This window comes from Vicugna pacos, chromosome 6, assembly GCF_048564905.1.
Source record: "Vicugna pacos chromosome 6, VicPac4, whole genome shotgun sequence".
NCBI lineage: Eukaryota > Metazoa > Chordata > Mammalia > Artiodactyla > Camelidae > Vicugna > Vicugna pacos.
In genome coordinates this window covers 91,156,081-91,726,129 of record NC_132992.1, presented here as the reverse complement: position 1 = coordinate 91,726,129, position 570,049 = coordinate 91,156,081, and the positions used below count along the sequence as shown (strand labels likewise).

General features: G+C 50.7%; 9 protein-coding genes, 5 long non-coding RNA genes and 2 other non-coding genes across 41 annotated transcripts; 8 read left to right on the top strand and 8 right to left on the bottom strand.

Annotated features, from left to right (window-relative positions):
• Positions 1-20,659: 20,659 nt before the first annotated feature.
• On the bottom strand, positions 20,660-21,709 carry LOC102542613 (small ribosomal subunit protein uS2-like). Its single transcript, XM_072963999.1, has one exon. It carries the CDS (start codon positions 21,607-21,609, stop codon positions 20,722-20,724), a length of 888 nt encoding a protein of 295 aa, XP_072820100.1. The 5' UTR covers positions 21,610-21,709; the 3' UTR covers positions 20,660-20,721.
• Positions 21,710-73,762: 52,053 nt separating this feature from the next.
• On the top strand, positions 73,763-120,191 carry BEGAIN (brain enriched guanylate kinase associated). 6 transcript variants are annotated; one of them, XM_072963714.1, is made up of 8 exons: positions 73,763-73,936; positions 90,971-90,999; positions 108,101-108,190; positions 112,146-112,307; positions 113,462-113,528; positions 114,615-114,722; positions 117,046-117,129; positions 118,070-120,191. In XM_072963714.1, exons 1-8 carry the CDS (start codon positions 73,895-73,897, stop codon positions 119,456-119,458), a joined length of 1,971 nt encoding a protein of 656 aa, XP_072819815.1. In that variant the 5' UTR covers positions 73,763-73,894; the 3' UTR covers positions 119,459-120,191. The 6 variants fall into 6 exon arrangements, with proteins under 6 accessions (XP_072819815.1, XP_072819817.1, XP_072819814.1 ...); XM_072963716.1 differs by lacking the exon at positions 108,101-108,190; XM_072963713.1 differs by lacking the exon at positions 108,101-108,190 and having other exon boundaries at positions 73,846-73,936; positions 110,570-112,307.
• A 5,751-nt stretch (positions 120,192-125,942) lies between these two features.
• WDR25 (WD repeat domain 25) lies at positions 125,943-255,604 on the bottom strand. 7 transcript variants are annotated; one of them, XM_015243355.3, is made up of 7 exons: positions 255,509-255,604; positions 251,717-252,545; positions 177,048-177,195; positions 164,986-165,116; positions 129,695-129,865; positions 127,075-127,215; positions 125,943-126,436 (listed from the first exon to the last, which is right to left on the bottom strand). In XM_015243355.3, the coding sequence occupies exons 2-7, from the start codon at positions 252,503-252,505 to the stop codon at positions 126,215-126,217; spliced, it is 1,602 nt and encodes a 533-aa protein (XP_015098841.1). In that variant the 5' UTR covers positions 252,506-252,545; positions 255,509-255,604; the 3' UTR covers positions 125,943-126,214. The 7 variants fall into 7 exon arrangements, with proteins under 7 accessions (XP_015098841.1, XP_031535257.1, XP_006209120.1 ...); XM_031679397.2 differs by having other exon boundaries at positions 251,717-252,541; positions 255,509-255,564; XM_006209058.4 differs by having other exon boundaries at positions 255,500-255,562.
• LOC140697002 (uncharacterized) lies at positions 234,688-236,260 on the top strand. 2 transcript variants are annotated; one of them, XR_012073816.1, is made up of 2 exons: positions 234,688-234,734; positions 235,864-236,260. It is a non-coding gene; the product is annotated as an uncharacterized lncRNA (long non-coding RNA). The 2 variants fall into 2 exon arrangements; XR_012073815.1 differs by lacking the exon at positions 234,688-234,734 and adding an exon at positions 234,944-234,994.
• A 31-nt stretch (positions 255,605-255,635) lies between the features above and the next one.
• WARS1 (tryptophanyl-tRNA synthetase 1) lies at positions 255,636-286,252 on the top strand. 3 transcript variants are annotated; one of them, XM_015243357.3, is made up of 11 exons: positions 255,636-255,742; positions 261,590-261,768; positions 266,699-266,912; positions 267,843-267,951; positions 272,727-272,846; positions 273,396-273,578; positions 278,629-278,729; positions 280,608-280,720; positions 280,932-281,105; positions 283,817-283,957; positions 284,978-286,252. In XM_015243357.3, the coding sequence occupies exons 2-11, from the start codon at positions 261,655-261,657 to the stop codon at positions 285,137-285,139; spliced, it is 1,431 nt and encodes a 476-aa protein (XP_015098843.1). In that variant the 5' UTR covers positions 255,636-255,742; positions 261,590-261,654; the 3' UTR covers positions 285,140-286,252. The 3 variants fall into 3 exon arrangements, with proteins under 3 accessions (XP_015098843.1, XP_006209119.1, XP_072819811.1); XM_006209057.4 differs by lacking the exon at positions 255,636-255,742 and adding an exon at positions 256,332-256,730; XM_072963710.1 differs by lacking the exon at positions 255,636-255,742 and adding an exon at positions 258,341-258,408.
• A 3,153-nt stretch (positions 286,253-289,405) lies between these two features.
• SLC25A47 (solute carrier family 25 member 47) lies at positions 289,406-299,397 on the bottom strand. Its single transcript, XM_006209056.4, has 8 exons — positions 299,380-299,397; positions 299,035-299,056; positions 294,779-294,910; positions 292,672-292,715; positions 292,285-292,356; positions 291,403-291,585; positions 290,292-290,604; positions 289,406-290,024 (listed from the first exon to the last, which is right to left on the bottom strand). The coding sequence occupies exons 1-8, from the start codon at positions 299,395-299,397 to the stop codon at positions 289,744-289,746; spliced, it is 1,065 nt and encodes a 354-aa protein (XP_006209118.2). The 3' UTR covers positions 289,406-289,743.
• A 7,967-nt stretch (positions 299,398-307,364) lies between these two features.
• SLC25A29 (solute carrier family 25 member 29) lies at positions 307,365-322,266 on the top strand. Of its 3 annotated transcripts, XM_072963707.1 has the most exons (5): positions 307,365-307,695; positions 313,903-313,946; positions 316,767-316,837; positions 318,833-318,916; positions 319,202-322,266. In XM_072963707.1, the coding sequence occupies exons 4-5, from the start codon at positions 318,854-318,856 to the stop codon at positions 319,958-319,960; spliced, it is 822 nt and encodes a 273-aa protein (XP_072819808.1). In that variant the 5' UTR covers positions 307,365-307,695; positions 313,903-313,946; positions 316,767-316,837; positions 318,833-318,853; the 3' UTR covers positions 319,961-322,266. The 3 variants fall into 3 exon arrangements, with proteins under 3 accessions (XP_072819808.1, XP_015098840.2, XP_072819807.1); XM_015243354.3 differs by lacking the exon at positions 316,767-316,837; XM_072963706.1 differs by lacking the exons at positions 307,365-307,695; positions 316,767-316,837 and adding an exon at positions 308,695-308,796.
• A 9,821-nt stretch (positions 322,267-332,087) lies between these two features.
• YY1 (YY1 transcription factor) lies at positions 332,088-358,151 on the bottom strand. Its single transcript, XM_072963718.1, has 5 exons — positions 357,231-358,151; positions 343,833-343,995; positions 335,820-335,880; positions 333,981-334,139; positions 332,088-333,252 (listed from the first exon to the last, which is right to left on the bottom strand). The coding sequence occupies exons 1-5, from the start codon at positions 357,898-357,900 to the stop codon at positions 333,070-333,072; spliced, it is 1,236 nt and encodes a 411-aa protein (XP_072819819.1). The 5' UTR covers positions 357,901-358,151; the 3' UTR covers positions 332,088-333,069.
• Positions 349,005-349,079, bottom strand: TRNAG-CCC (transfer RNA glycine (anticodon CCC)). Its single transcript has one exon. It is a non-coding gene; the product is annotated as a tRNA-Gly (tRNA).
• Positions 358,152-362,978: 4,827 nt separating the features above from the next.
• LOC116281031 (uncharacterized) lies at positions 362,979-378,392 on the top strand. The gene is made up of 2 exons (XR_012073818.1): positions 362,979-363,452; positions 375,182-378,392. It is a non-coding gene; the product is annotated as an uncharacterized lncRNA (long non-coding RNA).
• A 22,269-nt stretch (positions 378,393-400,661) lies between these two features.
• LOC140697001 (uncharacterized) lies at positions 400,662-401,872 on the bottom strand. The gene is made up of 2 exons (XR_012073814.1): positions 401,584-401,872; positions 400,662-400,981 (listed from the first exon to the last, which is right to left on the bottom strand). It is a non-coding gene; the product is annotated as an uncharacterized lncRNA (long non-coding RNA).
• Positions 401,873-402,012: 140 nt separating this feature from the next.
• DEGS2 (delta 4-desaturase, sphingolipid 2) lies at positions 402,013-421,489 on the top strand. 3 transcript variants are annotated; one of them, XM_072963704.1, is made up of 4 exons: positions 402,013-402,674; positions 416,187-416,929; positions 418,111-418,219; positions 418,814-421,489. In XM_072963704.1, the coding sequence occupies exons 1-4, from the start codon at positions 402,593-402,595 to the stop codon at positions 418,894-418,896; spliced, it is 1,017 nt and encodes a 338-aa protein (XP_072819805.1). In that variant the 5' UTR covers positions 402,013-402,592; the 3' UTR covers positions 418,897-421,489. The 3 variants fall into 3 exon arrangements, with proteins under 3 accessions (XP_072819805.1, XP_006209115.1, XP_072819806.1); XM_006209053.4 differs by lacking the exon at positions 418,111-418,219; XM_072963705.1 differs by lacking the exons at positions 402,013-402,674; positions 418,111-418,219 and adding an exon at positions 415,750-415,999.
• EVL (Enah/Vasp-like) lies at positions 421,481-555,863 on the bottom strand. Of its 8 annotated transcripts, none has more exons than XM_006209052.4 (14): positions 485,249-485,426; positions 473,863-474,031; positions 464,701-464,878; positions 440,568-440,631; positions 438,145-438,215; positions 437,178-437,407; positions 436,265-436,386; positions 433,290-433,350; positions 429,355-429,418; positions 427,472-427,538; positions 427,317-427,379; positions 424,158-424,224; positions 423,702-423,759; positions 421,481-421,979 (listed from the first exon to the last, which is right to left on the bottom strand). In XM_006209052.4, the coding sequence occupies exons 1-14, from the start codon at positions 485,257-485,259 to the stop codon at positions 421,942-421,944; spliced, it is 1,263 nt and encodes a 420-aa protein (XP_006209114.1). In that variant the 5' UTR covers positions 485,260-485,426; the 3' UTR covers positions 421,481-421,941. The 8 variants fall into 8 exon arrangements, with proteins under 8 accessions (XP_006209114.1, XP_072819802.1, XP_072819804.1 ...); XM_072963701.1 differs by lacking the exon at positions 485,249-485,426 and adding an exon at positions 555,307-555,863 and having other exon boundaries at positions 421,768-421,979; XM_072963703.1 differs by lacking the exon at positions 485,249-485,426 and adding an exon at positions 522,896-522,971 and having other exon boundaries at positions 421,768-421,979.
• On the bottom strand, positions 428,796-428,857 carry LOC116281138 (U7 small nuclear RNA). Its single transcript, XR_004190586.1, has one exon. It is a non-coding gene; the product is annotated as a U7 small nuclear RNA (small nuclear RNA).
• On the top strand, positions 523,110-525,702 carry LOC140697200 (uncharacterized). The gene is made up of 2 exons (XR_012074050.1): positions 523,110-523,662; positions 525,643-525,702. It is a non-coding gene; the product is annotated as an uncharacterized lncRNA (long non-coding RNA).
• Positions 555,864-566,703: 10,840 nt separating the features above from the next.
• Positions 566,704-569,821, top strand: LOC140697199 (uncharacterized). Its single transcript, XR_012074049.1, has 3 exons — positions 566,704-566,812; positions 568,474-568,571; positions 569,717-569,821. It is a non-coding gene; the product is annotated as an uncharacterized lncRNA (long non-coding RNA).
• The last annotated feature ends 228 nt before the right edge of the window (positions 569,822-570,049 follow it).

Below are 570,049 nucleotides of genomic sequence, written 5' to 3'. Positions count from 1 at the left end.
AGCCCCACACTCACCATCGTCCCCTCAGACCCCTCGAGATCCAGGCCAGACTGGTAGCTGTCGGCACATCTGTTTTTCCGGCATTTCCTCCCTGAGTCTCACAAGGAGGGTTGCCCCGAGAAGTTCAGTCTCATACACCCAAGGCCAGAATGTTGATGGGGGCCATTCTGACCTTGAGCTCTTTTTTTCCATCAATAACATAAGGAGGACGCCAGCCTGTCTGATCCCGGAATCTATCACTCGGCAATGCCCGCCGGGGTGACCGCTGCCCTTCACCCTGAAAACCAGGGCTATTCACATAACAGGACCAGCTTGAAGAGAGAGGGAGCCATGGGCATCTTGGTGGCAGGACGTGGTGGGCAGTGTTCTGGTCCCCGGATGGGGCTCCACGGGCTCCTTGGGCCCCTCACACTGCTCCCAAGCCTCAGGTCCCTTGCACAATGGCCCCCAGAAGAAGTTAGGCAGAGAAGCTGGAAGAATGGCAAGCGGGGGCCTCATCCAGGCTGGTTTTGTCACACTCACTCCTCCTCCGTGGCTTTGCCCATCTGTACACAACTGAGCACTTGTCTCACTAAAGCACTAATATTTACAGTCATTTATAAAATTGATGGTCCACGCCCATTGTCCCCGGTCCTCCTAGGCATCAGAATACCTGGGAAATTTGTCCTGAGGATAGAGGCAGGGCCCCTCCTGCCTCTCTCGAACCAGGATGTCTGGGGCTGCAGCAAGGGGAAGACATACAGTAGGACCCATGTCTACACTCTACCAGAAACACCTGGGGAACCCACAGGCATTAAAGTCAAGGGTCCTGGGCAAGCTACACAGACTTCCTCGCAGAGAGGCTAGGTAAGTTATTTCTCTGAGCTTTGGTCCTTTGGCCTTCAAGAGCCAGCCCCTGCAGCACCCTGGCTGTGATGAAGCCATTCTGTCTTTCTCCCGCCCTCCCTCTGTTCCCATCACCACCCACTCACACCTCATCTGCACCAGATGTGTCTGCTACTTCATTTAATTCTCACTGCAACCAGAGCAGATACCCACTTTCCTGGTCAGTAAACTGAGCCCTACAGCACTGAAACCTGGCAGAGTTGCAACTCTGCTCCACAGACTCTGACACTGGGCATGTCTGGACCATAGTACCTGCTTGAAAGAAGGTCCCTGTGTACCTCACCCGCACCTGCCCCCCCGCTCCCCTCTCTTCCTCCCACAAACAGTTGTTCAAGGTCCTCTGTGCGCCAGGCATTGTCCTTGGTGCCAGGCGTGCGAAGACAAATCGGACACAGCCTGCCAGGGAAGACAGATGCTGAAGCAAATGCTCACTGGACAGGGTGGCACGAGTCAGCACAGAAGTGAATTCAGGATAGGATTCAGATGACAGGGTCGCAAGGCGGGAGAGGGCACTGCTCTGGGGGTGGGGGACGGGAGATGCCACAGGAAAGACAGAAAGGCTTGGGCGGGAAACAGGGGCTGCTAAACCCCAAAGGACAGTACAAAAGCCTCGGGTCTGATCTTTGCTCTTCTCAGTTCGTCGAAACCCAGAACCTCGTGACTCCACCAGCCCGCATCTGTTTATGTGCTCATTGGAATCCGCGCTGACAATGTATTTGTTTAATTTCCAGCAAGAGGGGGGAGATTTGTCAGGGTCAGGGATACGTCTTGCATAAAACATTTTGATTAAATTCTGTTGGCCAGAGAATTACTTTCCCCGTCATACTCAGAGATAGCTGCTTCTTTCCTAATTGGAGTTGCTGCCTTGCCGGCGCATTTGCCATTTACCGTTCATTCTTGTCCAGATGTTGCTGGATGTAAATTCATCCCCCAAAGAGAAACCGGGGTGTTCTGGGAGAGGCGTTAACTCGCGCGGGCCACGGAAGTCCTCTGCACGCTCGGCTGGAGGAGAGCGGCAGCCCACGGGGAGGCCGGGTGGCAGACGTCCCTATCTACAGGGGCCGGGAGGGAGTAATTAAAAAACTTGGGGCTGGCAGAGTGTCTCAGCCCCATCAACCATTTGATAGGTGTGGAGGCCCCACTTGGAGCCGGCAACGGCATGTCTGCCAGCGGAGTCCAAGATGCTGTTGTGCTAGGCTGCTGAGGGCCGAGGCCACCCTTGGCCTTGAAGGAGGGGCCATCAGAAGGGCATGGCTAGGAGCAAGGGAGCAGGAGGCCTCACTCAGCCTTGGACGGGGCAGAGAAATCTCTGGGCAGGCGCAGTCAGGAGCTGTGTTCCTCCCAAGAGGGTTTTGCATGGGTGTTCTGAGCGGAATGGAGGGCGGGAAGGACCCTGAACTGAGAGGAGGGAGAACAGGGAGCTACTTCCTGGTCCCACCTGGCCAGCCTTCCCACAATCCACGTCCTCTAATCCTCTAATCCTCGCCGCAGTCCTGCTATGGAGGGGTTTTTATGCCCATCTTCCTGATATGGACACTGAGGCTCCAAGCAGTAAAGCAGCTTATCTGGAGTCACACAGCCAGAAAGTGGAGGTGTGGGGATCTGGGCCCAGAACCCGGGAAACAAGCTGCTAAAAGCCCAAAGGACAATACAAAATCCTTGGGCCTGATCGTAGCGCATCTCGGTTTGTTGAAATGGAATCTGGCCCGAACTACAGGAAAGCAGCGAAGAGGGGCTTACCAAATGACCCTGAGTGCATTTCCCACGGGCCTGCCCCCCGGGACTGCAGGGGCAGACCATCAGCAGACAAGAGGCACAGGTCCTTCCAAAGTCCCCTCCTTCACTCATGGCAGGCATTGCTCATAACCTCAGCAGCCTTCCTCACTGAATCCCCACACTGCCTCAGAACCTTCCTCAGCCCAGGCCTCCGGGTAGCCAGCCCCAACAATCAGGGTTGGCCCATGGTATGATTTGATTCACCATCCCAGGCTAGTTCTTTGATTTTTATATCCCCAGATTTGGTGGCTGCACTGTCCAATCCAATAGCTACTGGCCACCTGGAGCTACTGAGTAACTTCCATGCACAGAGGCCATAAAGGGTGTGTTCAAAGTATGAACGGGACACTGGATGGATTTCAAAGAAGTAACACAGCAAAAGAGTGTCAGCGATCTCATTAAGAATTTTTACATTGATTGCAAGTCAGGATGATAATATTTGAGATAGGTGGCGTGAAAGAAAATACGTCAGTCAGATTAATGTCATCCTTTATTCCCCCCTTTTAGAAATGTGGCTTCCTTGGACGGCGCCTGCCGGTGGTTTGGGCTGCTGTGAAGAGCGCCCCTGGTGGCTGGGAAGGGTAAGTTCACTCCACTAAGCATGCGCTTTACTAGCCGTAACCCAGGGCAGGTTACTCACTGGCTCTGTGCCTCAGTTTCCTCATCTGTGAAATGAGGACAAAAACAGTTATTAGCTCATAAAATTGCAATTGAGGAATAGATGAATTAATGCACGAAAAGTATGTAGAAGAGGGCTTGACACGGTAGTAAATGCTAAGCAAGAACTGGTCCTATTTTTTACATCTTGTTGATTGGGAGGTAGGGATCCCCGGCCCCTTCTTCCCCAGTGCCTCCCCACTTTGGCCCCACTCCAGAGTGGCTTCTGCTCTTTGCAGGATGGAAGGGACAGGCAGGTCCAGCTGGTCCCCAGCAGGAAGAGAACAGCTTCCTGTAGTGTACCCTCCCAAAGGCTCCTCCATCAGGCCAAAACCATCAATGTATCCACTTCCTGTGTCACACCAACAAACCTCCCCGTGGCCCCCCTCATTTGGGTTCCTGCCTGCCAATGCCCTGAGCTCACGAACCCTGAACCCCCGTTCTAATCTTTGATGGCCTCAAAGCCCGCCATTCTTTTGCTGTTCCTCAGCCTCATTCTCATAACACAGCTGGTGACATCCTCACTTCCAGGGCAGCTGCTTAGTTCAGTTCCAATTCCCAAAGAGCCCTGAAATTCGTTTAAAAACATTAGTAGCTGCGGCTTTTCAGATATAAAGCTAGAGTAGCTAGTTTTGAAGTTTCTGCAAAACTAAAAAAATACAGTTGACACAAACTATGATGTGTAAAATGCATGAACAAGTTTCTACTGTGCAGCACAGGGAACTATATTCAATATCTTGTAATGACCTATAATGAAAAAGAATATGAAAGGGAATAGATGTATGTATATGTATGACTGAAATTGACACAACATTGTAAACTGACTATACTCCAACTAAAAACAGACAAAAAACTTAAATTTAAAAAAACAAACAAACAAACAAACAAAAACAACCCAGCCTTCCATGGCTGCAGGATAAGTTGAAACTCCTTAACACGACATAAAACCCTTTAAGAGCCTGTGTTTTACCAAAAAAAACAAAAAACAAAAAAACCCCAAAAAACAACCCACCCCCCAAAAAACCTTAGAAAATACAGAAAAAGTATAAGAGAGAAGAAAAAGTCTAAGGTAGTCAGTCAGTACCTACCCGGGCTCTGGTCTAGAGCAGCGGTCTCCAACAGAGATGCAAACCAAGCCACAAATTCAAGCCACGTGGGTAATTTAAACTTTCCTAGCGGCCACTTTTAAAAAAAGGAAAACCAGGGGAATTAATTTTAGCAATATGTTTTATTTAACCCAATGTACCCAAAATATTACTATCTCAACACGTAATCAAAATAAGCAATTATTTTAATGAGAGAATTTCCATTCTTCAAAAGCAAAGAGTCTGAAACCCAGTGTGTTATTTACACTCACAGCACATCTCAGTTTGGACCAACCACATTTCAAGTGCTCAATAGCCCCATAAGGTCTGTGGCTCCTGTATTGGACAGTGAGGGTCCAGGGTGTTTTTTTAAGCAAATGGGCATGAACAAGTTTGACAACATTGGACAGACACAGCCTGTAGAGTTTAGTTCCCTGCTGGTCCGCACTTGACCCTGAGCAGCCTTGCAATCACAAAATCTCTTCCTCCCTCAGGAAAAGCTGCTCTGGCACCCTGCACACAGAACCCACATATCCTTTCCCAAGAGCTCTGCATATTGTTCTAGATATATCAGATGCTAGGAATAATCGGATGCCAACAAAGGAAGGATAAGATGCTCCACAGCACTGGCCGATGATGGGGGACCAGGTCTCCTAGAGGCCCCTGGGATGGAGAAACAGGGGAGTCCCAGAACTCCTCCATCATCCTCAATAGCATGGCCGCCGCCCCATTGGCCGACTTCCTCAAGTCGCCTTGATTTTGTGCTCTAGGGAGAGTCTCCGAGATGCCTAGTACTTCGGGCTTGACATCCTGCCAACTCGGGCTCCACGCAGCGGGCTCCCCGCACTCTCTGAACCGCAAGTCTCCCAAGATGAAAGACTGCAAAAGAAGATAAAAATAGTCCCAGGGAAAGGGACTGCTTCAGCTGGCCCAGTTTGCAGAGTCCCCGTTTCATCTCTGATGTGAATAATTCATCCCTTCTAAAGCACTGCCGTTAAGTGAGAATCATCATTATTGCATTTTCTTTGATGAGGCCCTTAAAAAAACTTATAAGCACCCAGCACACTAGGAGGAGAGCCCAAAGAGGAGCATTTAGGCTCATTGGCTCAGGCAGAAAGTGGCACCCATGATCCGCGGTGACCAGGCTGTTCCCCAAGTCAACATATCAAGGCCATCTTTGTTTCCCTCCCTGGCTCACAAAGGGGTCTGACCTTACTTCTTTTAAAGGGTTCACTGAGGTGTCCCCAGGAGAAGGAAACAGCCTCCACTAGGAGTCTGGCCCCCTGAGAACCGGTTCTGACTCCACCACCAGCGCACTGGGCCAGGGAACCTCCCCTCTCTGGGCCTCCAGTTCTCAATTTTCTCAAAATGAAGAGCCCAAGGAACTCTGGTGTGAGGCCAACTGGGTGTGTGTTCTTGTAGAAGCTGGAGGATGTCCCGTGGAGCTCTGGGGACATTTATAATGCTATGAATGATAGCAACCACCACCACCGCCATTCACTGAGCACTTACTGTGGAACCAGCCACCCACGCTAAGCGCTTCAGATGCAGTATCTCATGTAATCCTGCAAGTCTATAAGGAGGGACTCCTGCTATACCCATTTTACAGATGAGGAAGCTGAGATACGGGGGAGGGGGAGGCATTTGTAGAACTCTCTGCCCTTCCTGTCCTTCCCATCTCTCTCAGAGGCACCCCTGATGAGAGCGCCACTTCACTCTGATTTCTGACAGTCTTGGGAACCCCAGCTGGGTCCCAGGGCTTGCATGTTTGCAAGGAGGTCCCTGAGCTAGGTGGCAGCTGGCTAAGGGACATCCTGAAAGCAGCCATTTCCTGCAAAGTTGGGCTGCCCCTCCCCCTGCAGGCTGCTGGGCTTCTGTTCAAAAGGCAGACTCAGGTGCAGGACCGCTGCGGGTGGCTGCCCTTTGTGGGCATCTGGCCCAAGATTCCAGCAACTTCTTATTCAGAAGCTCAAGATGTAGAATAGATTTTAAGACGGTTGCCTGGCTAAAGAGGGAGCGAGGGGCCTAGAGGCCCTTAGAGTGGCCCCAGGGGCCCGTGAAAACCACTGCTCTGGGCAACTGCATCTTTGACCAGGTGGGTGAATTGAGTCTATAAGCAGGCAGCCCACCGGGCTAGCACGTCCGGAGCCCGCTGCCTGCCCCGCGTGGCTGAGGCTCACCCACATCATCCCGTGATCTCTGGCACCTCCGCAGCCCTAGGGCTCCCCCAGTTCACCAAGACTGGATTTGGAGGGCGGGAGTGCCAAGGCAGGACACAAGCCGGGTCACACCCCAGCCCCACACCTGGGCCATCGTGGTCTCCCCAGCCGCGGCGGTCTTGCCCCTCCATCCCCACGGCAGCTGATGGGTTCCAGATTTTCTGTTTTACTTTTGCAAGAAAGTGGAGCCCAGAGCTTTGGTTTGGCTCCCCCCATGGAAAATCCACCCTGCCGTTTGGCCGGCGTTGGTGTGGGCTGACCGGGTGCCTCTTGGCCTCAGCAGCTTCCTCTCCAGAACAGTAGGGCCCGGTGGAGGGAGGCCGGGCCGAAAGAGGCTTGGCAGGGCCCGCGGGGAAGTGGGCAGCGGGCAGCTGCCTCCAGCTGTGGCCCGGGCCTGCCGGGCGGTGGACGCGGGGCCCCGCTCAGCCCCGTGCGAAGGGGACTGGAGGCCTTTCCCTTGCCTCACTCAAATCCACAGCCCAAAATGAGCTCACTTCTGCCCCCTGTGGGAGGGAAGCAGAGGGGAGTATGTCTCCTTACGTGGAGCCCAGGGCCTGGTGGTAGGGCCCCAGGCCTTGGAACCCCTGTCTTGGCCACACTCCCTCCCTTCAAGGACCCCGTCTTCTGAAGGCAGGTCAAGCCCTTCCTGCCTTAGACCTCAGACAGGACTCCAGCCATGGGGCCAAAGTCTCTGTGCAGAGGCTTCTCTCGCTGTCCTTATGCTGCGTGGGGCCCGTGTCCCAGCGCCAGCTCCGTGGTAGCATCAAGTCTCAGGGGCACTTGGTGGCTCCAAAAGACTTCTCTGACCTTGGCCTCCTGTCTCCTGCCCCCCACTTCCAACCAGAAGCCCCCGTGGCAGGCAGAGCAGCCCCATCTGACAGGCGGGGGAACTGAGGATAAGACTGAGTGACTTGGCTCCCAGCTGGGGGTCCGCTGGTCTCCAGGGCTAGCTAACTCTCTTGGGAAGTCCCTTCAGACCCAGCCCCTCTATCAAGCTCCAGCCTTCATGGGTTTGGGGTTTGCCTCAAGCAGGGCCCCCCAGGGGTGGTCTGCGTGAATCTGCAGGAGCGTCCCCGAGGAGCGAGCCCTCCCACCACCCCCACTGCCCAGGCCCCGGGGCACTGCCCGGACTCGCCCGCAGCCTCTGAGCTGGGACCGAGCTGGGTGGGCTCCACCACACACACGCCTGTGGGCCGCATGCTGCCTAGCTGCCCTGTGCTCGGAGGGGTCCGCGGCCCAAACAGAGAAAACAGAGAGGGAAATCCATGGGCTCAGCTCAGGGCTGCCCAGTGCCCAGGCCTAGGAAGGGGCGTGCAAGCTGGCTGGGTGCAGGGGCTCTGGAGGAAGCCACCTGGGCTGGAGTGGAGGGGTGTTGAGGCAGACCCCTGCTCCTGAGCTGCTGTCCAGGGAAGAAGGCCTTCTGCTGCCACTGCTGAGAGGGAGCGAGGAGGAAGGAAGTGGGAGGAGAGAAAGAAGATGAGAGGGGAGAGAGAGGAGGAGGAATGGAGGAGGGAGAGGAGGAGGGAGGGCTGGCGAGGGAGGGGAGGAGGAAAAGAGAAGACTGGGGAGGAGGGAGGGGCAGGGAGGATTCAGCTCCTTGGCCTCCCTGAGTGGCACTGGTGTCAGAACAGAGGCTGGCAAGTTCAGGAGCACCGTGATGCCTCCTCCTCTCCTCTCCTCTGAGATCCAGCGACATCCTCTTCAGCCTCGGGCTCCAGCCTCTGCTCCCCCCCTCCCTCTTTATCTGAGCCACATCACAAGTGGACCCTCTGTCACCTCCAGCCAGACCCTCTGGGAGCTCCTCATGGTCCGCGGGATAGGACCCAGTATGGCGTGACCCCACCGGTGCCCCGGCTCCTTCCCGACACTCATCCCAGCCACACCGGGCACCTGGCTGTACCATCGGGACCCTGCAGAGCCCCAGGTGCTCACCTCCAAACCTTAGCCAGGCTGTTTTTTCCTACTGGAAGGTTCTTCCACCTACTGCCCACCCACCAAGACCTGTCTCAAGGGCCCATCTCAGGCCCCTCTCCATCCCCCTGCCTTGTCCACAGCAGCCCCCTTGCCCACCTCCTCCAGACCCCATCCTACCCTGGACTGCAGCGTGTCACAAGTCAGCCTGTGCCGCAGACAGGGGCTTCTTGGGGCAGTGACAGCCCCCATTACTTTTTTCAGCTTCTCTGGGCCCAGTGTAGGACACAGCATAGGCTAAGGCATGTGTTTGTTGAATGACTAAATGATCTAGAATAGGGGAGAGCTTGCCCTTTCACACCCAGGGCAAAGCCATTTACCCCCTTCAGGGCCATTTTGCCTCAAATGCCACCGTTGCTGTCCTCTCACACACCTCACCTCCCCCTGCCTCCACCAAGAGTCCACCTTGAAGGCAACCTCACTCCAGACAAAGGAAACCCCAAAGCCAATGAGGGACTCACCAGACCCTTGGCTTCCGACTCCTCGCCACCCGACAGCTCCTCCTCGGGGCCAAGGTCCCCAGTTCCCCTGCCCTCACCTGGCGCAGGGCCCACCTGAGCTGGACCCACCTGCGTTTCTGAGAGCGTGGCCTACAGCGACAGACGCCGTATCACCCGCCTGTCAGGGCTGCAGAGCCCAGCCTTCCTGCGGTCACCTCCCCTGACCCTCGGATTGAGCTGCTTTTCCTCACCTCCTGGGCAGGAGCCCCAGTGTCCCCACCATCTGGTTTCACTACTTCACGGGACGTCTCCTAAAATGCTTCGGAGCCGTCTCCGTTTGTCCAAGAAATACGCTGCCCCTCCTTCTTGGGGCTGTTTCTCCTCACCTCTGTGGCAGCGAGCGCTGCCTTTGTCGTAAAACAGTTCAGGGCGCTTTCATCTTTCCCACGTCCCATTTGCCTTTCTCCTGGAAGCGAGCTGTTCAGGGCTATTCCCTCCGACTGGCTTTCATGTCATAAAACTCCATTAAGCTTTTATCTGCCTGGGGGAGCCGTGCCTTCAGGAACCCAGGAAGGGAGGGAGCTTCTTAACAGTGAGCAGAAGAAATATGTAAAAGGGCACAGAACCCAGAGGCCGTCCATCCCCCTAAATCCGCCCACCCCGTCTCCAAGAAAAGTTTCTGCATCATTCGGCTCCCCGTGCTGGGACGGGGCACTGCGGAGACAAGCAGGGCAAAACCGGTTCAAAAGCCTTCTCCGAATCTTGGTTCATTCCAGAGGCAAAGAAATTCATTCACAGAAAGCCAGGGGCCTCAGACAGTGCTCTGGCAGGAAGAACACAGGGAAGGAGTCAGAGACCTGGGTTTGAGTCACGGCCGGGGCGATTCTGTCCCGGCAGGGAGGGCCTGGCTGTGTTGCCATCCCTGTTATTTGTCAGACTTGTAAAGTGGGACATTTGTTGTGATTTCTCTTCTCCTTCTGAATACTGACCCTTGACCAGGCTTTGAGGGACCCCAACAAGGTCATCAGTTGAGATGCCTCCAGACTGGACCCACCCAGACCTGAGCTGTAACATGTCCCCACGGCATGGCCTCGGGCCAGCCGCCTAGTTCTGTATGCCTGTTTCTCACCTGTGCTTCCTCCAGAGTGTTATGAGGACTGAGTTCTGTCACTAAAACACCCCTCATTATCACCAGATCCCAAACATAGTCCCCTGTGCGGTACCGCAGGCCCTTGTTGTTTATCTGTTTTATATATAGTAGTGTGTATCTGCTAATCCTAAACTCCTAATTTATCCCTCCCCTGCCTTTCCCCTCTGGTAACCATAAACTTGTTTTCTATGTCTGTGAGTCTGTTTCTGTTTTGTAAATAAGTTCATTTGTCTCATTTTTCAGATTCCGCATATAAATGATATCATACTGTATTTGTCTTCTCTGTTTGATTTACTTCATTTAGTATGATCTCTCTAAGTCCTATAGTGAGAAAGAATAAGAAAAAGAATGTATTGTGTATAAATGTACACACTATGATGTACACTAGAAACTAACACCACATTGTAAATCAACTAGACTTCAATAAAAATAAATAAATAAATAAAGTAATTTTTAAAAAATCCTTCATATTCTGATGGAGTTATGGCTTCTAAATGCACTCAGCACCATTGATTTGAATCCCACGAGAACACTAAGGTTGGTGGTCTCCCACTTAACCAACAAACCATCGGGGCATCGGCAGCCCAAGTGGGACGAGCACTCCGTCACTGTTTCCTTCCCTCTGTAGCTGGAGAAGGAGCCCCGCTGCTCAGGCCATCGGACCCCTACTGTGTCAAAGTGCCCACTGGGCAGCCAGCTCTCCTCCAAGACTCCAGTTGAGGAAGGAGGAAGGCCTCATCTTCTTTCACTGCCTCTAACCTGAGGGGAACTCATCCCTGGACTGGTGGCTCACAGACACACTCACCTTTCATCTTCCCAGCAGCCCCATTTCACAGATGAGGAAACTGAGGCTCAGAGAGGTGAAGTAACTTTCCCAAGGTCACACAGCAGACAAGGTCTTGTCTGTCTTGCAGTGAAGCTCTTTCTCAATGACATGGTACATGCTGCCATCTGCATGGCCTGTGGCCACCCTCCCCCTCTTCTGCATGGACTCTATCCCACTATAGGCTGTCTTGCTGCTGGACACAGAGAGCTAGGTTGGATGACTTAGATTCTGCTTCTATCCGTCTATCCTCTGTCCCAGGTCACCAAACAACTTCAGTGGGTGGAGGACCTCCTAGTAGACAGGGGGTTCTACACCTGTAAGGCAGGAAACTGTAGCCGGGCAGGGTAAAGGGCCACCCTCGGAACTCCCAGAGGACGGGACCCTCTAGCTAAGGGTCCAGTTATCACTCTGTTTCATCTGTACCCTCAGTGGGGTAGTCCCTGCCCAAGACCACTGGCAGTGGGCCAGGTGCCACACGGGGTCTTCTAAAGCTGTGTCCCGTCCCCCTCCCCACCCCACTGCAGCCCTGCCACCAGGCCACCAGAGGAGATCCCAGCCCATGCCCAGTAACCGGGCACCCAAGTGAGCAGTGGGATCACTGGAAGTCTCCGGAAACGCTGGGCGGAAGGCATCAGATGCTCCTGCCCCCCAGAGATCACCATCCAGCAGAGGCAATGTTTTTCACCCAGGGAGGCGTCATACATATATTTCTTAAGAATAAAAAGGAAGACTGTCCGAAGGTTTGTTTCCTATGTGGAGCCTCCAGCAGCTCATGGCTCATTTCTCCCATCTCCTCCAGCTATAATTAAGCTCGCAATACCGAGCGTTTCTGCCTGCTCAGCTCCAGTCCCAGCACAATATTTCAACCCACAGTTAAATGAGGTGGATAAATAAAGATACCCCGGACTCCTGCGAGGACTCCAATTCGCCTGTCCCTCCGCCATGCCCTGCAGACCCCAGACCATCCAGCTACCTTGGACATTGCAATGGTGGCCTCAGGATGGACAGCCTGCAGGGCCCCCTTGGTGGGGAGGCTGTGGAAATGCCAGATGCCTCTCAGGGCCTCAGTTTTTCCATCTGTAATATGGGAAAGCAGACAGGTTCCTCTGGGCTCAGCCTGCCGGCTTTAGCCCCCACATCCTGACCCCTGAGTCAGACTCGCAGAAGCTGGCCTGGGAATCTGCATTCCCTCGGGTACCTGGGAGCCCCTCTGTGGGACCATTTATAGAGACCTGGGGAGAAGTGCTGGTTTCAGGATGACCCCAGGGTCCCTCTCTCTGCCTAACCCTCTGCCTAACCCCAGGCGAGGGGCCGAAGCCCCAGAGTGAGAGGCCAGCCTGGGCCAGGCCAGTGCGTGCTGCAGTGCCCTCGGGCCACAAGGGGGCAGAGGCGCCCAGGCGTGGCGCCTGCCTTCCCTCCAGGGAGCTGAGCGGGTACCACCTGGATGCCTCCTGTCTGTGCATCCATCCAACCTCACAGAGGACCAGGAACTGGGCAGGGGACGACGTCTCCCCTGCAGCCTGGATGGCCCCTAGGCCTCTGCCCCGGCCTCTTCTGGGAAAGCTCATTAAAACTCAGCCAGCTCCCCACGTCCGAGTCCTGAATCCTGGCTGTGGTCCCAGGGATGAGAATTTCACACCAGCCCCCGCCCCCGACTTCTGATGTGCAGGAAGTTTAATCACCACCCATTCCAATCCAACCCTCAGTCGCCCGTTTCACAAGTGGGGAAACTGAGACCCAGGGAAGGCAGGGGCTGCAGCCAAGACCCTCTCGTCCCAAGCTGCGCTCCCCGCACTGGGCGACTTTGCCTTTTGTTGTGGTGTGAAACACTGCTGAGAATTCCTTAATTCCTTTTCGCAAAAAGACAGGTTGTGCTTTGTGCAGAAATCGTTATTCAAAAATTACAGACTCTGGTTGTTTCTATGGAAACATTTTTCACCTTATGCAAATGAAGCAAGAGGCACGAAAACAACGCCTTCCCTCTCTGCCCCCCCCCTCTCTCTTTTCGGAAGCTTGAAAAGCAGCCGCGGAAAGTTTGGTCCTGGGCAGGGTGGGCGAGAGGCGGTCCCTGACCCCTCCGGCCCCCTGGCTTGGGAGTTGCGCAGACCTTCACCCCCGCCCTCCCGCCCCAACCCCAGCTGGCCAGGCTCAGAGCCTCCCAGACATTCATGCTCACTCTGACCATTAGCGAGCAGTGCCCGGCAAAGTTCACTCTGCAGTGTCCTCCAGCCCTTTGAAGGGGACCCACTGCCCACCCAGACCCCCACGGGAAGCCCACCCAAAATGTAGCCTGCGGGGAGCACCCACTTGTCATCGTCTCCCACCTGCAGCCACTTCGAGCACCTGTTGTTTGCGTGGCCCGGACTGGTATTCCCTGGAAGGGCTTTCCCTCTGCACCCCTCCTGCCCTGGACTCTGCCTCCAGGGGGAGGGGATGGGGCGTCCTGGAGGCCGAGTCGGGGGTGGTGGGCGTATCTTTCCTCCACTGTTGATTCCAACCCCAGCACCAGTGCCTCCTGGCTGTGTGGCCTTGGGTGAGTGTCTCTGCCTCTCTGGGCCTCGCTTTCTCCCCTCCGACCAGCCCCATCCCTCTTAGAATGGGGGTGATAATACCCACTTTGCAAGGTTGAGGTGAGGGCAAAATGGAAGCACATAGTGGGGACTCAGTCCATAGAAACCCCAAGTTGCACCTTGGGCAGGGGGAGCCAGGATGAGCACCGATCTCTGAAGGCAGGGTGTGCTGCGTGAGGCCTGGGCACCAGGGAAAGAATCCCCACAGCTGCTCCTGGCTGAGGTGGCCACCAGGAGGCAGTGTCTCACAGAGCAGGGCTCTGAATTTGGAGCCCAGAGACTGGAGTTCAAGTTCTGACTCAGAGGTGTCCTCCCTGTGTGATCTGGAGATCACTGGACCTCAGTTTCCCTGTCCATCGGGAGACCCCACCTCTCCCCGCCCACCCCACAGGGCTGTTCGGGGACCAGATGACCAAAGGCTGTGGAAGGTCCTGGGGTAAGGGTCGGTGAGGGGAAAGTCTGGAGGCCAGACACGACTGCCCACCCTGGGTGTGAGCCACTTCTCTGAGGCCCCCACCCAAGTGTGCACGCTCCGGCTCTGGGGCCCTGGAGAACACGGGCTCTTTTTCCTCCGCTGGCTTCTCCCCAAACTCCTCTCCTGACAAAGCAAGACTGGAGCCTCTACAGAGCGGACTAAATGCTGCTCTGTGTGGTCCAAGAATATCATTTACGCGAGTCAGTCCATAAGGCCAGCATGTGGGTACAACTATTCTCCCACGTTACGGGCAAGAAAACTGAGGCACAGAAAGGCTGAGCTACTTGCTCAAGGTCACACAGCCGATCAAACTCCAGAGGCCGCACCCTGGACACCACGCTGTCCTGGTTCTGTAGGCATTTGGGAGTGTACCAGTTTCCTGGTGCTGTCATAAAGCACCACCAACCAAGTGCCTTAAACAGCAGAAATGTACTATCTCACAGTACAGGCGCTGGAAGTCCAAGGTCAAGGTGGTCGGTGGTCAGCAGGGTTGGCTCCTTCTGCAGGAAGACTCTCCCCTCACCTCATAGATGGCCGTCGTCATGGTCACGTGACGATCTCCCTCTACGTGTGTCTCTGTGCCCAAGTTTCCACTTCTTATAAGGACATCGGTCATATTGGATCAAGGGTCACCTTGATGACTTCTTTTTAACATAGTACCTCCGGAAAGACTGTCTCCTAACAGGGAGGGTAAGGCTCAGTGGTAGAGCACGTGCTTAGCTTGTGTGAGGTTCTAGGTTCAGTCCCCAGTACCTCCATTTAAAAAATAATAATAAATAAATAAACTGAATTACCTCCTTCCCCCAAAAAACTTAAAAAAATAATAAATACATAAAATTTAAAAAAAATTTTTTAAAGACTGTCTCCAAACAAGACCACAGTCTAAGGTACTGGGGGTTACGACGCCAACCTACGAACTTGGGGGGATGAAATTCAACCCGGACTGCCTGCAGTACAGGGCACAGAGGTTTAAGGGTGACCAAGGACCGGGGACTTCTCTCTCCTCTCAGAATAAGACCTTAATCCCCAAAGTTCAGGCAATTAGCTGGAGGAGCCCCTTTCTAAAGAAGTCCCCCAGAAACAGTCGGATGGGACTATTGTGGGGGGACAGACCCCCTCCCCTCACCCCCCGAGCCAGGCCCGCAAAGTCCACGGCAGAGGACGCAGCGGCTCCCTGTCCGTGCCCCACCGACGTCAGTGTTCCACACACCAGCGATCAGGGCAGTTAGAGGAACAGAAGAAAACCAACAGGAACAGTGAAAAGTCATAATGCAGTGAGCAAAACTCGAGGGCCGGGGCAAAGGGAGAAAGAAGCGCACGTCTTGGTTTCCTCAGGGGCCTCTTGAGATTCTGTCTGTGCCGGTTACCACCTTACGGCCTTTCCACTCCAGAGCCTCTGGGACCCCTCTCCTAGTGAAGGAAGATGAGCCTCTGAGTCCTGGGGCCGCTGGCCCAGTGCTGAACTTCCTGCAGAAGGCCCCGGAGTCAGTGCGGGAGGAAGGGAGTTGGTTCCCGGTTGGGGGGGTGGGCGGAGCCTGCAGCGCCCCGGCTGCCCCAGCCTCGCCCCCCACCTCCCCCACCCCCGCAGTGAGGAAGGCTCTCCCAGCACCTCCCGCCTCCGCCGGGGCCCTCCTCCCCGGGCAGCTTTCCCCGGCACCCCGGAGGGCAGGTGTCGGGCAAGTTCCCTGTGGTGGGCTTCCTGGCACCACGGTGGCCCCCTTGCCATGCAGTGAAGTCCACGCTTCCTCTCCCCTCCAGCAATGCCTGGGCTCGGCCCAGGGGTGGGGCTTGTCTCAGCTCCAAGGGCAGTGCTGCTCCTTACATCTGCTCTTCTTCAGCATCCTCCTTACTTCTTACCAGCCAGTCCCCCGTAATTCCAATCCCTTGGAAGAGGTACTACTCCTATACGATAGATTTTCTTTGTTCAAATTAATGTGTACTTTCTGTCTCCTGATTGGACTGATACAAAATGGGTAGCGGGAATGGGCCTGGCTGGTAGGTGGGATGCGGGGATTGGTTCGCTGATGCCTCTGGACTTGAACACAGCACTGAGCATCCGTCTGATGGGAAGGGGTGTGCTCATAATCCGGAGATGCGGTAGCATCACAATTAATCAAAGCCTCACCTGCTGTCGATTGTGACGAAGTGATCGTGCCTGAGGAGCCCGCGCAGACGCTGAGCTTGACCCCTACAGCCTTCACGGTGGCTCTAAGGATTTGGGTGAGCTCTGGATTCTCTCGAGCGCACTTGAGCCCTTACAAAATGACAGGCTCAGACCCCGTTAGTGCTCAGCTCAAGTCACAGTCGGGGAACCAGCCAGCTTCCATGACAGCTCTAAAAGAAGCTCTAATTTCTCTTAGCTGCAAGCCTGATCGTGCTGGAAATCAAATACAAAATTTAATTGTGCAGTTTGTAGAAATGCAGCAATTGAATTCACAGTCTCAACAAATTCCTCATGAGGAAGTCAGAGCATTGATTAGCAGAGGATATGCTCCTGAAACTTGGAATGGGGGCATCTGATTAGATCCAAAGGGCACTGTCAGTCTTGAACCCCTACCTACATCATGCAGAGCTTCCCTTACCAGAGGATGTAGCCTTCCTTCTTGTGTCTGAAGACGTCTTCTGCCTGAAAATCCTGTAAAAGCTCACCTGGGGCCCTGAAAGGGGATGCTCTTTCTCCTCCAGACCCATCACAGCCGCTCCCCGCTACCACCAGACACACAACTAGGATCCATTTTCAATGCCCAGCTGGCACACTTAGACCATCGAGAGCTTAACCAGCAGAAGAATTGTTACGGCTTCACTACTATGTATTGGCAGAAACCTGGGGAACCTCATGTGGGAGTGGATTCTAGGGAGATCAGACCACGGAGCGAGGGCTATAACGTGAGCTCAGGCCCGCAATGATGGGCATAGCTACACTTACTAGAGGCTCTGAATTTAATGTGTTAGTTTATGTAACTATGTTTTAATTATATAACCAATCACCACAAACTTAGAGACTCAAAACCATACATTTTATTATCTCACAGTTTCAGTGGGCCAGTAACCTGGACATGGTTTAGCTGGGCCCTCCGCCCCAACGTTTCTCACAGGGCTCCAAGCACGGTGTCAGGCAGGACGGGAGTGTCATCTGAAGGCTTGACTTGGGAAGGACCGTCTCCAAGCTCACGTGGTCAGTGGCAGGATTCAGCTTCCTGCAGGCCCCTGGGCTGAGGGCTCCGTGACCAGCTGGCTGTTGCCCTCCTGGACCTCTCCAGTGTGGTCTCTTGCTTTATCAAATCCTACAGGAGGAGGCCACAGACAGAGGTCACAGTCTTGCATACCCTAATCACAGAAGTGACATCTCGCTGGCTTTGTCATATTCTACTGGTTAGAAGTTTGTCACAGCCACCACTCTGCCCCACCCCCCAATACCCAAGAGGAGGGAATCACACAAGAGCATGAATACCGAAAGGCCATGATCCTTGGGAGCCCTCTTAAGAGTCTGCCGCTGGCTGTGGCTCTGACAGCTCATTTGGTTCGTTAACCAGAGCTTGGACTCAACGGTGGCCCACAGCGAATGAGGTGGAGACGCCAGGGCTTCTCCAGTGGGACACAGAGAAGAAGATACAGACTCAAGTGGGTAGGGTGGGGCAGGGCAGGAAGTGCTCCTAATTCCGTTTAACAGAACAAGACCAGGGCCCAGAGAGGTGAAACACCTGCTCAGAGTCACACAGCACACGGGTGGTTCAGACTCCGGGACCAGTGCCATGCCTCCCAGCTTCTCTGCACCTCCTGTTGTGCAGCAGGGGGACCGAGGCAAAGCCCACTGCACCCCTGCCAGTGCAGCAGGGGAAACTGAGGCCCCAGACCTAGATCACCCAACACGTGCCTCTCATGCTCAGGTTGGCATGACCGAGAGTGACTGAGTGCCGGGCTGGACTGCCAGGGAGGGGGCAGCCAAGCTCTCGCTGACCACAAGGGACGCAGAACTAGAAAAATCATTATAGGTGGATGAATTATTCACGGCATCGTCGACCTCCTCAGGCCCCGGGCAGACGGGAGCTCGCGGAACAGCCCAGCGCATCTTATTACCCCCGTGTAATGGCCTCTTTTTCTCTGTCTCAGAAGAAAGCGATTCAACACCATCAAATATTAATGCGGGGCGGCTGACGCAGTGGCCGCTCACACATCGGCCCTCCAGGGCTGCCCCCTAGGTCAGGGATGACGCCAAGCTGGGATCAAGAGGCTCGGCCGGGAGGGGCCAAGTGTGATGGTGCCTTCCCTCCAGAGCCTGGAAACAGTCCTCACACAGGGCAGCCTCCGCCCCTCCCTCCGTAATCTCAGGTGCGCAGGAAACGCTGCACTTTGTTTCCCTAAAAACAGAGATTCCTGTTACTTCTGCACATCATTCCCAACCTCAGTGGGTTTGAGGTCCCCCAAGGGGAGGTGTCTCCGCCCCAGGGCTCTCCTGGGTCTGAAAACCAGGAGATGCGCTGGATTCTGTATCAGTGTCCTATGGCCGTGGTAACTGGGTACCACAAACTGGGAGGCTTGAGACAACAGAAATGACTTCTCCTACAGTTCTGGAGGCTGGAAGTCTGAGATCAAGGTGTCGGCAGGGCCACGCTCCCCCTGAGGCTCTGGGAAAATACCCTTCTGGCCTCTTCAGCGTCCAGTGGCTGCCAGCAATCCTTGACTTACAGATGCATCCTTCCAGTCTCTGCCTCCATCCCCATGTGGCTTCTTCCCTGTGTCTCACCCCCTCACCTTGTAAAAACACCAGACGTTGAATTTAGGGCCCACTCTACTCCAGTAGGACCTTATCTTTTTTTTTAATTGAAGTCTAGTCAGTTTACAATGTTGTGTCCATTTCTGGTGTACAGCACAATGTTTCAGTCATACATGTACATACATATATTCCTTTTCATATTCTTTTCACTGTAGGTTACTACAAGATACTGAATATAGTTCCCTGTGTTCTACAGTAGAAATTTGTTGTTTATCTATTTTATATATAGTAGTTGGTATCTGCAAATCTTGAACTCTCAACTTATCCCTTCCCTTCCAGTGACCATAAGTTTGTTTTCTATGTCTGTGGGTCTGTTTCTGTTTTGTAAGTAAGTTCATTTGTCTTTTTTTTTTCAGATTCCACATGTGAGGGATCTCATATGATATTTTTCTTTCTCTTTCTGGCTTACTTCACTTAGAATGACAATCTCCAGGTCCATCCATGTTACAGCAAATGGCATTATTTTATTCCTTTTTATGGCTGAGTAGTATTCCATTGTATAAATATACTACAACTTCTTTATCCAGTCATCTGTCAATGCACATTTAGGTTGCTTCCATGTCTTGGCTATTGTATGTAGTGCTGCTATGAACACTGGGGTGCATGTATCTTTTCAAATTAGAGTTCCCTCCAGATATATGCCCAGGAATGGGATTACTGGATCATAGGGTAAGCTATTTTTAGTTTTTTAAGGAATCTCCACACTGTTTTCCATAATGGCTGCACCAAACTACATTCCTACCAACAGAGTAGGAGGGTCCCCTGTTCTCCACACCCTCCCCAGCATTTATCACACGTGGACTTTTAAATGATGGCCACTCTGACTGGTGTGAGGTGATACCTCACTGTAGTTTTGACTTGCATTTCTCTGGTAATCAGCAATATTGAGCATTTTTCATGTGCCTATTGGCCATTTGTATGTCTTCACTGGAGAATTGCTTGTGTAGGTCTTCTGCCCTTTGTTGGATTGGGTTGTTTCTTTTCTTGTTATTAAGTTGTATGAGCTGTTTGTATATTCCGGACAGTGAGCCCTTGTCAGCTGCATCATTTGCAAATATTTTCTCCCATTCTGCAGGTTGTCTTTTTGTTTTGTTTATGGTTTCCTTTGCTGTGCAGAAGCTTGTAAGTTTAATTAGGTCCCATTTGTTTATTCTTGCTTTTGTTTCTATTGCTTGAGTAGACTGTCCTAGGAGAGCACTGCTGAGATGTATGCAGTAGGATCTCATCTTTTTTTTTTAACTCGTTTTTTATTGAGTTACAGTCATTTTACAATGTTGTGTCAAATTCCAATGTAGAGCACAATTTTTCAGTTATACATGAACATATATATATTCATTGTCACACTTTTATTCGCTGTGAGCTACCACAAGATCTTGTATATATTTCCCTGCGCTATACAGTATAATCTTGTTTATCTATTCTACATATGCCTGTCAGTATCTACAAATTTTGAACTCCCAGTCTGTCCCTTCCCATCCCCCGTCCCCCTTGGCAACCACAAGTTTGTATTCTATGTCTATGAGTCTATTTCTGTTTTGGATTTATGTTCTGTTTTGTTTTGTTTTAGATTCCACATATGAGTGATCTCATATGGTTTTTTTCTTTCTCTTTCTGGCTCACTTCACTTAGAATGACATTCTCCAGGAACATCCACGTTGCTGCAAATGGTGTATGTTGTCGGTTTTTATGGCTGAGTAGTATTCTATTGTATAAATATACCACATCTTCTTCATCCAGTCATCTGTTGATGGACATTTAGGCTGTTTCCATGTCTTGGCTATTGTAAATAGTGCTGCTATGAACATTGGGGTGCAGGTGTCTTTTTTTTTAATTTTTAGAAACTTTATTTTCCGTCAACCTATTTCCATTTTAAGAGTTTGTGGAAAGAACAGCTTACGACCACTCCGTGGTTGTCACAACCCATTTGGTGGCCTGAGCAGTGGGAGCTGCAGACCAGTCTTCAGTGGCGGGCTGAGCGCTCCAGTCTTCAGTAGGAAACTGCTGAATAGGCACAGAGGGCACCTGCACGCCTTCGGACCAGTCCGCCACCTCAGGCTGAGTAGCAGTGAACTTGGGAGCGGGAGCCGTCCATTCACCCTGAAATTCCTCCTTGGTCACAGCCTTTTCAGCTGCAGCCTGCTCCTCCTTTTCAATCTCTTCAGGATCTCTGTAGAAGTAGAGACCAGGCATGACCTCCCACGAGTGTTCCCAAGAGACAGTGCTACACATACACAGAACCTCCCGGGCGAGCATCCACCACATCAGACCCACTGAGTGAGCTCCCTTGTTGTTGCACGGGATGGCAATGTCCACATAGCGCAGAGGGGAGTCCGTGTTACACAGGGCGATGGTAGGCAGGTTAACGTAAGATGCCTCGGTGAGAGGCTGGTGGTCAGCCCTGGGGTCGGTAACCACCAGAAGTCTCGGCTCCTGGAAAGCTGCCTGGATCTGGTTAGTGAAGGTTTCAGGCATGAAGCGGCCAGCAGTAGGCATGGCTCCAGTGGCAGCAGCAAACTTCAGCACAGCTCGCTGCCCAGTCTTCCTGGAGGATACGACGCTGACGTCAGCTGGGTTCGCAATGGCAACAATGGCTCGAGCTGCCAGCAGAAGCTTCTCCCAGGTTCTCTTCAGATTTATGATGTAGATGCCATCACTTTTCCTTTTGTAGATGTACTGCTCCATCTGGAAGTCCAGGTTGGTGCCACCCAAGTGGGTTCCTGCTGCAAGGTATTTGAGGACTTTCTCCTCCTTCATTTGCAGGACATTAAGGGCTCCGAACATTGTGAAAGTTTCCCTTTAAGTTACGATGGGAATCCAGAACAATGCCGTAAGGACCCCCCTCTGGGTAGCGTGGAAAAAGTTCCGGTGTCATTTTGAAGTAGGGTTCCTTCTGGATAAAAGCCCAGGAGCGGGATTCCTGGGTCATATGGTAAGTCTATTCCTAGTCTTTTGAGGAATCTCCATACTGTTTTCCACAGTGGCTGCACCAAACTGCATTCCCACCAGCAGTGTAGGAGGGTTCCCCTTTCTCCACAGCCTCTCCAGCATTTGTCATTTGTGGACTTTTGAATGATGGCCATTCTGACTGGTGTGAGGTGATACCTCCTTGTAGTTTTGATTTGCATTTCTCTGATAATTAGTGATATTGAGCATTTTTCATGTGCCTATTGGCCATTTGTATGTCTTCACTGGAGAATTGCTTGTGTAGGTCTTCTGCCCACTATTGTATGGGGTTGTTTGTTTTTTCTTGTTAAGTCATAAAAGCTGTTTGTATATTCTGGAGATCAAGCCTTTGCCGGTTTCATTTGCAAAAATTTTCTCCCATTCTGCAGGCTGTCATTTTGTTTTACTTATGGTTTCCTTTGCTGTGCAGAAGCTTGTAAGTTTAATTAGGTCCCATTTGTTTATTCTTGCTTTTATTTCTGTTGCTTGGGTAGACTGCCCTAGGAGAGCATTTTTGAGATGTATGTCAGATAATGTTTTGTCTGTATTTTCTTCTAAGAGGTTTATTGTATCTTGTCTTATGTTTAAGTCTTTGATCCATTTTGAGTTGATTTTTGTATGTGGTGTAAGGGAGTGTTCTAGCTTCATTGCTTTACATGCTGCTGTCCAGTTTTCCCAACACCATTTGCTGAAGAGACTGTCTTTATTCCATTGTATATTCTTGCCTCCTTTGTCGAAGATGAGTTGACCAAAAGTTTGTGGCTTCATTTCTGGGCTCTCTATCCTATTCCATTGGTCCATATGTCTGTTTTTGTACCAATACCATGCTATTTTGATTACCGTAGCTCTATAGTATTGTCTGAAGTCTGGGAGAGTTATTCCTCCAGCCTCTTTCTTTTTCTTCAGTAATGCTTTGGCAGTTCAAGGTCTTTTGTGGTTCCATATAAATTTTATTATGATTTGTTCTAGTTCTGTGAAATATGTCCTGGGTGATTTGATAGGGATTGCATTCAATCTGTAGATTGCCTTGGGCAGTGTGACCATTTTAACAATATTGATTCTTCCAATCCAGGAGCATGGGATATCTTTCCATTTTTTTAAGTCTTCTTTAATTTCCTTAATCAGTGTTTTATAGTTTCCATGTAAAAGTCTTTCACTTTCTTGGTTAGATTTATTCCTAGGTGTTTTATTACTTTGGGTGCTATTTTAAAAGGAATTGTTTCTTTACTTTCTTTTTCTGTTGATTCATCTTTAGTGTAAAGAAATGCAATTGACTTTTGAATGTTAATCTTGTAACCTGCTACCTTGCAGAATTCTTCGATTATTTCTAGTAGTTTTTGTGTGGACTTTTTAAGGTTTTCTATATATAGTATCATGTCATCTGCATAGAGTGACACTTTTACCTCTTCTTTTCCAATTTGGGTCCCTTTTATTTCTCTCTCTTGCCTGATTTCTGTGGCTAGGACTTCCAAGGCTATGTTGAATAGGAGTGGTGATAGTTGGCAGCCTTGTCTTGTCCCAGATTTTAGTGGGAAACTTTTGAGTTTTTCACCATTGAGTGCTATGCTGGCTGTAGGTTTGTCATATATAGCTTTTATTATGTTGAGATATGTTCCCTCTATACCCACTTCGGTGAGAATTTTTATCATAAATGAGTGTTGAATTTTATCAAAAACTTTTCCTGCATCTATTAAGATGATCATGTGGTTTTGTCCTTTCTCTTGTTGATGTGATGTATTACATTGATTGATTTGCTTATGTTGAACCACCCTTGTGTCCCTGGGCTGAACCCCGCTTGATTATGATGTATAATCTTTTTTATTTGCTGTTGGATTCTATTTGCTAACATTTTGGTGAGGATTTTTGCATCTATGTTCATCAGTGATATTGGTCTGTAATTCTCTTTTTTGGTAGTGTCTTTACCTGGTTTTGGTATCAGGGTGATGTGGCTTCACAGAATGAGTTTGGGAGTATTCCCTCCCTTTCAATCTTCTGGAAGAGTTTGAGAAGGACTGGTATGAGTTCTTCTTTGTAAATCTGATAGAATTCCCCAGTGAAGCCGTCCGGTCCTGGACTTTCATTGGTAGGGAGGTTTTTTATTGCTAATTCGATTTCATTTCTAGTGATCGGTTTGTTCAAGTGGCAGTAGGACCTCATCTTAGCTGACTACACCTGCAACAACCCTATTTCCAAATGAGGGCATCTTCTGAGCTTTCAGAGGGACGTAGTTTGGGAAGCCACTCTTCAACCAATTACAGGAACCATGTGGCACTCATGAGGATGGCCACAACCTCCCTGGATCCGGATTTTTTAGGAAATTCTGGCCCTGACCCCAGAATTTCTCCAGGATTCTCCCTCCTCTTTCATCCACATCCACGCCTCTCCTGCTATTTCTGTAGACCCTCCCTGGGACACGGGACGCTCAGAGAGGTTGTCCAAGGCCCTTCTGTCCAGGTTCCCCTCACCCCACCCCCACTGCTCACAGGGAAGGTTCCCAACAGTCCCCCAGGCTCTGCCAGGGGGCGGGACCCTGAGTTCTCCAGTCAGGGTGCGGACGATACAGCCATCACTCCCCATATCCCTTGGTCCTCACCGTCCCCAGCACGTTGACCCAACAGATTCCAACTGTACTCACCTGGACCCTTCACCTGCAGCTTCTCCAGACATCAGAGTCCACTCAGCTGCAGCGTGGAGTGGTCCAGATGACAAGAAGTCCATCAGCCTTCAGCCAGTGACTCCAGCTCCCTCAACCCTCGAGTGGTCAGCTGTGCTGCGCACTATGCTGTACCCCGGAGACCCTTGTGGGCCTAGCCTCCGGGCGCCCGCTTCCTGGAGTGACTTCTTGGAAAAGCTCCCTTTGCAGCCTCCTTGCCTTCCCATCACAGTTCCCCACTCATCACCTATGAAATAAGCTTGCATTCACATCCTTACAGGGTCTGCTGCTGTGGAAACCCACCCCGAGGCATGGGGTCTAACATCTTCTCTTACTAGCTGGGCCCAGGTCCCGTCTTGGAGACCCTCCAAATCCAAGCTCTTTTCTCCCTGCTCTGAACGCATCCCCTACCCTACCAGGAAGTGGCTTTGCTCGTTTAGAAATTCAGAGTCGGAGATAAAGCTCGCCAGCAGCGCCCTCAACCTCACTCCGCTTCCACCTCCCCTCTGCCACCTGCCATGCCACTGCCCAAGGTGTTCCCAGCACCATCTCCCATTCACTCTGGCCCACAGTCTCCCTTCTTTTCTTGCCCATGTGCTTCTACTCAGGGGCACCCCCACTTTGCAGGCACCCCCAGGGTCCCTCTGCTGATTGCTCGAGAACAGCCCCCGTGCCCCTCCTGTAGGAAGCGTCCCCACATCCTCCAACCACCAACTTCCAAACCAAACACACACCTCCAAATGCAGCTCCCCTTCCACCTCCAAAGCTCTTTGCAGGCATAGCCGATGGCCTCACCACCCGTGTGTCTCCCCCACCAGCTGGAGACCTGGGGCAGAGCCACCTCGGTGTCCCAGCACCCTCTCAAGGCCAAGCCCGCAGTAGGCATCAGTGGCTATTTGAGGACAAGGATGGACAACGCTCTGTTCTTAGTGAAGGAAGGTGATCTGAGCACAGTGACATTCTCCTGCAAACGTTTGCAGGCGGCCCTCATGCTCTCCCGTGCTGCAGGTGGACACTGGAAGCCCTCCTCCCGCGCAGGCCTACCGCAGCTCGCATGTCTGCACCTTCGCACGTGCTGATCCCTGTGCCCGGAACCCCTACTTGTCATTCAGGTCCCATCAGACCCTTGGCCAGGGATGGGGCTCTTCCACTGGGCTCCCCAAGCCCCCAGGTCTGACTCCACCACTGCCCTCAGGCCTCTGGATTGGAATGAGCTGCTTATTTACTTGTCTCCTCAGGGACCAGCTCCTCGGGGTGGGGGCGCCAGCAGTGAGAGTCGTTATCGGCTTCAGGATCACCTCCCTCCCCTCCCTCCTCTTCCCCGGACCCTCCTCACCTGTGCCCGCACCCTCACCTCCTCCCAGTACTCCTCAGCCCCACCAAGGTCGTGGCCTGGGAGGAGTGACTCAGTGACCAGAACCCTCGTGAGTCTGGAGCTGCTCAGAGACCAGTGGGAACAGCTGATGCATAAAGAGCCGGCGCAGCTGCGAGGCGGGCAGCGGGGCCAAGGGGGCCAGGGCCCCAGGGGCCGGGGCAGCATAGTCAGAGGAGGTCTCCGAGGGGGTGATACGTGACGGCTGGACAGACCCAGACGGGAGGGGAGTGTCAAGGGGTCCAGGGAGCCACGGCTGGAGACAGAACTACTGCCGGTGGTAGGTGGATCTGGAGCATTTGGGCCAAGGAAGGCAGCTGGGGAGGGTGCAGGGCTGGCCATGGGTGTTCCTGGATGTGATGGGAGACACTGCAGTCTGGGTCACGTGGTGACTTTTGGAAACTTGAGGCACTTTTGTCTTTGTGGGCCCCTTTTACTCTTAAAAAAAAATTTAATTATATTTTACAGCTGCACTGGTACAAAGACAAATATAATCCAGGCTAGATTCATATTATTGTATTTATCTTTTTCCTTTTGATTCTAAAAGAAATTAAAATGGAAACATTTTTGCAGGCCCCCAGGGCATTGTAAGGCCCAGGGCCTGCTCCTGCCGGACTTAATGGAGCTGCTGCCCGGGCTGCCGGCCCGGCCAGACCCGCCCCGCCCTGGAGGCAGCGCTGCCGGGAGGCTGAGACGCAGAGGGGGCCCCGGGGGCAGGGAGAGCCGGGGGAAGAGCGCTGAGGCCCCGCAAGAGGCAGTGACTTTGAGGGGTGCTATGCCAGGCTTGAGGGTGAGGCTGGGAGGGAAGCGGGAGTTCATCCCACCCTCGACTCTCGGGGCTTCGGGGGGCCGCTGCTCTGTCTCGCATCCTCTTGGAGCGGGCGGGACAGGGGTCTGGTGGTGAAGCTCCGCTGCCCAAACCTCCAGCCACGGGACCCTGGGCAGCTCATATAATGCCTCGTGCCTCAGTTTCCTCAACTGTAAAATGGGGACACCAAGGTGGTTTGAATAGCACCCGGTGCCTGGTGAGTCCTTAACACGAGTGACCAACTACCGCTATCATCTCTGTTACTAATAATGACTTCACTGGGTCCCCCCGGCAACCTGGGAGAATAATCATTTTCCCCAGTTTGCAGGTGCAGAAACTGCCCGGCAGAGGGAAGGGAGCTGCCTAGGGTCCCAGGGAGCGGGCTGCAGCCGCTGCAACGAAGGGCAAAGATTTCAGTCCCCACGGAACAGACTAGAAGCAGAGGCGCCTGGCAGCCCAGACCCCCTTCAGGCAGTGGCAGGGCTGGCACTTCAACCCAAATCATCTGACTCCAGAGCCCAAGCTCTTCACACCTGGCCCACCAGGGCTAGATGGGACCTCAGGCCTCCCACCGCATCCCGATGCCGGAAGCTTCCGCAGCGGGATCTGTGGCTTGTTTTCTCTGTGAGTTGTGACTCATGTTCTGGAGGCCATATTGCAAGAACAGTACATTCTCTGGGGCCCACACTGGAAGAACGTATTTATCAGGACAGCCCGGGTCGGGCAGAGGATTCGCGTCTCCGTAACTCCCACTTCCCCGGGAAGCGGCCGGAGCCCTAAAAGCAGGCAGTGGGGGGGTCTTCAGAGTCTGTCCCTGGAGCGAGGGATGGGGCGTGGAAGCACAGCCCAGCCCCCCGTGGACCGGCACCCGCTACTCGCCAGAGCATCAGCGTGGCGAACGGGACCCCGCGGGGCAGGGAACAGTCTTCCGCCTTGGGGTCTCCACCAAGTGACTTTAGCCGTAATCAGTTTTACCCATTTGTTTCACATCCGTTCATTTAGTCAGCACGGTTTGCTGAGCACCTGCAAGGGTGAGCCTCCCTCCAGATACTGAGAACGTAGAACGTGGAGGAAACACCCCCCAGGTCTAGTGCAAGAGACAGAAATGAACAAATCATGGGACACTGCATTAAGTAACCACACTGCAACGAGGCGGGTGCAGGCGGGAGGGAAGCCCACACCAGGGCTTCTCACTGGGGAGGCCCCACAAGGCTTCCCGGGGTCAGAAGCCCCTAGAAAGAGGGTGGCCAAGGAGAGGAGGAGATGCCGGGCCTGGGGAGAGATGGGAAGGAGACCTGTGGTTTGCTCCACATCATGGTGTCCTGACAGTGCCCTTACTGGGTGTGTTTGCTTCTATGCCTTGGCCACAGGCTCTGCCCCAAGCCCCAGGGACAGGCAGATAAAACCCCTGTCTTGCCTTCAGAGGCCTGAAGCTGTAATGGGAAGGCAGACATTTTGGACCATCTCCCAGTTCACTCCCTTCTTCCTTCCTCTCTCAGGTGCCCCACCTGCCACAGAGCTTAGCCTCGAGGATTCTTGCTTTAGGAGGCAGGTTGGGACCACTGAGAACAAGGGCATCCTTGGGGCTGGGAGATGGAGACTCTGACCTACAGAACTTCCCACCTGATGGGAAGAGGAAGCTGGAAGCCAGTGGGGGGAGCAGCGGGGGATGTCCCCTGAAACCCCCAGAGGATTCCAGGAATGTGGCCAGAGCACTGGAAAGTGCCTGTGGGGTCTCCGAACGGCAGAGGGAAATGTCTCAGGTCACCCTGCAATAGCCCCTCACCACTCAGCCCACCAACACCACAGCCAGCCTGTCCTCCGCCCCAAAGCCTAGCGGAACCATTCAGAACCAAATCCCAGACTTCCAGTTCGGCACAGAAGAAGCTTGAAAGTTGCCACTCAGTCCTAACAAGTGAAAAACTGAACAAGCCAGAAAATCAGCGACTCCCGTTAGATTTGTCAAAGAAGTGAGGTCACTAGGCAAACGGTCGCCCGCCCCCCCCAATGGGGGCACTGACAGGTGAACTTGGAGACTCACGGCTCATGAGAGCACCAAGTTCTACAGGAACCGGTGCCAGGGAGGGGGACTCGGACCGGAACTGACGACCTGCTGGAGGCTCAGTGTGGACAAGTCCCAGAGCTGAAACTCCAGAGGGGCCCAGTGGGAGCGGGGTCCTCACGTGTTCGTTACTTTTGCCTCCAGGAGCTCAATCTGCTTCTCACTAGTGAACATCGGAGGGAAAACCTCCTTGTGCTTCCAGCAGGAAGGGGGAAAGGAACCATCGTGAAATACGCCAGAATATTGTCCTTAACAAGGCGAGCTCTCAGGGGAATCTGCTTAAACAGAGCCTAGTCTGCGGGGGTTTATCAGAGCTTAACCAATTTGGGAAAGGGGACATTTCCAACTCCAGCCTCATCTAGCCATCCTGTTCCATCTAAGGGGTGAGGGGGAGGATAAGAAGCACTTGTGTCCTTTTTTTTTTTTTAAGGACACTATGAACTCATCTACAAAACAGAAACAGACTTGCAGACATAGTAAACAATCTTATGGTTACCGGGGAAAGGATAAATTTGGGAGTTTGAGATTTACAAATGTTAACCACTATACATAAAAATAGACTTTTTAAAAAGCTTATTCTGTAGAACATAGGGAATTATGTTCAATTTCTTATAATAGCCTTTAATGAAAAAGAATATGAAAACAATATATGTATGTATATGCATGACTGGGACATTGCTGTACACCAGAAGCTGACACACTGTAACTGACTGTACTTCAATTAAAAAAAAAAAAAAGAAGCACTTGTGAAGTTCACAGTCCAGAGGCACAGGCTCACTGCGGCCTGAGACCTACTCATAGGCTGCAGAATTGTTTCCCTCCTCCGTGCCTCCCCAGCACATTACTAAAGGCCTATTTACAGAAGTTTCTTTTACCCAGTACATCATGTCTGGCTAGTGAGAAAAAGATTACAAGGCACATGAAAGACAAAAAATCAGTCTGAAGAAACAGAGCGAGCATCACAACCCGATTCAGACATGGCAGGCAGGTTGGAATGATCAGCCCAGGAATTTAAAACAGCTATGATTAATATGCTAAAGGTCTAATGGACAAAGCACACAGCATGCAGGACCAGAGGTGCAATGTAAGCAGAGAGACGGAAATCCTGAGAAAGAAGCCAAACGAAATGCAAGAGCTCAAACACAATGGGATGCAAATGCAGAATGCCTTTGAGGGGCTTATCAGTAGAGTGGACAGGGCTGAGGGAAGAATCTCGGAGCTCGAGGTACATCAATAGAATCCTCAGGCAGAGAAAACAAGGACTCAGGAAAAGAGAAAAGAACAGAACACACAAGGACTGCAGGACAACTACAAAGGTACAGCGTGTGCGTAGGAGCAGAGTGAGAGAATGGAACAGGAGAATTATTTGAAACAATAATGACTGAGAATTTCCCCAGTTAATGTCACACACCAGGTCACAGCTCCAGGAAGTGCAGAGAACACCAAGCAGGACAAATGCCCCGAAAATCCACACCTAGGCATTTCACTTTCAAACTGCAGAAAAGCAAAGACAAAGGGAAAATATCCTGAAAGAAGCTAGAGGACAAAAAGCACCTTACCTGCAGAAGAGCAAGGCTAAGAATTACATCCTTACGTCCTTACTACAAGGATGAGAATTACATCGCAAATGACAGCCAGTGCATATAAAAATAGATAAAAAACCAAACTTCTTCTGTACAGCACAGGGAACTATATTTAATATCTTGTAATGCCTTTAATGAAAAAGAATGTGAAAACGAATATATGTTTATATATGCATGACTGGGACATTGCACTGGACACCAGAAATTGACACATTGTAACTGACTGTACTTTAATTTAAAAAAAGTTACAACTACAAAAAAAAAAGAATTACATCCAACTCCTCAGAAACCACGAAAGACAAGAGTGAAGTTAAACATTTAAACTGCTGAGACAAACCCCCCCCCCCAAATTCAGAATTCTGTGCTCTGTGCAATTACCCTTCAGAGGTGAAAGGAGAAATAAAGACTTTCTCAGACAAACAAAAATTGAGGGAATTTGTTGCTGGTAGACTTCCCGTTCAAGACACACGAGAAGTAGTTCTTAAGCGAGAAGGAGAATAAGTCAGAAACATGGATCAACACAAGGTAAGGTAAAACCTTTTATTTTTCATACCCTTCACCTTGACCCAACAGATAACAATTGGTTCAAAATAATAACACTAACAAAGCATTTGATTGTGTATATAATATATGCTTATATGTAAGTGAAGTAAATGACAGCAACGACACAAAAACAGAGGAGGAATTAGGGTTATTCTGTTATTACAAGGTGCTCATACCGCCCTGAAGTGGCATAGCGCCATTTGAAAGTGGATTGGGTTAGAGCTATGTTTGTATGTTGCAAACTCTAGGGCAACCACTGAAAAAAGAAATATAACTGATATGGTAGGAAAGGAGGCAAAATGGAATCATATGAAATGCTCAGTTCGAACCACAAAAGGCAGATTTGCAGCAACGTGGATGAACCTGGAGAACATCATGCTAAGGGAAATAAGTCAGACAGAGAAAGACAAACGCCATATGTTCTCACTTAGACGTGGAATCTAAAATAGTTGAAATCATAGAGGCAGTGAGTCAAATGGTGGTTGGGATGTGGAGGAAATGGGGAGATGTTGGTTAAAGCATATAAGCTTTCAGGTATAAGACGGGTAACTGCAGGGGATCTAGTGTACAGCACGGTGACTACAGTTAACAATACTATATTATATATTGAAATTTCTCACCCCCCCAAAAAAGATAACTATGTGAGGTGATGGATGTGTTAACTAACTTTATTGTGGTAATCATTTCACAATATATACGTATCAAATCATCATGTTTTACACCTTAAATTTATTTTTTTAATTTTTAAGTTAAAATTTTCCCCATCAGTTATACCTCAGTAAAGCTGGGGGGAAAAAGAGAATAGTTACTCTAACACGAAAATCTCCAAATATCAAGTACTTAATTAATATGTACATTTAGTCAAAAAAAAAGAAAAAACAAACCCCCACAAAAGGCAAAAAAAAGAGTGTAGAACAAAAATAGTAACAAAGAACAAAGGTAATAATTATAAAGCAGTAACAAATGTGGTAGATATTAATCCAACTATATCAATAATCACTTTAAGGGGAGAGGGTTTAGCTCAGGGATAGAGTACATGCTTAGCATGCACGAGGTCCTGGGTTCAAACCCTAGTGCCTCCATTAAATAAATAAACAAATAAACCTAATTATTTCTTCCCTCCCCACAAACAAAACAAACAAACAAACAAACAAACAAACAAACAAACACCCATCACTTTGAATGTCAATAGTCTAAGTGTACCAATAAAAGACAGAGATAGGTAGAGTGGATGAAAAAATAAGAGCCAACTATATGTTGCCTAAAGAGAAACTCACTTTAAACATAAAGACATGAATAGATTAAAAGTAAAGGGATGGGGAAAATATACCAGCTAACACTAATCAAAAGAAAGCGGGAGTAGCTAGCTGATTTCACACAAAGCAGACTTCAAAGCAAAGACTGTTATCAGGGATAAAGAAGGGCAGTACTTGATGATAAAGGAGTCAGTTTTCCAGGATGACGTAACGATCCCTAATGTGTGTGCGCCTAACAACAGGGCACCAAAATATATGAGGGAAAAAGTAATAGAGATTCGAAGAGAAACAGATGAATCCACCATGATAGCTGGAGACTTCAACACCCCTCTATCAGAAATGGACAGACCCAGCAGGCAGAGAATCAGTAAAAAGATGGTTGAACTCAACGGTACCATCCATCAGTGGATAAAATTGACATCTACAGACTACTTCATCGAACAAGAGTAGATTACACATCCTTCTCAGGCTCACACAGGACATTCATCATGACAGACCACTTCTGGGCATAAAATACATCTTCTCAAATTTTAAAGAATAGAAATCATACAATGTCTGTTCTCAGACCACAGTGGAATTAAACCAGAAATCAAAAATCAAAGGAACACTAGAGAATCCCCAAACACTTGGAGTTTAAACAGCACACTTCCAAATCACACATGAGTCTAAAGAGAAATCTCAAGAGAAATTTAAAAATACAGTTGACTGTTAAACAATACAGGTTTGAACTGCACAGGTCCACTTAAATATGGGTTTTTTTCAGTGTATACATACTACAGTGCATATGGTACTACACCATCTACGGTTGGTTGAATCTGTGGATGTGCAACAGTGGATATGGAGAAACCACTGTAAAGTTATGTGCAGATCTTCAACTGTGAGGTGATCAGCAACCCTAACCCCTACATTGCTCAAGGATCAATTCTATTTTGAACTAAATGAGAATGAAAGCATAACGTATCAAAATGTGTGGGATGCGGCAAAAGCAGTACCTGATGGGAAATGTGTAGCGTTTATTACAAAGAAAGGAAGATGTAAAATCAATCATCTAAGCTCCTACCTTGGGAAAATAAAAAAGAATATCAAGTCAAATCCAAAGTCAGCAAAAGAAAATAAATAATAAGAATTAGAGCAGAAATCCATGAAATTGAAAGCAAGAATTCAATGGGGAAAATCAATAAAACCAAAACCTGGTTTTTTGAAAAGATCAATAAAATCAATAAGCCTCTAGCCAGGCTAACTAAGAAAGACGACTCAAATTATTAACATTAGAAACGGAAGACAGAACATCATTGTAGATCCCGCAGACATTCAAGTGAATACCATGAACGATGGATCACAGAATACTGTGAACAACTCTATGCCCTCAGATTTGATATCCTACATGAAATGGACTGATTCCTTCAAAGACACGATCTGCCAAAACTTACACAAGAAGAAACAGACAATCTTAAAGGGACTCTATCTATTAAAGATTATCGAGTCAATGATTAATAACCTTCCAAAGCAGAAAGCACCAGACCCAGATGGGTCCCTGGTACATTTAAGGAAGAAATTATATCAATTCTCTACAACCTCTTTCAGAGGATAGAAGCAGAGGAAATACGTCCTAACTCATTCCCTGAGGCTGACATTACCCCAGACAAAAACATTTCAAGAAAAGAAACTACAGACCAATATCTCTCATAAATATAGATGCAAAAATCCTCAACAAAATATGAGCAAGCCAAATCCAACAGTGCATAAAAAGAATTATAGATCACAACCAAGTGGGATTTATCTCAGGTATGCAAGACTGGTTCAGCGTTTGAAAATCAATTAATGTAATCAACCGCCTCTACAGGATAAAGAAAAATCACATGATCATATTAATAGATGCAGAAAAATCACTGACACAACTCAAAACCCATTTATGATTTTTAAAACCTCAGTAAACTAGGAATAGAGGAGAAACTCCTCAATTTGTTAAAGCATATCTATGAAAAACCTCTAGCTAACATCATGCCATGGCAAGAAACTAGAGATTTTCCACATAAGGTCAGGAATAAAGCAAGGATGTTCCTTCTCATCACTCCTTTTCAATATCATATTGGAAGTTCTAGCTAATGTAATAAAACAAGAAAATAAAATAACAGATGTGGTATTGGGAAGGAAGAAATGAAACTGACTTTTCGACAGGATTGTCCGTGTGAAAACTCCAGAAGAGCTGACAAAAAAAAAAAACTAGAACAAGTGATCATTGTATCAAGGTAATCCAAGTATTCCTCAGAGATATTGCAGGTTTGGTTGCAGACCACCAAAATAAAGCAAATGTCATCCTAAAGCAAGTCACACACTGTTTCTGGTTTCCCAGTGCTTATAAGTGATGTTTGCACTGTACTGTAGTCTGTTAAGTGTGCGATAGCATTATGTCTGAAAAACAATGTACATACCTTCATTTAAAAATACTTCAGTGCTAAAAATGTTAACCAGCATCTGAGCCTTCAGTGAGGAACAGAAGTGAAATCGAAGATCACTGATCACAGGTCACCATAACAAATATAATCATAGTGAAAAAAGTTTGAAATACTGTCAGAATTACCAAAATGTGACACAGAGACCTGAAGTGAGCAAATGCTATTGGGAAAATGGCATTGATACACATGAGTGATGCAGGGCCACCCCAGATCTTCAGTTTGGAAAGACTGCGCTGTCTGTGAGGCACTCTAAAGAGAAGCCAGTGAAATGGGGTGTGCCTGGACACGAAAACCTGTTGCATAAGAAGCCAATATACCCCATCTCTTCTACCCCAGTCATAAACAAGTGGAGTTTGAAATAAAAAGCACAAAACCACTTATATTAGCACCCCGCAAAGTAAAATATGGGTATAAACCTAACAAAATATGCACAAGGCTTATATGAGGAAACTCTGATGAAAGATATTATTTTAAAATACCCTAAATAAAATGTTCATGAGTGAAAAAACTCAGTATTGTCAAGATGTCAATTCTTCCCAACTCGATCTATAGATTCAGTACAATCCCAGTCTAAATCCCAGAAAGTCACTGTGGATATCCACAAAGCAATTCTCAAGCTTATATGAAGGCAGAAGGCTCAGAATAGCCAACACGACACAGAAGGACAAAGCTAGAGAGTGACATTACCCAAATTCAAGACATACTGAAAATCTACAGCGCTCAACACAGAGTGTTACTGGTGAAAGAATAGACAAATAGACCAACGGAACAGAACAGAGAGCCCAGAAATAGATCCATCCAAATACAGTCAACTGATCTTTGACAAAGAAGCAGAGGCAACAAACTAGGGCAAAGACAGTCTTTTCAACAAATGGTGCTGGACCGACTGGACATCCAGAGGCAAAGAAGTGACACTAAACACAGGCCTTACACGCTTCACAAAAATTAACTTGAAGTGGATCGCAGACCCACCTGCAGAAGGCAAACCTGTAAGACCCCTGGAAGGCAGCACAGGAGGGCCTCTCCACGGCTTTGGGTCTGGTGATGACTTTCCAGGCACCAAAGGCATGACCCAGGAAAGAAAAAAGTGATAAACTGGGCTTCATGCAAATTAAAAAGCCCTGCTCTGTGAAAGACGCTGTCAAGGGAATGAAAAGACAGGCCACAGACCTGGAGAAAAATATTCGCAAAAAGTCATATCTGATAAAGGACTGTTACCCAGAATATGAAAAGAACTCTTAAAACTGAATGATAAGAAAGCAAACAGTTACAAATAAAAATGTTTAAATGGGCCAAAGTACTTAACAGATACCTCAGCAAAGAAGATGCATACAGAAACAGACGCCCCACATCGTATGTCAAGAGGGAAATTCTAAACCAAACAACAGTGAGCTAGCACCATGCACCTATTATAAAGGCCGAAACCTGGAACACTGACACAACCAAATGCCGGTGACGACGTGGGGCAACGGGGACTCTCATTCGTTGCTGGTGGGAGTGCACAATGGCCCAGCCACTCTGGGAGAACAGGTTGTTTTTTCACAAAACTAAACGTATTCTTACCATGTGATCCAGAGATCACCCTCCTTGGTATTTCGACCCGGATGAGTTGAAAACTTACGTCCACACAAAACTCTGCAGTGAGATGTCTATGAAACCTTCGTTCGTAACTACCGAAACTTGAAAGCAACCAAGACATCCTTCAGGAGGCGAATGTCCATCCAGACAAGTATTAATCAGCACAAAAAGAAGTGAATCATCAAGCCATGAAAAGACAGGGCATATTAAAGGCGTATTACTAAGAGAGACCGGCCAATCTGAAAGGGCTACAAACTGTGCGATTCTAACTGTATGACATTTTGGAAAAGGCAACACTGTGGGGACAGTAAAAAGTTCACTGGTTGCCAGGAATTAGGAGGGAGGGAGGGCTGCACAGGCAGAGCACAGCGGGTTTTGAGGGCAGTGAAAACATTACCACGGTTACGGGTCGTTATACATTTGTCCAAATCCACAAAACGGGCATCAAGTGTAAACCCTAATGTAAACTATGGACTTTGGGTGAAAATGATGCGTGTAATGGTTAATTTTATGTGTCAACTTGGCTGGGCTAAGGGATGCCCACAGTGTTGGTAAAATGTGATTTCTAGGTGTGTCTGTGAAGACGTTTCAGGAAGAGTCTAGCATCTGAGCCAGGGGACTGAGTGAAGAAGACAGACCTCCCCGACCTGGGAGGGCGCTGCCAGGCCGCTGAGGGCCGGAACGGAAGTGTGGCGGAAAGGCGGGTTTGCGCTCTGTTTGAGCTGGGACGTCCGGCTTCTCCCGCTTCGGCCTCTAATCAGGCAGAGGATGTGGGCCTGAGAGGGGGCGGGTAGGGCCCAGCCGGGGAGGGCTGACGCTGTGAACACAGGAGAGCTTGGCATCGGGCACGGTGTCCCCAACACGGCAGCCACACGTCCTGCTGGGCCTGGACGTCTCCTTGACCCACAGCCCCCCTGGGCCAGGTTTCGGAGTTCGCTGGAGCCAGGATCTTGGTGCCAATCAGCGCTGTCCCCCAAGAGAAGAGCCTGCAAACCTCCATGAAACCCAGAAAGGAAGTAAAAGGCCCATCTTTCAGCCCGGATGACACAGAACAGGTGGGAGTTGCAGCCTTGGCCGTTGGTGCCCCGGGAAACTGGGCTCAGGGTTCTCCAGGCATCCCCTCCCAGGCCAAATCTGCCCAGATCGAGGCATGGGGGCATAGGCTAGGAGCGCGGAGAACTTGGGCGCGTCCCCTCAGCTCTCTGAGCCTCAGCGTCCTTCTCTCTCAGCGGGTCCCCTGGACTGGGCCACACTGGAGCAGCACCAGAGAAAATGGCAGTGGCTGGGGTGCGGAAGTGAGGGACTGGCAGCTTAAGGTGCTTTACGAGAACCTCCTGGACCAGACCCCAACTCCTGCCATTGGCCACAACCTACACCTCCCTCCTGTCGTCTGCCCAGGGGACGGTTTGCCAGGGCAGGACCTACTTGTCCTGCCTCATGTGGTGAGACTTTCCCCTGATACGGGGCTGCGGTCAGTTCCCTTGGGGCCCAGAGCCTATGACGACCCTGAGTGTGGCATTCAGACCCCCAGACAAGGAAACCGAGGCTCCAAGGTGGAATGACTCACCCCGTCTCACTGCTGGACAAGGTGGCTGTGCACATGGGCCTCCCAGTTGGATGCACCCAGGCTAAACGCGAAGCCCCAGCCTCAGTTTCCTCGCCTGTAACTTGGGGGTAAGGACACCTTCCTCTTGGGCAACAGCGACGATTGACTGAGATCATGTTTCCTCCAATCAGTTGGCATATATTGAGCACCTCCTGTGTGCCAGGTGCTGTCCCAGAACTTGAGCAAAACAGAGGGGAAGGGGAAGACTTGCCGTCGTGGCATTTACATGCTAGTCGGGGGAGGTCGCAAATAAGAAGTCAAAAAGCCTTAAAGTGCCAGGTGGTGGTAAATGCTCTGAAGAAAAACACAACCGCTAACAGGAGAAGGGAGGTGGCATTGCTCATCTCTGTCCCTTACACGTCATCAGGAGACACCTCTCTGAGAGAGTGGAGTTTGAGGAGAGGCTTGAAGGAAGAGGGGCAGCGCGTCATGTGGCTATCTAAGGAAAGAGCCTGAAGACTGAGGGGACCGTGAGTGCCTCAGGAGGTGGCCGCACTGCAGGGTTTCCAGCAGACGTGCTGGAAATGAGGATGCCCAAGGGGAGGTGATGGCGGCTGGAACGGGGTGGGTGACTCGGAAGAGGGAGAGGCGGAGAGATTCTGGACATAATCTAGAACGGTGCTGTCGGGCAGGGTAGCCACTAGCCCCAGGTGGCATTTAAGTTAATTAAAATGTAATGAAAACAAAGTCAGTTCCTCAGTCACATGAGCCGCCCATCAAGAGGTCAGCAGCCACCCTGGAGAGCACAGTGCCCCTCCTTGTGGAAAGGTCTGCTGGACGGTGCTGCCCTAGGACACAGGGCACCAACAGAGCGACTTGTCGCCTGGACGCGGGGTGTGAGGGAGCAGAGGAGTCAAGGACAGCCCCGGGGTCACCACAGCGCCCAGCACACAAGGGAACCAGCTGCCAGCATCATTGTCACCACCATCATTCATTCATCCCTGTATACGTTTGGTCGGGGGTGCTCTCAGCAGAGCCCTGTTCCCTTCCCTCCAGCTCCAGAGCCCTAGAAGTCCCCAGCCAACACTCAGGAGGTGAAGCCGTCAGCCCCCTCACCCCCACCTGCAGCCCCTTTGAGGGCAGGGCCACGCTGGAGGCCACCGACTCCGGAGCCTGAGAACACAGGCTAGGTCCGGTAGCCGGCTCTGGGCCCCTCTGATCCCTTCTTGGGCAAATCACCTTCCCTCTCTTCGCCTCAGTTTCCCCACCGTGGAGTGATGGGCTTGTCACATTCCGGTCCCAGGGCTCCTGACAGGGACAGAGTCCCAGCTCGGCACTGCAGTAGGGGGTGGGGATCTCTGGGGGCGGAGGTGAGGACAGAGATGACGAGGCGATGATTTAACCGGAGACTGTTCACAGTCCTGGCTGAATCATCTGCACCTTCAGAAGCCAAGAGGCCAATTGCGGCCCTTCCCAATCATGCTCTGCAAAGTGCAGGCTCCGTCACTCGGGTGCGGGCAGAACAGCAGAGCCCACTCTTTGAAACAAATGGCTCCCCAATGCCTCCTGACTCTTCCCCAAGTAACCCACTCACTCTGCTTCCTGATGAGCTGTGGACAAAAGGGGCTGGTGGAGGGGGGCTGCCTGCTGCCGATACCTCGGTGCGGAGGCCAAGGCCTTTGCATGGTTGGGCGGGGCCGGTCACCAGAGTCTCCCACTCTCCTAAAGGGCAGCTGATGGCAGCGTGAACGGGGGAAGCAGCGCTGCCCGGGTTGGGGAGGCGGTGCGGGTCCACAGCTGGCCACTGCGGGAGTGTTTGCTGCGTGAGCCATCCAGGCTGCATGGAAGAGCAGGCAGCTTTCTCCCCAAATGACACCAAAGCACATCTGAAACAGAGCCCCATGCTCACGCCTGCAGCTTTGTCCAAGGGTTTGGCTAGGGCCGGGAAATGGACAGTCCCCCGGGCCCTCCAACCCCCACAGAGATCCAGAGAGAACATCCCAGTTTCCCCAACAACAAGCATTGAGAGGGCAAGGCCACCAGTCCTGCCATGTCCTTTTCTGCATCTTCCTGGGGGCATCTGTTGACCCAAACCTGGCCCTTGATAAAGTCTTCACACCAAAGTTTCAAAACAGAAGTCCAAACAGTGTGGAAACAAGATGAGAGGCTTTCTCCAACATAGCAAGATGTTAGGGCTCAGTTTTATAAACCAAAGAAAGCACCCCGTTTGGGAGACGGATCTGCCATCATTGACCCTCAGTCAACAAGGCGGCAGGGACATGCCCCGAGCTGATAAACCACCTTCCTGCTGAAGGCTGGGGTTCAGCCTGACAGATGGACGAGAGCACCTGACTGTGGGAATGCACGAAGGGTGGTTTATTGCTTGACTCACAAGGAGAAAGGTAAAGATAGTGTCTCTCAATGTAACACTCCCCACCCCATTCACTGTTCTTTGGCCTCCGGGACCTGCTGCTCCAGGCTCCCAGGAAGCCAAGGCCAGCCAATCCCGCTTGTCCAGGAAGCCCAGCGCGGTCCTGAAGAGCGTTTGCCTGCACCGGCTTTACTCCTGGCTGCTGGATGCTCTGGTAGGTGGAGACCCGGCCTCTCTCTGCAGGCTGGAGTCGGTGCTGGGATGAAATGAAGCGTATCAATAGTTCATGGCGGGTCCTGGGGTGTCTGCAGCCCGCGGCCAGCTCACTTGTCTGCTGTGATCCTCGCCACCCCCCCACCAGCACCAGCTTCCCTGTGCCTTTGCCAGGTTCACAGCAGCCGCCAAGCCTCTGAAACGCCAGCCCTGGGCAAGAGTCGGCCCGCCCGCGTGGGCTCTTCCAGCAGTGCTTTGACGTGGCTGAGCCCAGCTGCAGGGACTGGCTAACGAGAAGCAGGATCAGAGTCCTGTCCTCCAGGGAAACGGCTCGAGAGTACCGCTCGGCCCACTGTGACTTCCAGTCTGCATTCCATACATCTTATGCCCTCGCTGACTGAGCAGTAAACTCTTCGTGGCCTGCAGGACCTGTAGGAGGGACGCAAATGGACACAAGGCCAGAAACACAGGCACTGGAGCCAGCAAGTCCTGGGTTCAAATCTGGGCTTCACCACTTCTTAGTCAGGAAACCTTGAGTGAGCCCGTTACCCTCCCTGGGCCCTATTTCCTCATCTGGGAAATGGACGGTGATGTCCGCTGGGAGGGTCGTTGAAAGGTTTCAATCACCCAACAAGAAAAGACCCTCACAACAAATGCATGCTCAGGACAGACTCCAAAAGCATAGAAAATAACATGCTGCCTCGTTAAAGTGAAACTGACCATCAGCTCCTCACCGGAATGAGTCTGAACAGCCTGGGGGGTGCAGAGTGGATGAAGGTACCAGAGAGTGGAGGGTGCCAGGGGCTTGGGCCCTCAATGTCTGGGGTCCAGATCTGAGGTGGCCCTTCAGGTCAGTGGGGCCAGTGAGAAACGGAGGAGGGGAAATGGGCCAGACATTTTTCTCCACCATGAGGACTGGAGGCCAGCCTCTGTCCAGGGGCTGAGTCCTCCTCGGTCGACTGTCACTACATCATCCGTCTGGTGATAACCTCCACCTTTCTCCTTCCAGGTAGGAGGGCAGGGCATTCCCTTCATGTCTCGGCAGAGCCTTGATCCTGAAGGATCTGAGGGTATTTTAAGCACATCCTCTGCGGCCAGCAGGTACTGACAGCTGGCCACATCGCCTCCTCTCAACTCCTTCCCCAAATCGGGAGCACGGTGAGGGGGCCACAGTGAACTCCAGCAACACCCTGGGAGACAAGGGGCAGCAGGCCTTGAATGTTGCTTCTTTTCTCTCTGCCACAACTGCTGTGAGACTCTGCGCAGGTTGACCAACCTCTCTGAGCTTCTACTCCTCATTCCTACAATGGGGTGACAATACCTACTGTACAGCGGCCTGGAGACCCATCTAGCCAAAATTCAAAGGAGACAAGGCTGAGCATTGGCTGTAGGGCCACAGCCTGGATGTCTGTGTTTCCCCAAGTCCGTCTGCTGAAGCCTTTACATCCCGTGAGATGGTATTGGGGGTGGGGTGCAGTCTGCGGGAGATGACCAGGTTCATATGAAGTCATGAGGCCAGAGGCCCCAGCATGGGATTGGTGCCTTTATAAGAGACCAGAGAACTCGTTCCTCCCCCTCCCCGCCCCCACCCCCAGCACCATGTGATGCACACAAAGAAGACAAAGACCTGCAAGAGGGCTCTCACCAGGGACCAGCTCAGCCGGCACCTGCACCTCGGGCTTCTCAGCCGGCAGAGCCGCGAGAGAGAAACGTCTGTTGTGCAGGCCGCCCGTCTACGGGAGCTTGTTCCACAACCCAAGCTGACTAAGACAGCGCTGTGACAAACACCTGAAAGTGTGGAAGCAGCTCTGGAGCCGGGTCATGGGCAGAGGGCAGAAGAGTTTTGAGACACAGGCTAGACAACGCGGGTACTGTGAGCAGACAGGGCAAGGTCTCTGGTAGGACCTCAGGGAGAAAAGAGGAGAGCTGTGGGTAAGGCCTCCAGCTTCCTGGAGAAAACACAGATGATCGTGAACAAACGTTGGTAGAAATGTGAACATTAAGGGGGGCTCTGAGGAGGTCCCGGAGGGAAACGCAACAAGTTATCGGACAGTGGAGAAAAGGTGACCCTGTTATAAGCTGGCAAAGAGCCTGGCTGACTTCTGTTCATGTTTCAGTGCTTCGTGGAAGGCAGAACTTGCAGGCGGCGAGATGGAGCTGAGATTTCTAAGCAGAGTGGTGTCAGTGCAGCTTTGCTCTTTCCGACTGCTTACAGTCAAATGCAAGGGGACAGAATTGAATTGAAGAAGGAATTGTTAAGCAAAAAGGAACCAGAATTTAAAGGTTTGGGAAATTCTTAGCCCATTCCATACTGTACAAAACGAGAAAGTGTGATCGGAAGAGAGCCCTAAGGGCGTGGCTGACCAGCCCTCGGGTAAGACCAGTGTGGGTGTGAACCGCACACCTAACCGGCCACCCCAGCGGGAACGCTGCCAGTGCAAACCGAGGGGGTCAGGCTGATAAAAGTGATAAACTGAGTAAGTACCAGGGATGTAACACACACCGCGAGGCTCGTACTTAGCACTGCTGTATGTGACACTGGGATGTTCAGAGAGGAGATCCTAAGAGTTCTCGTCACAAGGACAAAAATGCCCTTTTTGATTGTATGTGTATGAAGTGACGGATGTTAACTAGACTTACGTCCTTTCACAATGTATGTCTATCAAACCACCTTGCTGTACACCTTAAACTTACACAGTGATGTCTGTCGGTTATTTCTCAATAAAACTGGGGGTGGGGGGGTAGAAAGAAGAAAAGAGAAGAGTGACAATTCAGAGATCAATTCAGAGATCAGTGAGGCCACTGTGCAGGTTTCAACAGGCCAGGAGGCCTCCAGCCACAGCAAGGATGCGGGGCTGCCAGGAGCTATGTGGGTACCACCCGCTCCTGGCAGAGCTGTCGTTTAAGCCACCAAGCCTACGGTAACTGTTAGCAGACCAGGCAGACTAACACGAGGGCCAAGCCTTCAGGGCCCAAGAAGAAAGAATTCAGAATCAGCCAAGTTTGGGGCAGACGACGAACCCGTATGTCAGGCGAAGGTGTGGGTTCAGAAACCAGACCTCCTGGACTTAACGCCCTTCTCCATCACTCACTCACTGCTGTGTGACCCTGGGCAAATTATCAACCCCTCTGTGCCTCAGTTACCATATTAGAAAAATGGAAAGAATAATGGTAACTATCCCCACACAGGGCTGCCCGTCATCAGGGCCTTAGCAGGTGCCTTGCCCACTGTCTCATGAACAGCCGACCATGTACTGCCACTGCCACTAACCATCCCAACCTCACAGATTCTATGGTTCTTCATGGTTGTCACTGGGGCCCAGGGGTATGGAGTGTCATAAACTTAGGGACAGTCACAAGCTCTGTGTTCCAGGGTCCCAGATCCTGACACCACAGGACATGTCAAGAGCTGAGAGATTCAGCTGGCAAAGAAACCAGGGCTCCTTTTTTAGATTCCAACAACTTCTTACTTTCATAGACTGCAAAAGCAAGAGCAGCCAGTGGTGTCAGCCCTCCCCGACCGTCCCTCAGGGGAACACCAAGACAGCAGGGGCCGATGACTGCAGCTCGGATGGTGGGCACCCTGCTGTGGAGAGCCTTTTTACGTCCTGCAGCTGTACCCTATGGAGGTAGGCAGAAGACTGCAGACCCCGGAGGGAATCAGGACCCTGGAGGAGGTGCGATTCAGAGCCCTGAAAGATGGGAAGGGAATGGGAAATGGCCTCTAGGCAGCCCCTCACAAGCCCCCAGGCTCTCCTGTTCAGGGAGGACCACAGGGCATTCCACCAGAGCTTAGATCAAGTGTGGTTAGGCCCTGTGTACGCGGCCTCAGCGGAGGTATGCAGAGTTGCCAGAGCACCAGGGTGGAGCCGTTCCCCTGTAACTGGGTGGAGGGCAGCCTTAAGGAGGAGAAGGCCAAGCATGAGTTAGACCAGAAGAGACCAAGCCTCTGGAACAGCGTCCCGGGCGGCGGCGACAGCTGGGGCAAAGACGAGGTTGCTGGAAACGAGAGGGTTTCCTGGGAAGCAGGGGGGGTTGAGTTTAGCCGCGCCAGTGAATTTGTACATTCACAGCTGGGGGACGGGGGCATCTGGTCAGGCGGTGCTGGGATGCGGAGCTGTGTCAGCCCGCGGGGTTTCGAAGTCCAGGAGGAGAGGCTATACCAGAAACCCAGGCACTTAGCGCCCGGGAAGCCGGTGCTAGGACAGAGAGCAGCGCGAGGTGCAGGGCAAAGGGCATGGAAGAAAAGCAAGTGCCTCTGGTTTTCTATAATTCAGAAGAGTTTGGGGTCTTCATTTGGGGTCTCCCTTTTCCTGGGAGCTTACATGCCACCAAGGCCTCTGGGTCAGCGTGGAGCAAGTTGCAGCTGGCCCCCAGGGGGCCAGGGAAAGAGGTGACCCACAGCTGGAGCCTCAGCGACAGCTGGGTTGAGCCAGATGGGGGAGGTGGGGGACGCCGACAGGACCCGTGAGCAAGGGCCAGTCCCATGTCCCCGGTCAGCCTTCTTGCTAACCAGGGCTGCCATCCATGTCCACGCCATGGGTTAAATCAGCCTCAAGATACATCAATTGAGGATTCCTCTCATTAAGTCACTCCTGAAAGAAACTGCCCAGATCTCCGCCCCTCCCAGAACGTCTCTGCTCCCGCATTCTTGAAAAGGCCTTTGGCTGAAAGCAATACAAACCGACCTGAAATCGAACGTTTCCCCGCCTGGGCAGCGGCCTCACAGCCCCACGGCACTCCTGCCAACCTGCTGTCGATACAGACACACCACAGCGGCTTGGAGGACCCCCCGGCAGCAGGTAATCAATCCCCCAGTCCCTCCTCACCAGCTCTGGAAGGCAGGTGGTCATTTATTCTGTCAGCTGCACATCAGCCTTTCTGGTTTGGTTTTTCTTGATCAGCGTGAAGGCAAAGTTTAAAATGCATGAGAATCTGCCAGAAACCCCTGCCCCTGCCCCTCCGATGCAGCACAGCCTGGCCAGGTCTGGCAGGAAAAGGGGGCGGAAAACAGATCAGGGAGGTCTCAGATGAAGAACAGCCTTAAGATGGGTTCTGAGCCTTAGTTTGGGTTCTTAGCTGTTGACCAGCCCCTGCACACCCACTCCGGCCATCCGTCATTTCAGCCTCACTCTCCCCTGGTGAGGGATGGAGTCCTCATCGTCCCCGATAACGCTCATGGACCTGAAAGCGAGGACGACAGCTCCTTCGTCTCCTCGCTGTTGCAGGGGTCCTGGTGCGGCTCTTTGGAGTGTGGGGACAGGGTCTGTAGATGCTGGTGGATGATGATGTGAGGACGTCAGGCACAGCGTTCGGGGAGGAGCTGAGTTCAGCTGCCCCCACCAACCACCTGGACTCAGGGAGGGCTGATTGTTGCTCATATCCAGCGGGGTCTGCAGGCTGCAAGGTGGGACTGGTGGAGCAGTGGCAGGATGTCTAGGGGCCCAGGCTCCTTGCCAAATGTCAGAGTATAACCTGGGGTCACCTCTTGGTTCCTGCAGGACCCAGCACAGATGAGCAGCCGGGCGGGGAGGGAATCGGCCAGCCTCTTCCTCACCTCCCTTCTGCCTTGGGGCCTGGCTTCCTCTGCACCTCAGACCCTCTCTGCCTGTCCGCCCCCTGGGCACCAGCCTGTCCCAGGCCAGACTCCCCCTTTTGACTTCTCCCCAGCCAAGCCTGAGAGATGAAATCTGATTGGTCTCACTCATCTTTGCACACCACGCCCTTCCATGTGGATTGGCTGCCCTCCAGGTGTCTGTCCTAGACCAGTCAGCTAGGGCCATGAGTGGGGCACATGGCCTTCCTGGGGCCACCCTTATTGGAGACTGGGGCGTGGCCAACATAATGGGGCTCAGCTCCAACCGGTGTGCGGTACACGGGGCGTGTAGGAGCTGCTTGCTGAGTGAGAGGAGTGGTGGTCAGCGCTGATGTATGCCAGCAGTACAGGGCAATAGTTCAGGAAGTGGGGAGCGTTGCCAGGCAGTGTGGCCTGGAAAGTTACTCCTCTTTTCTGCACCTCCCTTTTCTTCTGTGTAAAATGGGGTGATGATGGCTCCGACCCGTCAGGTTTGAAGTACGAAGTGAATGAGGAAATTCACATAATTGGGCCTGAGTATAGTGAAGTCTCAGTAAATACTGGCTGTCATGGATCGCCACCATCATCCCCACCAGTGTCACTGGGAGGATGGGCCTGGCATCCGCCCCATCTTCAGTGGCTTTCCAGGACCCTCCTAGTCCTTAATCCCTGAGCCATCTTTGCTCGGTCTCCTCTGGGCTCTGCCAAATAAAGGATTTGAGAGGAGGTGGGGCCAGGGTGCTGGGTGGGGGAGGATAGTGAAAAGCTGTGATTATGGCTTGCTCGCTGGCTCAGCAGAAGGGAAACTGCGCCCAGCCCACCTAGCAATTACCCACAATGATGATGGTGATGGAGCCAGATGCGCCACCGTGGGGGAAGGGGCTGGGAGGGGGAGGGGTGGGCTAATTCCTCCCCCTTTGCAGGGGTGTTGGAGGAGGGGGGTCTTTGGGGAAGACGCCTGGGCCTTCATTCCCTTGCCGGACCCCTGCAGAATCCCAGTGCTCTCAGAGTGAAGTGAAAGAGAAGGCGAAACACCCCGCAGGCCTCCGAGGCCCCGCCTAGACTGGTCCTGCCACCTCAGAGGCTCTGACAACCCCACTCCACCACATTCCTGTGCTCTAGCCGCCCTGACTTCCTGCCAAGTTCTTTTCTGACTCAGGGTGTTTGCAAGGACTGTTCCCCGCCTGGAATGCTATTCCCTCTGCCCCTTGCCTGGCTGACTCTGACTCCTGCTTTGGGCTCCTGCTTAATTGCCACTAGCTAAGGCACTTTATATAGGCTTTCCCTGACCCCAGATCCAAACGAGGCCTCACTGCAGAGTTTCTTACTGCATAGCCTGGCCCCCTGGAAGCCTGCTGTGAAGTCCCCAAATCCACTTTAGGTCCACACTCAGAGACTGGCTTTGGAACACCCTTTCTAGCAGGGAGGCAGTCATGAGCTGGAGGTTTGGGGCAGGTTGGGCCTGCGGTAGCCAGGCCTTGCCACCATCCCTGCTGGCGCAGCCGCAGCTCCCCAGTCTGACTTCCAGCAGCCAGCCGCCCGCCAGCCAAAGGGCAAAGTGTTACTAACGAGGATCCTTTTTATGCTGTGGAGTTCATGTCTGAGCTAATTAATTTCCAGGTTCCACATGAACGCAGGAGCTGAAAATTAGCACTTGCAGAAAGCCATTCCCCTGAATTACAGGGGGGCCTGTAAGCCCAGAGGCACTGACGGCTCCTGGCACGGTGCAGCAGCAGGGGCGGCTTCCTCTCCACTCCTTCCCGGGCTGGCCTTTCCCTCTGGCTCCAGGCAGCAGAGAGGGTACAGCATGAGGCCACGGGCACCCCCAGCATCCATCTGGGGCCCAACGGCTGAGTTCACGGAGACCTTGGCCGGGCCCTGGAGCGGCCCTGCGTCATGCAGGCTCTGCCCCTCTGCGGGCCGCAGCTCCCTGCTGGAGTAGACTAAGGGCTCCCTGGGGGCAGGGGCCAGCTCAGACCCGTTGCTGGGTTCCCTGGGCATCCAAAACAGTCTTGCTCAATGAGTCTTTCCTGTCTCCTCGATGTAGTGGAAATTTCTGCAAATCTTGGACAAAGTCCAGAGACCTGCTATTCCTCCCAGCCAGGCCTCCTCTGAGCACTGTGACAGGAGTCCTGGGTCTCACTGGAAAATGATGCTGCTGTCCCCTGGGCCGTGAGTGACTATGACCATGGTGACAACGGTCACGTACTAACATTGAGTGGCACTGAACTTACTAACACTGGGTGACATTGAATGAACTGAACCTCCCAAAGGCCACACGGATCCAGAGAATGATGGAGAAACCCTATCCTTTGAGCAAACTGAGCCAGGGGGCCAGACAGAATTGGGATGCACAGGAGGCTTGCAAAGTGCCTGGGCTTTGGGTTTCATGGGCCTGGAAGCAAATCCCAGGTTCCCTCTCTGATTCTAGTGTCTCACAGGCTCCCTGTAACACAAGGGAGTGTGGAGCCCAAATCCCTCATCCACACCTGCAAGGCCAGATGTCTCTTAGGATTGAGAATTTCCTGGATTCAGGAAGGTTATTAAGCACATGTACCAACTATTACGTGGCACCCTGGCAGGGCCCAGGGTAGTGCCCTGGCATCAAATGTCAGTATCTCCACATTGACATGTGTGCATATTCACCCCACGTCTGCAGCAAAGCCATGCGGGGCCTCGGGTCAACTGGGGCCAGACTATGCTGCCAAACTTAAGGGTTTCAGTTTTCCAGCTTGGTGGGGGAAGCACTGCTGGGGCATTTAATCCGATAACTGAGAGCTTGGCATCCGGCTTGGCTCCAGAGTCACTCCTGCAATCCCCACCGGTCCTCTGGAAGCAACGGCAGACACGGTAGCATTAGAAACTGCAGGTGAACTGACCCAGCCACTATCCCTCGGCTGGAGGTGGCTTAAGGAGAGGACACTGGGTAGCAGAATTTGGGGCAGCTTTATTGGACCCAGAGTCCAAATACCTCTGGAGAGCACCCTGGACTTTCTAAACTCAGAGTCCTTTTAAAAAAGGTGACATGAGCCAAACCTCATCACTTAGTCTCCTTCCAGGAAGGACAGAGGAGACACGACTTCCCCCATTTGTTTCACGCTCGCCTCAGGGCGGAGACAGTCTCGTGGATCCACAGCCCCGAGCCTGCAATGTCCCAGAAGCTCCAGGCAGGCAGCAGCGCCCTGGAGTAATTGAGACCTCTCCCAGTGGCAGCTCCCTCCCCCTACGAGGCCCCAGGCTGCGTTGGGGGGGGGGACGGACCAGGAGGCAGCCCCCTGTTTTAGAAGCACGGAAACACCAAGTGGAACCTGAGAGTCCTTAAAACAGGAACAGTCCATCAAAAAGGATTATGAGCAGGATCCACACGGCTGCTCAGCGCCCCATTCACGGCCCCACAGCCCCTTTCTGTGTCTGCACATCCTTCAGAAGAGTGAGGGGGCTCCCGCTCCTGAATGAAGGCCTCATTCATGTCACCGCAGACCCCTCCCCTGAGCCTGGCCTCTGAGTCCGGGCACGTGCCCAGCCGGCGGGGCCCAAGCGGGCACACATGCTAAAGTCCTCTCTGTTTGCACAACTGGGCTCTTGTCTTTCTTCCAAACAGTGTTATTTTAAGAAGGGTTTCCAAACAAATTAGGCTTTCTAAAAGCCCACCGTCCCTAAGGGGCCTTTGTTTTTAACTCAAATGCTGCGAATTCTGGTTCCACCCCGGGGGCCAAAGTCTTTAAGTCTCCGCTTTCACTGACGAAGGGGCAGGGGCGTTACTTTAGGGAGTTTAGTGCTACCCCGAGTCCGAGGTGCTCCCAGCACCCCTCCTACTGCGGACCTGCCGGCAAGCCCTGCCCAGGCCCGCCAGTCAGCATCCCTGCAAAGTGGCAGCTCCGCACCCTCCTTGGCTCCCCACCACGCACACCTAGGGCATCAGCCTTCCCTTCTCCTGTTTCCCTAGAGCTTAGAGATCTTCCCAGCTGCTCTGACCAATGGACAATGGGAACCTGTGGATGGGTTCTTCTCCCTTCCATCCCCCAGACATACGTTCAAGACAAGTGTTTTCAGGCGGTCTCTCTGAAGTCATCCCAGGAGACAGAACAAAGGCTGTGCTTCTTCCAAGCTATACCAGCAGAGTGACGCATCGCCATTCTCTCCCTGAGACAGTGTGGGAATATATACATACACACACACATATATATAAAATGTAATATATTATATTTACTACCTATATATATTATGTTACCTATATATAATACAATATATCCACTATCTATGTAGACGTTCTGAGATATGCACACACACACATATATATAAATAAAATATGATATATACACTACCTACATATATTACCTATATATAATATAATACAGCCACTATATATATACATACACACACACAGAGGTTCTGGGATATATATACATATATACAAATAAAATATATTATATATACTTCCTACATATAATATAATACAGCCACTATATCTAGGGGGATATTCTGGGACAGATATACGCACACATATATATGAATAAAATATTACACATAACTACCCACATACAGCATATTATATTACCTACATATAATATAATACAGCCGCTATATAGAGATAGATAGATAGATAAAATATAACCCAGACTGAGTCCCAGAACGACCACCAGATAACTTGTCCCGAAGCACAGCCACGTTTTACTACCTGTTGCTCCTGCTACCTGGACAGTCTCCACTGGGTCTCAGAAGAGGGAACTGAGGGAAAAATCTCTGTAGCGCTGGGGGTCTGCGCTTGGGTGGTTTAAGCAGGCTTTCAATGCAGGGATCGACAAAAGCGGTTATGTTTTGTTTCCACTGGGAATTTTTTTAACTGTGATAAAACTATACACAACGTGAAACTTACCACCTTAACCATTTTCGAGTGTTCAGCTCAGGGGTATTCAGCACATTTGCGTGCTTGTGCAGCCGTCACCACCATCCGTCCCCAGAGCTCTTTTCGTCTTCCCCAGCAGAAACTCTGTCCCCATTGAACACTAACACCCCGCCCCAGCAACCACCACTCTGCCTTCTGTCTCCAAGAACCTGACTCCTCTGAGGCCCTCCTGTAAGTGGAATCATACAGTATTTGTCCTTTTGTGTCTGCCTTATTTCACTTAGAATAATGTCTTGAAGGTTCATCTACGTTGTAGCATGTGTCAAATTTTCCTTCCTTTTAGAGGCTGCATAATATTCCACTACATGTATGTACCACATGTTGTTCTTCCATTCACCCACCAGTGGACGCTTGGGTTGCTTCCACCTCTTGGCTGTTGTGAGTATTGCGGCTGTGAACACAAGTGTACGGATATCTGTCTGACTTCCTGCTTTCAGTTCTTTTGCGTTTACACCCAGAAGTGGAACTGGTGGATTTGGTAATTCTATGTTTAATTTTTTGAGAAGCATTGCCAAAGGTTTTGCTATAACAGTTTAGGATGGGTGGACACAGTGAGGGGCAGGCCTGAAAGTGGGTCCCGATGAGTAAACATGGGCGAGCAGCCCACCCCTTGGAGAGATCCACTGACCTGAGAAGGGAATCATGGGTCCACATGGGTGCCCATTGTCCTGTGAAGGGGGCGGTTTAGCGACCCACCATGTGGATAAATCAATTTTCACACATCATCCTGTGGTTGACAGACTCTCAGATGATCGTGATGATCGCGCCTCCTGGTGTTCACGCCTCTGTGTAATCCCCACCCTCTGAGCGTGGGCCGGACCCTGACTTGCTTATAAACAGCAAAGAGAGTGTTGAGAGCCCAGAGGGAAGTTATTCATTGGCTTGTCTGATCTTCCTGGGTGAGAACACCCTAGAGCAGTTCCTACTGTGGACATGGTGGCCTCAGGTCCTAGTCCTGAAGGTTATGCTGTATGGATGCTGGCCGGTGGGTTCTCATCCCCCACCACCACCTCCCTCACACTAACAAGAGACCCTATCTGGCCCCAAACCCTTCATCCGCAGCAGGACCAAGGCTTCTGCCCACCCAGGAACCAGGGACCCAGCTGGCCTGGGGCCGGCCCGAGCAGCCTGGGCTCACTCCCCAGCTCCTCCCCTACTACCAAGTGTAGCAGGTTCGACTTCCCAAAACCAGCCATGCAACCATCCTGCTCCCAGAGTGCTCTCTCTGCCCTCTCCCTCACTGCTGGGGACGGGTGGCGGCGATGGCTGCACAGCCATGTGAATGTATGTGATGCCGCTGAACTGAATGCTGGAAAATGGTTAATATAGCAGATGTTGTGCTGCAGGGAGGCCTCCCCGACTGCCGTCTCTGCATCCAGATACAGTGGCAGGAGTGACCGCCCCACCCACGTGATTGATTCGTTTGTTGACTTCTGTCTGCCTTTTCCTACTAACATGGGAGGGCGGGGGTGTTTCTTCACGGCAATGTCCCCAGCGTCCACAGCAAAGCCTGGCACACGGTAGGTGTACAGAAGGAAGTTACTGAATGAGTGAATGAATGAATGAAAGGCATTATTAAGAATGGTGTATGGAATCCTGCACAAGGACGGGAAGCATCTGGAGGCGTGTGGGGGGTGGGGGTGCAGACCTGAGCATGAGAAGGGGCCGCCCTTCCCCAGATCCAGTGAATGGCTGGTGGGGTGGTGTCGGGGTGCAGAGACACATAGTCTGCCTCAGTTTCCCCTGTCTCTCCAGCATGTTAGTAACAAGTGTCCCGGTTTAGACAGTAAGGTACAGGGTTACTGACAAGGTGACCTCAGTCCCCCTCAGACCCATCATGGGAAGCCGGGGGGGGGAAAGGACAGAGTCCAAGAGAAGGCTTGACCTGGGTGCTGAGATTCAAGAAATGAAGGGGCTCATTGAGGCCTCTCCCCAAGAGACCCTTTCATATACTTCTCCAGACAATCACCGCTGTGACTTGAAGGAAACCAGGCGGGGGGCTTCCCACACACGTGCCCAGAGGGCCAAGCCACCTTCCAGGGGTCCCCCCTAGGGGTCAGCACCTGCCCCACGCTCTACTGCAGAGGGGCCACTGTGGTGATGGGCACAGCAGTGAATGGGGTGGGTACTGACCCCGGCGGGGTTGGGGGAAGGCCCCCAGCTCCACGATGCCCCCCTACATCAAGCAACCCAACTGTCCACACGAAGGAGAAGGCCCCTCCCCAGAGCTCTGGTTGTCTCTCCTTGGGTGCACTCCACCCGCAGACTCAGGGACACGGGGGCTCCTCCTGTCCACCCCCACCAGCGCCTTGGAGACATCTCAAGTTCAGCCCTGCTTTCTGCAGCTGGAGCTGCGGTGATTCCTCACTGGAAAAATGCCTGGACCACACCCAGAAGATTAAATAGGCTGTTTGGATCCGGGAGGGGGCGCAGCCCGGAGGCTCAGGAAGTCCATCTGGGATCAAGAAGGGTGAGGAGGGTCCTCCAGGGCCTCGGCCAGGGCCTCCCACCCCCTCAGCCACTGACATCCCCTCATTTCTCTATCCCACCCCCTCCCCAATCCAGGCACGTGTTCCCTGGGCCCTGCTCTGGGCTGGAAACCGATGGGCAGAAGCAGGCTCTGGCTGAGCTCCAGGAGGCCCATCTTCCGCCCCACTGGTGACCTCTGAGATGCCTGCCATCCTGACCACGTGGCCCTGGTTGACTGGTAACCCCCCTTCCAGCTTCTGGGCCCTGGGTGATGGGGCCAAGGGTAGGGGCTGTAGCTCAAGGATCCAGCCTCCTGGGGACACATAAGTCAACCAAGAGTTATGATTAGGTGAAGAAAGTGTGAGGGGCGGCGAGCACTAAGCCATGCGAGCGGGGAGGGCACACATCCGCCCGGGGTTCTCGGCAGGATCAGAGCAAGATCTGTGAGCGTGGTCTCCCGGCAGAGGGGAAGCAACTGCTTTCCAAGAAACCCAAAGGCACCCCTCCCCCGAACTGGGCCTGCCCCTAGGTCCCTCCATCAGGCCTCCGGAGGGGAGGGCACCAATGGTGGCACTCTAGCCAGCCCCAGCTGGTGGGGGATGCATCTGTGCTTTGTCTGCAATCAGGCGGGATGGCCATGAGCCTGGGGTCCCCTGGGGTGAGGTCTTGGGAAGCATGCATGCCGGGCATCAGAAAAGTGAGGCAGGACAGGGCCTCTCCCAGGCCGGCAGTGCTGACCCAGGCGGAGAGCAGGAAGGCGGGCACCTGGGGCCCTGGTCTGAGGGCAGAGGGCAGGGGGCTGACTCAGCTGTTCCTTTCATCCCTGCTGCCTGATTCAGGACTCTGGTCACTCTCGTCCTCAGTGTCCACTCCATGTATGGCTCCAGGATGAGCATTCTCACCTATGGTCCTGTGCGAGCCCCCCAAGACAGGAGGGAAGGGGGCAGGGCACAACCTTTAAAAGAACGACACAGCCATTAGCACCAAGATGGCGGAAGACTCAGCTCTCAGTGGACCTTGAGCTTCAATATACGTTCACTGAAGTGCATCAGCAAGCTAAATGACACTCCCACAGGGGCCACGACAGTTCCCAGGCTGACCCTAAAAAGATCAAAAAGTGGGCGTGGCTCAGTTCCTGGGGATCCCAATCCCTTTCCCAAAGAAGCTGGAATACCACCCCACCCCACCCCACCCCCACCCCCGTTAGCACAGAAAGCTACCGACCCATGAAAACAAACAGCCTGTACCGCGAGGCCTTCTCTTGCCCTCTGAGGCGGCCTGCGCTCTGACCGCGGAGCGTGTAGCTACTTTCACTTCAAACTAAACACCCCTCCCCCGCCACGCCGTGTGGCCTCTCTGGCCTTCGGAGACGCCTGCACTCTGTCTATCTCTCTGAATAAATCTACCTTTACTCAACTGTGGCTCGTTCTTGAATTCCTTCCTGTGCGAAGCCAAGGACCCTCACTTGATGGGGACGTCCCAGGGACTCATCCGAGGCCCAGTTTTTCCTGTATTACCCAGACCCCATCCAAAGCAGTCCCTGGGCCCCCTTTCCCTACGGCTTGCAGGGCGAGGTTTGTGTCTCCCGTGATCAGCCCTCACTGCCCTTGTCCCCAAACCCACACACGTCAGCCCTCCCTGCCACTCTGTCACACCTCCACACCTTTGCACACGCTGTTCCTTCTCCCAGCAGACCCCTCTCCTACCTCCAGCGGCAAAATCCTCTTTTCAGTCCAGTTCAAAGTCAGGAGGCTTCTGTCGTCTTTGACCCTTCTGCCCTCAGCTGAAAGGCAGCGCGGGGGGTGGCTCTCCACCCGGACCACACCCCCTCCTCTCCACCCTTGTTTCTGTGATTGTCCCCTCACTAGACTGCGGGTGCCCTCAGGGCCCAGCTGTGTCCCCCAGGCTGCCCCCCCCCACCACAGGGGCTGGCACTGAGTAGCTGCTCAGTAAATATTAAAGGAAGGAATTAATGAATGAGTCCCTAATGAAAAGCTAAAAATGGACCACTGCTCCCGGGGCCTGACCCACTTTCTGAGCCTTCACCAGCTGCCTGGGGAAGCAGCATCGACTCTTCTGATGCGCGGTGCTGTGACATCAACCAGCCTCTGACCGTGGCCGGCTCCAGCCCCCAGCCGACAGGATCTCTGGGCGCGCAGGAGCCGCCCGGCAGGACAGGCTGGCCCAGGCCACTGGGCCCGTGAAGACAGGGGGGAGCACCCGGCCTCAGAGGTCCAGGGGCTTTGGGGTCAGCTTGCCCGTCCTGAGCCCCTCCAGTCCTGCTGTGTGTGAACTCAGTTCCCTAACTCTCCGTTTCCTCAACTGTAAAGTGGGGTGACATTGCTCGTGGGCGTGAACTGGATGAGGGGCCAGCACAGCGTCTCTGTGAAGTGCCAGATAGTAAATATTTTAGGCTTTGTGGGCCAAACCATCTCTGTCGCAAACACTCGTGCCGCTGTGCCACGGAAGCAGCCGCAGACAAGATGTAAATGAGTTCGTCTGGCTGGGCTCCAGCACAACTCTATTTCCGGACACTGGAATTTGAATTTCATATAATTTCACATGTCATGAAATCTTCGTCTTTTGATTTTTTTTTCCCTAACCATTTAAAAACATAAAAACCATTCTTAGCTTGTAGGATGTACAGAAATAGGCGGTGAGATGGATTCGGTCCACTGGCCGTGGTTGGCCATCTCTGAGCTGAATGACAGGAGCATTCCCTGATGTCTTTGTTCCCAGCCTTACTGTGTTTCTGGCTCTTTACCTTCAAAAGGAGGCATTTGGAGATTTGATATTGAAATATTTGTTTTGTTAGTCATTTATTTGACATACAGTATTTGTTAAGTAGCTAATAAATCACTAGCACTCAGGGCCAATGATAGCTGGAACTAGTTGCTGGAATGGTAGTGAGCTCCCTGGCCCTAGGGGCATGCAAACAGAGTGCTGACAGGAGGGCAGGGAAACTGTACAGAGAATTTAGGCATCAGGTAGGGAGTGCCAGAGAATGTCCACTGAGCCTTCTTTTGCCAAATTATGGAAGATAGGCAGGCCTATGGTCTCAGCTGGACCAGGAGGGCTGGGCCCCACCCTATCCCACCTCTGGCCCCGCCCTCAGGCTCTGAGCCCAGCACAGGGAACAATCACCCAGGGGTTGGACAGAAAGTTGATGCCCAGTGCGTGCGCCTGGCGGCATGCGGTGCTGCACCTCTGGGAGGGGCTCAGCCCCCAGCTGCTGCTGCCTCAGTTTGGGTCCTCACAGCCAACCCTGAGATAAGGGCTTGAGTGCAAGTGGTTTACGTGAGGGGAGATTCCAGGAGGCACGTGAGGAAGTACGGAAGGGAGTCAGGTGGGCAGCAGGTTCACAAAGGCTGTGTTAATGAGCCATTAGCACCATGGGCACCGGGCTCTGCCTGTCAGGGACCCTCCGAGGGAAGGTGGGGAACGCCCACAGCCGAGGGAGGAAGCTGGGTGCTTATCTACCACTCCGGGCCCCTGCTCCGGAGGGCTGTTACCTCTGCACCTCACACCACCCAGTGCCCTGAGGCCAGAGAAACCTCTACAGGATGACGCAGGGGCTTGAGGTGGGAGCAGACACACATCCAGACACTGCCCACAAGCTCAGTACCCCCTGACTGAGTGACACTCATGGCCAGGGTTACATTGAGGATCTAACTCATGCCAGCGCTGGCTTCAGACCTGACAGGGCCCGTCTGTAAACAGACAGACAGACCTAGGCTCCCTTCACCCAATTCCATGACTTTGGATTGTATGGCCGTGGCTTCGTGGCTTTCCCATCTGAGCCTCAGCTTCCGGGTTGTAATACCCACCCCCAGGGTGGTTGTTGGGACCCAGTAAGATAATACATGTGAGCACAGCAGACAGAGCGTGTACATCAGAGGTGCTCAATAAATGACAGTGCACTGTCACTATCTTCCCTTGGCTGCCTGTGTCTCTGGCCAACTGAGCCTCAAATTTCCACAACTGACTCCAACCAAAGTCTAAAAAGTGGCCATGATTGGCTTAATCAAGTCAGCACGTCCCACCTCCTGCCTGTGCTGATTGGTCAGGGATGGGTGTATGGCTTAATTCTAGCCAATAAGAGAAGAAAATTCAGGATGTATTTCGTGCTGTTAAAAATGACTCTCTCTGCCCCAGGATAGGGTGGTGGGGAGATTTAGGCATGTGAGTTTGCAGCTGGGGCATATTACTACCAAGAGGAGAATAACTGGGGCTGTGAGCCCAGAAACAAAAATAAATAGTGAGACAGAGCTGGTGCAGAGTGATGGTCTTCTGAGCTGCTGAATCAAGCCTTACAAGAAGCTTCTGAGATTTTCAGTTACATGAGCCAGTAAGTTACTTTTATGTTGAAACCACCAAGAGTTTTTTTGTGTCTTTTTCTTTTGCAGTCGAAAGAATCCTATAATAGATAGAGCATCTGCCTGGTTGCCTAAGGCCAAAGGGTAGGGCCATAAAATATGGGTTTCACTGAATGGACACAAAAACCAAAGCCTTCCCAGGCCGGGCCAGTGGGCAGGAGAGGAGGCTGGAAAGCAGAGCTGGCCTTCTGCTTCTCACTCAGCAGCAAAGTCACTCAGCTCAGCTATTAGGAAGCTCTGAGGACGTCACAGAGGCACCATGAATGGCTGGATTGGTGGCCAGCCAAGAGCCTCCAGGTGTAACTACAGTCCCAGAGACAAGGTGAGGATAGCAAGGAAGGTGGGCAGCACCCGCATTCGCAGCCCCACACAGCTGGCATGCTGCTTGGCATACATCACCGACCAGGGACGTGCAGAGGCTCTCTCCTCCCCTCTCGATAATCTCAGACGTGGAGAAAGCCTCCAGTGACGCAGCCCACAATTATCACTTTGCAAAGCCTCGCAGACCTCAGGCGCTACTCCCAGCCAGGAAGCAGAGGGTGGGGGACGGAGAGCAGCATGTGGGAGGAAGATGGAGGCTGGGAGTCCTGGGGTTCGTTTGCGCTTAGGAGTCTCCAACTTTGCTTAATGCAGTTAACACATTTGTGCCTCCAGAGAGGCTGGCAGGAAGATGGGTGTGAGAACTGCGGGGGCTTTCTTTCTGTAACAGTAATAGTGAGATAGCCACCAAGTGTTCAGCATTTCACCCGAACGTGAGCCGCCTCAGCAGGCAGGTCGGAGCTGGCCGTCCAGGATGGAGACAAAGTGCACGGGACGTTGGAGCCCTGCTCTCAAGGCGTCCAGCTGCTCCATGTGTGGGTGACCTGGTGGCCATGAGGCCCCGCACAGGCCAAACAGGGAGCAATGCAATGCCCCAGTCAGAGGGCAGGGCCTCCAATGCTTAGCGCTTGGAACCAGGTGGCCCCCCTGCCCGTGGAGGAGGAAGAGGTGGCGGTTATTGAATGAGGCAGGTACCAGGGTGGACATTTTACATACCTTTTATTAACCCTTCATCGTCAATATTAGACCCATTTTACAAAGGGGTGAACCTGAGGCTGAGAGGCAGGGTGATGTGCCCAAGGTCACTCAGACACTGAATCACATCAGGATCTGAACCCTGCCCTGAGCCCACCAGAGCCCCCCAGCCCCACTCTTCTCCCTTGGATAGTCACATGCTCCTGCTCACGCTCAGTTTGCCCCATCCCCCACCCCACGGCCATCAACCCAGGCCTCCTTGAAGTCGTTCTCTTCGGAATCCCCATGGACCCAGCACCCAGGAGTGACGGGGACCCTGGGCACCTGGCAGGGGCAGAGAGACCTGAAGAAGGGATGGGACACTGATTGGAGCCAGGAGATCTCCTGGGGCTTCCTGCCACCATGTATCTCTCAGGATCTGAGTGTTGGGACCCCACTGAGAGCATCCTTTGAACCTCAAATGGTAAAGCAGGATCCCCAGTTACACTGGGTCTCTTGATTGTGTTCCTCACTCCCAACACACACACAGCTGCGGTCTGAAAGCTGCTCATCAGGGATCAGCAGAGAGAACCAACCTCCCTGCCCCTGGACCCCACCTTTCCCCGCCCTCCCCATCCCTGTAGGGCCCCCAGGACCTCCCCAGCTCTCGACCCATGGCAACACTTCCACAGCCTTGCCCAGGAGCTGCTGGAAGGCAGCGTGGCCCCAGGCACGGTGGCGGGAGTTGGAGAAGACATGTTGGAAGGTGTCTGGGTGGCCCACAGAGCCGCCATCTGCTCCTCAGCTCCGAGCACAGCAGGCCGCAGAGAGGAGCATGAGCTGGCTGCAGGGACGCCCGGAGGGCTGCTGGGCTGGCCGCGCCCCCCCACCGCGGGCAGAGCAGGGGCCGCTCGGCGCCAGGCCGGTGGGCCTGCAGACCCGCCGGGGAGGGAGGACGGGCAGCCCAGCGCTGCCTCCTGTTTCATCTCGGAAAAGTACATGGAACAAAGAGCGCACAGCTGTGCACCCGCCGCACAGAAATGACAATCACTGGCATTTGGTTCCAATTGTTTCAACTCTTTCTCTCTTTTAATGCAAAATATAGAAATATTACAGATAATGCTGAAGTCCTCTGTGTGCCCCCAGGTGGGGTGGGGACCATCGAGATCGAGATGTTTCTTGCCGTCGACATTGCTTCCCCCATAAGGGAGGAAGGCAAGCAGCTCTAGGGCGCACAGTGCACCCAGGCTGGTCTGGGGGGGTCCCCCGCCACGGGCCCTTTGCTCCTCATGACCATGTGGCAAGTGGTGACTCTTGTCTCTGCTTCCCAAAAAGGGACACTGACTACTTGTTGTGAACTGCCTCAAGCCATGGGAAGGAGAGTTACCCAAGGAAGGAGATGAAGGTGGGTTATTTCAGCACCTCGTCAGCATCACCAAGACCCTTCTATCCAGCTGCTCTCCCAGCCTGCGTGTGTCGGCCTGGCTCCCAAGAGCCCTCAGGTGGCCCTGGGCTCCCACAGTCGCCTGCATACACAACGCACGTTCAGGGAGAAGAGGCTCGGTCTTTGCTGTCTCTTTGATGGGCTTCCCCACAGACCCCTGCAGGCTTGCCTCTGGCCCCTCGGCCTGCCCCAGTGGCCTTCCTGAATAACTGCTGGTGAGGACAGCGGTGCTGGTGATGACAGCGGTGCTGCTGTGATGGACTTGGTGACCACGCACAGGAAACCAGGTGACCAGAGCAAATCGGGGTTCTGTTGCGAGGAGGAAGGGCGGGCCGAGGGAGGGGAGGAAGGGCATTGCGTAGTCACCTCCCAAACAGTGTCGACCACCCTGCCGGTGGGCAACAGTCAGTGGGAGAAAGTCAGACCATCTGTACCAAAGCCACACCCACATTGCCCGCACCACCTCTACTGCCTGCCTGTGCCACCAAACCACCAAACTCTCCCCACACCTCTGCCACACCCTCCCTCTGCCACTGCACCACTCACCCCCTGGACCACCCTCCCCGGTGTATTCCCTACAGGGCCACACAACTACTCTGTCTGCATTTCTGCACCTTGTAAGGTGAGTGGGGCCCAGAAGGGCAAGACCACAATTGGGGTGGGATCTGAGAAGCAAGAGCAGAGACAGGAAGCAGAGCCTGGAGTAAAGGGCACACGTGGGCAGAAGATAGGAGGGTAGCCAAGAAGGCCCACGCCAGATGGAAGGGCCGGTGGATGGAAGCAGAGCCAGCCTCATCTCTCTTCTCTGTGGATCCACATCCTCTAGGCACTCTTTGGACATTTGAGAGGAAAATTGGGGTGTGCTGGGATGAGGGGCTGTATCCGTGAGAATTAGGTCTAGCTGCAAAGCAGAAAGCACAAAATAATGCAGAATTAAACACGCAAAGATTTAGTGTCTCAAGTAAAAGAAATCGAGATGCCGGCCATGCAGAGCTGGCAGGGGGCTCCGCTATGTCATAGGGGCCCCAGGCTCCTTCCACCCATCTCTCTTTTCCTACATCTTCAGCATGTAGCTTCCATCCTATAAGACACCTCCTCGTCTAAGAAAGCTCCTGGAGTGCCAGCCATCATGTCTTAATCTCAGATAACAGGAAAGAGTATGGGGGAATGCAAAGGAAGGCTTTGCCCGGTGGTCTGCCCTCTTCCGAGAAGTCATGCTAAGGACTTCCATTTGCAGCCAAAATGGAGTAACAGGGATCACATCTACTTTCTAATCTTAAACTATAGACACACACACACACACACACGCGCGCGCGCGAAACTATGGTTTTTCAGACACTGGATAAAAGGCATCCCAGGACAGGGACCCCTGAGAGAAGGTAAACAAATGAGGTGAGCACTACAAATGCACCCCGGAGGGAGCTTCCAGGCCACACGCAGAGAAGGGAAACCTGAACAGAGCCCAGCAGTGCCTCTGAGTTGGGACACAGAGATCAGAGCATCTGAGGCGATTATAATTCACGGTGTAGAACGTCAGAGAAGAGAGAGCTGCACAGGTAGAAAGCACTTCAGGGGTCTGCAGAGGGTCCTCCTCCAGTCCATACCTGAGTACTGCTCAGTGCTTGAGTGTGAGGAAACTGCTGAGGCTGAGGAAAGAGCGACCAGATGGACGAGGCAGAACAACCCCCTGGGCTTGTACGGGGTAAGAATAGTTCGCCTTCCCACCAGCCAAAGTGGAAAGACTTCTTCACAACAATAGTTGCGTCAGCAGGGTCCTCAGAAGCGCGTTGCCTTCACGATGGGGTCAAATTAGCCCTAGACTAAAGGCTGACCTGGATCTGCTTACAAAGCTTAACAGTAAACTTTGAAAGAATCAAATTGTCTCCAGGTAACGTAACTGCATCTCAGAACAAAGCCAAAAATATTCAAAGAAATATGAAAAACCCTTGCACCTAACAAAGTAAAATTACAATGCCTAGCAGCTAATAAAAATTACCAGGAGTGCAACAAAGGAAGAATACAGGCTCCATAAGAAGAAAAAATGAATCAACAGAAATGAGTCTGGAAGTGACCAGATGACAGAGTGAGAAAATGGACGATAAAATAGGTAAACATGCGAGAAGGCAGGGAAAATCATTAGTGTAAAAATGAAAGGCATAGAATATCCTTTGAAGACACAAGCTGAGCTTCTAGAGTTAAAAAATACAATGTGCAAGATGGAAAAAACACACTAGGTGGGATTTAATGGAAGATCAAACACTTCAAAAGGAAAGATTAGTGAACTGGAAGGCACGGCCATAGACGCTACCCAAAATTAGACACAGAGAAGAAAATGACTGGCGGGAGCAGCAAGCAGAGGAGCGCTGAGCCGCAGGACAGCGTCGAGAGGCCCAGCACACATGTAACTGGAGTCGCAGTGCGGGACAAGGACAGAAGAAGTAATTGAAGAAATAATGGCCAAAAGTTTTCTAATTTGATGAAAAGTATAAATTTGCATATTCAAAAAATCTCAACAAACCCCGAGCAGGGATCAAAACAAAACAAAATCTCATCATACCCCAAGCAGGTGAAAAAAACTGCACCATGCCATGCCATCGTGAAATTGCTGAAAACCCATAAAAGCAGAATCAAAAGACAAATTATGCACAGAGAAACAAACACAAGAGCAACAGCAGACCTCTCGCTGGAAACCATCCAAGCCCAAAAGGAAATGGGGCAGCAGTTTATTGTAAGAAAAAAGGCTGACCACCTTAAAGTTGATGCCTAGTGAAAATATCTTTCAAGCGTGGAGGTAAAATAAAGACTTCTTCAAGCTCAAATTCAAGGGAACTCATCACCAGCAGAACAGCTTGAAATGTTAAAGGGAGTCCTTTTAGCAGGAGGAATGTGACAGCACAAGGAATCCTTGATACATGAAGGAATGAGGAGCCCTGCAAACGTGGCTATGTAGGTAAATGTAAATGGCTGGTTTTCTTATTTTTAAAAATCTCTGTACTACTTTACTGTTCAATGAGAAAAAATGATGAATTTGGATTTTATCACATACGCAGAAATAAACGTTTGACAAAATAACCTGAAGTCTAGAATGGGGAGAAATGGAAGTGTACTGCATTCAAGTCTTTATATTATTCATAAAGTAACATAATATTATTTGAAGGTAGAATGTGGTAAGTGAAAGATGTAAGCTTTAAATCACTAAACAACAACAACACACACACACAATCAAAGAAGTACGGCTGTTAAGCCAACAAAAGGATGAAATGGAATAATAAATATCACTCAATTAATCAAAAAAGGAGGCAGGAAAATAGGAAAAGGAAACTAAGATCAAAGAGGCCAAACGGAAAATAAGTATTAAAACAATCCATTTAAACCTAGTTATCCTCATAACCACACTAAATCCAGATTGTCTAAACTCGCCAATTAAAAAGCAGAGATTATCAGATAGGATGAACAAGCTACACTCAATTATGCAGTGTCTGTGAGAAACCCACTCTAAGTGTAACAGATTAACAGCAAAATGTATAGAAAAAGACGTGCTGTGCTAACACTATTCAAAAGAAAGCTGAAGTGGCTATGCTAATAACATACAAAGTAGATTGAAGCATAAAGAATGTTACCAGGAATAAAGAGGATAGTTTCATAAAGATAAAGACTTTAATTCCTCAAGAGTTCATCTTGAGGACAGTCTTAGCAATCTTAATGTTTATGTACCTGATAACAACACTTCAAGATGCGTGATGCAGAAGCTGATAGCCCTGCAAAGAGAAATAAACAAATCCATTGTATTCCTGTGTATTAGCAACAAACAATCGGCCAGGAAAGAGTTCTTAATGCAATAAATACAAATTACTTTTAACAATTGATAAAGTGGACTTTATCAAATTTTAAAGCTTTACTCTTCAAAAGACTCTTAAGAACATGAAAAGGCAAGCAAAATGCTGGTAAAGCAGGTATCTGACAAAGACCTCGTGTCCAGAACATGAGAGCGTTTACAACTGCATAATAACACAAACAACCCAACTAAGAAATAAGTAAAAGATTTTAACAGACACATCACTAAAACTGATTCTTAGTATCATCAGTCACTCGAAAAATGAAATTTAAAACCTCAGTGAGATATCACCACACACCCACACAAATGGCTAAAATGTGAAAGACTGACCAGACCAAATACTGACAAGGATGTGGAGCAGCTGAATCTTCCTTACCACCCGGGCCCCTAGGTTACATCTGGACCATTTTATCCTCTTACCCATTGCTGCGTGCTGAGAAAATACAAACTGAAATCGTTTCCTGAACAAAAACGTATCATGGTACCTAAGTTACACACCATGTTCAAAAGATTATTGGGAATTTAGAGACAGCTATTCTCAATAGCCCTGGATTCCACTGTACATAAAAATAGATTTAAAAAAAACCGATTTTCTTCTGTATCACACAGGGAACTATATTCAATATCTTGTAATAAGTTTTAATGAAAAAGAATATGAAAACAAGAGGGTGGAAAGGGATAAATTTGGGATTTTGAGATTTACAAATGTTAGCTACTATATATAGAAAAATAAATTTTAAAAAAAGTTTCTGCTGTATAGCTCAGGGAACTATGTTCAACATCCTGTAACAATCTTTCATGGAAAAAGTGAAAACGAATATATGTGTGTGTATGCATGCCTGGGACGTTGTGCTGCACACCAGAAACTGACACATTGTAACTGACTACACTTCAATTTAAAAAAATATATAGCCCTGGATTCCAAGCCAAAGGAACTCGTAATCCTCTGCCCCATCAAATGTGGCAAGTTTGTTCTCTCTGCCTTACTTTACACACATGGGAGAGTGTGCATATCAGATAACTGCTTTTCTTCATTAAGGTTATTGTGAAGATCAAATATCAGTTTCTTTATTGTACAGTGAGGGGATTAAACTAGTGTTTTAGTTCAGATATTACTACAAAGACTGTGACAGATACGTCTCAAACTTTCAGTGGCTCAATTCAAGAAACTATTTGTCTTTTTACCTTGCTGGAGTGACTGTGATGTGGTTCTTTCATACTTGGCTGGTGAGAATGTAAAATGGTGCAGCCAAAAAGTAAAATAAAATAAGTAAAACTAAAAATTAAAAAATATAAAATAAAATGGTCCAGCCACTTTGAAATACAGTTTGGCAGTTTCTTAACAAGTTAGAGGTACACCTACCATATGATCAAGCTATTCCACTCTGAGGTATTTACCCAAGAGAAATTAAAGCAATATGTCTACACACAGACTTGGACACAAATGTTCACAGCAGCTTTGCTTATCATAGCCAAAAAGAGGAAAAACCCAACTGTCCATTAATCGGGGAAAGGATAAACAAATGATAGCACATTCACACAGCGGGCTAGGACTCGACGATAAAAAGGAATGAACTGTTGATACCCCCAGCAACATGGGCGAATCTCAAAGTCATTATGCGAGTGGAAGAGGCCAGAACTCCCCAGCCCCCCAAAAAAGAGAGAGAGAGAGAATACACACTGTATAACTTCGCTGATACAAAACTCCAGAAAGTGCAGGCTAACCTATGATGGTAGAGAGCCAATCAGGGGTTGCCTGGGGACAGGGGTGAAGTGATGGATGGCTTGCAGAGAGGCATCAGGAAATGTTTGCCATTGATGGAAATGTTCACTATCTTGATTGTGGTGATGGTTTCCTGACATACATGTCGAAACTTATCAAATTGTGCAGTTTTAATGCGAGCAGTTCATTTTAAGTCAATTGTGCTTCAATAAAGCTGTAAGAAAACAAAAACAACAACAAAAAATCCCTTTTAACAACTTTTTCCACACAATTCCCCAGGACTTAGTCACATGGCCTTCTGGCTTCAGGGTGGCTGGAAAAGGCGGTCCGTGGGCTGGGCCTGCCTCCACCCCCAGAGCAAGGTTCTGTTGGGGAGGGAGGGAGCAGCTCAGGTGGAGACACGGGTCACAAGTGCGGCCTCAGGGTTAACACTCCCTGGGGACTGAGGACAGGGCCACAGGGGTGGGCAGAAGAGGCTCTGGGCGCCCCTGCCCTCCTGCTGAGCAAGGACTAGATTTGAACTTGCTTCATTCGTTTGCAGCTCCTTGCTCCCGGACCCAGCTCCCTGGAGTAACTATGCCCACGGCTCCTCCTCGGCGTGCCGGCGTGCCCAGGGCTGGGCTAGGGCCTCCTCAGACCGTTTCATATCTTTAACCTTCACAACATCTTTGCAGAGAAGGGGTCAGGAGGCCATCTCACAGACAGAAAAACAAAGGCTCAGGCCGCAAATGGCCTTTCTCAGAGTAAGGATGAGGCCAAGCTGAGATCTGACTGAAGACCTGGTTGACTCCTGACCCACCATACTCCCTGGGGCACGTGTTTGGCCAGAGTGATGCTGGCAATGTCATCCTGATGGCCTGGAGGCCTGACCCCAGAGCGGGCGGGGAGGCTGCCCTGAGGAGGACCAGGATCCAGGACTGGGTTCTGAAGAGGCAGCTCCACCAGTAAAAGTCCCCAGGCTCCTGGCAGAATCTTGGAACAGGCCAGCATGACCGCCCTGCACAAGCTCAAATGCCCCCACAGGTGACCCCGCCCCCTCCACTTGATTCCTTCTCTCGCTGAAGCCCCCACTACGTCTCAGGCTCACTTTTTGCCTTAAGTCGTCAAAAGTTCTTTATCCAGCCTCGGGTGACCAACTTACCTCAGTTTGCCCAGGATTGTCCCATTTTAAAGCTGAAAATGTCCAGGGAACCCCTTCAGTCCTGGGCAAATTAGGTTGGTTGCCCTGCCTGTGCCCAGCCTGCCCCAGTCACTGGCCCCACTGGCCCCAGAGGGCACGCTGGGCTTCCCCTGACCACCCCAGCACTCTCAGACGGAAGGAGCTGGTTGTGCCTTCCCGGAATCTGAGCACCTGGAGGTGAATGCTCAGTCCTGGCCCCTTCTGCACAGGGACTGTCCCCATTGCTTTACTGCCCTCACCCTCCCACCGCGTGGCTGGTCCTGTTTGTGGACAAGAGGCCATTGGCTACGGAGAAGAGCTCGGATTTTGTAGCAGACAAGCCTCAGCCCCTTCCATTCACCTAATCCTCCGGGCCTCGGTTCCCCCTCTAGGAGGGGTTGTGACTCCCTTCCTTGCAGGGCTGCCATTGGATCAGCGATAATGTGCAGAGGATGCATGTGGCGGCAGGCCTGTGTGCTTTTCTTTTTGGCCCCTTGCTTTTGATGCCTGAAGCCCAGAGTGAGTCCACTGCCCTAGTCTGGGGGTTGCCAGGTCAGAGCCGAGAAAGAGGAGCTGGAGATGCTCAGGGGCCCGGAAGAGCTCCGACCGCCCCACCTGGGGCCAGGCTGCTCCCGCCTCCGCCTCCAGTCTCGGCCGGAGCAGGTGTTTCTGCTGCTGCGTGACTTTGAGGCTCGCTGCAGCTACTGTTTCGACCAGCCTCTAGATCTCTTGCAGGCACAGAACCAGCTGGAACATAGAAAAGTCAGAAGAAATAATTTTCCTGCCCAGTGGAGTGGGGAAAATTGGTGGCCACCTCTGTCGCCCAGTTTCAAAAGGGCAGCTCGCTCAGGTTCCTGCGGCCTTGGCTGCCCCATCCCACCTCACGTCTGCAAAGCTCTGCGCCTGGCACAGAGGGGTGCACCCCAGCATCCGGTGTCCCAGCCAGGTCTTTGATCCCTTCACCGAGGGCTGCAAAATTCTCTGTCCCTGGGCCCACAGTCATGGAGAAGGCAGGTGGGTGGCAGGCCCCCATTCTGCAGGTGAGGAGACAGCTCAGAGAGGAGACTGTCTCGCCTGGGAATCCCAGGCAGATAGGATCAGAACCGGGGTCTACTGGTGCCCAGGCCAGAGGCCTAACCAGTAACCATCCGGGGGACCTGCAGGTTACCCATACCTTGACTGTCACTGTCCTAGGAGCCACATGGGCACACCCAAGAGGGACCACCATCTGGTTGGAGAAGGGAGTTTAGAGCCATTGAAGGATGAAATGGTGAAATGGTGTCCTGGGGGCCAGGAAGTGGCAGTCTGGACAGAGGTGGCACCATGTAGACCCCACCCCACACCCTGGCCCCCCTCTCACCATTCCAGAGTCTCAGAATACATGACCCTTTATTTTATTGGAGTATTGCCTCTTGTTCTGAGCTGGAACAAGAGAAAAAGAAGCTGAGTGGGCCTGCCTGAGGGTGGACAGGGGCAGAGGGCAGTCTGGAAAGGACATAAGGGGGCAGATGGGCCTCTGCATGTCAGGAGTTTAAGCCACATCAGAGACTCAGGGAAGCCCTGGAAGGCCTTGAGTGCCGGAGGGGACGTGTCAGGCAGTAAGGAGCCATTGCAGGTTCTTGAACAATAGAGGGACAGAGTGAAAAGGCTGTTGGAGTCTCTGCCCAGAATAGATGTAAGGCAGGTTTCACAGACAGGGAGCAATTAGGAAGCTATAGGAGCTCCCTGGAGGGGGATGGGAGCTTCTGGGATGGGAAAGGTGGGTGTGGGGACCTGCCTAGCTCCAGGCATCCTCAGCGTCCACTCTTTTGGACTAGGATATCAACTCAGTACTGCTTTCCTTCCACCATCAGACATGCCATTAAGCATAGTGCCAGACGAGCACAACAGGAATTGGCAGTTAGCCTCGAGGCAGCCTGGCTTGTGGCCATCCCTGACCTCAGGCTCTGCTTCTTGGTCTGTTCCCACCTCTTAAGTCTCTTAGGGGCTGGGCTCCATCTCCTTGCTCCAGTGCCCTGACCCCTTCTCCTGGATCCTTCTATGACCCGTTTGGCAAGCCTTCCCCAGGCCTGGAGTCCTGCCCAGGCTGACCCTCAGGCTGTCATTGTCCGGAAGCCACATACACCTGTTGGGGTGGGGGGGTGGGGCAGGTAAGTCCTCCAGCATCACTGGCAGGGGAGCTGATCTATGAGCTCTAGCTCCCTGGGGCACAGCTGGTCTGAGTGCCAGGGGTCTCCAGGGACCCTGCCTGCCCTGCCCCCCATCACACTGGGCTTCAGTCCTCTGGCATTCCCATGGTCACTCATTCATACACTCAGCTAATGTCTGGCCCCACCTTCAGCTGCCTCAGTTTCAGCTGTTGGGTCCCTTCAGTTTTGGGGGAGGCACCTGGAACCTGGACCAGCCCTTCCTGCTGTGGCAGAGAAGAAAAGCTGTGGACAGTGACACCCACTGAGGTCAGGGCAGAGCTTAGGAAAGCACACAGAAACCGAGCCATTAGGGATCAGGAAGGGCTTCCTGAAAGAGGAGATACCTCGGTGGAGACTAGAAGGCTTCACTGGAGTCCACAAGATAGCAAGGCTAGGAAAGCTGCTCCAAGCTCAGAAGCAACAAGTGCAAATGTCCCCTGGGTGTCCCTCGATGGGGCTGTCCCCTTCTCATGGGACAGGCAGGCTGCCTGGAGGGGAACAGCTCAGCAGAGACCATCGAGAAAGCATCTCAGCATTCTGCCTCCCAGCGAGCACTGGTGTGGAACTTAGAGGGCAAATGTGTGTTGTGGAGAAGGACCAGGAAAAATGACCAGGAGAAAGTCAGAGGGTCCCAGAGCCAGGGCTCTCCAAACACCCCACCTGGGGCAGGGAAGCTTAGCCCTGTTCTTGGGGGGAAACTAAAGTCAAATTGCAGCTCAGAATTTTCTGGGTGACTGTCCAACCATGGAGATTTCTTTGGAGGAAGGGAGGGAATTTTCCATCACCTGAGGTGTACAAGCAGGAGCCAGCCACCCCCTTTAGCACCGTGTGTGGATTCTGCTATAAGCAACACTGGGCCTCAGCAGTGAGTGGGGAAGGGAGGAGACTGGCCCAGGTGGTGGGTAGCCAGCTTGTGGTAATCTGGGAAGGCTTCCAAGAGGAGGCAACATTGGGAGCTGAGATAAGGAGTTTTCCAGGTGGACACCCTATGGAAAGCATCCCGGGGTAAGAGGACACCATGTGCAAAGGCCTAGAAACAGTATGGTATGGACACTGACAATGGGGCCAGAAGCCCAGAAGCCCCTCCCTCCGCCGGTGCCTGGAAGCTTCTACTTCCAGCAGGGCTGTTCTCGTTTTTCTCTACGTGACCTGCTTGTCTGTTTATGCACAGTAAGTATACTTACATATTTTCTTTTGATAAATATTTGGTAGAAATATTTTCCCCTCCTAACAGATTTTGAGCCCAAGTCATAGCACCCAGCCCATCCCCATCTGGTAGAGCAGCCCTGCAGGAGGCAGAGTCCTGGAGAGGCTGCTGCCCTTCCCACAGGGATGGCACAGGGCGGGGCCACAGCAGGGAGGGAGGGAGACCCAAAGGGAGCACTGGGCCCGAGGCCAGAGGACCTGTGGGCAGGTGGGATGGAGCCCTGTGAGGCAGGCCCAGGACCATGGAGGACAAGGGGGCTCAGGGCTCTATTTGGAGCCTTTACTACATGGTGTTGACTCCCCAATTTCCCTACTAGTGAACTGGGGACCATTTTGTTCTTTCATTTCTGTCTTTGGTTGCCCCCAAAAGCAATGCTGAGTCCTCAATTTTTAAGACAGTGCTTTTAGGAGAAACAAGTGAGGGACTGGAGGCAGTGGTGTGGGGGAGGCTGGCCCTGCAGAGGGCGCTTCCCCTGATCCTGCAGGGGAGACTGGAGGGTGAGTCCCAGCGTCTGTAGGGGTGTGGCGGGAACTCACCTCTCAGCTGCCCCAAGGGCCGGAGCTTACATTCTAAGAACCTTCTCCATCCTAACCTGAAGGAGGCGGTAGGGAAGGGAAGGCTGAAATCTGGCCAGACCGGCCAACTCTGGAGCCAGAGGAGATGGGAGGGTCTGGACTCCTACACCAGGTGTCTTCAAGAACCTCACTCTCAGTGACCTCTGACCTGCTATCATCCCTCATCTATTCAACCACCACAACCAGAACCCGGCTGTCAAACAGCCTCCTCCAATCCTTCCTCCCTCCATCATTCCATTCATTTGTTCATTGTCCTCCCCAACGCCCCTGCCCTCATCTCCAAGCACATACCCCAGCTGGGGAGATCAAGTAAACGCACATAAACAAGTAAACCGGGTAACATCAGGGAGTAGTAAGAGCCACAGGAAATGTAATTGAGAGATGGGGGTGGGGATTGTGGCCAGGGTGGTCCACAAAAGCCCAATTGAGGGCAAGAGGCCAGGGGACAAGGAGCCTACACAGCCCCAGGGCACGGTCTCCGAGCCCTGCTACTTTTATCCCTTCTTCCCACTCTCAACTGAAACTCCACCCCCTCCAGGAAGCCTGCCTGGATACCACTGGGGTTCCAGGCTCCGGCTGCACTGGCTATAGAGTCCCTTCTGGACCAGCCCATCTTGCAACAATCTTTAGGTTGCATTATCTGGACCTTCTCTTCAGAGATGCCTACAGGTGGGTCCTAAGGTGAGATTTGACTGTGGGTGAACACCTCACCAGAATGACCAGGTGTTCAACCCCAGCTTAGCCCCTATTTAAGTGGCCTTAGAAAAGGGACTTTGCCTCTCTGAGCCTCAGTTTCCCCATCTGCCAAAGGGGGCTAGTGTCACCCACTATAAGGTCATTATGGGGTCATCTGAGACCCCCAGCCAATTCCAGCTTCCTCCCCTCCTTCCTGGGGTGGGGGGAAGAGAGGGCTTGCTGGGTGGGGATTAGGTGTGCAGCCTGGGGGAAGGGCTCTCCTGGGACCTTCCCAAGCAGGCCCCAAGCTCAAGTGTGCAGGCCGCCTGAGCTAGGCATGGGCACCCCTCACCCCCGCCCCCACCCCTCCCCTACCTCCCCAGCCATCTGGAGCGTTGGCAGCGGCAGAGCCAGGGCCGGTGGCGAATGTTCTGGCACCATCTGAGCAGGACCAGTGTCTGGGCAGGAAATGTGGGCAGAGTCCTGCATGTACATTCCATCCACATCCTGACATTACTGTTGTCCCTCCAGGGTCTGGGGATGGCAGGGACATTAGGGCTGGCAGGCAGGGGGTTGGGGCCTTGCCCCTTCTCCTGGACTGCCTCGACTCCTACATGTGACCTGTACGGTGTCACAACCCAAAAGTGCAGGAGCGGAGGCCGTGGAGCCTGCCTGACCATATGATGGGGAGTCAAAGTCCCAGGTGGGCCTAAAACAGCCCTGTGGGGTGGATTCAAAGAGCCCCTACCCTGAACAGCCACCTCTCACTTTGTCTGACCTTAGCTCTGTGTGCCCGGAGGCAGAAGGTTGTCCCCTGATGCTCACCCACCCCTGGAACTTGGAAACTTCCCTGCACCTCTCCTTCTCCATTTGTTACCCAACAATGTCACCAAAGGAGGCGAGGAGAAAGAGGACTTTGTCTCAACACTAAATGGCTCCAGTCAGCTGCTGGCTCTCTTTTCCTGTCTCTTTTTTATTGTTTTTCTCACTTGCCTTCTCTTTCAATGCCTTTTCAAGGCACTGTCCTGGGCCTGAATGTAGCATCCTACTTCCCTGATTGAATGAGCGTGAATAGAAACTGCAAAGTATATAACAAATAAAATATAAGATGGATGGTGGTGATGGTGGCACAACAATGCGAAGGTCCTTAATGCCGCTGAGCTGCACGCTTACAAATGGTTAAAGTACATTCTGTGTTGTAGATATCTTACCACAATAAACGAAGTCAAAAAATAGATCAAGTATCCATTGTCATCCTCTTGTAATTTGCCTTGTGCTTGGGAATAATGTAGACACGTGTGAATGGTGAGCTCACAGTTCCCAAGGGAGGACAGAGTCAAGTGCATGTGTTTTGTGACTTCTCTTTCCACCCACCAGGACCCTTTATAGCCCCCTTGTGTTTTTTCTAGGGTTCATATGCTGGCTGCTGCTGGGCTGGCTGTGCTGGCTGACTTGTCCAGCTGCCGTGAGGGAGCTCAGATGCCCTCAGGACTGAGGCTGGTTCTTGAGTTGGAACACCAGGATCACCTTGCCCAGGGCCTCAGGGAGGAAAGGCCATGGTTCACCCATCACCCTTTCTCAAGAACCACGACTGGGCCAGCCTTGGGCTTTACTGGGACTGGGAGTGGGCTGCTCCAGATGGAGGTTCCAGAGCAACACTGATTCATCCAGAGGCCACCTCCCCTTTCTGAGAGCTGGGGAAGGGTAGAGCCCCTCCTCCATCACTTGGCTACCCTGGCCCAGGTGTGCTGGGTAAGGCAGAGAGGGAAAGTGGAGGCAGGCACCTGTGGTGATGGAGGAGGTTACCACCGACTGGGGGAAAGGGCAAGAAAAGGGAGAGGGGTAACTTAGTGGGTCATGCCCTTTGCCCCAAAGTTTCTACATCTGTAAAGTGTGAATTCTGGGAGGGCAGGAACTTGGCTTCCTTCGCTGAGGAATCCCCAGGGCCTAGAGCAGGGCTGGTATCCAGTAGGTGACCAATAAATGTCGAGGGGTTGAATGAATGAATGAATGTTTGAATAGGTCGGACCAGTGGGTACCGAAGGCCTCCTGGCCACAAGGACCCATTCATCCCTTCACTCAACGTTCTCTTCGTGCATTCATTCCTCATTCATTCGTTCCTCCGGCACGCACCGCACTCATTCATTCATGTGCTCCGCCATTCATGCTCACACCGGTTCATTCACTCCCTGCCCCGCCGTCATTCCCTCTCCGGCTCCCCGGCCCACGTGGACCCCGCGTCCCGGGTCCGGCCCCGCGCCCCCCGAGTGCGCCCGGGCTGGGCGCTGCGGGGGGAGCCGCTGAATCAGCCGCGGCTGCGCGGGGCCGGGGCTGGCGGGGAGCCGGGCTGGGGGCGGGGGGCGGGCGCTCCCTGCGGGAAGCCGGGCGGGGTGGGGGAGCCCCGGCCGCGCCGGCTCCGGGCGCGCTCGGCCTCGGCGGGGAGGGCCCGGGCCGGGGGCGGCGGCGGCGGCGGCGGCGGCGGGACCGGAGCGCGGCGTTTGCGGCGGCGGCGGCGTTTGCGGCGGCGGCGGCGAGCGGCGCGGCTGCCCCGGGGCCATGTGGACGGGCGGCCGGCGGCCGGGCCGGCTCCGGCGGGCGGTGAGTACCTGCGAGCCGGGAGGGCAGGGCGCGCGGAGGCGGGGCGGGCGCCACCCACGCCGCGGGGCGGTCTCCGCACGGCGCCGGAGGCGACTAGCGTCCCCCCTCCCGCGAGGGGGGCGACGGTCCAGCCTCTCCTCCCCGCCCGCGGCGCCCCCTCCGGTGCCGGTGCGCCAGGGCCCCGCCAGGAGCGCTCCGCTGGCCGCCGGGGGCTGCCGGGCAGTCCCGGGAGCCGGGCACTCGCGGGGCGGGGCGGGGACTCGGCCTCGGCGCGCCGCCCTGCCCCCCGCGCGGCCAACCCGAGCATCGGGGTCGGAGTTGCGGGGTCCTCGCCACCTCCAGCACGCGCGAGAGGGAGGGTGGGACGAGGGGGCCAGGGCGAGGCCCGAGGATCTGGGACCCGCCGCCGTCCCGGGCAGGTGGCCAGGGTGCAGGCAGGCAGGCCCCCTCCTGCCTATGGCAGGGCTCGGTGAGGCCGCCAGCCCGCCCGGGAAAGGTCGAGGAGCCGGAAGGAGGCTGGACCAGGGGCTGATCACTGAGCGTTTGCAGCGCGTGGGCTTGCGACACCGTCCCTCTCGTTCAGTACCTGCACGGCAGGTACTCTCATTCTCCTCAGAAGCGAGGAAACTGAGGCTCAGGGAGGGGAGGTTCACCCAGCGCCGCTCAACTGAAGCTTCCACCCTCCCTGAACCCCAGCGCTGTTGGATGAGAACGCTACCCTAGCGTTTCCGCTTCCTGCCTGGTTTAGAGGTGTTTCCTTCCTCGCCTGGGCCCCACCCCATCCCCAGTGTGGTTCCTCTGGGGTAGAAACAGTGTGGGCGACATCCTGGAGTCTCCCGGCCCAGCGGGACAGGAGCAGAGTAGGCACCCAGGAGTGAGTGGGGGTGGCCGAGCGAGCTGTGCCTGTAAAGGTGGAGCCCTGGGTGGCCAAGGTCAGCTGCAGACCGCAAGCCAGCCAAGGGTCAAGGCCTTGGGGCCCCTGGCAGGCAGGGCAGAGGAGGCAGGTCTCCACGGGCCTGGCTTCTATGGAGCTTCCAGTGCCCTAGATCCCTGGGGCCGTGGACAGGTGTTTGCCCTTCACTGAGCTCGTTACCCCACCACTGCCTGCATGAGAGCCCTTCCCACTCCCTGTGCCAGTGAGGACTGTGAAAGAAGCCCCTTGCACACTGTGTGCCATCCCCGCCAGGCCGGCCATGCCACTGCTGGCTGGGGCAAGTGGCCGATGGAGGCGGCTCTGCTTGGCGTCTGTGACACACAGGGCGGGGAGGCAGCAGCACAGGGCCCTGGCAGCCTCCCCGAAAACCCTTAATTTTCCCGACTCTCACTATAATCAGGGCGGCACTGAAAGGCAGGCATGCGGCAGATGCAGCTTCTTCCCGGCTGCCGAGCGCCGGCGCTGGGCGCTGAGAGGCTGCACTGCTGCAGGGGACCCTCCCAAGCTATTGTCTCATATATATAAATTCCGACGTTATGTGTTCCTCTTGTTCTCAGAACCTGGAGCTGTTCGCACCTGGGCCGCCGAGAGCCTCCGTGATGTGGGTCTGGCTTTCTATGGGCTGGGTGTTGGGAGTGGGGTGTTTCCAGGTCAGGGAGGTGAGGGGAGACAGAGCAGTCTGGAAGATGATCCCCCATCCACTCTCAAAGACCCCTGGGCACTGAGTCTGGCCCACAACAGTAGTCATTCTTTTACTGAGCACCTACTGTGTGCCAGGCCCCGGAGAAGAATGTTCGCACATCATCTCCACGGAAACACTTGGAAGTGCACCCTACTCCTGTAGGCACTCAATGACATATAAGAATGAATGAATGAGAGGAGAGCTGTCCACCAATCCAGGGCATGGTTGGAGACTGTCTGCAATTCCTCAAGCCCCAGGAGGCTGAATAGGAGTTGAACAGGTGAGGGAGGAGGAGCAGGAGGGGCTCAGCCTGGGTCAAGGCCTCGGGGCGAGAGGGGAGAGTGCAAGGATCAGAGAAGGCCCAGTCTAGCTGGAGTGTGGAGGTCAAGGGCTTGGCCATGGGATGGGGGTTTGTGTGTGTGTGTGTGACTCTTCCCCTTAAAGCAAGTAAAGATCCCTGGGGACAAATCCAAGGGTGACCCCAGGCTCACTGTGTTGGCCTAGAATTGCTCCTAGGGTCCCTTTGGGGCTCCCACTCCTGCCCCAGAGTAGGTCACTAGCCTGGAGGAGAGGCCTGGATGGGAGTCTGGAGTCTTGGGTTCTAGTTCCTCCTCTGCCACTGATCTGCTGTGTGACCTTGAGCAAGGCCCCGCTCTCTCTGGGGCTCAATGTCTGAGGCACAGCACCTCTCTCCAGCAGAGGAGCATGACTTCTGAGGCCCAAGAGCAGGCCCTCCTGGCAGCCTGTGTTGGGAAAAGCTGAGTAAAGCTGTTTCTGTTGGTTCAGTGTTACAGGAATGAATAAGTGAGTGAGTGAGTGAGTGAATAGGTGAATGAACTCTATATTCCCCCAGCATACTTTCACCGTGGCACCCCACTCTGCCCCATTCACTAGGACCATTTAGGTGAATCTGATACAGACCACACCCTTCAAGATCTCACGGTCTGCCAGGAGACATAGACCTTGACTAGTGTGGCAGGTGCTAGGAGGGTGGTGGGGGCCTTCACTGCCCCCCCAGCCAGGAAGGGGACCCAGCAGCGGCTCCAACAGGCCATGCATCTGGAGGCTACCCCAGCACCCCCGGGGGCTTGTTGGGGTGGGCATCAGATAGCGCCTAGCTCTGAGCCAGCCAGGGAACTGTAGGCATCTGTTCGATTAGCAACAGATGAACCAAGCTGGGGATGGAGGTGGACTAGGCCTGGGCCAGCCTGGGGAAGACAGACAGAAAGCTCCAGTCATGGTGCAGGTGCGAGTGCTGGGATTCCAGCATGTGCAGGTGGAGAGGCAATGTGGGGTGGACTGAAGAGGCTGGTGGGTGGGTCATAAGTGGATGGATGATAATGGGTGGTGTGTAGCAAAGCAGATCACCAGATGGACAGATAGAAACCTAGAGGGGTAGATGGATAGGAGAGGTCAATGGATACAAGTGGCAAGATAGGTAAGGATGAATGAGTGGATGGATGGAAGAATTGATAAGATGTAGGACTGGATGGACAGAACAAGATATCAATGGATGGATATGTGGGTGGGTTGATAGAAGGGTGGATTTCTCATGCAAATGGCATGATGGATAGATGAATGAGTGGGAGGATCTAAAATGAATGGATAGATGTCAACAGATGGATGAATAAAGGGCTGGATGGATAAAGGAGTATGTGTCAGAGTATGGATGGATACAGGCATGTGAAAATGGATGGATGCTCAATAGTTACAGTCAATGCGTGGATGCTGAGGTGGATGGATGGGAACTTGAGTAATGTCAGTAAGACGATGGATATAAGAACAGATTGGTGGATGGCTGGAAACAGGAAGAGTGGATGGATAAGTGCTTGAGTGTGTGTTAGTGAATGCATGGATACAGAGAGGGAAGTGTGGATCAGAGCACAAATGGACACATGTCAATGGGTGGATGCATCCGTGGATGGACAGATAGATGTGTGGATACCAGATACAAAAACAAGGATGGATACATGGATGAATGGGTGGTGGATGACAGGAAGGAAGTACTGATGCATGAATGGGTACGTGCTAACAGGTCATTGATTACCGGGATGGATAGGTGGAAGGATGGTTGGTTAGACAGGTGGAGCATCTTGTTCCCGTAACCCCCAGTCCCTCCCCTTCTGTGATGCCGCAGCAGGGAGGTTGCAGGGCTGGGGAGAGGGCAGGGGGCTATTAGGTCTGTCCAGTTATGTGTGGCTGGAAGACACACTGAGGGAACAATGTGGCAGTGGAATAGCATCTTGGAAAGACAGGTGGCTAGCGGGAACTCCTGCAGGACCTCCTTGTCCAGGGAGATGTCCTGGGAGGTCTGGATGGCTCAAGCGCACACCCCTTCTGAGGAAGAAAGGCTGGGGCAGAATTCAGAATGCAGAATCTGGTGGCACAATGCGTGGACGTGGACGCTAGGGCCTGTGGCCACCTTGGAGGGTTCTTGGGCCAGCACAGAAGTAACCGGAAGCAGAGAAAGGGTGGTGCAAAGCACAAGTGTAAGAATCCTCAGCCCCGGAGTGTCCTTGTCTGTAAAAGTGGAGGACGACACTAGAAATTTCTGTACTGGATTGAGGGAGGCTTGGAAGGTGACTGCCCTCCTGGCATATGGCCGGCCATGGCTGTTCACCAGTCACTCCTCGGAGCCCATGTCCTCCTCCCTGAAATGGGGTAGCGAGTCCTAGCTTGGAGGGTTGCCGTGGTAAGTGAGGTGATGTTGGGAGCTCTTAGTGGTTGCTCAGCCTGCCCCTCCTTCCCCCCCGCCCCTGGCAGGGTCCCACTGCCGCCCTGTGGCCGGGTCTCCCTGTTCCAGCCCCAGGAGGCAGCCAGCATCTGTGTTCACCCTTTCTCTGAACTCACAGACACCAGCTGTCCACCCATGGGAGCAGGGTGGGGCCAGGTGGTGGAGGAGGGACTGAAGGTGTCCCAGAGTGAGACAGAGCATAAGTGCATGAGCTCTGGGGTTCCCACCCTGGGTATGCCACGTCCAAGCCACAGGACCTCGGCCATGTCACTTCAACTCCATGAGAGATGGCTCCATTAAGGGTAAAAAAGAGTTCAGAGCCGTCCCACCTCATAGGACCAGCTGAGGATTTGGGCGATGATGTGGGGCTTGGCACACAGTAGGGGCTCAGGAAGTGGGGCTGAAATAGATGAGTCAGGAGGCAGGGGCTGCCATGGCAGGAGCCGGAAGCCCTTTCAGGAGAGGCAGCCCGGGCTGCTGAGAGGTGAGCAGGCACAGGCTGCGAGCCGCGGCAGCCGACAGCATCCTCCAGGGCTTCGGGCCCAGGCGGCTGAGAGCCAGTGGGTTGTTATGACAACAGGAACTTGTCTGATGCAGCTGGCAACTCTGGGAGAGGCTCAGAGGACCTGCTGGCCAGGGCCCCGATAGCATTCCTACGACCACACATACTAGGGGAATGGACAAATTAGAGCCCCAGGCTAATGGGTCATGAGGTCCTACTAGAAACCAGGCTCCATGCTGATGGCATCCAGCAGGCATCTCTCCCTGCCCCAGGGCTGGGGGCTGTTCTGTCCCCACGTGGCAATGAGGAGGGGACATGACTTGCCCAAGGTCGATTGGGGTGTGGGAAGTGGATTTGACCTTGAATCTGCCGGCCTCCATGTTCTTTTGCCACTGGTAATGGAACAGGGCTAGATGACTATGCTGGGGAAGGGGTTGTCTAAGTGTAAAGGGGCGACTTTCAGGGGACTGCAAGGGTGGGTGGAGACACTGTGGCCTTCCCAAGAGTCCAAGATCCCTGATTCCCCGCGTGCTCTTCCCCAGGGCTCAGCCCAGAGGTGGTCCACCCCAGGCTGGGGATGCTTGCGAACTGACAGTCTGAATCTGTGCTTCATTCACTTATTCATTTGAGAGCTACTTGTTGAGCACCTGGCCTGGCCCCGGGAGGAGAGCTGGAGTAGAACGGAGCTCACATTCTAGGGAGGACTCACATCATACACAAATAATCGCAAATATATCAGTTACAGTTAGGGGTCATGTTATGGGAAGAGCAGGGGTTATAAGAGGCTGTTACAGGGGTACCTGATCTGATCTGGAGGATGGACGCAGACAGGCTGTTGAACCAGGGCCCTGAAAGTCAGATGGGAGTTAGATGATGAGAAGAGGGGAGGAGAGAGGGAATGAGAGTGCTCCTGGCAGTGGGAACAGCAAGTGCAAAGGCCCTGAGATCAGACAGAGCTTAGCATATTCAGGAACTACATGGAAGTTCCTGGGGTGGGCTGGGCCATCAGGGCCTTGCAGGGTGTATGAATGTGTGACATTGTCTGGTTATCTGGTCTGTGATTTTAAAAGTTCACACCAGCATGTTTTTAGAATGGACCAAGCTAGACTAGCATGGGGAGGGGCCCCAGCGTGGGGGGATTGCAGGTGTCCAGGTGAGACATGGTGGCACCTGGGACCAGCAAGGTGATGGTGAGGTTGGAGGGATGTAGCCAAGTCTGAAGCTAAACAGCCATGGCCAGATGGTTAGGGAGAGAGAAGGGGAGGGTCTAGGCAGCCCTGTCCCTGTCTTTGGGCAGCTGAGTTCATTAAACTTCTCAGACATTCAGTCACAGGTACTATGGAGCATCCAGAGAGGTGTCCAACTGAGCCCGGAAAAAAGGGGACCCCAGCACTTGATGTGAGACATCTAGGCACTGCCAGATGGGCAGAGGCCCCAGACACACAGTCATGAGCAGGCAGTACCAAAAGGGCTTAGGCCATACTGCAAGCAGCACCAGAAGTCAGGGCTGGGGATTGTGGCCAAGGGCCTGGGGCTGTCACCCCTCAGTGAGCCTTCCTTTGACTCATGCAGCTGCATCATGGGATGGAGTCTTGCCTGCACCCCTGGCTTCCTGTGATACCAGGGTTAGGTGTGTCTCTCTTCACACAAAGAGCAAGGGCTTGGGCCTGGCTCTGGCCCTTCTCTGGGGTAATGTCCCTCACCCCACATCTATCTAACTACACCCTGGGACCCAATGTGCCAAAGGCTGTCACCTCATAGTATTGTCAGCCATGGTTCCTCACCTTATCCCCTGTGTATCGGTGAGGAATTGCACACAGCTGCTAGTAATGGAGCCTGGACATAACCATGGCTTAAACAAAACAGGGGGTTATTTCTCTCGTTAAAATAGTGCCAGAGGCAGGTGGTCCAGGATTGGTGTGATGACTCAGTGGTCATCAGGAGCCCAGGTTCTTTGGTCTTTCTGCTTCTCCAGCCTTTATGTATGGCTTCTGCACAAGTTTGCCTCATAGCGCAGTGTAGCTGCAGTAGCTCCAACCATCACTTGCATGTTCCAGATAAAAAGCAAGAGGGTTGGGAATGGGAGTGACAAGGGCACAGGCAAGCTTACTGATCCCTTTTAAGGAGTCATGCATAATAATTTCTGCTTATATCTCATTGGCTACCTCTGGCTGCAAAGGAGCCTGGGAAATGCTGTGTATTTTGCCTCCCAGAATAAAATGAGGGTTCTTCATCAAGGAAGAGTAGGAGGACAGTGGGCAACCAACAGTCTCCACCGCAGCCTCCCATTCTGCCAAATGGAGGCAGTTCTAATTTCCCCTCCTTCAGGCCCATGTTCACCCTGCTGTGACAGTCATCATGGCCATCTGTGTACTGCCTGCCTCCCCACGTCCCTGCCCTCAGCACCACACCTGGCAGAGTTGAGGAAACATGATGAGTGGTGCGTGTGAGGCCCAGCCCAGGGCTTCCCCAACCCCAGCACACAGCAGGTGCTCAATCAGTGCAGGCTGCCTCCCCAGGCAGACATAGAGCCCAGGACATGACCTTCTCTTCTCTAGTGCTTTCTAAGCCCTGAAGCCCAGCTCCCATTTAGTGAGAATCAATTTAGGGGGCAGGAGGCCCCCTGCCACATGCTCGCTGAATCGATGGACAGGCGGGCATTCAGCTGATCACTCTGGCCATTGAGGGACGGGTGGCCCTGAGCCCTCTGCTTCCCAAGTGGGCAGAGGGATCCCAGCCCCATGGGAGAAGAGAAGTGGGGGTCAGTGAGGTACGGGGAGAGGCTTGACCTTGGACTGACTGAGGAGGATGCTCTCTGGGGTTGGCTCCCAGGCACGGGGCCCCAACCCCAGCTGCCCCAGACAGAATGGCCACGGCTCCCTCATGGAGTCCAGGGCTGAAGCCCCCAGGAAGGAAGCCTGCAGAGAGCACCTTCAAAGAAGCAAACCAGGCCCCACCTCAGGCCAGAACCCCAAGGGCCCACCGTCTCACCCCGGCTGGGCAGCACAGCCTGGTCAGGAGAAGGCAGAGGCCTCACTTGGCCTGCTGTCCAGCCCTCTTGCCCGGCTGGGCCGCCGACGGGAGGCCAGGCTGCCCTTCTCCAGGTTCCTGGATGAGGTCACTGTGCGGGTGCTGGACCCCGGGACCCTGGAGGCCTTCCGGGGGCCCAGAGGACACAGCCCAGAGCCCTCCCCGGATGAGGAAGGCCCCGGCCTGGCCCCGGAGCCCCTTGCAGGAGCTGCAGCTCCAGAGAAGACCCTGGCCCTGAGCCCCCAGCTGTCCTCGGAGGCAGCAGCGGAGGCTGCAAGCGGAGGGGGGCCAGGCCGGGCCGTGGAGACCAGTGGACCTCGCATGGACAGTAGCAAACAAGGAGGCCGAGCTGCCTCCCCCAGGAGGCCTCCAAGCCGGGTGAGTCTCAGCCCCAGCCTGTCCCCCAGCAGGCAGCCCCTTCCCGCCTCCCTCCATATGCATTTCCTCACAACTTCTTGCTGACCCCCTCCGATTTCCCCCATCACATCCTCTTATAATCACTGTAGCTGGAAAAACCTTAAGCACCAAAAGAATGGATCTCTAGGATGAAGCTTCTGGCTTTGGGGCAGGCAGACTATTTCTGGACTGAGCGCACATGAGTGAACAACAACAACAGCAGTAATAATACCGCAGAGCCCTTGGCGTTTTACCGCGGGATTCATATGACCATACCTTTGAATCTTTGAACCTCAGACACATCCGCGTGAGGTTGGATGTCGCAGCCCTGTCAGGCAGATAGGTGGATTCACGTCCTTCGTAGCTGCCTGCATTTTATGGAGTTGGAAGCTGAGGCTCTAAGAAGCTACTGCTTGTGGGGAGGCCCCCACCCTGGGGAGTCTGGGCTTGGATTGAGGTCTTCATATGTAAGTGCATGTCTCCCTTTCAGGACCCCCTCTGGCCTCTGACACACACTCTGGCCTCTGACAGACGGACAGAAAGATTTGGTGAGACGTGCGTGGCTGTCCTGGGGGATCAGGTTGTGCTGGGCAGCACCCCCACCTTGCTGCTGACCGTCTGTCTCCCAAACCATCTATATCTCCTGAAGTCAGGGCAGGTCCTTGTGAGCTGTTGATATTGCCCTGTCCCTGACTTCTCTGGGCACAGGACCAAGGCGGGCTGGCAGGGCCAGGAGGGAGGAGATCTTTCACAGGCCCCTCCAAGAATGGCCTCCCTGTTGAGAAAGATTGTATTAAAAACAAAATCCTGGGCAGCAGCAATGGCTGATGCTTGCTGAGCATTTACCAGTGCTGTTCTAGCTCTTGGCCCCTGGCCTCAGTGTACCCTCAGGGGGTCTATGCCATCCTTACACTCCCTGCCTGTAGGGAAAGGACAGGTGAGGGGAGGTCATGAGAGGAGCCGGGGCCAGACACAGGCCATCTTAGCCTCCCCCTCTGCAGCTCTGCTCCTCCGCGCCACTTGCCTCCAATGACCTGGACTGCCTCTTTCTCCAGGGAGGGCCCAGGGGCAGGGTGGCTGGTGGAGAGTTCTGGGTGTTTGAAGCCCACCGGCCCTTCCCCTGGGGTCTGCTGGGTCAGCTGTGCTGAACTTAGCCCAGGGGTTCTCAGCTCAGGGTAGACTTGGTTCAAGGATGCTACCTGCTATGTGACCTGGACAGGTCACCCACCCGCTCTGGGCCTTGGTTTCCACAACCATGAAAAGGCAGTAATGGTCATGATTTTTCTTTTGCTTTGTCATGGGGGAAGGATCCAGCAGGCACCCAAGAAGCATCGTGTCCCCAGCCTCTTCCAGGTCCTGGCGACCTGAGACCCCTTCCTGTCCTCTGCTCTGGGCTCTGCAGACCTCACTCAGGGGACCACTGGGTCCCAGGGGAGCCCCATGGTGTCCAGGCTTCTAGAGGATTCCATCTTAAGGCTCCTCGCATGTGCCTCCTCGGCACAGGGCCTCAGGGACCTGGTGCTGGGGTAGTAGGGGACTGGCACAAGGAGCCACGTTGACTCCTTGAAGTGGGAGGTGAGCATCAGGCCCCACCCCGCCAACTCCAGCATCACATCACATGGTGAGCATCTACTCTGGGCCCCTTCAGCTCCAGCCTTGCATCAAATACTCAAAGCAGGCCAGTGAGAGAGATACTAGGGTCAGGCCCATTTCACAGACCAGGAACTGAGGCTCAGAGACATGAGCCTGGCAGGGTCCTGGCTGGGCTGTTCTCTGGCTCAGTGAACCAGGGCAAGCCATGTCCCCAGCAGTGTCCTCCTGTGTGTAGGGAGGAGATTCCAGATAATGGGTGACGGTGCCTGGCGCACAGCAGGAATTCAGTCCCCAGGACGATGGTAGCCACGGCCCCTCTACCCACTTCCCTGCACCTGCTGCCCTCCTGGCCTGGACAGGCTCGTGTCCCCGGAGAGTTCCCAGGGTGAAGGTAGAGCTTTGGGCAAGCAGGGCAGACCCCTGGCTTCCAGTCATCAGTCTGAAAGCCCTTTCTCAAGGACAGCGCCTGGAGTCACATCATTAACCACTCCTGGGAGGAAGCCACAAACCAGGGGAGGGCCCAGCTCTTTAGTCCTACCTCTGCCCGTTCTGGCTGAATGATCATGGGAGGCTCTGATCTGCCCCTTCATTGCCCAGCAAACCAGAAGCCACCGTAGGTCTCTGGGACCTCCAGCTGTCACTATCACAGACCTGGTACCAAGGCTCACTCATACTATAGTGTGAATGACTGGAGCTAACCGATTCCTGAGAACAAAAGGGTCAGAAGAAGAGCAAGAAGCACAGGGCCGGGGTCATGGAAGAAGAAGCAGGCTGGGGGTGTCTGAAGCAGCCCAGTGGTGCTGTGATGAGACCCTGGATACCAGGCCTGGAAGTCCCCAGAGCTGCGTTTGGACCCTATCCACGGAATGACCTCACATAAGCTACTCCACTCTCTGAGCCTCAGTCTCCCCATCTGGAGGGTCAGCTTAATGTGCGACAGCGCCTCTCCCCAGTGGGGGACCCCCGAGGTGCGCTGGAGGAGGGCAGCTGCTTCCCTGCTTCCCAACTGTTGCCACGTGGGAATGTGGGCCGGAGTTGCCAGATCTTCCAAAATTTCAGTAAGAAGCCAAAAATATGGATTTTAAAATGTAAACTCTCCCAATTTTTAAATGTTGGCTCAAATGTTTAAAAAAAAAATTAAAACCCTCTAGCAGGCCAAATACAACATGCTGGTGGGCCAGATTTAGCTCAGGAGGCCAGTTTGCAGCCGCAGGCCTGGTCCATCTGCATCTTGGGCTGGGAACCTGAGGCCTTGCGGAGCCCAGGGAAGCTTTGGGCTCCGCCAGGGATGGGACCAGCCACCTCTCAGCCTGTACAGCAAGGTCCTCCAGAATCCCAAGGGGAAAGACATTCTTGGTCCCATCTGGGCGCAGCCCCAAGCCAAGGTTTGGGTTCAAGCCCCCAACTTGCTGGGCCAGCACTCGCCCCCCTCCCATTCATCAGTTAAAGCCAGCTCACCTTGGTATTCTGGCCAAGGTACCAGCGGAGGACTCACTGGGTGCCCAGCACAGGCGAGCCCTCTAGGGGATGCTGAGGGACACAAGGCCAGCTTCTCACCCATGAAGCAGTCTGTGACACCCCACCTCTGCTCCTACCCACCCCACCCCCTTATCAGTCTCCTGGGCTGGCTCCGCCCCCACCCTGAACCCTCACCGAGTAGAGCCCCCTCCTCTTCCCCACCTGTACTCACTCCATTGGGGACCTCATCCAGTGTCAGAGCTTGAGTGTTGTCTCCATGCTGACCACTCCCAGATTCACACCTCCTGGACCATACTCTGAACTCCAAACCCATGTCCCTACCCCCTTGTCAATGTCCCCACTGGGATGTCTGGTAGACACCTCTGGACCTGCACTTTGGTCTCCTCCCCACCCCTCTTCCAGCTACTCAGGCCAAAACATGTGACCTCATCTTTGGTGACTCTTTCACACCCACCTCTATTCTGTCGGGGCATCTGAGTGCCTCCACCCTGGTCCCCACTTGAGTGCCTGGCTGGACTCCTTGGTCCCCGCACTCAGCCCTCGGTGTGCCCTCTGCAGGCAGCCTCAGGACAATCTTCTGTTCAGCTCTGCAGGGGCTTCCAACCTACTCAAGATAGAAGCCAAAGTCCTGGCAATGGCCCACAAGGCCCCCAGCTCGGTCTCCGTTCCCCACTGGTGGCCAGGCGCTCCCCAAACCCGGCGCGGGAGGTGTGCTGCACTGATGTCCTGGGTCATCTGCTTCCCTGCGTGAAAATCCCAGCACCGTGAGAGCAGAAAATTTCCTCTAGCTTGTTCACTGCTGGGTCCCTTAGAGCACTGCACAGTAAATGTTTGTTGAATGAATGCAAGAAGGCAAGGAGTGATGCAAAACATCTTCAAAGAGAGTCCAACATGAATGATTACGTTAAAAGGCTGGCTCTCAGGAGTGGCTGCAGCCCTGTCCCCAAGACAGTCCCTTACATGCATGTGGCAACCTTGTCACCCAGAATATCCTTTGAAGATTTTCCATCTTCTCTGAATGAGGGATTGAGCTCAGAGAGGTTGAGAGTTTTGCCTGAGGTCACACAGGTGCAGAGGAGGCCCAAGTCACCATCAGTTGGAGAGGGTAGCCCTTGTATTGGCCACATCTGGGATTTGTTCCCTGACCCCCATCTCTGCCCTCCATACTCTTCGGTTTGTTTTGTCTCCTTAAGAAGAGAGTAGGGGAGCAGGGTAAGGAGGAAACTGAAGCCCAGAGTAGATCTAAGGAGGGCCCAGGGGACGGAGCACAGGCCCCGAGGGAGCGCAGAGAGGGGCCCAGGACCCAGGGACGAGTCAGAGGCAGAGCGGGGACCTCAGCACCCAGCAGGCCTCTCCCTGACTGAACTGGCCTTCCTTCTCTCAGCAGTTTTGGGAACTGGAGGATCTGGAGGGGAAGGGGCAGCGATACCACCAGGTCAGATGGTCCAGTAGAGGATTCACACACCCGCTCGTGGGGGCCAGAGCAGGACTGACGCACACCAGCAGAGGGGGTCCCTGTGTGCTGTGCGGGTACCACGTGGTGTCAGGTGCCCCCAAGATGGGGGTGGGCTTGAGGGAGGGGCGTGGGGTGGTGTGCGAATGGTAGGGGCTGTGAGAGCAGACCAAAGGCTGCTCCAGGTGGAGAGCAGATGCCACTGGCTGGGGATTCAGAGCAACTGCATTCATGCAGGCATTCGGCTCATTGGAGGCCTCTGTGCTAGGCCGCAGGGATAGAGACACCGTGCCTGAAGCGGAGGGGCCCTGCTGTCAGGGCTGTTGTTTGTGATGCAGGGGCAGGGGCAGGGGAAGGGGCAGGGCGAGGGCAGGCAAATGACCAAAGAGAATGAGTCCAAAGAGATAGGATGTGATGAGAAATCATTTGGTGGGAAAGAGAGGCTCCTTAAATGAGTGCTCAGAGAAAGAAGCACCAGCCCTGTAAAAATCCAGGCAGAGGGAAGATATGCAAAGGCCCTGAGGCAGGAGTGAGCTGGGTGAGCTTGGGACCAGCAAAGTGGCCACCGTGGCCAGTGTGTGCCCGGTGAAGGGCAGGTGATGGGGGTGTGGTCAGATGGTTACTCAGGGGCAAGTCAATATTTACCAACTCCCCACTGAGGCTTTTCTGGTGGCACAGTTGCCTCCCTCATTGCCCCTTGAGTGCATCAGTCACTGTGCCCAGGTGCCACTGGGAGGATGGCAGCTTGAGAGACTGGCCCCAAACCTCCACGCTTCTGGAAGCTCCGAGTCTCTCCAGGAATAGGGAAAGGCGGCAGGAGGGAGGTGGCAGGGCTGTGGTGGTCAGCAGGGAAGCATGTACAGCCCAGTTTGTCCAACAAGTAGGACTTGTCTGATGTTGGGAAACACAGATGGTCACTGGGCTGGACCACCCAGAGTGAACAAGGGAAGAGTTTGGTGCCGACAGTGACAAGGTCACGGGTATGCTGCAGGAATAGGCGTGGGGCTGTGAGTGTGGGGTAAACTGGAGCAACAGTGCCCAGGGCAGGGATGGACTGTCTGTCTAAGAGCACCCAAGTGCCCACCTGTACCAGGAGAGCACTGGGACCCCCTTGCCTGAAGTCCCCTGGAGGGGCCAGAGGGGTCCTGGTGGTGTTTCCTGCCCCTTCACTTCACACCAGGGACGCTGGACTTCTCACAGGTCTCTCACAGCCTTGGTCCCCACCTGCCCCTGCCTGCTTCCTATAATGGAGGCACCTCCTCTGGCCTGAGACCCAGGCAGTGCCCCCATTCTCCACTGCCCAGCCCACCAGGCAGTCCCCTGCTAGCCTCAGGTGACTCTGAGCAAGCCCACTTCATGCTCTGGCCTGGGTACCCTCATCCAAAAGAGGGGCATCTCAGGAACATCCCCAGATCTTGTGGTTATGGATTGCAGAGTCAACACCTGAATGTGGGGCTCTGCCCCAACACCAAGACCATTGCCAAAGGCACAGCCCCTCCCCACAGGGCCCACCACACACAGCTGTGACTGCTCTTTGCACGTGCACCCAGAGCTTCGCGCACAACTCCCACCCCCAGGTGAGGTGTTGGATAACCCCGGGACACAGCTGGGAAAGACACAGCCCCTGCTCCAAGGAGCACACACCTGGTGTGGAGGCCAAACCGAACAACTCCACTGGGTCTCTATGGAGGGCTGCCTGGAGGAGGCAGCCTTTAAGGGTGAAGGCAATGGTTACCACACAGGCACTGGGTCTGGGGAGAATTTGAGACATCACAATAGGATCAGAGCCAGGCTTCAACCGAGTGAAGGGAGAGGTTGCTGAGGTACTGGGACTAGATCCCCTCCTGTTCTTTGTCAGCCTTCTGCCTCGCCCCATCCCTATCCCCTGCCATAAGGGCAACTCAGCAGCCTCTTCTAGAGTCCCTTCTTGGGGGAGAAATTCCCAGACAGAACTTTTAGAAGAGCTGAAACATTCAATATAAATAATTAATGCTAAATTTTTATAATTAAATATTAATACATCCTTATTAATTTTAGACAAACTCCCTGACAGGTCATTCACTGTGAGTGACTGAGGCAACTGGAGACATATGAGGGGTGTCCCCAGCCTTTGGGCAGGAAGATCTTTGCGGAATGGGGTCCAGGCCCAGCTGGGCTCTCTCTCTGAGCTTTGCTCTCCTCATCTGTAAAATGGGAGTGACAGCCTCGCCGGTGTCGCTGCCCTGAGGAGCAGTTGGACAGCTATGAGCGCACAGGGCTGCCGGGTGGTGGTGTCATTATTATCTCTGTCCTTCTGCTGAGGGTGGACTCCCAGGACAGGAGCCGCGGTTTCATTTCTCAACCATTAGCCCCTGGAGGGCAGGGCTCACCTCATTTGCTGCCACCTCCCCACCCCAAGAACTGAACCCAGAGCTAATAAATGAGCGAGGAACCGTGGGTGGATGATGGAACACTTGGACTTTTGGGGTTGGGGCTGACCCTCCGAACGCAGGGCTCCTCCCACCCTGCGTTGGCGGGGTGGAGGCCAGGCCTGCTGGGTGCTGGGGGTGCCCTGGTGAAGGGACAGGGTTCCTGCCCGGAACTCACAGCCAGAAGGAAAGAGGCAGGGAAAGACACGCCGCAGAGGTGTAGGATTCAAGCATGCACTGTCCGTGTTTATTGAGCGCCTGCTGTATGCTGGGATCTAGTGTGCTGAGCCCGGTGATGGGAACCTGGGAAAGGTGGGCCTGGGTACATAGGGGGCGTCGGGGAGGTGTTGGCCAATCGGCCAGCTCTTTGTCTTGTGGGAGGAGGGTATATAGAGGGGTCTGGGCTCGTGGTCTCCGACAACTTTTCGAGCGTCGGGGATTGTGTCTGGCTGCCAATCCAGACGCCTTGGGGATCCTGTCTTCTGAAATTCCTTCCCGCACCCCAGCCCCTCCGCAGTCCGCGATGCAGAAGGGCAGCAGAGCTCCTCGTCTTGCTCCCCCTGCCCCCAACCCCAGCGTGCAGGTGAGGAAACTGAGGCCAGGGGAGTCCCGGGAGGGTCTGCCGGAGCACCCGGGGTTGGTGGCCGAGCCTGACGGAGGCCCCTCGGCCGGGCCTTCCAGCTCGGCGCTGGCGGCCGGGCTGCGCCCTCGCCCGGCGGGGCGGTGGGGGAGGCGGCGTGGGGCCCGGACCGGAGCGGAGCGCGCTCCCGGCGGACGCGGCGGCGGCGCCCGGCGCGAGGGGCCGGGATGGGCAGTCATCAGTCTTCCCAGGTGTGTCGCATGGTCCCTAGGCTCAGTCCCCTGTCCCCCTTTAATGCGGGGCATGGCACGGAAAGACGGGAAAAGCCCCCGGGAGCGGCCTCTCCCGAGCGATGGAGAGCCCTCCCTGCGCCCCCCGCTCCGCGCAGGAAGTGCGGTCCCGCCCGGGCCGCTCGCAGTCCGGGTCGTTCGCCGGCGCCCGCAGGGTTAACGGCAGCGGGTGGGCCCCCCGCCCGGCCCGCAGAGGGGCTGCTCCGCTGTGCGGGGCTGGGCGGGGAGGGTCTCAAAGCCGCGCGCAGTTGGGTCTGCGCAAGCCCGGCGGGGAGCCCCGCCGGCGAGCCGGTGGCGCAAGGGTTAATCCCTCGGGCCCGGGAGGGGCGAGACAGGCCCGGACCCCAGAAGCTGAGGGCAGCAGGGTCCCTGACTGAGGAGTCTGAGGTCCCGAGTGCTCTCCCCCTCGGATCGTGTGCGTTGTCAGGTTTTGCACTCCCATACGGCCCCCAATTGCCCGCTTCGAACATTCTCCGACTCGGAGACTCTGCAATTCCGGGCTTGGCTTCCTCCCGGAGGGAGCGCGGGGCTGCAAGGGTTAACGGGCGGGGTGGGGCGGTGGGGGGAGCAGCGGGGGCCGAGGCCGCCGGAGTTAACGCGGCCGAGCCGGGTGCCCTCTCTTTCGGGCAGGCGAGACTGGGATCGCCCCGGGCAGCGCAGTCCCGAGTCCTCAGGCTAGCCCCTTCCTCTCCCCGGGGGGCGTAACTCGGTGCGCGGCGGCCCGGGCAGGCTCACCTGTTACTCAGCTGAGGCCCCGCGCACCCACTGAGTCCCAGGCACCGCGGCCGGCCAGTGTGGGCTGGGGGCGCGCGGGGCGGACTTTGCAACAACCGAGCCGCGCAGGGGGTGCCCCGCCGCCGCGCCCGCCTGTGCCCGCTGTGCCCGGCTCAGCCCGGCGCGACCGCGGAGCGCACGCCTCCTGCCTGCTGACCCTCTCGTTTGGTTTCTCGCAGGCCTCTGCCGCAGACATGGAGAAACTCAGGTGAGTGGAGCGTCTTCCGTGCCGCGGCTCCCGGGGCCAGGGTCGGGGATGGGGGCGCTGGGGAAGAAGAGGGAAGAAAGCTGTGCCCGAGCGCATCTACAGCCCGCAGCCACCTAGCGGGGCTGGCCCGGGCCGGTGTGCCTGTGTGTGGTGCGTGTGTGCGCTCGGAGAGACAGTGGGGAGCCCCGCGCGCGCGGGGGTCCTCGGCCGGGCCGGGGCCACTGCGGCTGAGGGTGGGCGAGCGCCACCAGGGCCAGGCCGGCCGGCGCGCGGGCCTCCGCGATCCCCAGTGCCCTGCCCTGGACTCTCGATTGTCCCCAGGGACCCTCGGGGTTTCTGGTCCTGCTGTTTCGCACCGGTCCCCCGCGCCGGCCGGTCCCCTCACCCCTCAGCTGACAGCTGCCTGGTTCTGAGCTTTTAAGTTTCCCCCCCCCCCGTGGTGGCGGGGGTGGGGGATGGAGTCCTCGAGGCTAGCCGTGGCAGTCGCGTCTTGGAGCCATTTTGGGGGAAATCCCGCGACGGCGTCTGGGGAGTGTCCCCTTCGGCGTCTCTCCAGGTACTAAACTTTGAGCCTTAGTGAACTCCCCGGGGCTCACTACACGCGGCAGGCCCGCCATCAGTGGATTTGAATATTCACGACTTCCCTTGGCCACCCTGACCCCCACTTTGGGAACACCTCTCCTGTGTTTTCCTTCCGGAGTCTGAGCCAAGGTGTTGAGTGGGCACAAGGCCCAGCGCTGGCAGCTAGGTTTCAGGACTATTGACCCCCTTCTGGTGGGTCTCTAGGCCTCCTCCCTCCACGTCTTGCCCCTCCCAAGGCCAGAATCAGCATCGGTGGGGAGAAAGCTAGGTGCACCCATTCCCCAAGAGGCCTGCACCCAGCAGAGCCCAGTTTCTTCCAGGGCAGATACCTAGGTCGAGGGGAGAAGGGCCCTGGACCTTCCCAAGTGACCCTCAGTGCTGTGGGTGAGTCACTTGGGAATGCCCAGGTGGGAACTTGGGGACAGGTGGGCTCACACTGAGGCCCCAGACTGGACATGAGAGCAGGGCCACCTTCTGGCCACTGAGCTGGAGTGCAGCCCCCCCTTGTGGGTCCCAAGGGGCCAGAACCCATTTGTCTTGGGAGCTCAGACCCAAAACCAGATGTCCTTCAGCCAGGCCTACCGTATCAAGGTCAAGGTCAATGTCCAGGTGATGATGAGGCCCAGGGAGAGGCAGCCCAGCCTCTGGCCACAGAAATGAGCTCAGGCCTGAATCCAGGCCTCTGACCCTGGGCCAGGACCCTCCCTGATACCCCTATCGGCTATCATCTCACCAGTACCCCCACCAGAATGGGGAGGGGTCACTACTTAACTCAACTGGGACTTGAAAAACAAGGTAGCATTCATGTGACACCCTGAGGCCAGCCTGGAGGGGGAGGTCCCCTCTATGGCTCTGTTTCCCTCTCTCTCCATGCCCAGCCAAGGCTCTTGAGCCCCTGTCCCTGTGCTCTAGGCAGTAGGGACAGAGATATGGCCCAGCCTGGTTAGGAGCATGGGTGGACAGGTGAGCCAGGTGGGCAAATCCCCTGCCCTAGCTGCTGAGGGCACCAAGCATCTCTTTGCTGGGTGGGCTGAGGGCTTCCCTGAGCTGAATCCTGAAGGCTGGTGGCAGTGGCCAGGGCCCAGCCTTCTGGGCTGCACTGAGCCACACAGACTCTCAACAGAAGCAGAGTTCTGGAGCTGGTGGGAACGGGGCATCCCCATGTGGCCAGGACCCCGAATAGCCTCCTAGAACTGGGGACTGTCCTGCCCTCCTCTCCCTCTCGCCCCATTAGTGTTTTCAGGGAGGCCTTGAGGGCCTTTCTGGACCATTTCTTCCCAGCCAGTGCTGATGTTGCCCCTGCAGGGTTCTGCCCCAAATTTCATGCCCGGGGTCCAGGACCAAGAGTCCCTGAAGGGTGAAGGAGAAGTTGCTGAGCATGGCCACCCACAGAGTAGGTCACAGGTTGTAGGGCCCACGGACCCCGTCTCTGGCAAAGCCCTGACCCTCTCTGGGCCTCAGTTTCCCCATCTGTAAAGTGGGTGTCCTAACCATCCCTACCTTCCAGGACTGTTGGGAGGATGACGTGAGCTACTGTGGGTGACAGGCTTCACCTGGGACCTGGCCCACAGCAGGGGTCCTGGGACATGTTCACTCTGGGGCATCCAAGCTGCATGACCATGGGTTTCCAGGCAGAAGAAGATTCATCTATGGTCCAAGTGAAGGGGTCGTGGGGTGCCCAGAGGAATGGCCCTGTGCCCAGGTCCCACCTCCTGTCCCGCCCCTAGGTCTACAGTGCAAGCTGGGCCTAAGGCTCTGAACTGATCTCCAAGAGGGCAGGCCCTTTGCCCCATCCAATACTTGTCTCTCCCCCCAACACACACACACATCCAGTACCCAGAACCACACTCAGCTCATGGGAGGGTCCAGTAAATATTTGTTGAATGAACAAAAGGACTGTGTCACTGTGACCCTCAGTGGCTCCCTTTGTGGGCAGATACAAGCTGGGGCTCGCCCTGCCCTAGCCCCTCTGCCTGAGTCCCTCTCCTCGCCACCCACCCCATACTGCAGCCCCACTTCTGAGTCCCAAACTAGCTGTCACCATCACGCCTCTCTGCCTTTGCCCATACTGTTCCTTCTGCTCCAAATGCCCTTCCACTCACCTTCTTGTCCACATGACAAACTAGTTGTCCTCCCTGTCATCTTTTCTGTCTGGCTGCTGTGACCCTCTTGTCCCTCACCCCTAAGTGGCCTCATTCCCACTCTGTGTACCAGGTCCTGTACTGGTGCTGAGAGAGGCCAGCCCTCCAGAACAGGGACACGAGCCCATTACCACACCCTCCCAGGGATCCCAGGTTGGACATTCTGGACTGGGGATTCAGGGAGGGCTTCCTGGAAGCAGGGACATTTGAGCTAAGGCTTGAAAGATGAATAGGAGTTTGCATGGAAGACAGACAAGACAAGCCTTCCAAGAGGTGCAAAGTCCTGGGGGGGTCTGAGGAAGCAAGGATGTGTTCAGAGTGAGGAGCTGGAGCGGCGGTGGAGGCAGTGGGTGTGTCCCCTGTCCTCCCCGCCCAGATGGAAGCCCCTGAGAGTGGAGTCTGGGTCTGACCCCCTTGATATCTCCAGCCCCGATGCCTGCCAGGGACTGGCCTGCCATAAGGCTCCCCCAAGTCTGGCCACCTCTGCTCTGGCTTAATGTGTGCCCCCTGCCCTTCACTCACTCAGCTGCCCTGCCTCTGACTGCTTGAAAAACTCTTCCGGTGACACTCAAATATTTGCAGATATTAGCGATTCCCGGGCGGCTCTCCGTGAGCGGAGCCGCTGCGCCCGCTAAGCCCCAAGTTAATCCCCTCTGCCGCCTTCCTCTGCATGGGGTCCTCCCGCCTTCGCTCCCGCCGCGGCCACTTTGTCGGCTGCGTGCCTTTCGGCGAGCCACTTCCTCTGTGTGAGCCTCAGTCCCCTCCTCCGTCGTATAGCAAAGTGGGTCAGTTGCCTTGTATGGCACCTGGGACACAGAAGATGCCCGTGAAACCCAGAGCTATTCCTGTTCCGAGTCCACCCCTCCCCCCACAATATGATTTTTCAAAGTTGTGAACTGTGATAGGCATGTAGAAAAAGTAATAAATATCTGTGCCGTTCTAGAGATTAAATTTAGGACGACCACCACCCAGGTCAAGAAGATGAATCCTGCCGGCTCCCCCGGTCCCCCCACCCCCAAGACCCTTCCTAACCAGCCCCCACCGGCTCCCTGGAGGGCTCCAGGATCCCGCTTTTCCGAGAAACGGTTGCTTGTTTTCTTCACGTTTGGCTGCCCGGGAGCTTCCCTAACTGACTCCGTTTCATTTTGCCGGGTCCGCAGCTCCACGTACATGATATCTTTTAGCCTGTGATTTTCAGCTTGGCTTTTTCTTCAGCAAAACATCTTGTTTTCGAGAGGCATCCTTAGCGGGCCGAGCGTGGAGCTGCCCATTGCTGGCCGTCTTGGGAAGAGGCGTCTGTGAGCCAAGTCACTGCAGTCTGTTTATTCACTGATGGACGTCCGGGCGGCTTCCAGCCTGGACCACTGTGAGTGAAGCTGCCCTGACTGGCCCTGCCCAAGTTCTAGGGGACACGCGTGGCACTCCCGGGGGTCCCCCGGAGCAGCACTGCCGGGGCCGGGACGCTCACGCCCGACCAGCTGTAGGCAATGAGGCCACACCCTCCCTGTGGGACTCGGGACTTCCTGTGTCTCCGCAGCACCCCCCCCCCACCCCACCCCACCCCCAAAGCTCTGTCAGGCCGCAGGCAGGGAGCTGCTCCTGGAGGTGGCGTTAATTGCACTTCCCTGGATTACTGCCCGTTTGGGCTTCCTCGTTTGTGACTTCTGTGTGTTTTTCCATCAAATTGTCATATTGATTTGGAGCTCTTCAGAGAGCCCTCGTCAGTCACATGTGTGGCAAATGCACCTCCCGCTGGCTGCTTACTTCTTCCTCTTTCAATGGTCCTCTGATGAACAGAAGTTCTTGATTTTAATTCTGTTGAATTTCTCTTGAATGTTGTAGGCTTTTACTTTCTGATTAAAGCTTTTTGTGTCTTGTTTAAGAAACCCTTCTGATGTCATGAAGCTATTGAAAGTGATTTTTGTGTGTGTGGTTTTGAGGTTGGGCTCCTTTCCGTTGTTCTTTGGGGTTTTTGATTTGCTTTTGTTTTTGTTTTTTCAGGTTTTTTGTTTTTGGGGGTTTTTTTGTCTTTTTTTGTTTTTAATTTTTTTGTTTTTTTGTTTTTGGGGGGCTTTTAGTGTTTTCTGTTTTAAATTTTTGTGTGTTTTTCTGTTTTGTTTTGTTTTGGGGGTTATATGGGCTTTCGTGAGTTTTGTTTGTTTTTGTGGTTTTGGTTTTTGTCTTGGTTTGGGGTTTTTGTTTTGTTCTGTTTTTCTTTGCACACAGACACTTAAATGTTCTGGTCCACCAATTGATTTATTCGTATCACCAGTGTCTGTTTGATTCATTCATATCACTAATGCCTGTCTGATCCATTCGTATCACCAATGTCTGTTGCAGTGCTGCTCACGCCAGACGCTGGTCTCCATGCTGGAGACACTGTGGGGAAGTACCAGGCCGACGTCCTGGAAGTAGAGACAGACGGTTGTCGGGTCATCTCGTAGATGTCAGATCACACTGACCTCATCTCCAAAGAGTCCCCTGCCCACTCCTTTCTAGCCACCAGGACTCCCTGCTGTTCCTCAAGTACATCAGACAGGCTCTGCCCCAGGGCCTTTGCATGTGCCTTTCCCTCCGCCTGGAATGTTCTTCCTCAGATACCCACATAACTCCCTGCCTCCCCTCCTTTCACATCTTTCTCAAATGTCATCCCTAGGGTAGGGGGTCCTGACCACTCTCCTTTTACAATTATAGCCCCTCCCCAACCCTCCTCCTTCCCTGTCTTGATTTTCCACCTCCCTGGTCCCCACCTGACTCTCAATTTGTTTTATTATTTGTCTCATTTACTATCTGTTTTCCTTCGAGAAGAGCAGCTCACTGCTGATCCCCAGCACTTAGGACTGTCACATAGTAGATGCTCAGTAAATGCTTTTGCATGAGGCTGAACTGTGAGCAGTGAGGAAGGAGGATGGGGAACAGCTACTCCCACATTTCATGATGCCCTAAAGGGGGGGCTGTCCACTCTTCCCCTGCAAAAGAGGAGTGTTGGGGAACACTTGTGCCCGCCTCCCTACTCCCTTGGCCCTTGGGGAGAAGTGGATATTTTAAGTTATTTTTAAAAAGCCACACACTGAGAGGCCCTCAGAGCTGTGAGAGCCTCCAGTGGATGGATTTGGCCTCAACAGGACTTGGGGGAGCCCTTCCTGAGAGGGAGATGCTTGGACTGAGATGAGGAGGAGTCGGGTAAGGGTGTTCCTGGCAGGGAGTCTGACAGGGGCAAAGACCCTCGGGCAGGAGGGACACTTCCTCACATGGTAGCTGAGCTCTGCCCTTCTCAGGCTCCCGGCCCCTAGCCAGGAGGGATCACGGAGCTGGAGGGGCTTGGGGAAACGGAGGCCAGAGGCATAAAGTGTCTTATCTGGTCCCTGGGGCCAGGACTGCCACAGCCTCCGAGAGCAGCTGGACACTGGCTCATGACAGGAGGCCTCTCTGTGTTTGGGCCAAAATTTGCAGCCCAATGGCCCATGGATGCCCGGACATGCAGACCTCCTGCCGCCTTCCAGTGTCCCTCCTCAGGGCCACACCAGGGTCCTTCCTGAAATCCAGAGCTGAGGGTGCACCTCTGAGTCCCACAGACCCCAGTGACCCTTCAGAAGACCCAAAGCCCTTGTGTGGCCACCTGAGCCCTGGGCACAGCTGCTCCTTCCATGATGCCTCGCCTTCCCCTTGGGGCCTCCTTCTCTCACCTGGGAGTCTCTGCATCTTGCCCCTCGGGGGTCGTCACTGTGGACTGAATTTGTTTTTCGATCACAGATTTGATAAATATTTATCAAGCACCCACTATTTGCCAGAGGCTGCTGTAGGCACTGGGGTAGAGCAGTGACCAAAAATATCTTTTAGTTAGGAGAGACAGAAAACTTTTAAAAATAAATAAATATCACAGTGACCAGTACTATGGGGAGACACACACACACACACACACACACACACCCCAGGAGGGCAGGGGGGGCGATGTCGGGTGGAGGTGGGGCTGTCATTCTCCGCAGCACAACCTGGGAAGGCCTCCTGAGACAGTGGTCCCTGGGGGAAGCCCTGAGCTGGCAAGGTGGACAGCACACTGATGTTTGGAGAAGAGAACTCCAGGCAGAGGGAACAGAAGGTGCAAAGGTGCAAAGGTGCAGAGGAGGAAGCTGACCTGTAAGAAACAATGCGAGGCCAGAGTGGCTGAGCAGTGATTAGGAGGCCAGGAGAAGAGGGGTCCCCTGTCCTCAGGGTGAGTTGGGGTCACTCACCCTGTGAGCGGATTTGTGCCAGGGTCGGGTCCCTACTGCGCTGGGATGAGGCAGTGGAGCAGGGCAAAGCTGGGAGGCCTGGACAGCAGGGTCTGAGGGAGGGAGAGATGATGGCAGCTCAGACCAGGCGGAGGCGACGAGGGTGGGCAGGGGAGGTCGGATTCTGATGCATTAGGAGAGCAGACAGGGTCTCCTGAGGGGTTGGACATACGGTGTGAGGGAAAGGGGGCATCCACAAGGAGGCCCACCAGAGTGGCAGAAAGGATGGACTTGCTGTCACCTGAGATGGGGGCAGCTGTGGGGAGGAGTGGGCTTGGGGTGCACAGGATGATCTCTCACCTGTGGCTCTGGGGTGCCCCCTTTTATTTGGCAAACCCCTGCGGCACACCTGCTCTGGCAGGTCCCCTGCCCCGAAGGATACCCCAGTCCCCCAGCCAGAGTGGGCATGCAGTAGGTGCTTGTCCAGGGTCGGGACATTGGCTGGCATTGTGGCCTGGGACCTGCCAAATCAAGAAGAGGTGTCTTAGGGGTGGAGCCGGTTACCTGCTTGAATCTACCTAATGCCTCCATCAGGCTGTTGTATCTCCTGTCCCTTTCCCTCCAGACTTCCTACTCTCCACTTCTTGCCTCCTCCACCCCATCCACTGCCCCAGCAGGCCCAGCCCCTCCCTGAGTGTGATCCATCAAGGCTCTCTGCCTCACTTCTAAACCTGATCCTGGTGGAGGAAGTCTTACGGACTAATTCTCACTAAGCTGTGAATGACTGCCTGGCTTTGATTTCTCCCTTTGGGAGCCAGGGCATTCTAGAGGGACCCTCCAAATGGGCTGTTCTCTCTTAGCTTCTTCTCTCCCACTCTCCAGTCTCCTGTTCCCACAGCCCGTCTGCGTCCCCTACTCCTCTGCAAAGCCTCCCTGATGAAGTATGTGGTTAAAAAGGTAGACTTACCTGGATTTGAGTCTTAGTCTGCCAGTTACTAGCTGGGTGGACTTGGGCAAGTTTCTGAGCCTCTCTGATCCTCAGTTTCTACATCTACAAAATGCAGATAATAATAAGAGCACCTAACTTAGCAGGTTGTTTTGAGAATGAACTCATGAACGTGGAGCTTGGCAGCATGGCCAGTGCTGTGTGGGATGGTTCTGGCTGTTAACTGCCTGCCCCTCTCTCAGATGCTCTCATTTTTGTTCAGGCCCTGTTTCTCCAACTGTGGAGCAGGTGGCATTATTTGCATTGGGAAGGAGAGGACCTGGTAAGGTGGGGCGTTGGGGTGTGACTGGCAGTCCTAGATTGAGTTCGGACTGAGAGAGCACTTCAGAGTGCGGGGGCCAGTTCTGCTGCACCCGAGACTGCCTGCATTTTTCCCAGGGAGGGTGCATCACCAGTCCCTGTGGTGGCTGGGGATTTTAGAGCAAGGATGTGCCGTGTGCCTGTTTCTCAGCACTCTGCCTCACCCCCATTAACCACAGGCAGAAAACCAGCCCTGACTTTGAGATCTGGACCTCTACTCCACACTGGGCACGGCACCCGGCCCCATCCTGCACTTTCTCACTCCACCTTCGTGACAGCCTGAGAGTTGCCGCATCACCCCTGTCCCTTGACAGGCCCACTGAGGCTCCAGAGATGTTGCCGTTGGTGTCTGGAGCAAGGCCCAGGTGTCTGTCCTGAGCGATGGAGCTACCTGAGATGGGGAAGATGGAAATGGGGCAGGTTTGGGGACACCCGAGATGGGGAAGATACCTGAGGTGGGGAAGATGGAGATGGGGCAGATTTGGGGATACCCGAGATGTTTGTTGGGTGAATGCAGCAGGACCAGGTAATCTGGGTTCCTCAGCCCTCGTGGCTGACAGCATGGGGGTGCTCTGCCGGGGTGGGTGTTTGGCCTCTGTGTCCTGGCCGGGGGGCGAGGGCTGGGTGACCAGTGGTGACATTCAGAGGGGCTGCCCTGGGGGGCGTTCTATCCTGGCTCCTATGCTCACCAGCTGGGTGCCCTCGGGAAAGGCCCTCGCCCCCCGGGCCACAATTCCTTCATCTGCACAACAGGCATCATCCCCCTCCCTGCCAGGCCTTGGATGAGGCTTTAGTGAGGAAACTGTCAAGGGCACGCAGTAGGTCTTACTGGGTGATTGAAAGGGGTGGGCTCAGGGGAAGCTTCCAGAAGGAGTTGATAGTCACAGTGTCCCTTCGGGCTTTGGTTACAGCTGGGGAAGCTGAGGCCCAGAAAGGCAGCTTCCTTCCTCGGCCTCAGAGCCTTATTGCAGTCACTGTCTGATGCTGAAATCCACCGTGATGTCTCCAGCCCTTTTCTCCCAGACTCGGTCTGGCCCTCGAGACTGTCCCCTGTGGGTGTGGAGAGGTGCGGAGGAGGTGGGGACGTGGGGGCAGAGAGACCAGGGACCCAGGGCGTCCCGGAGGGGCCCTGGGGCATGTAGGGAGCACTGGGTTGGGGCAGGCTGCCCTCTGCCCCGCAGTCCAGGGTCATCAGTGAGCCTCCCGCAGCCCTGATTACCTTTATGATCCCCAGAATTCCGAACAACAGGCCCGCCCACCAATCTAATTAATGTGCACCCATGTCTGTTTGCAGTGGTGAACCAGCTGGGGGGGGGGTCAAATTAGTGAAGCCAGCGTGGGTTCCAGGTGGGCAGTAATGAACCTGATCATCAAAGTGTTGAACAGCAGCCCCTTCTCACCAGGGATCCGGCGCAGGGATGGCAGGCACTGGGAGGTTAATTTGGGGGCCCTGTGGGGAGCTCTCACTGATTGTAGGGCCGATCCCTGGTCATTCCATCCCCCAACCCTCCCCACAGATGCCCCCGAACACTGACTCAGGGCAGGGGAGGGGTCCAGGGCCAAAGTGTGCACTGTCCCAACCTCCAGCACCCACAGGCCCCTAGTCTAGAATGGGAGGCAAGAGAATAGACAACCAGCCGTGCAGGGCTGGGCGCTGGGAAAGAGGGGGCAGGCAGGCGTGCTCAAGGGGCCCCCAAACAATGGGGGCCCTGAAGGCTCCCTGGGACCGACTGTCTGGCTCACCTTGCCCCTCTGAGGAAACCTCCTCCTTAGGGCTCCCCATCCTGGCTCATTCACCAGGGGACAGCCCCAGGCCAGAGCCCCCTGCCAGTCCTCCTGGCTGTGGAGCGGCCCTGAGTGGGAGGACCGAATACTCGGCACCACTCAGGGCCAGACACTCAGGGCTTTCTGCCAGCTGAGCCAAGCCTGGGCTCCAGCCACACTCATCTCCAGGGGACAGCCTGGCCCTGGCCAGGATGTTCCCACCTCCTGGCCTTTGCCTAAGCTGTGTCCCCTGCACAGATGGCTGGCCATGGTCCTGCTCTTCTTCATGACGGGCATGGATGGCCTCTCCTGCAGGTACGGGGGACCCTCCTCATGGAGTCACCTCTGCCTCTGTACTCGGGTTGCCAGATGAAGTACAGGATGCCCAGGGAGATTTGAATACATTTAAATAAATTTAAATAAAATTCACTGGGCATCCTATACTTTACTGAGCTGCCCAATTTTGATAAACAACTGGGTGCTGATTCAGTCTAAATCTGTTCCTGCCATGTTTGGGACATGCTTACACTAAATATTGTTGATCTGAAATTCAGATGTCACCCTCTCATGATCACTTCAGGGGGTTCAGACCTTACAGAAGTCAGTGAGCAGTTTCTTTTGGCAGAGCCAGACATACAAAAACAAACCCCTCAAGCCTCCGACCTGAGGGGCAAGGAGGAGCCCGAAGCTCTGGACGCCGCAGAGGGGAGCTGGGTGGGTCGTCAGGAGGTCTGCAGCCTGTTGGCCTGGGGTGACCCGTTCTCCCTCTGAGCCTCCGTGTGCTCACCTGTAAAATGCATTCACTATGTGGTTTTCATTCATCCAGCAAATGTTTTTTGGGCCCTCCTGCATGCCAGGCTCCACTGCAGGGTCCGAGGACATAGCAGGAAACAAGGTGGACAAAAATCCCTGTCCTGTGGAGCTGCTGCTTGGGGTGGGGGTTGGGGGGCGAGGCCGAGGACACACAGGGGAAAGGGAGAGAGAGGTACCTGTGGCGCTCAGGGAAGGCCCGCCTAGAAAGTTGTACTGGAATGTTAAGTGAGGGAGAAGAGAAGCCAGGAAGCATCTGGGAGAGGGATCCGGGCAGCAGAAAAGCAGGTGCAAAGGCCCTGAGGCAAGACCGTGCTGAATGTGGCTGGAAGGTGAGGCCCAGGGAGGCCACCTGCTATCAGGTAATGAGTGTAGACATCTTGGGTTTGACCTTAGTGATTGATATAGGGGCTATGGGGGAGATTTTGAGCAGAGAGAGGATGGACAGCCTTCAATAAGATCCTGCTGGCTCCGAGCACGTGAGGGCAGGAGCCTGAAGCCAGTTAGAAGGCTGTGCATCAATTCCATGAGAGAAGTCAGGCTCAGGGTGGCGGGCGGCGCTGGAAGAACTGAAGGGTATATTCTGGAGGCAGAGCAGGGGATGGAAGGATTGGAGGGAAGAAAGGGAGTCACGGATGCCTCCAGGCTTGGGGAGGGGCACTGGTCTGGCTGGAAAGGGTGGGACAGGAAGGCTGCGGGTTTGGGGAGGGCCAGCAGAGTGGAGTACAGGTGCGTCCACAGGTCTGTGCTGCCTGGGAGTCAGCCAAGCAGAGATGGAGGCAGCAGGGTGTACGTATGCCTGGAGTCGGGGAGACGTAAACTTGAGACTCCTCAGCAGAGTGATGGTATTTGTGGCTGGCTGTCCCCAGGGAAGGAGAGAGGCTGGAGGCCGGATCCCCAGGCCCCACTGGCATTAGGAGGTCAAGGAGAGGACCACCCGCAGAGGAGGCTGAGAAGGGCAGCCAGATGAGGGTGGTGTTTGCAGGAGGAAGGAGGGGTTGGACATGTCATTGGCCTTCGAGGGCTCAGGTCATGTGAGGATTGAGAAGGGACCAGCAAGAGCTGGTTCAGTAGCATGGAGGGGAAAAGAGCCAGGTGGGCACTGGTCCTAGCAGGACAGGAGCGAAGCCAGACAGCGTTTCTGTGGAGCAGGGAATGGGGACAGTACCCTGAGGGTGGGCAGAGGGTCGTTCTCAGTATGGGAGAAATACCTGCATGTACATATGCTGGAGAAAATGGCCCAGAAGAGAGGGAGACATAGGTGGCTTGGGAGCGAGGGGAGACTAGCTGGAGCCCTGCCCAGAGCGGGCGGAGGGGCCGCCGGCGGGTTGTCTGTAGTAACAGGCGGGCAGATGCTGGTGGGTGGGCAGACCTGGCGGCGGCATCTGTGGAAGCTCCTTTGGGTGGCTTGGTTTTTTCAGTGGAAAAGGAAGCGAGGTCATCAGCTGTGAGTAGGGGTGGGGGAGGAGGTGCTGGGAGGTTGAGCAGAGAGGAGAAAGTGTGAAGTCATTTTCTAGGTGCGGGTGAGGGAGGGAGCGGAGCAGGGAATGTGGTAGATTCTCTGGCAGAGGGCACTTCTAGCACAGGGCCATCAGGCCCTGCTGTGTGCCCGGCCAAGAACTGGGGCCCTGAAGACAAGGAGCAGACACAGCTCTTGCACCCAAAGAGCACCCCGTGTACTGTAGAGCTAGGACAGGAGGGCTTCTGACCCACTAGGAGGTCAGGGAGGGCTTCTTGGAGGAGGTGAATTGAATGAACCAAAGAGCAAGGAAAGGGATGTTCTGAGCAGGAGGGGCAGCATGTGCAAAGGCCCAAGGGTGACTCTACAGCTGCTCTGTCCACCTGCCCAGGTTACCCTGTCCCCAAGCACCCCAGGTCTGCCCACCCACTGAGGGCTCATAGGCCACAGTGCCGCCAGCTCCCAGCACACGGTTCTACCTTACAGAGAGGGGGCAGTGGGAGCAGGGCTGAAGCCACCTGCTAAGATGAGGCTGGATGAAACGTTTCCTACAGCATCTCCATCTCCTGCCCCTGGGCAGGAGGAGCAGTGGAGCAGCTATGTCACTGGGCGATGGGGAGGGAGGCAGGGATGATTCCCCTGGATGACCTTGGTCAGCAGACTAGGAGAGAGCAGGACCTGGGTAGACTTGGAGTTTGAGGAGTCCCTGCCCCCATCCGGTCCTCCTGGCTGCAGACGCACAGGCCAGCACTGTGAAAATCCCCTCCCCAGTACACACACAGACACACACACACACACACACACACACACACATGCACACACATACATATGCACCACCGTCCTCAGGGACTGTCACACAACAGCCTGGTGCCATGGTGGCAGCGTCCAGAGTCCCCATCTCCGGGCATGTGGTATTGCTGGTGAAGTCACTGCAGAGTCAGCCAAGGGGCTGCCTGGGGCCTGGGCAGGAAAGTCTGAGCCACAGAGCAGTACCAGCCAGATGCCCAGAACTGTTTTCCTCCAAGGAGATGCTCACAGGCCCGACAGGAAGCAGGAAGGGCTGTCATGTGGGACATTTGTCATGTGTCATGCCCCTGACCTTGACCCTGCACAGATGGCTAACTTCTTGGCTCCAGCCTCTGCCTCCATCCAGCTGGCAGTGATCTGCCCTCCCAATGGCTGGGCCTCGTTGCCGTCACGATGTGTGGGAGACGGTTCAGTGAATAGTATAAAGGGCTGTGATTTGCACTGAAGTCTGGCATCTCAGTGTGCAGGGAAGAGCAGCGGGCCCAGTGCTGAATCCTGCAAGGGCTGTGTGACCGCATCACCATGGGCCTCAGTTTACTCATCTATAATATGGGTGTGGGGCACACCTCCCTTACAGAGCAGTCTGAGACCAGATGAGTGGGTTTGTGTGGGCACCTGGGGCTAGGCAGGCCCTCAGCAGGTGCTGGAGGTGTTGGTTGACCATTCATGCCCAACTGCCCCTCGAGAGAGGTCCAGAGTGGGTTCCCAATGGGGACACAGAGGATGGAATCAGCGCGGCAGTGATCAAGTTCAAGGGACTTGAATAGAGAGAGACTGTTCTGAGACACAGAAAAGTGGTGGCCACCGAGCACAAGGGGGCTCTCAGAGGGGAAGTGAAGATCTTGTCCCAAGGCCAGGGTCACCTTGGCCAAGGCAGCCCATTGGTGGTAGCTTGGAGGCTGGGACCATGGCCTCTGCCTCTGCCAGGCACTGCTCTTGACCTTGGGAGCTGGCAGCAAGTCCCTGTGCCCACGAGCCCGAGTTCCAGGGAGTTGGCTGCTGGGGCTACATGAGAGGCTGGTGGGGGCGGGGGCGCCACTCCTCACTGGAACCGCAGGGGAGGAAGGAGGGTTTGGGGGCTTTTCTGGCCACCCCCATTGATCCAACCCCTAAGTCAGCCCGAGGATATAAAAATACAGCAGACCTTGCAGCCCCGGGACAAGATCAGCTCCACTTCTGCATATGTTTCTGCAGCTGTTCATGCAACACGTGCTGCTGGGCACCGGCTCTGTGTGGACATGGCGCTGGGCATGGGGGACAGTTGGTGAAGGGGGTCCTGTGGGACGGCGGGCAGGGAACCAAGTCATTGTCCCCTCTGGAATGAGATACAGCTAGGGGAAGGCAGGCTGTCCCTGGAGGCTGAGGCCTGAGGGAGGAGGAGGGGTGGGCCCAGAAACAGTCCAGAGAGAAGGCTCCTGGCAGAGGGGACAGTAAGGACTAAAGCCCAGAGGTGAGAAGGAAGGGGCTCAGGGTGACTCACGCCCAGCCTGAAGGCCAGCCTGCTGGAGGGGAGCCAGCGCAGGGCGAAGGTGGGCAGCGGTAGGTCTGAGGGGACAGAGACTTGGGGTGAGGAATCTCGGGGAATTTGCCCAGAGGCGGGGCATGGTCTGGCTGGGTTTCATGACCTGCACTTTGGACAAGGGGCGCCCACGTGGAGCGGGAAACTGGGAACAGCGATGAACAGTACAGCGACTCAGCCCCGATAACGCTCCCTGCCAAGGGAGCAGGAACTGGTCCCCACCCGGGGCAGGCCGGGGCAGGCTGGGGTGTCAGGGTCCCCTACCAGGCCCTGGATGGGGAGGAGTTAACCTGAGTGGGAGGGAGGGAGTGCCACCCTGGCAGAGGGGACACGGGGACAAAGTCACCAAGATGAGAAGCTGCCTGCAGCATGTGAAGAATGACAAGCAATTTGGTGTTGCTGGAGCATGACTGTGGGGGCCGGGGCTGGAGCCTGAGCTCAGAAAGCGGGTGCAAGGATGGGCTGTGTCGTGGGGGCGCCACAGGGACGCGGGGCCCTGCCTGATTGGGGGCTTCTGGCACCTGGGAGCTGGTTGGCAGACCCTCCTTCAGCTCAGCCCCGCCCCATCACCATAGCCCACCAGAGCTGGGAGCTGCTGGCCCGGCAGGGAGCACCTTTGCCCTCAATAACCACGCTGACACTGCAGAGCAGGGAAGGATGTCCCCCTGGCCCCTAGGGTCATTTGTCCTTCCTCCCCTGTGCCCAGCACAGTATCACAGGCATCAGGGGGATCTCATCCTGACCGCAGACTTGCTGTGTGATCTTGGGAGAGTTGCTTAACCTCTCTGGGCCCCAGTGTTATCTCTTGGAATAGGTGCTCCCCCGCAACAGGCTGTAAATGATAATTTGCATCAGAATAAGAGTGGTTGTTAGTGATCAGTGCCTTGTAGGTGACCAGAGGCGGAGTCTGAGTCCAGTCCCAGCCATGCCCCCAATTACCCATGCTTCCAGACAAGCCCCACCCCTTCCCTGAACCCCCCCAGGGTCCCAGCCTCCCTTCCACTCTTCTGACAACCCACCTGCCAGGAGCCCCCTGTGGATGGGCCTTCTGGGGTGGGGACTGGCTGGCAAGGGCTGGGAGGTGGACTGCCCTGGGAATTGATGGCCTCAGTCCAGCCACCAAGGGCAGACTGGGTCTCTGGCTACTCCCACAGGAACCGGCCCATCCTGCCCCTGCTCTCTGTTCACTTAGCAGCACTGGGGTCATTGGCCTGGGTCTGGAATTCCAAAGTCCGGTTCGAACAGAGACCAAGCCACTTGCCCCTCCTCCACCCCTCTTCACCATGTCCTGGGTCTGGCAAGCAGATCAGCCCTGGAGACCAGGACCAAGGGCATAGATGAGCCAATGGGAGCCCACGGAGGTGGTGATTGATGTGCAGCTCACAGCCCAGGGCCCCACCCCTGCCATGCCCCACCCCTGCCATGCCCCACCCTCACCATGCCCCACCCGCCAGCCTGTCAAATGAACACTGTAAACCTTTTCTGCGGGGAGGGAGGGGGCAAAACTGATCTTTAGTAAATTTTTTCTGATTTTTCGTTCTACTGTAGTTGAAATACCACAAATCCAGAAACGTATAAAAGAAAACATTTTAATTGCCTAGAATCCCACCACCCACCCGTAATAACATGAACATTTCTTTTCCTTCCGTGGTTTTGTGCGGCCGTCGCTATGCAGTTATTTTGTAAGTGGGGTTATGCTGCTCTTCCTCTTCACACACACGCTTGACCGTGTTGCTCGCTAGGTGTTCTCTGGAAGCCTGACATCTGGGGCAGCATCCTCCCATCAGATTTCCGCTTTGGCTCCAGGGCCAGCAAGGCCACTGGGAGTGATCCTGGAGAGACCCCAGGGAAGGGTGATGACCAAGCGGACGCGTGGCTACGGTGCTGATGAATATCCCTTTGCCCCTCAGCAGGGCAGCGCTGTGGGGCTGGGTCGGGCCACACCCTTCCGTCCCACCCACCGTCCAGTGCAGACAGGCCACGAGCAGAACTGGTGAGAAGGGGTCGCAGGAAGGGTCCTGTCCTAGACCCCTAACATCCACTAGGTCCCACAGCCTCCAGGACACTCCACCAACTGTCCACACACAGCACATCACAACCTTCCTACAGAGGTTGGGGCTAGGATCACACTGTCCCTCCATCTGCCTCCCAGGCTCTCTGACCAATGGGTCCTGCAAGAAAGGAACGGTAGCCAGACAGCAGGGGTCTGGAGCTGGGGGGCGCCTGCCCACCAGGACTCCCTTCTGAGGCCGAGATGACAGGTGAAGGCCTGTAGGTGGGGACCCTTCCACTGGTGGGACTCAGTGCCACTGATGAGCTCAGGCAGGTGCATGGCTGGGAGCCCCTCCCTGCTTCCTACACTCCCACCCCACCACCCCCCTGATAACAGGGACTTCTCCCACCAGGAGGGGCGACCCCCCAGCTCTCCGAGACCGCATGCCCTGGCGGGCCCAGCGCAGCCCAGGTCCCCGCTCTGAGCAGCTCTGTCCTCTCCACCCACAGGCTGCGCAGCCCTTGGGTGCCCTCGTGCCTTGGGCAGCCCCGCGTCCTGCAGGGCCGGCTGGCCAGGTCCTCGCCCTCGCTCTGGGACAGGTAACACACCTGTTGTCTCCCCGGCTCCTCGGTGTCTCCGCATCTGTCCCCAGACGTCCATCCCATGTCTGCGCCAACTCCCCTGAGAAGAGGCCCAAAGAAGGGAAGGTGCCGGCTGCCAGCGCATCCTCGCCGCTGTTTCTGGGCACCTCATCTTGGAGGGGAGGCCCTCTTGCCCACACAGCCCAGCCGAGGGCTCAGCCCTTGGGCTCTGACCTCCACTGAGTGGCTGGAGGGGCTCCTGGTGGAAGGCAGTGGGCTTCCTCCAGGCCCCACTCTCTACCGAGGGAACACATCTTTCTTCCCTGGAAGGTGGGAAAGCCTTCCAGGGGCTTCCCAAGGGCAACTGGGGAACCAAGAAGCACCCACCCATCCACCCACACACCCCCCTCCTGCCGAATTAGATCAGACTTGCCGGGACACAGGTCAAATCCAGATGAGCTCTCCAGGCTGAAGTCTGAGCAGGGCTTCTGGAGACCCCCACCCCCACCCCAGGCGGGAGGGGGGCCCTGATTTGAGGGCAGGGCATCAAGGACTCTCACACCTTCCCTGTGCTTCTGTTAAGGGGTTGTTTCCAGACTCCTGGCCCACGCCAACTTCACACTCAGAGAGGAGGCAGAAGCCCCCAAGCCCCAGGCTCCTGAGCAACCCCTAATGGGGCCTGCCTCTGGCATCATCCCCTGGTGGTTCTGATGACCCAGGGTGGGTGCTGTCTTGTGGGGGTGCACACATCCCCGCTTCACAGATGTGCATACTGAGGTCAGGCAGGGCTTGGATGAGTGCCCTGAGAGAGAAAGCCAGGAAAGGATGGTGGCACCACCCAGGTCACAGAAGATCTCAGGGTGCCCAGCCCAGGGCCCTTCTTGGACCAGTCAGAGCTCCTGAGTAGGTGATGGCCAGGACTGGTGACAGGCAGTGAGGGGTGAGGACAAGACTGGGCATGACAGGGGATGGAGCATAGCTGTGCCCTTCGCAGGGGTAGGGAGCGCAGAAGGCAGAGAGGGGTCAGCACTGGGTGCACTGGACATGAGGTGACTGGAGGCCATCTGGGAGGAGAGAGAGGTGGGCGGCTGGACCCGAGGTGTGGAGCCCTGGGGAGAGGCCCAGGCTGCAGATGGGGCCGGGGGTGGGTCGCGTGTGGCTGGGTGTGGAGGACATTCAGCCTGAGATGTGCAGTGGGGGCAGGGGTCAGCCTGGGCAACGGAGCTGGAGCAGCAGAGACGGGGAAAGACACGGTGGGGCACCGGGGTGGGCGCTGCTGTGCCTGAGGGGCCAGGGAGTTGCGTCCAGGGCCAAGGCCCTGGTGCCTGCAGCAATGAGCAGGGACCAGGAGGGGCTGAGTCCGGGGCTGGGGGCGCTGCCAGCCCAGGATAGGCCGGGGGCTGCTCTGGTGGGTGAGTGTGAGGGGTTCAGGGAGTGTGGGCGCAGTATTTGACGGGTGGTGGGACAGAGCCGCTCAGTATGTCTGTTGGGCCATCCAGAGGCCAAGGGTAAACTGAGGCTGGGGCTGGCCGGCTGGATAAAGCTGGTTGCCTTATGAGCGGGCGGTCCCCGCCCAAACACCCCCCGGGGGGCCTGGCTCTGCTCAGAGCCCACCCGCAACCCTGCCATGTTTTCCTCCTACACGCGCCTCGTTGATGAACCTGTTCCCCTGTTCACTGTCTGTCTCCCCTCAAGACTATAAGCTCCGTGGGGCGGGGACCATGTTTGTCTTATTTGCTGCTGTGAGGCACCAAACAGGGAGGGGCAGGGCAGGAGAGGAAGGAAGGACGGTGACGGGGGCGGTGGGGTCACAGGGTGGTACAACCGGGTCACTTTAGAAGTGGACAGTGCGTTTGGCAGGGTCTAAGCTGTGGCTGCAGGGTAGCCAACAACCAGGAAGGAAGGGTGCTGGCTCTGAGAGGTGGCGGACAGGGGCTCAAGTGTCCACAAGGGCACCCTCACCTCTTCCCGAGGGTGCAGACCCCACCTGTACCCTGTGATTAAGGGCTGTGGAGGGATCTGCAGCCCCAGCAGGACAACTGACTTCAGGGGCTGCTGCTCCACCCCCACACCTGACCTCCATGCCTGCAGAGGGCCCTGGATGACGCAGGAAAGCCCCTAGGAAGCTCACCAACCCACTGGCAAGAAGGGTCTGGACCAGGGCAGTCTAGGATCTGTAGCTGCAGGGTGCTCAGGGCGAGGCAGTCAGGCGTGCTGCCTGGAGGAGGCAGCCGGACCTGCGTAGGCAGCCGCAGGCGCTCTGCCACTGGGTTCCCTCCTCGCTTGTCACTCTGCATCTTCTTCCTTGAGGGCCAACTCTTGGGAGGACCTGCCCCTCCTTCTGAGTTTCTCAAAACATAGGCAACTTTTTATTTTTATTTATTTTTAAAAATGTAGACCTGGGCAGGAATCCAGGAGTGCTTAATCGAGGTTTGCTGGGTGTGCACCTATGGTAATGTGTCGTTTACACACAGGGCCAAGACTGAAACTCACTCTGCCCCAGGGGGAGGGGGAAGCCTCCTGCCCGCCCACAGCAAACCCACCAGAAGTTACCATCCAAAAAGTCTTGGCTCCAGATAGTCCCCTGGGGGAAGCTGTGCTTGTTTCGGCAACCAATTGGCCCATTTGGGCCCTCACTCCAACCTGGGCACCTCTCTGGAACTAGGGCTTTGTGTCCACTGGGCAAGATGGGGACAGTCAGAGGTGGATTGGGGATGCGTGGCGGGGACCAGAGCCAGGTCTGTGGGACGGCAGGACCCCTGTTCACCCCATGACACCAGGCAGGAGTTCACCTGCGGGCTGGGCTGCACCACTCCGGGCTTCTTTGTGACTGTAGCGCAGGGGGTGACGGGGGCCAAGTTCAGGGGGAGACGAGGACCAAGTTCAGGGGGTGACGGGGGCCAGGTGCACACCCAGAGCACTGAACAGCAGCTCGAATCTTAGCTCCACTTGTGGCTAACACTCAGCAGAACTCCCCTGGTGCCCCTCACCCACCGCGCAGCAGTCCCTTCCCTGCAGAATCAGCCCTCCCGGCTCTTAAAGGTGAGTCCTCCCCTCTCTGCCCCCCCTGCGTGCTCAGCCAGTCAGGGGAAAGGCGCCTCAGGCCAGCACGTGGTTAGGTGCTTTCTGGGTGCTGGGTGGCTGCCAACAAGCGGTTGTGGCCCCCTGCCCTAATGGAGTTCATGGCTAGTCCTGTGGGTGTGGCCACCACATCTGCCACTCCTGCCTTGTGCCCAACTGTAGCTCAAGTGAACTGATGGCATGTGGCTCGGAGGGTGAATCATCCCTTGTCTCTGTTTCCTGAGCTTGGGGACTCAGCATCCTGGGGTCCCAGAGGAACCCTCAGTCTGGGGGGAAAATAGAGCCTCAAGAGCCAGGCCTGGATCTGGAAGGCTTCCTGGAGGAAAGGAGACATGAGCAGGCCAGTTTTCTGAGTATCTGATGCTCTGTGCAGCTAGCTGGCCACTGCGATGGATGCTGCCTAGGCGTGAGGCATCGGGGTCTATCCTCTCCCTGGCCCAGAAGTCGCTCAGCCTGCTGGGGCCAGACAGCCAGTTTTGGGACGGGAGGCCAGGTCTAGGGTGTGGCACTGCCCCCTCTGGGCCTCAGCGGCCGCACCCAGCACTGTGGAGGAACAAAAGTGGGGGCCTCGGTAAGCTGTTCAGTCTTTAGGTCGGCTCCCAGACCGAGCGACTGGGCGCTGAAGGGCGCTCTTCAAACCAGGGTCCCTTAAGCCGCCCCAAACACTCCCCCCGCCCCCCACCCCTATGCTAGACTTGCTCAGAGACCCTGACCCCGGAGGCTGTAAGCCTCGAGTGCCGCCCGGGCGGGAGGGGGCGGAGGGGGCGCGTGTGCGGTGCGTGTGCGCGAGCGCCTGCGTGCGTCGGTGCGGCCGGGCGCCCCCGGTGCGCACCCCGCCCCCCGCGCCCGAGCTCAGCGCCGCGGCCCGGCCCGCCGCCGCGTGTCGTTGCAGCGCGCTGCAGGAGCAGAAGGGCGAGCTGCGCAAGCGGCTGTCCTACACCACGCACAAGCTCGAGAAGCTCGAGACCGAGTTCGACTCCACGCGCCACTACCTGGAGATCGAGCTGCGCCGCGCGCAGGAGGAGCTGGAGAAGGTCACGGAAAAGCTGCGCAGGTACGGGGGCGGGGCCGGGGGCCGGCGACGGGCCGCCGAGCTGTTAACCCCATTTGAGGGCGGGGAGTCCAAGGCTCAGTGGGGACAAAGCTTTTCCAAAGTTCCACTTTGTGCCAAGAGCTACCAAATGAGGAGCCGAACCTGGGTCTGTCTACTGCCAGGAACAGGCTTCCCGCCCAGGCACATCTCCATGCACTACTCATTCCTTCTCTCGTGTTTATTTGGCGGGGCAGCAGCTTGACACAGAGGCAGTGGTCTCCAGACCCAGACTGGTCCACCAGGGGCCCAGCCACTGTTGCCTGGGTCTCTGATAGGAAAGCAATGTCTAGCCCTGGAGATGAACGAACATTTAGGGACAGTTCCCTTGAGAAGCACAGCCACGAGTAAAGTGTCAGGCAAGGTGTGCAAGTCGCTGAGCAATTTCTCCCTTAAAAACGAAACTTCTACAGACACCGTTCTGCACATTAAACACATAAAAAGGATATTTTTCTAAAAAATATTACACACTTTCCCGCCTTCCTTTAGGAAAATGTAAAGAAAACGCAAACTGCTGTTGGCTTGGTTAGTTTTAAATATTTATAGAGCATTGAATTTCCAGTCGGGCCATTTGTCCCTTACCACTTAAGCACCTCTAGCCTCAGTTTCCCCATTGGCAAGACAAGGGCAGTAACACTACACACAGGCGGTCAAGAGGATCGACACTGCCATCCACCGTCACACCGCAGGGCAGCAGTGGATTCCCACCCGACACCTGACTCCCCCTCAGCCTCTTCCAGGGGAACCATGTCTTATTCACTGTGTGTCTCCACCACTCACCCCAGGCCCATCACATAGTCTATTCCTTGCTAACCTGCTATTGAACTATCAATCCCTTAGCCAGGCTTGTAAGGACTGTGTGTAAAATGTGCATTAACGGGCTCTGAGTGAGGACCCGACAGAGTCGCTTGTGAGTAGCCTCCCCATCTCATCGGCAGGGGCCTTCAGCCCCGGCCCAGGAAAGTTAGCTTAAAGCAGATGTTCCCTTCTGTGTGCAGAGGAGCGGTTAGACCGGCGTGGGGCCTGTGTTCAGCCCTCAGCGGGCTGTGTGGCTCTAGGGGCCACATGGAGGGGCAGACCCGGCCTGGCACACAGTGACCTCACTGCCTCTGTTCCAGGATTCAGAGCAACTACATGGCACTGCAAAGGATCAACCAGGAGCTGGAGGACAAGCTGTACCGCATGGTGAGGGCGCGCCTCACCCTACCCCAGCACTCCCAGCCCTGGGCCCCCAGCTCTGGAACCGCTGTGGAGGCCAATGGCCTGACTGTCATCCTCTTGCCCCTGCAGAGCTGGGCCACAGGCCTCGTTTCCGCCCCTCCCCCCACCCCTGGGGCTGGGCCAGTCCCATGTTTTTCTGCCCCGAACAGGAGGGTGCTCTCAACACAAGGGAGTTGTAGGTTCAGGCCTGCCCAGTGAGCCTCAGCATCAGGGTCTAGAGGCGTGTGAGCGGGGCAGTGGGAGAGGGGCACACTCTGGGGATGGGCACCCAGCTCACAGGCCAGCCTAGACCCCAGACCTGGGAGGACACAGGCCGAGTTCAGGCCCTGGGGTTCTGCCTCTCACAGGGACTCCCCACACACACCTTCCTGTGAGGAATAAAGGAGACCGTGTTGGTGCCTGACGTAGGGCAGGCAGAAATCCTAGAAGACCCTCCCCCCGGCAGCAGATGGGGAGGGACCTGGTGAGGCATCTGTTTGGAGAAGTAGGAATGGTGACGGGGCCCCCCGCGGTCCCCTCTGACTTTAAAGAGAAGCTTCTAGATCTGACCCTCGAGGTGGGGCAAGGGGGCTTCTGGAACTCCCCTTTCACTGAAATAGGAGTTCCCTCTCTTTCTAGTTTGCTTACGATGAGAAAAATCACAAGCAGGTGTTCACCACTTGCTTGTCAGGGAGCAGACAGGCCTGGGGCTGGGCTGGCTCCTCTTGGGACCCTGGAGAAGGACCCTTGCCTTTCTGAGCCTCAGTTTCCCAATCTGTGCAGTGAAAGCACAAGTCATCCTCACTCAGTCCTCAGCCCAGACTCCCAGGGGGCATGACGTCACTGTCCCCAAGGTGCAGATGAAAAACTGAGGCTCAGGGAGGCAGTGGCCTGCAGAGCAGGATTTGAACCTGGGTCAGCCTGTGCTCTTAGCCCTGCATCCCTTGGCCTCCAAACACCTGTTTATCGGCTGCAAGAGGGCTGATACAGGAGGCCAGAAGGAACCACTGGGCTGGAGCCCCAAGCCTCAGCTGACCGCTGACCATCTCCCCTGCCCATCCCACACTCCAGGGGCAGCACTACGAGGAAGAGAAGCGAGCTCTTAGCCACGAGATTGTTGCCCTCAACAGCCACCTGCTGGAGGCCAAGGTGACCATTGACAAGCTGTCGGAGGACAATGTGAGTGTTGGGCCATCCTGACCCTGAAGGGGCGGGCCCAGGGCTGAGTGAGGGCAGTCAGGACCTCAGGGAGTACCTGGGCGATCGGGAAGGACAGGGCTGCCCTCCCCTCCCTGAGATACACTGCCAAGGGTGTCCTGAAGACCCTTTGCTGGAAAGAAACAGGACTTGAGGTAGTGGGCACTGGGCACTGGGCCACATTATCCTGTTCGAGGCAGGGCTTCCTGACCCCAGGCTTAGGGCATGGCCACTCAGGACACCGGCCTTCCAGTGGGCATCAGAGCCACGTGACTGCCCAGGGGTCCTGATTTCCAGGGCCCCGGTGAGCTAGGCCCCGCTGCCCTCCACGGCTGAGGACACACTCACTCATTAGTATCTGCTCCTTGCCAGACCCTGCAAGGCTCTGACAATAATGGGGTGAACAACACAGACTAACAAGTTCTCTGCCCACGTGGACTTTACACCTGAGTGGAGAAGATAGACACTAAACAGAATAAATACGCACACTCTGTAGTGAGTTAGGAGTGCTTAGTGCTGCAGAGGAAAATACAGCAGGGACGGTGCCGGGAGTCGCCAGCTGCAGGGCTGGCGAGTGTCAGTAGGGTGCTTCTGGAGGAGGGTGCTGGAGCCAAGACCTGAAGGAGATGAGGGAGCCAGCCACAATGGGGCCTCGGGGAGGGGCGTCCCTTCCCAGCAGGAGGCGCCATCGCGGCAAAGGTGCGGCTGGGTAAGTTGAGGAAGAGCAGAGACCAGGGCGGGCTCTTGCAGGGAGGAGCGGCCCAGCGTCTGAGGTCAGAGAGATGACAGTAGGCCCTGCTGTGTTGTCTCCTGTAGGAGCCTGGGTTTTATTCTGAGTGAAATAGGGAGCAGTTTAAGATTCTTGATCAGAGAGGTAGCCTGACTGGACTCACACTCTTACTGGGCTCACGTGGCCTCTGTGCTGACAGACTGGGGACGGGGCCGTGAGTAGGCAGAGACAACAATCCAGATGACAACGGACGATGGTGGCTCCACCACGATCGCGGCCGTGGGAGGGGGGGCTTGGATTCTGGTGATATTTTGAAGATGGAGCCAAAGTGACTGACCGAGATTTGGGATGTGGGATGTGAAAGGAAGAAGTGGGTCCAGCCTGGCAGCAGGGGTCAGAGCCTGCAGGAGAAGAGACCTGCCAGCTCCTGGGCTGGGGCCTCCCGGGGGAGGAGCAGAGGCACGGGGTTGGAGCCCTGCCCTGGACATCTAAGTGGAGGTGAGGCAGGTGGGAGATGGCGGAGCAGCGCACGCAGAGCAGGGGTTATGCCCCGGGACCGGGCAGCGCTCAGAAGGCTGTTAACAATTCAGTGGCAGATCTGGTGCCAGCAGTAGCTAGTCTGGGGCCTCACAGGGGGTCAGTTCTCAGCTCTCAGCCAAGTGAGCCCTTGTAAGGATGCATTGAGGGAGAGGGGGGCCTGGGTTCCCTCCACTGTGCAGGCCAGGCTGGGGGCACCAACCTCAGTACAGAAGGTGGAGGTAAGGGAGCCTCCAGGACCAGGGTGGGGGCGGCAGGCACGCCTTCAACAGCTCACCTGAGCTGCAGGACACCTGGTCCTGGCTGAGCTGAGACTGTGGGAGTGGGTGGATTTCAGGGCCTGTCAGCGGGCCCTGGACTCCCCCCCCGAACCCCTGTGGCGGAGGCCCCCTGGCTGGGGGAAGAACAAAGGCCCAGCCACAGGCACATGCAACAGAGATTTTCCAAAGATGGAACCAAATCCATTCTATTCCTACTGTTTGCATCTGTTTTCAGCTCAGGAGGCTGAGCTGGTCCCTGCCTGGACCTGGGGTCACACAGACTCTGCTCCCATTTGTCCTGACCCTTGACAGGCCCTGCAGCAACCCCGAGTTGCCAGGCCTGGATCTGAGTCGTGGGGGCCACAGGCTCACTCCTAATCCCCCTGCTGGGCTGGCACACCCCACTGACTTCTCTTTGGAAAAACTCGGGAGGCCAAGGGCAGGGAGACCAGGCCCGGTGTCCATGCCTGGAGCCTCTGGGACTTCAGGGGCCTTCGGGGGCCCTTCTGCCACTGCCCCCACCTTGTGGGAGGTTCCTACCCGGGTCAGCAGCAGGACCCCCTGGCAGGGCGCCCTCCGTGCACCAGCAGCTCCAGGTCAGGGCTGTGGGCCCCCATTCTGCAGGCGGGAGTGTGAGGCCTGGAGAGGGTCCTGGTCCCACCCACCTCATAGTCCGCTCTGCCCGCCAGTGTCCATGTTGGCCACTGGGCGCGGGTCAGGACGGCAGGGACCTTGGCAAGGGGCGAGCCTCAGCCAAACGGCTTCTCTTGTCTTTTAGGAGCTCTATAGGAAGGACTGCAATCTAGCGGCCCAGCTGCTGCAGTGCAGCCAGACCTACGGCAGGGTCCATAAGGTGTCCGAGGTAACGTGAGCCCCGCCCCAGCCAGGCCCACCGCTGCCCCCAGGACTGCTTGGGGCTCCTAGCTTGCAGGTCCCACCCTGAGGGGAGGCGCTGGGTGAGCCGGAGCCCCTCTGGCCCTCCTCGCTCCTGCCGTGTCCTGGCCTCTCTGAGTGTGTGGTGGAGGGGCCTGGGGGCTGCTCCAGGGCCCCACCGGCTGAGCCCTCAGTGGCCGAGTGACCCTGTGTGAGCCTCACAGAAACCCCTTGGTTTGGTTTGGGCCCAGTTACTGACAGTGCCCATTTCAGAGATAAGAATATTGGCTTCACACGAGGGTCACATGGCCAAGGCCACAGGTCACACAGGACTCAGTGCTCCCACCCCAGCCAGGCTGCCCGCCCCCGGCCCCACTCACTCCCCTCACCCAGGCCTTGTGCATGTCCCCTCTCCCTGAGCCTTGGCCACACCTGATACACTCACAAAATAGATCAAACAGTAGCGGGACGTCCCCCACAAGGCCCCACGTGCTCATGCGGAAACTGCTGGGCGCCTGGGCCTCAATCTTTGTTGCATCTGTTTCTGAGTCTGTCTTATTTGGGAGGACTTAGGCTGTACGATTAGGCAGGGGGTGTCCCCCAGAGACCCTGGGGCTGGGGAACAAGTCAGCCCCTCGGTGGGAGACCCAAGAGGGACCCAAGTCAGCCCCTGGTTCCAGCCTCCGGGCTCTGCGGGGTCCAGCTGGAGTGAGCCGGGGTCTGTGGGGGTGACCAGGGTCCTCTGGCACATCCCAGGAGCTTGTAAAATTCAGCACCCTGGGCATCAGCTCCAGCTGGTGCAATTTCAGAAGTCCTGGGCAGATCCCTGTTTGTCCATCTGCCTGTCGATCAGTCTCAGCTGCCAGTCCGGGGCTGACTCTGACCCCTGTGCCTGCCCTCCCCTCCTCCTCGCGCCCATCCCACTCTAGCTGCCATCAGAATTCCAGGAGCGCGTGAGCCTGCACATGGAGAAGCACGGCTGCAGCCTGCCCGCCCCACTCTGCCACCCGTCCTACGCTGACAGCGTCCCAACATGCGTCATTGCCAAGGTGCTGGAGAAGCCTGACCCTGGCAGCCTGTCCTCCCAGCTGTCGGATGCCTCGGCTCGTGACCTGACCTTCCGCGACGGGGTGGAGAAGCCGGGCCCCCGGCCCCCCTACAAGGAGGACATCTACTGCAGCGACACAGCCCTCTACTGTCCCGAGGAGCGGCGGCGTGACCGGCGGCCCAGCGTGGATGGGCCGGTGGCCGACGTGGGCTTCCTGCGGGCCCAGAATTCCACCGACAGCGCGGCCGAGGAGGAGGAGGAGGCCGAGGCAGCCGCCTTCCCGGCCGGCTACCGGCACGAGGCCTTCCCGGGCTACGCGGGCTCCCTGCCCACATCCAGCTCCTACTCGAGCTTCAGCGCCACGTCGGAGGAGAAGGAGCATGCCCAGGCCAGCACACTCACTGCCTCGCAGCAGGCCATCTACCTGAATAGCCGCGATGAGCTCTTCGGCCGCAGGCCGCCCCCGGCCTATGAGAGCAGCCCGCGCTACGCCGCGGCCCCGGCCGCGGTGGCCGCCCCGCTTGAAGCCGAGGTGGCCCCAGGGTTTGCACGGACTGTGTCGCCATACCCGGCCGACTCCTTCCGCTTCCCGGTCTCCCCGGGCCCCCAGCCGGCCCTGATGCCCCCCAACCTGTGGAATCTGCGGGCCAAGCCAGGGTCAGCCCGGCTGGCCGGGGAGGATGTGCGCGGCCAGTGGCGGCCGCTGAGCGTGGAGGACATTGGCGCCTACCCCTTCCCAGCCGCCCCCCCTGCGGCTGCCGCTGCCGCCGCCGCCGCCGCCGCCGCCGCTGCGGGCCGCGCATCTCCCTGCAACTTCTCTGACCGCTACTTCGGGGGCGGGGGCAGCTCAGGCAACAAGGCCGAGGGCCGCGCCAGCCCTCTCTATGCCAGCTACAAGGCTGACAGCTTCTCGGAGGGTGATGACCTCTCCCAGGGCCACCTGGCAGAGTCCCGCTTCCTCCGGGCGGCCGGCGACCTGAGCCTCAGCCCTGGCCGCCCAGCCGACTCGCTGCCCAGCTACGCGGCCGGCGAGGGGGACCGGGAGAGGCTAGGGGTGCAGCTCTGTGGGGCGGGCGGCAGCCCCGAGCCCGAGCACAGCCCCCACAGCTCCAGGGACTCCTTGGAGCCCAGCTCCATGGAGGCCTCCCCAGAGATGCACCCCGCTGCCCGCCTCAGCCCCCAGCCGGCCTTCCCTCGGACTGGCGGCTCGGGGCTCAGCCGTAAGGACAGTCTCACGAAAGCCCAGCTCTATGGAACCCTGCTCAACTGAGCAGCCGCGTGCCGGCCTCGGCCACGGCCACAGCCACCCCACACACCGGGTCCCGAGGGGTGCAGCCTCACCTCCCTGACCCCCAACCTCCCGGCCCCGCAAACAAGGACCCCTATCCACCTAACCCAGTCGAGCCTGAGAGGGGGACCCCAACCCACGTGTCTCGTCCGCCCCTGCGCCACCACAGTGGAACGTTTTTCTCACACCAACAGCCTTCCCCACCTGAGATGAGCAGTCCCCCCTTTTATAAAGTGCAACTATTTTTATAGAGCAAAAGGGTCTTTCTTAATGCTCTCGGCCTCCAGCCCCCTGGATGGCAGCCTTGGCGTTTTCAACATGAAGGTCCTTTATTTTCGGGTGAGAGCAAGTGGGGCCTGCCCCTTGGAGGGAAGGACGGTGTCCTGTGGAGACACCCCAGCAAGCTAGTGACAGGGGAACCCTGAAGCTCTGCCCACAAAGAGGGGAACTGGAATGGGTGAAGGGATGTGAAACGTTTTCAGCTGTTCTTGCTGTGTGGCCGACCCCCCCAAGCTCTCCTGTGGTCCATAGTCCCGAGTGGGGCCGGTGCTCGCCCCCCAGTGTCCCGCTCCCCGGCACCACCTCGCTCTACCTCAGATGTAATGAGGCCCTCTGACTCCCAGTTTCTGTAGCTTGCTTTCTTGTTGTCTGTGATGCATGCCCTGTCTCAGTACTGTATTTTGCATTCATTAATAAAAGACATCAGTGGAAAGAATTTGGCTTTGGGTCATTTCTTCTCCCCACTGCCTTTGGATCTTGGGACGTGTGGCCCCAGATGTCCCACCTGTCCTCCCCTTTTTTTGGCTGGGGTGGGCTCTGGCAGCAACACTCCTTCCTGCCCTGGTATGTTGTCGTCCAGTTTCTGAATTCTTCCATTGACTCAACCCACTAGACGTCATCACTGCCCTTGGATACAGCATTCCTTACAGTCTCCCACATATGAATACTCCCTCCTTCCTGGCATCCTCAGCCTTGTCTCCTGCCTAAAGATGCCTTAGAATTTCCTCTAGTGCAGCTCTGCTGGCAACAAACTCCCACTTTTGTTTGTTTGTGTTTGTTCTTCCCTCTGAAGATGTCTTTATTTTGCCCCATTTCTGAAGGGTATTCTCACCGGGGAGCATGTGAGCGGGGGTCTCCTTCCCTCAGTGCACAGAGATGTCCCCTGGTTCTTGTTGGTGTGGGACTTGGTCTCGGTCCCTCCGGGAGCTGTTCCTTTGATGCTGATCTGTCTTTTCCTCTCCAAGATCTTCTGTTTAACTTCGGTTTTCTGCAGTTTCCCTGAGGTGTGTCTGGTGGATTTCTCCTTGGGAATTCACAGGGAGTCTTGTATCTATGGACTGGTATATTTCATCAGTTCTGGAAAAGTCTCACTATTTAAAAAAATATTTCTCTGCTCACTCTCCACCTTCTCTCCTCCTGGGACTGCCATCAGAACCTCCGACCACAGCCTCTGTATCTGCGGCCCTCCCTCAGTATGGCCCACGTGTTGGGGGTCACGGTGCTCCGTCTGCATTTGTCTTCCAGTCCACTAATCCTCTCCTGCTGTGTCCATTCCACAGCCAAACACAGCCGCTGCATTTTCAGTTTTAGTTTTACTTATTAATGGTTTCCATTTCTAGAAGTTCAATCTGGTTGTTTTACAAACCCACTGTGCCGCTTTCTAATAGTTGCCTATTCCCTGGAGTTATCCCCAAGCTTTCATGTCCTTAAACACAGTGGGCACGGCTGGTCCACGGCCTGGGTCTGGCCTTTCCACCATGTGGGGTGTGTGTTGCTCTTTCTCCTGGTTCCTGCCCACGTGCCTGGTTAGTCTTGAGCGTGCTCATCCATGCACTTGTGAAAGTTCCACAAGGCCTAGGATGGAGGCCCCTCCTCCAGGGGGCTTCTTCCCAGGGGGTTGGGCACATCCCGCTGGGAGGGAACCACCTCCGCCCAGGTGCACACCTGAAGTTCCCCAGGCCACCCAGCCTCCTGTAGCTCCAAGGTGCCTGCGCTTGATCTGCCGCTGCAGGAGAGGCCAGAGCCAGCCAGCTGCCTGCCCCAAGGGGCAGATGTGCCCCAGGAAGCGACCTCTTGGGGAGGGGTGGTGGCAAGGCTTGGGAGTCAGCTCCCCTCTCTGGGGCCCACATTCCCTGTGGGCAGACAGGGAAGCAACCCTCACTGAACTAGGGGGCACTTGGGAGGGTAGAAGGGAAAACACGTGGCCCCTGGTGCCCAGCAGGCACGCATCAGGGGTGTTCCCAGGGGGACCCTGAGCCTCATCAGCCCCACGTGGGCTATGGGACTGGACAGCAGGGCTGGGAACCCCCAGGACTTTGCAGTCAAGGCCCAGAGGGCCCTCTCAGATTCAGGGTCCAGGCCCCCACATTGTCACCTCAGAGCCTGAGCACCCTCTCCCCCAGATGCCCAACAGGCCTCACAGAGCTGTCCTGCCACAGCCTCCAAAGCCAGCCACAGCTGGTATGGGGTTCCCTCTCCTCCTCTACCACGTGCCCCTCTCACTCCACTCCGAATCCTGCCTCTCCCCCAGTGGGACCATCTGTGTCCCCACCATCATTCCACCATCCCCGTTTCTTCTCAATCCCCAGCAGGCAGTGCAGAGCGGGCTCTGCCACCGGCTGGCTGTGACCTTGGGCAAGTCCCGGGCCCTCTGGGCCCGTATCCCTCTCTGGAGCCTGAGGACACTGACTCATGAGATTCCCAGGGGACCTCGAGGCAGCTGGCTGTCCCGCTGTCCCCCAGGCTGGGCGGGAGGTGGGTCCCGGAGTGGGCGGAATGATCACAGACTCCCTTGACCTGCCCCTCTGCCCTCCAAGCAGTAGTTTCCTCAACCGGACGGTGGGGATCACGGCCACCTCACAGGGGCTGTGAGCATGAGCCTCACTCAGCGACGTCACGGCCATGCCTGACACCACACACAACCACACCGGCATCTCAAGATGAAATGTTCTCCCATGATGGCTTCAGATCTGTATTTCAGATTTACGGGTGAGGCAAAGTTAAGCACTCGGCTCCAGGAAGGTGGGTAGAGGGGCAGCCCACACTTCTTTTTCACTCCTGCTCTACACTTTCTAAATTTAGCTCTCTTATTTTAAAATTGCAAATGGTGAACTCCCAGACACCTTGCAAAGGATCAGAATGAGTCTTGAATGCTCTTTGGAAGAAAGCACTTGGAAAAAGAAACAGATAAGGGTATGGAGAACACCTGCCTTTCTTCCCAATAAAACAAGCTAAGAAGGGGTGGGGCTTGCAGGAGACATTTGATTTGGGGAAATCAAACCCACAGGGGAGTGGAGCTTAGAAATAGCCACAGTGGTTTCTGGAGAGCCCGGGATGTCCCCCTGTCCCAGGGGGTCAGAGCTTTGATTGGTTCAAGGTGATCAGTGTGGAAAACAAATGGACTTTCAGGACAGAGATTTGGATGGCGTTTGCCCCAGGAGAAGCTGAGGGGCTTTCCTCTGCAAGACCTCCCCTGCTCGCTCCAATAGGCCCACTTAACAGATGAGGAAACTGAGGCTTAGAGAACCAAAGTGCCCACAAAGGCCCCATGCAAGCAGGTGGCGGGGCCACAGTCTCTTGGCCTCAAATCTCACAGGGACGCAGGCAGCCAGGGCGTGGGGTCAGCACAGGAGAGAGGCCAGCTAGGGAGCTCAGTGAGCGGGGAGTTCATACCCCAGCCACACCCCAGCACCCACGCAGAAGCCAACTAAGTACAGTCCGTAACTGATGCTCATTAAATACATGAGTGATCACATTACCATAACACGGGGGAAATCAACCAGCAAATCATGCAATGACACTCCCACTCAGAAGATACTCCACAACCAGGAGGGCAGAAATACGCCTGGTTCAGGCTGGACTGGAAAGCAGGACGTCTGGACTGCAGGGTCAGAGGCTGGATGCAAGGTGGGGCAGGGAAGGCAGGCACCCTGGGAAGACCAGGCCCCCGGCACCCCAGATGAGTGCAGCCTTCCCTCCCGGCCTGTGTTCACGTTTATTCACACATCATCAATCCACCCACAAGCCCCCGCTGAGGGCCTGTGCAGGCTGGACCTGGGGAGACACACCTTCATGAAAGTACGTGGGGGTCCCGCCTCTTTCCCTCTAGCTGCATAGTGGCAGCTCCGCCTGGCCAAGGACCCCTGGTCTGGGACGAGCGTATGACACCCTGAGACTTGTCACCTGGCAATGGGGAAAGAAGGTGGGCCCTCACTGGGGTCTTGGGCCATGAGAGTGAACCAGGACGAGGCTGACACCCAGAGAGGGTCAGAGGGCGTCCTGCCAGACCAGGTCTGAGGATGGAGCCCAGCCGCACCTCTGGTCTAAGCTGGCTCAACGCGTGCATCCGGGGCTGGACTGACCCTGATACTGATCGTCACTAACACGGAGACTCCCAGCGGCTGTCTCCTGAGTCCCTATACACACAGGTCCTGCCAAGAGCGATTCAGACCCAATCTCATGAGAACCCCCCCCAAGCTAGGTACTATTCTCATTTACAGAAGGGGAAACTGAGGCACAGGGTGGCTGAGCACTGACTGTGGCCGCACAGTAATGAAAGGTGGTGGCAGGGTTGAAGTCCACGTCTGTGATCCCAGAGCCCACGTCCTGTGGCTGGTCACACAGTTATTCACGGAATGCCTCCTTCCTGGAGGAGCAAGGATACAGCTGGGAGCAGGGCCCTGTGCACTGCGCACGCGTGTGCTGTGGGGGGCGGGGTGGCAGCATCAGGAGGGGCGGGGCTCTGGGCACAGGCAGGTCAGGGAGGCTTCCCTGAGGCCCACTGTCTTTGCAGAGCCCTGAAGGAAGGGGGTGGAAAGAGAAGCCCCGCAGAGGGGCAGTGGGAACAATGGGAAGGAGTTGTGATCTGGGAAGGCTTCACAGAGGAAGTGACCCCAGGACGGGCTTCTTGGGCACAGATCTCCCCTCACAGAGCAAGACAAGTCATCCAGGGCCTGAGGGATGAGGCCAGAGAGTCCACTGCCTGCACCAGGCTCTGAATGGACGCACATTCAGCCGCCCCTCTGCTCAGGATGGGGCAGCCCCTCGTGGGGGCCTCCACCTCTGAGAGGGTGCTGGGCATGTGGTACAATTATCTTTCTCTTCATCAAATCAGCTACTCCTGAGCCTAAAAAGAGACGGTGATCCCCCCTGAGCTCCCACCACACCCACGGCATTCAGGGTCACTGGGACCCCGCGTCCTGCAGGGGACTGGGCAGTTCACTCCCTTCACCCTCCAAGGGCCATAGTGTAGGGGGACACCTGGGATACTGGGCTAGCTCCCCACTCCAAAGCTCAGCTCTTGCCTCCACCCTGGCTCAGGAATACAGCGGGTGCTGCATCCACTCAACACCCACTGCGCACCAGGCTCTGTGCTGACCGCGGGGGGTGAGGGGGAGGGTGAGAGATGGGAAAAAAGCTGGCCCACCTCGGGGCCTCTGCACTGCCTGTCCCTCTGCTTGGGTGTGATGCCCTGCTTGTGCACCCGAGAGATTCCCGAAGACCCCGGGGCAAGTTAGACACACAAATAAATGTTTACCCACCAGCTCACAGCAAGCCCCAGATGCCCCTCCCAACCTGCTCAGCCCCACTCCCTGGACTGGAGCTCCCAATGTGCCCACACCCACTGCACACTTGACCTTCTTGGACCCTCCTAGCAAGCCGGCAGGCTGGGAGGGCTGACACCACTTTATGGATGGGGAAACTGAGGCTCAGAGAGGAAAGATGACTTGGTCTCAGCTACACTGACAGTGGAGCTGGGCCTGGAACCCAGGATCTGGAGGAGCCAAGCTGGGCACCTGCCTACTGCTGCAGCCTCCTCCTCAGGTCCTCTGTGTTTCCTCACTTTCCCCCTGCCGGGGATGCCCTCCTCACGGGCTCTTGGTCTGCCTCCTTCAGAAAGCCTCCCAAGGCTGCAGAGACGCTCCTGTCCTGAGCTGTGGCACCTGCGGTCCCCACTCCCACAAACTGGTGGTTCTTTGGGCTTTTGAGGTGGCATCTCAGTTACGGTCCTAGTGGGGTTTAGGGCTCATCGGCCTGGCCACATCCTGGGCAGCTGGGTCTGTCTCCTGCCCAGATCCCCGAGGAGCCCCAAGGAGTTCCCAGCCCAACTCCTCAAGGATCCTCAGGGGCCCTTTGCTTCTCCATATCACTCCTTCACCTGGGCAACACGCACACCTGACAGGCAGTGGGCAAGGAGGACCCCAAGGGCCCTGGGGCTTGGGCAAAAACCCAGGGATGCAACTGGCTGTGCTCTGTCAGAGGGGAGAGAGGGGCCAGGCCTGGGCCGGCTATGCTCCAGCACAAGCTCCCAAGGGCAGACCTAAGACCCAGAGCCTCCCAGAGTGTCCTCCCCCGGGGACTAACCCATCTCAAGCTCCCACCACCTTCTTGGACTCAGAGCTCCAGTAGGCCTGCGAGGGGGGAGGTGAGAGGAAGCTGCCAATACTGATTTGTCGCTGAAACAACCTAAGAGATAGCAAAACACCCATGTTTATTAGCACCAGCAACCTGCCAGGTGCTTTCACTAATGACGTCCTCACAGCCCTGAGACAGACAGATTTTTGCCCCCATTTTACAGATGAAGAAACGGAGGTCACAGGGTGGGGGGGGCAGCTTCCGCCCAAGTCTGAGCCTGAAGCCAACCTCTGCTTCCTCATCACACACACCCACCCACCCCGAAGACGAAGGGGAGCCGGGGGCCTGGCCAGCCAGAATCTGGAAAGTTCTATGCCAGGAGGCTCAGTGCCAGATCTTAATGTCACCCTCCCAGGAGCAGGTGGCGAGGACAGAGGGCAGCAGGGGGTGGAAGGTGGCGCCGACACAGGCCTGCGAGTGCCCGTGCAGCGTGCGGGCACGGCTGGCCGTGCGGAAGCTGTACATCAGGACCCGGCCGTCGGCGCTGCCCGTCACCAGCAGGTCACCATCGGGGGAGCACTCGCAGCCCACTGAGTAGCCTTCCACCTGCAGAGGGTGACACAGGGTGAGCAGGCCACCCCACACAGCGGCACGTGGCCTCACCTGCTCTTCGAGGCCGCTGGTAGGGTGAGGGCTGTGACAGCCACTCTACAGAGGAGCGGGCTGGAGCCCGGGGTCAGCCGGGAGCAGCGCTGGGCTTCACACCCGTGTCTGAGCTCCTGCGTGAGGCTGGGGTCCCGGCGTCCTCCAGGCCAGTTTAGTGGAACCCAGACAGAACAGCTCTAGCACAGCTGATGGTGTCTGACCTCACCGACAGTCACCGGGTCCCCACCCGCTCCACCTGGGGTTGGGGGCACCCTCAGTAGGGAAAGGGGGCAGGTACAGAAACACCCTCTACTCCCCTTCCATCTGTCTCCCCACCCCACCTGACCTGTCCCTGTGAGCCGACAAATCGAGGAAACCTTCCCTGCCCAGCAGCTGGGGCCTAGGGAAGGGCCAGATGTGGCCCAGGGCCTTGAGTGGATACCACACCACACGGCATGGGGTCACCTGGGTAACAGAAACCATGATCTGCCCGGACAGAAGTGCCACGGCCTCTGAGGCCTCAAGTCCATCACTAGCATTGTCGGTGGGAGGCCCTGGAGCCAGTGCCCAGCTTTCCCCTGGGGGACCGGGACGGGTACCTTGTGTCCTTCATAGCGCCGCCTTCTGCTCATCCGGTAGGGCCACACAGCGGAGAAGAGGGCCAGGTAGTTGCCATTGGTTTGGGCCAGGAACACCGGCTCCCTCGGGTGCAGGGTGAGGCTGGGGCAGGTGTACCTCTCCTGAGAAACAGCAGGGCCATAAAGGGGGTGGAGAAAGCTCCCAATCGGGCCCCAGCCCCAGACAGACGCGCCACCCAGCACACTGCTCATGGGGCCTTGTGCCCTCCTCCAGACCTGGGCTCAGGGCTCTGGGTGAGTTTCCTGTTGCTGCTGTAACAAAATGCCACACATTTCGTGGCTTAAAACAACACACATTTATAACTCACAGTTCTAGAGGTCGGAAGTCTGAAACGGTCTCCCTGGGCTAAAGTCAGATGGCACCAGGGCTATGTTCCTTCTGGAATCTCCAGGGGGCCTCTGCTTCCTCATGCTTCCCAGCGTCTGGGGGCCACCTGCACTCCTTGGCCCATGGCCCTCGGGGTGGACTGAAAAATGCACCCCCAAATACATCCATGTCCTAATTCCTGGGACCTGTGAATGTCACCTTAAACGTCCAAAAAAAAAAAAAAAAGGCAGGGGGATCTTTGCAGATGTAATTAAGTTAAGGAGATTGAGATGGGAAGTTATCCTGTATTCTTGCCCTAAATGCAATCACAAATGTCTTTCTAAGATGGAGGCAGAGGGAGAGCAGACACAAAGAGAAGGCAGCATGAAGACAGAGCAGAGAGAGCTCTGAAGATGCTGGCCTGAAGACCAGAGTGAGGCAGCCACAAGCCAAGGGTCACCAGGAGCCACCAGAAGCTGGATGAAGCAAGGGACAGATTCTCTCCTCAAGGCTCCAGGGGAGCACGCCCTGCCAACACCTCAATTTCCGCCCGTGATACTTTTTACAAAATTCTGGCCCCTGGAACTGTGAAATACACGTCTGCTGCTTTAAGCCACCAAGTCTGTTGGGGTGTAATTAAGTTAAGGAGCTTGAGATGGGGAGGACAGAAAATGAATCCGCAAACCCATCTCCCCACCTCCACAGCGAGCCGTCGGGACAGCCCCGGCCCAGCCCAGGGCCCCACACAACCAGAAGGCACAGTAAGTGAGGAGGTGACAGGCCAAGCGAGGACATAAACACATGAACCGGGTGTTCCAAGCAAGAGGGGAAACCTCACTGCTTAGTGGGCTCCACCCCTAAAAACTCCCTTCTCCACTGCAGCTGTTCTTCCATGTTTGCGGTATGTCTTTGAGCCACAGTCCCTAAACGAGCCCACACTCAGAGAGTAAAGCGGGGAGCGGCTGCAGCCCAGTGTGCTATCAGAGGCACACGGGTCCCTGATCGTGATCTCTACGTGATGCTACTGGGCAGCGCACCCGCGCACTGCACGGAAGGGGGGCTAACAGCTCAGCACACAACACTTTCAACTACCTCACTTGCTTCCCTTAGTCTCTGCAGGGCCGTTGGAGGCAGGATGCCTAGAGGGTCAGACATGCCCCTCCAGCCCTCTCCCAGGACCTGTCCTTCCCAATGGGTTGCACTAGAACCCTGAAGTGAAGGTCCAGAGGCAGGTGTGCTCAGGGTCACTTAGAATCCTCTAAGAACAAAGGAAAAGTAGGGAGAAGGAGACAGTGTATATATACACATGATATACAGTTTTAAATTCAGAGTGACAGCACTGAAGAGATTAGCCATAGCTTATCTGAAATCTTAAAAGACGATGATGGGTGGCAACAGTGATGCTGGTGGTGATGATGGTGATGTTGGGCTACTGATGGTGACAGTGATGGTGGTGATGAGGACGATGGTGGTAATGGGATGACGACGGTGGTGGTGACGGACATGGTGATGATGATAATGGCGATGGTGGTGGTGGTGGTGATGGTGGTGATGATGATGGTGGTGGTGACAGTGGTGGTAACAGACGTGATGGTGATAATGATGGTGGCGATGATGTGGCAGCGATGGTGAAGACAGGTAATGCATTTATGGAGAACTCTCTTGCCTGGAACTGTGCTAGACCCTTTATAAGCATCTACCCCTTTTAATTCTCAAAACCACTCTATGACACAAGCAATATTCTCATCCTCAATTCTCTAAGAGGAAAATGAGAATCAAAGAAACTAAATAATGGGCCCAGGGCCTCCACCTTGTCAGTGGTAAATCCAGGCCTTTGATGCAGATGGTCTAACTTCAGGGTCCCTGCTTCAACTCCTAAGTCACAGCCCCTGCCAAAGCCATTAAGCAAGGGCAAGGTGGAAACCCGTGGGCTGGCTGGGGTGGTGGAGGGAGGTAGGGGTGTCTCAGGTTGTGCAGCCATGTCCCTGTGGATCTGGACTGGGCTGCCCCTCCACACCCTTACCCTGTGGTGTATCTGTGCTGGGCAGAGGACCAGTGAGAGGACAGGGAGTCACTCCACCCTGGGAGCCTGTGGCAGGTTCTCTAGGCAGGCCTGGACCTGCACCTTGCCTCCCCCACCACAGATTTCAGGCAGCCAATCTGTCTCCTGCTGAACCATCTCCACAGGAAGTGCCTGGGACCCCAGACGGCCTAGGACGACACAGATGCATCCTGGATCAGACACTAAAAGTAATGCCAAAGAGGGTTTCTCACGTGGAAAATCTGGTTGGAGATTTTGGCGGAGCTCCGGAAATCCCAGGCAATAATGGTGCGGTCGGCAGAGTCCCGGCTCGAAGCATCTGTGCTGCTCAGGAACTCAGAGCCCTCCCGGAGAAAGAGGATGTCCAAGGTCTGCTGGATGGTCGCCTTGTAGCTTCTCACCACCTGCAAGAGTGGGCACCCATCATGCCGGGGAGCCAGGAGTACAGGGCAGGCGCCCATGGAGAGGGCCGGGGAGAGCCGCCCAGCACCCGGAGGGCGCTGCTGGGGAACACTGGGGTTGGGGGCTGCTGTAGGGAGACCTCAGGGGCCTCCCGCCCCACCTGTCTCCCTCAGAACCTGTTCCATGATACCTCCCACAGCCTGGCCTCTCCCCATGGCGTCCTCCCCATCCCGGCCCTCCCCACATCCACTGGCACGTGAGCCCAGAGAGGCATGAAGACCTCCCCTGTCAGACTGGCCCCCTAGAGAGGAGCAGGTGCCTGATGAAAGTAAACTTAGGGAAGGGCCCACACCTAGCCAAGAGCACCTAAGGGCACCAGTGACATCCATCAGTACCAAGGCCATACTTTGTGCCAAGGCCTTGCTTCTGAAGAGATCACATAATTCACGGCTTTCAAGGCCTCAGCCTACTGTCCCTAGAGCAGTAACTGTACGTCAGGGAGCAGGCGTTCCTGGAGACCTTGCAGCCAGAACCACTGTGTGTAAGTTAGCATCAGAGACACTCTTTATTTCTTAGCATTGCTGCCAACATTCCATAGCCTCTTGTCTCTAAATTAACTCAATTAAGTATCAGTCCTTCTTCTGCTTTCCTCAGAGCGTCTTATCATGTTAACCTTCCATTCCACAATAACTGGTTTGGGCAGGGGCAGGCCATGGGTCCCAGCTGCAGGACTAACAAGCACCTCCACGTAACAAACTCATGGGCGACATGACTCTGACTTGCAGTCTTGAGCAACAGGCCGGGCACAGTGCCTGGGGCGCCTGCCGGGCCTGGCGGCCTATTTGCCAGCTCCCAGGGCGCCACCATGTGGCCACAGCATAAACACAGCTCTCCTGTTCCTTGGCCGCTGCCTGTGAAATGAGTCTTGACACATTTTTTTTAAATGGAGTTAACAATCCTTCAAATGTTGCAGAGTTAGATTTTCTGTCATCCTCTTTCAAACATACATAAGTCAAACTCACATTAAATGCAGCAATCCATAAATCCAATTTAGACTGGAGGGGTTGTGGTGTTTTGAGACCCATTCTCCAGATGAGGAACACTGAGGCTCAGAGAGCTACACGGATTTACTCCAGGTCAAATGCCCAGGGTGTGGTGGAGCCTCTCCCCACCCCAGCTGCTTCCCGGCCCACATCCCCACCTCCGGCTGGCCAAGTCCTGCCTCAGTAAATGTTGAGGCAACTTCCTGGGAGAGAGTAGGCAACAAGTGATTGCCTTCTCTGAGCCTCTTCAGAAGTGGCCCCCAGCTCGGGCGATTTTAGGGTAGGCCCCCTGGAGCCTGGGGAGTGGTCCAGGGACAGAAAAGAGAAGGCAGCCCTGCAGGCCTCTGAACACTGGCCAGTCCGAGTAGCTGCACCCCAGTCAGCGTGGGGCCACCAGCCTTCCTCCCCACCTCCTCCCCTCCATGCACCAGGGTCCCACAGGCCCACTGTGCCCCTCCAGGTGGCCTGAGTCTCACAGGATGTGGGCTAAAGGAAAGTTCTGTACCCCAGCCAGGAGGGGCACAGCAGCTGGGCTGCTGACAGATCCTCTGTCCCTCCCAGTCCCGCCCAGTCCGGATCTCAGGCAGCATGTAGGGCCTGGGAGGGGACGTGGCATACCACCGCTGTCCCAACATCTTTTCTGATGAGTGCACCTTCCAACTCCCAGGGACAGTGCTGCCCCAGGGTGGGGTCTGGAATCTATGGGCAGAGGAGAACGGAGGAGAGGGAGCAAGGCCTATCGTCGCGGCTCCAGACCCACTTGCCTCTCCCATGCCCGGCGCCACTCCAGTCTCCCCTCGCTTAAACCACCCTCCCCACGAGCTACCTCGAGCCTCCACTGGCTGAGGCCACATGGGGCCTGAACCCTTTCCTTCCCCCTTTCCTGAAGCCCTCACTGTCACCCCAGTGCCAGTGAGGAGTGGGGAATTAAGGATGGCCGGGGCAGCACGTGCCGAGAGAGAAGTAAATCTGGCGCAACTCATGTCCCTGGCCGTGGCCTGCACACTAAGCCTCTCCTCCTGGGTGGCCGGGACACAGCCCCCAGAGCCTCACCAGCCCACAGAGCCTGGCTGCTGGTGGGCAGGACCGTGAGACCCATGGCACCACAGCCCCTCTCCAGTATTGGCACCTTGATCCGCACAGGGGCTCGGGAAACACGCTGACCGGGAAAGGACGGAGGAAGAGGACAGCCTGCTAAGCCCTGGCTGCGAGCGGGGGTTTCTGTGAAACTGACGGCGGTGGGAGGAAGCCTCCCCCGGGGGCGGTGCGCAGGCCCCTGGAAGCAAAGTGCCCGTGGGCCTCGGCGTGTCCGTGGCAGAACGACCTGCACACCCACCAACACACCTGCCTCCCAGGACAGACTTTTCCAGGAGAATGAAAAGCGTTGTTCCACACACTTCCTGAGAATGGATGGAAATGGCCCAATTCATTAGGGCATCATAAAATCGAATGGCCAGGAAACAAGCCGTGTTATGGGCGATCCCTGCCAATAACATTGTTGTAAGTGGAAGGCTGACCTTTGAAGTGATCGCCGCCGAACATGATTTATTTGCCTTCACAACTGCTCCTGCCCCGGGAAAGAGCAGAGGGGCCATTTGTGTGTCTAGCTGGTGGGTTTTATGGCAACCTTAATTACACCGACAGCTGGTGCATCACATCCCAGGGGTGTGGAACGGCGCTCCACGGGCCTAACTAGCTGGATCCAGAAGGGAGCCTCACTCAGACTTTTCTGGCAACCAGGGCCTCTGTAGGGGAAGCAGATACTTGGCCAAATCTATGGCTTTGGGAAAAGTGGTAGATGAGACCCCAGAACATTCAGGTGTGATGAAAATCACCGAACATCCTTCAAGTCTGGTCTGCTTGGCCCACCAGACAATCCTGGTAACTCTGGGCCACTTTGGGCTTACCTGAAAGCTCAGCTTTCCCAAACTCGGGTCCCTGCCTCTTGCGAGGTGCGTAGGGTCGAGATGCAGGCAAGGCTCTATCCAGGCCTGCTGCTGACACACTGTGTGCCTGGGGAGTCCCGGGACTGGCACTGGACTTCCCAGCTCCGGACTTGAGTCATCACCAAAAGGGGCCTGGACTGGACAACAAGCAAGCCTCCCGCCTCTACGCCCGGCTGGAAGAACGCTGACAGACCTGGCCAGGCGGCCAACACGCCGCAGTTGCTCACAAGCCTGTTCCCAGGCCCCTGGAGCTGGGGTCCCCAGGACGGGGCTGTGAGTCCTTGGGTCAGTCCCTCTTCCTCAAATTTCAATTCCTACTCCTTGAAAATAAACGTATTGGTCTCTTTAAACTCTAGGATGTGAGGAGTCTACACATAAAGGCAAACTGGGGGCGTGAATAAAGGGCCCCTTTCTGTGGTTTAAAGTCACACAAGTAAACGTAGCCAATCACACAGGCCAGTGTACACCAGAAGTGCTCTGTGGACACATTTTTTTTAAACCAGAAATTCATGTTTTAAAAAAAGGAACTATACAAACATGAGAAGAGAGCGTGACTGAATTTTCCACAGCCTGCAACTGGGGGCAACGTCCCTGCATCCCTGCAAGGCCAGCGCAGCACCGACGGGTCCACCTGACTGCGTGAAAACCACCACCACCACCACCGTCGTCGTCGTCATAACACAACAGCAAGGCATAAAAAACAAGTAAATAATTAAGCAAAGTAAAAAAAAAGACAAATGGGAGAGATATTTGTGACTTATATTTGAGGCAAAAGTCATTACCCCTAATTACACAGACACTTTCTAAAAATTGGTGGAAAAGACCAATAGCTCTACAGAAAATCGGGCAGGAGAACTGAACAGAGTTCATATAAAAGGAAATGTAATCAGTCCTTCGATCCTGCTTATAAGAAGTGAAGTTTTAAATCCCATGGAGATATCACTTCTTACTTATGAAATCAGAAAATCCAGAAGTTTGACAACACACTCCGTTAGGTGGCTGTGGGGCATTAGTTCCTCTACCCACTGCTGACAGAAACGCAAAATGGCACAGTCCCTACGGAGACAACTCGGGCAACATCAAGCAAAACAGCATATGCCTTGTTACCAAGCGATGCGCATAACCCAGCAACCCTCGTAGGAACCAGTCCCAGAATTACAGTGGCAAACCCCAGAAAGACATAAACGCAAGGCCACAGAATGCAGCACTACTTGTCAAATTAAAAAAGCAGAAAGAACCCAAACGTACAAGGAGATCAGGTAAATAAATGTCAGTCTATCCACATTCTGTAATGCTGTGTGAGCTGCTGTAAGAAAGAGTGGGGCCCCTCTCCCTGCCTGCTGAGGGCTGGCTTCCAGGATGCACTGCTCGGTGAAAAAGCAAGGTGGGAGACAAAAAGCGTGTAAAGCAAATGCAAGAGGTTTATATTTGCTTCCACTACAACAGCAGAAAGATAAGTCAGAAACTAAATAAGCAAATAAATCAGTAAGACTGCTTCTAGAGGGGAGAAGACCGAGTGGGGAAGACGGGGCTGCAGGCAGAATTTAGAGAATTTCTATAAAGGGCCAGACGGTAAATGTTTTAGGGTTTGGGGGCCACATTTAGTCACTGCTGCACACTTCTGTGTGTGTGTGTGTTTATGTTTTTACAGCCATTCGAAAACGTGAAAACCATTCTTTGCGTGTGTGTGTGTGTGTGTGAAAACTATTCTTAATTCAAAGACCACACAAAAACAGGCCACAGGCCAGATTGGGCCCATGGGCTGTAGTTCCCAATTGCTTCTCCAGAACCATGTATATATTTTATAAAGTTACACAACAAAATCAACTCAAAAAGCAGACTCTAAAATGTGAAACCAAAATTAAGTAAACGAAACTAACCATGTATTGAGCTAGAGCTTAACCACACAAATAGGATTTATTTTAAGAGACATTAAAGCACAGTAGTTTAATGTAGATCCTCAGCTGTATATACATTATAAATAGAAAACCAGTTAATTTGATGGTAAATCCTAATTGAATATACTTTGTGGACAAAAAGAACTATGAGAAACCTTAAGCTGTTTTCAGTCACTATGTTGCTAGTGTCAACACACCCCCCAAAACTGTGTTAAGGCAGCTAGAAATCAAATTTTTCAGCATAAAAGAGATCAAAAACAAAGAAGCTAAAGAGAAATCCTGTAATGCTAAAATTTGAATTGGACAATTGAACATAAACAATATTTCTTTCTTAGCAACATAAATATTTCCTAGCTCTGTCCACGGAAGGAGGCCACAGCACTCGGTTCTGGTGTCTAAACCCAGCGAGACCCAGAAGTGACACATGACAGAGCAGGGCATTACAATACTCATTGTAACTATACACAGCACGTGTTTAAGAAGGTAGAGGAAAGACTGACCACGGTAAGCAGAGACCTGGAGGATGTGTGCGGCCCTCACTGACTCTGCAGAGATGAAATACACACCGTTTCAGAAGAAGATACGTTCGATGGGATTAACACCAGATGAGACACTGCCAAAGAAAACATTACTGAACCAGAAGACATAGCAATTGAAAATTTCAAAACACACGGCAGAGAAAAATGACCAAGTTTTTTAAATGAAAAATCTTAACCCAAAATGGGGTAAACTCACTATGGTCTCTCACTCTCTTCCACAAATTACAACTAAAAACTCTGGACAAATTCAAGAAGCAACTAGCTGAAGACTCTGAAAAGTAAATAATAGCTGGTAGGTTGAAGAGGGAAGTCAAAATTTGAAGAAAGACCAGCATGGCAGGTAAGGTTCTAGTTTGGTATTTTCGTTTGTTTTTTGTTTGTTTGTTTGTTTTCATTTTTGGGGTTTGGGGATTTTTGTTTTTCGTTTTGTCCTTTAGCTCCTGATGTTGACCCACAGACATATTGAATTAAGAAATTACATAGAAGACATGGACAGCAAAAATTCTGAAATAAATCCATCATTCTGGCCAGAGGACCAAGAAAATGGGCCCTTGTGAGCCAGAGAGTATTGGGGAAATTTTCAAAAATATCTCCCTGCTCTCCCAGCCCTGCCCTGATGCCAACCCCAACAGGTCCGGCAGTGTGGCACAAATACTTAAAAACCAGAAGTTCATCTGAATAGAAGAACTGTGAAAAGGGGCCTTTATTGTAAAAAGAATAAGGGGGAAGTAAATCCATGTTCTATTTTTCCTCTATTTTCTCTGGCCAATTTGCCTTGAAAGGGATCGTGGTTATGGACACACTGTGACAAGGCAGAAGGCGAATAGCCTGAGAGAACCCGTCTCTCTGGGCAGAAGAACCAGGGAAGGAGGCTCAGGGAGCCAGGCAGTGTGGCCAAAATTCCAAGGAGGAGAGAGCTGAGAAGTGAATTCTCTAATTCTGTGTGTGAAATGACATACACCCCAGGATACTCCCTAAGGTGCACATGTGTGGAACACAACCAAAGAAGCCCAGCTAAAGCTTTGAGAAGTGGCGCACCATGTAACAGTTGCCCTAGTGTGAAACTAACCCTTTAGTGGCTCAGCATAGTAACGGATTTGAATATGGAACTGAAAATGGATCCACCGCCCACAGAAGAAGGGAAGGAACTTGCAAGCTGAATCTAATAGGTCTGGCTGCCTGTTAAGACAAACAAATCACTGTTCTCCGCAAGATTTTAACAGGACCAAGGAGCTTACAACATAACATTCAAAATGTGCAGGATATATTCTGAAATTACTTGCCATATAAAGAACTAGGAAAATGTAAACAGTGCTCATGAGAAAAGAGAAACCATAGATGCCAACCCTGAAGTGATACAGATGTATGAATGATCAGACACATTTAAACAGCTATTAAATAGTACTACTCAGTGAGATAAAAATAAACACCCTTGAAATGAATGGATAGATGATCTCAACAGAGAAATCAAAATTACATATATACGCTTTAAGTAGAAATTTTAGAACTGAAAAAAAATTGTTTTAATCACAGGATAGATCCAATAACAGAATGGAATTGACAGAAGAAAGAGTCAGTGAACTTGAAAATAGATTAATAGAAATAATTCAATCTGAAGGAAAAAATAAGAAAAGCTTTTTAAAAATATTATAATATCAAAAGCTTAAATATTTTTGTCAATAGAGTTTCTGAAAGAGAGGGGAAAGAGAGCAGTGCAGAAAAAATATACATACTTGAGGAAATATTGACTGTAAGTACCCAACTTGGCAAAAGGCATAAATTTACAGAGTCAAGAGATTCAGCAAGTCACAAAGAGGATAAAAATCAAAGACAATCAAGCCGTGACACATCACAATCAAAATGCTGAAAATCTCAAAGGAAAAATCTTGAAAGCACCCAAGGGGGTAGGAAATGAAGCATTACATGAACAACAATTTAAAATACTGTGGATTTCACATCAGAAACTATGGAGGTCAAAAGTGAAAGAAAGGAGTGTCAACCAGAATTTTACAGACAGCAAAAAAATCGTTCAGGAATGAAAGTAAAATAAAGACCTTGACAGATGAAGAAAAACTAAGTGAATCTCTCATCAGCAGACCTGCTCCATGTAAAACTAGTGCTAAAGGAAGTTCTTCAAATTGAAGAGAAATAACAGCAGAGGAAAACTTGGAACTTCGGGAATGACAGAAGAGCAACAGAAACGGTATATGATTGTGAAAAAATAAAAGATCATTTTTCTCCAATTAAATTCTTTGAAAATGCATGACTGCTGAAAACAAAAATTGTAAGTCCTTAAGGTAGGAAGAAAACTCTACCAGACTTGGATCTTCACAAAAGAATGAGAGGCAATGGGAACAGTAAAGATGAAGGGGAATATAAAATACTTTAATATTATTAAAATATTTTAAAGATAATTTGCTATTTCTATGAAAAATAATTTTTAAAAAGTACTGTGGGGGCTGTAATATATGTACAAGTAAAATTTATGCTAATAATAGTACAAAGACCCTGAGGGGTAAAACTGAAAATCTGTATACTGTTCTAAGGTTCTTATGTAATACAAAAAAGAGATATAATATGATTTGAAGGTAGACTGATAAGATAAAATGTATACTATAAACTCTAAAGCAACCACAAAAAAAACTACAATACAAATCCACAGATAATAAAGCAACAAAGGAGACAAGACAAAAATCACAAAAAATTCTTAATTAATCCAAGAGAAGAAAGGGAAAAAACAAAAACAAAAAAGGAGAAAAAAGAACAGATGAAACAAGCAAAAAAACAATAGCAAGACAGTGGATTTATAACCAATAATACTGTGATATCAGTAACTACAGTAAATTAAAACAGGATAAATGTACCAGTCAAAGGAAAAGATCATTATATAGAATTAAAGTGAAAGACCCATACCAAACAAAATGCTGTCTATAAGAAATATGCATTAAAAATAAAAACACAGATAAGTTAAAGTGAAAAACCACACTCTGCTAACAGCAATCAAAATGAACCAGGAACGCCCATGCAATATCACACAAAGTAGACGTCAGAGTAAAGGACACCGTCAGGGATAAAAAGGGTCTTTTCACAGTGATAAGAGAGTCAATTCACCAGGAGAACCTAATAGTCCTAAGTGTTTCCACGGCTACTAACAGAGCTTCAAAATAAATGAAGGAAAACTAATGGAACTTAAAAAGAACATACGACAAATTTACTCTTATAGTCACAAATTTCAACCAGTTGCTCATAACTAATAGAACAAACAGAAATATCAGAAAGGATATGGAACACCTAAATAACACTGTCAACCAACTTGAGATAACTGACATTTACAAAACATTGCACTCAACACAGCAGAATATACGTTCTTTCCAAGTGCATACAGAGTATTTCCCGAAACAGACCATATCGTAGAACATCCAAGTTTCAGTACGTTTAAAATGATTCACACACACAGTGCATAGTTTTGTAACCACAATGGAGTTAAATGAGAAATCACTAACAGATGTATGGGAAACTCCAAAGCATTTGTACTCTAAACACTCCTAAATAATCCATGGATCAAGAAGAAATACAAAAGTTAATTAGAAAGTATTTTTAACTAAATGAAAATGAAAAACAATATATCAACAGTTGTGTAATGCAACTGCAAAACCTAGGGAAAATTAGTAACAGTGAATATTTATCATAGAAAAGAATAGAAGCCCCCAATGACTTCAATTTCCACTTTAAGAAATTGGGAAAAAGGAAGTTTAAGTTTTAAGCAGGAAAAAAAGTAATTTAAAAAGGAAATTGATAATTCTTAAAAGAAAAGAAATAGAGAAAAATCAATAATACAAAAATCTGTACTTCAAAGAGATCAAAACTGATAAATCTCTATCCAAACTGATCAGAGGAAAAAGAGAAAAGACAAAATTACCAATATCAGGAATGAGAGAAATGAGGTGACATCACTACAGATTATACTTATTTTTCTTTAATAATTAAAATATTATGAAAAAATTTATGTCAAAAAGGTAGGTAACTTTGATGAAATGGCTAAATTTCTCGAAGGACGCGAACTACCAAAGGTCACTCAAAGAGAAACGGAAAACTGGAATAACCCTATATTTACTAAATAAATTTCAAATCTACCCACAAAGAAAATTTCAGACCAAGATAGCTTCATCACTAGTTAATTCTAGCAAACATTTGTGGAAGAAATAACATCAATTCTACACAAACTTTTCCAGAAAACTGAAAAGAAAGGAACACTTCCCAAGTTACTTTATCAGGCCAGAATGACTCTGATACCAAAACCAGACAAAGATACTATAAGAAAAATAAAGTACAGATCAATACCCCTCATGGACATAGATATAAAAATTCTGGACACATTTTTAGCTAATAGAATCCCAAATTATATAAAGAGGATAATATATCATAATCAAGTGAGATTTGTCCCAGTAATACAAGGCTGTTTTAATATTTGAAAATCTAGCAAGAAGTTCCATCATATTAACAGAATAAAAGCGAAAAACCACATTATCCCTTCAATAGATGTGAAAAAGGCATTTGACAAAACCCTACATTCAGGTACCATAAAAACTCTCAACACGCTAGGAATAAAAAGGAATGTCTTCACTGATAATCAGAGAAATGCAAATCAAAACTACAATGAGGTATCACCTCACACCAGGCAGAACGGCCATCATTCAAAAATCCACAAATGACAAATGCTGGAGAGGCTGTGGAGAAAGGGGAACCCTCCTACACTGCTGGTGGGAATGCAGTTTGGTGCAGCCACTGTGGGAAACAGTATGGAGATTCCTCAAAAGACTAGGAATAGACTTACCATATGACCCAGGAATCCCACTCCTGGGCATATATCCAGAAGGAACCCTACTTCAGGATGACACCTGTACCCCAATGTTCATAGCCGCACTATTTACAATAGCCAAGACATGGAGACAGCCTAAAAGTCCATCAACGGATGACTGGATAAAGAAGATGTGGTATATTTATACAATGGAATACTACTCAGCCATAAAAACCGACAACATAACGCCATTTGCAGCAACATGGATGCTCCTGGAGAATGTCATTCTAAGTGAAGTAAGCCAGAAAGAGAAAGAAAAATACCATATGAGATCACTCATATGTGGAATCTAAAAAAAAAAAAAAAAAAAAAAAAACACGAACAAAGCATAAATACAAAACAGAAATAGACTCATAGACACAGAATACAAACTTGTGGTTGCCAAGGGGGAGGGGGTGGGAAGGGATTGACTGGGATTTCAAAATTGTAGAATAGATAAACAAGATTATACTGTATAGCACAGGGAAATATATACAAGATCTTATGGTAGCTCATGGAGAAAAAAATGTGACAATGAATATATGTATGTTCATGTATAACTGAAAAATTGTGCTTTACACTGGAATTTGACACAACATTGTAAAATGATTATAAATCAATAAAAAATGTTTTAAAAAAAAGGAATGTCTTCAAACTAATAGGGCATCTACAAGCAAACAAACACAAACGAGAAACAAAAACACTACAGTTAACAACACATGTAACTAAGAAACAGAATGAATACTTTTCCTCCAAGATTGGAAGCAAGACAAGGATGTCCATTGTCACCACTTCTAAGTCAACACTGTTTTAGAGCTTTGAGACAGAGCAAGAAGGTAAAAGGAGGAAGGAAGAAGGAAGAAATTACAATCAAATTAGAAAAGAAGAATTAAAGCTGCCTTTATTCACACATGACACGGTCATCTTTGCAGAAAATCCAACAGAATCTACAAAGAAGCAACTGGAACTAATAAATTAGCCTAGCAGAGTTGTAGAATTCAAGGTGAATATACAAATATCCACCATATTTCTATATTCTAACATTGTATAACCATAAATTAAAATTTTAAAGTGCTACTTACAATAGCATTAAAATACATATTAAAGACTTAAGGATAAATCTAACCAAAAATGTGAAGGGGCTACACAATAAAAACTACAAAATATTGGTGAGAGAAAATAAAGATTTAAATAATTGGAGCAATATACTATGCTTATGGATTGAAAGACTCAACATTGTTAAGAATTCAATGCTCCCTCAAATTGATCTGAGATTAAATGCAATATCATTCAAAGTTCAAGCAGGCTTTTTTGTAGAAACTGACAAAGTGACTGTAAAACTGAAATGTAAATGCAAAGAACCTAGAATAGTCAAAACAATTTTGAGAAAAAAAGAAATTGGAAGACTTACACTACCTGATTTCAAGACCCATTATAAGATTACAATAATGAGAACAATGGAGTATTGGTGTGAAGACAAAGAAAACAATGGGATAGAAGAGAGAGTACAAAAAAGATCTACACATATTGAGTCAACTGATTTTCCACAGAGGTATACAGGCGCAGATACTGTTTTCAACAAATGTTGCAGGAACACTGAATAGCCACATGCAAAACCATGACTTTCCACCCATACCTTGCACCATATACAAAAATTAATATGAAGTGGACCACAGACTAATATAAAGCCCAAAACTAGATAAATAACAAGGTCCAACTGCACAGCACAGGGAACTATATTCAATACCTTGTGACTGCCTATAAGGCAAAAGAATACGAAAAGGAATATATGTGTGTATATATATATATATATATGCATAACTGAATCACTATGCTGTACACCAGAAATTAACACAACATCATAAATCGACTATTTTTTTTTTAAAAAAAGCCCAAAACTATACAACTTCTGGAAGTAAACGGGAGCAAATCTTTGTGGCCTTAGGTTTGGCAAAGTTTACTTAGGCTGGACACCAATAAGACATGTTGATAAACTGGACTTTATAAAAATTTTAGAATCTGCTTTTAAAAAAAAACTGTTATGAGAATGAAAATACAATTCATAGACTGTGAGGAAGTATTCGTAAATCACATGTGACAAATATCTTATATTCTAAATATAAAGAACCCTCAAACTCAGCAGTACAAAAACACAATCTGATTAAAAAAAAAAGGAGGGGGCAAAAATTTAAACAAATACTTCATCAAAAAATATACAGATGGCAGACAAGCTCATGAAAACATGCTCAACATCATTAGTCACTAAGGAAATTCAAATTAAAACCGCAGGGAGATAGCATACTATACCCAATTCAGAATGTCTAAAATTGAAAAGACTGACCAGACCAAATGCCGGCTAAGACACTGAGAATGGAGCCCTCACACAATGTCGGTGGGAATGTGAAATAGTGCAACCACTTGGAAAACTGGCAGTTTCTTTAAAAGTTAAAGCTACGCCAGATATGACCCAGACATTCCAGTCCTAGGTATTTATCCAGTGTCTTGGCCTGCTCAGGCTGCCATAACAAAGTACCACAAACGGGGTGCCTTAACCCAACAGACATGGATTTCCTCATAGTTCTGGAGTCTGGAAGTCTAAGATCAAGAGGCCTGCAGGGCTGGTTTCTGGTGAGGTGTCCCTCCTGGGCTTGAAGATGATGCCTTCTTGTGATGTTCCCACGTGGCCTTTTCTCTGTGCAGCACAAAGAGGAAGCTCTGGTGACTCTTCCTCTTCTTACAAGGACACCAGTCCTCCGGGATGAGGGCCTCACTCTTATGATCTCATGTAACCTTAACTATCTCTTTAAAGGCCCTATTTCCAAATATAGTCACATTAGGGGTTCGGGCTTCGACATATGAATTTGGAGAGGGGACACTATTCAGTCCATAACACCTAAAGAAATGAAAACATATGTCCACACAAAGACTTGTACATGAATGTTCATGTAGCTTTATTTGTAATAACTAAAAACTGGAAACAACTCAATGTCCACTAACAGGTGAAAAGATAAACTGTGGTATAGCCTTACAATGGAATACTACTTAGCCATATGAAGGAATGAACTATTATGGATACACACAACCACATGGATCAATCTCAAAATAATTATGCTGAATGGGGGAGGGGTCATGCAAAAAAAGAGTACCTACCATATTTACACAAAAATTCTAGAAAATGGAAATTACCTTGTAATGACAGGGAACAAATCAGTGGAGAGGCAGGAGGAAGTCATTATGAAGGGGCACAAAATCATTTGAAGGTTATGAATATACATGTTACTTACCTTGATTGTGATGATGGTGTCATGGATATGTGTGTAAGCCAAAACTTATCAAACTGCATACTTCAAATATGTGCAGTTTATTATATGCCAATAATACTTCTATAAAGGTATTTCTAAAGGGCTGATACGAAAAATGTGAAGGCAAAATAAAGACTTCTTTGATAAACAAAAACTGAGAGAATTCACAACCAGTGAATCTGGACTACAAGAAATGTTAAAAGAAGTTCTCAAACTTAAGAGTAATGACGGCAGACTGGTATTCAGATCAACAGGAAGAAGTGACAGCCCTATAGTCAAGTTTTTTTTTTTAATTGAAAGACATAATGACAAGAGCAATTTAGGGCCAACAAATCTGACAACTCAGATTTGAAACAGGCAAAGTCCTTGAAAGAAAAAAGTTACAAAAATGAAGCAGAACAGCTGAATATCCCTACACATACTTTTTCTAAATTTTTGTAAGAACCTTCCAACAACAACAACAAAAAACCCCTGGGTTCAGGTATCTTCACTGGTGAATTCTACCAAACATTAAGGAGGAAATAACACCAAACCTACACAAACGTTCAGCAAGTATATGAGGAGAGAACACTTCTCAATTCATTTTTTGAGGCCAACATTACCTTCACATCAAAACCAGACAAAGACAACATAAGAAAACAGTATAAGCCAATAATCCTCATGAACATAGATATAAAATCCTTAACAAATTATCAGCAACTAGAATTAAACCATATATAAAAAGGACAATATATTATGACCAAGTTGGGTTCATCCCAGAATGCATGGTCAATTTTTTTTTATATCAATGTAATTTACCATATTAACTAAATACAGGAAAAATATAAATGTGGTAAAGTTCAACACCAATATATGAAAAAAACTTTCAGAAAACTAAGATTAGACAGTAACGCCCTTAAACCAATTTAAGATATCTAGGGGAAAAACTCACATTTGATATCATTCTTAATGGCAAAAGATTACTTGTTTTTCCCATAAGATCAGGAACAAGACAATGATGTTTACTCTCACCACTTTTATTCAATATTGTACTGGATGTGTTAGCCATTGCAATACAGCAAGAAAAAGATAGAAATCGCGTATTGGAAAGGAAGTTCTAAAGCTGTATTATTTGCAAACAACATGATCATGTACATGAAAACTCCTAAGTAATCTATGAGAAAACTACTAGGACTAAGAAGCTAACTTAGTAGGGCCACAGGATACAAGGTCAAATAAGAAAGTTAACAGTATTGCTATGTACTAGCAACAAAGAACTGGAAAACAAATTTTTTTTAAAATCCATTCACAGTAGTATCCAAAACCATGAAATACTGATGAATAAATTTAATGCAATATGTGAAACATCTAAACACTGAAAACTATAAAACACTGCTGAGAGAAGCTAAAGAAAATCTAAATTGAGAGATATAATGCTCATGGATCAGAAGACAATATTGTTAAGATGTCAATTCTCCTGAAATCAATCTATAAATTAAAGGTAACCCTAATAAAAATACCAGCAGGCACTTATCTGTAGCAATAGACAAGGTAATTATAAAATTGAAATGGGAAGATAAAGAACCTGAAATAGCCAGAATAATTTTGAAAAAGAAAACGAAGTTGGAGGGCTTGCACTATCCAATTTCAAGAATTCCTGTAAAGCTACCATAATCAAGACAGTATGGTATCAGTGAAAGGAGAGATCTATCAATCAATGGAACAGAACTGAAAATCCAAAAAAAGAGAGCCACGCTTACATGGCCAATTAATTTTCAACCAGAAGTCAAAAAAACAATCTAATGGAGAAAGAAGTGTCTTTTCAACAAATGATGCTACAACAATTGAGCATCTTACATAACAAGAATACATAAGTAAACCTTACCTCATACCATACACAAAAATTAACTCAAAATGGATCATAGACCTAAAAATACAAGAAGAAACTATGAAACTTCTATAAGAAAACAAAAGGGAAAAATCTCTGCAACCTTCGAGTGGACAAAGATTTCTTAGCTAGAACACAAAAAGCCATGGAATGGGGGAAAATATTCAGAGAACTCCTAGAACTTCATCATCATCATCATCATCATCATCTTAAATAGGCAAAATATTTGAACAGACCTTCACAAAAGAAGATATTCAAGTGGTTGATAAACCCATGAAAAGATGTATGACATCATTAGTTAGCAAATGAATTTAAAGCCAAATCAGATACCACTACAAGCCCACTACAATGGCTAAAACAGAAAAGACTGACAACACCAAGTGTTGGTGAGAGTGTGGGGCAATTGAAACTCTCTTACACTGCTAATGGGATTGCAAAATGGTACAACCACTTAGGAAATAGTTCAGCAATTTATTATTAATTGAAACATACACAAACTATACCACTTTAACAATTACACTCCCAGTTATTTACCCAAGATAAATGAAAATATATATCCACACAAAGACTTGTTCATGAATAGTCATGGTAGCTTCATTTATAACAGCCAAAAATTGAAGACAACCCAAAAAATCCATCAACAGGTAAATGGATAAACAGACTGACATATTCATACAATGGAATACTACTCAGCAATATATAGGAATACTGATACATACAGAAATATGGATGAACCCCAAAAAATTATGATGAAAGAAGCCAGATACAAAAGCGTATGTATCGTATGATTTTATTTATATAAAAGTCCCTAAAGATGCAAACTACTCTTTCGTGACAGAAAGTAAATCAGTGGTTGCCTAGGGACTGAGTGGAGGAAGGGATTTACTGCAAACAGGCAGGAGGGAACTTTTGATGGAAATGTTCTGTATCCTGACTGCAGCAGTGGCTCCACAAATGTCCCCATCTGTCAAAACCAACTGACTTGTGTGCTCTAACGGATGGCAGTTAGCTGTATTAAGTTATACTTCAGTAAAGCTGATTTTAAAAAAAAAGGACTCTAGCTCACAGAGAAAAAAATGTGACAACGAATATATATATGTTCATGTATAACTGAAAAATTGTGCTCTACACTGGAATTTGACACAACATTATAAAATGATTATAAATCAATAAAAAAAGTTTAAAAACATAAAAATAAGAAAAAGACTCCATAACCTAAGAGGTTCACTCACCAAATACAGGGCACTTTGAGCACTGGAATAATAACAGCCACAACTGATTGAGACATTTCAAATATGTTATAAATCCAAAAGTTCATAATGATAACAACCAAAAAAAACAAACTCAAAAAAAAAAAAAACCCCACAGAAAACTAACTAGGAACCTTTAGAAATGCTAGGGGAATAACTCATTATTCTGAAAACTTGTAAATAAAGGAGAAGACTCAAGTCTTTCAACTGCCTTTCCTGTCCTCAGGGCAGCTAAGGTTGAAAGCAAAACTTTCTTAATAGAAGTAGTCCAGTATTTCACAACCTCTAAGGAATTCATAGATCTAGACAATGATCATTAGTAACTATTGAGACCATTAGGTGAAAAGCTGATGGGGACTTTACAAATGAGGCACAAGGTGGACAACCCTTGAACCCTCGATCAATCACACCACCACCAAAAGTGGTTCAACCCGACATCGGGTACCTCCTGATGCAAGTACGCACCACTACCTATGACCTGTTCTTCCAAAAACCTGAGCCTGAATCTGATCAAATATTCTTGAAAAAAAGAGGGGAAAATTCCCTGAATCTTATTAAGCCTCTATGGTAGGTATTACCTGGGAGCTTATTAGAAATTTATCTTCTCTGGCTTCACTCCAGACCCACTGAATCAGAATTACAAGCAGAGTAACAAGCTCCCAAGGTAATTTGTGGGCACATCACAGCATGAGAGGCACTGTCTGGTCTTAACTACCAGTTTACAAGACATACAGGGAACAGAGGCATGTGTTAAATGACACCACAGGGGATGCAGTCAGGAAAATGAAGGACAACCAACCAATGTATTCCCCAATAAATAAGTTACAAGGAAAACAAAGGAGGAGAGAAACCCAGAAACTAAATAAGACTTAAGAGATTTATCACTCAAATGTTTAGATCCCAATTTGAACAAGGCAATGGTTTAAAAATATTTAAAATTATGAAGCAGTCAGGAAAATCTGAATATGAATTGCATATTGGATGACAGTAAGGAATTATCACTAAATTGTGAGAAGGGACAATGGTTATTACAATAATCTTTTTCAGTCTTAACCTTTTAAAAAAACAAAAATATGTACAAATGAAATACTAGCATGTTTCTGGGATCAGCTTCAAAATAATTCAGCATTGGGGGCAGAAAAGGAGAGACTGTGGGGAAAATGGGTAGGATTATAGATAAAAGAAGCTCAGCCATATGTTTATAATTGTCTAAACAGGGTGCTGGGTGCATTGAGGTTCATCAAACAGTTTCTCTACTTTAGTATACATTTAAATGCTTCAATAATAAAAAGTGTGTTTAAAGTGCTCTGTGGGGAGGAATGAGCTCCACAAATGTTAATTCTTCTCATCGTCAGTGGGCCCTGAAATAATAGGCAGAGTGAGTACCAGCCAAAATCAAGCAGTAGGTACAGAACAGACATAATTAAAGTAAAACTACAGCTTTGGCCACATATACCTGTCCCGTTTGGTCTGGAACCCACCCTGCTAACAGGACTCCAGTGGTCTTCAGAGGCTGGGGCCGAGTTGCCAAGTCTGGAGACAACATTGTTACATAAATGAGACTGGAGCTCGGCAATTCTCCTACCTAGATGCCAGTGGTTTCTATAGAAACCACCAGAGAATGATATTTCAGAGAGCACAAAGCATCTCCACCGGCCTCCACCGGCTTTGTTCACACTTACCCATCACCATCTGAGATTCAGCCTATCATAGTGGGCCTCGTGGCTCACTTTTAAAATAGGTACAGCTCATTATAAAGCACCTGCTCACAAACGTTTCCAAGGAAACAGAGGCCCCAAGATGCCCTTCTCTAAATTCATTAGCATTTAACATTCCTTAATGAGGCTTAAAGATGGCGCACTTTAATAGCCATATGCTGGGGGAGGACACCTTTCCCTTTTACATTTAGGTATAACTGATGAGTTGGCTCAGGCTTCCAGAGGACCAGCCCCTGCTCTGAGCCTTCCTTAAAGGCAATGTCATGAGCACAGGGTGTGTCTGCATGCCTGGGGAGGGCTCCCTGTCTCTAAGGCCTCCCTTGAGGTGTTCAGTTCTGGGCCACACCTCAACATGGCCAGGGTAGAGGCCCTGCACTGACAGCCAGGCTAACCTGGGGGGAGCAGAAGGAAAGACTGTCCCTCAGGGAACTTGGAGAGGAGGATGGGGCCATCTGTCCAGAGCTGTGTGGGAGGGCAGGGGACAGCACAGCAAAGGAGACCGCTCCTTGCATCTCCCAGGACTGCCTGGGACTCATGCCTCAGGCATCTCCACTGCGTCCCAGCAGGAGCAGGATATATCCCCAAGGACAGCCTTCCTAGGTGTGAGCCCCACAGTGTAGCCCAAAGACCTGGCGAGAGGGTAGGGGGGCAGGTCATGGGTCTCAGGCCTGGAACCTGGGTCCCAGGGGTGCATCGAGGGGACACCTGGAGAGAAGGAGTCAACTATGCCTCACTCTCCAGGAGCCCCAGGGAACCCAGGAAACCCCCCACCCCTGGACAGGGTCTGAGTTGCCACCTTCTGTCTCTGAGGGTGTTTACTGGCCAGTTCCCTGGGAATCACAGGACCTTGGACAGCTCCTGGGGCACCTGGGGCCAGGTTCCCACGGAGACATCTCCTAAGGTCCTACTCTGCAGTTCTTTCCCTACATTCTGAGCATCCATACTTACCAGGCAATAATTAATTCATTTCTGTATTTTAAAAATTAATCAAAGGCTGGGGGAATGTATAGCTGAGCCTCTAATCAGCCTGAGAGGACCCATGTTACCGCACCAGGTTAGAACATCTTTAGCCGAAAGCAGACACTTGACATTTTGGTCAGGCATGCTGCCTGGCTGGGAGAAAGGTACGCTCTTCACTCAGCTTTCAGCCAAACTGAAGTCAGCTCGTGACTGCCAATTATCACAAGTTCGTGGAAAGCATGGCCCTGTGGTGATCATCATCTGAGAACAACAAGACGGCAGGCAGCATTAACTGGACACCTACTGTGTGCTCCACACGTGACCGTGCGTAACCCTCACGACACCATGGGGGGCAGGAATCACTAGCCCAACTGTGCAGATGAAGACACCCAGACTCCGAGAAGTAGAGGGCCTGCCCAGGATCACACAGCAGGGTGGAGGCAGAGCCCGCGTGACCCCCGTCTGCGGCTGATACTGGAGCCTGCCCCACCCCCACCCCCAGTGCACACCACAGGCTGCCCAGCCAGAGGCAGAGAGTAGGTGCTCAATTAGTGCTTGCTGAATCTGAAACAAATCTGAGCATACCCACAGAGAAGCTGGCACGAAGGAGACTGTGAAATTTTAAATTACGGATACAGAACACGAGGGAAAGGAAAAAAAGCAGAAATACACAATTACACATGTATCCACGTTGCTGATCCTCTCAAGTGAAAAATTGGTTTTCCTCACTTTACAATGGAGGCATGAATTAAAATCGAGTTCTAACAATGCAGCCACCCCCAAGGGCAGTCTGGCGCAGCAGTCTGGGCCCCTGTGATGTGCAAGGTGAACAAGCATCTCTGCCAAGCATCTCGGACCCTCAAGAAGCAACAGGGGACAATGCACAGAGGCTCAGGCCCACTGTGGGCAAGAGAGATGGAGAACGTGGGGCTCACCTGCCTGAGCCTGTGGGGACCCCAAACACCAGGCCTTGCCTGGCCCCAGAGACTCTAAACAGGACACTGAGGGAAGGGGTCTATCTCTTGGATGTGGCGCAGGGACCAGCAATGGCCACTTTGTAGTGCGCTGGCCTTGGCTGGGCCCATAGGGAATGGCACGTGCCCCTCACGCCTGCCCCACAGCCAGGCCCCTAGAAGGAAGAGACGGGGTAAGCCAGCCTGTCTCCCAGGCAGCCAGTCCCCGAGCAGAAGAAGAGAAGGAGAGGAGGCGCAGGGCCTCCTCCCAGGCCCAGGACAGCTGAGAACCATAGAGAACCAGAGCAGGGCACAGGAGAGAGTAAACAGACCTGCCACCCCCACCTTGGGCCCCACCTGTGTCCACACATCCAGCAGCACACACAGAGATCAGTGTGCACTGTCCCCTCTGACCAGGACCCTCGGAGACAACAGAGCAAGTGATGGCAGAAAGTGAAGCAGAGGGACTGTGGCACCGCCCAGAGGATGGGGACCAGGTCCCATGGATCCTCTGAGTGGGACCAAACAGGCCACAGCCTCGACTCTGCAGCTCCCAGACTAGGGCCTGGGCAGCATCCAGGGAGGGCAAGCACAATGGACTCGGAGCCAGAGCCCGGTACCTGCTGCCAAGGGACTCTGGGCAGCCACTCCTCTCTGCTCCCCTGGGGATGAGCACCCCTGTGCCTGCCTTATGTCACTGCAGGGCCACATCTGAGTGCTTGACACTCCCGTTGAAAGTCCCAGCGGCTGGCAAACAGCTGAGAGACATGGAATGACAGTGATGCTGAGATTGGACCCAGGGGCTCCACTCATCCCAGTCCTGCCCTCAGAATCACCCACTCCCACCCCCTGCTGGGGACCCCATTTCCCAATGCTTGCTCCCCACTGAGAACACCGGCCCCTCCCCTGTCTCCCCACTGACTGTTGATTTCCAGTCCTCACAGCTCACCTGACTCCAGTCTCGAATTCTTGGTTCCTCAGTCGGGCCCTCCACACGGGCTGCCCACTGGAGGGTGGAGGCCTGATCTCCAGGACTGAGAGAAGGTAAAACCAGAGCACAGTGGACTTTGCACCCTGAGACCTAGTCCAAGGCCAAGACAGGGGCCCTGGAAGGAAGCAGGACCCCTGGTCCAGCTGTGCTGGTCCCCAGCCCCACTCCGTCTGCCTCAGGCAGGCGGCCCTCTTGCCCTACCCTCTCCCCACCCTGCAGCCCGTCTCTCTGAATCAGCCCTTCCTGGGCACGGCAGTGAGCTTGCAGACGCCTCACCTAACACAGCAAACAGCACAGCAACCCCATTCTTCGGGTGAACTGGCTATCCCTTCTGGACAGAAGTGGGCAGCGGAATCCAGAACCTAAAGCCACGTGTACCCTTGGATCAAGTCCGCACCTAAGACTGCATTTACACACAGATATGTTCGCCTTCGTGTTGTAGTAAAGGAAATACTGGAAATATGATAAATACCCAATAATAGAGGATCGGTTAAATACATTATAGTACATTGGGTAATTATTAAAAATTACTTCATCCCAAAACTTTTTAACCATACAAAAACACTAATGATATATTAAATTGGGGGAAATTATTTTAAAATTAAATATATGCATTAAAAAACTGGAAGAAAGAATCCCAACTGTCAATGGCAGTTCTGGCTGTGTTGAAATTGAGTGGGTTATCTTCCTCATTACAGTTTTCCATTTGCCAAGTAGCCTGCAAAGAGCACAGATTACTTTTGTAATCAGAATGAACGTCTGGAAACGGCCTCCCTTTCTGCTCTCAAGTCACGCACACACTGTCTCCAGGTCTCTGACACCCTCTAGCCTCTACCCCTGCACGCTGCTGACGCCTCCAGTCCGTGGCTCCCCGCGCCCCATCAGCTCGCAGCCCTGGGCCCAGCTCTCCTCCCCACATCTCTGGCTGCTCCTTTGCAAGCTCCTCTTCTTCCATCTTCTTTGGAAAATAATTTACTGATTTTTTTTTTATTCTTAAGAGTAAAACCCACTGGCTGCAGACAAGTCAAACAGTATGGAAAGGTGTGAGGTCCCCCAGTCCTGTGAGGTGGTGGCAGGCTCAGTGCTCAAAACCACAGCTGGTGAGAGAGGCAGGGCGGGCCACATGGAGCTGTCCTCGCCAGGAAGGAAGGCCTGGACCTGCCCTCATGGGCAGTGCAAAGCTGGGAGAGCTCTGAGCTCAAGGGGACCACATTCATATTTGTGTTTCCAAAAGACGCCATTTGCTGCAGTGCGGAAGACAAAAGGGGGTGGGCAGTAAGCAGTGCTGACACCCGGGGAGAGAGCGCGAGGGGCAGACCTGGGAAGGGTGTGGGAATGGAGAGGGAGTGGATTTCATCGGGCTGGGTAGCAGACAGAAGGGGAAGAGACAGGGCCACAGCTGGCCCACCTGGACCCCTGGTTCACACCAGGAAAAGGCCCTCCTTCAGGTGCAGGTCACCTCACGCCAGGGGCATGGCTTGGCCAGTGAAGCACTGGCTGGGTTCCAGCCCCTAGCCACCCCTCAGCCAGGTGCCTGTACGCACTGGACAACCTGTGCGACCTCACGTGTTGGCCCCAGAAGAGGAAAGCCCAGTGTATGGGGCTGGTGAGGGAGGGTAACCCTAAAGCTGCCACCGAGGTCTCCGGCTTGGTCCAGCAACTCAGTAGATAAGGGTGCCAACGGCAGGCACGAGGGGTTTCCTATAGCTTCCTTGATTCCCGCAAACCAGAAAGATGTCCTACCCACGGCAGGTGCTCGGTGACTGTTCAGTGATTAAATGAACGAGGGAAGCCAGATAATCAGACCTTCTTTTTAAAAAAATTTAAGTGAAAGACTACAATTAAAAACTGAGAAATTTGCTTGATATAAGAAGGGCATGCAGAGGGGGAGGAGAGGAGTCCACTCTTCATCTCCTCCCTGAATACAGCTTAACGAATGGACCACTCGGCACAGCCTCATCACAGGATGCATGCACCGCTGCCTCTCAGCGCCTTCCTCCACTTTCCTGCTAGAGCTGCGAACAGGCACCAGGCAGTCTCCCCTCAGGGTAGCTGGGAAAGGCTGTGGCCGCCAGCTGACAGGGCACACAGCACAACCACGTGCTTTGTAAAACAGCACACCTGTCAACACCGGCCTGTAACTAGGGATCTACTTGTCGGGGCATGAGTTTGGATGGCACAATCTTTCTACAAGGCACAAAACCTGTGCAGACTTAGACTGCAGATTCATGGAGGTTTGTACAACCATTTATTCAAGAAACATCAACTGAGCCCGGGATCTGGGGATACAATGCCGGGTTGGATGAGACCATCGTGTCCCCTAGCCCCAGCTTGGCTCATGTTCCAGAGGGCGAATGACATCTGCAGGCAGCTACAACCCAGACTGAGTGAGGAAGGGGGGCACTCAGTCCAGTGGAGCTTGGGAAGGAGACAGCAGTGGAGACTCACAGGACAGGTGGCATCCAGCCAGCAGAAGAGGGGAAATTCAACACCAGGAGAAAAATACACTCAAAAGGCCACTTATGGCCCCATGGGACCCACCAGAGCATCTCTCCCCACTAATTACAACTAAAACTCTGGACAAAATATAAAAAGCAGCTTCCTGAGGATTCCCAAAGTAAACACAAGCAGACAGACTGGGGAGAGGGGGCGAAACCCAGGGCAGTGACCACCACAAGTGCAAACTGCTGTTTCCTTTTCTCCTTCTCCTTCTTCTTTTTTTCTCTTATTTTCTCTAACAGCTTTCTCCTGCAAGCAGGCCCCCAGGGGAGCTGTGGTGGCAACTTCAAAATACACAAAGTGAAAAAAGGACAGAAGTGAAAAGAGAAATATACACATGCACCATTACAGTTGGAGACGTCAACACTCCCCGCTCAATAACCAAAAGAACAAGTAGACAAAAAATCATCAAGGATCTAGAAGAACTAACTGAACACCATCAAGTAACTTGACCAAACTGTCACTGATAGAACCCACCACGCCACAACAGCAAAATACACACTCTTGCCAGGAGCACATGGAACATTCAACAAAACAGACCGTATTCTGGGTCATGAAAGTATTGAAATCACACGAAGCATGTTTTCTGAGCCTAAAAGAATTAATAACAGAAAGATACCTGGAAAAATCCCTGCATATCCAGAAGCTGGACAAAACAATTCTAAATGTTCTGTAACCAAAGAGGAAGTAAAAACAAATTTAGAAAACACTTTTTGAACTGAAGGAAAATTTAAATACTGCACATCAAAACTTGTAGGATGCATATTTAGAGGGAAATGTATAGCATTAAAATGCTTAGATTACAAAGGATTTCAAATCAGTGACCTAACTTGCTCCCTTAAGAAATTAGGAAAAGAAGAATTAAACCCAAAGCAAGTAGAAGAAAATAAAAATAAGAGTGTAAATTAATAAAGTTGAAAATAGAAAAATTAATGGAGAAAACAAATGTTTCACTGAAATGATCAATAAGACAACTCTCTAGCCACACTAAGGAAAAAAAGAAGATATAAATATCAATATTAGGAATGAAAGAGGAGACGGGACCTAAAGATATCAAGAAGGATACTAAAGGAAGATTATGAACAAGTTTACGTATAGAATTTTGATAACTCAGATGCAAGGAACCAATTCTTTGAGGCACATAAACTACCAAAGTTCATTCATGGAGAAACATGCAGTCTGAGCAGTCCTAGGTGGAACCTTAAGGAGCTACACTGAGACACCGCTTCACGTCCACTGGGATGGGGATAAGCAAAGAGACAGCTAACAAGTGAGGTGAGGACATGCAGAAACCAGGACCCTCGCACACTGCTGGTGGGAACATAAAATGGCGCAACCACTTTGGGAAACAGTCTGGCACTTTCTCAAAAGATTACCCATAGAGCTACCATATGACCCACCAATTTCACTTCTGAGGTGGAGCCCAAGAGAAATGAAAACATATGTCCACACAAAGACTTATAAAGGAATGCTTGTAACAGCATTATTCACAAGAGCCAAAAAATGGAAACAACCCAAATGTGTATCAACTGATGAACAGATAAACCAAATGTGGCCTATCCATACAACAGAATGTTATTTGGCCACGAAAAGGAATGAAGTCACGACACATGCTACAACAGGGATGAACTTTGAAAACATTATGCTAAATGACATACTGTATGAGTCTGTTTACATAAAATGTCCAGAATAGGCAAATCTATAGAGATCAAAGGTAGACCAGTGGTTGCCAGGGGCCAGGGGTAGAGGGTAGGGGACCAGGGAGTTGGGGGGGACCACTAAAGGGCACATGGTTTCTTTTTGAGGTGACGAAAATGTACCAAATTGACTGTGCTGATGGTTGCATAACTCTGTAAATATACTAAAAATGAATGAATTGTATACTTTAAATGAGTGCATTGCATGTCAACAAAGCTATTACCAAAAAAAAAAGATTTAAGTATTTAAAGTGTATTAATTCATAGAGCACTATTTATAATAGCCAAGACATGGAAACAACCTAAATGTCCATCGACAGAGGACTGGATAAAGAAGTTGTGGTATATTTATACAATGGAATACTACCCAGCTATAAAAAAATAATAAAATAATGCCATTTGCAGCAACATGGATGGATCTGGAGATCATTATTCTAAGTGAAGTAAGCCAGAAAGAGAAAGAAAAATACCATATGATATCACTCATATGTGGAATCTGAAAAAAAGACAAATGAACTGATTTACAAAACAGAAACAGACTCACAGACATAGAAAACAAACTTATGGTTACCAGGGCAGCAAGGGCATGGGAAGGGATAGATTAGTTCAAGACTTGCATATACTAACTATAATATATACAAAATAAATAAACAAGTTCATACTGTATAGCACAGGGAACTATATTCAATATCTTGTAGTAACTTACGATGAAAAAGAATATGAAAATGAATATATGTGTGTTCATGTATGACTGAAGCATTATGCTGCATACCAGAAATTGATGCAACATTGTAAACTGACTATACGTCAATTTAAAAAATATATATATAAAAATAATAGAATATTTTAAAATAAAGTATATTAAGACAAAAAAAAAAAAACTAGGGCATCAAACCCATGATTTTTTGGATACTATTAGGGCAAATCAAAATAAGTTTTCAAGCAAGAAAAACTGTGAATCCATTTCATAAAAATATTAATTTTTTTAAAATCACAAGAAGGGGTGTTCAGTGTATATAACACAGCTTATTTTAGTGGCAAAATGAATTATAAAGGACATGTAAATTAGCATTATATGATAGTCATTACAAGTCCCGAGTCTGCTTTGTATTTTCTACAAAGCTTTTTTAAAAGCTTGTATTTTCTGATATACCCTACTGTATCTTTAAGAGCCCAAGTGATCCATTGGGGACTGGCCCTCCCGAGTGCGAGGGCTCTCCCATTGTGACACACTGAGCTCCAGGTGGCAGCTCACATGTCAGGTTTTTGACAAGAGTCCTTGCTGCCCCAAGAAAAGTGCTGTGGAGTGAAGGTGAAGAGAGGAGTTGGGCAAAGAGGCAGGTCTCTGAGGTTCTGAGTTCCAGGAATCCCCCTCCCCAGCTTTGCCCAAGATTTTGGACGACCCAGGAGATACATGGGGACCCCTGGCCGCTTGTGAAGGCAGCCAGTGAGGCCGAGAGAATCACCAAACGTCAAAGAAATGTACGTTCCCAGTTCCTCCTGAGATCGTGAGCCCTCAGAGGGCAGGGACTGTCTAAGGGACTACCACCCGGGCCCTGGGACAATGCCTGGCGTCTGGTGGGGGCGCAGTCAGTGAACTGTGTCCTCTTCCTGCAGTGGGGGTGGGGAGAGAATTTAGAATAAGATCTGGGTTCAGATCCCACCCCCAGAGTGGCTGCCCACCCCTGCACTGAAAGCTGGACCTTTGGGGACTGGTTTTCTCGTCTACGCTGTGGGGTTGTGACTTCAGGCCTGAGACCGCAGGGCCCACCACTGTCCCGCTCAGGGCCAGGTCCCTGACACCAGACACCGAGCTGCAAGCTGCAGGGCTGAACAGAATCTAAGCTCAAGGGCTGCCCCGCCCAGCTTCCCCAAGAACAAAAAGCACAGCACTCACTACCAAAGCTTTATTTACACCCATGGCTGAAGCTTCATTCACCCTGTGACGGGGAGGACCTACAAGGCGCGGGAGTCAAGGCACCCGGTTTAAGGTCTTACCCCTCTACCAGCCAGCCATGTGAGAGCGGCTAGAACTTTTCTGAACCAGCGGAACGGAGTGACAGAGGCCAGGATTGCTGTGTCACTGTAGATGAGCTGATACACAGGGAGAGCCCAGTACAGAGCCTAGCAGAGGGTGACCACGCGGTACTCGCCACCTTGAGTCAGTGCAGATACTCTGCAGGGACCTGAAGGCACCCTAGCCCCATTGCCACCTGATAGATGGGGCAACAGGAGCCCAGAAAAGACAAGGACCCGCCCACAGTCACACGGAGCAATGACCTCGCTCCTCTCAGCACCGGTGATCTTGCCCCATATCTGCCTCCATTAGTCTCCTACTCTCATCTGCATGAAAAGTTTGATTGGAGGCAAAACTTGGAACTGCATGCAGAAGGACAAAGAGTCCAAATAAAAAGGCTTTCTAATATAAAGCCGATGAAAGAGACAAATGGAGCATAATCAAAACCTCATTAGGGCAAATAAGCAACCTGCCTGCAACGCCACAAAAACTGATGGCGCCGAGAGCCACGAGGCGAAGGCACTGAGTCTTCCGAACAGCCGCCATCTCGGGGACGGAGATTTCAGGGACACCCGCACCCACACCAGCAGAAACCCTACAAAACACCCTCAGGATTCTCACCTACACACCCAAACCACGGCCCCCGGGCCTGTGGTTTGCAAAGCTGGCTATTCATCAGAATCACCTGCAGAGTTTTCAAACCGCTGAGACCACCTGCAGACAGGGGTGGGGGCCGGGCAGCGGTATTCTCAAAGGCTCCGGGTGTCCTGACCACTGCACCAGGTCAGTGAGCCCAGGTCAGCGACCGCTGGCTGTGCTACCAGCTGCCTCATCCCCACTGCGGGCACGGTGCCCACAGCAGGGCGGGAGGTGAGCACACTATCGAATGGTGGTTCAGCTTCTGCTTCCACTGGGTGCGCCCATCACCTGGGATTTTATTAACTGGTCTTGATTAAGGTTGTTAGTCATTTATGCAACAGTCCCAACCTGTCCACCCGGCACTTTGCTACGTGCTGGGAGTACTACAGGAAATGAGCAAATTCCTGCCCTCAGAGAGGGCAGACTCTGCAGCAGAGATGAGAAAGGACAAGTTAGAGTCGCCTCACTGTCACACGCCATGTCAGGACACACACCTGCAGAGGGTCTGGGACAAAGCTCCAAAAGGAAGGCAAGGAATTAAGTCAAGATCTGGACCTCAGGATGGCCCTTTACAAACTTAAAGAGAAAGCAAGCAAGCTGTAGAACACCCATGGAGTAGTGATGATTCAGGTCAAACCAACACTAGAGCAAGAGTGAGCTGGCCTGCCAGAGCGGATCTTATTGTGAGACTGACCTTGAGAGGGTGGAGGTCGGTGATTTAGAGGTCCAGTGGGGGCCTGTGTGCACCTGCGACTCTCCTTCTTGGGAGCAGAGTGGAGCTATGTGTCGGAAGACTTGTTCTGCCTGGGTCTGCCCAGTGTCAGCCCAGCCCACGGGAAGTCTCCCAGCTGCAGGAGCCACATATCCCAGATTTCCCAGGGCTGCTCCAACGTCCAGGGCTCAGTCCTGCTCAGCTGAGAGGTAATTTGCTGAGGCTGGGGTTCCATAATTTAGTCTTGCAAATATGATTTTTAAGCCTCTGTAGGAGTTTTTCTACAAATTTGATTCATGATACAAGGGATGAAATTTATTACTTATCCTAACTTTTGTCTCAAACCTCACAGTCACCTTAAAGCCAACTTCCAAGTAACTGCCTTGGAGCCTTTCCCACAGTGCTGGCGGGCCCTGGAAATCCGGAACTCTACAGCTCTCATTCCCCGCTGGGCCCAGAGGGAGGGTCCTGGAAATGGGTGAGGCTGGTAACTTCATCCTCAGCCAGACACTGGGGAGCATGAGAGCTCAGACTTGGCAGAGAACTGCAGTGTTGGGGCCTCATCTGACCCAGGATCTCCCGAGTCCTCAGCCTCTGAAATGACCAGTTGCAGCTGAATTGCACCCAGCCTTTATTTCCCATTTGTTGGAGGACCCACTCCCTCTGCAGGGATCCCAGGGTGGCCACAGCTCCTGAGCAGTGAGCAGGTGGGTGCCCCTGAAGGGCTGCATCATGATGGGAGGGGCAGCTCACTCTAGGTTACCCTCTGAGCACCTGCTCTGGTCCAGGCCCCATGGGAGATGCTGGGGCGAAGACATGACTTGGCCCCACTGTCAGATGAAGGAGCTCACAGTCTAGTTATCACTGAGATAGGTCACAGGTGGTCCAGGTCAACTGAGGACAAAGACCAAGGGCACTCAGCGTGAGAGAAGCACAGGACCGCTACTGTCAGACACTGCATGGGCCCTGACTTCTCGAAGTGTGGTCCACGGACCATCTGCTTCTGCATCTCCTGAGAGCTTGTTGAAATGCAGGATCTCATCTGCAATGGATTAAATGTGTCCCCCCAAGATCTATACATTGAAGCCCTGATCCCCAGTGTGGCAGTATCTGGAGACAGGGCCTCTGCAAGGTAGTTACATTTAGCTAAGGTCATGAAGACAGAGGTCCCATAATGGGAGTGGTGGCCTTATAAGGGGATGAAGAAACCAGAGCTCACTCTCTCTCTCCATCATGTGAGGATGCAGCAAGAAGGCAGCTGTCTACAAGCCAGGAGGAGAGCCCTCACTAGAACCCAGCCAGAGTGGCCCTCCGATCTCGAACTTCCAGCCTCCAGAGCTATGAGAAAGAGCTCTGTCTGTGGCGTTTTGTTATAGCAGTCCAGGCTGTCTAAGACGTCATCCTGCCGAAACAGTCTGCATCCTGACAAGAGCCCCAGGTGCTCTCCTACATACAGGTGAGTTGGGAAGCCCTGTTTTAGAGATGACTTCGTCCTGCTCCTTTACTGTGCCAGTCGGGAAACCCTGACTGAGAAAGGCTTCAGGCTAAGATCACCTGCCTAAAATCATCCAGCTATGCAAGTGGTAGAGAAAGGACGCGAGCCCAGGTGTACGTAGCCCAGGCCGGAAGCACTGGTGGCCTGGAGGGGCTTAGACTCCTGCAGTAACATGAAGGTCAGATGGCAGACGTCTTGGGCTCCAGACCATACCCACGTTCAAGCAGGCTGTCAGAAGGAAGAAGAGTCAGAAAATTCTGGCCTGGCAGCACTGAGCCAGGTCAAGGAAGCAGGCTCAGCGGCTCATGCGGAACACATCCTGCTGACCTGCTGGAAATGAAGTCAGGCACTTCGTGGTGATGAGGGATGTACTCGAATCACCAAACCCAAGCAGAAAGAGATAGGCTGAGAAAAGAAGAAAAGGGAGCCAAATAGCCCATTTGCTGTAATGAACTGGGCTGGACCAGAGAGGTCCAGAGTCCCAACATTCATCATGTGGCTAAGCTGAAGGAACCATGAAAGCGTATGACTGGAAAGTAGCTTTAAAATTTTCTGTTCCAACTTCCCCTTAGACACAGTGAGAGGCTGTCTGGCCCCACAGTCCTGCTCCGGTGGTGGGCTCTCTAGCCCAGTCTGCCTTAGCTCCATTGTCAGAAATCTTACTCCTTATCTATAAAATGCTGACTCACTTAAAGCCAGCAATTTGAGTTCTGAGTGCCAGGCTTCAGAAAATAAAACCCAAACATGGAAAACACTAGATGACAAGCATGTGTTTTACGGTGGAATGCATAATAAAGTAGCTGCTTTGTCTGGAGATAACGAGAGAGAAAAATGACTCATTCACCCCTGACTGAAGAACAGTTCTCTAGAAAAGACGTTCCCTGAGTGCTCGGTTTCCCCAAGGGTGCCATAATAGGGTGAGGACAGGGGCACCCACCCTGGCAGCCAGACCAGGAGGATGGGTCCCGACAAGCCAGAGCGTGACAGACGTCACAGCCAGATCTCTCCCCAGCAGGGCTGGTCGTCAATAATTTTGGCTTTGCAAGCCATGTGGTCTCTGGTACAACTACTCAGCTCTACTACTGCAGGGTGAAAGCAGCTGTAGAAGATACACAAATGAATGACCGGAACTGTGTTCCGATAAAGCTTTATTTACAAAAGAGGCAGCATGCCAGATTTAGCCCCAAGCTGCAGCTTGCCGACTCCTGGTCTCTATCCTCATATCTATTAACTTTAAATGGCAAACAAAACAAAATAAAAGGAAATGTCCTAAACGTCCAACCTGGGGAAATGGTTTAATAAGCTAAACCACTTGAAATTGACTCATTCAATCCATATTTATCGAGTGCCGGCTGTGACAGACATGGCTCTGAGTCCCAAGGATATGGCAAGGAGCAACTCAGCCAACCATGCTGCATCAAAGGGATGTACTGACAATGCTACAGGAATTTGTGATTACAAGGAAAACCCTTACAATCCTATGCGAAAAGCAAAACACAAGACTGTGTATAAAAATAGGACCAATGTTTGAAAAAACACAGGGGGAAAGAACAACAAAAATTTTTCAATGTTACTAATGTTTACCTTTGGCTGGCTTGACTACCCTTTCATGAGATTACATGTTACTTTTATAATAATACAGTCCTTGTTGTTTTTAAAAGAAAAAAATCTGTCTTGATTTTAAGCTAAAGTCCGAGTCCCTCCTGCTTCTACTTGCGATGGCCACTGCTGTCTCTGAAAGCAGTCAGAAAAAGCCAAGCTGCTCAGCCCGAAGATGTTCACACAACCGCCAGGGAGGCTGGGGAGTTCAGCACCTGGGACAGAGCCACGCGCCCAACGGGAACCCAGCGGGAGGACAGCGCCACCTCAGGTGGGAGCCTGTGCTTTTCCTCGCTGGTCCTCCTGCTGGGTCCACAGGAGGCACCTGGGCAACACCTGTGAGAGGAAACATAATTGAAGCAGGGAAGAGAGTTGTCCCCTGAGTCTGGCCCATACAAATGGAACTAGTCCTGTGACCTGGCGAGGGGGGACAGGCAGCCAGATTGTTGATAAAGGGGAAGTAAAAACAAACACTGCACAGAACCCTTTACCCACATTATTAGCTTGGGAGCGACTGGCAAACATGCCAATACCAGTCACAGCAACAGCTGCTCCTAATTGCTTTTCCTCCAGCATTCTCAGAACGCGTCAGCTGGTGTCTGCCCTAGGAGAAAATCCGATATTTTTAACAAAGTCTTAAATCAGATGGCGTCCTTGATGAGTAATTTCTTACGTGCTTGGTCTTTGAGGCTAAAAACAGCCAGCGCACCTCTAAGGGATGTGGCCGTCAGCAGGGGCTGGGTGATTAGCAGGTCCTGCTCCAAACAGCATGACTAAGAGGTTCCAACTCCAATAGCACTTTCCAACGTTTTCCCTCATTTATCATGTATTTATAGCCCAAATATGCGTGTTCTAGTGTTTTTAAAAGCCCACGTGTCCACTTCTTTATGGGTAACTTTTCTCTTTTTTCCAAATACTTTTGTTTAAAAAGTAGTCTCTTTTTAAAAGAACAATGTGAATTCTCCCAATTGTGAAGTACTTTAAACAAGATATCTACGGATAAAACATCCTATCTTCTTTAAAGGAAACCATCTCTGCTTTCAGATTCTCCTCAAAACACCAGCAGCCTCTTCCAACACAGCCTGCTGGGAAAGCACCTTCCTGCAGCTGCCGGTCTGAAGCACCAACTCAACTTTCTAATCTGGCATTGGGTCCTCATCCAGCCTCCTCCCATCCTGGCCACGTGGAATAGCCTCTGCTCAGTGCAGACCTGCTGTGGGGCTGCCACTCACAAGTTGGTGAAGGCAACAGGGCAGGAGGTGGCCATGGAAGGGGGTGCCTTTAGGTAGAGGCTACACACTGCAGATGCAGCAGGCTAGAGCTCTTCAGCATGGGGTCACTGACTCCCCTGCGTCCCAAAGGGAGGAGGACACTCTCTGATATTCCATACCCTTTTCTTTCAAAGTCAAGATCAATGCAGGCATCATCATGAACTATTTGAGTGGTCGTGAGCCTCCTTCAGACCAGGGCAGTGCTTCTCAGATCTTGAAAACAGCCACTGAACCCCAACAGGCAGTCAGACCGTGGCTCTTCCTCACTGCCCTCTCGGAGCCTCTCCACAACCCTGGTCCCAGCATCCCTGCTGACAAACCTCCTGGCGCCCCACTGCTGATCCAAACTGAGACTCGATGCATTGAAGAGTCACATCTCTGCCCGGCCTGAACTACTGCTTGGAGCCCACACTCAGCCATGTCGAGCAGGTCACTGGCCCCCCACGCATCTTGAGTCCCACCTCCTGTACTTGCACGCTCTGCACGACTGCCCTCCTCCTCCATCCACTCATTCAGTCAGCCAAGATCTGCAGAGTGCCTACTATGTGCCAGGCGCTATTCTAGGAGCTAGAAGTCAGCAGCAAACAAAAACAGGCAAAAAGCCCTGCCCTGGAAAAGCTGACATTTGAGGGGAGGGAGACAGGCAAATAAACAAACATGTAAAATCCACAGTATGCTGGGTGATGATACATGCTACAGAGAGACATCAGGTGGCAAAGGGACTAGCAAATGCCAGGCGTGGCGGGCACAGTCGTCAGAGAAGGCCTCACTGGAGAGGTGGCATTTGAGCATAACCCTGAAGGAGGGAGGGAGGGAGCGAGCCTCTACATAGAAAACTGGGAGAAGAGCATTCCAGGCAGAAGGAGCAGCAAGTGCAAAGGCCCTGAGGGAGGAATGTGCTAGTGTGTTCTAGGAAGGGCAAGTAGGCTAGTGGAGCTGGAGCTGAAGAGAGGGGGCTGAGAGGAGACCACAGAGGCCCTGTGGGCCATTGTAGGGACACAGCTTTGACTGTGAACAAGATCAGAGCCTGGAGGGTTCTGACCAGAAGAGTGACACATCCTCCTACACTGTAACAGACCAGTCTGGCTACTGTGTTGAGAAAAAACTGTAAGGGGTGTTGGGGGAGACAAGATACCAGACAGGTAACTATTGCAATTATCCCAGCGAGAGACAATGGCAGCTTAACCCAGAGTTAACAACTGGATTTGCTGATGATGTGGGCATTGGGGGATTAGGAAGGGCAGAGACAGGGATGATACTGATGGTTTTGGCCTGAACAACCAGGAGGATGAAGTTGCCATTCATAAGCTGGTAAAGGCAACAGGGGTGACGGGCTGTGGGGAAGGACGGGAGTGGAAACCACTTACCAACGGGAGTGACGGTGATCAGCCTTGAAGCCCCAAAAAGCACACAGTCTCCTCTAAGAAGCCTTTCTTGCACCGAGCTGAAAGCTCACCCCCTCTGATATGTGAACCCCTCCCTCCCTGCCTCCTCCCTCTCCCTCTCTCCCTCTCTCTCTCTCTCTCACACACACACACACACACACACACAGCACTTCACACCACTTATTTGTATCCACACACTATTCTCTTGAGTAACCCAAGGCTGGTTCACTTTACAACACCTGGAAGCATTTGCATACAGTAGGGACTCAATAAATATTTTTAGTAATATGCTATATAGAACTGCACCTCCGATGCTCTTAACAGTCTAACAACTCAAGAGTGTTCTTTCAAAATATCTAAAAATTATGCTTCACACTGATTAAATATTGAGTGGTAATTATCCCCTCTCAAGGGTCCTATATATAGATGCCGACCTGCCCCCAATCATTCAAATCGTCGAGGCAAGCGCTCCTGGAAAGGCCAAGTGAGGAAGATGGGTGTTACCTTGCTGGTCCTTATATCCCAAGCTTTCATTTCAGAGCTGAAGCCTCCACATACAAAAAGACTGTGGTCTCTCGGATGGAATTTCAAGGTAGTGACTCTGAAGTCACTTTGACCACTGAATAGCTGGGTTCCTATGACACAAAAAGAGAAGGAAGAGTTAGAAAAGACTCAGATCACAAACTAAGTATCTTAAAACGAAGATGCCATCTGGTGTGGAGCCCTTGGAAAGCGCAGCCCCCTGGGGACCGGGACGGCCAGTGGAGACTTTCTGGAAACACAACAACAGCAGCGTCTGCCCTTACTCCCTGGCCACTCGACCTTTGATTAGCTGAATCCCCACCCCCAGGGATAAACGCGATGGCTGAACCCATGAATACCGCCCTTCAGCTGCGCTGTAAACATTACACACATCAGCTCATTTAAAACACACAACCATCCTAAACCCACTACACAGGTGGAAAAACCAAGGCTCAGGGAGGTGAAACAGCATTTCCAAAGCTGCACAATTAATACAGTAGATTGCTTACCTGGAGTCTAAAAACCAAAAGCAGGATGCTCCTAAGTGATTCTTTTTAGGCTGAGCATCTTACAATCATGCCCATGAACAGTTTGCTACAGAGCGTGGCAGGTGGGGTGGCACCCTATCTGGGTGATAAATGAGAGTGTGGCATCACAGTGGCTCAAGCCACAGCTTAGGGGGTGGTGTGGACCGCCTTTCACACACCTGCCATGACACTGCTGTCAAGCATTCACATACATTGTGCAAATGTCTGTGTGCACACATGTACTTCTGCTGTTGAAAATGTCTTCTTTATCACTGAGATCTCTTAGAGGTAAGCCATAAAAACGTCAGAAGCACCGATCATTTAGAACAGGTCAGACTCGGGGCACATGGGGAAGGGAACTTTTGCGCTGAGCCCAGGTCTGTTGGTCTTCAAAGCTAGCACACCTTCTCTCCCCAGTGCCACAGCCCACGAGGGACAACCTGGACTGCCTCTGGCTCTCAGCAGCTCCTCCGCTGGACGCAGGCAGCGGGCAGCTGGGGACACAAGAAGCAGGGGACTGATGCGGTGGCAAGATCTCAAGCATCGTCTCCTTTACGGGAGCCCAGGATATGGGAGCCCAGGAAGCGCATCCGGAAGGCTGCTCTGCTTTGTGTTCAGGACGCACTTAGGCAAGTGCTCCATCAACTCAGCAGGTAAGGAAATGGAAGTCATCGATCAGGGCTCCTGAGAGTTCCAGCAGAAGCCTTGATAAATCCAACCTGCCTAGATCCTTGGTCTCCAAACTTGTCCGACAGCACACCCCAGCCATGAGAAACCCTTAGGCACGTATCACCAATACACACGTTTGTTTATAAGTTACACAGTATGCTCCTGAACCAATACATTATGAACGTTAAAACAATTACCAAAAGAAGAACATTTTAAAGGGTGAGACAAGGATAAAATAACCAATATTTTAAAACATGTTTTAATATGCCATTTACTAAGACTATCAACAAATCTCTTTGAAATCATTAAATCAAATGAGTTACAATATTTTTAGTAAGAGCAACAGGACTGAATATACTTCCTTCTTTTTTCAATGTAGGGACCTTCTTGTGACTCAGTGGTTTGAAAGCAGCCCAGTGACAGTTTCAGTTTATTCACTGAAGTCTGCCAGAGCCAACAAAGCTTCCTTCCAGAGACGCGTGGACCCAGCTGGAAACTGTTTACTGCTGGCGCCCTGGGAGACGTCTCCCACGTCCATCTACCACTGATGCAAGGCTTTTGTGAACATTTTGCTAATAAAGCTCCACTTCCCCTGATGTCAAGTGATGGCTCCTGCAACTAATCAGAGGGTATTACTGCATTCTCATATTTTAAACAACCCAATTCAAAATCCACTGAAATTTTCATTTAAAGGGTTTTAAAGCAGATTAGAACAACACTGTCCCCAGGTTAACAGTGCTGGTACTAGAGTTTTTAACAGGTGACACGTTCACAAAAATTACAGAATGATATAAACAATCAAAAACACCTGTTTTCAAAATATATTGTCCACAGTCCAAGTTTCTTGGAAAGAAGTTCCTCTCCTGTTCTTTGTTAAAGCATCACCTTTACCGTGATGGATGACTAAGTGTGTTGATTTTTTCCTAATATTTTCTAGGGGCCTACAATTGGCAGTTACTCGTCATCAGAGAAAATTTTGGAAACACTTGACTTTTTGTAAATGAAGACTCAACGCCTCTTCAAGCTCAACAAGCCCCTTAACTATTTTGCTACAAAATGCAGCACACAGAGATTTCCATGGTCATCCTAATTCATCACAGTGCTGGCAAGAGCTGGCCACTTGGGTCCAGCACTGACTGTGCTGAAGGCACCATAAACCGCAGCCTAGGCTCCCCGCCAGGTGGGGTACTGAAAAGCCATTTAGAACTGGAACTGTAAGGAGCACTCTGTGGCAGAACACACAATGCCTGACACTGCTCCTGGATCACAAGAGCATGAAAGGAGGACTGATACAGGTAGAGGTGGGGAGAGCTGATTCACCAACATGAAATGACTTGTTCTGGCGGTAGTGAACTTCTTAAAGTATACTAATGCTGCTGTCATAAGACCATTTTCCTAATAATCAAAGAATTCTCCCAAAAAGGCATCAAGGGGCTGAGCAGACCTGCAGTGGTCTGGGTGCTGTGCCCCCTCATCAGGTCAACAGACAGGCAGCCCTGTCAAGCAAACAAGAACATGGCTTCCCGAGGCGTTAATCTAACTGGAAACCTGGTGGTCCTCATTCTTCCTCTTCTCGTCCTTTCCTGAAACTTGTCTGGAACCCAAACTCCTCTTCGCCTTTTCTGCTAAGGTTGGTGGTCAGAATCCACGTGACGGCCCAGTTAGCAAACCCCGCTCCCAGGGAGGGTAGAGTAGGGAGGGCCCGTCCGTGCCAGGACTCGAACAGTCCCTGTGTGCGCCCGGGGACGGGCATCGAGCTGGCACCACTGGCCTCAGAAGACTGCTCCCGCCCAGGGGCTGGGGGAGCCATATGAGGGCTGAGGGCCGGGGCTATCATCACGTCCTCTGGTGGAAACCGAGCAGCGATGCCCCCACACCGCAGGAAGGCCTGGCGGGCCAAGAGTCTCACCTCCCGACAGAAACAACTGCGCCCAATGCCGGCTTCGTGCTCATTTGGAATTCAACACCAGTCCTCAAGTCCAAAAGGGAAAACAAACTCTATCTGCCTGGAGAAAAAAATTCTCCCTGTTTCTTGGACCATAGCGTATAACCATATGCTTATTTCAGGAAAGGCAGGGAATTAGACATGTTTTTTTTTCAAAAGTGCAGCGGTACAGTCTTTGCCAACAGTAGGAAAAAAAGATGAGAGTAAAAGTGAGAGTTCAGTTGCTAAAAGATAATGACTGAACTTTTTTGCTGAAAAAAAATGTATTTCTGACTGTTATTCATCCTCAATCCCCTAAAGAGACAGAGAGAAAATCTATGTCTTTTAAGCACTAAAATTTTCCAGTTAGAAGACAAGCTATAATTTATATGTTTTTTCTACTTTTACTTATAATAACTAGGCCTTTACTGTATTTCTTTGTTGAAAGGTTCCAAAATGAAAAGATTTTTCAGTTTTTAATAAGCATACGGATACCTAACAGGAAACAACACAGGGGGAGTTCTGCTCAAGGGGGAGGGCTGGACCCCAGCCACCGATGCCCAGCAACACGTTCGGCGTGGGAGGCGATATGGCAGCCGGGTCCCACCCCAGCTCTGACTTCAGTGGAGGGACCTCGGGCAGGTCCATTCACTGCTGTGTCCCACACACTCATAAATGTAAGGTCGTCCAGCGGGGGTGGGGGGGAAGTGGAGTCATAAGCACTGTGGTACAGAAAGCGTTCTAGACAGCCTGGCAAACAGCAAACAACAAAAGGGAACTCTTACAGTTTGGAAAAAATTAAACCTCAAATTACTGAATTCATCCTTAGTTAAAATGAAAGCAAAAACCAAAGGATGGTGAGTTTTTAACAGCAGGAAACTTGAGAGATGAATGATGTGAAGTTTTGGTTGTGAGGCTCCGTCAATACAATGCCCTGGGCTGGCCTTTACATTCTGTTAAAGAGCTATTGGACAGACACTGTCTTGGAGGCGTACATCAGCCACGCTGGAGGTGAAGGTCCTTCCCTGTTGGATCTGTGCCGACTCTGTGACTTCCCATCATGCGAGTAGCCTGTTTATCACATCCCCTTCTGGGTGATGTTACTTCAAGTGCAGTGGTTCATTGTATATAACCTTTAACCTTGAGACTATCTGGCGTGTTTACATGTTTACTATAGAAAATTCTACTTATTCACTGTATGCTGCTTATAAGAAGTTGAGTTTTAAAATATTTAATCCACTAACACTGACTTTATTGATCTTGTTATAATGAACTCAGCCAGTATAAGACCTGTTCAGACCCTCCTGGAGTTAGTAAAAATCACTTCTTTTCCTCCTTGAATCAATAACAATACAAATAAACCATAAATCATCATTAAAGCAAAAACATGTGTAAAACAGAATACAGAGGCTCACGTCCTCTCGACACCGGTATTACTGCCAACCTGCCATCACCCACACGGCTCTGACGCGGCTGCTGGTCCCGCCGGCCAAGCTCCTCCTCAGAGCAGGCCCTCCCTCGGGTGGGGATATGAGCCCCCCGTGGTGACCACCCACGTGGCCAGGCAACGCTGTCTGTCCACCCTAATGCCTACCCTCGGGGACCCTATCGCCACACGGGGCTCCTCTGCCCCTCAGGACGTCTAGCCCCCAGCCCAGGTCCTGGCATGTAATAGGCATTTGAACCAGGTCAGGTGAAACCCAAGTTTGGGTCCCTAAGAAAGAGAAGGGAAGTTCACACCCTCCTCTCCAGGGAGACGGCACCCATCACCTCCAGGCCTGCCTGGGGCTTGCACGTGTCACACCCCAACCCTGTGTGGGAGGGATAACTAACTCGCTTCACAGTGCGGGCAATGGAAGCTCGGAGAGGTGGGGACGGGTCCAGGGCCACATGAGTCGGTTGTGCTGGGACAGAGGCTGGACCCGTGTGACCTGGAGCCCAGCACTCTGCACCCCACCTCAGCCGCCCACAAGCTCTTCGTGACCTTTCCTTCCTCAGCTCTTCGTGCACATCACAGGCTCACGAGCGTGCAGGGGAGACGCTGACAAGGGAGAGCTGCTGCTGTCGACTGGCGGTGACTGAGCCTGTGTTCCCAGGCAGGCGGCATATGACTCATTTCGCTAAAATCAATATCGCTACACTCATCCTCTGGGAAGCATGCAGCCAGCTGTCAATTTAACCATCCTGACTCCAAGTTAACGAGAAGAGGCGCTTCCTAACTTCCAAATCAAACTCTGTGAATCAGAAGCAAGGGCCATCTTGGCACTCTGGGCAGAGTCCTGGGGAGGTCCAGGGGAGAGTCAGGCCGGCTCACATCTGCCTGCTCCCCCTGGGTGAGCTACTGGCCTCTGGATGAGACGGTAGTCCTCTCAGACCCGTGCGCTCCCAGTATGTGAAATCAAGAGAACCGAAGCTGCCTTCAGAGGTGGCTGTGAGAAGTGGGAATAACGCATGTGCGACAGGAAGCCCCAGACAGAGGGCAGACAGCAGCGCAGCGGCCACAGCAGTGACGGAGGAAACAGCAGGAGTTGCTGTGCCCATTTCTTTTCTGTTAGGTTTGGACACGGCTTTTAATTAACTGGGCAGGACTGAATTTTCCAAAATTAAAAAAAAAAAAGAGTTCTCGACTCACAAACAGGGTATGTCCTGACGGTGTAACTTTAGTTGGTTTTCTGGGACCCAGAGGTCACCACCGGGACAATGGACATGCTGTGATGGTGGTCAGACTCTGGGCTCAGTCAGCAGAGGCCGTCTGACCTACCAAGGAAGCCGAACTGCAGGGTGCCACGGATTAAAACACAGCTTTGACTGACCCACAGGCTGGCACAAGGTCTTAGGCAGAAGTAGATGACAAGACAGACACTTGTGGAGGCCTGGAAGGACCTCTTAGGTCCTTCCCAAGGTGGGGATAACAGGGCTGGCAGTGGGCTGTGCTCACGTGGGGTGGCATCTGATTTAAGACCCATAACCAGGGTCAGCATCCCACCCCAAAGCTGGGTGCAGAGAGGGAGAGAAAACAAGGTTGAGACTGGAGAGAAACACTCCTCAGAGTGAAAGAGAAGGTGTGGGCGGGAGCAGGGCGGGTGCCCAGGATGAAGAGGGCAAGGCCTTGAGAACAGCCATGTTGAAAAGAGGGCCCAGGACAGGGGCTCCAGTGAAGGAGCAAGCTGAGGAGAGTGGGACCCCATTCTGTACACAACCGGGAAGAGGCACAGGAGTCTGCGGGTTTCCGCTTGCAGCCGTGGAAGGGCGGGCCGGGCAAGAGTGCATTGGAGGGGCAGCCGTCCACGACCACCATCAGCTCAGAGCTCACTGGGGCCCGGAGCTCCTCACCACCTCTACGTCTGGATTTAGTGGCAAAAGCCCTAGGACCAAAGAAGCGATTATACAAAACGTGCCCACCAGCAGGAGACCCCCGTCCCAGCCAGCGCTCGCCTTCCTGGTCTCCACGGGCTTATGAAGGACACCTCATCAGGTTCCCCGAGATGTGCTAGGAAACAGTTACAGGGCTCAAAAGCCGAAGGACAGAGAAGCCCAGGCCCCTCTTGCTGGCACCTCCCCCAGGGCCCGTCGCAGGGGCGGCACCACCCCTAAGGCTTAGCCTCTCCTGCAGCTGCCTCTCCAAAGCCATACGAGCCCTTGACACTCTTCTCCAAGCTTTTAATTTGGACGCTTCTCACCCTTCCTATGCCGAGTGTTCTAACATCGTCAGGGCAAACATTTCTCCGGCTGGAGCAGTGGCTGTCGATAGCCCGAGAAGCATCCTTCAGCCAGTCGCTTAATCAGGGGGATCAGCCAAGATCTGTCTGGGCGCACCTTCCTCCCAGGGGCCCCGGGTTATCCTCTCCAGGTGGTGAGCCGGCTGCCCGGGCGAGAGCCAAACAGGTTCCCCTGGAGTTGACTTAAGCAAACTGTTTGCCCATGGCCCAAACCCAGGTGCGGGGAGGGCACCCACACCTGCACTTCAACAGCCAAAGCCTCTGCCAGTCACACAGGCTGGAGCTGAACCCCAGCTCTGTCCCTGTCACTGCTGACTGTGTGGCCTCTCACAAGCCACCAAATACTCCAGGCCTCACTTTCTGGGTCAGTGAAATGGGGATAAAAACACTCCCCTTACAGGCTAGTGTGGAGGCTAAACATGTAATAAGCAAAGGGTCTAACGTCTGTTTTCACTTCAGCTTGTTACAGGCTGGGCAGTGTGCTGGGGACCAGGGCTACACAGTCCAAGGCCTGCCCACCGTGAGCGCCCAGCCAAATTATCAAGATGCAAAATCTAGGGAGGCACCAGACAACACTTCTGGGAAAACAAGAGAAATGATCACTTCCGGGTCCAACCCCAGGTGGCCAGTCATGTCCACACACCATGAGCCCCGCTGTAGGGTGCAGGGACCCCTGAGCAGGAAGAGCCAGGCAGGGGCTGGGGACAGCCAGGCTGCTGGCAGTGGGGTCTGAGTGAAGAGGACACCCGCCCCAGATGAAGAGCACATGCAGACCCACCACAGAAGGAGGCTGCTCCCCCACTCCAGGCCGTGTTGTCACAGGGACTGGAAAGATGGAGAAGAAGCTGGGAGAATCTTGGAAGGCGGTCTTCCTCTCAGTCTGCCCCCAGATCCACCCACACCTGGGACCAAGAGCCACACTAATAAGCCGGCTCAGGGGATCTTTGGGGCCTTTGGGAAACGAGCCACCAAAGCTGCCCACTTGGGGAAATGGCCCAGCAGCTGGGGCCCTCTGGATGCTCTTCCTACCTTCTGAGGGGCCTCGTGGGACAGAGACAGAGGAAGGGAAGGGCAACCTTTGCTGAGTGCCTGCCACGCACCAGGCATTCAGCAAAGCACCTCTGCATACACTATCTCAGCTGGTCCCCTCAGCACCGTTACCCATTTCACAGACATGGAAACGGAGGTGAAGGAACCTTCCCGAGGACATCCAGCTTGGGCAGGTGGAAGAGCCACATGTGCAGCCCATCCATGCTCCTCCTATTGCACTGTGCTGCCTCCAGCCTCCAGGACCTGAGACCAGGCGGCACTGCCTGGGTGTCCCAGATGGGCTGGACACACACTAGCAGAGCTGACTGTGCACAGGAAGGAGGACAGGATGCCCTGTCCCCCCAGGGCCCTGGGGGATCCAGGCCGGGGTGACTGCCTGGGGGGCTGGAATCTGCAGGGAGCCAGCAGCACTTAGAACAGAACAGGCTTAAGCTCTTCGGGGCTCTGAGGAGAATGGCTGACGCGGCGTGCAGGACAGCTGACGCAGAGAGCAGGCAACACTCGGCCCTGGCGGAGCCGACCGGCGTTCCCCGAGGCCACCTCAGTCTAATGCACCAGAGACATTTCGTTAGGAAGATTGCAGACTGAAATGAGAGCACCAAAAATAATTAATCTGTGAGCAGATTTTATTTAAGTGTTGATTCATGGCTGCCCTACAAGCCAACGCCTGGCAGGACTATAAATTAACGAGATACAGTGTCGCCGGCCTCCATATTTCAGGCCGGGTATTGAAGTTTCAGAATCCACAGATTTTTAACTGTATTGATTGAGGACACCAGGATAGATGGCCTTGGCGCCAAACTCCCATTAACGACAATGGGCACCGAGTGACTAATTCCCAGAGCGCAGCAGTGAGAACGCCCTGCGCTGCCTTCTCCTGGCACAGAGTTCTAATTAGATTGAAATGAAAAAGCCAAATCACCAAGCGCGGCAAGAGGCAGATCAAGTGAAAAGCGAGATCAGACTCGGTGACAAGAAAGGACGAGAGAAGTCAAATCAGGCCAAGAGCCACAGGGGCTGCACCCAGAGGGCACCCAGCATCACCGGGGCAGGAGGTGGGGTGCAGGGATAGGCTGTGAGACACGTGTGGGGCCTCCCACCCCAACCCCAGCGGCCCCCCATCAACTCATCCCTGCCCAGCAAGGGCCGGCTTCTGCTCTGGCTCCTGCTCTGGTTCATCCACACATATGCTGAGCAGCTGCTCTGAGCCGGCCCCAGCCAGGTGACAGAGGCACAGAGGCCGCAGGACAGGCTCCCTTCCTCAAGGAGCTCCCGCACTAGCCGGGGGGATGGATACAGAAGCCAACAACCCCCTCAGCTGGAGAGGCCCTGTCCAGGAGCTGGAGGGCTTCCCCAAGGGCAAGGCCAAACCCCTTGACCCTACCCTACCCTATCCAGCACGCTCACCACTGCAGCCCCAGCACCAGGTCCCATACACAGTAGATGCTCAGTAAGTAACTATGGAATAAATGAAAGTGGGCCTTCAATAGGTGGACCAGGTGGGGAGCCCCATTCACAGCAGAGCAATGCAGAGGAGAAGTCCTCCCTCACCCTGCCGAGAGGATGAAAAAGCCTGGAGGGCAGGACCACACCTTCCCCATCCTACCCAACACAGCATGGCTGGAAGAGACCGCTCCAGATCACACCCCCACAGTGAAGTTCTACCTCCAACTGGGCAAGGCTGCCTCACTCCCTCCTGAAGCTCCCGGCACGGCCTCGGAGCACTCCCAATCAGCTACCAGGGAGACCTGCCCAGAGTGCAAATCAAGCTCTGCCTCTGGTGCTCCAAACTCAGAAACAGCCCCCTACTGCCACCTGCTGTGGCAGTCCCCAACTTGTCAGGCAAGAGGACTCTGAATGTCTGAAAATGTCAGAACCCCCACCCCGCCACACACACAATGGCAGTGTCTGTTTAATATCCATTGATTGAGAAGACAGATCATGACAGAGGGCCACTCGGAATCCATTAATGTCATCAAGTGAACTTGTATTCGATTAACCCAACAGCACCACCAGCACGTGAAAAGCAGCCCCTTTCCACTCGGGCAGGCAGTGCAGGCGCCCGTGGGCACCCAGTGACTCTGGAGTGGGGAGCAGTGCCTGGGGAGTGTGCACCCCACAGGCCAGTACGGCGTGAAGCCCAGGCTCCCACTCCTGCATCTGCAGGCTCACCTCCCCCAGCTCCTTGCCTCCCACACTTCCACACACACCACACGGCTCACGTTCCTACAACAACTCTGTCCTCAAATCTTCTGTCTGCTGAGGACCCACTTCCCTCCCCCTCAACCATGCCCCCTCCACCCTGATTCTCTGTCCTCCTAATTCCTGTCTTAGCGTGGGTTCCACTTCCTCCAGGAAGTCTTCCTTGATCTTCCAGGCCAGATGTTCTTTGCAGTTCCTGTATCTCACTCCATCATGGTAACCTGGCACTCCCTCTGCACTTCTGTCTCCCCAGCAGTTGTGAGATTCTCCAGGGTGGATCCTGGGACTGGTTCACTTCTGTGTCCCCAATACTGAGCACGGCTAATTGGACACACAGGCAACAAAGTGCAAGGCTCAGGCAGCAGGCTGTGCATCCTGGCTGTGCCGCTTCCTGGTTGTGCCTCTGGGCTGGTGTGCGATGAGAGAATTCTGGGGGCACCAGTCTCGAGGGGTGGGCAGGGCCTCAGTGAGATGCCGTACATAAGGCTGCAGAAGAAGGCCTTACACATGGCAGGTGTTTGGTGACAGTACCTGCTGCTGTCATCACCCACCCAATCGTCACCATTACCAAATGGCACCAAAATCCCTGAGTCTTGGCTCCCTCTTGGCCCATGGGACTCAGAAAGACCACAGTTAGGGAAGCACTTTGTTGCAAAGAAAAACAGTACACTCAGCCTTGTGGAAAGGGCATGGGATTTGCAGCTGCACATGCATGGCTCCAAATCCCCGCCTGCCTTGCACCACTGGGAGGCCCTGAGCAACGTACCAGTTGAGCCTCAATCTCCTGATCTGTGAAATGGGGAGAATAATACCGGCAGGGTTGACAAGTTATCTGTAGAGCCTGGGCTGACAGGACCATCGGCCTTGTCACCACCACTACTGACAGCACGCAGGGCTCAGTCAGAGGAGCTGTAAGGTCGCCCCTCAGCAGTCCAGAGAAGAGGAGGGCACTTGAGGTGAGAAACAAACTCCACAATTACCCCAAGCTCCCACTGCATTCCCTCCCTGAAACTCCTCCGAGCTGCAGGGAGGAGCCAGGCGGTCGGGCCCCAGAGTCCTTGCCCCCACTTGCTGGGCCCCAGGAGAGGCACAGACCCCAGCACCACCACTACTGGGCCAGGAGGGCAGGGGCCGCCCCAGGGACAGGCGTGGACTCGCCTCCCTGCCCTGACCCTGGCAGTGGCACCCAGCAAAAAAGAGACCCAGGAGGAGCACTGGGGCCCTGGAAGCAGCTGGCCTGGGGGTCAGGGGCGAGGCTGAGCCACAGCCCCGCACTCCCCGGCTCTGTCCTCCCCCGAGAGCCACAGACAGGACCCCACTCAGGGGCTGCGGCTGGATCCGTGCTAATGCAGCCTGTTGCAGAGGAACACTCAGTAACGCAAAGTTCCTTCCACTGACTGCTCTCTCCTCCTCGCCCTGCTTGTCAAGAGCCCCCTCAGGATTTAGCCAGCGCAAATCCATCTCACCCAAATGCCTTTTCAGTGTGGGCATGAAAGCAGAACTCGTTTGCAGACTTTCCTTACGAGCTGGAATCATTCCTTACAGCCTTTCAGCGGTAATGAATTGACAGGAATTCTAAACCGATTCCAACCAAAGGACACTGTGATAAAGCTAAATCTATTTCAGTACAGATTGCATGTCAGAAGTTGATTAAAAAGCCACCTCTTTATCCAGCCCCACAGCTTGGGGCTGAGACAACCTTGGGGCTCTGTCCTCCGGGCGGGTTGGCAGAGGCCCACTGCGTACCCTCTGTGGAGACTCTTGGTTCCAGGCAAACAGCCTGGAAACACACTCGCCCAGTGTGAGCCTTCCCTGATCCCATCTCCCCTGCCCTGAAACCGCCTGCAGCTCGTGGTTGTGGACCCGCCCCAGAGAAGCTTCCCCAGTGAGAAAGCTAACTCGATTATGAGCTCTGAGGAGGGGGTCTCGAGGTAACAAGACAGAGACACATACCTGTTTCAAGGTCTGTGAGGTGCACGGCAAAGTCGAAACCGCCGCTGAGGATGCGCTGGCCGCAGGGGGACCACCGGGCAGCGCGCACGGCCTCGCCATGCAGGGAGTAGGTCTGCAAGCAGCTCCCAGAGTCCACGGCGTTCCACACCTATGAGGCAAACACAGTGCCAGACATCGTGAACAGGGCCCTGATCTTGGGGACTCAGCTCAGTCCCACGGTGGAACTAGATTCCCAATATTTTACCATCAAAATAGTATCTAGATGCTAAATGTTTCCTTGTAGAAATGTAAGGGCTTGGGACTGGCGAGTCGAGGGGGAGCCTTTCCCATAATTTTTTCTGGGGTCAAGGGCCCACAAGAAGACAGCATGTCCTGAATTCTGCCGCTGACCTCCCCAGCCCTCCACACTGCTTCACACCTGCTCACCACCGGGAAGTCCTGCTCTGTCCATGGTTCTAGCCCAGTCTCGCCCGCGCCTCTGACATCTGTCTTCTGAACGGACTTTCTGAGCCCTGTAGTGGACACTGCACCAGGCCAGGTTACCTGCACGGGTCCTGTTTTAAGACTAAGATCCAAAAAGAGCCTGCCACACCTGTGTCTGCTACCAGGTAAAGAGCAGAAGTCTGCCGTGGTGGGGGCAAGCTATCCTTTTTGCTGGGAGAGAAGGTCCTGTACCTCGTTCCCACCCTGGGGAGTGAGGTTTGTGGGAGAAAGCCCAGTCTGCACCTAATGACCTCTGAAATATGCTTGTAAGCCCTCAGGTGTAGAACTGTACACGCCAAGAGCCAGGGCCCCTCGCATGAGAGGGCTGCATTCAGCTTTGCACCAGCTCGCCCGGGAAACTCCGCCGACCACCATGCGCTCCGGGGGAAAGGCTGGAGTGCGGGCAGCCTGACAGGGCTGGCCTAGGGCCGGGCACAAGTAGGCGCTCAGCAGAGTTAGCATCCTCCCCTCGTGTCACCACAGGAAGAAGGGGATGCTCTCACCGACCACCCAAGGAAAGAAGCACAAAAGGCTCCTGCAGCGCCTCCCACGTGATGCGGCTGCTTGCCGGTCATGTGACTTGGCTGAGTGGCTTGGCCTTTCTAGGCCTCAGTCTCCTCCTCCATAAAATGGGGAGAAGAGCCTGGTCCCAAGGGCAGCAGTGAGGACCAGGCACGCGGCACCGGCACCGGGCACCGGCACCGTGGCTGGTGCACAGCAAGAGCTGCAGTGCTGGTGGATGTGCTTCTTGAGACTTGTCGTGCACGCGTTCAAACAGCAGGACGCCCTGACCCTCTCTCATTTCCTTAATAAGAGTAAACCCAAAGTGTAACCACGCGTATCTACAAACCAGGTCCCAGAGATGACCTTCCCTTTCAAGATGAGACAATTCAGCCGCATCCCGAAGGTTCGCAAAATGCAAAGGATCACAGCTCTGAAAGCACATTTCCTGAGCATATGAAAATGCCTACGCTTAAGAAAACAAGAAGTCAACAGCAGCCTTCAAAGGATGTTAAGAGAGCTCAGCTCTTTTCTTCCTTATTAGGGGTCAACAGCTGGGGCCTCAAAATGAAAAACCAAGAAATAGCAGCATCTACATTAGAAACATGGACAGAAGTAACAGAAGGAAGAGCCAGAAGACTTCACAGTGGAGCGGGAACTCATGGCAGAAAGGCAGAGTGCGGGGAGCTGCTGTTTTATTCAAAGCTGTGTACAGGTATGACTTTAATAGAAAAACAAACCAAAATTAATTAACTAGATCTACAGGACTAACATGGCTAAACAGTAAAAAGATGACATCGAATACACAAGACAAGCTGCATATATGCAGTATGATGCTACCTAAGTTTTAAAACCACGTGAAACACGACCTCACATCGGTTAGAATGGCTTCTACCCCCCCCCAAAAAAGATAACAAATGTTGGCAACGATGTGGCAAAATCAGAGCCTTTGCACATTGTTGGTAGGAATGGAAAACAGTCCAGCCATTATGGAAAACAGCATAGCAATACCTCAAAAAATTAAACATAGAAGTACAATATGACCCAGCAATTCCACTTGTGTGTATATACACTTTAAAGAGTGAGAACCATGGTCTCAAACAGATATTTGTACACCAATGTTCGAAGCTGCATTATTCACAATAGCCAAAGGTGGAAGCAACGCAAGTGTCCGTCGATGGATAAATGGATAAACAAAATGGGAGAAGACAGAAAAATAGACAGACACACACAATGCAATATTATTGTTTGAAAAAGAGGTGAAGTTCTGACACATCCTACCACATGCATAAACCTTGAAGACATCATGCTAAGTGAAATAAGCCAGTCACAAAAAGACAAAACATGTATAATTCCATATATAATGGTTCCTAGAGTAGTCAAAATCATAGAGGTAGAAAGTAGAATTGTGGTTACCAGGGACTGGGAGGGGGTGGAATGGGACTTGTTTAACAGGGACAGAGTTTCAGTTTTCCAAGAGATGGATGGCGGTGATGGTTGCACAATGTGAATGTGCTTAATGCCACTAACCATACACTTAAAAATGGCTAAAGAAGTAAATCTTATATGTATGTCAATACAATTTTAAAAATACACATGAGGCAAAACTCTATTATGTTTATTTGCACACTGGTAGCAAGACTCTAAAAATATGCATGGAGATGGTGGTCACTCCTGGGAATGGAGGGAGAGGGGCAGGGTTTGGGGAGGGGAGCTGTGAACACTATACCGTATTTCCCCTAAAGAGAGGCAAAGCGAAGGTGAGAGAATGAATAAACTCTGAAGGAAATATGCCCAAGTGTTTCCATCTATTGAACGCATCCATGTATTCATTTATTCAACAAACATTTCCTGAGTACCTGCTATCAGTCAGGCATTGTTCAGCAGTAAACAACTAAGACAAAAACCCCTGCCTTCAAAGAGTTTACCTTCTAGTGGGGGAGACAGAGCCTAAATAAGATAAAAAAGTAGAATCTAACCAATACATACGGTAGTGATAAAGACTGAAGTTCTAAAAACTGAGCAGGAATGAAGCCTTAAGGTCCAGAGAAGGGCTGACATGGTGGACAGGAAAGGCCTCTTCAGAGAAGGAGGCTTAGAAGGTAGACCTAAGAGGGTGAGGAGGGAAGCTATACAGAAATCAGGGGAAGAAGCTTCCAGGCAGGATCAGGGCCACTCTGGCTGCTGTGCGGGGAGGAGAGTGAAGGGCAAGGGAGATTCAGGGAGATGGTGAGGAGCCTCTGTGAGCATACAGAGGAGAGGAGATGGTTTGGACCAGGTGGAGGCAGTAGAGAGGTAGCCACACTTGGAAGGTAGAACCAAGATTTCCCTGGGCTGGAGGTGGGATAGGACGGTGAGAAAGTCCAGGACCACTCCCTAGGTTTTGCCCCAAGCACCAGGAGGAAAGGAGGTGGGGGGGGGGGGTGTCAGATGATGGGGGCAGGGGACAAGTATGAGGGCAAGAAGACCAGGAGCTCAGTTTTGAAGGACAGAGAGCAGGCAGCTGGATGTAGGAGTGTGGTGTCCAGAAAAAAGGTCTAGCATGGAGGCAGGGCTTTGGAAGTCATTGCCATTGATGGCCTTTCATTCACAAGCTGGATGAGATCTCCGAGGGGACAGACGTAGACAGAGCAGAGAGGAGCCCCGTTGTTCACAGATCGGGGAGAGGGAGGAGGCTAAGGAGAAACCAGAAAAGGAGTCTGGGAAGAAGAGGCCAATAAGGAGGGAGAAATAACAGAAGGCTGTCCTGGAAGCCAAGAGAAGAGGCTGGTCAGAGGGGTCAAAAGCTGCTGATGGGTCGACTGGGTGAGAATTGGGACCAGACCCCTGGGTTTTACAATCTGAGCAGCCAGTACACAAGTGTATGTCACATTACATTCTGTACTTTTGATTATGTTTAAAATATATCATAATTTAAATATGTTAATGAAGAGGGAGAGGAGAAGGGAAAAAGGAAGAGAGAGGAGGGAGGGAGGAGGAGAGGGAAGAGGAGGGAAGAAAAGAAAGCAAGGGGGATGGGGAGGAAGGAGAGGAAGGAAAGGAAGGAAGGGCAGAGGGAGAGGAAAGAAGGGGGAGGAGGAGGAATAAGAAGAGGGGAAGGAAGGATGGATCGGAACCCTAATCAAGAAAGAAGAAAATGTTAAAAAGAAAAGAAAAAAAAGACCTTGAACTCTGTGGCACTAAGACCAAAAGCAACAACCAGAGAAGTCCAAATTCTTGGCCAGAGGGCCTCCTGAATCAGCCCTGGAAACGTGTTTAAGGAAATCCATCAATCTGTAAATTGTCTGATAGCTCTCCTCTGAAGTGAAAAATGCGTACTTGGCTCTCCTGGTTGATATATACACAATGATAGCGTCAGGATCAATGCAGACCAGTCAGCCACTTCTCAAAGTACCTGGGGTGAAGCAGGGAAGAATCTTTGCTAATCGCTCTCCCTAATTGAATTTAATCTTCACTGTCAGGTTTTAAAGATTAATTCCCAAACACCGCGGCAGCCTGAATTGTGTACCTTTTTTCAATTAAGTAATTAGAGATCCCCAATTTGCCTTCACGGAATTAGGGAGTTAAGTCTTCTGTCAAATGTGCTAAGATGATTTGATGTATTAACTGGAGACATTCTATGTGTCCAACAAAAGTCAGATTTAGAAAGAGCATGACAAGGAAAATGTGCTTCACTCGCTTGCTCATCCCACGTTCCCTGTGGTTTCCATGTCCTGGTTTCTGAGACATCGCCCCTCCAGGAGTTGCTCACAGTCTCTCAAGACCTATTGCTTTAGCCACAGGTCACCGTTCTTCCTGCCGACCTGCTGCCTTTTGTTTTTGATAATAAAACAAATACAATCTCCTCACAAAATATTCAAGTTCTACAGAAGTACAAAAAGCAAAATCCCATAGGAATCAACAACAGGGCTGTTTCTCTGCTTACACTGGAAAGAAGTGTGCTCTGCAAAAATATTATCACAAAAAACAGAGAAACACAAAAAAAAGAGAATAAGAGTTAGCCATAATCTCACCACCTGGAGATAACAGCTGTCAGACATCCGAGTCAATGTTCGCCTCCCATTTGGCCCCGTCCTGCCAGCGCCTGCCTCAGGGACCCTTCCTAGTTCAGCCCAAGCTGCTGGCCACCTCCCCCCCACAACCCAGCAGCCTCTACTGCCCCAGGATATCATTCTAGAGACTACTGTCAGGCTTGCACGGCTAAACCCAAGCCTGTGCAGCCAGTGCCCAAGCCTTCCCCAGGCCATTCGCCTGCAAAAGCTTTGGGAATCCTTCGGGATGTGTGTGTTCAAGGACTGGTATTGCACTGAATCCACTGAACAACATGGGGAGATGTCTTAACAATATTGAGTCTTCTGATGCATGAACAGGATAGCTCTCTCTTTTTATTTAGGTCTTCTTTAATTTCTCTAAGCAGTAGTTTATAGCTTTTTAATAAAGAAATCTTACACATCTGCCAAATTTATCCCTAGTTATTTCATGTTTTCATGATACTGTAAATGGTATTGTTAAATTTTAATTTCAGGTTCTTCATTTCTAGTACATAGAAATACAATTAATTTTTGTAGATTGACCTTGAATTCTGCAAAGTTCCTGAACAATTAGTTCTAGATTTTTTTTTTGCAGATTCAGTAGAATTTTCTACATAGACAATCGTGTTGTCTGTGAATAAAAACACTTCACTTTCTCCATTTCAGTCCATATATTTTAGTGCTTTTTCTTGCCTTATTGCACTAGAATCTCCAGAACAATGCTGAACAGATGTAGTGAGAGTGAAAAACCCTGCCTTGTTGCTGACCTTACAAGGAAGGCAGTCACGCTAGAGCTAACGTTCTCATAAATGCCCCTTAGCAGTTCGAGGAAACTTCTATTTCTAGTTTGCTGAAACTTTTTAATCAGGAATGAATGCTGGATATTGTCAAAACTTCTTTCTGTATCTCTTGAGATTATCGTCATATGGTTCTTCTTTTATAATTCATTAATATTCTGAATTACAATGATTTTTTTTTCAAATATTAAGCTAAACTTGCATCCCGGGAACAGATCCTACTTGGTCATGATATAAACAAACAAAGTCGGAATGATTTGGTAAATTTCACTTTACATTTTTGCATCTATCTTCATGAGGTATTGATCTACCACTTTCTTCTCTTATAACTTCTTGTTCCTGGTTTGGAACCAGGCTGATGGCCTCAGAGAACAAGCTGGGAGGTGTTTCTTCCTCTTTGATTTTTTGGAAGTGTCTGAATAGAACCGTGATAGGACTGTATATTAGTTTCCTGGGGCTGTCACAACAAAGTATCACAAACTAAGGGGCTTAAATAGCAGAAACGTGTTGTCTCATGGTTCTGGAAGCCAAAAGTCAAAAATCAAGGCAGGATTGGTTCCTTTTGAGGGTTGTGAGGGAAGGGTATGTTCCAGACCTCTTTTTTGACCTACAGGTGGCTGTTCCCATGTCCACATAGTATCCTCCTCCTATGCCTGTCTGTCTCCAAATCTCCCCTTTCTATAAAGACATCAGTCATACTGGGTTAGGGCCCATCCTAAAGACCTCATTATAACTTGATTATCTCTATAAAGATCCTATCTCTAAATAAAGGCACATTCTGAGGCACTGCGAGTTAGGACTTCAAAATATAAATTTTGAGAGAAACATAATTCAACCCATAACAAATTCTTCCTTAAATGTGTGGTAAAATTCACTAGTGTAGTCTTTGGGCCTGGAGTTTTCTTAATGAGAAGGCTTTTAACTATGAATTCAATTACTTTAATAGATACTAGGCTTTGGGGGGTACCTGTTCTTCAGTGAGTGAGCTGTTGTTTGAGTCTCTCAAGGGATTTACATTTATCCATGTCATCGAAGTTGCAGAAATCATCAACAGAAAGTTAATCACAACATTAACTAGTACTCTCTTAATACCTTTAGAATTTGTAATTAAGTCACTTCTCTCATTCCTAATACTGGTAATTTGTATCTTTTCACCTTTATTCCTGATGAGTGGCTAAAAATTTATCACTTTCATTGATCTCAAAGAACCAGCTCTTGGTTTCCCTGGTTTTTCTCTAATTGTTTATCTGTTTCCCAGTTCAATTATTTCTGTTCTATTCTTTATCTCCTTTCTTTTGCTTACTTTGGGTTGAATTTGCTTGTGTGTGTGTGTGTGTGTGTGTGTGTGTGTGTGTGTGTGTCTTAAAGTGGGAGCTAAGACCAGTGATTTGAATTTTCTTCTTTATTAATATAGGCATTTATTGCTATAAATTACACCTAAGTTCCACAAATTTCTTTATGATGTGTTTTCATTTGTACTCAGTTCAAAATGTTTTCCAATATTCCTATCAGTTTCTCCCTGGATCCATAGGCTGTTTAGAACTGTGTTGTTTCATTTCCAAATATTTGGGAGTTTTTCAGATATCTGTTATTGATTTTTAATGTAATACCACTATCATTAGAGAATATACTTTGAATAATTCCAATTCTTTTAAATTTACTGAGACTTGTTTTCATGGCCTAAAATATAGTCTGTCTTGGTAAACATTCCACATACACTTGGAAAGAACGCGTATTCTCCGGCTGTTACACAGAGCATTCTGTGTACGTCAATCAAGCCAAGTTGGGTGATAGTTGTTCAAGTCTTCTACACCTTTACTGATCTCTGTTTACTTGATCTATCGATTGTTGAGAAAAAGGTGCTGAAAGTTCCCACTATAATTGTGGATATGACTATTTCTCCATTTAGTTCTATCAGTTTTGCTTCATGTATTTTAAAGCTCTCTTATTAGATGTACACATATTTATGCCCCTGAAGTTTATGTACCTAATGTTGTGTCCTTTGATGAACTGACCCCTTGATCATTATAAGATGACTCTCTTTATCTCTGCTAATATTCTTTGTTCTGAATATTCGACTTTGATATTCATCTGGCCCCTCTAGCTTTTTTTATTACCATTAGTTTGGTGTATCTTTTTCCACCTTTTTACATTTAACCTTTGGTGTCTTTTCATTTAAAGTTTCTTGTAGGCATTGTATAATTGGGACTTGCCTTTTTATCCAACCTAACAATCTGTGTATTTTAAATGAGTGTTTAAATCATTTCATATATTAACTGATATGTTTTGGGTTTCAATTTGCTGTTTGTTTTCCATTTATCTCATCTGTTGTTAGTTTCTGCTTTCCTTTTTTTTTTTTTTGCCTGCTTTTGGGTTGAGTATGTTTTGTTATTTTATTTTATTGCCCATTGTTAGATTACTAACCATAAATCTTTGTTTTGTTTTATTACTAGTTGCTTTAAGGTTTACAGCATACCTCTATAACTATCACAGCCTACCTTCAAGTAATATTAGCACTTGCCTTATAAGAACCATAACAACAATATACACCATTTCCCCATCTCAGCTTTTATGCATGTTTTATGCATATATTTTACACCTACATGTTATAACTCCATAAAACATTGTTATTATTTTTACTTTAGACCATCAATCATCATTTAAAGTGATATTTTTTAATAAGAAGAAAAAATATTTACATTTACCCACACATTTACCATTCCTGGTGCTCACCACCCCTCCGCAAAGATGAAGATGCTTCTCTGGTAGCATTTTCCTTCTGCCTCAAGAACTTCAGTAACATTTCCTGTAGCGCAGGTCTGCTGGTGATAAATTGCTTCAGCTTTTAAATGTCTGAAACAGTATCTTGCCTTTCTTTTAAAAAGATATTTGGCTGGGTTTTAAATTTGGGGTTGACAGTGGTCTGTCTGTTATTATTTCCAATAAGAAGTTTGCTGCCTTTCTTATCTTTGTTCCTCTGTGTGTAACTGAGTGACCTATGTCTCTTTCTCCCCTACTGGCTGCATTTAAGATTTTCCTCTTTATCATTGATTATAAGAAACTCCATTAAGATGTATCTTGGTGAGCTTTTTCCTTCATGTTTCTTCTGCTTGGGATTCACTGAGGTTCTTGGATATATGAGTTTCTAATTTTCATCAAATTTGGAAAACTTCCAGCTATTATTTCTTTAAATATTTTTACCACTGTCTCTTCCTACTCCAATTTCATGTACACTGGATGAGCTCAAAGTTGACCCATAGCTCACCGATGCTCTGTTTTCTTCCCCCAAGCTTTTTACTCTCTGTGTTGCACTTTAGTTTCTGTAACTTTGTCTTCAAATTTGCTTTTTCTTTGATAGTTTCTGATCTGCAATTAATCCCATCCAGTGGATTTTTCATCCAAAACATTTTTTTTTTCATCTCTAGAGTTCAATTTGGATCTTTTTCCTGTCTTCCATGTCTCTCCTTAAGATACGCATGCTTCTACCTCTTTGCATATATGGGACATATTTATAACAGCTGGTTGAACGTTCTTATTTACTAATTGTACTATCTGTGCCATCTCCAAGCCTGTTTCTACTCATTGATCTTCCTTCTCATTGTGGTTCAGATTTTACTCCTTTCACACACCTTGTAATCTTTGTTTGGAAGCCAGATACGGTGAATTTTACTTGAGAGAATTTCTTTTTGCTTTTGTATTCTTGTAATACTCTTGAGGTTTGCTCTGGGACACAGCTAAATTACTTGGCAACAGTTCGCTCCTTCCCAGGAAAGCTTCTAAGCTTTGATAGGAGGAACCAGAGCAGCATTTGGTTTGACTCCCCTCCTACGGCAATACCCTTATGAATTATGATGGCTTCCCACTCTGAGCTGATGGGAATATGAAGTATTCTTGGTCCTGTGAGCACTGGGAACTGTTCACCCTGTTCCTTTCGAGTGGGTCTTCCCCGCCTCGAGGAGCTCCCTCCCCCACGTGTGCTGATCAGTATCCCGCTGAAGACAGAGGGGACCTCCCACAGCTCTCTGGAACTGTCTCTCTGTGCAGCTCTCTCATCGCTGGTTCTCCATTCTGAGAACTCTGGCTGCCTTGGCCTGCCTGGATTCCCAGCTCTATCTCCTCCACTCAGAAAGACCACCAGGACCCATCCAGGTTTTTCCTCCCTGCGCTGCAGTCTGGAGGTACACTGGAACAATCTCACGGCTCCCCTCATTTTGTTTCCCCGTCTCAGGGACTGCTGTCTACGCTGCCTGGTGTTCAGTATCTGAAAGGCACTGTTTCTCATATTTTGTCCATTTTTTTAAACTTATTTAAGATCGGAGCATAAATCTGGTCCATCTTAGCCAAAAGCATGAGGCCCCGTAAGCTTTTTAGAAGTGTGTGGTTTAACTGTCAAATGTGTATGGAGTTTTCCTTACTGTTTAGTATCATTATTATTTGTTACTAATTTGATTCCGTTGTGATCAGAGACTAGGCTCTCTGTTGTCTAAACCCTTTTAAACGTATTGAGGTTTGCTTTATGCCCTGGAACATGGCTCCTTCATGAAGTATTGTGTGAATTTGAAAAGCACCTGTGCCCTGCATTTGCTGTGTATCATATTCCACACATGTCAGTTAAGGGAGCTGCTAGTGTCGCACAGATCTGCTGTCGTCACTGATCTGCCTAGCTGTTTTATCAGTCATTAGAGGAGAGTGTTAAAATCTCCAACTATGACTATGGATGTGTTTATTCTCCCTTTAATTCTGTGAAAAATGTTTCACGTAGTTTGAAGCTCTGTTCTTGGCACATACGTGACGGTTGTTTTCCTGATGAATTGACCCTTTTATCATTATGAAAAGTCCCTCTTATCTCTGGTAATACCCTTTGGTTTGAAGTCAATCTTATCGGTTAGTATTATAATACTTCCAGTCCTTTAATGCTATTTGGATGCTATCCCTTTATTCCATCTATTTGCTTTTAGTGTATTTGTTCCTTTTTTACTTAAAGTGCAACTCTTGTCAACAGCATGTAATTGAGTCTTACTTTTGTATCCATTTTGACAACCTAACTGTAGTGTTTAGTCCAGGCACATTTAACGTAATTGTTGACATGAGCAGATTTACATCTATTATTTTGCTATCTGTTTTCTGTTTTTGCCTCTGTTTTATTCCTCTCTTCTTCCTTTGCTGCCTTCTTTTGGAATAACTGACTATTTTTAGAATTCCATGTTATCTATTGGCATTTTAGCTGCGCCTCTTAACATTTTTTTTAAAGTGGTTACTCTAGGGATTACAATATACATGCTTTATATTTTAAAGTCTTCTTACAGTTAAAATATACTAGTTTACATAAAAAGTAAGAAGCTTGCAACCAGAAATGCCTTTTCTCCAACTCTCATCCTTTATAGTTGTCACATGTATTATACCCACATAGGTCATAAATCCTACAGGGGCAAGTGATAATGTTTACTTTAAATAGTCATGTGTATTTTTTTTAATTTAAGAGGGAAAATAGTCTTCTATGTTCTCCTGCATGTTTACCACTTAAAGTTCCTTCAGGTCTTCTCAGAGATCTGAGCACCTATCTGGTACCATGTTCCCTCATCCTAAAGAACTTCCTTTAGCATTTCTGTAGTGCACGTCTGTTTCCATGAATTCACACCAATCTTCATGTACCCCAAAGTGTCTTTATTTCACCTTCATTCTTAAAGAATCATGAGTGGACAAGTTTTTATTTTTCTTGTCTTTTAAGATGCCATTCTACGGTCTCTGGACTTCATTGTTTCTGACGTGAAGTCAGTGACTCTTGTACCATCATTCTCCTCCACAGATATCCACTTTGCTGTGGCTACTTTTAAGATTTTATCTTTATCTTGGTTTCCAGCAGTTTGACTATAATATGTCTCAATGTGATTTCCTTTATATTTGTCCTGTTTGGGGTCTGCAGGTTTTTTTTCCCCCTTTTGAATCTGTAAAGGTACATATTTCACCAAATTTGAGGAGTTTTTAGGCAGTATTTCTTCAAGCAGGTTTTTCTTTCCCATTCTCTCACATCTCCTACTGAGATGCCAATTACACACATATTATTGCAATATATATTACACAAATATCTCTGGATATTGTCTAGAGGTCCCTGAGTACCTGTTCTTTTTATCCTCTATTCTTTTTCTCTGTCTTCAGAGAATAATTTCTATTGTTCTAAGTTCCCTGGCTCTCTCCTCTCTCATCTCCATTCTGCAATGGATTCTACAACACAAACTTTTTATTTCAGACACTATATTTTTCAGTTCTAGATTTTCTATTTATTTTTTCTTATAGTTTCTCTTTCTCTACAGAGATTTCCTATCTTTTTATTCATTGAGAGTATATTTTGCCTTTGTGTCCCTGAGCATTTTTATAACTGTTTTCAAATATTTGTCTGCTAATTTCAACATCTGGATCATTTTGGAGACAGGCTCTACTAATTGCCTTTTCCTGTTTCTTCCTACATGAATAATTTGGGGTGAAATACTAGATATTACAAGCTTTATGTTGTATAAACTCTGGATTCTGTTATGTTTCTCTGAAAAACATCCAATTTTTTTTAAAACAGGGAGCTTAACTTGGCTCTACTCACATTTTCAAACTCTATCTCTTCTGTTGTGTGCAGAAGCAGAATTTTCTATTCAGTTCTCTTAGTCTTAGCTGAGCTGCTTAGAATCTGCAGCATGCATGGGTTCAGGGGTCATCCAGAGATTTGGGCAGAGTCTATACATAGAATTTGTGGCTCCCCTTCTCTGACTCTTTCCTTTCTGAGACTTCCCTCCTCACTTTCCAGCTGGTGTGGTTGCCCCAAATTATGTCCTCTGGTTCTTCAATCCACTAACACAACAGGTTTTCTATCTGACTTTTAACTCTCCACCTAGCACAACTAGGCTAGAGCGCAACCTCCGGCAGAAAAACATGAAAGCAGGAAATTCACCCAGTGCCACTTCCTCCTTCTAAGGGCAGACTCCCTTCTACGTCTGCCTGCTTTTTTTTATTCTCCACACCTTCAGGTGGTTTGATGTCCAGAATTTATAATTGTCAGCTGTGGGAAGGTTAGTCTGATGTGAACTGCTCCTTTGGTACCAGAAGTCAAATCTAATCTCCAGTTAAGCACCTTGTTCGCAGTAGTGGAGAGTAATACATCACCTTGTCTCCTCACCTCCACCTGCACGCCTGGCATACAACCCGCTCCTTACCCTGGTACTTCAGTACAAGGCTCCCCACACCCTGCCTTCTGGTAGGGGTATTTAGAAGAGTGAAGGGACTAGGGTGTTTGTTCTGTGTCACAGAGATGACAAGAAGGCCAGTGGTGATCTACAGACTGATGTCATTTACTGCAAGCGTGCACACGGGGATGCAGGAATGATCTGAGGAGATAACCCCACCCACACTACCCTCCCCACCCCTGCCAGCTTCAGGAGAACTTGTAGAGAGCCTAGAAGACTGCCAGGTTCCTAGCGTACATGGTATAGGAGTTTGAACCAATCTCACCTGAATCTCTAAGAGCAGGGTACTGCGGCCGATACCTGTTATAAGCGGCTCACATCTGCAGGAATAGTAAGAGCTAAGGCAGCATCTGCATCTTACATCACCCTCCTAAGTGCTCCCTAAAGTGTTTTCTACACCAAATGATGCGAGTTCCCTCAAAGTAAAGGTTGAGAAGGAATTTGATCAGAATCTGTAAGTACACCAGCATTCATTATACAGAGAATTCCAGGAAATTATTCTCTCTATTCAATAAGGTCAGAACAAAGGGAAGGAGTTTTAAATGTCAACAGAAGATGTAAAAGGGCAAAAAAAGAGTTTTCTTCAAGTAAAAAGGATTAAGAGCAAGACATCTCACAGAGGCTGCCGAGGAAGGCGTGGAGAGCTGGAGGTGGGGGCTCCGGAGGTCAGCAGGCCCACCCTCCTTGTGCAGCAGGGATGACCCCTCGCAGCGGCAGGGCCCCCAGCAGGTGGTGCAACCTGTCCGACGGTCGGGAGTGGAGGACCCCCAGAGGAGCCGGAGCCCCTCTGGAAAGCATCACAATGCTGGACATTACTCTAAGATAAAATACCACCTTGCCTCCCACCGCCAGATAACAGTAATCATGTATTCAGCATAAGGCATGGTTTCTAAGCACTTTACAAGACTTAACTCAATCCTTACCACAATGTACACCGGTGTATTATTATAAACATCATGTGACAGATGTGGGAACTGAAGCACAGAGGTTACTTCCCCAGGTCACAGTGAAAGACGGACAGGGAATAAGACCCAGGAGTCTGGCTGGAGACCCTCAGGCTTAACCACAATGCTCAACCACTCCCACCTGCAGTGTGCTCCATGGTCCCGTCCACCACTCTTAATCTTGCTCTCTGGAGCAACACAACACAAAGGCAGACTGACCCTTCTTCACACTGACAGCCCTTTAGAGACAGATGGATGGACAAATTCACAGATGGACAGATGGATGGACAAATGCACAGATGGGCAGATGGATGGACAAATGCACAGATGGACAGATGGATGGACAAATGCACAGATGGATGAAAGGATGGCTATGCTAATTTTAAATTATCTATAGCTTGGACAAGCAGATCTCCCTTCTGTAATGGTACCCAATTTGTTTATTATTAAGTTGTGGAACAGAAGAATGCTAAATATAATGCCCTTAGGTCATGAGAAACCTCCCCCACTCTGAGAATGAATCATTAAGTTGGGTTTGAGTTAGGTGTTACTTTTCAACAGCCACAGTCATTCAGTTGGACTGTATCAGGTGGCAGACACCACCCCCTCATGGTCACAAGCATAGCCTGAGATTCTCTGGCACCACAGGGACCGAGGGTTCCAGCTCTCCTGTAAAATAAGGAGGAGATGAAGTCACCAAGGTTCTAAAGGCCTGGGCTCTGTGTCAGGTGCTTTTCCAAATCAAGATACGCTTGGTCTCTGGCCTCAAAATACAAAGATGAGTCTAAGGACTCACCAAAGAATTAATGGATCTTCAACAAAAGGGGGCAAGAATACACAATGGAGAAAAGACTGTCTCTTCAGCAGGTGGTGTTGGGAAAGCTGGACAGCCACACGTAAATCAATGAAGTTAGAATACTCCCTCACACCATGCACAAAAATAAATTCAAAATGGCTTAAAGACTTAAACATAAGACAAGACACTATAAACCTCCTAGAATAAAACAGGCAAAATGCTTTCTGACATAAATCTTAGCAATGTTCTCCTAGGGCAGTCTACCCAGGAAATAGAAATAAAAGCACAAAATAAACAAATGGGACCTAATTAAACTTATAAGCTTTCACACAGCAAAACAAAACGACAACCTACGGAAAATATTTGCAAATGATGCAACTGACAAGGGCTTCATTTCCAGAAGATAAGAACGGCTCATACAACTTAATAACAAAAAAAAACCAAACAATCCAAAAATGGGCAGAAGACCTAAAAAGGCAATTCTCCAGTGAAGACATACAAATAGTCAATAGGCATATGAAAAACAAATGCTCAATATTGCTAATTATCAGAGAAATGCAAATCAAAACTACAATGAGGTATCACCTCACACCGGTCAGAATGGCCATCATTAAAAAGTCCACAAACAGTAAATGCTGGAGAGGCTGTGGAGAAAAGGGAATCCTGCTACACTGTTGGTGGGAATGTAGTTTGCTGCAGCCATTATGGAAAACAGTATGGAGATTCCTCAAAAGACTAAAAATAGACTTACTATATGATCCAGCAATCCCACTCCTGGGCATATATCCAGAGGTAACTTTAATTCAAAAAGATACATGCGTCCCAATGTTCACAGCAGCACTATTTAAAATAGCCAAGACATGGAAACAATGTAAATGTCCATCAACAGATGACTGAATAAATAAGTTGTGGAATATTTATACAATGAAATACTACTCAGCCATAAAAAATAATAAAATAATACCATTTACAACAACTTGGATGGACCTGGAGATCGTCATTCTAAGTGAAGTAAGCCAGAAAGAGAAAAATACCATATGATAGCACTCATATGTGGAATCTAAAAAAAAAAGAGAGAGAGAGACACAAATGAACTTATCCACAAAACGGAAACAGACTCACAGAAAATAGTCAACAAACTTATGGTTACCAGTGGGGAAGGGGGTGGGAAGGGATCAATCGGGAGTTCGAGATCTGCAGATACTAACTAATGTATATATAAAATAGATAAACAACAAATTCATACTATATTGTACAGGGAACTGTATTCAATATCTTGTAGTAACATAATGAAAAAGAATATGCAAATGAATATATGTATGTATATGTGTGACTGAAACATTATGCTGTGTACCAGAAATTGACCCACTGTAAACTGACTATACTTCAAATTTAAAAAAGAAAAAAAAAAGAATTAATGGTTTGGTGTACAAATGCTAGCTCCTGGTGAGCACATCTGTTTTTTAATCCAGCAATGCCATGGAATCTCCATACTGTTTTTTAATCCAGCAATGCCTGCCCAATGTCCATTCACCCTTTTTCTGGGATGAGCGCCCCCCTCCTTCTTTGGAGAATCTCCATGCCCCACTTGGTCAGTGTGGTACACAAGGCATTGGCTCTCGCGTCTACAATGGACACGTAACCCAGGCCTAGCCAATCAGAAGAGGCGAGGCACAAGCCCAGTGCTTCACGGGCAGTAAAGAGAAAGAGGTATTTCTTCTTCACTGGAGTTGCAAAGTAGTAGACCTGAAGCTGAAAGGGGGTGACCACAGGGGTGGCATGTCCCTGAGGCCAGGGCACACAGAGAAGGTGACAAGAGACAGAGAAGCTGAGACCAAGACATGAGGACATCTGAGCCCCTGAGTGCAGCCATGCCTGCAACTGCACAGCCCTCGGCTCTGTCACTTCTTAAACCAACAGATTCACTTTTTTGCTCTGGCTACTAGGAACTGAGTGTTCTGTCACTTGCAACCAAAAGTTCTGACACAAATCCATTCTGGAATTTTGCCAGAAGTCAACATCAATCTTACTGATGATTAGTATCTACCACCACCTTTTTTCTCTCTTGGAAAGCCCGTCTCTGGTCTTCCGAACTTCCTCCCATTCCCCATAGCATCTAAGCACTAGCACCACCCATCAGCACAGGTGGACTCCTCTAGGTCTCACTGCCGGAGCTCACTTACACACTGCGAGATGCTTCCATAGCAGCCTCACCTGATGCGCATTTAGGGACCACAGGTTTAGCTCCTACGTGGTGTGCTGACCTGGAACAAAGATAATGAAACGGGGCTTCGCACTGCTCCCTACTCTTTCATCCCAAGAAGTACTCACTTTTTCAAAACTGGAGGGGGAAAGAGGAGTGTGTAGCAAATGCGCAAACAGGTATCACAACTGGGGGCAGCGCTGTGAAAGAAAAGGACTGGCCTCCCTGCGATAATAATAGCAGGTGAAGCTTACTTTCCACTGCGGAGGTGGGCGGGCTTCAGAGGAAGGAGTGAGGCGGGAGGAAGCAGGCCTGCAGGGGGACCAGCGGGGCGGCAAGAGCCCCGTGTGAAGGCGAGAGCAGCAGGTGCGGGCAACACAGATCCTGCGGGGCGCGGCCAGAACTCAGAGAACTTCAGCACGTCCTCCCTCCATGAAAGATGGGGGCTGTTGAAGGGTTTAACGAGGTACAGCAAAGCAATCATCAAGATTTTCCTTTGGAAAGCGCTCAGGGTGCTGCACAGGAGGCCAGAACAGTATGAGGAGACCAGTGAAGAGGGCGTCTAGAGGAGAGGGACGGGCGGGGGCCAAGAGGGTGGCGGGCAAGCTGGAAGACACACCAGACATCATTTTGCAGAAGGGTCAGCAGGACTTGGGGCGGATCCGAGTGACAGCGAGGCAGAACGTAGGTTGCTGTGGGCTGAGGGGGCACCTCCCAATCACACTGATAGAAGCCGGAGGACAGGACCTGGGACTTCTCGTCCCCACAACCGATAGCAACACGGTGCCACCTTTACAGGCGACGGCAGTGGCAGGGAGGCGGCTTTTCCAGCCAGGATGAGGAGCTGGCTCAAAAACAACATGTCCGTGGGTGCTTTGCAAAAAAAATAATAACTACTAACTAATTAATTCTAAAAAAAAAAATCAGCGTCTGTTTCATCCACGATCAGAGGCAAGGGCTACTCTCAGCAGTTACTGAGTGGAGGATCCCTAGAGCACAGTCTTGACTCGGTTCGAATGGCCCCCTACTTAACTCCTTCAGTAGGCCCAGGCTGGGGGCCTTGGCGTCCTGGCTGTCATGCCTGGCCTTGTCCCAGGGGAGTGTCTGCTGACAGCTTTTCCAGAGACCCAGCAAAGACAGCTTCTCCTACCCACCCCCAGCACCCCCACCTGACAGCCAGCCAGGGCAGGGCCCCACAACAGGGGTGACCACTCTCAGAAAGTGAGGTCACTCAGGTCCTGCTGCCATGGCAACCGCCACAGGCCAGCGTCAGGCTGTCTCCGCTCCCCAAAGAGGCCTTCCAGGGCAGCCCTGTGGCCAGGCTCCATCAGGCTCCATGAGGAGGCTTCTCACCAGCCCTCCCTGGCGGGCTTTGAACCGGGTGATTGTTTTCATTAAGATTTCTCAATATGCATAAAGAAGAATGCTGGCCCCTCGCCCCCAAAACTTTTCCAGAAACCCAGTATGGAAGTACACCCAGAACCTTCTGGCCATAAAGCCTTACCTGGCTTCTGCTGGACATAACCCAGCAGCTCAGTGAGGGGATGTAGATGGAACCAGTCTAACAGGAAGCCTAAAGCGGACATGAGAGGCTCCCACTCACCAGCCCAGCCTCACCTCTCACCACCACCTCACTCACACGTCACCATCTAGCTCTTTCCCAAATTCACCATGCTCTTTGCAACAAGTTCCTCGCCCTCCACTAGGACGGCCCCTACTCTTCCTTCCAGTCTCAGCTGAGATGCTCTTTCCTCCGGGAAATCCTCCTGACTCCCCAGGCTGGGATACAGCCCCAGTGGATGTTCCCATCATGCTCCACGCTTCCCCTCTGGGAGGGCTGGAGCACCACGTGGCACTGGTTGCCCTCTGACTTCCTCTTTCCTGAAGACAAGTCAGGAGTGGTCAGTGTGGTTGGGACAGAGTGGTCACTGGAATTTGCAGCTAGATGAACTTTTTTGTTTTGCCATTTTCAGTCATTACTCCTTTCCCCCTTTATTTTATTTATGTTTTTTAGATTATGAAAGAAATACGTGCACTTCTATTTAAAAAAAACCCAGAAGGGCTATCATTTCTTTAGACCCCGACCTGCTCCCCACCACCAGGCGCTGACACAGGTGATGGAATCTTCACAGCACCCCTCTGGGGTGGGTGTAAGTGGGCCATTTTATAGATGGGGCGACTGAAGCTCCAGGTGTGAAGAAAGTCGCCCAAGGATATACAATGAGCAAGGGAGCAGGCCAGGATTCACGGCCAGAGTCCAGGTCCATGTGCTTCTCTCTGGGGCGCTCCCCACTTGGGTGCTGGGTGTACCCCCCTGGGCAGTGGGCAACAGGTAAGGTACTGAAAAGGAACAGAGAGTGACACTGGATGGAATCCTTGCACTCAGAGTCGCCACTGTGAACCTGCGGGCAGCGTCTGCACAGCACGTTTCTCTGCACACTTTGTTTTCCATGAGGTTCTACTCAATGTGCAGTTTGGCATCCTGCTTTCCTCACTTAACATTTTCCAATGTTCTTAAAAACTTCATCTTCAAAAGTGCAGTTACTCATCAATTCCAAAAGAGCCGAGAAGGGGCCTTGAACTTGACCGTTTTCCCCTGGTGCCAACAGCTATATGCACACAGCAAGCGGATTTAACAGCCTGATTCAGCACGGTGGGAAGGAGCAAATTGCTCGAGTCTGGGAAATACATTACCTCAATCTCGCAAATGGTTTCTGAAAATCATTAGGCCACAGAAATGTCATTCTGCAGGCCTGGCTTCTGCTGCCCCCCCCCCTACCCTGCCCAGCTGCGCCACATGTCACTGCATTCTAGGCACCAACAAACTCGGGGCACTCGAATCTGGGGTGGTGGCAGCCTGAGCCCCTCGGGCCCGGATCAACCCCAAAATCCCTCCTGAAAGACAAGCAGAATGTTCTCTCAGCCACCCTGCCCTGATCTGCTCAATTCAGAGACAGTAAAAGAGCTGCTGACACTTAACAAAGAACAACCCCCATCTCTACCCGGAGGCTTAGCTCATAGGCAGCAGGAGCTCCGGCTCCACTGCCCAGCGCTGCTGTTAACTCCCCAGAGGTTACCCTGTGGTCTCCATGCTGGTGTCCAAAAATAAAATCGTAGTAGATTTCTAGGCCTCAAATCCGGTTTTTTCCAGAAACAATCCCGAAGTCTAATTACTTCTCAAAGGGCCAGCTAAGGACTAACTGGTTACCAGCAGCTTTTAGTGTACTCCAAATTCCTCAGCGCTCAAGTTCAGCCCAGGCCTGGAGTTCTTCTGAGCTGAACATTCATTATCCCCTGACAAACTGCACACTGGACGCATTAGGTGGTATTATAAATGGAGCCCCCAAATTTTAATAGCCTTGAATTAGTCTGTATAATTACATTACTTCAATGAGCACAAAATTATTTTACCTATGAAAGCTTAACAAGTGATTCTAAAGGACTAAGAAGACTTATGTAATCGGATAATAATGATACGTCTACAGTACTTAAGTGAGTGATTTTTGTGGTCACACAGCCTGTAATTTACAGAAGCTGCTTGGCTGCGAGTTTAACAGCCAGAAATCCCTTGATCCGTCCGTACCTGTGCTAACAGCAACAGGACTCATACACTGGTGAACAGCACTGCCCCCGAGAGCCAGGTGTGATCGGCTGAATCAGTACTCGTTACAGAAAGCCCATTTGTCCATAAGTCAATCTGTCTGTGTCTCCTACACGCTTGATCCCAAGCTTTCGGGGACGGCACGTGGCTTCTAACTTTGTTTCGTTTGGGGGGTTTTTATGGCGGAGGCAGGAGGTGGGGTGGTAATTAGGCTTTATTCATTTATTTATTTCCGTGGAGGCGCTGGGGATGGAACACAGGACCCTGTGCGTGTTAAGCATGCACTCTACCACTGAGCTATCCCCTCCTCCACTGGCTTTTTTTTTTTAAGAGGAAAACAGCACCACTGCTGCTTAACTTTTAAGCTGTTGTCCTTTAAGTTAATTACTATCGGTACTGTGTACCATGTGTTGTGACTTTTACATTTTTACTGATGCTGATTATCAGCATCAACAGCGGACCTACTGGGGCTCCGTGGCATTTGCGAACACCCCTGGGGACCCCAGGAGCAGGTGCACACAAAGCCAGCCCACTTCTCCTCTGGACTCTGATCAGGCTTCTGGCCACTCCTTCCCACCCAGCCAGTAGGAAGGTGGGCCCAGAGCATACACAGCCAGGGGGCCGCAATGCCTGGGGAAATGCCACACAGAGGGAGCAGTTAACAGAAGCCTTGGAATCCTTGTGGACTGAGCCTCCTTCGCCTTCACCAGGACCACTGAGCCCCCATCCTTCCCGCTAAGGCCGGTATCACTTGGGCCAGCCCCTTGACGTCTCAGACAAGCAGCGCCAAGTCAGAGCGTGGGCTCTGAACCTCGTGGCGGTGGGAATGGGCTCTCCAGCGCCTCTGACACTCGGGTTAGGATGGAACACAGTGACTTTCTAACCCCCACCCCCAACCCCCGGCCCTTCTCCGCCCAGATGCTCCCAAAACACGCTCTGTGCCCACTTCTTCATAGAGAGAAGTCAGAGATCAACAAGGCAGCCGGGGCTGGTGAACAAAGATGTATGACGCTTCCTGTTAATCCGAAAATGAGAAGCCTGTCACCCAGCAGGTCCCCCTTTCGGCTCTAGAAACTAGAAGCTTACGGTGGATCTCGAGGCCCCAAGTCAGGCGGCTACGCCACACCTTCCTCCTCCATGCACCCACCCCCGAGCTACATGGCTTCTAAGCCTTCTTTTCATCTCTACAACAGTAAGCTTAAAAACCCTCTTGTTGTATGTAAGTTTCTATGATAAACTAGTTTAAAACCTCTTTTGGAAGTTGTTGTGGCATAAATTATAAATAAAGACCAACACAACGAAAGCTCTGAGGCGCAATCGTATTACCACCTTGAAGGAGCTCGATGTCATTTTTCTTCCAGTAAACATGTAAATCCGGTGTCCAAAACAATTCAAGTTGCCTTATTCTGTGGCTTATTTGCATGATTTTTAATGGCAAACAATAATAAAGTGTAACTGAATCCTCTAATCCTAAATTCATCTAGACTTCACTGCAGAGAATGCATTAATAATAAATTTCAGAGTTCAAGGAGAACTGCAGCACAGAGCTCCGGGAGTCCTGGGGGGCGGGAACACTGAGAGCTAGCAGGAGGCCTGCGGGGACAGCGGGTGAAGCAGCATGGACATCAGGGCCCGACTGCACATGGCGCTTCCAACACCCCGGATCCTGACCCTGTTGTCCCCTTCTATCCGTGTGGCCTGAGCAGACGACCGGTTCTCTGAGCCGCCACTTCCCAGTTAGAAAATGGGGCCAGCACTGCCACCCCCAGAGCTGCGAGGAGGCTCAGAGGAAATTACGGTAAGGGAGGAGAAGGTAAAAACCAGCTGTCTGTTCTCTTCCCTGTCTTTATCACCTGCCACCAAAATGACCCAGGGTTGGAACAAACAGGGCTTGAGATCCTAAAATGTAAGGCACTGCTTGAGGGCCTCCCTTCAGGATGCTGGCCAAGCCAGCTGAGTCAGCAGCACACGTGGCTGTACCAACTGCCCACCCTCAGTTCAGTCCCGAAGGCCCAGTACCAAAGCCCCAGTCCAGGGCCAAGGCAGACATGACGGGGAGATCCAAAGTCGGCACAGAAGGGTCCTGAAGGGATGGCAGGCCCTGGGGCCAGTGTGAGGATGACACCTGGGGCACGTGTGTCGGTGAAAAGGCAGCTGTTCTGACAACTGCCGACTTGGCCTTTAGCAGCTGCCTGGCCTTGGCCTCAGCTGGAGATGAGACCCGTCCTAAACTGGAGCAAAGCTGGACAAGGCCCTGGAGAGAGTGGAGCCCAGGCCTGACATGGCCCAGGACACCCGGGTTCCACCTCGCACCAGGGGCTTTAGTGAGACGTACGTCCTGCTGTTCCCCGTGGCAGCTATCCTGACCCACAACTAAACGGAATGGGCCACGATGGCCAGCACACCTCTCTGTGTCCCCATGTCGCTAAGGATAAACCGCCACTTTCAAAGCAGAACAACTACCAGCAGCTTCAGTGAGGCACCAGCCCCTCCTCCCCAGCTTTCCGTTCATTCTCACGGGTCCAAGTATTTCTTCCAGCTTCAGCGTTCCGCTGGGCATGAGGGCGTGCTTCTCAAGCACACCCCGGGAGGATGTATCCGTCTTCCTGCGGGTAGCCCCTTGCGGAACTGAGGCCACTGTTGTGGTCGGAGGACCGAGTGGGGCAGTAGACAGAACAGGGGGTCGGGGGCCAGACCTAGTGTCCCGCCTGGCTCTCCCTCCGCCTGCCAGGTGGCCTTCACTCTGTCATGCAGCCCCCTGAGCCTCAAGGTCCTAATTTGCAGGACAGAGAAGTGCGACCCCCTCCACCAGGTTGCGTGGAGCACAAACTGAGAACACACAGAGAGCACGCCTCGCCCAGCGCCAGGCATTAAACGGCAGCGATTATCACTCATGCTCCAGTCATTCAGCACATATTCCTCGTGCTTTCCAAATGCACTCATTTCACATCAGCCCGGAGCGCTCCCAATTAATGAAAGAACAAATTAAACTGTCATTACTTTGGTTTAATTCTGTAATTAAAGAACTTCAAGAAGTGACAGGCTCTAAATAATGCATGGTTTTTGTCAAAAAAAAATGTTGAATTCTGGGCAAAGAGAAAAAAAAGGGGGGGGAGCTTTGGGGGAAAAGGAGAGAGAAGAGATATGAGGCAGGAGCCCTGATATTTATCCCCAAAGATCGGCAGGAACAATCAAGTGACAGCTGAAGGACTTAATTTGTTTTTGAATTAAGGCTTCAGCTATCACTGAAAACAGGAAAATATACGGCCCCCACCCTGAGCGCCCGCTCCGCATCTGCCGTAAACAGAAATGGTGTCGGGAGTAATTCAGTCGGTGGCTTTTCCAGTTGATGAGGCAAAGCAGGGCAGTCATTTTGACATCTGCTTGTGTGTGACTCTCCTTTTTATGTCAGTTCAGGGGAAAGAGAAATAAAGAAAGGAAAAGCATGTGGCACGTAAATTTTTTTAAATGTGTGTCTCTCTTCCAGTGGATCACGCAGCTGCCACACGGTACGGACCTAACGAGGCTGTCCTGTGCAGGGGTGGGCAGAAAGGGTGGGCTTGGAGTCAGACGGACTGGACTCAGACCCACTCCGCCCCACCTTGCCCTCCCCATCCCCAGCAGCAGACCCAGGCCCCCACCTCTGGGCCGGACAGAGGGCTGAAGGCACCTGGTGGAAAAGCTCCTGTGGGCTGACAAGCAGAGCACGAGGTCTGAACCAGGAACCAGCAGCCAGGCCTGCAACTTCAAATTAAATAACTTATTGAGATGTTTTCTTCTCGTTAGGCATTAATGTTTTCATAAATCTCATCTGCGGGGTAATTGCAGTGTCCTGATTTTCTGAATCACATAAAGAAATGGCTTTCAGACATGCCTCCCATTTATGCTTCTATTAGCTGCAGAACCCGAAGGATGAAATGTTATTAAATATAACTTTTTTTCCCCGCAATATCGCCAAGTTCCAAGAACAGCTTGGAGGTTTCCCTGAAAAGGTTGGCAAATGTGCTTCGTACACAGAACAGCAGCTGCTTTACAAACTGCACACTTTTATTAAATTACTGCCCCTGCAACATCCTGCCAGCGCCAGATTAAAAGAGAGAAGAGATTAAACTGACGGGAAAGGCTCCCAAGCAACAGGTCTAAGTCACAAGTGATGAATCTCCTTCTCAGTCTGTACTGAGGGTTGGGGGTACAAAAAAGGGGGTTTAGTTGGGGTTGTGAGGGGAAGGCTAGTATGTACATTTTAATCACATGTACCCACTATTTCAATGCTGAAATGTCAATTATCCACATTGCTAGACATGTGACAATTTTCTTTTCTTGCCTTCTTTCCCCACCAGGTACGCAGCAGGGCACCCTGGGTCTGGTAGAATGCCGCCGTAGGTGCCTGCTAGATACTGCTAATGACTGAGTGAACGCATGTTCCCCAGCTGGTCACAAGTCAGGTGCCCAGAAAATGTCCGATTCATCGCTCCATTCAGGGGCCGTGGGACAAGCCCGCTCTGGCCACAACAGACCACGGCCTAACCCCTCCGCTACACCAGCCGCTCCTCTTACAGGGGCCCCTGCGCCCTCCAAGCACGTGCACGTCTGTCTCTTCCATAAGGGAGCACTTGAGAGCAGCAGCCCAGCATGAGCTCCTCTCTCTAAGAGCTATGTGTGACCTTGGGCAATTGCTTGACCCTCTTAAAAGGAGGTTTCTCAGCTATAAAATGGGAATAAAAATACCTCACAGAGTCAGTGAGGACTTCAGCCCAGCACTTGGCACACAGTGGAGCGCCCAATACGTGACTTTGCAGCTCCACAAACCTCCTCCTCCTCCTCCATCAGCACCCCCTCAGGATGCCCGCTGACCCGCTCCTCTGCCAGGTGCCAGCTGGTTGAAAGCTTCACTCCTACTGTCATTTCACCCTCACAGCGGCCCTGACAGGTGTGAGATAATGACTGCTCCCATTTCGCAGATGAGAAAATTGAGCACAGAGAGCCCCAGTAACTTCAGCGGCAGGCTAGGAAGCAGCAAAGCCCATGCTCCTCTCCACTGAGTCCCCGCCCATCTGAGGGCCACACCAAGCTCCCCAGGGATGCTCTTGCCAGCGGCCCTGTGTGCCTTTCACCTGCCCCCCTGCTACCCCTCCACATGCCCACACGCCCCAGGCACAGGTGCTACGACCCCTGCTGGAAAGTCCCTGAGGTGAGATCTGCCTGGTGAGGAGATCCCCTCCCTTTGACACCCAAATCACCCCCTGTGCCACCTCCCCCACGCCCCTGGTTCTGCTCCCAACAACTCGAGTCACACAACTATTCCCGTGGGCGTCTATCCATCCCTCCTCTGGTGACAGCTCCCTGAAGTGGAGGGCCTCCAACCCAGACCTCTGCACACCTCAGGACCCAGCACATAGTAGGAGCTCAACTAACGCATGATGCCTAACTGGGTCAATAAACAGGGCACCTTCTAAGTGTCCATCATGATGCTGGCACCAGAATGTTCTCAAAACCTAAGCCAGGATGCAGAGCCTTGGCTCCCTGGCTCGGTTTCAAGACCAAATCAGGCAGAGCTCTGTGTGCCTTGTTTGATTAAAGCACTGTGCAGGAAGTAAACACAAGGCTGTTTATTGGCTCCAACACAGAACCCTCACTCAAATGCCAGGGACCGGGCACTTTGACACAAATTCAGCAGCGGCATCTTTAATCATTTCAGGGTTAATAAAAAATGTCAATTACATTTGTCATCATGGCTATCCTGGGGGAACAATCCCAGTGCAGACAATCTCTGGCCAAATGACAGCCTGGTCTGTTTGTCACACATCCCTCCAGCTGCCTCACTGACGAATTAATCGAGTTGGTTACCTCCCCCTGGCCTGTCCCTTCGTAAATAATCAGTGGTAATACGGATCTTCCAAGTAATGGGACCTCAGAATTGCTGCTCTAACTCTTTCTGAATCAGGAAAGGGAACAAAAACAAGGAATGAGACTCTAAATACACTAGAAGGTGAAGACCGCCTGGAAACGGGGGTGTGGTGCAACCCTGGACACCTGAGCTTCTTCCGCCTTGATGGGTCAGGGCCTGTCTTTCAGCCCCACTGTCCCTTGGTGCCCAGGGCAGCCCCTGAAGAGCGAACACACTGCATTACACTAACTAGCCCCTGTGCCCCCATAACCTTATGAGGGGGTCCCCTTCTACCCCCATTTTACAAGCGAGAAAATGGCAGCTGAGAAAAGACTATGAAGCATGCCACAACGGGACCCAAACCCAGATGTCTGGCACCATCCCACTGCCCGTGACCGAGGGGGCACCCGAGTACAGCCGCCTGTCTGCATTTTGGGAGTAGCTATTTTGCAATCAAGGAATTCCTGCACAAATTGCCAGGTGCAAATGCATCCAAGAGGAAAATGCTCCCCTGGTATAACTGACACTTAACACACAAAGATACCAATGAAGTCAGGTTGAAATTGAAAAAGGAAAACATTGCTTTCTACCCCAGGACTCCACCAAATGTTCTGAAACTATTAAATTTGCCTAAATCAAGCATTCTATCTTTATCAGAGAATGACTTGTAAATGACTATTTAGGGACTCTCATGTGACAACTGCTCACATTTGTTTTCAAACAATGAATCCTCTCCTCAACATGCAGATCTGGACACGGACCAAAAGGCAAGGTCCGGTCCAGCCCCCCCCCCCGACTGGAGGTGGGCGTGGGCGGGTCTCTCGGCCTCCCCCACAGCACACGGGGGTACGCTGTGCTTGTTCTGCTCCCATCTACTTTACAAATGAGATGATTTTTGTCACAGAAACCTCAAACATTTAAAAATCACTTGTGTTTTCAGAGAAAACATGGGAGTGTGAAGAATATACAACTATTGCCAGGACTCATCTCAAAGCTACTGCAATTCAAAGGGTTAAGCGGAGCGAGGCTCCCGGGAGACCACCGTGAATTTCTCCACCTCGCTGTCACAGAAAAAGCATCCGCCCCCACACAGCCATCAGGGGCTGCCCGACTGCCCTTCTAGAGAGTTCTGTCTCCAGTGAGAAATCCAGATGACATTTTTTCGACAGCCTAACAGTCATTAGGTTTGCAAGTTAACTTTCATGAGACAGGCAGAGGCTCTTATTTTGATGGCTTCCCTCCATTTCGGCAATTTTATCACCTTCATAAACACGAATGGCTCCTGAATACCTGCCGGGGGTGCGGTGTGCTGTGCCAGGCTGAGCTGCACAGTGCCACGCAAAATGCCATCACATGAGCCGCCCGTCTCCACTGGCAATCAGCTCCACGACACACAGGAGTCCAGGGGCTGGAGCAACGGCAGCTTCTCGGCCGTGGCTATGGCTGCGGCCGCCAGCAAACAGGACTGCCGAGGGCAGGGCCCCTCGCTGCAGGGCCTGCCATGTGCCAGACACACCGCCAGCTGCCTCGCACATGCTGTCTGTAGTCCTACCACCAACCTGGGACGTATCACGATACCCACACATTCACCAGGGGGAGAAATGTGGGTCAGAGAGGAGAGACGCCCCAGCAGGGGCACCGAGTTAGAAAGTGCCCAGGAAACTGAAGACCAGCTCCACCTCCGCACCGCCCCTCTCCTCATTTACAGGAAGGCGCCCTCGCCACCAGTGCTAGGCCGTGGTCAGTCGTGTGCTGGAGGAGATGCAGACCCCCATCCTCCAGAGGAGTTCTAGAAAGGGCACTCGCCCTGGATCCAGAGGGTTCTGAGTTCAGACCCCAGCGCTGTCTCTTACCAGCTGTGTGACCCTCGCACATCACCACGCCTTTCTGAGCCTTAGTTTCCTCACGTGTGAAATAAGAAAAATGCAAGAAACTTGAACTTCAGAGGGTTGTTGAGAAGATTAAACAAGATTAAATGGGATAACACATGCAAAGCCACTCAACCTGCCTCTTCCCCCTAATCAGCTCTGCCCATAATCAGCTGGGGAGGAAAGAGCATAAGACTCAGACCTAACTTCAAACCCCACCTCCCAGATTTGCCAGCTGGATGAGACTAAGCATGGGGTACTCCACGGGCTCGTCCCCCCATCACCACTGCACAGGCAGTGCAAGGGTTCAGGAGCCTGTGTCCGGTAGGGAGTGGGCACTCAACAGAAGCTCATTCAATTCAATTTGACTTAATTAAAAAACCTTACTGGAGCCTGGAGAATGGTAGGAGCACAGAGGGCTAAAACTACAAACTCAAATCCATTTGAAGCCCATAAATTTCATATCCTGCCGATGAATGCATTTTCTTATTAAGCAACAACATTACAAACCTCTTCTGAATTCCCGGCAATTTTTAAGAGTCGTATCTTCATCGGGCTAAAAGCTGTTGTCAGATCACCAAGAACCTGAAGGGGCTCCAAAACAACGGATGAAAAGGAACCGCAGAAACCAAGTTTCTGCACAAATCAAGTTATTTCACTGCTGTGCCTGTCTCTGCAAAGCCTCTCCAAGTTACACTTCATCATGAGACTCAGAAATTAGACACCAGTAACAAAACGAGAAGCCAGAACACATAAATATTTACATAATCGTCAGAATAATATTCTTCTCCGGTGCAAATCCACCTACTACTTTATTTATTCTTATTAACTCAAGTTTAGTAATGGGACAATCATGTGAAACAGGGCCCTGGGGATTTCTCTCCCTGACTCAAACCATTTCTTTCTTTCTTTTGAGAAAATAGTGGTGCGTCAGGAGAGAAGAGGGTGAGACAGCGAGGAAGAAGGAAGGGCAGCTGCTCCCTTCAAGCCCCTTGGATTCTTAGTCACCAGCTCAGGCCTCTGAGCAGCTCAAAAGACATACACCCTAATGCCCCCATCTCTCCTGCTTCACTGAGCGAGGGGGTGACACGCTATGGCTGTGGATGAACACGCAGCGGAATAGAGTCCTGGTGGAGGGCGGGAAGTAGCACTGGGGGCAGCACTGTAACCATCACAACAATAATGACCAATGTCCAAGTGTCTGGGTTCAGGACAGCACCCGCATCACCCCAAGTCCCTACAACCGCTCTCTGCAAACTGGGAGGTATTGTCCCCATTTCGAGATAAGGGAACTGAGGGTGTCAGTCTAGCACCCACCTTGCCGGAGGCCACACAGCGAGTGAGCACCAGAGCCAGGCCATCAGCCCAGCTGCGGGTGGCTATTTCTACCTCACTAGCACCACGCACCGGTGCCGACATGACAACCGCAGCAAGGTTCGGCCCTCAACAGCCACCAGCTGGTTCCTCAGGGGTGGGTCTTGCTGAAGCCAAGGAGCAGGTTGGGCTGAGGCTGGATGGCGACAGAGATGGAAGGGCCCACTCCATAGAGCCAGATGCTCTCCCGGGAGCAAAGCCCACAAGTGGGCTAGTCCTGAACACAAGTCCCTGGGACTCACCTCTTCCTCCTCCTCCTCTCTTACCATCATGTCTGGCCTTCAGCCAAATGAATCAGGCATCCATTCATTTATTCATTCAATGAGCAAGCACTGAGCCTGTGCTCTGGCTCCTGGCCGGTGCCAAACACTGGAGGGACCCACGTGGCTAAGGCCCAGCCCCAGCCCTAAAGGGCCTTCTGTGCTCCACCAGGCAGGATTCTAACTGTTGTGCCACGTTTTCCAAAGCAGAAAGGCAGAACAGATGGCTCAGCATATGGTGTGGCACAGGGACGAGAACTGAGCGCCGGGCATCCCAGCAAACCGAGGCCCTCTGGGGCCAGCGTCCTGGCTTCCAGGGTGGCACATTCCCCCCCGCCCCCCGCATCTCCAGGGGCTTGAAGACAGAGGCTCGGACTTCCTCCCTGCACAGGCAATGCCCAGCCAGACGCTGTAAGCTAGAAAACAAGCCCGGGAGCAACCCAGGGACGTGGCAAAGTGAGACCAAGGAGCACAGGGGGCCCACCCGGCCTGCTCCTCTCCCCCACGCACAGGGCCTCCTTGCCCTGAGACACCAAACCCCAGGCGCAGCAGCTGCCCGACATGCCCAAAGGGGAGCTGAGGCCACAGTTCACGCCATGCTGCCACACAGTGCGTTCGTCAGGCGGGGAAGTTAGGATAACAGAAGTATCTGACTGCAAATCCATGGAGACACTATTAAGATGCCATTAAAACACCATTAAAACATGTAAGCTCAATGTAAAACTATTTCATTGCAAATTATACTGCTGTAAAATAAACAAAGGAAATGGATTCAAAAAAGCATTAAAGTAACATTAAAGCAAACAGAAGCCCTTTCTCAAGTGCGAGAGAATTCTAAGTAAGACAAGCATGCAGCCTAAGGTGAAATGCTGGGCCCAGGCGTGGCCTGCATTCATCCCTAGCCGCAGTCTCCAACTAGCTGTGTGACCCTCCACAAGCATTTCACCTGTCTGCACCTCAAGATCCTGCAGGGAAAAACGCCATGTGGATAGGAGTGTTATATAAGAAGAGAGGAGAGGGAGAGCGTTACACACTCAGACACTGCGCATCCCAAGGACGTGTGGAGGGTCAGAAGAAGGGTCAGGAGGTGTGACGCCTGAGTCTGGGCCCTGAGGGTCTCCACTCTGAGAATACTAACAGACAAACCCCAAATGACAAGACAGTCTGCAAAGTAACTGGCCTATATCCTTCAAATATGTGAATGTCATGAAATATAGGAACCGTTCTAGACTAGAGGAAACTAAAGAGACATGACAACGAAGGTAACACATGATCTTGAATCTTCTCTTGCTATAAAGGACATGATTAGGGCATTGTTGAAAAACTCTCAGTAGGATATATACATTCATTAGATTACATAATAATGTAATTTTAATGTTATTTTCCTGATTTTTGATAAATGTACTGTGGTTATGGAAGAGAATCTGTTGTTTTTAGGAAATACACATTGAAGTATTTAGGGGTAAAGAATCATCAGTCTGTAACTCACCCCTGAGTGTTCAGGAGAAAAATGTATACATGTATGTACGTATGAATGTATATACATATATATCTATTATAATGAGAGAGAGAGGTAAAAAGAGAGGATAAAACGGTATTAACATTTGGGGAATCTCACTCCTGGGCGTATATGCGGAGAAAACTCTAATTCGAAAAGATGTATGTACCCCAATGTTCACAGTAGCACTATTTACAATAGCCAAGACATGGAAGCAACCTAAGTGTCCATCGACAGACGACTAGATGAAGAAGTTGTGGTGTATATACAATGGTATGTACACATACATTGTGGTATATATACAGTGGAATACTAGCCCCCCCCCAAATAAAACAATGCCATTTGCAGCAACATGGATGGACCAGGAGATTATACTATGTCAAGTTCAGTCAGTCAGAAAAAGACAACTATCATATGATATCACTTATATGTGGACTCAAAAAATGATACAAATGAGGGGGGAGGGTATAGCTCAAAGTAGTAGAGCACATGCTTAGAATGCAAGAGGTCCTGGGTTTAATCCCCAGTCCCTCCTCTTAAAAAAGTAAATAAATAAACCTAATCACCTCCCTCCCCCACCCCCCCAAAAAAAACTAAAAAAAAAATGCAAATGAACTTAATTACAAAACAGAAACAGACTCACAGACAGAAAACAAACTTATGGTTACCAGAGGGGAAGGTGATTAGGGATAAATTAGGAGTTGAGATTAGCAGATCTGAACCACTGTATATAAAATAGATAAGATAGTATCGCCCAATGGTAGAATGCATGCTCAGCATGCACAGGGTCCTGGGTTCAATCCCCAGTACCTCTGTTAAATTAAAAAAAAAACACATAAATAAATCTAATTATCTCCGCCCCTCCCCAAATTTTAAATAAAAAATAAAAATAAAATAGATTTAAAAAGATCCTACTATATAGCTTCAAATAACCTATTATATATATACATGTAGATATAATTGAATCAATATGCTGCACATCAGAAACAAACGTAATATCGTAAATCAACTATACTTCAATAAAAGAAAACTGGAGAATCTGGGTAAAGGGTATCTGGAAATTCTTTGTACTACTCTCACAATTTTTCTGTAAGGCTGAAACTATGTCAAAATTTTAAAAAAGAAGAAGAAAGGAGAAAAGTGGTTTTGTTTTTGGTTTTTTGGGGGTTTTTTGTTTTGTTTTGTTTTTTTGGTAAACTGGTAAATTTGGTGGAGTTATTTGCAAGGCCTCCTGGCAGGCTGTGCTTTTGGGAGATTTTGGCACTGCGATGGTAGGCTTTTTAAAAATAATGAGAAGAGTTGATTCTTACAAGTGGCACAATATCCACTGACTTATTATATCTTCTTCACAGTCAGTGCTTCCAAAGATACTTTCCTTTTCATTTCATTTCTTTCTTTCTTTTCAAATTGCTACCTCTGGCAGGCATCCTAACCTAAGTGGGATGAGAATAAAACACCTGAATTCTCCTCAGCTCTCTTATTTCGAGTACTGTCATAATTCACAACTCGCTGATGCTGAAATTGAGATGCACAAGGGTAACACATCTACCGCACAGAAGAAACTCAAAGAAGAAACGCACTCATCCTGGAGGAAGAACCACAAAGGAAGTTCTAAACAGAAACGCACTCTTTCTCCGGGCCAAACAGACCTTCAACTGCCAGCTTCTCCTCACGTTGTCCTCAAAATTAATTCAGCTCCTGTGGATTTTTCCCCCATATGTAGAGAGGGAGACCTTAATAAATAATTGTTTAACTGCTTGTATCAAATGTATATTACTTTAAATTTGTATTAAGCAAAACCAAACGAAAAGCCAATTTCTTTCAGCTAACTAGGGAATAGAAGCACCTTGCCAGACAGTTATATGATTCTGGGAAAATCCTTTAGAAAATATAATTAAGTCTAAATGTTCTAAAACCACTAGTCCTATCAAAAGTTGTTTCATTAACTGAAGCTCTAAGGATACAGATACCCAAATCAATTCATGTCAATATTTTAATGTCATGCATTAATTAGCCACACTAATAAAAGAAGGATATACCTCAGGGGTACACAAATGTCAGAGGCCAAAGAGAGTGACAGGTTAACTAGCTGAGCAGAAATGACATCAATTTAAACCTGTAAGGGTGGTTAACGTGTCCTTTCACTGACTCACTCACTAACTCGCTCAGGAAACCCTGCTCCAGGCCAGCCATGGAGACCCAAGGCAGGCCAGGAGGGAGCCTTCTCCAACGGTTTGTGCCTGTAGGCTGAGGCCAGGGGTGCCTTGGAGTGGGCACCTCCCGGGCCCCTCCCCACCTGCCAGAAAGGCACGGGTCACCAGATGGGGAACACAAGGAGGAAGTCCTTCCATGAAGGTCCACCAGCTTTGTCCTCCCAGGACTTGCCCCATGTCTCTCCCCTGGAGCCCAGCAGGGCGCAGGCTCCCTCACTGGGTCACCTACACAAGTCACGAGTCCCCTCTGCGCCTCAGGGTCCTCACCTTCTAGAGGGGACAGCAGCCCTGCCAGCCTAACCGAGGTTGCAGTACATGCAGCGTTCAGTGCACCATAACCACCCTTCGCTCTTTCAGTGAAGTCAACACCCATTCAACATCCCTTCAGCAAGCACCTCCTTTGTGCCCGGCACTGTTTAACATGCTGGTCATACGACAGGCAAACACCTTGCTTTCCTGGAGCTAATTACTTAAGTACAAGGTGCTATTATTAACAAACAGACCAAAAATTTGGGCTTCACAGTACACGGCCCTATTAGCATCGTCCTCTCACCGTGGCCAAACGTTGCAATTCTTCCATTTCCCCAAGAGGGTCAGGAGGTCAGAGACCAGGGGGTCAAGAGATGGTGTAGATTAAAGGGCGAAGGTGGACCTTGTCACCAGCCTGACACCTGACATCGGCTGATCTCAGGGCATGCCTTCCTAAGAACACACACCACTCCCCAGGGCCTCTTGGCCTTCGGGATTTGACTAGAGGCTTTGTGGTCAATTCTTTCTTACCAAGATCTTTCAGATTCAAATGCAACAAGTTATCACTGAGCAGTACCCACCATGTGTCAGGCAATGTGCTAAACCTGTTACAGACTGAACTGTGTCCTCCCCAAATTCATATGTTGAAGCCTTAACTCCCTGGTATGGCTGTACTGGAGACGGGGATGCTAAGGAGGTAAAAATAAGGTTAAATTGATCTGATAGCATTAATGCCCTTGTAAGACACACCAGAGAGCTTACGTGATCTCTCTCCATGCAGGAGAAAGACCATGGGAGGATACAGCAAGAAGGTGGCCCCCTGCATCCCAAGGGCCTTCTGCATCCCTCCCCAGACACCAACCCTACTGACACCCTGACCTTGGGCTTCTCGTCTCCAGAACTGTGAGAAAATAAACTTCCATCCTGTGAGCCACTCAGTCTGGTACTTTGTTAGGGCGGCCTGCGCAGGCTATGATACAGCGTTTCATGTATATTATCGGCTTGAATCCTTGATTTTCTGAGGCTTTTAGAAGCCCCAAGCCACTGAGACCTTATTTATAAAAGGCATCTTGACAGATAAACAGTGGATCCTCCTATAATAGGACAGGCTTGTATCTTAAACCACTTGAGCTCCTGGGACAGGTCCTTCTCTTCCTTTCACTCTGAGTCCCGCTCATCTGCTGACAGGTAGGTCTCCTTCAGCCCCACATGGTGGGAGCAAGGCCCCCTCTCCCTCTGCTGCGCTACACTGCCCCCATACCGCCCTTGTCCCCAAGGAGAGGAGGAGCAGGTGACAAGTGGGAGGTCAGAGTTTTCCAAGGTGGGTGGACCACCTCTGACAGAGCAGAGGATTGGTGGCAGCTTCAGAGCAAAGCCGGAGGGAGAAAAACCATAAAGTGCCAAAGAGAAAAACAAAACGTCTAAAAGTTTTACAAATGAGTACCTGAGGCTTGGTAAGAAGTTTCCAGTGACAGCATCATTCACTGATTCAATAAGTGCAGGACCTGAAATGACTTAGGTGGAAGTGAAGCTGACACGCTCTGGAAAACTCTATTAGATGACTCAGAGTGGCCCCTGGGGTCACGATGACTCGGGCGTCAGAGACGCAACAGAAAGCTCAGTAATATTGCTTCGTGAAAGGTAAGAAGACAAACAAACCAACATCGTGAAATTAACACATATGAGATTTTAAATATGAATGTGCAACTAAATTGAAGTTACATTCAAAGCAGAATAAAAACTAAGGTGCAGTATTTTTGTAACAGGTATCAGATTTAAAAAAAAAAATACATGACCATCCATTTGATTAAAGAGAAAGCGAAAGGGCTCCTCTCAGGGGCAGCTCCAGGTAGGGCACCGCAGAGGGAGGAGCCACGGAGAGGGTTCTGCTGGCAGCCAGGTTTAGGAGGCAGACCCGCAGCCGAGACCCTGCGACAGGCCCGGGGCTGAGCCACTGGGGCCCTCAGGTGCACCCCTCCGCAGAGGGAATAGAGCCCAGAGAGGCCAGGACGGTGTCCCCAGCACACTCGCTAGTGAGGACTCCGCACCGACCACCCTGCCCACACCCAAGCTTAGTCATCCATGGCCTTCTGGCCCTCAGGCTCACCTCCATCTGAGGGCAAAGGGGAGGGCGCCAGGGGAACTGAGACCCCCCCCCCACCGCAGCACACAACAGGTGTTTCCCGGGGAGGGAGGAGTGGGCGTGGTGGTGGCTCCCCAGGGGAACCAGGCTTGCGGGAAAGGAAAGGGAGGAGCCTCCCGCCCCAGGCAGCAGAGCGCAGGAGCAGTAGATTCCCCGCAGCACGGGGTAGCTGTCCAGAGCACGGAAGCCCTGTCTAGCCCACAGGCCTCTCTCCTTCCCTGCTTAGCCCCTCTCCTGCCTGGAGAGACTGCGGGGATGTGGAAGAAGGCCTGGACCAGGATTCACGAGGCCAGCGCCCCACCCTGCCTGCCCTCTGGCCGCAGGATTCTGCTGACACAGTGGGGTCGGCAGCGGAATGGAAGCCCACGGATGTCGTCCGAGCAGGGTCCAGCCCCACCCAGCCGAGCACTCTTGCCAGAAGTCATTTTTCTCCCAGCGGCAGCAGCCCAGACACTCCTGAACTTGTACTTTGAAAAAGGCTATTTTTCCCTCCGTGGTGAAGGATGTCAAGTGATAGGACCAGTTTAATCAAGAAAGTGATGACTGGGACCCAGTGCACATCCTTCACCCACACGCCACCTCCTGCCTTGCAACCTCCGTGAACACGCTAACAATTGCCAGGCCCCCACCGTCCCCCAGGGAACTGGGCATCACTCCACAAAAATGTACAAAGCGCCTACTGCGCGTCACTCACTGTGATCATGCTGGGGACACAAAAGTGAGCAAGACCACGCACCCCTGCCTCACAGTTAATGAGTGGGACCGTGACAGATAAGCGCAGTGAAGGAGGAGATCAAGGAGCAGTGGGGACACACTGGGAGGGGGCACCTAAGCCAGCCAGGGAAAGAGGGCAGGGGTGGTCCTGGGAAAAGGACAAGCAGGAATTACTTGGATGAAGCAGCAGAGAGGAAAAGGAAGGCTCCAGAAGGCCTCAGAGGCACACTGAGGAAGTGGGACTCTCTTCTAGAGACAGAGGGGAGCATTTGGACGGTTTTAAGCAGGACTCAGAGATCAATGCTGTCTTAGCCCCCATGCCCGCAACTTCAGTAGCTGTCACCAGAGAAATGAGTGAGGCAGGTATCGGGCATCGGGCTTAGCAGGCAGGGTCTCCAAGGGTGTGGGAGCTGCTGTCTGGGGCAGGGCACACCTTCGTCCTGTGCGCTCCCCTGCCGGGCCCCACGCCTGGCACCCAGCAGGTTCTAGTAATGGGGAGTGGGAGCTCCTCCTCCTCCACAGGAAAGATGCAGTGAGCACGGATGGGGCGCTCACTCCCAGGGCTGGTGCTCAAGCGGATCTGCTCTAGGATGGGCTTTGGGGCTCAGGGAAGTTGCAGGGTGAGAAGCGCTGGAGAACCCACTGTAGTCTGCCGTCTAATCCCACACAAAGTACATGCAGAACACTTGACAAATGCTGGCCAGGTACAAGCTGGCGCCTGAGGACTTTATTGACTTCTGACAGTTCTACACACCCGCCTGAAATATAGCGCCACAGCGCCATTGTCTAAGATTCATGCTTTCTTTAGAGAACTTGGAGCACAAATTTATAACTTGTTGTCAAATAGATGCCCACTGTTCTCTGGAAGGGCAATCCCATTTGGGAAAAATAGCCAATAACTCTTCCAAGTTGGAAGACCATTCTCGGGCTGATTTCCCAAAGCAGGAAAGAAGAAAAACAAGGAAAAGTGTAATTGCAGAAAACAATAACCCTATAGACATAATCCAATATAGAACCCATTATCGTCTCCACACTGACTTTTCAATAATTTTGTGATAGATTCTCCCAGAAAGCTTAATTTGTACTTTTAGCCACAGGAGTTAGTGGGCCAGAAAAATTAATTCCAAGCACTGGCTCATAGAGAAATAAAGGCTTATCTATTAATTTTTTAAACTACCCCACGTGAAGCTACAGAATGCATATGCACTATGACACCACGTGGGGAATAACCGGGCACTCATTTTGTGCTTTTATGCAAATCTAGTTCGGGCGAAATGTCAGTGCCGGTCTAACCCTGACCCCACTCGAATATTCCTAGGCTCCTTCTCCCAGATGACTTCTCTGGCTGCACACCCGTGCCTGAAATGAAGCTGAAATTGTTTTAATTCTGCCCGGAGCTCATTACATGCAAGAGCTTTGGTAAACAGTCCACACATTTCAGCCAGGGAACACTATGAGATTAACAAAGACCCCCAAAATGATGAGGCCTGTCACTTTCGAGAACTCTTTCAAGATGCAAACTTGACAAGGCCTTCAGAACAGCCTGCTGCGTACGCGCCAACGCAGGACCTCTCCCACCGTCACGGGCGTGTGATAGCGCTGCCTGATGGGCTTCACAGAGGCAAGCCAGGCTGCCAGCGACATTCACAGTGAAACACGCAAGTCGGGCTGTGGCCTGGGTATTGTTCCCCATCAGACATTTAATAATTAATGGGAAGGAGCAGGAAGAGCAGACGTTTCGGAATCTAACAGATGTGGGTCCAAGTCCTGGTCTCCCTAATTTTTAGCTGTGTACCCTAAAGCAATATTTGTATATTCACCCAAAGACTATTGTCGGGGTGGGGACCCCAGCTAAGTAGGCAGTGGGATCGTTCACTGCAAGGGGCAGGCAAGAGGGGCACATGTTCAGGGAAAGGCACTACCCTGTTGGGCCTCAGTTTCCCTACCAGTGCAACAGAATGATTAAACTCCTGTTCTGCCTGACTGCACACACCTGGCAGAGTCCGGTCCATAGCAGGTGCTGCTGTGGGGAGCCCTGAGAGCAGCCCAACCCCTAAATCTCAGACTGGGAAACCAAGATTCCACCAGGAAGGGCTGTCCCATAACCCCAGCCCCCCGGGCCCAGGATGCTCTGACCAAATGCCAAACAGGTGGGAGGGTCCCCACCATTAGGACCCATAGGAGGCTGGGGCCCGTGGCTAAGCACAGGCAGGTCACACCTGGGTCATCAGATAAGGAAGCCCTTGGTGAGTGGATAGATCCCTGGCAGTAAAGGCTATGTCCTGCCAACTCGTATTATGCAAATAGGGTCTGAGTTTAACTAGGATAGCAGGCACTGCCATTTGCTGATGCGGGATGTAAACTGTTAGGCTGTGAATGAACTTGTCACAGAAATGGAGCTAATGCCCTGCCCTCGTTAGACTTTTGCTGGCACCTAGAATGTGGTGTGAAAACTCCACAGGCTCTGAAACTCAGCTCCCTGCTAGTGGTGTGGCCTTGGGGGTGCCTGGGCTCAGGGGCACCCGGCCCACTAGCCTGGAGGCCTTGCCCAAGTAGCCCAGGAAGACCCAGCGGCTCCACGAAGGAGCGAATGAACACACCCCAAAGCCTTCCTCCCCTGAAAACAACAGGCGATGAATTCCTCATTTGCACCCACTATGGCTGGTGCAGGGAGAGTCCTGTCTGGTCCCCCTGGTCTGGGAAGCAACACCCATCACCGGCCTCCCCAGGACCAGCATGGAGCCTGGCCAGGACAGAAGCTCCCCTGGCTCACCCTGGGGTGACCTGTGCCCCCACTGCAAGACCTGGACAGCAGGGCAGCAGCAGCAGTGTGAGGGCACGTTGCACCCACCCCATCTAGAAGGTTCGGGCAGCGGCAGGCACGGTTCACCGGAGACCCTGGTTTGGATGCAGAGGCTGCTTCCAGAGCGTCTGCAGACGATCCGAGCTGGCTCTCAGCACACAGACGAGGCCTCATTTCCGCCACAGAGGCTCTGGTTCTAAGCACAGATAAGAAGCTGCGCGCCCCTGAGGAGGGAGGCGGAGAAGATAATGTTCTCTAGCAAGCGGCGGACAGAGTGTTCAGACGGAACCTGATTAAATTAAAAAGTAGCCAAAAGTTCACTTTTCAAGGAAGGCTCAGGAATTCATTTTAAAACTCTTGGTCAGATGTGGCTATTTTCCAGGTGTTTCTGAGAGAGAAGCCAGTAGGTCAGATTGATCATTACAATAATCAAGCATTTTGAATTACTTGGTTCAGTGAGTGTTTCCTGAACGCTCCCAGGTCCCAGGCTTTCTGAAGGTGATGGACTGCCCTCTGCGACCTCACAGGGTCATTAAGCGAAGTGTGACTGAGCAATGGGGTGCCAGGCGGCCCAGGGAGGACCCTAACCCAGCCTCCCAAGCTGGGTCCTTGCCAACCCCGACAGCAAGTCGGTCCCGGGTGGCACTCTCCCCAGGAGCCTCCCACGTACACTGTTCTCACAGGAGACTGGGGGCGGGGCGGGGGGGGCTGGTACCAGAAGTAATTAAATGACCGAGAAGACAGCAAGAACCCGAAGACAGACACATATTGGCATCATTTCTTATTACTATTATTGTGATAACACATAGTAAGAACAGGACTCCCAGACAAGGAGAAAGCAAGCTTCAGGGCATTTTTAAATTGGGCAAATTACAGAGAGGTGAGAGACTAAATGAAAATCCATCACATTACAAATACAGCCTGCAGTTACTGAAATCATATTTTTTTCATAAGTGAGTCATACCAATAATAACTCCAAGGTCTTCATAATAGTTTGCAATAAACTCTGTGGGATACTCACCACTTCTCTTTTGAAAAGCTGACATCATAAGCCCAAAAATAGCACTTTGACGTTTCTATCCTCTTTAGCACAACCAGCTGGGAAAAAGAATACACCGCCATCCCCAGAGGCAGCGTGGGGCTCAGCCTCGCCGGTGGGCAGGCAGATTAAAACAACAAGATCCTATTTCACACCCACCAGAGGGGCAAAAGTCAGAATCCCTCACAGCAGGTGCTGGAGAGGGTGTGAAGAAATGGAATTCTAAGTCCCGTGGTGGGGTCAGAAGAACAAACACCCAGGAGAGCAACCGGGCACCCTCGGGCCGGGGGTGCACCCACCACGGCCCATCCCTCTGCCCGGAGGGGTCCAAGAGCCTCTCCCAGGTGGGTGCAAGGAAGCATATCTAAAGCTGTTGGTTTGAAAACAGCTCTACAAGCTTTGTGACATTTGTCCCATTAAAGATGGGGTCTAAGGGGGGAGGGTATAGTTTAGTGGTAAAGTGTGTGCTTAGCATGCATGAGGTCCTGGGTTCAATCCTTAGTCCCTCCAGTCAATCAATCAATCAATCAATCAATAAACAAACAAACTTAATTACCTCCCCCTCCCAAAAAGGAGAATTCTCCTTCCCCAGAACAGGAATCAGCCTTGGCGACTTGCTTGTAGTCAACAGAAGGTAGCGAACAGGATGCTGCCTGACTTCTGAGGCTATCAGGACAGCAGTCCAGGTTTGGCCTGGCTCTTTGGCTCATGGAGCCAGCCTCCCGGTTGTGAGGAAGCACAGGCCACAGGGGGAGGCCAGGCGGAGAGCTCTAGGCAACAACACCGTTAGGCACCAAGTCACCCTCAGGCATGTGAGTGAACAGCCTTCAGATGACTTCACCCCACACGATGCCAAGTAGGGCAGAGATGAGCTCACCACACCCAGCCTGGCCCAAACCATAGGTTCATAAGCAAAATGAACACTCCTGTTTTAAATTACTAAGTTCAGAAGTGCTTTATTATACAGCAGTGCATGACTGGAACACACGTTCACTGCCATACTGTTTGCAAGAGATAAAAAGTAAAAACAACTTAACCTTCCACATATAGGGGATTGAATAAACAAACCACAGTTTAGTCCATCCAGTGGAATACTACACAGCAGTTAACAATGAATGATGCAGACAGATGTGTGTGTCTCTGTGTGTATGTGCTTGTGTCTATGGAAAAACTGCAAAAACATGTTTAATGTATTATAAATTACAAAGGGATAGAGAGCATGGTAACACGTCTATAAATATCTGAACTACAAAGGCAATATTACATATTGTTTATGGATAAGCAGATGCAATAAGCGTTCAAAAGAAAATCCACCAACCTCCGGAGAGCAGCCGCTGCCAGGGAGGCAGGGAAGCAGGGCTTTAGCTACATCTGCAATATTTCACTTCTTACAGAACAAAAAGAGGGCCCAATACAAATATACCAAGATGTTAGTAACTATGAAATCTGGTGGCGGGTCCATGGGAGTCTTTTATTCTCTTTTATTCTCTGTAGGATTAGAGCAGGTCACAAATCACTCATGTCTGTGCCGCTCGGCTTGGTTTACACGATGCTGACCGTGGGCTGGCATTCCTGCTGGTTTCCTCCCATCTCTGGGGAGCTCCCTGAGGCAAGGGCTGTGCTCACAATCGCCCAGTGCACGCAGTGGGTGCTCAGCAGACTTCCCTTCTCCAGACTGACCCCAGGAACCGAGAGGCCCCCGGAAGACTGCGCTCCCTCCCCTGGTGCACAGGAACCAGGCAGAGAGCAAAGGAGCGGCGCTAACTCAAGGGACTTGGCAGGCCTAGAAACACAGGATCAAAGACAATCCCGCTAACAAGAAAGACGGGCCTCTTCCTAGTCCGGAGGTGCACTGTTCTCCCTTCTCTGCTGGGATGCTGTGAAGATTTCAGCTTTAGCCAAATGGCATGCCACAAACACAGGCAGTTGCAAATGCAGGATGTGCAGAAAAAAGGAGCAAACACCTCATTACAACAACGCAAGTGCTGGAGACACTCTGTCCAAAGACCCGAAGCAGGCAGAAATCAAAAGGCTCATCCAGGGGTGGAAAAGGCTGTGGTGAGGGGGGGACCAAGAGGAAGAAGAGGAGGGTGATGTGGACGGAGGCCAGTGCCCCCAGGGCCGGGGGGCAGAAGGAGGACAGCCAGAGCGCCAGTGGCACAGCCACAGCCGTGACCCAGCCGCACACTCTCCTCCAACATCATGTCCCTGAGACACACACCTCCACCTGGTCAGGCCATGCGGCGGGCCTCCTGTTACCTACAGCCTCATGCACCCCGCGCTGATACGGTGGGGAACACCACAGGAGGGGACAACTGGCCCATCTTTACTTTCCTCTTTCTACCTTTTCCTAGTTTCCAGATACGTTTCCCATCAGAAGAAAGTTCTTTTTTTTTTAAGTTGGTCTGAGTCTTGGCTAGTAATTCCAGCCCTACGAATCAAGCCTAAAAAAACAACTACACGGAAGCTAAATATTACGCACATAAAGATGATCATTGCAGCCTTGCCTATAAAACAACAATAAAAAACCTGCTGCAACAAACCTCAATGTTCAGCAATAGGGACACAATTTAGGAAATTGTGGTACAACCACATGAAGGAAGATGACTATTTTGAAGGCTATAAAAACAGGGAGAGACATTAAGCTTTAGAAGCAGGATCCAAAATGACACGTGAATAATGCCTACAGAACTGTAAGAAATCTGTTCATGAGGGAAAGGTAAAACGTAAAACCCAAATCATGTGTTGTGGGCAGGGACGGCCAAGCCAGCACGAGGAGGAGAGGGAAGGGGGCGCCCGGGGCCCGATGCCATGTGCGGGGCGTAGGGAGAGGCAGCAACCGCCTTCTTGCTCAGAAGGTCCAAGCAGCCCAGCCCAGGGAGGGGGGGCTCTCGTGGGACCCAGTGGGTGCTACCCACTGCCAGGTGCTCCTCGTGCAACCTCAGGGCACGGGGCAACCGGCTACAAAGAACCCAGGAAATTTCAGAGCATGGGCTCATGTCCGCAAAACTCTCTAGAAAAGAAAGTTTCTCGTTAACTTCAAATACACACATTCTCTGAGGACTGAGCACAGGAAGAATTTCTGAGCACTTACATCGCGGCTCAAAATACAAAGCCTACTCCGGAGATGTGACCCGCCTGCATTTGCAATGTCACGCCGTTCGCAGGAGATTAGTTGTGAGGTTCCATCTCCTAACCTGAGATCCTCCTCCAGCTATAAAAAACAACTCTTGATGTCAGTGTCTGAAATTACTTGCTCAAAATTATAATTATTATATTAATGTGGATGACTGTAAAACTATACCTCGGCTTTCTAAGTGAAAACACCAGGCTGCCAAACCTTCTAGAAGAAATTAAACTGATAATGTGTTAAAGACTATTACACTCCCAAAGACATTACCACAGAATTTCCCCCCGTTTCAACAAGGCAAGATGCTGGACTATATTGGAAACCTCTGTGAATTGCCTAATTATAGTTAATAAGGTCATCATCTTCCCATGAAATAGCCTTTTCTGTTTTCCAACAGAGCTTTCGACAATTCTAAAAACTGTTCATTTGAAGACTCCCTGAGAAGGCTATCACATTATAGGGCAGACAGCAGGAGAAGGGAGTGAGAGGCTGTCAGAAAAGAGGCGAGACCCCAGGAAGCCAGAGAGAGACAGCCCCTGTGGTGAGGGGAGACAGAACTCTCCTAGAACGTGACACTTCAAGGCCAGCATCCCAAGGAAGAAAACAGAGGGGAAGCCATGGGATTCACGTGAGGGTAGGGACCACTCCCCGGCCCCTAGAGGGGAGGGGACTTCCCCGACTCAGTGTGGCCCACAGGTGACCCCTAGGGCTGTCACATAAACCCACCTTGGCACACACCCTGTCCTTTACACACGTGGCTGTAAAGAAATCATTTTTAACAGATGCACAGAGGTGGGAAAGTGAGGGCAGGGTGTCGTTGCGTGCGTGACATACAAAATCACAGGCAGTGAGAAGGCAGGACATGAGAGCTGCACGTCAACCTAAAAGTGCATGCCTGGAGTTTAAGTGTCCAGGCCCAGCACGGGGAGAAGGGCAGCACAGAGGCGACGGAAGGTGGATGGCAGTGGCCAGTAACAGCTCAGGGTCACCGATGTCCCAGAGAAGTCTGGCGGAAAATGCAGTGGCGGCTCTGTCCGTCACACGGACACAGCAGGCAGCGTCAAGGTGAAGGCTGGCTCCTGGCTCCGGGCCGTCAGCCAGCACAAGGCTCGGTCTCTAGCTCCCCTATCCGCAGGGCGAGGTAACGCTCAGGCAGCTCTCCATCCCTGCAGGAGGACGTGCTCACAGCAGCCTCCGGGCAGGGCCAGGCAGCTGGAGCAACAGCCTGGCTGCTCCAGCCTTTCGGGGAGGGGGCGGTCACCCAGGTCATGGGGAGGAGCTGGCCCCAAACCCAGCTCCTGCTCCAGCTCCAGTTGTGCGGTCCCGAGGTACCCTGTCTCCCCAAAGCGCTGGGTGATGGGAGACACTGGGGAACTCGAAGGCCCTGCCACGTGCTAAGTGTCCAGCTAAGGAGCTCCTCTGGGTGTGGCCTCTTCCTCCCTTGGCTGGTGTTGGCCCAGGCCTGGCACAGGAGATGCCCCTGGGTAATTGAGCAGAGGAACCCACCAGGCCCTGGTGTGAGGTAGCCAGATGCCCTAGGCCCACAGGGAAAGGAGAGGGGTGGGGGTCCAGGCTTGGCTCCCCGAGGCTCGCCCCCGACCTTGGGTAGTTGGGCTGTCCCTACAGAGTCTTGTTCCTCCAAGATTAAATAATGCTGCCAAGTCACTGGTTTTCAGGAAAAAAGTGACTCCTAAACCATCAGCCCGGATCTTACCCCTGGGTCAGCAAGGGTCTCTCAGACCCTGGGGTGGGTATCTTGGCATTTACTCTTCAGTTCAAGTCAAGTAGCTTGTGCCTGTCAGGGGACGAGTCCCACATGTAAGCCCAAGCGTCTGCTGGGAAGAGAGGAGCCCAGTCAGCGGCCAGCACCGCTCTGCTCCCGGGGACAGAGGTCAGCGGTCCCGTCCCATGAGTGCAGAGACAGGCAAATCTCCAAACAGACACTACCTCTCTCTTCCAAAGCTACTTCCTAAACAAACATCCATGCGAGGATAGGCCAGGGTAAAGGAGCTGTTCAGGGCTTTGCTCAGAAGACTGCAGAAACGTGAGAGACTCAGGAATCGCCTCCCAAAGGGCATGACGCACATGTGACCAGCGTGCCTCCCACCTGCCCACACACATACACCTTTAGGCTGCCCTTGCCCATCCGAGGTATCTCCTCCCCTTCTCACTTTTTTAGAAAACAAATCTAACATTCGCTTGTTGATCCCACTGGACAGAACAGAAGTAAGCCTCAGAGAATAAAGTAACAGGCCCAAAGCCTCCTGGGTCTTCTCAGTTCTGTACGTCGCACCTGGAACCCTCTTCAACTCCTTGCACCATTCAAGCCATCCTGTCCCCGAGTCATCCCTCCGAGCCAGGCACCCTGCAGCATCCCAGCACCCCATCCAGTCACTGGCCTCGCTCTTTTGACACGAGTGATGTAACTCGAGTAATTCACTGCTCTCCCTGCTTCTAGCCCCTTCGTGATATGCTCCCCATTCAGAAACACAGCGACCTTTTAAAGATGGAAATAAAGTGGTGTCACATCCCTGCTCAAAATAGGTGGTTTCTCACAAAGTTGAACGTACAATGACCATACAATCCAGGAGTTCCACTTCTAGATAGTTACTTAAGCGAAATGAAAACAGATGTCCACACAAATGTTCATAAAAACACCACCTCTAAGAGCCCCAAGCTGGAAACAAACCAAATGCCCATCAACAGAAGAGTGGGCAAACGACCCGTGGCCTTTCATCCAACGGAATACTATTCATCAATAAAAAGGAATGAACTATGACTGAAACCTTATGCTGTGCACCAGAAATTGACACAATGCTGTAAACTGAAAATACCACAATAATAATTCAAAAATAGGCGTGAACTACTGGCGCACACAGCAATGCAGATAAACCTCAAAAACATTGCATCAGGTGAGAGAAGCCAGACACGAGATGAAACACTGCATAATTCCATTTATGTGAAATTCTAGAATAGGCAAAACCAATCTATAATGACAGAAAGCAGATCAGTGGTAGCTGGGGCTGGGGTCAGAGGGAAGGGGCTGACTGATAAGGAATACTAGGAACTTTCTGGGTGGTGGAAATGTTCTGTATTTTGATGGTGGGCAAGGGGTGGATGATTGCACAAGATTTGTCAAAACTCATCCAGCAGCACACTTAAAATGGGTGTGCTTTACTATATGTAAATTGCACCTTATTAAAGTTAATTCACTTTTTTAAAAACTTAAAAGCTTTCCACTTCATTATATATAAAATCCTAAGGCCTTCGAGGCCTCTCACAATCTGGTCCCTGCCTAACTCACCAACCTCAACTCAAACTACTCTTCGCCTCACTCATATTCCAATCCGAAGGCAAACCACAGGGACTACACTCACTTTCCCAATGAGATTACAAGCAAAACAAAAAGGTTAAAGGCTGTCTTGAATATATATACTTACAGAGATGTTGAGGAAACAATCAAGCATCTGTATTTCTATTTAATTTATTAACTTACATGCACATGGATATTTAGGATCACCTATACTACTATGACAAATGCAGAAATGCTGTATTATTCCACTGCCACCCACTCTTCCCAGACATCAAGATCAGGGTCCTCACCACTCAAAGGACACGTTTTCACGTGCGTCTAAACAGGGAATCCAATGGTTACTAAGCACCTAAGCAACCGCACTGAACACCGCTTTTATCTTCACAAAATCGCAAGCGGCAAATATCACTGTCGCTCCCAAATTGTGCACCAAGGCACCCCGGGGCACCCCAGCAAACTCACAGGGGCGCCAAGAGATATGTTAACTTTTTAAAGGAAACACAGTAGAGTCTGTTGGCACCATTCAGACGGCTAGCTAAAGTACTGAAGCGTTTCAACATCAGGTCATTCTGCATTTCTACATTCCATGATGTCATATCTGTGCAAAGCTGCCTTTTCAAAGGTTCTGTAATAAAAAGAAAGTATCACGTGATGATCAACATGGAACAGGAAGTCAGGGTGGCAATGCCCAACCTGCCTGACATTTGAGTACAGGTGCGTGTCTGACAGGTGCCAAGCTGTGAGGACACAAATACTTACTGAGTTGTTCGGCCCTAACTCCTTAGTGACAGGACTGCGGAGGTGTTTGCGCTGGCCTGAGAAATGTGAGCGACATTACCGTGACCCCAAGGGTGTTGTGAACTGAGACCCCTGTACTATCTCCTCTACTTTACAGGTGGGGAAACTGAGACACCGTGCCACTGCTCACCCAGCACCACAGAGCTAGGTAACTGGGGTCCAAACCCAGCACAGAGCAACATGGCCCTCACAGACACGCTTACCGCTAGCTAACGGGTTTACCAAAGATCAGGTGTGTGACAGGCAAACGGCGGGAACAAATGAGGTGATGAACACAACACCACAAGATCTGTTTAAACTTCGTGGTCCAAAATTAAGACAGTGTCCTCTAATTTGAGAAACTTCTACAGACTCAATTATAAAACAAATACCTCCTTCTCTAAGGACAACCTGGGGACAAGCCTGGCCTTGTGCGCCCTCCTTGCCACACCAACCCCACCCCCTCATCCCCTACCCCTGTGCACCTGGCGGCTTTGCGTGCTCTGCCCCCTCCCGTCTCATTCCCGAGTCCTTCACACGTTCCCAGCCTCAGCCTGCACATTATCCCTCCACGGGTTCTCCCCAACCCACTAGCCATTTTTCTCTATTTCCCGGTAAACAGCACTTTGCAATTTATAATTACCGTGTTAATGAATGAATTTATTAGGCTGTGAGCTAGGTACAGCGGCCAGCGTGGTGTCTGGCACCCGCAGCCCCGCAGTGAGCAGTGGTGGCTGTTAGCATCGTCCTTCCCCTGGGCCCGGCCTCCATCCTCCCGCGAGGCCCCAGAGCACATCCAGATCCTGGGAAGTACCCAGGGAGCCCCCTGAGGCCAGGAATTGGAACTGACATGTCTGGTGGAGGCAGCTCTTTTTCCTGATCTCAGTGGCTGCTATTCCCCCAAATCACTTTTAAAATAAAGCTTTAACTGTCTCCCATTGGAAACTCAGAAGGGCTCTGGCCGAGAGCGTTCTTATTTTAAAACACTTATTTTCTAAAACGGTAAACTTTTTCGGCTACTGCAAGCAATTAAAATCGAAAGAGATCCATGGGGAGATGGAAGGGGGGTGGGTAATTATTATCAACAAAACCAATGAGAGGGAACAAATGTATTGGGCCAAAAATCTAATAAAATAAGTATGAGAATTCTGGCGCAGCTCTGCGGGAAGCAAATTACTCTTCTGCGTCTCCGCAGACAATACACAGGAGAGGCAATTTATTAGCTTGCGCCATGTTGGCCTCGACATTAACCTGTATCCCTAAAGTACTTAACTCTTACCCGGGAAACTGCTTACTTAACTTGCATTAGGACACGAGGGCCAATGTAGGCTTGCTATTCACAGCTTCAAATTCAATTTAAAGGGATCCCTGTTCCAATTTCCTGTAGAAAGTTACTCCATGTTCTAATACATCAGTGTCAGGAAACACGGCCTTTGCTTAATTTCTTCTCATTATTCATACAACCAGGGATCACCCAGAGCAATTTCTCCTCCTTTATGAGCCTAACAGCAATGATGGGCTTTTACTTTTCATCTTTTCAAGTGCCAGCTGCTCTGAGATCTCCCCTTCCCTCGAAAGCACGCCCTTCAGAGACCCTCGATGGGCCTCTTGGGGGTCTCTGCACGGTGACATGGCTTGTGACAAGCCTGACTGCCAATACTGCTAACAGATTCATATTCCAAAAAGCAATGCAGAGTCAGAAAGCATGAAGACCAGCCCCAAGCCTCCATGTCACCTTAGGCCAGACACATTTCCCAGTGGCCTCAGACTCTTCACTTGTGAAATGACAGTCTGGGCCCGGATCACTGAGTCCTCAACCTGATAAGCCACCGAGACATTTGCTTAAAGGCATCCACGTGAGGAAGCCCAGTCATGAGACGGATAACCCAGAGCCATGGGGGCTGAGGAGGTGGTTCTTGAGCCTCCCCCAGCTTACCCTCCCCAGGGGCAGCCCCCCAAAAATTTCCATGCAGCCCTCGGAGCCCCCAAAACACAGGCTGCAAACCAATGATCTGAGCTATCTCGACAGGCCCCTCAAATAAAATAAGCCTAGTGTTCCAAATTTCCTTTGCACAAGCAAAAACATTCTTAATAAGACTGTAATGGAAAAATAATTCATGCATTTTATTTCCTATTTAATGCATTTATGTATTTTCTACGATAAGCATACATTATTTTAATAATCAGAAGAAAACAAACATTATTAAAAAGAAAATAATTCACATAGCTTTAAAAACAAAACAAAACAAAACACCCGAGCACAGGAAAGACAAGCTGGGAAGGTTTTTGTCCCCTTCCAGCGTCATCTGCCAGCGTTAACTGCTAATTGCTCTCGTCCCTTTAGAGCAGCAAAATACCACGGTGTCTGGAAAGGTCTGGTGAGTCACCCAGCGCTCTGCTCTCCGCTGCGTCACTGAGTCCTGAACAGGCCTGCGTAAACACTCATCACCCCGTTTGCCTCCGGCTTTGGAGACTGGGGGCGGAGGGGAGGCGGGGGGGGGGCACCGGAAGGAAAAGAGATGGCAGTGAGGGGGATGAGGGCTCTGTGGAACCTTCTTCCATAGCGACCTTAACCTTCCCACACCTCCAGTTTCTTCACCCTTACACCCACCACACAGGGCCGAGAAATAACTGGAATTCAATATATGTACAAGTAAGGCTTCAGTAAATGCAGGTGTTTTTAAGCCCCTAAATTTTAATTACATTTATACTTTAATCTTGGGTCTACAGTAAAGGAGAAGAGCCCTACAAGAAAGGGTGCAGCAAAGCTATCTGAAGCCGGGGTTAATACAACCCCATCCTGTCTGCTCTGCCTTCAGGGCCTAGATTACCACAGGGGCCTCAGGAGACGACTCCCCAAGGGGGATTCCCTCCAATTCCATTCACACCAGTTCACGAACTGTCCACGGCTCCCCATTCCTACAGGAAAAGCTCGCGATCCACCCACATGCCACACAAAGCCCCGATCCCGCTACAGGCCATTACCATGTTCACGGCTCCCGACCCTAGCTCCCTCCCAGCACCTGAATGCAGGCATCTGTGTTCGGCACCCACGGCCCTCAGCTGCACTGCATGCAGACATCTGTGTTCGGCACCCACGGCCCTCTCCCACCCCACCACCTCCCGACCCCCAGGGCCTGCTCACGTGTCCTCTTCCACCTCCCACCCCCCATCAGGGTCAGCTCTCTTTCTCCTTGCTTCCTGACACCTGGTTTACACCAGCCAAGGGTCCTCCATCCAGCTCATCTTACTGCAATTCTCTGGACATTTGCCAGGTTCCATGCTCTCTCAGGAGAGGGGCTGGCCACATCTCTGTCCCCACTCCACTCTCTGGCACCCAGACTCAGTCTAGCCAGACTGGGCACTGGGGCTGAGGAGGGTACCAAAGTGTGGAGTTGTGGTCCTGCTCTTACTGGTGTTACACTTCAGGGGACAGCTGCCTCCAAAGCCTCCGGAAAGAATAGTCAGATCCCCCAGGGTGCGTGCGGTCTGAGGGTTTCTTTGATTTGCATATAATAAGCAGCCACAAGCAACAGCTGCCCTGGGAACGCACCAGCTTCCAACAAGGATGCCCTGAAGAAGGAATCAGGGGAGCCCATCCAGCTGCCCCGCCCACGACTGCCGGCCAGGAGGCCAGCCTCGCTCCTTCAAGCCAAGCTGACTTTTCATACCCATCTTACCTGAGCTGGGAAGATGAATAGGGCTTTGAATTAAAAGCTTTTCCCCATTGCTTCCTGGACTATGAGAGGTATGTGGGCCTGAGAGTAAACGGGGGGAGGAGTTATTCATGTCAAAGAAGACCAGTTAGTCCCAAAATGAGAGCACATCAATAAGAATCTGAAAGAAGCTTTTCAGGAATATAGGACACAATGCATATTAAACGTCTGAGCACTGTGTGTACATCATTACCTGATCTCTGGGAAACTCTTCGGTTACTATTAAGATGTTAACTGCAGGCTCGGCCAGGCATCGATCTTCCCCTGGAAGGACTTCGGCAAACTTTGTCTTCCGTGCTTAACTCACTCCACTCCAAAACCGAGGCCACCACCTTACTGACTCCACAAAACGAACTCCTTGGGGTTTCCTGAACAAGTCGGGCTTGTCCCACATCCAGACCGCTGGTCCTGCACAGCAGCCCTCACCCCCAGACGGCAATTCTGAGTCACCAGGGGACCCATCTGCAGCTCTACTGCCGAGTCTTTAAATCATGTTTCATGTCTGCCCAACTGCCCTGGGCCTGCCCCTTCTTTCTCTGTCCCCACGGTGTGCCCTTCATTCACTCACTCACTCGCTTACAACGCAAATGTCCACCCAGCACCCACACTACCATAGAGCACAGGGAGTGCAAGACGTAGACCTGACCTTGAAAGAACTCGGTCCAGAAGGGCATGGAAACCATCAGGGGTCCCAGGGCTGCGTCCATATGACAGGTACTAGTTCTGGAAATGAACAGGGTGGAGGTTGGGGATGGGGAGTGATGAGTGAACCTGGATGGTAGCATGGATCCCAGCCCTGCCACTGGTAGCAACATGACCTTGGGCAAGCCACCCGGGAGAGACCTGGCACCATTCACTCTGCTGCCACACGTACATTCCCCACTCAGTTCCCAGCTCTTCACCCTAAATACAGGCACCACCATCTTAAGTCTCAATTTCCTCAACTGCAAAATGAAAATGGGAGCTGTCATCCCACTGAAATTCAATCTCGGGGAGCCAGCCCCTTCGAGTTCTTGTGATACCAGCTACAGCCCATGAAAAAGTCCACACCAGCACGGCCCCCTTCTGCTCAAGGCACTTCATCAGGCAAACCAGAAACCAGGCCAACAGGAATTGACTTAATGCTCCGTTTGGCAGTGCTTCCCTGGGTCCATCATGCATTCTTATTCCCTGGAAGCTGCCAGCCAAGCAAACTGGAATATTGATCGCTGCAATCATCTCGATAGAAGTCTGAGGGCCAAGCACTTTATGTGTGTTTCAATTAGAAGAGGAGGCTTGCCATTCTAATTCCACTCCATTCCAGCCAGCTTCACCCTGGGCAACAAATGGGCTCCTCAAAAGTTGAGTTAATCGGCAATCTATTCATGGAATCACACCTCCACATTGATTTTACATTATCATTTCAAAATGATGCATATTCCCCCTCCATCTTGAATTTTAAGCACAGGGAAGGAACCAGGAGCTACCATGACTGTGCCAAGCTCCCAGCAGCACTCAGGGCTGCCGTCTCGCTGATGCTAAAGCAGCCCTGCAGGTCGGGTAGCCCTGGCCCCACTTCACAAGGAACCAGAGAAAGGCTGCCGGCCTTCCCTGGGCCCCACGTGGAGCGAACCGCAGCTCAAGGACAAGTCCACTAGCTTCTTCCAGGAATCCCACTGATCCCAGTAATTCCTCAGGCTTTTGCCTCCAATTCACTCCCTCAGTATTTGGCCACAAGTGCTTCGGTTGGAAAGGCAGCCAGGTGGTTCTAATTTGACTGAGCCCAACTCAGTTCTGCTTCCTGCATCCGGGCCAGGTGCTCCCTAGGATTCAGAGATGAATGAGCAGCGGCCCTAACCCTGCCCCTAACCCTCATCCTCCAGACCCAGGGGCAGGGGGCAGGAGGAAGACCCATTTATCTCTGTACACCCTGTGTCTCTTTTAATTTTTTTTAATTGCCTACTTTTTTCAATTTATTTAAAATTTAAAAAATAAAGTTTACTCATTTCTTTTGAATTTTGTACCAAATTCATGTATTTCTACTCTTAAAAATAAGTTTTTAATGAAGTAAGGAAAAATGGCTTCTTCCTCTGGAGGAGGCTTACAGCCAAACAGGGGAGATGAGATTCGATCGACAAGAGAAAGTTGAACTAGCCCCAGCCACCATATGTTTGGGCACGTGTGCTATGGAAGCCCTGGGCTGGGCAGGACAGGTCACGAATGCAGCGAAACTAAGCTGTCAGGCCCTCAGACAGGGAGGGGGCTTCCCAACATAGGGTGTCCTGCCTGCTGCCCTTCCCAGGCGCTGCTGCCTGAGTTTCATCCCCCTGGCATTTTGCTTCACAGTGGTCACAAAGTGTTAGCAACTTTCCTGCTTAATGACTTCCTCTGGAGGTTGGATGGGAAGAAAAACCAATTCTGAGTTGGGAAAGCTCATTTTAGCAACTCTGTGGGAAGGGCTAGGGTGACACCTGTAATTCTCTCATTATCTCATTTAGCTAAAGTTAGTTTGGAGATCACAAAACCACTCAGCTTAAAAGGGCTTGGAGATCAGTCGAAATTTCATGTTTTCCAAACAGGAAACTAAAACCCGGGCTGGCCTGACTTGCTCAGGGTCTCAGCTGATGAGTGCAGATCTACGTGTGGACTCCAGGTCCCTGACAACGGCTCACCTGCCTCGTCCCGTCCGTGGCAATAATGTGCCTAGAAGTGAGTCACTCACTTGCCCAGATCAGGCCTGTAAAAATCAGAGGGGTTTTTTTTTGGGAAAAAGTAATAACAAAGGAAAGGAGAAAAAAACTGTCTTGAATAAAGGTTGTCCATCCCGACATGATAGATAGAAAGCTTCTGGGCGTAAGACAGAGCGCTGTGTGATTATACCGAGGTAATAATGGCTGTCAGTCAGGAGGGCAGATGTCACTACCTTTTGACACAGGGCACTTGGGAAGAAGTTACAAATAGAAAGCTTCCCCTTCACTTTCTAAGGGGTAGAATAATAATTCACCTGAATTGTCAAGATTTGTTCAAAGCAACATATGTACAATAAAGGGAGGTTCAGATACCCCTGTGCCATCACAGGCATTCAGGGGAGTAGCAGTAATAACTTGCTTTAAAAGCCTCACACGATTGAGCAAAATTCCTTCCCAGCACTTACTCCTCCCCCTCACCAGCCCCTACTAACGCCAGTCACATCCCAGGAAGAGGCCCCAAGGAGGATGAGCTGGACCCTCTCCAGGGGTCTGTGCTAAAATGACACTCTAGAATCCCAGAGAGAAAGCTGGCAAGTGCCAGCACACAGAGCTGAACCCGGAGGGCAGCGGAGGCTCGGGAGGAAGGGGAGAGGCCAGGTGCAAGTCCGGGTGATTAATCATCCCTCTGCCTCGGAGGCTCTCCTGGACTTTGCAGTTCCTCTATGTGAATAGGTGTTTTTTTTTTTTTTTGAGAATCAGAAACAAAGTGAAAAGCCAAAAAAGGAAAAATTTAAAACAAAGCAAAATTGTTTTTAAAGGACCACAGGAACCTATTGGTACAAAGCTACTACGAGGAGGAAGAAATGATTGATCCCAGCAGGGGGTGAGGGAAGGCCATGGGGAGCTGGAACACGAGGGAGGGCAAGGGCTTGCCCCGTGGGGAACTGGGGTAGGGGGGCATGTGCTTGGGGTCACCTCTCCCAGGGCTATGGTGGGATAGAGAAGCCTGAGATAGCCAGGGGAGGAGAGGGGTCTTGCCCCCATGACAATTTGGACTCCCGGGCAGGATGGGTCCAAGACCCCTGAAGCAACCAGAAAAGGCAATAAGCCAGGAAATGCTTAATTAGGTGGTGCAAGGGGGGATCCACGCAGGCCCAAGGCCATCGAGAAGGCCCGGCAGGAGCTTGGTGGTGGAGCAGGGGCTGCAGCGGGGAGGGAGGGGGCCCCCTGCCCCGGGAACGGGAGCAGCCGCTGACGCGCCCCGGAGGCCCAGAGGAAATATTATTGCGAGACAAAAACTGAATTATGAAATCCGCAAGCAATAATTAGTTTAAATTACTACTTCTACTTGAATAATTAAACACGCTTATTTTCACTCACTGATGTTTTATTCATTACCATACATCTTTCCTGAAAGTTGTTTTTAACGTGAATATTCTTTTATTTGCAAAGATCCCACGGAGATTTACTATGCTAATTTCAAACCTTTCCTCTAAAATAAAAACAACAATAACGAAAACACTCCAGATTATCATCATTAGTGACGGCGGCGTGGGGTCCATTATAAACTTCACTCACAGCAACTGGCTAGAAATACTGTGGGTAGTTGTAAAGTTATTCACACACCAAAGCTTCCTCCCTTTAAAATTCACCACCGAAAGGACGATATTTAAATAAGCTTGAAATGATTATGAAAATAAAAAGACCCAAGTGCAGAAAGACCATTTAGGCACAGACGGGAAGCGCCTTGTGCTTTTCATCACACCCTCTATTAATGAAAATGTTTTTGCATTTCCACAAATAATGTTTGGATTTTATAAGTCTTATTTTCACACCCCGGAGCCAAGATACCCCTAAGCACAGCAATAAAGGCTTAAGGTTTTTATTAAGCAAAGTTACCTTTGGGAATAAGCACTAACTTAAATATAATCCATGAACTAACTCTTCCCTGCTGGGCTATTAGCTGGCATTGGCTGGATGGCAAAACTCCAGATCCTACCTAATACCAGCAAGCTGGGCCTAAGGCAGCCCCTGAACAAACAGAGAGGAGCAACGCGGCCACCACTATAAACCAGCTCCACGAAGGCCCAGGAGCCGATGGCCCTCTAAGGGGACCACAAAGCCTACTGAATGTACAGGCATGCGGGCTGTTCCACAAGTGACAACAGCCAGACGCACCGGATCACTGTGACAAATATCGGGGAATGTGACTGTGCAGGGGAGCACAAGCTCTCGCCATCCCCCATCCCCAGCTCTGTAGCTTAAGAATGGAGTTCTCTGGGGCAGGAGCAGCGATCTTGGAACCCGCAAGTCCTCACCAAACATTTCCTGAGTGACGCAAAGTACATGAAGATTTTTTTTTAAAGCCCCAGCTCTCTTTCTCTTTCCCCCAACATCCTTGCAAAGCCATCAGTCATCCACCCCAGGAATTCAACCAGCACGTGGACCCCCACCTCCCACGTGGAACTTAAGTTACTCTGGGAAGCACCGCTGCCCTCAGTTAACGTAAGTAAATTCAGCTGAGTAATTCTCGCACGAGTTGCCACCAGGCTTCTGGGGCAACGGGAAAGTGGATTACTCAAATTTTGATGTTTCCAAGTCAAAAATGACCACCTACTGAACAGAGTTACAAGCCATGGCACCAGTCTGGCCTTTGGAAAATGAAGGGGCTCCAGAGGCCACAGGCCGGGGCTCAGCTGATTCTAGAACTCGACATTATCTGCATCATCATCGATAGAAGCATCCGGAAAGCAGAGCAGAGCTTCTGCTGGGCTTCTGTTTCCGTGGCAACAGCTTCACTGGCCTGTCACAGGGAAAGGAACGGAAGGAAACTGGTGGGGAGAGAGAGGGGAAGAAAGGGGAATGAAAAAGAGGAAAAGCTAAGGGTAAGTGGGGACAGGATGCCGTGGGAGGCGAGAGGAAGGCAGAATGGGAGAAGCACAGAAAAGGAAGGAGAAAGAGAGGATAGGAGGAGGAGGCCAGGGGTGTGAGGGAAGGAAGGGCAGGTGGAGGGAGGGACCATCACAAGCAGGGACTCCTGTCAGGGCCAATCACCTGCAGATGTGCTTCCATCTGTAGAAGGAATGTTCTAGTTTCACTCAGTAAAGTGTAACACATCTCAACTCTCAGTTACTGCCTTAAGACACACTCAGTTATCTGATAAACCCCAGGAAAGCTGTGTAAAAACGTCAGAGTGGTGAGAGGCCTAACTCCAAACTCTCACTAATGTCAACATCGGCCCAAAGGTCTGTTTGGGTTAAATCCAGAAGGAAAAAAGAAAGAAAAGAGAAGAGGCCCCAGGAGGTCTGTTATCACTAACCTGCAACCATTAGAATGGGGAATCCCTGGCACCTGATAAGCCAGCGAGCTCGCTGAGCCTCATTAACAGGCAAAATTTCCGCAGGTCTTGCTCGTGATTCAATAAGGAATCAGGTCTTGAAAACTAAAAGGTGTGCAGCCTGAGCTCGGCTGTAGGGTCCGGACAAGAGATACCAGCCAGGGGCCGTGGGGGTGCTGGGAGGTGGTTCAGCGCAGGGAGCTCAGAATAAGTGGCCAGGACAAGATTTGGTCCACTCTCCCTTTCCCCCAGGCCCCACTCCAAAAAAAAAAAAAAATACAGTTAACAAATAATAATAACAAGAACTCTAAATGCAACATGGGATCCTGGATTGAACCCTAAAACAGAAAAGGGACATTAGCAGGAAAGCTGGTAAAATCCAAATAAAGTCTATAGTTGTTAACAGAGTTACACTGATGTTAAAATCTTGGTTTTCACAAATGCACCAGGGTTATACAAGATGTACAGGAAGTTGGGATGGGTATATAGGAACTCTCTGGATGACATTTACAACTCTTCTATAAATCTAAAATTATTTTTTAAAGTTTTAAAAGAAAAATAACAGGAGCTGTTTAAAAATAAGGCTCCTATTTTTCTTTTTTTTTTAATAAGGCTTCTATTTTTCTAATGCTGATTTATCTTTTTCATATAAGACCAATGCCCTTGATAGAATTTAACTATCATAAAGTTTTACTGGAAGGCTGGCTGAAACATTACCATTAAAGCTATACTCCTGCAGCAAAAGTGAATTATTAAACTCAAAACGTGTTAGCAGTTTCCCTTCGCTTTGAAGCTGGGACATAAGGAGTGACGTGCCTCTGTGCGTCAAGGAGCAAGGGCTCTGCCTGACAGAAATAGAACAGCTTTGAAGAGCCTGCCTTTACAACCTCTTCACACTCCACACTCCTGACTTCCTGCCTCACAAGTCTTCTGACAGTCTCGCTCCCCTTGTTTTATGTGTCCAACCCACCGGCCTCGCCTGACAGCCTTGCAGTCTGCTGAGGCAGTAGGCTCCTCCACACCTTCCAGCCTTCGCACAGTCTGTTCCCTCTGCCCAAATGCTTTTCCATCTCTTGCTGCCAAACAATTTCTACCCATCCCCTAACACCCGGTGTGACTCTCCTTGAAACTGCTCCTCCCCAAGGCTATCCCTCGTGCCCCGTAGCACCTTAACCCCCACCCACCAGGGCAGTTACAGTGCTGCCCTGTAAGTACATGTCCACCTGTTTCTTTTTTCCCAGAAAGGCCAGGAGTCTTTCAAGAAGGATGAGCTATGTTCGTCTCTGTATCCCACTCCCATTCTAGCACCCAAGTCTCGCAACAAGATGCTGAATGAATGAAATACTACGAGTCCAGAATACAGGCAATTCCTTGAGAAGAGAAAACACCAGTGACAGCCTCCCATCTCCTGCTAAAGGGTCAAAAGATTCCATTTCTAAGAAGTGAAGGAAGTAAGCCCTTTTAAAAGAAGCAGATTTTGTTACAGAATGCCGGGTCCATTTCCACAGACAACATAAGCACCGCACAAGTATCCTCTTCCGACCGGGAAGCTGAAAAGCTTTTCAAAGGTTTTGGTTTCCTTGACAACAGCATTGCTGGAGACAAGCAGGGAAATAATTAAAAAGTATGTTCTCTTTGCTTCGAACTCCTTAAGTGTTTATAAGCAATAGTGAACAGGCCACACTCAGCGTGGGCAGCGTCAGTACAGACAGAGCCAAGGGCACACGGGGGCACCCCCTTCGGCAGCACCTCCTCTGAACCCCGGAGCCTGAGTGAGGACCTGAACCATCTGCCAGGGACCACATCCATCACAGGAATCACAGCCCACACGGGTCAGATTCATAACAATGGCCCTTGCCAAGTGCCAGGTCTTGGACCACATTTAGTCCTCATGACAGCCCTTTGAGCTAGGTAAGTATTCTTATCACCACTTGGCAGGAGAGAAACTGAGGTACAGAAAGGCGAGTAACAGCCCAGGCAGTCTGGCTGGGGCACACCTGCGGCCCTGCTGCACCCCAGCTCCAGCAATAGCCGTGAACATCTCAGGCTGACCTCTGCACAACTGCCCCCGCCTCCACTCTGACCCTCAGATCTCATTACAGGGCAGCCAAGGCACGTCCCTGGGAGAAAATGCCCTTCCTCTGGGCATCGCCGTCCTGCCAGCGCATGTCTGTTGGCAAGACAGGGCATCCTTTCCCGCCTTCTCTGGGTCCTCGAGAACACACAGAGCGAGCGGGGGTGCCAGCTGTAACGGTGGTCGGCTCTGAACTGGATTTGTGGGCCTCCCTCTCCTCTCGGGGTGGCTTTTCACGGTCTGTTTTGTTTTAACAGCTTTACTGTACTCATGTCTTTTATTGTAAGCCTCCTCAAATCCTTTCTGGATGTATGATTTATGAATAAATAATAAACAAATACACAAGCTGCAAGCACCAGCCCAAGCCCCTTACCTGTGAGTGTAAATGCAAACATTTCCACAGATGGGGGTAATCACTGCTTTGACTTAGCTTCCAGCTAGTCTTCAAAGTCCTTTCAAAAGCCCGGCTGCCCCCGCAGGGATGCTTCCTACACAGATTAGAGGTGGGGGATGGCGTCAAGGCGTGTGGACAAGACCACCCCCAAGCGTCTCCATGCCCCTGAGGTCCAAGGAGGCCCATGGGAGTATGGTACACTGAGCAGGTGTCATTCAGTCATCCACAAGTGTTTAAGCACCTACTGTGTGTTCAGCTCTCCCAGAAGTGGAGATACAATAAGGGAAGAAAATAAATTGCCTGCCATCATAGAACTTATGTTAGAGTTCTTTCCATTCTACAGATGAACTAGTTAAGACTCAAAAAGATTAAGGGCCTCGCCCCCATGACACACACACACGACAACCTTCTGGAGTTCCCAAGCAGGAAGGTGACACAAAACAGCCCCAGAATGCAGAAACAGAAAGAAGGGAGTTCATATACCAGCTCTGTGTGTGGGAGCTACATATACTTCAATGTTCTCCTCTGGTCCTCGGTTTTCTCATCTGTAAAATGGGCATAGAGATGCTGCTAATGATGGTACCAGCTTACATTATGGAGTGCTTGCTGTATGCCTGGTACTCTCTGAAGAGTTTTCCTGGAGTTTTCTTGTTTAATCTTCAGAAGACTGAGATCTCAGGGCACTGTTATTATCCCGCTTTACTGACGGAGAAGCTGAGGTCCCAAGAGTTATACCACTTACCCACAGTCACACAGTTAGGAAGCACAGGGGCAGAGGTTGAGACCTGCAGGGAGCCTCCTGAGCTCGGCTGACTGCCCTGTGCCCCAGCTGGGGGTAAACAAGGTGTAAAACCCCAACATGGAGCCCGACTCAGCACAGGCATAGGAAGCAGGAGCCGGCCTCATGCAACTGACTGTCCAGGCCTACAGCCCACAACAGGCCCCTCCAGGCTCCCCTCAGTGGGCCCCAGCACTGCCCAGGCCCACCCTCACTGCCCCCTCCATCCCCGCAGCGTGGCAGTCAGTACAGCACAAAGTGATCCTCCCCACCCACCTGGCTGCCCTCACCTTCTAAAGCCCAGCCCAACCTTTCCCTTCCCCAAAGCCCGACCGGCCTGCCCCACTCCCCTCTGTTCCCATCCCCAACACAGGGTCCTCAGGAGGGCCTGTCACGTTGCCATGCTCAAGTCTGCTCTGATGCCTGTCCCCCATTAGCTTTCCTGCCAGCGGGGTGTCTGGTCCCCTCTGAGCCCAGGGCCAGTAGAGAGCCAGCAGTTAATTGATGGCTGGACCAACGGATGACCAAACAAAGAAAACGGGAGAAACCAGGTCTTCTGATACCGACTCTGAGGGCTGGCTCACGCACTCGGGCACCTGGTCACCCGGTCACCCTCTGGGGCCCTCACTGCTCATACCACAGACAGACAGCCTGAAACAAGGCCAGAGCGACTCACTGGCCATGCAACAGCAAGTCCAGAAGGCCTGGCTCACACGCCAGGCTGCCCCAGAGCCTACCACCCCGACCACCAGCACGTCACACTGCTGAGCTGGGAAATAGGGGGGTCCTTCCAGAGCAGCCCAGGTTCCTGGAGAGGCCTGCGGGCGCCAATGGGTGTGCGCTGGATTGTTTGTTCAGCGAATCAAGGCGAATGGAGGCAAATTGGATTGCAAGCCTCTCGAGGACACGGAAGCCCAGGCAAATGGGGGAGGGACGGGCTACCGCGTTCTGAACACGCGGAGGCCAGGGTGGGGGCGCCGTGTTTCAGGACCAAGGTCAGGGCTCGCTGCCCGGCAGCACAGCCACCGCGGGACCTGGCCACAAGCATGTGCCACTCCAGACAGGGGCTTCGGAGTCCCTGACCCATGCACGCATTTACCTGCCTGCCCACTGGCCATGCAGGCTCCAATCTGCCCTGAACTCTTCCATCCTCAGCCGCTTTCAAAGGAATCCACCCCCCAAGTTGATCAGTTCTGAGTAGGTTCCCTGCAGTTTCCACCTTTCTTCTGACACAGGAGCAAACTGGAGTGTGTCTCATCCCCCTGCCCCACCACAGCCCTGCCAGCACCTGGGGACAGCCACATGATCCCCACTTGTCCCCTTCACCGGGCTAAGGACATGACGACAAGACTCCAAGGAATCGGTACATTTCAGATCACACTGGAATGAGAGCAGAACATGAAAAGAGACCAGGACCAAAACAAACAACTTTTCTAACCAAAGGTTACAATGAAAACGTGTTTTAATTTGTGTTTTTGTACCTTTCAAAATAACACTTCAACTAGTTCAGAGAAAGACCACTTCTGTTTATAAAAGCTCTTGAGTTTTCCCTCCAGATGCCAGGGCTTGTGTAAACACACTGTGAGCAGGGAGAGAGAAATTGCTATTGTGAAACTTTTAATGCTAGCATGTATGCGAATTAGAATTCTAAACTCAGCGGGTTAAAAATGTTCTGAAAGCAATTTTGGTGTTAGTCTAAATAATTATAGATCACATTCACTTAGATAAGGGCCTTTGCCCCCTCGGGGCTTCAAGGGAAAATTCTAGGCATGATAGTTAAGCAAAATAGTTGGTTATTACACGGGCTTTGCAGTGGCAGTGCAAATTGGTATAATCCTTTTGGAAAGCAATCTGACAGGAGATGTATCTGGACCCATGAAAATGTACAACCCTTTGACCCAGCAGTCCCACTTCTGGGAATCAATCGGAAAGAAATAATCCAACAGAAAAGGTTTCATGCATGAAGATAACCACTTCAGTATTATCTATAATAGCAAAAATTAGCAACCACCTAAGTGTCCAAGGACAGCTAAGTAAATTATAGTTAATCAACTCAATAGAGCATCATGGAACCAGTGAAAATTGACGGCCCTCCAAAGACGCAGAGGCGGCTGGTGGCGCTGCGGCGGGAGAGGGTGGGAGAGAATGTTAAGTGGGAAAAGCAGGCTGCAAAATTGTATGCACACCCTGTGAAAAACACAAGCCCATATGGACCAGAAATTGATGGGAGGGTGTTAAAAGGATAGTCATAATTTTAGTGTATGCTAGAATTGGGAGATTTTTTTCCCATCATTTTGTACTACTGTTAAATTGTCTTCACAAAGGGCAGAATGGAGGGCAGGGAGAGGGGGCAGGGGGACCAAGGGAGGCTTGGACCCTTAGGATCATGTTTGGGTCACTCAGTTTAGAAATCCAACCGAGCAGGAGGAGGCAGTGACACAGCACACGCACCGAAGCTGGGGTGTGATGCTGTTTTTAACAATACACACATGCCGCAGATGGAGTTGCGGACGTGAATAAAACCGCAGTTCTCGAACCCTTTGGTCTCTTTTACACTCTCTAAAGTTAGTGAGGACTCCAAAGAGACGCTGTTTATGTGGGTGACATCTGTCCACATTTAGCGTATTAAAAATTAAATAAGTTTCTACTGTACAGAGCAGGGAACTATATTCAATATCTTGTAGTAACCTATAACAAAAAAGAATATGAAAATGAATATATGTATGTGTATGTATGACTGAAACATTATGCTGTACACCAAAAATTGACATATTATAAACTGACTATAGTTCAATTAAAAAAATTAAAACCAAGGACATTTAAAAATATTACTAACTTCACATAAAAAATATATGTAAAAGTAACATTAATAAATCCATTACCTGTTAACATAAATAATGTATTTTTATGAAAAATAACTATATTCTCCAAGACAAAAAAAAGAGTGAGAAGGCACTGTTTACGATTTTGCCATCTCTTTAATGTCTGGCTTAATACAAGACAGCTGCGTTCTCCTCACGGCTTCTGAATTTAATCAATTGCAAGAGCACACATCCCATAGCCTCTGGAAAACTCCACGTACACTCATGAGAGGATGAGAGTGAAAAGGAAGTAACTTCTAGGTGCTATTACAAAAATAATTTTCACCCCATAGAGCCCATGAGAGGGTCTCAAGGACCCCTAGGGGTCTGCAGACACAATGAAAATCACTGCAATAAATTACAGCTTTAGAAAACCACTGCAAGAGATTACAGCATTAAAAACTGCTGCTGTTAAGAGAGGGGAAGGATTTAAAATCATACGTATAGGTGGAACACAACTATGTTGAAATTTCTTTTTTTTAGGAGTGAATGGAAATATACCAAAAAGTCTGCAGTCATTGCCTCTGGGTGGAGGGACGATAGGTGATTATTTTCTTTATGCCTTCCTGTTTTTTCCAGAGTAGATGTGTAATTTTTTTACAGTCAAAAGCAACATTTCTTTTTTGAGGAATGGTTTGGATAGCCATGGTATATCCGTGCCCTGCGGAATAAGCTGGATGGGAAGAAGGTCGTTTTAAATCATTAGTAGCCGACGTCCGGGTGGGGGAGCAGCTCGAAGCAGGGATGCTCCTTAATATGCCCATCGATCCCTGGCACCCGGCGCACATTCATCACACCGCGCACAGCCGCCCCAGACCCACAGAAAGCCGGGAAGAGACACCAAGAATTGAAACTGGCTCCAGCTAATCACTGCTAGACGAAGGTCAAATATAGGGGACTATTTATCAGATCCTGGGATGAGGGAGCACATGCTCTAAAACCAGGGGACACTTACAAAGGGAAGGGTCCCTAGGCTGTTAGGCTCTCTCTGCCAAAAATAAAATTAAATAATGAAACGCGGAAACTCAAAGTCAAAACATGCAAGGGAGGCAAGGGGGAGCGGGGGAGCAGGGGATTATGATGGGTCAATATTGTTAGTATGTAAATTGCCCGGACAAGAGAAACGCTACGACTAGACGGCTGGAGACTGATGGACAAGAACCATGATCACAACCACTTACTCAGCGTTAACGAGGTGCCAGGCCCGGTTCTAAAAGAGCTGCACATAAATGAACTCATTTGGTTCTCAAACAAGACACCACTAGATTAGCAAATGTTTTAAAAAAGTAATAATTCATAGTGCTGTCGAGGGTAAGAAAACACGATCACATTTACACATAAATGATGGTGTGTGTCTGAAACAGAAGGCTACCAAGCCACTGGAAAGAATGAAGATCTGGGCACTGAGAGGAAAAGATGTGCATGAGATGTAAGTGAAAGAACCAGCTGGAGGACAGTCCAGGGAGCGAAGTTTGCATACTAAACAGAGACTCCAGCCCTCCCTTCCAGCTCAGATGCCAGAATGCAGGCAGCCAGGCTGAGTGCACCGCGGCGGGTGGACGGTTCCTCTCTGGGAAATTGACCAAGCTAAGACAAAATAATTAGAGATGTTCACATCTGGGGGTCCTGTGATGAACACCAGCTCACCTCATCACCCTATAACAACCTCACTGTGGACAAGCCCCTACCTCCGCCCATCACTCACACAAACACACACACACACACACACACACACACACACACGCACACCCCCGCCCCACAGCCTCTGGTCAGATCAGCTTTTTCAGGTCTCCCTCCTGAATTAGAATGAGCAGCAGAAAATCTCTAACATGAAACACAGATATCAAAACAGAAAGAGAAAAGGAGCTGAGAAGAGACAGAAACATTTCAGAAAACACAGGAAAACTTTCAAAGAACTCAGAGAGCTAAGAAAAGACCTTGTAAATATGCAATAAAAAATAATATACTGTATTTTAAAAAAGGAATATTCAGAAAATAAGAAACAGCTCTCAGAATGTAAAAACAGAACAGAACACTTTTCTGAAATTATGTTACATGTCAGCAGAAAAGTTTAAGCATACGACAGCAGAAATAACAAAATCCCAAGAAAAAAGATTGAAAGATAAAGTGGAGGAAATTGCCCAGAAAAATAAAACAGAAAGGCAAAGAGACAGAAAACTAGAGAAAAAAGAGAAGAAAATTAGAAGCTCAATCCAGGGACACACAGCCCATCCAACTAATCAAGAGTCCCAGAGTCAAAGACCTTGACCTTGACCTTGACTTTGACCAGCAGCAGCCTGTGGCCCCTGTTCCCCGGGAGGGGCCGAGGGTCCCATGCCCACTCCTGCTGCTGGAAGACAGGACGGGACCAGCCCAGGACCCCGGGCAAAGCAGAGCTCCGGGCCGCCTCGGAGCCAGGTTGCAGGGCTTGTCGTCTCCTCCTCCACTTCATGCTGGGCCCCAGGGTTTTGTGGGGGGGCTGAGGCGTGCTCTTTTTAATCTTGCCAAGAAACTTCCAGAAGCTTGCCAAAAGGAAACCACGTGAAGGCAGGCTTCCAGGGCTGCCGGGCTGCCACCACTCGTCCCTCTCAAGTGCTCTGGTCCCTGTGTCCTGCTCCCCTCCCCCCGTTCGTGGGGGCCACGTTAGAGCCGCATCCCCCTGGGAAAGGCCCCAGACCGCAAAGAGCAGAAGCGAGGAGAAAAGGTCGAGAGGCTTGGGTGGCTTACCCACTCCTTCTTTTAAGGGCTAAAAATACTAGCAATTGGGAACGGAAATGACTGCCATATAATTTTTAAATGCTGGTTACAAAAATTAATTACCTACGGTATGATCAAAACCAGATGATGCACGTAGGAAAAAAGACAGGAAGGAAATGCTGCTTGCAAACTGTTCACAGTCAGTATGTCTGAGTGGAGGGTCCATGGTTACATCTTTAATTTCTGCCATTTTTATTCTTATTTTTTATTGAAGTATCATTGATTTACAATGTTAGTTTCAGACGTACAGCAAAGCAATTCAGTTATACGTACACATACATACATGTACACATTTTCAGTTTCTTTTCTGTTACTATGCCATTTTTTTAAGAGGGGAAGGACAAAGCCATCACTGGGCACTAGACAGAGGACTTCAAGAGTCTTCTGTGTCCAAGTTTTAAAAGCAGCAAGAAATAATTTACTAGACTGTCTCAGCTCCTAAGTGTGCCAATTTTGCAATCTGCATTTTTCAATTACATTAAAAGCATTTTCCCAAATTGCTCTATTCTTCCCTTAATGACGCGGGATGAGACTGGCTGAGGCTGGTTCCCTGAGAACAGAGGCTGCACCTTCACTCGGCACTGTTTTCTCCCCATCAGCGTCTGGCACTGGGCACACTGAACTGTTTAACTTAAACCAAATGAAGTTTTCAAAAAGCAGAAAACACAGCTTGGGTTCTGCCATCCTTTCCTTTCTTATTCCTCTTTCAACCCAAGGTTTTCTCCCGTAAGGCACAAGCTTACAAGTCCCTTCTGGCAAGCAAACGAGAAGTGGGAAATGTCTCATTTGTTGGCCTCAGAAACGTCGCAGCTTTCATCTGGGGGAGAGGAGTGTCAAAACTTCACTTCCCACGAGGAGAAGGTTCCAGCTCAGGATCTCACAGCTCTTCCCAGAGGATCTGAAGCCCTGCTGTCGACCAGCCTGAAGCCCTAACTCCCCACTCTGTTACAATTCAGATGATCGTGAACTTTCCCTGGAAGGAAAACGCTCAAAGGATGGGAATGGAGACGAGCAATCATGGTGTCCAGAGAGGCAAGCATCTAAACACTTCCTATACCTGACCTCACTGTGTGCCCTCGGGCAAGTGTCTTCCCCTCTCTGGACCTCTGTCAAATGCAGATGGAACCAGATGATCTCTGCGTGCATGAGCGCACGTGCACACACACATACACCCACACACCACCCATTCTTTCCTCGCCTTCACCTAATTACCCTTGATGTACTGTTAATCATTCACTCCCCAAATACCAAACGCCCACCACCACAACCCAACCCTCCTCCCCAGCTGTGCATCTCTCATTTCCCATAGATTTGCCTCGTGCTTGGAATAAATTGCCAATCATCTGCATAATGCTCCGCGACTCCTCACTCTACACATCAAATCATTTCTCAGTCTCGTTTTGTAAAATCCATCAAGAATAATTCTTTCAAAACTGAAATAAACCCTCACTTTGGCACTTTAATCCATAAATTCCTTGTCTTTGAATCTGAGACACATTACTTTCTACAAAGCACATCTAAGATACCATAATATAATCAGATACACTAACAATGATAAATCAACAGGATCCTGTAACACAAGAAAATGCAAATCCAACCACCACGGAAATCCTCTCTCCTCCTCGTGCCGCTGACCACAAGCGTTTGAAGTGGGGCAGTGCGGGGCACTGCCGGGGCAGGGGATGTGCTTGCTCTGTCATCCTTTATTCTCAGAGGCAGAGGAGCAAAGTGGGTTTTTTAGCTTTTTTTTTTTTTTGCTCAGGTTCTATAGTCTGATGGCCAGACAGCTGTCTCTACCATTTACCAGCTGTGCAGCCATGGACAAACCCCTTAACCCTCTGTACCTCAATGTCCTCGTCTTGTAAAACGGGAATAAGAACAGCCCTTTCCAGGCAAAAGAAAAAAGAAGGCAAAGAAAGCACAGGAAACCAAATGAAGAAGATACTTTGGGACGCATACACATTTCTGCTTCTGCACTTACTTTCACAGAACCGATTAAGTATAAAGAACTTTGAGTAACACTCTAACTGACTCAGTGCACATTTGGCAATACCAGTCTGTCTGGTCTCCAATACATGGATTCGTAAACTTTTTCCCTACCTGCATCATGTGCATATTAAAGTGATGTTAAAGGCAAAAAAAAAAAAAAAAACCAGCCCTTTCCTCTTACACCTGTCATGAGGACAAGACGGAGCTTTTAGGACGGTGCCTAGGAGGTGGCAGGCGCCTGGGATGGTTGGCTTTCTCCATCCTCTCATCCGTATTCACAGGTAGAGGTCACAGCCTTGGGAACAACGCACGTGAGGAGGGGCCCGAGGCCCAGCTGACCCTGGCCGGAGGAGGAGGGCACATCTCCCCTGCCCCACACTCACTCTCCTGAGTCTCTGTAGGTGTGAAATCGCTGCTACCAGCGCTGCCGGAGGCTCGGACACAGGAACGTTCTGTGACGCTGGCTCCATTCTCTTCCATCACACTTGAGGGTGATCAGTTTGGAGACACAGACCCAGCCCTCCAATAAGAACCTTCCAAGAGCATAGTGTGTGAAAGGGGAGCAGGCAAATGGCTTGGTACAGACAATTCCCAAAACTTTATAAGTTTTAAAAGTATCTATCTCGGGAACAACGACATTTAAACATTATAGACAGACTGCGAAAAGATTCACAAAACAAGAGGTATCAAGTTGGAGGATTCTGGGTGACTTGTGTTCCCTCCAGTTTTTTAAAATAAATAGTTACAGGTGCAGAGGATGTGGGAACATGTTTCTTCGGCCCCTCCTGCTGCTAGGCACTGATTACTTTTCTATAGCAATAACCCTAACAGGTAGCCATTACCTACATTTAACCAATGAGAAAAATGGAAGATCAGAGAGGCTAAGTGATTTTCCCAAAGTCACACAGCAAAGCAGCGGGTATAAAAAGGGAGCCCAGGGGTCTCAGATAACAATGGCACTGACAGAGATTTGCCCATCCAATCAGGTTCTACTCACCACACACAAAGGCTTTAGCTAAAGCCTGGGGATAAATCAAAGCCCATCTTAACTGCATTAAGACAGCCAAACAGACAACATTTACGTATAGCCATGTTCACAGCAGCACTGACCATTTTAAAATCAACAGCAGGAAACGATAAGAAACAACTGAAAATGACAAAGCAAAGTCTGGAATCTGAGACAGCCAGAGAATACGTGTGGGGAAAGTTTTTAATGAGGTAGAAAAAGGCCCCTTACAAACAGCACGAAAGGTGGGGGCGGGGAGCGCAGAACCAACACTGCACGCGCTGCGCAGCACCAGCCCGAGTCTGCAAACACAGAGGGATGCTTGCACAGGTCCGGACCAGGGGAGGTCCCCGTGTTAATGAGCTGCTGGCTCGGGGTTAAGATTGCCAGTGATTTCTGTTTTCTCCTTCATACTTCATATTTTCTGCATCTTCAGAGTCGGTCCCCAGCAGCAAGAAATATGCATATGCCTCTGGGACTTTTCTCGGTGCCCTGGCAGAGGGCTCCACACACGTGGCCGACAATCAGGGCTGTCGAGGTTTGGTCAAAGCAGGGTACAATTACACTTTTTCCTTCAAAAAAGGCCTCAAAGTCTGAATTCCACCTTTACGTGCCATGGGTAATCAAACATTCTGAGCCAAACGAGAACACAGGGAAATGAAAAGAGTATATAGGAGGGTATTCGTGCTGGGATTATAACTACGGAGAACAGATGCGTGCCACTGACAGGGGCAGGAGGGATGGCCCGGAAAGAAAACAGAGCATCGGTGCAGAATTATGAGTCATTGTTTTGTTTTACTTAATTTCTCTGGCTGTAAATTTTTCAAAACTAATATAAGCATATGTTACAGCTCACAGAACATTTAGAACATATTAAAATAAGTACCTTTCTGCCGTCATGTGCCCAACTGAAATTTGTGCATTCCAAGGCTACATTTTAAGGAGATAAAGGCACTGGCACTCCATGTTCTTTAGATTAATCAGATGGATTGTGTTGTTTTTCTCCCCATCAGAAATCATATTTCAGGAAATGCTACCTTGAATAGAGGATTCTTCCACATTCTAGAAGCTTGGGTGAGCTGCTTCTACTGTCTTACTGTGCCCCCTAATGGCAAGTAGGATTTATGCACTTTAAAGACAATCCTTTTCCAAAGGCTGGAAATAAAATCTAAAAAAATTTTTAATCTTCATTGATCATTTAACATGTACAAAACTTTGTGCCAGGTGCTATAGAGAATATAAAAATGGGTTTGGCACAGTTCCCAGGCTCAAAAAGCTTAAAATCTACAAGGTGTAGCAAATACAGTTCCCCTGCTATGCACGTAGAGCGAGATGCCACCGCATGGTAAGGAGCGCAGAAAATCTCTGGGAAGAGAAGAATGTGAGCGCACAGTAAGTGCCTACTATGTGTCAGGAACCAGGCCAGGTAATTCATAACCAATATCATTCATTTTTCATGAAAACCCAGCAAGCCATGCATAACTATCTCCACTTTACATACACAAGTTGAGGCTCAGAGAAGTTAAGTAACTTGCCTGAGATCACACTGCCAGTCAGCGGCAGAGGGAGGATTCAAATCAGAGTCCTGTGACCCCAGCCTCCAAGCTCTTCCCTCCTTCCTGATCTGGTGCAGGGCAAGAAGGCACTCTGGCAGACTTAAACCAAAAGACAAGCAGAAAGGCACCCTCAAAAGGGAGCACAGGAGGAGGGTGTAGCTCAGTGGCAGAGCGCATGCTTAGCATGCACAAGGCCATGGGTTCTATCCCCAGTACCTCCACTAAGAAATAATAATAATGAAGAAATGAATAAATAAATCTAATTACCTCCCTCCCCTCAAAACAAAACAAAACAAAAAGAGAGCATGGGGAGGGGGGGTGCCCTATCGCATCCACCTCTTCCAGCTCATTCCCCACAGCAGCCACCATCTGCTCTCCACGCAGGGCTGGGCTGCAGACGCCAGGACTCCCACCTGCGCCTACGGCCCTGTCCCCACTCCAGACTCAGCAGCCGCACAATGCCTCCCACGTGCCCCTCCATCTCACACCAGATCTCGCGAGGACCCCACACCGCCCACCTTCTGACACCAGGGAGGGGAAAGAACACCATCCTCCCAGGGCTGCCAGCTGCCCACCAGGCTACACACACACCCTAGCGCCTAGCACTCCCACGGCCCCAGCCGGGACTCCCTTCCCCAGGGCCCCCACCCAGCCCCCAGCCAGTCCCCATCCCTCTTCCCACCCTGCCCCTCCAGCCCTGCCACATGGCCTTCACTCTGAAAAGCTGCTCAAAATCAATTTGCCAAATAACTGTCACTGAAAACTGTCAAACATCTTAAAACAGAGAGGACCCTGCCCTGACTGTTTGCATCTGTGGCTTATTAAAGCCCTGATTTTCAAGACAGCACAGCAAGAAAATGGTCAGGAGATGCAGGCAGCAGCCATGCTCTGCCCCTGGGGCCCCCTGCAGTGCCACCCATACAGCCTCGCCATGAGAGCCAGACAGTGCAGTGGACAGGGCTCCCTGGAGGCTGCCAGGCCAGGCAAGAGACCAGTGTCCATGCCATTGCCTACAGCACACACCGGCCTCCTTGCGATGGAACAGGTGCTCACAGAACTGCCCGGTCAGGGCAGCCTCACAGCAAAGGGCCCTGGACCCAGGTCGCAGTGAATTGCCCCAAGCAGGGCTTTCCTGTAACAGTCCCTCTGCCAGAACAACCTTCCCAAGCTGGGCCAACTGCGCCCTCTTCTGGTCACCGGCTGTCACAGTTGCTGGCTGCTCCCAGGTCACCTCCTGGGGCCTTGCCAAACACAACGCCCCAAATCAATGGCTTCACACAGATGCTCCCTGTTCCAAAACTACCATGGGATGCCTCTGCTTAGGAATTCTAAACTTCCTGGGCAAAACAAGAGAACCTCCCTGAGGGCCAGGTCCAGACCAGTCCCCACAGGGATCCAAGCCTGCCCTCACCATCCGGAGATATGACCCTGATGATCGGTGGCAGCAGACATCCACCAGGGCACACCTGCCGCCACCAATCCCTCCACCCAGCTCTGCCCACAGCCACCCAGCTTGTCCATCAAGACCCCAGTAAGCCTGCCCTGCCCTCCAGCCTGTGCTGCCCATGCCTGCCCACTTGGCCCCTCCCTCCGGACTCCTGGAAAGGGGCTGCCAACGCCCTTCAGATGGCCCACCTGTAACCACGCTGCCTTCCCCCAAACTCTGCCACACCCTGTGCCCAGCATCAGACTGGGTACTTCAGACTCGTAGTGCCTGGGCATTTGTCCCACCTGAGAAGCCCCAGCCACGGGTCTCATAAGCTTGTTTTATCTAGGAGAAAAGAGATTCAGAGAGGTTAAGTCCCTTGCCAAAGATCACAAAGCTGTTGGGGATGGAGCCGGTCCTCGAGCCCAGATCATTCTAACTCCAGCTCACATCCAGGCCAGCCACATACTGCCCACCGGAAACCCTCCAGCCAGGCTCCTCACCAAAGGGACAGGCCCTCACAAGGCCCCCCCAGGGGCGCAGACTCTCAGGAGGGAGGACTGAGAAGCCCCAGGGCTGTGAGATGGATCTGAGGATATCATAACACACAGCAGGAATGCCAGGAGCCCCCAACCTGGTGGGCAAAGTACCAAAGCCCTGCATGTAAACCCCAGAGCTCCAGACTGCAGACAGAGCATGACACTGTCCCCACATAACTCCACCAGCCTCGCAGACAGGAACACGGACAAGTCATCTCAGGACTCAAATATGCCACCTCAAGTGACACTCCTTGATGGAGCGCATTTAAAAGACTCTACTGTACTTGGACTTCCCTTCTTAGCTTCAGAGAATGCTACCTATGAAAAAAGCTCAAAACAAAAGTTGCAAACACAACATCCTGGGCACCCACTGGTTCTAGAACTCTGAGGAAAATAAAGGCGGAAGCCGAAGTTTATTGACCACCTATGGGATTCCTAGCTCTGTGCCAGGAGCCTTGTAAGCGGGGTCCTCCCATGATCACGCGACACAGCTACAACTGTGTCCTTTATGGGTAAGACACCAGACTGGGAGTAGGGGCAGCCCGGGCAGCCGACCAGTGAGTCCGCAGCAAAGCTGGATTCGAAGCCACATCCCTCCAACTCCAAAGCCATTTTCATTCCAGAAAGCTTTTGTTCAGCTCATGTGCATCTGGCACCTACTCTGTATTGTGCCCTGCTAGGGGCCAGAGAGTAAGGAGGGAGACAGGGGACAAGTAGGACACGCCTGTTACATTACGTCCTCGTGTATATGGGCATCGCTTACGACAAGTCTGCCTCACTTCAGGAGCTTTTAAAACAAATTATAACAAAAAAAGAGTTTCTGGGGTGGGGGGTGGGTACAGCTCAGTGGTAGAGCACATGCCTAGCATGCATGAGGTCCTGGGTTCAAATTCCAGTACTGCCATTAAAGAAAAAAAAGAGTATCTGCACAAACTGGAAGTGCCCAGCAGGGCATCCAAAGCCCGCCCTGGTCCGACCCTGCCCGCCTCCCCAGCCTCGGGCCCCTCACAGCCTCCCAGACTTACAGCCAAAATGCCCTTGCACCCTGCCTCACCCCCACCTCTTCACCAAGTGAAACCTCCCTCCTGGAAGCCTTCACCAAGGCTTCTCAGGCTGGGCTGCTGTCCCTCCCGCTGGGTTCCTGGACCACTCGGTTATCTCTCTGGGGTCCTGTTCTCACAGCCCCGACCCAGGCTCATGAGTGCCTCTCCACTTGTCCATGGCCCCTACCACACTGTGCCGGCCTGGAAGCCAAGGTCGGGTCTCTCTACCTTTATACCCCCTGCATCCAGCTCAGCACCCGACAGAGGTACCGCCACGTGACACTCAACCTCAGTGGAGCTCACAAGGATGTCTCCAAGTTCCTGGAGCTGCTTTCCTCCCCCCTGCTCCTTCTTCCCAGTGACCTCATCCTCCCAGGGCTTCAGTGTGTCTGGGGGTCCTTCAAACCCCCCCCCTACTACGAAGGATAAGGACAAGCATCCTCTGGTGGCCTGGGCAAGGCAGCCTCGGGGGAATGGGGCAGAATGGACCAATGATCCAGGGTGGACCACTGAGGACCCTCTCCTGAAAGCACCAAAGAAAAACGAGAGAAATTCCCCAGAAGACATGCTCAGCCGGTAACCAGGCTCTGCCTCTCTGTTTTGAAGAACAAAACATCCCAGCAGTTCATTCCTAAGAGCATCTGAAAAGAGCCATTTCACACAAGTCTTACCTTGAAGGTTTTATCCATAGAAGCTGAGAGAAGCACGTGGCTCTGAGAAAGGACTGGACACCACTGAACGCTGTTGACAGGGCCCCGGTGGCCTCTCAGGTGGAAGAGCACGTTCCTGGGAATCTTGGTTTCCTTATACGGACTGTCCAAATACGGCTGAATAAACTCGGACACTCGGGGCGCCACACAGAGCGGGGTTGGGGCCGGGGCCCGCCCTGCAGAGGGACCCTGTGCCTCCGTGTCTTTACTCTTGCCTGTTTCTGTGCTGAGTGCTTGCAACTGTCTTAGTCTTTTCGGGGTGTAGGGAATGACACAGTCCTCACACCTCTTCCTCTGAAGAGAGCTGCCATTTTTACCTGGGGTTTCAGATTTGGTCCTGGCACAGAAAGATGGCTCAGGGGGCTCGTAAGTTCCCCAGGTGAGTTTCACCTGCTTGAAGTGGGCAGCTGCCAGGGGCACATGGCCAGCTGGAGCACGGGTGGTCCACAGGGAAGGACGAGGAGGCTCGCTGGTGGAGAAGGTGACTTCAGGCTCTGTCCGGGGCCACCGTAGCCTCTGGTTGGGGCAAGATCCCGGATCACTTCTCCAGAGTCGGACCAGTGGGAGATGACGGCTGGCTGGGTCTTCTCGAGAACCAGGCTTTGCGGGCAGGGATCCTGAGGCCACGTTCTGCCCAGGAGGTCTGACCACATCAGAGGTGTCTTTCCTCTGGCCAGCCGGATTGAAACTTCCCGCAGGTTCAGGCTCAGCCTCAGAGTCTGAGTCATCATAAGCCACCAACGAGGCCATTGAAGATACCGTTTCTTGCTGTCTTTCAAGAGCAAACTACCTAAAGCCAGACAAAGTCAAGTGTCAGAAGATGTGCATGGAAGAATGTTTACCACCACCTGCAGTTAAAAGAAAACATGCCACAGACCTAATTCAAGACCAAACAGCCCATAAGAATAAACACATTAAAAATGAGGGCTTGAAAAAAAAAAGAATCCATCAACGAATATGAGTGTCCTTTTCTCCACATTCTTTTCAGCATTGAATATAAATAAAAATCTTTTTAATTTGTATTAAAAAATGAGGGCTTGTCTATGCACCAGGTATAATTAGTTAGAAGGTGTAATTTTTTAAAATGAAGACGATGAAATATCTGGGAATACATTTAACAAAAAAATGAAAAGCAAGCAAGACCTACATAAAGACAACTAAAACTGTACTGAAAGACATAAAAGAGGACCTGACTCAATGGAGACACAGTGGCTGGACAGAAAGACTCATGGTTTGAAAGAGGTCTTCCAGAAGGTCAACTTGAGCGGTGTCTATTACCAATTTAAACACATATAGTTTTTACTGCAACAACTCCACTTTAGAGCTCTGTCCTACACAAATACTAGCATATATTTGCAAAGATAGTTGTACAAAGAGAGCCTGCAGCACCGTTTATCGGCAACAAATGAGGAGAACTTACACTCGTCAACGTGGATGAGGTTAGGTCTGAAAATACTGATATGGAAAGACGTCCGGGATCCACCAAGTGTTAAAAGCACACCACCCTCACCTTCATCCTCCCCTTGTGCTCCAGTCTTTCTTTCTATCCTCTCTGCCTAGAATGCTCTTCCTCAGATATCCCAACTTGACGATAAGCCAGTCAGAGACAGACCCATCACACAAAGCCGAGGTGCCTGAGGCATCGGTCCACTAATTCCGAGGGTGTGATCCAAATCCACCAGTTTCACCCCAAACACAAACACAAAGACAGTGAATTTCCCCTTTCTAAAAGACTCTCCCTAGAATTCTGAACCACCACAGATGATAAATTATAGCCAACTAGTGTCTGCACAGAAGTATCTCCTCCTGGAATAAATGCTGTGCGGTTAACACAAAGCAAGTACAGTCAAGAGGAAAACAAGGATGCAGGACACGTCCAGGACAGCAGAGGGCGTGTTGGAGCAGCACTGAAAGCGCAGGCAACAGGCAACTTCAGAGATAGCCTGTGTGCCCTACCTTAATATACCACCCTGAGCTCCTCTTCCCACCTGTGAGGTCAGGTGAGCACCTCTGGGTCCTTAGTTACTCCATTCCAAACACCCTATCACCCACGTCCTCCCCTGGAATCAACCATCCCACTCCTTCCATACCATTTGCCTGAAGGGCTCCGCTCCCAAACAAGTTATATCATTACCCAAAAAATGTCTGCGGTCTGCCTCCTCCGAAAATACCACCCCCATCTGCAGCCCATCCAGACAGGTGAGACTTTCCACACACAGAGCCATTGTCTAAATAAAATTTCCATAATGAGCCAGCCCACCTCAAATGGAACTAATATAATATAATGAATTAATTATAAACTAATGGAACTGAGCACTGCAAAGGAATTGGCTTTTCTTTTCTCTAAATACTTACTCTGGTGCTGGGGCCCATTCTGGCCAGACATCTCACCTGTCTTAACTCCTATGCAGAGCACTCCCACCACGGCATCCCATTCCATCCTGCCAAAGGGAACCCAACAGGTTCCCTCTACCAAGACATGACACCTGTCCTCTGCCACTAGGATGGATTCCTACCCACCAAGTTAGCTGCTAACAGACAGTTGTCGACTCAGAGGAGATGCCGATGGCCAGAATTAAAGATAAGGTCTATGGCAGAAGATCAGGGAGTAGTGCAGTTGCCTAACAAGGCAAGGCAGCGGAGACTGAAAGAATGCCGGAGGGTGGATGATAGGGCTCCCTGTCTGCTTCATGTACATTTCATTCAGTCATTCAACAAACACTGATGGAGCGTGGGCTACTCACCAAGCCCCACACTAAGCACCAAGGACACCGCAGCAAACAAGGCAGCTGACGATGCCCTGTGCTCACCCTGCTCACATGCTGGTGGGGACAGACAGGCCACAACCAAGTGAAACAGAAGATGTCTGGTGGTGAGAAATCCAAAGGAGAAAACTAAAACAGAAAAGAAAAGTAGATGCAATGGTGGGCTTGGAGTTGCAGTTTCATACCACAGGCCAAGGGAGGCCTAGCAGAGGTGGTGAGAAGCACTGAAGGTTGAATCAACAAAACTATTCAAATGGGGTGAGAGAGGAGGCAAAGACGACTTAAGGAAAACAGGCAAAAACGGAGAAGACGGGGAACTACCAGGAACAACATAAATTTTAGGAGAAAAATGTTTGCTGCCTTTTACGTTTCTAAGGCAAAATGGAAAAACAAAAAGAAAAAATTGTCATGGAAAGAGGGCAGGGATTAAACTAAGAAGAGGAACAACTACAAAGAAAAGTCAAGTCGTTGGAGAAATGAGACTATGAAAGGGGAGAGTGGCACTGGCAGTCACCAGCATGTCGGTTCCACTAGAGCAGGACTTTTTGTGTTTTGTTCACTGATCTCTAGCATCTAGAAGTATTTGTGAAATGCAACCTGGTGGGAAGGGGCACAGAGAAAGCAAAAGGAATAGGATATTCTCATTCACCAAACATTTCCTGATTACCTACTCTGTGCCAAGCCTTATGTTAGGTCTCATGGACAGAGATTAAACACAAAACACGGGTCCTGCGCCGGAAGCCACAGACTGATGAAGGCAACAAACAAGATACGACCAGAGATAGGTTTTGGAGAATGAGTAAGAGTTAGCCGGACGGTCAAGAATGAGAGGCCAGAATCGTCCAAAGCACTGCGCGTTCGTAAGGAACCAGGAATGCAGGACAGGCGAGCGGCGGTGAAAGGCCTGCGCGGAAGGGTATGGAGCGCTTCGGCCGCTGCCAGGTCCCACTCCCCTCCTGCCCCCCGGCCCGCCGCTCACCACACGCACCGGAAGCGCTCAGTCCTTCCAGACGCAATCCGTTCCGCACTCCGCAGCCCAGTCGCGTTCCGCCTGCTCCGAGGCCGCCAACCAATCAGCGGAGGCTCCCGTCCGTGCCCCCGCGAGATCAGCCAATGATGGCGCAGCCGGGCCGGAAGTTGTTCTGGCCGGACGGCGTTTCCACGGACGCCCAGGAAGCCACCCGTGGCTGAGCCGGCAGCGCTGACGGGCCCGGCTGGGCGGGTAAGTGAGGGGATGAAGGAGGGAGGGAGGCCGAGGCGGCGCCTGATGACCTGGTCCTCCCGGAGCCGCCTGCACGCCAGGGCCCGGAGTATCCTACTCATAGCCCGGCTAGCTGTCCGTCGGGTTCTGGCACCACGAGGGGCGCGGAGGCTGCCACGGCGCCCTTCGCCCCCTTCCTCCTGGCGCCGCCGACCCGGCCTGTCGCCCACTCCCGCCAGCACCGACCCTTCATCGTCTCCCACCTCTTCCCTTTTCCCAAAGGGAGAGACCCGCACTTTTAACGAGTGCCGGCCATGTGACAGGGGCTTTGTCTGTCGTATCGCACTTAGCCCCCTCCGCGGTAAAGTTGGGAGGCTTCTTTATGCCCGTTTCACAACTGAGGAAACGGAGGATGAAGCGGAGAGGTAATGTGACTTGCGCAAGGTCGTGAAACAAGAGAACGCCCAAGCTCGGATTGATATCCAGGCTCGACTCAGAACTCATGATCCTTCCACTGCACCGCTCCATCTCCGTGAACAAAAGTAGCGGGGGAATTTTCCCTCCTCCCATGACTACACACAAACACGGTTATTCATACTGATGCTAAGAGTAGGGAGCAGGAAGAGGGCGGGGAGGTTGTAAGGAGGCCAACGTGTGCTATGGGGTGGCTGATGCAATGACCAGCTAATGGCTTGATTCTCGAGAGGGTTTCACCGGTCTCCACCCGCACTCTCCGCAACCCACCCCTGATTGGACAGTCTCATCAAAGAGATTGGTCAAGAGGCTCTAGCGTTTCTGAGAAACTGGGTGATTTGTAAGAAACTCCTACATGCAAGTAGTGAAAGATGAGATAAACAGGGGGGGAAAAAAGAGAAGAGCCTTTCCTAAAAAGGCAACTGAAGGAAAGAGGAGACTATTAAAGAAGAGCTCTGGCTGCACAGGGCAGTCTCAGCTACTCAACTGCCCAGCGTGACCAGTGGCCACCCCTGCAGTGTCTCCTACAACTTGGGTATGTATTGCCATCTTTGCGAGACTTAGAGTTTAGTACTTTTAACCAGCCTTTCACCAAAGTGCTGGAAACATTGGCTGAGAAGGTGAGGGTTAATCTTTCTTAGGATCAGGGTGTTACGCGTTTTATTTCATCTCATTGACTCAAAGTTAAGGCGATTCACAGCTTCTGTAGGGAATAGAGCTACTGGAAGAGCGGTTGCCTATTTGAATTTGTAGCTAGGCCTTGAGCACTTTCCGGTTGGCTGTCATGTTTTTCTCTACTGAGATCTCCTTAAATAGTCGACATCAATCCACAGTATCTCATTATGATAAGTTTCTTATGCCTGGCTTCATATAAATAAATGTCTTTGTCTTTTTTTTTTTTTTACTTTTTTGAGTGGAGGTAATTAGGTTTATTTTTTTCTTTAATGGGGGTACTGGGGACTGAAGCCAGGACCTTGTGCATGCTAGGCATGTACTCTACAACTGAGCTACACCCTCCCCACTCTTTGCCTTATAAGATAATGTTCATTTTATTATTTAGAGGGGAAAGTAACCTTTCCTCTTAACGTTTAAAAAAGAAAAAGTGAACTTAATCTGTTCCAAGGTTTGAAGTGTTAAAGAACTCCTTGTCCGAAAGAAATCATTTTCTTTTCCCCCCGAAAACTGGACAGTCCGAGGCCATTGTCTTCCATACCCTGGGACCAGGATGTAGAGGGTGGTATCTCACCTCCTGGTGGGATTCCAGGCATCCGGAACTCCTGGGTCACCCGCTCTTCTCTGCTGCCCCAGAATTGACTGTTGTGATGTGCCACCTTTCCCCCAAGTTGCAGCATCAGTGTATTCTGATCTTATCTGTGAGATGATTTCAGGTTGGCCCAAGTAATTTTTGTGTTGTTCTGTTAAATTATTCTATAATTCTTCCCATTCCTCATCTCAAAACTGTTCCCAGTTTCTTCGGGTGCCTGTTGTGCTCCTCAAGAGCAATGGAACCTATCCAAATGAGCACAAGATTTGAGTTGTTTCAAAAGAGAACCTAAGAGTTCGTTTTTAAGAGACTTTCAGCTTTCTCTTTAACGGCATGCCGATCTGCTGTGGAGTGTGCAGTTTTACTCTTTACACTCCCACTGCTTTTCTTAGAGGAGATAATAGGTTACTTCACAGATCATAGCTTCATTTCTTTCTTTTAGATTGTAGTATTAGTTAAATAGATAAAGCAATTTTCCTTGACAAAGATTCAAAGCCCTATTTGCAGTTTATGCAGTAAACACTTAAGACGGTGGTCCTTAGCCTTTTGGCATCTCAGATCCCTTTGAGAATGTTACAAAACCTGGGTAGCTGTGCTTAGAACCGCAAATACACCAACGTGCACACAGACTGTCAATGTAATTTTAGAGGTTCTGAACTCTGAAGTTAAATTCTAAAAAGTTAGTTAACAAAGAAGTAAAGGAGGACGTTGACTAGATGGGAGAAAGAAGGAGAAGATGTGCACTTAAATGGGGTAAATGGGTGGATGCCTGGAATGAGAGACATGAGAGTTCCATTCTTTGTCTCTGATCACTCCTGAAGTATTTACTCACTCAAGAGGTTGCATCATGCACACACACACACAAGATTTACAGCATAGGTGATACCCACACAGGGAGTGTGTGCCTCGGGACCGTGAGAGCTGGGAGACCTCACCTGCTATTTCCTTGGTGAGATTTCATTCCTGTGTGCCCCTTCTTACCTAAATAGGATTCTGATCTTTAAAGATACCTGTTTTTCCTACAGCATGGACCCTAAATGCAGGCTCAGTCCTTATAGCTGATCCTCTAAGGGTATTTGCTCCATTGCAGGGGGAGACTGGTTGTCCACGGCTCACCAGTCATTCTACCTGGCACTTCTAGGAATTCTTAAGGAAAATTTTAAGCTATAGTTGATTTTGGTCCTACTCACAGACTTCAGGAACTTACTGCTACCACCTGTTGCCTTCCATGCAGAACACATTTTTGGAAGGACAAGGGTGAACAAAAGAGAATTCCAAAAAGTGACCAGAATTATGGGCAGATGTTAACAATGGGTAAGGAAACTGGACTGGGCATGTGAGATCAACCTGGCTCTTCCCAAATCTCAGAGGGCTCAGTGCAGTGTCAGGATGTTTTAAGAGGCCGTGTAAAGTCCAAATGGGGGAAATCTATCTTAAACTGGACTGTGCACTTGCAAAGATATAACAAGAGAATATAAACCAGAGGGGGAAATTGAACTGTGATTTATGAGATTCGTTCATCCAGTAAATGTTGATAAGCTACTCTGTACCAGGTACTAAAAGCACATAAAAGAGTAAAACGTGGTGCTTGCTTTCACTGTGTGCTGAAGAAGGCATAACTAAATGCAGTGTGAGTGCTCTAATAAAGTCACTAACAAATGCTCGGGATCACTGAGGACAAAGCAGCCAACTTGACCTCATACAATCAGGAGTCAGGAGAGGCTGCAAAGAGGAGCTGAGGTTTGAATTAGGAAGACAGTGGGCAGTGTGCAGGCCGAAGAGGGGGTAGGACATTCCAGGTACAGGGAGCAGCTGGAACTTGAGAGAGCTCATGATTGAGGGGACTTTGGCATCAGATCCTGGCTTGACTACTCTGGTTTTGGAACCTCAGAGGGTTGTTCTGACTTCCCTGAGCCATCAGCCTCTCATCTGCAAATGCAGAGCATACACTGTACCACCCAGCTTTGAAAGTGGGGAGAACTCGGGATCATGTGTAAAGCATCAGGACACGATGTTGGATCCTTTGTGGCTAGAAGTAATTTTCATCACTTTGATTATTATTTGATATGGGCGGGCCTGAGTTTTTCTCCCCCTCTTACCCACCCAGTGCAGGTCAGAAGGTTCTTCCTCATTCCTTCTCCCTTTTATGGGCCTCTCTAAACTGTGAACTTTGTTTCCTAACTCATATTTCTCACTACACTTCCCGTTTCTGGAAATTGAGGTGCTGCTCAGCACAGAAGGGAAAAAAAACTGGCTGCTGTCCCTTCATGGTTCCATTGACTTATATATAAAGATTAGTTTAGGGGAGGAGGGTATAGCTCACTGGTAAAACATATGCTTAGCATGCAAGAGGCCCTGGGTTCAATCCCCAGGACCTCCTCTAAAACTAAATAGATAAATAAATAAACCTTATTATGTCCCACCCCACCCTCATAAATAAATAAATAAATAAATAAATAAGTAAGTAAGTAAGTAAGTAAGTAAATAAGTAAGTAAATAATATCCTCTACAAAACGGGGGTGGTTATAGCTCACTGGTAGAGCGCACGTTTAGCATGTACAAGGTCGTGGGTTCAGTCCCAGTACCTCCATCAACAACAAAAGATCGGTTTAGTTAAAATTTACATGTTTTAAACAAATATTTAACAAATGAAGAAATAAAAATAGAATACCCCCTTAAAAGTGTATGTTTTGTTAATAGAGTTGCTAGAAAAAAAATTTTAAAATGATTAAAGAAACAAAATGGTCATTCATTAAACCTCTGCCGTGGAGCTGATTCTCCACCTGCATTATCACAGTTAATCCAGGACCAGTCCTACAAGTTGTGTTATTATTGTTACTCCCATTTTACAGTTGAGGGACTGAGGCTCGGTACCGTGTAGGATAATGTTTGAGAGTATAGCTTTAGGGTCAAACTGCTTGAGTTTGTATCCCATCTCTGCCACTTGCTGTATTATCTTGGACAAGTTTTTTAACCTCTCTATGCCTCAGTTTACTCATCTATAAAATGGAGATAACATATCTGTCTCATAGGATTTCTATAAGGCTGAGATGAGTTTATATGTATAAGGTGTTTAGGAAAATACCAGATACATATGTGCTGGAAGTTAGTTGTTGTCGCCTAGCCTCGTTGTCATGGTCATCATCCTCGTTCAAGGAGTAGCAGCGAGTCATACATGGAGCTGGAGTTCAGCCGCGATCTGGAGCCCTAACACATAATACTTGTATTGGTTTATATCTTGCTCTACAGTTTAAAAAATGCTACCATGCCGTTTTTCTTATTTCTTCTCACAATAGCCCTTGAGGTGGGTGAAGTTCCTGATGGTGTCGCTTTACAGCTGAGGACGCTGACCTTCAAGAAAGGGCAGTAACCTACCCAAGAGGGACTGAGTATGGCTAGCCTCTGCCCCAAAGCAGCATCAGGTGGCCTGCCCCTTGCCCCACCTCTTTTCAAGGACAGTAGTAAATAATGACTAATAAAGGTGCAGGTACACCGTCTTCAAAGGTTTGCAGTTAAATAAGGCAGCGTGTGGAGTGGACAGGCTATTTGTAGGTCTTACCCCGTTTGGAACCCACAAGGGCTAAGGCCCTGCCCACCATCCCAGATAAGCCCCTTCCTCCACCCCAGATGAGGCCCTGCCTTCATCCCAGACCTCCCTTCCTCTGAGAACAGAACAGCTGGCCAGCAGAGGAAGCTATTTGTCCAGCGATATGTGGGTTATGGCTGCAGAGGCCTGGGAATTCATCCCCAAAGCAATTAAGATAAAGACTAAATCGCAATTTGCCAAATGTTTTTAACTGTAGTGAACCCAGCTCTACTAAAGCGCTTTGGTATTTGCTCCCTGTGCAAACACGAGTCCTTCATGTGCCCTGGGCACTTGCTCTCGGTTAGGAGGGGCCAAATCATAGCAATTCCTTTCAACTTCATCACTAGCATTTGTTGTTGTTTTCCCCTCTTACATGGCTCTATATTTCTGCTTATTTTTGTATTATGTTATTTTATCCATGCCCTTTATTATAACTCACCTCCAACCTCTTTGGAAAGGAGAACAAGATACAGGAAGGGGAAAACAGCTGTGATGGTTTATTAAACTCTCTCGCTTGCTCTCCACCCCCGCCCCGCTCCCACAGGCTTGGCTGGACCACTGAGCAAACCTCCCAGCTCCCTAGCCCACTGCGAGCGTAGGTCCTCGAAGATGGCAGACGTGCCCGACGGCGAGCAGGGATGTGGCTCTCCGCTGGAACTGTTCAACAGCATAGCTGCTCAGGGGCAGCTTGTGAGGTCCCTCAAAGCCGGAAGCGCATCCAAGGTGTGTCATTTTGCTGGGTCTTCCACACGTGCGGCTGATCCAAGTCTGTGGGGTGGTGGTACCAGATTTCTGTTCCCTCCACACCTGAGGTACTTTGGCTTTCGTTTTAAATCTGTTTTCTCCTCTGAACAGTATTGATGCATGCGGTCTAAAAGCAGTGGTCCACCCGCTCGGCCCACTTCCTGCTCCAAGAAACAGCTGTTTTCATTTCTTTTAAGCTGCTTCTTCTGATATGTCACCCCCACATCTCTCAAAAGCACAGTAATCATATTGCTCCTTGATTTTCAAGTGTGGAGCTGTCACTGTAGAAAAGGAACACTTTCATAAGCACTTCCCATCCCCCCAGTCTCCTGCTGTGAGCTCGGTCAGCGTTAACACTGACGTTATTCTGACCGGGTAAACACTACTGACAGCTGACCCACCAAGGACAGTGTGAGAGCTTCTCCTGTCCCACCCAACTTTTGTTTTCTCTGGAGTTGATATTTATCTTGATTTCTTTTTGCGGGGCTCTTTTATGGGCTGATGATGGTGGATCTCCAAGCTCTTCCCTGTTGTGTGAATCCCCTCTCGAGACGTGTACATCAGGCAGCCTGTTGAGTTTGTCCTCTTGAAGCTCGCTCTCTCAGGGCCCTCTGCCAGCTTCCCTCCAGATGGGGGGACTCACCTCTCCCCAGCCACACCCTCACCTCTCTCTGCAGGGTCCCTGCCTCTTCATCCTAGGTCTTACTCCTTGGTTTATTTTGGCAGAGCAAATCCTCCAATGGTTTCTGAAAAAAACAGTGCTAAGGAAGGAATTTTTTGAGATCTTGCCTGGTCTGAAAGTACCTTTGTTTTCCCTCAGATTTGGTTGAGAACTAGGCTGGGTATAGAATTCTGAGGTGGATGTGATTTTCCCTCAGAATCCTGAAACCATTGGTCCATCCTCACTGGCTCTCGGGTTTGCTGTGGAGAAGCCAGGTGCCATTCCTTTGTCTTTTCTGTCAAAGGTCACAGGACCTTCTCTTTGTTCCAGTGCTCTGAAATTTCCTGGGACAGGTGCTCCTTTCAGACTGGAAATTCATGACCGTGAATTCTCAGAAATTATATTATTTTATTATTTCTTCAATATCTTACTGTTTTTTGTTTCTTTGCAGATTTTTTTTTTTAACTCAGAGATGGGTCCTCTGAATTTCTTATTTGGGGACTTATTTTTATTTCTTTTTCTTTATCTTTTTGTTCTTCTTTCAGGTATATTTCCTCCACTTCTAACCCTCCTACTGTTTCTCACTCTTCCTGTCCCTTTTAACCAAGAGCTCACCTGATCTCTGAATGTTCCTTTCCCAAAGGTCTCTGTTCTCAGTTCATAGGGACAGTGTCCTTTTGTCACTGAGATCTTGATGATAGTTTTTCCAATGTTCCCTGCCCCCTTTATAAGCTCAGTTTCCTTTGAGTTAACTTTTATTCCTTCTGCCTTTCTGAGATCGGGTCCTCAGGTTTTTGGTGGTACACGGCTGTCCACTCACGGCTTTAAGGGGGCACTAAAGGCTGGCTGGAGGGTCTCACGCGTGAGAGGGGCTTCTGTGCAGCTTTCCCTTCCCTGGAGAGCTGCCCGACTTCTCCTTTCTTTGGGAAATCTTCATTGCCGGGGTCTTTAGGTCTCTTCCCTGAGGTTAGTAGAGTTCTCAGAGAGGACTCTTCTGACGTCGTCCAGGGCGTACGGGTCTGGCTGCTTCGTCGTGCAGCTGAGTGGAGCAGAGGCGCTGGGCTGTGCGATCCTTCACTGATCCCTGGAGCCCCTGCTCCCAGGGCCCCGCCCTGCTGTGCCGAGCACCTCCAGTGTGGACCCTTCAGCTCTCCTCAGGACACCAAACCTCTGGGTGGGGAGAGGGGCTGGGGCGGACCGCTGAGTAACTGCTTCTTAGACTTTGAACCAGCGCTCCTGCCTTTATCACCCACTTTCACCCTCGCTTCTGTGAGTATCGAGCGCCACCTCTGCCCACACCTCTCGGGGGCTCCACGGCGACGTCAGCCCAGTCGCCGCCCAGCTGTTCCACAGAGTCTTGGCACCTGTTCTTCTCCCAAGTTTAGTCGGGTACCAGTCGTGCATCTGCTTTCCAGCTTCTGCACTCTTGTTGCTGTCATCCTCTTCCTGTTTCCTTAGTCCTCCTGGGATGATGCCATCTTTAAAGATCCCTTTGCTGGTGCTGCAGTGGGTTTCAGACGTGTGATCCATTCAGTCTGCATCTGTGCCTAGCACCTAGGCTCTTCCTCTCACTCTGAGATGCCGCCACTACTGAGTCACCCAGCTTCTCCATCTCCATCGCTTCCAATCCCTGTCGTCTTTTCAGAAATCTCTTCCTAGGTTCTCATCAGACGATATCAGCCATTTCACACTCACCTCAACAGTTTACTTTGATTCTATGGACCCTAAATAATCCAATGCATCTTAAATAAATAATGATACCCAAAAAAAGGAGTTAATTATTCACAGAAAGAGGTTCACACACCAGGTAGGTTCAATGAATGAGGCTAAGTTGTTTTTTAAAAAAATCTAAAAACCTAAAATAAATAAAGGACCCAAATGTTGATCATTTACTCTATAAACCCATTTTAGGAAACTGACAGTGATATTTTTGTCATTTAACATTAATTTGAGCAACGTTAGTAAATGTTTTTAGTTAGTAAATCCTAGTGGCTCCAGTTATGGTCATCATTTCCACGAAAGAGCAGTACTTAACACAGTGTAGAATCATTCTTTGGAGCGTGGTCTTTAACACTCAGCGAGGGAGATCAGAGGTTGCATGATGAGACCAGAGTTAAATAAAGTGAATTTGTATCTGACCTTGAAATATATTCTACTAGAAGCACTTGATGTTTTAGAAATTCACTTCAAGGAACATAGCTGAGACCCCTGGAGCTCGCTGGGCCAGTGAGGGTGCCACAGGCTCTTTCTCCGCTGTCTGCCACCTGTCTAGTCACAGGCTTTGGCATTCTTTTCTGCTCTGTGTAGCAGAGAATAACACCCCGTTTTCAGAAACAGTAGCTCACGAAAGCTCCTCCCGGAGGATAGATCAGAATCTGGGGCCTCTGGCAGGAATTAAGAGATGACACTGGATCAGAGGGGTTAAGACAGAGAACAGAGCCTTTCTTCTTCTCCTTTTAGTTTAAGTAAACTTTTAAAATTGAAATACATCAGTCGTTCAAAGAAATATGGAGATCATAAACAGTCGGCTCACTGTGTTTTCACAAAGTGACCAAACCTATGTAACCAGCATCCACATGGAGGAACAGCACAGCAGTCGTCCCCAGGCCCCCTTGTCACGGCCTCTACCCTCCTGAGAGAGGCCTCCGCCCGTGGACAGTTCTGCCTGGGCTGGAACTTCGTAAAATCAGGTAGTGTTATGTACAGCCCTCTAGGTCTGCCTCTTTTCAGACCATCAGCTTTTAAATTCCGTTTCAATGTCCTGGTCCATGAGAACAAGAAAACAGACAAGGCAAGCCTGCTTGTCTGTTTCGGTCCTGTTCCAGGTTACAGACGGTCCTTGAGGCGGGACGCTGGTTAAATGTTTGACTTTCGAAGACTCATCTAGTTGGAAGCTGAGTTAGGCCAGGCAGAGTCTTGACACGTCAGCACAGCCAGCGATTAGAGGGTACTGACCACAGTGCACTTCAAAGCAGGCAGTTCTCCCAGAGATAACTTGACAGATGGTGCTTGCTAAGCGTCCCTTCTGTGGCCAGCACTGAGCCCAGGCACTGCGGAAGTGAGGCAAGCAGGACATACCTGCCTGTCGGAGGTGGGTGGCCTTCCGACCTCTAGTGTGAGTTGTATCCACGCGGTTGTTGCTTCCACGCTCCAACTCGTCTCAACGACAGATTCCAGGTAGTGTCAGAGCTTTAAACACAAATCTGTGTCCGCAGAATCACCCTCCGATAACAGTCCTCTGTGGCCCGGGTGCTGCACCTGACGGGGCAGCTCTCTCTGAATGGAGCTTGGAGGTGCAGTGTTTCTCCACTGGGAAGCCCCTTTGTAGCACATTAGGTATCAACTCAAAATGGAAATGTTTGTATTTCCCCTGGCAAGCAGATTGGACTGTGTGTATTCTTTGTTTGCGATCTAATCCGGCAAGGCCAATTATGGGAGTCGCGCTTTGGGGCATAGCACGACCAATCTGCTTAATTAGGTTTGCTCTTTTAAATGACAGGCTTCCAGGGGTGGCTCGTGGAGGTTTCCAGAAGGGGAGGTCTTTAATAGGCTGCCAGAGTTCCCAAGGGTTCATTTTCTATTTATTTTTCTTACGCTTGTTATAAAACGCTAACTTATGCAAACACTTTGGACAGCTCGACAAGACTCTAGAATGCATCAGTAAAATTGTTTCCCAGTGAATCCCTCCCAGAAGTCTGTATTCTTTTCCTTGCCTTTATCTGTTTTCACGGTGCCTGTTTGAGCCGTTACTGTGCTTGGTGGCATCGTTGTCGGAGTGTCCATAAACACTCATCTGCATCTGGGTGGAATGTGAAAGCAAGTTCCAGGGTGGAGCTCAGTATCCTCAATTAATGGGGCTTGTCACATGTGTCCTCTGGCATCAGTGGCTTTTAAGAAATATTCAGCACATTAACTCTGTCATAAACAACAGCATTGATTATGTCACTACCTTCATCCCATCGTGTTTGTGGTAGTAGTCCATCGTACTGGAACAACAGATAAAAATAAAGTGCATTTGGGCCCATGGCTTGCCGTGTGCCCGTGGGCAAGCTCCTTCCCCTGAGTCTCAGATTCTTCAGCCAGAAAAGGACGGTGATGGTGATGCCTTCTTCATAGGGTTGTAAGGCTAACGAAGTAATAACATGTGAAAGCATTTAGTGCAACGCCTGCCTCACAGTAACAGTAACATTCAGCACATGTTGGCCCTTGTTAGTGTTTCTAGCCTTCACCCTTATTTCCTTTGTGCAGGATGAAATTGATTCTGCAGTGAAGTTGTTGTTAGCCTTAAAAATGAGCTACAAAACTGCCACAGGGGAGGATTACAAGGCTGACTGCCCTCCAGGGAACCCGGCCCCTGGGGGCGATTGCGGCCTAGATGCCACTGAAGAAGGAGAGGATTTTGTGGACCCGTGGACGGTACAGACAAGCAGTGCAAAAGGCATTGACTATGACAAGCTCATTGGTACGTTGTGGGGGAAGCCCAGCTTTCTGAAGTGATTCCACTGATGTTTTTTAATTTGGATTAGTCATAAATCCAGTCAAGCTTCAAGGCCAAGTTAAAAATGGATCCTAAAATCTTTCGGTGGTGATTTATATCCCGAAAGAATTATTTTGAATTAAAATAACAGTGTAAAATGTATTTCAAAATAATGATTTATAGTAGACAGCTTAGTAGAAGCTTTTTCCTTTTTTTGAGTAATTCATAACCGAGTTGGGGGGGGCGGCATTGAACTGGGTGCCTTTGCAGTCATTTGGATTGTCTTTGACTTAGTGGTTACGAGCCAGTCATAGATTACTTGTGTCTCCAGTGATACTGAATCTAGAGCTAAAAAGCTCGAAGTCAGCTTAAGAAGGGTGCCTTCTCACAGGTGACAGGTACTCACTGCCAAGCCCTTCACTGGGGGGCTTCCTGTTTGGGAAGGTCCTTGCTTTGAAATCGCTAATGGTGTCAAAGAAGAAACATAACTAAAATGTTCATATCTAAGTCAAAGCCATTTTCCATGATTTAAGTAGACTACCAATGAGGGAAAATTTAAGTAAAGACAGACGTTAATTCAGTTAAAGACTATTTAAAATTATAGCTGTCGGTGTATATAAATTACACCTCCATGAGCAATAAGCAGCCGTGTGTGTGTCTAAAGATGCTAGCTCGACTGCATTCTGGATGTGTTTCCCGTCAGAATCCAATCCCAGACAAAACAGCATTTTGTTCTGTAACTTGTTGTCCTTCCCGCTGGCTGAGTTGGTGGAAGGGGCCAGAGCCGAAGGCCTAAAGAGAGCTGGGTCAGTTATGGCTGCACGTGGATCACCAATCTCTCCTCTTGTTTCAGTAACATCACCAAACCTCCCACCACCTAAGATCACCATCTCTTTTTTCCAATTTTCTTTCCAGTTCGGTTTGGAAGCAGTAAAATTGACAAGGAGCTGATCGACCGAATAGAGAGAGCCATTGGCCAGAAGCCACACCGCTTCCTGCGCAGGGGGATCTTCTTCTCACACAGGTCAGGGGCTTCTCACTGCGGGACCTCCCCCCTGGCTCTTCTTTGATGAAGAAAATGATTAGGCCACTGTCCCTTCCCACTGCCTGGTCCTTGGGGACAGTGGCCAGTTGGCAGAAGGCCAGAGTCCCCTCTGTCCTGTCAGCAACTAGCTGGGGGATCGTGCCCGTCCCTTCACCTCTGACCCTTAGGTTATTCATTTGTAACTGCCCACGCCACAAGGTGGAGTTCAAGTACACAGCCGATAAGACTCATTCCAGATTAGGTGCCCAAAATTATAAAATGTCATAAAACAAAAGACATTAGTGTGTCCAAGTTCAGCGTTTCCCCCAAGATAAGCAGCAGGCTTCCTGAAGGTACATGCTGCTTCCTCCTATTGTGCCAGCCTCCTCATTAATGATATCAAAAGAGAAACTTAACAGAGCCGCCCTGGGACAGAATATCCCTGCCTTAGCCCGCAGATTCCACACAGATCACGTCAGAAAATGGGCAGGTTCCAAAAGAGCTCCTGCCTCTCCCAGCCCACACATCACCTGGGGTTGCAGCCAGCCCATTTTCCAGGCTGTGTTCATGGAATTGGTGGTCTGAGGGAGGGCTGTTCTGTTCTGCCCTCACATCACGGTTACGGGAGAGCACACGCAGGACAGACTCGGCGGTCTAAATTCTGCGTGCAGAGAACTCCAGGCCCTGCTTGGCACTCTTTCTGGGCAGAATACGATCAAAGCCTTTTCCTTAATTGAGGTTTAATTCACATGACATAAAATTCACCTTTTAAAAGTACGTAATTCAGTGGGTTTTGGTTCACTAGGTTATACAACCATCACCTCTTTTCAGAACATTTTCATCACCCCAAAAGAAACCCTCCACCATTCCTCCCTCCCCGTCATCACCATTGACAACCACTAGCCTGCTTTCTGTGTCTGTGGATTCCCTATTGTGCACATTTTGTGTGAACAGAATTATACATCATGTGGCCTTTTGTCTGGCTTCATTCACTTAGCATCATGTTTTCAAGGTTCGGGCATGGTGTAGCCTGTGTGAGCCTTCATTCCTTTTTATACTAATGCTGTTCCGTTGCATGGATCTGCCCCTACTCAGCAGTTGATGGACATTTGGGTTATTTTCACATTTTGGTTTTCAGTATTGTGGCTCTGAACACTTGTGTACAAGTTTTTGTGTGGACATATGTTCTAAGTTCTCTTGGGTGTGTAGGTGGGGGTGAAATTGCTGAGTCATGAGGTAACCCTTTCTGAGGAATTGCCAAATTGTTTTCCACAGAGACTGTGTCGTTTCGCATCCCCTTCAGCAAAGTACAGACAAAGGTTCCAATTCTCCACATCCTCACCAGCACTTGTTACTTTCCGTTTTGTGTTTGTTTTCTACAACCATCCCAGTAAGTGTGAAGTGGTGTTTCATTGTGGTTTTGATTTGTATTTCCATAATGGCCAATGAGGTTGAGCATCTCTTCATGTGCTTACTGGCTTTTTTTATATTTTCTTTACCAACTTCTTAATTGTGTTGTTTATCTTTTTGTTACTGAGTTATAGTAGTTCTTAAATATTCAGGACACTAGTTTCTTATCAAACACATGATTTGCACACATTTCCTCCCATTATGTAGATTGTCTTTCACTGTATTGACAGTGCCCTTGGAAGCACAAAAGGTGTAAGTTTTGATGAGCCCCAGTCTTGTTTGTTGGGTTTTGTTTGCTTGTGTTTTTAGCTGCTTGGTGTCATAGCTAAGAAACCATTTCCTAATTCAGGGCAATGAAGATTTACACCTGTGTTTTCTTCAAAGTGTTTAACTCTTTTAGCTGTTATATTTTGGTCTCTGACCCATTTTGAATTAATTTTTGTATATGTGTGAGGGAGGGTCCAACTTCTACATGTGAATATCCAGTTGTCCCAGCACCATTTTTTGAAGACTTTTGTTTCCTTATTGAATTTTCTTGACACTCTTGTTGAAAATTAGTTGACCGTATACTTAACGGTTTATTAAATGTACTACATAGTTTTGATTACTGTAGCCTTGTGGTAACGTCTAGCACTATAAAGCGTGAGTCCTCCAGCTTTGTTCTTCTCAAGATTATTTTGGCTGTTCTAGCTACCTTGCACTTCCAAATGAATCTTAGGATCAACTTGTTAATTTCTGCGAGAAAAAAAAAAAGGCAGGTGGGATCTTGATAGGATTGCACTGAATCCATAGATCAGTTTGGGGAGTGTTGCCTTCTTAAAATATCAAGTCTTCCAATTCATGCACATAGAACGTCTTTCCACTCATTAGGGCTTTAGTTTTTTTCCAGCAATATTTTATAATTTTCAGTGCACAAACCTTGTACTTCTCTTGTTAGATTTATTCCTAAGGTTTTGTTCTTTTTGTTGCTGGTGAAAGGAGCGTTTTCTTAATTTCACTTTCAGGTTATTCGTTGCCATTTCTAAAGGGAAACATGTCTCCTCTAGCTCAGGGCTCCTCTCCAGCTCTGCTCCGCTTCTGACACCAAAGGGGTGGGTTTTCCACATACCAAGGGATTCTGCAACCGAAAGCTGGGCGTCCTGCAGTTTAACCTAGTTCTCATGCCGTCCACCTGGAGAGGGCATCAGATCCCACAGATTAAAGGGCTCAGCCCCGCGAGACTGCCCCCCCCCAATTCAGGCACGAATCACAGGTCCAGGTTGTTACTGGGCCATAAGTCAGAGCTGATTTTTGTTTGCTGCACCAACGGAACAAATCCCAGTTGATTATAGGGTCTAATCCTTTTTATGTGTTGCTGGATTTGATTTGTGGTTGCTGAGGGTTTTTGCTTCTGTATTCATAAGGGATATTGGTCTGTAGTTTTCCTTTGATGTCTTTGCTTTGGGTGTCAGAATAATACTGGCTTCACAGAATGAGTGGAGAAGTATCCTTCTTCTTCAGCTTTTTTGGAGAGTTTGTGTGAAGGATTGTTGTTCGTTATTTTTTGAAAATGTGAGAGGATTCACCAGTGGCGCCGTCAGGCCCTGGCCTTCCCTTGGTTGGGCTCTTTTATCACCAGTTCAGTTTCTTCGCTTGTTACAGATCTGTTCAGGCTGTCCGCTTCTTCTCGAGTCGGCCTTGGCAGCTTGTTTCTCTCCAGGGCTCTGTCTGTTTCATCGAGGCCATCTAGCTTGCTGGCGTACTGTTGTTCAGGGTGTTCCCTGATAACCCTTGTTATTCCTGCCAGATAAGCAGTGCTGTCCCATTCGCTCCTGATTTTGGTAATTTGAGTCTTTTTTGTTTTGGTGTTTGTTTTTTTTTCCTGTCTCTTTAGCTCAAGGTTTGCCAGTTTTGTGGATCTTAAATCAAAATTTTTTATCTTAGCATCTTACAGTTCTCACTGCCCTTATGACTTATTTTGTTTATTTCAGCATGATAGTTCTGTAGGCTCTTGCTTAGGGAGGCACAGGACTTGAAGCTTTGGCCGCTCTCAGATTGGAGCACTCCTCTCTGATCTGTCAAGGAGGGGATTTGACGAGCTCTGCCTGGTGCTGTTGGGCCGCGGCACTGGGCAGCTGCCTGGGCGCCCTCACCAGCTGAGAGGTCCCTGCTGGGACTGTCCCCACAAAGCTGAGCTCAGAGTGGGAGCCCGGTCAGCTCCCCCTTCCTCAGGACAGCACATAGCGAGTTCTCAGGGACTTCCTACCACGGAATCAAGAGCCACTCGTGTGACAGTTCGTGTTTCCTCTTCTGTGAGCTGACAGGGGTTTCATTTGGCTTGTTGTGAGAACCAAAGAAGGACTCTCTTTCTTCCAAAATCAAGTGTTTTATTCTTATTTCAGAAGCACTGTGTGAGCATTCCGTGGGCGGGGCGGGGAATCAAAACTAAGCAGCAAACCCGGAAGAACCCAAGACCTGTCAGCCCAGGGACGGGCGCTGTGAGCCCTCGGTCTGGGGTGCAAGGAGAAGCCGCTTGCAGAATGCTGTCTTCTAGATTCTCCTACCCAGAGCTCTGGAAAAAATAGTTATTCCTTTTATTTGGGCTCACTTTGCCCAGAAACAAAGAACATTCACACCCTAGAAAGGCTGATTTCACACCCTGCCAAAGTCACTGGCAGGGACGGGGAAGGCTTCTTAAAAATGCGGATTCCCAGACATCACCCCCGACCCACTGAAGCCGAATCTGTGAGGGTAGAGCCCAGGCAGATGGACATGGAAACGGCTGGCCAGGTGATTCCAACGCACAGCCAGGAAGGAGGCCCCTTCGTGTGCACTGTCTGTGGACCCTAGTCCTCCATCAGGGGGGATGATTCCAGAATAACTTCCTGATGAAGACACCTGGTCTGGATCTGGCTGAGGGAGCCCCAATCAGATCTCCAGCTGGGGACATTCCTTACTCCCTGTCCTATGTCAGGACTGTAGGGAGCCCTGCAACCTCCCCAGGCTGGGTCAGCAGAGTCCTGGGACCAGGTGGTTCTAAACCAGGGTTGTGTAGTGTTGGCCTGGCGTCACTCCCAGGGAACCGTGTGAAGCAGATAGTACATCAGCGGTGATATTTGGGAGAAGCCCCAAAGAGGTCCAGTGGCTGCCCAGCTGTATCCAACTTTTAAACACATTATCTCCACCCTGTGTGTCTTATACTTTAAAAATAATCACAGGAGAAACCAGTTCAGAAGTTTCCTGTCCTTCTTGTAACATAAGTACCAGGGATGACAAGCTACAGTGATCATCCGGGCAGCTTATCTCTATCATTTCCAAGTGAGCATTCACGCCTTGATTTTTCTCTCAGAACATCACACTGTTTTCTTGTCTCCTTTCCCCTTTAGGGATATGAGTCAAATTCTTGATGCCTATGAAAATAAGAAGCCGTTTTACCTGTATACGGGCAGGGGCCCCTCCTCCGAAGCGATGCACGTAGGCCACCTCATCCCATTCATCTTCACAAAGTGAGTATCGCGTCATCTGACTGCTCGCACATGTGTGGTTGGTCACAGACCTCGCCTCGAGCTGACAAGGCAGCTCTAGTTCATGTTGGCTTGAACAACCAAGGTCTGGGAAATTGGCCCCTTTGTGGCTTCTGTCCATCTCGTTCCTGGTGTCGCTTTAGGGGAACGTGGGTGATGGAGAAACCCTGCTCTGGATCACTGGACCTGCGTCCTCCTGTTCCTTGTCCACGTGACCACAGAAGAGTCCTTCACTGAGCCTTTCCATATCTGCCCGAGGCAAATAACAACACCGACCTCACACGGTTATCATCAGGCTTCAAAACAGAGTGTGCAGAGCGGCCAGCACGAGCCGATTGGCAGGCCCTCCCAGTTAATAAATGGTGGAGGCCCTTGTTCCCAGTAGTCAAGTCCACAGCATGACCAGGCATGCGATGCTGTGGACCAGCGAGTTTGTACGTACACCGGCAGTAGGAACTGTGTTTCCAGATGCAGAGTGGCGTTTTTCTGCGGGGAAATGAGAGGTCAGCCTTCTTCCCCCATGTCCCTTAGGTGGCTGCAGGACGTGTTTAATGTACCCTTGGTCATCCAGATGACCGACGACGAGAAGTACCTGTGGAAGGACCTGACCCTGGACCAGGCCTACGGCTACGCCGTGGAGAATGCCAAGGACATCATCGCCTGCGGCTTTGACATCAACAAGACTTTCATCTTCTCCGACCTGGACTACATGGGGTAAGGAGAAGATGCTCGGTTGCCTCTTAAACGAGCAGACATGGAGACCAGGTCGCCGGGGCCGCAGCGCCTCTCAGACATCTGAGATATCAAGGTCTGGACAGTGTTTTTCTTCCTTTATTAAGTGTTGTGATCTGGTTGATTGGTTATATTGACAATGAAGATTTCCATCCTCAGCTGTGACAGAGGAGTAGCCCTGCCTCGCGGGTTCCTCCCGAGGTGGTCAGTTGTGCCAATCAGGGTGTCTTTCCCTTCTTCAAGGTACCCTTTCCTCACACAGGAAAGACTCATGGGTGACACCATTCCCTCACAGTCTAGGCTTTTAGATCAGCCACTTAATAGGCCAGAATATCTCATTCTGAAAATCCATGAGTTATAACTTCCGAGGTCCTGAACTTCATCCCAAAAAGTGTGTTAGAAGAGTCAGACTTTGTTGTGGGGGAGAGGACAGCTCAGTGGTAGAGCATGTGCTCAACACGCACAAGGTCCTGGGTTCAGTCCCCAGCACCTCCATTAAATAAATAAATAAACCAAATTACTTCACACCTCCCCCCACAAAAAAAAAAATGACAGAGAAGTCAGAGTTTGTCAGCTGTCCCAGGAGGAATGCCGTCCAGCTCAGCAGGTAGTCCATGAGCCCCTAGGATGTGGTGCTCCCGCACAGCACTGACCGTCCCCAAAGGGCAGGGATTGATACTCTATCTTACTGCATGGAGTGTGGCCCCGTCACGCGGGTTGGTCAGCAGCCCCTGGCGGAGCGTGCTGGGAACACCAGCGGGGCTGTGTGAGCAGTAGGGGCAGAGGAGTTTGCCTGTTTCCCCCAACCGTTCCCTTTGTAAGCACTGATGTCTGAGTGGTCGCTTTGTATTCATTGAGAGAAATAGATGCCTTGGTAGGAAATCCCCGCCTTCCTACCAGCCAGTACATGAGTGAATCTAATTGTACCTATTGCATTCTTTCAGTCGCTTCTCTTGTGGGCACGGAGGCATGGTGGGGTGCTTGAAGGAAGGAAGGTAGACCTGGGTTTGAGTCCTGGCACCTCTGTTTCGTGGCCATGGCTCAGCAAGACTGGTCCATGAGTAGGACCAGATGAGACCTTAGCTGTCAACGTTAGTATAACTTTCATAGCACTTAGTTTTACTTCTTTCCCCCCATTTTCCCTAAAAGGACTTGATTCAACTGCCTGAACCCACAGACACACTGTGGGCTCTGCCGCTCTTTTAAGGACAAGGCCCTCTGTGCAGCCTTGTCCCGCTCACTGTGGCCCCTAGCCTCTGGTCCCCCCACCCCCCGAGCCAGTGCTGTTTCTAAAAGGCAGGTTTGGCCTAGTCCCCTGCTCGCTCCTTTCCCAGTTCTCCATCATCAGGATGCAGTTGCTCTTTCCCCTTCGCACCCCAGCCCCATGTGATTTGGCCCATGTTCCGCTCCAGTGTCACCGCCCCCTCCAACTGGACAGAATGGTTTGCAGTTCCACATCCTCGCCTCTGTCCATGCTCTTCTCTGCCCTGAGTTCTCTCCCCCGACCCTGGTGCTCCTAGCTCAGCGGAGTCCTTTGCTGTCTTCCCCACACGTGTTCACACATCACCTTTCCCTGGGAGCTGTCCCTCCCGAGCCAGATTTAGGTGCCCCCTCTCTAGTTCCCCCATGCCCCGACTCCCCGTCTGAGCATGAGGGGTGGTCCTCTCCCATTAAGCCAATAAAGCAGCAGGCATAGAGCGCCTCCCAGGCCCTAGAACAGAGCAGTGAGCAGAATGAAGTCCCTGCCTCGCTGCACAGAGATGTTGGTGGGGCAGAAACAAACACCTCACGAGTCCATGAGGACGTCACGGAAAGTGGGTGCATGATCGGGGCGGGGGCGAACATCGGCACAGTCCACGTGCGAAGGCCGCCACGTGGCCCACCCTGCTCTCGGCGCATTCTCACCTAGAATGTGGGGTCTGTGGTGGCTTTTTTCCAGCCTCTCTGGTGACTGCAGCTTTGAATCTTCCTCTTTGCTCAGTAAGAACTTCGTTTTTCTCTGTGGACATGGAGTAAAGATGAAAACCCAGACAGTATGTAAACCAAAGTACCTGTACTACCTCTTTTTAGATGTTGTATGTTGACTCTAAGGTTAGGAGGGACATTTAAAAGTTAAATTCTGATTTCAAGTGTCTTCTTCCCTTTAACAGTTTCTTCTAAACACTCAAGCATTTTACTTTCAAAATCTCAATCTTTGATTTAACAAAGTTCCTTCCTCATCTTAAGAGCAGAAGTACAACAAAGCCAGCCTCCACCCTCTCGAGGGCCCCATGGGGGAAAGAGTCAGTGGTGGGGCTGCAGCTTCCCGCCACCCCCCACCCACCACATTTCTGGCCCTGCGTGTGGAGCCATGAGGGCAGAAGGACCCTGCTCCAGGGATCTGAAAGCTAGTGTTCCAGACCCAGCTCTGTTCGGGGTTGGCTTGGTTCCTTTGGGCAAATCCTTCAGTTCTCTGAGCCTGTTTTCCCATGAAGTGAGGGGTTTACACTAGTGAGAGGTGGTCCAGTGGAGGGGTTCACAGCACTCTATCTGGGCTCACATCCTGCCTGCACCTACCATGTGACCCAGGCCATGAGTTACCTCCTCTCTGCCGGCTCAGCTCGTACACCAGACAGGTATTTGTTGAGTTTCTGCCATATGCCAGGCCATTGCTGGGGGTTCAGCAGCCACTGTGTCAGGTGCTCCCTAACAGGGGGGGTCCTGTGGCTAACAGGTAGTAGAGCAGGTGACGTGAGTGTTGGGAGGATAGCGAAGGAGTGAAGAGTAAAGAATGGGCCCCTCGGGAGCGGGGATTGACAGTACTGTCACTGCAGAGCTTGTGGGGACTTGCCAAGCCACTGCACGTGAAGTGCTTGAGCTGGCTGGCTTCTGGCGAGTCTCAGTGTCACCGTCTATAGCCTCTTCCAACTTCAAACCCTGTCACTGGTCGCCGGCCTGTGTGAGTAAATCTGGGAGATGTTCTCCAAACCATGGGAGTATGATGGCGGGTGTTCTCCCGGGGGCAAACTGTGGTACCTGGCCCACATTTATGGGGTGCAGCCAGGTCTGTTCCTTATTCCCAGTGAAGGCAGGTGCATCACACTCATTGGCAACTGGGCTGTCCCCAGGGACACCGTGGGCACAGTGCGGCCAGGAAGTGACCTGTCTTCCAAGAACAGTCAAGGTGGTCTTCTTCAGGAGTCCTGCTCAAACGCTCAGAGCTGGAGCCCTGTCACAGTTCCGGGATGCCTTACACTTTCCCTCTTTGTGGGGACTGGGGGCCATCTCGTGCAGTGTGACCCCAACTGGAAGCGGGGGCCACTGGCCCGTTTGCCCTGGGGATTAGCACAGACAGTCGCCCCGATCCCAAGGCTGCATGGAGTCTTTGCTGGCCCATCTCCCCGAGTGGCAGACAGCTCTTGTGCTCGCCAGGTGTCAGCAGCATGAGGCCTGCTCGGACAGGAGATAGTTCCTGTTTCCACAGGACGACAGACAGGCATCTTTCCAGGTGGTTCTTGCACTCTGCTCTCTGCTGTGTTCCTCATACTGAGCAGGTCACCCGAGCTGGGAGTCTTTGCTTATTGCCATGTCTCCTGGTGTGTCCTTGCCGTGGAGCTGCTCCATCCTGTCCGGAGCCCCCAGGACTGAAACCCAGCTGGCTAAGCCATAGCCTCACCCCCTCCCTCCTTCCCCTGATCCCTGTCCCTCCACCATTGCTGACTGCGACTCTGAACAGGCCCAGCTGCGGTGGCCTTGACCTTTACAGGCCTTCCTGCCTCGCACTGCCCCCGACTCAGACAGCACTGTCCCTGCATTTCTGACACTCACACCCCACCTGCCAGAGACGTTCAGGGGTCCCCCTTCGGGGCCAGAAATCTTAAACTCTTCGAGCGATATGGTAAGAAAAGCACAAGCGTTGGGGCCAGATGAGCCAGATCCCCAGGGCCTGTAATCCCTAGGTCTGTGACGTGACCCTTGATCTCTCCAAGCCCCTGTCTTTATCTCTAAAGAGGAGGCGAAGCTGCTGCCTCGAAGGGGCGTTGGGCAGTGTTAACATGTGTCCTGCCCTTAAAACAGCCCCTGCCGCACGGTAGTAAGCGTTAGTTTTCCTACTTCTTCCCTTTGTGTCCTTGTGGTGCCTGACACAGCAGGGCCTGGCGGAAAAGCTGCTGAGTGCGTTCATCAAAAGATACAGTGTAAGGAACCACTCTGGGTTCCGCCCCTCCGGGTGTTTGCTTCATCTTCAGCCTCATTCTAATAGCAGAATGGCTGCCACAGATCCAGACCTCCTTTTCACACCTCTCACCATCCAGGAGAGTTCGGTTGCTTGAACTGCCATCAGAGCCCAGCCCTGTTGCTGGGGCTGGGGTCACCCTGCCCAAACGGCACAGAAGCCCCACAGTAGAGGGGCAACGGTGGCCAGTGCAGAGGACGCAGTGCACTGAGACAAACGCTCCTTCCGGGGCCCGTCCGTTTCTGTCCAGACATTCCATCCAGTAACAAGTTGCAAGTACAGTTGACTGTTGAGCAGTAAGGGGGTTATCCATGTGTAACCCAGGCAGCCTTCCACATCCTAGGTTCCTCCCCAACCGGAGGTTCCACCGACACAGACCACGTAGCACTGTAGTACTTAACTACTGAAAAGTATCCACGTATAAGTGAACCCACGTTGTTCCTGGTCAACTGTGGTCTCCCACAATAAGCACACAGTCTGTCTCAACAGAAAAGCTGCCCTGGGGCCCCCAAACTCGAAGCTCTGCGGGCTCAGCCGGTGACCCGGCAGAATTCGAATATCTCACATTAGCCACTGAGTCTGAATCCGGTGTGTTCTTGCCTCTTTTGCTGACGGGCTTTGTATGGATTCCACACTGGCTCCTTCCGGGTCCCTCCGCTCTGCCCGCTGCAGGCACCTTCACCTATAGGTGGCGTCTCAGCACCTTCCTCTCCCCCGTGTCCCAGGCCGGGTCGGGCCTGCTGGGGTTCCGGTCTGCTGCTTTGCCCTCCGTGGAAACCGCCCTCTGGGCCTGGGGTTTGATTCGGATTGTCTTTGCAGGATGAGCCCAGGCTTCTACAAGAATGTGGTGAAGATTCAGAAGCACGTTACCTTCAACCAAGTGAAAGGCATCTTCGGCTTCAGTGACAGTGACTGCATCGGTAAGGAGCCCGCGGCTGCCTGGGCCCTGCCTGGCCCCATCGGAAGGGAGCGGGGCACTGGAGACACCGCAGCAGCACGTCGAGTTGTCTGCGGGGGCTGAGCTGTCTCTGAGAGGGTGGCGTTTGCTGTCTGTCTTTTTAAGTAGTAAGCCCAGGGCTGGGTCTTCCCTGGAACGTAAGAGCTAGTGTGATGCGTTCGACCCCTTTTCTGGGCCGTGTGGAGCCGTACTCAGGATACCAGCTGTCCCTCTCCTCAGTCATCCTTTTTAAGGTTTAGAAGAAAGAGATGGGGGAAGATTTTGGAGTCCTTGGCCTGCTTGTGGGGTTTCAGTCAGTGTGAGTAGCCTTGGGGAGGCCCGGGGACATGAGAGGACCTGCCCTGGTGGCCAGGAACCTGCCGTCTTTGTCTCCCTGGACCTCAGTTTTCCCACCTACAAGAGGAAGCTGCTTGCCTGGAGTTCCCCCAGAGCCCGCCCGCCCTTGCTCCCCTCCCGGGGCCCGGCTCCCAACAGATGGGCACATGGTTTGCCTCCCTCTGCACATGTTTCTGGCCCTTTCTGTGTATCTCAGTCCCCTTTCAGATGCAGTGGTCTTCTCTCCCGTTAGACCCTCAGCTCCTTGAGCTAAGAATCAGTCCCGAGACGAGTGGCCGGGGCCCCTGATCCCCTCCCCTTCTTTACTTCTGGTGCGCGGCCCAGGCCTAGTGGCTGCCGACCGGATGTCTCCCAGGACGAGGCTGTGGGCACCTCATGTCGGGCGTGCCCGGCTGGGAGGGAGCCCTCCGGGGGCCAGCGTGAGGGCCTGCAGGGATGAGTGCAGAGGGAGGTGCCGTGCGGTCTTGCTGGGGGCTTTCCACGTAAGGAAGACCGCTTGATGTCTCAGGCTCACTCCTGACGACGGGGACGTAACCCAGCGGTTTGAAGCGGTTTTTCATCCTGGGAATGCGGGCATCTCTAGTGGGGAGGTGTCTGCGTCGGGGCCGCACCGAGCGAGTAAGGAGACGGAGGTGGGAGGAGCCGCTGCCCACACCGCTGTCAGGAGGCCCGGCTTGGAATCCTGGCTCGGCACCTACTGGCTGTGCCCTATGTCTGGGGACCCACAGGAGCACTCAGAGCCTGAGGTCCATACACACAAGATGAGACAGCAGTGGCACCTTCTCCAGTGAGCTGTGGGGTGCAGACGACCCCATGGAAGGCCCTGAGCCCGAGCCCGGCACCCACAAGCAGCTCCATGCTGTGATGGGGGCGCTCACTGGTAGCCGCCCACCTGGTCCCCCAGAGAAGGCAGAAACCCAGAACTGGGGTGTCTCTTTCTGAAGTAGGGAGAAAACGGCTGCCTGGAGACAGCACCAGAGACAGGATTTCAGGGCTGGCACCACGCTGGTGGGCTGGCCGGGCTCCACTTGTCAGGGGCACGTGGAGGTCCATGCCCTTTGACCCCAGGATCCCACTTCCGCAGGCCTGAGCAAGCAGCAATAGCAGTGTTAACAGCAGCAGCATCCAAGCTACCGAGAACAGCTATGGACCAAGAGACCAGCGTTTATAGTCATTAAAAATGTGGGACCACCTGGACAGCCAGTGGGGGGGGGGGGCACGGCCGACACGTGTGTAAATGTCACAGTGTGGGACAGGCAGGGAACAGACTGGAGAGAGGACAGCTGAAATGCAGAGTGGAGTGAAGGGAAAACGGAAGGAAGCAGACACAAGTTGGGACTGCAGATTTTTTTCTACTTTCTACTTCTCTGTGGTTTTCAGATTTTCCTTAGTGATTGGTACTTTCCCAGTGGGAGGAAGCATGTTTTTGTTCGGCCCTCTCACTGGGCCAGTTACCTAGAGGGAACTGGTCTCGTGTGTGAAGCTATTTGGTCCTCACTTCTAGGGAAGATCAGCTTTCCTGCCATCCAGGCCGCCCCCTCCTTCAGCAACTCGTTCCCTCAGATCTTCCGAGACAGGACAGACGTGCAGTGCCTCATCCCGTGTGCCATCGACCAGGTCGGGAGCAGAGCTGGGCTTCTGTCATCTGGGGGTTGCAGTTGGTTCCTCCTCTCTTCAGTGGGAAAGGAGGTTTGAAAGATGTTGGGGAGGCAAGAGTCGATTCTTTAAACTCCTGGGAAGCTTGGGGATGTCGCTGTGAGGCCCTCGCAGGGGTTGCTCACGGGCTAATGGTGGGCGCCTCCTTCTACTGTCCCCTCCCTTCACCTAGGACCCTTACTTCCGGATGACCAGGGACGTGGCCCCTCGGATCGGCTACCCGAAGCCCGCCCTGCTGCACTCGACCTTCTTCCCTGCTCTGCAGGGTGCCCAGACCAAGATGAGTGCCAGCGACCCCAACTCCTCCATCTTCCTCACCGACACGGCCAAGCAGATCAAGACCAAGGTGAGCACCGCCCGGGTGGGAGCAGCCTGAGTGCAGGCAGACTCACTGTGTGCAAGGAGACGGGCACCCCTGCTCTGTGCGTCGGCCTCCACTGCTACAGCGACCTTGGATCCTGGGATCCAGGCAGCCTGGCCCTGTTCCCAGATCCCAGGTGAATTTGGTTGTAGCCTTTTGAGGGCAAAATTTTGAATTTTTTGTTTGTTTGTTTTTCCATCTCTTGCTTTTCTCACCAACACTCTGTTGGGGAAGCAAAATCATGGCAAATTTCTTTAGTTATAGTTAAACCATAGAGAAAAATGAGGACATTTCTGATCCCCCAGCTCAGGGGCTAAGGATTCCAAGAGCTGGTCCAGGAGCTTTCTGCATGTTTCCCGGTTCCAGTTTGCACTAGGAGACAATGCTGTGTGCCCCTTAAGGACGAGAAGAATGGGGCCCAGAGAGGGAGACCAATTCGACCACATTTCCACCAGGAACAGCAGGTCCCCTCCTGGCCCATGAGCCACCATCACCAAGGTGGGGTGTCCTCTCGGAGGCTCCAAACTGATAAATGTCCTTCCAGAAGACAGTTGGGTCTGGCCCAGGAGTGCCCCTCACTAAATATTTCGTGAGTCACCAGAGAAACTAGAAATCACTTAGTTTGTGCCTCCTCATTTTTCGGGACCGCACTCCTGTTGCTCAGTTCTGAACTGCCAGTTTGTGAACAATTCCCTCACTGTTCCACAAAGCTGTTGACAATTAATTTGGAACCGGGTGTGTGTTTGCAGGTTGGAAGATTAGAACAGGAGTGCCAGAAACTGTATTTGAGGACTGAAATGCAACCATCTGAGTCACTGCTGGGCCCCTGCCCCTTCTGGAAAGTCCCAAATTCTGGCTGACAAGGGGGAGCCCTTGAGATCAGAACCGTCTTCCAGGAAGTGGCAGTCGCCAGCTTTCCCACCCTCAGTTGGAGGCTGGTGTAAACAGGGCTTTTTCTTTCTCTTTCGCTTCTGCTGAAAATTCCAGAACAGGGTGAAGAGGTGAAGGGAAGGTCCTATTCCCTCCAGCAGAAAAGTCATTTTGTTTTGTTTTTGAGGTGTTGTTTTAAGGAAGTCATTTACAGCCCTGGGACATTTTTCATTCGCTCAGGGACCAACAAAGACCTGAGGGTTGCATGAGCAGTGAGTGTAAGGTCAGGAACCACACGCTGGCATCACGGCTGCCCTGTGGGGCAGGGCAGGGGCAGGTCAGGCCCAGGTCAGGCCCTTGTTCTCAAACCCCAAGCCGACCTTCAGCTCCAGGATCAGAATCTCCTCGCCAGCCAAGGAGGGGCCATCTGCCCTGGCCCTCTCCCAACAGGAACAACAGCGGCCACACCAGAGACATGGAGGCTTGGCTGCATGACTGCCTGCCTCACACTTACCTATGTGACCTCAGTGAGTCCCACAACCCCCTGGAGGCTGTGTCCATTTCTCAGGCAAGGAAGTTAGGCTCAGAGAGGCCCGGCAGCCTCCCTGCATTCACACAGCTGGGAAGCAGTGAGGCAGGGCCATATCCCAGGTTCCCTACAGCTTGGGCCCTTCCGGGCCTGGAGTCAGGAGCCCCGGGTTACCTGGGCCCCACCACTCACCTGCAGGTGGTGAGTGACCATGGTTGTCCAGGTGTCACGGTGAAGTGGGAGCAGCTGTACAAACTTCACAGAATAGAGGCAAGGATTACGTGAGATCACCTATAAAAGCGGTTGTAAACTGTAGAGTGCTGCCCAAATTAAAGATCGCAGTTCAGAACTGGAGAGTGGGGCAGCTCCTTTGCAGTGCTGGCCGACGCATGCATCCCGTGGGCTGTGGCATGATGCCCTGCCAGAGCCCCCCAGCCAGCTTCCGCCATCCTGCCAAGAAGGGTGGGTTCCTCTGACCTCGCTGGTGCCTGCCGGCCTCTGCCCCTCGTGTTCGTCTGCTGCCGCTGGGCGCCCCGGCTAGTCACCTGCCCTGAGGTCCTCTGGGGGGACTGACTGAATGTCTCCACTGAGACACCCCTGCTCTACGCACCCTCTCCCCGTGAAAGCAGTGAGGGTGGCATTTGTACGTAGTAAGGTTCTCAAATGCTCGTGGGAAGAGCCCTGAAGGAACTTTGTGTCTCCTTTTTGGCTTTTCCTCTCTCACCTCTCGACCCTGATTTCTCTAAGATGACCTTCAGCGATTCCGAAAAACCGTTTTGTTAGTTTCTGAGTCTTCAGCTGCTAAAACTGCATGTTTTCACACGGGGTCCTGCCAGCCGGCCTGCCGCCTTCACACTTCTCGTGGGTGCTGCTCTCCCTGTGAGCCCTGTCCTTGTGCCCCCGTCCTCTTGTCCACGTGGGGGGTGGCAGCCGAGCTGGGTCAGGCTCTCCTGTCCTCTGCTGACAGTGCGCCCCCCCTTCCCAGTCACCCCTCTGACTCTGAAGATGGACCGTGTTCGTCCACTTTCTGCAGCTCGTCACCTGAGAGCACTTAGAATATGTCCCCCAAATTTCAGCTTAGGTGTGCTCTGGCCTCCTTGACTCTCCTGTGTCTGTGAGGGGGTGCTCAAAGCTAACCCGCCCTCCGGGCCCCACTGCGGCGAGCCCCGCTGTGGCTCGTGCCCGGGCTCCTCAGGAAGGAGCAGTTTAGGGGCTCCTCCCGCCCCTCGGGCTCCTGGCCAGCCTCCACCGCAGGGTGTCCAGGCCCACCGCCACCTTTGTCCCCTCACCGGCGCAGGTCAACAAGCACGCATTTTCCGGAGGCAGAGACACCGTTGAGGAGCACCGGCAGCTTGGGGGCAACTGTGACGTGGACGTGTCCTTCATGTACCTGACCTTCTTCCTCGAGGACGATGACAAGCTGGAGCAGATCCGGAAGGTGAGTCTGGCCTGGAGGGCGGGGCAGGCGCTCCGCTGAGAGAGGCCGAGGTTGAGTTGGTCAGGCGTGTTCTTGACTGAGTGCCCTGAAACCTTGGAAACAGGAAGTTCACACAGCAGGAAATACAAACTGCTAGGTAATCGCCATATGGAAAGGTTTAACCCTTCTAGCCATCAGAGAAACATAAATGAAAACAAGGCATCATGAGTGCTGGAACAACACCCTCAGATTGGCGGGGTGGGGGTCGCATCTGCAGTGACTGCAGTCCAGACGCTTCAGGGCTCGCCCGGCTACATCGAGTGTTGTCGGCACAGCCTCTTGGCGAGCAGTTTGGCAATGGATACAGAGAGCCCGAAGAATATTCATAGCCTTCGCCTCAGGTTTTCCAGTTCTTGGAATTTTTTTCCAAGGAACGAATCCAGAATAAAAAACTCCCTGTGCAAAGGTGTTAAAAATGACAATAGCAGAAAGTTCAGAGGAGATTCTACAACAGAGAAACCGTTAACTAAGAATCATAACAGGCGGGGTTACTGAGCATCCGTGAGGTTTTAGTCACAGGGATAAAATGCGTGCAGTCGTGATAACAGGACAGGAAATTGGAAACGCAGTGAGACCCGCTGTGTGCGCGTACAGTGCTCCAGGAAGAAATCCGAACCTGCCAGGGTGTTAGCGGTGGCCCTCAACTTCTGGGCACTTTCTTTACTTGGCTGCTTCTTTGTGGCTTAGGTACTTTATTAAGTTTGTTCGACGCATACTTATTACTTTGCAATCAGAAAATGAAAACAGATTGAACAGAGATTTTAGAGAAGCCAGTAAGGCTGAAGGGAGCATCTGTCTCAGGGCCCGGAGTCTGTGACCCGGCAGGGAGGACGAGCCCCCTACCAGTCCCTTTAAGAAAAGCGTGGCTTAAGGCCCAGCTCTGCGCCGCCCACACAGCGGGCTCCATACGGCAGTGCCCGGGGCGGGAGGTGCCCGGGGCTGCGTGGCCATTTCTCACCGCACCCGCCTCCTCCCGGGCAGGATTATACCAGTGGGGCCCTGCTCACTGGTGAGCTCAAGAAGACACTCATTGAGGTCCTGCAGCCCTTGATCGCCGAGCACCAGGCCCGACGCAAGGAGGTCACAGACGAGATCGTGAAGGAGTTCATGACTCCCCGGAAGCTGTCCTACGACTTCCAGTAACGCCCCTTTTATATACACGTGCTGAGAGACGTAACTTACCAGTCATCCCAGCCCAGCCAAATCAGCACTACCCTTAGACTCCGTCGCACGGTAATTACTGGCCTGGTGTCTGTAAGCCCTGTGTGTGTACCAGTACTGTTCCTTCTGCTGAATGTCACTCTCGGTCTCGTGTGAGCATAACCCCGTGGTGAGAGTGGGTGCCAGGGGATGCTGCATGGTCGCGCAGACAAGTCCAGCTGGAGTCTCTCCCACAAATCAGCTGCAGGGATGTGGAGCCTTGGGCTAGGTGTCCACTGGCCAGCCTGCTCTGGTCCATAGGATGACAGCTATTTGAAAGCATCCTACAGTTTCAAATAGACTCTTAAACCTGCTCTATAAAAGAATACGTAGTCTACGCGTGCAGACCTAGAGTCAAAATGTCATGCCCATAAAACTGGAAAAAGAAAGTTTTGAAAAGTTGATGTGGCAAAGTTTAATGAGCACAAGACGTATTTCAGCCCCTGCCCCACCCCCCCAAAATTAAAAATTGCTAGCTAAAAGCTCTGCTGTACTTCTGACTACGAGAGATCTCTGCTTGAAAGCTGCTCTTAACGTTGAATACTGGCTAGAGTTGACTAGTTTTTATTAAATTGAGTCTTTTGTGGGTGAAACTTCCCAGTTTACTTACTAAACGCCAGACCATGCACGCACTCTACTCCAGAAATCATGCTCTTTTCCCCAAATGTACTAATACTATGTTTCCACCGAGTGATCCTAGACACTCCGTGGCCACTTTGCTCCGATTGTGCCAGGTGCTGCGGGGACTCTGTTGCCTTTGCAGATGCTTTTGTTTTGATGCTCGACTGATGTGGAAGTCTCTACACAAAGCAGAGCCCTGCCTGTGTCCCCAGACAGGTGGACGCAGCTAGACAGCGTGCAGCAGCCCCCAGGGCCTTTTGTGGTGTGTCCAACAGAGGCCCGTTTGAACATGCGCCCTGTGTAGTTTGGGGAAAGCAGAAAACATCTCAGGGAATGCCCTTGGTTGAAGTGTCTGCCCTTTCTGGAGGTGCAGGGCCCACTCCTGACTGCTCTACTCCAGTCTCACTCACAACAAATAAACTCCCCTTCATCCCACCTGTGTCACTGTGCTGTCTGGGGTTGGAGGTGCAAGCAGGGGCCTCGCTGCAGTCGGGGGCTGTGCTACACCTGCCCCTCCGTGGATGGCCCTCGACTCCACGAGCATCACACTTGGATAAATGTGGGATGGACACACGGTCCTGGAAGCCCCCATGGCGCTGAGGCGCTGGCTCCCAGGAATCAGGAGCAAGGAGCCTGTCTGCCTTCCGAGCTCTCGGCAACATCCCTGATGCTGACTCTCACACTGAGTGTGATGTTTCCAACAGCGGGTGGGGAATGCAAGCAGATGTCTTCATTTGTGGGAGAGGGAGGCAGCCACAGGGTGGTCAGAGCGGTGCCGGGTAGGGACAGTGGCCAGACTGTGAGCTGGGCCAGGCCATTCACGGGGGCCCAGGGCAGGCCCCAGCTGGAAAGGAGCTCTGGGCTCACTCAGCTCACCCCAGCACAAGTAGGGAAACTGAGGCTCAGGAGAGGAGAATGTGACTTGTCCGAAGCCACACAGTGGGTTTGTTGCAGAATAGGCCTGTCCTGACTTTCGTGTTGCTCTGCCCACACACAGAGGGACCAGTTTGCACAAGGGCCCTGAGGTTTCCACCCTGGGAGGCCCCAGTACCAGTGTGCAGCTTGAGCTCACCCACGTCTCTTCTCCCTGCCTTGATTCCCGCCGGGCTGGGCCCCTGCCCTCGCTCATGGCTGGATGTGGCCCGTGAAGTGAGCCACCCATGGTGGGGCCGTGGGAGTGTGGCCTGGGCAGCTCAGGCAACCTCTCGTTGCTCCATTGTGTCCACACCACAGGAGGGAACACAGTGAAGTCTCCAGGGCAGCAAAGCTGCCCCTTCACTCAGCCAGAGCATCATCCTGGGGCCACAGAAAGGTGACACAGGCCAGTGACTTTGGGTGGACCCCCCCAGCTCCCCATAAAACAAAAGCAACACCACCTCATGTGGGTCTTAGGAGCTGGGCCCTGAATCTGAGGTCAAGGGATTTGCCCAAGGTCACTGCTGATAAGACCCTCCTACCACCTACACTTTGCTAAAAACCAGTGGATTCTTTGCTGAGAGATGCCCTGGATTAGGACAGGCAGCAGCGGCGGGAATGAGGCGGGAGGTCGGTTACCATCCCCCGTGACGTGAATGTCTAGCCCTCAGACCTAGCTGTTCTTTGGTCCCCGGGTCTGGCCCGGCCCCATCAAGCTGCGTCTGGGACAGTGAGAGCACACTAAACAGAGTGGAGAGCTGGCGGGGGCGGTGAGGGACGGCACCGCACAGCGAGGCCCCACACAGGCCTCAGCACATGAGCCCAGCAGCCCCGTGGTTCCCCAGTAAGCCCTCGGGTGACTACCCTTTATCTCTCTCATTCAAAACTTCAGGTGCAGCTTGGACTTGCTTAGTGGGAAAACCTAGCTCTGGCCCTTTGATTCTGTGTCTCGCCCTTCTCTTCTGCACTCTTTCACTTCCCCGTTTCTAAAGAAAGGGCTGGGTCAGTCCTCCAGAGGGTCCTGGCACCTGGAAGTTGTAGCAAGAGCGAGGCCCTGGCCTTCCCACAGAGCCACTTCCCCAGCTTGGGTGGGGCCAGCGTTCAGTGACCGATGGTCCCCACCCTACCCCAGGGAAGGGGTAACTCTCCTTCCAAGGCCACAGGAGGTGGGCACGCTAGTGGTCTTCTTGCCAAGGGTGGACGCAAGGACAGGGTTTGATGAACACTGAAACCTTTTGTTAGTGATGCCCTTCCCCCAGCACCCGGCCAAAGCTCTCAGCCTCTTTAACTGCAAGCGTGATGAACTTCGAGGATGCACTGCAGGGCTTCATTCATTCACTCATGCATTTATTCATTCCACACTCCCTGAGCACCTGCTATGTGCCAGGCCCTGAGCTGGATATAGTCCATATCAGACGTGCTGATCGTGGGCAGCTCGTAGTCTTGGGTGGGGTGGGGGTTGGGGCAGGAGGAGGATAGTGACCAGACAATGAACCAGGGCCCCGTGGGAGCAGAGCAGACCCAACAGCAGCCAGTGGTCAGGAAGGGAGAGCTTCCTGGAGAAAGTGACGCCTGGGATGTGGAGTTAGCCAGGCAGAGGAGGAGGAAGGGCGTTCTGGGCAGAGAGCACAGGATGTGGGCAAGTGCTTGGGTCTGTATGACAGGAGCAGACCAGAGGAGAGGGTCCCCCAACCTGTTCCAGGAAATGGGAGGAGTTTCCTTCAGCCAGGACACTGGAGGTCCTTCAGTCCAAAGACACGGTCAAGGCCAGTGTCTGAGTGAGGATGGTGTTGCCTGGCTTTACCAGACGGCTGCTGCAGTGGGGATCGGGCAGGTTCATGCTGGACCGTCACTGGAAGCCGCATGGTGCCAAAGTGACGGCTGGGCCTCAGCAGTGCAGGCGTGCACTTCCCCACATCCTCCCTGCTGGGCGACCTTGGGCAGGCCTGGCCCGTCTCTGAGCTGTTGTGATAATGTGTATCCTACGTAAGGATCCAGCGGTGTCGAGGACACACGGACCCTTCCTCCTCCAGGCCCCTTGGAAAGGCGTCTCACATCCCATGTGCTGCACTGGAGGGGCCAGCTGGCTGTAACTGGCTGGAGCCCAGTTTCCCTGAGAAAGGGGGTGGGTTTGGGTGGGTTTGGTGAGGAGAGCAGATGCCATGTTGAACTCTTGAGTGGCCCCCTGTGGCAGGGCTCAGGGCACAGGCCAGGCTCCCCAGCCCCAAAGGCCGAGAGAGTGGAGCCAGCCAGAGTGCTGGGCTGGGCCTCAGTGTGCCCATCTGCACAGTCGGAGCCCTGGTCACACAAGTTTGGAGGGCTTGGCCTCTGAGGATGAGCTGGAGATGAGGAAACCAGTCACCAGCCCCACAGAACACAGAGCAACACCACTGACATCTTGAGAAACATTTTATTGGCAACAGCTCCCCGCTTCATCTCCAGGGTCTACAGCAGAGCGACCAGACCTGTGAGCAGACCTGACACCGAGCTCCCCGGGGCTGCCCTGCAGCGCCTCTCTGAGCTGCCTGGCGCAGGGGCTGAGCGGGCCAGGCGCCAGATAGCTGTGCCCGGGTTCCGTCTGGTGGGGAGACCAGGTGGCTGCCTCTGAGAGACCAGGCGTGAAGAGCACACTAGAGAGCATGGAGATCTAAGTGGGGGTGGGGGACGGGGGGCCAAGAGGACACAGGGGTGCTCTGAAGACGTGGGGCGGCAGGGGGAGGGGAAAGGGAAGCCGGGATGAAAAGTGACCAAATGCACAAATGACTCCCTGCAACCACATCCTCATCCCAGAGGCCCACTTCTCCCTGGCACGTGTGACCCTCAGGCCAACCCCGGGCCGACAGCAGATGGGCCCCATGACCTTCTTGTGGTCAGTTGCTGGGCAGGGAGGCCCCGGATGCCCTGGGGGATGGCCTGGTGGGGCCCAGACTCCAACACTCCCCTCTGCCCTCTCCAGCTCCAAGGACCTCCAGAAACTGCTGGCAGGTCGGCCCCTGGCTCGTGGGAACCAGCTATGTGAGCAGGCCCCGCGTGAGCCTCAGCACGGCTTCATAGGTGACGAAGACCACCATGTTGACAGGGAAGGCGCGGCAGCAGTTGAGCGACAGCCCCTTGAAGAGCACCCGCGGCCCCTCCTCCCGAACGCTGCTCACCACGCAGTGCAGGAGGCCCCGGTAGCGCTGCTGGCCCTGCCCATCTGCCTGCAGGCGCGACTTGATCACGTCCATGGGGGTGGCCACCGCCCAGGCCAGCACCCCTGCACAGCCACCAGCCACCAGCACGCCCAAGACATCTGCCAGGAGAGCCCCACGCGGGCCTTGGTTGGAAGCCAGACTGGGGCCCCCGAGGAGGGCAGATGGGCACCCAGGTCAGGGCCCAGCCAGGAGGGAGCCCTGGGCTCTCGCCGTGAACATGACCCATCCAGCGCCACCCAGAACAGGTCTGTCCTTTCGTGTTGAAGGCATCGAGGTTCCCACCCAGGAGGCACCGGGTATCAGTGCAGCCTCATCCACGTCTCCCCTCCCGGCCTCCACTCCCCTGGGGCTGAGCCCCATCTCACCTGGCTGGTTGCGGCCAGCAGGAGTGAGCCACCCACAGAGGATGGCATAGGAGAGGAAGTAGGTGGCGAAAGAGTGGCCATCCCGGAAGAGCAGGGCTGAGCTGCCCTTGTAGAGGCCCCGCAGGCCCTCCTCCCGGGCCACCGTGGCCAGGCAGTGCAGCGGCCCGCGGTACTTGGGCTCCGGTGCCAGACTGGCAGGGGGCGCAGGACACATGGTGGGTGCAGCCAAGGGCCCCGAGGCTGAGGGGCGCCGCTGCTGCGTCTGTGTCTGCAGGCGGATCTTGGCCACCTCGGTGGGCGAGGTCAGGAACACCTGGAGCAGAGCAGGGGCAGGGATGAGGCGGCAGCTCTGCCCACGCTCCCTGTACCTGGCCTCCCCCATCAGCCTTGTGCTGCCCACAATGACATCTGGGGACCCTGGGCCCCACAGAGCTCCAGGCTGGCCCACTGGCCACGGTGGAGCAGGGTTCAGAGCCGGCCCTGCCCGTGCAAGCTGGAGCCAGTGCTCTCTCCAGTGACACCCTCTCTGCTGGCAAAGTGGCTCCACACACAGGAGCTGCCAGGTAACCATCTATGACTTCAGGTCCCGAAAGTATTTAATCATATAATTAATATGTTAATGACATATTAATGTATTATTTAATTAATGTAAGAATAGTATAACACTTAATGTAAGCATTTGATAACTTTTTCGAAATATAATTGATTCACAATATTGTGTTAGTTTCCAGCATACAGCAAAGTGATTCAGTTATACATATAAAGCATTTGATCACATTAGTATATGACAGATTATAATTTACTAATACTATTGGCTGCCATCTTGTGGGTGCTCATACCTATCAGACCCTATGCTGGGAGCTCCACACTCATAACCTCACCACACTTGTCACAGAGGAAGAGACAGAAGCTCAGAGAGGCTCCCTAGCACACTCAAGTGCTCTCAGTTAACAAGTCAGCCGAGTCTGCACCCTCAGTCCCCAGCCTCCATCCAGCTTCTGCCCTGAGCAAGCCTCAGTTTCCCCTCCTGCAGGGCTCAGTGCCCTCTCAGGCCCTCATGACCTCTCCCCACGCCTGCAGTCCCTGGACCCCATCACCCCACCCCACTCACACGGACGAGTCCAGAGGCGAACCCCGAGAGTGTGACGTCAGTCTTGGCGGGTTTGGCGTCGGCGCTGCCGTACCGGAGCTGGCAGATGTGTGCGAGGCAGTGGCGGTAGGTGCCGAAAGACACAGATGAGACCAGGGACACTGTGCACACGGGCAGCGAGAGGCCCCTGTAGAAGCCCCACACCTGGCAGCAGGTGGAGAGGACCAAGGGCCCGAGTCAGGCCCAGCCAGGAGGAGTGGCTGCCCAAAGAGCCCCTGAACCTCACCCTGCCCCGCCCGCCCTCACTGCAAAACCTCCGGCAAGTCACTTGCCAGCAAGGGCCTGCGTTTCTTTGGCTGTAAGATGGGGATTGTCCCACTCAACTTAGGTTGTGCAAAGGGAATGAGGAGACGGGGCCAGGCCCGACCTAGGGCAGCTAGGGGATGGCAGTAATGTTAAACCAGGAGCTTCGTGGTTGCTCTTTGTCTTTTACTCACCCACAGCCGGCACTGATTCGCAAGTTCACTTTGGTAAGTGTCCCTGAGACCATCCTCCAGACCTGAGCTGGACCTGGGGACCCCTGACAACTCTCAGTGCGCTTTCAAAGGGTGCCCAGACTACAGAAATGCAGACAGGTCCCTCCCCTGATCGTCAGAGGCCCCAGATGCCCCCTCTAGACCCTCTCCTGGAGGCAGGGCCTCATTCTTAGCGCCTCTCGTGTGCCAGACATCCCGGCTGTAGTCCTCAGAGGAGTCCAGGAGCTTGGTGCAATTATCCTCATTTGGAAGGTGAGAGAACTGAGGCCCAGAAAGGGGCTCAGCATTGCCAGGCCAGGTGGTGAGTGGCAGCCCTGGGGTCTGAGGCCCCAGCACCCCCTGCCCATTACCCTGGCCCCAGGCCTACCCGCTCTTGGCGATATGTGTCCCGGATGCAGTGCCAGATGCCTGTGTACTTGGGCTCCGTCTGGATCCTGACCTGCGGGAGAAGCAGGCTTCAGGAAAGGGTGGCTCCAGGCCTGGGGCAAGGTCAGCAGGCCCTGGGGTAGGGAAAGAGCCAACCTCTTGATTGTTGAAGGCATGCTGACTGTGGGAAGAGCAGGGATAGGGAGCCTCATTTAAGGTGAGAAATCTGGGAGGCACAGGGGTGAGAAAGGGGGACTGACAATCCTGAGGACCATGGTGGGGCCTGGGTCTGAGCAGCAGGCTAGGAAGGTCTTCTGCTCATTGGTGGGAGTCCTAAATCCAGGCAGGGGCCTCAGGATGGGTGGCAGGGGCCTGGTTATGACTGTACCTTCACCGTGTCCAGGGGGTAGCCCACAGCAACACCGCAGACGCCTGGAAGGAAACCCGAGAAACCAGTGAGGAGGGCAGGAGCCTGAGCCCATCTCAGGGAAGGAGGGGCAACCCTGACTGCACTCCCGCTGAGAGAGACCCACACCCGGCTCTTCTCCACACTGTGTCTCATCAGTGAGGGGAGTGACCCCCATTGTACAGATGAGGAAACAGACTCAGAGAGGTAAAGTGACTTCTGCCAAGCTGCTAGTGGCTTCTCCTCCTTGGCCTCCCCTCCGGTGTCATATTTGGGAGAATTGGCAGGACACCTGCTGGGCCCTGACTCCAAGCCAGGCCAAGCTCGCCCTCAAGCATCATTCTGTGAAGGGTTTGTCCGCGAGCTGGAAGGCAACTGCGCCTTGCAGCTCTGGGGGGTGGCGGAGGGGGAGGCACAGCTCAAGCAGAGACTGGGAGGTAGGAAAGTCCAGGGTACCCTAGGGCTCTCCATGAAGGACTGCACAAGTTTGCATGGGACAGAGTAGGACCCAAGGCTTCCTGGACCACGGCCCTCTGCCTTCTGCACAGAGGGCCACGTGCCACCATCCTGTTCCTTTCTTCTCTCCTAACACCAGGGTCTCAATGGCCAAGCCCCCAGCACAGCCATGGAGAAGCCAAAGAGCAAGCAGTTAGGTCCCTGGGACTTCATCCCTGAGGATGAAGAGGTGGGTGAGGGCCATCTAAGGACAATAAGGGATGTGAAGCCTGTGCCCTATTTACTATGTATCCCAGGACTCAATAAATACGCATGAATGAAAGAACAAAGTGAATGAATGAATGAGTGAATTAAGAAAGTGAAGCAAAAGACTGACTGACTGACTGACTGACTGACTGACTGATTATCTTGGGTAGAATTACCCTCCTTGACCCTTACATATACCTCACCGAACTCCTACTCATCCGTCAAAAGCCTGCCACAGCATCACCTCCTTTCTGAAGCCCTCCCTAATCCCCATCCTCTTGGCTGCCTCTGTGCCAGAAAACATGCTGGTCACAACCCATGTCACCTGGCTTTGCTGCTATCCCACAGCCTGCCATCTCTTCCTCCAAAACTAGAATTCCTCAAGGAAAAGGACCAGGTCTGAACACCATGAGCTGGAGCCAGGCACAGAGCAGGAAACCTTCCCACCCAGGCCCTCCCTAGGCTCTGGAGGAAAGATACAAAACTCTGGAGCCCTTCCTGCTGTGTGTCCTTGGGCAAGTCAAACCCCTTCTCTGAGCCTCTTCCTTAGGAGACTAATATCCAGGGAAGCTGCTGAGCCCACAGAAGGACCTCAGAAAGCCCAGTGGTGAGGCCAGGGCCCTGGTCTTTCCTGGCTCCACACTGCCCTCCCCTTCTGAAGAGTACACCCCACGTGGTTCCCAGAAGTATTGACTACAAGCCACTGCTATTTCACAAGAGGAGCAAGGCCAACGGGGCCTCACCCGAAATAGTCCCCCGGGCCTGTGTGATCAATGCTGGGAGGAGCCATGCTGGGAGGGCTGGTTATCTCCAGATGGGGCTGGGCTTTCAGAACAGCCCTTCCCCACAAGTGAAAACAGTCTGGGGGCCCAGCGAGGTGGGGATTGGGTGCGCGCCGCCAGCGGAGGGAGGGTAGGGCCGGGCTTGACCGGGCCCTCCCCCTCCGCACCCACCCCTCCCACTCAGTGTGGCAGGACCCAGGCCCAGTCTGTCCTCACTATCCACCCTCTCCTGGAGCCTCTGGTTCCTCCGCCCCGAGCCATCATTCTCCATGCTTATGACATCCAGCAGCCCTCTGGCCAGGCAAAGACCACCCACTGCCCCCACCCAGTAGCCCCCACCCCTTGCTGCCTCTCAGCCTGCCCGGCTGAGCTGCCCCCCAAGCCAGCGCAGACTCACCCCACCTCCTCCTCCTCCTGGGCCCTGTGTCCAGGGAAACTGTGCTCTCCTCCCAGTACCTGGCACATGTGGCCCATGCCAGGTGCCAGCCACTTGCAGGGGAGCTTCGAATCCCACTGCTGTCAAGGCAGAGCACCCCCCTCCGGCCCCTCCTGGCCCCTCCAGGAGCAGCTGTCCCCTGCAAGGCCCCACTGCCCCTGTCTCTTACCTCCGATGGCTCCAGCAACAAAATCCATGGACAGTGTGGGTGGTAGGAAGGTCCTGGGGTCAGCCTGCCTCGGAGAGGTCTGATGCCACCTCCAGGGTGGCTCCAACAGCTCCCAATTGGCTCCTTTCAGACCTTAAGTACCTGCGGTGGGGGGCAGGGGACAGGAAACAGGAGCCTGCTGACCAGTGGCCCTGAAGGCAGAGGCCATGCTAGACAGCAGGCGGGTCAATGGACTCCCTCCCACCCTACCCCAAAGGACCCTTGTCCCAGTGCCCTCAGGACCCAGATGTCAGGAAGTATGTGAGAGGCCACAGGAGGTGTCAGGCTCTCAGGAAGCACGCTCACTGTCCCCATGCCTGCAGGCCTGAGCCTCCAGCCAGTCCAGACGCCTCCTGGGGAGGCTGTGATGCCCCCATCCCACCAAACCCAAGCTCAGGCCTTATCCTTGCCCTTGGACCTTCTCACGTCCTCTGGAATTGCTCCCACCCAGGGAACCCTCAAAGCTCCCTTGCTTATTCATTCAACAAACATACCACTTATGTGTAGAATCTAAAAAAAAATGAGATAAATGAACTTATTTACAAAACAGAAACAAAGGAAGCCATAAGCAAAACAAAAAGGCACAGCCTAGGATATGGGAAAAAATACTTGCAAAAGATAAAACTGACAAAAGCTTAATTCCCAGAATATATAAACAGCTCATACTACTTAGTAACAAAAAAACAAACAACCCAATCCAAAAATGGGCAGAAGGCCTAAACAAGCAATTCCCCAATGAAGACATACAAATGGCCAATAGGCACATGAAAAAATGCTCAATATTGCTAATTATCAGAGAAATGCAAATCAGAACTACAATGAGGTAGATTGAATGGCCATCATTCAAAAGTCCACAAATGATAAATGCTGGAGAGGGTATGAAGAACGGGAAACCATCCTACACTACTGGTGGGAATGTAGTTTGGTGCAGCCATTATGGAAAACGGTATAGAGATTCCTCAAAAGGCTAAAAATTGATTTACCATACAATCCAGCCATCCCATTCCTGGGCATATATCCAGAGGGAACTTTAATTTGAAAAGATACAGGCACCCCAATGTTCACAGAAGCACTATTTACAATAGTCAAGACATGGAAACAACCTAAATGTCCATCGACAGATGACTGGATAAAACAGTTGTGGTATATTTATACAATGGAATACTACTCAGCCATAAAAAGAATAAAATAATGCCATTTGCAGCAACATAGATGGACCTGGAGATCATCATTCTAAGTGAAGTAAGTCAGAAAGAGAAAGAAAACTACATGATATCACTTACATGTGGAATCTAAAAAAAAAGACAAATGAACTTATTTACAAAACAGAAACAGACTCACAGACATAGAAAACAAACTTATGGATACCAGAGGGGAAGGGAGTGGGAAGGGATAAATTGGGAGTCTGAGATTTGCAGATACTAACTACTATATATAAAATAGATAAATAATAAGTTTCGAGTTTCTACTGTATAGCACAGGGAACCATATTTAATATCTTTTAATAGCCTCGGCTGCACCCAGGCCCCATCCCCAACGAGCTCCAGTTGGCAGGGAGGGAGTCGGGGAGACAGGCCACCGATGACTAGGTGTCTGGGAGGTTGGTCAGAACCCTCTGGGGAGCAGCCCAAACGCAGGTCACAGCCAGTGCACCATCTGCTCTGTCTTGTTCACAACTCCCTGGTCCCACACTGTTCCTGTCAATTCCACATCTGTCTTCCTGGGCCCGGGGCCCCGGCCAGGTCTGCCTTCACTCTGAGTCCCCAGAGCCCAGCCAGGGACCAGCTCTGAGCAGGGCTCACTGTCAATTTGACCTCTAACCAAACCAGGACACTCCTGAAGGCCACTTCTGTCTGCTGGTCACTGGAAACCATTGAAAAGAATGGTGAGCCCCCAGCAGTGTACCCCGCTTTAGTTAACCAAACACTCTTCCTTCATCAGCTCATGGGGTCTTCATCACAACCCTGAGAAGGAGGCAGAGTTGATGGTTCCATTTTAGAGATGGAGACACTGAGGCCCAGAAAGGGGATTCATCCGAGGCCATGAGGACAGCAGGGCCAGATTTGATCATGAGACCCTCTCACAACCAGCCCCTCTCTAATGCCGAGGGCCAGACCCTGATGCCTGTAAGCCCTGTCCTTATGGTTGTGACCCCAGTGGTGAGCTCAGCATGTCCCCCTATGTGACCCACATGAAGTCCTTCAAGGACACTGAGGCTCAGGGAGGTGGTGCACGTGCCCAAGGTCCCACACAGCAAGCGTCCCGTTAACAAGAAAGCTGGCAGGACTGGAGACAGGTGTTGACATGGCAGGGTCCTGGCTGCCCTGTCCAGGTGGCCCTCGGGACAGGGGCTGCCTGTCCACCTATTTCCTGCATCTGATGAGTGAACCTGCAGGCCGGCCTTGAACAAGCTGGTGCTGATGGAGGGGAGCCCCACCTCCACCTGCCCAGCTGTTTGTGGAGTGAGTAGGGGACACAGGCTGGCAGTGGCCACTGCCACGACAGAGAGCAAAGGGCAGGATGCAGCTCTTCCAAGGCCAGTCCTGATGCCATCCTGGCCTTTAGTGAGACGCAACTCAGCGTCCAGTTAGGAGCCAGGCTGCCGGCCAGATTTGAAGAAATCCCAGCTCTGCCACTCATCCCAGCTCTGAGACTTAGTGGAAAACCCCTTGACTTCTCGACACCCCCATCTCTGCACTCACTGAATGAAGAGAGTAGCTGCCTCACATCTGTGACCACTCAGGGCAAGCTCCAGGGGTCCTTGTGGGAGTGGCCAGACAAATGCTAAGGCTGCATTAGTAGGAGCATAGGTTCTAGGAGGAGGGAGGTGACAGTCCTGTTCTGAGCAGGGCAAACACAGTTGGGACTTGGGTTCAACTGCAGATGCTACACTCGAGAGGCCAGTGCCTCAGATGATGAGGGAGCTTGAGGCCTTGGTCTAACTGAGAGAGCAGGGAGAGGCTTGGTCTCATGTTTCCTGCAGGGTCTAATGCAGTAAGCACCACCCACTCTCTGGCACCTGAGCCAGAGCCCAGGAATTGCCCTGAACAACTTTTCTCCTGCACCCCGCTTCCAGTGAAGCACCCAGCCTTGAGGTCAACCCTCTGAAGATCATGTTCAGATCCGCTCCTGCTAGCCATCTGCACAGCCCTAGCTGCCTCGTCTCCCTCTGGCCAACAGCCCACCCAGCCCATGCCCCCTACTCAAGCAACGCACGCTGCATGTCAACTCCACGCTGCGTTCTAGGCACCGGGCCACAGCAATAAACACAGGCCGAAGTCCCTTCCCCAGGATCTTACGTTCCAGGGCAGGAGACAGGCAACCAACACGATAAATAACCAAAACAGTGTCTGCCAGAGGGCAGGTCAGTGCCACTGAGAGTTGGGGGTGGGGCAGGTGTTGGGGGGGGTAGAAAGGGCAGCCCAAGAGGTGACACTTGAGAGGAGCATGTTTTCTCGGTCACTGCAGCCAAGTTTCACCTGCCTTTTGTCTCCTGAACAAACACGCCCAGACGCTACTTTCCTCCACAGCAGAGACAGAAAACAGGCCACCTCACTGTTTGGGCTGCTTACCACAGGTCTAAACGCCTCCCCACCGGGCTGTGAGCTCCTGGCAGGCAGCGTCAGGCTGGACTTGTCCGTGAGCCCACAGAGCTCAGCACAGGGTGAGCAGCCTGGGGAGAATGGACGAAGAAATGCCTGAGAAAATGAATCAGGGAATGGATGGGTGGATTGATGGATGGACAGACAGATGAATGGAAGGACTGGCTGATGGAAGGACAGACAGGCGAATGGAAAGGTGGTGGATGAGTGGACAGGTGGATGGATGGATGATGGATGAACAGATGGACAGAGGAACCCCGGGCAGGGTCACCTGCTCACACCTGTCACGGGAGAAGGCAAAGAAGACCTCTGGTAGCTGGGTGGGCAGGGGATTTGGCCTGAGAGAACCCCACATGGTTTGGGGAAAATCTCAGCCCAAGTTTGGCTCCTGGCTCCCCCTCTCCCAGCTGTGTGACCTTGGGCCAGGTGTGTGGCCTCTCTGAGTCTTGCATGGATGACAGTAGACCTGCTGGGGGCACCTCTCCCAATGGGAAGTGTTATTCTTAGCAGCAAGGTTGGCTTTCGGCCTCCTCCACCAACAGCAGAGCCCCATCATGTGTGGCCCTCAGGAGGCCTGAGCAAGGAATTCCGAGTGGTTCCCTAGGGGAAACAGACCTGACACAAACATCCGGGGCCCCTGCGAACGCAAAAGGCTCTGAGAAGGGACCGGACACAGACGGGGGGCTTGCTGGCTAGGGCTTCATGGAGGAGCCTGGCACATCCTAAAAGGCATTCTTACATTTTATAAGAAAAGGAATAACTACAAGTTATTAACAAAAAATCCAGACCAAAATGATGCAGCCAGCAAACAAAGTGAAAGGCCGGCAGCCAGGCCCGCGTCCCGCCTCCCAGTAGGATGCAAGCAAACACATTTTCTTTTTTCACTCTTGTTTTGCAGCTTACTTCCTTTATCATCAATACTCCTGGGCCGCCTGGCCTCCATGGTGCCTGGGGACTCACCTCCTTCTGCAGATCCATGGTGCCCGTGGTGTGGGTGGGGGACGTGGGTGGACAGGAGGCGGCGGAGCCAGACTGCCTGGGCTTGATCCTCGCCGGGCACTTCTCACCACGTGACCTGCCAGGACCTCAGTGTCCCTGCCTGTAAAATGGCAGTTCTGCTGCCTCCCACCCTGTGGCTTCGGGAGGACTAAAGGGTCTGCAGCCATAAGGCTCCTAGAACCAAGCCTGCAGGCAGTAGGTGCTCTAAACACCGCTGTTATGATTTAACCTGCTAGTGATGCACTTTGGATCATGTTTGTACATGCAAGTATAATACTCTGTGTGCTGCAGAAACTGCTCCAAGGGTCACACTTTGGGGTCTTTTGTTTCGGGGGCACATTCTCAGAGGGGAGTCTGCTGGGCCAGAGTCACGTGACCTATTTTTAGCTGTCACAGACTTCACATGAACTTTGGCAGGACTTGGAGGGGCCGAGGATGGGCAGTGGGGCTTCCAGGCAATGGAAATGGTTCAAGAGCCCAGAGTGGGCAGTGGAGGACCAGGCCTTCTCCAGGGATCAGCAGCCCTGCATTTCTGGAAAAGGGAGCTCCTTGGCAAGACTGAACTAGGTCAAACGAGCCAGGTGCTCTCCCACCTCAGTCTGTGACTGGCAGCAAGCCACTGACCTCCGAGCCTTAGTTTCCTCATCTATAAAATGGTACAGGAGACAAGTCTTTCCTCTCTGGGCCTGGCCCCACTCTGCCCGGACAGCATGATGCCCAGCTGGTTGCCGCAGACCACACATCCACAGGCAGGAGGAGGTGTGTATGTCTAAGGTGTGACGGGTTTGCAGGGTGGGGGGAGTAAGTCCCACCTCAGTCCTGCCAGATACCCTGGTCCCCCCTGACATCCTGAGGGGTTAGGGCCCCGATTCCCAGGACCTCAGGGCTGCAAAGCATGTGACAGGGCGTTCCCTGCCGTCTCCCCTGCCTGTGCCTCCACCCTGGAAACAGGGCGAACAGGAAGGCCTGCCCCACCGCTCTGGTTCCCGCTCCTGCTGGCAGACCTGCTGGCCGCTGCGGCCTTTCCCTCCGAGCTCAGCACAGGTGTCAGACCCAGCCTCCAGGCCCGCTGTGAGCAATGGATGGTGACAACTGGCAGAAGACCTGGAATTTGAGCCCAGCTCTGGCATAGGTGACACCGATTAACTTAACCCCAGGACTCAGTTTCCCTATCTGCAAACAGGGACAACAGCTAACTTCGGCCGGGTTAACGGAGGTAAGGACTTGGAAGGCTCCTGGTGCTGGTGATCACATGCAGCAGAAGTGAGCTCGGGGTGCCACCCAGCAGTCTTAAGCCTGAACCCGCTGCTGACTTGTTCCTGGACAAGTGGTCGGGCTCCTCCAACTCCTGCCCCAACCCTAGGCTGGTCTCTTCAGCTCCCAGGCACCCAAGCTGTAGCCCAAGGCTCCCGCTCACTTCTTCCAGCCCCCTGAGCCCCCTTCATGACCTGCCCAGGAGGCATCTTCAACCCTGGGGTCCACTGGCTGGAAGGGCTGAGCGGGTAACCCCCCTGGGCCTCAGGTTTCTTGCCTAGACAAGATGACTTCTGACCCCACCCAGATCCAAGACTCAGGGGTTGGACTGAGGAAGGGAAGGCTCTCTCAAAAGCAAGGCCTGAGGCCTATCACACCTGGTAGTTTGGGGAAAGAAGCTACCGACTTCTGTCAATTATTCATTCACTCACTCATTCATTCATTCCAGGCCTCACGCTGGGTGCTGGGATCCAGAAATGATTCGGATGCCACCCTCACCTCCCTGCAGCCCAGCCTGGCTGGGGAGCATATTGATTATCCAGTACTGCACAAGAAGTTACCCTCAAATGTAGACTTACAGTATCAAACTTTTTATTATCTCACAGTCTCGGAGGGCCAGGGATCCGGGGACTGCTTAGCTTTGTGGCTCTGGCTCAGGGTCTCTCATGAAGCCGCTCTAGCTGTCAGCCAGGGCACACAATCTGAAGCTTGGTAGGGGCTGGAGGACCCCCTTCCAGGGTGACTCGCCCACGTGGCTGTCAGCCGGAGGCCTCAGTGCCTGCCTCGTGGGCCTCTCCACCGGACTGCTTGCGTCCTCACAACATGGTGTCCAACGTCCCCCAGAGTTGGGGGTCCAGGAGAGGGGGCAAAGGGGCGGCCTCAGTGCCTTTACAGTCAGGTCCATCCTCAAAGGGGGTGGGGACCCACTCACAGGCAGCAATAGAAGAACCCGCTTGAATGGGCGCCCCAGTGTGGACAAGACTGGCAAGGAGTGCCGGGGTTGGGCTTGGAACACCCTGGTTGCAGCACACGGACACATCTCACTGGTGTAGGCACAACACATCTAGGGGAAGCAGTGGGCCTGGTGGGGGAGTGGCAGGTGAAGGAAGGGAGCTGGGATCAAGTCCCGGGGAGAGGAGCCACCTGGGCCAACTGGGAAGGAGAGGCACATCTTGGCAGGAAGCCTCCGGAGGGCAGGCTTACTGGGAGCCCTCCCCCAATGCCCCCCAACAGATGCTCAAAGCAGGGTGACTGAAGCCAGACTGCCACCCACCATTTGCACAGCAAGGCCCCACATGGGGTTCATCTGGGAGGTGAGTCTGGCCCCCAGCCGTGGGGCACAGAAGCCCAGGGTCTGGCACCCAGAGAGGCCGTGGTGGGGGCTCCAGAGGCAGGGTAGGAGGTTCTGGCTTGGGGGAGGGGACACTGCCCTCCCTGCTCAGGAACCACTGTCTGGCAGGAGGATTGCCCGAGGCTGGGCCGGGGGGTTGGGAGGAGCCACAGGAGACGGGAGGAGCCACAGGAGACAGGAGGGGCTCAGAGCTAGCTAAGGCCCCTCCCACCCGGAGAGGTTCTGGACTAAGGGAACTCGGACCCTGGTTCCAATAACGACTGCAAGGCCCACCTCTCAGCTCAGAACACGTGGTTCCCTGCCCGCCGCCCTGCCCCCTGCCACCCCATCACCGGCCCAGGTGGGGACACACTGCCCTCCTCTGGCCACTGCTCTGGGTACCTGCTCCCACTGACCGCCAGTCTGGGACAGTCTGCTCATCCAGCTGTCCCCCACTGCGACAGTGGGAGTCCCTGGAGAGGGCACAGCCGCTGGCCCCAGGAGGTCTGCAGACTGCACCAACAACTCCACGGGCTGCAATCACATACCGTGTCCACACTTGGCCGAGCTCCCCCAGCCCAGCCCCTCTCTCCAGTTGGCCCAACCTGGCCTGGGGACCATCACTTTGGCCTTCAGGGTCCGGGGCATCCCCAGGACAGACAGATCCTCCTTAGCTATTTTTACACCAGACGTTTGACACAGACACATTCGCCCTGTCTATTTATATCATTCCCCATCTTGAGTTTCTGGTCATCTCATAATCTGGCCAGAGCCTCCCTCACTCCTGCCTCTCAGTCCACTCTGAAGCCAAGCCAGGGTCGGGCAGGCCAGAGGCCCACAGATTACCTGGAGTGGTAGCCCTAGGGAAAACTATGAACGTTTCCAACTGAATGAAGATACAAGAAACCCACACAGCACGGTGGGGACTTTGGGGTTGACTAAAGTCAACAGGGTGAACTCCTTAAAGTCTACCCAACAGGAAAATTCTGGGCGCTGTGGGCTCGGGAGGCTGAGAGGCCACCAGGACAGTGGCTGGCTGTCTCCAAGGGGTCCCAGGCTATCTACCTTTTGAGGCCCAGAGCAGACTCGCTCACTGGAGAGGCTAAGTCACTTCCAGAGTGGACTAGACTAGAGGCTGGAGGGACAAATGTTTATCCACCAGAAGAAAGAGGCCCACTGTGCAAAGCCAGGGCTCATCAGCAGCCGGCCGCACACCAGTTGCTGGGTCCCTAGGCCCTCAGCACAAAACCACCCTGCCAGTTCACTGCAGCGTCTCCAGCAGCCAGAAGAGGACCCTCCTGAGCCAAGGCCTGGAGCCCAGCTGTGGGGTCAGGGCTAAGGAAAGTCATCAGCACCTCAGCTGATTAAATTAATTCTCTTCTATTTCCTGCCAAATGTCAGCAGCTAAAGGCACAGAGTGGAGGCATTTTGCTCTAGAAGTCCAGCAGGGCTGGGTCTCCCCTGGCTCCGTGATTTCCTTCACTGGCTCTGGCCCCTAGAACCCTCCTGAACCCATTTTACAGGTGATGAACCTGAGGGAAAGACGGCCCACAGGGTCACACCACCAGGAGGGGTCCAAGTTGAGACTGAAAAGCAAAGCCAGCGCTTTCCTGAACCTGTCCTTGGGAATGATCTCAACCCGAGGTCCCCAGGGTCACAAGAACCCCTGAAGAGGCCAGTTTCAATGCAGGTTTTGCCCCTACCTGCTCCCTGAGGGCAGAAGTGGGGCCTTGGAATCTGCATTTTTGCTGTCACCCTGGGACTCCGATTCCAGGGGCCTGGGTTGGGAGGAACTGTGGCCACACAGTAGGACAGTCCAGAGCCTGGACTGGCTGCTCACCCCGGGGCGGGCTCCTCAGCCGCCTGCTCACCCCCTGCCGTGCCAGGCCCTGTTTCGTGTTAGTAAAAAGGACAGACAGGGTTCCCACTCTGGTGGAGCTTGAATTCTGGTGGAAGGGAGGTAATAAACACACACAGGAAAACACATCACTCCAGGAGCTGACCAGAGCAGGGCAGGGGGATGAGGGGCTCCCCACTCTAGACAGGGAAGACCAGTCAAGCCCCTTTTGAGGAGAGAACTGAGCAGGGACCTGAGTTCTGGAGATGACCCCAGCAAGGCTGGGAGGAGCTTCCACCTAGGGGAAGCAGCCAGTGCAAAGGCCCTGAGGTGGGAGTGAACTTGGAGTTGTGAGGGCGTGGCCAGGTCTCCTTGGGCTCAGAGGCCCTTGGCTTGGGTTTTATTCCAAATGGGAGGGGAGCCAGTTGACAGCCCTGTCCTCCCCAACAGTCTTTGCCCGGGAGCTTTGGAGCTTTGGAACCTGTCCCGGTGGCTCCTATCCTAGAATTATACCTGCCCTGGCTCCCAGCCCCACCCTGTGCACCCTCTGGCACAGCCTAACTCCCCAGCAGGTCTACACAGCTGTTGCCTCAGTCGGCCCCACCCCACTCGCCCTGACACCTTGGAGCTCCAGCCTTGCTCCCATCCCACCTGGGGTCCAAACAGCCTCCTGTCACTGAATTCAGCAGATTCCAGGGTGAGAACATTAGCAATTTTCTTTTTAGAGCGTGCCAGCGTTTCTAATTTTTCCACACTAAACCTGTCTTATGTAAGAAATTATAAAAGCTGTACGAGGTGGGTGGGTGTAGCTCAGTAGTAGAGAGCATGCTTGGCATGCACAAGGTTCTGGGTTCAATCCCCCATGTCTTGATAAAATATAAATTAAAATTTCTTAAAAAAAAAAAACCGTGCAAAATAAATACCCTACCATGCTCGTTCAGTGACCCGGCTTTAACCCTGGCCCCGCTCGCCCTCTTCCCCTCCTCGCTGTCCTCCTACTGCTGGAGCCTTGGTCCCCTCCTGCCCCTTGGAGGCTAGGGTCTTAGCACAGCAAGGCGGCTTCCCCTGGGTGGGGCCCTGGGGCTCTGGGGAACGTGAGGAGTTTGAAGCAGCACATTCCGTGCTGTAATTTTATCTTCAGGAAATGAAACAGAACAACAGACAGGGGCCCAAACAGCTGATGTAATAATGCAGGCCCATTGCACACGGACTCATTTACTTGGCTGTGACTTCTTCACTTCTTTCTGGTCTCTCCCTAACTGCCATGGGAGGCCCTGGAGGTCAGGATGGAGTGTCTGCCCTGTCCCCGCACAGGCGCAGAGAGGAGTTTGATCACCATCTGTGCACCACTCGAGTGCATGACTCTTGGGCAGCAGGGAAATGCATAATTCTTTAGGGACAGATGGCTTTCAGGAGAAATGTGATTTTACGGTGTAGCAAGCCAGCAGTACATGTGAGTGATCCCATTCCCTCGCAGTGCCTGCCTTCACCTCCTCCTCACTGCCCCTCCACCAGCAACCTCATCTGGACCCCTGTAGGGTCTGCCCAAACAGGGCTTTCCTTCAAGGAGCTTTCTGAAGTTCAAATATTGAGTGTCTACTGTGTATCAGGCTGCTGGCCCCCTTCCCAAGGACCCCCAGGGGGTCAGGGCTCATGCAACCTGTCCCCAGAATGACAGGAACTTAAAGGCACTTGCATTCTCTTAAAAACAAAACAAAGCAGCTCCTTCTTGTCTCCTTATTGATTGTCCCATGATAATTTTCGGACTCACTGCCCTGTTCAGGTTCTTGACTTTCCTCTCAAACCCCCCAAAACAGGGATGGAAGCAGAAAGCTTCACCTCCTGAGGACTCAGTGACCCCCTGTTCCTAGGGGTGAGTTACCCAGATGGATGTAGGTTATCCAGTTTAATTGCCATGGCCTCGGAGGCCTCCAGCCCTACGAGTATTCCCATAGTCAACTCCTGCCCCCGTTTGGCTCTGGGCTTCTTCTGGGGCCCACTCACTGTTCTGCCTTACAGGCCTTGTGAGGCATGAGCTGGGTCAGCGGCTGGCGATAGTCAAACCCAGGCCTCCAGACCCCTAGTTCAGGGCCCACCAGCCATCACAAGCACTGGACTAGGAGTCAGCAGACCTGGGTTTGGGTTTCTGCTTAATGAATGTTCTATGTAGATCCTAATAAAAGGGAACAACACATGATCGTTGGATTCCTGGTGGCCTCCGTATCACCATTGTTCACTTCTTACCGACCCCTGACGTGTACCCCTGAGGACCAAGTATAGCCTAAACCTGTCCGTGAGACACGTCCATTGTAATCCCCACCCCGATTTCAGACCTGGTAAAATGCAAATAAAAGAACAGTGTGATCTGCAACCCAGAAACACCGCCCGGTGTGGTCCTGACCACAGGATCGTGAAGAAGGAAGTTCGGACCAGGCCTGAAGGCATGAAGATGTTATCTGACTCTCATTGATGCAGAAAGCCCCCAGCCAAGCCCAGTCCCAACTGGACAGACTTCGCGACGCGCTGGGGAAGGAGGCCAGGGGACCGGAACCCTCCCCAGGGGACAGGGAGGGGTCGTGGCCACTGTCAATCTCAGGTACCTGGGAGGGAAGGGAGCGCAGGGAGCGGCGTCGGACTCCGCTCCTACTTAACCCTCCATCTCCCGCTGTCCAGAGCCCAGCGCCCTACCACTTCATCACCTCCGCACAATCCCTCCCCTCTGCCTGGCTCGCCCGCTTCCCAGGCCTCCCAGAGCCGAGGCCGGATGACCGCTCCCTCTGGCCGCCGCCAATGGACGCGCCGCGATCTGGTCCCTCCCGCCTCGCAGCTCTTGAGCCAGTCCAGGAACCTCCCCTGCTCCACAACCTTCCGCGGCTCCCGCAGTCAGCGCTCAGGTGAGGGCCCCCGAGGGCCTGGCCACGCCCTTCGCCCCGCGCAAGGTGGGCCAGGAAGCCAGAAGCCCCAGGCCCACCGCCTGGAGGGCGCACCGACGGGAAGGGCGAAGACTCCCGCAGGTAGTGATTCGCCGCCGAAGCAGTATCACAAGTAGTGTCCGAGCCTTCAGGCCTCGGAGGGTCCTGGCGCTGCAAGTCGTTTGCCGCGGTGTGTCCCCATTATACAGGAGAGGACCCTGAGGTTGGGCGGCCGAGTTGGGATCTGAATCCAGGTCCCAGGATTCCAGGCCCACTCCAGAGCGAGTGCACGCCACCTCTGGCCCAGCTGACCCGCATCGCTCACGCCGGGAAGTTCCCGAGCCGAGCAGGCCGTGGGCCCCCCGGCCCGACCTAGCTCCACGGTCCCTCCGCGGCGAACACCAGGTTTCCTCTCCCGGCCGGGCTGAGCGGGCGGGCGCACGAAGCACATTCTTTGTCTGCAGCGCCTGTGCACCTACGCCGCCCGCCCGCTACGTGCCCCCCGCCCTGCCCGCCCAGCCAATGAGGCGCGGCGGCGGCGCGCAGGGCCCGGGGTGTTGTCCGCGCCTCGCTCGCCCATTGGTTGAGCTCTGCGCCCCGCCCGAGCCCGGCCGGCCGGGCTTGGGGGCGGGACTCGCGGCCCGAGGTGAGGGACCACCGGCTGCGAGCGGAGTGTAGCTGGAGTGAGCGCGCCGGCTGGCGAGGGACGTTCGCCCGGCGAGGAGTCGCGCCCTGAGCCGCCGCCGTTGTCGCCCCTAGACCTCGGCCGGCGCGGGGCTCCGCGTTAGGAGGCGGCGACCAGGCCAAGTCCCAGCCCAGCAAGGCCGGGGAGCCCTCGACGGCGACCTGTCCGGCGAGGGGCCAAAGAAGGAGGACAAGGAGGAAGGGCGGCGTCGCCGGGGACCCGGCAATGGCGCTCGACTTTCTGGCTGGATGCGCTGGAGGTAAGGAGGCAGGCGGGTCCGCCATGAGGGCCTGGTACGGCGGGCGCCCGGAGCAAGGCGTCTGAGATGCGAGGCCAGCTCTCCTAGGAGCATTCGGCCCAACGGCTTACGCTGTGGCTGAGGTTTCCTCGTCTGTAAAATGGGACAACAATGCTCTCGTCTCACCGAGCTCTCGTGGGCGTAAATTGGCATCAAGCCTGGAGGGCGCCTAGCGCGCTGTCCTCGAGGGCAAGTGTCTTTTAAGTCCTTCGGGGCACGTTCGTACGAGAGGTCGGGGGCTCCGGGGCAGCACCGTGGCTGCCAGGGGCCTGCCAGAAGGATGCCCCACTGCCGTCCTCGCCCGAGGTCATCGGATGGCGAGGCCCTGAGCATCTCTCTCTCACCTCCTCCTCCGGCCCCCACCCACCCGGAGCGGGGTCTCCTCCCTGGGCCCAAGAAGTTTGAGACTGGCGCTACCCACTCTCCCACAGCCCGCCGGGTGGGGCTGGGGCCAGGCCACCGGACGACCCCCTAGTGGGATGGCCTAAAAGGCGTCGAGTCACGTCTTGGCGCCCCGTCCCCTGATTATATGCCGTTCAGTGAACTGCTGGGAGGCCAGATACACCCGGGTGGCAGAGTGGCCCTGACACGCCATGTGAGCTAGGCCTTGGGCACACGCGTGCGTGTAGCCGGTATGGGGCACCTTCACCGAGGCGGGGACGCGGCGCTGGGGTCCTCTCTAAGCCTGTGTACCCAGAAGGACCTGAGTCTCTGCTGTGGCCTGACCGCGGGCGTTTCTCTGCTTTTACTTAAAGGGTTAATTTATTCAACAAGTAGTCAGTGGGAGCCTGGTTTAGCTATCAGGGAGTGGGGCTTAGAGACGCGGCAGAGGACCGGCTGAGTGGCCCCAGGCCCGGTCCTGCTCCGACGTTTCCCACGACGGATGCTTCTCTCCTCCAGCACCCGCCCTTGTTTTGACTCTGCATTGGCTTGGGCTCGCTCCAGTAAAGCTCTCAGCTACCTGCCAGCGTGGGCATCCTGGAGGAAGAGGAGTGACTAGACTAGCAGTGGCCTGAAGCCTTTAAACGGTGCGGCGCAGCTTCCTGCTCTGGGCGAGAGGAGGTTGGTAGAGAAGGGAGTGTTCTAGGGAAGTGTCCCCTGTGGTTACCCAGTCGGGTCTCCAGGCCTCAGGAAACGAGGCTAGAGGAGAGGAAGAAACCCCAGAGCTTCCTGTAAATTGGGGAGCATTTTTCCCAAGCCCAGGATGCAGAGGAGACAGGAGAGGTCGGTCTCCGTGTCCAGCTCGCAATTCCACCCAACTCCATCCCACTCTCTGCTCTTCCCATCCCCCTCGGGGAACCTCCCCAGTGCCCTGCTACCAGGCCGCTGACTCCTCCTGGGCTCCAGACCCTTCTCTACTTAACCCCAGTGGTAACTCAGTCCCAGGGCTAATGCCCCTTTCCAACTTCTTGGGGAGTGTGGGTTCTTTCCCCAGAGGGATGGGATTCCTTCTATACTCACACAGGTGTCCTGGGAGCCATGAGGTTTGAGGTTTGGGCCAGGCCCTTCCTTCAGACACACGTGTTAAGTCACTCTGGGCTCTTGCTGGTGCAAGGCCCTGCCTGGGGTGTCTTGTGCTCATCCTCACCAAGCCCACCTGGGAGAGAGCCTGTGTAGGTCCCAGGGTTGGAGTAAAGACAGGGTCCAGAACTCTGGGGAGCTGTAGGCCTCCACAGCCCCACCCCACTACCTGGATCCAAGTGGAAGCATAGGGCAGGTGGTGCCCACTTCCCCTTCGTGTGGATAGAGGGTCAGCAGCTCCTGGGCCCAGGGACCCTTTCCTAGTATTAACCCAGGAGAAACCTAGGCCTTGAGAAGTGGAAGGATTAGTGCAGATCACACTGGCTCCTCCAGTGGGGCGGGGCCGCCCTGCTCTCCCCTTCCCCCAGCCTCAGGGCGCTAGGGGCCGGCCTGCAGGACAGTGAGCTGATTGTGTCCCAGGCCAGCCTTCTGGGCCCCTGGCACGGCCTGGCCAGAGCTGAGGGGCCGTACAGAAACTATGCACAGGCGGCACCCCTACCTGGGGGCCCGGCCCCAGGGGCCCCCGCCTGCTTCCTTTGGGTTTGGGCTCCTCAAGGCCTAGGGCTCAAGGCAGATGATGGCTATCTTTCCAGGGTTGGAGTGGGGGGTACTGGGGTGGCTGTTGATTCCTGGGAGGAAGCACAGTAAATCACCTCTGATTGGCTGAGTGTGGGCCTCGTGTCCAACATCACTCTCAGGGAGGCAGGGTGGGACCTTGATTGGCAGTATCCCCGAGGCTTCATGGGGTCAAAGGATCCAAATGCCTACCCACACTCCCCCACAAGGGATCAGTCCTAGGTCTTGGGCCCACTGGACCTTGGGCTCTGGATGGAGATCTTCCTGCTGTGAGTATGGATGGGAGGTGGTGCAGAGAGAAACTCAACCGTTGGCAGAGGGACCCCACCATGGGGGACAGGTCAGTCATCCTGGTGTTCCTTCCCACCACCTCTGCTGCCAGGTGCCTCCAGGACAGTGGTCCTCACTCCTGCCCTGGAGGGTCATGGGGTGGCAGGGGTGCCCCTGAGAGTCCAGCTCATGTAGGGCAGTGGGCACTGGCTTTGGAGTTGGGGAACAGGGTCACTTCAGCTGCTGTGGCTATAGGCCTCAGTGTCCTCTCGGGCAGATGGCTCTGCAGGCCTCCTGGCTCTCAAGGTGACTGGGAGGTTAAAAGGATGGGCTTTGGGGGACTGGAGGGCCCCACAGTCCACTGTTCCTATGGACGGGCACGTTTTGGGTGAGGGTGACCCAGCCCTTTGCCTGAGGGCACTACAACAAATTGTGGGAGAAAGTAGGAGATCCTTGGTGGGGCTCTCAACAGAGCTGGTGGGGTGAGGGGTGCCCCGCCCACCCTGGAGGCTGAGGAAGGCTGAGGCTGAAACCTGGGCAAGCCTGGAGCGAGAGGCAGGGCTGTCCACTCACTGGAAGGGGACTCCCCAAGATGGGCCTGGCGGCGGGTGCCGCGGCTGGAGAGAGGAAGAAGACAGGTGGCAGGCAGACCCCGGCAGTGCTAGGTTTTCAGAACCCAAGGAGATGCAGTTCCGGCCCAAGAAGGGAGGTTCCAGAACTAGGATTTTCAAAGTCGTAAAATTCAAAACATGAAATGAAGAAAAGGGTAGATCTCAAATGACAGAAACAAAAGTGTGTCTTGAAGACCAGAAACACAGAGGTGGGAGTCCAGACAGAAAGACAGACTTGGGGTGTCTTTTCCCCCAACCTGTGAATGTTAGGGGTTCCAGAGGGAGAAAAAGTTCTAGAGATGATGAGTATGATGAATACCTAACAGTGGAAATCTTCTCTGACCAGAAAAAAGCGAGTCTGCAGACTGAAAGGGCTGGGGGAGTTCCAGGCAGGGTTATTTTAAAGAAAAAAGACACACACACCCTTGGTATCTCCTGGTGACAGTCCAAAAACCTTCAGATAAAACCTCAGAGGCTTCCTGACAGAATAAATAAACTATTGGCAAAGGAGAAGAAATACAGTGTCAGCGGGTTGCTCATCCACAGAGCTGGAAACCAGAAGATTCTGGGACACGGCCACCCTAATGGCCTCGGCCCGGAATCCTCACTAGAGCACAGGACCGTTTTCCCAGATGGCGTTCAAGGAGCAGGTTTTGCAGATGAGCAGGAGTTCAGAGGGTGTGTCCCCATGCGTTACATCTGAGGGACATAATCAAGAAAGGCTCCAGTGATCAGAGCAGAGACAGATCCCTCCAAGGTGGGGGGAGAGGTGTAGAGGGGAGGGAATCGCACCGACTCTGGTGGGGCTTATAGGTGAAGACCAGTGGAAGCTGGCAGGGTGGGAGTCTTTTTGGGGTGGCTCTTAGGGGTAGTGTGGGACGGTGGGGGGCAGAGAGCGCCTCCTCTCTCTCACCCTGGGATGGAGGTGTGTGTGACGGTTCTGACCCTGTTTCTATGTGATGATGATGATGAGTGTTAGAAAGCAGCAGTAACACTTAGATGAACCTACAAATTAACCAGCAGAAAGGGAATGAGGAGCAGTTTGCCTGAACCAGCAGAAACGTGGAAAGGGAAGGGAGTACAATAAATCATGCCCAGAAAATAAGATGGAGGCACGTCAGATCTCTTGTCTTGGCAAAACCTGAGACTGCTTCAGACGGATGGCAGAGACCACAGCCCAGCTGTAGGCTGTTTGTGGGACATCTGAAGCAGAGTAAAACAGGGCCTGAAAATCAAGAACTAGACAAAACTGCACCAGGCACATGTGACCCAGCAGAAGGCTGGATTGGCAAAGTGGGTGTTAAGGTCCGGAGCACTGAACAAGGGAGATACAGAGACTAAAAATACAATTTATGTACCTTTTGTATAACTAATGTTCTTACTAAGAATCATTCCTCTAAAATGCAAAAGCCTAAGGGAACCCAGTGCACAGATGTGGTAGCAGATGTGATTAACTGGACAGCTGATCAAATTTAACAACTCAAGAAATATATTATAAGCCCACCCATGTGCATCAGGTAATCAGAATGACAGCAAAATAACAGAAAAAGCCTCCCACTATCATAGTAGAGCCTTCAGAATTTTCTTTAAATGAGTAATTTCAGTCAAAGCTTCACTACAAAGTTCATTCTCTCTTCTGGTTACCTCAAAAATACAGAGAAAAAAATAATTTCATTAGATGACTAAATTCACAGAAAAGCAAAAGCTCTGAAAAGCAAGTTTTATATAATGGAAATTCAAAACTTGGGAAATTTTTAAGAGGCAAATATCCTATCAAAGTTTTTTTAAGCATTATAGTTGTCCATATAGAAAACAAATACCAGCAAAAAAAGCAAAGTGTCTCAAATCTCAAATCTTTTTTACAAAAATCTCTGGTGTGACAGTGGGGAGAAGTTTGTTTTTATCAGCCTCAACACCTAATATCAAAAGTAGAAATTGACACAACATTGTAAAATGATTATAAATCAATAAAAAATGTTTAAAAAAAAAAAGAAAGAAAATAAAAATACAATTTATGAAGAAGTGCAAGAACTCCCATCAACTCTGGGGCATCCCCCAGCACCGTGCCCAGCTCTAGCAGGGAGGGGGATGTGTGGTGAAGGGGGAGGGCTCCGGGGCCAGGTCTGGGGCAGATCTTGGCTCCACCACTTGCTTAGCTGTGTGGCGTGGACAGACTGCTTTTCTGTGTCTCAGTTTCCTCATCTGTAAGATGAGCAGGTCTTTTCTTTGTAGGAATAGCAGAGGGGGTGTCAGTACAAGACTAAGGACAGTAACCAGTAGGCAGGAACGTTACTGTTTGTGACCCAACAAGTGTTGGCTGGTTTTAATTACACACAAACACCACTAGCAATAAAAGGAGTGCTTTGAGATGTACACCCATGAAATTCTAGGGAGGAAGGCATGGGAGTTGGTGTGGCAGTTACTTGACCTCCCTGAGCCTCAGTTTCTCCTTCTGTGAGGCGGGGGAACAGGACTGCCTGATTCACAGGGATGTCTACAGCAGTGATATGTACAGCACGCAGGACTCTGAGAAGTGTTTGTGAGCCATTTGGAGGGAGAGCCTTTGTCCTTTGAGGGGGTGCTGGGTTTTGGCAAGTCCGGGACTGATACGTAACCAAGCATGAATGCAGAGTCACAAGCTGGCTCCCAGGCAGAGAAGAGGGGGTGGGAAGCCAGCACCTGTGATGCATCTGGTCCTGGGTCGGCACTTCCAGAGTTGGGGGCTGCCCTGGGGAGGGTGACGCTCACACCCATACAGGTGAGGAGAGTGAGGCTCAGACTCAAGGCCTTTGTGAGCTCAGCCAGCTGGTGGATGACAGCAAAACTTTAAATCTGCATGAGGCTCTGGCCCCAAGTCCAAAATCTCTGGAGCCCTTGACCATGCTAGGTACTGGGGAAATGGGACCATCTTAGAAGCGCCATGTGCAGCCTCCCAAGGGGCAACTTCTGTGGTCACCTGCAGTGAGCGGCAGGGCGGACTGAGAGACACCAGCTTTGAGTTGGATGGATCCTGGCTTGACCTTGGGGATGTCACCCTGACCTACCCCGGCCCCACCCAACCCTGGCCATGAAGATGAAGGGGCTCCCGGGCCCCAGGCACACTGCAGCTCCCACACAGTCCCAGCCAGGTCTCCACCCCACACTGCGGTTTCAGGGCATTTGGGTCACAAGTCCTCCTTTCTTCCTCCAGGTGTGGCAGGCGTGCTGGTGGGACACCCGTTTGACACGGTCAAGGTGAGTCTCTTGTCGCGGTTTTATTCTCTGGCCCTTGTGGAGGTACAGACGTTGGAGGGAGGCCCACAGGGTTGGGGCAGCTGGAGGCTCCTTTCTGATGACCGCCGCAGGGACACTTCCAAGGTCTTCCCACAGGTTCTAGAGTAAAGGTAGACTCAGGGTTCTCCCCGCTGCCCAGGCGAGCGGCGGCTTGTCCAGCCGGCCGAGCGGGCCTGTCCTCCTGGGTCTGTCCTGTCGTCTCCCACCCAGGGCTGAACTTCGAGATCCTTCCTGGGGCTTGGCCAGCTGGGACTTAGGGGCCAAAGTTACGTTTCCTTTTGCCCAGAGCGGGCACACCCACACTGTCCTTACACAGAACTCCAGCCAGCTTCCTAAAAGAAAAGTTCAGAGAGAAAATAACAGAAAAGTCAAACCTTGTCAGTCCTTCCTGTGTCTGTGGTCTTCACAGGGCAGTGGTTATCAGTGCTGAGAAAGTGAGCGGTCATTTCCTGAGGGCCAGTGTGCGCCCGCGGGGTGCTGATGGCTCCACACTGTGGCCCCTGTGCCGCGAGCCTGCACCTGGGACACTGTCGGGCTGTGGGCTCTCCGATGCCTCTGAAAGGAAACCAAGGAAGTCCATGTTCCCAGCTGGAAATTCCCAAATAAGATTTTCCCCCTGCTGTTGGCGTTTTTGTCCTTAAACGAGCCAAGTCAGGGCCCTTCCTTGCCAGCTTCCCTGGGGGCCAGGTGAGCTGCAGGCAGCAGGCACTAGGCCAGACCTTGTGTCTCGCCGTCAACACTGAACTTGGCCCCACTTCCCACTGGGGCGAGGGCAGAGCGCAGGCGAGGCTGTCATCCCTAGCTGGCAGAGTGGACTTCCCATCTCTTTTTTCAGGAGCCCAGGTGTTCCTGGGCCGAGAACAGGTCTTGTGAACTAGGGCTGGGATTTCCTCCAGGAAAGGCATGAGGGCCCTGCTGTATGCATTGGCTCTGACCAGAAAAAGTCCTGTCTCTGGGGCTCGTGCCCCTCCAGGCCCTCTGCCAGCCTTCTGCCCTGGGATCGTGGCCCGTCACGCTACCTCTGACCTGCACGGTGAGGGGCTGGCAAGATCACTGAAGCCTTTGTTCCCTGGGCTCAGCAGCGTAGTTTGTGCTGGACGAAATGCAAGTTCTCATGGGCACCTATTTCCTCCCCGTCCACTGTGGGCAAATTTGGGGAGGAGGCAGAAGGGTCAGGCTTTCTGGCCAGGCAGGAGCCCCTGAGTCCCCCAACGCACCCGCTGAGAGTGAGGTGCTGTGGGATGCTGTCCCGTGCTCTGCCCAGCTGACCACCCATGGAGCCTGCCTGCTGGCCGGGGCGCCCAAAGCAGCCTGGCCAAGGGCCCATGCTACGCCGTGCTCTATCTTGTGAGTACCTCCCAAAGCTGCATCCAGCCAAGAAGTACCTCTGAGTCTCTTCCTCAGCCCAGCTTCGCAGAGGTCTCTGCCCTCAGTCAGTCCCACCAGGCGGGGGTGGGGGCACTGTCCTGGTGCCTCCAGTTCCCTCTGAGCACCTGAGCCATGACCTGGGCCCCCTGTAGTAATTCAGATACAGGATCCTCTCCACCCCACTGAGTTCTTGCCTCTGGGACACCCCCCACCCTTACCTGGCACCTGGAGGGTGGTCTTTAAGGAAATCCATTTGTAACTGTGGCCCACCAGCATCACACCTGGGCAAACCTGTCTTTACAAGCCAAGCTTTTTACTATGAAGGGGGAGAACCTCCCCCCCCAGGAATGACCACTGCCACTCAACCTTGGACCCCACCTGTCCCACCACGGGCCCACACACTACTACACTGTGCTGACTAGAGAGCACATCCACTTTAATGCTGTATCCCCCTGCCTTATTATTTTTAAACTGGCTGTTTTCCATTATGAAATTTAAGCATTCTAATTAAAAGAAATTTGGGAAATGTGATAGATTTTAAATGTGTTTTAATCATCAGGTACATACACATCTTTTTGGCTGGCTTTCTATTACATAAGTGATATAGGTCATAAACAAAACAAAACAAAACAAAATGTTAGCCATAATAGAGAAATATAAACTAGAAAGAAAAAAAACAACAGTCCTTTATGTAACGTTCCCCCAACCCTTGTTACCGATTTCTACCGACAAACAGGCATGCACGCGGACCCATGTATATTCCTTGCTTTTGGCAAAAGCGGGATGTGCTTCTTAGCTCTGCGGCTGTTGTTTTAATTGAAATTCCACACGTGGAGAGAAGCACACACCTGCTGCATGTGTGAATCGTGATGATCATCCCACACCTGAGGAAAGAAACGAGGCCAGCCCCCCAGAAGCTCCCCACTCCCCTCCTGACAGCTCCGCCCTCCCCTTCTCCAGGCAGCCGCCATCCTGACCTCGCACCGTGGTCCCTTCTACCTCTTCTCAAACCTCATGTGCTTGGGCCTGTGCTCGGAATCTGTGAGGGGACACAGTGCTCCATGTCCATCCACACTGTCTCAGGGCCGGGACATTTGCAGTTTGTTCCTCTAAGTCCTTAGAACTGAAATTTGAGTCCAAAATTTGGTTTTCCCTCTCTTGGCCCAGAACTGCAGCCACTGGCCTTAGACACACCACCTCCACACGTGTTTCTGTGGGAAATTTATGTTCTGTCCCACATCGCTGGACATGACAGTAACCAGAGACGCCATGTCTGAGCCTGCTTTTCCCAGGGAGCAGCTGTCCTGGGCCGGGGAGGGAGCGGGGAGGCTGGGGGCTGGCCTTGGGGGTCCCGTGCCTGGATGTGATGTTGAAATTTTGTGTTGCTTTAACTGCCTTTACTTTCTGAGCTAGGGGCTGTCTCCATCCATAGCAAAATGTAACTTTGTTGTAGATGAGCGTAAGCCTCACCCTGGAGAGCGCTAGTAAGTACAGACCAGGTGAACCCCACGCTTCTCTTCCCTGTTCTCGCTGAATCAGTCCCTGGGCCTGGACCCCACCCGGCCCCGCCCTCCCCACCGAGTTCCCTCCCGGACTAGCAGGGGACAGGGAGGGTGTGAGGTGAGCCTGGACCCAGCACAGGTCCTGGGGAGGGGGCCCTGGTGCTGGTTGAGAAAAATCAGCCCCCTCTGGATCAGAGGATCTTCATGTTGGGGTCTCTAGCCCATGTGGGGAGCTGGGAGCTTCCTGGGCTGGTGTGTGAATGACCAGTTTTCTTGCACAAGGTCCTGTCCCTCAGAATGTTAAGAACCTCACCTCTCAAAGTTTTGGGACTTGGGCCACTGGGCCACATTTTACCTCCAAATCTGGTCCTTTAGACTCCTAGACAGCAGGCTCTCACCCCAGACCTGGGGGTCAGACACAGACAGGAGTAGGCCCCTGCAGTCTCTTGTGGGACCTGAGCTGGCCTGAGCCTTGGCTTGAAACCATGTCCAGCCTGCTTAGAGATGCCACCGGGGTGTCTGAAAGTGCGACCCATGGATGGGACAGCTCTGCTTCATATCCTGTCTGCTAACACAGCCCTGGTGTCAGTGTCAGGGGCCACAGGAGGAAGAGGCGGTCCCCCAGAGACCCCAGAACACTGAAGGGAAAATGAAAAACCTCGCATCACAGAAACAGCCTGAGCCAGAACTCGTGGTGTTAACATCTTAAAGTTCGCTGAGTGGTTGTTTTCCTCCTCTGGGCCTTATTATTATTTCTCCTCTGCCTTATTATTATTATAAGGGTGGGGAGGGGTGCTGGGGTGAACGCTGCAGGGGCCCTCAGTTGTCAGCTGCCTCTCAGAGCAGGGGTGCCAGCTGTCGGGGTCCTTGGGTGCAGAGGTGGTACTCTTTTCCTCACAAAGCATATTCTGTAAGTGCATTTGCCAACAGACGATCCACCTGGTCTCACCAGGCAGCACCCCCGCCCCACCCTGGCCTCGACCAACACAGCCACTCATGTCCTTGGAGGGGACAGCCTTGGCCGAGTTGCCAAGTATCTCTGAGCCTCAGTCTTCCCATCTTTGAAATGGGAGTAACCAAACCCATCTCAGGCTGGTAATTACGTCCCAGCCTCTCTCCGCTGCCCAGCACAGAAAGGCGCTCACGCCGTGGCCCTGGCTGTGAGAGTGATGATTTCTGTCAGAGCTGGAGACCAGCTCCTGAGAATGGGACTTAACCTAGCTCCCTCCACCCCGTGACATGGATTCTGAGTTAAGGAAATGTGTTCCCACTCCGCACCGTGGGGCCTGCGTATCCAGCGCAGAGATAAGCTCCCCGTCAACAAAGAAGGCTTTCACAGTAAGGTTCTAGACTGCTGGGCTCCAAGGGCAGCCAAACCTGATCCCCCAGGTCCCAGAGCTGCTGACGTGGTCCCCAAGGAGGCTGTCAGCTCCTCTCCTGCCACCACTTTACTAACTCATGACCACTGCCCTCACCAGGGGCCCCTAGCAGAAACCAAGTGGGAGGCCCGTGAGGCCCAAGATGCCTCACTTTTAGAGCCCATTGCATGCTGCTAGCCCCCGATAAGGGGAGAGTGGACGCTAGACCCGGAGCCCCTTTGGCATTGGCCATGATTTGCCACCCGGACAGTGGGGAGATCTCAGGAGATGCCTCATGTCCCACTGTCAGTATGTAGTGCAGAGAGAGTGAAGCAGGGGGCTTACCCTCTATTCATCTGAGGTCTTGGGGACCCGCTGCCCCTCTGCAGCTGGCTGCCTCTGGCCGTTTGCCCACCGATACCCCTCCCTGAGGAGGCACAGACACCCAGCCTCGCCCCGCCTCGCCCTGGAATTCTAAAAGCCACAGAAAGCTACTTAGCTCCCCGCTTCATGCGTCCAGCCTATTGCCTCCTCGAGATCTGGGCTGACCAAGTGCCAGCCCCAGGGAGCTGGGTGCTCTTGCCCTGGCTTGCTGCCTTTCACTGGGCCCCCCTTCCAGGTGCGGCTTCAGGTCCAGAGCATGGAGAAGCCCCAGTACCGAGGGACCCTGCACTGCTTCCAGGCCATCATCAAGCAGGAGAGCGTGAGTGACCTGGGCCTGGGACCAGTGGGGGTGGGAAACCAGCCTAGACTGCTTCACTCGCAGACCACAGAATGGGAAAAGCAGGCATCCGGGTAACTATTGGGCAAATCCTGGCTTTGGAAACGGGAAGCCCAGGCCTCTGAGATTGAGGACTTTGGTTCTAATAAAATTCTGTTTGATGCTGGTGACCACTTGGGGTGGGCTGGGGGAGCTGTCACCAGTGGGGGTTCCCTGGGGAGGGGGGCAGGGCAACCCAAGGCTGACATGGCTTCGTGCGCCCTGCAGGTGCTGGGCCTGTACCGGGGCCTGGGCTCGCCCCTCATGGGACTCACCTTCATCAATGCGCTGGTGTTCGGAGTACAGGGTAATACCCTCCGGGCCCTGGGCCAGGACTCACCACTGAACCAGTTCCTGGCGGGCGCAGCGGCGGGCACCATCCAGTGCGTCATCTGCTGCCCCATGGAGCTGGCCAAGACACGGCTGCAACTGCAGGACGCGGGGCCCGCCCGCACCTACCGCGGCCCCCTGGACTGCCTGGCGCAGATCTACCGGCAGGAAGGCCTGCGCGGTGTCAACCGGGGCATGGCCTCCACTCTGCTGCGCGAGACCCCCAGCTTCGGCGTCTACTTCCTCGCCTACGACGTGCTGACCCGCGCGCTGGGCTGTGAGCCGGGCGACCGCCTGGTGGTGCCCAAGCTGCTGCTGGCGGGCGGCACGTCGGGCATCCTGTCCTGGCTCTCCACCTACCCTGTGGACGTGGTCAAGTCGCGGCTGCAGGCCGATGGGCTGCGGGGCACCCCCCGCTACCGCGGCATCGTCGACTGCGTGCGCCAGAGCTACCAGGCCGAGGGCTGGCGTGTTTTCACGCGCGGCCTGGCCTCCACGCTGTTACGCGCCTTCCCCGTCAACGCCGCCACCTTTGCCACCGTCACTGTGGTGCTCACCTATGCGCGTGGTGAGGAGGCCCAGCCTGAGGGCGAGGCTGTGCCCACTACCTCTGCTGCCCCAGCAGGTCCTACCCTGGCCCAGCCCTCCAGCCTGTGATGCCTGGGACCCTGGCAGGGAAGAGCCCGACCTCCCCAAGGACCGCTTTTCAAAAACACAACATAGATATAAATTGACCCCTGGCCGATTGCCCTGCCCAGACTCCCAAACTCCATGGGTCGTGGACTCCATCAGACCTGGGTTGCATTCTCCTCGGCTGGGTGACCTTGGCCACAAATTTGACTTTCTCAGTTTTCTCCACTGTGAAACGGGGATCCTCGCACCCACGTCGTACAGTCAGGAAGCTCAGAGATGATGCCTGGTGCAGTGCCAGCCTGGCACGGTTACTTTGAGTCTTCCAGAAACCCAGCCAACACTCCATCCTTCCCTGGGATCCCAGCCACAGCCCCACAGGGTCTCTCTCCCCATCGATGGGCTGCTCAGCGACTCACTAGTTGGAAACCCTCAGCCAGGCAGAGCTCTGGGGACGTCTTGGCCTCTTGTGTGGTCTGTATGGGACAGGCAGGCAGCTCAGGCCTCCTGGTGTCATAGAACTGAGCCCTCTGCCAGTGCCCACAGCTTCTCCATATGGCACTGCCACGAGTACCCCTACTGCCAGTCCCACTGGAGGGTAACCTGGGGGACCCACTAAGAAGAACCTTCTAGAGGTGCCATATTAGCCTAGGGGCTGGAGTAGGGGAGTGGGCACAGGCCAGTAGGAAAGGTGATCTCAATTAAATACAGCTGAGGCAAGGGAAGTCTTTTCACCATCTGGGCCTCAGGCTGCCCATCTGTAAAATGGGGGCATAGGTCAGCTGACATCTGGAGCGCTGGCCTACTACTGCCATCCAAGTTTTCCTGACGTGTGCAGAGGGGTCAGCAGGGAAAGCAGTATAGGGAGCCCCCTCCCCAGCAGGCGGTGTCTTTCCTAGGCGATCTCAGTGCCTGGTGTTTCCGCGAGGCCAGGCAGGGCCTGTTAGTGGGCACAGGTATGGCAGGTTTGGACCCCTTCAGACCGAACAGCACCTGAGCCCACCCTCCAGGGGCTGTCACCAGGAGCAGAGTGGAGGTGTGAGCTTGGGGCAGCTTGGCACTTCCAGTACATTGTGGCCGTGAGATGGGACGAGGAGGTGGCGAATGCTTCTGTACAAGTTGGAGGTGACTGAGGTCTCCTTTGCCCTGAGTGAGGCTCAGCCTCCTGGCTGATATGATAAGCTCTCCCAGGAGACAGACTGTTCAAGGAAGAAGGACTCCCACCTTGTGGCATCGTTGTTGTACAGAAACCACCAAGGGAATAAAGTGTTCTTTGTTTTTTCAAGAGAACAGGGCTGCACTTGTGGATCACAGAGGAAGGGGTTTCCCCACCCCCTCACTGGAGCCCGAGGAGCCGGCTTGGTGGCCTATGTGCCCTCAGGCCCTGATGGCAGCCCCAGCTGTGTGGCCTGGGTGGGCTGTGGGCTACCCCTGGATCTTCAGTTTCCTCATCTACAAAATGGGGCTAATGGAGGCCTGGGGATTAAGTGAGTAAATCTCACAGGCCCGTTGGATGCAGCTCAGCCATTCAGCAAGTGATGGGAGGCCTGGTGCTCACCGTCCTCCAGCTGGAGGCTGTGTGCTGTGACTTCTCTGGAAAGGCTGCAGTGTGGAGGCTCAGAGGACTCTACCGGAGGCCAGAAACGTCTTCCCAGAGCAGGGAGGTTTCCGTGGAGCTCTGAAGGGTGAATGGACCTGTCCATCTGAGGTTAGACCTAACCCAGCCTACACGGCCTCTGAGGGCTTCCTGGAGGAGGCCTTTCATGCCAAAGGGGTGTTGTCTTCATGTCTGCCCACCCCCACATCTGCTCAGCCTCCTGGCGTCAATCCTGGGCACCCTGAGTCTCCACAGCTGCCAACCTGGAGTCTCTAACCTTCCAACCACTGAGCCAGAAGCCTCTGCCCACCTGCAGAGGGAGCAGGAGAGAGGCCCCCCTCAACGTTCCCTCCTGGAGGGCGCCTGCTCTCCTGGGCCTTTATACCCCATTGAACCCCCAGCACCAGCCTGTGACGTCAGGCTTGTCTGCAGTTACCAGGGACAGGCGGGTGGGAAGGGGCTAGCTGGTGACCCCAGGCAAGGTGTCCTCAGATGCATCACAGGCTCCATGAACCCAGCGGAGCCCCCAGCACCCCGGGGTCCCAGGCAGCATCCTTCTCCAATGAAATTTTCCTGGCCTCTCTCCCTACTCTTTCCTCTGAAAGAAACCATGCAGATGCTAAAACCCAGGGTCCCCCATTCCCGCCCAAGCCACTGATGGTTAAACATCACCAAGTCAGGCAGGAGGACAGGTTGGCAGAGGTGCGGGGTTTTTAATAAATTTTTGGACACTCCATCTTCTCCCTGATTTGAATTTGTATTTATTTTATTTGGAATGAGTAATACAGTAATGTGGTTAGAAATACAAATGCAAACAGACCCCACCCTGTACAGCGAAGAGGAAAACTTGTCCCCACCCCTCCCAGCCGGTGCCCCCCTTCCTGGAGCAGGACCCCCTCCAGTGGCCGGAGGACCTGCCAGCAAGTCCCGGGCAAGTCCCAGCATGTGGGGACCTCCAGGCTCCCGCAAAGCCTGGCCCAGGGACTGACCGTTCTGTTCTTTGCTTTCTGCAGTTGCCGATTATCTGGGAGACTGTAGCAGGTTCCCATAACAATGTCCCACAAACTGTGGCAGAAACAATAGACATTTATTCTCTTAAGTCCTGGGGGCCAGAAGTGTGAAACCGAGCTGTCAGCAGGGTTGGTTCCTCCTGAAGTTTCCAGGGAAGAACCTTTCTGGCCTCTCCTGGCATCAGGGGGCCGGCAGTCCTTGGCTTGTAGGCACATTTCTCCAGCGTGCCTCCATCTTCACGTGGCCTTCTCCCCTCTATGTCTCTGTTCTTCACCTCTTTTTATAAGGACACCAGTCGTTGGCTTGAGAGCCCACCCTACTCCAGGAAGCCCTCTTAATGAATAAGACCTGCAAAGACCATTTCCAGATAAGGTTGCCTTCGCAGGTACCTGAGGTGAGGACCTCAGTTCAACCCACGACAGAGCTTTCCTTAGCAGTGTGTTCACACTGGCCACGTTTTTGTAAATAGTTGTGTGGCATTTCTTTGGGTGACTGTTCCTTATTTCTCTAGCTAGGCTAGGGAGAGGAACGTGGAGGAGACAGCTGGACGGTCTGAGAGGGAGACCAGGCCTCCGCGGCTAGAGGTGGCTGAGTGTCCAGATCCCGCCAGTGAGATGGAGGCAGTGGCTGGGCTCTGCAAAAGGTCTGGACACAGCTGTGGCACATTCCTTGACCTCTACCCCTGCCCCCTTTTCCTGATGAAATGGAGACAGGGTACCTGCAGGCATGTTCAGATACAGCGGCCCTGTGGCCTTGGTGGGTCACTGAGCCAGCCAGCCTGGCCCGGGGAAGGCCGCACACACACTGGCTCAGCTTCTCTGTCATTTGCCACCCAAATGCATCCCGGCCATGGTACGGAGTTGGCAGGTTGTGCCCAGGGGAGTGACAGGCTGTGGTTCACGCCTGTAGACCGGAGGGTGTGAGGCGAGTGGGCTGCATGCGCAGGGGTGGGCTCCAGCGGCAGGCGAAGGGGCCCCCATGGCACTTCAGGGGACACCTTGAGTCAACCCCCCAGACCGTTTTCCCGATTTCCACAGCTCAGGAGGCCGGCCGTGGAAAAGGAAGCCCACCTTCCCCAGGGCTCCCTTGGGCCAAACATGGTCACTGACCTCCGCCTTTTCTTTTTTTCGCCCTTTGGGCTCCAGGCGCAGGGAGTCAATAAAGCATGCATCCTTTCCTCACTGGCCCAGCCTGGCCCGCTTTCACTTAGTTTTTTTCTTGTTTTGTTTTGGTTTTTTTTCCAAGAATTCTGCTAGGACTTGAACCCAGGACCTCATGTGTGCTAAGCATGTGCTCTGCCACTGAGCTACACTCTCCCCTTCACGGAGTTATTTAGTCCTTATTTGTTTGTTTTAAAATAAATCCATGTATTTCGGGGGGCATACATCTCTGCCAGTAGAGATGGATGATAGATATTATACAGATCTCAAAATAACTGACACATGTACCTCCCAAACTCTGCTAAAATGTGACGTTTATTACAGTATCAGAGAAATGTGGGGCACTTCCTGAACTGTGTCAGCCTTGTGCCGGGGCTGTGGTAATCTGCACGTATCGCTCCACTTTTAGCCGTGCGCTGCGGAAGTGAGGACTGTTTAGTCATTTCTCATGAATCAAAAGCGCCTGGTCCCACACAGAGCTGGGGCCTTCACGACCCCTGTGGGGGGCAGGTTCTCGTGACCGCAGGGACAACATGTCAGCCCTCTCCACACACACACTCTTTAACGTTCTCAACAGCCCTACAAAGTCAGCACTGTGGCCCCCATTTTGCAGCAGAGAGCACCAGTGGGGGAGGGCCCTGGCCCCGCCCCCTGCCCCAGGCTGGACTGAGTGTTGGACGGGCCACCCCCGCCCCCCACCAACTTCACAAGGGCCAGGGTCAGCCTGGGTTGGTCCCCCAGGCTCCCAGTAGCTGACTCACCAAGTTCTGTGGCTGGAGTGGCAGGGCCAGCAACAGAGGAGAGGGGCCTGGGCCTTGGCCAGGGCCAGGACCCACTCTGTGTGATCCCTAGTCGCAACATCCTCGCCGCTGTGGCCTCCTGACCCTGACCTCACAGCAGCTACGCTGGCTCAGCCCATGGGGACACCCCACCCCTGCAACTGGAAGCCCTCCCCAGTGCCCCAAGCCCGGACCACGGCCAAGCTCTCCCAGGACAGCTAAACCATTTACGGGCTGTAATGATCAGTTTGCTGGTCCCCCCCTTCCACTGCGAGGGAGTCCTGCAGGCGGGAGGATGGTTCTCCATAGGGTTTGGGTGAAAGAATGACTGTCGACTGGGGAGCCTGGAAGGCTGGCAGGGACTGTCTGGGGTGCAAGCTGGGTCCACCCTGGAGCTCCCTCCCACTGTCACCCCTGTGTGGCTCTTCAGGCTCGGCAGCCCCTTCACCTGTTGGGTGGACACTGTAAGCTGCCCTGGGGCATCCAGGACAGGTTTGGGAAGCAAAGTGGGCAGGATTGATGCCCAAGTGGATGTGAGGAGTGGGTGGAAGGAGGAGGAGGCTGCCATGACACCCTCTTTGGGAGTTCTGGCTTGAATGTCCTCGTGAATGGTGGGAACACAGTGGGAGCACAGGATGGGGAGCAGACATGGGGCAACATATGGGCAGGGAGTGGGTGTGAAGAAAGCATATTGTTGGATGAATGCATGAGTGAATGGATGAGCGGATGAGTGGTTGGAGGAGGACAGAGGCTACTGGATACAGGGCCAGGTGGGTTCTGCCAGGTGAGCCAGGGGTGAGGGAAGGCAAGGATGTAGGAGAGAGTGAAGCCGGGAAGTAGGGCTGAGTGGCCAGATGGCGACAGGTGATCTGCTGTGAGCCTGCAGGCTGAGAAGCAGGAGTGGCAATCAGCAGGACCCCTGGGGACAGACTGGAGAGGGCAAGTGTCGGTGAAGACCAAGCAATATAGGGACAGCCATGGTAGTGGCAGGCAGAGGTGGCGTCATCAGAAGGAAGAGGCCAAGGAACAGACAGGCCAGATGGGGATGAAGCGTCCTTTGGGATGGATTCTAAGGTCACCAGGTGGTGGGGAGCAGGTGACCCAGCATTAGAATGGGGTGACTGCAGAAGAGAGGAGATGGGAGGGGGTAGAAAAGGGATGAAGAGGAGAACCCCCCCACACACACACCCCTGGCCTGTGGAACCAGGGTTGGGGAGACAAAGCAGCCTGGGCCTGGAGGGCTCCCAGCCCCCCTCACTAAAGCTCTGCCACTCCCTACCAGTACCAGTGCCTGACTTCATCCGGGACGTGAGGGTGGTGTGGCCACCTGGGACCCCTGCTCCCCTGCCCCACCCTTCAAGGGCAGGCGACACCCTTCTCCCTGGACTGGGGGCGCCCCAGGAGCCCTCCCAGCCCCAGGCTTGCTCTGTAGCTCCTCCTGGAATGTTTCTGCCGCCCGCCCCAATTCAAGCCTGCCCTACAAGGGCACCCAAACGCCTCCCCTTCCCTCCGGGCCTCTCCTGGGGGCCAGCCCAACGCCCGCCCCGCCCCTCCCTATGGCCCCCGGCTACCCTTCCGCGCCTCCTCACTGTGGGCAGGCCTCCCGTCTTCTGTCGAGGAAAGCTAAGCTCCAGAGGCCCGCGGTCATGTGCCCTTCTGCTTGGCCTAATGCCAAGGCCTTTCCACCCAGGCCTCCCTCCGTGTCCCCTCCCGCCACGCGGATATGGGGACCACCTGCAGGCCCGGAGCTCTGCCGCGCTGGAGCATGAAACCCACCCTCCTCGGCCTCTTGGGGCCCGCGCGCCGGCCCGAGGGTGTCCGCGGCGGGCACGGACGGCTCCCCCACCGAATTTGGGCTCCCGAAACTGCCCGGAGTCCCTGGCACCCCGATGCCGCGCACGCGCGGGCACCTGGCCCGTACCCAGCCTGGGACTCGGTCCCGGCCCCGCCCACGGGAGCGGCCGGAGAATAGCGCCCCCCGCTGGCCGGGCTCCGCGGGAGCTGGAGACGCGGAACTGACGAGGCGGCGGCGGCGGCGGCGGCGGCAGCGGCGGGGGCAGCCTCGGAGAAAGGCCTGGAAGGAGGCGGCGTGGGAGGGAGGGCTCGGGCGGAGCCGGGGCGAGGGGGAGAGGATGGAGGAGAGGGTGGGCGGGCAGCCCTGCCAGGGAGCGGTGGACAGAGCTGGAGAGGGGTTCTGGCCACCAGGTCCCGCCTGTGTCAAGGGATCTAATCCATAAGAAAGGAGGTGATGCGAGGGGTCCTGGACCAGGTCCCTTTCCGCCAGGCACATTTCCTCAGGGACCTGCAGTCCCTCCCCCTCCCCCCCCCCCGCCCCTTCCTTGCTTGCTTTCCTAGCGCTTCGCGTATTTCTTTTATGTTCTTCTCACGACTGGTGTACTAGATGTAGTGGAAGTTCCATCAGTGCACCTCCACTAGCACCTAAAGCAGAGCCCCCACACTTAGGTGGTGCTCAGTATTTGTCGAGTGAAAATCTGGGAATTCAAGGATAGGGAAGCCTTGGAAATGAAAAACTCCAAGGAGGTGAAGAGAGGTTGGAAAAGTAGGTCAGGGCTGAGGCTTGGGGTTTTCTTGGGTAGGGAGCGGGGAGTCAACTGTACTCCTGGTTTGGGTGGTGAGTCTCCCACGCTGGAGATTGGCCTCGCAGCGACCAGAACGAAGAGCCGGAAACTGATGGCGGTGGGGAATCCCTGAGCCAGATCCAAGACCAGGAGACGCCCTGTTCTAAGAGCCAGAGAGGCCTCGGTGTCCCGCCACAAACAGGGACCACGGCTTCTTTGAAAGGGCGCTGGAGATGAACTCAGGCTGAGGGGCCCATGGAAAGCAGAGTGCAATGGAAGCCAGGTAGCCCTGGGTTGTGAACTGCAGCTGCCCAGACCTTCACCAGTGACCCTCCCCCATGACATAGAGTAATCTATGGAATTCCTCCAAGGGCGGTTTGGAGGAATAACTGAAATTCAGGTGTTCACCAATGCTTAGCATGGTCCCGGGCACAGTTCAGTTCTCAACAAATGTTATTAGAGCCAGGTGGAGATACGGGCAGGTACAGAGGGACACCGGTCTGTTATCTGGAGGTGCCCACAGAAGGCAATCCCTCAGTGACCCCAGTTCCTTCCCATCTCAGATGTGAAGATGCACACACTTTTTTTTTTTTTTTTGCACACACTATTTTTGACAAAAGGTAGTTCCTCAGCTCAGCTCTACCTCGGACCTTCACTCAGCATTTTTGGGCCTCATGAGGGCCTGAACGTGCCACCTCAGCATCATTGTCAGCAGCCCCCTCCATCAGTAGCCAAGAGGAGGTAAAGTCACATGACTTAAAGGAGAGGAATAATAAACCTTCTGCAGCACATCAGTCACCAGGGCCTGGCTGGGGAGAAGAGTGGTAGGGCTGGGGGGGAAGCATTTTGTTCTCTGAGTTTTGCTTTTGGCCAAATCCTATCTAGCTCTCAGTATATTTCATCCAGTTTTAAAGAGACTAATCCAGTTAGTAAGTTTTTCTTTTTGGCACAAGAGCTCCCAGAACAAACACTGAGGATCATGGGCCCAACTGCATGAGAATTTCACTTGGCTGTGCTTCCTGCAAAGTGGGTGAGGTTCTCATTAAAACTCCTCCTGGCCCATTAGTCCATCTTGGAACTGAGGTTATGTTAAGGACGCATTTCTCGCTGGTGAGACTGAACTCTGGGAGTGTCCCTCCCTGTGCCAGAAGGAAACCCACGAAGATCTGCCCTGGGCACTCCAGGCAGCCTGCAGACCAAGCAGGAGCTTACAGCCAAGTATACTATGTAATGATACTCAGGAGAAGAGGCAGCTTAGAGAATTGAGGAACAAAACAAGAACCACAGGCATTAAAAAGCTTAACAACATTATGCGTTTATTATATTTTATAGAGCCATGTTACACATGCTTGGTGCTTCAAACTGAGTTATTGTTAAATGTTTTTCTGGATGCAAAGCCATCTGATGCTTGATGCGAATGCCTTAAATACTATAATATTTCTGCATCTATGACCTATGAGCTAAGGAAAAACCAAGGACAATTCCAGAAATGGCAAAGAACATTGAAGAAAAGGATGTACATGAACCGCAATGCTAAGTCCTTGAGCCAGGGCCTACAGAAGTTACCAGAAAGTGAATAAAACCAGAATTGTTCTATGAATATAGTTTGACCAATCACCATCCGTAGATAATAGAGCCTCATACCAATTATGGATGTTGTAGGAAAAAGGTTATTGTCTGGTACGGATGCCCTGTCCCATTCTGTTATGTATGCTGACATTACGTGGCCCCCAGATAGAGCAGCGAACAGAACACAGCACAGCAACTGGCCCCTCCTTGTGACACCGCAATGCTGTTTCTTATGGCATCTGAGTGTCTTTAATGAAAAGCAGTTTGATCAAACTTGCCACTCTGTGGAAAAGCAATCATCGTGCTTTAGATGAACGTGATGCCACCACACTCACCCTCCTCTGCAGACTCCCAGAATGCTGGCAACATTTCCCCACTTTTTTTAAGGGGAGCAGATAAGGATGAAGTGTGTCAACAGCATGCCACCTTCCCCTCCCATCAAGTCTCAATCCAGCCCCAGCTTCAAAGACCATCCTCTCGGGCACCCTGCAGACCACTCAGGCCTGGGGAGGACACCCAGGGTCTTTTGCCACATGCATGCCCACTCGCCAAGGTCCCACGCTCACACTGCCTTCAGGCAACCAGGGAGCCTCAGCACAATCTGGGCAGAACAATCAAAGCCCATCAAGGTCAGTTAAGTTGGGAGAAGTCATTCAGGCTGACACTCCTGCCCTCGGCACCGAGGACCTTCCATGAAGTGGAAGAGCAGACCATGGAATGCATGACGGAGCTCTGAAGAAGCAGTTTGGGCCTGGGCCTCTTCCTCTGTTTTGGGGTAAAAGTTTGGGTGGAAGGCCCCTACTGGAACCTGCTGGGCCTGAGCTGAAAGGCACTGCACTTGCACTGGCGCCAACAGGGGCCAGGACAGAGGGCTCTCAATTCAGACAAGGGCCCTGGGAGGTCAGGGATTGACAGCCATCCGGCAGGAAGCCTGGATGCCTGGGAGCCGCCATAGCCCTCACCACTGTTCTGAACTCTGGGACTGGCGGTCAGATGTCAAGAAAATAGGAATTAGGGACTAATAACATGGCCTTCCTAAGCCATGTTTATCCCAAATCAGGAGTCAAGACACAGGAAGTGATCCATTTTCTGTCTGCAGTGGCGGGTGGAGTACCAGATTTCCAACTCAGCGTTTGGAGGGCCAGGTCTTCCTGTGCCACAGACACAGACCCTGGGATACAGTATAGCAGGGGAGTTCCGCCCGCTTAACGCACCCCGGCAACTGCTAGGCAGAACCGCCTGTCTCTTCAGGCTTCTTGCTGAATGAAGGACTTTCATCTATTTGGGAAGAAATGAACTAGAACTTGGCTTGGCTATTCAAAGGGTCTTACTTTACTCAAATTCAGCAAAGCAACTGACATTTAAGAATGTACATGAAAACCAAATAGGGGGAAAACATCTTGATTTTCCTCAAATCCTCAGGCCTTGAATCTAGGCAGAGCACACACAAACACCATATGAAACCAACAGTGAGTTCAATGTCACCTGGAAAATAAATGTCACTCTGGAGTGACAGTTCTTTGTACAAATATTATGCTTCCCCCTAAGCCCCCAACTACCAAAAGGGGGAAAAATAATAAATCCAAAAATAGAAAACAACATCTCATTAAATGTAAACTTATCCTCTGGAGTTTTTATATTACATATGCTAGAAACATGCATTTATTTCAGCTCAGATGTAAGAAAATATGTCTATCAGTATTACTTATAAATCAGATTAATCCTCAAGACAATTGACTCACTGTTAGAACACCATTTTAAATTTTAGTGAATTACTTCTTTAGCAAAATTATAAATTCTAACCACAAGCAAAAAATGGGTTTAAGTTACACCCAACGAGAACTACCTCTACTCTAAGCTGTCGCTCACTTGTCAGCCTCCTACACTACTGCTGTGAGCTGAGAGTGCTGTATCAGCGAGGAACTTGACATGAAATTTTCTTCAGACACCAATTAAATTCCTTTCAGAAATCAACTCTGCAGATTGAGAGAAGACACGTGAACAGAGGGAGAGTCAAGGGGAGTGATGACTATTGCACTCAGAGGCAGGAGGGGACAGAAGAGATGACCAAAGGCGTCCCCCTAGGGTCAAGGCACAGAGGGACCTCCCTCCCACTCAGGAGCCTGGCTTCTGTTGGTCACGGCATGGCTCTCCAGGCTGCCAGGGAGACCTTCCCATGGCATAAATCTGATTGCTGTGGGTCCTGGGCAGTGGTCCTGAGGACAGCGCCAGGGCCAGGCTCCAGGGCAGCACAGCGCTGGGCCAGGGTGATGCGGCCCAGACTAGTAATACAGCCACTGAGGGACTGCTCACCTGATGGTGGGGCGGGAAGGGTGGGCACTCACACCACAGGCATCAGTGGAGGCCTCTGCCCCAGGTCTAGTCAAAGAACCACACATCCGCACTAGGGCACTCCACTCTGAAGGGGACCTCCACCGTGGGCTTACCTCTCTCCTGACTACCAGATACAGCAAAGTCTGGCTTATCCAGACAACACCTGGGGTCTTCTGATTTAACTCAGTTCCATCAAACTACTCAATGGATAACAGATTCTGAACAAATAAAACAAAAAGTGTCTCAAGCTAAAATTTTCATTTATGATTCAGAAGGCACTTCAAAATTCCGGAGAGCCACAGGGTCACTGTTATTAGGTCACCAATCCTCCTGCACAGGACCGATGGAGAAGCTGTAAGAGATAGGGCTTTTTGACCTGACAGTGTCCTGGACATCTTATAAATGAATCTCTGATATTAGCTAGTTTGTCAATTACTTTGCAAAGTCAAGCATACAGCACAAAGACACACAGTATGTCTGCGTTTTGAATAAATGGGATTTTGCTGTATCATGGCAGCTTATAAAATAGTCACGAGTCTGTTATTTGACTCTAAGTAAAATCCAAAAATTATAATTGTACATTTAAGAGGTCACGATGTGAGAGGTAAAGTACTCACTGAGTACAATTTTCTTTATAACCTAATCACCTTGCCAATCTGCACTCAGTATCCACTTAGAAGCACAAAAGCAAGCTACTGGCGCCCAATTGCTGCGATGTGCTAGCATTTAAAGATTCCACTAGACGGAGGAACCAAGGCTCTCAAACTAAATAGCCAATAACCATAAGCGTATCCTGTTAGACAAGCCAGGACCTGAGGGAGCTGCCTTGAAGGCAGCCCGAGCCACAGAAAGGCCTGGGCTCCCCTTTGCTCGCACGCCTGCCAGTTAACACCTTACCTTGAGAACACACACAGGCCAGGGCACAACTGCTTCACTCACATGTTTGCTGGGGGAGCTAAAATCAAAATCTTATCTCCGATGGGCCCGGTTTGGGGTACTCTGAGGTAGTTCCTTAACTCGGGATGCCTGTTTCCTACTCTCTTTCAGAACTCAATACACATAGGAAGTATTAAAATATCCATGCATCATCGCTTTAATCACAAGTCACTGTAATTGAGTGCAAAATAAAGGAAACTTGAGTTGCTTTATTTAGCTTCCAATTTCTGGGAGGCTCAAGAATTATAATTATTCTGGACAACAAAAGGAAATAAGACTGTGCTTACAGATCTTCTTCTGCCATATTCTTTCTGTAGGACTGCTATTTTATTGTTGCCCTTTCTGTTACACGGGATGTACACATCAGGTGGTAAAAGGTACAATACATTCTACGACTGAGCACCACGTTCTGTAACTGAACAGGCAAAGAAATTACACTGAACATCAGCATCTGGCAGTATTTTTCGGAAAAAAAAAAGTGACTAAAATGGGTTTAAATTGATTAACACTATTAAATCACATCTAATATTTGATACTACATGATTCAATACAGCTATACGATACAATTATACAAAATGTGTTAACATCAAAGAATACAACCAAAATTAAGATAGCAAACAAAACCTATATAACTTTTTTTTACAGGAAAATACTTTTGAAGTATGCATGTAACTGCCCATTCTTTTAAAGAAAATCTACTGCAAGCAAAGTTATCAACCTCCAGAAAAATCACACATTGCATTACTAAGCATATCCCCAAAAAGTGTACAATATGCACACTTGGAAAATACAAAATTAAAAAAATTGTAAGCAACAGGTGAGCTTCATATTTATAAGAATGTGAAAAGAAGTCCCATTTTTAGCACTGTTGTATAAAGAATTGTCTTTTGATGCGAAGTTCATGAATTGTCCTCCTGCTGGGACCACACTTTACAAAAACACCGTGTTTTTGAAACGAGATTACAGAGCAAGATAGAGCATCTTAGCAATGTCATCTTATTAAAGTTTTTTTTTAATTTTTACTACTTTATCAAAACATGTCCCTTGGGTATGTAGGATTCATTTTTAAAATTCTTTCCTAGAAACAATATACAAAGGAGAGGCATATTTATTCCCAATCATACTCCTGGAAGAGGCTTCCCAAGGCGGAGAAGGGTCTTCTCTCTTCTTCTCACTGGTTGTTTTTGGCCTTAGCATGTGTTAAGATGTGAGATTTCAGGTTAGTCGACTGAGCAAACTTCTTATTACAACCGTCGAAGGGGCACACATAGGGCCTGTCTCCGGTATGGATTCGCACATGTGTGCGCAAATTGAAGTCCAGTGAAAAGCGTTTCCCGCAGCCTTCGAACGTGCACTGTCGAGGAGAGACCAGAGAGAACCCGCTCAGACTCGGACCAGGCCTGGGAGAGGGAGCAGCTCACCTCTGGGGGAGAACAGCCTAGTACTTCTAACGCCTCCTCCCCGCCCCGGGGGCAATTTTCTAGACACATTCTAGAATTAGGGGGCAGAGAGCACTGATTTTTCCACATGATCAACTCCTAAAACCCTTGAATAGCCTTCGTGAGTTGTTTAAACACAACATAAGAGAAATATTCAGCAAAAGAGCAAGAATCTTCCTAAATATGTTAGGGCCCTAACATCTGTGTAAATATTTCAAATAAAATACAAATTGTTAGGAAGGTTTCTGGTGTCAAATATCAAAAAAACCAAAACAAAACAAAAAACCAAAAATAGTTAGGTCAATTAATAGTTCAATATACTACAAAAAATAAATCAGCTACAGCAAATAAACTGCTTCAGCCCCATAGTGAATGCACTAGAAATTGTCTCAGGTTTGCTCTTGAGCAATCCTGTGTTTCTCCTGATGTGGAGTATGCCCCGTAAATACCTCGATGCCCCCTGTCCCCAGCACCACTCGGACCACACGTGGGGAAGTCAGGAGCCAGGGGCCCTGTAAGGACACTGTTTCCGCTTCTCACTCAGAAGCACTAAGACCCTGACCCTCCGGTGGTGTCTCCAGCTTCACTGTCGCTTTGTCTACACTTACAGGGGAGTGGGGAGGGGAGAAGGGACTGGCTCTACCTGAAAGGGCTTCTCTCCAGTATGAACCAGCTGATGTCGCTTTAGTTTTGAGCTCTCAACAAAAGCTTTGCCACATTCTGCACAGACGTGGACTCTGGGGCCGTGGGTGTGCAGATGTTTTCTCATGGCAGAGTTATCCCTGAACATCTTTGTGCAGCCCTTCGAACAGAGAGAGAAGCTTAGTGGTTCATGCTGCAAACTGTTACAAACGATTCAAGCACTTAACAGCCCTCACTGACACGTTGAAACAAAACACCCTCCCCCACCTTCCCATTTAAATTTTAGTTCACAGTACAGTAGAATTATTTAAGACAAAAAAAACCAGACAGCTGAAAGAGGCCTTATCATTTAATGCAAACTCTTGTTTTACAGACGAGGAAACTGAGGCTTAGAGATGTCTTTAAGTAGACTTGCCCAAGGTCACACGACTAGTAGAAGCCACACTGGGAGTAGAACCCAACACCCTGGCTTCCAGCTACACCATAGCTGCCTCACCCAACTGTGTCCCCCAAATGAAGTAACAGAAGCACTGATAGATAAACGGAGTTAAAATGACGGCCGTCCACCACTACCTTTGGTGGGCCCCACATTCTGTGCTGCAAGAATGGGCTGTCATTCTCCATCGCCTACTGTTCCCTCTTCTCTCTTTGCCTCTTTCCCCTTCTTGACAGAGAAAGAAGCAAGAGGGTGTCCAAGGAATGGCAACTACAGAAGAAATTTATTTTGTGAGACACTAGGAAAAGAAGCAGGCAAAATGACAGCAGAATAGGGTGGGGAAGGCAGACGGGTGAGCAGCGTTGGGAGAAGCATGTCCTTCACCATTTCTTCTGCAGTTGTTGCCCAATAATGGGGTGAAGGGGGACATGACCAGACAGTCAGACAAGACAATTTCACGGGCAAAGCGGGGGGAGCCACAGTTTTTACACCTTGACCCCTGGGCTGTTTCCACTTAGAAAATGGAATTAAAAAAAAAATCTAATTGGAAAAGAAGTACACAGAGAAGCTAGAGAGATGATGAGCACTTAAGGTATAACTGTTTTCAAATGTTTATTTAGTACTTGGCCTCAACAGAAATCCTTTTAACATTTCAAAATCTCCACATTAAGAACATTAAAAAGAAAGAATTTGTGGGTACAGTCACCAGAGGCGATACCATGAAACTAAACTTATCCTTCTCCAATTGTCTTTTTAAAATTTTTTATTCTATTAAAAAAACTTCCCCCTTTGTTTTTCTGTACTACCTACGTGATTACTTAATTTTCCCATTAGTTTTACCTCCAATAAAAATCTGAAGCAGACCCAACCAATGCCTCTAAGTACTTTTTAGGCTACTGTTTTACTTTTTTGACAAAAAATAACCACATTTGAAAACAATTAAGTGCCCCCCCAACACATAATCAACGTTAAATTAAGGAAAATCACGAAGGAAATGATAAAGTCTTGTTAGGCTTACTTTAGCAACATCCAGAATCATTTCCAGAGTTCCATAAGCAGCCCACAGTCCCACAAAGGTCCATGGGTGAGACACAACCCAATGCCTTAAGACTGACTTGTTAATGATCCAGAAACAAGAAACAAAATCCTACCATGGTATATTCTGTATATAGTGATAATAAAAACATTGGTGTCCTAAGGTGACCCCATTTAATAGTATTTAAGTGGTCTTTATGGAACAACAAAACTTACATCACAGAATATACTCTCCTGAATTTAGAAACCAGTTTATAGTTTCTTGTTTAATCTCAATTATGAAGACAGAAATAAAAGTGCGCTTTCTTATTACAATCTCTCTAAAACTTCATTCACAGTAATGAACACTTTCCCCCTAGCATTACTTACTTTATGAGGGCAAGCTATTGTTCTTGGAGCATCATCTTCTTTAATTTTTCTTGGCTTCATTCTTACCAAAGGGGGGAAAAAAAAAGAGAGAGAGAAAGAGAGATTTGTAGGAGTGGGTAGACTCATCTGACATAATCATATAAGTCCCTAACATGTTTTCCCTAGAGGCACAGAAACTAAGATTACAATACACTTCTGTGAAGGGGAAGGGATGAGAAAGCTCACATGGCTGCGACCTGTGACCTTGAAGCACTGTCCCACCTACAGAGCAGGACTCACAAACGAACCCGACCAGCTGTTGCCCAGTGTCACAGCTAGTAAGCTGGGACAGCTCAGGACGGCACTGTGAACTGTGATTTCACTCTTTCCTCTAAACTCTCTAAAAAATGCCACGAGACCAACAACCCCAAAACCACACATGAACTCTTAACGGGAGCAAAACGAGGTATCCAAAAGCAGCTGCTAGGCTAATAAAAGTGCCTTATAAAAAGGAAGGAAGATATGGGAGAGTCTTAAAAAGGGGGAGGGGGAGTCCCATCTCATACTGACAGAAATGATCTTTATGATAGGTCATTTTTTTAAAGGGTACAGAGCAATCCTTTTAGACAGAGAACTACACATGTATAATAGCCCTAGAAGGAAACATAACAAACTAAGGACTGGTTACTCTGGGCAGGAGCCCCAAGGGATGGTAGACAGGTGGGATCACCTCAAACTCATTCACACTGTTTAATTTTTATCGCACTATTAGTTTCGGTGGTGGTGGTGGGAGGGAGATTACGGTTTCCACTCGGGCAGCCAGGTAGAGCCCTGAGTGGAATCACTATCCAGAGAGCTTGTTGATTAACTGTAACTTACCTACCTGCTATTTCCACTGAACCAACCTTTGGTCTTTTGTCAAAACTTTCTCTCCAAAACTCCCTATAGATCTGTGTGTGGTAGAGGGGTGAGAAATTAAAGAATTCCTAGAAAAACTAGAAAAAGGTTTAAATCTCCAAAACCAATGTTCTTGTCCCTAGTTTTGCACCATCTCACACTCCTGTGTGAAGAATGCGTATTTAATAAATTAAGCTGATGCTTCCTTAACGGTAAGCTAATTTACCACAACTTTTTTACTATGAAATATTTCCACTGCTAAGTCAGCACAGGCTCTAACAATATCCTCCTCCACCCTCGATCTGGGAAAAGGATTCCCTGATGCTTCTTATTTTATAAAACACGAACCCATGAAATCATCTGGTTAAATTTTCCATGCCCTGGAAGAGCAGAGGGGAAACAAGCTACCTCGTAGCTGTAACTTATCTCTAAGGAGTTTGTTCAAGACTATACAAATTTCCTACCTGGAATTCTAGGAGAACATTTCAGTCTGGTATCCTCCCTCGTTCCACCCTGCAGATACTTGTTCTTTCTTGTACATGTACTTGTTAAGATTAACACATCAGTTAGCAAGTATTTTCTATGTGCCTACTGTGTACAGGGCTCTGAACTAGCCTTCGTTATCTTAAATACCATTAAATCCTTGAGTTTGGGTCTGAATCACAAAACTAGGTAGGACAAAAATTTGGTGCCACTGCGCCACCTGGAGGTTGAAAACTAATAGTCCTTCATATGAAAGGGTTCCACTCCAATCAAATGTAAATAATAAAATATTAATGAGTATATTAAGAACCAAGCTTCAGGGAACTACATTCAATATCTTGTAGTAATCTATAATGTAAAAGAATATGATAAGGAATATACACATGTATATGTATGACTGAAGCATGCTGTACACCAGAAACTGACACAACATTGTAAACTGACTATACTTCAATTAAAAACAAAAAACAAAAAAACCAAGAAGCTTCAACCTTTCCAATTAAGATGTTTATTACTCTTTGACGATTCCACTCAAATGCTCTGTCTTGGCTGGGAAGATAGCTACATGACTTTGTCCAAATTTACAGAATGATACTACCTTAAAAGACGGTGAATTTTACTGTATGCAAATTATCACAAAACCGAAAAACTCGGACTTTAAAAACTTTCACTGGGTTAACAAATATGTCGCACAGAATCTCTTCCCTGTTCCACCGTCAACAGCGGTGAAGTGCCTGTGCCAGGAGGTTAGGTGGGGCCCAGCTACCTAGGAGGGTCCCCCAACCTCATAAATTTCTTAAATTCATTCCTAGGAACTTAATTTACATAAGCTGGTAGTTAGCAATATAATTAATTTTAGGATGAGAGTTTAAAATGCATCTGGGCAAATACCCTCGGGCTCAAGGAGAAAGCAGAGGTGCTTAATTGCAGCCACTCTTAAGCTCCCTGCTGAGCCGCTCTTCTGTACTTCAGAGTGGCAAGCGAGCCAGTGTATGTGGGTACCTTATATGTTATATTCGAATGCAAACAATGTAAATGTCACTTTCCAAAAACGCATGCTTAGACTGAGCAAAGACTAAAATTAAAATCTTCATGGCAACCATTGATATATAGCCTGCAAAATAAAAAACATGTATTTGAAATCCTTAAAAGAAAGTAATTTTTTAAATAGACTAAAATCATATACTCCTACTTAGAATATCTTCTTGACCCACCCAAACCAGTCAGACAGAAGGAACCAAGATTTGAGTTTCTCATTGACTGTGGAACTTGACAAAGCTCTTTGGAACTGGAGACAACAACAGCACAAGCACCATGAATGAGACGGAATGAGACGTGTGGCTCGGTGCTGACCTCTGCTAGCTGCATGACCTTGAGCAAACCACTTAACTTCTCAGCCTCAGTTTCTTATTGTGTAAAAAGGTATAATGCTACCTATTGAGAGCTGTCAAGATAAAGAGATGATATACGTTAAGCTCTTGAAAAATCATAGCTATTATTACCACCAGCTATGTGCTAAATGGGCCTAGCCAAAAATAACCTCATTCCTTTAAAAAATGCCAGCTGTATTTAATAACCCAGAAGGTACTGGTGGCTCCAAACCACCCTTTTCAACTAAAAAACTTGAGAGCCTGGAGAAAGAACAGCACAGGCAAAGCGGAAAGGCCCCCTCAATGTACGAGAAATTATATGGAGGAGCCAGGTACCCAGCAAGAGAAGTTTCCTGTTCAATTAAAAACAGAATCTGTTCCCTAGGACATGACTATTGATGTTACACCTGCACACATGGAAGGAACAACGTTGTAAAGGCTGGACACCAGGACCAAAAACTGCAGGAACTTCCTGGACAATTTTCAGCAGGGTATTATTATATAAACCAGAAGTTCCAACTAAGTTATATCTGCAAATGTCCCAGAAGCCAAGATCAAACATTTCTAAAGAAGTGATTCTTGAATGAAAATAAGCCTTTTCTCTGCAAAACCAGTTTAGTTAATCAGACTGGAACCACCAACTCTGACCTGTGCTGACGGGACAGAAGAAGTTCCTGTGTAACACAGCAAGCATAAGTCACTTCCCTTCTGTGTGCAGAGTGTTGTGTAAGTGCAACGGGGCACGTCTGTTAAGCGGCTTCTCTTTTAGACCGTGTATACCCATGTGACGGCGTTACAGAGCTGGAAGGTGCTTTCGGTTCCACTGTCATACTCCACCTCTACATTGACCCAGTGAAAGTCTCAGGGTGGGCAGTCAACAACAGCAGCAGCAAAAGCCACCGCCAACTTGGGACTGACGTAACCACCTGTTACTCTGACCTTTCTGGACCAAAGGTTTCCAAGGGGTTATGCAAAAAATTCACAAAGCTTGTCAATTTCATCAGGAAACAGAATTCTCCAGGTCCCACCCACTGACCAATCCCAGAAGTATTTACTAAAAAGACATTTCAGGAAAGAACAAAGTCACCGTAGTCCCACCTCTCCAATACCATGACTTTCAAGTCATTATTTTTTTAATGGAGGTCCTGGGAATTGAACCCTGGACCTCATGCATATTAAGCATGTGCTCTACTACTGAGCAATACCCACTCCCCTAAGTTATTATTTCTTATACTTATCCATACATAAAGTGATTTACTAAGCAGTCTAGGCTCAGTGTGGCAGGAACCAGAACATTCTTTGGACAGTTTCAAGTCCAGTCCAAAACCTCACCACTCCACTATAGGGAGGAGAGGGAAAAGCAGCAAACACACCACCTTAAGTCAAGAACTGAGTCACAGGGTGAAGGGAATGAGAACGGAGGCCAGCAGAACAAGTTCTGTGCATTTTTAAAAGCAAAGATGGGGTCTGGCTCCCAACAGTTTGAAACTTGGTGGTTCTTTGTCTCCAGCTCTAAGAGTCCCAGTCACCATTTCTGGGGCCTCTGGAAAATTCTAGTCACAGCTATTACACTGTCAAATATGAAGACCTAACAGAATAGGGCATTCCAGGCTCAAGTGTTTCTCACCACCACCACTGCCCAATTAGAGATTTACTTAGTTTTACTTCATCTTTTCAAGAGATACTGTGGAACACAGGGATGAGCCCAAACCCTACACCTTTATTTTGTATACAGATGAGCAAGATTCCATCCCATTCTGTGTACAAAATGAAATCTTTAACAGGCTGATTATAAAAGATAAACACACAATATACTCAGATGATTATGTAAGTATTGCTTACTACAGAATTTAACTCTGTGCTAAGATCCGATTTCCTGCTTTGCAAGTCCAATATAGCAGCTTCAGTACCAAGGAGACAATTTTCCCAGAGTCACGTCAAATGAGTTTTCTCTTTTTAAATAGTCAAAATTATGCCCCATTGTTTTCTTTGCTCTGCCACCCCTATCATGGAGCTTCTGATTATCTTCTTTTTTAGAAGACTCTTTCCCATACCACCAACATCTGGCTTCTTAGGCATTCTATCCTAATGAATGAAATGAACTTTTCTTCAAGAAATTCTTACAACCCACTGACTTCCTATTCTAAACTGAACATGTTTTCCAGCCTGTTGCACAGCTGTATTCTTGGTTTCTTCTCACTGTATTCTTTAGGATGTCTTCCTTTTGATGGTCATCCTTATTTTACTGGAGTATATCCTCAAGTAACCTCTTCAGAAAAGGTGCACGCAACATAAAATGAATCCTTAGGCGTCTAAAATTTTGTCATTCTTTTGCCTTTGTGTTGGATTGATAGCTTTGCTGGATCAACATTCCATGTTTATAGTAATTTTTCCTCAGAAATCTCAAAATATTGTTCCATTGTCTTCTAATTATCTATCACTGTTGAAGAAAATTCTCATTCAGGCCTAATTATCATTCTTTTGTAGGTGATATAACTTTTCTCCCTGGAAGCTTTTAGGTTCTTTACCCTTATTGTTTTGAAATGTGTGCCTATCACAAATAGATGGCTATCTGGCCCTGGGTCCCTGTTCCTGGGAGGTGGCCCTTTCCTAAGGAGTAAGGTCCCAGGCAGCCTGATACAGCGAGGAAAGGCCACTTGGTTGCAGAAGCTTCTATTCCAAACAGCTACATGTGCCTCCTGTGTTTAGAGCCGAAACATCCTGGATTTTCTGTTCAGATGCTTGGAGGGCTGGGGCAAGCTTTAAGATCCCAATTCTCAAGCGGCCCCAATTCTCCAGGAAGGGTAAACAATGCCAAGGGTCCCCAACACCTAATTACTTCTGCTGCTTGCTCACTCACTTCCCACAGGTTCCTCTCTCTGCACAACCTCACCCTTCAGCCCTCTGCTCCTCCACTGCAATTACTTCACAATATATAATTTAGAGGAATTTTATTCTTTCCTCCCTGGGCCCTTTTGGAAACTCCACTGGCTTCCACAACACTGTCTTCTCCTACCTGTCTGAATGATCCTTTGGCTGTCACTGTTTCTGGTACAAGGACCTTCCCGGGACTTTATTTTTTCCCTCCAACCCGCACCCCTTCCCAAGGGCTTACTTATCTGGCACTTTCATGCTCTTACCCATCCCTCCTCAAACGACTCTAGCCCCAACTTACTTCCGGAATCCACCTCAAGTCCCACACAGGTATTTCATTAGCATCTAAAACCAAACACTGCCTCCCCTGAACCCCAAACCAGCACCCTCTCTCACTTTCCTGTCACCTAAGGAGTGAAGCTTTTAACATGCATTTTGATTCCTCCTCTCGCACTGCTTCCCCCACATCCAATACAGCAGATCTGCCTCTCAGTCGGTCTCCTTTGTCTCCTGTCATCTGCCATACCTATTTCTTCATGGCCTGACCGCCACTATTCTGGCTCAGGCCTTCATGAGCTCTAGTTCACCTGGTCTCTCCCACTTCATGCTTGTAACTGCATCCATCCAGCCTAGATACAGCCGGAAAGTAATTCTCCCAAGTTAAAGCTCTGATCGTCCACCCCCTTCTCTACTGCTCAAAAACCTTCACCAGTTATCCACTGCGTACTAAAAAGCCCATATCTTGGCCCAGTTTTCACAGACTTTAACGATCTGGTTTACATTTACTTAAAGTGCCCCAATTCACAGCCAAACTTGACTCCTTTTGTCCTCTGAATATACTGAATGTGTATTCTGTGCTTATGCTGTTCCAGCATGGAGACCCCACCAGGAAACCCCATCTAGCTGTCAAAGCTCCATGTTCTTCAAGGCCCAAATCAAATGCTGCCCCCTCCACAAAGGGTTCCTTGATTTCTGTGTCCCATATCTATCCCTGGAGTAGCAGCCCATAGCCCCGACGAAATCTGAGTACCACAATGAAGATGTGACTATCTTTAGGAACTCATGACATTAAACACAGGCATATTTGGCTCAACCTGTCCAAAACCTCTAACCTCACTACTGACTATGCATCCTGCAGATTCCATTTTTATTTGTATTTCTTGGGGGGAGGGGAGGAGGGCAGTTAATATTTGATTCACATACCTGCATTTAACATTTTAATAGCAATAAAAGCTGGAACACAGTGCCATTAACAAAAAAAAAAATAGAGCCTAAACTTTTTAAAAACCATGATAATTTAGAAATAAATTAATGTGCATATTCCCTATAACTAGTTTCAGTGAAAAGGAGAAAAAACCCATTTATCAAAGCACAATGGGATTCTCACACCCACGTGGCATGTGGGGAAACAGGCTCCAAATGGTAGGAGGCTTGTCCACCTTGTTTTTGGCAGGGCCAGGAGAAACCAGGACACCCCAGGGTCTCCAGCTCTCTCCTACTCTGCTCTGCTCTCAAGAGAAAGGACAAAACAAAAAACAAACAAAAAACAGAAAAAACAAAAAGACCCCCACTCCATCCTGTTAGATAGAACAGGAACACAAGCATTTCTTTCTTACTGATCCTGTCCTTGCCTCAATCTCCTAGGCTATTCCAGGCGCCATTCAACCTCAGTCAGGGAAGAGGAGTAGCTCTAAATTTTAATAGTTCACTTCATTATAATTAAAAATTTACAACTATGTGGGTTTTCTCCAGTCTTTATAAAAACTACCAAACAGTACTGGAAAATAACATAAAGGGGGGGGGCCCAAGGTTTCTATAGGAACTCAGCCAGTTTCAGGCAAAACAAACATCCCATGGATTCAGATCTTCCTCCGTGCACTTTGGACAGGCAGTCACAGGGGTCCCAGCCATAAATATCTGACCTCTTCCTGTCATGCTGGCTTAAATTAACAAAACACTGTGAGTCTAACTAACGACACCCTGAAATCAGAACTGATGCAGTCCTGTCCTGTGTTCAGCTGTACAAACCCAGTACAGACCCAGGCCTCCCGCAGCTTTAGTCCAGGACAATACATCCAAATTTAAAATGTATACAAAGAGGCCAGGGGGTAGTGTAAAGACACCCATTTCCAAACAAATTATGTGCAATTTTGTTTATTCACAAGTAATGTCAATTATAGAATTAAAGAGTATGTATTTGCTTCTTCTTATTGTCTGCAAGGATCTGAAACAGTGCCACTACATCAATAGCATAGCTACCACTAAAAATAAAACCAACTGCTTTTGTTTTCAGAAGCTTCCCTAGAGCAAGAACACAAACCACTATTGGAACTTAGGCACCAAAATACATAGCTGGCAACCCTCAAGTACTTAAACTTCATTAGAAGAAAGGAAAGTTCTTACAACTTACCTAGCAAATTCTGCTAGTTGTTTGGGATCTGAGAGGTCAATGCCAGGTATCCCTCCAGGGGGGAGTTTCTTTCCTGTCATATACTCTGAGTAATCAGGAGGTGAGTTCTCTCCAATAATCTGTTCTTCAACCACCGTCTCATGGTCAATATCTTTTTTTTCATCTGAAACACATCAGAAGATTGATCATCTTAGCTGAGTAAAAACGTGTACATGGGCAAATACATTTTAAAAACTACTAAAAACTGCTTTCATTAGCAACTTCTTAAACGGGTGATTTATAGCCATTACCTCTTAACCTCCCAGTCTTTCTCTTCAATCTCTTAAAATCCTGTTTCTGTTGAAGGTCACCAAAATCCCCAATGCCAAAGTCAATGTCCTTTCCATTAATGTTCCTTCTCAGCCCAGTGGGAAGAGTTCGCCATCACTGTCCTGGGCATCCACTTTTCCTGGTTCTTCACCCACTTCTCTAACTGGCTTATTCTCAGCTTCCTTGCCTCTCCTCCCATTACATCTCAGAGTTCTGCATTTTGCCCACCACATACACTTCCTGTTAACCATCAACTCTGCAACGCCAACTTAAATCTGGCTTTATAACCTTCACCTCTTAGCCAGCCTCTTGCCCACCTCTCCAGCCTCCTCATTCTTTACTTTTGCTCCAGCTGTACTGGCCTTTCATTTCCTCAAATGTATCACGGCCCATCCACCCTAACTGCATGGCCTTTACTCGTGTTATTTTCACTGACTATTATGGGCTACAAAAATTACAGCTGTGTGATTTCTGTCGCCCTCTCCCTCTAGACTATAAGCTCTACAAGGACAGGGACACTTGCCATTTTAGATCACCATGTATCCCCAAAGCTTTGGTCAGAGGCAGGCACACAGGTTGGTCCTCATAAGTATGTGTTCAAAGAATGCAGAATAGCTCTTCTCATGTCTTACTACCATCACAAATCCAACAGGCTAAGGAAAAAAAGGACTACTGACTCCCACAGTTAATCTCCTGTATCCCAGACACCAAATCCAATCGATTATTTTTAAAAGGTCTTATCTTTGTCCCACTGCCACCAACTTAGTTCTTATCACTATTATCTCAGACCGAAATGACTATCATCATTTCTTAATTGATCTTCACAGTTCTATTCTCTGCTCCAGTGATGCTTTAAAGAATAAACTGATACAAAAAATACAGTTGCTATGTTTTCACTTTGGCACCACCCCCTCAACAGTGGTATAAATTACTGCCACCAGGCATTCCGGGTCCTGTGCTTCCTGATCTCATTTTAACATACCTAGTTCTTACCTTCTGTTTCCCCTTTGCACGTGCCCCCTGTATTTCAATAAGCCTGTTTTCCCACACAGATTAATTCACAAGTGCTTGGCAGGAAATATTAAGTAAAAACAAGTTTCTCCCTTTGCTCTCTTATTACCTCTCTCCAATCCCAGCCTACCCTCTGGAGTCTAGCTCAAATTCTTTTGAGGGTTGTTTCATTACATCACGCTAGCCTGAGATGCTTATCTTTTCTTTGAACTCCTAGACTATTTCTGGATAATAACATTGATGAACTTTAAATCAAGCTGTTCTGAACTTTGGCTGGCTTTGTCTCTCAAACTAGAGTAAAGCATCCAAAGGCCAAAACCAGTCTCCTACTATTTTGGTGACTAAAGCAGAAAATAGAATGCTCCAACAGTCTCAATGTTAAGTAAAAATTTCCACTTTCCATCAAATTGTTTCACAAAGAGTAGTAAGAATAAGAACTTTCAGAAGTGAAAATGGGCTTGTTCAAATCTCAACTTGCATTACCTTTCCACCAGTGTTAAAAAACAAGACCAAAAACCCAAACCAAATCCTGCAACTGATGTCACCACCAGAAAATTATGCGTAGCTATGACATCAGAGTATGAGGGAAAAAAACAAAGACAGAATGCAGGTTCATTTGATTCAAGTGGTCATTATCAAGTTCAGTCATTCTCAGCAAAGAAAAGCACAGAATACAAGTTTTAAACTTTAAATGCTTCTCCTGCCCCACCACTCTTCACTTCAGCGAACATTTTAGGTCATTACAAGGAACCACAGAATACAACTGCAGCTGACATTTTATTTAATGTTCACATACAAGCACTATTTCAATCATTGCACATATTACCCTATGAAGTGGGCAAACAGCAAGTTCATTTTACAGAAGAGAAAGCTGAGGCATAGTGAGATTAAGTAACTTGCTCAGGGTTAAGTAGTTAGTAAGTGACAGACATGAACTCAGGAAATTTAACTCTAAGACCTGAGTACTTAACTGTTAAGCTCAGCCACCTCTTGTCTGGAACTGGAAAGAACTAGACACTAAATCCCAGGTTACCCGTTTACCTGTGAAGAAGCCTAAGAAAAAGTAGCCGGATGTATTACTAAGAAGGGGCAGGAAATATGGTAAGTTATAAAGCGGGGACTTGGCATCGTAACGAGATTCTTTAATTTCTTTTCTCAGCACTGTGATCATTCCTTCACCCCCCCCCCGTCTCTCCAACCTAGGCACAACTGCTACTTCACCGACCTTCTAGCGGTACCAAAATACACTGGTAGCTAGGGAGGCTGCTTTTCTTCACTGAAGCTATTTTTCTCCTCACAGTAAGGAAAACTCCTTGTATCTTTCTGCTACAAGAATAACAGTAAGATTGAGAACCACTGCTGCTCCAAGCAAGCTGCTGACAAGGGTTATGTCTCAACACAGCTGTAAGAGCTCAAGGTGCCAGCTCACTCGGTTCCTTCCCCCTGGTTCACAGACAGATGCCTTCTTGCTGTGTCCTCACACACACAATTTCTCGTCACACTACATAATTTCTGTCTCTTCTTATAATGGCAACAATCCCATCCATGAGTGCTTCACCCACATAACGAAATCACTTTCCAAAGGCCCCACCTCCAACTATTGGTCACATCAGGGATTAGGGCTTCAACACATTAATTTTGCAGTGACACAAACTGAAGTCAAATGAGGAAACACCTCTTGAGGATCAGTTCTTAGTTTTAACATTTAAGAATATCAAGGACCCAGAAAACAGTCAGATAATTAAGAATTAGAAAACAAAACATGCATAAAATAAGCCTAAAGACAGAGCCGGTTAGACAAACCCAGCATGTGACCGCACACCCATTTTCATGACTTCCTTTTATTCTTTGAAATTTTGGCAAAATAGACATAAACATAGTATTTATCATTTAACCACCTGTAATTGTGTGATTCAGTAACATCAAGTACATTCACGGTGTTGTGTAACCAATCACCACTATGTATACCCAAAACTTCCTCACCTCCAACAGAAACCTGGTACCCATGCAACAGCAATCTCTCTCTTTCCCTCACCCCTGGTAACCTCTATTCTACTTTGTTTCTATGAATTTGCCTACTCTAGGTACCTTTTCATAAGTAGAATCATTCAGTATTCGTCCACCCATGCCTGGGCTTAACTTCACTAAGAATGTTTTCAAGGTCCATTCGTGTTGTAGCATTTATCAAAATCGCATTCCTTTTTGTGGCTGAATACTCCTCCTCTATGAACAGACCACATTTACTTTACCTATTCATTTACTGATGGACACTTGGGTTGTTTCCACGTTTTGGCTACTGTGAACAATGCTGCTATAAACAACGGTGTACACATTCACTGTCTATTTTTGTAAATACAATTTTATTAAAACAGCCACACTCATTTGCTCACATACTGTCTCTGGCTGCTTTCCTGCTTCAATGACACATGGAGTTGCTTAGTTGCCTTAGGACCTACAAAACCTAAAATACTACTATCTAGCCCTTTACAGAAAAACCTAGCTGACCTTTGATCTCTATGATGGTATTTCACTCAGAGAAAATTGGATTAAACTACAGGGGAATTTTTCTTCTTGAAACAAGGAATGATTTCTGACAGCGAGATTTCTGAATCTACTACCTAAAATGACATTTATCAGTAGGTGTTTAAAACACATAGATTCAAATTTTCATTTTGGAGGCGAGATAAACATGGCTGGGTGATGAATCAGATGGGTGGGGGTGGGAGAGGGATGTCAAGTATGCCATCTAAGTTTCTTGTTTGTGATTCTTGGAGGATGGTGGTGTCATTAGCTGAGATGGAAAATGGGGGAAGAGACAATGTGCAGGAGAAGTTCTAGAAGTGCACTGTGGTCTGGGTCCACTAGCCATCTGCACGACAACTTGTGGACAGACCTCAAGGAGGTACCTGGATATCCAAGTGCAGGCAGATAAAAAGAAATCTAGGTTGGAGAGAAATCTATGGGAATCACTGGCATACAGACTGTATTTAAAGCCACAAAGCCATATAACATTATCTATTCAAAAATATAGACAGAAGACTTGGAACAAAAATCTGGGTAATTCCAATATTGAGAATGAAGACTTTTGCAAAGGAGATTGAAGAGATTATGTTCAGATGGAAGGGGACAACGAGCTTCGTCCAATGGGGATTGGACTCAGTGACACACCAAGGGAAAGTGGCACATAGTGAAAGCAATCTGTCCCGAGTACAGACAGGAAGCACATAATTTTAAAATCATAATCAAACTGATAAAAAATCTGCTTTTGATTATCACTTTACATTTGCACTTCAAAACAATGTCAGGGATATAATATTCTTGCCTAAAAAAATTATTTTCTTAGTCTAAGTTCTAAGTAATTATTGTGGTTACTGTACGCTTTCATAATATGTACTTAAAACTTCATATTATCATGTCTCCTACTCCTTAATAAACGGTGTATCTCATGGAAATTAATTTGGGAGACTCCTTGAAGACTAGGACACAGAAATTGTAAAACAGATGGTTGTTGACTATTCAACGAAATGTAAAAAAATGAACTATTTATACAGAAAAAAATCACATTTCAAAAGAAGACTGCTAGAGGAATGACCAAAGATGCTAGGATCTACTGCCACAAGAAATCAAAGACAACGTTCGCCTCATTTTCACCAAGAACTGGACACATACTAAAGCAACAGATCACATAATGTCAATGTTTGCTATAATTTAGCTGTTTTATCTAATTTTTGCAAAAGAACATCTTCAGAAGCTTTGGCCAAATATACCAGAAATTTACGATGCTCTAAAAAATATTTTACTATTATTGGGGGGGGCGCATAATTAGGTTTATTTATTTATTTATTTATTTAATGGAGGCACCAGGGATTGAACCCAGGACCTTGTGCATGGGAAGCACATGCTCTACCACTGAGCTATATTCTCTCCCCAACGAAAGCATTTTACTATTGTAATACGTATTCAAATACAGATTTTCACTGTCTGCACCTGCCATTACTACACTCCTTTCATTTCATAATTACTCCTGAAATAGATTTGTTGTATAGAGGTGGGAAGATATTAACTGATCAGCTCTGAATATCAAATGTGTTATGTATGTTACTGAGTTCCAGTGACTGGCAGTGGGGTAATTATGAAAGACACATGTAGGTAAAGCATGTTTATGAAGCCAACTATCTAAATCTGCTTTAAAAATCATTTTGCATATTCATTCTTTTCTGGAGTTTTCCTTGAGGTCAGGACTTCATTAATTATCTCATTGTTTCAAGGGGACAAGATTAATCCACACTAGAAGTTTCCTCAAAATAGGTTTCTATAACCAGTGTAACCTAAATTTATAATGGTAGGGGGAAGGATACAGATCAGTGGTAGAGTGCATGCTTAGCATGCAGGAGGTCCTGGGTTCAAGCCCCAGTACCTCCACTTTAAAAAATAATAAATAAGTAAGTAATCCGAAATACCCTGCCTTCCAAAAAACCCATAAATAAATTTATAATTGTGATCACAGAACACAACTGGGCAAAGCAAAATTAAACCAAATCTCAGAATTCCTGTTTAGAAAAAGCTGAGAATACAAGTCACTGATTCAAAGAAGTGGGGTGGTAGGAGAAAAAATGTCATAGTGGGAACTTCTAATCAAAACTGTGGATTAGATGACTCCAGTGCTCACTAACACTCTGGTTAAAGGCAAATGACCTACAACAACCAGACCAAAGTGAAATGACGTAAGATGTAGGGTGCGGAAAACCAGAATCTAGCCAATAGCAGCCACAAATGCGGGTAGGGGGGCGGGATTTGAATTATCTCAGGACAATCTATTCATTCGCATTTTATAAACGTTCTTTTTTCTGCACATGGAACTATTTATTCAAGAGGTTAAACAGGCACATAAATAAGCCCTTGTCCATCCCTGTCTCTTAGCTATTCAGTTTCTTTGTTACCAAAGCTATAGCCACTCCCAGTCTAGTTTGAGGCAGAGCAAAGAGACTCAAAACATTTACAGCCAACAAGAAATGATTAAGGAACTAGATGGAAAGGCTGGGAGCCTCTACAGGTCCAGAAAACAGGTTAAAAAGTGGAGTTTCACAAGCCCTCCATGCTCCAAACTGTTTTTTGGGGTTTTTTTTTGCTATGTTATTCAATGCCTGATACAAGGTATGTGACAGACACAACTTTCCCTTCCCTTTTTGCCCACCTCTCATCCCCCATCTGGGCTTTCCAAAGTCCAAATCAAGATCTCTTTCTTTCAAGAGGCCTCTCAGTCCTATCACAGAACCTCATTTGGTTTCCTCATTTATTAAAGGGCAGACCACCTCTCTTTATTACACTGAAACAAGGTAATACATTAAACGGCAACCACTGTGGTCTGGGAAAGAGGTGTGCAGAAACACCTCCATTCCACTTTCCCTCAATCTTGGGCTTAAGGGAAGAGTAGGCCCGATACTTAATGGTTTTTATTTTTTTTTAATGGTTTTTAAAGAATGTTGAACTTTTAAAAACTACAGTAAGCAAGTAAAGAACCATCTAATTAGATTACATTTAAAATCTCTGGCTGCTCTAAGACACTGCATGAAATCTGACCCTATACTGTTTGAAATCTGCATTGTTATCACTCAGTGGCCCCCTTTATAATAGAAAGCAGTTTATTTTAGAATTTAGTTAACAGTAGTATGGTTTCCTTTTTTATTTGATTGCCAGGAAGCTCATTAGGGTTGACCCTAATGATTTTGTTTCTCCATACCTTCCATCTCAGGCCATTAACTTTGGTCTGACCACTCCAGGTGACTTTTGGCCAAAATGACATTATCTATTCATCAATGCCATCACCCAAATCATCACTAAAATGGGGGAGAGGCAAATATTTGAGATTCACTAATAAGCAATAGGGAAACAGACCTAGGATGTTTCCACTTTTCCCCAGTAACAGATACCTTAAGAAGGGATACTGTTGTTTACTGAGTACTTGTTTCATGCCAACAACTGTCACTTTCCTCAATTCAAAAAAACCTTTAAGATATTAACCTCATGCTTCTGGTGGAAGAAATTAAGCCTCAGAAATGCCCAGAATTGGGGGAGGGTATAGTTCAGTGGTAGAGTGCGTGCTTAGCATGCACAAGGTCTAGGGTTCGATCTCCAGTTAAATAAATAATAATAATAATAATAATAATAATAATAATAATAATAATAATAATAATAATAATAATAAAAAATAAACCTAGTTACCTCCCCGCTGAAAAACAAACAAAAAGAAATACCCAGTAATATATTTGGAGAAGTACACTGAGTGGTAGATCCAGGATTTGAATCTAGAATTAACTAGATTACTAAGTCCATGCCTCTTCTACAAGAGGAATGCTTCTGCACCCTCCCCACCTTTACTGCTCCTTTTCCTGATGTAGTAATAGATGAGAATGGTATTTTGGTCTTGAGGCCACGACTCTGCCTTCCAGCACAGCTGCCACGCACTCACTCACTCAGTTATTTACTGAGAATCTTCTACGTGCCTTGTACCATCCTAAGGCTGCAGGGTTACAGCCCAGGACTTACACTCTAAAGGAGACAGACAGACAGTTGAAAAGAAAAAAAAGAAAAAGACAATTCCAGGCAGCACTACAAAGAAAATAAAACAGGGCTATGAGATAAGAATGATGGGGTGGAGGGTGCTAATTTAAATGGATGAACAGGGAGGGTGTCTTAGAGCTGAGACTTGAAAACCAGGCGGCACTAAGAGTATGAACATCTATGGTCAGAGCACTGGAAGCAGACGTAAGAACAAGTGCAAAAGAACAAGTTCAAAGAACTAAAAGAAGGCCAGGAAGGCTGGAGCATAATGGGAGCAGGAGGAGGGAGGAAATCAGAAAGGGAAGCCCGGGCCAAACCACATGCGGCCTCGCAGGTTTTGATAAGAAGACTGGATTTGACTGAATGTAGTATTTTATTTCCAGGATGTGTGTATGTGAAAATACCAAACAAAAATTTTACCACTCTAACCATTTTAAAATCTATAGTTCAGTGGCATTAAGTATATTTACATTGTTGTATTGAGGAATTTTTAAGCAAGGGAGTGAAGTCACATGATTTAAGCCTTGGAAAATTCAGAAAGGAAGAGTATGTGTGTGACTGGATTCCCAGAAATGAAATCGAGAAATCTGTATTTAGTCTTTGTTAAGACTCTATCTTATGTATTAATACAAATCACAAGGGAGTTATCAAGAAAATTAAAAACCAACTGTCAGTATGGAGTTATGACAGCAGCTTCTCCCCCTCAATTATTTTGGGGTGCTTAGAAGCTAAGGAGACAAAAAGCAGAAAGAAGAGGGCTGAGCTGATAACTGCAAAAAGAGAAAGACACTTTGGGGTGTTTTTAAGAGTGTGATGCTCTGATACTAGAAATTCTATCTGAAGTTTGCGGCTCTCCTAGAAGACAGATCCAGACACTCACAGAACAGCTTTGAGCACAACAACGCCTCTTTCCCTGCCCCTCAGTTCCTATATTTGAGAGGAATAATTTACACGAGAAAAAGTCCATCGCAACCATTTACACTGGTTTAATGTTTAATCATATCTGAAACCACATTGTAAGACTAAAGTAACTGAACAGTCATTAAGATTTCTGCTCAAGAGAGTTCCTAATGTTTCATTCACCAGATCACGTTAAAATTGGGTAGTTTTGCTGTAAGAAATTGAGTATGTTGCTTCCTTTTGTCGCATAGGAATTCAGAAAGGAGTGGAATTTCTTTGCTATAAAGAACTGAACAATGCCTTTAGGGATCCCCCACACTCCAAGTCATTTTATAAATAAAGATCTCAAGGTCAGAAGTTAAGATACACCAAGGTCAGATCTTTGGTCAGTGCCCTCTAAAGAGGAAATTTGATTCTACTACTAATATAATTTCCAGAAACCACTGGGCTTGGTTATTGATAATTAATCACAAAGTTAAACAGAATGAGTCCTACTAATATACGGCACTTAGGACTAGGAAATGGCTCCTCTCCTGTAATTAAAGTCCACCAGAAATAGGAAGGCACACAGCCTTATGCAAGAGTCAACTAACTTCCAAGACCTCGTAACATCTTCTTAATATTCTAACAGTAATGAAATGAATGTTATTTTCAACCTCCAAGCAGTGTTTCAGATACCAAATTTTCAAAATACAGTGTTTATCTAACAATATAAAATATAACTCACTGGTAAATATTCAGATTTAAAAAGTATAAAAACTTTTTTTCACTTTTGTGCACTCTTCCTATGACAAGTTTATAAAAGCAGTTATAAAATGGTCACCTGGAAAGAGCAGGTCATGAGTTAACAAAAGAATGCAGATCTTAAGAAATGTTGATTCTAAATAACTGTCTTTGCTAGTAGCAAAATAGGAAATTTAGGGCTGTTATGAGCTTTTTGTAAATATCCACCTAGGAATCTGGCATACTTTAAAAAACTATTTATTCTCTTCCAAAAGCCTAAAATGTTAGTCATCGGTAGGTCAGGAGCCCTGACCTTCTGTAATAAGGAGTTTTCTTTTTCTACTAGGGGTAGACAGCTGTTGATTGGGGGTGGCGGAAGGTTAGTAACTTGGAGAGGAGAGTCTGACAGCAGAGGCTTTATCAGTAAGCCAGGCTTCCAGAGCTACTAGGTCAGGAATTGGGATCTATGACTTAGGCTGCCTTATGTAGGTCATGGGGTTGACATGATTACTTTGGAGGGCTTCTCTGGCTTGGCTCCATGGGAATTTACATTTGCGGCATCTCTTCTTAGTAATAAATAGCATGAGAAAAAAGAGAAAATACCAAGTGGTCAGGACCAGTAATTTTTGGCAGACTTGAATTTCCTGAATATATAAAAGTGAGAAAAAATTTAATACTTTTCAACTTTCCTTCAATTTGCTGATTCTAATATCAATGGTTTTCTGGTCTTAGATGTTTTACTCAATCTAGCACAAAGCACTTCTATATTCGGTCTAACAGAAGATAATTAAAATATTAACAGTCTTGAGAGAATGTCACAAATTCTTACCACCTGAAACCTGAAAATTTTAAATATTTCTTGGGTTTCTCTCAGAACTAAGTGTTTGAAATACTCAGCTTTTATTATTAGTTTTCCTACTTGATCTAGTTAAGTGGTTTAGTTTACAGTAAGTTTTACAAAATAGGATGTCACTCCTAAACCAGTGATGAATATCTAGGGGTGCGGAACATAGTATTATGCCCTAAATCTGGCAACTATGAAATGTTCATTAATTATATCTTAGGAAAAATACAAACATGGGCCTTAAAGCAACAGATTAAGAATATTCAAAACACAGCTGAACTGTTGATGAAATATTAAAACACAGCCAGCCTTATTCAGGCCTTAATTTTCTCAACTGCAAAAAAACTAAACAGTTTCTGCTGCTTTATCTACACACTTGAATATTATTTAGCCGTAAAAAGGAATGAAGTACACTCTACCATGTGGATAAATCTTGAAAACAAGACCAAGCCAGACACAAAAGGCAGCATATTCATGATTCCATGTAATCAAAATGACCAGAATAGCCAAATCCAGAGAAAGATTAGTGGTTGCCAGGGGTTGGAGGGGAGAGGGAAATAGGAAGTGACTGCTAATAGCCATGGGGTTTCTTTCTGGAGTGATGAAAATGTTCTGGAATTAGACAGTGGTGATGATTGCACAACCTGGTTAATATGTGCACATGAATATTCTATGTGTACTAACTTTTTAAATAAGGACTTCAGGTTAACTAAGTTTGGGCTTAGGCTAAAGGACTGCTTTAAAACTCATGCCTAGGATCAAAAGCAATCACATACGTGAAAACATCGTGCACAATGTCAACACACACACACACACAGACACACAGAAATTTAGCTTAACAATTAACCTGCTTTGATTTCTTGGCCTGTTATCAATTATCTGCTTATTTCAGTTCTGAAGATGAAACCATACACAGAATTTGAACTTGGAACGTGCATAGTTAATCACAAACTGTTTAACTTCTCTTTGGTAATAATTTCAAACTACAAGGATAAGGAAGGGGAATAGTTTACCACAAACATGTCTGAGAAAACAGTAACTGTCATTGCCATCAAATATTTATAACCACCTTTCTGCAGAGTACTATAACATGCCTGACAACTAACTCTTCAAAGAACTGGACATTAAAATATCCCCAACTGTACAAGTCTGTAAGCAACCACTTGCACAGGGGAAGTAATGACTTTTAAGCTAACTTGATACGTATCACTACAAATAAAGCCTACACTTTAGTTTTCTGGGTATGGAAAAGTGGGTTAGACGTTTGATAAGGCCAAATGCAGAATATATAAAATACTATTATAATTTCCCAGTTACTATAAAGCCAACATGTCCATATCAAGAGAAAAACTAAATTTAGCTTTTGTGGTTACTGTATGTTTATCTATGTATCTAATTTCAAATGATACCCTGAATTCAGCAAACTCATCAATAACCAACACCCCCTTTCTTACTCCATTTCTGTTAACAGAAAAACATAGCTTTTAGTTACAGCATGATCAGTGTGTAATCATTCTGCACTACCAAAATGTATACACAAGGTATCTTCTGATAACCTTTTAAACATACTAAAATGTATGTTTAATTTAAACATATAGCTCCTGCTAAACTCAAACTACTGAACAGAAGCCCCTGTTAGTACTGGCTATTACACTGACAGAAACTCCCTTCCTGTGCTCAGTCCCGAGTCACAGATCCATTCAGCTTTAGTTATTTCAACTTGGGGCTTTCAACAGATACAAAAAGATCAGTTTCTCAGTCCAGCCTTTTTGCCTATTTCATTCGGTACTGTGAATTTTAGCAATCCTTTAATGCTCAACGTTCACCACATTTTGAGGCTCCATCCATTCTGGGAATTTATTAATAGGCGTTAAAGTAATTATGGGGGGAAAGGGTTATACAGCTTAAATCTCGGCATCACAGGTACTAGATTAACTAGTTCCGGCAGTCTACTTACTTTCCCAGCAATTTAACAAGATAGCATAGGAATGAAGTTAATAGGATTTACAACACGAAAAAAACAGCCTTTGGATAGTTAAAAAGAAAGACAAAAAGATTTATATATGCAGATAATTCTCTATTGCCCTAGGCATTTTTTGGCCTCTGTTCAAAGCCGTATTAAAATAGAAGAAAAACGCCTTCTAGAATTCTTTTCACGGGGAAAATAAGGAGTTTTATGTCGAGCAAAAAACCTGTGGAAACTCAAAACGAAAATACTCGATTTTATCATTTTAGTGGCAACCGTCCATTGCTGTGTAACTACTCGGCCTATTTGCAAAGAGCCACGTACTTAAGAAAACAAAACTTCCCCGACGTAAGGGGAAGAGTAACCTCCCAAAACTCGCGGACCCTGAGCACCATGCGCCGCGAGCGGAGCAGAGAGGAGCTCGCCGGCAGCGTGGTGACAGGCCCTGCCGTCGCGGAGCCCGCACACGCGAGCCCCACGTCCGTCCAAGTCCCGCCCCGCCAGGCGAGCGCGGGGAGCGCGGCCGCTGGCCGGGTCGGGCCTGCGCGCCGATCGGGCGAAAGGGCCGCGCACCCCCGCCCCTCGGAAGGCGCCTCCCGGGAGCAGTTGAGGCTCCGGAGAAGGGGCGGGGGCGGGGTGGGCGCCTGCGACATCCCCCAGAGGAAGGCGGGGGAAAGGCGGTGGCCCGGCCTGGCCCAGGCGCCAGGTCCGCGCGGCGCAGCCCCGCCAACGCCCTCTCCGCGCCCCGGGCCTCTCGTGGGGCCGGGCGGAAGGGGGCCGCGGACAACGGGCCGGCGGGCCGTCCGTTGGCCCGAGCGCGCCCCGCCCCGCGCGCCCCGCCCCGCGCCGCGCGACCGCCCCGCCCGGGGAAACTACGCCATTGCGGCCTAGCGGGCGGCGCCGCGCCTCCGCCGCCATCTTCGGCCCGCCGCCCGCCGGCCCCGCCGCCCCCGCCGTGGCCCGCCATCTTTTGGGGCCGCCATACTTGCCCTGCGAAGAAGATGGCGGCGCCCATCACACACATAAAACATGGCTTCCCTTCAAAACAAAAACATCCCGGGGGCCGGCGCGCGCCGGCGCTCACCTGAGGACCACATGGTGACCGAGAACTCGCCCTCCAGGGTCTTGATCTGCACTTGCTTCTGCTCCCACTTCTTGTTGCCCGCGTCCGCGCCGCCCGCCGCCCCGGCCCCGCCGCCGAGGTAGCCCTTCTTGCCGCTCTTCTTGCCGCCGCCCTTCTTGACGCGGCCGCCGCCCGACGACGACGAGCCGCCGCCGCCACTCTTGCCGGCCGCCGCCACGGTGACCAGCGTCTGCTCGATGTAGTCGTCGTCGCCGCCGGCCGGCGCGGGCACCGGGATGAGGATCTGGTCCTCGAAGCCGTCCTCGGCGCGCAGCCCGTCCGAGTCGTCGCCGCCCACCACCTCCTCGCGCGTCTGCACCAGGATCACCTCCTGGTGGTGGTGCACCTGGGTCGGGTCGTCGGTGACGAGCGGCTGCAGAGCGATCATGGGCGGGTGGTGGTGGTGGTGGTGGTGGTGGTGGTGGCCCGCGTGCCCGTGGCCGCCCCCGCCGCCGTGGTCGCCGCCGCCGCCGTCCTCGTCGTCGTCGTCGTCCTCCTCCTCCTCGCCCACTACCGTGGTCTCGATGGTCTCCACCGGGATGGTCTCCACCTCGATCTCGTGCAGCTCCACGATCTCGGCCGGCATCTCCGAGCCGTCCGTGGCGATGTAGAGGGTGTCGCCCGAGGCCATGACTGAGGGCTCGGCCGCCAGAGCCGCGGCGGCCTCAGCTCCGGGGCTGCGGGCAGGCGGGCGAGGAGGCGGCCGGCCGTGGGGAAGGAAGGCTGAGGGAGGAAGGCGGCTGGCGGGCGGGGGGAGAGGGGGCGGGCGGCGGGGGGAAGGGGCGGGCGCGGCGGCGGCGGCGGCGGGCTTCCCCGCCTCCTCGCCTCCGTGCGCCCCGCGCTCACTCGGCCGCTGCTCGCCCCGGCGCCCCGCCGCGCCGCGCCTCGGCCGCTCTCTCTGGCCGCGCCTCCTCCCGCCCTCCGGGCCGGCGCTCCGCTTTCCCCTTCCTCCTGCGCCTCCGCCTCCTTCCACACAAATACCAACTCCTCACCCCGAACCCAGATCTCGCCGCCGCCGCCGCCGCCACACTCCGCTCAGGCTTGGCCTCGCGAGACTTCCGTGCTGCCTCGGCCCGCCCCCACCTCTCTCCTATTCGCCTGTTCGCCCTATCGCTCCTCCTCCTCTGCCAATCGATCTGCCCGTTCTCCGCAACGGCCCCGCCCACTCAACTCGGGCTCCTCCCGGATTGGGGCCGACGGGAGGGCCCCCGCGCGCGCTTGTTGGCCGCTGCGCGTGACGTCAGCGCGCCGCCACCGCCGCCGAGAGTCGCGCGGCTTCCGCCGTCCGCGGTGTAACAGGAGTAGGTCCCGCCGCCCGGTGTCTGGGCACCACTCGGCAGCGGGGCGTCGACGCAGCGGCCGCCACCACCTCGGGAGCGGGTGAGCCGAGCCGTCAGCGCGGCCCCTGGCGCCGCGGGGAAGGGGTCTGTGGGGCGGGGCCGGCCGGGCGCGGGATTCTGGCCGGGGGTCGGCCCGGGGTTCTCGCGGGGAAGCGGACGGCGCGCGCGGGCCGCCCGGGCGCCCCAATAAAGTCTGTTTTGACGAGAGACGCCTGTGCCTCCTTTTTCGCGTCGGACGGCGCTTGCTCTTGACCCCTGAGTTCGGGCGGGCGATGGCGGCGGAGTGAGAGAGGAGGACCAGGCGAACAAAGGCGGGCGAGCGGGCAGCAGAGGAAACGTCCGCAGGCTTCCGCGGGCCCGCATCTCGCCGCGAGCACCGGGTCCCAGCGCCTTGCTGGGTCCGGGGCCGAGCGCAGGTGGGTTGCACGCCGGGTGGGGCAGCCGGGCGGAAGCGGCGCGCGGAGCCCCCAGGTCCACCGTTGGGAGGATGTCCGTTATCCTTTTGTGACCCGCGGAAACTTGGGACCGAGCCGTTGGGTGCCTGCTTCCCCGTGGATCTTAGAATGACGGGATCCCAGCCGCTAGTCCTACTGCAGCTTAGGTCTTTATGGCTTTCTAAAATGTCTGTCTGAGCTTCCCTGTCTTCGCTCTCCAGCCAATCATTGTTTCCCGTGACCACTGTCCTCATCTATTTCTCACTTACATAGCTTCTCCTTATGCTTACCAGGCTTGCATCTGTCTCCTTATTGAAAATTGAACAATTTTCCGCCCTGTTCTCCTTTTTTTATATATAGCAGAGCCTGTATTTTTCCTGGCACGAATTAGCGGCAAGTTAAATCTTCCTGAATAGCCAGCTATGTCGCAGCGAAGTGGTTTTGCCCTTACTAATTATTTTGGTCTACCTGATTTATGGTCTTAAGTAACAGATAAAAAACTGGTTATTAAGAAAATCCTGAAAAACTGAAAACCTCGGAAGGTGTGTCTTTGTTGTACTCGTTCGGCCAACTTAAGGGCTGTGTGAATTTCTTAAACATTCTCTACATTTATGTCTTTTAGTGTTCTTGGGGTTGAAGGCCGTGATTGTTCTGAACTGTAATGTATCAGTCTTAGATCCAAGTTCTTAAAACAAGCGTCTTTTTGGGAACTTTGTAGAGAAACTATGCATTCTGATTAAAAAGTGACCTTTATCACTCTCATTTAGTCCCTGCTTATTTTTAAACGTCATTGTACTTGATTTTTGAGAATGTTAGTAGATGGAGTGAAAAATTAGATCATTGCCTCTTTGAATCTGAGTTTTAAAATCTGAGTAATTCCCTGTGGAATGCTGCACCTACACAGTTTGACAAAGTCAAGTCTGCTGAAATAAGTCATTTCTGGCTTCATAGCTTATAAATTCTGCATAAATATTTCACAAATGAAAACCAATTGTGGGAGAACTGGTTTTTATGTGGCTTTATTAATTTCACTTTCCCCACTCTCTAGTAATTGATGGGAGGATGTCATTGTAAGTAGTTGGTACTTCCGCATAGATAGGAGAGAGATGGGGAAGTACCCTGTTAGGCAGCCTAGCTTCTGAGTCATAGATCTGTAGACTTCACAATCAGCTGGAGAAAGCTGAAGAGGGTTTAACTGTCAGGAAGGGTGGTAGGTGGGAGAAAGCACCAAGATGTTCCTCGGTGCTATCTCAGCACCTGCTCCATGAATATCTTTTAAAAATTGCCCCAATTTTTAAAAATTGGGGTGACCTATTGGATGGCCCTGGAGTTTTCAGTAGTGGGAGATAGTCTTATCTCTCCTGTAGCTGTGGAGTAGCTTACGGATAGACACTCAAAGACACTGTGGTGTATTGGTGCCAGCCTGCTTGTATTTGCTGCTAAAGGTGAAAATCCATTTAAAAGGACAGGTTATAGTGCAGTTCCAGAGCCTTGGGCCTTTTTAGAGGGATCATTTCACTGCTTTTATTCTCTTCTGTTTGAGCAGAGTAAATTGGGGCCTATGAGCCTTCCCTCCAAATTTCTAGAGTCCTTTTGTTTTGGCAACGAGACAAATGACTAATGCCACTTAATTAAACAAGTATTTTACACCCATGTCTGCGTGCTTTTGCCCTTCCAGCTGTGAGGGCAAAGACGACTGCTGGGTCTGTCTATAGCTCAGTGCCTTGTATGTGGAATGATTGTTTCCTTTTTGGTCCATCAAAACATGAAATTGGTGGTGAGGGTATAGCTCAGTGGTAGAGTGTGTGCTTAGCATGCATGAGGTCCTGGGTTCAATCCCCAGTACCTCCACTAAATAAGTAAACCTAATTACCTCCCCACCCCAAATAAATACAAAAGACAAAAACTTTTTTAAAAGGAACTGTAATTTAAAAAAAAGAAAAGAAAAGAAATGGAAGACGCCATGATGGGAGTTCTGTGTGGTTGTGCTTGACCATTTCAGGGGTCTAAAAAGCTCCAACCTTGTACAAAGCTTCCAGTCTACCAGGGAAATGAATGTCAACAACTATAGAAGAACAAGCAAGATTAGAAGAATCTTACGAGTTGTGTAAACTTTATAGAATCTCTCAGAAGTCAGAACTCACTAATGGCTGAGGAGATGTAGTGACCAGTATCCTGCAAGAAATGTGTCCCTTGGCGGGACAGCACAGGGCAAAAGTGTGGACTGTTAACGCACAGCTCTTTAGATGTCTCCTCACCTCCCCCCTTCCTAATAGTTTGCTTCCTGAACTTCCATTACATTTCCAATTGAGTGTTAAGACCTGGTGGTTTAAGAAGGGACACGTGGAGAGAGTAGAGGGTGGAAATGGGTGGCGGAATAATAAGTTAAAGGACGCCTAGTATCTCTTACCATCCTTCTTTCAGACCACCTTCTCATTTATTAATTATAGGAAGGCTAACTTAAATCATATTCTACCATATTTCTATTTCTGAGAGATTGGAAATGATTCAGGCAGTGAACTCATGCTAAGTAATTTCCTTTACCACAAAGTAGTTTGGCTGCCTCATGAAATTGCTTTTTGGTTAGTCTTGCGCTTTTGATGTTACTTCTAGCAGCAGGCAGTTGGTGCTGGGCATCCATTACAGTATGGAGAATTAGCACTGGGCAGGACCAGCCCAGTCTGTTGTGCAGTTAAGGAAGGCAGCTGAAAGAGGAGCTTTTCAAGGGCACATTGCAAGGTAGTGATGGTGCTACAGGTAGAGCCAACATTTCCTGCATTTTGTTAGGCTACAAAGCCACTGTAACTTTGGGGGTCAGGACCCCATTCCAGTTCAGATCTATGCTGAGTTTCCAGTAAAATACTTGGAAAAATCGGGGTGGAAATTTGTGTTCATGCATCTAAATTAGTTACCCCAGTTTGGAGCAATACAAGTTAAATGAAGAACTGTAGGCGTGTACATGTTTTCTTAATCTTCTAAACTATAGTTTGTTCTTGATTGTGGAATTTTTGAAACCTGGGCTATTCAAGGGCCCCCCTCCCCCAGTCAACGCATTTATTAGATTTGGAGCTTAAATTGTGGTGAAATGCCCTAACTGCACAAGTTTATAAAGCTCACACCATTAATGCAACAGTCTGTGTCCTTCACTTTTATAAGGTCTCCATCAAACTCTGTGAGGCTAAGTGGCTTAGAACAGTGAATGAATCTGATTATTGCCTGTAAATCTAAGGAAAGTTGAAATCTCTAGTAATAAATTCACCTCGTTTTTCTCTACTTTGCCAGTAGTATGCCCTTCCAAAGTAGAGGCCAAATCAACTTATTGGTACTGCAGTTGCTCCTGCCACCTCCCCATCCAAATGAGTGAAGCATGTTCACTTGAATAGGACAAGCAGAAAGTCTGTCTCAATCCATGGTAGCTTGTTTCATGGCACCCCTGTTGCAACGGAGAAATGCAGAAAGTGACTTATGGGTCATGCCCATGAGAGGCAGGTCATTGCCGAGCGGGAAGAGCACCACAGACACACAGCCTCTCATGGGGATTTTCTCCTATTAAAGAGGAGTGACAGGAGTGATGTGGTGGATTAGGTAAGCGCAGCTGTTTATCCCCGCTTGTCAAGCATCTGCTGTGCGAGCTGGAGAGTACAGCCGTGAACAAGACGATGTGCCCAGGCAGGAGACAGGCTGCGACCAGAGAGCTCACAGATACTGGTCTACAGTCCACTGGGAAGTCCTGGGAGGAAGTGGAGAGTCTAGGGACCAGAGGGCCTAGCCCAGACTAGTTGGATAAAGGCCTTCCTGAGGAGGGGGCATTTCACCTGGGACTTGAGAGTTGAACAAAGTGCCCAAGCCAGCGTTTGGCTGCAAACCAGCTTGCTTTTTCTTTCTTTTTTTTTTTTTTGTAATGTTAATTTCTATGTAAAAAGGGAGATAAAACTAATTAGGTGATAAATGTATAAATATTTGCCGTAAGTCCATAGCACTCAGTATAAAAGAGCTACTTCTGCCTTGGAAATGTATCAAATTAACAAATTAATCCACTGGAACTGGTATCAAGATGGCTGAGTTGTTCTCAGTACATGGTTACCAGCGTCATGTCTGACTTTTTTTTGGTTTTTTCTTTTTCGTTTTTTCCGAGCCATTCCCTGTTCAAAGTTCCCACTTGAACTTGGGGATTAACGGTGGAAATCATTTTGGAGTCCCATGCCTCAGAAGGGAGATCGGCTGCAGAGGTACTGAGGAGGCAAAACTGATCAGTGGCAGGAGCAGACTGGAGTCATTAAAACAGGCCAGGTCCCTACTGCGCCCTTTGTCATCCAGCTGACATCAGCAAAGCCATCGCCTCCATTTCCTCAGCTATAAAACAAGCCTAACAACGCCAGTCTTCGGGCTTCTAGGAGTCAGCTGTGATGGTGAGTTAAATGTGGGACGTGTCATGCCGTCAGCCTCCTCTCTCTGTGCCCTGGTACAGAGCTGCCACCAGACTTACTCGAAACTAATGGACAATTTCAATTTGGGGATTTACAGGATGGGGTGGGGAGGAAGGACTGTTACATTCTAAGCCATGCCGTCCTGTCACCACCTGAGGAACGGATCGAGGGTGTCCTTGCACTGTTCTCCTTACACAGCAGTGACACTGTGGCAAGAATGCCATCATGAACTGCCTGAATCTTCTGGTGACTTTCTCACCAGGTCATACCCCTGACGGTGCTAACCCTGACAGGGTTCGAGGCTGAAGCCATCATCCCACCATGTCCCTCTGCCACCTCCTCTCCCTTTCCGTGCTCACTGCAGACCTGGTGCTTAGACTTCACTCTTCTCTCTGTCACCTAAGTCATGCCGGCCCCCCAGGGTGTCTGAGTCACTGCAGCCGCTCCTGCTCTGCCCTGCGAGATTCCTGTTACCCTCGTTCCCACCTCTTTGGCTGCCACGTCCTGGCCCCTGTCCTTCCTAGGAGCCAACCCACATCTGGAATCTTAAACTCCCAATGTCCTATGCTCTCCAACTCTTCACACCTTCTTTCCTGCTATCCCTTTATTTCAGCCTCAGGCCTTCAATTTTCTAATCCCTCTTTCCTTCCCCGACTAGAACTCCCTGTTGATGACTAGCATCCTCAGCTTCTTGTACCACTTATGTCTGATAAAACATCACACTTGGATCAGCCCACTTTTGCATGCTGCTGAAATCCTGGATCTACTGTAGGAAACACCACTCGTGTATGTAGATTTTGGCTGTGACGTACTCATGGTCCCCAGCCTCACCAGGGTAGGGTGTTTGATGTCACCGGACAGTTCTTTTAATGTGTCCTGACTCAACCCCCCTTCACCATGTTGCTCAGCAAATTTTCTGAATTACTTTCCTCCAAGTCCAGAAGAAATCTGCCTGTGTCCATCTCCCCACCGTCCTCCAGTAGTCCAATTCTAGGGCCTCCTACTTCAAGAAAGAGTTGGAGGGGTCAGAATTCATCTCCCCAGATGCCAGCTGTCCCTTTGTGCCCATCTCCCCTTCAGATAACTGACGAGCTCCTGCCACTCTTGGCCATGCTCGGCTGCTCCCAGCTGGGCCTGTGTCCTCCACTTGTGCCTAGGCTGCTCCTCGGCTTCCTCTCTGTCCCTGTGCCATCACGTGTCTTCTCTCATAGACCTGCCGTTTGTCCCTGGCTCTTTTCCTTTGGATTAAGTCGCTCCTGGTCTTTAAAAACTGACTCCAAGTCTCCCTGTAGCCACTGCCCGCCTCTTTCCATGATCAGCTCAGCCTCCTGAACCCAGGCCTGCGTCAACAGTCTCTGCATCCCCTGCTGGGCCGCGTCTCCCACAGTCTCCCGGGTGTTCGGCATCCACGTGTGATGCCCGAGCAGGCGCAGGCTTTTCTGACCTCGTTTTCTTAACCTCTCCTGCACCTGATGAGGCCAGCCTCTTGGTCCCCAGATCCCTTCCTTGGCCCTGCTCTCCTTTTTCTCCATCTTCTTGCTTCTGACTTTTCCTCCTCTAGCCCCTCTCCTTATTCTGCGTACTGTCCTGCGTCACCTGATCCGTCCTTATGGCTTAACAGCCGCCTGTGTGCTGACTATTCTTTGCTTCTGTCTCTAGTCTGGATTCTTCCCGGAGCCCTAAGCCCCCATCCACTGTTCCTGCTCATTGTCCCACGGGGTCTGCCTCACAGCCTTCTCTGCTCTACTCTAGAGCCCCTCCCTAGTCACCCAGTTGCCCAGGATCGAAACCTGGAGATCATCTTTGAGTCCTCTGGCTCCATAATCCCCCATGTGTAGCCGCCAAGTCCTCCTAAATGTTTTTCAAACTTTTCCCATTTCCGCTGTTACTGTCTTTGTGCAGACCCTGGCTCGCGCTCTCTCTCTCACCTAAACCTTTGCCAACCAGCTTCTCTGCCCCCAGCCCTCTTTTCTGAAGGCTTCTGAATTTTTCTAACACACACATGGAACCACGTTGCTCCAATTCAAGCCTCTGGGTGCTTCAGGATGGACCAGCTCTTCGGCAAGGCATTCCTAAAGTGCTTGCCTCACTCTCCACCCTTCTTGCTACCCCAGATACATGCCCCGTGATGGTTCAGACCTTTGCTTTTAGACTGCTTGTTTTCCTCTACCTAGAATATCCTTTCCCACCTCCTTCAACCTCACCCCGCTTCCAAAACAGCTCAGATGACAGCTCTAGGAAGGCTTCCTTGGAACGGTATCTCCATAGCGTTCTGCCCAAACGTCTGTCATTGTACTCACGTTATAATGAAGGTGGCTGCACTTAACCACAGAGCTGCACGTTCTGTGAGGACAGGGACAGCTTCTCATTTGCCCAGTGCAGGACAAGTGGTGGGTCCTGTCTAAGCAGAAACACCTGGTGACGCTAATCCCTGTGTCCTCCACCCCTACTGCCTGTGGAATAAAGTCCAGAATCCTTAGCTAGGCTTTAAGGACACATGGCATGGCAGAAAAAGAAGAGGAGCTTTGATTAGGCAGACTTGGATTTGAATATTCCACGGTTTATCAGTTAAGCAATCTCAGGTGAGTTTGTTGACCTCTCTGGGCCAGTTTTTGGATCTGTAAAAATAGGACTGTTGTTGTTGAAGACTGTTGTAAAGCTTAACTGAAATAATACCTACAAGCTCCTGGAAGGATTATACTGTTTTTCTCCCTCTCTTCTCCTCCGTCCTCCCCCCACCACATCAACCTCACGAAAGTTCCATTGTTGGTAAATCTGCCCTTTGCTTTTCCATGTCTTTGCTCACACCCTGTTCATTAAGGAATGCCTTCCTCCTGTCTACCAGCCTCTCTGCTCAGTTTAGATGCTGCCTCAAGGCATGCCCACGCCCTCCAGTTCCAGATAACCCCTCCCTGGTCTCCTGTTCCCCAGTCTGTAATACAACGGCCATGGAACACATAGTATTCCCAACTTGCTATCAGTTAGAGAGCTGTCTTTGACTTTAATTACTTGTTCCTGAGTTGGAAGCATGTGGAAGGCAGGGATGTTTTCTGCTTTTTTGTAGCTATTCAGGGCCTGGAACATACTAAGAGTTAACTTGTTTACTTTGATGGGGGGCTGGAAAGGGAAAAATGGGAGGTAGATGGGAAAATGCTGCTTCATGGACTAAGCTGGGTGTCAGAGCCTTAGCTTAATCAAACTCTTTGGGACCTCTGAGTTTAGCTTACTTGTCCTTAAGATTTTTTGAGTAATACAAATTTCCACATTTGCAAGCAAATAAACAAATGTCTGGAAACTGGACATAATTCTAGAAAATTCAAACAGTGAAAAGTCATTAGTGTATAATGTAAAGAGACTAAAGAATATTGCTTGCCCCAAACTACATGAAAGTGTATATTCCTAATTATTTCTCAAAAGTGTATCCAGGAAGGTAACCCTTTACATAGACTGTGCTTTAGAAAGATAATCTTATCCTGACCGGCTCCCACTGCAGCCACCACAGCAAAGAGGGAGTCCGTGTAGAAAGACCATTTCCTGTCAAAATAAATGCCTTATTGATTCCTGTATTAACCCAATAGTTAGCCGGTAACAATGCTGTTTGGGTAACAGCAGAGAGAGGTGCTTTATAGATCTGCTCACATTTCTCTTCCAGCCAGTAAGTGGCAATTTCTCTTGGACTCTCTGCTCATCTCCCTTCCCTTTCCCCCACCCCCCCAAAACTGGTGAATTCTAGATGCAAAGCCTACTCGACAAGAGACTAGACTAGAACCAATCCATTTCTGGCTTCAACCTGAAGCGGGTGTAGCCATGTTCAGTGGTGACTCCACGATGTCAGGACCCATTAGAACTCATCCCTTTCAGTCTCAGACCAGCCACTGCTTGCTTTCACACGTATGGAGCTTTTAAATCGCATTTCCCATCCTATATTCAACTGTTTTTTTTTAGGATCCTAATTTAGTAACTTACATGTTACCTACCAGACATAAACCATCTGATTGGCTGCATCTGTCATAGGAACCTGTGGAGCTGTGAGCCATCTTGACTGTCATCCAGCAGGTCATCCTGCCAGCTCGCTGTTAGCAGCTCACTCTCACACGGCCTGTATTTGCATAAGCTGGTGTTAGGCATCATGAATACAGTCTAGAAACCACCTCCAGGAGTGGCTGAGGATGTTACTGTATGTCACACAGATGCATGCGTGCGGATTTGTTTAGCAGAACATATTGGGTCCCTAGGGCATGCACTGTTGCCTGGCCAGCGACCACTCCTCCCAGCACCCAGCACCCAGCACTCCCTCCTTAACAGAGCCCCACGTTTTCCTTCAGATAGCATCCGTGGGGAGGGGATGGAGCTCCCTAAGCTTGGGGGATACATCACGATTGGCTAAACAGCCCAGGCAGCTTTATTTCCTTTAGCCAGTATTTAATCTGAGAAGGAGATGAGACTGTGACCCGGTTCTGGCCGATGAAATGTCAAGGAAAATGTGTGTTCTTAGAGAGACTTATCTTCATGCCTGCCCCAGAACTGGTGTGATGGCTAGGACTGTGGCATTATCTAACAACTGTGAGGAAAAGGCTAAGAGAATTGCAGAGTCAGTGGTCAGGCCCTGTGGAGCCGTGAACCCGCTGCTACCACTGGCCTCATGTAAACCCTCGTCCTGGAGTGCCAGTAACTTGCAGGGGCCCATTCTCACGACATTGCCACAGGTGAGACTGTAAGTGGTTTCCCCAGGGCAGGGGTGAGGGGGGGACAAGAGGATGGGGAGTGGGATGGAGGGAATGGAACATCAAAGAAGGTTAGTCTTCTGCATGTCTAAAGTGTTTGCTCTTGGTAATTTCACTGTCCACCCATATGGAATGTTATAAAACTATAATTTTGTATGTAATGGTTTTTAATTTTGAAAATGTTTTTGATATGAAAAATGCTATGATAAAATCATAAGCAAAAATATAGCACCTTGTGTATAAGTTATAATCCTACGTTTTTGGGAAAAGTATAGAAAAATTGGAACATTAATATGTCAAAACAATGTCATTTGCTTCTGGGAACTAGGATTTGGGGCAGTTGGTTTCTTTTTTGACTTTATATTTGTGTGCCATTATTACATACGTATTTTCCTTTTTCATTTTTTTTTTTAATGGAGATACTGGGGATTGAACCCAGGACCTTGTGCATGCTAAGCACACGCTCTACACTGAGCTGTATCCTCCTCCCCCTTATTTTTCAGTTTTCTAATTGTAAAAGACAAAGCTTGCCATTTTAACCATTTGTAAGTGTGCCATTCATTGGTATTAAGTACACTCAAGTTGTTGTGCATACATCACCACTATCCATCCCCAGAACTAGAATTTTCATCTTGTAAGATTGAAACTCCATTCCTGTCCCCATTTCCCATTTCCTGAGAGTAGAGCTCAATGGTAGAGCGCATGCCTAGCATGCATGACTTCTTATCCCCGAAAATCTCCCCTAGAACACTTTGGCCTCCACATCTCTGAAGCTGCCCTGGGGAGTCAGTCACTGTGTCCCCACAACCCCGGGTATCCCTTTAATGTACTCACTAGGTTGTGGTGACATCATCTGTTTCCCCCAGCGAACTATCCAGAAAGCAGTGAGCTCAGTTCGCTGACGATCAAGTGCTCCCACATGGCAGCCACCCTGCTGGGCACCCAGAGTTCAGCAGAAACATGCCACTGGGTACCAGATGCTCTTCATGGAACCTCTCTTTTCAGGTGGAGGAAGTGGTGTTAGAATTCACTGGCTTGGTGGGAGTTGTAGAGTTGAGTCCAGAGACCCCAGAACTGGTTTAGACCAGCCCCCTGAGGCACCCAGATGAGGCGATCAGGTGGTAGGTTGGAGGGAAAGTGCCTTTCCTGCTCTCAGCCTCCTGGATCGCCATCACCCGTGAGCTCTGATCCTGCAAGGTGTCCCTCCCCCTTGCAGTCCTGCCAGGTGTTCTACCTTGACTTTGTTCAGATGTGCCTTGTCCCTCCCTGCCTTGCCTTCCCTCTGGAAGGTCTTCCTCCCCAAGCTCCGCCTGTAGACGCTGGACCCTTCAACTTCCACATCCGAGGCCACCTCCTCAGCATTCCAGCCCAACATAAGTCCTCCCTCTTTGAGCAACTGTGGTCCCCAGTAAGCGTGGTGTTTATGTTACAGGTAGCTTCAGGCTTGGAATTGTGCTTGTATGTGTATGTTGAAACCTCCCCCTCCTCCCTCCCTCCATTCCGCTCCCTCCTCCTCCTCCTCTCTCTCTCTTTCTCTCTCTCTCCCCCCCTTTCCCCCTCTCCCTCCCTCCCTCTCCCTCCTTCCCCCGCCTTCCCTCCTTTCTCTGTCTTTCTGTCTCTCTCTGTAGGTATCTTTCTGTTATGTGAGCTTGAAGAAAGGAATGGGAGGATACCACTCATTAGTTAGTAATGGTTACCTTAGGCCAGGGAGAGCCTAAAGAATTAGAAACAAACTTACCTGTTGAACTCTGAGCTAGTGCGTGAAATAAGAGGCTCTGAAGCTAGAAGGAGCCAGGCAGCGCACATCTGGGTCACTAGGAAGTGGGTTGAAAAGTGAATCGAGTCTCTTTGCCCTGGTTGTGGATTACATCAGCAACTGGGGCAGAAGAGTTGGAGGCTGCTTCCAGAAGCCAGAAGCGTGGCACATCCTTGATATTTACGGTGGGCTGAATAGAGCTCTTGTGTAGGGAGAACACGGTCCCCTGCCCCCATCACTTGTGCCCCTCGCTGCCTCTGCTGGGCTGCGTTGCCCAGTTTCCCTGTCTCTCTGCCCCAGCCCTCCCTCCTCCTTGTCCTCTCCTTTTTGCATCTTGTCTCACAGGCTTCTTCCCTCCTTGCGCTTTCCTCTCCGTGTTTGTCCTTTTCCCTTTTCTTGTGCCCAGATGTCTTCCCTCCCCTACTTCACTGGGCTCCTCTCTCTTTTGTATAGTTAACACTTCACACTGGTTCTATCTATCAGCTGTGGCTTTATGTGTTACTAATAGAGCAGTAGATGAGTTATGGTTTGGAGCTTCCCCCCCTAGAAAAATTCTAGCCCAGGTTATTTTTTTTCAGTCAGTGGGCTTTCATTGATTTTTCTCCCCCTGGATCATTGCTCTTCTACAGAAAAGCTCCCACCGCCCCAGGCCTGGGAAAGGAGGCCTCTGAGCTCTGCGGGAGCTGAACCTGGCCCTCCCCTCATCATCGTGCTGCGGCTTTCTTTCCTCCTCCCCATCAGTCCCTGGACCAGCAGTGTCAGGTCTGTGGGAAGTTCTCCTCTCTCCTGCCTGCCTTGGTCCTGGGAACGGGGTGTGCTGGGCACTGCTTCTGGGACTGCAGAGACCAGGATGACAAAAACTGTTTCCCAGACGCCCTGGTAGCTGGGGTTTGGGGTGAAAATCGAGTTCCTTCAATCAGACGCCCAATTTTGGAAGGCCGAAGTAAAGTGTTAAAGCTGCGGTGCATGCAGGTGTACTCAGTGTGTAAATGACGGGCCAGGGTTAAGGCAGGGAGCGGTGATGCTAGCTAGTTCCCCCTCTCCCCGACTCCGAGGGCCGTTTTGCTTTGGGAATTGGAAAGACAGCGGCTGTGGAGAGGAGTCACTTTCAGCCTGTTTCTCATATGAAGCATCTCTCCATGCAAGGCTTCCCAGGACTTTGTTGTCTGGCGAGATCGGAGAGACACCAGTGCATTGCTTATCCATGCCTCCACTTTCTGAATGCCAGAGGCAGTCTGCAGCACCAGCCGCACTGTTTTCTTATGCCCGGGGCACCACTGTGCTGCACACCCTTGAACTCGGCATTCCCGCTGGTGGCCTGATTCCCCACCTTCCTGGTCTGGGTCCTTGTTGGGAAGTCAGCCATTCTTGGATCTTTGGCCCATTGTTTTCAGCCCATCCGATGATTTTGTAAACTCACTCATTGTGTCAACTCTGTCCATTTAAAATATCAGCACTGCAGACAATGTGCTGAGGACTAAATGTTTCCCTGATTGAAATTCATGTGTAAAAATCCAGTCCCCAAGGGGATGGTATTGAGGTGGGGATGTGGGGGGGTGATTAGGGCAGGAGGGTGGAGCCCTTGTGAATGGGATTAGTGCCCTAATAATGGAGAGCCCCTGGGAACCCCTCTGCTCCTTCTGCTCTGCAGCCCAGAAGAGAGCTCTCACCAGGACCCGGCCACACTGGCACCCTGATCTGGCTTTCAGCCTCCAGAATTGTGGGAAATAAATACGTCGGTTATAAGCCACCTGGCCTGCGGTACTTTGTTATAGCGCCGGGACTGACCAAGACAGAGCCCCTCTCACCACCTCCCCTCCCCGTTATCCCTTCCCCAGTATCTCAGTGTGTAGTTCCGAACTGGTTCTTGTGCCTGTAGTGACGTCCTTGAGCACAGGCACTGTGTATCGGTTGTGCCTTCTGCACAAGGACAGGAGGACGCGGAAGAGCACGTCCCCACGTGCTGAGTAGAAGTCAGCTTGGCCACACCCACCTCACAGCAGCACCCCGGGCGAACCGCTGGTATCCCAGGCCAGGGGCTTACTGTGGGAGCTGTCTGTCTTTCCAGTTTCCCACGGGCCCTCGGCATCAGGGAGAGGGTAGAACTGAGTAGCGCCGCCACTTCCTGCTTTAAATCCCGCCTGTCTTTTACACACTGCGTAGTCCCCAGGGTGGTTTTAACTGGCCGGGCCCCTCCAGTAAGCCTAGTTGCTGGTTGGTTTTAGAAGGTTCTGATCCCACCAGCAACCCAAACCCATCAAAGAACTTTAGCAGGACCTGTGTCTTGGGTGTGACTTTTTGTCCCAAGGGCAGGTTTCTAGGCTTCCCTCAGGGACAAAGAAACTACTCTGCCTTAAAGGAGGCTGGAATCTGTATCGCTTGAAAGTTGTAAGACAAGTATGTGCTATCTAGCGTGGAACAGCTGTCTCAAGATCAGGTGAGGTGAGGAAGCCGCCTGGATTTTGCAGGAGAGGTGAGGGGGGCAAACTGGATGGAGCCGACTTCCTGGAGCTCCTACTAAGCAGTCCCTTCCTGTGGGAATTTGTCCTTCAAAACGACCTGGAGTGGGTGATAAAGGAGTGAAGTGGGACAAAGGGTGTGAAGACGGGGTGGGGGGCGGAGTGGAGGCTGGGCAGCCTGTGCTTGTGTTGGCTCGTGGGCTCACGTGGCTTTGGACCCTGGGTCTGGAGCCCCACTCTGCTTACTTTCTGGCTGTGGAGGGAAACACTACAGGCACCGCTGCAGTGAGCGTGGGAAGCCCTGCAGCTGGTGGCTTTGGCCATGGGTGAGCTGGACTTCTCCAGCACCTGCCCCTCCATCTCTCAAATTCTTTGCTTCTGTTGCTGTGTCTTAAATGCAATCTGAGCAGGAAACCGAATAGGAAGAACAGAGCTGCCCCTGCTTCAATCATTACTCCTTACTAGCTGTGCGACCTTGGACAAGAGACCTAACCTCTCTGAGTCCCAGTGGGGAAACAGGCCTGGCTTTCAAGGTGGTTTAAGAATGAAGTGAGGTTTTGTGCATAAAGCACCTTAGCTTGGTGCCAAGGAGGGAGGGGCAGGTGCTAGGCCACAGTCAGAGCCCTGGGTTCCGTTCATCTCTGCTAGCTCCACGTGGCTTTGGATGGGTCCTCTTTAGACTGAAATGGGCATGTTTTACGTGCTATGAAAAGTATCCCAGCAAGTCACCGTGTGGCCCATTTCTGCTAATTTCTCATAGGCTTTTTTTTTTAGGTTCAAAAGAACATTTATCTAAAATGTGAAAAGATCTCATAGGCTTTTATCTGTCACATGCAGAAGCATTCAGGGGCTCAGGACCCAGGGCGGAGAGACTGCAGACCAAGGAGCACCCCTTAGCAGGACTGGGGAGGGGCTCCCTCTACCCAGCATCTGTGTTGAGGCCTTCTGGCCTCGTGGAAGACAGCTGTCAGCCCAGGAGCTGGTCACTAACTTACCCTGAAGCTCATGAGCCGCTGGGGCAGGGGGCCCCCTCTTTTACCCTGTGCCAAGTCAGTCAGAGCACAGGAAATTCAGGAAATGGTAGTTGATCCAAACAGATGTGAGTGGCCGTGGGCGGACAGGCAGCTGCCTTGAAGCCAGGTCTAGCCTGGGCCCAGCAGATGCATGAGCAGGTGCTGTGCTTTGGCCGGGTGCTGCTGTCTGCTCTGACAGTGACAGCAGTGACAGCCGGGCCTGGCTGGGGCCCCTCAGGATGGGTCTTGCAGGTGAGTCCAGGAAGCAGGAAGCCAGGGTGAAGCGCTGAGCAGAGCAGAATGGTGGGGGCTTGGAGCTGTGGGGACGTTGTCTCTGGTGCACCCGGGCTGGTGGCTGAGCCCAGCTGGCTGTATCACCCTCAGGAGAGTCATCTCCCGGAAGCATGGGGAATGGGAAGGGGATGTAACCTTTGTACTCACTCCAGGAAGGCTTGAGGGGGCTGTTGGGTGCCAGATGCCTTGCCATCATCCAAAGGGCCGGGCACCATTCCTTCCATTCCACACAGAAGGAAGCTAGAGCCCAGAGAAGAAGGGACTTGCCTGCTGTCAAGCAGCTAGTAAGTGGCAGAGCCAGAATTCAAACCCCACTGCTGGCTGTTGAGGGGTTTTCTTACTTTTTTTTTCTTCTGGATTATTCTCAGGAGAGTAATTACAGGGTCAAAGCACTGGAACACTCTCATAGACCTTGATATGTAATGATCAAATTTTGCCCCCAAAGGGATGCACCAACTTAGAAGGCCAGCAATAATGGACCAGTTTCACCTGAAAATGATCTCCCCCATAAAACCACTGCTGCACCCCAGAGTCTGTGCCCTGTCCTGACCACGACCCTGCCTTCTCCTTGCAGGCAACTCCAGTGCAGTGTTGTGGTACAGCCTGTTGGGGCTTTAACTGGGATGGCATTGAACTTATGTATCACGTAGGGAGAGTGGATCTCTTTATAATGAATGTTAAGTCTTCCAATCCATGGACATGGTATATCTCACCACTTACGGAGGCCTCTTTATCTCAGTTGAGTTTTATGATTTTCTCCAGAGACCTTGTACATGTTTTTAAGAGGCCTGTGTTTGATGTTCTTGTAAGTGGTTCTTCTTACTTCATTTTCTAATTGTTACGGCTGGAATTTTTTTAATGTGGGTGGGGGTTTTTTGTATGTTGATTTTTATATCCAGCAACCTTGCTAAACCCTTGTGTTCTAGTAACTTATCTGTTGGTTCTGTGACTTTTCTATCATCTGTAAATAATGACAGTTTTGTTTCTTTCTTTCGGATCTTTGTACCTTTTTTTCCTTGCCCTTCTGCTCTAGCCAGGACCTCAGTTTGAACCACACTGGAAGTGATAACAATGGGCATCTTTGTTGTGTTTCCATTCTCACAGGGAAAGCTTTCAGTGCTCCACCACCATATGTGATGCTTGTCACAGGGTTTTGTAGCTTCCTACCCTTTAGCAGGGCAAGGAAGTCCTGACCATTTTTTAGTTTCCTAACATTCTTGTCATGAATGGATCTTGAATTTTACCTGCAATCGTAGAGAGGATGGTGTGACTTATTTTTTTCTGTTAAAGCAACAGATTATGCTGAGTTTTCCAATACTGAACCCATCTCCTTGCACCCTGGGGATGGTTGTTTTATCCTTTTCACATATGTCTGGATTCAGTGTGTTCGTCATGTAGGATTTTTTGCAAATATTTCCTGAATGAGATGTCCCTGTACTTTTTCTTTTCACGTTTCCCTTATCAGGTGTTGATGTCAAGGTGTCACAGAGTGAGTGGGGCAGTTCCCTCTTCTTCTGCAATCTGAGTTTGGGTAAGAGTAGAACTCTTTGTTCCTTAAATGCATGTGAGAGTCACAGGGGAAGCCATCTGGGCTGGCAGTTTGCTCTCTGGGAAGTTCGACTCCTGATCAACTTTCTCTGTCTAAAATGTCATGCCTTCCTTTCCATCCTCCCAGACCAGACCACCTCACAGCTGGGCCACTGTGGCACCCTAAGGGGTACTGCCCTGGGCTCCCTCAGCTAGTCTTCCCAAAGCTCCACCTCGATCCTAGCACTCTCCTGCCTCAGACCATCCACCGGTCCCCACTGCCCCCAGGTGAAATCCAGATCTACAGCAAGATGCTCGCGGCCCTCAGCAGTGCCTGGACTGCCTGTCCACCCTTCCCTAATGCTGTCCCTGGCTGAGCTTGTGACCCATCAAGTGTCCGTCCATGAAGATCCCTACAAAAGTCTGGTCCATCCCGACCCCTTTGCCACTAATGTCACCTCTTCCAGGAAGCCTGCCCCTTCCCTTTAGCTGTGGGTTCCCTCTGTCCTGTAGCTCTCTCTTTCTGCACAGTATCAGAACTGCTTTGGGTAGAAGTTTTCTCTAGTCAAGTGGATATTCCAAGAGGGCAGGCATTGTTTATGATAGTTCACTTATTCTGTCAACAAACTGTACCAGGCATCATGTTTGGTGCTGGGATATATCAGTAACTAAGACAGGCAGGTTCCAACCATATTGGGACTTTCCAGTGAGGAGGAAATAAAACAGCTTGCACTGTACAGATATGACTATAAATAAAACAAAATTAAATCTCCCAAAATCTCACTGGTAACTATTGGGGCATTTCTTCCCAACTTTAAAAATACATTAGTAACCTACCTGAATGGGTATATACTACCCTGTTTTACAGATGAGGAAACTGAGGCACAGAGCACTAAAGTCAAAGATCACAGGAACAACTGAGATCTGGATTTTAACCCAGGCAATCTGGTTCTGAGATCCCCACCCTACCCTACCCTACTCCACCAGCTCTTTAAAAAACATAGTTGAAGGTCGAACTATGTCTCTGTTTGGGAGCCCAAATTTTTCATTTCTCTTACAACATACATCTTACCTTGGGAACACAGAAATGTGCATTCTGGCCCCTACCTTGGTATCGCACATCACAGGCTCTACCTACTGCCTTCTCAGGGAGTCCAGGGGCCTGGGTTCTCCTGTCCCTGCCACCAAGTCACTGTGTGACCTCAAGCTAGTCACTTGGCCTCTCTGGGCCTCAGTTTTCACATCTGTAAAGAAGAGCTGAGATTCTGTTACATTACAGCTGGCCTTGAGGATCCCTCTGTTGAGGGGGTGGCATCCCAGGGACCTCTGCCCAGTGCTGGGCCTCCCTAGGCTGTACCCTGCCTTGTCTTTGTCCTGGCTGTGCCCACCTCCTTCCCGCATGGCCCGCACAGCCTTGGCTTATCTGAGTCCGTAGGCCCCTTGGCAGCAGCTGGGCAAGTCGCCCCCACAGGCCAGAGGAAACCTGCACCAGCCAGCATCCCACGAAGATGATGGCCCAAAGCAAGCACATGTTCTGGACACCACGCCCCCTCGCCTGTCAGGCAACTGTGCTCAGGATGGGTGACAAGGTGAGTGGTGCTGCAGAGCCTGGGGCCACCTGCAGCATTAGGCTGCTCTGAGGGACTCTGCCCCTCCTTCCTGCCTCAGCTTAAACACACGAACAGTGTAGTAGTGTATTTTATTTATTAGCACATTAAATAAGACTAAAGTTGCAAGTCTAAAATTCATCTTGTTGAAGTAGCAGTGAGTATAAATGATCTAGAAATTTTGCTTCAGTGAGCACGTGATTTGAAAATATCTGGATTTCTGTTGTTGACAAAGTCACAGATGCAGCAGACACCACTGAAGTTTTGTTCCCCCTATTCCTAAATGATAAAGTAAATAGTAGTCAGGTGTGTGGAAATGAGGATGTAAAATTTTTTCTGTTCAATTTCAGAAACCCCTGAATTCTATCCTTTGGTCTCCCCCTCTTTTTGTAGAACTGAGGTTAAAAACCCTGCTTGTGTCATAGGCTTGTGTCAGAGGGGCTATGAGAACAGTGGGAGGGGTGAGGGGCAGAGGGAGGAAAAGCCTTCATGATTGGGTGAGTCTACTTAAAACGGAAGCACAGGGCCAAATTTTACACCTCTGGGCCTTTGCACATGCTGTTCCCTCTGCTAGGCCTTTCTATCCCATCCCCTTGCCCCGTCTGCCACCACCAACTCCACTGTCTCCTTGTAAAGCCTCTTTTTGCCCCAACCCCAGTGTGGAATCCCCCTCACTCTAGTCCCCGACTGTCTGACCACCTCTTCTGAGAGCATCTGCATTGATCTCAGGGGTTTGCAGTCAGTTCAGGCTCTTCCTGCTGGGCTCACCCAGACAAGGACTCAGCCAGGGCTGCTCCATCTCTGGGTCTCCAGGGCCCAACTCAACACCAGTGCTCAGCAGGTGTTTGTTGAATGGATGAATGAATAACAAAGTCATGCCCTGCCATATTCTCTAAGCTCCTTGCAGGGCTGACATTTCAGAGAGGACTGCCTGCAATGATGTGTGTGTTACCTTCCTAATATGCTTTTTTAAAAAAGTTTTTTTTTAAAGCAGGTTAAAAACAATATATAACCACAAAGGAATATTATATGGCTATAAAAAGAAATGAAGTCCTGACACATGCAACAATATAGATGAATCTTGAAAACATCATGCTAAGTGAAAGAAGCCAGCGACAAAAGGCCACATATTGTATGATACAATTTATTATTTTTTTTGTATGATTCAATTTACATAGAATGTCCAGAATTGGCAAATCCAAAGAGACAGAAAGCAGATCAGTTGGGGGTGGGAAATGGGGCATGAATGCTACTAGATACAACATGTTAGGGTGTTGAAAATGCTCTAAAATTAGTGGTGATGGTTGTGGAACTCTGAATATACTAAAAGCCAGTGAATTGTACACTTTAAATGGTGAATTCTAGGCTATGAGAATTGCATCTCAGTAAATGTGTTATTAAAAAGTATATATGAAAACATCTACATCTTTGTCAATTTCCACATTTTCCTGCAATGTGGTCCCTGCTTAGAGCTGGGCAGTGAGATTTTGGATGTATGTGTGTTTTGGATTTTCTGCAATAAACTTACTACATTTGTAATCATTTTTTGTTTGTTTACCTAAAAACACTTGATTCTTATATATTATCTCATCATCTGTCTAAAAAAGTAAGGGGCATACAAATAGATACATTTTTACGTTAGAAAGAAATGATGAAAGGAAAACCCATAATATAAAGTGGTGGCCCTTAGGCCTGTGGGTTGAGGTAGCTGTCGCTGGTGATGAGTCCTTGGAGGTTTATCAGACTTTAATTCTCTCTACTTTTATGTATGTTTGAAACTGCTCATAATAAAAAAATTTAAACATACTTGAACCATTCAGCAGATACTTATCACTAGTAGCTGCATTTATTGATTACCTGCTGTGTGCCAAGCTGTGTGTGAAATGTTCCTAGGATCCAGGGGGTCATTTTATCCTTGCACCAGGCCTGGGGAGACAGCACCTGTTACAGGTGAGGGAGACTTAGAGGGGTGTGGTCACACAGTGGGACAGAACAGAGTGTGGGGGTGTCAGGGTCTAACGGTTAAATCCCCACCATTCAGCAGCAGGCAATCGTTGGATCGCATCCAAAAGTGAAAAATCGGTGAATTCAGCGTAAACCTGTCACTTACACACTTAGGGGTTGTCACACATATAGAGGTGAGTGCCAGAAGAAACATCTAGAACACAAATGGCTGCCTCTGGAGGGAGTGGGAGGGGGACAGGAAACTGCTATTTTTTTTTTTTCACTATAAGCCTTGTACTTACATTTGTCTTTTAAAAACGTGTACCTTTTGGGGGATGGTATGGCCCAGTGATAGAGTGCATGATTAGCATGCATGAGGTTCAATCCCCAGTATCTCCATTAAAAATAATAGTAATTTCAAATTTTAAAAGTGTACCTGTTAATTTTATTGAAAATAAAGAAGAGAGAAAGAAAACAGGATCAGAGAGGGAAAGTAACTTGTCCAAGATCACACGGGATTCAGAGCTGAGGCAGGGTTCAGACTTGAGATGGAGGTGAGCCCTGCAGACGCACAGGACCCGATTCTGGGGGTGGGGCAGAAGACGGTTTGGCCAGAGAGATCAGACTCTTGATATTGAAGACAGGTTATTTTCACTATCAGATGTTGCTGGTTAATGTCAACAAGTCTTTTATGAACCTGAAAGGCCCTTTTCACATGTCTGACCTTGCAGGCTGGGTTGTGGAGACTCAGTGTCCATCAAAGCCCCCAGCTCAGTGCCAGCAAATCATCAGAGTGCTCGCTAAGTAGACCGCATTGTTTTGCAAGCACGCTGATGAGCTGTTCTCCCAGGGCAGCCACAAATGTGTCGGGCACAGACTCAGATCTCAGCATCTGCGGGTCCTCGGACAGTGGTGGGGCTAGTGGAGTGGTGGCTGCAAACTCTGAGCACGACTGGAGTCTGGAAAGTAGGGACTGCTCTTGACAACGTGATGGGGGCTGGGCTGGGCGGCCCCGGAAGGCAGGGCGTGCGCCCAGCCCCAGCGGCCCGGATAGGGGAGTTGGCCTGGGTCAGCGTAGCGGGAGAATGGGGGGAGGAGGCTGCCGTTGAGGAGAGGTGGGGGGAAGGGCAGGCCAGGCACCGGGCACAGGATGTAAGAGCCCGAGCAGGAGGGAGCAGGTGGCGGAAGGCCAGGGTGGCCGGAGAGGAGGAGGCGGCGGGAAAGACGAGGCCGGAAGGGAGGAGGGGAGGCCGCAGGGCTCGGATCCGCAGCGCCTCGAGGCCCAGCAAGAATTTGTCTTTATCCCCCAAAAAGCCACTTCAGGGTTTGAAAACCTCGCTCCGGCCGCTGAGTGGAGAGGGGAGGTGGGACCTGAAATCCCGAGGGGTCAGGAAGGGCACACCCCGGCCCCCGCCCGCGGCCCTGGGCGGTGCGGACAGACCCGCAGCCCAGCCGGGTTGAGACTCCGCCTCCCTCGCTGGTTGGCCGGGGGCGGAGGCACCTGACCCGGGGCGGCCAATCCTCGCATTGTGTTCGGGAGCTCAACCTGGCTGATCTGCCCCGCCTGGCGGCGCAGCGAGGCGCGGACAGACCGACCGGCAGGGGGCGGCAAAGGGCGGCTCGGGCCGCCGGGACGATCTACTAGGGGCCCGCGGCGGGGCGACGATTAGCAATTCCCGGACGTCCGCTCGGCCGAAAGACCGACTTCCATGAACGTTCCAGGACAGGTGTGTTCGCCGAGGTCGCGTCCGGCGTTTACCGCGCAGTGAGCACTCCTCGTCACAGTCCCACCCCGCTCTGCGGAGCCTGAGTTCCAAGCTTCCGAGGGTGTGAGTGAGGGGGTCTGCGGGGCCGCTGGAGTTACAAGTGCCCTCTCCTCCCCCCAGCACTCACTCTCCCCCTTTGTGAAGTCCTGACTTCTGAGTCCCAGCGTGCACACCGCCTCTTCCAGGAAGCCCTCCCTGGAGCCCCGGCTGCTGGCCTCCCCCGCTCTCTCCAGACCTCTGTGCATTTCTCTTGGCCTGGAAGCATCGTTATCTGGTGATGTTTCTCCAGGAGGCAGAGGCCCCCCTCCCCAGCCAGGGCCCCAGGCTAGTTGGTGTCCATCAAGGAGAAGTAAAAGGCTGAAGCTGGTTCACCCTCAACTGACGGGGAGGCCTCTGCCAAGGCCAGCGGTGCCTTGTGAGGGCTGGGAAGCCAGAAGGTGTCTTCTGGCCTCTCCGAACCTCCACCTGTACCGTTCCAGATGGAGACCAATGACTAACTTTGACCCTTCAGATCTTCGGGGAGGAAGGGAGATGCTCCTTAGAAAACATCCAAGGGAGGATCCTTTGCACACAGTATTCAGCCCATGAAAATGGCGTGTAACTTAGCATGAAAAATACAGAAAGCGGCGAGCAGAGTTTAGGTTAAACAGACTCTCCTTAGACTGTAGCACGTCCTGCTGCGGAGAACATGGGAGCAAGGGCTTTGCCAAAACAAGAAATTGAACCTTACTGATTTGTCTTGCTATGGCCTCTCTCCCCCTGAAAGTTCAGCTCTAAAGGCACCAAAGGGTGTGCAGTAAAAAGTTTACCCTGTTATCATTTTAATGTATTTGTATTTTATTCCTTTCTTTTTTGATGAGATCAACTACTGATATAACTATTTTCAATTTTTAAAAAATTATTTCATCTGGATTCATTTTACGTTGATTAGTTCTACTTTTTTCCTCTTCTAAATCATTTCACGTTTTTATCTTTATTATTTCTCTCCTACTGTTTGTATTGAATTTCCGTTGATGGTGCTGTTTTTTACCTCTAGCTTGAGTTAGAAACTTAGTTCATTAATTTCTATTCATCCTTATTAATAGAAGTATTTAAAGCTATGACTTTCCCTCTGAGTACTGTTTTAACTTACCACCTTAGGTTCTGATATCCAGTGTTTCAATTATGGTTGTTTCTGGATATTCTGAAATTTCAATTTGACTTCCTTTCTAACCTGAGAGCAATTTAAGAGTTTTAAAATTTACAGGTAGTAATGTCTTTCTGTTTTGTAGTTTGGTTATTGATTTACATTGTGATTGGAGAGTGTTTTCTCTCCTATATTTACTAAAAAGTAAATATCTTGTTTACTAATTATAAAAAGAATATCTTGTTTTTTAAAAAATGGTTTAACATGTGACCGATCTTTGTGACTGTTCAGTTGTCCATCTGCAAAGAATAAGTTTGTTTTCAGGGTAGAAAGTTTGATATAAATTAATTAAATCTATCTCAATAATTATTAAGTCTTCTTTAATCTTAATTTTTTGTACACACATCTATGAGAGAGGAATTAAAATTTCCTCCACTGATGTACTTTTTACTCTTTCTCTTTGTATTTCTTTCATTGTATTAATGTGGATACTGTGTTGTTTGATGCAGAAATACCAATAATGCATGCTGTTTGATACATGCTAGATATGCAATATCTTCACTGTGATTTGCATTCATTCTCATTTTAAAGTACTCCTCTTGGCCCCATCTAATGTTTTGCCTTGAACTTGACCCCTGCTGTCTTTTGTTTGTATTTGCCTGTTACCCCTTGCACCATCCTTTTAGTTTCATTCTTTCTGAGTCTTCTGGTTTGGGGAGTGTCTTTTGCTGCCAGCTTAGAGTTGAATGTGAACCATCTGACAGGCATTTCCCTTTACATATATTGATGTGACAAATCTATCTTAGACTCAATGACATCATCTTATTTTATGCTTTCTATTTTTGTAGTTTGTAAAATATTTGCTTAATTTGGGTGCAAATGTTTCTTCTGATATTTTGGGAATTTTGCAGCTATGTACTTATGGCTGCCTCTATAATTTTATTTTTTTACTTATTTTTTTGTTGGGGGGGTAATTAGGTTTGTTTATTTATTTATTTTAACAGAGGGACTGGGGATTGAACCCAGAACCTTGTGCGTGCTAAGCACACACTCTACCACTGAGCTACACCCTACCCCTCATGATTTTATATAACACGTTTACTCCTTTATTTCTCTGAAGAGTATCTATTGACTCCCAGCTATGGGTGATGATGACACTATCATGTCTTTCCTTCCTTTTCTCCACCATCCTTTTCACAATATAATTTTAAATGAAAACAAACATCAGGATAAATACATCTATTTGTATTGTATATATATAACTTGACCTTTTGTCTAAGATGTCATTGATTTTTAAGATGCTCCACTGATGTTGTAACAGCTTTTTGAACAAAAACAAAACTCTGTTCCACCCCACGATCCCTGCAGAGGGCTAACGGGGGTCATGTTCAAGATGGAAATTAAGGGCATCTTGATTTTCTTCCTTCTGAATCCTTCGTCACTGCCTGGGCTGCCAAGAGTCCCTGTCCTCTGTAAGGCCACTTGGAAGGTGTCCTGTATCCTTACCAGTGATCACAGCTGTGTCTCAGTAGGAGCCACCTGGGTGGAGAAGGCTCAGTGCCTGGTGGGGGAGGAGCGGGAGATGGCGTCAGATCCCAGATCCATCTTGCCTTAATGCTCCTCTTTCTCCAGCTTCTTTTGTGAATCTGGGTGTGACGGACACTAGTTAAAAAGCAAACTATGTTTGCTATCATCTTATTAAAGCCTTCTGGAAGTTTCTTAGAACCCCAGAGTTCCCAAAAGAACCCAGTATTGTCTGGTGCCAATCCATGGCTGTGCCGGTCACACCTGCAGCGCGGAGCCTCCTTTAGCTCCCATGTACCAGCCCAAGGAGGGCACCCCTCTCCCGCCCACACCTTGTACTTGCCTCCCTCCAGGCCTTTGCTTCCCGTTTCTTCTCCCTGGGCTGCCGTCCTCCCTTCTGTTTTTTGCGGGTCTCAACTTCACCCGTTGTCTTAAGACAGCCTGAACCTCAGCTCCTGCTGGAAGCATTAGTCCCTCCCTCCTCTGGCCCCTCACAGCCTGGCCGCTGTAGCTGGTCACCCGGCCACCTGCAGCTCAGGCTCCATCCTCGCACTCATGGTTCTGCCTCCCCTCCTAGAGCTACTGCGGCCCAGAAGTTTCTGGGAAGAGCACTGGCTTCCAACAAGTCCCACTTCCACCAAACCGCAGTTTCCATCCATGGCCGTAAACGCTGTGAGGCTGGAGAGGGAGAGCTGCAGCCAGCGGCCGCCCTGAGCTTGGCTGGGAGGACACGGCGATGGAGACGGCCCTCCTGCCACCATGGAAGGGGCTCAAAGATGGACAACGAACATTAGTATTTTGATATGTTATTTTTTTTTAATTCTTATTTTTTATCGAAAGTTTCAGGTGTACAGCAAAGCTTCAGTTATACATATACCTACGTACATTTATATTTTTTTCAGTTTTTTTCCATTATGTTGGTATATGATTATATCAGCTTTATTGGTGTATTTACATTAAAATGTAAGACCTTATGTAAGCAACCAGATGGATTCTTCCATATGGCTCCATGCAGATCAAGGTATAGCACATTTCAGCCTCTCCAAAGCCCCCACCAAGGGCAACTACTATTTTGACTTTTACCACCATAGATTAATTTTTTTTTGGTGCTTTATAAAAATTGAATCAGATAGTATGTGCCCTCTTGGGTCTGGCTTCTTTCACTCAACATTATTTTATGTTATTTGTCTATATGTTATTGTAATAATAACAATAAAAATAATAGTTGCTTCCCTCCCTGCCCCAGGGTGTGGCACCCAGCAAGTGATGAGTTAATAGTGAGTCTTAGTTGAGGGAATGTAACTCGTTCAGCTTTTTTTTCATACGAGACTGTGACCTGAGTCAAATCCATTGTTGCAAAGTACTGAAGGTGGAAATCAGGGCAGCAGAGAATGCCAAGGAGTTCACTTTACTGGTCATTGGTATCTGTGGTTTGGCTTGGCTGTTTATAAATGCCCCTGGCAGCGTCCTGAGGCCACCTCAGGCTGGTGGCTTCTGTTGTCTTTCGGGGTCACTGGGCCCTGCCCCCCTCCATCCCTCCACCCAGGGCAAGTGCCTGCTCCTTGTCTAGCCTTGGTGTCTCCACCTGTCAGGTGGGCTCTGCTCTTGTCCTCTGTGGTCTGGGTAGGTAGCCAGGAGATGAGCCATGCAAGGCGCCCCTGGGCTTGGTCCCGGAAGGAGAAAACATCCCCTCATCCTGCTCCAAAGCCCCCAGGTAGAAGCCTCTGGGCTGGCATCTTCGCCCAGGGGCTCCTAGGGGATGTGTTCTCATTGGTCCCGAAGTCATGCCTGAGCACCAGGTCACTCTGGGAGCAACAGGTGGTGCCTGCTCTTAACAGCATCCCATCCACAGATGGGAAACAGGCTCAAAATGCAGGCTTTCTTCAGTGAGTGGATGAGGAAGGCACTCAGTACCTAATAGGCAGCTACTGTGTGGCCTGAGGACTCAGCGACACACTGCCCTGTGCAGGCCAAGGAGAGCCATGCTCCAGGGATGGGTCTGGGAACCTCTCACCAAATAAGTGCCCTTTGAAGGGTGTGTGGAACTTTCGCCAGGCCCAAGTGAGGGTATTCCAGGCAGAGGGAACTCCTGCGCAAAGGCTTAGCAGTAGGAAAGTGTTCATGGGCCAGCAACGGGGTGCTGGATGAGAGCAGCATTCAGGAGACAGTTTTGTGGGGCCGGTCCAAGACCCTGCCTAGGGGTGCTGCTAGTGAACCCTAGAGACTCCCTCTGGAGCAGGTGCAGGACCTGAGTGCTAGGCCCTCCCTCCCACCCTTTGTGTGACCCTGTGTTGTCCCTGGGTAAATCTCTCCAAACCTGTCCCTGTGGCTAATGGATGAATAAAGGGTGGGGTGCAGTGAGTCAGTGAATGGGGTTTGAAAGCTGCAGTCAGTGCCAGGGAGACAGGTAGGGTTCAATGAGCCAGGGCCCTAGGCCCACGGGGTGATTAAATCAGCAAGGGTTTCCTCCTGGTTATATTAGTCACAGTCTCTGCTCTCACCTAGAGCAGGCCATTCCAGCACCCCACCCTTGGGGGGCAGCAAACTCATTTTCTCTGACAGGGCCAACAAGAGGTTTGCCCACCTCGCCTGGTTCAACCATTGACTGACTTGCTTGATGCAATTCTCTCCTTCAAGGCCTCAGCTGCAGCCTCTTTTTCTCTGCAGAGGTGGAAGTGGCCCCCACCCAGCCCCTGTGGAGTTGACCCCAGGAGCAAGGACCCAAGAAGAAATGTTAAGAGAGGGTTCACTCTTGAATGGATTCGTTTAACAGGACTTTTAATAGTCCTCCCTGGTGGCTGTGTGCCATCTGCCTCCTCTCCCCTCCCTTTCTCGGGAGTCCCTCCCGAGCCCCCCGGCCATTGCCTCTCCCGCCGCAGCCTGCTGGCTCCTTCCCGCTGCCAGGCGTTTGCCCAGCGGTGCCTTCCGCTGGAACTCTCTTTCCTCTTCTCTCTCTGGTCAGGAACCTTCCCCTCGTCTTTGAAGGCCGGAGGAACCCACATCAGGAATTCCCACCCCCACCGCGGCCACGGGCAAGGCCTTTGTGGCATCTGGGCCGCTGTCCCCTCCCCCGCGCCTCGGGGATGGGCGTGGCTGGCGCCCGGGGAGCAGAGGGCGCGGAGGGGCCTGTTGCGCCCCCTCCCCTAGAAAGGGGGCAGAAAATAAGAATTTCAAAACTGAAGTTTCCCCTTCCTTTTGTCCCCCGCTAGGCGCTGAACCTGCGCTGTCACCGTCTGGGGCCTTCTTGGGCCCTCGCTCGCAGGAGGGTGGGATTAGGGGAAGCCCTCTGGCCGCCGGCGCCCCGGTTCCCACCGGCTGCACACACATCCCTGTCCCGGGGGAGCCCTGGGATGGGGACGGGCGCTGTGGGGGAAGGTTCATGGGCAGGAGCTGGGCTGGGCAGTGGGACGTGGCCTTCGGAGCTGAGCGGCCTCCGTGGGCCGGAATTGGGGGTTGCAGGGTGGGGCTCCCAGGGGCAAACCTACAAAGACCACTGGGCGTCGGGACGCTGGTGGACCTCCCAGCCAGAAGGGGGCGCGGGCGGGCTGTGGGGATGGAGGAGGCCAACCCCAGCGATGCTGACCCAGAGAGGTTAGCTAATTTTATTTATTTATTTATTTTATTTTTAGAGGAGGTACTGGGAATTGAACCCAGGACGTCATGCATGCTAAACAAGCTCTTTACCACTTGAACTATACCCTCCCCCAGAAGTTAGCTAATTTTAAAACGTTAAATTACATGGCAACTGGTACACCAGAAATTGACCAGCATTGTAAACTGACTATACTTCAATAATAATATAAAATAATAAATTAGTTGGCAACTGGGGAAAAAAGCACAACTTAAATGCTGAGAGCTATGTTTTATTTGTGACCTTACTGAAGACTACAGTCCAGAAGACTACCTCTCAGATAGCTCTCAGAAACTGTTCCAAAAAGGGAAGGGAGGAACCAGGAGACAGGAGTTTTTGCTGAAAAAAAAAAAAAAAATGTAGTCGAACATCAAAAGATGTTAATCACAAAAACCAGACATCTCAAGTTAATGATTTTAGTGCCTTACTGTGCAAGAGTCTGGGCTTCTTGAAATTATATCTTTGATATGGATCTTAACTGTTTCTGGCCAGTATCCAGTTTTTCTTCACCCTGACTTGCCCTCAGGGCCACCATGGGGGGGGGTGGCTGCAGTGGCTGATGGCTTGATGACAGCAACAATTTTTGTTTTTGGTCCATATAGTTGGTTTTTTTAAATTATTATTATTTTAAATGATCTAAGCTTGTAAAACTCAAACAGGACCTAGCGTTAAAATGAAAAGCCCGGTTTTACAGCCCTTCCTCCCAGAAGTAATATCTGCACCCATTCTCCCCTTGGGAGCGTCCTTTCAGGGCTGCTCCAGAGGGTTCGTTTGTGTAGGAACACATGCTAACGCACACAGAGCGAGATGCCACACTCGCAGACGCACAGGGGGACACAGACACATGGGAACACTCGTAGCACATAAAGATGTTGGTCAGAATACTCTGTGATGTGGGTGTATTGGCAGACATTTCTAGTGATGAATCTACATTCATTTTATTTTTACAGGTTTTGCGTAAGACACTCTGTCTCCTTTTCCTGGCCCTCCTCCTGCTGTACCAACAACAGGCTTTTCATATTTCCTTCCCATCTTTGGCGCTGAGAGTGAGGCCAGCTGCTAGGTGCAAGGTGGCCCGTGTCTGAACTCTTCACGGCTGAGGACACATGGCCAGGGCTGTTCCAGTGGGGGTGATGGGAGGCCTTGGGTGTGGCAGGGGGCATCGCCCTTCTCTTGGGATTCAGGAAGATGCAGGCGGTGCCGATGGGGACATGTCTGAGGCCACTGAGGCTCTCTGGATTTGTGTGGGCCACAAACATTGATTACCCCTTGAAAATGCAATCATGTTAAGCTGAAAAATAGACCCCAGAGAGATCCCTAAGGAGCGGGCTCTCCCACATCCTGGGGGTTTTGAAATATCTGAACATGTCAGGGGCTGGTCACTCTGCCAGCGATTCCACATTACCCCCTCCCCACTCTGCTGAATTAGCCACTGTATCCCAATGGGGGGTGATCCTAGCTCCAACAGAGCCCCCAGTGAGCCTGACTGGTCGACACTGACTTCCATGGTGTGCTAGTGTGCGTGTTGTGAGGGGTACCTGAGCATCTTCCTGCCTCCTTGCCAGCATTTCAACCCCCAGCCTCCTCTGTCCATGGACCAGCTCTAGCCCCAGCTCAGAAGGTGTTCACACTGGCTTGGTGTTGGCAGTGAAGGCGCTTAGAAGCCTCATACCCTGAACAAGGTCTGAGCTTCAGACACGTCTCTGCTGGCTCTCAGGTCCAGAAGCACGCCCTGCGCAGGTGAACCTTGACACGACCTACAGACAGGTGAGAATAGACAAAAGATGACTGAGTCTGCAGTGGGCCCGCCCTGGGCTGCCCCTGTGCCTGGCGGCCACGCAGTCACACCGGGCTTGGGTGCAGGCTCTGGCCCTGGAGACCCAGAACCTTCCAGAGCTTTGATTTGGAAGCCTCAGCTCCATGGAGCACACAAACCAGACGAGCCTGAGCCAGAGCTCATGCCTCCACTTCCCGCTGAGCCTCTATTTCCTCTGCTGTCAGATGGGAGAGTGAGGGCTCCCAGCTTACTGTCGGCCTAAGGGAGGTGCTGGCGTGACCTGGAGAAGGGTCTGACTTCTGGCTTGGAGTGGGCTCCCGCCCGTGGGGCTGACGCTGCTGCCCTTGCTCCAAATGTTCAACCCTGATTGGGTTCGTCTGTGAGTGGAGGGTGGCTAGAAACCTCCCCCTACCGAATCAGGGCAGACTTCTCTAGTTGGTTTTAATTTTATCCTTAAGCCACGTGTTTGAAAATGACTTAGTCAAAAAGGTGTAATGAATTAAATCTTAACAGGAGTGCTCAGGGCCTGGGTCCCTGCGCAGAGGCCAAGGGCCCCATGAGGCTTCTGGCCATCCGCGAGTAGCCTGGTTCTCCCTGCTGACAAGTGCTGTTGACTGAGGGCCTCTGTGTGCCAGGTGAGGTCTCGGCTGCTTCCCACACAGGCTCTTGTTTACAACCACTCTGAGAAGTAGAGGAGCAGCCCCACTTTACGGTGAGGAAACCGAGGCTCAGAGGTCAAGTGGCATGCCCAAGGTCACCCAGCAGGTAAGAGGCAGAGCTGCCGGGTCTGTCTGTGTCCAGGGGCTGTGCTGTCCCTTGGGCAGGATGGGAAAGACAGAGGTCCCAGAGGTAGTTGTTTTGAGCCCAGGGTCGTACGGCTCACTGCACAACAGGCCAACAAATCAAGAGATGAATTGTTGGGGCAAGGAATAGTGGTTTTATTTGGAAAGGCAGCAGACTGAGAAGATGGGAGACTAGCAGCCGAAAGAACCATCTTCTCTGAATTAGAATTCAGGCAGCTTCTATATTGACAGAAGAGGGAGTAACGTTCTGGTTCTGATCAGACTCCTGCGAGGATGTGTTCATTTCCTCCTGCCTCTGGTCACTCACAGGTGGACCTGGTGGGGATGGTTCCCGCTAAAACACAGATATTTTAGCTTAATGCTTGTTACCTGGGCGGCAGGGTTCCCAGAGATGGGCCATTATGTGTAATGTAAGTTTATAGGCAACATCCCTTTAGTGATTAACTGCTAATAGAGTATAAAGGTTCTTTCCTATGGTGTAGTGACCAGAGCCTCTAGCTTGGGCTCACAGGTCAGGGAAGCTTCTGGGAGGAGATGGCACTTGGGCCTGGCCTGTGAGGTAAGATTTGGGAACACAGGGAGGCGGTGGCACGATTGTGGGGTGTGGCTGGGGGAGCAGGCTCAGATGCGGCTCTGTCTGGGCGCACTGGGCAGGCTGGGGGTACACCGAAGTTGCGGGGAGGCCAGAGTGGGAGGGCCTGGCGGCCTGCTGCAGGGTTTCCCGTGCAGGGTCGCTGAGAAGTGTGTGGCCAGGCTGGCTTATGTTCTTTTACAGGTGGTTTATTTTCTGTCTCTTCTTGGAAGCTTCTGAAATTTTTCTCTTCACGGTGGGTGTTCAGAAATTTCTCTGTGGTGTTTTTAGATGGTGCTGTCCAGCTTTTTTTTGCTGTTGTTTCCTTGTGTGTCCACTTTTTAATTAAAATGTAACATACATTAAATGCACACATCTTAGGAATATAGCTCCAAGAATTTTAACATTCGTCTGTGTCTGCGTAACCACCACCCAGGTCCAGATGGGACTACTCACCCTCAGCCCCCAACCAGCTCCCTTTTGCCTCCAGAGGAAACCACTGTTGTGACCACTAACAACACTGATTAGTTTCGCCTGTTCTTGAACATCACCTAAATGGAAATACATGATCTGTATACTTTTGTGTATTTTTTAAAATAAAGTTTAAAAATTTTAGAACAATTTTAGGTTTACACAGTTACTGAGAAGACAGCCCAGAGAGATCTCGTATACTCATGCTTAAAAATTTTTTATTTATTCATTTTTTTGGAGGGGGAGGTAATTAGTTCTACTTATTTATTTATTTTTGGGTTTTTAGGGGGGAGGTAATTAGGGTTATTTATTTATTTAATGGAGGTACTGGGCATTGAACCCAGGACGTGGTGCATGCTGAGCATGTGCTCTACCACTGGGCTGTACCCTCCCTCTCTACTCACACTTATTAGAAAGGAGTATGGTGGGTTTGTTACAACCAGTGAACACGTATTGATACGTTACTAACTAATAGATTCCATACATTAGTCAGATTTCTTCAGTCTTCCCCCAGTGTCCCAAGATCCCTTCTAGGACATCACGTTACTTTCAGTCGTCATATCGCCTCCTCCTTGACTGACAGCTCCTCAGACTTCCCTTGTTTCTGATGATCTCCCTGATTTTAAGGAGTACTGCCAGGTGTTTGGTATAATATTCCTCAACCAGGAATTTCACATGACTGGATTCAAGTTAGGGGTTTGGGAGGAAGATCAATGAGGTGAAGTCCCATTTCTTCCTTTTTTTTTTTTAATGGAGGGACGGAGGACCGAACCCAGGACTTTTTGTGTGCGAAGCACGCACTCTACCGCTGAGCTATACACCCACTCCTCTCTGAAGTTCCAGTAAGTTATCAAGGGCACTTACTGTCTGCATGTCTACTGTTGTGTTGACCTTGATCCCCTGGCTGAGGTGTGTTTGACAGGTTCCTCCCAGAGTGACTCTCACTCCCATGCTGTCATCTTTGAAATCAGTCTTTTTTTTCCCTTAAGAAAAAAATTTTTTTTTTGCCAGGGGGTGGGGAGGTGATTAGGTTTATTTATTTGGTTTTTCAATGGAGGTACTGGGGATTGAGCCCAGGACCTCACGTATGCTAAGTATGCGCTCTACCACTTGGGCTATACCCTCCCCACTAAATACTGTCAACTCTGGGAGGAAATCTCTGGGCAGCCCAGACTTGGAATGGGGATTTGTGCCTCTCCTTCTTGAGGGTGGAGTATCCACCTAAACTATGTGGAATTTTTCTGCACGAGATTTTTCTCTTCTCCATTTAGTTATTTACTCAGTCATTTATATCGGTATGGACTCATGATATTTATTTAATATTTTGGGCCATAATCCAATGCCACTTTATTTTGTTGCTCAAACTGTTGAAGCTTTGGCCACTGGGGACTCTTTCAGTGGCTCCTGTGCCCCTTTGTCGTTCTCCGTCTGTGTGTGTGTGTGTGCATGTGTGTGTTGAGCACTTCCTTACTTTCTGGCGCCACAAGATGCTCTAGGCTCATTGTGTATATTTCCTGCCCTAGTTCCTGCCATCTGCCATTTCTCCAAGGAGCCCCGGTTCTCTTACTGGGGGATGGTATTAGAAGTCAAGCTCCCAGGTGATTGTAGCTACTGGGATGTCCTTGTTTCTAGGCGCTTTCAGCTAACAAAGCAAGGAGATGTATTTCAGTTTCTACGTGTAAGCATTGGTGTCTGTTAAGCTAAACATAAATTTATATTGATGTCTGACACAACATTGTAAAATGATTATAACTCAATAAAAAAAGTTAGAAAAATTTTATATTGATGTCTCCAGCTCTAATCCATTACTGCATGGAGCATTCCAGCCTCTAGCCCTTGCTTATCTGTAACCTCCCACTGCAATAGCAAGATACCTGGCTCTCACCATCTGCCATTTATTTATTTAATTGTTTAATTGCAGGATACATGGAGAGTGGCCCTAGAATTGTTAACCTGTGTCTCTATGGAAAACAACATTATCAGCTACAGCACAGTTCTTTTGCCTTTGGTATTGACCCCGTCTGCTCATTTCCAGTGTTACTTAGATTACCACCTTATTCCCCCAGGCCCTTCAGTGAGGTGGTTTTATACGTTTCTAAGACAATCAGACTCTTTTGTCGTATTCTATATTCTCTCCTGGGACCCCTGACTCCTAAATGGCTTTTAACATTTTTGCATCCCTTAAGGCTCACACTTTGTGATATAAAGTTCTTTGAGTTTTGACAGCTGCTAATGTCTTATAGTCACTATTACACAGTAATTTTACCTCCTTAAAAATTTCCCTCTGCTTTGCCTATTACCTGCTAGAAACCCCTATTTCTATCCTCGCATTCCTGGCAACCACTCTTCTGTCTATATTCTCAATAGTTTTGCCTTTTCTGGAATGTTCTATAATAGCAATCACGTAGTGTTGCTGAGAGATCGGCCCCTGTCGTTGATGAGCCAGATAAGTCAGAGGTCAGGTCTTGGAGCTTTGAAGAAAAGAGGCAGCTTTATTACTTTGCTGGGCAAAGGAGACTCACAGCAGGGTGGTGCCTTCAAAACTGTGAGCCGTCTTGGGGCTGGGGCTTAGTGATTCTGTAGACACAGCTTAAACAGTAAGGCATCGATACCAGTCAACAGAATGATTCTCTCTTCGTAAGACTCAAAGTGGCATCATGGTGGCATTATGGTGTCTCCAGGCGACCAATTCCATAGAGGCCAGTGGTTGCCTTTCTACCTCTGTATCTCGTAAGTGCCCAAGGTGTGGTCTTCTTGGTAATTCAGGCTATTTTGTAAGGTTACAGTCCTGTGACCTTCTTCCTGGAGAACAACTCAGATGCCAAGCATGATTATAACTCTGATTACTAGGATAAGGTAGAAACAGTACAATCAATAGCTTTAGTTTTAACAATGGGCCTGGGGCTGTGAGTAGTAACCAGTCAGTCAGGTTTGCCGACCTTTCCAAGAGCAAGCAGCAAGCATAAAGCCAAGAATCTGTTAGCCTAAGTGCGGCCATTTTATTATTTCTCCTTCAATAGTATGTCGTGATTTCAGACTTAGCGGTCTGCATTAAAGATTCATGCATGTCTTTCTGTGACTTATTAGCTCCTTTCTTTTTATCTCTGAATAACACTCCATTGTATGGATGAATCAGTTTCTGCTGCTTTGCCTCTTTGTCAGTATGTGGTGTGGTCCATGTTCTGGGTTTTACCATTCTAGTAGGTACGCAGTGGTGTCTCGTTACTGTTTCATTTGCATTTCCCTAATGACACATGATGCTGAGCATCTTTTCATAAGCTATTTGCTGTCGGTATATCTTCTATGGTGAGGTGTCTGTTCAGATCTTTCACTTATTTGTTAACTGGGTTATTTGTTTTCTTATTGTTGACTTTTAATAGTTGTTTGTATGTTTTGGATACAAGTCAGATGATGTGTTTGCTAATGTTTTTTTCCTAGTCTGTGGGTTATCTTTTCATTGTTGTAACAGTGTCTTTCACAGAGCAAAAGTTCCCTTATTTTGCATTTTACATTTAGGTCTGTGATCCATTTTGAGTTAATTTCTGTGAAAGGTAGGTCTGTGTCTAGATTCACTTGTTCTTTTGCATATGGCTGTCCAGTGGTTCTAGAACTTTTGCTGGAGATTTGCCAAGGATCAGTTGACTCTATTTGTGTGGGGTCTGTTTCTGGGTTTTCTATTCTGTACCATTTCTATTCTGTTCTTTCACAGATGACTCATTGCCTTGTTGTAAGTCGTGAAATCTAGTAATATGAATGCCCCAATTCTGTCATTTTTTGGAGGGGATATACTTAGGTTTATTTACTTATATAGTTTTAATGGAGGGACTGGGGATTGAACCCAAGACTTTGTGCATGCGAAGCACATGCTCTGCCACCGAGCTACACCCTCCCCGCGTGCTATTCTTTAGGAACGTGATGCCTCGGATCAGGATTGGTTAGTTTGCATTTGAGAAACAGACTCACAAGCTAGTCCTTTATTATCTCTAGGAACTGGCTAGTCCTGGGAGGAGCCATCTCTTCAGGGTCAACAAGGCCCCAAGATGTCATAGCATCAGAATAACATAAAACAAAAAATGTGATTAATACAACTGGCCCCATGATGCTTTGACATCATATTAGGGAGCCCTTGAGGGGATGATCGAGGGTGTGGCATAAGTTTCCCTAAACAGCAGGGAAAACTTTATTATGAGGACAGGAAGGAGTGACCCAGGTAGGAGTATTCGGAGTCCTTCCAGGCTGGTCCATAACTGAGGTTCTCATGTGTGTGACGTTAGCCAAGAAACCAGATCTGAAATTTCCAGGGTCTCTAACAATGTCTTGGTGGAGCTGTAGAGTGTGTTTAAAAATGTAAGAGATACAGTATGCTTTGTTGCTACTGTCTGTTTTTGCTTATTTTCAACAATACCGCTTTGATGTGTTTTGGGGGGTGGTCACGTTGCTGGGGGCATGAGCTGACAGTCGGGTAACGTCTATGTGAGGACGAGTGGTGGTGTGTGTAACCAAGGGAAGGGGCAGTTGTCGTGGTTGTGCTGGGAGAGGGGAGGGCTTGGTGGGAAGTTGGGCGGGATCGTAGTGGAAGGCCCTGGGGAGCGAGTGGCCTAGTCTGTACAGGTGGCGTGTGATGGCACAGCTGATACACACCACGGGTAGCCTGGAAAAGGTGTGTGTGTGCCCCGCTGGAGTTGAAGGCAAGCTGGCTGAAAGGCACTGAACAGAACATACCAGTCAAATCTATAAGAGTAAAACACACACTAGTGCTGATTGGGTGGAGATGGTCATCTTAATAATGTTGGATATTGGGTCCTTAATGGATAGACCACGCTTTACTGTGGTAAATCCAGCAGGAGGCACCATTTCTTCTCCCCAGGTTTCAAAACAGGTGAAGGTGGGCTATTAAATGGAAGCAGTGGGATAATCACTCCTTACTGATTGATTTTACAGAATCAATTTTACCCCCTACAGGGCCTGTTTCCACTTACACTGGGCCATGTTCACTATTTCAGCTAGGGATCCATGGGGTCACATCTTTTCAAGCCAATGTGTAGATGCCCAAGACCTACCTTAATTTTAATTTATTGTCATTGTTATAGGGCGTCTTTGCCTAATATGGGATATTTTAGGGCAAAGAATACTATGACCACGACTATGAAAAATTTATCTCAGGCTGCAGTTAGAGTGCGATGTATCTATTTTATCTCTGTGCTATTTTTAGTTTCTTCCCTGAAATTACAGGGCCTATGGCGTTCAGATTTCGTGGGATCCCCAGGTATGACTATCATTTGAGCTCCAGTATTAAGCCTATGAAAGTCCATGTATCAAGGGTACATTTTAGCAAATACTAAAGTTAATTTAGCACCTGTGTTATAGAGGCACAAAAGCCAAGTGATGCCTTTTTAATCTTTTTGTGAGATAAATTATTTTAGTATGTAAATTCTGTGATTTATTTGTTATACATATAGTTATGGTATATGTAATTGTATAAACTTTTAGTGGCTAAATGTTGAATTCCCAAGTATGGATCTTTAATGTATTATATATTTTATAAATACATTTTTAAATGTTTATAAAGAACATAATGTATTTATTCCCCGAGACACTTTCTCCCCTTGTGTCTAGGGTTTTCTTTTTTCTTCTTTTTTTCCCCTCTTTCCCCTCACCTTCCCTTTTTGTTTTTGTTTTCTTTTCTGTTTTAGGCTTTTAGCTGCCTGATGCTGTGGTATGCAGATTCTAGACAGGAAAAAAGGAGCAGGGACAAGGGGCCCAGGGCTCAGCCTCAGGCAGCAGCCGCTACTTGAGAGAGTCCTTTTGCCTTTTCTCCCCCCTCCCCCAAGGTCTCCAGGGGCGTGGTCCCTCCTGCTCTGCTGGGTCAGGGGGGAAATCAGACTGCATCTAGGCAAACTACACAACTCTGGCCCTGCCCCCCAGGACCTGTGTGGTCCCTGGGGTGGGTGCCCTCACCGTGTGGTTCCCCCTTTCTGAAGAGTACCCCCCCCCGCCCCACGGGGTGGGCTGAACGGTTGGGGACCTCTTCCGACAGCTCAGTGTGCCCACCGCTTCTCAGTGTGGCCTGGTCAGGCCCGTCCATGCTCCTGGAGGGAAGTCACATCTCTCTCCCTGTGGAGTGTTCCTTGTACACGTAGCCAGTCAGCCAAGAAAAAGGGGTGCCCTGGGAATGGCCTCCTGGAATCTAGGCAAGGAACAGCTCAGACCAGAAACCTGTAGGAGGGCTTGGCTTCCTGAGTTCTGAGTGGGAATCCGTAGGCACCTGGGCCAGTCACCCATAGCAGTGGCAGCAAGCACAGTGGTGCCAGCAGGTGGCGCCACCCTCCCCAGCTGCCACTGAGGTCTGGTGGGACCACTTGGTAAGCAGGGAGCAGTCTAGTGACTTCTACCCGTCTGAGGCCAAACCACCCTGCTCAGTGAGCCAGTTGTTCTGTGTTTGTGTGTATGCACGGGGCGGGGGGGGGGAGCGGTAATTAGCTTTATTTATTTGTTCGTTCAATGGAGGCAGTGGGGATTGAACCCAGGACCGGGTGCATGTAAGCACAAGCTCTACCACTGAGCTGTACCCTCCCACTCCATACACGGATTGTTATAAATGTAGGCTTTATTATTCTTCAGGTGTGGTGGGGCCAGCAGATCAGGAGGCTACAAGACAGTTTGTTCTGTGTAGTTCCCAAGAGCAGGGGCAGCGCCACCAGGGCCACCCTGGGAAGCGCCAGGTCAGGCAGGAGCGGAGGGAGGGAGGGGAAAGCAGGGCAGGAGATTTTATTGTGGTTTCCATGAAGGAACTGGTGAGGCAGGCTCAGCAGGCTTTGGACAGGTTACTTTGAATAATTTCATCTGGGTTGTCTGCCATCTGGTACCCCACCCTGGGGTGATCAGGGCAGGAGAATATTGGTCCTGAGTGCCGGGCAGATAGAGGAGGCAGGCAAACAGAGGAGGTGTGAGCCTGTGGGCTCAGGATTGGTTAGTTTACATATGAAAGGCGCACTCCCAGCCGAGGCATTCACTGTCCCTAGGAATGGGAGGGCAGACTCTTCAAGGTCAGCCATGCCCCAAGATTTCAAAGCATCAAATGTACAGAAGATAAGAGAACTATATTCAGTATCTTGTAATAACCTTTTATGAGAACGAATATGTGTCTGTATGTGCATGGCTGGGACATGATGCTGTACTCAGAAATTGACACATGGTAACTGACAATAAACTTCAATTTAAAAAAAATTTTTAAATAACAAAATTTGCTTTCTGATTTAAAAAAAAAAAGCACAGAAAATAAAAAGGCTCTGGTAACACGTCATGTGTGCACCGGTGCTTCTGTTTGTCTGTGGCGCAGGCATGGCGTCCAGCTGGCGGATCTGTCTGTCTGCTCTCATCGTGGCTGAAGGTGAGGCTTGTCTCCAGGACTGGGCTCCTGCCACTAAAGCCGCTGTGACTATCCCTGCATGTGTCTTTGGTGAATGACTCTTTTCATGTCTTCGGACTGTGGACCTGGGAGTGAAACGCCTGCATCATGAGGCAGATGGCTGCAGGGCTTCAGGAGATTTTGCTGCAGAGTCTTCCAAAGTGGTTGATCCACACTTTCATCTTGTCAACTCCCTTGAGCCTTTTCAGCCTGAAGACTCGTGTCCTTCCTTCATTCTGGGGCATCCTCGTTGGTTACTTTGTTTGACATGACTCATTCATCCTTTCATTGAACAAATCATTTTTAAGGGCATCTCCTGTGCCAGAAACTCTTCTAGGCATTAGGGATGCCAGGGGTAAACCTAGGGGATCAAGACACTCTAGAAGAGGGAATAGAAGACAAAGGAGTAAATAAGTACTTGCCATAATGATTTCTTTCAGATGGGGATAATTATACTTACATATAATTAAATGACAATTTCAGCGGGTGATGACTTCTACGAAGAAAGCAAGGCAGGGGATGTTTGCCTCTCCTCCATTCTGTCCTTCTAAAATCTCATTAGGTGGATATTGGGGTTCTGTCTCCGTCCTTCATGTCTCTTTTCTGTCACGTGCTTCCATTTCAATAGAGAGCTGTTTTTTTTAACAAGCAGTTTATTCTGGCCCATCTCTGTTGGGTTTATTTACTTTAGTGGATGGAATAGCCTTTTGTGTCTCCTGGGAGATGTTATTCTCATACCTTAATCAGCCTCTCTTTTCTCCAGTGGCTTTGTTTTCCCAGGTGTGGAGTTCCTGCCATTCTTGGGGTGGTTGCCCTTCTTTCGTGGAGTGATTTCCCTCTGTGTTGGCTGACTCGGGGTCACAGGCTGTTAGACTTGGGGAGGGCTGGGAGGGGCAGAATGGAATGTATTCTGGCCTGTTTTCTGCAAACGTAGAGGCAGAAGAGGACTTTCTGCTGGGGCAAGAAATACTACAGATAAGATTTCTGGGCATGGGTGCTTCCTGCTCTCACAGGCAACTGAAGACACCAGAGCACCCTGACCAAGAGCCTCTGATCAGGGTCCCTCCTGAGAGTCAGTGAACCTCCCCCATCAAGGCTGGTGCCCAGCCCAGGGGAAGCAGGGCCATGGAAGGAAGTGCAGGAGTCATGGAAGAGTGGCTGGCTTTAGGGGGTTCCTCTTGGTTTCTATCCACAGAAGTCTTTGTTTTCTAATGCTGTTAGGGATTCAACAACAACTATATATGTGTGTGTATAGATGAATATATATACATATGTGTTTATATATACATACACGTATTTCATTTTTTAAATAAACTTTTTATTTGGTGGGGAGATGTAATTAGGTTTATTTTTTAATTTTTTAACAGGTACTGGGCATTGAACCTAGGACCTGGTACATGCTAAGCACATGCTCTATCACTGAGCTGTCCTCTCCCCCGAAAATAAACTTTATTTTTAACAGTTTTAGGTGTACAGAAAAATTGTGAAGATAGTATTGATAGCTCACATACCCTCCATACCCAAATTTCTTTTCTTTTTAAAAAAGTTTTATTTATTTAGTTTTTAATATAAGTACTGTCAGTTACAATGTGTCAGTTTCTGTTGTATGGCACAATGTCCCAGTCGTGCATTATACATACATATATACATTCGTTTTCATATTTTTTTCCTTAAAGGTCATTACAAGATATTGAATATAGTTTCTTGTGCTATACAGAAGAAATTTGGTTTTTTAAAATCTATTTTTATATATAGTGGCTAACATTTGCAAATCTCAAACTCCCAAATTTATCCCTTCCCATCTGTGTTCCCCCAGTAACTATAAGATTGTTTACTATGTCTCTGAGTCTGTTTCTGTTTTGTAGATGAGTTCATTAGTGTCCTTTTCTTTTTGTCCTTTTTTTTTTTTAGGTTCCACATATGAGTGATATCATAGGTATTTTTCTTTCTCTTTCTAGCTTACTTCACTTGGCAATCTCTACGTCCATCCATGTTGCTGCAAATGGCATTATTTTATTCTTTTTTATGGCTGAGTAGTATTCCATTCTATAAATATACCACTGCTTCTTTATTCAGTCATCTGTCAATGGACATTTGGGTTGCTTCCTTGTTTTGGCTATTGTATGTAGCACTGCTATGAACATTGGGGTGCATGTGCCTTTTTGAATTAGAGTTCCCTCCAGATATATGCCCAGGAGTGGGATTCCTGGATCATAGGGTAAGTCTGTTTTTAGTTTTTTGAGGAATCCCCATACTGCTTTCCATAATGGCTGCACAAAACTACATTCCTATCAGCAGTGTAGGAGGGTTGCCTTGTCTTCACATCCTCTCTAGCATTTATTGTTTGTGGACTTTTTGAATGATGGCCGTTCTGACTGGTGTGAGGTGGTACCTCACTGTAGTTTTGATTTGCATTTCTCTGATAATTAACTATATTTAGCATTTTTTCATGTGCCTATTGGCCATTTTAAAGTCTTCATTGGAAAATTGCTTGTTTAGGTCTTCTGCCCATCTTTGGATTGGGTTGGTTTTTTTTTTTGTTAAGCTGTATGAGCTGTTTGCATTCTGGAAATTAAACCTTTGTCAGTCACATCAAAAAAAATTTTCTAGGGGGTAGATAATTTGGTTTACTTATTTATTTTTAGAGGAGGTTCCAGGGATTGAACCCAGGACCTTGTGTGTGTTAAGCATGCACTCAACCACTTGAGCTATACCCTCCCACCTCAAATTTCTTTATTTTATTATCTTATAATACAGTATGCTGCATTTGTTACAAGGACTGAACCAATATTTACACATTTTTACCTAAGGTCATACTTTATTCAGATTCCCTTGGTTTTTACCTAATGCCCAGTTTCTGGTCCAGAATCTCACCCAGGATACCACATGACAAATATGAATATGCAGTTTCTTTCATTTCTAGGACCAGGGCTGTGGTGGCTTTTTATCTCGAAGCTGAGTTTCTATGGTCCAAGTGGACCTTAGGGAATTGGGGATTACTTGGCCATGGCAGCTGATTGTGATCACACATCTTGAGCTTTTATTCCACTCCCAGGTCTCTTGCCAGTCTGTCCTTTGACTTGTCCCCTCTTTGGCCTCAATTTTCTCATCTGTAAGATGAAAGCATCGGGCTAGTTTCACCTGGACAGGCTGAGTCCTGGGGTCGATCTCTGAGTGAATTTTTTTGCTCCTCGCCTGGGGCAGAAGGATCTGGCAGGTGTGGTGGTGCCCCATGGGGCAAAGCCTGGACCCAGACCTCACCCACTGCAGGAGACACTCTGGCTTTGGGCTTTTCAAGTCAAAGATCAGCGGCCTGTCCCAGGTTTGCCGCTGATTCTGAGGCCCTCTTATCTCTGAGCCACACCCAGGAGTTTCCCCATCCATCAAGTGGAGGCTGGTAGGATGATGTGTGAGGGGCCTCCAGCTGGGAATAGAGCAGGATGCCCTGGGGAGCATTGAGTTCTCCATTCCTGGAGGTGTGCAAACTGTTGTGGTGGCAACGCTGGGCTTTGAGGAGCTCCCTGTTGGATGGGGGTTCTAGCCCCTGTGTCGACCTGTTTCCCCACACCTGCCACTGGCTGCCCACACACGGTTGCCTCCCTTCTCAGCTCATGCCAGGACTGCCTTTGGCCCTGGGCTGAGGGAGGCCTGCCAAATGTACCACACCCCTGGGCCGCAGACAGGAGACTGGCGGGAAGCTCATGATTGTTACCTGCCTGTCTTGTGGTTCCTTTGGCTGCCAGGCCAGTCTGCTACCCAGGCAGCGCCCATAGGCTAGATACCAGGTACACTGTCCAAAGCTCGAGAGGAGCAAGAGGAGGACGAGAGGAACCCCCTGATTAGGTGAAAATGAGGAGCCTTGTGCCCCTACCCATCCCCCCTTCCCCAAACCAGACTCCTCCATTCGGACAGTGATTGGATTCTTCCAAGTCCGGGCCTTTGCATCTTCTGTTCCTTCTACCACCAGTGTCCTCCCACTGCTTTAGCTGTTGAACTCCTAGTCTTCCTTCAGGGCCTAATGTAAAAGACCCCTCTACTGGACTCTAGCTGCCCCAGACCCTGCCTGTGTCACAGGACATATCACCCTGAGTCATAATAGGCCTCTTCCGTGCCTGTGTCCCTGTCCCTTGATTTCCCAGAAGGCAGGGGTGGGGCCGACTCACTCCGTGAAGTTTTAGACGTCTCATCTGCCCTCAGAGTTATTGCATGAAAGGAGTGGATAGGGAAAGAGAACTGCTGTGGCGAACCTTTCCTGAGCACCTTCTGTTTCCTAGCATTGTTGCATCTATTTAATCTCTATCCTCCACGCCCCGCCCCGCGCCAGATGGGCGCTGTCACTGGCTGGTCCGTGGGGGAAGGGGCAGCAGGAGCGCAGGTACGGAGAGAACTGGTGTCCAGCTGCGGTGGAGGCCTCGATGAAACCGGACGACTCGCTGCAAGCCACCAGGGCTGATGAGGGCACCGGGGCGTCTCTGCACAACCTAGGGTCCAGGGACTCTCCACGGGTCGCACGCTAACAGTCCCCCATTTTTCAAAAGAGGTACTGAGGCTCCGCCCAGGACGCACCTGGCCCCGCCCAGGAGGCCCCACCCCCAGAAGCCCCACCCCGGCCCCATAGTGAACCGGGACCAGGTCCTCGCGCGCGCGGCGCCGGCTGGTCGACAGGTGGAGCTGAGCTGAGCCGTGCGCCTCGCGCTCGGAGCCGCGCTCCCGGCCCCACCATGGGCAACAGCGCGGGCCGCAGCGACTTCGAGTGGGTCTACACCGACCAGCCGCACACGCAGAGGCGCAAAGAGATGCTCGGTGAGCCCGGGGCCCCCCGACTTCGCCACGGGTGGGGACGGCCCCGGGGCCGTCTGGAGTTGCGGGCTAACCGGAGCCCAGGGGTCGCTCTTGCACGGGCCTGATGCCCAGCGGGACCTCCCTTACCTCTGCTGCAAGGAGGGTGGGAGCGCCACTTCCCCTCCCCAGCGTCCGCCGCCCGGGGTCGCTAGGTCCCCAGCTTGGGTCTGGAACTCCCCTCACGCCTCTGCCTCGGTCCTGGGATCTAGGACTGGAGGACCCGAGCCGATGCTCGCGCAGGGGGAGCACGTCTCAGCCGCTCCATCCCAGCTGTGGGATGTGAGCCGCTCCCTGGGGCAAACTCGGGGCGCGGGGACTCTGCGGCACAAGGGTCGGCCCGAGGGACGTCTCTGCGGGATGCGCCGCCCCCGCCTGCCACTAGTCCTCCGCCGGCACCTGGGCGTCTGTGTGCGCAGAGCTCCTGGCTCCCGCCGCCAGAGAGGCCGCCAAGCCCACCCCTCATACTGGAGTTTTGCCTTGAAGGAAGCAAACGAGGGGAACGAGGAATACAACTTTTTAAAAACAATGATTGTACCAAAGAATCTCGTCCATTCCGTCCTTTATTTTATAGCCTAATACACAGTGGCCCCCTCTGTCGCTTAGTGTTGCCAGAGGTCGTTACTCGCTCCTGCGCGCTCACCTAACCTGCAAACTGGTCTCTCAGGAAGACCCAGGATATACAGTCCTTTACCGGGGATTCCGTTTTAAAGAGCTCACAACTCCAGAACAGCTTTTACTAGATGCCACCAAATTGTCTTCACTGCACCAGGCTGGTTTCCAGCAGGGTGGACACGCTCCCCTGCTCCCCAGAAGCAGTTGCGATTTCCCCACACCCTCGCCTACACCTGGGGTTGGCAAACGTTTTGATCTTTGCCAATCAGATGAACAGAACAATACTATTTCATTGTGAGTTTAATCTTTATGTGATAACTGGTTTCAATATTTAATTGACCATTTTAACTTCTTTTCTCTCGGGTTGATCTTTTGCTTATTGATCGCTAGAACTCTTTGTATAGGAGGCTTTTAACCCTTTGTCTTATACATTGCAAATATTTTTCCCCTTTATAATCACAGAAACTTTTTTGTTTTTGTTTTTAATGCATTTGAATAGATTGTATTTTTTCTTTCGAATTTCCCCTTTGCTGCCTTCCTGCTTCCCCTCAAGACTATGGAAATATCTGTCCTATTACTTTTCAACCTTTCAGACATCGGATGTGTTGAGTGGTTAATGTGTGACTGTACTCCACTATTGCTGGGGGTTTAGGTCCTAGAGACCCCTGGGTGGGTCTCTGACTTCATGGTTTTCTCCTGTGAGGTGTCTAGTAGCCTAAGCACTATTTTTGGCCTCACCAGTGACAGCATTGTCCCCTATACCTGTACCTTTCCCACAGGTGACTCAAAGGGGCCTTGGTGATCATCTGTCTCCCCCTACCCCCTCCACACAGAGGGCAAGCATCCTGGCTACGGCCCCTCATCAGATCTGAGGCAGGGCTGTTTCCTCTCCCTTCCCTTACAGGACTCACTGGGTACCTGGCCCTAGGTGGAGAAGGCTGGGAGATGTATCCTGGCCCACAGAGCTGCCTGGGCGGATCCAGACACTCTGGGCTGCAGCCTTACTTTCCTAGTCTATATAATGGGCACAGCCATCCTTTCTGGCAGAATGGGTGTGAGGATAAAAGGAGTGCCCAGTGGAGTACTCAGCATGCCAGGACACGCAGAAGGAATTCTCTAAAGAGACGTCACAGGCCCTGGAACCAGTCCAGGAAGCATCCTGGACAGGGTGGCTGGGACGCACAAGTTCCCAAGGGCTGACTCTCCAGGAAGTTTTGCAAATTTCCACTGTCCCCTGAGTGTTGTGGATTCCCCTTCGCGTGTCCAGTTTTGAGCTAATGAACTTGGAATGTGTCTTTTTCCCTCCCTCCCAGGCCTTTGCACAAGCTGTTCCCCTGCCTGGATGTCCTTCCTCCTGTTATGCCCCACTCACTCTACCCAGTTCTCCCTCCTACGGGAAGCCCCCCAGCCTGGGCTGGGTGAGGCTGCCCCTTGGGCGTTTCCCTCCATGGCCTCAGCCCATCGGGTTCTCTGGGGCAAGTGGTTTGGGTCCAGACCCTGGCTGTGGAGCTAGTCTCCCAGCAAGGCCAACACCAGCTCATTAGCCACATGACCCTAGGCAAGTCAATAAACAGATGAGGAAATTGAGGTTTGGTTGAGTTACAAGAGGTTAATTAAATAAAACTAAAATGAATTTAAATTAATTACTAGATTTTAATGAATACATTTAATTAAAATATTAAATTAATTAAACAATTAGATTAAATGAGTTATGTTAAGTGCTTAGCTCAACACTCAATAAATGTTAGCTACCATGATAATTATTACCTCTGGCAGGCCTGCCCATGTGCTCTCCAAGGACAGGGATTGCCTTTCCATCTCTGCTTTTCTGAAGCCTGTGCTATTCCCAGCCTGAGAGAACTCCTCTGTGGAACTGCCAGTGTCTCTTTACAGAAGAGGCCCCAGTGTAGGGCTCAGAGAGGGGTAGCAACTTGCCTAGGGCCACACAGCTCAGAGGCCATAGAGGGCAGGTTGATGTTTAGGCCGGAATGTGCTCTGGTCCCAGTTAGGTTGCTGCTGTGGCCCAGGCCAAGCTCCTTGGGGGCCATTGGATGCTCAATAACCATCCTAATCTTGGAGTCAGAACCCAGGGAGTCCTTGCAGAGAGCTGGTTGCAGTGCTCTGCAGGCAGGAGCAAACTCAGTCTCCAGATCCTGCTTGGATAGGAACCTGTCTCCCAGGCCAGGAGCTGAGGCTCCCTGTGCTGTGAGGGAGCAGGGCCGGCAGGACTGTCGTCACATCGGAGATCAGAGTCCAAGCTGGGTGTGGCCACTGGTGTAAGAAGCAAGGTTTGAATCTGTCTTTTCAAAAACAAAGAGCTTTCTGATTTGTTTTTGTGTTTTAGTTATGAAAGCAGGGCACACGCACATAAAAATGTGTTTAAAAATCAAATAATCAAAGGAAAATGAGGAAGTAAGATTCTTGTTGGATTATTTGCTTAGGGAAGGCTCTGGCTGGGGCGCTCGCAGGGGGAATTCGTGGAGTCCCCTCCCTCCAGCACCGAGGCGCCGGTGCAGGGCTGGAGGGCGGGCAGGCCTCAGGGACCTTCTCCTCATGCCCCTCATCCCTGCTGCTGTCGGAATGTAGACTTGCCCTCATCCGCCAGACGGGCCGCAGCCTGTGTCCACCCGGCTCTGAGATTCTGCAGAAGGCAGACTGGTGCCTTCCTCCCCTCCTGCTCTGAGCAGCACGACCTCTCTTTGAGCCAGATAACTTCTGGCCAGAGATGTGAGTCTTTGATTGGCCAGGGGGCCCTACCGTGTCCTCCCAACTCAAACCCTTCTAGGGCTGCCCTTGCTAAAATCTCAGCTCTGCTCTGGACTGTTGGTGCTCCTGCCTTTTCTCCTTTCTGCTCTGTAGTCACTTGGTGGAATATACCTCCATCTGCCCGCTTCCTACGTCATATGCCTTCGGAAAATGCTGTTTCCTTTGCTTAGATGTTTTCCCCCTACTCTTCATCTACCAAACTCTTATGCAACCTTCATGTCTCAGCCTAAATGTCCCTTCCTCAGAAATACTAACAGCATGCGCGCACGCACGCGCACACACACACACACACACACGCGCACGCGCACACGCAGACTATGCTGGGAAACCTGAAATAACTGACTCTCTGAAGGGAACAAAAGGTCCTGGTTTACAAATTGGCATTTGCCAACCTCTGTAAATATTTCCATCACGATCAATTTCAACACGCATCACTGAGGGAGCTGGGGAGAGAGGAGCCGATCTGGCCGCTTCCCAGCGGCAGGTGTGGCCTGAGTGCTGACACTGCAGCACAACACCCCCACCCCGGCCCCCGCCCCACCAGCTGCTCCTTCCTTCCTCCCGCGGGGGCCTGTGCACTTTCCCCTCCTGATCTTTGCCCCCATTAGTAATTCTGCTTCGATTTGTGGGGTGACTGCTTTGATTGTCTGACTCCTCCACTCGACTGAGCTTCCGGAGGCCAAGACCAGACCCACCTCCACCAGAGCCGGTGCCTTGGTTCCCAGCGAGGCTGAGCCAAGGCAGCGGGCGCCTACACAAAGCTTGAGCATATCCTGTCCAAACCTGCCAGGATTATTGCGGGGTTCCCTCCCCACAGTGTCGCCAGGGATCTGTCCACTGCCAGGAGCACAGGTTTATTAACCCTTGCCGACTGGACAGGGGGAGACATCCCGTTTTAACTGGCATTTCTAAGCCGATTAGTGAGACTGAGCATTTCTTCCTTGATTTCACTGTTGTCTTCTGCGAACTTTCTACTCATGTCCTTGACTGCTTTTCCCATCGGAGTAATCCTCCAGCATCTTGGAGAGTCAGACGTGACTTGTCGTGGCCCTGCATTTGCCACACGTAACAAGATTCGTCCCTGGTGTCTGTCTTCTGTCTTTTCACTTGGAGCATTTTTTCCCCTTTCTTTTCTTTTCGTTTCCTTACAGTCATTTGCATTTTTTATGCATGGCAGGACCCTGGGAAGTTAGGCCACTTGCCCAAGGTCAAGCGGCTGGTCAGGGTCAGGACAGCTCTAACCTGGTGATGCTGGCCTGTGCCTCTGTTCCACCCTCTTCTCCACCTGGGACCGAAGAGGGCCTGTTCCTCCTCCGGTCCCTGACATGTGACCCACCGGCAGTTGCCAGCTCACATGTCCCCTCCTCTTGTTCTTTCCGGCCTCTGTACTGAAGTGTGTGCCCAGCCTTCCACCTGGCCTGCATTCCCCCCACATTCTTTAGTTTATATCTGCTCTATGAGGTGTGATTTGCATACCATAAAATTCACTCATTTTTAAAGGCACAGTCCAGTGATTTTCAGTGAAGTTACACAGTCCACTTTCAGAGTGTCCCCCTCATCCCCACATAGCCCAGGGCCACTTGCTGTCACTCAGCAGCTCCTGCCCTGAATCCTCAGATCCAAACCCTCATCTTTGAGCTTCGGCTCGAGTGTCAGGGGACTTTGTGTGCGTGTCCTCTTGGCACATCCCAGTGGGGACAGGCTGCCCGTGCCCCTCACAGGCGGCACCCACCCCTGCTCAGCCTGGGGGCCCTTCTGCCTCTGGACCTTCAGCAAATATTTGTCAATGAACAAAGAGCAGGTTCAGTGGGAGGCAGGGGAGGGGGCGGAGTTAAGCGACTCCTGAAGGCACTTTGGGCCACTTTGCACATTTTCCATGTTGAGTCAGGGCCCCAGGGTGCTCCGAAACTGGAAAGGAGGTGGGAGAGATGGGGCCATGGGGAGGCGGCTCACCAAGCGTTGGGCCCAGAGCTGCAGGGAAGCTGTTTAGGAAGGAGGGGCTTTGGGGGCCTTTGGGTGCCTTGCTTGGAGATGCTGTCAGAGGTGGTGAGTGGGGATGTGAGGGAAGGCGCTCTGCACAGTAGCTTGTGGTGGGACAGGGTCAAGTGGGAGCCAGAAGCAGGTGGGCAGCAGGGGGCTGATGGAAGTGATGGAACATTCCAGACTTGGGAGCGCACAGGCGGTGAAAGGCAGTGACAAGGACCTCCCCTTGTCAGCAGTGGCATTTGGCCTCCCTGAGGAAGTGGTCAGAGTAACCAGTCCTAGATAGTGCCAGGCCCCAGGTGCCTGGAAGGGTCTGGAGCGTAAGTGGGGAGAAGCCCCGTGTGTTCCTGGGAGCCCTGCTGGAGGCCAGAGAGAAGGGGGCTAGGTGGGGGAGCCCATAGCTGGGAGGGGAGCCTGGTGCCTCCCCTGCCCAGCTGCCTGTTTCTGCCATTGTCCGCCTGTGCTGGTGCAGCAGAATTTGTCAGGAAGAGTTCTGGGGGTAACCAGGACGCACAGGAGGCTGTTCTGTGAGACTGGTATACGTTGCTGGGTCCAGGCTGCCCTTCCTTCCAGCAGCTCCTCTGCTGAGACCTCTGGGTCCTTATGGACAAGTCCATCACGTATGGAAATGTACGCAATGCATCGAAATGTTCGCATCTGTGGGAGCCACGCTGCCCAACACCTTGGAGCCGGCTGCCTCCTCCCTCATTCCCTCCTGTCCCCTGTGCCCCTGCGGAGACCCAGCTCCATATGCTCACAGCCTGGACTGTCAGAGCAGGTGCCTTAGGAACAGAGGGTGAGGCAGCTGGCCCAGAGAGGGACGTGGGCTTGCCGGAGGACATACAGCAGTCGGACTGAGCCAGGCTGCAGTGAGGCTCTCCTGAACCAGGACCCAGGACTTTCTCTGGGCGCTTTGCCTGATGACATAGCCCAGCTCCGGGACTGTGGCATTCCCTGCAGACGCCAGAGGGGCTGGGGAAATGAGGCAGGTGGTTTCATCATGTGGTGGAACCTCTGTTTGCCCATCTCTAAGACGGGGGGACGGTTCCCTCCAGGCAGAGTGGTAAAGGCTGAATGAATGAGTGTGTGTCAGAGGCCGGGCAAGCTTCACCTGCCAAGGGCCGCATCTGCACCTGGGCCCCAGCCCACATCCTGAAGCCAGGGCTCCTCAGGTCAAGTGTTGGCTCTCTTGCCCCGCCCCGCCTGGTCCGAGCCTGCCCTGGACCTCGGCTCCTCCTTCCTATGCCATGCCTGGAGAGTGTGACTTCTAGCAATGACTGTTGTTCATGGCCAGCTGCCCAGCTGCCTCGGGCCCCACCCAGGCCCCTGCTGGAAGACCATTTGCGTGGGTCTGTTTATCTTTGTTCCAGGTGGCTGTCTGTCCACACTGGGCTCCAGGCTGCCCCGCGGGAGCAGAGAGCCCTTAAGGCATGCATGTCCTAACGCAGCTTCTCCTGTCCTCTGCTCCCAAGGCCTGAGGGGACAGAGTACCCCCTGGTCAAATTGGGTCAGGTTTGGGTGCCCAGGCAGGCCTGGGTCTCCCCAGGGGGCTACAGCTCCTGCCCCCCTCCTCAGGGTTTCCACCTCTTCTGGAGCCCAGGGAAGATGATACCTTGTGGCTCTTGTCCCCTAGCTCATCCCTGAGTCGCTGGACGAGGCACCCCCCTGTCAGGCCCGTATCCCTCCTTGCCTTTTCCATGTCTGCATCTCTGTCCCCTCCTTCTGCCATCCCCTGGCCCCTCTCTCCCATCTCAGCACCCTAGCAGCCCTCCCTCTCCATGCCTCACTCTCCCCTCACCTTTTCTCCTCGCCTCCTGCTGAAATGGCTCCCTGTAGAGGCCCCCATGGCCTTGCTGAGTCCAGCAGGCATCTCTCCTGTCTTCCTTTCCATGACCCTCCTTGACCCCCTGGTGGACATCTCCAGCCCATGGCTCCAATTATACCGAATCCCGAATGCGCTCAGTGACCTCCTTGGGTCTGTGTGGCTGGAGGTACCCTGCACGTCTTCTTGGGGTGGCCCCCAGGCCTCCCGGCTCCCCAGGGACTCAGAAGCTCTGGAGCTGAAAAGGTTCACCATTTGCCGTTTCCCTTGAGGGAAGGTTGAGCTTTTGTCCAGCAGGTATGGGGGGCTGGTGGGTCAGCGTGGCCCTGCTCACCAGTGCTGTTCGGGTGGGTCCAGAGCCGCCCCACTCCTTAGATGGGGTCCTTCTGTGCTCTGCACTGAAGGCTGGGGTGCTCAGCCGGGTCTCCAAGCCCCTTGGCTGCTGCCTCTGAGCACTCATGGGTCTTGCCCCTAGTGCGTGTTCAGCCCAGGCTCCCTGGAGACGACGCCTTTGGACGGAGCCCTGCCCTGCCCTGCCTCCCTGCTTGGCTTCCTGGGGCTCCTCCTCCCTGCACTGTGGTCTGGAAAGTGCCTCCAGGCAGAGTGGCGGTGATGTGGAGCTCATGTGCCTGGCTCCCTCTCAGGGATCGCCCCTGAGCTGCCGGCATGTACATCGGCCCCATTTTTCATTACTTCCAGTGGGGTGGCCGAGCCCAGTGACCGTCAAGGCCTGGGAGCACGGGGCCTGTTCTCGCAGGTTAGAGCAAGCCCGGGGCCAGATCAGCCTCCAAGACCAGCCCCTGCCCCCGTCCCCCGGCCTCAAAGGTCAGAAACGCGAGGTTTACTCTCAGATCAGAAAACTGCACTTAATGATGACAGTAAGACAGTCAGAGGGCTCAGAGCTGTCATCCTGGCCCCACCACTGCGTGGGTGGGTGGGTGGGAGTGCCAGCCCCATTCTCCAGGTGTGGAGGCCTAGGCTGGGCGGTGTTGTGGCCAGGACTGGCCCTGGCCTGCTCGGTCGGCCTGGGTGAGAGGCTGGGGATCAGACACCCCATGCCCTGTTGGGGCTGCTCTGAGCTAGGGGCAGCTGAGTCCTTGGGAAACTGTTGAGGAAGGAGGAAGGGGCACCGGGCTCCCTGAAGTGGGGCGGGTAGGGCAGGGCCCCCAAGGTGTTCTCCTGTCCCTCCACTCAGGCACGACTTTTTGTCTCTGACAGATGGGGCACCTGAGGCCCACCATCCAAGGTCACAGCAGCTGGGCTCCGTCACTGCCCTTGCCTCCGGGGGGCACTGGAGTGGCTTGTTTGCTGGTCTGGATCCCTGAGCCAGGGTCCTGGTCCCTGCTGGCCCACAGCTTGCCAGTCTGTGCTCACCTGTTGCAGGTGTGGCCTGCCCCATCCTCCTGCCCCAGGCTTGGCCTCTATCCAAGGGAAAGCAGGGGAGGCCCACCCCGCGGAGGCTGGTGGCCTCCTGGATCAGCTCCCAGGTGTGCGTGGGCAGGCGCGGGCTTGGCGCCTGGTGACCCAAGTGGGGAGGCTGGTGCCAAGAAGCTGCCACTGTTGGGAGGGAGGCTGGTGGAGCTTTGTGGCCTGTGGTCACAACCTGACATCCAAGTATGCAAAGGTTCAGAGATGCTGTCTCTGCAGCACTGGGCTGTGGGTGAGGGCCTTTCTGATAGCTGAGGTTGCCAGCGCATCCTTGCCCTGGGCATCATGGAGACGGTGCTTCCTTTCCTGCTCCACCCCACCGTGGTTACTCGATTCCCACCCTTCTAGGCCCCTCAGTCCCCCGCTGGAAGCACCCATCCTCCTGGGTAGCCCTGAGGCCCACTCTCTGAAGTGTCCGCGCTCACTCTGACCCACGTTTGGGGCAGGAACCAGCTGGGATGCGGCCTGCTCCCTGCACGCCCTCCCGAGTGGGGCCCACCACGTGTCAGTCCCCATCCCCCAGGCCAGGGTCCTTTTGTCTCTCTTGCCCTGCCTCGTCCACCTCGATCGGGGCTGGTGGATGAGCCCTTGAGGGGCAGGGCCAGGTGTGAGTGGCCCCGTGCCCAGTGCAGGGATGGGGCGGGGAGTGGCCAGAGTGGTCGACCGGGCTGCGGGAGCCCCACCGTCCCCTCATTCCCGGTGCAGCTGCGTGTTTCCTAGGGCTGTGGTGGCAAATCGCTGCAACCTCGGAGGCTTGAAACAACACAGGTGCTATCTCACGGTTCCCGGAGCTCAGAAGTCTGACCTGGGCCTCACTGGGCCAAAGTCATGGTGTCGGCAGGGCCATGCTCCTCCTGGGAGCTCTGGCGGGTGTCTGTGTCCTGGCCTTTCCAGCTTCTGGAGCTGCCTGCACCCCTCGGCTCGGGGTCCCTCCTCCATCTTCACAGCCAGCAGTGCTGATGGTGTCCGTGGCCGGCCACCCCAGACCTCTCTCCTGCCCACTTTTCCACTGTCCGGAGCCTGGGATGATGATGACACGGCTGCCCGGATAATCCAGAGTCTCCTCCCCGTTGTGAGGTCAGCAGGCCGGCAGCCTGGGTGCCGCGTGCAGCTTACTCCAACGTGCCGTGTCAGCTGACCGACTCACAGGTGGGGGGGTCGTGGACACCTTCGGGGGCTGTTGGTCTCTCCCTCCACCTTGTGAAATGGTTTAAGGTGGCAGCCTCCCCACCCCCACCCGCCCCACCATGTTCCTCCACCTGCTGGGGCAGCGAGCACCCTACGGGGCCTCCGGCCTTTCTTGGACAGCCAGGTCACCTCCCACGGCCCACACAGCCGCCATCAGGGACTGTGGCAGGACCGGGGTTTCGGGAGCTCTAATCAGCCGCCTTCCAACGCCATCCTCAGCACCCCCCTCACCTGGTAACCTGTCTGCGGGCCCCAGCCTCTCAAACCTTGCCTCCCTGGGGCGCTTTTGTTGACTCTTCATCACAAAGTGCAGGTTCATCCCCTGGCTGGTCAGCCTGAGCCTTTCCACGCCTGATCTAGTCATCCTCCCAGTTACCTGTTTATGGTTCAGAAACCAGCCTTGGGGCCGAGGTAACCTGCCCAGAGCTGAGATGTTTAGTCAAACTTTATTATTATTATTTATATAGCAAACGTAGAATTTGCCATTTAAGCCACGTTTTAAGTGTGTGACTTGGCGGCCTTGATTTCATTCACAGTGCTGTTTGTGCGGCCATCACTACTATTTCCAAAATGTTTTCATGATGCCGACCAGAAATGTTATACCCATTTCATTACCAGTCACTGCCCAGCCCCGTCCGGGCCTCCCCAAGCCCCTGGTAGCCTCTACTTTCTGCTGCTGTGATCTTGCCAATTCTAGATGTTCCACATAAGGGGAATCTGGCTTATTTCCCTCAGCCTAATGTCTTCCCGGTCCGTCCGTGTTGGATGTAGTCTGTGTCAGTATTTCATTCCTTTTTTTGGGGCGGGGTTGCTTGTAGTTTATCTGGGAGTCAGTTCCAGGGAGCGGGATTAAGCGAGGTGGCATTGTGAAATGGAGAAGTGGGACATTCAGTCTAAGGGTTTTAAATCGAGGTATAATTGACCTGTCATGGTATTTACTAGCTTCAGGTGTACAACGTAATGGTTTCATGTTTGTTTATTGCAGAATGATCACTAAGTCTAGTTAACACCCTTCACCACACATAGTTTTTTTTTTTTTCTTGAAGTTCTTGGATGAGAAAAGTTCTTGAGGAGAACTTTCAAAAATCTGCTTTCTTAGCAGCTTTTAAATATGCAGCAGTCAACATTCTGTACATTATATCCGCATGACTTACTTTATAACTGCAAGTTTCATTCTTTTCTAAGGCTGAATAATATTCCATTGTGTGGATGGACCACATTTTGTTTATCCAGGCATTAGCTTATGGACACTTGGGTTGTTTCCACCTTCTGGCTGTTGTGAATAGTTCTATGAACGTGAGTGGGCAGGTCTCTGTGTCCGTGAGCTAAACTCTGGGGTATGTATTTAGGAGTGGAATTGCTGGATCACATGGTAGTTCCGTGTTTCGTGTTTGGAAGAACTGCCTGATTGTTTTTCAAGATGGCTGCACCATTTTGCTTTTCTACCAGCAACATACAAATAAGGGTTCCACTTTCCTTGAGCCTCACAGCACTTGTTACTCTGGTTTTGAGTCCAGCCATCCTGGCCGGTGTGAGGTGGGAGCTCACTGCATCCCCTGGTGACTAACTGTGTCTGTTAGTCTATTTTCATCTGCTTATTGGACAGGTGCACATCTTTGGAGAAATGTCTATTCAGGTCCTTTGCCCATTTTTCTTTTTTGATTGTCTATCTTTTTGCTGTTGGGCTGTAGGAGATCTTTATCTATTCTGGTTACTAAACCGTCATCCAGAGCTGGATTTTGACACTGCTCTGGAGGCTCCCCCCGGGGCACTGTGGCCGCCTGGAGCCCCGGTTAAGCGGACCGAGGTGTATTACCAGCCCTGGGCTTGCTTGCTCTCTCCCACGTTCTGCTTTGATGCTCATACTGTGGCCACCATCCTCGTAGACCTGATTGGGTGGTGTCTTTGGTGGCTTCAGGGAGAGGGCTCCTGGGATGAAAGGGCCCAGGCAGTTTTTCAGAGCTTGGAGCCTGGGGGTGGCCTCAGCAGTTGGGGGACAGCAGCTGGAATGGGAGCAGGGGGTGGGGGTGTGGGGTTCGGACCCTGGCCACTGGCAGGCTGTCTTGTGGCTGTGTGGGACCCTTGGACTGGGTCAAAACCACCGCAGCTGCCAGATGAGTGAAGGCTGAATGGGAGCACTGGTGTGTAGATGGCAGGGGGGAACGCTGTCTGGGGGATTCTGGGGGCTTCCTGGGCAGAGATGTGGGAACCCTGACCCCCCAGCCTCTCCAGCAGACGCGAGCTGTCCCACCATCAGGGCCAGGACCGTTCGGTGGGGACAGACACTCTGTGAGGCACATCATGCCCATGCTGTGTCACACACGGACCCAGAGAGGGTGGGAACTCACTGTGGCCACACAGCAAGATCAAGACTGACCCCGAGATGGGCTTGTGGCTTTGCAGCTCGGGCAGGAGGATTTGGAGCCTGCGTCTCCCTTCTGACGGGGCAGAATTCCCTTGCCCTTGTCGTGTGTCTCTCTGCATACCCCCAGGGACAGGCAGCTCACCACCTCCCAAGCAGCCTATTCCATTGCTGGCTGAGTGGCTCTGACAGAAAGTTCTTTGGGCTGGGAGGAGGGAGGAGCTGTCACACCCTCCCTGAGCACAAAAGGGAAGTGATTTCCTGGGTCTCTGGGAAAGAGCAGGCAGGACTGGACCCTGGCCTGGCTGGTTCCCCTTGGGGCTCAGTCTCTGCTGCGATCCTGGAGACCCTCTTCACCCGGTGCCCTGGGACAAACACCAGCCTCAGAGTCCCCATCGGCATCAGGGCACTGGCCCTGCCTCTGAGGGAACCAAAGGACAGGGCAGACCTGGGGTGGGGGAGCGACCGTCCCTTTGAGCATGTGATGTCCCCCCATCACCCCCTCTGCCAGGCAGAGGTTTCTAGAAGGCAGTCTTGTCCAGGGCATCCACCCCACTCAGCTTTTCTATTCTACAGGGTTGGACCACTCCTGGGCTGGGAAGGCCCTCCCTCCCCTGCTTGGGTACCTCCCACTCTCATTGTTTTCCCCTTTTCTGTAGAACAAAATATAGAAAAGTACAAAAGATACTATAACAAACATCCACCACCCAAAATACACACATTCAACATTTTATCATGTTTCCTTCAGATCTTGTTTGTTTTAAGAACGGAAACTCTCAAAGCCAGAGCCCTCCACAGCCCCCTCCCCTGGACCCCCACCCTTTTCCAGGGGCCTGAGTTCTGGGCATCCAGGCTGCCTGTCCCTGCCCCACTAGCCCGCAGCCCGCAGCTGTGCGTGCGCAGCCACGCGGGCGGTTCACCTGCAGCTCTCTCTCTGCAGCTGCTTTGATTTTGGGCATTATGTTTCTGGGGCCATGAGGACGCCTGTTCTTTATTTAGGCTGGTGGCAAAGACCTCCACTGTGGGAAGTCTCCCTAGAGCCCCCCAGGTGGCGGGGAGGCCGGACCGCCTGCCTCTGCACGCGCACAGATCGGGCTGTTCCTGGGCCCCAAAGAGCAGTGCCAGGTCTTTGAGTCTGAAGGGGCGAGGGCATTTCTGTGTCACTGCCTGGGGGTTAAATGGGTAGTGGAGGGAGGGAGGGAAGATCGCAGGAGAAATGGAAGGAGGGAGGGAATAGGGGGAGGGGCTAGCATGCACCTGGGACCCAGGCAGCCAGCACCAGTGTCACCTCCTCTCCTGGTCCTTCCTGCAGCCAAGTACCCGGCCATCAAGGCCCTGATGCGACCAGACCCTCATCTCAAGTGGACAGTGCTGGGGCTGGTGCTGGCGCAGCTGCTGGCCTGCTGGCTGGTGCGGGGGCTGGCATGGCGCTGGCTGTTCTTCTGGGCCTACACCTTCGGGGGCTGCGTGAACCACTCGCTGACGCTGGCCATCCACGACATCTCGCACAACACGGCCTTTGGCACGGGCCGCGCCGCCCACAACCGCTGGTTCGCCATCTTTGCCAACCTGCCCATAGGCTTGCCCTACGCCGCCTCCTTCAAGAAGTACCACGTGGACCACCACCGCTACCTGGGCGGCGACGGGCTGGACGTGGACGTGCCCACGCGCCTGGAGGGCTGGCTCTTCTGCACGCCGGCCCGCAAGCTGCTCTGGCTGCTGCTGCAGCCCTTCTTCTACTCGCTGCGGCCGCTCTGCGTGCACCCCAAGGCCATGACCCGCATGGAGGTGCTCAACGCCCTGGTGCAGCTGGCAGCCAACGCCACAATCTTCTCCCTCTGGGGGCTCAAGTCCATGGTCTACCTGCTGGCCAGCTCCATACTGGGCCTGGGCCTGCACCCCATCTCCGGCCACTTTGTGGCCGAGCACTACATGTTCCTCAAGGGCCACGAGACCTACTCCTACTACGGGCCCCTCAACTGGATCACCTTCAATGTGGGCTACCACGTGGAGCACCATGACTTCCCCAGCATCCCGGGCTGCAACCTGCCCCTGGTACGTGGCCACGGTCGCAGGGCTGATGTGGGCGAGGGGGTGCACGGACGCCTTAGGGGAGATGTGGGGAAGGCTTTGGGCAACACTCCAGCCTCTTTTCCTCTTGTGCTGATCACGGGATGGCCACGTTCTTGCTCGTGGCCCCCAGGGCAGAAGGAGGCCACTGGCAAAGGGAATGCTTGGCTGGAGAATAAGGAGGTGAATTCAGGTGGGGAGGGGGCTCAAGGGTCACTTTACAGTTTAGGCCACTTGGTTTAGAGAAAATCTATTTGAGCCCAGCTGCAATATTCACTGGCTGGCTGTGTGTCCTCTGGTAAGCCACTCACCCTCTCTGTGCCTCAGCTTCCCCTTCTGTAAAAGGGGGCAGCAGTAGTGACACTGCCAGTGATGCACCGCCCCTTCCCATCTCCTGATCCCGTCCCTGCCGATTTCTTGTCACTGCCCTGTGCCCCTTTGGGCACAGAGGGGACAGGGTAGGCCTTGGCCTTTGTGACTCAAGGGACTTGGCCTGAGCTGTCTCAGAGCAGAAGCTTCTAGGGAGACCTATGTTGGAGACTTTCTAAAGGAGAAAAAGGGAGGGGGTAGGGGGAGGAGTTCCAGTCTGGCGGTCGTTGGTTAGAGCAGAGGTGACCACGGACAGGATGGCTGGAGGCGGCGGCGGTGGGAAGGCTGTTGGAGAGTGCGGGTCTGTGTGTGCCTGCCCGTGTGTGCACGTGTGTATGTGTGTGCCGGCAGGCCTACCTGCTCATCTGTGTCTGCGTGTGCACGTGGCTGTATGTGAGCACAGGTCTGGGTGTGCAGGAGTTTGTGCAGTGACCCACGTGACTCAAGTCCGACAGCCCTCGTGCTCAGCCCTGCCCCAGCGGAACCGAGGTCCTGCTCTGTGCTGGACACTGTCTTACTGAAGACTCACCCCGAACCCATGGGGCAGAGGCCCTCATTAGCCACTGTGCCCATTTCACAGACGAGAAGGCAGAGGCCCAGAGAGGGGAGGGACCCGCCTCAGGAAGTACTAGAGCCAGAATCTGGACCAAAGTCAGTCACAGAAGCACCTGTTAGCTCTGAGCCTTTATATTTTCCAAGCAAAGTTGAAGGCTCCCTGCTCATGCCCTGTGCAGGTCATTTCATCCCTCAAAACCCCTGCCCCATCTTCAGCTATAGGCCTGGTGCGTCCTCTACAGGGGAGTGGAGGGCATCCCCTGCAGTTGGCGAGCAGAGGAGGTGGAGGTGGTGTTGGGAAGACGCTGGTGTGGATGCAGGCACTGAGGCTGGGAGCACTTCCTGGAGGAGGTGGGCTGAGGGTGTCGGGTGCAGAGGTAGGCAGGGAGCTGAAGAGGAAATGAAAAGTACTGAGGCTGGAAGGAGGGCAATGGGGTTGGGGGTACTGGGAGCCGAGGCCAGAGGGGTTGGCAGGTGGGAGAGGGCACTGAACACCAGGCCATGGTGCATGAACGTGACCATGGTTCAGCAGGGCTCAAGCCTGGCTGTGCCTCAGATCTCTGCAGGTGCTTGAGTGGAAGAAACCCCAGCTCACCATGGGGCTCCTGGGTCAGAAACCCAGGGTGTGGGCTCCGAGAGGGGAGGGTGCATTTTTAACTCCTCTCCTCACTTAGGGCAGGGGGCTCAGCACCTCTTGGTGCCCCCAGCCAATCGCCTTCTGCCTTCAGGCAGCACCGGCCGGCCTCCTGCCTACTGAGCTGGACACAGTACCCTGGGAGGTGACGGTGGGGGGGTGCGTGTCTGTGTGCTCACACACGTCCGTGCGCATGCGTGCCCGCGCCTGGGCTCACAGGTGTGGCTGCGTGTGCGAGGCCCCGCCTGTGTCCCCGTGTATGGACGTGCGCCCACGTGCCCGCACACCTGACCTCCTCGCCCTCTCCGCAGGTGCGGAAGATCGCGCCCGAGTACTACGACCACCTGCCCCAGCACCACTCGTGGGTGAAGGTGCTCTGGGATTTTGTGTTTGAGGACTCCCTGGGGCCCTTCGCCCGGGTGAAGAGGGTGTACAAGCTGGCAGAAGACCCCCTGTGAGCCTGACAGCTGGGGCCTGGCGTGGATGGACCCTGCCGTGCGCTGGCCCTGCTGAGGGCGGCTGGGGCCGAAGGTGGGAGCGGCCTGTGTGCTCTGGTTGCTGCCCGGCCCCACCCCGCCCGCCTGCTGCAGAGCTGGCTGTCACCTGTCCCCCCTCGGCCCACTGCCCAGAACTGGTTTGGCTGCATTTGATTCCTGCACCTTGGGCTGCTGCTCTTGTCCCTGGGAGCCCCGAGACCACGGGACAGTGGGCACGGACGGCAGCCTGGAGGCGCTTGGCCTGCACACAGGCTCGCCGTCCACCTCAGGCCCGGCCCTCCCTTTCTGGGCCACACGGGGCGAGGACCGGCCCTGCCCCGGGCACGCTGTGCCTGTGGTCTCCAGGGAACTGATTTCTCTGGCATTCCCATGCCCTAAATTGAACCCAGCGTTTGTTTTCATGTCCACAGATCGTGCTTCTGAGGCGTGGGCTCAGCTCCTGTCAGGCAGGGCCAGGGCCTCAGTGCGCCTCCCTCCTGGGGACGACTACCTGGCCCTCAGGCACGGCTGCTGCCGGCGCCTTGGGTCTGAGGTGGCATTCCCCCAGGGCCCTGCCGTGGTGGGTGGCTGGCCTCGGGGCATGGGCAGAAGGCTTCCCGCTCGCCCTGGAGGTCCACATGGCTCCGAAGCCCCTCATCACTAGCCTTCCCTCCTCTCCGCTCGGCTGAGCGCTGCAGACACCACCTCCCCCTGGCCCAGGGGTCTGCTCCTGCACGAGTCCCTGCTCCACCCTGAGCCCCCGCCCTCACCTGCTCAGCTGTGGGGCTCGAGAGCAGGTACCACAGGCCCGACAGTGGGTAGACAGGTGGTTGGACAGGTGACTTCCAGCTCTGATGGAAGAAGGCTGGTGTCCTTGGTGTCTCTGTGAAGTGGGACATGGCTTGTTCCGACTGCTGGGGGCTGATGGCACAGCTGAGGCCTAGGGAGGCATCTTTTTTGTCAGCCCCTTGGCCCTAAGGGCTGCACTGGGGTGGGCTGGGGCCTTGGTCTCCCCGAGGGAGGCAGGCAGAGGGGTGCCTGGGCCAGGCCCTCTGGCCAGATGAAGGGGTGTGGGTGCAGCCCTGCAGCTCCCACCGCAGCCCAGGGAGACAGTCTTCCCTTGTAGACTTAAGGCTGAGGAGGCTGAGGACCAGCCCCCTAGGGGTGTGCGGGGCTGGGCTGTCTTAGTGACTGGGGAGAGGGACGGCTGGGAGGAAGGCACACTGCAGCCCCCGCCCCCCTGCTGCCCGAGACCTGGCAGGTGCTGAGCAAGGACTTCCCACCCAGGGCTGGGAGTGGCCTCACGTGGTGCCAGGCACCCTTGTACCTGAATGGTCTGACTACTGAGATGGCCCAGGGAAGAGGCCCTCGGGCTTGCTGGGGGAGGGACATGCACTCGGCCTGGGAGTACTTTGAGCCTGGGCGGCGGCCCCGCCTTGTACACACAGGCCCGCCAGGCCTGGGGGAGCCCTGGAGAGCCCAGCTGAGCCTCACAAACGCTCTGTGTCTGCCAGAGTGCTTCTCTGCAGACTGGGCAGAGAGGCATGGCCAGGCCTTGCCCGTCAGCCTGGGGAGAGGGGAGCACCCCACACCATCTGCCAGCTCCTACTCCCCAAGGCTGCGAGACTCCGGGGTTCCTGGACCTCAGGAAGCGGAGGGCAGAAGGAGAGGGGGCAGCTCTTGGAGCTGTGGGACCTGCCAGCCCGGGGTTAAAACTGCTCACCTCCTAACAAGCAGAACAGCTCCAGGCCTGTCCTTTAGGTTGCTGGGAGCACAGGGGGAGACAGTACGTCCAGAACCTGCCAGGAAATAGTTGTTCCCTTGCCATTAGCCAGACCGGGGGCCCTGCCTCATCACCTCCTCCCAAGATCCCCAGCGGACGGCTGGGCCAGAGCTGGGCACACTGCTGTGTTGTGTTGTGGGGGCCGTGGGATGGTCACAGGATTTCAAAGCTTTTCCACCAGCTGGGGCCTCCTCCCGGCCCAGAGGCAGCGGTCGCCCAGGCCGAAAGCCAGCCCCTCTCTGGCTCGGATGGGGAACTTGCATGGTCTGCGAAGTGCCTCAGGTGGGCATACGGGCTGCCCCTGCTGACATGGGGGCGGGAACCCGTGTCCTCCCTGGAGGATGCAGGGGACTCTGGGCCAGAGCAGAGACAAAGTCTACCTTCCATTCCCGTACCACCGTGCTGAGCCCGAGTCCCAGGGCCCCTACCTGTGTGGTAGGTGGAGCAGGTACACTCTCCAGGCCCCTCTGATGTCCCAGGCATGGGCGTCACTCAGGGCCCATCTCCCTGGAGGAGGCTGGGGGGTGGCGGGGGGCCCTGCCGGAAGTGCCTGGGCTGCCCCAGCTCACCCTCCCCACCCCTCGTGTCTGGCTCAGCCCAGCTGCACCTCAAGGACCCCGAGGTGCTCCTGCTACCCTGGGCACCACCACCCCCAAAAGGGGCCTCCCCAGCCAGGAGTGACCACGAGCCGGCGTGAGAGAGCAAGCCGGAGCCAGGGGTGTGGACAGTAAGCATTTATTACCACGGGGACACAGACGGCGCGGTGCGTGGACAGACCCTCACCACTGTGGGGCTGGGAAGGAGCTGTTGGACAGTGGCCTCCGCGCCGAGGCGCTACCAGTGGCACCTAGAAGGAAACTTGAAACCATCTAATGAAGCGCGTGACTCAGGGTGTCTTCTCTATAAACCGAAAGAAATGTACACTTAAATAGGCAAATATAAAATACAAAAAAAGGTGAATAGACCTGCTGTTCTGTGTCAGGTTGAATCTAAAAAAATCCAGGAATTGAACTTTTTTCTTCATTTTAATATTTGATCACAGGTTAAGACTTTTAAACGAAGCACATCCTAGCTTCAGTGCGTGCTCGCGTGTGCTGGAGGCCGGGGCGCTGGGCTCCTCGCGGTCCCCCGCCGTCGGGCAGATGGGCGGGCGTCTCGGGCAGCAGCGGGGCCGAGTGCACTACGAGGTGCTGATCCCGCTCAGCTCCTGCCTGATGGCTGAGGGACAGGAGAGGGAGGCTCAGGGGCTGTCCCTGTCTCTGGTCAGTCCCTCCCGGTGTCTGCCCGACCCAGTCTCCCGAGCGCCCGCCCCACCCAGGCTCCTAGAGGTCGAGCGGCGCAGGCTCCGGTGCAGGCTTTGGGGCGACAGCCCTTGGTGGGGCTCATCTCCCAGTCCCCGAGCTGGCAGTCTCTCGAGGGCAGGACCAGCTCCTCCCCACCATGGCAGAGCAGGAGCCGAGGCTGGGGGATGGCTTCGGAGCTGGTGAGGTGCCGGCAGGCACCGGGAGCCCTGGACACGCTGGGGCGGAGGACTGGCAGCCCTCCGCAGACAGTGGCCAGACAGTGGCAGCAGGAAGTCCGTGGCCTTGAGCAGGGCTGCCGCCCCCCCCAGCCTGAGCGCTCTCCCCCTCCAGGGAGGGGGAGGGGCTTCTCCTGCTCTTCTCCCCAGCTTTTCTCTGCCCCGTATCTGGGCCTTGCCCCAGACCCCTCCGGGCCTGGAGCCAACAGCCAGGGGAGCGCTGAGGGCTGCTGGGCCCTTAACCAGGGGAGATTGCTGTGTCCTCCGCACAAAGGCTGGCTGGCAGCCTGGCTTCTGGCCCCACACCCGCTCTGGCCCTGGGGCCGCATGAGCAGCCCTCAGAGGGGACACCTAGCAGTAAAGCAGAGTTAACAGCTGGCCCCTGTGTCTCCTTTTTGGCTATGGCTCTGGCTCTGTCTCTCTTCATTCATTAACTCCTTATCTGCCCATCCCAGGCCTGTGGGGGGACTGGACAAACCGGAACTGAGTGCTCTCTGCTGGGACAAGGACAGGGTGTGGCTGATCACTCAGCTCTGGGCAGTGGTCTGGGTCTGCTGGTGCCCCAGGCAGGCTCCCACCAGCCTCTTCTCTCTCTGGAGTCCGGCAGCCCTCGACCCTCAGCATCCACCGTTAGTGCCCGGATCCCTCTCTTGTCCTCTGATACCCAGGGGGCCAGGCCCACCCAGCCACCAGGTGTGACGGAGGAGGGAGGCGGGGAGGCCCAGACTGCACCTCACTGCTGCAGGCTGAACCAGCCCTGTCCAAACGTTTCCTCTTCCTCTGGCTCCAGATCTGAGCCAGCTGTATCAAAGGCTCTGGTGGGAGCCGGAAAGGTGGATGTGATTCACTGTGACAAGGCCCTGTGCTCTGGAGCCACATGCCTGCTCTCCAGGCCAGGGCCAAGCAGGCTGTGGACCAGGTTAGGCCCATAGGGAGCTCTGTGGCTTCAGGGGACCCTAAAACCTCTAGGAAGACAACCTCTGGGAGTGACTGGAAGTGGCAGAATCAAAATAGGCAAGCTCAGTCCACAGATACTGAGATAAGAACAGATCAGTCCAGCTGTTTTGACGGCTCTGGGCCTGGGAATGCACTTTGGCTCCACCCCCCCCCCCCCCGCCCTTGTCTACCAGGCTAGTCCCCAGGAGACCCCGAGGGCGGGGGGTGGAGCAGCACAGACCACCAGGGGTGCTTATACTGAGAAAAGTCACCTAATCTGCTGAGCCTCAGTTGCTCAACCAGAGAAGCAGGAGGGTGGTGTGGGTTGTTGGGAGGAAGAATGGAACACCCCAAGTACAGACCCGCAGGCCTCCTGGCTCAGGATGGCCCCACTGGCTGGGCCATCCCGGGGTGGCCCAACCCTCTCTCAGGGCCCCTCAGGGCGGCCCTGGCGTGGGTGATGCCCCCGCGGGCCGTCTACTTACCGTCGATGATCTCCTCTTTGACTTTGTGAAGCTCTCGGACCACCTCCTCGAGGATCTCCTGTTGGGAGCAGACCCTCAAAGTGAAGGGACAGGCAGCAGAGGTGGGAAGCTGGCCTGGATGAAGGGTCAGGGCCACCCCCAGCTCCCTCCCCAGCCCTCATCCTCACGCATGTCCCCAAGTCGGGGAAGGGCAGTGTGTGAGTGGGGTAAGGGACACCCCAGCCAGGCCTGCAGCCCCCGACGCCCCAGAGGTAGGCTGGGGGTGCCCAGAAACTTTGTTCTGGCGATGACAGGCAGGGGTCCAATGCTGCAAGTGGCACCCACGCCCCTCCCCAAATGCTGGCTCCTGGATTTCTGGCGGCCACGGGTGGGCCCTATTGGGCCTGCCTGCCCTCGTGGACCTGAGGAGTCCCTAGCCTCTGGCTCCTTCACAGCCTCTCAGGAAAGGACACACACCTGTTTCATCCGGTCCAAATCTAAGGCATCCAGGGCCATGTCATTTACACTTCCTGCTGGCTTCATCCTGGGGAGAGGACGGTAGGGGTGGGCAAGTGGGCGGCAGGGCCTGGCAGGTGTCCCCACGCTGGGGCACTGAGCGCAGGAGGCTGAGCACTGCCTTCTTCCCGACGACCTTCAAGTGCTTCCTGTTTTTACCTCTGGCCACTCTTGTAGCTACTTGAAAAGGACTCTAATGCCCCGTCTCCACCTCAAGAGGGTCTCATGGAAACTGTGACCATATTTTCCAACCCAAGAGTCGGAACCTGGGGTTTTCAAATTGGACAGCGCTCACCCAGAAGCGGCAGTGCGAGCTGACGGCATCACCCCCCGGGAGAGCAGAGGCCGGCAAGCTGCCCCTGGTGTGCGGTCTGTGCTCTCGGCCGGACAGACTCGAGGACAACCAGAAGAGCGGCATGAAACGTGAGACAAAACTGCAAAAACCGTCCAGTAAACACTCATCCTAAAGGCACCCGCTTCTGACCCAAACCCGTGTCCCTGGCGCTGGTGACGGGCTCTGAAACGTCCTTGGATGTGGTCTTGCTCTTCTGAAGGGAAGGTTTCAGTTCTGTGGACTGAGCTGCTTTAGCTTTTGAGCTCAGGGCAGCTGGTTTGAGATGTAATGTCTCTTGCGCGTGAATCCTCCCTGGAAATGCTCGGCAGATGCTCTTCTAACCACCTGGCCTTTGAAAGCAGGACCCTGGTGCTGAGGGCTTTCTGCATCCAGCTTCTCTCTCACACACGTGTCTATAATGGACTGTTACTTCCCCACGAGAAAGAAGGAAATCCTGCCGTCTGTGACAACATGGACATTATGCTCCGTGAAATAAGCTAGACAAAGACAATTTCTGCATGATCTCATTTCTATGTAAAATCTAGAAAAGCCAAACTCATAGAAACAGAGAGCAGACTGGTGGCTGCCAGGGACTGGGGGTGGGGGAAACTGGCAAAGGTGGTCAAAGGGCACACACTTCCAGTAATAGGGTGGATTAGTTCAGGGCTGTACCGTACAGCATGGTGACTAGAGTTGACAATACTCTATTGTACACTTGAAAGTGGCTCAGAATACTTTCTTGAAAGTTCTCACGACACATACCAAAAAAAAAGTGAACTGTGCCCTTACCAACGTGTTCCTTAGCTTACTGTGGTCATCATCGCACAACACGCACACACACCAAGTCACGGTGTCTGACAACCTGAACTTACACAGCATTAGATGTCAACTGCAGCTCAGTAAAGCTGGAAAAACCACTGAATGTTGTGTAAATAAGACTTTTGGCAGTCCAGTGTACAAACCTGGGTTAAAAAAAAGAAAGCACTTTTGTATCCCTCCTGGATGAACTCAATAAAGATGCAAAACATGGTTCTGACCGAGTCCGTAAGTAATTTTGGGTCCTGATGGGGAAAGAGGTCTAGCCTGAGACTCCTGGGTCCATCACACCCATCCTGTAGGTTAAAGTCCCTGTTTCAACAGCAATTTTCTGGGTCACCTGGGCAAACTGCTTCACCTCTCTGGGCCTCAGTTTCCCCATCTGCACACCTGGACGGTCCCCTGACAGGAACCCCGACAGCTCAGTGAGCTCTGTGATGCACCTGTCCCCTCGGGCACCCTCTGTGAGACTACAGCAGAGGTCTGGCTCAGAGCTGGAGACACCTCCTTCCGAGTTGGAACACTGTTTGGACAAGTTCTTGCTCTGTAAGGGATGCCTGGCCACTCAACCCGGCAGCCCATCCTTCCTCCACCAGCGGGATGCAGCCAGCTCTGCTGAGAGCCCAGGTCAGCCTTGGCTGCCTCACCTCCTCCGGGCCCCTGCTTCTGCTCCTGCCCCACCCTGGTCCACCTCTCCCTTCACAGCCAGAGTCAGCTTCCCAAAGTGTGACTCGGTCCTGGCGCCCTGCGCTCGCAGGCTGGGGCCTGCACACAGAACAAAATGCACATGTGTAACCACGCGATGCCTCCCCACCCCGAGTGCGCCGCCCCCCCGCCTGCCCACGTCCTCCCACTTGCTCGCCACAGAGCCTGCTTTCTGCTCCTTGGACTTGCCGGATTAGGTGACAGGCTTGGGCCTTAGCACTTCCCACTCCCTCAGCCTGGAAGGCTGTCCCCATAACCTTCGCAGGGCAGGCTCCCTGCATCCAGGCCAACTCACATGCCACCTCTCAGAGGCTGCCCCAGCCCAGTCCACCACGAAAGCCTCCACACCCCGAGCACCTCGGGATGCACAGCTGTCTTACTGATGGGCCTTTCCAATGGCAAAATGAGCCCCCTGCAGGCAGGGTCCGCAGGACCGAGCTCAGGCCCCCCCCCCCATCCTGGCCCAGACCTCCTCCTGTTGTCCCCCACACCTGTTGTCACCATTCCCGCTGGGCTGGCCGAAGCTCTCTGGTCACCCTGCCTCACTCAGCAAGACCAGGCCTAAATGCTTGCTGCTCTGGAATCAGGACCATTTCTCTTCCATTTGTGATGGGCAATGGAGACATTTTTGCACAGGTTCTAAACACCTGCAAATTCAGGCCACCCTGGCCCATGGTTACTGTGACTGCCTCTCTGCTGAGTGATCTGAGTTTCAAACACCCTATCCTGTTCACACATCGGCTTTTGGTTTGGGAAATATGGTCACATATCTCTGGGGAAAAGTGCCAAGGAAGGAGAGGAGGCAGGGTGCTGGGCCAGTCCCAAGATTTTGAGCTGGGAGATGCTGCCATGGCTAGTGACTACTTCCTGTGTCCAGCTGTTGTCCGCACAGCTGTCCACATGCCCGCCCTGTAAGGGAGGGAGGAACAGACCTCTTTGTGGGGTGGGGGCAGGAGTAGAGGCTCAGAGAGGTCCCCTGGCTCACCCGATGTCACAGTTAGTGAGGCCAGAGCTGGGGTTCACCCCAGCTCCACTTAACTGCCTCTTCGGACAGGCCACCCCCCTCCCCGGACCTCAGGCTCTGTCCACACGACGACAGGAAGGAGCTGGCCTGCAGCATTCTCAGCCCCCCGGCCCTACCTGTCCCCAGGTCTGAACAAAGCACAGACCACCCTTCCCCAGAGCAAACTGTTAGACAGGACACGGGCGGGTGTTAGTCATGGGCAGGGGACAAGGGAGGCCCCACAGATGGGGCTGTTCGGTACCTAGAGTGAGGCTGCGACTGAAGGGGGCTCTTAGCTTCGGGGCTCTTTGCCACAGACGGGGTTCTACGCAATGGAAGGGAACAGACATGTGAGTCGGCACTGCCGCCCACCTGGGCCCACCGACTCGCAGCAGGGGCGTCCCCAGGGCGGCTCACCTGGACAGCAATGAGGACACCGGCTTCTCCGCTGAGCTGCTCCGCTCCCAGGGCTTCCGGCCAGCCTCTGTTGGTTCACGTCATGGACGAAGGGCCTCAGAGCTGGGAGGGCTCCCAGTGGCTCCCACCCCTCAGCCTCCCGGGCAGGAGGCCCCCAGCAGAGCCAGGGCCACCGCCCACTGGCAGGAAGCTCTGCTTTGAGCGAGTTCAAACCTGACTCCTTATTCCAGTCCCGTTTGGCCCAGGCAGCCCTCGCAGGGCTGTGTGTGGCCCTGTTGTCACCCCAAGTCTCCCCGACTCAGGACACAAGTTCCTGTTCCCTCAACCTGGTTAATCTTGACTTGTGGCCTGGTTTTGACTCCTCTCACCATGGTTGGGTCTTTCCTTGGAATGTAAGCTAACTGGTCGGGGAACCTCTTAACGTGACTTCTAGAGGTGACCTGTGACTCCAGCCATGGGCTGAGCAGGACAGAGGAAGCCCTTACCCTGGACACTCGCAGGGCAGCCCAAGGTCCACACCTGCTTTTGGGGGCCAGGCCCCTGTGACCCCACGTGCACCTGCTGTCCCCTGACCCCTTGGCTTTTCCCCACTCACTGCAGCTGGCTCTTTCCCAACCTGGGCTTGAAAGCTGACCTGTCTTTCCTTTTACTTTTTTAAGTTAAGTGGTATTAAACTGTATTTCATTTTACTTCAAGAGGTTTCTTGAACTAAATTCACTGACTTTGCAGGATGAGCAAAGAGACAGAAGGAAAAGTCCCTGGGGCAGCAAGGGACTGACCACCCTGAGTGGAGCCTGGAGACTCCGCAGGCTGACTGCAAGTCTGAGGCGGGTCTCAGATGCCACTGGGCCTGCAGTGCAGGCACGAGAGGTGGGACCGCGTCCACGCTCCAGGCATGTGGCCTTGAGCCAACCACCTAACCACACTGAGCTTCAGCCTCCCAAACTGGAAACACCTAACCCCTCCGTTGGGACGTGAGGTGCTCATGCAGTCATTCACCAAGAATGACAGTGGCACCGCCTGAGAAGGAGAGGACACGGACCACAGACCCTCAAGGGAGGCAGACACGCCAACACAGAGCGTCTGGACTTGAGGCTTGTGCAGGGCGGAGCCATGCCCCAGGGAGACAGCAGGCAGCTGGCAAGAGCCTCCCTCCACTGGCGGGGGGCCCACTTCCTCTCTGTCCCACTGTCTCCTTGCCAGGTGCCCACGAGCACAGGCCTGGCTCACAGCAGACCCTGAACAAATGTTTGCTGAATGACCAATCCTGTTGGCTTCTTCTCACCATAGAGCCTCAAGGCACGCTTTTTTTTTCCCTTCCCGTGGGGGCTTTCTGCTGCAGACCAGAGAAACTGCTAGACAAATTCTAAAAGAGCTGCAACACTTAAGGCACTCGTCTAACTACACTCCATGTCCTAGAGCTCAGACTGGGGGAGTTCCCCTTATTTCACACACCTCATCTGCCTGACTTCTCAGGGAGCAAGGCTCACTGTGATCACCAAAACGTCCATCACAGCCGGCACTCTGCCGGGAGACACAGATGCGACATTCACACAGCCCTCTTCAGAGCACTGGCCCAGAGCAGGGAACCTGAGCCCTGGGCGCGATCCCCGCCACACCTCTCGGGTGGCGCTGGCAGGCCGCTGGGAAGAGGGTTGGACAGGGTGGTCTTCCCTCCAGCACATCCCACTCCCTCCCGGGTTCAGTGAGTCAGCCTGGCTCCTCCGGGGGATGCAGGGGCTTCTGTGGAAGAGGGCAGGGTGCCCCCATGAGGGTGGCCTCTGCTCACCCATGAAGTGAGGTGGTGGGACCAGACGGCCTAGCTGTAAGCGCCCCTCCTGCTCTAAGACCTGGGCCTGGCGCGGGCAGGCTGGCGCCCTTACCTGAGGAGTTAGGGGGCTGGCTGGCTGCTCGGGTCCCTGGAGATGGAGAAGTGCTCGGCTCTTCCTGAAACGAAGAGAAAGGCTCTGCCGTTGGCCTCTTTAGGAAGGCTGGCTGGGCAGGGCACCTCTGGGCCAGGTCATCTAGAAAACCTCAGTTTTCCAAATTATCTAATGAACATGTATCACTTTCATAATCACTGAAACAATGAAATGATTAACAGATGAAAACCGCAGGAGGTGGCGGGGAGTTGGTTACCGCGCGGAGGCCAGGAAAGAGGAAGGCGGGAGGAGACAGGCCCCCACGGCGCAGGGCAGACTTCCTTTACAGCCCGAAGCCAGCCCTCCCATCACTGAGCCCCCGTGGGCCTGGCCGGCTTCTCACGAGCACAGGGGACGCGGCCTGGGCCCCGGGGGCAGGGGCACTTCACGAGGTGCTTCTGCCCCTTGTCCTCTGTGACCCTTCCGCAGCCCTGGGAGGAACCAGGCGGGACCCACCTAAGGGGCCTCCCCTCTCTGGGCCTGGCTCACGCCGCCAATGGCTGCTATGAGGACCAGACGTCGGGGGTGACCCCAGAGGGTGCTATGCAGGGCACTGGCTGCATGGCTGGGGCTCCGAGAATCGAGTTCAGGTCAGCCCTGGGGGATCAAGGCTGGGCACGGGCAGAGCCTGAGGCCTAGACCCCTGACTGTGTAAGGCCCCATGCACAGGTCACTTTTCTCCACAGCAGAGAGGAGGGAGGGCAAAGGACTCCACAGTGTTCTAAAGGTTATCTTCAACCCAACCAGCCCCCAAGTTCAACGATATTGTTGCCAGAGTGAGTTCTAACACCTAGGTTTGTCTTCACAACCCCTCTGCTAAGAGCCCCGAAGTCACCCCACTGCCCGTGGGAAGCAGGCCTGACCAGTGGGCCGGGTGGAACCTCGAGCCTCCGGGCACTTAGTGCCACCCGCCTGCCTTTGTGCCCTGGTGTCCTCCAGACATGCCCGCTCTTGGCGCCTGTGCCCTGCACGCTCCATAATTCTCACACCTCAGGGCAAACTCGCTTCTCTTGGGAGCTCTCGGCACGGCTCCGCGTCTTCCCCCTCCACTCCCAAGGCCCTGCTGCTTCCTCTGTCTCTGCTCTCAGCACTTCTGTCCACAGCCGGCTTATTGTGTCCTCCCTCAATGACAGAGGCCATGTCCTACCCACCCTGAAGCCCTGGTGCACACAGGGCCTGGCCCACAACGGGGCTCTCCGAAGCTGGCACACACGTGTCTGCCCTGCCTGGGGCCTAAGTGTGCGGTGATGCTCATGATGGCGGTGAGTGACTCAGTAGTAATACAAGCTGGTATTTACTGTGCACAGGCATTTTAGAAAGGTTTTATACTGTTAAGAAAACAGCACTTATTAAGTTTATAATAATTCCTCCATTTTTACTACACAAAGCACAGACAACTGCTACATGGAACTCTGGACCAGGGAGAGACAGCGGACCTGACGAGACTGAACTTGGGTAATTCTGACTAAACCCAAGAACCGCCTTCTGTCGCTGCCCATGTCACATTCCTTGTCAACTCTCTGCTTCTATTTGGTCCATCTGAGGTTTGGAGTCAGGGCTCTCGGACTCCTACTGCCACCTCCAGGGCCAGGACTCGGGGCTCAGTGCTCCACGCAGGAGGTCCCCAGCACTCACCCCTGTCTAACGTGAGCCTGTGAGAGCCAGGACCTTGACTGCTCACCCCTGGTCCCCACACCGAGAGCAGACCTAGCACCTACCAGGAACCACTGCCCAGTGTATGTGGGGGTGAACAAATGAACTGTGGGAGTCGCTGGTCCAGGGGCACAGGAACGTGCTGGGGCGTGGCTCTCGGGACAAGCCTCCTGAGGCCTCCCATTTGAAGTGAAAGCCGAATAAATGAAACTATGTAAATCAACACACGTGCAGGGAGACCAAGACCCAAAGGAAACAGGCGAGAATGGAAGCATTAGCGGCGAAATTAGAGTAACTGAAGAATCGGAAAATGTTTTCAGTATCATCCTATTATTATTTCAAAAGTAATCAGTAAGAATCCTCCCACAGAAAGGGACGCTACGCCTCGGCCGCAAGCCGGGAAGAGGCCCCGCAGCGCCCCCGGCACCTCTGTTCTGTGGGTCGCAGCCCCGGGGAGCCCTGCGCCTGCCCGTCTCTGCCGGCCCGGTGCCCCGTGGGCGTGGTTTGCACGCCGTGGAACTGGTCCTTGGAGCAGCAACGTCATTGCCCATGGCCAGCAAGTGGCAGAGCCCCCGCCCGAGACTCCACGTGTGGGGCTCTTTCCTTTTTTAGACGTCGCTTTCCATTAGTTGTAAACCTAGCAGTGCTCAGAAGAGGATCTGGACAATACTAAAAAGGCTCAAAAAGGAAAGCCCGCTCCAGCACCTCTGCCCAGCCGCACCCCCTCGGCCGCGTGGGGCCGTCCTGGGCCTGCTTCGGGGAGCGCTGCTCCGGGGGTGGGCAGCGGTCTCCCGGCCGCGCGTGGGACCGAGGCAAACAGAGCTCACAGTGATCAGCAGGCTTCTTACCAAAGGAAGAAAGAGAGGGGGTGAGAGGAAGAGAACCCCTCTCTCGGAGCTGAAGGGCCCTGGGTCCCTGGGATCTGAGACCCTCTTCCTGGAGCCCGGGGCGTGGGGAGGCTAGTCTGGGGGCTTGGGGTGGGGCCGTGACACGCCAGCAGCCATTTAGGAAGGGCAGTGTGGACTCAGAAGCGCTGAAGCTTCAGGTGGAAACCAGGCCACAGCCTTTGGAGATCTATGATCACCCCGGGCTCCCGGGCAGACAGGCCTGTGCAGTTTCAGAAATTCATGGGTAGCTGGTTGGATGAACTCTGTACTCTGTGCAAGGCATGGGGACAGTGGAATACACAGGCCCGGTCCCCACAGGGCTCATGATCTGGCAGGAAAGAGCGAGTACGAACAAGCAAAAATGTGTGTGCTCAGGGCCGAGGGGAAGCATGGTGGGGAGAGGGGGGCCCAGGGATCAAGTAGTGGGAGCCTAGCCTAGCCTAGGGGGCTGCGAGGGAGGTGTGTGCAGAGGATTGCAGGCTGAGCAGGAGTTAGCTGGGGCGCTGAGGGGACCACAGGTGCCCAGGCATGGGGATCGGAGGGAGGGAAAATCTCCGGCAGGGCTGGAGCCCAGGGTCAGCCTCGCCCTGCTGACAGGGGAGGTGGGGCAGTGCGCGCACGCTGGTGCCTGGAGGTTGTGCATCTTCTGTCTCCTTCTGCCCTGAGATGCAACCTGTACACCATTTGTAGTTTAGGTCTAAACTCGGCCATTTCAGTAAGAGTCTATTTTTACAGGGAAAGTTTAACATGGAGGAAAAGAGAAATCACTGCCCTAAGTGGAGGCGGGCAGACTAGGTTGTGGGAAGCCCGCTAGGGACAAGAGCCGGAGTCCAGGGCTCCTCCGCCCAGCTCACCTGCAGCTCTCACTGGAGTTGATGGATGCGAGCGGAGTCTTCTCAGTACAGAACTGGAAAATAACAGCCGCCCTGGTTTTCTAGCAATGCTCCCTACAGTGAGCTCACTCTCCGAACCCCGAATCCCTTGAGGAGGCTGAGATCTGTCTGTGGGGCCCTTCTGGGCTCCCCAGCCTCCGGGCCTTTCCCTCAAGGCACCTCTGGGCCAGATCTTCCTCTGCCTCTTACTGGATTCCCTGGTGAGACAGTGGGCTCCCAGCAGAGCAGCGTCTGCCAGATGCTCAGTGAGCAGGGCCTGCCCCACCATGCAGGGAGGATGGACGTGAGAACCACAGGCCTTCTGTCCCCCCTGTCCTCCTACAAGTCACCTGGTGAAGCATCTATCACATGTATGTCCAGCCTGGTGCACCACAGTCCACCCTGGGCCAGGCCTGGTCTGGGGCCAAGGGGCCTTCCTGGTCTGCTCACGCCAGCGAGTGGGCGAGCAGTGGGCTTTGCTTACCGTTTGGCTTTCGTCTTCCTTTTTATCAGCTGGCTTGTCTGTTTGGGAGGCTGCTTTTCTCCTAACACAAAGGAGGAAGAAGACACAATCAGCTCCTGGGGGTTTCCAACTGGCCGACACCTCTCTGGTAGACACAGCTTGGTCCTCAGAGGCTTTTTCTGACAGGTGGGGCCTGGCTCCGCTTTGTGTGAAGCAGGCAACTTGTCCAAGCACCCATCTGGCCTGTGGCAATGCCCGGGGGAGTGTCCAGGCCTTCTGTGCTGCTCCCAGGACCCCGGATACAGAGCTGGTCTGGGCTGAGAGGTGGGGGGTTGAGGGCTTCCTATCTCTGCTTATGGCACCTGAGGGGTCAGGGAAGTTGGTCTGCACCCTGTCCAGGTTGCTGGGAGGCTAGGTGGCAGTGGTTCTCCCAGGCCTGGCCACAAGGGGCAGGAGAGCTGTCCTGTCATAGGTCAGGCTCTGGGGGCATCCTGTCTACAGGCCAACTGGCTTGGGGAAGCGGCCCTATGGCCTTGTGGGAGGCGGGATGGAACCATTTTCCATTATCCTAAAGTTCCTCCTACCCTTGGGCTCAGCAGCCACACCCTCCCCAATCTGGACGCAGGAAGAGCTGCACATGCTCAGAAAGACCCCAACAGACGCCCTCTGAGCCCATCAGGCACCGCCCCCCCGCCCCATGGCTGACTTCCTTTCTCATTCGCTCTGAAAACTCACTCTTCCTTTCTGGCTTCGGTGGTTGCTACGTGTGGCTAATTCCCAAATCTGCACAAGGAGGCCCTTCTTACTCTCCAAAGATACGGCTTTGGAGAACTTCAGTTTGGTGGAGCCACCCAAACACAACCCTCAGAGCTCACAAGGTGAGCTGTCGCTCAGGTGGGAAGCTGGCCTGATGGTGGCAGGGTGAGGGCCACCAGCCAGCTGTCACCTGCTGGGGGACCAGCCCACACCCCAGCCCCCTTGGCCACAGGGGCCTCCTTCTTCAGTCTTCTCATCCCGGGAAGGACAGGGCTACCCACCTACCACTCCCCTCCAAAGCCTAGGAATCATCACCAGGCTCTCCCTCACGTGAGACAAGAGAACCTGGTCAGTCCTCTCTCCTCACTGTTTCCAATCTGTCTGCCCGTCTTCCCTTCCAACGCTGCGTGCAAGCACCACCGGCTCCTCCCTGGACTGCCACTGCCACTGTGCCTGTGACACCTCTTCCTACCCAGAGCCAGCCTTTAATCTCAAAACCATACAGCTGACCAGGCCTTCAGTCCTGTGAAGAGCCACTGTGTGGAACATGTGTGGAAGCGCTTGGCGTGGAGCGACTGCCAGCGACACGATTCCCTTGGGCTCTGCCGCTGGAGAAAGGGCTCGGCCGCGCTCTCGAGGGAGGAGGCAGGAACTCGAAAGGAACTTCGTTCAAAGAAACAGCTTGTGAGGGCAGTCTCCTGTTGGGTCCACCCAGCATCCTTCATCGAGATGGGTTTCCAAGAGCAAAGCGACTGATCCTTGCGGGGCTGTGCAATGCGCTTGTTCTTCGGGCTCCTGGCCCTGCCACCAGCATCTGGTGTCTCCCGGCTCCTGGCACACTGGCCTCTTCCTATTCTCAGAAACTTCCTCTGTTTGGCCTAAACCATCTAGGCCAAGTTGTTATTGTGAACACATGGTGTTGGACTTGGGGAGCGTGTGAGTATTTTCTTTTCAAAAAACATCTATTTTTATCAAGGCCCCTCTGGAACACAATCCAACACACTTGCACATCGAGGCCCTCCCTTCCAGCCTGAGGTCTGGTCAGGCTCCTGCACGTCCCGGATCCAGGGGTGCTCGCCTCTCCTGCCTCACCCCGGAGAACACGTGGAACCTCCTCTGGGAAGCCCTCCCGGGTCCCCCTGGAGGTGTTCTGCCGTTGTGCAGCCAGTCGCCCTGCACCTCCTAGTCACTGTACAACAACTGCTCAAAGCCCGTCCCCTTGGCACCTGTGCAGCTCAGGCTTGGCCTGTGGATCCACCTCCTGCTCCTACTCCACTGTGGCAGGCTCCCCCGGTGCTGTGTGCACAGAGGCCCTGGGCCAGCCCCTGCTGTCACGGCCAGACCAGCTACCTGCCCTGTGTGGGCCTGTCTCCCATGCGTCCTTGCAAGGCTGTGCAGGTTTTACAAAGACCTGGCACAGAGAGCTCTCGCCAGCCACCGTGGGGGCAGCGGGAAGAACCCAGAGACTGAGAGAAGGCAGGAGGGGTCACCTGGACAACAAGGCACGTTCTGGCAGGCACAGCCCGTTCCTGGGCCCTGTGTGCCCAGGTCAGCCATAGCACTGGGAACCCGTGTCTGCACGTTCCCGCAGCCCTGCCACATTTACAAGTAAACCCAAGCTTTGTAGCTCTCCCGAGAGGGAGCTGTCTGATCACCCCATCTGCTCAGAATTCAGCTGGGGAACAACCAAGCGCCCTAGCATAGGCTGATGGCCTTGGCTCAGCTGGAGCCACACCTGCTGGTGCAGACGGAGCTGGATGGCCAGGCACTGGGCCCCAGGGCCCAACCGGGACATGGAGGGAATGGCGGTTCCACCTCTGAGGGGTGATGTCCTCTGAGCTCCTGCCAGTTCATCACTGCTTCTCCTGTGTCCTTCATAATGGCCCCCACAAGATGGGCCCCTCCACGCATTCACCATGGGGGAATCTCCTCGCCCCCCTCAGAATCTACCTCTGAAACAATCCCCAAATCTCCCTCTGCTCAGGATAAGGCTGGTACACGGCAGACGCTTTGACACGCATCGTTAAAATGAAATGAGGAAGAAGTTAGACTTTAGAGGACTCCTTTTGGCTTGATGTCTCAGACTGACCCCTGGAGAAGCGAAAACCTGATTAACAGTCCCCTGCTCAGCTGAACGCAGGTGATGTGGATCCTGGGGCTGGCCGGGCGGCTCCTTTCGATTCTGGGGAGCAGGAGCCTCCTGACAAGCAGTGGGGTTTAGGGGAAGCCTAAATACTCACCTCTTGGCCAGCAGTTTGTTCATCTCTTCCATGAGGCCTCCTCCTCCACCCCCACTGCTTGCCCGGTTGGCATCAGACTTTGAGGTCCCGCTGGGACTGGAGCCTCCAGACGCATCTTCCGGCTGAGGGGAAAGGATGTCGTGTTTTAGCCTGGTGCCCATGGCAGGACACTACTTTAGCGGAAAAAGGGGGTGGACAAATGTGAGTGTGGATGTGTCATTCTTGCAAAGACAGTGCTGGGAGCGGCCTGGGGCCATCCAGTCCCAGTTCCAACCCATGTGCTGCTGACGAAACCAGAGGCCTGAGAACAAGCAGGACTGGAGTGTCATCACAGTCAGCAGACACGGCCCAGGTCCACGGGCACATGGTCAGCGCCCTTGCCAAGACCAGCATGACAGGAGTGGGCTGGCGAGGAGGGACAGCTCTTGGGAAGGAGGTCAAATTCTGTATTAGAGGTGTTCTTAGAACCACAGCTGCACACGCAGCCTTCTTCGAGAAGCCCCACCTTCCAGGACACTGCGGAAGGCCGGGGAGGGCGAGCCGGAGGGAGCTGATCTCCAGGACATGAGGTGCAGAGACGAGGGACTTGAATTCAGGAGACCCCGGGCCGGAGTCCAGACTCTGCAACTGACAAACTGTGTGCCTTGAACAAGTCGTTTAGACTTCAGACGACCAGGCCTCCACTTCCTCTTCTACGAGGGGATACCTCTGCTCTACTTGCGAAGGGTCAGAAGCAGTTCACATGCCTGGGAGCCCTCACGGCTCAGACACACGGCGCTGCCACGACTGAGGAGGTGGGAGGTGCCGTCGGGGTCGGGGCACCCCTGACAGGGGAGGGTCCTCCCATCTGCAGTTGGAAACCTGCCCCTCAGCCCAGTCCCCTGTCCACCCACCGGTGCCCAGGGATGCTTACCCGCTGGACTCTTCTTAGCTTGGCTCCAGCCAGGGCAGCGGCCAGGCCTGACACGGAGCTCTCGTCGTGGCTGGCGCCTTGGGCTCCTCCAGCTGGCAGTGGGGGTGGCGGAGGGGGGGTGGCCCCCGTTGGGGGAGGTGGGACAGGGGGTGGGGGTGGGGGTGGAGGCCCACTACATGAGAGGGGGCCGCTGGCTGCAGATGAGGGATGCCCCGGTGGGAGGATGGGTCCTGAAACAGCAGTGGGCTTGGTCAGTCCCCAGCCCTCAGCTGGTGCTTCCCTGGGAGCAGGGACAGGGGGCAGCCTGCTCCTCTGTGGGATGAGGAACAGCTCAAGTTTGCTTCTTCCAGGAAGCCCCCACAGGATGCATTTGGTGCTGTTCCAGTCACTCCCTATGCTGGTCTCCCTAACATTCTGGGGGCTGGCTGGACCCGCAGTGTCTCGTACTTGCTTAACGTCCCTTAAGCTCAGCTGACTTTCTGTTACTCATCTGTGGTCTTCCCGTGGGAGAGGGAGCTCTTGGGTGGCACATACTGAATCTTTCTTTCCTTCTCTGCTCCTTCTCAGCACCTAGCACCCTGCGAGGCATTGGCAGATGTTAGTCCCTGAGATGCAGTTGTGACTGACCCAGGGTCATTCTTCTGTCTCCCCGAGTGGACAGTGAGCTCCCTGGGGCAAAGGGCTGCATCCTTGTCTACTGCAGCATCCCTAGCCGCTCCTATGGTGCCTGAGACACGGTCCACTCAGGGAATGATGGTGGGAGGACCAGAGGCTGGTGTGCAGGGGCTGGGCCAGGCTGAGCTAATCCCCTCACCCTCTGCTCTGTTCTCTTGTTTTCTGACGTTCACCTGATGTGGCTGTCACAGTCTGAGGCCTACTCAACCAGCAGCTCGCCACAGAGTGGCCAGTGTGTCCCTGGGCACCATCCGAGCGTGGGGGCTGGAAGCAGGCCCTGAGGGGCTCTCACCTGTGGCCGAGGTTCTTCTCTCGAGGGACTCCTGGCGTTGCTGCTGGTGCTGCTGCTGCTCCATCACTTGTCTGAAAAGCGATCACAGCAGAATGGGGCTGACTTCTCGGAGCGAGAACAAGGCAGCTCTGTGTCGGAGCCCAGGCAGCAGGAGCAGGCTTCACTGGTGACCCTGGAAGCCCGCCGTGCACCTGGCCTGGGGGCTGAGCGATGAGCTTGCCTCGGTCCCCCGGGCCCCGGCCGCTGGGCTTGCCGCCCCACTTGACAGAGGCCGAGCGCGTGACCGGTTCCAGGCCCCCAGACAGGTGAGCGCCAGTAGCCCACTGGGTCTCAGTACACCTGAGCAGGGGGTCCCTCATAAAGGCTCAGGTGACCATCTGGCCAAGTGACCAAGCTTTCCCCTAGGCTGGACGAGCTCACCTGACTTGGGGGCCTACGGCCTCAGCAGACACAACCTCAGGATCCCCTGTTCTGACTGCACCTGGCTTAGCTTCCTGGGTCAATTTTCAGGCACTGCTGGCTGTCAGAGAAGTGGACACTGAGGCTGCACATCCTCACTCCATCCACAGGCCTGGCGTCCACCTAGAGGCCCATCGGAAGGCTGCACCGCAGGGCTAGGTGTGCCTCAGCAGGAACTGACCTCCTAGCTCCTCGGCAGGGTGGCCTTGGGCTGCTCTTAAAGGCCGGTCGAATGAGGACACTGACCCACAAACACGTCCACAGAATCTGGCGCTGAGATGCTGGGGCAGGAGGGGCTTGAGGGAACGTGTCAACCAGGGAGGGCAGCAAGGCTTTAACTGGTGAGAGCCAGCTCTAACGGCCCCCTAACCGAGCGTGGGGTCGAGGGCTGCTCTGATGCCCACTGAGCCCTGTGGCTATCCCTGATGTTTTGACCCCTGAAGTTGACAAACTGACCTTCAAGGATCACTCGGCTCGGGGACAGTGGACTGCAGATGAAACTGAACGGCTCTCTGCAGACAGTGGCCTTGAACTCTGGACTTGGGTGGTGGGGAAGAGAGGTGTGTGGTGCAAAACAGTTCTGTGATAGCAGCCGCAGGGTCTGTTTAGGACCCACACGCTCTTCTCTGGGCCAGACTAGACTGCCAGCCCTGGTTCTGCCTTTAACTTTCACTCACTTTGGGCAAGTGGTTTCCACTCTCTGAGCCTCAGCTGGCTCATTTGAGAAACAGTACCGGAACCGCTCCCACCTGCACACACTCTAGGAAACATATTCTTGTCTCTATGTCATTTGCTTGAGACCAGCAGACCAAGGGTTAACACTGTCATTTTCAAACAGGGAACCGAGGCCTATGGCGGTAACTTGCCCAAGGTTGCAAAGTTCACCACGAGGCCTGAAGATGCTCAGAGCAGGAGAGGCTAGAGAAGAGAACGCCCTGAGAGCCCTGCTGCCGGGTGAGGGGTGGGGGGACAGCGGCCTCCTCAGCCCCCAGCCCGGGGCTCCGCGAGTCTCATGACAGGCCCCTGCAGCGACGTCCTCCTCGGAGAACCTGGGTGAGGAGGCCTGCACCAGGCCTGCCTCCGCAGCACAGCTCCCACAGAGCTGGGACTCCCAGCCTCTCAGAGGCGCAGAGCCCCGCCCCAGCGATACAGACCAGGTTCAAGCCCTGGCCCTGCCTTTCCTGTCAATGTGACCGGGGGATGCTGCTCCCTCCTTGGCCACCATGACCTATTCCGTAACTTCAGGACCATGGCACTGGTCCTTCTTCCTCGTTGGAGGGGGCTGGGGAGGTGGTCACCCTATGGTCTAAATCCCATGGGAGCGGCCTCCTTCATAGGCTGGCTCAAGGAGGACTACAGCACAGCCCTGGCCAAGGTATCCAAGAGCAGGTGCAGCTCACAAAGTGCCCTCATGGCCTCTGCCTGCTTTGGCCTCAGCTGGGAGGTGAGCGGCTAGGGGGCAGGGTGCTTAAGAACCTAAGATCCTCTAGAGAGGCCATGGCACCCGCCCAAGGCATCTAGCAAGAGAGTGGCAGGACCAGGGCTCACGAGGCCTTTGGGCAGAGTGAGGGGCAAGCAGCAAGGGGTGAGCAGCACAGGACAGGGCCAAGGCCACAGGCCTCAGTCACAGGCCTGGCGGGACTGTCTGCCCATCCCCTGCAGCACAGCCCTGAATCTCACGACGACTGCCCCCTGACACACTTGGGAGTGCTGAAGTCAGTAGGTGAACAACTCTCAGGGCACAGCCAAGCTTGTCACGAGGGCTGCAGGACTGGAAGTTGGTAGTGCTCTCTCTCCACGAGACCCCCTGCTCTCATCGTCACTCTGGCAAAGCAGCAATGAAACTTGCCCCCCTTCCTTTCTGGTCAGGCCTGCTCCCCCCCAACCCCCAGGGTCTCCCTGGGAGTGCTGGCCCTGGCCTCAGTTGTATCCTCCAGGCTGGCCCCTGCCGGGCGGTCGGTTACCTTCTCTGGATGTCCATCTCATCAGGAGAGGGGCCATTCTGCACCTGACGCTGGGTGGAGGGGCCTGTAGGGCAGAGAAGCACAGAAGCACAACGGTCAGCAGAGAGGAGACTCCGACAAACACAGCTGGGACTCCACCCGCCTCTGCCCCTCCTGGTCTCAGCAGAGATGGTTTCATCAGCTGCTTCTCACCCTTGTGATACCCCATCCCCATCTCAGCCTCAGTCACCTCCTTCTCCTTTTCTTGTGGCTCCTCCCTTGGAGCCAATAAACGGGATCCTATTTTTCACACAGTTCAGAATCATCCCCTGGAGCTGCTGACCCTTCGCTCTCTTCCCCTCTCAAACTGCACTTGCTGTTTCTACTTCCTCACTTGCCACTGTCCCCTCAACCCTCTAACATCTGCCTTTGGCCTCTTCATGTCCCACAAAGCTGTTTTAACTAAAATCACCAAGTCCAGTAGATCCATTTTATTCTGCCTTTTGAGCAAAGGAATGACCCACAGCAGGCAAGTGTCAGAGCCAGGGTCTCAGCACCGAGTCTGGCCACATCCATGCTCCTCACAACGTGATGCCCTCCCGCCTGCATCTAAGAGTCTGCAGGTGCGGGGTGGGAAAGAGACAGTGGAGGCAGAGGTGGCCGAGCCCGTCACTGATGGAGCAATTGCGGAGCCACATTCCCGCCCTGGACCCCGAAGGCAGGGCCCGGAGCAGACGAGGTCTGCGGTGTGTATCTCGTGTTCAGATGGGCTGGTGCTGTTACATTTATAAGAAAATCAGGCTTTTGCTCCAGTCTGAGACAGAACTGATTGTTCCTTCTGTCTGCGAGCTCAGGTGTCCCTGGGGAACTGCAGAGAGTCACAGTGGCAGGGGAGGGACTCCGGGCAAGCTGGTCTCAGGCCCCACTGCCCAGGTGGGGAAGGGGTGCTGTCTCCTCCCTGGGACGAGGTGCCAGCAGCGCTCAGCCTATGACAAAATATGATGGGCAGAGGGCCTCTCCCACTAGGTGCTTCCAGCAGCTGAGGGATTAGCAGGTGGTCCCCTGGATCAAGGGCACAATGGGACAGTGAGTAACAGGATCTCAAAGCTGAAACAGGTCATCTGATTCTAAGGCCACCTCCTGCCCAGCACAGGAACCCCTCTGTGCCTCCCAGCAGGCACTCCTAGCATGATGCCAGCAATGGAAGCACTCCAGGTGAGCAAGTTCGGTCCTACACCGAGGTCACAAACACACCCACCGACGAAGGCCTGACCTCTATCACCAGGTGTGACAGCCCTTTCCAGGCTGGAGGGTAGCTTCCATATGCGGCAGTGCCTGGTCCTTAAGCCCCAGCATGAGCTTCTTGCAAGCTTTCAGTGAGGCAGGCTTTGCCCCTTCCTGGCCCCGTGTGGATGCTTCGGTTGGGGAAAGAGGAGGGAGAGTGCCCAGATGGTGGGCAGAGGGCCAGCTGCTTGATGGGAGGAGGGCCTCCCAGCACTAGAGGGAAAGCTCCTCCCCTGGGTGGACCTGCCTGGGTCTGACCTTGCTCAGTGCCTCCCGCTGTTCTCAGAGGATGGGCAGGAGAGGCGCCTGTGTACTTTTTACAGTGGTGCCTCTGTAAGTGTCAGTGGCCTGGCACACAGTAGGTGTGAAATAAATAATAGTTTTCTTTCCTTGTCTTTAAACACATTTTTTTGCTTTATTTAACATATAATAATAATACTGCTTTTTTAAAAAATTAGTTTCTCTGACTATAAATAACACGTAAGTATGTTCAGAGATTAGAAAAATTTTAAAGTCTCATAAAGTAAATAAACATTCCCAATTAAAGAAAAATCCACAGCGAGGGGCTCTCTCTTCTCTCCCACTTGCGAGGCTCCTCCCCTCCTTGTTCTCAGGAAACCAGAGAGCGAATATAACACCGCTGTACGGCAGTGTAAGGCGTTCTTAATTTAAACTCGTTTTACTTCTCACAACCCAGCCAGATGGCTCCCAAGAGGGCCTGTAATGGGTGAGGAGATGGCCCAGAAGAGGGAAGTGACGTACTTGCTCAGGGGTCACAGGCAGCAAGGGGCAGGGCCAGGCTCAGACTACCTGCAAAACGCTCCTTTCTTTCCTAAATTCAGTCACACCGTGGTGTTGGCTGAGACTGGCCCGGAGAATGAAGAGTGAGCTGGCTGGCTGAGGGGCTGCAGCCCCCTGACGGTGCTCAGGTGTCTCCTGGCGGACAGGTGCCCACCCGCTCATCCCAGCCAAGGCAGGATTCAAGACACCTCAGCCCAGTGTTCGGGGCTCAGGCCTGACAGCTGGGCTTCTGGCTCGTCCCAAGACCCGCCTCCACTGCTGAGCCCACGCCTGTGGTCTGGATCGTGCCCTTCTTCCAGGGACTGAGCTCCTGTGTGGCCCGTGGCCTGAGGCTGGGAGCCCGCCCTCACTGAGAGCTGGCCTTGCTTGGGCCCCGCCAGCGCTCAAAGGTCTCCCTGCGTCTCCTGGCCTGGCCTCTGTCACGGGAACTGCTCCCCACCCTCTGTCAGGACCCCAGCCGGCAGCCAGCTGCCCACGGCGTGGTCTGCGGTGGTCCTGTGCTTGGGTTCCTCGTTCTGCCTGCTGGGCTGGATGGCCTCCCAGCACCCCCAGCCGGCCTGGTCCTCCACAGGGCAGGGCAAGTCCGGCCTCACTGCTCCCAGGCAGCTCTGGCCCCTGCCCACGAGACCCCTCTGAGGGAGACAGCTGGAATCGGAGACACAGAGGAGCAGGAAGGTGCGCCAGTGCTGTCAGAAGGCACCTCGCTTCCCACTTTGCAGCTGCTTCCTTCTCTCGGCCTCCTGCCGCCTGCCCTCACTGCCCAGCTGGTCCCACCAGCCCCGGGAGGTACACAGAATGGGTGCTGGTGGCTCTGAGAAGTGAGGGGACCTGCCCAAGGCCATGGCGCTCGGTGGCACTGGCCTTGGTGTCACAAGCTTGTCAAGCCTGAGAGCTGATCTTGCAAGAGGCTGGGGCCTGGCCCACCCTCTGGGGGCTCCACCTAAGACAGCTCCTACCTTTCTCTCACTCACCTCAAACAGCTTTTACCAAAGTCACAATAAACAGCCTAATTGGCACTACGTACACGTGACAAAGGCAGGAACACTTCATGTGGAACACGGAACAGACACCGGGAGGAGCAGAGTGCCCGTGAATTTCTGGTGTTTTGTGGGTCCAGCCCACAGCAGAGCTCACCCCCTGGTGGCCAGCCAGGGCAGAGGGTGACCCGTGTCTGATGAAGCCTCTGAACAGAAAGGAGCAAGGGCACAGAGGCTCATCTGCTCCGAATCCTGCAGATGCTTCTCGGGAAAGGAGCCGACTTCTCATTCTCCGAGGCCCACGTTTCAGCTTTAAGTCTAAGTCTCATCAGACACCCACTCCTACAAAAGCTGATGGTGACTCTGAGAAAGTCTTTTTATCCTTGGGGGTCATGAGCTGGGGGAACACAGAGGACAAACAAAACTAGAGGGGAGGGTGAGGATGGCTACACTACAGCACAAGCCCACCCAGAAGGATGCAATGCAGGGGAGAGGAGGCTGGTCAGAGGGGATGGGAGCTGCTGGCTGAGGGTCCTCAGGTGAGCCATCTGAGTGGTGGGGGCATTGCTTCCTGGGGCTCCCTATGGACCTGGTCAGGCCTCACCCCCAGGCCCTCCCCTGTGAGTGGGGAGGGCATAAGGCTACTCCCAGGCTGGCTGACAGCACCCCTGTACTGGTACTGTGTCCCTGCTGCAGGCTTCCGCAGTCTCTGTCTTTGACCAAGATTCCAACGTGAAGTGCGATCATCTTTGGGGGAAGTTGCCCTTGTTTAACAGGACGGGGCAGGGGACAGCAGATGAGAGGGGAAGGCCGCACATGATCAGGCTCCCGGGAGAAGGAACCTAGAGTGGCCGACCCCTCAGCCCTACCCCAGGTCACGCTGCAATGTGCAGCCCCAGCCCCGTGTCCCCTAGGACACACTATGTCTGCCTCTATGTGCCAGAAAAGACAGCAAAAGGGACAGGGCACATAGCCCGACTCCTTATCTCCTGGCACATAACTGTCCTGTTCACTTTCCCAGCACTTAACATAGTTCTTGGCACACGGTCAACACTTGACAAATATTTGTTGAATAAATAAATGACCAGGACCCAGGCAAACTGCCTAAAGCTCTCCAACCAAAGGCTGAGACCGAGCAGGTGGGTACTCTTAGAGCTCTTACGTCACAGCTGGGGGGAAAGCTGGGGCTGAGCAGGGACGGGCCTCACAAGCCCGCAGACACTAGAGCAGGGGGCCCCGCAGGTTGCAGCGGTGGGCAGCTCCCGGCAAACACAAGGGAATGGGACAAGGGGGCGGGGTGGGGGTGCTCACGTCCACTAAGCAGCTACGAGGCCACGTGCTGAGTCCAGTGCAGAGACTCCCAAATGTCACCTCATGTATCCGCACCCATCCAGGGGCCCTGGTGTGATACGTATTTTATCCAGAAGAAAGCTGGAAAGTTGGAGAACTTAAGGGACATCTTCGAGGCCACTCAGCAGGTAAAGAGTGAAACCAGCTTAAACCCAAGAACAGGGGTGAGGCTTCTCCACCTGGTTGGGGGGAAGGGTCGGGCAGAAGGGATGGGAGAGGAGAGGGGTGGGTCCTAAAGAGGAGCGGGGTGGGTCCTAAAGAGGAGCGGGAAGAGCCAAGCAAAGAAACAACAGAGCAGGAGCAGGAGTGCGAAGGGAGAGAGGAAGAGGGCGGGCGCCATGGGGAAGGCAGAGGGGCTGCTGCTCAAATGCCTAGTGCACCTTTCTTGGCCGGAGCTCGGCCCCCGAGGTGCAGCCTCAGTACCTGTGGAGGGAGACGGTGGGTCGGCCTGCCTGCTGCCATCCTGCCTGTCCTCACCCAGGTGTCCTGTCCACAGAGTGCTTGGGCAAAGAGTGTGCAAATGCTCCTGTCCCAGGAGAAGGATCTGCACCAGAGGTTCTCAGAGCTGTGTGTGCAGAGCCTGACGGGTCCCGGGTCTGGCCCTGGGTGATGGCACTTCGTGCCCAAACCCCAGTAAGGAGAAACCCCAGGGGCGCCCGGTGGAGGGCGGTTCTCGCAGTCACAAGGTCGACCTCTCAGCGAGCTGAAGCCCAGCTTGCTAGCACTGCTCCCGGGGTGCTGGTTAGGACCAGACCGGGGTCTGGATGGTGGAGAGCGGTTCTCCTGCTCCTCACCCAGGAAACACAGCCCCAGCCCTCCCACTGCCCCTCATCCCTACTCTGCAGTCCCTCTCCATTCCTGGGTGGTCTCTCTGGACTGTTCCAGTTTACACAAATCCCCTGCAGAGGGAAACTGGAGCCAGGAGACCTGTGTTCTTGATGGAGTTCGGCCACTAAGTAGTTAAGCCCCTCGGCTCTCTGCGCTTGGGTTTTCTACAAAGTGAGAAGAATGGAATCAAGGATCATCTAGTTGTAAATCTTCACAATTTAAAAGGACAAAGAAGGAACTACATCAAAATGCTAACAGTGGCTATCTCTGGATCACGGTGGTATTCTCCTTTTGAACTTCCAAATTATGCACAAGCAGGATGCATCACCTTATGGTAAAGAAACAAAAGGCTAAGAGTCCTCAGGAGGGGACAAGGCTCCGCTGTGACTCCACTCGGAGTCAGCCGGTGCAGCCACACAGCTCCCGGCATAGGCGCCGCACTTCAATCACGCAGCCAAGGTGGCAGACGAGCCCCGGCACTGCGACGCCTCCTCCTGAGAAAGGCCGTACTCCTGCTGCCCATTAACATTTATGAGGCCCTGGGACACTGGCCCTAGCTCCTCTGGGACAGAAGGGACAGGCTAGGTTTCCAGGCAGTCTCTATAGGAAAGGCGACCCTTGGGCCTCCTGAAAAGATGGAACCTGAGATTCCAACAGCGCCAGAAACAAAGGATCCAGCACCTGCTCAGTGACGCCTGATGGAATTTCTGGCCAGAAAGAGACAGCCACCTGGTCTGGGCTGGGCATAGCCCAAGCCCTTCGGAGCCCCTCCCAGCACCATCTCTCTGGCCGGCTCCTTCTTTCTCCAGAGGCTCCTCCACTGGTTGGCTCAGAGAGACACTCTGGGATGGGGTTCAGCCTTCCCCTCTTGTGTCAAGGTTTCTGCTGACAAGCAAGCAAGTGGCCACATGGGAATGGAGCCTGTGATCTGGGCCTATGACCTGGCCTGGTCGTGGTCTTCAGAGCCACCTTGCCAAGGCCACACAGGGACTGGTGGCAGAGCTGGGACCAGTGCCCAGGACAAGTGTCTCCTGGCCCAGGGCTCTGTCCACACCAGCAGGCTGGTGCTTGGCTCGGGCTAGACAGGCAGCTGCCTCACCAGCTCTGCGCCTGGGAAGCCCCGGCAGGGATGCTTAACCACTTCCTGAGCTCGGCTCAGCACAGACAAATCCTGACTGCCACTCACTGCCGGGCCAGGTGCTTGGTTGAAGCTAACCTGCATGTGGACCTTCTAGTGCCTTTTCTTCCCAGTCCTTACCAATGAATTTAGGTTCACAGTGGCTGATACATGAGGCAGTTTGCTTTGTTTTCACTTGGATCACCAGAGTCAGTTCGTTTATCATCCACTGCAATCCTGTAATAGACCCTCAGACCTGGGCCTGCCAGTTACGGCTCAGCCCCAGGGTGAGTAGCGGTTAAAGCTGTATCTAAGAGGCCAGTATCTAGTGATTGTAGACCCTGGAGGTCAGCATGTACAGACACAAAGGCTGCAATTCAGAGAGGGCCTAACTGTCCAAGGCCATACAAGAAGAAGCACCTACCAGCCCTTGCAATTAAGCACCAACATGGTACTCTAGAGAGGAAAGGCCTCTCACTCTAACAGTGACAGCAAGTGCCAGTGAGCAGTGTCCCCTCTCCTGGTGTAGAGGGGTCCTGAGGCCAGGGGTAAGGGAGGGACTTGCCTACGAACACATCCGAACGGGGTAAACGGGGCTGGAACCCAGGTCTCCCAGCTTCCAGGCCAGGGCTCCGCCAACCAGCCTGCTTGGCCCCACTCAGGCTGTGGTCCTCAGGCCACTTACTGTCCTAGTAAAATGTCTTCTCCCTTTCCTAATATGCTCCTTTCAGGACACACAACCTTGAAAAGACTCTCAGACAGAATAAAGTACAATAAAATCTATCACATGTTTATCATCCGTGTGACAAAGCATCTCTGCATCATTTTTGTGATTAATTCGCTCAGTGATCCAAGGCTCAACCATCAGGACTATTTTACAGACAGGGAAACTGAGGCTTGGAAAGGGTGAGCGACTTCCCAAGGCCACACGCGCCCCAAGTGGACGGGACTCTGGGACTAGAGCCCAAACCTGCTGACGCCCAGTCCGCATGCTGCTGCCCTGCCCAAATTTCTGCAAGGTCTTAGTGCAGAATAGCACCTCCACCCTCTGTCAGCGACAGCGACTTCGTCCCAAGACCCAGAGTTCATGCCCTCCCCGCCACCACAGCACCTGGGAGCGAAGGGGGAGGCCCCAGGAGGAGCAGGAAAAGGACGAGGGGGCTCCTGTCACCTACAGCTCACTCTGCAAAGCACGGTGCAGTCGCAGTGGCAGAAGCAGAAGCACTGGAAGGTCCACTCCCTGCTGACCATTACGGGCAGGCCCCTGGGCGCAGTCTGGGAGGCGCGCTGCTTGCATCCTGCCCACTTACCTCTCCTTCCTCAGCCGCCTGGCTTGGGCAGTGGGAAACCGATACGCCGGCCAGCCGTAAAATGGGCTTCGTGCTTCAATCTTTAATGAGGCTTCCCAGCTAACCTATCAGGGCCCTCTGCTCTCCCCGACTCCAGAAAGCTCTGGGGGCCGTGGAGGGCCCTCGTGGGGCCAGCTACGGCCCTGGTGACAACGGGTGTCTTCCAGAGAAACCTCCCCTGGTGGCCTGCTCTCCTCTTGTCCCCTGTGGGCCGTGGGAGGGCACGAGGGGAGTGTGGAGCCGGAGGGAAGGGGTGACTGGACAAGGAAGAGCCCCCAGGCAGTGTGCAGCCTGACCTCCGGCTCTTCCCAGGCTCCCTCTGGGCTTCCCACCGGCTGCTCCTCAGACTCCTGTCCTGCTTCTCTCAGCCTTCTTGCCTCTCCTGTTTTCTCTCCCAGCCCGAGCGGCTCCAAGGCCCGCAGGAAACCAACCCTTCCCCTGCCAGCACAAATGCCTTTCTTCCATGCCCTGGACTCCTTTTTGCCGTCACACCTGTGGACACAGTGGCTGTTCCTTCTGCTGGGAAGGCTGTCGGTACTCCCCTAACTGGTAAAGCCCCAGGGCCCATACAGCCCAGGTTAAGTGAGTCTCTGTCCCCTGGGGCCTCCCTGGCTTCGCAGGTGGCTGCATGGGTTGCTTCTTCTGCTCTCCCTCTCCGCCTGCTCTGCTGTGGGATCCTGGGCCTCAGTGTCCTACAAGATGCTCTCACCACCAGTATTGGAAATTCTGTTTACTCCACTGAACTGGGAGCTCCCTGCGAGCGAATCCCATGTCCACCCTTCTCTGGACCCCAGCATCCTGCACAGAGCATGGCGCAAAGTGCCAAAGAACGTTCGTGGGACATGCCTCAACCCGGCATCACACCAAACCCTCCGTGTCTGAAATCCACATTAGCATCTTCTCATGAAAGCAACACCCACCCGCCTTGTCAGACTTGGGTTTCTCCTGCTCTCTGCCCTCTACTGGTCTCCACGACACACTGTCTCTCCCACAAATCTCTGCCTTGCCTGGATCCCAGCCTCATGGCCTCCTACCTGGGGGCTTTCCAGCAGCCCCCAGCCAGCCTCTTGGTCTCAGGCCCGTCTCCTTGAGCCCATGGTTTCACATGGAACATCAGACATTACAGCTCTTCTGTACAGCTCCTTGGCCAGGAAACTGTGGTCCCGTGGGAAACCCTCACTTTGGGACCGGAGGCCTCCCACACGCTAACATGCCTGGCCCAGCCCCCAGCCACCTTCACCAGGCTTGTCTGTTTCTATCAGTGACATACTCAGGTCAGGTACCACCTCCCTTACCATCTTCCCTGGTGGATACTAACTGTTCCCTTTTTACTTCCCTGGACTAAATGCAAATGTGTACAAATGTGTACAACACTGGACTTTCAAGGAATTTGGGACCCTCGAGACTTGCTGCCCAGGACAGGTACCTCATCTCCCCTCACCCTACTTTTCCCTGACGCAGGGCTCACATGGCCTTGCCTGTCCAAATCTTTCCCTGGACGATAAACACATCAATTCTACTGGGCTTTGGGGCCTGGGGTGGCTGGTCACTTTCCCTCGTTGGGACTTAATTTTCCCACCTGTGGGCTGAGCCAGAGGCGGTGTCATGGTGCTGAGAGCAGACCCACCACTGACGGAGCACTCACCCTGTGCCCCCTGGAAAGAACTCTGAGTCCCAGCTCTGTCACTGTCACTCTGTCTTTGCCTGAGACAGGACGAGAGCACCACTGGTCGGGGTGTGGACCAGCAGCACGTCAGTCAGCCCAGAGTTGCAGTGCAGCTCAGCACTGCTGGCTCCTCCCCTTCTTAGGCAATTTTGAGTGACTAACATTTTATTATCTGTATCCATTAAATTCTCCTAACACACCCCTGGAGTGGTATTATCATTATCCCATTGGACTAGGGACGCCCAGAGAGATTAAAAATCTGCCTACATGACGAGCGAGGGGCAGAGTCAGACCCAGAACCGCTCCCGTAGCCTCCGATCCCACGCCCTGTCCCAGTCAGCCTCCTGTCTCTTCAGAGGCTGCTCTACAATGGCCTATGTGGACAAAACTGCATGGTGGGGGGGTGCCTGAGGGAGGAGCAGTCTCTCTCCTCGGCATCCAGGGGTCAGAAACCCAGCTCCAGGCCTGCCCCGCTAGCATGGGCCGACCACACCTACTTAGAAAAGCAGTACATGTGAGGCACAAGCAGCTGGAAAAACAGAAGGTGAAGTCATAACAACCTCAGAGGGGGCCAGCAGATCGGTGTGCTCATTCAGTCTGGGCTTCAGTCTCTCCGTCACTTCCAACAGAAGAAGGCGTAACAGATGGGACCCGCAGAACTCACACCCCACGGGTGTGTGCCCGCACCAACCGGCCGGGCTCAGGCCCCGGCCGAGCTGCCTGCCCCCTCTACCTGCTAGATGCTCCAGGAGGCACGGAATGACATTCCAATAGCAGTGTTCGCAAGGGGCATCGGGAGGGATGCGTGTCACCAAAACACAGTCAGCAAACATCTGGATTGAAGCCCTGGGTCTGCCGGAGCCAGACTTTCCGAACTAGTTTTTTTATCTATAAAACGAAGAGTCTAGGCTGATAAGGCCTGTAAGGTCCTTTTTCATACTATGAGCCTATGAACTAGTCAATTAAATGTATTAAATGTAAATGTTTCTTTAACAAGGAATTAGTTTCAATTTTCTACTCCAATGGAGGGAAGTTATTTCCAGACAAGATCACGTAAGAATGTCCTGCCAGTTATGCTTGGCTTGGCTCATCTCCAGCTGTGCCTGGGCCGCCGCGGTCACAAGAGCGGGGCCGTGCCTGCACTCTGTCACTGAGGCAGGCCACTCCCTGCCCACTACGCCTAAACCAGGAGGGCCCCCATGCCTTCAGCAGACCCTTCCACCCCGGGGGTGGGCGCCCACTGCTCGGAGGTGCTCTGTGGTATGTGGAGAAACAGGAGGGCACAGATCACGCTCCTGGAGCATCAGTTTTATTGAATAGGAAATCATTCCAAACAGGGAAAGAGGCACAGATACACCACAGAGCAGAATATAAAATCTGCATGAGTGGCCCAGGACTTGAAAGAACTCTGGAGACTGGGAGGTCGCTTGCGGCTACACCACACGCCAGCTACAGGACAGGCGGAATCCCGCCTGGCGTTCAAGGCCCCTGACTCACTCCCCAAGCCTAACCTCTGCCCTTCCCGCCTTTCTCCCGCGGTTCCTCTGCCTGCGATGCGGAAAGTTCTGCTTCTGCCCCACAAGCCCAGCACCAAGGCCTCTCAGGGGCTTTGGGCAGTGCACCTGACATCTCCATTGGGACCGCTCCTCCTCTAGGCCCTGCCTGCCAGTCCTCAGGCCACCTTTTATTAGAGCTGTGGAGGTGTCTGCCTGAGCTCCTGCTGGTCTGTGAGCACCTTGCATAAAAGAATAACCTACATTGATGCTTTCACATCACTGTGTCTACTTCCCCAAATAATCTGACAAGCTATTATCCCCCACGTAATAGATCAGAAAATGGAGTTTCAGAGGCATGAATCATCCACCCAATCGGTGGTAAAGCTGGGTCAAGCCAGGACTTTTAGCTGGAGAGTCCTGAGCAAGGGTTGACCTGGCCCGACCTAGACGTGAAAAGATCAGCCTTGTCTGTGGAGAACAGACCACTTGGGGATAAGCGCAGAAGCAGGCAAATCAAGTAGGTGTCCATCATGGACACCCAGTCGTCTGTTGAATGAATAAATGATGGATGAAGGCAGTAGCAGACCAGCAGGTGGGGACAGAGCCTCAAATGCTCACTCCCTGTCCACTCTCGAGACTGCAAGTCATATCCAAGCTCAGCACTTGGGTTTCTGAGTCCCTGGGATTGTCACTTACTAAAATATTTGAGTTGGTTCTTATCTTATGTATTATTTTTGTTTATTTATTTACTTTTCTGGGGGGGAAAGAGAGGTAATCAGATTCGTTTGTTTGTTTGTTTAATGGAGGCACTGGGGATTGAACCCAGGACCTCACGCATGCTAGACATGCACTCTACCACTGAGCTCTACCCTCCTCCTGAGCTGGTTCTTATCTTATGTGAGCAAAACTTGGCAGGAGGCTGACCAGGGAAATGATCACTCTTTAGGAAAGATATTAACACCCTAGGTAAGAAGAAAGGGAAGATGCTGATTTTTGACTTATTTCAGAAGATGCAGGTATTTGGCTACAGAGATGGGCCAGGTTAAATGTCCATAACAAACCACCCATGATCAACCCCAAGGAGGGGTTATGACTTAGAAAGCATAGAGGCGACCAGCTGACCGGGATCTATTTGACAGGCAATTTGGCCCACTGGGCAGAGACCTGGACCGTGAATCAGGAGACTGGGCTCTGTCATTCACTAGTGTGGCCCTGGGCAAGTCACTTACTGCTACGAGCCCCTGTTTCTTTATCCTTACAGTGGGAACAGCAACTCCTAGTGTGTCCCTGACAGTTTCTGGAGGATGCTGGAGACTGGCTGAGATGAGACGGGGTAGGTGCAACAGAAGACACGTTCCCTTCCTTAAGGAGCATGCGGGTCAGCCTTGGGGCAGGGTCACAGCTTCTTTCCACACCAGTGATGACTCTGGCCATTTTTGAGGAGTGAGAACTTAGGATGGTGTCTTGGGATTGGGTGCTCCAGAAAAAAGCAGGACAATTTGTAATGTTGAAGTACTTTACAGCTTACAAATCACATTCCTCTATGTCATCATTTGAGTCTGACGGCAACTCTGTAGGTGGTTACTGCATCCACTTTAAAGATGCGGAAACGAAGGCTCAGGTGATGAAATGGCTTGCTTAAGGTTTCACAGTTGCATGAGACAGGGCCTGGAGCATGGGCCTGGCACGCTGTCCCCTGCCCTCAGAGTCGGTGTCACTTCTGTCAATCACCTGTGCCGACCACAGGCTGCTCACCGTGCCCCAGTCTGAGAAGCACTGGGCAAGCTCTGGTGAGGTGGCATCCTGTCATGGACCATTTGCTCTCTTGAGCCCTGAAAGGGCATGTGGTGTCCAGGCCAGATGGATGGAAAACCGAAAGCCCCAAAGAAACCCTCCCAGCAGCGTTAGGGAGATAATCCTGGGGCTGGTGGAAGGAGGTCTTCCTTCTCCAGGGAGGGAGCTGCGAACAAACCAGCAGTTCTCGAAAGGAAGACAGTGATGGCAGCAGGCTGCTGGTGGGATGCGCAGAAATTAGGGGACCTCGAGGGGGCTATAGAGTACTGCCAGTGTGCACAGAGGGGCCCTGAGGGTCAGGCAGGGCCTCTCCTTAGACACTGGACTTGAACTCAGCATCCCAGGCCAAGCAGCCTGGCCTCTCTGAGTCTCCCAAGGCATCAGCACGGGAGCTGATATGTTAGTTTCTTTTCAAATAGCAAACAAAACAAAACAAAACAAAACATCACCTCCTGTTACCCTCACAACAACCCTGTGAGGTAGGTAAGGTAAACCCCTTCCACAGACGGAGAAAGGGGTCTCAAAAAGGCACAGTGACTTGCCCGAGGGCACAGCCATGGCGGCACAAGCACGGCCTGAACTCAGACCTGTCTCAGGCCACGTCCGACGCCCCCACACCTCAGGGCCCCCGCAGCTGGCGGTCGGTGAGAACAAGGTGCTCCTCCGTCTAGGCTGGTGCGAGGTGGGCCAAGGTGACGGGTGCGATTTCTGTGTGAGACAATTCTATGTGCCATGTCCCTCAATCACAGATAGCACCCCTCACCTCGCGCCCAGGTTCATGGGCGGGGCTGCTCCGGGACCGGTGTCTTGTCTGCGGAGGACGGCGTGATGGCTGGCGTGCTCACCCACTCGCCAGACCCCTTGGCCCTTCCTCAGGGCGCCTGCCCTCGATGGGCGCACAGTCTAAACGAGCAAACCTGAGTTCAAACCCGGTGGACCACGGCATGTTCAGAGCGGGAAGGGCTCCAGGCACAGGCGCAGGCCTGGGGTCGGCAGCAGACAGGAAGCTCAGATGAGAGAACACAAGCCAGGCAGAAGCCAGGCCGCGCAGGGGCTGTGGCACTGACCCGGTTCTGGGGAAAGGTTGCACCAGAAGTGCCATAGGGAAGACAGATGAGGAAAGGGAAGAGGGGCTGAGCGGCTGGGGACTGGCTACCACGCCACCGGGACAGCCAGGAGTGTGGGGGACCGGCTGGGGCTGGGCTCCGGGCACACCCTTCTCCAGTGTAAACCGTCCAGTGCGACCCCAGCATGGGGTCCTAACCTGTATGGTGTGTCAGGAGCTCATAAGGCAGATAGTGTGCTGGTCTTTGAGAGCCCAGAGACAAACAGGACACTTCTGGACCTCCCAGCTGGACCGACTCACAAGCTGGGAACGAGTGACCTTGGTGTCAGCCATCCCGATGGAGGCATGAATGAAGCACCCTGGGAGCTTGGGCAAGGAGCGGGTAATCCTGCCATGGAGCCTCTTCAGAAGAGCAAGGTTCTGAGAGGAGTGGCGCTTGAACGGGGACAGGAGGTGTGCTGGTGCAGAGCGCGCGAGGGCCCTGCCTGCCGTGTCCCTGGGTCCCTGGTACGTGGGATGTGGCCACCAGGGGGCAGGCAGGAGAGGAAGATGGGCCACCGGGAGCGGTGTCCTTGGTTCCCCTCAGAGAGAGGGCCATGCAAGTACCGCAGGAGGGTGCCAACGGCCTCCACAAGAGGGAGATGAAGACAGCTCCATATTTCTTTTTCTTTAGGCAAAAAATGTAGGTAATCATCAACAGAAGATTGGTTTATGAAAAGTAAAATCCAGCCCCGGCTCTAAGGAGCTATGAGGTGGAACATGTGAGGAAATGGCTCTGGGCCTCACTGCTGATGAGAAGCCCCTGGCCTGGGCTCCTTCCCACGGTGCGTGCACGCTGCCCTGGGCATCGGTTAGGGACATGGGACGTTGGAAAAACTGGGAAAACACTTCTCACCCAGCATCAGGGGAGTCAAGTCTTGAAATGTTCTAGTGATGTTATTACAAGCAAACCAAGTAAGAATAGGCTACACCATCACCATCTGAAGACACTGAAAATAAACCCCTCACCATGTGCTTTAATTCACCCCGTGTGGGTGCCATCAGCTACCAGGCGTTTCTTTTCTTTTTTTGCGGAGTCTCAATAGATAAAATAGGTGAAGTGGAACTACTCTGGTAGTATGAGGGTGAGGGCCTGACACACGAGCTAAACCTTTTGAACTCCACAAAATACCCAGCTTGAAATTCATTGCATTCAACCCAAAAACAGTAAACAAAGTTGCCTGTGACTGTGTGAGCTTCTGTCCCACTCCCTGTCCGGCCCTCCAACAGCTCTCCCATCCTGAGGCCTTCCTGCCCCTAATCCTGTGCCCACAGCCTTTACAGGAAATCCACACCCCACACTGAGCCTGCACACCCTGAGGGGTTAACTCCTAATTTCCAGGTACCCTCGTGTCAAGCCAGCCAGTCTGCAGAACTCCTGCCTCAGAAGTTCAGAACCATGCAGTACACCCGCGATCTCACTGAGCTAGGCACGGCCACCTCAATGTACAGATGAAGAAATGAAGGCTCAGAGAAGAGTCCTGCCCAGGATCAAATGGCCCATCTACAGCACGGCTGTTCCTGACTCCACGCTGTGAAGGCCACTTCACGGTATAACCGCTGTCCCAGGAGGCCAGTCCCGCCCTAGAAGTCCAGGTGCCAGGACACAGGCACCCCAGCGCCCCTCTCGGGGGCTCCCAAGCCCTTAGGTTCTGGGGAAAGAGGCTCCTGCCTCCAGTGCTGGCTGTAACGCCTGCCTGCCAGGAGCATTCTTGGGCCCAGATGCCGGTGGTCTGGGCGGAAGGCCCGCCACCGTGACCGTGCCGTGGGGGCTCTCTGGGCCGTCTCTTCCCTGCTTCCCGCAGTCAGGCTCCGTCACATGCACGTGAAGTTTGGCCCCCTCCCCTCGTCACTCCTGGTGACCTACTGGGAACATCTATGATTCAGGTGAGCTGAGGGTTGCCACTGCCTCTGATTTGAAGAGTTTCTTGGGGTCCTAGCAGGAACTGAGGAGTGGACCCTCAGTTTCGATGTGGGGTCTCCCCACTCTGTACTGAGTTGACAGTAAGAAAGGTGAGGCCGTGGGAAGTGAGCTGGAGAGTGTGGTTCTTCGAGCAAGAACAGAGGAGCGGCTGGCCGGCAGGGCAGGCTGCTCTGCCCATTGGGAAGGCCGGATGGATTTTACTAGAGGAAACCAGAAGGGAAAAAGTGGACGAAGCCAAGCTGCCCAGGCCCTCCTGCGCACTGCCGCCCGGGCCCCACAGCCCTCTCCCTAGCGCTCCCTCTGGGCCCGGTCCCAGTGGGTATTCTCTCTCAGGAAGGAACGGGGCGTCAGGCCCGGGCTGCCTGGGGTGGTGTGAGGAACCCTGGGTGCGGCTGCGGCTCTGCCCCGACCTGCCGCGTCAGCCCCGCAAGTCCCTCCCCTCACTGGGTCCCACCTGCAGAACGCAAGCTCGGCTTCGTGACACCCAGGGCTCCCTCCTGGGTCCCACTCAACCCCTCCTGGGCCCCCACTGTCTGTCTCCCACACATACAGAAGCTCTGCCAGGGAAGGTTTTCTCAAAAACCTACTTCTGCCAGGAGGCTGGATCCCATCAGCCTGGGGCCTCATGTCAGGGGGCCCTGCCCTCCAGGAACAATGAAAGAGGACAGGACAAGGACTGTGGGAAGGTTTGAGAGACTCTAAAGCAGTTTAATGTGGACAGAAAGCAGAGCAGCACTGGGTGGGCAGGGAGAGGAAGCCTGAGGAAGCAAGCTTCGCTTCCGAGACATCGACAGGTTCCGGGGACTCACACAGGTATGGTGTCAGGTGACCTCCCAGCCATCAACGGCATTATTACACCCACTTGGCAGATGGAGGGACTTGTCTGGTCACACTGCTTGTAAGCACTAAGGAAGAAATCTGAACCCAAGTGTGACACTGCGATTTATAATAATAAATTTACATTTGGTCTTTTATACTGTTCTTGGAACACAGCTCCCCAAACCCTTGAAATTTCCTAAGAGCCACAGAGGCATCTTTGTTAGTTATATCCTTACTTCCTGACAGCTTCAGAGCACAGAGGTGAAATGAGTGTAAACTGCTACCCTGAACAGGCTCTTTCAACCACCCTGAGTTGATGTTAATGCAGTGACTTCCGACCAGTGGGCTGGAATTCTCTGTCTCCGCCTCCTCCACCTTCACCGAAGGCAAGATTGCCCAGAGATTGGGTTCAACCACCAATGGCCTATGTAATGAAACCTCCATAAAAACCAAAAGCACGGGGCTCAGAGAGTTTCTGGGTGGGCGAAACGGGAGAGCGGGCACGGAAGCGCTGCGCCCGGCCACTGGACGTGCCCCTCGCCTCTCTTCCATTTGGCTCTTCCTAAGTACGTCTTTCACCGTAAACTGGTTGGTAACCTAGTAAGTAAAGTTTCTCTGAGTTCTGTGAGCCACTTGAGCAAATTAATGGAACCCAAGGAGGTCATGGGACCCTCCGATTTACAGCCTGTTGGACAGAGGCACAGGTGACAACCAGGACTCATGACTGGCACTTGAAGGCCAAGGGCGCAGTCTTGGGGGACGGAGCCATTAACCTGTGGGGCCCGGTGTGATCTGAGGGGAGGCGGTGTCAGAACAGGTGGAACTGCGCAATGCCCTGATAGGGAAGTGCTGCTGGCATGGGGAGTGCGTAGAGGAGACGCAAGAGGGGGCACGGGCTGTTCTCCTTCACATGGTGGTGCCCTGGCCCCAGAACACATATCCTCCCCACCAGACCATGGGGCTTGTCTCTGGATGAGAAGAGGAACAGGGCTCTGACCCCAGCTTCTCTCCCTGATGGGTCAGGTCAGCAAGCGGCTGGCCAAGCACTCCCTCCCTTCCTGGGGCTCAATTTTCTTAGCTGTGAGATGCGTGTGGACGTGGCGCCATCCATCTGGCACTGCTCAGCGATGCTCGAATGAGACCACAGACAAGATGCAAGAAGGAACTCGTCTCATTTTTGCTAAACTTCTAGCCCATCCTCTCAGACCCAATGGTCCCTCTTTATTACAAACATTTTGTAATGTTTCCTGTATTATCCTGAAGTGAAATTCATAGATTATATAACCTACCTATATAAATTAGAAAAAAAATAAAGGGCAGAAAAGAGAGAAGTCATCTATAATAAAATGACCCTGCAGTATACAGAAGCTCGGACAAGGATAACAGGTGCCGGCCCCACCTGGACTCACAGTGACCACTGCGGACACAGATTTAACAACGGGGAGTCGTATGGAGGGGGCAATCTCACAGAGATGGCGCTGGGGCCACCACTCTGCCTTCTGAGCGAGATGGCCTGCATTCTGCCTATGGAATGTGTAGCTACCTCCGAGGCCCTTCTGAGACGCCTGCACTCTGTCTATGGAGTGTGCATCTCTCTGAATAAATCCACTTTCACTCAAAAAAAAAAAAAGATATGTTTTCCCTTCTCTTGTGTTCGCTAAGATCAGCAGGAGTGCTGATGCCTGGCCCCGGCGCAGGCTGGGCAGCGGGTGAGCCTCCCACAGGCTGCACAGGGTTTCAACTATTGCGCTCACTCTGGAAGGCATTTTGGCAAGATACATAAAAGCTTAGAAATGTATATACTGTTTGACTCACAAACATCCCAGGACATAGCTGGATAAGACACAAAACACACACACAAACATAAACACACAAGAGAGCCCTGTGCTCCATGAGCACAGTAGTGAAGAATGAGGACAGCTGATACACTTAAAAGCTGAAGACTTGGTTAGATTGCAGTACATCTTTACAGTCCTCACTGCAGTACGCTGGCCACTTAAATGGGGTGGAGGTCTGCCGCCTCTGGCAGGGAAAGACATTCATGCCGTGGCGCCAAGTGAGAAAAGGTCAAAAGACAGTATGCACACACTACTTCTGGGGAACAGCTGTTCACTCACACATGAACACAAAGTCTGGAAGGATATATGAGTGTTAACAGCAGTTATCTCTGGCTTGTGCGACTAGAGGTAATTTTTTGCTTACTTGTCCATATTTTCTATTTTTCAATAATAAACAAGGGCTGTGGATGGTGAGGGATCCTGCCTCCTGGATGTCCTTCAGGGCGAAAGAAGGACATTCTGCTGTTCCAGTTTCTTCACATGTTTCACCTGCTCTTAGCATTGGCTCCAGTGACAATGTCTCTAAGTAGTGAACTAGAATTCACTCTGTCTAGACAATATACATAAAACCTGTCAGGCCTAGGACTTGCAGGGACCTTGATCAAGTCTGTACCCTTCCTATCAAAGATGGGGAAACTGAGGCCCAAAGAGAAGGGTCCTGTTTAAGGTCACGCAGGAAGTCGGAAGCAGGCTCACGTGAAAGCATACAGAAGCAGTGCCTCCATCAGGCAGCTAACTGTGAACTCACACCTGCGGGAGGGAGGGAAGCCGAGCCAGGCTGCGTGGTAAAGCCCATAAACACGCCTCCCCCGCCGACAACTGGCGGCTTTACCCAGCGGCTGGTGCCCCACTGAAGACAGCGGCCAGAGGAGGTCCAGGCCCACGCTTTCTGGAGCTGGCATCAGTGGTCTGGGAGTTGTGACGGAGCAGACCCGTGGACACCGAGGCCTGTGTCCTCGGTCTCACTTCAGCAGGTGGCAGTGATGCGCCACTATGAGCCATGCTCGCGGCCCTGCCCGAGCCCTTGTGACCCCCAAAGTGAGAAGATTGTCTGGAGCTGTGGGGCGGGCTGGGCTCACGGCCTGTTGACCCTCCTCTCTGACCTACTGAGCCAGTGCAGAGACACAGAAAAAACACTGGCTTTCAAACCAGAAGCTCTAAATTTGAGTCTCAGTTCCAGTGGAAGATTCTGGCAGACGTGTGGCCTCCTTGAATCCGAAGCTTCTGTCTGAATAAATGTGTGTAACAGTAGCTGGCCTGACAACCTACAGGAACTGAAAGTCAAATTATAAGCACTTTAGTGTATAAGGAAGTACTTCCTTTGCCAGATAAGGTTTTCCTGTGTGGCTGCCGGGCCCTCACACCCCACAGGCTGTTTGGTTAATGGGAGCCTTCCCTTAAGAAGGGTGGGGGAGGGGCACATGGGAGAAGGAGCCTGGTGAGAAGCAAAGAGCCCAGACTTTGAAGAGAAAGTCTAGATGATAGCATTATTACTATAGTCATTACCTCTGCCATCCAAATAAGCCAAAGATGCCCCAGTCTGAGTGCCCCCTAAGCACACGCACCATCCTTGGCCGTCAAACCTCCTCATGCGGCACCCAGAAATCCAGACAGGCTGGGCCAAGCTCTGTAAAGAGCAGGGACCAGCAACCCGCAAGGAGGACAGCTGTGACCACAGGGAGGCGGCGGCCTCCCCTCCACCGCACCCAGCGCCCCTCCGCTAGGAAGACAGCCGTGCACGAGGAGCCAGACGCCTCCTCCCGCCGCCAAGACAACCTCCGGGGGTCAACTTCTATAGAAAACCCCCACCAAGAACCCAGTGACTGACTGCCCCCATCCACCCAATCACCCTGATCCCAGAGCTTTGTGGGTCCCAAGAGAGCCCTAAGCCAGCTCTGCACTCCTGACCCCATCCTGGGAACTGAAGCCACCAGACTCTAAGACCATTATCTACCTTATTCATGTCACTTGCTAAATTGACCTTGGGTTCCCTAGGTTGGGCCTGAGGTTGAAGAATGAGCACTACTAAAAACTCACAGGTAGAAAATGATAGGTTTTGTGGGTAGCAAGGAACAATGTCAGAAAAACAGATCTTTCAGGGATCAAGTGCCTGACTGTCTCTTCCATGCAGAGGTCAGGCAGCAAAAATATTACTGTGTTGTGCCTGCTCTTTCTCTGGAATACTGTTAAGAACCCTGGTTGGACAGTGGGCTTCACCAGTCTGAGAGGCAGGAAGGAACAAAGAAAGACCCCAGTCACGGCCTGCTGCCTGTCTTGAGCACATGGACAGCAAACTGTGTGAATGGGTCCAGCCCGGGGTCTGAATTCCGGGGAAGCCACCCCGACTCTAAGCCTTGGCTTCCTAACCCAACGACGTCACCTGGGACTCGCTTCCCAGGGCTGTGGCAAGAATCAGGTAAAAGAAGGGGGATGTGAAGACTGGTCAGTACAAAGTCCTGGGCGTCCGTGATTGGCTCTGATTGCTTTCAGGTTTGTGTCTAAACATCTTGTGTCTGCCAGGTTGGAAGACCCCGGAGGAGGCCACACTAGTGTTGCTCACACACAAGGAAGGAGGTGGGAAATGCTGAGAAACCCAAGCTGAGGGGACCCTGAGTCTTTCTACCACCTGAGGGCACGAGCCCCACGAGCCCCAGATCCCAGCACAGAACAGGACACACCAGTGAGGCGAGGAAGGGGCAGCGGCTTTGCATTTACGAGGTGCCAAGCCCCACGCTGGGCAGCTGACTCCTCTCCACAGCTTTGTAAGTGGGACTTATGACCCCATTTTACAACTAAGGATGCCGAAGCTTACAGAAGACAAGCAAATCCAAGACCAAAAGGGAAAGAACCAATATTATTTGAGCTTTTATCACATACCAGGCACTATACACTAAGTGCTTTATACATATTTTAAATTTAACTTACCTAACAACCCTAGGAAGTAGGGTTTATTATCCCAAGGCCACAGGTGGCAGAGTAAAGACTTAATATTAGATCTCACTGCCTCCAAACAAATGCTCTTTTCACTACAGCAAACCCTTGAACAACGTTGGGGACGGGGGCTCCGACCCTCTGCGCAGTTGAAAACCGCGAGTGACAGTCGGTGCCCGGTACCCACGGTGCTGCGGACGTGTTTACTGAGGAAAGTCCTCACGTAAGTGGACCATATGGTTCAAACCCGCGCTGTTCCAGGGCCCACTGTATAGCAAACTGCCTCCCACCAAAGGAGGGCAGAGGAGGACGCCCCAGCACAGAGAGGATGTGACAGCGCGCATCACGGCTGGCCGGCAGCAAGCTGCCTAACTGACGGACAGAGCGGCGTGCTAGAGGCTGCCCGTGCACCGCCCCAGCTCTGCAGGCTGAACTACAGGGGAGAGCGGCGCCCGGCAGCGACAGGAGCCACTGCAGACACACGGTTCCGTGGGCCAGTCCCTCAGACGTAACGTCGAGGGACAGAAGTCAGGCACTGAAGTCCAGACTATATGATCCATTTCCAAGAAGTTCCAAAGTGGTCTGTTGGCACAGGTGATGTCCTGGTTGTCCCTGGGAGGGGCCAGAGGGACATGGTCTGTCGGGACCTGGGTGTGGTGGGGGGGGTCCCTGCACAGCCACGTGTGAAGTGCATGGCGCTCACACTCCAGATTTCTGTACGGTACAGGAGGCTACACCCCAGGTGAAGAGAAAGCTTAATTCTCAGTGGGCCCAGGACCCCCTCCACCAAGGGCCATTGAACCAGGACAGATAACTGCTACTCATGATGAAAGTTTCAAATCAGGTCACTCACATTGTGACCACACATCCACCCCTACCCCAACAAAGACATCCATTCAACCCAAAGGGCATGTAGGAGGCCTGGACTCTGAATCTGAGTTACTGCCCGGCACCAACAAGTCATTTCTTCAGAACAGGTCACAGGTTTCTTATCTGAAAATGACTGTTGGATTAACTGACTTCCTTGTCATTCATGATTAAGTTAATAAAATAACTAACAGTTGCAGTTGCTTTGAGTTAGCCATCTGATTACATTAAAACCTTTTTTGGGGGGGCCTTAATGTATCTGTACATACAGATAAAATAAAACTTAACGCTCACATCCTGGGACAAGTGAGGCAGCTCCGATGGGAAACCTTAAACTCAGCTCACTTCACCAGAAGCTCAAGGCTCTTGGGTGGAAAAAATACAGTTTAATAAACATTTATTTGGTGCCCATGATGTTCCAGGCCCTGTGCTTGTCACTTAACAATGCTGTGGTTCCTCACCACGCAGCCCGAGTTTTCAGCAGAAAATCCGCAACTCCTGGGGCCTTTCACGGCGGGGGAAGAGCTCTACGGGCACCGGTCCTGCGCAAGGCCTGCGGGAAGTGTCCTCAAAGTGTGCTCCCTATTCACGTGACAAAATCGCTCCACGGCCAAAACTGGGCCCCAAAGCTCCAGCATATTAGGCACAGTAGGCATTTAAAAGCCACCTCCCTCCAGGTTCTAAGTACCGGGTCTCCCTACTTCCTACCTGGATCCGGCTGCAGCAGCGGCAGCGGCAGTAGTAAGACAAATCCTGATGCTGGGTGATCAGTATGTGTCAGGCTGCCTACCAAACATCTTACATTCCAGCTCATTTAAACGTACAATCAACCCTCTACCCCTCATTCTACAGATAAGGAACCTGAAGCACAGAAAAATAAAGTGACCTGTCCAAGGGCTCCTCTGCCAGGACGTGGCAGAACCAGGGCTCAAAGGCAGCAGTGTGCCCCCAAGTCCACTTCTTCACCTTCTTCCAAGAAGAGATCCCTTGCAGAGTGCAAGACCATCTCTGCGGCCACCATGACGCCCACGCCCCGGGAGGCCTCCATCCTCCCTGTGAAGCTAAGACTACAAATTTCCGAGAAAAGCCACATAGATTTTGGTCTCTCTGGTTTACCTGCCCTGCACAGAAGTTTTTGCTGGCACCGCTTGCCACCCCCACCCTACCACCTACGCCAAGTATCAAGTGCACCCAAAGTCTTCCAGGTTGGAGCCTGTCACTGTGCAATCCCCACCTGCCTTCCAATTCCACTTCCAACCTCTCTCCTGTCTGCACGGCAGGCCCCAGAGACGCTGCAGTGTACCGGTTCCCAGCACATGCTGGGCTTTCCTGCCCACGTGCCTTCATGTTTGCTGCTCCCTCTGCCTGGGATGCCCACTCCCACCTCTGTCTTGTAAGCTCCTTGTCCTTCAAAACTCCAGCTCAAATGCCGCCACCCCGTGTGAAGCCTCCCGGGGCAGCCCAGATGGGCAGTTCCTTATTCCTTTCCTGTGCTCCCTGAGGACCCTGCCCAAGCACTCGCCACACTGCGTGATGGTTAGCAGATTACGAGTCTGTCTGCTCCGAGATACCAAGGGCCTCGAGGGGAAGGACTCCACCTAGTCATTCCTTACCTATGCCGCCTGGCCAGTTTCTAACGCTCAATGTTTAGTGCAAGTGTGAACAAATGAATTCATGAATAAACTGTTGCTTGCTCCCTCCCATCTCTGCCAAATATGTGTCCAGAATGCAGATGACAAACATAACACATCTGATGTATAGCTTTAGGAACACATCAGTACAAATCTGCATCTCACACATGGAAAAAAGACGTAAAGGCCATTCTCTCCTCCTTCCAATTGTGAGTATCTCTAAATCTAGAGGCAGGCAGTGGGCTTCTCTGAGGATCCATGACACACCAGCTCCGCGCAGCTGCAGGGCGAGGACACCCGGGGAGCTAGCACCGTGGGAGGACAGAGGTAGAACCAGAGAGGGTCTCGGCACCAGGCCAGCACTAAGCCCCACTTACCTCCTTCTTGGGAATTCATGATGTTCAGGGCAAACAGCATGGCATTGGAGAATGTGGTCGCTTCTTCCTTACTTGCAAAGTTTAAACCGTAGACCTGGCGGGCATCTCGCCACTGGTGGAAGGTTGGCGTTGCCTGATTGTACTTCAGCCCTTTCACGATTGAATAATTGATCACAACCTGAAAGGGAAAAGAGAGAGAAATACGTGTAAATAAATAACAGGTAAGTGAGCTGGAGGGAGCCGCTGTGGGGCAAGGATCCTGTGTCCCTGGGGCTATGAGAGGACAAGGAGATGGGGATGGGGTCAGAGGGGGCAGCACCACCAGGCAGCTTTCCAACATGATGCAAGGGAACAGTGAGGGTTAGAAAACCAGTTATTTCACTTAACTAACAGTGCTGTACAGCCCCGATCTCTATAGCAGAGACCTGAGCTGGGAGTCGGGCTCCCTGGGTCCTGGTCCCAGCCACGTCACCCAGGGCGGCACTGCGTTTCTCTGGGCTTGGTCTCTCCAGTTATTAAGTGGGGATGATAATCCTGGCTCTACTGACCTAATGGGGTTAACTGCAAAGGTCACAGTATGACACACACCTTACTGAGACTGCTAGATACAAAGACCGTTCGGGGCGAGAGTCTTCTCTAATTTGTATTTATGCCTCCCGCATCCCTCTGCAGAGTGCCTCGTCCTCAGAGTGCATTAAGAAGCAGGTCATTGGTTAAGAGGACACGGCTGTCCAGCTTTCTCAGCACCACTTACTGAAGAGGCTGTCCTTTCCCCCCTGCATGTTCTTGGCTCCTTTGTCATAAGTGAATAACCACATCTGTGTGGGTTTATTACTGGGTTCTTTATTCTGTCCCACTGATTTATGTGTCTGTTTTTGTGCCAGTATTATGCTGTTTTAATTACCATGGTTTTGAAATACAGTTTGAAATGAGGGAGTGTGATGCCTCCAGCTCTGTTCTTTCTCAAGATTGCTTTGGCCGGTTGGGGGTCTTTTGTGGTTCCATATAACTTTTGGGATTACTGTTCTGTTTCTGTGAAAAACGCCACTGAGATCTGGATAGGGACTGCACTGAATCTGTTGATTGCTTTGGGTAGTATGGACATTTTCACATGAGCAGAGTCTCCTCTTTTTCTTGGTAAGTCTGGCTAAAGGCTTGTCAGTTTCGTTTATAATTTCAAAGACCCGGCTCTTAGTTTTACTGATCTTCTCTGTTCTCTTTTTAGTCTCTGTTTCATTTCTTTCTTTTCCTTTTCTTTGGAGGGGTAGGGGGGAGTAGGGAGGTGATCAGATTGATTGATTGATTGATTGATTGATTTTTGAATGCAGGTACTGGGGACTGAACCTATGACCTCATGCATGCTAGGCACGTCCTCTACCCTTGAGCTGTGCCCCCCTCCCCTCACTTATTTCTGATTTAATCTTTGTCATTGCTTTCCTTCTAAATTTGGGCTTCATTTGTTTTTCTTTTTCTAATTCCTTAGGTTGTAAAGTTAGGTTGTTTGAAATTTTTCTTGTTTCTTGAGGTAGGCATTTATTGCTACGAACTTCCCTCTTAGAACTGCTTTTGCTGCATCCCATAAACTTTGTCATGTTATACTCCCATTTTTGTTTGTTTAAGTATTTTTAAATTCCTCTTTAGATTTCTTCTTCAGTCCACTGGTTGTTCAGGAGCACGTTGTTTAACCTCCACATATCTGTGACCTAAAACCATAAAGCTCCTAGAAGAAAACATAAATGGTAAACTCCTTGACAGGTCTTGGTGATGATTTTTTTGAATCTGACACCAAAACAAATGCAACAAAAGCAAAAATAAACAAGTGAGACTACATCAAACTAAAAAGCTTCTACACAGCAGAAGGAAACCATCAACAAAATGAAAAGGCAACCTACTGAATGGGAGAAAATGTTTGTAAATCCTGTACCTGATAAGGGACAAATATCTAAAACATATAAAGAACTTGTATTACTCAACAGCAAAAAACCAAACAATCCAATTAAAAAATGGGCAGAAGATCTCAATAGATATTTATTCATAGAAGACATTCAGATGGCCAACAGATATACGAAAAGTCACTCAACATCACTAATCAGGGAAATGCAAATCCAAACCACAAGGAGACATCACCTCACATATCAGAATGGCTGCTATCAAAAAGACAAGAAATACAAGTGCTGGTGAGGGTATGGAGAAAAGGGAACCCTTGTGCACTGCTGGTGGGAATGTAAATTGGTGTAGCTACTACGGAAAATAGTATAAAAGTTCCTCAAAAAATTAAAAATAGATAAAAAAATTAAAAATAGAACTACCACATGATCTAACAATTCCTCTTTTGAGTAAAAATGAAAATGAAAACATGGAGTCAAAAAGCTATATGCACTCCCATGTTCACTGAACCATTATTTACAATAGCCAAGATAAGGAAACAACCTAAATGTCCACTGATGTATGAATAAAGAAACCATGGTGTATACATAAAACAGAGTATTATTCAGCCGTAAAAAGAATGAAATCTAGCCATTTGTGACAAGATGGAAGGATCTTGAGGGCACTAGGCTAAGTGAAATAAGAAAAAAACAAATACTGTATGACTTCACTTAATATGTTTTCTTATCTGTAAAACGGGGAAGACTGTGATATGGTAGTGGTGTGGCATCCTCAGAGTGTTGTGAAGATTAAATTACACATATGGAACCACTAACACAGCTGCTGGCACACAACAGGCTGTCAGTAAGTGTTAACTGAGAAATATTAAAGTCCCTAGAGATGGAAATACAAGAGTCTGGATAAGGCTGGACGGCCTGCTGTTGGTGATATGATGGAAAGGACTCTGCTTTAGGAGAGGCAGAGGATGACTGCTCTGATCTCTGGTTTTGAGGCTTCAGGGTTTCGTGATCTGAAATTGGAGATAACTCATGCTACTACTGTCCCCCTGGTCAGGAAGGTGAGCTCAGGGAAAGATTCAGAGATGCAAAGGCACAAGGCCAAGGCACCCTGGTTACTGGCCGGAGTGCTAAGATGATACCTCGGATCTATTGCTCTCCTTTCCCACTCTACATTGCCGTGCTGTCGGAGAAAGAAAGGCCAGGACAGCACATATGGGCAATACCCACAAAAACTTTTTCCAAGTCTTAGCCAGGTGTAAGGTGGGTCTACACTGACCTGTAGTGAAAAGAGAGAGCGAGAGAGTGAGCGTGCGAGCCTGCATGTGCTGTGCCAGGTACTGAATTAGCTAGAGAAACACAACTGTCCCCTAACTTCTCACACACTAACACAGTGCAGTCTTCACCAACATCTACACCCAGGTTCCTGGGTGTTTCTCTCTCTGAGTTTAGCTCTAGATCATCAGAAAAAGTGCTCGAGGTTTTGTGGTTTGTATGCATGATAAGCAGCATTGTGATGATCAACAGGCACAGGAAAAGATGCTCAATAGAGTTAATTATCAGAGAAATGCAAATCAAAACTACGAGATACCACCTCACACTGGTCAGAATGGCCATCATTAAGAAGTTCACTAACAATAAATGCTGGAGAGGGTGTGGAGAAAGGGGAACCCTCCTACACTGATGGTAGGAATGTAATTTGGTGCAGCCACTATGGAAAACTATGGAGATTCCTTAAAAAACTAAAAATAGATTTACCATACAACCCAGCAATCCCACTCCTGGTCATATGTCTAGAGGAAACTAATGTGAAAAGATACATGTACTTCAACGTCTGCAGCAGCACTATTTACAAGAGCCAAGACATGGAAGCAACCTAAATGTCCATCAACAGATGACTAAAGAAGTTGTGGGGGTGTGTGTGTGTGTGTGTGTGTATTAGATACTCAGCCATATAAAGGAATAAAATAATGCCATTCACAGCAACATGGATGGACCTGGAGATTGTTATACTAAGTGAAATAAGCCAGAAAGAGAAAGAAAAATACGATATGACATCACATATATGGAATCTAAAAAAAAAAAAAAAAGACACAAATGTACTTATTTACAAAATAGATACAGACTCAGACACAGAAAATAAACCATGGTTACTGGGGGAGGGGGTGGGGAAGGGGAACTACACAGAAATGGATTCACATGATATGTACTCTTCTGTTTGTGTTCTTTCTTGCAACAAAATGTCTCTGAGATTCATCCATGTTACTGCATTTGTAAGTATTTAATTCTTTTTGGCAGCTACACAACATTCTGTTTTTTGATATACCATAAATAACTCATCCATTCTCCTGTTGATGGGCATTTGTGTAGTTTCTAGCTGTCGGCTGTCAGGAATAGAATTGCCATGAATATTTTCATCCATGTCTTTCACGGAACACAGGCACTCATTTCTCTGGGGTATACAACCAAGAGTGAGTTACAGGGTAGGTACATACTGAGCCTCAGTAGGTTCTGGCAAATCACTTTCCAGAGAGGCTGTGGTGATTTACACCTCCCAGCAGCAATATGTGGGGACTCCAGTCACTCTGCATTCCCACCAACATTTGGCCTTCAGCCCTTTTAACTTCAGCTTTTCTGCTGTGTGTGCAGCACTCTGATCACAGTGTCCTTTTGTATTACGAGACGTGACGGAGAGCAACTTTCACATGCTCGTTGGTCTTCTGTTCCACTGCTCTTTTCTCTTTTTGTGCAATTTCAGTTCAAGTCCTTGTGCCCATTTTTAAGAGGTTGTTTGTCCTTTTCTTATTGATTTGTAGGAATTCCACACACACTTTTCACGAGTCCTTTGTCGTGTGTGTGTGTGTGTGTGTGTGTATACATGTATATGTATCTCTTCTCCCAGTCTGTAGCTTGCCTTTTCACTTTCTCAATGGTAACTTTTCAATAAAGAAAATTGCTTAACTTTAAAGAAGTGCAACTTAATGTTTTTCTTTTACACTTAATGCTATTTGTGTCCTGTTCAATGTCATGAAGACATTTTCCCTCCAATATAATGAAGATATTTTCCTGAATTTTCTTCCACTGATATACTTTGCATATTTAGGTTGACCTTAATTTGGGGGTACACTGTGAGCTAGGCATAAAGACTTTTTTCATGTATATCTGGCTGTTCTGGTATCATTTGTTGAAAGGACCACCCTTAGCCCACTGAGTGCACTGGTGCCTTTGTCATAAGCCAAGTGACCACATACGTGTGGCTCTATCTAGGCTCGTTTGCCCTTCAACTAAAACATTTTGCTTTTCTCTGTTGTGTATCTGCTTTCTATTTCATTAGGTTTTTGTTTCTGTTTTCATTTTTCCTTCTATTTTTGTTGATTTACTTTGTTTTTGCTTTTCCTAGCTTCTTAGGTCACCGATTTTCAATCATTCTTTCTCTAAAATATGCATTTATGGCTGTACGTTTCTCTATATGTGGTGCTTTACTTGCATCCCACAAGCTTTGCTACACTGCATTTACATTATTGTTCTGTTCAAAATATTTTCTGATTTATGTTGTGGTTTTTCTTTTTCTTTTTTTTCGGTCCCATGGCTTATTTAGTAGCATTTCCAAACATTAATTTCCAAACAAGGAGTTACCCTTCTGTTACTGATTTCTGGCGTAATTCTGCTATGGTCAAAGAAAAGCTCTGTATGAGTTCAATCTATTTAAATTTGCTGAGGTTGGCTTCGTGGTCAAGCATGTTGTCTATTTCCATAAATGCTCAGTGTACACTCGAGAGGCCTGTACATTCTCCTGCGGCGGCTGCAGTTTCTGTGAATGTAAATCGGGTCAAGTCGGTTAAAAACGCTCTTCAAATTACCTGTTTACTGATTTCTGCCTGCTTGCTGAGTCAGTTTTTTGAAGGTATGATTAGAACTTGCAGTTGTGCCTCTGGATTTCTCTATTTCTCCCTTTAGATCTCTCCATTTTTGCTTTATATATTTTGAAGATCTATTAGGTACCTAAAAATTTAGCATTGTTGTGTCTTCCTTTTCAATTGACTCATTTATTATTAAAAAGGTCCTTCTTTATCTTCAGTAATTTTTCTTGCCTTAAAGTTTATTTTGTATAACATTAATATAGTCACATCATTTTCCTTTGGTTAGCGTCTGTAAGGTTTATCTTTTTCCACTCTATTACTTTCACAGTCTGTATCCTTCTCAGCTTTATTTTAAAAATAATTCTCCAAGCTTTGGTACGACTAATCTAGATAAGTGCTGAAGGATAAACATGGTTTAATTTAAAAGGCCACTTTTCCGTATGTAAGAGCCCACAGCCACAGCGTCGCACTTGCTCCGTTCTGGGGAGTGCAGGAAAAACCGGGGGGGCCTTCCCGTTGTCCTCAAGGAAGGCCCTGCAACAACAAGTACGATCTAATGCGTTTCTGAGGCTGCCCAGTAAGAACACTCAAGAGCCCTTTACAAAAAAAGAAGCTGATGGTGGAGAATGGTCTTCTGGACCCACATATTCACTTGGATCTAAAATCACAGAATCTACAGGCTGGTAAAGGCCTTTGTGGTCTCAGCTCATGCAAATCTCAACTGGGTGACGGAGTGCCTTCCCAGAATGCTCACCAAGTGGCCTGCTGGCTCATGGGCTCACGAGACAATACCTTCCGTCCTCCACAGTGTACTTGTAACAAAGTTCTTCCTTTTATTGGGTTCAAATCAAATGTTCTTCACTGTAATATCCATGCAGTATTCCTAATCTGTTCTCAGGACTTCACAGAAGTTCGATTTCTCATCCATATGATGGCCCTTCAGAGATGCGAAAACTGTGGCCACGCCCCCTTCTGTTTTTCTCTCCTCTTGTTCCTTCTTCAGCTGTTCCACATATTACGCTACCTTCAGACCTCTCACCAGTGTGGACGCTCTCTTCCTTACAGATTCTGGTTTGTGGCATTCAGATTTAGTCCCGGCGTTTGTGATGAAGCACGACCACTCAGAGCAGAGCTGGACTATCATCTCCCTCCCTCTGGACCTCTGCTTCTGCTAATTCAGCCTGAGAACTCACTCACATGTTCAGTGGCCACAACTCATTCTCAACTAAAAATCTTGGTTTTCTTCACCCTCCATGTGAGATTCAGGTTAGACCTTGGCTAATGATACTATAACTCACCAGTCCTTTCTTCCCACAAATGATCACCTGGTTTTATGCCCACCTATTTAGCAAAATGGGGGTGAGAATTCTTGCACTGTTATCATCCTGGGGTGCCTGGGAGGCTGAACTATCAGATCTGAAGATGCTCCATGAGCTATAAAGACCGTTTCCATGTAAGACAGCTCTGTCTGGTTATCAGGCCAGGCATTCCTGTCTCTCTAAAAAGGTCTGACCTTGTCTGTCACCCATAATGACTAGAAAACAGACCTGTGAAAATCAACTTTTTCTGCTGAGGCCCATACAAGCCATTACGGACCAGGTTTTCTGCCACTTTCTCTAACACCTTGGTTTAATGAGAATCTCTTGTGTTCCTGGCTAATGTGCCCCCGCCACCGGGGAGAGTCTCAATCACGTTCTAGGGGTCTGTCTGACAAACACACAATTCCAAGTGGAAGGCTGGGCTGGTAACTGCTCTGTCAGGCCCTAGGAAATCTCTAAATTCGAGGCAGCAGAGTCTCTTTGAATTCATCCAGAAGATCACTGAGGACTGCTCCCAGTCCCTTCCTGAATGGGGAGAAGGTCTCCTCCCAGATGAGCCCTGACACGTGATTTCCTCTGAGGGGGGCAGGGAGGCGTTGAGGCTCCTGAGAACAAGGTTCGTGCAGATTTCAGGGGATCCCGTTCTCCGGTCCCAAGCCCTCTGCAGCACACTGTGGGACCTTCCGAGCGTGCCCTGCAGGGCAACCAAGGAGCATGAAGGGAACTACAAGCTTGCTGTGATAGAAGCAGCCACCCCGGGAACATCCCCTGTGACTCGGGAACCGCACTGGGTGATGGACCTTGTGTCAAAGGGGAGTACTAGGGTGGCACGGCCCTGCCAGCCCCGCCCATGGGTGTCAGTGAAACGTGCGAGATGTTTTGGTTGTCACCATAATTGGGGCTAAAGGTGCTATATATTCTGCAGTGTATGGTGCAGTGAGCCTCTAAAAGGCAGAGCTAGAATTGATGAACTAGAAGAACAGGGAAGCAGCTTCTAGAAGGTTCCCAGAACAGCCTTCCTACCAGAGAGGAGCATCGACAAGGGACAGGGATGCCCCGGAAGGTACCCAGAGTTCCTGGTTAGACAGACGACCTTCTGTCAGGGGTTCTGAAGTAAGGATGTCCCTTTTAGCCACAAGAATCTGAAACTTAGCTAAGACGACTTTGGCCACAGCAGAGACCTATTTAATAGGCAACACGCTAAAAATAGAGCCCTAAGTTTCTGTTCTCTCTTTTCTATTTTCTCACATGCTGGTTCTGCTGAGATAGCGGTTACCCTGCTGCTCACCGCCTCAGCCAAGGCCTGGCCGACAAAGGATGCCAGAAAACGCTGTTTCAGGCAGAGGTTTTCAAAAGTGCTAAACTACGGATCAGCTGATTTCGTTGCTAAAAACGTCCTCGTCAATTTCTAAGAAGGGGCTGAGGTTCCGACCAAAGTCACCGTGGTTAAGCTGCACAAGCCCTTTCTCCACGTCGCTGTTTTGGTCCACCTCACGTCAGACCACTGTGTCTTAGTTATGTGTACACGGCTATCCCCGACATAGGTGGACTTACAATTATTTATTTGCACAGGTACTTACCAGGTACACTCACAAACCATCTTGCCTGATTTGCCCAGGATGTCCTAATAGAGAAACGATCTTCAAATCACCTTGATATTCCTTGCAAAGTAAGACCTTCGGGGTTGGTAGACCAAAAATGTTCATAGCTTTATTACTTATGGGTGTGCAGGCATAGAATAATACTAACACATTCGTATGATACATTTCTTAAAGCTGTTTCACATCTATCGCTTTATTTATATTCTAATATGACAGTAACACAGTGAGGTAGGGCAGGGGGTGGATTACTGTCTCTATAAGACAGATGTGAAAAATGAAGCTCAGAAAAGAAAGTTTGCTGAAGGCTTTACACTTGGAGTGTCAGAAGACGGAGTCAGATGTTGAACACAGACCTTCTGACTCTAAACCTTGACCTTATTGTCTTCTGACCTCTTTTCACTGCACCGTGTGTGTCTGTGTGTGAGTGTGCATGTGTGCGTGTGTGCACCCGCATGCGTGCTGAGAGCTTGTGGGTCTAGGCTGTTACTCCAGCACTCACCTGCTGATCCTGAAGCTTGACTCCCACGACTCTGAAGGTGTTGCTGGCAGTGTTGTGGTAGATGTTGATCCGGCTGAATCCCTGCTGGCCAGGTTTGATTGGTACCCATTTCTTACTGGTGTCATCGTAGACCATCACGGAAGCCCGGGCTTGGCAGATACTCTGTTCACTGCAGAGCAAGAGAAAACATAAGCGTCAGCCTCAGCTCCGAGGGATGGACACTGGCTTTGCCTTTCTCAAAAACAGAGGCCAACTGCTACTTGACACAAAGCAACCTCTAGTTGCCTGAGCTTCCAACTGTCTCTGGAAGGGCTGCTCTGTGAGGTGACGAGGGTTGATTCTGTAAAGACCATGGGACTGGAGAGGAAGTTCTGTGCTGAAGTTTTCAATAGCAGGGGAGAGACTCACAGCTTTGCTTTCAGGGGAAAAGGTGCTTGAATGAGAAAGGAATCACAACTTTAATTTGACAACTGTCTACAATATTCTAGGCATGGTGTTAAATAAGACAACAAATTATTTAAGGGGAAATCAGTGATGAGCAAAATAGGCATGGGTTTTCCCAGGAGACAGCCAGCGCACACTGGTGGAGAGAAAAAAGAAAAGCCAAAAAGGCACTATGCTCTGTCTTCTGAATTTCAGACCCTGAAACCATGTATCTTTTACAAGAATATTAGGAGGCCCTGTTCCCCTAGCTAAGTCTTTGGGCTCTAGCCTCACAAAGTCTGGTAGCAATCAGAGTAAACTGTACACAGAATCAGACAGACCTTGGTTCAAATCAAGTCAGAGTTCCATCCCAACATTAACTAACTGCGAATCAGGTCACTTGCTGCCACTGGTACACTCGGCAAGTGGGCAAGTGGGCGTGCGCTCAGATACCGTCTCAGCGGCGGGGAGAGGCCCTGAGAGGCAGCACCGTGTTAGCTAACAAGGTGCAGACCTGATTAAGTCAGAGGAATGGGAGCTGGAATCCCAGCTTCACCACTTACTAGCATGAGACACAGAAGCCCTTAAGACGACTCTGGGGAAGCCAATCCAGGAAGAGCTGTGAGATGAACCCCTTGCGTGACGGCCCTGGACCACCACCCTTCAGATCTCCTTCAAAGGAGCCTATTAGGGAAGCAAAGCTGACCAGTGGCCCCAGTTGCTGCCCCTCTGGACGCCCATGTGTGCACAGAGGCCACGTTCTCTGGGCCGCTCTCCACCAATGACTCAGCGTGGCAGGGCTACCTGGGGGTGGGGGAGGGACAGCCTTTGCTCCGGGCTCAGCCTGGCCCAGACGCTCTCAGAATGCTTGTACTCAGTCCTCCCAGCCCCCTCCTTCCGCAGACTCAGACTGCATGGTGGCCTGAGGCTCTCCAGGCCTCTCCCTCCACCCTTCCCTGATGTTCTGATAAACCGCTGGTATCTAACCATCTGCAGGGTCTCGGAGTCTGCTTCTTGGAAGACCCAGAGTGACACCCCCTGCTACAGTGCAGGCTCCCCGAGGGCAGGGACACGCCGGTCTCATCCCCGCCGTGGCTCCAGAACCGGGCGTGCACAGTAGATGCCTGATGAACGCGGACTGTGGAGAGAGTGCCAGAGACGACCAAAACCCTCCATGTTCAGGACAACAGCAGCCCTAAGTGCACACCCAGCCTCTGAACAAACGCCGGCAGCGGGGAACTCAGCGCTCTCCAGAGCAGCCCATTCTGTTGTCCTAACAGTTGGTTTAATTGTCAGGCAAGCCCTCCTTGTTCTGAGGGACCTCTGCTCCCTGTCCTCCACAGTTACAGAGGTAAAAGTTCTGGAGAGCTCTGCCGGTCCAGTAGACAACTGAAGGGACGTCTTGGTTCTTCCAGCCATTCTTCGCACAACAAAGCTAAAGCCCCCTGCCACTCCAGGCCCCTTCCCCTAGAGAGTCCTGATCTGCCATGTGCTCTCTGGGTGCCTGGGTCCTACTGTTGGCAGGACGCCCCTGTCTTAGTCTGACAAGCACAGACGCCAGTGAGTCCAATAATACCCAGTGATGCCGAGATGAACATACAGCCCTGCCCTCGGCACGCTCACAGCTACTCGGGAAGTGAGACAAGTGATTACACACCTTGCTCAGCCCCCAGGGGTTAGGGGAGCCAGGGAAGGCTTCCTGGAGAAAGGGCTGCGTGGGCTTAAAGACAAAGAGCTCTCAACCCCAGGCGGGAGGAAGGGGATGTGGGGCTCCAGGAGGGGGAGGAGCAGCCAGCAGAGGCGGGGAGGCGAGGGCAGGGTGCTGTGCATGGGCGCTCAGGGGCTCGGGGGCTGGAGCTTGCCTGGGGACACCATGCACACCCGCAGGGCTGTTTGCGGCAGGAGATGTGGCCGCGTGCTCGCCGCTGTGCATGCCCAGAGAAGGTGCTTGAACACCATCCCTATTTTTCAAGTTGTACTTATATAGTCGCAGGTTCCCTTGTTGTTGTTTTTTAAGCACTTGTAGCTTTCAAATTTAACTTGTGGCTAAAAAAATCCCTATTTTTACCCCATTTGAATAGTGCTTGCCTGTCTCCGCTTACTTTATTACCACTAACAAAACCTAGATGCAATAAAATACCTGCTTACTTAAGATGCATCTTATTATTATCCCTTTGGGATGTCTGGTTTGTTTTGAAGGAGTCAGCATTTCATTTATTTTATTATTTTTCATTTCTTAAAGATACAATTGACAGGTAACACTATATTAGTTTCAGGTACACAACAGTGATTCAGTATTTGTATATATTGCAAATGATTACCACAGTAAGTCTAGTTAAAATCTGTCATGACACATAGTTATGCAATTTTTATCTTGTGTTATTTTGTTTTGTTTTAATAAAATCTTGATTGCTATCCAGCCTAGACATTGCTCCATATACTTAACTGTCTTCTCAACACCTTTGCCAGGACAGACACAAACTCCTCACTGCAGGCGAACTCCACAGGCATCGCGCCCTTCATCTGTCTACATCAGTTATCCTTTGAGGAAAGTTAATCTGGTAGACAAAATATTTTCTTTTTAAAAATTATCCACTGAAGCAATGACTAAACTTTTAAAACACATACATACAAGGTTTCCTTCACTGAATTACAAAGACCGTTCCTACCCCCAGCGCTGGCCCCGCACAACATGCAGACGCAGCCCCAGGGCGCCCACTCCTCTGGTCCGACGTGCAGCAGACAGGCGAAGCGGGCGGAGGGGAAGCTGACCTCTGCCAGGCAGCCTCTACAGGAGAGACCGCTGCTGACCGGTGGGGGAAGGCAGCTGAAGGACGCTCTGCGGTTTGTTCCACGTGGTGCTGAACTGCCAGGCTGAGGGACCTTTTCCGCAGGGACTTAACAGACGGTTCTGAGCAGTAGATACAACCAGAGCTCCTCCCCCAGAAGGCTCTCTGAACAAGCAGTCCAATCCCACTCATTCTGGGCTTCTGCACAGGTATTTGTGGGCCCTGTGAAAATGCAAGCCTGTAGCTCCCCCCACTCCACCCCGAGGCATAGGAGACAGAAACTAACAAAGCTCTGGACAGCCCTTCGTCAGGAGCTTAGAGGAGACAGCGTGTGTGACTCTGGGCCTCAGTTTCCTCATCCGTCCAAGGCCAGCCGGACCTCAGGGTCCCTCAGACAGTGGGGGTCTGCCCCAAGCTCCGCTCACCCTGGACAAGCGCAGCCCATGTCCCGTCACTGGCCTAGCAGTTACCTCTTCTGGACCAGACGTCAGAGACCGCTACTGGACACCTTCTGAACTCTCTCGCTGAAAAAGCAGCAGAGTGAACATACCCCGCACTTCCCGCGTGCGCCTGTGAACCTGCTCAGGGTCTTCCTGGCCCTGACATCAGAAAGCACTGACGCACCTGGGGAGGAAGCTAACACTTGAGACACACCTGCAACGCCCCCCCCAGTGAAGCGAGCCAGACGTCAGTCTCTGTTCCTTCTGGAAAAGCGCAGGGTCCACATCCCATCAGCTGTCAGACTCCCACTCCACCGCTCCCTGTGTGACTGGGAACGAGGTTCCTGAACCTCTCACTGCTGGCAGGCCAGGCTCCTTCCCATGCAGCACGGTCAACGCGGAATTCCTTTCCTCTCTACGATACCTTTCAGGGCTTTGCCAGGCATTTACTACAAAAACTTGAAGGACAGAGTGTAACGTTATAAAGTAAGGGAAGGATGCAAAGCCAAAAAGAGAAGCGACAGCAACAGGGCCAACCACAGAGGCTGGTTGGAAAACAGAGTCCAGGGTCGAGCCTGGAGACTGTTCAGCACCGTAAGGAGGGAGACTGAGTCCCACAGCACATTTCTGCCTCCTCCCAGAGCACCTACAGTCCGTCCTGCTTCTCGCTGCCTACCCCACGAGACGAGGAGCTCCTTGAAGGCAGGCCCTTGGTTGCTTTCCCTTTTGTAAACTCAGTCCTTTGGATGCGGTAGACACCACAAACTGCTTGTTGAATACATGCCTCTCTAACTGAATAGTGTGCCCGTGGGAACATTCCATTACAATCCCACTCCATTTATTCTCAGAGACAGAGTAGCTGCCAAACAAAAGCATCTGCTGGAGATTGCCATCAGGTTCTGCCCCCCCCCCCCCCGCCCCCAGCATCTGAGAGCCAGGAAGCCGCAAGGCTGAGGGTGGGCCCTCGGTGAGGCTGCTGCACCTTCGGGTTCAGGCCTGGGGGCAGAGATCCACTGCTCTGGGCGGGGGGGGGGGGGCTGCCCTCCCTGGCTCCTCCGCAGGTCCCTGGGAGCTGACCCAGCGGCCTGGATCTCTCACTGGAGGAGGATGGTCAGACCTCACCCTCCCTGCTCAGCTCTGGCGCCTCCGCAGACAGAACAACGCATCACACTCTGCCTTGCATGTGGCTGACCTTGTTGCCCTGGCAGGTCTGGGAACCCAGGTCCGCCTGAGGCGGAGGGGCCTCCTGGGAGGCAGGGCAGGACATCCAGTGCTAAAACCAGGACAGTCCCAGGCAAAGCAGGGTGAGTGGTTACCATCCTGGGAGCTCCCCCCCCACAATGACCATCAGAGGATTAAACACCTAACAAAGACCCACAGAAGGCAAGTCTGGCTGATGTAAGCTGATAGGAGCTGGCACCCACTCCAGGCTCCCAGCTGCTCCCTCCAGCTCACTTTCTCTTCCCTCAAGCTGAGAAATGTGATACCTGGCAAACAGACCTTCAGTGCAGGGCAGGGACTGACAGGGAATGGGATGAACACAAGTTACCCAGCGGGTGGGGAGTCACTCTCCCAGGCCACACAGGAGCAGGCACTCAAGGAGAGCCCATGGGCACAGCAGGGCTTGGAGGCCTGGCGCAGGGCGGGGCGGCCTCACTCTGAGAGGTCACCCTGACTATGGGGCCCATCGCCACACTCCCCCCTGGGCATGAGTGACTTGCCTCTAGGGTGACCTTTTTTCTCCTAACGAGAACAGACCTAAAACAGGTTTGATGTTTCGTTCTAAACTTAAAATGTTTATTCTGAAATACTTCATGCCTGGGAGAAGCAGGTTCCCATGATCACACCACTCAGTCCAGGAAATGAGGTGTCACCTCAGAAAGTTGTTTAGCTCAAGAAGCCCCTGCACCTCAGGGCCCTCCTCTCTGCCCAGGGAGCCACATCCTGAACTGGGTGCTTCCCGATTCTACGCTGGCCTTTTGCAGTCCTGTCATATAACTGAACAATTTGCAGAAGTGGTTCTCAAACTCCTTTGGTCTCAGGACCCCTTTACACCCATAAAAATTATTGAGGACATCAAAAAACTTCTGTTTATGTAGGTTAAGTATATTCATATTTACCATATTTGAAATTAAGAATTTTTTAAAACACGAGCACACATTTCCTTAGCTGTCACGGTGACAATGTCAACACACGCCATGCAGCCTTTGGAAAATTCCACTGTGCACTCGTGAGGTAAAAGTGAAAAAGGCGAACAATGTCTCAGTATTATTATAAATACAGTTTTGACTCACAGACCCCTAAAAGGGTAGGTCTTCTGATCACATTTTGAGAACTTCATTACAGCAATGAAAACAGTAAATTAGATCCGCATACATTAACAGGCAGAATCTCAAATGATGACGGTTTAAGCCTGGTTTTTGTGAGTGTTAGAATTAAAGAAAGGCTGTGGGTAAATAAACAGTAAGTGCAGTGTTAAACCCGGACATCTTTCCTTCCATCCAAGCTGGCTGGGAGGGTCAGACAGCCCCGTCAAACGCAGTCAAGACTGTCTGCCTTTTCTCCACTGTGATGCCACCGTTCCAGATGCCTGGACAGCTGGCTCCTCTTTTCTGTGAAGTCTAGTGGAATCTGGAACAAACACTTCCACCAACTGTTGGGAGAGTCTGATACTCTTAGTCTGAGCCAGTCTCAACCCCTTCCCACACTTTCTTTCGAGGCCACAAAGGGGCCCTTTCCTTGGGGGGCCATCCGAAGGTCACGTGGACATGAGGGCTGCTCCAACCTCAAACGCATTTACAAATTCCAATACACACCTGTATCCCTGAGTCTGTGGCTCTTATCACTCGTGGGAGTGGAACGGGCTGCACCCCAGCCTTGGGACAGCTGTAGAGATGGGGCGGGTCAGGGACGGGGAACATGTGCACATCTCTGAGGGGAAAGCCACAGCCTGGGAAGAGACCAGCTGCACCCTGGCCGACATCTGCAGTGATCAGCAGGGGTCGGCTCTAATTCCCATCTGAGTCAGTGCGTGCCATTCTCTGGGCACAGGGGTGATGCAGACCTTGCCCTGGAGCCCTAGGCTCGGGGGGAGGTGGGGAACGAGCAGATGACTGACAGAGAGAAGCGTGGACGCACAGGAGGGCCAAGGAGGTCTCCCGTCTCTTGTGGGGTTAACGTGTGAAGTTGGAGGCTACAAAGAACAACAGAGATTAGGAGGCCTTGATTCTAACTTTGACTATAATTCTGGGGCAAGCTCCTTCTAGAGGCTATGGCTAAACTTAGCTTTTGAAAACACAAGAGACATGGCTTCATATCCCAACTCTGCCAACTGCTGTCAGTGTGACCTGGAGTCAGTAAGCTGACCTAGCTGACCTCTGTCTCTACCAGTGAGATGAGGATAACAGTGTAACCCCTCCGAGGATGAGGGTTAAAGACAACATATGTCACATCGTATCATTAGTGTAATGTGTGGCAGATAACACTCAGAAAAGGGCACTGCTGTTACTTTCCACTTTTATGGGTTCAGTTACCGAAATGAAACCACCGGAGCAGACCAGTTCTCAACCATTTCCTGCCCCAGGACCCCCGGGGAGCGCCCCGCGCTCCCACGAGGATAACCTGGAACAGTTACGGGCGTAATGTCTCTCCACCGGAGACACATCGGATTCTCTGCATTGAAGACGACAGAGAAGCTTTGAGACGCCTGCCAGATGATTTGGCTACACATCCTGGGAGAATAAATGGACGACACAGTCTCTGAAGGCTTGTCTGGTTGCAAGCTGCTGGGACTCTGACTCGTCTGTGGGGACAAGACGTTGAAGGAAACACCAGCTACTCTCAGAGACGATCTTCCAAACCCCGCAGCAAGGCCGAAGGTGTGGGCTGGGGGGCTGTGGGGTGGACCGGGCTGCGTGAGACTTCTTACACCTTTGCGTATTCAAGATCTGAAGGACCGTGGAATAAGTGGTAATTACCGTGTCCCGGCAGCCAACCGACCATTGACTGTACAGGAAGCCTCGGCTCTGCCTCCCTGGCCGCTTCTCTGACGCGCCGAGCAGGAGCCCCACCGGGCAGCAGCTCCGCTGGCCCAGCCATCTCCAGTATCATCATCAGAAGCAGTTAACTCAGTCCAGCAACCTAACAAATGTGTGCTGCCAGGCCCTGTTTCAGGCACTGAGGATACTCTACCAGCAAAACAGACAAAAATCCCTCTGCTTTTGAATTCACATTCTAGAGGGGTGGAGACAGGTGACAAGTAATAAATAAGTCATATAAGATGTTATAAGTTGCTAAGTGCTTTTAGAAAAACAACCAACCAACCAACCAAGCACAACAAGGACGAGAGGGAGACGAGGGAAGGGACTGGAATCGTCTGGCAGAAAGGGTCAGACGCATCACTCCCTCCCGTGGCTTTTCTGCTGCGCTCTGGTAGCAGCTCGCTCCGGCTTAGCTTGGCCTCGTTCAGCCAACTCTCCCCGGGGACCTGTTCTGCACCGGCCGGCTCAACACCCCCACCCTGACCCCGAGCTGACACGCGGGTGTGCATCTGCCTTCCCCACCATCCTCCAGAGTCAGGTTTGATTCATTTCCTTCCTTCACACCCACCCTGGATCCTTCAGGAGGTCGTGAAGGCTCCCAGACAACCTACTGAATCTGGCTACTTTCCAGCGACACCGTGGCTCCAACACTAGCCCCAGTCATGGCCGCCTCTCACCTGCGTGACCGCACACATCTTCCTGCCTCTGTTCTTGTCACACTTCAGGCTGTTATCCACTCGGGGGCCACAGTGACTGTTCTTAAACCTCTATCGGATATCTTTTCCTTGTGTAACGCCCTCCAAGGCTTCCCACTACACAGCGATGCCAACCTAAGTTCTCCCGGGCTCCAGGCGATAAGGTCCAGCTGCTTCTCTGCCCCACTGCCCTTCACTACCCTCTCATGCTTATAGCTTCACGTCCTGTTCCTTCCTGACCCTTGAACTTGCCACTGTTCCCACCTCAGGGCCTCTCCCCTTGCTGTCCTCCCTCCCCGTGTGACCCCCCCAAGCTTTCATGCTCATGTTTTGCACCGCGCCTCGTGTCCTCACTGGGGTCTCGAAGGAAGGCTCCACTCGGCGTGAGCGGTGGCCCTTTCTCTACCACGTCGCTCTCGCTGGTCTTTTCGCATCTCTTGGTCATGACATCTCAACTGTGCGCCCTCTACCTTCCCCGCCCCCAGAATGATTTCAGGATGCCTGACTTCCCGGCCTCTGTCTCCCCGGCACTGAGAGCAGCCCCTCGGTCCCTTTCAAATTAAATCATCCCTGTCCTTCGGAGTTTACCTGAGATCCCACTTCCTTCCTCCTGACAGCCCCCAACTTCTCAGCTCCTGCTGCTCTCCTGTCCACACTCACTAAGGTCTACACTGCGTGTGACTTAGGGCTTGTAGTCTCTCCGGTTCCAAGGGTGCTGTCCCCCCGCTCGACAAGGCTCCGAGCAGAGACCCCTCCAGCCCAGTGTGTGGGAGCAGAGCGTCCGCAGTCAGGAGACATGTGCTCCAGCCTGGGCCCGTCACTGGCCAAGTCACTCCCTCCCTCTCTGCCTTGGCTTCCTCTCTGTGAAACGGGAGCAATACAAGCAGTACTTGCCACCTTCAGGATCGCCGTCAGAATTAAACGGAACAACGCCAGAGGGAGTGCACTGGGCTGCCGCGTGCTCAAGGGAACTCCCAGATCCTAGTCCACAGTTAAGTGCTCAGAGAATGCTTCTTGACTGATGGGTGGCCAGAGCTGGACTGACATGTTTTCATGATGCGAAGGCCTCCTGTATCCTCATTACAGGCACCATGGTGACTGGGAATCTGCTGTTACATCTCCATTCTGTCAGCATGTGGGAAGGCAAACGTCTACAGTTCCTGTGGCTGCGGTACCTGGGCCGCGCCGGCGCCGTGAGCGCGGGCAACCTCCAGCGGGGGACGCTTTTTGCCTGGCTGGACCACTAATTCACTCACCAAAGACGAGTTCTGTCCGGACTCTGGGCCTCAGTTTCCTGATCTGTGTACCTCAGAGCTGGACTAAATAAGTAGTTTTCAGACTTCAAAGTCATTATCACCAGCAACAGTACAACTTTCTTTCTCAAGAAAATATTGAGGAATACTTAAAAAGATAGAAGAGAGTGAATTTGGTTGAAGTGGAGAGTCAGATGCCCAGGGCACCACTAACCTAGATGACCTACTATAGATGGCCTCTACCTTGCTTTCAAGACGGAAACTTCTTAGATTTCCATAATTTTAAAAGATTTTAAAAAACTGTTTTGCTTCCTCCTCATTTAGTTCTGAAACTATTTTCTGCAATCAGCAGTTGACAGGATAGAGTAGACTGAGCTTTTCACAGCGTAATTTTCAGCTGAAAATGACTTTGGTCCCTGCCCACTTTGGAAGTTAACATGCCTTTGAGATGGAAAGTCTTGTTTTTCCACAGCTCCAGCCACAAATCCATTAAAGCTCAAGGAAAATTACTAAAATGATAGAAAACTGGCTGCAAAGGAGCAAGAATAAGGCCAATGGTAAAAACAGTGTGTGTCCGGGCCTTGTGAGCCGCTCACTCGGGCCGAGAGGAAGCAACTCCAACAGCCTGGCCCAGACGGCGCCGAGAGGTGGGCGCACTGCCCTCTCCAAAGCTCCCCTGCAGCCCAGCCCACCGGACCAGCCCTACTTACTGCCCTGTCAACCGCGACCACTCTCTGCAAGATGCTTCCTGGGAGCCTGGGTCGCGCCCTGGGAAACCCCGGTCCAGGCTGTTCCACTCCGGGTGGGTCTCCTCGCAGTCCCTCCTCAACCAGCCACACGACCTTGGGCAAGTGCCGCGGCCTCCCAGCGGCCAGGCCTGCTCGTCCACAGAACAGCAGTGCTAACGCTTCCGGAGCTGCCTCACCCAACAGGGCGAACACAATCAGATGAGAAAACTGGTGAAAATGCAGTTTGGAAATTTTTAAGGGGAGGAGTTATAATTTCACCCTAAGACGCAAAGCTGCAATGAGTTGATCAAGTAAATGCCCCAAATCCCAGAGGATAAAACCCTGCCCTGTCAACCACAATCTTTCATGGAGTCACAGGGCAGGGGAGGGTCACGTCTGCAACATAACCTCAGTTTTAGAAAGTGCGCCCACAATTACAAGTGCAGAATGCAGACCAGCTGCTGCTAAACTACGACATCCTAAGTGATAAGTGACCTAAAGCTGGTCACAAGTCCCTCCAGCGGAGGTCAGGGTTCCGCCGTCACAGCCACGAAGTCTCTGTTACAAAAGGCACGCCAATTCCTCCCTCTGCACAGAGACCGGTACTCAGAGAAAAGCACCCGAGCGCTCTCAGGCCACCCCGAGAGCAGAGGCCCCATCCACGGCACCTCTGAGCCAGACCCCAACCTGTCAGACAGTTCAGAGCCCCCTCCACCACCTGAGGCCAGCATCTGACTTCTGAGGAAGTGCTTCTGACAAAAAGAGCCATTAAAGATAATAGGCATCAAGTGGCCCAGGCCGGTGTGATGGACAGACCAGCAGACGGAGATGCTGGAGTGGATGGAGTGAGCCGTCACAACCTGCTGTGACCGCGCCGAAGTCCTTTGCCCTCTGGTCCTCGCCACCCTCTCCGTGTAATGAGGGGTCTGCGAAGGAGTCTAAGGCCCCTTCAGCTCTACCCTGTCATGATTCCATGTCTCCTCTGGACGTCCCCCTGTCCCCCGGTCCCTGTACTCACACTGAGGCCATAGCTGCAAGGCTGCAGCACAGGAAGCCGAGGAGGTAAGTCCTGTATTCCCACCAGGCCGGCTGCCAGAGGGCCACAGACCCTCAGAAGGCAGCAGCTTGAGTTTTAGATCTACTTAAAACCAAACAGGAAAAGGAAGCTGAACCAGAGACAAAGGGGAAACAAACCCCAGTCAAGAACTGAAACCTGGGTAGAAAATAGAGAAACAAGAGCTCACAGGGCAGAGCACCCCCCAACCCATGTGGGTGGCCAAGAGCCTCAAGCTCAGGGGCTTCCTGCCGGGCGAAGCCGGGGCCTGGGACGGGTCAGGGCCCAGCCCCTCCCACCCAGCACAGAACACCGAACAGAGTCGGTGCCCAGGGCTCCTAGACCCGGCATGGGAAGGTGCCCTCGCCCAGCCTCCAGAGAATAAAAGACTACCTGATGAGGTTTATACAGCCAGTGAGGGCGTCCTGTTTTACGGTGGTGTGAATTTTGCACATCTGCTGGGGAGACACTTCTCACTAACGGTGATGTTTCTGTCAGCAGCTTAGGGCCTGAAAGGAAAATGTCTGAGGAATGATGGAAACCTGGCATTGTCACTGGCTCATTAAGTGAACCTGGGCTTCTGCTTCCTCAACTGTAAAATGGGGCTAATGATCTTTATTCTGCTGGTCTCCACTGGGTTCTCATGAAGATAAGATCCATTTCCAATCTTTCATTCAAAATTTATTGAGAACCCACGAAGTGTCACACACTGCTAGGAACTACAGACAAAACACTGACAAGAACAACAGTACCTGTCCTGAAGGCTTTTTACAGTTTAGAAAGGAAGAGACTGATAAGCTAGCAAACTGATGCATTAAAATGTTATACTGGAAAAGAGGAACCAGTGGGAAGAGCTGTCCAGAGTACAGCACGAAAGATCAATGCTAACTGGAGAGCAGATGCCCTCTGAACGTTGAAAATGCATTTTCAAAGGATTTCAACAATACACATTTCCGTTCAAGCAAAGCTTTAGGTTGCCACCCAGAAACTTTGACATACTGTGGTTTTCATTTTCTTTTAGGTCAAAATATTTGCTATTTTCCCTTGTGATTTCTTCTTTTATCCATGGATTATTTAGAAGTATTTTGTTTAATTTCTAAATATTCGGTGTTCTTATCATTTATTTCTAATTTAATTCTACTGTGGTCAAAGAACATACTGAGTATAATTTCTTCTTCTGTTTTACCTGGTATGGTGGCAATCCTTTTAAATTTACGGAAACTTATTTTATGGCCCAGCAGGTAGTCTATCTTGGTGAATGTACTATGTGCACAAGAAAAGAAGGTGTGTTCTGAAATTGGGTGCAGTGTTCTGAAAAATGTCAATTAAGTCAAGGTTGTCAATAGTGGTTCAGATCTTCTAATGTTCTTACTGGCTTTTTTATTAACTGAAGTACAATCAGTTGCAATGTGTCAGTTTCTGGTGTACAGCACAATGTCCCAGTCATGCATACACATACATACATTCGTTTTCATATTTTTTTTCCTTAAAGGCCATTACAACATATTGAACATAGTTCCCTGTGCTATACAAAAGAAAATTTTTTAAAAAAATCTTTTTTTATATGTAGTGTCTAACATTTATAAATATCAAACTCCCAAATTTATCCCTTCCCACCCTCTTTCCCCAGTAACCATAAGATTGTTTACTATGCCTGCAAGTCTGTTTCTGTTTTGTAGGTGAGTTCATAGTGTCCTTTTCTTTCTTTTTTTCTTTTTTTAAGATTCCACATATGAGAGATATCACATGGTATTTTTCTTTCTCTTTTTGGCTTACTTCACTGAGAATGACGATCTCTAGGTCCATCCATGTTCCTGCAAATGGCATTATTTTATTCATTTTTATGGCTGAGTAGTATTTCATCATATAAATATACCACAACTTCTTTATCCCTTACTGGTTTGTTGTCGGTTGATTTTTGAATAATTGTTCTATCAACTGATGAGACAACAGTGTTAAAATCTCCAACCATGACTGCGGATTTGTCTATTTCTGTCTTTTTATTTTACGTATTTTGAAGCTTTTGTCAGGTACATACATTTTTAGGGCTATTCTATCTTCCAGATGAACTGACCCTTTGATCAGTGAAATGCCCCCTTTTATCACTTGTAACACTCTCTGTCTTTAAGTTCACTTTATCTGACATTAATACAGTCAAACTTTCTTATGCTACTTGCCTGGTATATCTTTTCCCACCCTGTACTGATTTTCTATTGTTGCTATAACAAATTACCTCAAAATAATGGCTTATAACAACACAGATTTATTACCTTAGTCCTGTAAGATATTAGTAGGCCAGCCTTCTGACAGATCTCAAGGTCTCACTGGCTCAAATCAAGGTGTTGGAAGTGCTATATTCTCTTCCAGAGGCTCAAAGGGAGAATAATTTCCTGGCCTCTACCCACACTCCTTGGCTTGGGCCCTTCCTCCATTCTCAGAGCCAGGAATGCATTATCACCCTGACTCTTCCTCCACCTTAAATTAACATTTATATCTGACTGCTGTTGTCTCTTGTTTTGGTCTTTAACTGTTATTTTTTCCCATCTTTATTGAGTTATAATTGACAAATAAAAATTGTGTATATTTACGGAGTGTGACTGAATGCTTTGATACAGACATACATTGTGAAATAATCACCACAGTCAAGCTAATGAACATAATCAGCATCTCACATAGTTACCATTTTCTTTCTTTTTCAAGTTCTCTGCTTTTAAGGACTTCTGTGATTAGACTGGGCCCGCTGGATAACTCAGGGTAACTGCCCCATCTCAATGTCCGTAACTTTAATCACATCTGCAGAGTCCCTTCTGCCACCTAAGGTAACATATTTATAAGCTCTGGCGATTAGGGTGGATGGTAGCCTTACACATCCCTTTACTTTCAACCTGCCTCTACTTTTGTATTTAAAGAGTGCCTCTCATAGCTAGTGTAAGGTTGAGTTTTTCATTCTCATCTGGTCTGGTCTTTTTCAACTATAATATTTAGTCCATTTACATTTAATTTATTGATATGGTTGGATAAAGATCTACCGTTTTCTAACTGTTTACTGTTTATCTTGTTCATTTTTGGTTCCTCTGCTACTCCTTTCGTGCATTCTTTTCAGTAAACTAAGTAATCTAGAATTTCATTTTAGTTCTTCTGTTGACTTTAGCTACACCTCTTTACATTAATTTTAGAGGTTTTTCTAGGGATTACAGTACACGTTTTTAACTTTGTACAGTATACTTAGAATCAACACTTTGTGTAAAATGTAAGAACTTTACAACTGCATAAATCCACTCGCATCCTTAATGATAATCGTATGTATTATATATTCACAATACAATGTCATATATTTTTGTTTAAAATGGTTGTATGTATATTTTTTAATTATTAAAAAAGTCCTTTATATTTACCCAGATATTTATCCTTTCCAGTATTGTTCATCCATTCCTAAATATCTGAGTTGCCTGGTATTATTTTTCTCCAGCTTGAGGAACAGCTATTAGCATTGCTTATATACCAGGTATGCTGGCAATAAATTCTCTTATTCTTCTTTTATTTGAAAAATATCTTTATTTTGCTTACATACTCAAAGGCACTTTTTTTTCTAAGTAGAGAATTCAGAGGGTTTTTTCCTCCTCCTTTCACCACCTTAAAAATGTTTCTCTACTGTCTCTGGCATCCACGGTACCTGATGAGAAGTCAGCCACCATTCATATCATCATCCTTCTTCTGGTCACTTTCAGTATCTCCTGTTTTTCTTTGGTTTCCAGCAGTGTGACTGTGATGGACTTAGGTGTCATTTTCTTTGTTTTATCCTGCTAGGGGGTTACTGGGATTCTTGGATATGTAAGTGAAGGTTCTTCACCAGATTTGGGACATTTTTGGTAATAGTTTCTTCAAACAATTTCCTTCTGCCCATTCTTTTTTTCCTCTCCCTCCAAAACTCCAGTTACCCGTGTGTAGAACTCTTGGCATTATCTCACACGTCACCAAGGCTCTGTTCATTTTTTTCAATATTGTTTTCCTGTTTTCAGATTAAATGATTTCTGTTGACCAGTCTCGAAGTCCACTAATACCTTTTAGTTCACTGTCTCTGATCCACTTTTAATCTGGTCCAGTGAATTTAAAAATTTCATTTCTAGTATTAGATTTTCATTTTGCAAATTTTTAATAATTTTCATTTCTCTGTCGAGATTCTCTGTTCGATCATTTTAGCCATTTCCTTTAAGTCTTTGAACATATTTCTTGTAACAACTTTGAAGTACCTGTCTGCTAATTCCAACTTCAGGGTCACTTCAGTGTCTACTGATTACTTTTTCCTCTTAAGTACAGATCACATTTTCTGACTCTTAATAAGTCCACTAATTTATGATTATATGTTTGACATTGTTATGATACACTGCAGAATCTAGTGCCATCCATTGAAGGCGCTGAGTTTGTCCTGGCAGTCAGGTAAATTACCGGCAGATCCTTTTAGTGTTATCAAGGTTAACTTTCTTAAGTTTTATTTCCTTTCTGAATTTAGCCCTAGGGTGTGGCCCTAACTCAAGGGCACAGTCCTTATTCCTAAAGTATGGCTGTTCTGGGATCACAACTGAACGCCTAGCTGCTCAGTGACGCCTGTTCATTCAGATTGACCAGGATCTCCAACATCTTCCAGCACTGCATGACCTTTGGCATCATCCTACAGCAGGCAATCTGTGCTGGGTCTCACGTAGAGTCTCACTCTACTCGTGCACAGCCAGCCCTTAGCCAATAACCCGGAGTGAATCCCTACACAAAACTCTGCTATTCTTGCCCCTACCACAAGGCTTCCTCTTCCCTGTTTCCCTGCCCTACAAAATCCAGCTATTTCAGTAGCCTGGAATTCCAATATCTGACTCCTGAGCTCATTAAGACTAGCTTTTAGCTTGGGGTCCACTATTCTGTGCCAAGACAGGGAAGAGACTCTAGGAAGAAAGCCAGAGTCATTGTGAGGCTTATGACGTGTGCTTCTTCACTCAAGGATCAGAGTATTGTGCTGCCTGTTCAATGCCTGAAAATAGCGAGAATTCAATAGTTTGTGTGGGTTTCAGTATCCTTCGAATACTGAGGCATTTTGTATATTCTGTTCAGTTTCATAGTTGTTTCTGTCAAGGTGACAGGTCCATCACAATTACTCTGTCATGGCTAGAAGCAGAAGTTGATTATGATTATTAAAGTATCAGAGGGTATTCTTTTTCACTTCCTGAGCATTTCCTAAAGAGTACAAATATCTTCATTGGGAGAATGTGTCCTTCACTTTCATTCTTCATTTCCTCTGTCCTCCAAACATGTTACCACTGTCTTTTCTTGGTTTCAATAAGTAGGTAATAGGTAAGAGTGAATCTTTGAGAGAGGAGGGGTTATTTAAAAAAAATCTCTATCTAGCTTAAATAGAGCACTTGAGTAGAATTATGAGAAGGAGCAAGAAATATGGCAAGATTTATGAAATACGGCTTCCAGTCCATGCTTTATTATCGACATGCTCTATGTCCTTGGGCATTCACTTTTTCACTTTCGACCCTTGCTTCCTCATCTGTTCAATGAAAGGACTGGTTATTAATGACTATGGGCTGCAGGTACAGCACCAATTCCTAAATCAGTTATGCCAGGCCAATAGAAAATATTGGAAAAATAGGATAGCAGCTGTTGACACCTGAAGAGCGACTTAGTGAGAGAGTTAAGAAATGTCCTGTTTAAGGTAGTACCTTATGGTTTGTTACTATGAATTGAGCTCAACACCTAGTACACTGTTTAGGATACAGTAGGTACGGGGTAGATGCTGATTGCATGAATGAATATATGAATGAATAAATGAAGGGAAGGGCACCAAGTTTCATACAGGATTTTTTTTTTCCCTTTAGGAGTCCTCTATTTTTTAAAAAATTTATTTATTTTTTAATTATTGAAGTATAGGTAGTTTACAATGCTGTGTCAATTTCTGGTGTACAACATAATGTTTTAGTCATACATATACATATGTATATCCCTTTTCATATTCTTTTTCATTATAGGTTACTATAAGATATTGAGTATAGTTCCCTGTGCTATATACAGTATAAATTTGTTGTTTATCTATTTTATATACAGCAGTTTGTCTGCAAATCTCAAACTCCCAATTTATCCCTTCTCACCACCTTCCCCCCTGGTAACCATACGTTTGTTCTCTATGTCTGTGAGTCTGTTTCTGTTTTGTAAATAAGTTCATTTGTGTCTTTTTTTTTTTTAGATTCCACATGTAAATAATATAATGTGGTATTTTTTCTTTCTCTTTTTGGCTTACTTTACTTAGAATGACAATCTCCAGGTCCATCCATGTTGCTGCAAATGGCGTTATTCTTTTTTAATGGGTGAGTAGTATTCCACAGTGTGTGTGTGCATGGGCACACACAACTTCTTTATCCAGTCATCTGTCAATAGACATGTAGATTGTTTCCCATGTCTTGGCCATTGTAAATAGTGCTGCTGTGAACACGGGTGCATGTCTTTTTTAATTACAGTTTTCTCTGGATAAATGCCCAGGAGTGGGATTGCTGGATCATATGATAAGTCTATTTTTAGTTTTTTAAGGAACCTCTATTTACTATCCTCCATAGTGGCTATGCTAATATACATTCCCAACAGTCACACAGGATGCTAAGGCATTTGGCTCTGGATCATGCTCAATAAACAACAACTATATTGACTTGAATTCAAAGAGGTGTTTTCTGTATCTCTAGATCCCCAAAGGAAGCAGAATGGTTGAAAACAAATCAGGGAGCTAGACTAAAAGACACCCTACTCAGGCAATCTAGTTAAGATCTAATTGCTGTGTGGCTTGGGAAAGTCACTTTATTTCTCTGTATCTTAGTTTCCTTTTCTGGGAACAGGCTAACCTCTCTTCTACTTTCTCTCTGTGGGATATTTGAGCATAAAAGGGTCTCTGACTAAGAAATGCAGAAAAAAATATGCTTGTGTAATACTGGCTTTTCATGAGAATTAGCATTAAAAAACAGGTAGAGTGTACTGAGTAGAAGGTCCTTGTGTTCTAGGAGTGGAGAAAAAGGGGATAGAGAAATGGCTACACAGCATTAGTCACCGTCATTGACACATTACGACAACTTATTAGCTAGGTTGCAGGGCCAACTGCAGTTCAAGTGGGATTTGCCCTTCAAGACCCAATTTATATATCACCTCTTCTATGAGGTGTTTGTCGCCTCCCAGGCTCTCAGAGAAAATTTTTCCTGCTGCTGTGTTTCTTCTGCATTTTATGACATTATCAATTTAGTTGTCACAGATCATTGTCCTTTATGTAGGGACTACCATGTTCTCTTCACCTTTCATGACCACTTGTGCCCAGCACAATTCTTGGTACACAGTGTGTTTTTTGAAATTGTTAAGCTATTCTGCTACAGAGGCTGGGACACAAAAAGTACATGAATTATTAGTGGTACAAAGAGGGTACAGATATGTCCTTGTTTTTCAAATCTCAGCATTTGAAAAGGGAATGGTTGAGCCTTGCCTGTAATACCACGGTGCTCCGCCCCTAGGAACTTCTATCCCAACTAATCTCCTGGCCAAACTCATCTGCAGCATAAGTGAACACTACTAGCCGAGGCAACAGCGGTATTTCCAGGGAAATAACAATGAACTCACAGGGGAAAATTATAACATCTCTGATAAGTCTAAGTGTATAAAACACAGACTCGGTGGGAGGGTATAGCTCAGTGGCAGAGCACTTGCTTAGCACGAACAAGGTCCTGGGTTCCAATCCCCAGTACTTGTTTACAAAAAAAACCCAAAAAAACCCTGCTCCCTGCCCCTCAAATTAAAAAAAAAAACAGACTCAAAGGCAACAAATGAAGCATCCTGTAATATATAATAAAAAAATACGTATTTGGTCTTTGTCCCTGTTTCTGGCTACAGCTCCCCCAACACCTTGGAATTTCCAAGGTATAAACGCAGTGGAAGCATTCTTTGTTATAATACTTGGTCTTTTGTCTGCACTTCCTGAAATAGCTTTGTGTGATAAAAGTGAAATGGGTGTCTTTTGTTATTCATAACAAGCTCCTTCCAATCTGAGTTTATGTTAATGAGGTGACTCTGGGAAAGCCCCTAAGGATGGGGGCTGGTTGCCAGGGGAACCAACCAGAAGATTAGAGAGTTGGAGCTTTCAGCCACAGCCTGGACCTCAACTTCCAAGAAGGGCAGAGGTACTGAGACTGAGTTCAGCCACCAATGGCTAATGATTTACTCAATCATGCCTATTTAATGGAGCTTCCATAAAATCCCCAAAGGCCAGGGTTTGAAGCGCTTCCAGGTTGGTGAAGGGACTGTGTCCACAAGCTGGGAGGATGGCACAACCTCAAGACCAGGACAGATGCCGCTGTGCTCAGGACCCTCCCAAACTGCGCCTTTTAAATCTTTTCATCGGGTTCTTCACTTGTATCCTTTAATAGCCTTTGTAACAAACTGGCTCCCTGAGTCCTGTAAGCTGTTCCAGCAAAGTAACTGAACCTCAGGAAGGGAGTGTGGGAACCTCCAATTTACAGCCAGTTGGTCAGAAGCCCAGGTAGTAACCTGGACTTGTGACTGGCATCTGAACGAGGGCTGGGGAGACAGCCTTGTGGGACAGAGCCCTTTACCTGTGAGATCTGATGCTCTCTCCAGGTAAACAGTGTCAGAACTGAGTTAAACTGTAGGACACCCAGCTGGCACTGCAGAATTGCTCGATGTGTGGAAACCCCACATATCTGGCGTCAGAAGTGATGGACTGTTGTCATGGAGTAGTGTGAGAGTAAGTGAAACACCCAGAAGTGAGTTTTTCCTTTTCCATGGGAAACAGAATTTGGAATTTAATAAGCATAATAAAAGCCACTGGAGAGGTAGTATGAGGTGGGAATAAGCAATGAGGAAGAACCAAGCAATTTTTTAAATACAAAAATATAACTGTTGAAATAAAAATACTGAATGGATAGCCTCAGCAGAACTGTCCGAGATGAGAAACATAAAGTCTGGTCGAAGAACTGACCTAGACACATCGGGAAGGGAAAAGAGGAGCACAGGAGAAAAATACCAGTTTCTGAGAAAAAGGCATCTTAGAAGGAAAGAAAAACAAAGAGATGAAATATCTGGAGTACTAATGACAGAATTTTTCAGAATTCAAGAAAGACGTAAAAGCTCAGACTCAAAAGGCTGACAGGGTGACAGAATCGATAAGTAAAAAGCATAAGTGTGCAGGTGCACACACACACACACACACACAATGGATTATAATAATATTTAAGAACATAGACAAAGAGAAGATTCTAAAAAGTTTTCCAAGTAAAACCAGATCACCCGTAAAAGAACCAAAATCAGACCAGGCTTCTACATCCTAACAAGGATATTACCTTCAGAACGCTGGAGGAAAACCTTTGATACTTACATCTCATACTTAGGTAAACTATTACATAAATGTGAGGGGAAATGTATTTTCAGGTATACAAGATCTCAGAAAGTTTATCAGGTACAGACTTTATTTTGAAAAACTTTTTTTTTACTGTATATATTCTAGCACAAAAGAAAATTTCTGTAGGAAGAAATAACAAGATATAAAAAGTGGGAACTCACCACTGGATCCTAGTCAGCCACAGAAAGGAAGCAGGTACTACATGCTACAACATGGATGAACCCTGAAATCACTATGCTAAGTGAAAGAAGCCAGACACGAAAGGCCACGTATTATACGATTCCATTTATGAGCGATATCCAGAGATCACAGAGATACATTTATAGAAACAGAGCACAGATTAGTTCTGCTGTGGGGCGGTGATGGTGGTGATAATTTGTGTCTGGATCTTAATTTACAAAGGTGACTGAGAGAACACTGTCATTGAAGGAAAGGTTTAATGTTACTCACAGTTCCTTTGAAACAAGAGGTCTGGTATTGGGGAAGCACCATGCTGGTCAGGAGGCGGGAAGGAGTGAGGCGAAGGCAGAGGCCACAGCCTTCACTGGAGTTTCCGTGGGAAAGGCAGGGGAGGGTAAACAGGTTAGGATTGGCTAGTGCGAACAATCCCAGCAGGCAGGGGGCACAGGGGCTGCCCCTAGCTGTCTGGTAGCTGGTACAGGGTTGACATAAGGCAGGGGAAATACTGGCTTGGCGTGTGAGTTACATAAAGGAGGCAGCTGAGGGTATGGACTCGAGGCTGGTTGGTCTGCATGTGAAAGGCGGACTCACCAGCAAATTTACTGTCTATAGGAACTGGATAGCCCTGGGAGAGGCACAGCCAGCAAGGCCCCCTAAAGATGTCAAAACATCAAAAACCATAAAAAACATAATTAATACAGGGAGAGGGTAGGGAGGTATGGGAAGAGACTGCTTGATGAGCGTGGAGTTTCCTTTTGATGTGATAAAAATGCTTTGAAACTGGATAGCGGTGACAGTTGCACAACACTGTGAGTGTACTAATAAGCACCACCAAATGGCCCACAGTGAAATGATTAAAATGATTTTTCTCAATGGCTGTAAAAATGGGGGAGGCGCAAAAGTCTAGGAAAGCCTCTTATTGCCTGAGGTTTAATTATGTTTGAATAAGCAATGATGATCAATAACCATTGTTAGAGAAAGTATATAATTTTGAACAAAAATTCCACATTACATCAACTTGTGTGTGTGTGGAGGGTATTACTCTAAGAAGAACAGAGGGAGGTAGGAGCACGTTAAAGACTGAGGGAAGCCAGACACTGATGAGCATTAAAACAATGACAATGAAAAGTCAGTGGAAGCATGGGTCACGATAAGTCAGGAGTAGAAACCAGGAGAATAAAAATAGAATCTATAGTTTTCAACTCAACTGAAGAAAATTCAATATATACACTAGAAGGTTGGGCAGGGGAAAAAAAAAACCCAAGGGGAAATAAATGTTAAAAAGAGAAAATACAGAATAAGACAGCAGAAGTAAGTGGAATACTCTGGTCTCCCAATTTTTTTGCTTATGTACCCTCTAGAAATACTTTCAAAAATTATATATCCTGCTGCAAAATTATATACATTGTACATTTTTAAGGTGACACCTACAATTTTTCACAGGAAGTTTATAGACAGTTGCAAAGGATTTAAAATTTAGAAACATTACATATGGCATATGTGCATTAACTATGTTAAATTTATAAGTGCAATTCAGTATATGAGCTTAAGTTCTCCCAATTTGTGAAAAGGTCTGCCATAAAACTTAACTAGTAGAGCCCGTTTGCTCTTTCAAACCATTCAGCCAAATCTAAAGTCTGACTAATCTTCCAGCTCTAACATGCTTACACACGTCACAGTGAGAGAGTGCCTAACTGTGGAACAGACAGCTCGGCAGCACTCTGCACGAGCTGCTGGATGAAACACGAGCTGCCCTCTCCGGTATTTTCTGAGATGCTGGCCTTGCTTTGCTCTCAGGAGACTCTCCTGCAGGACCAATGCAATCTCAAATTAGTCCTCCATTGGGTCTACTGAAGGTGACTATATCTCGAGGCAATGAATCTGCAGGATTTGGAAAGGGTAGGTGACACGCCTCTCTTCCATGCAGTGAGCAAAGAGGAAGGATGAGAGGTGACGTGAGGGAGGGGAAGCAGCAAACCATAGCGGTTTTCAGGTGGACCGGTCTTAGGCTGAATCTGCACAGAACTGGGAACTCAGGAAACTGATTCCCTTCAAACTATCTTTGCCAGTGTAGCCCCAGAAGTCCCAATACACCCCCAGGAATGAACGTGCAGCAGTGTGAAGGCGGCTGTGCTAGTGCAACAGCAACGATCTACCATAAATGGGTTAAAATCAGTGGTAAAGAGAAGGGAGCTGTTGGATTTGATAAAAAATAAGAACCAGAGTAATACAGTCAACACAAGACAGTTAAAACAAAAGGATACTTCAAGACAGAAAACAAGGAAGTGAAAAGTTGTAAGGCACATATAAAGATGGCACATATAAAACTGCCATCAAGTTGGCAATTTTAATACCAGACAAATACAACTTAAGGCAAAAACATGATTAAGGATCCAGAGGAATATTAAATACTAGAAAAAATAATCACGAGCATATATATATATGAGATAGCTTCAACTATGTGAAGTAACCGAAAAATTACGGAGAGAAATAGTTACATAAACAATCCCAGTGATGTTTCAGAAATACATGATTTTTATTAGATCTTTTTTTAAAACAGAAAGACAGAAAGTTAAAAAAAAGTGGGAGGCATTAGCTCCCCACTCAGGTATCCCTTGCTGTAAAGCTGTATTTGTTCAAAGTCAGAAAACTCAAACTGTAGAAAGATACAAAGTTAAGACTCTCCTCCTCTGGCCCTCTCTCCCCAGAGAGAAGCACTGTTCACATCGGGGGAAATGTTTGTATGGAGTAGGGGGTTACAATTCTCATTTACCACAGTTCAGTGTTCCTTCCGTTACACCTGTGTCCCTTGAGGGGGCTGGACTAACATAAGTCCTGCTTTTTGTAGAGAGGAACTTGTGCAACTTAACATCTCAAAAGGCGATGCACATACAACCAGGAGGTCCCTTGAAAACATCAGGCTGAAGTGAGAGAAGCCAGTCACCAAGAACCACACGTTGTATGATTCAATTTACGTGAAATGCCAATTTCATATAAACAGACAAATCCGTGGTCACAGAAGCAGACTGGTGGTTGCCAGGGGGCAGGGACTGGGGGAAATGGGAAAGGTCTGCTAACAAGTACAGAGCTGCCCTTCAGGGTGACAAGAATGTTCCAAAATTCACTGAGTAAAAGTGACAAAACTGAATATACTAAAAACCACTGAACTACTGTGCGGGTGAATCTGGGTGCATTTTATGGTAAGTAAATTGTCTGAATTCAGCTATGATTAAAAAATACCCCAAATGCACCAAATACAATGCAATCAAATGAGTTATGAATTAGTGGGACTCTGAGACTGCTGAAGGAAACCATCCCAGCATTCCGGCTCACACCAGAAGTAACACCCACCAGAAAGGACTTAATGTAGGGTGACAACTCTCAAGTTACTGCAGCCTTCTAGAAAAGGAAGAGGAAATAAAATAAATCAGGGGGACTTCTGCGTAAAAAGGCCGCCCCCAGAAAGCAGCGGCTGCAGTGTACGTGTTCTTTGGCTTCAAGGCAATTGCCATGAGCGTGAATTACGCTCGGCTTTGAGGGAAGTCTACGAATCTGACCCAAGAACAATTATTTCTCAGGCTATACATTTGAGTATTTTAATGTTCCCAAGCCTTCTGCCTCCTTTCAGTGACTGTAATCTTTATCTGCATTTCTCTAATGATGAATGATGCTGTGTATCTTTTCACTGCTTGTTTGCCATCTGTATATCCTCTCGGTAAAATGTCTATTCGAGTCTTTTGCCCATTAAAAAAAAATCGAGTTGTTTTCTTACTGTTAAGTTTGGAGAGTTCTTTATACATTCTGAAGACAAGTCCTTCGTGATGTGCAATTATTTTTTCCAAATCTGTCTCTTGCTTTTTCATTCTCCTAACAGTGTCTTTGATAAAGTAAGTTTTTGATTTTGATGAAGTCAAAATTCTTTTAATTTGATTAAGCCCAGTTCATCTTTTGTTTTTTTAATGGATGTTGCTTTTGCTGTTACGCCTACAAACCCTCTGCCTAACCCTAGGTCATGAAGATGGTCTCAAGTTTTCTTTTAGAATTTTTACAGCTTTATATTTTACACTTAGATTTAGATTTAGAGTCCATTTTGAGGTAGCTTTTGTATCATGTGTAGGGATTAGGTCAAAGTTCATTTTTTGGCATATTAATGTCTAACTGTTCCAACTGTTTGAGAAAAGACACCGCTTTCTCAGTTGAATTACCTCTGCACCTTTGTCAAACATCAACTGACATACCTGTCTGGACCTATTTCTGGATTTTCTACCCAAGTGTCCAACATCTCCCTAAGTCATCTTGAAAAATCACCAGGAAAGCATGTTGGTATCATATACATCTCAACACCAGAGCTCAGCACCTGAATCAGGTACCTGAATCATCTATTTTGCGATACAGGCTGTGGAGTATGCAACCCATGCTCTCTCTAGGCTGGACCACACATGGCTCACTGAGATCAATTTTCGGTATTACAATATGAGGTATTGGCCACCTGGAAACATTCTCAGGGGGTGACTAAGATAGTGAGGCAGACAGAAATCATAATGGATGAGGCTGGCTGAGAGAACTCGGGCTACCTAGCCTGGAGTGATGAAAGGAACACGTGAACACTAGCTCCGGACCTGAGTGGAGCTCATGGAAAGATGGAATACTTATTCCATGGGACCCCTAGGGAGATGATGAGGACCAGTGGCTACAACTGGGCACTCTGTTAGGCGATGGGAGTCCAGAGGTGGACAAGGTATGCTTCTTGCTTTCAGAGGGGGAAGCCACAGAGAAAACTATTCTGGTCTGACATAGGCCATCCACTCAATCCTACGTGTAATGGACATCTGCTTTAGGTAGGAGACTGGACTGAATGACTTGTTTGACTCAGATTTTGGCATGGTTGCCAAAGATGGCCCAACAACTCTGACTATTTTGAACAAAAGACTTGTTTCTGTCTTTGGGTTTAAAGAGGCTCAGGTCATTTGAAGGTATTTGTCCAAGGTCTCAAAATAGTGGTTGCAAAACTGAATCTGGAAACCAAGCCTCCCGATGTTTAGTCCAGGACTCCTTTCGACTGTTTGTCAAAATTCTTAATCAAGAATAACTGTTTGCCAAAGAATAAACAACCCAAGGCCTCCTTCTTATATATACTGTCTCCAGGGTTTTTCTGAGTCTTTGGGTTTTCAGTCTTGCAGGCTCACTGTCTCAGAGGCTTTTAAAGAGGAATCCTACATTGAAAATTTCAACCCTTTTTTTCAATGACAAGATGGGAAAAAAAGATCATATCAAATCAGAGAGGTCTCTTTTGAAGACTTAAGTTCTGCTCTGAGCTGCTTCTGGGTGACCTACTGCTCTAATTAGGCTGGAAGTAAACCTGGCTTTCATGAGATGCATGCAGGATGTGGCTGGAGGAAAAAGCTGTCAGGACAACTTAACATCATCAGTGCCCACAGTGGCCTCAGAGCATTCCAGGAATTCATTGATTCAGTCCATAATTCATCCCACCGATTAACCATAAACACAGACAGGAGAACAAACATCACTGAATGATTTAGTCTTTCTCATATACCCCGGACAGGACAAAGCAGAAAAAGTTAACACTTCAGTTGATTGCTGGTCTCATCCCTGAGCCCCTCAAGCAGGGGTGCGGCTCAGGAGGAAGTCAGGACCCAGGTTTACAGACCCGCCCCTTCCTTTCTAGTGTGTGCTCACCTACAAAAGGGAAGAAACAACCCCAGTCCTTTCTGGCTCACAGAATTCCGGGGAAGATCAAAGGAGAGGATGGATGGGGAAAGTGCTTTGCAAACTGAGAGATTTATTCACATTTAATAAGCATGTGCTGGGCACCTACTAAATGACATGCACCATGAAAAGCACTATGGATAAAGTTTAGTAAGCTACATCGCTGCCTGCACTCGAGACAGTCAGATACAGCAAGGCGCTGCAAGCCCAATGATGGGACAGCATAGGGCGAGGTGGGCGCCCACGAGGGGGCCCTTCCCAGGCCGGACAGGCAGAAGCGACGACTGTGAAGATAGGGCAGGGGCGGGTGTTAAGGCAGGAGACTATTCTAGCTTCTAGAAAATACCTCACTCTCTTTATTTCACATGACGCTCAAAGCAATCTGCCAAGTGGGCCCTGATATCACTGTTATCCTTGTAATATAAAGCAGTGGCTCCCAACCAGGGAGGCTACTGGCACCTAGGAGGTAAGATCAAGGATGCCGTAAACAGCCTACAATGCACAGGACAGGCCCCCACAGCAAAGGATTACCTGACCCCAAATGTCAGTTGTGCCAACATTGAGAACGCCTGCTATAAAGGAGACTGAGGCCCACAGAGGAGAAGCAACTCGTCTAAGTTAGTGGAAGGGCTAGAACCTGAATGCAGGAACCTAGCACCTCAGACAGGCGTCCCAGGTCATATCCTATATGGGACTACACCTGGGCAGCAGAGGAAACGCGCATGAGAGACAACGTGCTGGGTCAGGAGCTCCAATGATGCTGGAGGACAAACCCAATATGAGAGCAGCGTCAACAGACTGAGAGCAGTGAAGCAGGAAGGGGAGAGAAAGGGGAGGAGGGAAAAAGCAAAGGAAGAAGTAGGCAGCTGTCTATTCCCGACTCTCAGACAGACCACTCAGATTTCCATAGTGATCTGCATTTAAAGAAGCCTGTTTCACGCTCTCAGTCATCCCAGCGGCATCATCAGTGAGATGGGTGAGGCAAAGACACATACATACTCATATATTTTCTGAGGCCCAGATGGTTGAGATACTTTACCCAGGGTCCCAGAGCTTTGCAGAGAGGCAGGACTTAGTGGTCAGTACCTTTTCAGGCAATCGGCGCCTCGTATCAGCCCTGCCCTAGCCAGGTGCTCCTGGGCCCCCCTGCAGCCCCTGGGGGTGGGACAGGTCTCTCTGAAAGGGCTGTCCTGGGAGCTAAAGGAGGCACGACCTGGGCGATGGCCTGGCAGGCGCCGCTGATGGCAAGCCCTCACCCTCCTGATGCGCCGGAGACGGAGGCACTGCAGGGCTGGGCTGCACTCTGTTTTCCTTAGGTGTCTAACTTCAGGCCAGTCACCTGGCTTCTCTGAGCATCACTGCCGGTCCTCACAGTGAGAGAACCACAAGGTCACCTTTAAGAGCTTCCCCTGCTCTGAAAACGAAGCCCATTCTATTTTAAATTCTCTTTTCTTGAAGCCAATGTTACTGCTTTTAAGTGTGGCCAACAAAACTGCTACTAGGAAGGCAGCTGGTATGGCTTAGTTCTTCAGTCTACATTGACAGGAAATGTAATTACTTTGTTCATGAATTAATTTTCAAAAAAACTGAATCCTTGAAAAAAATCTTTGTCCAAATTTCCTGACTGCTGTTTCAAGCAGTTTTTCTGATGACTGATGTAGCTCCTTCTCACGGTAACATCTCTCCTGTGAATTACGCTCTGATGCAGGCCCGGCCTCGCAGCCACACGTGGCAGGTGCCGTGGGCGAGCAGGGGGTCAGGAGACAAGCTACACCTGCTCCAGGTCTTGGGCAAGCCAGGTACCTTTCAGGGCCTTAATTGCCTCATCTTTAAAAGGAGGGACAGGATTGGCCGGCCATCTGAGCATGACCAGCTCTCGGTATTTTAAGTCGCAGCTGATCTTTTTCTTTATTTCTATCTACTTTGTTTATGAAGATTAAGTACAACACTGAATGGGAGAGATTCTTGAAAAGCAGAACATTTCACCTGTCAGAGAAGCTTGTCAGAGGGGGTGTGGAGCTCAGCGCTTTGCTTTATTAATGACACTAAAGGCCACTCACACAGAGGCCAGTTTTCTTGTGCACAGGGAGTCTCCCCAGTAGTTCTCAACTAGGGAGCTACAGCTCACCTGGTGTGTCAGGAGAAGTTCTAGAGAAAACTGCATTGCAAGTAATTACTATGAAGGATTGATGTTTGCAAGAATTACCTTTTTCCCCATCACAAAGCCAAACCAAAGTTACCCCTAGATCATTCTCCCTCATTTATACCGCAATACGATCTTTTTAGCGGACAGACAGAATTACATTCCATTCAATCCCAGGCGTCCATTCAATCTCCCCAACCCTAACGACTGCCACCATCTGACGGTCGCCTTCTGGTTTGGGGGACTCTCTTCAACTGCCACTGAATTCCACTTCAGTTTCACCAGGCTGGATCTAGCTAATAACAGAGTTCATGATTTGAAAGTTTAAAAGAACTCCTATCATCCTGGCCTGCAATCTATGAACTAAAGTTTTAGTTAATGCTACCACAATCTATTTGACAGGCAATCTGGACTTTCTCTCCTATTCCTCACCCAATTACTCAGCAAGAGCTGATAACCCAGAGGAAACCTTAGCAGTTCTCACCTGGACTAACTCCACAGCTTCCTAACTGGCTTCCCTGCCTCAGTTATTGCTCCTTCAAACCCACCTCCCGTGGGGTTAGTTCCAAGAGTCACTGGATAAAATGCTAATCTGACAATGTCACGTCCTGACTTAAAGCCCTCTGACGGAGACCCGCCTCCTGCGGGGAAGTGGTGCGCAGCCGACCCAAGCATCAGTGCTGGGGAGCCCATCGCCAGCATACCCCATGTTGCCTCCCGCTGGCCGGCCAGCGGTCACCCCCTTTAGGCTGTCTCTACAGAGAGCTTTCTGGGGCTCACCCAGCGGGGCCTGTGCCTTAGATATTCCCTACCCCGGTCTGCCTGAGGCACGTCTCAGGTGAAACTGCAGTGGTTGTTTTCCGGTCCGTCTATACTGCGTGCTCTTGGGAAGCACCTGGTCTACTCCTCTGTCTCTCCGGCTGGCAGACCCAGAGTGCTCAGCCCACAGTCACTTTCCTCCCGCTTTGGTTGAAGCTTTCTGGACAGTTTCATGGGTTTCTGGATCCAGAGGTGATTGTTGCTGTGGTGTGTGTGTGTTTAAAGCAAAAACTCTGTGTTTAGGAAATGTTGCATGTCATGAAAAATTTTTAAATTTTAAGTAAAAAGAGTAAAATTCCCCTCCTGTCCCAGCTCCGACCAGCAACTGGTCCCAGTTCTGTGTCTATTCTTGCCCAGTTACCCTGCGCACAGTAAGGCAGCTTGTGACTCCCCAACCCCATTCTTCCCTCGCAGATGGGCACACGCCAGACCCGTTCCACAGTGAGGTGCACAGACTGGCTTTAGGGGTCCACAAACCCCTGAAACTGCATGCAGTGTTTGGTTCAAGCATGTTATACTTTTTTAGGGATCATGCTAATAACTTCCACTGATTTTTCAAAGGAGCTCCTAATCTCCAAAAAGAGACTTTCCTACCACAGAAAACACATGAACGGCCCTGAGCCCAGGGCTGCTGCCGACCCCGCAATGGTACGTTTGCCTGCTCAGAGATCACTAAGCCCACAGACGAGGGGGTTAAGGGGGCAGCATCTCCACCATGCTCCTGTCTGGAACAGAGAAGTTAGCAATTCACAGAGTATTTGGAAACCTCCAACATCAAGGCAAACTTAACACAGAACAAGGAACACTGCATAAATCTGGAAATTCTATTTGGCCCAGTACTTTCAAGTCCATCTGCCAAATGCAACAATGTAACAGAGATCTCTGATTGACTTCCTTCTCAGTTCACTGGGACTAGGGAGCTGCACAGCCCAATGCCACAGCCTCGAGCCACCCGTGACCAAGAGCCCCACAATGCAGCCAGTCCAAGTAGAGAAGTGATGCTGGTGTAAAAGACATACCACACTTCAAAGACTCAGAAAATCATCTAATATACCTCATTAATAATCTTTATGTTGATTACATATTGAAATTATAAAGCTTTAGACATAGTAGTTTAAGTAAATATATTATTAAAATTAATCTTAGGTTTTTAAAATTGAAGTATAGTTGACTTACAACGTTGTGTTAGTTTCTGGTATACAGCACAGTGATTCAGTTATACATATATACTCTTTTACATATTCTTTCCATTATCGATTATTATAAGTTACTGAATATACCTGTGCTATACAGTAGGACCTTGTTGTTTATCTATTCTGTGTATAGTAGTTTGAGCTGCTAATCCCAAACTCCTAATTTATCCCCTGCCCTCCCCACTTTCCTCTTTGTTAACCACAAGTTTGTTTTCTATGTCTGTGAATCTGTTTTGTAAATAAGTCTCATTTTTTTAGATTCCACATTTAAATGATATCACATGGTATCTGTCTTTGTCCGACTTACTTCTCTTATATGGTAATTTCTAGGTCCATCTGTGTTGCTGTAAATGGCATTATTTCATTGTCTTTTAGTAAATTAATTTTATCTGCTCTTTTTACTTTTCTTAATAGGGCTATTAAATATTTAAAATTCCGCACACGACTCCCATTTGTGGCTTGTGTTCGATCTCTATTGGTCAGAGCTGCTTTAGAGAATGTGGCAACACTCTCCACAATTCTGTTCACTCTGTCATTGCTTAATTGATTAATTCCACACTTTAGAAATGTTCTGTTCTTTGCAAATCAAAAGCAAAACTCTCAGAGAGGATTTTAAGTGAGGTACTATTATTTTCACACAAATAAAAAATTGTTCACCAGAAACACCTGGGAAAATAAACTAAGACAGACAAATTTACTTATGAGGTCTAAATCCATTGGTGAAATCCACTTGGCAATATGAAAATGTCACATCCAGGATATACATCTAACAATAATCTCTTTTTAAAGACATTTACTGAGCACCTGCTGCATACCAGGCTCTTCACATTTTAAATATGAGAGAACTGAAGCTCAGGGAGAGACAGAAGGGCGCCCAACTAGTAAGTGGCAGGACACCCTGAACCCAGGTCGTGGTACCACAAGCTCTGCCCCATCCCTCCCTCTGCCAACATTCTGCCTTTTTTTTTTATGTTTGCATCACACTTCACAGTTTATAAAGTATTTTCAGATACATTATATCACTTAATTATCCAAACTATTCTGCGAAGTAGACAAGGAAGTTATCAATCACCATATTAAAAGAAGGGCATTCATTGAACGCTTGCAGGAAGGACTTGCTCTTTATCTCACAGCTTGGGAGAGCATAATCTTACACCTGAAAAAAAGTTCAACGTCCTTTCAAATGAATCTCTCCACTCTACCAAACAACTTCTCCCTTTAATTAATATTGATTGTTTTCTTGGTCTTGGAATTAAAGGGAAAAACAGAAGGGGGACCTCTATTGTCAGTAACAGTCACATTCATATTCAATGACAACACACATTTCTAAACACACATTACTACATATTATGTGTTCATATATTATTAATGCAGTAACAGCACCGTGACTTCACATTGTGATAGTTTATGTATCATCACACCCATTACTTCATTAGCCCTGCCATGCCTACAGTGTCATACTAATCTGAAAGGGGAAGAAACTGAGGCATAGAACAGTTGAGTGACTTTTAGGAAAGCTCAGAGCTACTTACGGACTAAACAAATTAAAAACACAGGGAGCGAAGGTAATGAAGAGTTAAAGGGAGAAGCACCCAGGAGAAGCCTTTCCTCTTGGTCTCTAACAGCCCAGCGAAGGCCTGGCTGCTTGATGTGTGGTGCAGGTGGGAACATGGAAAAGCGAAGCGCAGGAAGACCCATTAAAGGTGTAACTTCTTGGGAGCGAAGTGTGTTGGTCGTGTGGGAGTCAGGCTTTGCTTGCCCAGGTGAGCTTTCCGAGGAGCAGGCGAGCAACCACACTCCCTCCTCTCCCTGCCCTAATGCTTATGGTCAAAATACGGGGAAACAGTGAGAAACAGAAGTCACCCAGAGGCAGAGGAGGAGGTGGACCTGAGTGGGGACCAGGGGGCCTGGCCTCGCCCAGAGGGAGAGGAGGGGGAGGCAGAGGAGTCAGCTCCATAGGCCGGCTACAAGCAAGGCACAAGGAGGAGAGCAAGAGAGAAAATACGGTAATCTCTAGAGTGCACAAAAACAGGGAGCGGAGAGAGAGCAGAGAAAGAAAAGGAGCTTGTAAGCATCTGCAGAGGGAGAAAAGTGCTAGTAACAGGGTCACCATGCACTGAGCTGTCCGCTGAGCTGAGGCCCAGCAGTGAGCCTGCAGAGGGGCAGAAACCAGCAAAACCATCTGGAAGCCACCGCCTGGCACACAAGCCAGAGAGCACAGAGCAGGTTAAGATGAGGATGAGTCCAGGCGAGGAAACTGCTGACGAGCCCCTTCGTGTGGAGGGACAGACCTCACCGCCATCATTTATTTAGAACTTTCCTGCAGGTGGTTTATTCAACACTTGAGCAAATCTAGCTCTGTTAAACATGCAGCACACACAAGGTTATTCATTTTATTTAAAGCTCCACTTTAAGAGGACTGACAAGGATTGTTGTAATTAGAAAATGACTGAATTTCATCATAACTGATAGTGGAAAAACTAGAAAAACTGAAATTATGGGGTAGTTATATGAGGAATCTCATTTTAAAAGTGCTCATTAGCAGGGAGGGCATAGTTCAGTGGTAGAGCAGGTGCCTAGCATGCACGAGGTCCCGGGTTCAATCCCCAGTCCCTCCATTAAAAAAAATAGTAATAAATAAAAAATCTAGTTACCTCCCCCCACAAAACAAAGTGCTTATCATCTGTGGGGTCACTGCCCCACAGTTTAACTTTGAAAACTGCCACTGCTCTTTACAAACATCCTTTTCTCCTCCGGGTTCATGCTCATTTGGTGTCCTGGCTAATGACTCTTTCCTTTTTCGGACTGTTGTTGCAGGGGCCAGTTCTGGGCCCGTGGGGAATAACTGGAGGAGACAGAGTCCCTGCTCCTGAGGAAGTAAATTTGCCACCTAATTTTTAACCACTGCGAGTAAAGAAGGCAGATCCTTTCTTAACAGGATTTTACACACACACACACACACACACACACGAAATCCCAGGGCACAGAGGGTCCTAAACTGTACCCGAGACGTCCCAGACAGCTTACACCCAAGCTGTGGCCTCTGCTGAGAATTTCAGGGTCTTGGTGAGGTTCTAGCATTATTCTGCTTGAGCTTTTTACTATAAGCAGCTTTAATTTTTTTAAAGAATAAAACTAGCTTAAAAAAATAAAAAAAGTGTAAGGGTTAAAAGGGACAGTGAAATACAATGCCCCACTTGCCACGTTGATACAGTAACTGATTTGGGACAAGAGCCCTGGCCGTCCAGACCATGCAGGTATTAAATACAAGGGCTGGTGCTGCTGGCCCGCCATGCCGGCCAGTCTCGGTCCGTTGCGCCTGCTCTTTGATACGGCAGGTCAGGCATTTACAGCCCAGCGGAGCTGGGAAGTCTGTCCAGAGAATGGCATGAAAACACCAGTTTGTCTAAAACCTGCCATACTTGCTTTGCCCATTTTAGCAATTATCTCTCCACTTGCCACAACATAAGGCACGGCCAACATGGTGCCTGATTAAATGGCAGAGCTGGTGGCCTGCGGCCTTGGTACCCTAGAGACCCAGGACCCTGGCGCTGCCTTTGACTCTCCATCCACTGGCATTCCACCCAGGACCGGTTTCCACGCCAGCCTTCCCTGGTCTGCACTTTCCCCTCCCTACAGGGCAAGGAGGAAAAGGCAGCAGAACAGGAATCATGAGCCCTGAGTTCTAGCCCTGGCTGGGCTGAGAACGACCCTGGTGACCAAGACCAAGTTCTCACCCTTTCCAGGTTTGTCTCCTCATCTGTAAAAGGGAGTTAATTTCTAAGTCGCTGAGTGTGGTGTTAATGAAATAATACATTATAAACAGAGCTCTTGGCACTTAGCTGAATAAATAGCTGGGTCGCTGAGGTCTAGCTCTGAATGATAACTGAAGATAACTATCACCTGGGACACAGGGTGTTCATAGCATGACTTCCCTTTCCTGCTGGAAATGCCTCTGGGGACCCTGACACATCTGCTTCAGGAAAGTGCAAAGTAAATACTGTGCCCAAAAAAGTGGCTCCCAGAGCTCTGAACCAGAGGATACTAAAGAGCATTTCCATTCTACCACTGCCTTCACAGACTGTCCTCAGACACGATCCCTAGTCACTCGCCATCCTCTCTCCTTCCTTCCTAGCATGCCGGCACTAGTCAGCTCGGGTGGCCGTAACAAACTCCACACACCGGGTGGCCCCGCAGCAGAAATTTACTTTCTAGCAGCTCCGGAGCCTGGAGTCCAAGTCAAGGTGTTGGCAGGTCTGGCTTCTCTGGAGACTTCTCACCTCGGCTTGCAGACGCCACCTTCGTCTTGTGTCCTCACGTAGCCTTCCTGTGTGTGCCAGCTCTCCTGGCATCACTTCCTCTTCTTAGAAGGATACAGCTCCTAATGGATTGGGCTCCATTTAACCCTAAATACCTCCTTCAAGGCACCATCTCCAGATACAGTCACACTGGGGGTTAGGGCTTCAGCCTATGAATCGGGGGAGGGGGGTGGGCGTGTCTCCTTCCATAACAGTGCCTCAGACCACAGTCCTCTTAAACACCTCGACAGAATACAGCACTGCGAACACGCTCTGACAGTCCTGCAGGTGACTGGACAGTCATCTCCTCTGGGGTTAAAAATGATACAGATTACAGTCTCCTTTTATTTATCCTGCAGTTTTTATTATTTGGGATTCTTTTGGTTGTGATAGACACTAATGGGAAAAAAGGAATTCATTAGTTCACACAGTGCAAAAATGAGGCTTGTGGACAAGGCTGGATTAAGCAGGGCCACAAGCGTGACGCACAAGCTCAAGGGTGCTGTGAGAATTTAGAATCCTTCTAAGAATAACAATGCTACTCCAGCAAACAAACAGGTGTGCCAGGAAGTAACCTGATTGCTCCTCTCCTTCAAAAAATTTCTTGATCTTTGTGCAGCATCTTCCCTATTGACACAATCTCGAGCTCATCTGTCTCTTTGGCCAGCTGATAAAAAACGAATGACTTACTTAAAGCGGGTAAAGAACACCCTGCCACATCTCAGCACTCCCCATTGCTAAGAACTGCACTGTATGCAAAACCACAGCAAGCTTCTCCTCCTGACGGTCCTTTAAAGAGCCAGACCTCATCATGGAAACATCGAGTAACTACATCAAGAGGGTGATATGTTAGAAACTCTTAAAAAAAAGCCGACACATGCACACTGTTGAATGGAATTTACCATTTTGGTTGCAACTGTCCAAAATTTTCTTGCTGCCAGGGACATGTCAGGAAAACACAAGATAAAGTGCCTTAGCAATCCAAATTGGGGTACAACAAAGTGAATGAGAGAAACATGGTCTTGATTTTCCAACTGAGTGACTTCATTAAACTCCTAAAACATAAAAACTAGCAAAAACACAATTTAGAAAGAAAATTCAAGGAACGAAGTCTTATTTAAGAAAAACATCAGTTGTAACATGCCAGCTACATAACCCAGAGATACAAATTCATCCAACATTCATTCATCCAACAACAGTTAAAGGTCCTTCAAACAGCTGGTAGATGTTGTGTTAGGTACTACAACATAAGTGAACTTGGTAAATAATAACTGAAACTTTTTTTTTGAGTTTTACTGCTTACAAAGCATTTTTGCATATATAATCACACTTTTCCTCACAACAACCCCCTTTACAGACAAGGTAAGTGAGACCCAAAAAGAGTAAATGATTTGCCCCAAATTACATAGCCAGTTAGAGCAGGAGCCTGAACTCACACCAAATGAGACTTCAAATCTTTGGCTCTATTATCCTCTGCCATTTATGTATTTTGCCCTGAAATTCTCTTTCTCCTCCCTCTTCAGATTCCCAGGCTCAGATCCTCCTTCCACTACAGCAAGATTTTCCAGAGTTTAAACTAAAATTAAGTCTTAGGCAATAAAAGTTCCTTCATCAAACATATGTGGGAAACTCAGGGGCAAAATAAACACACACACAGACATCTGCCCCATAAGACTTCCCAGAGCCTTTATGTTACTATGTGCTGTCCCTTTCCGGGGTGGGGTGTGTGTGTGCAATTTTTATCAAACAACTGACCACAGAACTACCCCCCACCCCAAAAGCCCCTTGGATGACTAAGACAGCAGTCAAAAGCACAGGTCCCAGAGTCAGATGGCCCTGGGTTCAAACGCCAGCTCTGTGTGACGCTGGACAAGCCAGAGTATGCCTTTTTTTTTTTTTAAATCTGTGAAACAGATGTGACAGGAAGAGCAGCTATCTTATGAGGACAGCATATAAAGTGCTTAGCAGGTTACAATGACCACAGCCAAGGCTCGACAGATGTAGTACATTCATTTATTCAATGAAACATTACACAAAACAAATAGTGCTAGAATACCTGACGGACTGTTTTACAAAATTAAGGTCAGAATGATTAAAGCAAACATCGACTTTTTAGTTAGAAGACCTAGATCCAATTTCCAGCTTTACCTGCTAAGCAGACGTGCGGCTTTGAGAAAGCGACCCAACCTCTCTGAATCTTAGGTGCCTCTTAGACAAAAATGGTAATAGTAACGCCTCGCTCACAGGATGTTATGAAAATTAGAGATGGTACCTGGAGTGCCTGGAACACAGAGGGACACTCACACACGTGCTCTCTTCCTTGTACACGAGTCTGGAAGACTCAGACACTTTTCACTTAAATATGTGAGGACTCTTTAAGCTTCACATGCGCTTTCACTAGCTCAGACCCCTCTGTGAGTCCTACCAGTGGGCCCTGTTAGGCCTTACTGCTGACCGACTAGCCCGGACAAATCCTGCCCACGCACAAGCGGGTCCTGCGCCCCAGAGTCAGTATTTCTCTCAAAATCCCAATCATGCCTCCGTGCTCAGAAAAGAACAGACACCCAAAAGGCAGCGACTGCCCTTTTTCCTGCCACGTCCCCTTCTAGGGCCTATAACAATGACTGGCATATGGCAGGAGGTTTTCAAAAAGTAGTAAAAATGAATAAATAAAAAGCGCTGAGAAGCCAGGCTACATCCAGCGCTGCTCAAATGTGACAGATGGAATGAAGATGTATGAAACGCTGCTTCTGCCTTCCAGTAACAATCTAGCCAAGAAGATAAGATTGAGAAACATTAAATATTAGATTATGTGCTATACAGCTTGAGTGTTGTATGGGAGTTCGGTAAAAGAAATGTATTTGGGTTACAGAGGTCGGAAAAGGTTCCTGAAGGAAGTGCGTGTAGTGCTGGGTCTCGAAGGATTTCATGGGAAGGAAACAATGGTTCAGAGATGGGGAAGCCAACTGGTAGGTGCAGATCTGTGACTAAACCCGTTTTTTGGAGCAGAGGGAAGACTCCTGGGAGTTAAGCTGTAAGAGAGAGCGCGCGCAGTCAGGCCACAGAGGGCGTCATTCGCAGAAGACAAAGAGGAGCTGGACTGGCCGTGGACGGAACTGCATTACAACTTGGCAAAGGACTGTCCCCAAGTACTGGGATATGTTCCTGGCATTTCCCACCTTTCTTTGAAGCAGGCTGTATTTAAATTTTCCGTCAGAGTGGGGTGAACTGAGAGATCTAATTATCATAAATGCCCAACCAAGACCAGAAAACAAGCAATTTTATCAACTGGAGCAAAATGTGTCTACTTTCCTCTACCTTAGGAGTCTTGCTTCCCTCACAGAACACACCGCCGTCACTCTGGGGCTCTGGAAGTGCTCCAAGGCTCATCTGACTACGAAAGCACCCTCTCTCTAGGGAAAGGAATTTCATCCCTGAGCACAAAGGCTTCTCTGAATCATAGTTTGTGCGACGTCCTGTTCATAAAAGCATTCCCAACCACACAGTTTTCCCCATCTCCCCATCTCTCAGGAAGACTCTATCTTGACTTAGAACACAGCCTTTGCTCTACCGCACAGGGTGAAATAGGAAGGACAGGGCTTCGGAACACCCAGGCGGGAGCCACCTTCCTGCTCCTGGTTCTCCTTCCGGGTGTTCCGGGTGGAAGCCTGTGCATCTGGGGGCCATCTTCAAGGATGCAAAAGCTCCCAGAGTTCATGTTTTCCTCTGGGCCTCCTCGAGTAAACGCAGGTCATCTCTCCTCTCTTCCAGCCCTTGTGGCGATGAAGCCGGAGGCCAGGCTCGTCTCAGAGACACACAGCAAGATCAGTCCTGGCGTCTGGCAGGCCCTGAACTGACTGACTGGGGTGAAAACACTCCTCTCACTTGTAAACGGGTACAGGATGAACTCCTGACAGCCGCGTGACCAGCAGTTACCAAACCCAACACAGACCACAGAGCTGCACGAGCCCAGTTCCAGACCGAGTGCTGTGTCTGTATGGACCCCCGACACACACTCTGAACAACACACCTGGACTCCGTCTGCCTCAGGAGGTACAGCTGGTCTTGAAAGCACATGTAGCAGCACCTTTTAGTCTCTGGGGCTCCTGACTTTCCCGAGCTCCCTCATGGCCATTATCTTTTTCTCTCTGAACCACATCTCCATACAAAAGTTATTATTTTTATTTTCCGTGGACAAACTACATCCCAGTGAAGTTAAATGACGTACCTGAGGTAACACAGTTACTGTCATTAGAACCTAGGGTCTGCAGGATCCCAAGCTCAAGTTCTCCCCACAAACTCCAGCTTGGGGTGCGTACCATCAGCGAAGCCTTGACAAAATGCATGCTCCTGGGTTCCACCTCTGAATACCTGCACTCAGCAGGTCTGAGGAGAGACCTAGGCACCTGTGTTTAGCTTTCAATGGGCCCTCCCAGCAGGGAACTGTGACAGAGGATCCCCATGTTGAAGTCTCCAGTAGCTTCTCCTGATGCCCGACAGAGCTGCTGCAGGAGTACTCCATCACATCTACAACGGCTCCTTCTTCTTGGAAGGTGCTCACCACCGAGTTCTCACTGTATTTCACTCCACCCTCTCCACGGGAGAGAGCGCCCACACCGTGCCTGCCCAATGCAGTCCACGTTAGTTCAACAGACATTTATTGCTTTTATCAGTCTCTGGAGATTCAAAGATATGACACAGAGGAGTGCAGAACAAAGAGTAACAGGCTGTGGACTGAGTATGCAGGCACCGGGGAGGTGGGCTCTGGTTGCGCTATAATAATCAGCCAGAGAGCACGACAATCCCAGTCTGTCAGCTGCAAGGACCTGATTAATCCCTCAGACCAGTCAACGTCTGTGTCAGCCAAGCCAAGATCCAAGCTCTCGGCTGATCAGTCACATCACGGTCGGTTCACTGTGTCATAAACATTTCAGTAGCAAATAGGATTATCGTCCAAGGACTGACTGCTGGCCTTCTGAGTGTGATCACTGAAGAAGACGGGGAGATTAGAGGCGCTCCCCAGCCTTAGAGTGTGTCAGCTCTCCTTCCTGGCTCATATGCAATTTCGAATCCAGGGTCTGAATGCTTTGCTGCTTAAGGTAAATTAAAGGAATTAATTTATTGAGTATCTACTAAGTGTCAGGAACCTGGCCAGACGCTTCATATAAGGAATCTCATTTAATCACTGCAGTAGCTCTGGGAGGCAGATGGCACCCCCATCTCACACACAGGCAAACTACAGCGCAAAGAACCTACGTACCTCGTGCCAAGTAACAAGACTTACCAAAGGGGCCAGTGCTGCAAAACACGCAGCTTCCCATGAAAGATGCACAGTCCCTAAAGGAGAAAAATGTTTACCTCTGCAAAGTAGGGAACTTCACGGCAGAGAGAAGTCCCCATCATGAGAAAAGTCAACCAAGTTGGGCCACCCTGAAAAGAATGAGAAAAATCCCTCTCCTCAGGTTTTATCAGCCAAAATAGGGCTGAGAGCACACTGCCCCCAGCTGCCGGGCCTCAGCTCCTGCACAGCTGCCACAGTCCTTCCCTTTACTTTCACCCACCCCAACCCTATGCCTCTCCTTCTCCGAGACTTACTCCAAGAAATGCCTCCTCCAGGAAGTCTCCTTAACTTCCACGACGGCAAACCACGTCCTCCTCCCAACCCACAGCACCTCACCTGGACTCCCACAGAATTTCTCCTAAATTTTCCCTGGGTTTGTTTTGTCTTTGGCTACCTGCACCCCATGATTTTGGTGCTGGTTCAGTACCTTTTCAGGACAGTCATTCCCTAAGGGCATGGCTAAGGATGATAGACATTTGCCTCTTCTACTGGGGCTTATATTTAGATGGTCAGGAAGATGTTTGTTGGATGGATGGTAACCCTAACAGCAAAAAGGCCCCCCTACCTCCAAAAAGACACAGGTTTTCAGAACCTGCACCGCTGGAGACTCCTCAGTAACCATCCTAAGTACCTAGCAAGATTTGCACAGGCCCAAGCTGGTCTTCTGTTCTGGGGCTCATTCCTCTAGGTAATGAGTCCAGTTAAAAGTTTTTTCTCTAAGTTCAGTTTTGTTTTGTTTTGTTTTTTTAAATGGGGGAGAGAATCCGGTTTACTTATTTATTTATGTTTGGAGGAGGTACTGGGGGTTGAATCCTGGACCTCGTGCGCGCTAAGCCTACGCCCCGGCCCTTGAGCCATAGCCTCCCCTCTTAGTTCAGTCTTGTTTTGCTGGTTTCCATATAAGAGACTATGACTGTGCTACGCAGAGAGATGCGGGATGGAAACAAAACCTGTCTTAAACAGCAGCACCTGAGCTGGTTATTAATTGCTTCCAAAATATAAAATACAAACATTATAGCGAAGGTTTGTAATTTATACACTAATTTCCTATGTGTTATCCTCAAAGTAGCCCTTTTCCTATACGCAAGGTAACTAAGGTCTAGAGAGATAGTGACTTCCTCAAGATCCCAGCTTTTAAATTTACATTGTATGAATCGCAGCCGAGTCAGGATTCCAGATTCACACACTGCTCTTCTCTGAGAGAAACTCAGAAATTGTAACACTTATTTAATAATGGAGAGACTGGTATTTTAAAGTAGATCTGCATTGCCATCTTACAGCTAAATTATTTGTTTCCCAAAATAACTTTTTGCTTGTGGCTAGTCAGACAAACACTAGGCGAAACTGTCAAGTCAATGAAATTTGTCTGTCTTCCCCCTCTCTGCTTTATTTTTCTCTCTCAGCTCTCCACCCTCCGCCCACGTCCTCCAACCAGGTGTTCCTACCACCCCTCATTAAAGACCCACAGGGTTGTACATTCTAGCAGGCTCTGGGGGATCAAAGAGAGCACGATCATAAGCTCCCCACAGTTAGGAATTTGTGAGTGACTTATTCAAGTTATTCTAATGCCTGCAGTGCAGACATTTAATAGTCAGACATTTACTAATCCCTCCTGGAGCTGACACTACGGTAATAGCGATAGAAGATGACTAAGATATGCTTCCTGACCTCAAAGAGCTCCTGCTTCAGTGGGGTAGAAAGATGTGAAAAACGCGCACTGTTACACAATGACCCTGTGGTTAGTAAGTACCACACGGAGATAGGACGTAAGTGGGGAGGGGAGGAACTGGGAGGAAGGGGCCATCCTCTGCTCCACTTCTACCTCCCACAGACAGGGAGATGTGTCAAGTGCCCGGCGCTACAACAGGCTCTGGGCCCAGAGGGGAAACTCAGAAAAGTTGTGCTGGCTGGAAGACACAGGCCAATTCATAGCATGGCATTCCAGGCACAGAGTATCTGACAAAAAAGGACTGAATTGAAATTGACCAGATCTTAACTGCTGGGTGACTTCAGGCAAATTACCTAACCTGTCTGAGCCTCTGTTCTCATTTCCTTCCTTCATTTAACCATTATTTATTGGATACCACTTATACGCAAGGCACAAGGAATATAGCAGTGAACAAAAAGAGGTTTAAAGAACTCTATCCTTATGGCATGACATCCTGCTGAAGGAAGACGAACAATAAATAAATACAAAATTAAAATCTATAGTATGTAGATGGTGATAATGTGATCTGGTGAAAGAATAAGCAGAGTTGGGGGAAGGGGGTGCCCACGGTGGGGAGGGATATATTAAACAGAGAGGTCAGGGAAACAGCTGAGCAAAGACCTGGAGGAGATGAGGGAGCAAGCCACGTGGCCCCCAGGGGTGGAGATCCGAGTGGGGAGAGTGCCTGGCATGTGCGGCATGTGGCCAGTGCGGCTACAGTGGTGTGAAGGGGGTGCGCTAAAGGAGACATCATTTGGGTGGGGCCAAGCTGGCCTTTCGAGCCACTGCAAGAGCTTGAGTTCCCACTCTCAGTGAGATGGGACACCACTGGAGGGTTACGAGCACAGGAGAGACATGATTTGATTTTATATTTTAAAAAACGTGAAGAATTAAGAATAGGGGAACAAGGCAGAAAGCGTGGAGGCCAGTCATAAGGACACTGTGGTAATTTGGGTACAGATCGTGGCTCCATGGACCAGGCTGGTAGTAATGGAGAAGGTAAGACGTGGCTGGATCCTGAGTATATTCTGAGACTGAGCAGGCAGGACATTGCTGCATGGATTAGATAAGGAGCGTGAGAGAAAGATGCCTGAGCAACCTCTCCCAGCTGGGGAAGAATGCAGGAGGAACAGGTTTAGGAAAGAACAAAAGAACAGTGCTAGACATAGGAGTGCGAGATGCCGGTGAGACTCCAGATCACAACGTCAGGCAAGTAGGACCATTTATCTGGGATGAGTCTGGGGAAAGGTCTGGGTTGGAGGTTATGTTTTGGGGCTGTCCATGTCTTTGAGCCTCTGCTTTCATTTATAAAGTGTTCTGTGGGCAGAGCGGCTGGCAGCAGCTGGCGCACAGCACGTCGAGTTTCTGTGCCTGCCCCTTCCCTGCCCAACCCGCGTCCACCTCCTGCTGAGCCGGGACTTATCTCCTCACCACAGCGTGAAAGTCACTGTACCTAAATATCGGTTTCTTCAAGGGCATACAGGACCCCAGGAAATGAGCAGGACTAAACGGCCTTGGGCTCTGGACACGCGGGTGGGCGCTCCTGGTTTGTGAACTTCAGGCCTTCCCTGATACCACTCATATAGCTCGTTTCAATGTTCCAGTGAAAGCATGAAGAAAGTTCCAACATTTCCCAAGACTAGGCATCAGTTTCAATCAATAAAGAGCTAGTTTGAATTTGAATCCTGTAATAATGTCTTATTTAAAAATAAAACAAAACAGACCCAAAATAGTTAACTTCCCATTTTCATGTGATTGACAAATTCCAACTGTGGATTTTAAATCCTGGAGTTGGTACTACATGTCTTCTGGAAATAAATCAGAGTAAGTATCAGGAATTTAGAGAAACAGTGGTTTCTGATTTGGGTTTCATTCTCACTTGAGGGATTATGAAGCTGAAAATCACATTTAAAACATTGTATTCTCGAGTTGGTAAGGAAACTGTCCTGGGTCTAGAGGGGGAAGACAAACTACACAGTAGTCCACAAAGCCGTCTCCTGCAGTGCTCAGAGACCATCTCTGCGGTGTGTAGTAACAGGTAAATGTTTAACTATTAGTCCAGTATACATCTCACCTAAGAAGTTTTTTTTTTCCTTAAAAAAAAGCAAAAACACAAGTGAAGCGTGTCTACCACCACAGCCAGCCACAACAGTTTGCCTGGTGTTAGAACAATACAGTCTTGTAGTCAACAGCCGGCAGAGATCCCCTCACCAGCTGGAAAATGCTGGCACGACCTCTCAAGCTCTCAGGATTCTGCGACTCTCCCTGGGCCCCAGCAAGTCATGACAACCGTCAGCACGCTGTAGGGCGAGACCATCTGCAGAGGTTCCCTCTGCAACGTGATCCGAGTTCGCTGGCGCTCCAACAACTGGGGTGTGCTGAGGACACGTCACATTTTTCTCAGGAGGTCAGCTGTCAGCTTTTGGACGTGCCCTTCCGGACCAGCACGCTCAGCGGGCCCTGTGGCACCAAACCAGGCCTGCACCTAGAGAGCGCACTTGCTTTTCCTCCCTTGTTAAGTCCTCCTGAAAAGGAACCGCGTCCACGGCTTACCAAGCCTTGCTGTGTGTCACGCAGTTGTAGGCACTAAGGAAACCAAGTTCAAAACAGAGGGTCTGACAAAAGCCCTCAAGGAGCTCCTAGCCAACAGGGAACAACAGCGGGTCAACTTGTCTGTGTCAATCAGACTTCCTTTTAAAACGAGTGTGGCCCTGGCGCTCTCAGAGCCGGGGTGTGCACGGAGGAGCGTGTCCACAGGTGAGGCCCCTTTATGTAGGTAAACTGACGGAGCCCCTAGGGGCCTCCCCTCCCTTTACATTCATGGAGCAAGAGTGCTGTGATTTATAAAGTAAGTTTATGTTGCCTTATTTAATTCTAACAGTATTATAGATTTTCTTGGCAAGAACTACTATTCCCATTTTTCAGCTGAGAAGACTGAGATTAAGGAAGACCTGCCAATTCCGCAGGGGTAGTACACGGCAGAGCCAGGATTATAAACCAAGTTCCCTGACTCTCATCCCAGAGGTCCGGCCCCTCCCACCGCCCTCAGACCTCCCCAGGAGGGGGGCTGTGCGGCTGGCCACAGTTTAACCTCCCCACCAGCAGGCTCCCTGCTGGTCCACCTGCCGGTACTTGAACTGCTGCTTCTGGCTCCTGATTTTTTGCCTACCTGTACCTCCTCCTTGCCTTTGCCTCAGACTTCCCATCTCAGCGACAATCTGTCTGCTTTTCCCCAGCCAATGGTTCTCAAAGTCTGGTCCCCAGAACTGCAGCATCAGAAAATCTGGGAACCTGTCAGACATGCAGATTCTCAAGCCCTGTCTCAGACCTACTAGATCTGAAACTCTGGGGGTGGGGCCCTGGGAGTTTCCCTGAGCCCTCAGCGTGACTCTGCGGCATGCTACAGCTTGAGAATGACCCTCACCTAAGCTAAAAGGCTAAGCTCCTCCAGAGATCCTGTCTTGCCCCACCATGACCACCTGGCCCCACACATACAAGCCTGGGACTGAAGAAGAAAGCCACCTGCCTGGTTCTGTGCAGCAGTTACAAACTCCCCTTTCTGGTCTACTTTCCCACATTCTCAGTTCAGCAGTGCAGTGCCCTTTCACCTGACCCCCTTCCACCTCATCAGGCCCATCTCTTGGCTCTGGACCAGGAGCCACCACTGCGGGAGTGCGTTTGTTGATGCCTATCCCCGTTTCCTCGCTATGAAATGCAACAGGAGGCTCCAGGCTTGTTCAACGTGGAAGCCAAGACTCACTCCATCTAGAATAAATGCTAACAATAAAACATGAGCCCCACCACTGTACTACATTTTTGGATTTACAAAGCTCTTCTGCAACTCTCACAAGGATCAGAAAAACTAATTTTGAAACTCGGAGTAGAACCCAAGACTCCTAATTCATTCCCTAAGGACCTATCTAATGCTACATGCCAGGCATTCAATAAATTCTTGTTAGTTATCTAATGGAGCTGTCATCAAACAGTAAGTCTGGCCACTGTGTCACTCCATGTCACCAGAGCATGTTACCACATGGAAGGAACATCCTTTCCACAAACCCAGTCCATCAGAAATAACACAGAGGCATGCTTGCAAACACATGATAACTTCCTGGCTCCAAAGCCCCAAGTTTACAGAAGGGCGGGGACAGCCTCTGCGGTCCTGCTTTTTCCATGAGAAGCTGACGACCCTCTCATCTACTCCCCTGCTTCTGATTGAAGGTCCCTGGTTTCCTCTTGTAAGTAATGAAAGGTGGTAATCCTAGTGCCATTTCGTGTCTACTGCAGCAACATTCGGAGGGAACAAAACAGGCCTGCGGAGGTTCCCACACAATCACTTCTTTGCCCGTCAGTAGGGTGTTTATGTTCAGTTCTAAAACACACAGAAATCCCGTTTGAGAAATGAGGAGCTGTCAGAGGTTAGAAACAGACATGCTCTCTTCTGTATTCTCTGAAGAGGTGGAACCATGCACAAACGAGCGGACAACCCTCCCATTCCACCTCCTTTATTTTCATTTCTTAGAAACTATCTCTGTTGGAACATCCCTTCCCACATTCATACCCAGGGACACATTCCCGGAGAAGAGATGGAGGAAAGAGAAGGAAGAAGATTCACAAAAGACTCTAATTTGGAACATTAATAATTACAGCAGCGGAAAAGCTTACGAAAGCAAAGGACCCTGTTAACAAAACATTATGAGGGCACTTCCCAGAAAACTGCCCAGCCACGAGATCACTGTTAACAATGAGGAAAATCAGAGCCAAGATCAAATCTCGACTAAGCAGACCGACTTGTAGGATTTTGCACCTTTACTGCTACAATTAGGAATTCCTAAAAGAGCAGTAGGCTCCCTGAGTTTGACAAAGGAAGGAAAACAAAAGATGGCAAGAGACTCAGTATTCTGGATAAACAGTCCCTATTCTGTATTCATAACTCTACACCAGCGACAGCACAGCTCAAATGAGGCACAAGGTGGGGTCCGCGGCAAATTTACACGCGATCAAACCAATTATCCACGCTGCATCTGTGCATGCAGTAAACACCCTTGACCTGCACCCCCTCTGCACCCCCCACCCGATGACCGGGGTAAACCCCACCACAGAAAAGAACCCTCTTTCTGTGAGAACCAGCCAGAGCCTAAGCTGTCATTACACAGCAAAAACCTAGCGAGAACAAAAACCCAGCGGCAGACTGATGTAGCAACCCCAGAACATACCTGAATTCTTCAAATGCAAACATGACCTAGTCAGAGACAATTTCCTCAGATTGTCTGGCAGCCTTTTTGTTTCGGAGGACAACCATTTAGTCGGTCAGATGGTGCAAAGTGCAGAAAAAAGAGGCGGGGTTTCCACACCCCCCCAATATTCTGAAGTAAAAGGCTTTCTGCAGACGGGGCCTGCAGCCTCCAGCTCCGCCAGCTGCTGACAAGCGGCAGCTAACAGGGGAGGCAGCCAGAAAATCATGTGATCATTCCAGCAAGTCTGATGAATGCAGTGTGTGCTTGGGCTCCGGGCGGTGAGCTGAATTAGTCCCAAGAAGTAAGTCGAACCCTGGACATGCCTGGGATCGTGGGTAAACCACACAATCTGTGCCCCGCCAAATTTATGGGGTGGGGGTGGAGGGCAAAACTGTCAAGGAATGAGAATGCCACCTGTTCGGTTGCTATCTGCCCAGTGACCTGTCTCCTGCTGTAGTGACCGGGTATGAGGACCACAGTGCTCAGGGAATGGAATGTAGACAGACAGCGGGCTACTTGCTACCGAAAGTCCTTCCGAATTCTGCATTTCACCCTTCCACTACCAAATGTTAGGTGAGCACAAATGTATGCGCTGCTTTGGAATCACAGGTGTCACCCTTTATGGCCACCACTTTACCATGAACGTCACCCTGGGATGCGTGACCTCATTTACTGAGTGTCTAATATGTACCAGGCTTCAATTCCTTGAAGTACAAAAACAGCTGTAATAATTTCAGAGCAGAAGAAAAAAGAAATGAGATGTCAGCCAAAAAAAGAGACATGTTTACCAGTCTGTAAAGCCCGAGCTGGTGAGATTTGGCAAATGAGCCGAGGCTGTGTTCTGAAATGTGCCACTAAGGAGAATCGTCAGCATTTGGACTGTAAATCTTTATAAAATAAGGAAGACAGATCTCAAATAAAAACCTGTGAGTCACTCTTGATTTTTTTCTCTCCCTCACTCCATAAATATAATCAGTCATTAATTCTGATTTTACTCAGAAAGGTTTCTTGGACCTGACCCTCCCCGCTGCCGCAGCTCACGCCTTCAGCGTTTCTCACTTCATCTCTCGTGTTAGTAACCAGTCCTCCTCGTTTCGTCCCTTCTCTAAAAATCTACCAGAGCAATTTTTCTTAGTCTGATTTTGATGTCCGTCTATTTTAACCTTGCGTGAGGGCCTCAGTGCCCACAGGATTAAGTAAAAATGCCTGAGCCCAGCATACAAAGTCTTATTTCCCTAATCCTTTCTTCCACTAAAACTCTTCACAAACCCCCAGTTCAGCTGGATATTCCCAGTTCTCCAAATAAGCCAGGCCCTCCGTCCTGTGGTCCACAGGCCCACAGGCCCTGGTTATGTGGCCCACAGGCCCCGGCTATGTGGTCCACAGGTCCACAGGCCCACAGGCCTACAGGCCCTGGCTATGTGGTCCTCAGGCCCAGGCTATGTAGTCCACAGGTCCACAGGCCCAGGCTATGTAGTCCACAGGCCCACAGGCCCACAGGCCCCAGCTATTCCTTGCTCCCTACACACCTGCATGCTCCCTTCCATGTGGCCCACGCTGCTCATCGGCTGCTCTGTCCCCAGGAGCCTGAACCACTGCCAGGACACTCAGCTCTCTCTGCTGTCAACTGCACAGCACTACAGCACTCTGCCTGCACCCTTGTCTGTGACATCCTTGAGGGGGTCTGTGTGAGGTTAATTTCTGTATCCCCAGTGCCTGGTACAGGGCTGACAAGGAAAAGAGATCTAGTGCGTGTGCTCACACGAAGGCACTCTGGATGGAAGTGCCCTCTTCAAAGAAACGAAGTGATGATGGCCAACTGAGGTGGACTAACTAGCGGAGGGGACTTCTGAGGAATCCCGTGGTCCTCGAACGACACAGCAGTCATCAACTATGCTGATCCAGAATGCCTTCCACAGTACTCCTGCCAGCCTCTGCCTGAGACCCTCTAGTGACAGCAGCCACCATGACAGACCAGAAAATACAGGAGAGTCAGAGTCACTAAATAACCTGGGTTTAAGTCCCAGATCTGCCACTTGCTAACTCTGAGATCACCGGCAGATCACTTAGAGTCTCCGTATGTAAAACTGGAAGAATGCGGATCCTGCTCAGGCTGCTTTCACAGCACGGGGGTGGGACCCACCAAGGAAGGACTCGTGAATGTCTTTATCAAGTGTATACAGTTGTAAAGACAGTCTTCATCTCTGTTACTTCGCAGCTGTCTCCCACTGGCAGCACTGAGAGCTGGATGGCTCTATGGGGAGGCCACCCTGTCACTGAAGTTGTCTGTTCACTGGTAGGTAGCTCATTTAATTTTTCCACCCTGGGGGAGGGGGCGCAAGGTATTTCTGTCCTGTGATTCTCAGGACAAGGAATACAATATATATGGATGTATGTATAAAATCACTGCCCTAAATCCTAAAAAAAAAAAAAAAAAAGATTACCCAAGTCTTAGGAAGAACAACTTACTCATACCAAATACAATGATACGAAATGTTTTAATTTATTTAACTACCTGGTAGGGTCATAGATGGATGTGGTTGCATACTTCTTGAGGGAAAGGAGGTCTCAGACTGAGCACCCCACTGCCAGTCCTTTCCACCTCCAAGGGGTGGGCTAGCAAACAGCAGACCCCAATAATTACTTGATGGATTTTTTGGCTGGTCTAACAGTCAAAACCTACATTCCTGGCACTCTCTGCAAGGTATGGGGAGAAGCAAACATTTGGCATGGTGGGAACTGGCCAGCTGTGCTCTGCCCTGGCCACCAGGCAGGTCCCGTGTGGTGGGCCCAGTGGGATGGAGACCCTCTGGACTTTGTGCCTGGTTTCCACCAGTGACTCACAAACCTTCTCTTGGAGAGCTGGTTATACCTTCCAGAGCAACTCATAAGGTCCTAGTAGAGAGCAGAGTTGATAGAAATGGTGAAAAATCACCAAATCTTAGCACCAAGTACATTTGAGACATAATTTTGTGAGATTCCCCAATTTACAAATAAGAGAACAGAGGTTAAGTAACTTGGCCAAGATCATATTGCTATTGAGTGGCAGAGCAATGACTTGGACCCAGGTGGGTTTAATGCCAACGTTTTTAACCCCAGTACCCTCTCGGGTTCCCAACACCAAAGATCCACTGCCTCCGGCTACCTCCAGAAGAGGACTCATTCCAGACTGTTAGGCAGCCTGTGGCCCTGAGAAGTGGCTGGGACATGGCGACCCTTTGGGGTTCATTCATCCGGCTGGCCCTGGCTAATCCCCAGATTTCACGGTCAGACAAGAGGCCTCTAAGGGCTGCAGAGTGCCTCAGCTGTCCCGGGGAGGAAGGGCTGGAAACCTGAGTTGTCGCAGCCTTGGGACCAGACGGGGAGGGACTCTGCTTCTGAGGCGAGGCACTCCCACTGACCACCTGGTAACTGATAACACCTAAGTGTCAGGAACAGGGAGTCCTGACTCCTCTCCAAATGGCACTTCTGTGACCACACAATGCTTAAAGAGAAAAGTCACCTCAGGCCATCCACCAATAACTCAAGGCTCAGACAAAGCACAGGCCTCCTCTGGGACTTACGCTCCCTATGTGACATGAAGGAATAGCCAGATAGTAATTTTTTAGCCTTTTGCTTTTTAACATATCACTTACATGGACCACTGATATGAACTGGTATGAACATAAAACCGATAAAAATGGAAAAGCCCCAGCCTCCCTGCTACCAGGCTTTCCCTCCCATCACCAGGATCAGGCCTGGACTCGGGCTGGGAACACCTGGCCTAAATGACCTGGCAGCCCCATCAGAGACCCTTCTGGGGGCTCTCTGAGCTACACGTCATCACACACCCTCGTCAATCTGGACTCAGTTCCTCTTTCTGTTCTCATCCTAAGAATAAAAAAGCCTCCTGCCTGGTCCCGGCTGTCCCTGCAGAGGCCTGACCCACTGCAGTTACCGGATGTGCCTGAGGCTTCCCCTGAGAAACAGACAGGAGACAGTGAATAAAAACTCAGTCGCTAACACCAGGTGTCCCCAGGCCCCTGACAATCTCAGAAAGCTAAATGAGAAGGATGTCTGAAACCATGGTCCTCAGCTTAACGTGCACACACTTAGTTTGGAAGCATGTCTTTCCATGTGAAAGGGTCAAGTTCCCAAGAGTGAACTTATGATTTATTTATTGGTACTGAATCCTCATCATAGCTCCTTTGGAGACTGACAATCTGAGACTTTAAGGCCCTGATGTCCCATGGTTTGAGGCATTACAACCAATGTTTCCGCTCCCATATTTTTTTAGGTTTTTAGGTTTACACAGTCATGATGCTATGTGCCACCAGATAAAGACTGGGCACCTGAACAGAGGCTAACATTCCTGTCATGTAAACAGAAATGCCCCGACACTTGGACCTGCACACTTGCTGCTCTGCTGCGCGCAGAGCAGACAGACATCGGTTACAGGCACGACCAGAAGTATGACTCCTCTCTCATGGCCTGGATGCAGACTTCTCCACTTCTCCAGCAGGGGCTAAGTGGTAACAAGAGGTCTGCTTCTCCCTGGTCTCACCCCAAGACCCTAATTAAGACTCTCCTCCCCTCTGCCTGACCTCCCCCAACGCATACCACCTACCCAATCACCTCCCAGTTTAAGACCCACAATTCTTTCTGTCTGCAGAATGGGGTCTCGGCAACCCAGCTGGCGCTCTGCCTGCCCCCCTGTCCAGCCAGGCGCAGGGGCGCCCTCCTGACCCATGCCCCTTGCTCATGCACACAGCGCTTTCAGCCTCCTCTCCACAGAGGTGATGGAGGGGGTTCTGAACCCAGTTCTACTACTATCCGCCTGAGAAGCCTCAGGAAAACTCTTTCCCGTCTAAGCCTCAGTCTCCCAATCTGAAAGTGGGGAGGCTGCAGAGAGGAAATGCTGGCACACCTTAACTGCGCTCCATGGGAGCCAAGACTACTGCATATTTCAAACCCCCATCAGGTCCCCTCCTGACCAAAACCAGCCTACAGTAATCTCTAAAACTCTAGAATTCCTATGATAATCAATAGATATTTTTAAAAACCTCACATACCAGCTTGTGCTGAGGAGTAACCTTTGTCCACGACCTGTCAGGCGTCTAACCAGGTGAGCGCTGCTGCAGACAGGGACGAAGGGGGCAGGTGAGAGAGACCTGGGGCGTTCAGCTCCTCACAGCCTCCATCAGAAACGCACACACAATCCAGGTGAACCAACATGTGTGCTGTGCAAATACAGCCTCAGGAGAAACCCGCCCAGATCTGGGACCACCACCTCTGCTGTTCTGACTTTGTGGAGCGCCCACTAGCTGTGGCTCTGGTTCTCAGTCCTTTCTGAGCCTTCACAAGGCAGAGCACATTCCGAGGCACAGAGTCGGTCTTCGGTCAGAAATGCTTTGAATGCACTGAATGCACTTTTATTCCAGTTGAACTAACCTTTCAAAAATTTTAAAACAAACAAAAAACCCCACCTTCCTGAATTAATAGGAAATGTGTGAGTCCCACACTCTGAGTTAATTCCTTCCCCCAAATTACATAATTCACCTGAACTTCTACAGTGACATTTAACTTTAAAACAAAAGTTTTAAATAAAGGCATCTCTTACCTCCATTTTGAGAATTCTACAAGTAAAAGCTATCCAAACCCAGCATTCCACCACAAAGCAAACACAGTTACAATCCCTTTTCAGCCTACTGCGGTTTATTGGTAATTATTTCTGCATTCCTGTCTGCATCAATCTCTCACTCAATAAACACTCTCCAAGTATCTGTACCAGGTTATTAAAATTATCCTCGCATTCATTCAACCAATTTTCAGCTGAATAAGCTGAAGCCCGCAGTTTCCCGTCCTAATGAAGGAAGTCAGATAATACATGAATAAGAAAAAGACGGTAAAACAGGGCAAAGAACCAGTGTGATGGCGGCTACTGAACTTAGCCGAGGTGACAGGAAAGGCCCCTGTCAGGCAGTGATACTTAAGCTGAGATCTCAATGACAAGAAGGGACAGGTGTGTAAACACAAGAGAAAGATCAGTGCAGGTAGAGGGCACAGCTGGTACGAAGGTGGGCAGAAACAAACTTGGCCCCGTCCCTTCCATCCAGTGTGGCTGGAATGGAGAAGGAAGGGAGCAGAGGGAGACGGAGACAGAGGGGGAAAGCAGGGCGTTAGTAGCAGGGAAGTCGCCGGGGAGTTTCAGGCAATGGAGTAACATGACCTGACTTTCGGTTTTAGAAGGAAATGGAAGTGGGGAGAAGCTGCTGCCGTGGTCCAGGTAAGGGGTGACGGGGCCTGGACTCCGGCGGCAGCAGTGGACGAGGGAGAAGCTGATGGACAAGGTGTGTTTTAGAGAGTCTTTTTCACAACTGTTGTTTCATGAATTACTAGTGAAGCAGAGCAAAGACTGAACATACCTGAAGAGAAATACTAAGAACACCACTAGGACCATAAGCCTAAGAAGCGGCAGCTCCGTGAGAGGCCCCTGCGCGCCTTCGCCGCTCTGCCCCAGGGCCGGGCACACAGAATCAGTCAGTAAGTGTCTGCTGAATCAACGAATCAGCAGTTCACAGATTCAGAGAAGATTTCATAAAAAGATGAAACTGGGTTAAGTCAGCAGTCCTCTTTCCGGTGCAAGCGTCAAACGAAAGGGCAGATTATCCTTTTGAATGAACAAGTGCAGCTGCCCCAGTGTCACCCAGGTAGACAGAAATGTGCCAAGGAAGTCTACCAGGAACACAGGGAGAATCACGATATAAAAGCATGTAGAACAAACCCCTATATTCAATCAAGAGCTGTTTCCTGGGCACCTGCGATGTGTCCAGCACCGTTCCATCCCTGAGAGGGGAGGGGTGGAGGCAGATTCAGACCCGTTTCAGGCCTTCCCAACAGTTCGCAACAGACCACACAGACTCAAACAACTACAGTACAAGCGTCAGAATATAACTCAGTCTGCAAGGTGTCTGAAGCTGCGGCCCAGGATTTAACACTGTTAGCATTCGGTTTCTTTCCTTTCCTTGGCTCGCTGTTGGCATCAAGATCCTCTGGAATCCTGGTTCCCTCCTGCAGGTGCTGATGCACTTGGCTTGTGAAGGGTGGGGCAGTGGTGGGGCTCCAGGCCTCACCAGCTGAGCGCCCTTGGGCAACAGCACTTCACCAGAGTCTCAGCTTATTCACTTGCAGAATGGGGATAATAATTTCTGTCCTGCTCCCTCCCCTCGTAGAGACAACAGACAGGGTCAGGTACAACACTAGGTGGGCCAGTGTTCTGTAAACTCTAAGTGCTATGTAAATAAATAATAGTGCTATTATTAACAACAAAAGAGATTTTCCTTCTCCACTTTGTGCCATCTGAGATAGCAAAAAAGCAGGAATTTTAAGTATTCATCCAGGTCATATAATTAGATGATCCACAAATGCAACTTCTTATCCAGGTCACCAAGAACTGTGGGAATTCAGGGCTGAAAGGACCTAGAAGTCAAATTCGTCAAACCCTACTCCTAGGTAAACTACCTAAGACGCTTATCTCCTCCACACGTACTCATTTCTGTCAAAGTAGAATTTTCGAAAAGCTAAAAACATAACTCTTATAAATACAGAGTACGCATATATTAAAAACTGATTTAAGTCCTTAGTGAGTGAGCCAGCAGGATGGCAAAGCTGGTTCAAAGGTAACGAAAGGGACATATAAACTCAGTGGGAAAAAAGAATGCTATAATAGTCTTGCAAAGTTAGATACAAAACTGGTTAATATCGTACAGAGCCATTAAACTAGAACCTTTGAGGTTATCTTTTCTACTAAATAGAGATCATCTAGATGTCTACTGGACAAAAATCATTTGTCACTTACCAATTTTTTTAAGTTAAAACCTAACTTTACAAAAGTACGCTGTCTCCAAGAACGTCAGATACCGCTTAGATGGGCTTGCTAGCCAAGGCTCCCGACGGTGTACAAAACTCGCCTTTTCTCCAAGTTTTAGGCAGTTTTCTTTAAATATCTTTAAAATATCTAACCCTAGCTTATATCCATTCCAGTGAACTGGATGATAAGAAGTTCTTTCCCATCTGGTCCATTTTTGCTTTGACTCATTTACATCCTCTTAATTTGTAAAAATTCTTCAAATAATTGAAGTCAATTCTAAAGTATTGCTTAGTCTTGCTAGGTCAAACTAGTCTGAAATCTGGGGGGCTCCATTTTCCAGAATTTCCAGCCTTCAGTGCTTCTCTGAATTCTCTCCGACTATCACACTTGCGGGCGGGTCTCAAAGACAAAAAGGGAACGTCTGATTCACAGGCGCTGATTCACAGACCCCCTCCCCCAGGTTCTGGCTATTCTGAGGCAGCTTCCATAATTAACTCTAATTTCCTAACTTCACGAACCCACCCCATCACTCCTTCCTTCCAATATGACAGCGCTTGGAAGTCACAAACCAAACCCATTACAGGCAGGCACATACAAACTCAACACACACTAACCAGCGCAATAGCATCAAGTCAAAGAAGAAATCCGAAGAGTCAGGGAATGTCTTGCTCGTATCTGTATTCTCCAGAGGCTGGGGAATCAGAAGGAATAAACAAACAGATTAATTAATTAAATGCTCTAAAGAACTGGAAGACTGAATGGATTCCAAAGGCTTTGGCATGTCAAGTGTCTTTCAAGAGGATAAGGAAGGAAGGGAATTTCTGGGGCTAGTCCAGGGGAGACCTTCAGAAATGGAAACCGTCTTAGTCCGTTTGGGGCTGTGGCGTAACAGACCGGTGGCTTATAAACCACTTACTTCTCATAGTTCTGGAGGCTGGAGTCCACGATCAGAGAGCCAGCATGGCTAGACTCCTCACTGCGTCCTCACGTGGTGGAAAGAACCAGGGAGCTCTGCGGGGGGGTCTCTCCCTAAGAGCACTAATCCCCTTCATGAGGACTCTGCCCTCATGACCTACCCACCCAAAGGCCCCACCTGCTAACACCATCCCAGAGGGAGTGTGGACTACATCAGGTGAATCTGGGGAGGGGCACAGACATTCAGACCACAGCTGAGGCCAAATGAATGAGCACTGTGGGAATTTCTAGCCCCTACTGGCAAGGCAGAGATGAAGACATCTTATCTTGAAGGCAGGGAAGTAACGGAGGGGTGTAAGTGTGTCCATGTAAAATCAAACCACACGGGTCTGCCCTCAGAGACAGCAGTCTCCCTGTGCTTTGAAGGTCTGGAGTCTAGGCACTGACCACACAAGCCCTTCCTAATCTACAAGCACTAAAAAGGAAACCCTCATTTAACACATGTTCTGATGGGAGAAGGAGTTAGAGGGAAAGCACGGAAGATGACAAAGAAACTGCATGAACAGAACACCTAACAGTTGCAATTTGAGAAGTCCTGCTTTAGATAAACGTATTTTTTTTACCCTCTAAAAGCTAGTTTCTCTTTCTCACATTGTATTTCTGATAATCAGGCTTCTCTATTTCTGATTTCCTACTGAAATGTACAAGGTAGTGTTTTTCCTCATCTGAAAGAGCACACTGCTTCTTAGTTTCCAAGAGCTCCACTTCCGTGAGTCTTGCGATGGTGTTTCCATCCTTCTCACAGAAAGCTCCGACGCCCAGCATGTCACCGTGGGGTGTGAATTAATAAGTAAGAGGACAAACTGATGAAAGGCCTGCCCATGGATTGCTAATGCCGAGCGGGAATCTGTTAGGCAGCCAACTAAATTTGGAATCGCAGTTATTTTTTAAAAGATGTATTCTTGCTAACATGACAAAAATGAGCAACTGGTTATTTTATAAGCCTCATTCTCAAAACATTTAACCCTCCTATGGATACTACCTTCCTTGGACCCCACAGTACATACCGAATAAAAGAAAGAAAGGAAAAAGACACCGGCACTGAATCAATCAAACCTTGAGAACCAGCCACCACATAACATCAGAGGAACATGGATTTTGAAGGTTTCATAGATTTTATTAACGTGGTAAGTGATCTAAAAAAAAAAGTCAGTCCTATCTTCGCACTTTGACCAAGGGAAAGAAAAGCAGCACCCTGCCTAGGGCCACACAACTGCCGTCAGAGCTGGATCACAACCGAGGTCTCCTGATTTCCAGCTTAAGTGCTTTTGCTCTATTTACATCAGTGGCTCTCAAAGGTGGGGCCCTACACCAGCAGTGTCAGCGTTACCTGGGAGCTTGTCAAAGATGTCAATTCTCAGCCCTCTGCCCGGACTAACAAAATCAGAGACTCTGGGAGGACGGAACCGAGTAAGCTGTGTTTTTTAACAAGCTCCCTGGGGGATTCTGATGCATGTTCAAGTTGGAGAACCAATGACTGCTCTAAAACCAGTGATTCTCAACTGGGGGGATTCTGCCCCCACCAGGGGACATCTGGCACTGTCTGGAGAGATTTTTATTGTCACCATTGGGGGTGGGACAGTGCTGTTGGCATCTGGCGGGTAGAGGCCAGGGATGCTGCTAAACATCCTACTATGTACTGGGCGGTCCCACAACCCGGCCGGACTGCTCTGCACCCACTAGTGGGAGGGCAGGGAGATGGGCCAGCAGGCAGTGCTGCGCTCTCCCCTCTAGAGTGTCTACCCCTTTGCCAATGTTGACTTCTCTTTCATAAGCAGGTCACCCCACTAGGTAGGGTGAACTGGCATCGGGATCCCTCCTCCACCTGCGAGGCCAGAGCCCCAGCCCCACGTGCCAGTCACGCCCACTGCAGGTGGCTACATCCGATTCCCAAGTGTCCCACAAACATGGTCATTTTGCAGGAGTGTCATGATATGATTAAAGATTAGAGATCAGCCCTGATACTTAAAAAAAAAAAAAGGCGACTTCCCATTTCCAGTAATGGTGAACTAGGTTTTTTAGATCAACCCTTCTTGTGAAAATAACCAAAAAAGGCAGGTAAAACAGCTAAAACAAACAAATGAACAAACACTTCTAAAGGCATAAAACCGCTGTCAAGATGGTAAGAAATTTCTAGGCTAAACCTATAGTGAAAAAAAAAGTCTGAAAAGGCAAATGAGCACAGAAGCCCCCCTTTGCCCCGAGGGCATTTGTTGATCCGAGAAAACACAAATCTCCATGTTGACGGCCTCTAGGGGCACAAGGGTCACCCTCTGAAGGTGCTCCCCCCACAGGACGCTGAAGGGATCCACAGACATCTCCCTGGAAGCGATCCATGGCACCTCAAGTGAAGAACTCCTACCATTCCCACCCCGTAGATAGGGTCTCACATCTATGAGCGTTACTGAGTCCCAGACATCGCCCTCTGCACTTCACACCAACGTAGCCATTAACTTCCTCGTGGGGAAAGTGGCAAGGAGTTAGGCTGTTATTTTTCCCACTTGACAGGTGAGAAACCTAAGGTACAGAGAGATGAAGTAACATGCCCCAAATGCCACAGTACAGAAGTCGCAGAGCTGATCACACTCAAGCACTGCCTGGCTCCAGGGTCTGTCCTCTTAACCACTACGGAACAAGTTCCACCAAGATGTTGACTCTTGCGTGACTTAAAAATAGCAAAAAACTGGAAATAAACAAATGTCCTCAACAAGGGATTGATCAAATAAAGTCTGGAATACACAAAGAGTCATTATAAACACAGCCCTACACTGATGTCTGTCTAGACATCGCTACTATTGAGTATAAACATTATAAAGGATTATTACAAATTGTGAGTTACTGTTGTACAATAAACACCTCCACAATCAAACAGCAAAGCAAGTTACAGAAAAGCACAGTGTATTCTCATGTACACGTTACCATGTTCAGGCAGACCATGGAGACAACTGCGGGTGTGGCTCCAGACCACCGCAATAAAGTGAGTACTGCAAGTGATCGCACAAATGCTCTGGTTTCCCAGTGAATGCAGAAGTTATGTCTACACTATATAGCCTGTTAAATGCACAATACATTATGTCTAAAAAAAGGGTACATGCCTTTATTTTATAATATTTATTACTAAAAATTGTTAACCATCGTCTGTGCCTTCAGCGAGTTGTGGTAGTAACATCAAAGATCACCAATCGCCGTAACAAATACAGTAATGAAGAAGTTTGAAATATTGTGAGAATTACCAAAATGTTTCAGAGGCACGAAGTGAGCAAATGCTGTTGGAAAAATGGCGCTGCAAGCCTTGCTTGACGCAGGGTTGCCACAAACTTCAGCTGGTAGGAAACGCAGGATCTGCCTGTGTGTCAGGCACAACACAGCACAGCAGCTTCGGGCTCAAGCTTTAGCTTCGGAGAGCCTACCACCAAGGGGCAAATGACTGCACTGCTGTGAGCATCGTTTCCTTCAGCGTGAAGTGGGGTAACACTGTCATCTCACAGGGTTTTGGTGAGAGTGAACTGATATGATGCACACGGAACCACGATGGATCAGCTCAGTACACAGAGCTGTTCCATCATTACTACGCCTTTACGTGCGTGTATATATATATGCATAAAGAGATGTTAGGAAGCACATTAGCCAAAATGCTAACAAGTTTATCTCCAGGGGATTGACATGTCCTAGCCATTTGCACTTTATTTTTTGGAACTTCCTGTACTGCTGAATTTTTACAATAAACATGTATGATTTTAATTAAAAGCAGTAACAACAACACTATTTTATAGATACTCTCTCAGCATAGAGATAAGTATACCATACCAACACACTCTCTGTTCCAACAGAATTCACGTGATAGGGAATATCTCAAACTAGAGGTCCAGGGGAAACAGAGCAAGCCAGGGAGACTGAGACCCTAGGCCTGGAACACTGCCAGGCATAATAAACACTTGAATGAAGGAAGGAACAAACGAATGCGAGGCAATAGAGTGCAGCAGTGCTGAGTTCCGGGGCCAAACAGCTGGATTTAAATATCAGCTTTGTCACTTCCTAGCTGTTAAGCTTGAACAATTTATTTTTAACCCCATTGATCCTCAGTTTTCTTATCTATGAAATGGGATTGTACCAACTCATAAGACAATTATACGTATTAAATGAGACAGTAAATGTGAAAGCAGTTTGCATTTAGCAAAAGTTCAATAAAAGTTAGCTCTTCTTTCCCCCAATCCCAGGTTTGCTAATGACAAACTGTGTGACACTGTGCTAGAGCAAGCAGATAGCTAGATACCAGCAGAGAAAGGGGGACACAGACCAAATGGCAGGAATTGGGCAGAAAGGAGGGGCACAAGACAAATGCAGGGAACCATACATCATGTAAGCACCAGGGGTCCCTGGGCAGAGAAAGAAAAGCAGGGACCTTTGGGCTGAAAAAGGGCCACACCTTTTGGCCTGGAGACCAGCAAAGAAAGGTGAGAAAAGGCAGGAATTTTCAGTGTCCGAATGTAACCTTTTGTTCATTATGCCCTTATTTCAATAAAATTAGCCTTGCAGATCAGAAGTACTCATCATGCACCGATGCCATGACACTTCGGATCCAGACTAAATAAGGACAAAAATCCCTCCTCCCTTTGGGAAGGTGGAATTGGGATGAAGATCAGGGAAAATGACCCCAAGCCCTCCCCTCCTCAATGGATATTCGGCCCATTCATTTTTACACCCTATGTAACTAACTTGCCAAAGAAACACAGGGCACTTGAGCCTGCCCCCTCTCCCCTTGAGAGTGTACCATCCATCTTTTAATAAATTCTCAATTTACTTTTTTTAACCACTGTGTCTTGTCTCTGAATTCTTTCTGGGACGGGACAAGGGCCCAGAACACCGGTAGTATCCACCGGCAACAACTGGACAAGTTGTTTCTGAGTCTGTTTTTTCATCTATAAAATGAGTATAATATTCACCTACCCCTTGGGATGCTGTGATGGTTATGTAAAAGCTTTTTGTACTGTATAAGGTACTACATACATGGGAAGACTCGCTATGATTTTTATGGAAGTTTTGGGGTCAATTTATTTTATAGCCTTTTGGTTCCAATAAACTAAACTCAGGAAGCCTTTAAAATGGGAGAAACATGCAGATTTTATTAATCAGTAATAATTTACTGACCTTCATGAGCTTTCCCAGAATAGCCTAATCTCTGTCTACCTGAAAATAAAGTCTGCCTTGATCTGACTGGAATCACTGCCTCCCAAGAAACCCTGGAGAGCTTAGCCATTGTTCAGACTGCAGAGCACAGAACGAGGGAGCTGGCAGAAGTGCCGGGTGCTTGTGATTTTGGTTTTGTTTCATCAGGGTAAAGATGGGAACTCACTTCTTTCCACTGTTTAAGAGGAAGTATCAACGTATCTGAGACCCTTACATAACTGACACATCCATGCAGCACCTTAAAGATAGCTAACATCTACAGAAGCCTTTAAAGGCATTTCTCATACACTGTCTTCTATGACCAAAGAACCATCTGCCAGGTGGGCAAGGCAGGGATTATTATCCTACCTACTGAGAGGGGAAACTATGGATCCAAGAGGTTAAGTGACCTCTTGATCAAAGTCAAGCCGTGTACTGCCAGCCATGCCTGATAACAGAAAGGGAACTGTAGATGGCACTTCTCTTTGGGAAAGATGAGGACGGAGGGAAGATAAAGTTGTGCCTTGGAGACAGGAGGGAAGGGGGCAGGACACAGGGGTCAACACCAAGATGGTGGAGAAGTCAACTCCCAATAGACCTGGAGGCTCAAGATAGGCAAGAGAGTCGACCTCCAGCGGACTCTGAGCTTCACTATACACTCACTGTAGTGTCCTCACATTACAGTGGTGAATGACACATCCACAGGTGCCAAGCCAGTTAAGAAGCTACACATGAAAGGTCAAAGAGGGTGGTGGCCCAATTCCTAGGAATCCTGCTCTTCCCCCAGAGTAGTTGGAATAGTTCTCTCCTGTGTTAGCGTATAAAAACTTGTAACAACATTGTAAACTGACTGTACTTCAATAAAAATGTATTAAAAAAAAAAAAAACTAGCAACACTGCACCTTGTAGTCACTCTCTCTTGCCTTCTGACTCAGCCCCACACTCTGTCTGTGGAGTGTATATCTTTAGCTTTAATCAACCCACCTCACCTCCAGGTACACCTCTCTAAATAAACCTACTCTTACTCAACTGTGGCTCGCTCTTTAACTCTTCCCTGCGTGAAGTCAAGGACCCTCACTTGGTGGGGCGCGTCTCAGGGGCCCAACCGAGACCTGGAACACGGCCATCCTCTTGAGTCCCTGCAACTCTTTTTCCTGTATCACCTTCAACCCTCCTTGATCAAGGGCAGGGCCAGAGGCTGACCCCAGTGAGCAGAGCAGAGTCTGGAGTTCATTTACATCAGGATGACTTTTCCCTAATGCGAGCAACCAAGAAAAGGAGGTATCTATGTTCATTGCCTCATGTGACTTAGTTCCGCCCTAATTTTGGCTGCCCAGTGCCCTGAGTAGGTCTGTCCCCCTGAGTCAGAAAGAAGCACAGAACCACAGGCTATCACTCTGGAAGGGTCCTTGGACATCATCTAGTTCATTCTGCTCTTTTCACAAACGATGAGACTCAGAGGGGGGAGATGACTCCCCAAGACCACCAGCAAGCTCAGGCAGAGCAGGCCTGGAACCCAGCTCTCCTGGATCCAGGCCCAGCACTCCTTCTCAAATGACTGACTGCAGACCCATCTCCACTGACAACAATGCTACTCCTATCCCTGCGCCCTAGACCCTTTCCTCTCCCAGGGACACAATCATGCATCCGGGTCAGTGGACACAGAATATACCACGTGGCCAGCAGTGGCAGTAACACCCCCACTCTCCAGACCTCCACCATGTAAAGGATGAGCCCACATACTGATTAACATGTGCATGACGGCCATCACCCTGCTCTTTAGGCAAGAACAGCAAGTGACAAAAGGAACTGGACTGTCCTTTCCTCATTCTTAACTTCCTTAAAGCCTGAAACTCTCAATGAGAAGACAGAAGACATTAGTCATGTACGAAGTGCCGAAGGAGTTACTATGGCAAACAATTATGTTCACAAGTGATTTAAAAAATGAACGTGGTAACAAACGTGAGGAATCTGGAGGACAAACGGAAGGCTAGGATCACAGGTTAAACAGAGCATCTGGAGCCCCAACGCTGTGAATTTGCAGCGGTACAGTGCTGTGACTCCCAAGCTTGGGATCTGCTGGGGCCAAGTGGGCAAGTCCCTTGTCTCTTTGGGCCTCAGGCTCCTCACCACAAAAAGAGAGCAGCAACAGTACCTACCTCCTGGGAGTACCTCGAAGACACAACAAGACAGTGCACGCTACGTGGTCTGAATAGCGGCGGTGTGTGAAAAATACTCATTAGTACGAGCAATGGCTATCATCATCATTATGGACATTAATTGAGAAGTAGAATTCAGATCTTCTTACCAAGCTGCACTTCTACATTGAATCACATTTTCACAAACCATAAAGCAGGATTAAATTATTGACCAGAGAAAGCTGACTTCAAAAGAGAGTGTACTGGAAAAAACTTAATCTTCAGGAGTTTTCTGAGCTTTGCTGATATCCTAGTACAAGCCAGATGATGTTTTTCCACAGTTAAAGCATTTATTCAATCGCTGTTCTCATGAAATTTTCACCAATTAGACACAATTAATAGTTATCATTTACTTTCCTAGACAACCAACCTCAGTGGAAGGGAGATGGGGCAAGACCCTGGCACCCCACTATACTTCCTGCTTCTACACAATGTCCCCTGCCTCTGCCACCCACCCTCAACAAGCAAGACGAGCTCCACCCCGGGAAGTGAACTGCTTCCAAAACGCCTGGCATGAGTGAAGCCACCAGGAACAGAGGCAAAAAAAAAAATAATAATAATAATAATAAGATAGAAGTGACACGTATTATATGCTATAGGAAATTAAAAATGAATGAGTAGATAGTCAGATGATTTTCAATAAAAGTGCTAAGACATCTCAATAGGGGAAAGGATATTCTTTCCAACAAAGGTGCCAAAATACTTGAAAATCCATATTAAAAAATGAACTTAGGCCCTTACCTCATACCAGATGTAAGAATTAACTCAAAATGGATCATAGGCTAAAAGTAAGAGTTACAATCATAAACTCCTAGAAGAAAACAGGAGAAACTCTCCCTGATCTTGACTGAGGCAAAGAAGGACCCATAGAAGACACTGCTGGTAAACTGGACTTCATCAAAATTTACAATATATGTGCTTTTTCACTAAAAAAACGAAGGGCAGGCTAGAGACTGGGAGAAAATCACACATCTGATAAATGACCCATATCCAGAATGAGTAACAAAATCTCAAAACTCAACCATGAGAGAACAATCATAATATAAACTGAAAATAACCTACATATCCAACAATGAGGATTGGCTAAACAATCTAGACACCGCCGGTCAATGAAACATTAGGGAGGTGATAAAATGTTAAATTCTTATCAAAAAATAAGATGAACTGATGGAAGGATAGAGGGGTGGATATGTGGACAGAGGCGTGTCAAAGCATGTGAAATTGTGGTGGGAATATAAGCATTTACTGGATAATACAGTTTTTCTAATTTTGAAAATTTTCATAATAAGATGTTGAAAAAGTTAAGCCCTAGGATATTTAATAACACAAATATGTCTTTAAACATGATGTACTGGTAAATAAAAAAGACTGTAAAGCTGCACGCACAGTACAAATCCACAGTACATACCTTTTTTTTTTAATGTGTGGCCTTAGGAAAAGGAGGATACACAGGAGAAAGTCAGCAGTGACTATCACTGGATGACGTGGTGACTACTTTTCCTCTTATTCTTGATGGTCCATAGTCTACATTTTCTACAATAATCAAATATTCTTATGATTAAAAGTAAGAGGTGCCTTAATACCAGCGAAGCAAAAAACAATTTTAGACAAGAATGACTAGAATTTACTTGATCATGAACTTGGTGACAGAAAACACTCCCCTCCAGCAAAGCTTTAAAAGTCTTAAGCTTATTCAACACACATTCAGTGAATAATTCTTTCAGCCAGATACTGTGCTACTTGCTGAATCTGGTGCCAGATGCCAAAACCCACAACCATCAGGGCTGCACAACTTGAACCGTACGTCAGAAAGAGAGCTGCCATATGACTGCCATATTCTAGCAACTCGGGTGCTGTTCTAGATGATGTAGAACTTGGATTAATCAGTAGAAATTTCAGAGGAGCAAACACCAGCTGAGTATAACAAGAAGGAAGAGATACGCAGGGCTGGGTGAGTAATCCAGTACGCTGCCTAACAACCCAGGGGACACCTAACCACTTCTGCTGTCTAAAAGCAGACGCTGGGTGAATGCCTGTCCTAGACAATAGCTACAGTCACAGTCATTCTTTCAAAAAATATTTACTGAGTGCTTATGATGCAAGGATGTTAAGTTCCATAATCTGTGCTGTCCAACTTGAGAGCCTCCAGCCACACGTGGCTGACCACTTGCAATGTGGCATTTCAATCAGGAGGGCCATCGTATGCAAAGAACATGAGAGGGTATGTTCCTTGTAATATGAAGGACAGAGGAAATTAATCTGAAGAGGCAGATAGAGGCCAGGCCACAAAAGACTTTATAAACTATGCATCATAACTTTACCCATAAAGACAGAAATATCCTGAAAGAAGTCAGAAAGAGAATATTAACTCAGATTTGAGTATTAACAATTTAACAAAGTACAGAGGAGATATTTTAAGAGGTAGAGAACAAAAGTGGAATGTAATTATGGCATTTTAATAATGATGGAAGACCTGACTTATATCAGTTTCGTGGCTCTGGAGAAAAGGGGACAGACAACAGAGGTTTTAAGGAAGCAGAAACAATAATGACATGTCCACTGGACGTGGCGGGAGGGAACTGACGACTCCATCAAGACTCTATGTTTCTACTTTGGATCACAGTGTGCATCTCACTGGGAATGAAGATTCTGGAAGAAGAAGTCTGGGAAGGAAAGCAGTACGTTCAGTTTTTGTTTTTAAAACAGATTTATTAAGAAATAGATTTTTATGCCATAAAATTTACCCATTTAAGGTATACAGTTCAATGGTTTTTAGGTTCACAAGGTGGTGTGACAGTCACTGTAATCTAATTTTACTATGTTTTTATCATCCCCCAAAGAAACCCCACACCCACTGGCAGCTACTTCCTTCACCCACAGCAGCTACTAATCTACTTCCTGTCTCTATGGATTTGCCTTTTCTGGACATTCCATATAAATGGAATGATACAACATAAAGTCTATTGTGACTGACTTCTTTCTTGTAGCATGTTTTCAAGGTCCATCCATGTATCAGTATGGGCACCCCATTCCTTTTCACTGCCGAGTAATATTCCACTGTGTGGACAGACCACATTTTACTTAGTCATTTACCAGTGTGTGGACATTTGGGTCATTTTCACTGTTTGGCTACTATAAGGGATGCCCCTATGGAAACTCATGTATAAGTGTCATGCGGATATATGTTTAATTTCTCTTGGGCATATGCCTTGGAGTTGAAATGCTGAGACATATGGTAACCCTCTGTTTAACATTTTGAAGAACTACCAAATTGTCTTCCAAAGCAGCTGCACCCTTTTACATTCTCCCCAGCCAATGTATGAGAGTCCCAACATGAAATTTACCCACATAGCCACTCACCCAGTGTGTGGAGACCATCCACACCCTCACCAACATTTGCTATCATCTGTCCTTTTATTCCAGTGAGTGTCACATGGTCTCTCGACTGTGGTTTTGGTTTGTGCCTCCTCGTGTCTAATGATGCTGAGCAGATTCTCGTGTGCTTCTTGGCCACTTGTGTATCTTCTCTGGAGAAGTGTCCGTTCAAGTCATTTGCCCACTTTTAAGATGGGTTGTCTTCTCATTAAAGAGGTGTCCGAGTTCTCCACGTAGTCCAGACCCAAGCCCCTCATCTGGTCCGTAACGCACGAACATTCCCTCCCATTCTGCGAGTTCTCTCGTCACTTTCCTGATGGTATGGTTTGCAGCACATGTTTTCAACTTGGATGAAACCCCATTTATTTATCTGTTTCTTTTATTATTTGCTTTCTGGTGTTATTTCTAACAAATCATTGCCTAACCCAAGGCCATGAAGATTTACTCTTCTATTTTCTCCTATAAGAGATTTAAAGTTTTAGCTTCTGCATCTAAGTTCATAATCTATTTGAGTTAACTTCTGTGTATATATGGAGGTAGGGGTTCAACTCCATTCTTTTGTTAATATTCAGTTGTCCCAGCACCTGATGAAACGGCTACTTTCCCCTCCACTGAACTGTCTTGACATCTTTATCGAAAACCACTTGTTCATAAATATGGTGGCAGGGAGTCTAGCTTTAGACATGCTGAACTCGAGGCACCTGTGCTCCATCTTCTTGGGAACAAGCTACATGTGTGGAAACCATGTCTTCTACTCACAGCCCAGGAATCAGCACAGTGAACTCAGCAAACAGTCAGTGAATGATTAGCCAGCTCTGTGATTCAGGACCATGCTGCCTCCTCACCCCGAGACGTGGACACTCTGAGGCAGCGCACTCTGGGCGCTCGGGACGGGCCCTGCTGGTTCTCTCCCTAGCGCTGCTCTTCTACTGGGGACTCTTTCTTTGTCTGACTCAGTCTGTTGCGTACATTTCTACTTTGCATGGTAACACAAATCAAGGAGAGCATTTTCCTTCTTCCCAGGAAAGGAAGTGTTTATAAACAGTACCCTAAAGTTGCTCAGTTAACAATCTCAGCTGAGGACTTCCCTTTCGCTAAGCTCTGCTCCGCTGAAGTCCATCAGCAATTTAAAAACGTAAATTCTCTAACACTGGCTTGAACACAGAAAGACGCTGGGCCTGGCACATAACTGAAGCCCTTTATACGAAATAGAAACCCCCCACCTCGGAGCCTGTGTGCCTGTGGACAGACCAAAATCAAATGTAGCTTTGGCACTGCGTTCTTGTACCAGCTGAGATTGTTAACTGAGCAACTAATTAGAGAGAAATCATGAATAGAAGAATTGAGGACATTTAACTAAGATAATGAAAGGCTATCTGAAGACTATTATCTTCAAGCAACTGAAGAGCAAACTGTACAAAGAAGTGCAAAAGGGGAGAACCAAACCAGAAGATAAAATCCTATGGTACTTTAAAGTATTCACATCTGCTGACGTTATGTTTACATTAAATCTTTAACACCACCTTTATCGTGTAGAATAACACCCACACGTGTTCCCCTTGCCTCAACCAATCACAAGGCACACTTCTCTCACAGATAAAAAGAATAATAAAGTCAGAATACTGCCCGGGGCTCTTCCAGCTCTAAGATGTAAAAGCCTGTGATCATCATGCCAATTTCTCGTCTGTCCCAACCTCAAAGCTACACAGTAGGGGATTAAGCAAAGATGTTTATAACCATGCAAATATACCCAAGGACAGCTGGCAGTCACACTTGTTCACACCTGTCTTCGACTGTAAAAGTATAAACACTCCTGTCTGGAGTCTGGGTCGGCCTCTAAGTTGAGATGGCCATGGTGAACAAGAAAAGGTAGAACTAGTATACTAATCATAGTTCTTTTAAAATCCAAGTCTGATGATTTCATTATATCTACTCCTATAGTCTGTGTTTTCCTTTGGTTTCTGGTTACATCTTATCTTCTCCTATATCTGATAATTTTTGATTGAGTGCCAGTCATTGCATATGAAAACTGGATGGATAATTTGAGGCTCCTCTAGAGTGGATTTACTTTTGTTTCTGACACACAGGTTGGCGAGGGGTACACACCACTCCAGGTCGCCTTAATCTGATGAGATACTGGGACGATTCCAAAGCAGCACTCCCGCTCCTAGAGAGCCCACCGGTTTCTAGCTCACCTTTGCCCTACGTAGAGCCCTCAGGGAAAACCAGTGCATTTACTAGGGCGCCTCCTCCTTCACAGGGTCTGAACGCCAATTTTTTTTTAACCTCCCTGTCTCATGAATCTGCCTAAAGCTCTACCCAGCCTCTCAGCGAACGATTTCAGCAATGATAACTGCTTCAAGCGCAGAAATGGGGCCAAATGTCAGACTTACCTGTCTGCCTCTACCAAATCCTTTTTAGTGGCTGAAATATTGCTCATATTGATTGAAAAGGCAGTATGTGATGAGTCTGTAGAGACCCAGCTTCCCCAGTTCTCCAAACACGGGCTGGAAATCACCCTCAGGCAGCCCTGACTCAGCTCTCCTATGGCTTCAGACTGATTTTCTTTTTTATCTTTACACCTTTTCTTGTTTTAAGTAGGACTTAGGTCCAAACAACCTGATAAAACACTGCCAGAAGTAGAATCTCCCAATCCAGCACTACTTCACATGACCTTGTTTAAAACTGAATCAGACGGCAACTTTCCAACACAAATCACTTATAATTTCATTCAAGTTTTTTCTAGTCTCTAATACTTCTGCAGTTTTGAAACTTGAGTTTACCCAGGGGACTAACCAAATCAGGGGATGAAGCAATGTGGAGTGTGGGAAAATAGAGGTTAGGAATTACTGTTGACCAACAGAAAACCATAAAGCCCTAATTAAAACAAAGCATTAATCAAAAGTAATGCCACATGCACTATAATCTAAAATCAAACATGCTTTGCATCTCAAATTTGGAGGTATGGCGCTCCCTTCAAAAAAGAAGACAGCTGGGAACTCCCAGGCTGGAGCCTGACACACAACGGATCCACAAGGAATCCCCTGTGCCCTTGCCTCCTTCTCCCCATCCCCGACGGGTCCCACAGAGAGGCGGGCTGACACCGAACGTAGGCTGAGATTTCAGGAGTCTAACTTTCCTACTACGAAGTCGAAGGCTCCTTCCCGAGTTTTTGCTGCACTGATTTTTTTTTTTTGGCTGCGCTAGGGTCAAGGTCATAAAAATAGACAACACATGAATCAAGACAGCAAATACTCTTGCCTCCTTTTGCCTATAACTAAAGAGGAATAATGGGTGAAGCAGCATGGAAAAGAACAAAAAAAAAAAAAAAAGACCAGAACCGGGAGACAAGAAATCTGAGCTTTATGTCCCTAACACCTCACTACCTGTGAGCCAGCAACAAGCGAGCTCTGGAGTCCGGGTCTGTTTTCCCACCTGAGAAATGGGGCCCACGCACTATTCAACAAACATTTCTTGAGCACTTGCTGCCTTCCAAATAAACCAGTTCTTGACCTCAGGTCAGCAGTCTCACCTCTGGCCACATACTTAAATAACCTAGAGATTTTAAATAAAACAACAGCAACGAAACACCTTATTCCAGACTAACAGAATCTCTGAGGTAGGGCCCTGGCATTGGGAGGAGGGTGGGGAAGAGGGCCTTTTCAACTGTTTCTGGTGCCCAGTGAGGCTTAAAAACCACTGGACTTGGAGAATTTCTAGGTTTCTGAATCTAACTCTCTATGCTTTTACGAATGAGTATTTTTTACAGGTCAAAAACCTTCAAAGCAAACTGGTTTCTTGTGTAAAAACCTCCAAAGCAAACTGGTTTCTTGAGTAACTCGGAGGGAGGATGACTGACAGTAGGGGGACGGTGCTAACAATCCTATCCTGGAAAGTCGCATTGCCTGTCAATGACCTCCAGCCTCACTCATGCCTCCTTGGGTTCATATTCAAAAGCCACATATACCATGTCATAGCTGAGAATTCTCCCCAAGGGGCAAAGAGATGCTTGAATTGTGCCATTCTGGTTTTGCTCCTTTGAGTTAAAGCACTATTTGGTCATTTGTGATTTTTGTCATGTTTGTTTAACATGAGTGCTATTATATAATCTTAATCTTAAAAATCAACTCGCTAGAGCAATAAAAAAGTATTAGCCCTACTAAATATAAAAACACAGAGCCTCTCTAATCAACAGCAAGGTATTAGCACATGAATAAACACAGAGCAATGGAACATAATAGAAAAATCCAGAAATGGGTCAAATTAAATATGACAAAAGACAGAATCTCATAACATGGGGAGAAAATGGAATTTTTAATAACTAGTATTCAGATAACTGAAAAATCAGATAAAATTGGATCCAGCTCTCAAACCATATATTTAATCCCAAATGGATCAAAGATTTAAATGTTTGAAAAACAAAAAAGAAAAGAAACTGTACAAGTACTAGAAAAAAAATAGGTGAATTCAACCTGGGAACAAAGAAACATTCCATCTATGACTGGAAATCAAGGAGCAGTGAGTAAAAAAAAATTGAAAAAAAAAAAGAAAGACTATTCACAAAATTACGCGCATTAAGCACCTGCCCTGCATCATTTCAGCTCTACCTGCCTCACTTGCTTCTTATTCCAGCCACCCCTGAGGCAACCAGTTTTGCTCTAACCTGAGACCCATCCCTGCTCCGGGGGCCCTGCTCCAGCAGGTGGGGGCTGCCATGGGAGCCCTCTCAGCACCCACACGTGAACACCACCAGGTACAGGGCAATTAATGCCCTGGCCAGGGCCAATCCTCTGCCAAATGAAGATAGTAGCTACGGGATATTCACTTCTCCCTTCCTCCCCCTACATATCCGTCCTTCACAATTGAGTAATGGATCAGCTGGCTCAGGCGTGGCCACAGCAAAGAATGATGAATGCATGAATGCAGCTCTTCCTCCTTCCAGGTCCTCACCTCCCCGCCCCTCACTCCCACTCCCAGAGGTGATGCTCCCCTGTAAACACAAGTGAGCCTTTGTCTCAGACAGAGTTTTCTGGGGAACCCAGTGAAAATACCACAAATTTGATGCACTAATTTTTTTCCTAATACACATAAAAATAACTATTTAATTATTAAAATTTAAAAGCATTCATCAGAAGCGTAACTCCTTCCTCCTTGAGCATGGGCCACGAACAGTGAGTGTCTTGAGAAGAAGACAGTGTGAAGGGGGAATAAAAGAGTAACTGTACAGTGATGGGACCTGACACACCACCTCAGCCAGGGGGTCAAGGTCCACGTCAGCATTCATAAATCATGCTGCAGTACTTCCCTCTAGAAATGTCACTTCCTCTCTGTGATCTTCCTGCCCGAAACTTATGACCCCCGTCTAACCATGAGAAAAGCATGACACAAATTCTAATAGAAGGGCATCTTGCAACATACCTAACCAAGTACTCCTCAAAACAGTCAAGATCATAAAGAAATAAAGTCTGAAAAACTCTCACCACAGAGGAGACTAAGGAGATATAACAACTAAATGTAATGTGGTATCTGGGATCGGACCCTGGGATAGAAGGACATTAACATTAGGTAAAATCAAGGCAACTTGAATAAGCCGTGCACTTCAGCTAATAACACTGTATCAATATTAGCTCATTACGTGTAACAAATGCACCACCTAAGAAGAAACTGTGCATGCGGGAGAGAGTATGGGAACTCTGTACTATCCGTTCACTCTTTCCGTAAACCTAAAATTGTTCTAAAATATAAGTCCTATTAATAAAAAGGAAAAGACTTGTGAGAAGCATTCCTCAGTCCCCGGCCATGGGGCCTGGGATCTGCATTTTGGAAGGACATACGCGCGGTGATTCCTATGCACATTAAAATTTAAGAAACACAAGGGACACTGAGAGCTGCAGTGCACAATGTCCTCACAGTGAAATAACAGGAAAAAAGTCCATCCACACATCAATAAACAAACCCTTCTCCTGGCAGTGGCTTAAAAACACCAGGCTGAGGTATTGTCACCCTGGTAATTCATTAAGCAGCAATGAAACAGCTTTCATCCTGGACGCCAGCTCCAACCCATCTGGGGCTCCTGGGATGCTGTACATGGAAGGACCCGTGACAAGGTGGAATGAATGTCGTGATTTACTACCCAATTTAGGTACAAGGGGCAGCATCAATATTCATTAAGCCTCCACCAAGTGCCAGGCACAGGGATCCAACAGAGATCAAAACAGGCATAGTCCTTCGTGGAGAACAGGAGGAAAAACGTAAGTAATTACCAACTTACAGAAGAGGAAATGTGGGGTGCCACAGAGGCAAGTAAAGGGGAAGGGCCCTCAGCCAGGGCAGAGGTCAAGGATTGCCTGCCTGAGAAAGTGACATTTAAACTAAGATTTGAAGGCAAAGAACTTAGCAGTGTGAAGAGGAAAATGAAGCAGCTGAACTCTGGTCAATTTGTGAGTTACTCCAACAGACCTTCTCTCCTTAAGGATCCTCTGGGAGAGGGGGCAGAAGACAAGCTCACAGCAATAGACGCAAGTCTACCGAGCGAGCCCAGAGTGGAGGGCAGCGCCCAGGGGTTTATGGAAGGGGCCCAGGGCACATGTGGCAAAGGGGAAGGGCTGGAGGTGGTGAGTAAGAGGCTTCCAAAACTAAGCTCTTGTAAGGTACCTTGTCCACTTTCTCTAGGACACTCAGCAAATGTGTCTTTAGAGCTCTCCAAAGGCGCGTCTCTGTGTCACTGCAGAAGGAGAGGGCACGTGGGCTCCCACTGCCCTTTCTGCCTCGGCTCCCATGAATTGCACAGCTAACTGTGCTCAACTGCAGCAACTATTTCTCCATCTAGATTTTCTGGTACAGTTAAATCCTCTGCCCCAAAATAACAAGCCTCCTGTTTTGACTTTATTTCAGTAGTTCTGTTTAGTGTCTTTTATAGAGAACGTCCCCGAATCAATTTTAGAACTTGAAGCATCAATAGCAACTGTGGTTTCTAAACCGAAAAAGTATCACAGATGGTAGGTAAGTTCTACAGTGACCGACAAAAGGGAAGAATATTTGAAATCAGAATTGTCCCAGATTTTCCAGGGTTCACCTTTCTCACAGACACAACAAATTGAGGTGGGGGAGGTAGATAGCTAACCTTTATTGAACACTGTAAGCTAAGAACTGTTTATGTATTTTCATTTGATCCTCACAAAATCCTGTGAAGGCAGGAGAACTATCCTTATTCGTATCTGAGAAAAATGGAGGTTCATAAAGGTTAAGTCATTTGCTCAAAGTCACTCAGCTGGTAAGGAGTGGCTCTGGGGCAGAATCCAGTTCTGTCAGACTCTAAAACCCAGGCTGCTTAGAATACAAGGGACAAAATGTGGCCTAACTCAGTATTTTTTTTTAAAGTTCATTCACATACTTACGTTAAGTCTAAACCAAGGAGCAGATCTCTTTCACACAGCCTTAAAGACAAAGACAGAAAATCCATCTCCATACACAGCCCTAATAGAGGACTCGGGAACACGGCTCCCCCTCCTGGTGAGCAGAGGAAACCACACCATTTACTTCTGGTTCCCTTTTCAGTACTTTGCTTTTTTTGGGGTGGGGGAAACACCTCCAAATTAAGATCAGAAATAAAGTTCCTTTCATTAACTTTATCTCTTTCTTTCCTCTCTTCTTTGCTTAAAATTAACATTCTGATGATATGTATCAGCAGCCTTTGGTACCAGTAATAATACAATTTTGTTAACTTATCTTAAGGAAACAATCAAAGATGCACCCTAAGATTTATGTGCACAGACATTATCATTGTGTTGTTTATAATGACGAAATCCTAAAAACAAGCTAACTGTCCCAAAATTGGGGTAGTGGTAAGCAAATTATGGTACATCATCTAAGAAAGTATTACTCAGCTATTTAAAATGTTTTCAAAGAATATTTAACCAAGGGGAAAGGCATACATGTTGAATGTAAAATGTCCAACACAAACACACAGTACAATATCAATTTTGTGCAAATGTTACACTTACACATGAAAAAGATAACAGAACTTACACTCGTGTTTAACAGCAGGATCAGCGCTGATTTTTACCGTCTTCCTTATCCCTTTCTAGGTTTTCAAATTCTCCACATTCAATACACACTATGTTCAAATCAGGAAAAATGCTATTTTTGTAAAAAGTAAGAGAAAATTGTCACTAGAAGTTATTTTACAAAATCTTCTCCTTTTAGGCTAGTAAAGAGAAGAGGCTATTTGCCAAGGGGGCCGCCATCCTTCTTCCCCACCCTGGCGACACCTGGGGGCGCGCTTCCCTGAGTTATCATCGAGTCCCGGGTGCGCTTATGATATTTATATAACAACTGAGTCATCCAGCTTATAGTCGGCCGCAAGGTTCAAACCTGGATAGTATATAGATTATGTGAAACAATGCTGGTTTCAGTGATTTTCACGTAGCTTATTTATGTGCAATTATAAAACTAGGTTTAAATTTCTTACATTTATACAACAGAACTACCAAACTAGCAAAATTCAAAATGACATTACTTTAATAAAAAGATGACGTTGCTTCTATTAAAAAGCATCACCCACATATGGTAATGGCACTGCTCTAAAAACAGGCAGACAGAACAACAGAAGACAGCTGAAGACACAAACACACAAGCCGCACTGCCGGTCTCCCTCATGTGACTTCCAGAGACGTCTAGAGAAATGCTCCTCCGGCCCCCAGTCTGCAGCACTGAGTTCAGAAATGTACTTGGACTCGAATGCTTAAGCACGTGCAGGCTAACGGTGATAAGCAAAGGCTGTGCTTGTGGCTGGGTGTCTCACACGGTGCCCTGCAATCGCGCTGCATTCTGTGTAACTCCGTGACTGATAAAGTGCCCTGGGCCCAGATGAGGCAGCTCCCTGGCACATAACCAGACCTGTGAGATGGTACACTGGCCGTGCCTCACACACACAAGGCCGACCCTGCCGGGGGCAGGAAAGCTCTCTGAGGATCAGCGGTGATCCTGTGTTCAGATGCCGGCAGCTGCAACCATGCACCCCGGAAAGGGTTTAGGGATCCACATGTCTGCACTGCCATCCAACTTGGAAAACATTCCTGATATCGCTGCCATGTATCTGCTGCTACAATCAAGCATCTGATCAGCAATTTGGAAGAAAAATGTAATTTTGATCTTTACCTCATATTCTAGACAATTTGGAGGATGAATTTTTGTTTGAAATTTTATATATAAAACAGGAAACAATTCTTGTCAAACTTCTAGACAAACGCTCTCAAACATAAGAAATGGTGGAAAAATCACAAAGAAAATAATAATATAAAAATCTTTAACTTCTAGATATCAAGTCTTTAAAAGATAAAAGGCTGATAAGGAGAGAACATTCTCAACAGGTAAATGACTAAAGTATATAAACAGAAGTACACTGCACACTGTGTACGTGGGGGCCTTAGACAGTAGGGAAAGGATGGAGAAAGGGATCTAGCAAATGTCTGTAACTCTTTGGGGGACATGGACTACGTGGGGCAGAAGAGGTTTGGGTCCTTCTGCCTCCTTAGCACCCAGTCCAGTAGCAGGCAACAGTAAGTCCTCAAAAATGATTTCTGAATGAAGATACAAGAATACATAAGGTCTGTTAGGAAAAGGGAAATAGTCTAGAAAATAAAGAAAAACTCAGGTACAGCTTTAATTATCCAAGTCATCTGATTCAACAGAATTTTTTTTTGCTAAAACATGTGGACACGTGCCTCAAATATTCAGTTTATGTGTCAGAATGCATCTCCAGTCTTACGACTTTCTGAGACACTCCTTAAAAGGGCCAGTTTAGAGGCCACATTTCAGACCTTTTCCAGTAGGTTATATCTATGTACTCCCATGAGACTACATAGCAAAAACAAATAAATAAAATATTAATAATAATAGTGTTACTTTCATTTAAGAAATTCAGGGTTGAACAAAAAGGAAAGTATTTTTCACAGATGAGCCATATTGTTCATAAATATCCAGATCACATGAGCTGACAACAGAGGTAGTGAACAGATCCCCCAACTCATTTGGGTCTGTGTGTAGTCTATACACATATAGATGTTTAACCATAAACAGTCTGCAACAGAAAATCGTGTTAAACTCTTAGCATTTTAAAAAATTTATCTAAAGAATAAAGAATGACTCATTTTAGGAAAACCATTTAAAAACTTTCATTTCTACATCCATGCCTTTGTATTTGATCAAAAAATGGGATCTGAGAATGCTAGTATGCTATTATTGATCAAAAAATGAAATGTTCTATTCAAGGGTACTTTTTATCAAATAAACAAGTCAGGAAATCAAGACAGGAGAAAGAAATGAATATGAAGAGAGGAAAGCACCTGCTTCCAAAATCCTGTGCTTTACAGTAACGATCTGCCGTTTTGTTCAGTTAACTACATATTAAGAGGAGGTAAAGATTTATTCTTTTTTTTTTGATTATTATTTTAATGGAGGTACTGGTGACTGAATCCAGGACCTCCTGCATGTTGGGAAGGCTCTCTACAACTGAGCCAAACTGTCCCCCATTCTTAAAATTATCTTGATTCTAAGAGCATTTCACAAATCGAGATGATCTAATATAGTCATGACATAACAGAAGAAAACAGGTGTCATTATTCTCCACAGCTTCTGTAACCTGGGATTTTAAGTCCCCCCAGAACTGAATACTGGCTCAAAATGCCCTAACGTGCATACATCAGGGACTTTTACTTACAGTAAATGTGAACTAAGTATACAGAACAATCCTCCAGCTGAAAAGAACTAGAAAAGCAAGGGAAAAAATATAATAGATATCTGCTTGGAGGCTTGGAGGATGAAGGGACGTCAGAGGCTCAGGGAGATGAATTCAGTATTTGGGGCTACTTTCCCCCCAAAAAGAGCTGAGGGTGTCTGCCAGCTCTGAAGGGAGTACTAAAAGCTTGGCGTTGGTTTGGGGAGTAAAGGTGCTGGTGAAGAGCTGAACACTAGCATTAATGGTGAACAGGAAAGACTGGCTCCCACAAGGACCACAGCTCAGTTCAGAAACATCCCAACCCCTGAGACTGCAAACAACTCCACACTGAAATGTCTCGTTTGTCCAACAAAGGCAAATGTGAATTACCTCTGGAACAGAAAAATGTCATCTTAGGCCTCAAAGTTGTTTCTAGAAACAATTTTGCAAACGTAACTTTCAGCACACAGTTAAAAAATAAAACCAACTAGGCACATAAAGAGACAAGACAATGTAAGTGAAAACCAAGAGAAACAGACATTGGAAATGACTCATAAATATTGCCATATTTGAACAAACTTTAAGATAATTATACATACCATATTTCAAGAGATGAAAGACAAGATTGGTAATTTTGGCAGAAAGCTAGAAACTATAAAAAGAGCACCAAATGGAAATAAAAAATATGTAATAACTGAAATTAAAAACTCAGTTGACAGGAAAGATAAGTGAGGGCCCATCCAAAATGAAGGACAAAGGACAAACGGAAGACACAGAAGGAAGGTTAAGAGACAAGAAGATACAATGAAATAGCCTAACAGGCCTAATTGTAGTCCCAGAAAGAGAGCTGAGGAAGAGTGGGACAGGAGCGATGACTGAAGTACTAACGCCTGTGACACACAAAACTACTGACAGACGTGAAGCCAAAGACTCAAGAAGCCCCAAGCACCTGAATTATAAGTTAAAAACAAAAAATCCTTACTAGTAACAGCACAGAAAACTTGCTGAAAAGACAAAGGAAACATTTAAAAAGCAGCCAGATTCTAACTGGAAAAGTCACATGCACCCCAATGCTCCTAGCAGCACTATATACAATAGCCAAGACATGGAAGCAACCTAAGTGTTCACCGACAGATGACTGGACAAAGAAGTTGTGGTATACTTATACAATGGGAAACTACTCAGCCATAAAAAAAGAATAAAATAATGCCATTTACAGCAACATGGATGGACCTGAAGGTTGTCATTCTAAGCGAAGTAAGTCAGAAAGAGAAATAAAAATATCGTATCATATCACTCATACGTAGAATCTAAAAAAAAAGAAAAAACGGGACACTAATGAACTCATCTACAAAACAGAAACAGACTCACAGACATAGTAAACAATCTTATGGTTACTGGGGGAAAGGCGGTGGGAAGGGATAAATTTGGGAGTTTGAGATTTTCAAAAGTTAACCACTATATATAAAAATAGATAAAAAACAAACTTTTTCTGTATAGCACAGGGAACTACATTCAATATCTTGTAACAACCTTTAACGAAAAAATATGGAAATGAATATATGTATGTATATGCATGACTGGGACGCTATGCTGTACACCAGAAATTGACACATTGAACACCAGAAATTGATACATTATAACTGACTGTACTTCAATAAAAATTTTTTTTTAAAAAAGGACAACAGGCAAGTGACTTAACAGAAACAATCTAAGTCAGAGATAATGAGGTATCTTTAAAGTGCTAATAGAAAACAATGGTAAACGAAGAATTCTGTAACTACGGGAAAGACCCTTCAAAATGGAGGAAAATGTTCTAAAATTAGATGTATTAACGGTTTCATAACTCTGTGAAAATACTAAAAACTGCCAAACCGTATACTTTAAATGGGTACTTTATTGTGCATGTGATTATATCTCAATAAACCTTTTCCTAAAAGAAGGATAAATAATGACATTTGCAAACAAATACTGTAAGAATTTGATACTAGCAGACCTGCACCAGGAATTCTTAAGAAGGAAAGAAATGATTCCAAATGGAACACTGGAAGATGACAAAGATGGCACTGCTGGGCTATGGGAAAAGGTGACCTTTTTGATAAACAGTGCTGTAAAAGTGGTTCCGCTAAAAATGAAATTTGACCCCTTTTCTACCAGTTACACCGGTCACTTCCAAGCAGGCTACAGATCTTAAATTTGAAAGGTAAAATAGTAGACTTTCTGGAAGATTTTAAAGGAAACTATCTTCTTGACTTTGGAACAGAACTACAAATTAGGAAGAAAAAAGACACGTAAACCTCAAAAGAAAACACTTTTGTGGCGGAGGGTATAGCTTGGTGGTAGAGTGTGTGCTTAGCATGCACGAGGTCCTGGGTTCAATCCTCAGTACCTCCACTAAATAAATTAAATAAATAAATAAACCTAATTACCACCCCCCATAAAAAAGGAAACACTTTGGAACAGGCGCTTCATAAAAGAGGATACCAAACAAACATGAAAAGATGTTCAACCCCATTAGTCAGCAAGAAACTGCAATTCAAAGCCACAATGGGATATCACTGCACATTCACCAGGATGGCTAAAATTTAAAACTGACAATACCAAGTGCTGACAAGGATATGGAGCACAAGAACTATCATACACTTGCTGGTAGGAGTGTAAATTGGTATAAATACTTTGGAAACTTGGTATTCTCTCCTAAAGTTGAAGATATGGACATCTTTTGACCTAGAATTCCATTGCTCGGTATATAACTCACAGAAGTGAATACACCAGGAAACATATAAGAATATTCTTAACAGCATTATTATTAGTCAAAACCTAGAAACAATTCTGATGTCTACCAATAGTGGAACAGCTAAATTGTGGCATTTCATACAATGGAATACTATAGATTAATAAAAACAAACAGCAACAGAATGGATGAATCTCAGAAACATCTTGAGTGAAAAAAGCTGAACACAAAAGAACATATATTGCATTAATATTTCATTTATACAAAGGTAACAAAACAGGCAGAGCGAAACTGTATACACTAGTTTTCATGGAATGTATGTTTAGAAGGTAAAATCACACAGACAAAAGGCAAAGAAGTCCTTATCCCCCAAAATTCAGGATTGGGTTACCTCTGGAGAGAGAATTCTGAGATCCTGGGTGTTGGCAATGTTTTTTTCTCGAACTGGTAACCACCAGTCCCCCTGGCTGGGTGATAAACCAATGAGTGGTAGGTGCAGTGTGGGTCCTGCGCTCTCCCGGTGTGCCAGAAGAAAGGAAACAGGGACGAGGAAAAGGCAATAGAGAGGAGCAAGCAGATCCAGGTGGACGGAAACTACCACTTTACAAATAAGCTCTGGGCGCCGGCACAGGGAGGCTTCCCCAAGGGTAGACAGCCCGGGGGAGGCAGGCCGGAGGGCCCCGGGCCGGGGCGCGGCCACACCTGCCCGCCGGTGTGGGCCTTCCCACCGCCGCCCCCAGCCCCCTCCCAGCGCCTCCCGCCAGTGCAAAGGCCGGCACCGCCCGCTCCTCCCCGAAGGCCGCCCACCCCGAACCCCTCAGACCCTCCCGCCGTTCCCGACGCCCCCACGACTCTCCCGAAGCCCTCCCCGCGCTCCGGACGCCCCCCGCCCCGGCCTCCCCTCGCCAGGAGCTCGCCCGACTCACCTCATTGTCGCTGCCGGGGCGGGCGCGCGGGGCCGGGGGCGCGGCGCGGGGCGCGGGGCGTTAGCGGGGGAGCCGGCCCCGGGCGCGGCGGCTCCGCGTCTCGCTGGGCTGCGGGGAGCAGCGGGGGCTCATCTTCTCCGGGCGGGCGTCCGGGCCGCTAGCTGCGCGGAAGGGCGGCGGCGGCGGCGCCTGACAGCTGGGCCCCGGCCCCTGCCATCTTGGCGGGCGCGTGCCCGGGCCGCCGTGTGCGCGCGCCGCCGGGGGTGGGGAGAAGAGAGGAGGGGGCGCGCGCCGCCCGGGCCCCGCGGGTCGGAAGGAGCGCGCGCCCGCCCGAGACTCGGGGCGCGGCCCCCGGGCGGGCGCAGGCGACTCCGAGTCCGCCGAGGGAGAGGCGGGAGGGCGCGCGCGGGCGAAGTCAGCCCGCGAGCCGAGACTGAAGGTGCGTCCCTCCGTCTGCTGAGGAGAGAGCGCGCGCGGCGGCCCAAGCCCGACACAAAAGGCGCGGGGCCCCACAGCCCGCGCCTGCAGGAGAGGGAGCCGGGGGCTGCGAGGGGCGGGGCGGAGCCTCGTGGGGAGGGTCGTGAGGGCTGAGCCGAGCCGCGAGGGGTGGGGCTTCGAAGGAAAGGCGATCGGAGAGGGGCGGGGCGGAGCTTCGGGGGACAGGGCGGGCGGGTCTGAGAGGGGCGGGGCCGTGGGGAGGGCAGGGCCCAAAGGGGGCGGGGCGCCGGCCTGGCACGTGCAGTGCTGCGCCCCCTCCCCTCGCCGGGTACCCCCAAGTATCCACAAAAGCCTTGGTGGGCTTTGGCTAGAGGTGTTCCCCCTACCGCACCCTGCCTTGGGCTGCGCCTGCTCCGACGCAGTGGTCAGCCCGGATCCCAGGGGTGTCGAGGTCACCGACAATAAACACACTCTCCTTGTAAATAAAGAGCCAAGGCTGGGACAGGGAGTCACAGCTTTGGGGCAATATCAACACCTGAAGGACCTTCCAGTCCAAAAAAGCCCCACCTGGCCCCCCCAAACCACAATTTGTGAAAAATCACATCGACTGCCCTAGGTCGTCCAGGTTTTCTCTGGTTGGTAAATCCCCACCCTTCCTAAAGGTTAGCCATCCTCATTGCTGGCTGGAAACCCTAAGCCCTCTCTTCCCATAGCTAGGCAGACACAGTCCCTTATGCTTTCTCAATATTGCCTCTAAAGCTGTCATTCCCAATTACCACAGCAACAAGGAAAGCATATCTACCTTTTAAAAATTGTCTCTGAGCAAGAGCACATCCAGGGTTTAGCGGTGTCTGGCATAAGGTAGGAGGGCAACAAAGGGTCGCTATTTTACCCCTGAGCCAGACTGAGAAGAGGCTCTGTGAGTTAAGTGGTCCTGACCGAGATACGGGAAGTGGTTGAGCCAGTTCTCAAGCCAAGATTTTTCTAACTCAAAATCCCAGGGCCCATCCATTCTTTTTTGCTGCACTTGATCATCATTCTCACACGTTGAAGACTGAACTCCCTCCCTCACTATCCACTTGCCCTCAGAGGTCCTTAGCGATTGGCTGTCACATCTCCACTTTCCTTCCCCGATTTGTCTGAGCTAGAGTCTTCAAACTCAAAAGGGCACCTTGGTCTTCTACCGCCCTGTTAGCAGCCCCCAGGGGTTTCCACCCCTCCTAACCTTATTTGTCCCTCTCTTCCCAGGGTCAAAATTAGTCTCTTTGCTCCAGACGAGACTTGTTAGACCCTAAAAATTACTAAAATGGACAAGCCTCAGGTCACTTGGGGCATGGTCACCTCTGGTCAGTGCATGTCAAAGTTCTGAGTGAGGACCTAGCCAGGATATTGGCCTGTTTGTTCCCAGTCTGGTTTATGGAAGCATGTGGCCCACTCTGATCTCCAGATCAGGAACTTTCCCTGCTGCCTTGGAGTCTGCACCTGGAAGAAGATTCACTGGGAAACGCTGATGGCAGATTTGCTGTGGAACACTAGCACCGAAGGTGAGGGGCACATGTTCCCATCAACTTTTCCTGCTAACTACCAATCTCTTGGAACAATGAAGACATTCGAGTTCCTTTAAGGAGCATCAGAGAATCCTTCTCTCAGTAAAGGACTGGGGGCACAGAACACTGAGAAAGGGAAAGTGGCCCTTTATCACCCAGTGAAGTCATGAAATCAGCTGTGTCAGGCTCGTGGAGAGTTTCTTGCATGCGATGTTTGTTCATCAGAGGGCTTCTTGAGCTGCAGGATGGGTTGGGGGACAGGCGGAGGCCACTTACGCCCTAAGCCAAGCCTAAGAATGTTTGGGAAGGCAGAGTGCCATGATTTACCCAGCAGCACAGACCCAGCATGAACCTCTCTGAGCCTCCATTTCTTACCCAACAGATGTACTCCTAAAGAATTACGGGTATCAGTCTTTGTGAGAATCAGCACAAAGTCAGCTCCCAAAAAAGAGCCCTTCTGCCCTTCTCCAGAGCCTCACTCTGACCCCTCCTTCCCCTTTCCTTTGACTGTGCAGCATTGGAAGCCATCATCTACTGAGCATGTTTCCTACTCACTGAATAAAGGCTTTATTTCTTAAAAGTACATGCGCTCATGTTTTCCATTCTTCTGGTAAAAAGGAAATTAACATTTTTTGGACATGTGGCCCCCAAATGATGTGTATCTGGAGGTCATCAGTTCTTGGACTTGAAAAGATTCCTCAGCAAAGTCAGTCACTTTATAACACCCGGTAGATTTGGGGTTGGGACACGTGGCCAGGCTGACTACCTGTGGGTCAGCTCCAAGGCACTCCTGGACTGGATTTCTCACTCATGGTAGGGGCAGGAAAGAAGGGGTTTCTGCTGTCTGTTAAGCCCAGGCTTGGCATAGAGCCGCAGACACATAATAGAGCTAGAAAGTCCTTGAAGAATATACTATCCCACCTCCTTCTGAAACTGAGGCCCTGGGAGGTCACACAGGTGAGAGGAGGAAGAGCCTGATGAACACGCATTTCCGCAGGCTCCAAGCCCCAGGACAGCCCATGTTATCCCATGCTCCCTCCCTGTTTCTTGAAGGTTTTCCAGTCTGGGGTCACTGGTGAGGTACTAACCCCGTGGATCATCTTCTCCATGACTTGGGGTTGCCAAAACAAACCTTACTCACCACAAATAATCATAAGAAACACAGTTGCTTTTGATGATTCACCAATGAGACCATGCCTGGTTTGTATTCATGAGCCTAAGTAAATTACTAATTCACGTCAGAAACTGACGTGAAGATGTGCTACTTTGAAGTGAAGACAACAGAGGTCTTAGGGGACTTGGGACCACCTGTGACCCTGCAGCCCTTTTTTTGAAAAATCCTCATTCACACCATTAATCTCATTGACCAATTTAGTTATTACCAACTGTTGTCTTCCTTAAATACAACACAATTTGTTGTCATCCATTCATTCATTCAGTGTTTATGGAGCACCTACAGGTGTCTGCCTCCTCTCACGCCCAGCCCACCGTCTCTGTCTACCTGGCAAATCATCTTCAACCCCATCTACATGTCAGCTTTCCCTGGGAACCCTCATCACCCCCTCCCACAGGGCTGCAGGGGCCATTCTCCACTCCTTAGAACTTTGGGCTCCGCCCCATCACACCCTCGCCATCCCGTATTGGGAGGGTCATCTTACGGGCTGGCTCCCTCACTGGACTGTGGATGTCACCAGAGCAGCAAGCATGGCTTGCATTCTTATACCTCTTTGTCCCTCGTGATTGTCACAGCACAGAACTGAAGTGTCATCTTCATCCAGGCAGTGCCTGTGGGGGGTGGGGACAAGCCTGCAGACGTTACATTTTAGAAGCCAAATCTCCTGCTTGTGTTCAGGTTCCTTCTGGCGGGAAATGTAAATTGCTCCTGGCCCGCTGCACCTTCCACACCTGAGGATGGCCTGTGACTCACAACTGGAGCTTCTCTTTGAACTCCATCTCTCAGGCTCCTCAGCTCAAAAAGCAACTCTCCTTAAGATTGTTTCACCTGCTTTGAAGGTTCAGGAGGGGGGCAACTCTTGGGAGAGCAGCCAGATGTGTGCATGTTGAAGGGCTGGGAGGGACCTTGGGTACCTATCCAGCGGAGGGTAATTTCTTAGTGCCTGTTTGTCCTGGGAGAGGAGCATTGAGGAGCCTGGAAACAAGTCCTGCCGTCCTGGGCTGCCTGAATAGTCCTACTTAGTGGATCTTAATGTTCTTACTTAACTGAATTAAGAAATCTAACTGCATCCCCCAGGCCAGCCTAGCCTGCGATCCTGGAGAGAGCTACTGATCCCTCGGGAGGCTCCAGATCTTCGGGAAAGGAAGCCGCATCAGCTCCTGCCTAGGAAAGCCCAACACCCCCCACCCCCACCCCCTGGCATTCCCAGCCCCAGCCATCAGGTCCCAGTGCTAGGTGCTGTTCGCCATCAGCCTGGGAAGAAACTTCCTGGTTGCTTCTCTCTGTCGGCGGTCTCACACCTGCCTGGAAGACCCTGACAGCCAGGCCTCAGTGGGGCTAAGGGGACTCACTCCTGCAACGGGGCTAGGAGGCCTGGGCCTCTGAATCGGTGAGAAGACGTTTTAGGGGGCTTGGGAAGTTTGAAGCCTGCAATCCCTCCACACGATACTCTTCCCCGCTGAGCAGCCAGAAGGTGACATGTCTGACTGCGGGAATGGGAGAGCATTTTCAGGAGAGTCAGGAAGCTCCTGCCCAGGAGCAATCTGAGAGCAAAAAATAATCCTCGGGAAAAAAAAAAAAGATAATTTTTTAAAAAAAGAATGAACTAGAGGCAGTGAAAAACAGAAAAGACACAGATCTAGAACTCGGGTTGGCACACTTTTCTGCAAAGGGCCAGATAGTAAATATTTTTGGCTTTTTGCAGGCCTTCGGGCTCCATCATAACTGCTCCACTCAGCCATCGCAGCCTGGAGGCAGCCGTAGACAATCCCTAAATGAATGGATGGGACTGTATTCCAATAAAACTTTATTTACAGAAACAGGTGGCAGGATGGATTGGGCCTGCAACCCAGGGACCTAGATCAGATGAAAAAAATTACTTCATGAAGCAGAGTTAAAAAAAGAAAGGAATGGAAATTGTCATTGACAAAATAAAATACATAAATGATGGATTCAAGAGATCTAACTTCTGAATAATAGGAGTTCCAAAAGAGATGGAGGGAGGAGAAGCAATAATTGACAACACAGTAGAATTTTTAAGTTAAAAAAGTGTCAGAAGACTGGAGGCTGTCCCCTAAAGATCAAACAAGACAAGCTTATCTACTCTTAGTGCTTCCTTTCAAAATTGTACTGGAGGTAATTAGGCAAGAGGAAAAAAGGCATTCAATTGGAAAGGAAGAAGTAAAATGATCTCTCTTCACAGGTAACATAGTCTTGTGTTTAGAAAGTCCTAAGTAATCACCAAAACACTGTTAGAACAAATAAATGAGTTCACTATGGTTGCAGCATGCAATATCAATGTTCAAAAAATCAGTTGTATTGTTGTACACTTGCTGTGAACAATCTGAAAACGAAATTAAGAAAACAGTTCTATTTACAATAATATCAAAAAGAATAAAATAGGAATAAATTTAACAAAGAAGTGTAAGACATACACTGAAAGCTGGAAAATGTCATTGAAAGAAATTAAAGAAGACCAAAATAAATGGAACAATATCCATCCATAGACTGGAAAGCTTAATATTGGTATGAAGGCAATAGCCCCCCAAATGACTTACAGATTCAGTGCACTCCCTGTCAAACTCTCTTCTTTTCAGAAATTAGCAAGCTGATCCTAAAATTCATTTGGAAATGCAGAGGACCCAAAACAGACAAAACAATCTTGAAAAAAGAACAAGGTTGGAGGACTCATATTTCCTGATTTCAAAATGTATTGAAAATCTTTAGTAATCAAGACAGTGTTGTACTGGTATAGATATATATAGATAGATGGAATTAAATCGAGTCCAGAAACAAACCCTTACATTTACATTTGATTGATATTTAACAAGGGTTCCAAGATAATTCAATGAAGGAAAGAATAGTCTTCAATAAATGGTGCTAGAACAACTGGACATCCACATACAAAAGAATGAAGTTGGACACTTTACATCATACACAGAAATGACCTTAACGTGGATCCTAGTCCTGAATGTAAAAGCTAAAACTATAACACTCTTAGAAGAAAACACATGTAAATCTTCATCACCTTGGGTTAGGCAAAGGCTTCCTAGATATGATTCCAAAAGCACAATCAACCAGAGAAAATAATAGATCAATTGGACTTCATCAATTAGAAAATCCATCGGAGTGAAAAGACAACCCATAGGATGGGAGAAAAATATTTGCAAACTTGGATCTGAAAAGAGTCTTGTATCCAGAATATATAATAAACTCTTAAACTTAATAATAAAAATACAAATAAGCCAATTAAAAAGTGTGCAAAGGATCCGAATGCATATTTCTCCAAAGAAAATATACAAACGTCCAACAAAGACATGAAAAGATGCTCAACCGCATTAGCTATCAGGGAAATGCAAATCCAAACTGCAATGACATACTATTGCACCCCAATGGGTTGGCTATAAATTTAATTTTTTTTAATAAAGAAAGGGAAATAAGTGACATTGAAGATGCAGAAAAATTAGAACCCTCATACATTCTGGTAGAATTGTAAAATGGCGCAAACACTTTGGAAAACAGATTAGCAGTTCTTTGAACTGTTCTAAAGAGTTATAATATAACCCAGTAATATAACTCCTAGGTATACACCCAAGTGAAATGAAAACATAAATCCATGCAAAAACTTGTACAAAAATGTTCATAGCAGTATTATTCATAATAGCCCTGAAGTGGAAACAACCCAAATGCCCATCGACTGATGAGTGGATAAACGGTATTGGTATATCCACACAATGGAATATTAGTTGGCAATGAAAAGGAATGAAATACTGACATCTACTGCGACATCAAAGAATCTTGAAATACTATGCGAAGGGAAAGAAACCAGTCACAAAGATGACACATTGTATGATTCCCCTTCTATGAAGTGTCCAGAAAAGGCAAAACCATATGGACACAGTTTAGTGATTGCCAAGGGTTGGGGGTGCAGGGTGGGAAAAGGGAATAACTCTCTGTTATGGACTGAATTTTGTTCCCTCAAAATTCATTTGGTGAAGCCCTATCCCCCAGTATCCCAGAATGTATTTGAGATAGGATCGTTAAAGAGGTAATTAAGTTAAAATGAGGCCCTAATCCAGTCTGCTGGTCTCCTTATAAGAGGAGACGAGGACACACAGACACCAGGCACACGGGAAAGCCCACACTGAGGACACCTTCAAGGGCGGCCATCTGCAAGCCCTGGGGAGTGCCTCGCACCTGCCAGCACCTGGATCCTGGACTTCCAGCCCCTAGAATGGCGAGGAAATAAACGTCTGCTCCCCAGTCAGGCTGTGATGTTTTGTGTGGCGGCCCTAGTAAATGGACACACTGCCAGGGGGCGTCGGGGTTCTTTCGGGGGGATGGAAATGTTGCAAAATTATACGGTAGTAATGGTTGCACAACTCTGAATATACTAAAAGCCACTGAATAGCATTCCTTAAATGGGTGAACTTTAAGGAATGCGAATTATATCTCAATATAGCTATTTGAAAAAAGAGAGCTCACCAGGGGCCTGGGGGTTCGCGCAGAAAGACACCCACCTAGACTCGATCTGGGAGGAACGGCCTTGCTTGCTCTCCCACATGGGTGATGTCCTTGGACGGGACAGGGCTTTAGACCTGCAGTTTCTCTCTTTTCAGAGATCTGTAAACTTCTAGTTTTTCTGTTTTTAATTGAAGTATAGTTGATTTACAATATTGTGTTAATCGCTGGTTGTATAGCAAAGTGACTCAGTTGTACATATATATTCTTTTTCATATTCTTTTCCATTTTGGCTTATTACAGGATATGAATATAGCTCCCTGTGCTAAACAGCAGAACCTTGTTGTTGATCTATTTTACATATAGTAGTTTGTATCTGCTAACCCCAAACTCCTAATTTATCCCTCCCCTCACCCTTCCCCACAGTAACCGTAAGTTGGTTTTCTGTGTCTGTGAGTCTGTTTCGGCTTTGTAAATAATATAAACTTCCAGTTTCAAATGAGGATAAGAAGCCCAGCAACCAGTCTAATTCTCTCAAGCAGTGTCTTAGTTTCCTGTTCCTGCCTGGCAAATTACCCCAAACTCACTGGCTTCACACAACACACACGTACAACTCTGCAGGTCAGAAGTCGACATGGTCTCACTGGACTAAAATCATGGCATTCCTTCTGGGGCTCCAGGATACAATCTGTCCCTTGCCTTTTCCAGCTTCTGGAAGTCACCCGCATTCCTTGGCTCAGGCCGCCTCAGGAAGGGGCCATCCTCAAAGCCAGCAGCTAAGGTCAAGTCCTTCCTGCAGGGCACCTCTCTGACCTTCCTCGGTAATCACGGCTCCCACACCTCTCCCACCTCCCTCTCCCATAACTAGGGACCCTTGTGATGACACTGGGCCCACCTGAATAATCCATGATAATCTCCTTATTTCAACGTCAGCTGGTCAGCGATCTCAGTCTCACCTGCAACCTTAATTCCCCTTTGCCATGGAACCCACTTACGAGATCCAGGGATTAGGACCGGACATTTTTGGGTGGGGTGGGAGGGTGCGTTCTGCACATAGGAAATCTGCTTTTTCTCCCAGGAAGCCGAGCGTTTCCTGGAATTGTCCTTGTTATCTTTGGAGTTCAGACATTTCACCAGAGTGCGATAAAACTCTAAATAATCATAAAAATGATGACAAGAAATTTAGCTTGGAAATGTAAAGACACTCTTCTAGCCAATTTTAGCTGAAAGAAGAAATTCATATTAAAACTACAAATTAAAAAGAAATCAGTGAACATGAGGAAACACCATGGCTGCTCCCATGGGTACAGCAATAGCTAGCCTCGCATGTTCTTACTATGTCACAAAGAGTGTATGTAAATGAAGTCTGCCACTTAAAGCATGACAAAATAAAAAGAAATCAAGAGGAGGGCATTAATTAGGATAAAAAGCTGAAAATAATGAATTAGAAAACAAAAAAAGATGAAATTAAAATCCACTTCTTCCAAAGGAATAAAATGGAAAACTCCACAGGGCCCAAGAAATAAATGACAAAAAACTCCACGAAAGTACACTAGGAATGAGAAAAGATTTATAATTGCATGGGGTAAATGAGAATAAAATAATTATAGGAGGATGCTGTTGATTTCAATAAATTTGAGGATCTACGTGAAATGGATGATCTTCATCAAAAACAAAAGCACATGAAAGAAGTGTTGGTACTAGGGGAATTTAAACTGGACTGAACCCTAAAACCAAATTGATGGTGGGGGGCACCTAGATGGTAAGTGGCTGGGGGAAACCAGCCATCTCCTGGAGCTCCTTGGAGAAACACCCTGGGACTGTGAGTGGCCGAGTCAGCTCCTAGCAGGACAGCAGCTGGAGAGTCACCCCCAGACGGGGCTGCCGCTTCTCACTGTGTGGCCTTGCTGGGCCTGGGTTTCCTCCAGAGTTGGCGTCTGGATGGTAGACTTTGGAGCCCCACGTGGAGGTGGCTGGGGGTGGGGTGGGGGTGGGGAGGTGGGGTGGGATGTTTAGGGGGGTGGGGTGCGCGGGAGGGGAATGAACACGAAATGAGAGCATTTCTTCACCCCATCCGCCCCCTGACTGTTCAGCCAGAGCGGCTGTGTTCACCACAGTATAGCAGAGTGGATTTTCCTCCAAGATTTTTATCTGCAGAAAGCTGTTGCTGAAACAAACGTTGGAAGTCAGATGATCCCCCACCCCCCAACGTGCTTTTCAGCTCTGATCTTTTCATAGCATTCACCTGCTGAAGTTCGTTGCTTTTGCTTTGTCTCCTAGAATTTTAAAGATGTTTCTAAGTCCCCAGATGGAGATGGATGTGTGCGTGTGTTTTCCTTCTTTAACAGAACCGCGCTTAATTTGGAACATAATTTAAATTGGCTTTCCCCAGATGACCTGGAACTAGGCTAGCAGGCAGGGGCTGAAGGGCGGGTGAGGCGGGTACGCGGTCTCCATCCCCGCACGCGCCTGACTTTCTGCTCCGAGAATGACGAGCTTCACAGCCTTTAGGTAAAAATAGCTCCGTGCGGCTTCCGCCAGGAAGACATTTAGAAAAGGAAAGAGGATTCATTTGCTGAAAAAGAAAAAGCCTCCCAGATTGTTACCATAATTTTGGAATTCATTTTTGCAAAATGTATCGGGGGGCATGAAGATGTCCTTGTGCTCTAATTCAGTATTTCTACTGCTAGGCGTTTGCTTTGAAGTAAATCTAACTAAAATGCTCTGGCGACAACACCGTTCCCGGCAGTGTGGTCTGCAATGGTAAAACACTGGCAGCAGGAAAAGATACTCAGGGTTAAGAGCAAAGGTTTAGGATTTGGATATAAGTACAAATGCTCCTCTTGCCCCCAGCGCTGTTCATTCCTGTACCCACCTAACACTGTCTGATACACTGTCCTTAGAGCTGGAGAAAGAAGAATGAACAAGATGCAGACTGTTTATGTCTCAGAAAGCTTATGGACAGAAGGGCTACAGGCAAGTAAACCAAGTAAACCCGTGCTTACCATTCAATGTGATAAGGGAAGTACAATGGAGCAAGGATGCATGAGAGGGACCAGAAATCAGACCAGGCATTCAGGGAAGGCTTCCCAGAGGAAGTGGCTTTTTTAGCTGAGTTACGAAAATTATGGTGATTGCTGGGGGAAAAAATGGGGGGATGCTGGGGCAGAGGGCATGTATAAATACTGGTAAAAACTGGGCAGCTACAAGTAGTGTGCTATAGTTTGGGGACAGAAAGTAGAAGCAGGGAGGGATGGTTTGGAGAGGAGCCAGGAGTCCCCTTTGCACAGCGTGAAGGAGCTTTTCCCAACAGCCACTAGAGGTTTTTAAGCAAGAGAGTGAGGTATTCAGAAAGCTCGCTCCAACTGCCACCTGGAGCAAGGCCAGCCGTGGTAGCCGGCCAGGGTAGAGGCCGAGCCGATGTGAACACAGGTGACGGCTCCTTGAGTCCTGGAGATGCAGAACAGCGCAGTGGTTGTGAACTCTGAAACCTGACCACATGGGCTCAAATCCCAACTTGTTTGCTGTGCAGCCCCAGAAAGTGCACTAACCTCTCTGAGTTTTAGTTTCCTCATTGTAAAAGGAGGATCATCACAAAAAGAAGCCACCTCCTAGGGTGGTGGGAGTACTGAAGGAGCCGCCGTGTGGGAGGCAGGGCTGAGTGCTCTGTAGCGGTGCTGTCGGGGTTGCTACTATTATTGGCAGCTTACTGATGCGGGCAGTGTGAGTCAGAAACAGAGGTGGGGAGGGGTGCCCACTGCTGGCATGGGCAGCTGGAGGGCGGAGTACAGGGTCTGGGGAGAGAAGTGGATGAATTTGATTTGGGACATGAAATTGAGGCACCAGTGGGCGAGCAGACGGACGTACAGGTGCGGGGCTGAGGAAGGTGAGTCGGAGATACTGATTTGGGCCTTACTGGGGCTGGAAAGGTGACTGAGACCCCAGGAGTGGAGGAGACAGCCCAGGGAGGGGTGGGGCAGGAAGAGAAGAGGGCGGAGCTTGAGAGTCAAGGAGCCGACCAGGGAGGTTTTCTTTCTAATGGGACAGATGTGAGCCTGTCTGACACGTTGCTGGAAGGAGCCTTGAGACCACCCTGTGTGCAAGTGCCCTCTGTGGGTGTGCGCTTTATTATTTTTTCTTCCCACATCATCACTGTCATCGTTGATGTGAGAGGACTGGACAAGGAGCGATGATATTAATCACAACAGCCTGTTAGGAGTTATTTGTAATAAAGTTAAACTGATGGGAAAATGCTTATAAAGTCACACGGAAAAAGCAATAGAAAGCATTGTATATGCAATATGTTAACTACAGAAATACATCCAAAAAGGTACTCCTAGGGAAAAGATATAGGAAGGAACTGCACCAAGAAACAACAGTGCTATTTCTGGGCGGTAGGGAGGTGGCAGGGCTTCCTTCTGAATTTGCTATCCTGAGTATGTATTAGTTTTATCATTAAAAAGTACAGTAAGCTTTATTTTATGAAAAGCAACAAACGAAGGTGGCTGGGGGGTTGTCCCTGCCAAGGTCACTGTGACCTTGGGCAAATCCCTGTTCTCCAGGGGCTCCGGTTTCTACATCTATAGAAAGACAAGGCTGAACAAAACAGTGCCCCCCTCACCTCTCCACTATATGCTCCCGAGACTCTGCCTTATGGACACGGCCCAGGAAGGAAAGGCTGCATGTGTGGTCAGACAGCCCTGGGGTGGCCTCCCCTAGATGGCTGCAAGCCTTGGGCCCTCACTCTGCCACTCCACTCTGCTCAAAGGCCACTTTCCTTAGTGCCCAGGCTTAGGTAGTCTTCGTCACTGCTGACCCCTCCCTGCCTGTCACCAGCTGTCTGCCTTCACGAGAGCAGGAACTGTGGTATCCTTGTTCCAGGATGGTGCCTGGCTCAGAGACAGGATGGTAGTTATTGGATGCATGGAGGGAGGGAGGGAAGGATGGAGGGAGGGAGGGAGGGAGGGCTGGAGGGAGGGAGGGAAGGATGGAAGGATGGAGGGAGGGGAGGATGGAGGGAGGGAGGGAGGGAAGGATGGAGGGAGGGATGGAGAGATGGAAAGATGGACACAGCAGCCCCTCTGGACAGTGCACATCAATGTATTAAAACTCTGAGACAAACCACCCTAAAAGCCTACTCAAACCTGTTTAACTCACTGACTCCCAGACTCAGGGTCTATTATACCCCACTGAATCAATGTTCCATGGAACAAACTTAGGGAAACACTTCCCCAAGATGACCCCCCAGTTCCCCCGCACCCCCACCATTCTACAAGGTGCTCAAATAAATATCCTTGCTGTGGGGGCTGGCCAGAGTACCTCGGGGGAGATAGGACTGCGGTAGCTGTGCGGCCGCCCCCCTGGACTCCAGTCTCCCCGTCTGGCTGTCCTGAGCCTGCTAGATCCTCTCCCTGCTCTGCTCCTGGCTCATGTCTGAGTCCCAGAGTGGCCTCAGCCTGGGAGGTAGGCTCACAGGAGTGAACATTCCAGAACAAGGGAAAAGCCTTTCCTGCAGCACCTGAGTTTCTCAAAGTGATTTCACACCAGCCCAATGCCCTGGACCCTTGACGACTGAGGGTGAGGATGAGCAGCCGCAGGTGCCGCTGAGGTGGGGCACACAGGGATGCTGTCCGGCTTTGCCCACGGTGAGTTTCAAAGAGTTCATTCAAAGATGAACTGACGCTGTGGTTTCTAAACCTGCCACTTCTGCCACCTGCCACTTGTGTGTGAATCAGAGTAAAATCAACCTGAATAAATCATGTGAAGACAGGACACTGCAGTGCCACCGGCGTGTGTGTGGGGTGGGCAGTGTGCTGGGTTGTGACAACCACAGCCCACTCTCCTTTTTGGTAGTCATGGCTCTGAGGGTCCCGGGGTCAGTAACCTAAAGGATGGGGAAGCCCATTTGGCCAAGGGAATCTCAGAAATGCCACAGACTGTGTCACATGGCAGGGAGTCAGGCGATTTCCTAGTTCAGGCCTGGGAAGGAGGGAGAAATTGCCCCTGAATGTTATAAGCTGAAATGTCCTAAGCAAATTATTTCCCAGTGTCCGCCATTCTGCCCCTCCCATCACCAGAGCAACTTGCCTAATCAAAGGGGCAAGAGAGGTGAGGGTCGGAGTCCTCCCTTGTCTAGGGGCTTGCTCCATTGCACTAGGGTCTCCAGTTACGAATTCTGTGCATCACTGATGCTGGTTTCCCTATAGGAAAGTGGGACATGGTCTAAAGAAATCGGCTGGTAACACAGGAAGAGCTGAAAAGCCCTCGTGTGCCTTGTCCCCCCTTTTCCCCATTCAGAATATGGCCTTGAAGCCCCTCCTAGCAGAAACTGGGGGTGTCGGAGGGGATGGAGACTCATTTGGCCTGAGCTGCCTTTTGCTTCTTTGTTATATTAAGCTCCTGGATGATTAACCTTCTCCCACAGCGTTTCCCAAGATGGAACGTTCATGGCCAATAATCTGCGTCGTGAGAGTAAAAGGCCCCACTGCTCACATCTGGGAAATGCTGGTGCGAGTAGGTTTCTTTATGATAGAGCTTCCCACGCCTGTAACAGGCGGCCTGCCCGCGGGTCCCTGTGCACCACATACTGCGTGGGGCGCTTTCTCATGTTATTTGGAAACCCTCTCTGGCTACTCCTTGAATGGTGCCCTGCAGAGCACAGGGCCGAGAACGGTGGTGCGGCACAAAGCTCGGGAGAACGAGCAGCCCCACCCCTTAGCTCTGCCGCCAGCTCACTGAGCAGCTGGCGCAGGCACTTTTATCTTTCTGACCCTCAGTCTTTTCCTCTTAGGAGATGGGTGAGCAATCCTACCCCTCAGGCCCGTCATGCAGAGAGGAAGTGGGACGATGCGACCTCGGCCGCACTGCTGGGACTGCAGCCAAGGAGGAAGGCCGGGTGCGATCCAGTGAGGCTGAGCACACGCGTGCGTGTGTGCATGTGTGTGTGCGCGCGTGTGTGTCCACACGTGTGTATGCACGCGCCGCCTGTGCGTGTGTGCACGCTAGCAAGGTCTTGGTGGAGGGGCTGACACCGTAGACCTGGCGTTCCAAAGGTGCTGCTGGACCACGGGCTGCGTTTCCAAAGGAGCTTCCCGGGACAGCCTTCAGCCTCCCACTTCCACAT

Excerpts from the sequence above, each read along its gene's own strand:
- LOC102542613 (XM_072963999.1), bottom strand. The coding sequence starts at position 21,609 with ATGTTCGGAGCCCTTAATGTCCTGCAAATGAAGGAGGAGAAAGTCCTC.
- WDR25 (XM_015243355.3), bottom strand. The coding sequence starts at position 252,505 with ATGGCCTCGTTGGTGGCTTATGATGACTCAGACTCTGAGGCTGAGCCT. Across the intron at positions 129,866-164,985 it reads GGGATATAAGGACCAGCAAG|GTGGTGAGAAGCTACAAGGC; the intron begins GTAACACCCATC and ends CCACTCTTGCAG. Across the intron at positions 127,216-129,694 it reads TCTCCAACCAGATTTTCCAC|GAGAGGTACACCTGCCCCAG; the intron begins GTGAGAAACCCT and ends GCTGTTTCTCAG.
- BEGAIN (XM_072963713.1), top strand. The coding sequence starts at position 111,940 with ATGCTAGACTTGCTCAGAGACCCTGACCCCGGAGGCTGTAAGCCTCGA. Across the intron at positions 113,529-114,614 it reads AGGACAAGCTGTACCGCATG|GGGCAGCACTACGAGGAAGA; the intron begins GTGAGGGCGCGC and ends CCCACACTCCAG. Across the intron at positions 117,130-118,069 it reads GGGTCCATAAGGTGTCCGAG|CTGCCATCAGAATTCCAGGA; the intron begins GTAACGTGAGCC and ends ATCCCACTCTAG.
- SLC25A47 (XM_006209056.4), bottom strand. Across the intron at positions 294,911-299,034 it reads GCCCCGGATGTTTGTGTCAG|GTCTGAAAGGAGCCAATTGG; the intron begins GTCTGTTTCCCC and ends CAGGTACTTAAG. Across the intron at positions 292,357-292,671 it reads ACCCCCTGGACACGGTGAAG|GTCAGGATCCAGACGGAGCC; the intron begins GTACAGTCATAA and ends CTTCTCCCGCAG.
- YY1 (XM_072963718.1), bottom strand. The coding sequence starts at position 357,900 with ATGGCCTCGGGCGACACCCTCTACATCGCCACGGACGGCTCGGAGATG. Across the intron at positions 335,881-343,832 it reads CAACTAGCAGAATTTGCTAG|AATGAAGCCAAGAAAAATTA; the intron begins GTAAGTTGTAAG and ends CCCTTTGGTAAG. Across the intron at positions 334,140-335,819 it reads CAATAGCTTGCCCTCATAAA|GGCTGCACAAAGATGTTCAG; the intron begins GTAAGTAATGCT and ends CTCTGTTCGAAG.
- WARS1 (XM_015243357.3), top strand. The coding sequence starts at position 261,655 with ATGGCAGACGTGCCCGACGGCGAGCAGGGATGTGGCTCTCCGCTGGAA. Across the intron at positions 278,730-280,607 it reads CAGTGACAGTGACTGCATCG|GGAAGATCAGCTTTCCTGCC; the intron begins GTAAGGAGCCCG and ends CCTCACTTCTAG. Across the intron at positions 281,106-283,816 it reads CCAAGCAGATCAAGACCAAG|GTCAACAAGCACGCATTTTC; the intron begins GTGAGCACCGCC and ends TCACCGGCGCAG.
- DEGS2 (XM_072963705.1), top strand. The coding sequence starts at position 415,849 with ATGAGGACGCCTGTTCTTTATTTAGGCTGGTGGCAAAGACCTCCACTG. Across the intron at positions 416,000-416,186 it reads GCCCCAAAGAGCAGTGCCAG|CCAAGTACCCGGCCATCAAG; the intron begins GTCTTTGAGTCT and ends TCCTTCCTGCAG. Across the intron at positions 416,930-418,813 it reads CGGGCTGCAACCTGCCCCTG|GTGCGGAAGATCGCGCCCGA; the intron begins GTACGTGGCCAC and ends CCCTCTCCGCAG.
- EVL (XM_031679393.2), bottom strand. The coding sequence starts at position 485,739 with ATGTGCAAAATTCACACCACCGTAAAACAGGACGCCCTCACTGGCTGT. Across the intron at positions 438,216-440,567 it reads GAGATGGACATCCAGAGAAG|ACAAGTGATGGAGCAGCAGC; the intron begins GTAACCGACCGC and ends ATCGCTTTTCAG. Across the intron at positions 421,980-423,701 it reads CAAAGAGGAGATCATCGACG|CCATCAGGCAGGAGCTGAGC; the intron begins GTAAGTAGACGG and ends CCTGTCCCTCAG.
- SLC25A29 (XM_015243354.3), top strand. The coding sequence starts at position 307,662 with ATGGCGCTCGACTTTCTGGCTGGATGCGCTGGAG. Across the intron at positions 313,947-318,832 it reads ACCCGTTTGACACGGTCAAG|GTGCGGCTTCAGGTCCAGAG; the intron begins GTGAGTCTCTTG and ends CCCCCCTTCCAG. Across the intron at positions 318,917-319,201 it reads CCATCATCAAGCAGGAGAGC|GTGCTGGGCCTGTACCGGGG; the intron begins GTGAGTGACCTG and ends TGCGCCCTGCAG.